The sequence below is a fragment of the Zosterops lateralis genome, assembly GCF_965231275.1.
Source record: "Zosterops lateralis genome assembly, chromosome: 12".
NCBI classification, from domain to species: Eukaryota; Metazoa; Chordata; class Aves; order Passeriformes; family Zosteropidae; genus Zosterops; species Zosterops lateralis.
In genome coordinates this window covers 19,742,139-20,318,854 of record NC_139772.1, presented here as the reverse complement: position 1 = coordinate 20,318,854, position 576,716 = coordinate 19,742,139, and the positions used below count along the sequence as shown (strand labels likewise).

At 44.2% G+C, this 576,716-nt stretch overlaps 12 protein-coding genes and 4 long non-coding RNA genes across 28 annotated transcripts; 8 read left to right on the top strand and 8 right to left on the bottom strand.

The window, feature by feature from the left end:
- Nucleotides 1–113,637: 113,637 nt before the first annotated feature.
- CDH5 (cadherin 5) lies at nt 113,638–143,045 on the top strand. Its single transcript, XM_083870080.1, has 12 exons — nt 113,638–113,879; nt 129,747–129,948; nt 132,212–132,500; nt 132,586–132,702; nt 133,398–133,562; nt 133,949–134,136; nt 135,854–136,107; nt 136,683–136,825; nt 137,393–137,517; nt 139,028–139,136; nt 139,416–139,661; nt 140,453–143,045. Exons 2-12 carry the CDS (start codon nt 129,760–129,762, stop codon nt 140,944–140,946), a joined length of 2,319 nt encoding a protein of 772 aa, XP_083726206.1. The 5' UTR covers nt 113,638–113,879; nt 129,747–129,759; the 3' UTR covers nt 140,947–143,045.
- Nucleotides 143,046–163,622: 20,577 nt separating this feature from the next.
- Nucleotides 163,623–217,832, top strand: BEAN1 (brain expressed associated with NEDD4 1). The gene is given in 8 exon segments (XM_083869958.1): nt 163,623–163,677; nt 164,857–164,931; nt 175,513–175,592; nt 175,596–175,685; nt 176,226–176,304; nt 203,829–204,038; nt 206,164–206,305; nt 216,870–217,832. Coding segments are annotated over 8 exon segments (966 nt in total). The 5' UTR covers nt 163,623–163,646; the 3' UTR covers nt 217,129–217,832.
- A 4,827-nt stretch (nt 217,833–222,659) lies between these two features.
- Nucleotides 222,660–229,288, top strand: LOC310914035 (uncharacterized protein). The gene is made up of 2 exons (XM_083869934.1): nt 222,660–223,025; nt 224,973–229,288. Exons 1-2 carry the CDS (start codon nt 222,669–222,671, stop codon nt 226,440–226,442), a joined length of 1,827 nt encoding a protein of 608 aa, XP_083726060.1. The 5' UTR covers nt 222,660–222,668; the 3' UTR covers nt 226,443–229,288.
- Nucleotides 229,289–230,952: 1,664 nt separating this feature from the next.
- Nucleotides 230,953–242,940, bottom strand: TK2 (thymidine kinase 2). 4 transcript variants are annotated; one of them, XM_083870300.1, is made up of 10 exons: nt 242,835–242,940; nt 241,775–241,812; nt 240,971–241,045; nt 239,538–239,591; nt 237,494–237,583; nt 236,079–236,152; nt 233,473–233,561; nt 233,096–233,175; nt 231,795–231,875; nt 230,953–231,399 (listed from the first exon to the last, which is right to left on the bottom strand). In XM_083870300.1, the coding sequence occupies exons 1-10, from the start codon at nt 242,923–242,925 to the stop codon at nt 231,301–231,303; spliced, it is 771 nt and encodes a 256-aa protein (XP_083726426.1). In that variant the 5' UTR covers nt 242,926–242,940; the 3' UTR covers nt 230,953–231,300. The 4 variants fall into 4 exon arrangements, with proteins under 4 accessions (XP_083726426.1, XP_083726428.1, XP_083726427.1 ...); XM_083870302.1 differs by lacking the exon at nt 242,835–242,940 and adding an exon at nt 242,627–242,718; XM_083870301.1 differs by lacking the exon at nt 242,835–242,940 and adding an exon at nt 242,457–242,564.
- A 3,102-nt stretch (nt 242,941–246,042) lies between these two features.
- Nucleotides 246,043–261,747, top strand: CMTM3 (CKLF like MARVEL transmembrane domain containing 3). Its single transcript, XM_083870305.1, has 5 exons — nt 246,043–247,122; nt 255,162–255,317; nt 256,954–257,049; nt 258,206–258,323; nt 259,795–261,747. Exons 1-5 carry the CDS (start codon nt 247,012–247,014, stop codon nt 259,821–259,823), a joined length of 510 nt encoding a protein of 169 aa, XP_083726431.1. The 5' UTR covers nt 246,043–247,011; the 3' UTR covers nt 259,824–261,747.
- Nucleotides 261,748–271,461: 9,714 nt separating this feature from the next.
- CMTM4 (CKLF like MARVEL transmembrane domain containing 4) lies at nt 271,462–302,365 on the bottom strand (the record flags this gene model as incomplete). The annotated part of the gene is made up of 4 exons (XM_083870304.1): nt 271,462–274,024; nt 274,921–275,019; nt 284,268–284,444; nt 302,180–302,365. 4 exons carry the CDS (start codon nt 302,363–302,365, stop codon nt 273,851–273,853), a joined length of 636 nt encoding a protein of 211 aa, XP_083726430.1. The 3' UTR covers nt 271,462–273,850.
- A 604-nt stretch (nt 302,366–302,969) lies between these two features.
- LOC310914127 lies at nt 302,970–313,839 on the top strand. 3 transcript variants are annotated; one of them, XR_014590971.1, is made up of 2 exons: nt 302,970–303,134; nt 307,189–313,839. It is a non-coding gene; the product is annotated as an uncharacterized lncRNA (long non-coding RNA). The 3 variants fall into 3 exon arrangements; XR_014590972.1 differs by having other exon boundaries at nt 303,130–303,233; XR_014590973.1 differs by lacking the exon at nt 302,970–303,134 and adding an exon at nt 303,511–303,879.
- DYNC1LI2 (dynein cytoplasmic 1 light intermediate chain 2) lies at nt 312,679–339,898 on the bottom strand. Its single transcript, XM_083870046.1, has 13 exons — nt 339,781–339,898; nt 339,041–339,114; nt 338,512–338,628; nt 331,927–332,157; nt 325,550–325,713; nt 325,117–325,210; nt 324,431–324,566; nt 324,000–324,111; nt 323,256–323,315; nt 322,502–322,543; nt 321,971–322,088; nt 320,889–321,005; nt 312,679–315,674 (listed from the first exon to the last, which is right to left on the bottom strand). The coding sequence occupies exons 1-13, from the start codon at nt 339,873–339,875 to the stop codon at nt 315,568–315,570; spliced, it is 1,467 nt and encodes a 488-aa protein (XP_083726172.1). The 5' UTR covers nt 339,876–339,898; the 3' UTR covers nt 312,679–315,567.
- A 2,829-nt stretch (nt 339,899–342,727) lies between these two features.
- On the bottom strand, nt 342,728–358,834 carry TERB1 (telomere repeat binding bouquet formation protein 1; the record flags this gene model as incomplete). Its single annotated transcript, XM_083869957.1, is given in 19 exon segments — nt 342,728–342,997; nt 344,024–344,041; nt 344,046–344,137; nt 345,165–345,245; nt 345,735–345,905; nt 347,188–347,280; nt 349,024–349,082; nt 350,323–350,678; nt 351,414–351,571; nt 352,539–352,664; nt 354,104–354,235; nt 355,311–355,463; nt 355,998–356,120; nt 356,261–356,376; nt 356,467–356,527; nt 356,946–357,077; nt 357,506–357,634; nt 357,802–357,912; nt 358,801–358,834. Coding segments are annotated over 19 exon segments (2,415 nt in total).
- A 32,525-nt stretch (nt 358,835–391,359) lies between these two features.
- On the bottom strand, nt 391,360–498,112 carry LOC310914097. 2 transcript variants are annotated; one of them, XR_014590966.1, is made up of 3 exons: nt 497,916–498,112; nt 463,606–463,673; nt 391,360–391,438 (listed from the first exon to the last, which is right to left on the bottom strand). It is a non-coding gene; the product is annotated as an uncharacterized lncRNA (long non-coding RNA). The 2 variants fall into 2 exon arrangements; XR_014590967.1 differs by lacking the exon at nt 391,360–391,438 and adding an exon at nt 461,489–461,528.
- Nucleotides 395,660–400,981, bottom strand: NUDT7 (nudix hydrolase 7; the record flags this gene model as incomplete). The annotated part of the gene is made up of 3 exons (XM_083870400.1): nt 395,660–396,507; nt 399,113–399,271; nt 400,709–400,981. 3 exons carry the CDS (start codon nt 400,979–400,981, stop codon nt 396,124–396,126), a joined length of 816 nt encoding a protein of 271 aa, XP_083726526.1. The 3' UTR covers nt 395,660–396,123.
- Nucleotides 403,252–406,997, top strand: LOC310914096. Its single transcript, XR_014590965.1, has 3 exons — nt 403,252–403,384; nt 406,302–406,393; nt 406,587–406,997. It is a non-coding gene; the product is annotated as an uncharacterized lncRNA (long non-coding RNA).
- Nucleotides 498,113–507,449: 9,337 nt separating the features above from the next.
- LOC310914286 lies at nt 507,450–516,766 on the bottom strand. Its single transcript, XR_014590999.1, has 2 exons — nt 516,514–516,766; nt 507,450–509,457 (listed from the first exon to the last, which is right to left on the bottom strand). It is a non-coding gene; the product is annotated as an uncharacterized lncRNA (long non-coding RNA).
- Nucleotides 516,767–520,906: 4,140 nt separating this feature from the next.
- Nucleotides 520,907–552,590, bottom strand: NAE1 (NEDD8 activating enzyme E1 subunit 1). 2 transcript variants are annotated; one of them, XM_083870044.1, is made up of 20 exons: nt 552,509–552,590; nt 532,733–532,836; nt 532,581–532,641; nt 531,673–531,703; nt 530,974–531,045; nt 530,591–530,670; nt 529,955–530,064; nt 529,510–529,619; nt 528,863–528,925; nt 528,565–528,628; nt 527,402–527,493; nt 526,072–526,131; nt 525,851–525,984; nt 525,625–525,700; nt 525,076–525,115; nt 524,026–524,112; nt 522,839–522,931; nt 522,294–522,408; nt 522,173–522,222; nt 520,907–521,177 (listed from the first exon to the last, which is right to left on the bottom strand). In XM_083870044.1, exons 5-20 carry the CDS (start codon nt 531,025–531,027, stop codon nt 521,068–521,070), a joined length of 1,338 nt encoding a protein of 445 aa, XP_083726170.1. In that variant the 5' UTR covers nt 531,028–531,045; nt 531,673–531,703; nt 532,581–532,641; nt 532,733–532,836; nt 552,509–552,590; the 3' UTR covers nt 520,907–521,067. The 2 variants fall into 2 exon arrangements, with proteins under 2 accessions (XP_083726170.1, XP_083726169.1); XM_083870043.1 differs by lacking the exon at nt 552,509–552,590 and adding an exon at nt 534,831–534,935.
- Nucleotides 541,569–549,821, top strand: CA7 (carbonic anhydrase 7; the record flags this gene model as incomplete). The annotated part of the gene is made up of 7 exons (XM_083870045.1): nt 541,569–541,639; nt 543,640–543,837; nt 546,743–546,861; nt 547,875–547,970; nt 548,212–548,274; nt 549,252–549,407; nt 549,699–549,821. Exons 1-7 carry the CDS (start codon nt 541,600–541,602, stop codon nt 549,819–549,821), a joined length of 795 nt encoding a protein of 264 aa, XP_083726171.1. The 5' UTR covers nt 541,569–541,599.
- Nucleotides 552,591–557,026: 4,436 nt separating the features above from the next.
- Nucleotides 557,027–561,918, top strand: PDP2 (pyruvate dehydrogenase phosphatase catalytic subunit 2). Of its 6 annotated transcripts, none has more exons than XM_083870213.1 (2): nt 557,027–557,137; nt 559,825–561,918. In XM_083870213.1, the coding sequence occupies exon 2, from the start codon at nt 559,880–559,882 to the stop codon at nt 561,482–561,484; it is 1,605 nt and encodes a 534-aa protein (XP_083726339.1). In that variant the 5' UTR covers nt 557,027–557,137; nt 559,825–559,879; the 3' UTR covers nt 561,485–561,918. The 6 variants fall into 6 exon arrangements, with proteins under 6 accessions (XP_083726339.1, XP_083726341.1, XP_083726338.1 ...); XM_083870215.1 differs by having other exon boundaries at nt 557,037–557,141; XM_083870212.1 differs by lacking the exon at nt 557,027–557,137 and adding an exon at nt 557,162–557,255.
- Nucleotides 561,919–576,716: the final 14,798 nt, after the last annotated feature.

The following is a 576,716-nucleotide window of genomic DNA, read 5'->3' as shown; positions in this document are numbered from 1 at the left end:
GAAACATAAAGATTCAGAACAACTCTTTGCAAAATTACAGGAAATACGCAATTAAATTCGATCATCTGATTATTCAAAGTTTATTTTGAACTCCATTTTTCCTTATAGAGAGGATTTGGTCCAACACAAGGCACATAACATATGGTTAAGGGAAACTTTTAAGAAAGCGCTAGCAGATCTGCCTGGCTCTCAGATCCTTTTGATCTTTAACAATCCTCTAAATGACAAATAAAGTTGTGCTTTCATGATGCCCTCTGTCCAGGACCAGTGGTCACAGTGGTGTGTTTTCATTATGGTTCTTAAGAAGGGCATCTAATGATTCAATTTTATCTGTACTTCTATTAAATACAGTTACATTACAAAAATCTACTCTCTTCTCTGTCGATTTTAAGTCTGTGAACCTGCAATACAAAGAGTCTGGTTGTTTCATGGGAATCCCCAGGTTAACACTGTCCCTTTTCAAGTGACCAGCCTGACACAACAGCCTTTGGTCATATTTTAGCTTTAATGTCACTGCTAAGACATGGACGATTCACTTAGTTGCATTTTTGGCTCATATGGATTTGATTGACTGAAGTGCTTCATAAGCAATAGTGAGATAAGACTTTGAAACTCCCAGATAGCCAACTGTGAGTGGTACCATTACCTGGCAGAGCTGACACTGAACTCTGCCTGAGCTTAGGCCTTGCTCCAAAACAATCAGCAGATCTGCACTCTGCTAATTCCTGTCTTTTACATCTTCTGAATTTCATTTATTAGAGATGTGACTGTGACATTACAAGTAACCCTGGCAGGTGAAATTCAGCTCAGAGAGCAGGCTGTGGAGACAGTCTGATGGAAAATCTGCCACTCAGCTCAGGGGAAGCCCTGACCCTTCCCTCAATCCAAAACAGGCTGCCCCATCCAGGGCCATCCTTCCAGCCCTCCTTCCGTCAGGGCAGTTCCTGGGTCAGCTGCAACAATTTACCAGTAATCTGTTTCTCAATTATTTCACACTTTGAGCAAATCATGAAATTATTATTTCTTCATATTTCACTCCTTGCTTTCTGTTGGTTTTAGGTATTGATTGTGTTTTCTGCCCCAGTGGCCCAGCACAGGCTCTGGGCTCTATTTCTGCCTCAGCAGGAAGCTGCACAGGGCAGCAGATCAGTCTGTCACCTTCCCAAGGACCTGCACACCAGCCTCATGCAGAAATGGGCTTATTTGAGTTTGTGAACAAGGCTAGGCAAAGCTAACTGGATGAGAACTTTACCCAGAATGCTCCAAAGCCTTCAGTTAACTTTCCTCTGAGTGTGCATTTCACATTTGAAATATTCACTGATATCTCGCTGCTTTGGAGAAACATTCTTTATTTTAAAAGGTTTTCCCAACAGCCATGTTAGATGTACATGCCTCTCCAACCACAATTAAGCAATCTTAATTGAGAGAGACTCCAACCATAATTAAGCAATCTTTCTAAGATCAGTGAGACCTCAGACCTTGCCAGAGACCAGGCACCATGATTCTGCTCATTACAAATTTCCTTCAGATTTCTGTGTTTCCAGCTATTAATCTGCTTTGCGTGCAGGGTTCTGTAGAGCACTGCTGCTATTATAATGAACAGCTCTGTTGGCAAGAAGGCAGCTGCTGTTAGAACTGCTCATTTTCCCTTACAACCTAAAGCACCAGCTCCTTACAAGCCCTGCTAATGTTACAGCAGGAGCAGGATGACTGATGTTAATGAGCCCATCCCTAAATTCCCAGGAGTAAATCAGCTGCAGGTGCCATACAGTGAGGTTTGGACCACACTTAACCTCCAGTGAGCCAAAGGTTTGCTTCTCCTCACCTCATTGATGTCAGTTACCTTGTGAAGCCCCTGAAATTTTAGCTCACTTCAAATCAATAGAATTTTTCCAGTATTTTCAGTGGACCCTGTATCAATAGTGTACCATTTCACCAGTCCCAAATTAGTTTTAATCTAGAAATTGTTTCCCCAAAACTTGATAGTGATTTAAGGTACAAGAAGATTTTTTTTTTTGAAACCTGATAAAAAATACTCAAAGGCAGGTACCTCTAAAATTAGTAGTTGTTCTTCACTGAGGCTGTCACAAACCCCAGAAATCTTATTCCCTTTCCTGTACTGCACACACAGTGGATTTCAAAGCAATCTATATTTATTTACTGTAAGAAAACCAACGAATTATTATAATACACATTTAATACCTTATTAAATTAGATGTCACTTGTTCTTTGTGTGAGAGGTAAAGATCGAGTTCTGTGTAGTCAGAGGCACAAACTCAATCAAGTAGCAATGGCTGAATTACTTTCAACAATAAGATTCTAAGGCCAAGCAAAATGTCCAAGGTCACTCCACTCCAGATGGCACTAATATATTTACAGGACTGATGCCTTCTGGCATTTTCAGTTTCTTATGTTTTTGGAACGAATCAAATTGAGGAGCTGGCAACTGCAATGTGCCCGCAAAATCAAATTTAAAGGATAATAACTCCAGTTTTTAGCAGTGACCTGACTGTTTTGATGTGAAACCACTACTCCTAGCTCTTGATTTGCACTGAATGATGACCACAGCATATCATAAATTCAAGCAGGACAAAACAGAGTGGTTATCATAGGGAGGTTTTTTCATGTTCACAGCCACTGAATTAAGCCTCAGCTATCAGAGCCAGCAATCAGGAATAAAACAAAAGGACCTCATACCAAATAACTGCTTCTGATATGGGGGCCTGAAGTAATCTGCACTCCTCCACAGCAGGGGAATTTTAAATGTCAGGGAGTTATGCTCAAGCAATGAACATACAGAATTACAGGTGTCCATGTTCCTGAGGAATATGTAAACACAAACTGACTGTCTGCTCCCAGCTTTTTGACTTGTGCACAGGCAAAGCCATTCTTTTCTCACTGCTCTGCTAGAATCTTAAGGTTCCTCTCCCAATCCAACAAAAACTGGCTTCAGGGCCAGTCAGGGATCCCAGTGTCCATCCTGCTCCAAATCCCAGCCACAGGGACAGCATGTCCTGAGGAGGGACAGCACCATGGTGGCCTGCTCAGGGTACAGAAGGTTTGTGCTGCACACAGAGCTCTGGGGGCTCCAGGCCATCCTGTCCTCTGGGATACTGCTAGCAGCTGGCAAGAGGGAGAAGAAAAACCCAGCTGATTACTCAACACAAAAAGCAAAGACTTCCAGCTCTCTGAAACTAAATAATGCCCAGAACTGAGTGTTGGAAACCACATCCCTGGGCTTTGTTACTCAAGCTGAGCAGTGTAGCCTCATTTTTATGTAGCTATGTAACAGTTTGTGTTCACATTTATATTTAATTCTATGCTACTGTCAAATTTTAGGTAGGAAAAATACTGGTTTTGACTTATTCTTGGGGTTTCTTAGGCAGAAAATCCTCATGTTCTTATCTTTCAGCATTTTGGGTCTGATGTCTGTGGTCTGGGTTGTTTACACACACAGCAAGCACAGACAGGCAGTGACAGACTGTCAGCACAGCTTCAGAAATCAAAGATGCAAAGGAAGAACTTTGCTCTGTGCTGCCATATCCTCTCCCCACAGACCCCCAGAGCCTCCTGGTGACCTCAGATGAGGAGCCCTGTGCTCTGGGAAACCTCAGCCCTTCCACAAGCTGCTGAATTTCACTGGGGATCCAAGGCAGTGCATTCCTTCCAGGCAAATTTCCTTTGCCCACCAGCAACTCTCAGAGCAGCTCCTGGGTTGAAATCCTACTCAGTTGTTCCAAAAGATGTACCAGCAAACCAAGCAAAATGCAATTTCAAACTGCCTCTACTTCCAGGTTACTCTGTATGGCCTTTGTACTAAAACATGGATATTTAATAGTCTCCTTCCTACCACCCTTCCTTTCAGTGCCCATATAATACCCATATCTTGCCACATTTGCCTTTTTTCCATGTCACTGTGGCTCTTCACTCTCTGGCTTATGCTTCTGACCTCCATCAGTTTGAATTTAATACTTTTATTCCTGCACTAACCAAGCTGTGCCCAAAGTTGCTTTTCCCTTTTAATTTTTTATCTTGATAAAACCTTTAACTATTGCAGTACAATATCGATGATCCCAATATTCCAACCCTCATAAATAAGTTAACAAGAGTGTTCTATTTATACTTCTATGTATGTATACAAAAATATACAGAGAGTTAAAAACAGAAATTACTTTTAATGTTTTCTGTCATATTAAATATACAGTGGCTCCTGGGCATCTCCAGACCAACTAAAATTTTTTTGAAAGGGAAAGAAAAGAAAAAAAAAAAGAGAAGAAAAAGAGAAAAAAGTCTTTTAAAAATCATGTGCTGAAGATACTGGTGAAATCAGGATGCACAAAATACCTGGATAGAGCTAGTGCAAAACAAATCGAGCCATCAGGCTCTTTTCATTAGAAAATGAGTGCTCACGCTCTGAGGAGAAAAATGTAATTTTTCAGTTGGAATTTAGTTTTAGACAGAAAATGAGGAAGAGAATGATTCCTAAATTATTTAACTGAGAAATAATTCCCGTATTTCCAGAGACCAAACCTTCAGCAGTGATGTCTCCCTGCCTCCTTCCCAGGCAGGACAAGGAAAGCAAAGATCAGGAACCAAAATCCCCCGTTTTCACCTCAGAAACCAACCCAGGCAGGGCCTGGGATCCCTCATAGGACACGGGGCTGAGGGGACACATGGGGGATGGCACTGGCATGGCCATGGAGTGACCCCTGCCCTGGACACTGTGTGACCACTGCCCTGGACACAGGGTGACCACTGCCCTGGCCACAGAGTGAAAACTGCTCCAGCCACTGTGTCACCACTGGTCTGACCACAGGGTGACCAGTGCTTCAGTCACTGTCTGCCCACTGCTCCAGCCAGAGGGTGACCACTGCCTGGCCACAGCAAGCCCTTCTCCACCATGTGGCCAGCAGGACCCTCATGCACTGTAAATATTTTGCTCTTTGATGTTCTTTCGTTGCCTGTGGCAAGAGCAACAGGCACATCAAAGCAGGCAACAGCTCTCTCAGAGCAGAGTTATAAAACAAACAATTCGGAAATGGTTGTGCTCTCAGAGATTAAAACCATCCTGGATGACAAATTAACTCCTCAAAGTGATAAAGTGACATGTTTGCACAGTGTCTTTGTAGTGAAGATCAGGAGGCACAAACCTGACAAGGCACAGGCACTGGCAGCACTTACATCAGCCGCTGATATGTCTTGGCCCATTTGTATAAATGGCTGTCACAGAAATCCTCTGTTTCATGATTCAGAAAGCAAAATTCAACTATCTTCCACTCAAAGACTGCAGCAGCCCTAATTCCCACCTTCAGTTTGAAAGGGAAATACAAAATAATCAGAATAGCTGCGGATTATAATGCTTCAAACACAGCACCAGTTTAGGAATTCAAATGCTTTCTTCAAGGAGGTGTAATATTGAGCTTCAGTTTTCCTTGAATTTAAAATAAAAAGCTGCACTGCCCCAGGGTGAATGGGTAGAGGAATTTTACTGAGAATTGAAGGCTCCATCTACCTCCCACTGCTGCAGCTGGATTCACATAGGGGTGAGTGGAACAGACTTAATGATCTCCAGACACAAAAAGCTGATGAATAACTGGAAAAGAGTAGGCTGGGAATGTTTCTTCCCAAACTAGGGTGGGGCATGTGGTGGCGTGCTGTCATGTCCCAGTTAATAACTTTGTTCACGTTTATATGGTTTCCATTTGTACAAAATGTCTTCCCCTTCCCTCACCCTTTCCCGCCAATACCCCGTTCCTATAGTTACGCCTATCCCATAATAGTTGTTTACCAGTTAAGGTTGTGTTGTCAATCATTTAAGTTATATAACTTCAGGCTTTGTCAATCATTTGTACCCCACCTTTATATCTAGAGAGTTCTCCAGTTCTACGGTTGCGATTTGTCTGTATATAATGTATTCATCACCCCATGTTATCCCATTGGTTGTTGTTAAAGAGACCACTCCTCCCTGTTCTCTCATTGGACATCTGTATACCCACCCCTTTCATGTTTAAAAGTTGCTGCACACTCAGCTCGGGGTCTCTCTTGAGACCTGAGCTGGGGAATAAACTTCTCTGGTTCTGCATCCCCGAGAGTCCTCTCTCTTATTCTCCTACTCCATTGACTCTGGCTGAGACTGCCCCCCTACAAGAGCCTCCGGTTGCGGGTAGTGAGGGGCTGCTGATACCGGCGACCTTGGAGATTGCTGGACGGGGTGGGTCTGCCCCTCAAGGAGGACTAACCCCCGCAGGGGCAGACATTCAAATAGGGAAATATTCATGACCAACTTGATGAATGATGGTACATCTCTGTTCACGACTGTGTTTAATACACGAACTCTCAGTGGCAGAGTGGAGAAGTCCAGGCCAGCTTTGGGAGATCCTTCCAAAGCCTTTAAAACATGAAAAGTCTGCAGACCCTTCCCACCCCAGTACCTGAGCAGTCACACCCAGAAAATCTCAGAGCCACATTTTACATTTGCAGGGGAAGCATATGTGTCCATCAGCACAAAATTAAGCAATGTGGTTCAGAGCCAGAGATGAAGGTCAGGAAAACTCTAAATAATTTATGTTAAAACAAGCAATAAATATGGAGAGATTGGAGAGCCTTTGACTAGAACAAAGAAAATTACAGCAAAGAAGTGTTCCTGTAAAATATTCCCTCAGTACATCCTCACACCAAGACTCCTTTGTCTTGCAGGTGCTTTTGGAGTCTCTTGTCCTACCTGGTCAAGTGCAAGAAAGCAACTGAGAGGAGACCTGGAAAACTTGGAATTACAAAGGCAATATGCAAATCTGCATCTCCTTTGCAGCACATTTTGCATCTTTCCCAGCACCTCCAGTGATAGTCTCCACTAGGAGAATCACCCATTATACTTCACTGTGCAAGTTATGGAGAATTCAAGTGGGGGATCTTAATCAAAAGCAACTGCATCTGCTAGGATGGATCCTCCATCCTTCCCAGCTTTCCCAAGGGACTGACATCTACTGTACCCCAAACTGTACAGTTTGCATTTTGCTCAGTACAGGTGAGCTTCAATAAATATTGTAGCTAAAAGTACAACCAGGCTGCAGATTCCAGAGTAAGGGCTCTAAAAATCTCATGAGGGAGTGCCTTGCATTGATTTTTTATTACATTGCATATTAAACCTCACAGTCCCTCCACACTGTGAGGTTTAATATGCAGAAATTAGCAGAAATTAATTGCATGCATTTCTGTCTGATAGAGTTTGCAGGCACTTTCCATCAGTTCCAAAATCTCTGGGTCTCATCCTCTGTTGTAAGAACCAGCAAGAGCCATTTAGGCTCTGACAGTTGGTGTTTTCCAGGCCTTGGTCTGTTCCTGGATCACTGGCCAGGCAGTTCAAACAGATCCTTGCCCTCTGCCTTATCCCAATCTCACAGAACAGATACCTGCCCACTGCCTTATCCCAGCCCCACAGATCATATCCCTGCCCACTGCCTTTTCCCAGTCCCACAGAACAGATCCTTGCTGTGCTCCCTTATCCCAGTCTCACAGAACAGATCCCTGCCCACTGCCTTATCCCAGCCTCACAGAACTGATGGCTGCCCATGGCACAGTTGTGTTTAAAGGAGTCAGATTGTGATGTTGGGATAGGAATGCAGGAAGCCAATCGCTGCCAGGTATCCCTGGAGAATCCCAAATTAACCACTGCATTACTGCATTGGAGACAGCTACTATTCATAGGGGGAAAAAAAGATTTTAAACTACTTCATGCATTTAAAGTTCAGCCTACAATGCATTTTGTTCTGTTACCTTTAAGTGAGTGAGCCAGAAAAAAATAAATTAATATGATGTGATATTTCACAATACACTAGCAACACTGTAAAACAAACTAAAACTTGTTCCAAAGACTTCAACATTGTTGATATTTTTCTTCTTTTAAAGAAGAATCTAAAGGAACAAATTCACACACTGGTAATGAAACTTTCAGCATTCAGATATGCAAGAGACAAATGCTTTGCCATGAGACATGAATAGCCATATTGAATTTTTAATCCTCCAGGAGATTTTTACTAGATGATAATATAATACTAATCATTATTTCTACATGTACAAGTATATGTAATTGTATATATAAGCAAAAAAATGAAAGTATAGAAATACGTGATTTTTTTGAGATGATACTAACAAACTGATTTGTGAATTAATTCCCTAGAAGTCAGTTGGTATTGTGACTCAGTGAATTTCTTTGAATAAAGTAACCTTAAGTTTAAAAAATATGCTTTATCTCCACCTACCCCACCACATGACCCAACATGGAACGGATGCAAAACTTACTGTAAGAGGCCATAATGTGTTTCTGCCTCAGAGGATTTGCCCAGGGCTTAGACCCTGTATCCCAGAGAAAACCCCTGTTTCCTGCAAACCACAAAGCTGGTTTCTTTACCAGTCATTAAACTCAGCTCTTTACTTTGAAATTAATAACTCTATATTCCTCAGCTTTCAAGTGGCTCTGTGTGTGAATAGCTGATATCCTTGGTGTCCATTCTTTGCCAAGTGACAACCAGTTATTAAAGCACTTACAAATGCTCCATCTCCCAGCTTTATTTCGAGGCCATAAAAAGCTATACAACAATGACAGCAGTTGGGATTCTTAATAACAAGGGATTACATGAATGCTTATTTTTCCTTCAGATAACAAGGAGGAAATCATAGACTATTATCCTAATTGTAAAATACAGAAGAACAATCTCTCTTTAGGGTTGGTGTCTGTGGGGCTGGACTATTTTCTTTTTAACAGATGACTGTAGGACTCAGAATAATCTGTTTTATTCAGAGTTATATAAATTATTTAAAATACCTATCTCACCAGAATATCTGCCCTTCACCCAATCTGGAAACATTCCCTTGAAGGTGAAAGTTAAACTCCAGTCCCTCCCCAGTGAGTGTTCCAGAACACCCAAGGACTGCAGGGCTCTGCACAGCCTCTGACTCCAATTCTTTCAGCAGCACAAGAGAAAAGATGGGCCTTTCCCAAGTCACCTGGAGAGCTGCTCTGGCTGCATCTGAAAGAGAGAGATTGAGCAAAACAACTTGGAAAAGATACTCAAGATTTACAGCATCATTTAGATCCCTCCACTACTGCTGGTTCAGCTCACCCTTTGCCCCAGTTTATGCATAAAAATTTAAAGTTTAAACAGGACAATTTTTGGCTGTGAAGGCATTGTAGTTACTTTCTTTTAACCTTCCCTCACATAATTCTCTGACACTCTGTGTCAGACCCTCACTCTGGAAGGCAGAATGGCTCCATGTGTAATTTTAGGAAGAGAAAAGGCAGTGGTTTCCAGAGCTCTCTTTGCACCCTGGGATGGATAAGATGGGATCAATGATGCATTTTTAGTAGGTTATTGAAACTCTTTTACTGTGTATTTTTAACTGTTGGTTCTATGTACCAATGACCCGACAGCCAAGCTTTCCCAAAATGCTCCTGGAATGCATTTCAGCTTTATTTTTATAGCAGCCTCCAGGTTAAAGCACCTTGGGGCATCCTACAATATTAAATGAAATAAAATGTCAAAGCATATAAAGTATGTTCAAAGTGCCATCTAAGATAGAACATCAGACTGCTGTCTAATTCCAAAAAGCTGCCAGTTATTCATTATATCTTAACAATAAGGGTAATGAATTCCTCTGATAAAAGCATGAAATTTAATATGACTGAGAGTCCGCAGAGGTCACCTAACTTATATTTTCAAGGGTCTTTCTGAGTGCAAAGGGATGGGTGTCAGTGAAGAGCACAGAAACACAGCAATGCTTGGCCTTGAGAGAGTTCATGGGAAATTGCAGGAGCAGTTCTCAGGAACGCTTTTGCTCCCCACAACATAAACTATTCCAGGTTTAAACCGACCTTGGCAAGCTGAAACAGCAAACTCCATTGATTGTACAGCTCTTGGTTAAGAACAATTTTGTTCATGTCTTTTGGATAACTTCTTCAGCCCTCACCAGTTGGCTGTGCTATCCCAGGGCTGTGCTTCTGCTGCTGCCTTTCACTGCTCACCCTGGAGGAGACTTCTGTGCCTCACACGTTCAGCTGGAAGGAAACAACCAACCAACCAAAGCACACACACTTTTATTGCTGTTCCTGTCAGGCTGAGCAGGCTCACAACATGATTCTTCCCAGAGTTAGCTGACATTTCTCCAGGAGTGACTAAGTGGGCATCCATAGAAAAGACCCTGAGTATAGATATATCTATATAGATATATAGGTATATAGATATATAGATATATAGATATAGATATATAGATATATTACTGCTGGAAATAATCTGCAGTATAATCCATACTGTTAAACCCAGCAGGAGTTCGGGCTTCTAGGACTTTTTGATCCGAATCCAGTGAATTAACAGAGCCCATAATCAGCTTTGTGCCTGGCACCAGTCTGAGCTGTCCACATGTGATCTCATGGTGCTCTGCTGTGCCAGGGTGCCAGGCAGGGCTTCCCTACACCAAACAGTGCCTGGAGCACCTGCTGGGAGAGCTCTGCAGCACATCCTCCTCCTCAGGCCTGCAGTCCCCAGGGACTCATGTTTGAAAAATTAGGGGTCGTTTCTAGCACTAGAAATGCCTTTTTTACCACCAAGACCAACATAAATAAAATCTGACATTTTATTTTGTGGACAACTCATCACTTGTGTTCAGCTGAAGGCATGCAGGAAAAGATGAATAGCAAAGCTACCCAGCTGGATTATTTTGGATGTTTGCTGTGCTTCCTGAGTGGAAATTCCAGGGGACCTGCAAACACCTGACCATAAATGATGAGTAACCTATTAATAAAATGACTCCAGCCATAGAGAATTTCAAGTGCACAGAACACAGGCTGAAAAAGTCCTCCCCGCACCACCTGCACCTGCAGGAACCAGGGCTCCTCACACCACACATTCCTCCAGGTGCCTGAGCTCCTCAACACTGCAACTTCAGCTGGAACAGCAGGGTCATGATGGGAACCTGTGAGTCAACAGGCCCAGAAATAGAGAACTCTAATGAAATGCCCCCTGATGTCAAGGTCTCTAGATTTTTCCATACTCTAATGGAGAAGTGCTTTAAGGTGAATGCTGTTCTTTCAGGTTTGTTGTCAGCCCCACTGTGTGCTCTGAGTCCCTACACAAATCAGCTGCACTCATTTCATGGATCCGACACAACTGACTCTGTGCTGAACCATAAAGTTCACCAGATTTTGTAGTTTACGTAGCCAACTGTAGTAGGCACAGAAACCAAATAATATAGAGAGAAATAAATAAAAGAAATTATGTAAAGAGACCTTTCGCGGTGTGATCTAATCCCTGATCCCGCTCACAGTGAAAGCCAAGCAACAGAAAAGTGTTAATATGCCCAGGAATACCCAGATCCTCCCAAAACAACTGAAATTTAAAAACTTCTTGAAAGGCAGCAGCACACACCACATATGGGCTTAAAAGATATTTTTAGGCTCTTAAAAAAGTCAAATCTAACTGTACAGGGAAAGGTTTCCCCACCAAGATTCAAACCTCTAATAGATTCTCCCTGCTTTCCACAACACATGGAAGATGCCATTGGACTGGAGGATGTGCATGACAAAAAAGGAACCCTTTAAAGGGATTAACTACTGATTCTGGACATCATAAATAATCTTTCAGAACCACAGGACCCAAAGTAAGCCCTTTCTGCAATTATAAATGGGTGTAAAACTTTTGATTTAAAGAAACAACTAAAGAAATGGGTTTGCTTTAGTGGAGAATTTGTTTTAACAACATTCTGAGAAACTCTACCCAGGCTCTTGTAATTCCAGCATTTTGGATACCAATTCCTCTGCTGCTCCCAATGTAAATCTCCAAATGGTTTTATGATGCTGTCCATGGTTCCAGGTCAGCTCTGCTGGGGGCAGGTGCTGTGCTAGTCTCTTCAACCAAATGTTGTGTGTCAGGTCACCACAGTTCATTGTAAATGCTACTGAATTACAACAGAATTTCATTCTTAACCAGAAAAGAATTACAAATCCTAAGGTTGTCATGCAGCAGAACTTATGAGAATAAATGTCTTTAGGATAAGCCCCACTTAATATATCCTATTATATCTCATTTATAAGACATAATGTTATTAGGTACTAAAGATCTGCGCTGTCAACTCTCTCAGACACATGCACAAAACAGATCTAAAATTATTAATCAGCAGAAATTATGACATTACTCGCATTCCTCTTGCACACATATAGCAGGAGCCAAAGTAGCACTTTGGTACATTTTTAAACTCATTTTAATCCCAAATTCTGTATACAATAGCAGCACAGTGGAAAGCTGCAGTACAAAAGTCCAGCTTTATGTCACTCCTTCAGAGCAAAACATGGAAAATTAACACAGATAATAAATACTTCAGTGTCAAAGACTTTTGTTTTTCAGTTTACTTTTGCAGGTGCTGTCAACGAAACAGACAATAATATAGTATTTAGGCTTCACTAGGACTAAAAGTGACAACGAGCTCTACAGCAATTGCCTGCTGCACTCACTTTCTAACCACTTGTACTTTCCTCCATACTCTAATTTAGAACTGCTATAAAGCCTGTCAGGTTTGATGGGAAATGCCATGAAGCTGCAATATCAGCAGCTTACATCATGAAATGCAGTAAGGATGGGATGCAGTTTCACTGAGACCCCCTTATCCTGTCAGCCTGGGCTCTTTTTCTCTTCCATTTCAGAGCTTCTTTCTCTTTCCTCTTTCTTTCCACTTCCCAAAAAGCAGGAGAAAATTTGGGAGTGGTGCTTTCTTAAAGACATATATCCACATACACACACACATATATATTTCTTTTTCTGAAAATTAGAAGAGATTTTCAGACATAACCTTTCCCTGCTCTGTCCATGGAAGGACATCACACATCCAGTCATGCTCTCATTCTATTTACTGCAATATCCATGAGGGCAAAAAGGCACAGTAAAAGTGAAACTGCTCCCGGGTATTAAGCAGTGCCACAGTAATTCCCTGATTCCAAAGAAGTTTTTGCAGCAGCCGATATGCATATGCCATCACTGTATATACCAATTACCCATGCAAATGGGCTGTGATTATCTCCATGCACAATTATCCCGTCTGCACCTGCAAGCCCAGCATTTGCATACAGGAATTAACTTGTGTGCGGGCTTGTTTGTTTGGGTTCTGACACATTGTCTGTGTCTCTGTAATTTCCAATGGATCCCCACATCTTGATTAATGCCAGGGCTGGCAGTGGAGCAGTGCTTTGTGTTACCTGCCTGTCCTCACCTCCTCAGGAGCCTTCACAGCAGAGGGAACTGGAAGAAAAGTGAGATGCTGAGTGAGAGCAGCCACTGCAAACACTCGGAGGTGCAAACAGCATTTCAAACATGGGTGAAATGGAGCATGTATGGGAAACATTCAGGAGCACATCAAATGTCTCTCATTTGTCACTGCAAGGCCTGGAGTAGTGACCAAAAGCACACTCCACACACCCACCCAGCCCTGTCCCACTGCAGGGAGCCCTTCAGCTCCTTTCAGGCCTCTCTCATACAACTTTTCATAACAAATATCTTTATTTTTCAGAAACTATTCATCTTTGCTCAACTCTCCATTTTTACAGTTAGATATGCAATATTACAGCATCGATTTACTCTGGTTATTTGTCAATTAAGTCTAAGAGCCTACGTATAGTGCTAAAGTGAATAATTTTAACCCTCTTAGCACAAATAACCAACTCAACCATTTTTGTAACAGAAATATGGATTTGTTGAAATCAGACTCAGGTAGTCATTAGTTTATTATGAAAGAGTTTATTTCATACTTGGAATGTTGCTCAAGGAATTGAACAAAACCCCCCATAGTACAATAAACAGATTGTAAAACATTGCATCAGAGCCTGGATCTTCAGTTCATTAGACATAAAAATTCAGTGCCATTAGCTCCCTTCTTGAAGATGCTCTCTCTTTTACACGAACCATGTTTAGCAGCAGTTTGCTCCAGCTGACCTTAATTTAATACATTTTTCACAGAAGGATTGCTTCAGGGTTCAAACATTTCTGTTGCTAACCACTGCACATGTTCTAGCACTTGGCCCTGAAGTTCTTACATCCTTCTAAAAACATTTGCTGCACAATACCACCATGGGAGTTACCATTTTTTAAAACATATAAGATAATTGATTTGTAATTATCAACAGGGAGAACTACCATCACTGGTGTTTGCTAACCTAATTGTAAAATTTATTGTTCCTTTCAAGTCTTAATGTACTGCCTCAAGTGATCACCACTTAGGCACCAACAGGCTGCAGTAAATGGAGTGGCAGCAGGAAGCCAGGGATGGAATTACCCACTTCTTGCATGATAAATGAGGATCTTTTCTGACTGCTCTGCCCATTACTGGGATTTCCAGGGGAGTTCCCCACTGAGGTGCAGCCCAGGTGTCCCTGCTCTGCAGCAGGATCATGCTCTGGGCCATGGTTTGCCTTTCTGGGGCTGGGGTGCTCAGTTCAGGGGGGGCTTTGGGGGATGAACCCACAAATGGCACCGGGCAGTGCCCAGGGTGGACCCACACACTGAGAGCATCTGCACACACTGACAGCACCCACACACACACTGACAGCACCCACACACACACACAGAGCACACACACACACACAGAGCGCACACACACAGCACACACACAGAGCACACACACACAGAGGGCACACACACAGCACCCACACATAGTGAGAGCACACACACACAGAGCACACACACACACAGAGAGTGCACACACACAGCACCCACACACACTGACAGCACACACACACACACAGAGTGCACACACACAGCACCCACACACAGTGAGAGCACACACACAGTGAGAGCACACACACACAGAGCACACACACACAGTGAGAGCACACACACAGTGAGAGCACACACACACAGAGCACACACACACAGAGCACACACAGAGAATGCACACACACAGCACCCACACACACATGGAACACACACACACAGAGTGCACACAGCACACACACACACTGACAGCACACACACACACACACACAGAGCACATGTACACACATACACAGAGTGCACAAACACAGCACACACACACACTGACAGCACACACACATGTGGGGTTTGTTTATGTTTAATGTATGTTTTGGTTCTCTGTACCCCAGTTTGCCCCTTTTTAGATTGTTATGAATAAAAATGGGCGGAGAAAATATTAATCTCCATAAACGCCTTTATTAATCAGCTCTTATTAATATTTGCCCGAGGGGTTTGATCGCCGTGGAGGAGGAGGGCTTTATCAGCTCTGCTGCATGCAATTCAACAGAGCTGGAGGACTGGCCCTCGCTGGGAAGCAATCCCAGAGTCCTGTCAGTTCTTTGTTTTCTCCTGTGGTCTCATCTCCGGTTTGGTCTTTTTAACTTACGGCTAGTAAGCTAAACCGGAGAAATTAGCTCTTCTGATTCTCTAGGGTCCACACGGCTGAGCATTAGTTCTTATCTGTTTTAATTTTACTTGGTTTTTATTTGATAAGGGTTTTTTTATGTTAGATTTCATCCCGGGACGCTTTTGGAGTTCTTAATTTGCATGCGGGATCACCGGGGCGGGGGCTTGGAGCTCCTTGCGGCCATGGGGTAGTCTTTGCCGCAGAAATGGCGTCCCAGTCTCATGCCGCTCCACAGCGGCGGCAGTGCTGTGGGGGGGGTGGAACGTGGTGGGTGTGGGGTTTTTCTTTTGAAGTGGGGCAGAGGTCCGGCTGGCTTGGGGGACGCTTCATCTGGCCGAGGCGGCTGACCGCGTGGCGGCTGCGGGCAGACAGGCGGCCGGGGTTTCTTTCCTCCGCTCCGGCACGGGGAGCGGCTGGGGCTTGGGGAAAGGCTGCTCCGCGGCTGCGGGCGGGGGCGGCCGGGGTTTCTCTGCGCTGGACCGGCGGCGCCTGACTGCGGGCGGCTCCGTGGGCTGGACGGCTGGTGCGGGAGGCTTCGCAGACTTTTGAGTTTTCCCTTGCCGGCTCCCGGCCGTGGACGGGGTTGGGAAGGGGCTTTTCTGCAGCGAACCGGGGGGGAGACGGGGCGGCATGGGGGGGGAAAGCGGCCGGCTTCTCTCCGCTCCGGCGGCGGCGGCGGCGGGGGTCGGGACTTCCCCGTGCCAGACGGCCGACTGTTTTGCGGCTGGAGCTCCGTTGAGGCAGGCAGCTCCGCTGCGGTTCCTTCGCCCCATCTCTGACCTGGGGTGGGGGCGCGGTGCTTGAGCTTTGATGGGAACGGGTTCTTTGTTTTTGAGGTGGTCTGGGAGGAAAGGTGCCACGTGCCACTGAGGTGGCTTTCCACTGTTACATCATAGGACAAACACCCCAAATTTCATTTTTAACAATTCCCTCCTCTTTGCTTTTGATCAGGTTGTTTAACCTGCATCAACTTATTTATGGTAATGATTTTTGATTATTTTTGGGGTTTAACTTTACTTGTTCAAGTTTGGACTTTGCTCATATCAATCACAGCTTGGTTTTGTTTTGTCATTTTTTTTTTTTTTTTGTTTAATTTTGGGGTCTTTCTTTGAGGTGCTTTTGGTATTAAAAGGAATTCGAATTTGGGCTATATTTCTGACTACTAGGGACTGTTTGTAGCTTATTTTTATTAAACTAATAACCAAATTTTATTGAGAGGTTTGCCTAGCCAAAACCATTCTCTTATAGAGCACTCTCCAGTTAAGCTCTGCTCAAAGGTGGCAGTATTCTTTATGACCAATTGTTTTTTCTCATCCTGACAGGTTGAGAGTTGCAGATCAGCAAAGCAAGTGTGGTTTGGGTTGATATAAACTCTTATTGAGGACTTTGAGCTCTTCTCATCATTGATGAGGGAATGCCTCTCTGAACCAGCTCCTCTTATGGGTTTATTCATCATTCAGACTATCATGAGTCTTTCCAAGAGTCCAGTGTGAACTAGTTTCATTTTTTTCAGTCTCACCTGGCCTTGCCTCTTGGTTCTAGGAGCTCTCCGGGTTCAGTTTCTAGAGTTTTTCTTGCACTTTCACACTTGGCTGTTAACTTTTAGGTAGCCTTTTTGGGTTGTGCTCTATGAGAGATTTTTAAATTTTTGTAGTAATTTTCCCAATAATTTATACTAATTCAAAACAACAAACAATCCCACAGCTTTTGTGATTGATATGCGCTTTCAGTTACAACATTACAATAATAACAACAAACTTTTAACAACAATATCACAACCACTAATACAAACAGTAAAAAAACTTCTATGCAATATGTAGTCTGGGTGTTTTTTGAAAGTCATTTTTGAAGAGTTTGAATATGAAACAACAGTCTATGGGGGATGATGTTTTGAAAGGTTTGTGCTGGACAGGATGTTTGGAGGTGGTGTTGCTGGTCCTTTCACTTTGGTCTTTAGCAGCACCTGGAAAGGACTTATATTTTGGGGTTAATGGAGTGATATTTGAATTAAGGGGAGGAGTTTGGGGATTTTGGGATTTTGGTTTTCTTTCTTGGTAACCTCCTGGGTTAGAGGGTTAACAAGAATGGAAGTTCAAACATTTTTTTAAGGGGAAGCTCTTATGTTAAATTTGGGCCAGGTTTTAATTTACAGAAGAGCTAGAGGCAAACAAACAGCTGAGCTAATTTAGCTGTGTTTCCTCTATTAATTTGGTTTTTATAATTTTGCAAGTCATACATTTTATGACTTTTTAAGTTTCATCATCTTTTTCATTTAATATACTTTCTAATATATCTTTCTCTCTTTTGATTGCCTCATCAAATGATACTTTTTGGCAATCTTTTCTGAGGTGCCCTATTTCTTCACAATAAAAACACCTCCGATCTTCTCTTTGCTTTTTAGGAGTTACCCAGGGTAGTAAATTTCTTTGCCCTCTGACTGGCTTTTTATCCTCTCGGTGGGGTGAACTCTGGTTAGATACACTTTCTCTAGCCACAGCTACCATGATTTTTCCCTTCATGATGGTTTTTTCTTCGTCCCTCCTTAAATAGACTTTTAAGGCTTCCCTTAACAAGTCATTTATTCCTCTATCTTGCCAGTCTTCTAACTTTTCTAATTTTCTTCTAATATCTGGCCAGGACTTTGTAACAAACTGTGTTTTAAGTAACACCTGGCCTTCAGGGCTTTCTGGGTCAATATTAGAATATTTTTGCAAATTTTGTTTTATTTTGCTCAGCCAAGTGGCTGGGGTCTCATCTTTTCCTTGCATATTATCAAATGCAAGTTTTGAGTTAATGCTTCTGGGGACTGATTCTTTAATTCCTTTGATTATCAAATTTCGATAATCATCCATATTCCTCCTGTCTTCTTCCCTATTTGGGTTCCACTTTGGATCACTTACTGGCAGTTTATGTTCACCTGAGGGCCCTATTCTATTCTCCCTTTCCCAAATCTTTATCCCTGCTGTTCGAATCATCTTTATCTCTTCGGGGCTAAATAAAATTCTGAATATAGAATTCATTTCCCCCCATGTGAAGGTATTGGGACCTAGGAACTGATCTACCTGTTCAGCCACCCCCACTGGATCTTCTACTAAGTTTCTTAGTTCCTTTTTGAAGTTCCTGACTTCTGATGCTGTCAGAGGGGCATTTACAAATCCCACCCCTCCAGCAACTCCGCCCATTGGAACCTCTCTCAAGGGAAAAAGCTTAGCTTTAGATCTGGTGTTATAAGAATGTCCCTCTGGATTATTTTCAGGGGGACGCTCTATGCTTGGGGTGGGCAAATTTGGTTCCCAGTTTGCAGGTGGGGCTGGAACCATGGATGGTAAGGGAGAAAAGACATAGCTACTGTTGGGGGAAACTGGGGGTACTTCTGTTGTATAGAAGGGGTTAGTACTGGATGGGGGAAGACTCACCGGAGGGCTGATTAGGGAGGGGGCAAAGGTATTGGTAGAGGGAGGAATAGGGGAATTAGTTTGAGGGATTTGAGGGTGGCTCGGGGCTGAAGGTAGGGGGGAAACAGGGGTTACAGTTTGGGGAAGTTGGAAGGGGTTTCCAGGGGGAACCTGGGGCATATCTGGATATGCGGGAGGGGGAGGTAAGTAATTAAGTGGATCCCAGATGGGGCCATTCTGTTCTTTATCACTTTTTTCTTTTTTCCCCTGTAACTTACAGATCCTTATGTTGTCTCTATTTCTGTTTTGTTTTTCCCAACAAGCAGCATACTGCATTTGTTCTGCTTCTTTATCACCTTGGGCTCTCAGATGTTGATTTAACTGAGCACACATCCAAGGGTCTGTTGTTCCGTGCCATGGCCATTCTCCAGGTAAACCCAGAGTAGGCCATACTTCTATACAATAATGGATCATTTTGATCCTATCTAAATATTTAGTACTTTCCTCCCTGTCCCACTGTTCTAACATCTTTCCTAGTGGGCTCTCTGGAGGGATATGTGGTATTTTTTCTTTTTGTACTTCAGCCTCTCTAGGCCTACTTATCCAAGTACCCATTTCTACTTGGTAAAATTTATTCAAAAATTTTTTTCTTTGAAAGCTCTTTCACTCACATGCACTCACTCACACTCACTCGTGAGCTCTGGAAGCAGTTCGTATGACCCGCCCTTAGGGCCCCGACCACTGCCACAGCCAGCCCCCGGTACCCGTCAATGGCCTCAGCACCCCTGGTGCTTCCGTCACCACCCCAGCCGGTACCCTCTTTCACTCCTGCGCGTCCGGCGTATCCCCGTAAGCAGCCGGTCAACCTGGGCCCAGAGTTCCAGTCACTACTTCTGCCAGGACACACACACACAGTATGCGACTCACTCACTCGCCCTATCGTTAAGTTCCTCGCACGTTGGAACTCCCCTAACTTTCACTCACTGCACCCGGTAGCACCGGCCTTAGATACCCCCGACCAGCTTTACCTCTCCGTGTCCGGTAGCATAGAACTCTTGCCTACCCCCGCCCAACACGACACACTCAAGCCCGGTAGCGTATCTAATCCGACCCCCGCCCAATGCACTCTTCACACCCGGTAGCGTGCTCCCCTTTGAGCACCCCCGCCCAGTGTGATCGTCCTGTACCCCGTCAGTTACCTCAGCCTGGCCACCCCTCCCTTGGGAGCAGCCCCTGGTAACCTCAGCCAGTACCTCTTTCTCTCCCCACACCCCTGCAGGTCCCTGGGAGCAGCCCCTAGCCACCCTTTCTCCTGCGTCGGTGTGGTGCGTGCCTCACACACTTGTCCCTGGCCTCCCCGCACACTTGAGGTGACCTGGGTGGTTTGCCCCTACAGGTTTAGGGGAAACCCACAGTACCACTCACTCTATGACGTGCCACTCACACTCTATTCAGCCTCCGCACGTCCGGAGGGGGGTCCCCTACACCCCTGGAGACGCCTCGCTCACTCTGTTTCCTCTCGCTTCCTCCTGTTCCTGACCACTCCTCTCGCGAAGATGTGGAAATGCAGTACTGAGGAGTCCTCACTCGCGGCGGGGGTCCGAGCTGCCGGCCCCCGTCTCACTCACACACACACTCGCACGTCTCCTGCTCCCGCCACCGAGTTTTATACTTACCCGGTGCTCCTCAACGGCGCCCCCTTGTGGCTGCTGGTTGTCCCTCGAGGCTGGCGTGCGTTGTCCTCGCTGGTTGTCCCTCGAGGCTGGCGTGCGTTGTCCTCTTTGGTCCAGGAGGCCAGCTGTCCAGGAGGTCCAAGGTGGGCGGCGCCTTCCCGTCTCGGTCCTCTTCTGGGCGTGGCCAATCCCGGACGAGCCCCCAGTTGTTATGAATAAAAATGGGCGGAGAAAATATTAATCTCCATAAACGCCTTTATTAATCAGCTCTTATTAATATTTGCCCGAGGGGTTTGATCGCCGTGGAGGAGGAGGGCTTTATCAGCTCTGCTGCATGCAATTCAACAGAGCTGGAGGACTGGCCCTCGCTGGGAAGCAATCCCAGAGTCCTGTCAGTTCTTTGTTTTCTCCTGTGGTCTCATCTCCGGTTTGGTCTTTTTAACTTACGGCTAGTAAGCTAAACCGGAGAAATTAGCTCTTCTGATTCTCTAGGGTCCACACGGCTGAGCATTAGTTCTTATCTGTTTTAATTTTACTTGGTTTTTATTTGATAAGGGTTTTTTTATGTTAGATTTCATCCCGGGACGCTTTTGGAGTTCTTAATTTGCATGCGGGATCACCGGGGCGGGGGCTTGGAGCTCCTTGCGGCCATGGGGTAGTCTTTGCCGCAGAAATGGCGTCCCAGTCTCATGCCGCTCCACAGCGGCGGCAGTGCTGTGGGGGGGGTGGAACGTGGTGGGTGTGGGGTTTTTCTTTTGAAGTGGGGCAGAGGTCCGGCTGGCTTGGGGGACGCTTCATCTGGCCGAGGCGGCTGACCGCGTGGCGGCTGCGGGCAGACAGGCGGCCGGGGTTTCTTTCCTCCGCTCCGGCACGGGGAGCGGCTGGGGCTTGGGGAAAGGCTGCTCCGCGGCTGCGGGCGGGGGCGGCCGGGGTTTCTCTGCGCTGGACCGGCGGCGCCTGACTGCGGGCGGCTCCGTGGGCTGGACGGCTGGTGCGGGAGGCTTCGCAGACTTTTGAGTTTTCCCTTGCCGGCTCCCGGCCGTGGACGGGGTTGGGAAGGGGCTTTTCTGCAGCGAACCGGGGGGGAGACGGGGCGGCATGGGGGGGGAAAGCGGCCGGCTTCTCTCCGCTCCGGCGGCGGCGGCGGCGGGGGTTGGGACTTCCCCGTGCCAGACGGCCGACTGTTTTGCGGCTGGAGCTCCGTTGAGGCAGGCAGCTCCGCTGCGGTTCCTTCGCCCCATCTCTGACCTGGGGTGGGAGCGCGGTGCTTGAGCTTTGATGGGAACGGGTTCTTTGTTTTTGAGGTGGTCTGGGAGGAAAGGTGCCACGTGCCACTGAGGTGGCTTTCCACTGTTACATCATAGGACAAACACCCCAAATTTCATTTTTAACAAGATGGCTTCCCTGGCCTTGTTCTTTAGACTCCATCTTGTTGTTTACTCCTTCGGTTATATAACCCTTTCCCTGCTTCCCCTGGAGACAGCTCCTGGTTGGCTGTCCCTTCCCGCCACCAGCCCTGTCCATCACCCTTACCCCCCCATGTCAATCTCCCTGAGGCCTGGGCTTGGAGATTGGCTGGGCTCCTTCCCGCCTTTTCCCTAACTGTCCCTGAGTGGATCACCCCATCCCTATGCCACTCCCTGGTTCCATCCCATTGGCTCTCCCATGCTCTGTCCACCCCCTGAGAATCCTGTATTTAAGTCGGTGCCTTGGTCGGCTCGGGGCTCTGTTGGGAGGACCCGAGCCAGGAATAAACAGTTCCTTTCCCAACTCCCAGAGAGTCCCTCTCTTTCTTTTGGACCGGCTCCATTGCTCCAGAGTCCGGTGTAGGACGAGGTGGAGGACCCGAGACTCGTGGGTACTGTCACGCGTGCTTCGGGCTAGCCACAAAGGGCAAGCGCGTGGCGACACACACACACACAGAGCACACACACACACAGTGAGAGCACACACACACACACGCACACACACTGAGAACACACAGTACCCACACAGGCACTGACAGCGCCCACACACTGAGAGCACCCACACACAGCACCCACATACACAGAGCACACACACACACAGTGAGAGCACACACACACACAGTGAGAGCACCTACACATAGACAGAGCACACACAGTAAGAGCACCTACACACACAGAGAGAACGCATACACAGAGGCACACACACACAGAGTGAGAGCACATACACAGAGCACACACACACACACTGAACACAAGCACACACTGAGAGCACCCATGCACACACACAGAGTACCCAGACTGTGAGCACCCATACTGAGAGCACCCAGACCCTTTGGGCCCCCTCCTGCAGGAGGTTCCCACTGACCCCACCTCCAGCACCTCCCCTGAGCTATTCTATCAGCCTGCACCCTCCTTCTCTGGTGTCTGCTGAGAGCTCTGGGATCCCCAATCCCAGCCCATCCTGATTCCCTCACAGCTGCAATCCCTCAGTCAAACCTCACTGCCTGTCTGTCACTAACAGAGAACAGAGTGGGGAAAAAGCAGCAGAGTTGTGCTAGGGGTGGCACACAGCACACCCTGAGCTGGATAAACTCAGATCTGTGGCCATGCTTCAGTGGTCTCTGCAGCACTCCCGAGGGCATGGCTCCTATCCATGTGTCCCTGTTTGTTCAGCAGGGACAAATGTGTCATCAAAAGTACAAAAATGTCCCCTCTGTTTGTAGCTTCTAGAGGTTTTTTTTTCAATATCTCCATCCTCTACCCCTCCAGCCTCTATTTTTTTATATCAGATAACGTGTTTAATGGTCTATTCTTTCTATTTTAGGTTCCTGGGAGAGCTGTATGAAGAAAGGTCTCCCAGGGGATCGATTATGAGATTTTGTTTAATTTTTTGGCCTTTTAAGAAGACTTGAGCTGGAAGTTTTAGGCAAAATAAACTCTTTGAACTTGATCATGTTTAAAATTTGGAGAAAAATGCAAGCTCTAGAGTTGACTGCCCAGAACTGCTTGCATCTGTGTGTATGTGTGTGTGTATGTGTTCAGTATGAATTATTTTGGTGCAGACTTAAAAACACTACATGTTTTTTTTCACAAGCAAAGTTTGCAATTCACTTGAAATATGATGTAGATATAGCAGGTTTCAAGCCACTTTCATAAATAATTTTTTCAGTCCTACGATCCACCTGTCTGGATTCATCCCCAAAGACAACTTCCTTATATTTGCATGGATTATCAATATAGTATTTTATGAAGAGACAGTTTTATTTTAAAATCAAGTCCTCACAACTTCCTAAAATAAATACAGCTAAATGATTTATAGACATTAGACCTTTATTAAACATGTATAAACTAGATTCTTGTTAGGAAATTAAAATTTAAGAAAAGCTAAATTAAATTCATAAATTATTCTGATGGGGCAATTTGATATTAATAGTTATTTTGTTGATATAAATGGTCTCTTGGTCACTCTGGGGTTGCCATCACTTACTCTCAGTGTTCCCTCTCTATCACCAGTACCTCACTAAGCTGTGAGTGCAGCACTAAACTCCAAGGATGGAATGAATGCGAAATGGTCCTTGTGCTGCATTTCTGAGCCCACAGGAGGCTGAGAGTGCCCCAAGGGCAGTTCACAACAGATAGGGAAGGTCATCACAGCCATGTCACCGGAGATTGCAGCCTTTTCTTGTTATTGCTGCCCAGAACATACCCTTGATGTTGAACTCACTCATGGAGATCAGCCTGGGAGAACGAGGCTGAGCACAGGGCCAAAAAGCAGCAACATCAGCACCACCTGAGGAGCTTTTTCCCCCTGAACACAAAGAGGTCTTGAGGTACGAAGAACAGATTCCTCCAATCCAGCCCTTGGTGAACATCCACCCCCACCCCCAGCAGTGAGTGCCCTGGGGATCCTCTGCAGCTGCAGCAGGGCGTGCAGGGCATGAAAACCCCAGTGCTGCCATCAGCCACTGGGACTTGATGGAGAGAAAGGGAAGTTAGTGACCAGCAGTTGATGTTCACACAAATGTGGACACAACTGAGCTGAGCTGCCGCCAGAAGGGTTTCACCACCACAGAGGGGATGGCTCAAGGGCATGTCTCACACCACATCACCCCTGTGCATAACCAATCTTTAGGAACCACGGTGGTGGGCCCTCACTGGGCTTTCCAAAAATCCACCAGGCAGCACCCAGCATGTCCCAGCCCTCTGCCACCCTTCCCATGTGGAGCAGAACACACTGGCTTTGGTGGAGAACAATGAACATCCAAGTTTCACTTGAAAGGGGAATTGCACACCTGCATTACCTATGGCCAAGCCTGTTTTTCTCTCCCCGGTTCTGAGCAGTGGCCACACAGAGCTGTGGTGCCCCAGGAGCTCAGGGAGAGCTTCCCCAGCCCAGTATCCTGCAACAAAGTTCAGATTCCAATGATTTCTGCAACCAAAAAGCAGAACGGTTTCATCATTTCAAAAATCTTGGTTTGTGGCAGAAACAAAGAGACCTCGCATAGAAATGTATGCAGAGATATTCTGAAAATACCAGTACACCTACACATCTAGTGGGAAGTGAAGTCTCTTCTGCTTGCTGACCTTAGCACTTGGGCTTTTTCCTGAAATTGTGCTTTAAAGGCAAGTTCTTGGCTGAGCAAACCAAGCAGATGTTGGACTTGATTTTACCTTTTTTTTTTTTTTTTTCATTCTAAGAGCAACCAAAAACTGATTGCAATAAGGCATTTAATTTACTTATTGGTAAAGGGCAAAATATACATACAGGCTCTTTTTTTCCCCACATTATACCCTACTTAAGCAATGACAATATATAACACTACAATTTAAAAAGTTCTGTTAAGTTTTGAGTTTTGTCCCTGTCACTCCCCTCTGTTTGGGGAGCAACACAGTCCAGTCTCTTTGGGCTGCTTGAAAATTGTATAACAAGAAGAGCAGCATTTTTTTTTACCCACAAATATAGTTTTAAATATGATCCCACCAAGCCATTAATGTCTGTGTGACAAACTAGCAACTTCAGCTGCTGCCATTAATCCCACATCTAACCGCAATTTCAGCCCCACTCTCTACCACTTGGTGCTCTAAGTAATGATGCAGTTCAAAAGCAGACTGACAGCTTAACCTGCCCTGACCCGCACACACATAAAAACTCTGGCTGCTGCATTACACTGCTTGCCTGGTGCACCATAGCTACACAGCAGAATGCTTCAAAATGTCTCTGTCAGTCCTCAGGGGACTGAAAGAACACTTGAGAATTGATCCCACTGGTTCCTCATAGCCATATGAATATCATCATAATCTCAGCATTTTTCACAGCAATAATTTGAAAATATTCTCTTAATAGGTAGTTTTTATACAGGCCCTTTTATTCAATCTCCCTTGCCCACTGAAAGTAAACCTCACACAAATTTACAAACCTACATTTGTGCTGTCCTGCAGAACCTCCAGGTTTGTCTTGCAAAAGAGTTCTTCTGCAGATAGGACAAACCAGAAAATGCCCAGTAAAAACAACTAACAAATTATCAGTTAGAAAATCCAGATTTGAAAGGCAGCCCTTGTGTTTGCTTTCTCAGGTGCCAAGACTTCTCACTAGCGACACTGGAAAGACACCTGCATGTGATGCAGAGGAGCACTGAAGATTTATCCTCCCCATGGCACCAGACAGGGACAGGTGAGTTTCCTGCTGGGGAAAACCACCTCGTTGAGAGCCATAAAACACCCACACAGCCTCAGAAAGGTGACAACAGCCACAGCTCCAAGAATGGCTCATGTAATGGGAAAATGACACTCAGGCCTCTCTAGGCCCCCTCTGCTCCTGCAGGGCCCCTGTTCAGAGTGCAGTTGTGCAGCACGAACCAGAGACCATGGCAGTCATTCTCAGGCCCATGTTCCCCAGAACAGAGAGATGAGGAGCTCAGCAGCCCCTCCACCACCACTGCCCTTTCGGGGGAGCTGCACTGGAGCTGTTCTAGTCCACAGGGAACTCAACAGCTGAAATCCAGGTTTGCTCATGCCATAAGCTCTTGCTCTTCCTTGATTCCACTGTCTTAAGAGCAGATGGGGCTGAGTCTGAGTGCCATCACTCTGCACCTCTCAGAACAGCATGTCTGTACATGCAGAACATTTTAGATTGTACAGGTATTGCTCTGCTCCTGACACTTTCAAGTGGCAAAGTTTGGTGATCACGAAGTAGAACACAGCCCAGTGAAACACAAATTGTCCCTGCATTCACAGGCACACCTCTGGCTCCATCCCTGACCAAGACACTGTCAACAGCAGCCCTGAGAGCCCAGAGCTTGTTCCTCACTTGGACAGGAGCAGTTCCTGCTCTGGGGAACCCTCTTCTGCCCCTGCAATGGACGTGAATGCTCCGCTGAACACATGCAAAAATATTCTAGAAAGGCTTTCAAGAGAAAGCTCTTATTAAAGATCCTAAACTGCACGGAGTGTGGAACAATAACACTGTCTGCCTTAAAATGTCATATCTTTGTCTGAACAGCCCAAAACCTTATGTGCTCTGAATAAAGATAGAGATGTAATTGCCTTTCTTGTTGCGACTCACTTGTGCATCATGGATTTTTTAATATCCTGCAAAACACATGTATTGTGGGAAGGAAGCAGGTGACAGCAGTAAATATATGTAATGTTATATTTCTTTAGGATAGATATGAGCGAGGAAGTCTAAATGATGCCTTAGGTTTTTAATAATCAACTATGGAGTCTTAGGGGGAAAGTGTGCATTTTGCCAAGAGCAAAATCATTAGAACTTTAACTCCAGCTATTGTGGAAAATTTCATTCAGTTAATTGTAGCCATTAAGTTATAGGTTATGCAATAAAATTACTTCAGCCTCGTCTACACTCAAAACCAGGTTGCTTTCAGCAAAGTAGCTTTTCTGAGAGTGAATGAGGGTGAGAAATGCTCTGTGTTGTTGAAAGTCTGATGGGCTGCCTGTGAGAGGAGCTGAGCTGATGCTTCATGGTTTGGAAAAAACATCCGTGGAGATGCAGCAGAGTTCTGAGAGAACTGCAGCTGCAACACCTTTGTCTTCACGTACGTGTATATGGAAGGCCCATAAGTATTGTCAGCTAAATAATTCCTAAAATTTTGGTGAAGATTTAAAGCCACACCACCCTACCTGGGCATTTCAGGGCCTGATGTAATAGCAAACTGCAGGAAGAAATAAAAATTTACATTCTTGTAGCAGAGACTCTTACTGCACAGACTTTCTGAAGATGATTTCTGAAAGCCCATTTCAGCTTCCCACTGTCTCCTGCACGTTCTCTAAACCCAAAAAGCCCTCACTGTGGGCACCTGCCCGTTCCTGGCTTTCCAAGCCCCATAAGTTGAGGTCTGTAAGAGGGAAGGGTTCAGAGGTGAAGCCCCAGAGGGAAACCAGGAGCCTCTGGGCTGAAACCTCAGACATGCACAGCATGGAAACTCCTGGGATTTCCCCGGCTCTGTTCAGATCATGCTGCTCAATAGCTTCAATTGGCCCACCAGGCATCCCAGAAAAATGTGGAAATTCTCTGATCCACCTGAAAAAAATTCCCATACAGAAGTCACCAAAATGCATTTCCATGGTAGATTCCTTGGGTGCAGCTCTACAGAGCCACAGCACCAAAACCCAGAGGGAGCGGAGGAGCTCACAGAGCTCAGAGCTGAAGCAGCCATCAGACCCTTCCCAAAACCTGCCAACCTCATCCCAAAGATCCCCATTCCCAGCACATGCAGCACTGTCTCAAGGAAAAAGAAACCCCTCGTGTTTCCTGAAGCAATGAAATAATCCAAGTGTTTCCAGGAAAAGAATACAAAGCATATTAAGGTGTTATTAATTTAATTATAACAGCTAATCAGTGTTTTGCAGTTGTAAATTATGACCTCAAAGTTTCTCATTATTAAACTAGAAAATCAGAAGAAAGAGGCACACCTGTATTGCCAGGGTTTAACAAGTTTGCCCCAAAGCTGTGCCAGACCAGGGAGTGGGATCAACCCATTAATTTATGTAATGATGCTTTTGGCTTTTGGAATTTCCCTCAGCTGCAAATAAATTCTAATGAAAAAGAAAGCTGAAGCAAATTCTTCTGAAACCCCCAAAGCTCTAGGCTGTTACAAATGAAAAACAGTGCTGATGAATTCAGAGTATGATTCAAGTCTAACCACATCCAGAGTGCATGAAACAAAGTGGCGTTAAGATATTGCCCTGGGATAGTGTGAATTCTGCCACATCCATGGAAAGGCAGGAGCATCATTCTGGGATGCAAATCTGAGCATAAACCTCCAAAGGGTTTTCTACAAAATGATTCAAGTCAGGGCAAACCAAATTGTTTTGTTCATCCAGTGTTGGTTTTCAATTATGTGAGGTCATTTAATATAGATTGTATTTTGTGGTCCTAAATTCTTGTAGCTTAATCCTTATCGAAATACCTCACTACAGTGATCCAAGTGATCCCATTACAACCCTGATGGGAGATGAATCCTAGGTGTTTCACTTGCTCAGACTCATGGCATTCACCCCTCTGCTCCATTCCCAGCTTTCCAAGTCAAACCAGAGGCACCCAAGGCTCTGAAAGATACTGTAGGCAATATTGATTTTTTTTTTTTCTGTTGTACAGTAATCCAGATAAAATCCAACGAAGTCTCTAATACTTCAGATGAAGTCTAATGAAATCCCTAATAAATTATTTCCTTTCTTCTCATGTCAGATCTTGTGAAGCCTTCATTCCTTTAATGTTCTCAACTATTCAAACCCTCCACTTCAACTGGATGCCAACAAAAATTCTTCCTCTTGGGGATCACTGGAAAGGCCAAACCATGACAACCTTGTCTTCAGCTTTAGACTTTTCTCCTGCAAAACCAACTTCCTAAATTCAGCCTGCTCCTGAAAGCACCAGCACAGAGCCCTATACCCACTTGTGCCCACCCTGTCCTTCCTGCAGCTCCACCCTGTCTCCTTAATAATTACAGGCAGTTTTCAGGCAGTGCCAGGTACAGAACAAAATCCTTTCCCATCTCTACTAATTTTTAGCTGGTGCTCCCCCAGAGTCACAAGTCTCCCTGTGCTTTGCAGTGTGCAGAGCAGTTTCCTTTCACAGATGTTCCTTAATCTCATGCCTTCTTTTTCCACATTTACAATATTCTAGTCCTCTATAGTTAGCATGGAAATTTTAAGAATTAGATATGCAAGTCCAGCTAAGAACAATACAGCAGTAAATATTTCATTCATATTTTTTGAAAATTACAGTTTTAAGATCTTTTTCTTCTCAAAATATGAGAAGAAAAACGAAGATTCTTTTGACAAAAGGCATGTATTGAGGACGTGTTTCTTGGCCAGAGCAAAGGCACCCAACTGGGTAAATGGTTACACCATTTGTGATAAAAAATCTTCCTTTGCAGATAAACAAGACTTTACAGCTCCTGTTGTGTTGCTGCATTAACTGAATTTCACTAAAAATTCTGGTGTTAATATCCCACATTCTACCTCACCAAGCATGGAATTTAAAATCACGAAAAGGGAAAACAGGTCGGGGAAGATGGGGATGGACAGGCACAAGACAAAGAACCTTCAAATCATGGCACCCACATCTTAAAAAAGCAAAGTCAAACCCCATTCTTTGCAATCCGACTGGCACAAAGCAATAGCAGTTCAATAACATTTACAAAAATAAAGACAAAATCTTGAAAATTAACACAATTTAATATAAGTCTGCCAAATATCTTAAGAAAATCTAGTGGAGAAATTTGGTTTAAGTGCTAAGAACTTCCTCAGCAATGCTAGAGGGAACTACAATCATCGTGATTTAATTCCTTTGAATTTCAGAAAACTAATAATGGTTCTAAATAATTAGAAACTGTTATTGCATTAAAATGCATGATACATACTGATTAGATCATATTAAAATGAAAAGAATAATTTGAATTATTTACACAAAAAAAGCCCTCAAAGTGAGACAAATCTATGGACCATAAAGACAAAGAAAAGAATTCCTGAGACAGTAACAGCTCATTGCACAAGTAATTTTCATAAATATTAGTGATGTCTGAATTGCACCAAATAAAGAACTTCCACAAAAAATACCCCAAAACATATGTACTCACTGACATAAAGTCGTTTTAATGCCTTGGCTATCTTGGTTCAAAACTAATTCTAAACTAGTAGATGCAGGCCAATGGTTTTTCATTAAATACAAAATATTCAGTACATTGCAAATTATCCAAGGCCATAATCTGAAATGCTTTTGTGACAGCAGCTTTATTTAATATTCATTGTCAGGTTCTCAGAGGATAGACTGAAAACTAATAAATTCAGAATATATTATTATTATAACACACTACACAATTTATATTTAGTGTTTTATACAAGCCATAATGCTCAGTAGAAGGCTGGTACACTGAATACAAAAGATTAGATATACAAAAAATATTAGGATATTAAACTAGAAATTAAAGTATTCCTTCTGTACAGTTGTAATCTGTTTGTTGAACAGGTAAACTCAGGGCAACACTTCTGCTTGTTTTGGAGCCTCTTGCCCTCCTCTGGGAGAGCTGAGGCAAAGCCTGCCTGGAATTGCTGTGCCGTGGTGGCACTGAAGGAAAGGCCATTACAGGCTCCAGACAATTTGGTTCCCAGCCCAAGGAATGCACAAATCTGGAATAAAATTGCCAGCTTCTCTCTGCAGGTGTCTTCTGTGTGTTTTTAGATCATGGTGAACCTGTAATTGTTTAATTTGTGCTTTGGGGGATGGATGTTGTCTGCAGTCAATAATTTACAGAGCTGAAGAACCCATCTGACCAAATGTGACTAAAGAACATAAATGCATTTTGAGCAAGAATTCCTGCATTTCCTCCTCCAGTGTGTGAGCTGGCAAGGAGAAGCTGGACAAAGCCCAGGGCAGCCATGGGCTGCTCTAAGGTGACAAACATGGTGCCACCACCTGCCAGCCCTCCCTGTGACATCGCCAACTCCTGGCTGGCTTCAGGAAGGGATCTGGAGCTGCTCTCTGAGGAGTGAGTGCTGGAGGTGAGAGCTGGATCTGCCCCAGCCCTGAAAGCCCCTGTGGGCAGCAGCAGAGGAGGATTCTGCCCCTCTGCCCTCTCAGGTGAGACCCCACCTGCAGAGCTGCCCCAGCCCTGAGCCAGCACAAGAAGGACCTGGAGCTGCTGGAGAGAGCCCAGAGGAGGCACCAGCATGAGCAGAGGAATGGAGCAGCTCTGCTGAGAGGAAACATTGGGAGAGCTGGGATTGTTCACTTGGAGAGGAGAAGCTTTGGGGTGTTCTCAGTGTGGCCTTGCAGGGCCTGAGGGAGCTGCAGGAAAGATGGAGAGAGACAATTGGCAAGGGCTGGAGGGACAGGACACAGGGAATGGCTCCCAGTGCCAGAGGACAGGGGTAGATGGGATATTGGGAAGGAATTGTTCCCTGGGAGGGTGGGCAGGCCCTGGCACAGGATGCCCAGAGAAGCCCTGGCTGGTCCTGGATCCCTGGCAGTGTCCAAGGCCAGGTTGGACATTGGGGCTTGGAGCAGCCTGGGGCAGTGGGAGGTGTCCCTGTTCATAGCAGGGGTGGAACGAGATGATTTTTAAGGTCCCTTCCAACCCAAAGCATTCCATGATTCTATGATAATCCAGCTGAAAATGTCAGTAAGCTCAGACATACATATAACAAAAATCTGGCTCCAGCAGCCCTAGTATTTGAAAAAATACATATTAAACAGTAGTCGTAAGCTACTTTATTCTTTAAAAAAATTATATTACTATTTATCTAAAAAGTAAGCATCAAGCCTGAATTCATTTACACTTGTGAAATACTTAGATGGCTGTATTAAGTCAATGTACAAACAAATGATCATTAGCAAGTCATAGATAAATTTCTATTATGCTTGTAGGAACATAATGTATGTTTAATTAATTAATATTAATAATTTATTATCACTATATATGTAGTGTCTTTGCCACTCCTGGAAGCTACTTAGATTAATAACAAAACCAAACAAACAAACAAACAAACAAACAAAAAAAAAAAACAAACAAAAAAAACCTGTTCCACCCCACCCCCACCAAAAAATAATTTTTGACCCCTGCAAAATAAAAATTTCTTTGTAACTGTGACAGCAGACTTAGATTTTGTAGAACTGATGGCATTTTATTCAAGTCAGGGGCCATCTCCTTTTTCCCTCAATTTTCCACATAACTGACATCAAGCTGACTTACTTCCCTTGGGGTGCAGATGGCTGGGACTGCTGACAATAAAATGTGGAGCAAAAGGCTGGGAAGAAAACAATCAAGATGGGTCTTGTACCAAATGCATTAGGAAAAGGTCCAAGGAAGGGAGATGAGATCATCCCCAGTGAAGCAGCTCATTCCCTCACTCTGCTGTCCATCCCAGGTTCTGAGACAAAGGGATAGTGTGATGGAGGGCGTGGTGATGCTGGGTTGGGATTTGACACGTTCGTTCTGTCAGAAGGGTGCAGGGCAGGGGCAATGCCCTGGGTGCACAGGCAAGGACAGTGGCACAGGTCCAGAGGGTCCCACCCTCAAGAAATGCTGCCACCAAGGCAGGGCTGAGCAGCTCCCAGAGCAAAGCAGAGCCAGCCTGGCATTTGGGCAGGCTATGGCTCAGCGAGATGACATTCTTTAAAACTGACACATTCCCACTTTTAACAAGCAGTGGAGCACAGGAAAGAAGGGGACATCTGCTGCCTCAAGAAAGTCTGGCTCCTGCCACAAAGGTGGCTCAAAGTCAGCCTCAGAAGCACTTGCTGACCACTTGAGCAACTTGGCAGTCTCCCTGCCACTTGTCCTCCTCTGATGAATTGCTCTCTCAGCTCACTCCTTTTCCTTTCTCTCTTCCTTAGTGCAGCACGTTCAGCAAGAGCAACAACGTTAGCCCCAAAAAGAGAGGATTAAATCAGAATTTCCGTGTAAGTACTGCATTTCAAGAGGAGCCAGGCCATTCCCCAGAGCAAACAGACTGCCATTACAGGAAAGCTTGGATAGTTTTTCAACTTCAGGTCGAGTTTTCCTATGACAGACCTGAGGCTGAGAGCCTCTTTCACTGCACAAAATATATAGAATTGGCCATAAGTCTTTAAAGCCCTGATGTATTCCAGTCCATTAGTTTTTACAGTTCAATTTATGTTGTATTACAAGGAGATGTGCTGAACTGCCTGAAAGTACAGATTTGCCAGACTATCCAAAAATAATCTGGAAAGCAAGAAAGTCAGGATACCAGCCAAATCATAAGCAGCATGGCCATTTTGCTACCAGTTCAGCTGGTAATAATTTTTTTTAAGCACTGTTAAATGTATCTAGATGAATCTGACTTTAAATCACACTTTCTGCTGTACATTTAAAGAACTATCGATTCAAAATGAATCACAGACAACTGGTACAGGTTCATGTGCTGGGAGAACAAGGCAACACAGACATCTCCCTGTCCTTCAGCCTTGCACAGCACACAATTAACCAAGCTCCTACACTGCCACACAGCAGTTAAAAGTGATCACACAGCTCCTGGGTGAGCTCTGCAGGATGGAAGAGGGAGCTGGCAGAGACAGAAGTCTCAAGGAAGTGGAGCTGGTTAGAGAAGACGCAGCATAATTACCATCACAATGCATCTTCCCACATACAGGAGCAAAGCACTGTCATATTAACCTTATCTTCTGCAAGTCAAACACATGTTGGGACTTTGTATTTGCTTACTCTAAAATTTACATGACAATTGAAGTATTACCCAAATGCAGAGTCATCCTAGAAGCAGCAGAGAGCCTGTCTGATCCTTCCATGTGGAACCCTGGCATTGAAGGCGTGAATTATTTCTGCTTCTCTTCTGAGCACCATCTGATAGAGAACTGAAGGCTCCAGGGCCATCCTGTGCTGCTTTTCACTCCATGCATATTCACTTCCATGCATATTCACTTCCCTGACTGACAGCTGACAGCTCTCCCCCGACTTCCCGAGTGCAAAGCTCTCCCAAATCCCTCTGGAAAACAGGGCAAAGGAAAGCAGCCCCAGGAGCATTTTCCAGCTGCTGGGCTGGCTAACAAAGCCTTCTGCAGGGCTTCCCACTGCCAGGCTGTGACACGGGCCACAAAAACAGGCTGAGGGCAGATCGTGCTAAGTGGCCACCGCAAATCAGCAGTGAAGGGAACCCACAGGCAGAGGTGTGCTTGAAAATGTGCTCTGGAAGGATATTGAGTGAAAAACAACAGATTGTTATTTGAAGATGATTGGATATTAAATGTCTCCTCTTGGTCAGTATTGTTTATGCTATTTTAGAAGTAGTTTTAGCAATCTTGCTGCCATGAGATGCTCAAATTCATTCAAATTTAGGCTCTTCAGGTCAAGGAAATGGACTTTTAACAAGTGGCAAATTAAAATGTCAAGAGCAATCATACAGATACTTGTTTACAAGACTGTTATTGTTTTGTTTTACAGGTCCCAGGTTTCTTTCTCAGTAATTGCACCATTAACATTTTCAGCATAAAAGAAAGGTACCAGATAACATCAACAAGTTTTTGAGACGTCGACTTAAGTCGCAAAATCCTTAAATGTGGACAGAGTCCCTCACAATTCCCAAATCTTTTACAGTCAGTTATAATAGAGCAAAACTCTGTAAGCAAAGAGATAGGCGTCTGCATTTTTAAAAAGGGTATCTAATTGTGTCTCTCAGAGGGGAGGTGGGGGATCACCCTCGAATCCTGCTGTTTGTAGCTATCACCTTTCCTGGGCTCTTAATGGGTGTGAAAAGCCTTTCCTGAACTTATTCATTTTCCACGCAAAAATACAAAGTACGGTAAGTACAAGTCCCAATTCACAAGCACAAGGTAAGCAGAGATTTCAGACCCCTGAGGCAGAGGAGGCCAGTGCCGTGTCCTGTGTGTCCTGTGCCATGTTCCCCGGCATTCTCAGGCTCAGACCCTGTGCTGGCCCTGCTGTTGCAAAGAACATTCTGCCCATTGCTGAGGGTTTGAAGTGGCCTCCTCCTCCCTCTCGCACCACACGGGCAGAGGTGAACAAGGAATTTCTCGGTGGGCTTCATCTGAAGTGTATTTGGATCAAAGGAAAGAATTCCATCTGGGTACTGGATCAAGTTCTTCATGTGTCCTTTGGTCCCAATTCCTAATTCCTGGAATAGGATGAGAAATGATAAATATCCTGCTTTAGTGAGCACAAGTGTGTGAATGGGGAACACTTACATTACACAAGCTTTATGCTACAGGAAAAGGGAATTACTCTGTTCTTTATCAGCTCACATTACAATGTTAATTCAAGTGACACTACAGCATCACTTCAGTGAGAGAGCTTCCAGGAGCTGAAGAGTTAACAGCCTTTACTGACAGATTTGATTTAGAATCTTTTCTAGGCAGCGATAAAAGCACCTAAGTGCCCTGTTTCAATGGGGACTTTGCCTTGTGTCACTCGTGCTTAAAAGAAATGATTATACCCCTATTTTAGGGGAGGTAAATCAAAGCATTTCATTTTGCACTTGGCTCTATTGGAGGAAATGTTTATGGCACAATCTTAAAAACATACAAGTGAGCCTGAAACTTTCATTAGAATCTCACTATAGGGTAATCCAGCCCTGGAAACAATCTGTTTGCTTTTGAATTGACAGGCGAGGAGCCTCCACAACTTCGCTGCTGCTGCTTGCCTTGGTAGGGGTGAGGAGCTGTGATGGAGGTGGAAAACATCCAGTGCAGCTTCTGTCCCTCCCTGCTGCTTGAATAACGCTCAGCATTCACACAGAGAGGGCTGGTTTGTATTGCTGTTTTCTCCATTTCAAATCTATATATCCAAATCCTAAAAAGGATGAGGCAGCCACTGAGACAACACAGAGGGGAAAATTAAATATTTTTGTTTAACTGAAGCTCATATTCTTGCCTGTATTCTGTTTCTTCAGAAAATAAAATACAAAAAAATTGTTTGTGGCTTTTGATTCTATTTCTTATTCTATGAATTTTTTAAAGTTTACTGTACACCAGTGCTTTGTATTTTAGAGTGCCCTGACTATGCAATCCATGACCAAGAGTCCTGATTATTCCAGTTAACAACTGTAACAGTGACTAGGAATACACTTAGGAACCTAAGCTCTCAAATGATACCTTCACAGATCCCCATGTTTCACTCAGGGATTTTAAAACATCGAAAGTATTAATTTTTGCAACATGTCTATTTAACTAATTCTGGAGGAGGGAAAAAATGAGAGAGGGAGGCCAACCAAGCCCCAAGGAAAGTAAAATTCAAGTCTCAAAGCCTTTGCATGAGTCACACAATCCCAAATCCATCATGGGACATTTAAAGGTATTACATTTAGTCCTATCAAAGACAATTCAGGAACTCACACAGAATAAGCCATAAAATATCCTCTGTGTCCGTTCTTTCTTAAAGCCTCTTTAATTTGCAGGTCAGTCACATAATAAACTCAAATGGCTGCCTTACTATCCATCAAGCCAGTGTGAGAGCAGATCAGGATTTATTTTTTTATCAAACCTGTAATTATATTCTAATTCCAGGTAATAATGTTTATTTCAGACTTAGTTGCCGAAAGGTCCCGACCAGGCATTTAATATTCTCAGAGAATCACAAGATTATATTATTGGGTTTGGAAGTAGCCACTGACTTCATTTCAACAGAATTGGTGCCACAGTCCCTAAGGAGAAGATTAATGAAGGCAGTTCTCACATGCTGCCCTCACACCTCTCCATCCCCTGAGGCAAACACACCTTTCTGGAGGGGATGAAAAAGCTGATGGTGCAAAGAGGCCCGAAAGCCTCACCTGCCTCTGAGGTCAGTGGGAGCTGGGACACCCAACACTTGGCCAGATCGAGCCCAAGAACATTACCAAGCCAAGACTTCAGGAAAACAACCGCAGTTCCATCTCTCAGATTTATTGAGTAATTGCATTGTCTTATTTAAACAGTGAGGAACCTGGGGGAGGCTGTTTCTGCTGCTACAATGTCGGAATGACATCAATTAAGAAGAAACTTGGCAGGATGTAATCTGTTAATTTTATGCCATTTACATCCAATCTCTCAGCAATGCCAACTGTCAGCACTTGAACTGTTTAAGTTCTCCTCTTCCCCTTCTGTCTCTGCTGCACAGGATTGCAGAAGCTTCAGCTGTAGAAGGAAGCCTGTGCAGCCATTGTCACTCCAGAGTTTCCTACACCAGAAAATGTTCTGGCTCGCTGCTGTGACCTCTCAGGAGCACACTGTTACCCCCAGTGCATCTGCCATTGCCAGGATTACTGGGCTCATACACCGGCTTTCCTCTGTACCTCACGAACCTCCACACCTCATGTGTCCCTCTGTCTCCACGTAGTTCCCTCTGCCCTCACACAGTCAGGGAACTGCTAAAAGCATGCTAAAAACAACTTTGTACCCAGACAAAAAAAAGGGGCTACACATCATTTCAATGAATCAAACTCCTTAAGGAGATTGGTACAGCATCCTTTGGTTTCATTTGCATTTTTAATCTATTCCCTGATGCTTTGAGAAAGGCTGGTTCAGGTATACTCGGAGATAGAACTAAATTACAATCCTAAATAAAATAAAAATCTGGGAAGAGGTTTCTGTGATAGTCATGGGCTGACTAGTGTCAGAACAACATCCCATATCAATCTGCAAATCATCACTGGCATCCACCAGCCTGAAAAAATATCCCAAGGGATCATTGCCCAAATTCCCCTGGTGCTCACCCTACAAAGGGCTGCTCCCACTCCAAGCACACAGACAGGATGAGCAGCTCTGACCCAAAAGGCCAGAGTTTCCACTGCTGTAAATCCAGGTTTAAAAAGGCTAAAACCGCACTTTCACTAATCTCAGAGCTCAGTATTTCTGCCTGTAATGGCTAAAAGATAAACTAGAGATACAAGTGCATATGGGTTTTAAAAACTCCACAAAAATAAGTTTGTATTTCTTCCTTACCATTGCTATTCCTCAGGATAGTTCATCATTTACTTCTTCTTGGGTATTTCTAGTTCTTCATTTTAGTTCTTTCCTGTTTTCCACCTTTTCCTTCCTATATAATTTCTCTGGTTTCCCTTTTCCTCATTCCAAAAGGTTCTTTCCTTCTTGTCATCCTGCTCTTCCTAATTTTTTCTCCACATTTTCCTTAACCGATTTTCTCTCCTCCTTCCTGCACCCACATATACTCTATTGTTCCTCCTTGTCCTTCATGCCCACAAATCAAAAACACCAGAAATGTAAAAAGGGCACCAGACATTCTCAAACCATTCGTGCAAACATCATGTTTCCCATTTTCCCTCTGAACCTCTTATTGTTTTCTTCTTTCTCTTCCTCAGCTAGGAAGTCACTCTCTTCCCTGTTACTATAAATACCTTTATCCATTCAGATCAATTAATTTGTACCAGCCTAAAGCTCTTAAACAATTCAGATTTGGGGATAAGTAAGGTGGATTTTGAAGGGGAAGGTTTGCTACTGTGTCACTCATTGTCTGGATTCTATTAAGGTTTCACCCAGTCTCACACACAGAGACACCAAATAAAATTTAGGAAACCTGTTTCTGTTGCAGAATTTGCTCTCTTTCCAGGGAGAATGCTCAGTCTCAACCCACTTCTTGGTACAAAAAAAGCAAATATACAGCTGAGTCCTTTTGCAGCCACTGAGCCCTGCTGATGCCTTTGAAGAAAGCAGGTATTTGTCCATCCATTGTTGAGTGTTCATTTAAGCCAGACACTGAAATACTGGCTGGAAACTGTCCAGTTGCTTAAAGACAGGCATTAATTGAATTCTTGTTCTTCTAATGTGGGAGATAAAATGGGTGCTACTGGCCATACAGGATAGGAAGAATAAAACAGCCTCCTCTGGGGGCTGAGAATATCTGGAAGGCTCTGATGGACATTGAAATGTAGCTGCCTGTAATTTGCCCTCCTCATTAGGGACTGGAGCATCAGTTCTGGAAAAGTGAAGTCAGTGGCAATTTCCAAACCCAGTAACCACAACCTTGTGATTCTCTTAGAATATTTAATGGCAGACCAAGACCTACATTCAGCAGTTCTCACAAAGGTTGTTACGGTGAAAGAAAAGATACAAGGGTTTATATTAGAGAAGTTTTTGTGTTGACCTTGTATCAAAAACTTGCCTTGTATGAAGGAGGATTTAATAGCTTGCATTGAAAAAAGAGTAAAAATATCCCAGGCTCAGTTTTAAAATATTCAATATTGATAGTATTTTTGCTTACACATGGGATTCCTGTTAGAGTTAATTCTGAGCCAAGGACATGAAAGGCAGGAGGATGTGGACACTGGAGCCCTTGGCTGCGATGGCTCCAGGTGACACAATTACTGCTGGATCCCCTCCTCGGCAGCAAGCACAGCCAGGAAAGGCAGGAGCCAAGGGAAAAGAGAGAATGAGAAAAGAAAAAAGAAAATATCTTCTTGGGTCAGCTGATGGCTGGGTCAGAAGCTGTTCCAGGAGCAGACCAGAGGAGCCTGTCACTGTCGTTGTCACTGTCACCATTGCCATCCCCGCGCTCAGCTCCTCCTGCTGCTGCAGCCCAGCTACACACCTTCAGCCCTGGAGCTCAGAGCTCTCCCCAGGACTCCTCTGTGCCAGACGTGCCTCACAGAGAGATTATTTTTGACTTTTTTTTCGTTCATTTGCTGCTCAGAAAATTGAGACACATTCCAGGCTTGTTTTACTGTTCCTACAATGACAAATTACACGTTAACGTCTGGAAGGCTACATTTTGTACAGTTCTGTTTCACACAGACAACCTGTTTGAAAAGCTGTCAAAATGCATCAATAACTTACCATTATCTCCCCTGCAGGAAGTATCAGGGTACTCGGAGTAGTCAGCATCCTAATATACGATAACTTTCAGGTGAGTTAAGGGGAAAAAACCATCTTTATAGCATAAACCCTTAACGATTCAGCAGAAAGCTTCAGCACAAAGCAGAATTTACCCTCCAGCTTTTAGCACATCACTTAAAAATTCACCTAGCTCAATTTCACTAACTAACCAACTTTTATCATCAGTTCTGGCAAATTCATTTCCCCCAAACGTGAGAACCCCAATCTGGGCACATCCTGACTTGTATTTAAGGAAGCATGTTAAACAAGGATTTACTTTTAAAGTCAATAAAACCATTGTATTAATCCAATTTCACAGATGCAGACAATTAATTACTGCAGGGAAGAATGCTTTTCCAACCTAATGGTGGACTAAATAAGCCTCAATCTCATGATCAAAAATGTTTAGCCCTAGTAGCTAATTAGCAATATTTACTTGCTACATCACAAAAGCGTATCATGATGTGGCTAAAATTCATCAGATGGGCTTTTTTAAAGTCAAAGTCACCAAGTATCAGAGTAGCCTCCATATTTTCATTACTTTGACCGACCACAAAAAGATGTGCATGTGAAGTAGTCAATGGACTGTAAACATTTCTTAATGACTGTCCCATAAATACCCTGACTGTGCCTGGACAGGTGGAAGGCCCCTGAACTTCAGTGCTCTCATGGATAAACTTGTTCTTTGCAGCACTATCATCACCACACTGGAGGAATTCCCAAACACAAAATGCAATAATTTTTGGAAAGAATGGGTTTTGTCATGATTAAGCCTTCCAGATTTTACTGTCAGAGTGTTTTCCATCAGCCCCTCCAAAATGCATTTGCACTTTTCCACGCTGAGGTTGTGCTCCCTCAGAAAGTAATGGCACCACTCAAAATGGATTGTTGAGGCAATTTTGTAAGTTCATTACAGAAGTTTCCTCCTACTGCATATTGGTAGCAGTGGAACAATGAACCTCCAGGGAACTTCTCTTGTCTAAAGCAAACTGATTCTAGGGTTTTTTAAAGTGAGAATTTCTTAACCAGAGTATCTGAAGACTCTAAAGTACATCAAGGAATTCTCTCTTTTTCTTTTGCCTCCATTATGTTAATGCTTTAAATAATAATTTCTATTTTTCCCAATTTATCCCTGTCATATAGAACCAAAATTCTAAATTACAGTCTGAAAAAAAAAAAAGGGAAACGAAGATACTACTGCTGATTTTATCATTTGCATATGGAAAAGTCTCAAAACTGAGTGAAAATATTCTGTTTCATATTACAGACCATTACAGATTTCCTGCAAAGATCCAGTCTCTGTTCAAATTAACTGTTTCATATTCTACTGGGAATACATCACAGTGATATCCAGACAGGAAGACCTGCATTTCAGCAGGCTTAAATACCAAAGAATCCTTTCTCTGCTTTGGTATCCACTGTGGCACAGGGTTCCACCAGGGCTTTAGTTAATCAGTGCAGCCTTTGCAGAGCTCTCTGACACAGGGAATGTGTTTAATCCTTTTTGAGGGAGAGAGATGGCAGATTAGTAACCTTATGAAGAAGCCTGGAACATCTCTTTGGAAGGTAGGATATCTCAGAGCTCCAGCAAGAGCTCACTTTGATTCTTTTGTAAAAGCTATCAGTCATCAGCCATTAGAGTTTGGCAAATGTATGACTCTGCAAGATTTCGTTACCACCAAAAATTCCAGTCCCCTGATGAATCATGCCTGGCAATTTATAGATACATTTAGAGGAAGTTTGCTGCTCCCATTTTTTTATGCCAAATGTAGTTTGTCTCTCACTAAGCAGCAGCTGAACTGCCCATCCAATATCTCTCACCAGTCAGGTCTCTCATTATGCAGAGCATTCCTCTGGGACATGATGCTCCTTGTAAGCCTGGAAGAAACAAATGTTGAATAGATTATATTATGGTATGAGTAGTGATGCTACTTCATATGAGCTGATAAGCCTGAAAGAATATATTTGCTGGATTAATTTCCTGTAATGTTTGTGGGCTACCCTTGACTGTAATATTCCTGGCTGTGATACACCTGGACATGACATTACCACCACCAGCTGCCTGTGGCACCCCAGACCTCCCTGCCCCTCTGGGTGTGACTGGGACTGCAAACACTCCTGCTTTTATTTCAATGCATCTTTTAACAAACATTTAAAATGTACAAAGAAATTCAACATTACCTAGGGATAGATCATGCTGTCTTGTTCTATTTAACTGAGCAAAAGGCTCCTTCCATTGCAAGGATCTAAGCCAGGGAAGTATCATTCTCCATTAAATTTGAAGTCCTGGGTTGTATAGTCACTGCGTGACCTTGCAAACAAACATTTTGCACTTGCCAGTCACATCCCAAAGTTTCGCCCCTGTGATGAATGGCACAGCTGATTCATAACCTGAGCCAGCTCATTAAACGAGCCCAAAGCTAAACATTTGCAGCATCCTAATCAAACAGCTATAAATTCCACCTGCCCTTAACTGTGGGTGTAAATCTGCAGCACCAGGCTCTGGAGGCAGCTCAGAGGAAACTCCAGTGGAAACAGCCCAGAGTGAACCTGGCAGTCCCCAATCCCAGAGAATCCCTGATGCCACCAGAAAACACAACTCTGCCCTGAAGATTTTATTCACTTTCTCTGTTTAGACTGCATCATAGCTGCTGTGTTTAGTGTCAACATGGTTTTATTAAATATCTGGTTCGTGCTCTAAGGTTTTATTTGTTTTATGGTTTTTGTTTTCCTCTTTTATTTTTCAGGCACACTGGTGCATGGTTTTAGAGAACTGAGCAGGCTGGTCTCAGTAACTATGGCCACCATTCTTTACCCTTTATTTTCCTTTGTTTCCTTTTCCTTTATTTTTTCTCCCACCAAAACTCAAAAACATTTTCTTTTTAAACACAAATTTAAAAGCAAGATAAATAAGTATGTATAAAGTGAAAATACAGGACTATTTTTATAAACAAGGATTTATTAAACTCTTCCAGCAGATATTAACTGTGTCTATCAAGTGATTTAACTGTTAGCATGTGTCAAGATAGAGTTTAATTGACATCTGAATGATAAAAATCAATACATTTTAGGATTCAAAGCACAAAAGTAAATGAGGTGTTTACACTGGCTTGTGGAAGGTTGCGGCTATGACACAGCAAAAACTGAGAGTGTGGATAAAGTAAAGGAAAATTCCTTGGATTCACACCCCGTTCACCTCAGCCCCGTGAGGCACTTATGGATTGGGGTCCAGCACCACATTAAGGACTTCACCAACCCTCCCTGAAGGGCACCAGAACCCTCCATGAGGAGCAGGGACCCCTCCAAGAGCTGCAGGAACATCAGGAACTCAGCACTGAGGCCACAGGGGTGAGCCATACACATTCCCAGAGCCAGGAGCAGCTCAGCTCCCTGCCTTGCACCACGTCCTGGCTCCCCTTCTCCCATGGACTGGCCCTGCTCCAGACACCTTGGGTGAGTTACCAGAGGACAGCCAAGACTCTGCTGTTGTTCATCCCTTTCTTCCCAAAAATAGGAGGGGAAAAATACTGACCCAGCAGTCAAAGCCTGCAAGTCACTGTCTTACCTCTAATAGAGTTTAAAGATAGATTTTGACTATTAAAAGAGCACTTTAAAAAAAAAAAAAAAAAAGAGAGAGAGAGAGAGATCAAGAATAAAACAAATTCAGTTAAAAATAAATACTATTAAATTAATAACCCTGAGTAAAAATGAACCAACAGCTCTGCTGCTGTTATTAATATTCTCAAAAGATGAGAGAATCTCAGGTCTGAAAGCTAATGGCACTAATGGTGGGTATTTCAATGTTGAACTACCAAAACTTCCCAGAGCCATAGAAAAAAGCAGAAAGAGCAGTGTTTACCTTAAATTCTGAAATAAAGCTTTTAACAGATCCTCTTCCCTGATACACATCTTCTGATGGGGAACAAGAGAAAATAAAAACCCAGAGGGAAAAAAAAACCCGGCTAAAAGGCATCCATAGTTGACAGCAAGAGGAAACTAAAGCAGAACAAACTCTTAGTCACAGCACTCTGATGTTGTTGCAGCAAAAGGATGAGTCCTATTAAACCAGAACATCAGCATCAAAAACAATGAGCAGAGGTTTAAGAGGAGCACAGAAGAAAGCAATGCATCTCCAAAGGATTCCTGCCAAGGAGGTGCCAGCTGTCCCAAGGTTGAATAAAATACGTGAAAATCATTATTTTGCAAAGAGTGATGAGGCAATTAGGTGATTCTATCATACAATGCTGCTTCTTACAACACTGGAAATTAGAAATGTCCCAATCCTACAGCTGAGGAGACGGGCAGAGAGACAGAAATTCATGGGAAGATGGAGTACTGGCATTTTCATTCAGAGCTCATAAAATCTTTTTTATTTCCTCTTAGTTCCTATTTTCTCTCTTAGATAAACCAGGTAAGACTGTGTGGAGTATCTGCCCTGTCCTGTATTCCTCACGTGGCCTAGAATCCCATCAGCTGCTGGAAATCCCTGACCTTGTGGACAAACACACAACCAGAGAGCAAGGGCAGACCTGCAGCTACCTTACAGCCATCAAACTGTCAGACCCAGCCCCCAGACCCAGATCATCACACAGATCTCAACCAGGAGTGGAAAGGGGGAAAAAATCGCAACAATTTCAGCTTGTGGTCAAAACTAGCAATAAAATTGATGGGTTAAATTAAAAAAAAAAGTAAACTATTTTCACCACCACAGTTATTTCTTTATGTTATTTTCCATACAGTGCACACACAGCCATGAACAACTCCCTGGCTAATTAAAATGTTGTGTTCCCTCTGTCTGACTAACGAGGACCTGACCTGCACATATTTCAGAGCTCTGCACTGGAGGGAAGCCCCAGCTCACTCCCACACCTGCAAAAATCAAACAGGAGTGCACAATGGTGAGAGGCAGAATTCCCATGTCCAGCCCTCGGAGCCAGCATAGCCAGAGACAGGCAGGTCAGGCAGGACAGGCAGGCAGAGACAGGCAGGACAGGCAGAGACAGGCAGAGACAGGCAGAGACAGGCAGAGACAGGCAGCAGCCACTTCCTACCTTTACAAAGCACTGTCATGTTGAGAAGTGACAACATTCTCTAAAATTCAGCTGAACAGTGAGAAGAATGAGACACTGCCTTAAAACATCAATCCCAGAACAACTGCAGTAGTTAAAACATTGCATCAATTCAAACAACCACCACCAAACACCCCCACCCTGTTTCCCTTGCTCCCTTGGGGTGAGGAATGAGGAACTGAAGCCATGAGAAAAGGCTTGGTTTGAGCATCCAGAGCATCCCCAGACTGACCAGCCCAGTCCTGGCTCTGCTCAGCTGTCCCCAGGTGTCACCTGCCCTTGGAGCACCAGGCTGAGCATGGAGTTCACTTTCCAAGGGACAGAAATCCCAACTCTTTGCTGCATGTCCCCTGCACAGGCTGACAAAAGGACCTCCTTGCCCTGACTCCAGCTCCCTGGCCATCTCCTTGGCTGTGCAAGCAAATTTACAGTGCAAACCCGCAGCCATTAATACCTCATGCTCTGACTTTAGCATCCTGCCTTTAGCTGGCCACATCAGTACACAGCAGAACTTGGAAAAAGGAAACCCAGGAAAAAGGACCATAAATATCCTGCTGCTGTAAGTCCCAGTTGTACCCAGGGATCCCCAACATGGATATTTTGCTGTCTACAATGTATTAAGGTTTTCAGAATTACAATATTTGTACTATGGACCAAACTCTAAGAGAGGGCAAGTATGCACAAGCCTGCTGTTTTAACAGCTGCAGCCAGATAATCAAAAATAAATGGGAAAACAGACATGCAAAATGAACAGGCCTCTGGATACTGTGAAAGCAATCCATAGGCTCTGCAAGGAATTTTCTTTTGTCTTATTCCCTAGTAGCGGTCTCAGCAATGGAACCAAATGTCCCCATTTCTGCATGAGGTGGTTTCAGCCCCTCCATCTCCACAAGGCTGAGGCTTCACTTCCTTGCTGACTGTGAGGAGCACTCCCATTTCAGAGGGTGGTTCTGTTTCCCCCTGGCTGCAGGGAATGCTGCCCTGCATTCTCCTGCACTCGTGAACACTGCTCAGTCCTCTGCTAATGGCCACAAATAACAAGAGTGGGACCATACAGGACATTCAGCATCCAGCAGGAAAAACCCAAGGAAAGGGAGCAGATCAATAAAACAAAGAAAGGGCTCCAGGTCAAGGCTCTGCTATGAGCTCCAGACACCACCAGGCAGAACTGGCCTCCTTTCTCCTGGAAATACCCTTTTCCCTCACGCAGGCTGCACTTGAGATCTCAAAAGCAACAGAGAGCACAGCATAGGAGCAGCCCTTGGGGCCAAGGGGAGAGAGAGAAGGGGTCAGGACATCCAGGAACAGCAGAGCAAGAGCAGTTACTTTCTCCTGAGCTTGATATGCCTTTGATATTTTGCTTTTGATAGGTTTTGCATATCCCCTCCACTGGGCAGAGTGAAGTGGTAAACTGCATTTGAACACAAAGCCATTTTTCCCCCGATGCAAAGCCCTTTGCCCTGGAATTCACCACCACCACTTCCTCTGCTCTGGAAATGTAATCCCATCTGGGCAGTTTGGAGGTCTCAGGTCAAGGAGGTATTTTTGTCTGTACTCACACCAGTGCTCCATTCCACACCATTTTACAGTTCCAGTCAGCACAAGCAGTCTTGAACAACACAAGGAACAGAGAACAGCCTCCCAAGGCAGCTTTGAAAACCAACTTTTGTCTTTTCTACGCCAGCATAACAATCTGGAAAATCTACCTACACAAAACCTGATGGCCCCACTCCAAACACCATGAAAGAGCTGCCCAGATCACCCACATCCAGAGCAGGGACAAGGCAAGGTCAGGATATATTGATGGTTCCTGTTCAAAGAGATGCTCACATAAGACAGCACTCTTAAATTAGAGAGTATGTGGGAGCCTGGGGCCCTCAGTCACCTTCAAATACATTCCTTAACAGGGGGGTGGTAAATCTCAGGGTCCTGGGGATGGGAAGTATGAGTGATTGCCCATGAGCTGTTAGGGCTGTTTGAACAGGTACTTAAGTGTCGTCCCTCCCCCCACGCCCGTGAGGGGCGGGACAACACTTAAGCACTGAATTGTGGTATGAGTTATGTCTGAGCACTTCAGCTCTCATGTCCATGGGCTGCTGCCGTGGCCAGAAGGTGTCATATTTATTGAGCACACACAGTCAGTCCAAAATGGCCTGGATATATCACTGCTAATTCATCTTCCCATGTGGTCTAAATAAACCCAGGCCTTGAGAGACCTAGATTTTATCCAGCAAGACACAATTTGGTGTCCAAAAGTCCCAGATCCTACATGATGGATCTCAGATCTCTCCAGACCAGGACTCCAAACAGAGAAGAAGAAACAGGTGAAGAAATTCCACCAGCAGGCAGCCTTGGGGTCAAGCCCAGCAGAACCACCACAAACAAAACTGTAGCCAACTCAGGCCAAGGGTGATTGGAAATGAGGATCAGGATTTGGGCACCTGGGTCTGGCACAGGAAGGACAATTTAACTGCAAAAGCTCTGCTGGTGCTGTGTAACAAACCTGCCACCTGCAAGGCTGAGTGTCTGTGTGAGGACACACTCCAAAGGCCATTGGCAAGACCTGGCCTCTCTAACATGCTCTACTGTGGGCTGTGGCTGTCTGGTTCAGCTCTTCCTCTCTTTTGAAGCCACAAAAATCCTTCCCTGTTTCTCCTTTTATTCTCCTTCTTTCCCCCCACAAATGTCTGTCACAGATTCTTTCCAGCCGTTACCCATTTTTTTCTGGAAAGATCAGGAGGTCCATCCACGAACTCTTCTCCTGGAATGAGAAACTTGCTTTTCTATTTTCTTGCACGTGAACATATTTTTTGCTTTGTCTGGGGACTTCCAGGCAGGCAGTGATACCATTCCAAAATATTCCCAGATGCAGCTGAAATCAATGGGCAAGATTTCCGTGGCAGCGCTACTAAACATCCAGCAGACCTGCCTGGCCTGCTAATAACCACTTAACTCCATGCCCTCCTCGGTTTGCCCTGGGTTTTGCTGTTGTTTTCCCCACTGCTGAGCTGATTCTCCCTGGTGGATTTTAGGAATATCACTGAACAGCAGCAGCAGCTGCCCCCCAGGCTCAGGACCCTGCAGATCTCACACATAAACCCAGCAGCCTCTGGAGCTCCAGATCAATGGCTGAGAGCAGGTTTTTTGTGTAAAAGCAATATGGATTCTTTCTTGCAATGGATTTTCCCATCAGGTTTGTGCTGGGCTGCTGAGTAAAACACTGCAAGTTGGTTTCTCCTCCCTGCCATGGTGTGCAGATTGATCTATCCCAAGGTAAAAGGTAACAGGTGGTGCCACAGAAGCTACAAACTTTTCTGTCACTTCAAGGTTTTAAGTGTTGAGGGGGTTTTAGGTCTGTCTCAAAAGAAATAGGGATCTTTCTTATACCTTTAGTGAATATAAAAGAAAAGGAAGATGTAAAAGAGCCAAACAGTTTAGAAGGAACCTACAGGAGTGTACGTGACCACAGACCCAGCAAGTCCAGAGAAGAGTCATTTCAGCCCTAACACTTTTACAGTTGTTTAAATTGCAAACACACTGCTTAAATTTGCTGAATTCAATATTTTGCTTTGTCTTCCTGAAATGAGAAAAATACAGGTGTCAGCAAAGACAACTTGAGGCACAGAATCCACTGCATACAAAGCTACTCTACCTGGAAGTGTTCTAATCAGGACTTTCTCCTGTAAGGCTCCTCAGTTAGACAGAGAGAGTGACCCAAAACCAAGACACAGTTTAATTTCCTGACCCAGGGCCAGCTGACCTTTCCTCAGCCCATTGCTTGGCCTGCCAAGGGGGGTTTAGCATCAAAAAAGACTGAAATGTGTTTAGTCACTTTTTATTTTCTCACTTGCACACTGCGTTTGGCCGCTGAAGGACAGAACAACACAGACCTGATGCCACAAAATTCCCCAGGGTATTCCCTCTCTTCAAGTGGAGAATTGCAATGAATAGCAATGAGGTTCTTATAGAAAAAAAATCCTCCCTTCTTGTAAAGTACACAAAATCAGAAAGGACCATATTTTCTTTTTCTTCTCTGAAAATTATTTATAGGAATAGATTTACAAGAACAAACCCAAGTTTGCTTTACAATGGAATATTTCAAGCCATGTTCAAGGTGCTATTCACTATAACTTAATAATTTTAGTACATTCAACACTCTCTTTGAAACCAAAACAAAGAAAAAGCATATGAAATATGCTTAGAACTACTTGTATTTCCCTTATTAACAGCACATTTTCCATGCCTTATTTATCTTTTCTGCTGGCATATCTGCTGCAGACTTTGAATCAAAGAAAAGCTATATTCTTTTTATTGCCAATTTTGACTGGATCCCTGATAATAAACCATTAAAATGACAAGCAAGTACATAAAACAAATGGAATCATTGATGCCTATGTATCACAGTTCTTTGACTATAATAAGCACATTTCTTCTCTTTCTCTCTTGTCTTACATCTGAAGAGGAATTTTTATTTTTTTAACACAAGTCATAATTCAAAATTATCCTACTTAGGCATCATATCACATCTACAGCTAACTCTTTTTGGAATTTTATACTACATTTTGCACAAAATTAAGTGAAGGCAGAACTGGTGCTCCTTTGGGTAAATGCTCATTCCATTTCTCTGTTCCTAGTCTACTTGGAGTCACTCTATGCTTAATGAAATCTAACACTGAAATATTTCCTGTAAGAAATTAAATGTCCAGCAAAAGTGTCAGTTTTCAATAGGAATTATTGGTCAATGCTGGGGGAAGCTTCTGCATGTATCTGTGTTCCCTGGAGTCTGTGCAGTCTTTATCTCAGCCCTGTCACCTCTCCAGCTGCCACAACCAGGTTTGCTTCTTCCAAATTTTGACCATATTGTTGAGGTTGCCACATAAAAATCTCTCGCATCAAGCCAAGAGAAACATTCAGTTCTGTTTATTGAGGATTACCTGTAGAGCTGATAGTACCAGCCCTGCCAGAGTAGAACATGATCCTAACACCTCTCCAAGCATCTCCCAGAGCTTTCCTCTAACTTCTACTGGCCCAGAGACTGGAACCTGAAGGCACCAAAATGCAAACCTTGATCCAACCCAGGCTGCAGCAATTACCACTTTTGAGAGCAGTCCTTGGGAGTCTTGCCTAACATGGCACTCTTCAATCCCATGGGAAATGAGGGCTTTCTACAGAATTACACCCATTGCTGACCTCAGGGAATTGCACTGGTCCAGGCCAGGGCACTGCAGGCATCTTAGCCAGCTGTGCTTAGAAACACCCTATGGGACTCATTCCAGCTATCGAACAAACAGATTTATTTTTTAAAATTATACGGGGAAAAAAAACTACAAAAGAATCCATGATCTAAATTAGAACCTAAATCAATTTGCTTTGAAAGTTCTTAAAGTGTCATCCCTTGTACTGCTCATAGAGTTTGGGCCAAATTCTCAGCATCATAAAGGAACTCATCCCAAGTTTCATCAGCTGGCAGGTCTCACACCTGGAGCAGTGAAGGGTGTGGGATATGCACACCCCTTTTAAAATTTGTGCCCCTGGAATTCATGTGCTGCCTTTGTTTCACTTAGAGGAAAATTCCAAAAGTTAATCAAGATTCCTGATTCCTGAAATTTTTCTGCAGAGAGATCATATTTGTAGAACCTTCTAGTAATAATTTAGAGCTTGTAGAGATTTGTTTTAAATTTGCTATTGCTTCCAATCCTCACTTACAGTTCTGTAAACATTCCTCCTTTTTGCTGGTCCATCAGAACCATCATATTTGTATTTCTTAACAAAACAAACCAAGCCATTCACCCAGGCTGAGCTCAGACTCTCAGCCCAAGGCTCTGCACCAGCATGACCTGGAGGTGTTCCCCCTTGGCACTTCCTGCTCCTTTTGCTCCTCCAAAGACACAGAATTTGTGACATCTGCACCAAAGCTGCCTCAGCAGCCCCTTCCCACACCCCAAACTCCAGTCAGGCCTTGGGGGGCAGCAGCAGCCTCAAGTCTGGCACTGGTTGGGGGTTCCCAAATGATCATTCTGATTTTCAAATGTAAGTTTTGCTTTCAGCTATATGAATCCCCAAACCCTGCCAGATGTGTAATTATGCAGAAGCAGAATTAGGAAACATTTCAACAGCTCAAAGGCACCTAAAAATGGCTTTGTCTTTAGCTCATCACATTTCAGAGGGCACTGGACAAGTCCAAAAGCCCTGCTGGATAAAAGCCCAATGACTCCAGCATTGAACCTCTGAAATAGACAGACCAGTCTGAAAACATGACATAGGAATGTTAACTATCTATGCTTAAAATAAAAATTTAATAAGGATTTGATGCCAAAAAACTTGCCACATATAATAAGTGAATTGAAATATCCTGTTCAGGGTTCTACAAGACACCTTAATTTATTACTCCTACCAAATAAAATACTCCTACCTCGAATCTGTTTGAGCCTATTCCTGCTGTCCCTAATCCAAAGGAAAGACACTCTCCAGCCCAACTTCTGGCCTAAACATTACAGAGAAATTAGATTATAGATTAGTTCCTGCCCGTTAAAAATACAGATTTTCTTCAACTTAACAAGCTTTGAGCTACAGTATACCTTCCTGTGGGACACTTTTGTCAGCATTACCAAAACTTATTTCAGAGAACAATCCTACATTATAAATCAAAAAGAAGCCCATAATTCTTAAAAATACTAAGTTTAGAGACGTAGATCCACTTTCCAACTGCCAACAAGCCATGGACACCATGAAGGTACATTTAGGGTTCAATGAAGATCTTGAAGATGGTGGAGATAACAGCCTGATAGCTACGTTTGAAATGCTCAGGATTTTTTAAACAGATAGGGTTTTTAACAATAAATTTTAAATTCCCTTAAATTGGGCTGTCCTTTGCCTCAGTTGCTCTTTTGCTTTGTGAACTTCCAGACCTCACATCCTCCAGCTCTTCTCCACTGCCACAGAAACAAACACGAAAATATCTGAAATGTAAGACAAGCTCAGAGTGCAGAGCACTGCAGCAGATGGTTACAAAGAGACAGCAAAGCTTACATGAAAAGGAATTTAGAAGCAGAGAAAAAAGGTTCACTGCTGCTTCCATTCAAGGGGAAATCAGGGTTCCCCCCTCTCTTGAACATGCTGAGATCAATGTTCAGTTTGTTGGGACTTACAGAAGCACTCAAAGGTGGCCTCGTTCCCTCTGTCATGGAACCAATTTACCCTGAATATCACTCAGAGCTGCTTCCAGACTTTGTCATTTCATACCCAAGATACAATTTGAGAGGAGTCCCAAATTAACATGAGCAAGACCTTTAAAGTCAGCTCTATGGTTTCCAAAAGAGCTGGTCTGTGAAATGGAGGAGGAGGCAGGTGGGCACACAAGCAGTGCCACTGATGGAGTTTATTGTGGCAGAATAATGCAGAATAGAGCTGTGATTAGATTGCTGCTGCCTACACAAGCATGATAGCACCTGAGAATTCCCTCCATGAAGGAATATACAGGAAAACATTTTGTTTTCCTGTATATTTTATCACTTTCAGAGGCTTCAGGCTGGCTTTCATCAGGACGAAAGCCACTCTCCCTAAGCTGCCTTTAAAATGCACACGCAGGAATTTACTTCCATTTCAGACCTGCTGACGCAAACAAGCTTACCAAGAGCAAGCCCCATGTCCCATGTGGACCTGCCTCCCCTCAACATGCTCTTAGCTGCTTCCCAAGTCCCTCTTTTTCCTGGCTGATAACTCATCTGCCCACTGCCCCTCAAAGCAAGCATGGATTGAGTTCTGCTGGATTCTCCCTCTGAAGGAGCTTTAATGTAGGTCTTTCACTTCCAGCTGGGGATTTTCACCAAACTTGGGGGAACTCTATTTCTGAAGGCTCTGCATTACTTTCAGCTTCAGTGGAAACTGGCCCTGGCTTGGAAAGTAATTAGCAGGAGGCTGATGAAGATGCACAAGCAATCACACAGGTCTGCTGGCTACAGGTATGTCTGTGCTGAGTGTGAAACAACACCTCCAACACTCATTGCAGGTTTGGTCTCTACAATATAAGATATTGAGCCATTAGAGTTTCCAAAAGAGGCTATGAAGATGGTGAAGGGCCTGGAGGAGCAGCTGAGGGCACTGGACTGGTTCAGCTGCAGGCAGAGCTCCCCAGGGCTGCAGGGCCAGCTCCGAGCTCTGCTCTGGGCCAGGGACAGCAGCCAGGGAGTGGTGGGAGCAGGGCCAGGGCAGGCTCAGGCTGCAGAGCAGGGAAAGATTCTGCAGGGAAAGATTCTGCTTCCCCCAGAGGGTTCAGGCATTGCCCAGGTTCCTCAGGGAATGGGCATGGTCCCGAGGCTGCCAGAGCTCCAGGAGCATTTGGATATTTCTCCAGGGATGCACAGGGGGGATCGTTGGGGTGTCTGGGCAGGGGCAGGAGTTGAATCCATGATCCTTGGGGGTTCCTTCCAACTCAGCTTATTCTGTGGTTCTGTGATGTTACATAAAATTCAAACCAAACAAACCACACACCCCCAAAAGAAAAAAAAAAAAGAAAAAAAAAGGAAAAAAAAAGAAAAAAAAATAAAAAAACCTCAGCTTCAAAAACCTCCATCCTGCTGGGTCTCACTCTGAATGTGAAGGATGTGAGGGTGTTTCTGATTCCATTACACAGCGGATTTGAAACCCACACAAGTGATTTAGGAGCGTGACAGGGCTGTGCCTGCAGGCCAGGACAAGCCCACTCTTCCCAGTGGAGGAAGCTCAGGAGATATTTGGATCTGGAGGGCAAGACATCATCAATAAGAACAGGAGGAGGACAGAAACTGAAAGTTACACACATATGGATAGAAAAAACGGCTTTGTCCTACCTAAATTTAAGTCTGAAACTGTATTTGAGCTTTTACTTTTTATTTATTTCAACATTCTACTTATGAATGCAGTAATATAAAAAGCAATTCAGCCTTAATTATGGTGGTTTAGCTGAGTTGCTATAATTTTCCTGTCCCTTAATTCTCCCCATGTTTATAACTATCAAAGAGCTTAGGCTCTGCTAAATTTTTTATTCTTCATAATTGCCAAGCCTGAGCAGAGCAATAAGAGCTCCATGTTTAGCATTTCCTCATGTAATCTAAAGTCACACTGTGCCAAATATAAGGCACTTGAAGTAAGTCCCTGTGGGTAGCAATGTACCTGCTTTAACTCATGGCACACAAGGTGTGTGATGTGGATTTTGGAGTCACCCACACACCTATTCATCCCCAGCCCACCCTGAGCCAGGCACCTTCTTAGTGCTGCTGCCAGGCACAAACTGCTCCTATTTTTATCCTCTTGTTACTCCTTTGTTCAGCAGTCACAACTTACTTTTTTCTACACTTTTACTTTACTGGAGCAATTCACACTGGGAACCCCAACGTAAGGAATTGCTGCATGTCCCTGGGACACAGCTCACCAGATCTGTGGAGGGGAATTGTGGCAGTGCCAGGGACGGGGAGAGGATCTGATCCTTCACTCAGCAGCTTCCTCCTCCCAGGAAAAGGGTGATATTCCACCACACTCTCTACACTGGAAAACAAGCCACCCTTTTGCCAAAACTTCCTAATTGTAGTAGCAGCAACCTGCAAGTTTTACTTTAAATAGACAAACTATTGAAAAAATGCCTTTTTTTTTCTTTTTTTTTTCTTTTTTTTTTTCTTTTTTTTTTTCTTTTTTTTTTTTTTTTTTTTTTGAAGTGAGGAAAACCTTAGGCAACACACAAGAATAGGGGAGAGACTGGGGAAATTCTTTCAGATGTTGCAAGCTCCCAAATTAGAGGAAAAAGAAAAAGTCCCTAGCAGCAATTGAAAGACAGCTATTTCCTCAAAATTCCCATTTCATCACATAAAATGTGGCCACTGGTGATGCAAATGAACATTCCCACAAAACCGACTCAAGGTTTTGTGAGCATCCCAGCTCCCACAGGCATGAGAGAAGGCAGGTCCATGTACACCCCTGTGGGATCATTGGAGCCCTCCACAGAACCCATCTTCCCAATGGCTGCATCCCACGGGAACAGCCCCTGACCATCTTCATTTCCCTCCATTCCTGTCTAACTTTAATTTTCAAAGGTTTTACCCAGGGCCCTTCACTGGACTCTGTTCTTTTACAGGATCAGAGCTGTCCTCCTTCAGAGGAGACTCCTTATTTCTACCCAGAGCCTCCCCAAGCTGCTTTTCCCTGCAAGATCCTCACTCCATGTCCCCCAAAAGAAGCATTGAATAGACAGGCTGGCTAGGAAGCACAGATTCCAGGGCCAGTATCCAAAGGCTTCCTCAGCAGGGCACAAATCCCTGACAAACAGCTTGTCATGGCTTCGGTTTACAGAGTTTATAATTGTTTTGGGAGGTGCATTACAGAGTAATCAAAATGATAACAATTCTGAAAAATTGCAGTGGGTTGTGTGTGGAGAGATTAAACAGCTTGGTCCTATTCTCGCTGGGAAACAGGAGACTTAGCAAACATGGAATTAACATTTTTAATATTGTGAAGGGGAATTAATAAGATGATAAATATTGGGGGTGGGAATCAAGGACTAACCTGATAGCTGATAGCAAGTATTCTGCTGCTATCTGGAGGCTGAGGAAGGAAGGAGGATTTTGTTTGTGAAGTCTCAGCAGAGAGCAGAGCTTGCCTGGGAGGTTCAGCAATGCAGTGACATGTGGGGTACAAGTGGTACAACGTGTGGCCAGGCAGAGTCCTCCCAGCTGGCCCCACACCAGGAGTTCTGTGACCCCTCTGAGGGGATTTTGTCCAGGTGCAGCAGGGGTAGAGGGCTGGGAATCCCATCTGCACCCATCTGGTCACTCACAAACACACATAAGAGGTGAGGGAACGCTTCCAGCAATCTCAAACCCAATCACTCACCCAAAAGTTAATTACCCCCAGAGAACAGCACATATGGGACAGGCTTTGTTTCTTTTCACTTGTAAGCAAAGTCATTTCTAGGTGGTGTTACCATCATGCTTAACTTAGATTTTGTAACATCCTGGAAACCCTGGCATGACATGAATGATGGCTCTTAAAACGTACTCCAGAGCTGCCTCCAAGTCCTTCCACTAACTGTAAGAAATTGAGAAGAGGAAGAGGAAAACAGGCAGGGCATCATTTGCCTTCTTATCAACTGTTTTATCATAAGTATACTAAAAAAAAAAAAATATATATATATATATATATATAAAAAAAAAAAAGCTACAAAAATAGCCCTGCATCACAACTAAATATTTGCAGTTAACACATGCAGATCTGGGTAACATATTCATGCCACCCCTAAACCACCAGCATTAACTTTCAGAAACTTCCATCCATTCCTAAACAAAATCAGCATCTTCCCAGCACTGGGTCATGTAGGATTTATGAAATCTACAGCCAGGCTGAATATATCAGGGAGCTTCACTTCACAAAGGTCAATAGTTATAGTGGAGAAGATGCAGCCTAGCAGAGCTGCTGCTGGAATTTCCACCCAGCTTCTGAAAAAGCTTCTACCATTCTCTCTGAGCTCCTAGAGGTCTCAAGCCTCCACCACCTGTTAGTAAGGTGGAGACAGCTCAGGACACAGGAGCTGGGAAGGCAAACAAAAGCTACAGGGGTGTATATCCAACCCTTGGCGTGATGCCCAGATCTGAAAACACTGCCTTCAGTACAGCAAAGGAACAGGAATTTTCATTTCAGAGTGCATTAAGCTACAGCTGGATATTGAGCATCTGTGGGGCCAAATCCCATTATAACAAACATTGCACTGCTCTGAGCAAAGCTGGGGGCAAGGAAGGCAGGAAGAGCACTGTGCTCTCCTCGAGTCACCTACAAACATTCCATTCCTGCAATACTCCACTGCAAACTGACAAACCCAGCTCCCTGGGCACTGGTATTTTATTAACCTTTTAAATTATCTAAATGTTTGCAGAAATTGTTGTCATTTTGCCACATGCTTCCTTTTCCACTTGAGCTTTGTAATGCAGAAGTGACAAGAAGTGGGAAGAAAGGTTATTAAAGCCAACCAATCCCATTCTGGAGTACAATTAACACAGTACTTCAGTTTCACAGGGCAGTTCTGTCTTAGTAAAAATAATGATAGCTTTACTCCGAGGTATAAATGAGAGGGCATTCATTTGCATTACTAACACACCTTGACAAAGGTTCCAAGATCAAAGACAAGCTGTCAGCATAATTGTAAAATAACACTTTTCCTCCATTTTAATTACTTGAAATAGCTTTTCTGTGTTATTAATAACATCCTCCACCATTAGAGCAAAACTTGATTAAAGGCACTGCTTTGTGCACAAACACAGAGCAGGTTTGCATAACATGGGAATGACTTGAGATGTGTTTGGAGCAGACTCCCAGGCACAGGGTGGGATTGTGAGGGTCTCCTGTGCACCAGGAATTGGACTGGATGGTCCTAGTGGGTCCCCTCCAACTCAGGACATTCTGTGATTCTATGTTTGGACTGCAAACATGGAACAGAACTAAACAATGTGCTCACTTCAAACCCAGCCAAATCCAGGCAGTTTGAAGCAAGACTCAGCTCCTTCTGAGAAGTTTCCAGCCCCAAGAAGAAGCTGCTGTGAACCCATCCTGAGAGCCCTGCCAGGCAAGCAAAGAGAAGAGTTTCATGCCCACCAAGCCCCCATCTGTGAGCAGATCACCCTTCTCACAGAAGAAGGGAGAAATTCTGTTTGGAAGGAATTGTTCCCTGGGAGGGTGGGAAGGCCCTGGCACAGGGTGCCCAGAGAAGCTGTGGCTGCCCCTGGATCCCTGGCAGTGCCCAAGGCCAGGTTGGACACTGCGGCTTGGAGCAGCCTGGGACAGTGGGAGGTGTCCCTGCCAGGGCAGGGCTGGCACGGGATGGGATTTAAGGTCCCTTCCAGCCCAAACCATTCTGTGAAGAAACTCTGTGATCTCAAGTCTGATCCAGTGCCCTCTAAGTCTCCCTCCAACACTTCCAGTGCATTCTGGAGTCCCCACATCCAGCTGCTTTAGCCACAGCTGGTGATTGGCATCCCCCAGACATCCCATGGCTCATTTTCCCACCTCACAATCTCACACTCCCTACTCAGAATAAGGACATAGAGTACAGTCCTGATGATGAGGGTTACAGAGCCCTGGGTGTACAAAAACAGTGACACCCTGCTCTTGCACTCCCCCAGTATTGCTAATGCATCAGTGCAACAAAATTAACACCCAAAAAGTACCCATTGCTGTAATAATTCTTCTCAGTTTGATGTATCCTTCTCTCCAAGAAAATGCCTTGCATTTGAGCCTCGAAGGATTAAATTATTTAATAGGTTTTTGCATCCCTACCTTCCATGACTTCCATTTGATAGCTCTGGTCCAGCCTCAACACTCACTGAGCCATTTCTGCAGATGATTAGCTCTCTGAATACATTTTTCATTGTTTGATTGCATTTAATAGAGGAATACTGTAGTACAAGACTAAAACCAAATTAATTTACAATAGATAAACTTTTATGGTCACATTTTAAAAAAAGTAAACAAAAACTCAATTTGCTTTACATGTGAACAACTTAGACATTTTTCCAAGAGATGAACAAACTGCAGGCATTTCATAATCCCCAAAGCAGTGACCACAACAGCTCACTAGTGTTAGACTTGTCATTTGTTCCAGAGCACACACAGCATGTTACAAACTTCCCTGGTATTGAGTGTGGTGATTACACTGATTTTTCCCAAGCTGCCCTGGCCTGTGCTGGAAAAGGCTAAGACACTGCAGCTCCTCTGTGGAGAACCATCATCACTCCACAACCGAGCAGAGAGGATGTCCTTGGGGTGGTTGTGTAGTTTCCTCCTTAAATAGGGATACAGCCCGTGAGTAACACACACACACACACACAACAACAACAACAACAACAACAACAACAACAACAACAACAACAACAAAACCCAACAAACCAATATCACCATTCTATGATTCTCTGATTTCAGTTGTTGCTACTAGACACAATTAGGCACTGAACTTGCGCTGTTACACTCCACCTTAAACATGGAGTGTCCCATGGCAAAGATCTTGGCAGTCTCTACATCACCATTTTATCAGGGTGGAAATGGGAGCTGGATGTGCCTGAAGGAAAAGATCACCTGGAAATCATGGCAGCACTTTCCTTTAAAGAAGATTTGCCTCCGTGGTTACTGGCCATCTCTCGTGCTGTCTGCAGACCTGGGAGCTTCCAAAGCAACCAGAGCCTCCTGCACTGCCTCAGAAAATGCCCTCAGCCCCAGCTGTGTGCCTGCTACTGCTCTCAGAGGGAGCTGCACCCTCAGTCCAGCAGGAAAGCTGAGCAGTGCCCAGGGCTGCAGCTGCACCTTCCCATGGACATCTCTGCAGGCCAGGCAGGACCAGCCTTTGCCTTCCACAGCTGGGAGAGCTCCTGAGGTACCTGTGCTTTGACCCTGCAAGCTCCAGCGTTTGATCTCTATAAAATGGAAAAGCATTTCTATTGAAGTCATTTCAGCAGTACACTCAACCCTCCAAAATACAGCCCTGAGGTAGAGGCAGGGCAGGGACACTGCTGGACACTCTCCCTCCATCCCAGCCCCAGCTGCACTGCACACAAATACCTTCCACAAAAACTCCTTAGACCAAGATGAAAAGAGTCTGAGAATCCCAAAAAGCAAAATATCCCTTCTCTGAGAGGTTAAGATGCCTCTTATGGAGGGAAAATTGGATATCTGGCAATCTTAGAATGCTTTAGGAAGCTGGGATTGTATTTATTTCCCATCCATGTGAGGGAGGGAAAAGGGCTCTTCAAAAATAGTTTGTTGCTCAATATGGTCTTTTGCAGGCCTTTAACTTTTTTTTTTTTTGTTATTCATTGAAATGTATAAAGGAAAGCAGAAAGTCACAAATGGAAAAGAGAATTGACTGGCAGCTACAACTTCAATTTGTATGAGAAATCTCTCTGGAAAACAGACTTATTTTATCTCGGCCTCACCTTCCAGTAACAAAACCATGACAGTGACACTCACTATTCTCTTGTGTACCCATCCTCACTGGAAATTACAACTGAATTACCAAACAGATTGTATGATACTCGGGAAAATAAAATTCATAGTCCACTCCACTCCAGCTAATTAATTTTCTTCAAACCACATCCCAGAGTGATCAAATGAGACATGAGCTCTTTCATGAGAAGAAAATCCCACTGGAGTTCCTGAACATCAAATGTAACAAACACCAGCGTTTCAACATTTGCATCACCATGTTTGAACCCCCATGTTTGCATATGTAAGCACCCATTTGCATGTAAGCATTATGTTTTATTAATAGTGCTTCATATTAATATTCCAAGGTGGGAGTCTGTGTGAGTTCTAAATCGATGCAAAACAGGCTCATGCAATGGGACAAAAGCAGATTGCTCATGGTTAAGATCACCAAGAGGGTACATCTGACCACACTAAAAACAAAGCAAAGCACCACGTTCCTGCTCTCAGCATTGCTGTTCTCAACAGCTCCGCTGTGAAGCTCTCCAGCACAGCCCTTCTTTTGTCTGCCTGGCCCTGGGAACTCTTTTGCATATTTTCATATAGTTCATATTAAATATGGAACTTTAGCTTCCCTCATGAGACGCAGCTCTGGAGCTATTTTCCCTAAATAATGGCCATCTGTTCAGAATGACCTCCCCAAACAACTCGCTTTGTTATTGGCAACTTTGCTGCAGTTAATTCACCAGTGGGGATTACTCCAGCCAACTTTCCATGGGCCTCTATTGTTATGAAAACCTATTATCAAGCAATTAAATGACAGCAAGAATGCAATAAAGTACAACAGTTCTACTTGTAGCATTATCCTGGGTGCTGATGTTAATGAAAGGCTATCGCACCCCTGACTGCAATTCCAAAATTCTGCCATACAGGAGAAAACTCCCGTCAGCAGCTATTTTCAGTCTTAATGGTCTGAGCAATTACAATCCTTGCCTAAGCCCTTCCCCAGTATTTCACCCCAAATTAAATTAAGGACAGCTCTGAGGTGATCTCTGAGGCTGCTGTTGAAGCCAGGCCCAAAGGACACAAGGCCCAGCGTTCCTGGAGCTTGGCCAGGGTGGGAAGGTGTTGGTTTCCCTGTCACACAGGTGAGCCTCACGGAGGAGCATTCAAATCCCTTCTCCCCTGTGGAAATGAAACAATAAGGCAGCCTTCCGAATTGTCTACTCTGAATTTGTCTCAGTAGAAAATAATGAAGTTGAATTGCCCTTAAAGTGCTTTTAGTGCCGCTCTGCAGGCTGCACTTCTGGCATGACACCTTTTCTTTTTTCTAATTTCTAGAGCCAAACATAAACATAAATAAACCACTTTGAAAAATGAGATGCACATAATTGCCACAAATACAACAAGGTGTCTAGACCATTCTAAATATTTCTGGATTTGAAATTTATACAATCATCATTTTGTATTTCTGATATAAAACAGAGCAGTAGGTCTGAAACAAGTTATGGGGTTTTCTCCCCACCATGAAAGAAATGTACAAATCTATGTTGACATGAACATACTTTCCCTACTGCTGGGAGGATCCAAGTGCAGTCATGCTGCTTGGCGTGGGTTCAGCTAATATGCATTTCCAGTTCTCCTGCCCTGCCAGAAGGCAGTATATTTACCAGCCTGTGTGCAGTTAGGCTAAAGTGTTGTTTTTCACTGGGACTCATAACCTCTCCTCTTTGGAATATTTATTTTCTTCCTAAGATGCCATAGGGAAACTTACTATATGCAACTTACTATATCACTTCTCCATCAATACTACATCCAGATTTCTTCCAAGTAGCTGGCCAAAACAACTGGATGGGAAAGATCTACAACAGAAATTACTGCATGAGAGAGAATATGAATGAATTCTTTGTTCATAAGCAATTTTAGATTGCTATATAATTCAGGTTTTATAATCCTGGCATTAATTTTATAAGGCAAAAGTGTTTCACTCAATCTAATTACAGGAGCACCCTGCAAGTACAGTGTCCCAGGAAGGGCCCTTCAGAGGGAGGTGCTTTCCAAACCAAACAAGAAGCACAGCTATCTCACCTCTTAGAGGAGATGAAATTGATTTTGTTTCTTGGAAGAAACCACAGCAGCTGCCAAGCAGGATGGACAGCCTTGGTTGTCCCTTCAAACCCACTCCCCTTTGCCATGCAGGGACAGAAACTCTCTTCTTTCTTCTGGGTCCATAATCCAAGCCAGAAATGGGAAAAACTAATGTGGTACCTTAATCCTCCTCACTAGCCTTCACATAAAATATCTTCAACTGGAATTATACAACAGAAACATTATCTTTAAAAATCAGACTAAAGCACAAGGGAACCTCATAACATATAGGAATGTTCCCTATGCATGGAGAAAAAGAAATGGGAAAATAATATATTAATCTAATAAGACAGATGGGATCATTTCTTGGAAGAACATTGATAATAAAGAAGCAGAGGAGAGTTTTCTTCTGTAAAACGAGTTGTGCTTGCATGAGAGAGACCTGAACATGACTCATGCTGCTGAGAGAAAACCTCTATTTCCCAGCTCCCTCACGAATGACAATTTCATCTCTCCCAACTCTCTACTGTCAAGCAAAAGAAATGTGGTGTAGACTTGTATAACAGCCAAACAACTGACATTTACTTTTGGTAGTCCCTCCAAAGTTGTGCACTTTCAAAACCAATATTTTTGACTAATAACCTTTCTGTTCCTCATCATAGCGTTTGTTTGGATCTCTTTCTGAGTCCTGCCTTGTTGAAAATACCTTGCTAAAGTGATTGTGTCCTTGACACCTGCAGTGTAATATGGGGACTCTCCTCTTGACATTACTGATATTTCCCAACACACAGGAGAGCAATGGAACAGAGCTGAGTGTTTCCTTGAAGCTCCCAAGAGAAAGTTTTGCCTTTGAGTGTTATCCCAGTGAGTTTTGCCTGTGTGCATTGCAAGGGACAGACAGCTGTGACAAAGGTCCCCAAAGCCAAAACATGCACTAAAGGACATTTCTGAAGCTGCACAAAGGGAGTTTTTACCCCTTTGTGCAATGGCCAGTCAGACCAAGCAACAACCTGTAGCAGGTCTGGATTCTGGGGTTTATTTAAAAGAGGATCAGAGATTTTCCCCTCACCCCCTTCAATGCTATCTTTGCTCATCAGGTCTCAACCTCACTGTTGAGTGAGAGTTGAAGCAGAAAGTTCTTTTACTCCAGTTGTGCTCAGTTGTCCCTCTCAGCTCTTCCTGGTCCAGATCCCTGGGCATCCCTGGCCTTCATCCCCCTACTCACATCCAGGATTTCCCCTCCAGGACCTCCTTTCTGGCCCCTCTTCTTTCCAAGACCACTTCTCACTTTGGGAACATTTGTTTCTCAAGCCCTGCTCTGCTTTCCAGAGCCCCAAGGCCTCAGTTCTCCCTCTGCAGTCTGTGTACAAAAGCCCAACAAATGCCTCCTAATCAGCAAGTCTGGTTTAGGTCTCCCTCGTAGATTTGGGATGTGTCCCTTGTCTAATTCAGGCATTATAAGACTTTACAGCTGTCCTATAGCAGGCTCCTGCCAGAGGTCACAAGTTCAGTTTTGGATGTTCACACAGAGGCCACCTGCAAGTGTGCACAGTTTGTCCCACTTACACCACTTTGGTATGAATTTATTCAAATATGTGGTGAATAGTCAGCACAAATTCCTGATTAGACCCTAATCACAGAGCTCCAGACAAGGCACAGGCACAGATACTGCACTCCTGATTAAACCTGCAGGCAAAGCAGACTCTGCAGGACTCCTGCAGCACACAGGGCTCTCCTCACATGTGTCACTGTGAGCACAGAGCCTGCCCTGTGCTGGCCAAGCCCTTTGTGTTCTGGGGCATTGACACCCCTGAGAGGTGCTGCAGTGGGGGTGAAATGCCACATCTGGATTCTGGTTTTGACATCCAACTTCCACTGGAAAAGACAGCCCCAGCCAAGGGGGTGGCAAGGGGGAGCAGTCCAGACAAACACACAAACTAGATGATTAAAAACGTGGAGGTGGATGTGAGAATATACAAATCAGAGGACTGGCTTTGCTCGCACTTGCATCAGCATAAAACCTGACTGGCCCAAGGGAACTCAGTATAGCTGAAGCCACATAAATAATGAGCTGTGAAATTAAGCCTTGAATAGCAAATAATACACTTCATGATAGTGCTCATTTCACAATATTGCTGTATACTACCTGCCTTGTGCATTAGCCTGCCTTAGAGTCAGGGGTGAGATGAGTATTCAGCTGATAACCAGCTGATCAGTGGTTACATTAAAATATTTCAAATTAGGCTCTTAAGTGAAAGGGGAAAAGCTTGTAAATAAGAAATTTTTTAATTTTTTTTTTTTAGAAAATACTAATGAATTTTTTTAAAATACCTTTTGAGATATCTACCCAGTTGTTTCACCTCTAAAGGTAGGGGAGAGCAGGGGTGGTTTTGCTCTCCCCCCACCGAGTGCCAGTGAGCCGAGCTGGTTGCTGCACACATCATTTGACATCCTGCAAACACAACGAGCGCTCCACCAAAGGCAGACAGAAACGTTCTCAACACTTGTCACATTCCCTGATTGGTTCTCACTGGGCTGTTTGGCATGGAAATGTGGGGAGGGATGGAGCTCTGAGAGATGGAACGTGGGGAAAGTGCCGGCGACAGCATGTCTTCTCCTTAGCAGTGACCCTGGATTGGGACACTGAGACAGGGAAATGCATGGCCGTGACACTTCTGCTGTTGCCTTTTACACAAATAAAGAGGAAGTTCGATGTTAAATCCCAATTAAGTATGGCTTCATGGCTTTGCTAAAATCCATTTATTTTCCAGGAAGCACACAAGCACACACAGCTTCAAAGGGGATGCAGCCCAGCACAGAGCCCAAGCTCAGCACAGCCCAGAGTGCTCTGCCAGACAGGGATAAACACAGAGAGCCCCTGTGCCTTCAGCCTCCAGAAACTGCTTATCACAAGCAGGATAAGCACAGAGGCAGGCAGAGAGCTGGACCAGAAACTTCTATCAAAAAATGATTATGAAACACTTGAAATCTAAAGCAGCAAAGAATGCAAACAAAAAGAAGATTGAATTGCCCTAGGAAGTTCAAAAGAAGGCCATGCTTGATTGGATTCAGATTTGATTGAGACTCACCCTCATTCATTAAAAAGTTTGAAGATGTTCAGACAGCCAGAAATTAACTCTCGAGTTGCAGAGGAGGGTACAGAGGAGCCATTTCTCACAGGCTGGATTTCCCACACAGCTTTTCTTACAAACTCATCACCTGAACTCCTACAGTTACACAGGCACTCATAACCCATACATTAGCAAACCATGTTTGTTTTAGAAAATAATGACTGCCATTCAGGCAGCTGCCAAAGCCCCCCACAGCCTGCGTGTATGCACACACATCTCCAGTTCTGCAGCCACTCCTAACACTGACATTCATCCCACTGTTGAACTGACACCCAAGCAACTATTTAATTAAATAATCAGGTTAGTATAAAATCAGTATAAAACCATAGAGTTTATGACTGTATGACTTCAGCAGGGCTGGCTTTTAGGCTTAAATTAAGTCCCACTCTGTGTCCTGTAACTCATCTGAAGTAGACAAGAATTATCTCCATGCCCTTCATAATGGGAAACTGAGGCAAGAGAAGGTTGAGTGCCTCGCTCAAGAACACCTGAAAGGTTAGAAGTTATGCTGTTGTGAGTGATGAGTAGGAAAGTGGCTGAATAACCCCTTGTTGAAAGCCTTAAGTGTGTTTATGAAATTGCTTAAGAATAGGCTCTTTGCTTTTAAAATGATTTGTTGGATTTTTTCAGCATTTTGTGATTCTTTCCTCTTGCCCTCCACCAGCAGCAAAGTTCACACACACGAGAGCAATATTTAGCACTAAAACTTTAAAAGTTATTCTGGTCCCAGTGATGTTGACCTAAATTTAGAACAAATTCAAGGATAAGCTTTATCCTGTAACCTCCACGTGTCCCATCAGCCCCTCGTGCTCAGGCTCACGGCATCACCTTTCAGGGAGGAGGCCCCAAAGAACATCAGCACCTTACCCCGCCCAGGGAAAACTCTACCCCCACTCTTCCCACCTTCCACACAAGCAAGTCAGCAGTGTAAATCTGCCTTCAAAGTTCCAATTCCTTATGTTTGTACCTGGATGTTTCCTTAGTACATCAATTTGTTTACTTAAGGTATCCATCCCAATCAAGGCAGGATAGACCATCCAAGAGCATTCGGGCTCTGGGTACTGAAAAGTTCATACACATGCAGCAGAAAAACTGTAATTAAACTTGAAGCCAAGAAAACTCCAGGCATTTCCCATTGTCCAGTATGCACAAAAGGGAGTGATTCAAAGAAGAACTTGCAGCTTCTTTTTGAGCACAAACAAGAGGCACTCCTGAGCTGGAGGAAGCAGGGTCACAGGGAGCTGCATCTCAGCTATAAATAATTCTGATTTTAAGGCTACAGTTAAATGAAAACAGAAAATACAACTGACAGCACCTATGCTTCTTGTCTTTCTCTATATTCTCTTACAGTTGACCTTGAGAATATTTAATATTAGCCTAAGGGTGGAAAGGAATGTTCTTCCTCACTGCAATCATTTAATAATAGCTTGTTCTCCTTCTGCTCAATATGCAAGCAGACACAGCTTTTGTCATGCCTTCAGCAGGTGCTTTGTTCACACCGAGCAGGTGCCTGAAGCACAGGGACTGCCCCTGCCGGGGATGCAGGGCTGTGCCCCAGTGTGGGCAGCAGATCCGGATCCAGGCAGCGGCAGTGTCACAGCACGGGATGACCACGGGACAATTCCTCTGACACACAGCACCGCTCTTTAGAGAGCCACTCCCGCCTGGGGCTCCTGCCGTTCAACCAGAGGAGGAAACCAACCCAAAACACCGTTGAAGTAAAACCACAAAGTGAATTTTGATTCAACAGGGGCTTCGTCAAGAAAAAAAGCCTGCCAGCAGTTTGGCGATGGGGTGAAATCAGATTGTTAAACTGCATTTTGTTGCCGTTTGGGAACGCTCCAGTCTGACAGTGTCACGGCCTGCCGGAGGGATGCAGGAGGAGCCCTAGAGCCGCAGTGCCCTCTCCCGATTCGGCAGGCCCGGCAGGCAGCAGGACCGGGCTGTGTTTGCGGAGCACAGCACATCCCTGCCCGGGCTGTCTTTGAGAGCACATCCCTGCCCGGGCTGTGATTGCACAGCACATCCCTGCCCGGGCTGCTTTTGAGAGCACAGTACATCCCTGCGCGGACTGTGTTTGCACAGCCCGTCCCCACCGCTCCTGGCAGCCGGCCCGGGCTGGCCCCGCTCCGCTCCGCGCAGGGACCGCGCTGCAGCCGGGCCAGGGTTGCCTCCAGAGGGATGGGACACGAAGAGCGAGGCTGTCTTATGTTCCCTTCTTGAAAACACCTTTAAAACAGGGCGAAATGAGCAATGGGCATGAAAGCTCCCCCCAGAGCGAGACCCTGCTGTGCTGCAGGCTGCGGAGCGGTCCGGAAAGGGAACGGGAGCGCTGCTGTCCCCAGCCACAGAACGGGAATTCTCCAGCCGAGCCACCGCAGGGGAACTTCAGGAAATGCTCTCACAGCAGTGCAGAGCTGTTTCGGAGCCGCGGGGGGGGAAAGGGCGGTTGCGCTCGGGCTGTGAGCGCTGCGGTCCCGTAACAGCCGCGGCGGGCACAGCCCAGCGCCGGGCACGGGGCCGTGCTGATGGAGCCAGTGCGGACACGCAGCATCCCATCCCATCCTGCAGGGGCAGGAACTGCTTCTGGGCACAGGAGATCTCCCTAAAAGCCATCCCAGCCGTCTAGAAGGTTTCATTTTCAATAAAGCCAGTTTAAAACTGCTTATCTTCGTTTTTCTATAATAAAATAGTCTCTTGAAATTATTTTTTCACCCTTTTCTCTATTCACAGATTCTCTCTTCCCAGCTCTCTCATTTGGGTTCCTGATTTCGGCTCCAGTCCTGCTTTACAAGCTGATTCCTATTGAAATGGTGACAAATTCTTTCCCATCTTTCTTCCAGGAGTTCATGAGGATGCAGATGCACCATTGCAATTCAGTTGCAGAGGACAGTGAGTCTAAGGGACATTTAAAAACCCAGTTTCACTTCTTCATCCTTAAGCTTAGCACTGCATTTTTCCTCTACTGATACACTGTAACTGAACGATGCACACTGGAACTTTGTTTAGCCAGAACTCATGAGTCATGAAGAACACAATGACAATAAACCAATCTTTGGGCAAGTCTTTGCTGCAGCTCTCACACCAAGGAGTTCAAGAGCTTCCAAATCATACAATCCTTAAGGTTGGAAAAGGCCTCCAAGACTGGCCTCCATCCAGTGATTGATTCCCACCTTGTCCCCAGCCCAGAGCACTGAGTGCCATGTCCAGGGGTTCCTTGGACACCTCCAGGGATGGGGACTAAAAACCTCCCTGGGCAGCCCGTCAGTGTAGAATTAAAATTATTTCTGCACGTTTATGTCTCATGTTAGCAAACCACAACTCCTTGCTCGATTTAATACTGGCTGTTACCAAAGTAACATCCAAATATTTCAGCCTTGCTGCTCACAGAAGCCACCCTTCTCCATGATGCATTCCTCTCATGCATTTATAAACATCAGCTCTTCCCTTACCCTTAAACTGAGCTTAAATGAGCGCCGCTGTAAAGTTTAGCAACAGCAAGAACTTCAACTACCAGAGCACCTTTTCATGCCAAAACATCTGTGTTTGTGCACCAGCAACAATGATTAATGTCAACAGGGCTCTGGGAATTGTGTTTGTTAATTAACTGCTGCTGTAGAGCTTGCAGGCAGAGTACAAAACATGACATTCCTACAGGGTGTACACAAATACTTATTATTTTCCTTATGCAAAAAATCCCAATGGAAGACTTATTGTTTAGGTTTGCTTCAGTTAACAGATGAAACAGTTACACTTCCATTTGGGTGTTTTACAGGAGGGTCTCCACCAGCAGACCTCTGGAGAAGATGAACAGAAGTGGAGGTTGGGTTTCTGTATTTTCTCTAAGCTAGGTCACCTCTGGAGAAAGGCAATGCCTGCTCTAAAGTCAAGTGTGATAAATTCCTGAAGGGGATTATGTGATACAGCTTTCTGTGATAGCATGAGATTGAACTCACCGACCCAGAAAGGCCCTTTCTGCTCTCCTCTTGCTAAAATGCTTCTTCCCAGGCACTGCTTATCAGCACCAGCTGTAGGAAAAGAGTCTGGAGCAACCTGTTGGGCAGGTGATGCTGACAGCAGCCACGCAGCATCCCTTGGGGACCCTCTGAATCCCCTGCTGCTGACAGAGCTGTCTGTTCTCTGGAGAACCCCTCAGGACACCCAGCTGATGGGAGAGCAGGCGCAGCTCAATGGAACCACAGTCTGTGGCCTGCAGCCTTCTGGCTGTGCCCTGCACACTGAACAAACCCTATGAAATACTCCCCAGCCAGGAGCTGATCCATAACCACAACCTCTCCCTGTGCTCACTGCAGAGCCCTGCTTGCTACCCTGGGCCCTGGGATGCTGCTGTAATTGACTCCATCCATTACCTTAAAGTGTTCTCCTGTTTATCCTGCCTTTATCACATCGAGCCATTGTAAAAATCTCTTCTGGTTTACATCTTCCCTGTGCTTTCAGCAATGCTATTATTCCTATAATAAGCTTAATGAGGACACTGAGTGGAAGAGTCTTCACATAAATAATCACAACAGAAAATGCTCCGGAGATGCAAACAGCAATGTCACACTGCCCTCTGTTGAAATTTGAGGCACTAAAGTCGTTTTGAAACTTCTTATTTCTAAGGACTAAAGGTTAATTATTTAATATTTTTTAACTGCAACAGCTCTTTCCAGCCATTAGAGAAGATGATCATATTTTTTCCACGGATTACAACACACATATTGAACTAAGTTTAATGAGCTGTCAGAGAGAGAAATCCTCACATCCCTACAATCAGGGGGCAGCAGGAGGGCCTGCAAATTCTGAACCTTAACAATCCTTTCAAAGCTCAAGGCTTGCCCCAACACTAACCATAACAGATTGAGCCTTTTTAGCATCTGAGTCACCCTGAGTTTGGGCTGGCTCTCACCAAACCCCATCCACTGTCACACGGCCCCTTCCTGCCACAACCTGTGACAGCTGTGGCAAACCCTCTCACCTTCAGAAACATTCCTGCAGGGAATGCTTCTTCCTCAGGTAAAGGAGTGGCACCCTGGGAGGATGTGCTGGGTGGTCTGCAGGAATCACTGACATTTGCCCTCTGTGCTCCAAAGGACTCTCTTGCAGCACAGCTCATTCTGTCTCTGCAGCACGTTAAAAGCATAAAATACAAATCATTCTTCTTCTGTATTTATCAGGTTGTGCTGTATGCCATGTTTTAAAAATCCCAGGTGACATCCCATGATTACACCACAAGGTTTTTGACATACCCATAATTTAATCAGCCCCCTTTGCTTTGTACACATTGCCCCAGAAATGGGTCAGGATCAATGATCAACAGGAGTGTCATGTCCTGTGTGCAGCAGGTCTGTCCTTAGGGACAAGAGGAAAGTTAGACTCTGGGAGAAACAAGTCTGTATTCTGACCCTGCCCAGCTTGAAGTCACCCTTAGTGGGGTGGAGTTTGGGGAAAACACCTTTTGGAAGGAGCTGCTCATGGCATGCTCAGAGCTGGGGAAGGGCTGGCAGAGCAGAGCTGCTCAGCACAGCCTGTCCTGCACTGCCTGTTTGTCGTCCCGGGGCCAGGAACAGCCTCAGCTACACCAGAGAGAAAAGGAGAGCAGCTCTGCATTGGCATCTGGGTCAGGAGAACACAAACGACTGGAATAATTCAATCATGGGCTTTGGCTGTCCAACAACAGCACAGGGCCCTCCTGAGACCCCCACCCAGAGACAGCGTGGAGCCTGAGGCCTCTTGAGGGAAGCACATCTATCCTGATTGTCTGAATGCACATTTTTATCATATGGCTGTTATTCACGAAGGGAAAGGCAAGCAAGGCTCTTCAAAATGTATTTCTAGTAGAGATAATGTTTTCTACCACAATGACAGCTACAATACCAAATCCAACTTATCAGCATTCTTCTCTGATCTAAAAAGTAATTCATCAGCTCTATCATTGTATCTAATAAGAATATGCTGTGAAGCCTCAGCTTTGAAAATGAGACTCAACAGCATTTGTAAGAACCCCATGAAGTCTCTTTCCTTATCTATCATTTGCTGCAGACATCAGCCTTTTGTCATTGAAATTACAAAAGTAAAGAATGGGGGCTTTTGGTGACTCCAAAGATTTCTGGATTTCAGTGCTAAAAAATTGTGTCCTCTGCAGCATGGCCTGAGAAGATTGGACATAGGGTGTGACCTGAGCAAACCAGGCAATATGGAAAATCAAGGAATCAGTTATTTTCATTTTGCCACTGCTAAAGCAGGAACACTTTTGGCCGGGAAGAAACCTGGGTGTAGTATTGATGGAGAAGTGATATAGTAAGTTGCAAAAAGTTTCCCTATGGCATCTTAGGAAGAAAATAAATATTCCAAAGAGGAGAGGTTATGAGTCCCAGTGAAAAACAACACTTTAGCCTAACTGCACACAGGCTGGTAAATATACTGCCTTCTGGCAGGGCAGGAGAACTAGAAATGCATATTAGCTGAACCCACGCCAAGCAGCATGATTCTGCTTACCAAACTCTCCCAGGCCTGTGAGAGATGAATGACCATCATTCTGGCCTCCCTTCCCAAGCAGGGACAGGTATTTGAGGCCACCTGAGGATTACAGGATGATGGAGTCTGAGCATCCTGTAAGCACCGCTAGCTTTAATTACACACATATTTCTAACTGGAACAATGGTGCTCATAAAAGCACCCTGAGCTCCTCCCCTTCTGTTAGGAATTACATCACAACAGTGATTTGCAGACCAATTACTGGCGTCACAAAAGAACAAACTTTATATCAGAACTGAGGTAGAAATCAAACTTTCTTGACATAAATAAAATTTTTTATTACCAGAATAATGAATAACAGGGAACAAATAATAACTATTCTGGACGCTAAACATTTACACACACCTTTAAATAAAATACACCTAAGGCCTGGAGGTAGCAGTTGATTACAGATGGAGGGCAAAAGCCCTCTCCAGTAGCTGCCAAATATAGATCTATAGAAGAAAGAATGCACCAGCTTATGCTTGAAGTCCAGTTCTAGCAAAATAAAACTGAGAAACAAAACCTCACTCTGGGGTACCAAGAATCCTGTGTTAAAACCCACAGCCAAGTCCACATCAGTCTGCAGGAATAAAGGACATTTTCAATGCTCCAGCTGAATAGGACTTTGCTGCTAAGGCTGTGTGCACAACAGCTTTACAGCACTCTTTGCGTTAACTGTTTAATATCAACCTTGAAATATTCAATTGGAGTTCAGTCTTTAACACTTGAGATCATTCCAACCGGAGTGAAATTTCAAAGTAGAGGTAAATTATTGGAAACACTGAGGGCAGGAGGAGGTAATGAAGTTGTTGCAATCAAACAATTCCATATAGTCCTGAACTGGTTATGCTGTGAAGAACAGACGGATGTCCTATTTGCTAACAGTTCAATTCCTAATAGTTGGATGCCAAGCTAAATGCAGGAAAAGCCTAAAGAAAAGTTCACACACCTACCTGTGCGTGTAACACCCAGTCATTACTAAAATGCAGGTTTATATCTGCAGTAGGTGTTAATGCCCTTTGGATTTTACCCATGTATGACAAAGCCACACATAAAACCCAGAAGTCTCTTCAGTTTATCTGCTCTCTTCTCTTTTTGCTTCTACAACCATAACTTTCTCAGTCTCTCTAAAATTTGACCATCAAGTAGTCCAATATGGAATCACAGAATCACAAGGTTGGAAGAGACCTTTAAGATCATCTAGTGCAACCTATGCCCTAACAACTCAACTAACCCATGGCACTGAGTGCCACATCCAATCTTTTTTTAAACGTCCAGGGTTGGTGACTCCACCACCTCCCTGGGCAGATGATTCCAGCGTGAAGTCACTCTTTCAGTGAAAATTTTTTTTCTAACATCTAACCTAAACTTCCCCTGGCACAGCTTAAGACTGTGTCCTCTTATTCTGTCAGTTGTTGTCTGGGAGAAGAGACCAACCCCCACCTGACTACAGCCACCTTTCAGGGAGTTGTAGGGAGTGATAAGTCTCATCTCTGAGTCTCCTTTTCTCCAGGCTAAACAACACCAGCTCCCTCAGTCGTTCCTCACAGGGCTTGTGTGCCAAGCCCTTCACCAGCCTCGTTGCCTCCTCTGGATGTGTTCAAGCATCTCAATGTCCTTCCTAAACTGAGGGCCCAGAACTGGACACAGCATTCGAGGTGTTCTCACCACTGCCCAGTACAGGGGAAGAATCACTGCCCTGCTCCTGCTGGCCACACCATTCCTGATCCAGGCCAGGAGCCATTGGCCTTCGTGGCCACCTGGGCACACTGCTGGCTCATGTCCAGCTGCTGTCACCAGCACCCCCAGGTCCCTTTCTGCCTGGGCACTATCCAGCCACACCATCCCCAGTCTGTAGTGCTGCAGGAGGACATTGTGGCCAAAATGCAGCACTTGGCACTTGGACTTGTTAAATTTCATCCTATTGGACTCTGCCCATCCATCCAACCATTCCAGGTTTCTCTGCAGAGCCCTCCTACCTTCCAACAGGTCAACACACGCTCCCAGCTTGGTGTCATCTGCAAATTTACTAATGAAAGATTCAATACCCTCATCCGTGTCATCAATAAAAATATTTAACAGAGCTGATCCCAGCACAGACCCCTGGGGGACACCACTGGTGACTGTCCCCAGCTGGATGCAGCACTATTCACCACCACTCTCTGGGCCATGCAGACAGTTCCTATCCCAGCAAAGAGCTCCTGTCCAAGCTGCACAAGTACAGAAAAGCAAAATATATTCAATGGCTTAATCTTCCTTTGCATAAAACAGCCATGTCTAATATAATTTGATCCCCATGGTTGGCTTTTGCCATGAAAAGCTGGACCAGATGTTCCTTGAGGTTGCTTCCAACACACTATTTTATGAATCTAAGATATTCAAAAAAGTCTTTCTCTCCCCAAAAGTTCTATATAACAGCTCTTTCATGAAGCTAACATTTCCTCCAGTTCCTTCTTATTTGAAGATGAGTAAATTGAGGGAAAGTTGATACCTCTTTAACTTCCAAAGTCCCATCACCTCAGCAGTGCACAGAGTCTCAAGAGATTTGGGGTGCACAGCAGACAGATGTTCAGATGGGTGAACTAACTTCTCATAGCATCTGATGCTGCCTTTCATTCTGAGTTGTTTTATTTTTCCTTCATGCTCTATCAGCTCCAACCAGAATATTAATAAAAAAGAAAAAAAAAAGAAAGAAAAAAAAAAGCCCAAACATAATGGCCAATTTTCCCTTTAGGTTCAAATTATTTTGCCTCTTAATTATAAGTGCAAAATTCCACAAAAGTGTCACTTTTTAAGGGCACTGTCTAGTTAGCATTGAATAGAACCAAGGCCACAAATTTACTGTTCTACTCCAATTTTTGGGAGGATCTTTCTTGCCTGTGTTCCCAGGGGCAGCAGGGTCAGCTCAGAGCCCAGGGCAGAGCATCCCCACCCAAGTGGTGAGGCATGGCCAGGGCAGGCTCAGCCCCTTTAATCCCCAGAGATTTCTCTCAGGCACCCACAAAACCCAACAGAATGTTTTGCGGTCTGTGCCAGGGGTAGCAAAGGCATCCTGTTCTGGTTTTGTTTCCCAGGGAGTTGAATATTTAAGTGGGTTTAATATCAACACAATTTCAATAAAACCCAAAGAGCAAAGCAGCCAACCTGAGGAGGCACAATGCTGAGGTACTGAGTGAGATCCTGAGAGAAATAACTTGTAGAATTAATTTATAACACTATTGTGGTTTTCTGAATAATATGGCCTGTTATATATAAGGCATCTGTTTAAGAATTTTCCCTTTTTTCCAATCTCCAGAAAATAAAGTTTTAAAAGCATTCTTCTCCTTAAAAGCTCTATTTGGTGTTTTATATTACACACAAGGCCTGAATTTCTCCTACAATTACTCAGATAATTTATCTACCAAAAGCATAAAACAGATAATTTCCCAGGTATGAAAATACCAGTATTCCACTTCAATACATGCTGTTATTTCCTTGCCTACCAAAAAAAAAAATAATAATAATAATTTAAAAAAAAAAAAAAAAAAAAAAAAAAAACACCACAAAACAGCTGAAAAAACCACCACAAAACAGCTGAAACCATTATCTACCTGTTACAAAGAGATTTCAACTTTCTAAAAAGCTTAGATAAGTAAAACTGCCATTCTCGAAGGTCTACTTCAAAGCAAGTAAGGTACATTTTATATTTAAAGGTGAAGTTTCTTTTTCCACCCTAAGGGCTTTACATTCTCATCTTGATGTATTAATTAAAGCACATTTGTGGTGAATTTTTAATTATCTCCCTAATAAATGGTATCACAAGGAATAAAATGGTCTCTTCACAAGTCTCTCTAGACTCCCCTGTGTCTTGGAAACAGCAGTCATTCGGCAGCGAACGAAGAATGCAAATTTCTGGGAGGCCTGTGAATGCTGATGGGCAGGGACCAGATGGCTGTCTTGCACTCTTTCTTCATCAAAGAGCTCTGCAAAATTCTGAAGCTCCACTTAGCCACGCAAAAAGAGACGAGTCTCCTCCATTTCCTTCTGAAATGCAGATATTTCCTTCCACTGAAAAGCAGACCAAAGGAGCAGGAGGGTTTTGTGAAGCTGATTCCAGTGCTTTTCTCTGGGCCAGTTTTTGCTCCATACTCCCGGGCAGAGAGGGGAAGGATGAGGGAGTGGATGAGGACATTTGGGGTGTCTCTACCCTCCAGCGCTGTCACCTTCTGTTCGGAGTGCAAAGCAAAGGAGTTCCCGTGGAGGGGCAGCCCAGGAGCCACAGCAGCCCCCACAGTCCTGGGGTGTCACCCCAGGGAACTCGTGGCCAGCAGAGGAGGGGTTGTGACTGCCACAAAACCCCAGCCAGGCACTTCTGAGTTCACCACGCAGCTCCAAAGAAATGGAAGAATGGCCATAGAAAACCACAAAAAAATTGCAAGTGCTGTACAATATAAGCCAGGCACTCCCATAGAAGAAAGACAGGACTGTGCCTGGGAGGTGTCAAGCAGTGGCAGCACAGAGCAGGTGGGAAATGGGACATTTGCTGTCTAAATGGCAGAGAGCTCTGCCTTTTTACTCCTACTTATGTACATACAAGCACAAAATGCAGGGAAATATTTGATTCTTGCTTTGCTCTCCAGGAGGTTTTCCACAGATGACACTCCAGTCCCTGCCAGACAAAGTGCACAGACACGTCCTTATCAAAGAGTGACACTGGTTCAGTCAGCCCCAGCACAGGGAATTGCACTGTCCCTTTCAGAAGGAGCTCATAAACACCTCTGGGAGAGTCAACTGTTGCCTGCTTTGCTTTTTATCCCCCACCTATCCCCCCTGCAGAAGGCCAGTGATCAAACCCAGCCAACACTGCAAACCCACTGTTAGAGCACTGAGAGAGTAGAGGTAAGTATTACGAATTCCCTCAGAGCTCAGTCCATAAATCCATTTTTTTGTAAACGCTGGAAATCAATTGGTATCATGCAGTTAAAATCCTGTTTGCTGTTTCCAAAACAGACTCCAACCCATAGCCTCAGTACCTCTGGCCTGTTGCCAGACACTTTAAATACAGGGAAAAATATCAGAATTCATTACTGCTATACAGAATTCTTCATTGATTAACAGGGAACTTATGACTATTTCTTTAACCACAGTCTAGCTGTTCTAATCAATTTTCTCCACCTTTAGTTAAGAAAGCTATTTCAACTGTGCAGAGCAGCAATCAGGAATAGCATTTTTTTTAATACACATTCAAAACAAGACCTTAAAGCACCTTACAGCATCACACAGAAGAGATCCATGGACTGCAGAGCAGGACCACAGCATTAATTGACTATTGCACATTTAGTTATTTGTGAAATGGAGCTTCCTGTGTTTATTGTGCAATGTTTGAAGGTCTAACAAGCTGTGGATAATTGGGAAGAACCAGGATCTCCTGACTTGTGAGACACTGAGAGGTGTCTTGTATACACATAGAAGAAATTCATGAGCAGGTATGTAAATAACACTTTCAGCATATTTAATAATTAACATCCCCGTGGCATTTTCCTGTTCAGCTAAAAATTTTTACTATGCCTTAGCAATTCTGTTTTCCTACCTGCCGTCTCTTAGATTAAAAGACTTCAGGAGTCCTGCAAGACTTCTGCACTCACCAGTTTAGAAGCTACTACTCATTCAAGCTGCTAAGCAGAAAAAAGTCAATAGGAATTGTATACATTGTGTATTGTCATTACACGCTGGCATGATTCCCTTGCAGAACAGATTAGGCTACATCTCCAACATGTTGATTTCCTAATAAAGCATATTAATTTGTCTATGACAGTTATTGCCTTGAACCACCACAAATTAAGGATGAAATAAAGTATTTTATTTTTAACATTTTCATTTATATGCTCATCTGTTGAAGTACAGGCATTATTTTTATGCAAGTTATGATGTGAGTGAATCAGAACCACTTGCTTGTAAAGTCTTAGTAGCTTGTAATTAAATTGTTTATTTTATATGCAATGCAGGGCAGAGATTTACAGTGTGTGCACTGTCCTGGCATGTGTGCCACTTCCCTTGCAGACCTGCCCAGCACAGCCACCACAAACCTCTATTTTTACACTTAATTCTCCAAGTCATGGCTGATTAGCATTGGCCTCCAGAAGAGGACCAGACCAGGCTCAGGGGGTGACTGACACAGGTGTGCTGAGGCCATCCAGTCCTGAGCACCCTGACTCACAGACACACACAGGGAGCCCAGCACTGCAGGTTTGGGCTCTGCTGGCCCTGGTAAAGCCACAGCTGCTCCCAGGGCTGGGCTGCCAAAGGCCCTGGTAACCAGAGCAGGTAACAGGCACAGCTGGGCAGGAGCACCACAATAAAACATCCAGAGCATTTATTACAACTCCAACTGCAAACCTCCCCCAGGTAGGAGAGGCAGAGCAGAGTCCTGCAGTCTGAGCAGCCAGAATTTCCATCAGCTTTATCCCTTCACAGAGCAGAAACACAGCCTCAGTGATGGGGACACATCCTGCAAGCTGCATTCTGCTCACAGCCCCTGCTCCCAGAAATTCAATGTCAGAGCACAGCTCCTCATTTTCATATTCCTGTCTCATTTGGAAAGATGGAGCAGGAGCCTTTTCCAGCAGCTACAGGAGGGAGGTCACAAATGCACAGTGCCAACCACAGCAGCTCCTGACAGTGGAAAACCAGCTGTGGCCATGGAGTGACACCAGAGCTCATCTTCCATGGGGACACTGAGGGTGCCTGGAACCAAAGCAAGGGTCACTTCACACAGATGGCTATGCTGCCATCTGCAAAGCAGTAGGCAGTGGTCAGGGTAGAGTTCAAGTGAAATAAAAATCTATGGCACTTTAGAGTAAAATAGCACAGACAGCTGGAGCCAAAGTCATAGAGCATTGCTAAGGAAGTATTCTGGAGAAAGCTTATTCTTTTCTAAATCATGCTGCAAACAGAAATGTCTGGAAGCTTCTGAAGGCAGAGAAGCCACCAGATCACAGACCTTTTCCCTCACAACTATAGATCCCTGTGAGGTACCAGGAACACCTCCAGCTTTCTCATAGAACTGTCTTTTCCCTAAAGAAACCCCACTCTGGCTGAGACCTTCTCTCCCTTGACAGCAAATCAGGGACTTTAAGTACCTACAGCCAACCTGTGGCCACTGCTTCCTTCTGGGCCCTTCAGCCGATCTCAGAGCAGCCAAGATTCTGCTCCTAAGCAACTGTTATTTCCACTCTGACATGAAACCATCAGAAATTACACTATGAATCTCTTGCACTCACCACCCATTGAAGTGTCAACCTTTTGACAGCTGAATTGTCAAGGTTGTGTCAGTAAGTGACATTAATAAGTTTTTCCATAATCCTTAGTGGATCCATTGGTTGCTAGGCAAACTTTTTATTACAGCATTGCATGAGATGAGGAGGTGCAAAAAGACATATTAAAAAATGGAAAAGTTGTCCCCTTTCCCCAAAGCAGTTTAACAAAAAGCCATTTAGAAAATCAAGATGAAATAGTGTAGAAATTACTGCGGACTTTGATGAGGGGGAAATGTTTTGAGTTATGCACCACTTGACTCAGTTTTACATAGCAAACTATTTATTAGAAACTTTAAACAGCAATTTCTTCCTGAAAACTCAACAAAGTATCTGCCAGTTTCCGTCCGAATTCCTTTAGATCCCTAAATATCAGCACAGCTGCCTCAGCACCTAAGGGAATACTTGGGGAGAGTAAGGCACTATTCACAGGAATCTATCCCCTGGTTCTGACTAATATTTACTCTGGGATATGAACTTTATTTATAAACATTCACTTTCAGACATGGGTTTGTTTTCTGGGTAGACCTAAACTCACCTGAACAGCTGCAATATCTGAGTGGCGCCTTCATCCCAGAATTCCCATTTTTACAGGATGTGCAGCTACAGCTTTATGCCCTTAAAGGGGCCTCTGTCAAGCAACAAAACATAAAATAAAGACCTGTAATTAAGAGTCGTTCACCCCAATCCCCTTGTGCTCCAGCAGCCCCAGAGAACAGCCCCCTCCCTTTTCTGCCTGGCTTTAAGACCTCCAGCCTCCTCCTTGTTCCTGCACCACCTCTGGCTGCTGACAACTCTCCCAGACCCAGTGGAACAAACTCATCTCCTTTTCTTCAAAAAGGAGATTAAAGGATCAAAAACCTCTTGCCAGGAGGCTTGGCTACCACCCTGAAATATTCCCTTTCTTGCAAGAGTATGAAGGTTATTAATCCTTTCCCTTCAAGCCTGTGCCACCCTGGAGCTCCACTCCAGCCTGCCATGGCCAGAATGCTCCACTCCACAGATTTTCTGCCTGCTCCATGCTCTGAAAAGCTCTTTTTCTTCACTCCCAACCTATCTACAATATTTGATGAGTACTTGAAACAGGCACTAACGTTTAGTTTGTCTCCTGAAAAACAAGGGGGGAAACATATGGGTAATATGCAGCCTGCTTTGCAAAACAATAATGAAGCATCTGGTAACTTCTCCAGGAAAAGAAATGGAAGCTAAGGGGGTATTTTGCAGAACTTGGAAGCGTGCATGGGATGGTGTACTGTTTTCCAGCATGTGTCTAAACACACACAGTCTCCTAGCACAGCTTGAGGGGAGATATTTGGTGTATTCATTGTAAATCTCTGGCAAGCACAGCACATGGCCACTCTGCTGCTGGCAGCAGGCATGGGAGCCAGCCCAGGCAGGAGGTGTGCCCAAAAATGCAGAGACACGGCTTGTGACAGAGCCATGGGCAGATCACACCTTCACTGTGGCACAGCCAGCAGAGCAAACCCCTCACAGGCCAATAGATTTTTGCCAGCTGGGGGGATACACCTAACCTAAAATTCAGTTTTTCCCTTCATTTACAGTTTAGCATCAAGTCTAATTTTATCCCCTGCTATGACAAATAAGCAAATTCAGTTTGTGTGATTGAAATCTGAGGTATCAAAATTATGCCTTCCAGATATTCCTTTTATTGTATTGCTGCACTCCCCATATCCATGCATAAAATGCCAAATTTAACAAGCAGTACATATAATTCACTACACAATGGTCACATCCACATTTCAGATAGTGAGTGTTGAGCCACAATATCAGCCCGGACAACAGACCCGGGCTTTGCCTTAGCAGTGGAAGAAAAGAACACTAATTAGAGAGCTGTAAGAGAATTGAAACCTGAGTTGTTATAAAAGACTATAAAAAGGATCAATGCTGAGAGAGGGAAGGGCATGCAAGTAGAATACACTCTGCAAGGACATGATCAAAGGCAGGACAAATAGACCGCAAACACTGTAATGTGCAAACATCTCCAAGGTGTGCTGAGGATCTGAGGAGCATCCTCCTCACAGCAGGTGGCTGCGGGCACATTTGGTGTGACCTAATTTGCCAACAGATCACAGCCAACTAGTAAAGGCATTCCTCAAAGCCAGGCAGGCTCTGCTGAGCTGGGCTGGGAGTGAAATGGGAGAGCTGCTCTCCATGCAGCAGGCAGCAGCCATCCCTGGCTCTGCTCCGCCTCCAGCACTGCAGGTAACACATGGCTGGGGCATGCTGGGGTGCAAGAGCCCTCCTTGTCGGGGACACTCAGCAGCCCCATGTTCATTTTGGGGTGTGCAGGAGCCCATAGTGGGGGACACTCAGCAGCCCCATGTTCACTTTGGGGTGGGAAGGGCCAGCAGCAGTCCCAGTTCCGGCCCCAGCTCACACCAAGGGCAGGAGCAGAGCTGGAAGGGAGCTTAGCCCACGCTCAGCTCACACTCCTGCCGTGGGACAATCAGGCTGCCAGGCCAAGCCCTCCATCCTACTGATCCCAGCCAGCACTTCAGAGGCCTGTATTAACCCCCATCTCAGCTGAAGAAATATTTTCTTTTAGGTGCAGCTCATTTCCCAAAACAATCCTCAGAAACACCGAGCCTTGGGTGCTCTTCCTCAAAGCAACAACCCAAGTCCAGTTTCCCTTTTTGCTCAGGAAATTCCACAGGGGAATGGCACATGGAAACCGCCAAGCTACAAAGATACTGGAGGTTCAGGTGACCTCCAGCCCCATGGTTCCAGCCCCAGCTGTCAGGGGGGAACTGCTACCACATCAGCAGCTTTACCTGTCCCCTGCACGTCCCCACCAAGAGCAAAGCAGCCCACACTGGCTCAGGAGGGTCCCACACCCGTTCCCCAGCTGGCCCTCGTGTCACTCTCTGTCCCTGAGCCTGTTGGATCTCTCTGCACCCATCACTGGAGACAGACCCTTGGGCTCTGAATACTTATGTCCTTTGAAAATTAGGAGGGAAAGGTGGCCCTAAAATTTCAGCCCTTACCCAAACCAATGTTCTGTACAGTGCCTAAGTACTGGAATTCCAAGGAAGAATTAATTATTAATATCTTAATGTAGCAAGAGCTGGGGTTTTCATTCTCCTCACAGCTGTCAGGGAGGCACAGATGCAGCAGCACCTTGTGTAATTGGAACCTTTATTTTACAAATAGGGCACTAGCCTATGCTTTATCTCCTCTGATCCCTGTGTAATGCAATCAAGGCTCACCAATCAAGGCTCCTTCCCCTTTGTTTGCCCTTCAGATGCTGCAGAGAGCCTCTTCTGTGTCCTGCCAGTGAGAGTGGTGTGAACAGCTGCATTACAGAAAGCTTTTGTCTTGACTTTAAGGTATCCCCAAAATGCCAACTGGCAGCACATTCCAGCATGGCCAGGTGCTGTTCTCCAAAAGATACCATTATGTACCGACAATTAACAAACCTATCAACAGATTTCCTTTGTGCTCCTCGGTACACAGACTTTAAATACACTGCAGAAGGATAGCAGGGCCTGGCTGGCAAACAGAAACACATCTAGCTGCCAGAGCTGACACATGAACACAGCAAAACAGCTCTGCTGAGCCACAGAGGGATGGGAGCATGCACAGATCCTGAGCCTGGGGAAAATCCTTAAGCCACAGCCAGGGCAGAGCCCATGCATGGGAACACTTGGAACGACAGAGCATCAACTGCAGTGGAAAACTCGTCAAATCTTAACCAGTTATAGCACTTCAAAGGGACATATTTGGTGTGAGCATTTCAAGCTCAACACTTCTGCTCTTTCTGGGAAGGTCCCTGAAGGAAGAATGAGCTCATTTTGCCTAGGCTAACTAAAAATTTTCACAAATATTTTACTTTAAGCTCACCATATTTTTTCCAGGATACTTTTTTTACTTGCAGAAAAGGCAAGTGCCAGGGAGCAAGAAGACAGATAAAAACAGCTTTAGTTTTCATGATAACCTGCCTGATTTTGAGATCACTTTATAAGTAAAGTTCATGGCCATTGAGAATAAATATAGATTGGATAAAGAGCCAGGAAAACAGTGTGGATGATGTGAGGAAGGAAGGTTGTTAATGATAAGAGCTGGAGACTCTGTCAGGCTTTGCAGGTGAGCTGATTTACTGCAACAGGAAAATCAGAACTACCTGAGCAGTGCTTTGGCTTCAGACACGAGAGGAGCAAAGACTGTGCTTGAGTACAACCACCTAGAGAATGGGCTTGTTTGAAAGGAAAGGAAAAGCAAATAGGATTTGGGTAAGTGAGCAGCAGAACATGTATCCAAATGTCACATCCTCTGCCCAGCCTTAGCATCACATCCTGGGCACAGAAACATCTTCATTATTTTAGGAATAGGGGAAAGGATGTATAAGCACAATTAGAAAACTAATTAAAGCAGTTATCAAAAGATGAAGTTAATTTACCTTGAGCAACCCTCTGGTAACCCTGCAATCCAAGATAAGGGCAGTTTTGGAGATCTCTTTTTCTCAGGGAGTCACGGCTGGATCTGTCCCAAGTGGAAATTTCTACTGCCTTGACCTGTGACTACTTTCTTCACCAGCCAGCAGTGGCAGAACAAGCAGGAGTTATGTTTCTTTGGCCAGGGAATCTCTAAAGGTGGGTGAACTTACCTGTACTGGGCTGGCTGCCCCTCTCTTGGAGCACACAGGGAAGCGTAGTAGCCTCCTGCAGTGCAGCCTCTCCTCACTGCCTCTGCCCTGGTTTGTGCCCTCCTGAGCACCTTCCCTCCCTCCCTCCTCCCAAAGAGCTGGAGGGAAGTCTAGCAGCAAGGACAGCAGGAGGCTTTGGATCAGGGTCTGGATTCCCTACCAAGTCCCAAGAGCTCAGAAGCTTTCAGCTGTAACCTATTCACATCTTTTCCTTATCAGACATCCCTTGATGAGAACAGAGTCTGACAGGAGGGAAGAAGGAAATTACATAAACAAAACGAAAGTGTAATTAAATTCCTTCTGTAGATGAGCAGACCAGGTCTTGGTTGTTACTTATCTTCTTTCTGGCACATTCTGGATAATTCTTTAAGGAATTCTCTGCTAAATGAAGCTCAGAGGGCAGGTTAAGGGGTCCTATTTCAAAGGAGTGGCAAATTCTGCTCTCTTGTTTCACTCCCACAGTCTCATGCCATTTGCACCAACGTGAGCATCGATGGGGGAAGCACAAAGAGTTTCTTTCCAGGGCTCTGAAATGAAAGCACCAAGGCCATGGCTGAATTATACAGGATGAAAGCACACTTCCACCCAAAGCCAGCCTCCCTGGGGTGTACTCCTGGGCTGTCTCAGCAACTGCTCTCTGCATCACAAAATGCCAACTGACTGATCCTGTTAGTGTTCCTCAGGCCTCTCATCAATCACACCTTAAGCCTTTCCCAGGGAGTTACTTAGGGAAAAAAGGCCATTCCTCCTGCTCATCCTGCTCTGGAGATTTTCTGTGCCTCCATCATTCTGAGTTAGACAGGTGCTTTGTTTCTCCCCTTGCACAACTTCTAGGTACAAACTGCTTTTGATTTAGCTCCCAGATTAAATCCTTACCCCATCTCGATTTCCTAATTGGAAAAAGGATTGAGGCAAATTCAATGAAAATTGTCCCTGATTCCTTCTCTCAAAGTAAAGCTGTGACATATTTAAGGAGTACACAAAGGATGTTGAGAGTGAGGTGTTTTCAATGCTGCCTGGAGAAGAAAGACCATGAGGTCCTTGATGAGAACACAAAGATATCACACTGAGCTGCTCTGCTTTTGTTCAGGGTTACTGAGCAGAACAAACTGAAGATATTCCTTGTAGTGGGGACAGTAGATCAACTCCAGATATTTTACCTGCAGGCAGAACATCACCCTGACATTCCTGAAGTGCATAAACAGATCAAGACAAACTCCAGAAGCTAAACAGAGATAAAATAGCTTAGATCTTGTAAGAAATAAAATGCAAATTACTGAACTAGAACAGGCCTCCACATCCAACGTCTAACAAGAACAAGAATTTTTGCTCACTTTCTGGCAATTTATTTGCAGTATGTCCAACCTGACACAATGCAAGGCTACTTTGAAAGGTGCTGAAATAGTAATTCAAATTCATAATCTGATTGCCCACGTGGAAATGTTACCATCCCTTTCAGGTACTTCAGCTATGAAATTCTGGCGAGCAAATTATCCAAAATCTCTTAAAGGCTCAAAATTAATAAGCATTACCTCAATTTCTTCTCAAAACAAAATTATGTCTGATTTTTTTTCTCAGTATTTCTACCAGCTGAATTATGCTTTATTTTGAGGGGCATAAAAAAGGAAGCAGCAAAGTTTTAAAGAAATTATGAACTTCCTTGGAAGCTTGAGAGAAAAGGAAAGAAGTGAATCTTTAAGCTCTAAAATGCAAGGTAGACAGCAAATCCCCAGCATTTAAACCAAGGACTACATAATTTTGCAATCAAAATTATTGCACTGAGAGCCTTATTTCTCAATTTTTAACTTGTAACATTTAGCAGAGGTTTCAGAAAGTATTTGTTTACATGGAGGTTTATCTTAATTCTAAGGTACTTGATTATTTTGTTGGGTTTTGGGCTAGGTTTTTTTAGCTAATAGGAGAATGACAGTGATAGTTTAAAAAAAAAAATGTTTAGTTATAGCTACACTAGAGGAAAACTCTCTCTGAATACCATTTAATTTCCATGACAGGGTTATTTCTGAAATCCAGAGTCAAAAAACTAGCAATTTAATGCATTAGATGGATTTGTACACACTTAAATTCAGGACTAAAAATATTAACAAGTGTGTTCACACAAAATAACACTCCAATCACTCATGACCATTTAACTGACCCTTACCAAGGGCTAGCGGTGTTTTCCCAGGCTGAGGAAGTGATTTACTTGAGTGATCCTGACAAGGGGGAACTCCAGCTCCAAGTTCTGCCTTGCTTGCCCTACTTTAGCACCTCACCAAAACTTCTAGGGGAGCAGTTCCTCATCTGAGAGGTGGAACACACCCAGGCCTCTGTGGGAACACGGGGCTGCTCACTTCCACATAGCAGCTGTGGGAAATCCAACTCCCCGGAGGGATTTCTCAATGAAACAGCCACAGAGGTAACTGGGGTTGCTTGGGTAGGCCTTGAGGAGGAAATGGGATGGCTCCAACAGCACTGCAGAATCCTGAGGGACACAGATTCCAGAGCTCTGTACCCTGTGCTTTGGGAGGACACTGTCAGTGCACCCACATGGATGGATGGATGGATGGATGGATGGATGGATGGATGGATGGATGGATGGATGGATGGATGGATGGATGGAGGGAGGGATGGATGGATGTGGCTGTACAACCATAGACTTTATTAACTGTGGCAGTGACTGATGAGCCTATGGCCAGCCCATTTTACCCACAGCTCCTGGGTTTTGAGCTGAAAACTGCACCTGCATCTGCTTTATCCCTGCACTCAAAGGCTCACCCTGAATGTGGCACAGCCCTGTGTGCTGTCCTGTGCAATTCCAGAGAACTTGGCAGCTTCCAGGGAGCAGACACAGCTATCCTGGAGTGCTCAGCAGGAGCACCACAGCTTTTGTGCCCACCCATTCCCAGGGACAGGGACAGCTTTCCAAAGCCTGTCTTCTGGTCTCAGCTGTAATATAAACAATAATCATTCCGGGGAAAGAAAAAAAAAAGAAAAGATGAAGCATTAAAGCATTTGTATGCTTTTTAAGAAGGTCTGAGTAATGACATGAATTAAAATTGCTAAATGAATTGAAGGTTATGGTTGTCTCCAGTGAAGAAGAGAAATGTCAGTCTGTGGAAACAGCAGGACTTGTAATGGTTGGAAATTCAAATGGAGAAATTGTTGGGATGGAATTGGCTTTGGAGAAAACGGTTTAAATACCCTTTATACCTCTTTCTCTAAAACTAAGATTATACTTGATCTCAAATATATAAAAAGCCATATTTTGTCCCAGAGTCAAAATAACAGAAGTGTATTTCTTAAAAAAAGAAACAGCATTACAATCAAATTGTGATTCACAATCCCTCCCATCAAACCCTGACAATAATTTTTATTGTCAGTAGCAGCAATAAATGATTGCCCATCTTAGCTGAGGAGGACATGCAGCGTATATGATCCAAACAATTGCCAGTAACATGCACAAAAGTAAGGAAAAAGCATCATCCAGATTACTGGAGCAGCAATCTTCTGTAACAGGCTTATATAGTACAACCTGTAGAAATATTCATTTATCTCTTGGTTTAATGCAATGCCTAGTACATGAAAACGATACTTTACACCATCTTATTTACTACAGGCAAGAAGGTTAATGCAGGAGAACATATTAAAGGTCATTTCTATTCTTTGAAATAATTAAGTGTAGCACTTGCAGAATCTTTTCAAGGAGATTTGCAACAGAAAGTGCTTTTAAATAACTCCATGGGTAACTGCATTAAAATAAATCCTCAGACAGTGGAGGCTGGACAAAGAACCTGGAATAAAGCAGCAGCCCCCATTTGAGAGACACCCAAGTCGTCTTGAGTTTCCAGACCAGCAGTGGCCACTGCACACCCTTTTGTTCCATGGCTCTTGTAGGCCCAATAGCAACATTTTTATGTGCTTATAACTAGATTAATTCAAAATTTCCATATTGGAACAAATCTTTAGTGGACTGGAAATACAACACAATCTTCACTATCATTTTACCAGATCTCTCAATGGCTCCAAAAATACTGAGGCCATTAAAGGGAAGCTCACTAAACAAGAGCAGGAATCAAGCTGAAAACCCCATGGTGCTGTGATATTGGCCCCAGAAACTCCTCTTGTCATCTTGCAGAAAAGGTTTGGCTCATTTGGAGCAGAAAGAACTGTCAGAACTCAGCAGCCAGAATGGGAGAAGCTGGGTCTGCAACCAGTGAGGAAGACCCCAGCAAGCCCAGGCATGGCTGGAGCCCCATTTCCTGCCTCCCTTTGGGGAGGATGTTTTTTTGTTAGATGGGGCACTTTTAAGATTTTTTTTTTTAATACTCTTTGTTCAGTGTTGTCTCCTCTTGAGGTAACACAGCTAAAATACCCAAAGGTGGTGATAATGAGAGAGATGCACAGAGAAAGGGAGGAAAGCAAAGACGAGGCTCCGGTATTTTGCTCAGCAGTTGTAGCACACATGGCAGGAATGGTTGAGCTTCCACATGCAGGAAGCACAGGAGAGGCAATCATATCTTCCCTTAATTAGGTCATAAGAGGAGCAACAGGATGTGTCAAAATTATGAGGTGGAGAGGCTCCAGCTGTATAACATTTTGGTGGTCTCTGTTACCACTGGCAGCTACAGGGACACTGCCATGCCTGAATTACACCAGGTGACATTCCCAAAGCACTGACAAGTTCATAAACCCCACAAATCTTCTCCCCAGGTCCACTGAAATGCTTCAGCAGCCTCAAGCTGCCCACAGGGACAGTGTGAGCCCTAGAAAACCCTGCTAGTGCTCCCTGGGCATCAGGTCCCAGCAAAGAGTGAACTACAAACAGCCCAGAGAGAGTAGGGGGGGACAGGGGGGGTAAGCTTCTGCTTGGGAAACCTTTAATTTTGTTAATTTATCACTTTTCAGACTCAGTAATCACTTGCTTCTACCTAAAAGCCATGAAACCCAAATGGAAAAGCCAAAGTGATGGGAAGTGTCACCATGTTCTTTAAACATCCTCAAGGTGCTGGCACTGGTGGTGTGAGCAAATCAATGAGTGCTGCCTGCTCATCAATCCTCACAGCTGCACTTCCACCTGAGCACAGCAGCAGGGTCTCTGCACATGCCCACAGCCCCTTTAGGGCAAGGTAGCCCTCCAAACAGGGGGAAAGATGCCATTGAAAGGCTTCTCCTTCCAGCACAAGTCACTGTGACACAATCAGGAATATTTTCTTGCTGAATTCTGCTGTCAGCTACAGGCCATAATTTCTACCCTCAGACACATTACAAGCATAATGAAGAACATATAAATGAATGCACAATCATTACAGATATTTATATGCATCCTGCTGGTGAGAGATCGTGCCTATAATTCATATGTGGTAAAGCCACAAAATTATGAAGGTCTTCCTAGCACAGCCGTTCATAATCCAACAGGAATCCATTACATTTTTATTTCTCGTGCTACAAGAGGCAATTTATGACTGTCTGTATTTCACATTATGTTTTAGAGGTGATGATAATGTAAAAGCAGCCTGACCTCAAAATGGAATAACTGATTGAGGCAAAGAGCCATTGCACAAAATATACACTTGGTTTCTTAAATACATAAGCAAATACAGCTTTTCTATTTTTTGTCACGGAATTCACTTCAGAAAAGCATTTTTGTCAAATTAATTTCTTTCATTTAATTTAATTTTCCCTTTAGGGACAGAGGTCTGGACTTATTTGATTTTGTTCATTTCAACCAAACATAAAAAATTCAGGCTCTTTCAGAAACATTAAAATACCTCATTCTCTGGTCTTTCAGTCTGGTCCTTCCCAAGCCCCTTTGTGGTCAATACGGAGCTGTTCTCAGCCCAAATGGAAATTTCAAGACTGTTACTATTTATCTACTTCCTTATTGTGTTGTCAGACATAAGCTCTTGGTGGATTTACAAGTATTTAGGAGTTACAGTGGTGACATTGCTAAAAGAGGCCAAGAATTAATGTCAGAGTTGTCACACCAAACTACGCAAAATTTGATGGGTTTGAGATGTACTTATTTCTTCTTAGAACTGAAATAACATTTGTGCTAACAACTATCCTCTGTCCTCTGCAAGTGTTCCTTTGGAAGTGCTGTTGTTGTGGGGTTTGCTATCATTTCTGGGGATAAATGCCCTATTACATCCATTTGATTTCCTACCAGCAATATAACCCTGTTCATACCTTGGTAAACCTACCACATTATCACTTTCAGATTCTCAAGTCCCCAGTATTAAGGATTAAGCATTACCATATTCTGAAAACAGTTTTTTAAAAGCAGTAAATTTTGTTCTCTCTTGAAGGGCTGCCTTTCCAGTGGCATGAGTATTTCAGAGCAGATCCATAAAAACTGACAGCTAGCTAAACTTTGTACATCTTGACCTTACTAAGAGTCCTGTTTCACCTGCAGTAGAGCCATTTATATTGGCATCATGTGTTACACAAGTCTGGCTGCAGTAAAATTACCCTTAATAAGCCAGACTATATTTTAAAAGAAGCTGAAATAATGGCTATAATATTTAATGTGTCATTTAACTGTCACATTAATAGTAAATCCATCAGTAAAGATGACAGAGCTACAGTGATTTAGCAGTCACCAATCCAGACCATCAGAGCTTTATGTTAACACCAGCAAAGAGGATTTGGGGGCTGGGCCATGTAATTTTTCAGATGGAAAATTACTTTCTTGAGGTTCCTGAACAGTCACAACTGCATGGGGCTTGTAATGAGGCTGCTCAAAATTAGTCGAGGTACCAGAACATGGCTCTAGCAAGGGTAAAACATGATGCCATTTTCCAGATTTTACTGGGATGCCTCCTGATGGACTATTTTATTTTTTTTAAATATCATTCTGACTACGTAACATTTTGTACTAGAACAGCACTTTCTTCTTTTCACATTAAGCAAGCCTAATGTTGGGAAAAGGTACAAATTTATTTCCCACAGTGTGATGCCTGAATTGCAGCTGAGCTTCTGGATGTTTCAGGGATGTCAGCCTCAAGCTCTCTCAGTTCACCAAGGAAAGCTCCAATTGCCCAAGCAGACTCCTTTCCATGGAAAGGCAACAGCTCAGAGTTCCACATGCCCTGTTGTCCCTTAATTCATTGAAAAGGTAACCGGTGCAGGTTTAGCAGGTGCCACATAGCTATGTGCTTGAAACCCCTTTTTCCTGGGGCACTGAGCATTGCTCTCCAGCCTCCCAGAACAGGGGAAAAGCTCCTGAGTCCATTACAAACATCCTGGGCCATTTGATCATTCAGATTAGAAACCCTCTAAAGATTACCCATGAAAACACTGGGTTTACCATGATCTGCTTTAGGCTGTGTGCTCTGTGGAAGCTTTCAGGACCGAAGGTGCAGCCCTGGTTTCAGTCTTTAGTACTGACCTCCCCCAATAACAACTTTCATGGCCACTGCTCAAACATTCAGTAGCCTCTGGCCACAGATAACCATCTGCAACCTTAAATGTTATCCTCTCAAGGTTAAAAAAGTGTGTTTGGGATTACTTTGGCTTTCAGGTCACATTCTTGCATCCTTCCTGAACTCCTGCTTCACAGGAGATTCTGCCTGGTGATGGATTCAATGTGTTTTTCCTCTTGTTCTTTAAAGCCGATTCATTCATCACACTAGGTGGGGTACATTTTTTAGGCACTGGAATGAAAGCTGCTCAGCACAAAACAGCATGTGTAAAAGGGAAAACTGTGCTGAAAGCAGACCTGGGGTAGGACTGGGGAAGAGTCCAGAGAAATGCACAAAAACCTCTCTTATCAAACCCAAAACTTTGTATCAAGCAGCTCATTGCACCTCCCTCTCAAAATCTCTGGAATCTCAACTGATGTTCCAGTTGTTATCCTGCATTAAGATTTACTCATATTAATCTTGTGATAAATGTGACATTGGGTAAAAATTCGTGATAAAAGAATATAGCAATATATGTTAGATTGGTGTTAATATAAAATACGAAAAAAGTATGGTCCGTAGAAACTATTCCCCCGCCAGGCTTCCACCGTCCTCAGTCCTGAGACAAAGAGAACAGGACAAGGACCATTACGAGAAACAAAGACACTAGCCAACCCAGATAAGAATCGGCATTGCAACCCAGACAGTGAAATTCCTCTCCAAACGAAAAGGAGAATTCTCTGCCGAGGAATACACATTGAAATAAACATGGGCCGGCGAACTCCATCCGCATGTGAAAGGATCTTCCCGGAATACGGTCTGCAGAGTCCGACAAATCCGGGAAGCCCATCCGAAAATTATTTGGACTATTTGGACTATCCCGGGCACCTGTTCTGCCTCGGGACATGAAAACCCCTATAAAACCCCGAGCTGCGACCTGCTCCATGTGGATTTGGGAAAACCGTGCTTTTGAGTGCGGTCTTCTCTTCCACCCGGCGCTGCGCTGTGAATCCTTTTGTGGGTTTTTTCTTTTTATTGGTGATTGGGATCGTTTTATTAATAAATTGTTTCTTTGTTAATCAGATTTTTGCCGTTGCGTTTATAACAATCTGGAATATGGCCCAAAAATTTCAAAGTTTTCTTTCATCTTTGCTGAGGGAAGGCATCAGGAAAAAAAACTGCTCCATGGCCAGCCTGGATTGGTGCTGTCTACACAATGAACACACCATAGACAGAAACTATTGCAAGTGTTTTTCACATCACTTTAAGAGACAATCAACTTTTCTCCATATATACCCTCTGTATCTACACTCATCCTCTTGGCTCTCCCAAATTACTGCCAATAAGATCTTTTAGAAACAAGACCAGCTTTCTTCACAACCAGAGCTGAGGACGTCTTTATAAGATACATCTCACCATTTACTTTTCACGTTACAACCAAAAGGAATAAGGATGTGAAAAACATACATCAAATAACAAAGCTACTCCTAAGATGGAGTAAATGTGAAAACTGAGGAAATCTTCTCTTAAAATCAGGTTAAATTAATAGCAGGCTCTGCCTTTGCACAGAACAGAAATACATTCTCACTAGAAATTGGTCATTGAAGATTTGACTCTTGTAAGTCCAGCTGTGAGTTTGAGATAGGTCACAAAGCCCAGGACACAAGGTTTTCATCTCTAGGGGCAGTCACTACTGCACTGTGTGCACATAAACCCACTGTTTAGAACTCAGGTTGTTAATGCCCAATAAAATCACAGAATACATTTTGAATTCAGACCTAAAAGCATTATTGAACTACTGGCATAGAAAAAAATTAAGCCCTAGAGATGAAATCTTTCTGCTGCTGTTGATTTTAATGCATCACTAACCTACACAATGTTATTTAATCTACCATCACTGATTTTAATGGGCCAGTGCTGATGATTTTTTAAGCTGTCATTAAATACAGAAATGAAGACAGACAGATGTCACAGTCACAGAGGAGACACTAACCAGGTAGAAGGGGAGTGCCCACTGGAGTCCTATCAGCACACAGGGTGATGATCATATCTTGAGGCAACAGCTCCTCAGGAGGGGGCTTCAGATACAGGCAAGGGGAGACACAACCCTTATCTGTTGGAGGAAGCTGATATTCACAGCAAAGGCTATCTTGGGTCTCCTCCAGGAGAGGAGACCCACTAATGCCTTAGTATTAAAATGCTACACAGAAAAACAATTTTCTCCCTTTCCTTGCATTTTGCTTTGTTTCCCCAGTATCCAGTTTCTGAGGCATGGAAAGAAACACCCAAAAGTCCCAAAAGAGAAAAGCCCACTATAAAGGTACACGTTTGCCATTCTACCACAGTTTATACCTTCTTACAGAAAAGTCCAAACACAATGTGCTTCCTGCCCTAAGCTTTGTTATACAACGGAAATCCTTTCAACAGAAACATAGATGGGTCAAAACATACCAGAACTACTTCATTCAGATAGAAAAAAGTTCCCTTTCCCGCCTATTATTCTATTCAAAGTGTGCCTGAGGGCATTAGTGGCACCCAGGCTGTGTGTGCCTTCACCACAATAGGTGGGTTTCACTGAATGTCTGCTGAGAGCTGAGAAATGAGTTGGTCATTTTCTCTTCAGTAAAAATCTCCTCTTGTGACAAAGGAGAGGGGACAAGACATATAATCATTAATCTAAGAAGTGAGCACGTGCAACAAATGCCATGGGAAATCCTAGCTGGGACACTGGACCTGCCCAGCACCACCAGTGCCAAACCAGTGTCACTGTGGGCTGGACAGTAACAGAGGCCAGCAGGGAGCAGAGAACCCCATTCCCAACTGCATTTGGGGTGTTCCTCACTTTGCCCTTCCGAGTTCCAGAGATCCTTTGGCCCTGCACATCCCTACAAGCAGAGGAGGATGGAGGAAGCAGCACATGACTCAAGAACACAAACAACATCCCTGAGAGGCTGGGGAGGCCCCACTGAACTCACCTCAGCAGCATCCCCAGTGTGTTTTTCTTGCTTTGACTGCTGATGAAGTTCTTTGTGTGTTTGCATCATTTATAAAACAGAAAGCAGCTCACACTACATAATGCATGCAGCAAAATGTCACCAATCCAATTAAAACCAGAAGTCAGCTTCTGCTTTCCAGAAAATGAAGGCAGCAGTTGATTTTTAGTGATAATGAAAGCCTTTAAAATCACCATTGTAGTTCTTACTACTTTCAAAAGATACCCTTCCAAGTTATATCAACCTCCAAGAGTGTCCTAGATTTGTGAGATAAGAATGTATTCTATTTGCCATCTGTTGGAAGTGGGGGGCAGTTATCTTATCTCTTCCAAGAACAATGTCTCCCTCAGGGGAGATGTCTCCTGCTAATGAGCCATTAAGTGACTCACTGCATGACTGATAAGGTACATCATCCCATTGTGAGATGCTCCACCCAGAAAGAAGAACCAAGCATTCCTACCTGCATAAAATAAGCTTGGTCTAAGCCATCGGCCCAGTTTTCTTCACTGGATTCCCAGAGGAGCAGCCATCTTCGCTGGATTCCCAGAGAAGCAGCTTCTTCCCTGCTGGATTCCCAGAGGAGGACCAAGCCCATCTACTCTATCACCAGACCTTCACAGAGAACTATACCCTTCTACAGAATCTCTGCTTCAGCAGCATTTCATCTGCCACTGCAGGAGGCACAGCCACCATCCAACTGGACTTTTACCAACACCCTGACTCCTCAGGGTGTCAAGTTTTCTGACTGTATCAGTAGTTTTGTTTGTACTAATTACATTTGTTGTTCTTTTTTTCTATTTTAGTTTTTTCTAGTAAATAACTATTATTCCCATTCCCATACCTTTGCCTGAGAGCTGTTTTTTTTTTATTTTAAAATTGTGGTAATTCGGAAGAAAGGAGGGGGTTTACCTTTCCCACTTCACAGGAGGCTTTTGCCTTCCTTTACAGACTCCTGTCTTTTCAAACTAAGACAGATCTTGGCGCCCAACGTGGGGCACGAGAGCATTGAAAGGAAAAAGGGAATAATAGTTCTTAAGTAATCTAATTGTGTGTACTGATATAAAAACATCTTTAAGTGTCACCATGTGGTCTAGCTTACCTTGGTTTAGGTGGCACGTGATCGTGGCTGTATTTCTCCCATTTGCAGGCCCTTATCTAGATATGGGTCCTATAACTAAGGCTACTGTGGCTGTTATCCAGTTTGGCTTATGGGTTAATAAGGTGAGGAATTCATGGATCTTTAACTTCCTCTGGAAGGCAGGTACATAGATTCAGAGCTATCATACACTAACTGTGTGTTTTTGGGGTTACCTTAATAATGGTACCTATTGTGAAGAAATGACACCAGGGGAGATTTTCTCCCAACCTTTTAACCATCTTTTTGGGTCTGCTCCACCAGTTTTTGAAAGGTTAAGATCCACTCTGAATGCTAATGATGTCATACAATGAGTAGTGTTGTTGATATGCCTGTTATATTTAGCACTCAGAGATAAGAGAAAATTAACATGGAGAACTACCCTGACACCTGCCCCAAAGACTAGAGATGCTGCTGTTCCAGAGCCTGACCCTGCCCCACAGTCTGTCTCAGAAATGAACCACCCAGATTGGGTGAGAGTTCTGGTTAAGGAGATACGTGAGATGAGTCAGATGCTGAAGGAGTGCATTTCCCCAGCTATTGAGAAACCCTCACTTTGCCTTCAAGAGGGACAGCCAAATAGTACAGCAGTGGAACCCACAGGTGTTACAACTGTCCAGAGTCCAGCCGAACCACAAAGGCAGTCACAGCCAGCAGCAGTTGCCCCGGTAGAAACAAGGAGGTCTAAGATGAAAGCTGAGCACCCAGATAAAGATAGGAATGGAGGAACCTCACAACCCACAGGAGAGCCAGAGGTTGCAATCATCACCGAGTCCCTGAGGTACGAAAGTCTCCGTAACCTGCACAAAGACATTGTGCGACGGAGACGTGAAGCTTATACTACCTGGTTACTCCGAGTCTGGGATCTTATGGGTACAGGCGTGCAGCTAGATGGTGGTGAGGCAAGGAACTTGGGACCCTTGACCCAGGACTCAGGTATGAATCAGATTTTTGTAAGGGAGCCAGGGTCTCTTTCTCTCTGGGAGCGGCTTTTAATGAGTGTCAGAGAGAGGTTTGTCCACAGAGAAAAAATGCAGGAGCACCACCATAGGATGCGCTGGAAGACCCTTGAGGAAGGGATCCAACAGCTGAGAGAAGTAGCAATATTGGAGGTACTCTTCGGGAGAGATGGACAGCATGACAATGACCCCGACAAAGTCAGGTGCACAGGGCAAATGCTGTGGAGCCTAGCAAACCTTGGGCCATCTCAATACACCACTTTTATTGCAACAATTGATGCAGATACTAACCGAGAGACCGTGAGTTCTGTTGCCAACAAGCTAAGGAATTATGAGAGCATGATCAATGGCCCAATGCAGGCTCATATCTCAGCTGTGATTAAGGAGTTCAAAGAAGAGATGAGGGAGATAAGGGAGGAAATGAAGAAAGTTAATGCAGCCCCTGTGCGAGTTACAGGCCCCAAATTCAGTGCCCAACATTCCCCAGCTAGAGACAGAGGGTACACCCCAAGGGCCAATTTGTGGTTCTTCCTGCGTGACCATAGGGAAGACATGGGTAGGTGGGATGGGAAACCCACTTCTGTCCTGGCAGCACGGGTGCGTCAGCTCAAAGAAGAAAACTCTAACCGAGGAACTTCCACCAAGGTGAAAGTAGCCTCGACCTCCCATGACCGAGCTGCCAGGTATGATGTGTCAGATCCCCTTGAAGGAACCTCTAGTACGTATGCCCAGGAAGGGAATAATAACCAGTGTTAGAAGTGCCCTGTCTCTAGCCAGGGAGAGGCACGGGAAAACCAGATCTTCTAGACAGTGTGGATCCGATGGCCTGGCACATCAGAGCCACAAAAATATGATGCTTTAGTTGATACTGGTGCGCAGTGTACTTTAATACCATCAAGACAGGTGGGGGCAGAAGCTGTTTCCATTGCTAGTGTGACAGGGGGATCTCAGCAACTGACCCTGGTGGAAGCCGAGGTGAGCCTGACCGGGAAGGAGTAGAAGAAACATTCTATTGTGACCAGCCCAGACGCTCCATGTATTCTAGGCATAAACTTTCTCCGGAACAGCTATTACAAAGACCCAAAGGGACTCAGGTGGGCTTTTAGAATAGCTGCTGTAGAGGCAGAGAACATTAAGCAGTTGAACACCTTGCCTGGATTATCAGAGAACCCGTCTGCAGTAGAACTCCTAAGGGTGAAAAAGCAACGTGTGCCAATTGCGACCTCGACAGTGCACCGCCGGCAATATCAAACAGATCGAGATGCTGTGATCCCCATCCACCGGATGATTCGTGAGCTAGAGAGCCAAGGGGTGGTCAGCAAAACTCACTCACCCTTCAACAGCCCCATCTGGCCTGTGCGCAAATCCGACAGAAAATAGAGATTGACTGTGGACTACCGTGGCTTGAATGAAGTGACTCCACCGCTGAGCGCTGCCGTGCCGGACATGCTGGAACTCCAGTACAAGCTGGAGTCCAAAGCAGCAAAGTGGTATGCCACTATTGACATTGCTAACGCGTTTTTCTCCATTCCTCTGGCAGCAGAATGCAAGCCTCAGTTTGCTTTCACGTAGAGAGGTGTGCAGTACACCTGGAACCGACTGCCCCAAGGGTGGAAACACAGCCCCACCATCTGCCATAGACTGATCCAAACTGCACTGGAAAAGAGTGAGGCTCCAAAACACCTGCAATACATCGATGACATCATTGTGTAGAGAAGCACAGTAGCAAAGGTGTTTGAGAAAGAAGAAAAAATCATCCAGATTCTCCTGAAAGCCGGTTTCGCCATTAAAAAGAGCAAAGTCAAAGGACCTGCCCGAAAGATCCAGTTCCTTGGAGTGAAATGGCAAGATGGACGCCGCCAGATTCCCACTGAGGTCATCAACAAGATCACGGCGATGTCTCCACCGACCAGCAAAAAGGAAACACAAACTTTCCTGGGTGCCATAAGATTTTGGAGAATGCACATTCCCGAGTATAGCCAGATTGTGAGCCCTCTCTACCTGGTTACCCGCAAGAAGAACGATTTCCACTGGGGCCCTGAACAGCAGCAAGCCTTCACCCAGATCAAGCAAGAGATTGCTCATGCGATAGCCCTTGGCCCAGTCAGGACGGGACCAAAAGTGAAGAACGTGCTCTACTCTGCAGCCGGGAACAATGGCTTGTCCTGAAACCTTTGGCAGAAGGTGCCTAGTGAGACTCGAAGCCGACCCTTAAGATTCTGGAGCCGAGGTTACAAAGGGTCTGAAGCCAACTACACCCCAACAGAGAAAGAAATCTTGGCTGCCTATGAAGGAGTTCAAGCCGCCTCGGAGGTGATTGGCACGAAAGCACAACTCCTCCTGGCACCCCGACTCCCGGTGCTGGGCTGGATGTTCAAAAGAAAAGTTCCCACTACCCACCATGCCACTGATGCTACATAAAGCAAATGGATTGCCCTTATCACCCAGCGTGCCCGTATTGGAAATCCAAATCGCCCTAAGATTTTGAAGATAATTATGAACTGGCCAGAAGGTGAAAACTTCGGTCTCACTGATAATGAAAAACAGGAACAAGTGACAAAGGCTGAAGAAGCGCCACCATATAACCAACTACCAGCAGAGGAAACATGCTACGCTCTTTTCACTGACAGTTCTTGTCGCATCGTAAGAATAAACCGAAAGTGGAAAGCAGCCGTATAGAGCCCCACACGACAGGTTGCACAGGCTACCGAAGAAGAAGGTAGATCAAGCCAACTCGCTGAGCTCAAGGCTGTTCAGCTAGCCCTAGACATTGCTAAAAGGGAGAAGTAGCCAAGGCTCTACCTTTACACTGATTCGTGGATGGTAGCCAATACTCTGTGGGGGTGGCTAGGAAGGTGAAGAAAGGCCAACTGGCAGCGCAGAGGAAAACCCATCTAGGCTGCTAATATATGGAAAGACATTGCCTCTCGGGTAGAGAAACTAACAGTGAAAGTCCGTCATGTAGATGCCCATGTCCCCAAAAGTCGGGCTGATGAGGAGCACCAAAACAACGAGCAAGTAGATCAAGCAGCAAGAATAGAAGTGTCAAAGATAGACCTAGATTGGCACCATAAGGGAGAGTTGTTCCTAGCTCAATAGGCCCATGATGCGTCAAGTCATCAGGGCAGAGATGCCACCTACAAGTGAGCACAAGACCGAAGGGTGGACCTAACCATGGACAGCATTTCTCAGGTTATCCATGACTGTGAGACGTGTGCTGCCATCAAACAAGCCAAGCAGGTGAAGCCCCTATGGTATGGTGGACAGTGGTCCAAGTACAAGTATGGGGAGGCCTGGCAAATAGACTACATCACACTGCCCCAGACACGCCAAGGCAAGCGCTACGTGCTGACCATGGTGGAAGCCACCACTAGATGACTAGAAACCTACCCTGTGCCTCATGCCACCGCCCGGAACACCATCTTAGGCCTGGAAAAGCAAGTCCTGTAAAGACATGGCACCCCTGAGAAAATAAAGTCAGACAACAAAACCCATTTCAAGAACAGCCTTATCAACACCTGAGCCAAAAAACATGGTATCAAATGGATATATCATATTCCCTATCATGCTCCAGCTGCCGGCAAAGTTGAACGGTGCAACAGACTCCTTAAGACCACCCTGAAGGCACTTAGTGGTGGAACTTTTAGAAACTGAGAAATGAACCTGGCAAAAGCAACCTGGATGGTCAACACCCGAAGGTCCATCAATCAAGCTGGTCCTGCCCAGTCTGAACCCGTGCACACAGTAGATGAAGATAAAGTCCCTGTGGTACATATAAAAAGTATTTTAGAAAAAACTGTTTGGATTAATCCCACCTCAGGCAAAGACAAACCCATCCGTGGGATTGTTTTTGCTCAAAGACCTAGTTATACTTGGTAAGTAATGCAGAAAGATAGAGAAACCCGTTGTGTACCACAAAAAAACCTAGTCTTAAGTGAGAAATGGGTGTAAGATTTCATTGTGATGCAAATAGAAATAGAATAAAGGGTAGATAATGTCCTAGATTTGTGAGATAAGAATGTATTCTATTTGCCATCTGTTGGAAGTGGGGGGCAGTTATCTCTTCCAAGAACAATGTCTCCCTCAGGGGAGATGTCTCCTGCTAATGAGCCATTAAGTGACTCACTGCATGACTGATAAGGTACATCATCCCATTGTGAGATGCTCCACCCAGAAAGAAGAACCAAGCATTCCTACCTGCATAAAATAAGCTTGGTCTAAGCCATCGGCCCAGTTTTCTTCACTGGATTCCCAGAGGAGCAGCCATCTTCGCTGGATTCCCAGAGAAGCAGCTTCTTCCCTGCTGGATTCCCAGAGGAGGACCAAGCCCATCTACTCTATCACCAGACCTTCACAGAGAACTATACCCTTCTACAGAATCTCTGCTTCAGCAGCATTTCATCTGCCACTGCAGGAGGCACAGCCACCATCCAACTGGACTTTTACCAACACCCTGACTCCTCAGGGTGTCAAGTTTTCTGACTGTATCAGCAGTTTTGTTTGTACTAATTACATTTGTTGTTCTTTTTTTCTATTTTAGTTTTTTCTAGTAAATAACTATTATTCCCATTCCCATACCTTTGCCTAAGAGCTGTTTTTTTTTATTTTAAAATTGTGGTAATTCAGAAGAAAGAAGGGGGTTTACCTTTCCCACTTCACAGGAGGCTTTTGCCTTCCTTTACAGACTCCTGTCTTTTCAAACTAAGACAAAGAGTAAAGCCAGAATTCAGATTACCTGACTCATTCCAGCAATACCATTAAAGGAAATTCTTCCAAACATGGAGTACACAGTAAGTTGTATTGTCATAAAATTCTGTGTCACACATCAGGATCCAAAATTAAAATCTAAGCTATCCTTGAAGAAATATGATCCACAAAAAAACAGGAAATCAGTAAGACAATCAATAGGAAATAACATTTGAGCCATTCACAGACAGATTTGTTTCACATAATCATAGAATTGTTTAGGTTGTTTAGGAAAAGGCCTGAGACCATCAAGTCCAACCATTCCCCCAGCACTGCCAAGGCTGCCATGTCCCCCAAGAGCCACACCCACATAGCTGTTAATCCCTCCAGGGATGGGGGCTCCAGCTCTGGCCTGAGCAGCGTGTTCAGAATCCCAGATTCATTTAGGTTGGAAAACCCCTCCCAGCTGTGCCCCATGCCCACCTTGTCCCCAGCCCAGGGCACTGAGTGCCATATCCAGCCCTTCCTTGGACACCTCCGGGGATGGGCACTACAAACCTCTCTGGGCAGCACCTGCCAAGGCCTAACCACCCTTTCCATGCAGAAATTCCTCCTGATTCCAACCTGAGCCTCCCCTGGCCCAGCCTGAGGCTGTTCCCTCTCCTCCTGTCCCTGTTCCCTGGGAGCAGAGCCTGACCCCCCCCCAGCTGTCCCCTCCTGTCAGGGAGTTGTGCAGAGCCACAGGCTCCCCCCTGAGCCTCCTTTTCTCCAGACTGAGCTCCAGTGCCTCAGTCCCAGTGCCTGACAATCCTTTCAGCAGCACTCAGTCACAGAATTTAACAAAAAAAAAAAAAAAAAAAAAAAAAAAAGATAACCACAACAACTGAAAAAAACTTAATTAAGCTACAGAAGAGTAAATTGATAAAAATGTTGTCCTATCGTCTCCAATGCCTTGCAGGAGTGGAGAAGTGAGCACTTTGTAGGCCAAGGCTGGCCTGAAGATTTCATTTGCCCAATGATCAGCACAACAGGGCCCTGTTCCATCCTCGACATCACAGTAAACTTCCCCAGCAATGGTCCCACCAGGTCCCACCATCATTTCTGGCCCTGCACCTTTGTAGATGAGATGCAGCTGAAAAGAGGTGATTTTGCCCTGAACCATAGGACCAGACCCTACATTATCCTTCAGCCAGGAGGTTTTTGGCGTGCACATCCCATCAGGAAATATTTTTGGCACTGAGTAGGCCATATCTATTGTGGCTGGGGAAAGTCAGGAGAGCAGGAAGGCTGGATTCAATCACTGGAGATTCCCTGGTCCCATGGCAGGGGCTGCTCCCTCCTGCTCTGCAGGGGTTTGAGGGCACAGTTCTGCAGAACAGAACAATCTGGAGGTGCCACAGGGGGAAACAGGGCAAGAGTAAAACCTGAGGAGCTGCAGGAGGGGCAGGAGAAGGATGTTGAGTGCAGGAAAAAGGAGGAAATGCAGTGTACTGGCTGAAAAATTACATGGGTGAGAAGAGAATCCCCAAACAGCAACAGAAAACACAAATTCTCAGCTTTGTGACAGGAATATCTGCAATCATCCAACCTTCACCACCTGTTTAATCGCAGCAATTCCCTCCAAACCAGCATGTCAAACTGCCACCAGCCAAGGAACCTCTGCAGCCCCCCCGCCAGGCTCTTGGCTGCACCTCATCAATAGAGCTGCATGCAGCCATAGTGCTCCTGCTGAGAGGCACAACCCCTGCAGAATCCAGACACTCTCTGACCCGCCAGCAGCAGCAGAATGAGGCAAATATTGTTCCACCACTGAATTCTTTGTGTTCCACAAATGGTCAATTTATGATGCAAACTCTACTTACGCATCTGTATGAACAGGGCACAAGACAGAGCAGGCTCAATTTGTCATGGGCTCATTGGTCTCTTGCTCTGGAAAGCCAAAACAAAACCTGGAATTTCTCATTGGCCTGATTTGTGATGCATTCAGCCCTTACTGAATAGTCTGACTCTGTGGCTACTGTTGCTTTTCATTTTCCTCTACTTCCAGGCTGTAAAATCAAAATAATACTAATACTAGTATGTTGGGAAAGACCGGACAGGAAGGACTTATGAATATGACTGCATGATAAAAAATATTGCAAATACAAAACCTGAGTGAAATAGGAATGAAAGCCAGTTTCAAGATGTGTGCATGACAGGCAGGAAGACGGTGATTAAGCTGACAAAAGGACAAGAATGTTGCCTTTCCACCTTGGCAAAAGACATCCAGGAACAAATGCATAAGAAAGAAGTCTATAGAGAGTAAAATGACATGGTAATGTAGTCGTTCTTATAGGCTGCATGCAAAGTTTGTAGGTTTTGTATCTCACGCTGGTTGGTCAATGTGAATTAGAATATTCAACAGAAAAAAGGATAAATTGTATTGTAACAGGAGGATCGCTCTCTTGCCCTCTTACCCTCATCTCCTCTCTTCTCCCTCTTCTCCTCTCTTGCCCTCTTGTCCTCTCCTCAGCCCTCTTGTCCACTCTTGTCCCCTCTTCCCTGCTCTTGTCTCTTGTCCTCTCTTCCCCTCTCTTACCCTCTTCTCGCTTCTCCTCTCTTGTCCTCTCCTCCTCGCTCTTGTCCTCTCCTCCCCACGTTTTTCCCCTGCTCCTGCCCCTTAGCTTTTACCCCTTAGCTCTCTTCTATCTCTCTCTCTCTCCCCATTCTCTCTTTAGGGCTTTGCTACAGCCCAGGCTGGTGGCTGGAAGCAGGCCTGCTTTACCCACGACCCTTGTAATAATAAAGCCACGTGTTTCTAGAGCATCTCAGGTGTGCAGAGTTCCTTGTCCCTGCCATCCACGGAGAAAAATCCCTACACTAATACTGCTAGTAGTAGTAATTTAAAAAAAAAATAATAATAACAGTAGTAGTAATAATAATAATTTCACATATAACTCAGGCCACCTGCACTGGTCAATTACCACCAAAGAACTACAATTGTATATCCAATTATTATTTTTAATAATAATAATTATAATTGTAAAGTGCAAGTTTTTGCATAACAGTTGTTTACAACCTTGGTGAAAGCTGTTTATATTTGCATGCATGTAATAATCAGAGATCAAGTCTGCTCCAATAAAGTGATTTATCATAAGAAACCTGACTTTGTTACAAGCTTTCCTGTTATGTATTAAATACTTCATACCACAAATGCAACCCTTGGGTAGCCATCCTGGTAGTCTCAATGGGACTGTAAAAAAAAAAAAAAATCTCCTTTTTGTAACGATAGCAATAACTTTTTTTTTTTCCTCCAGGTAAGACAGGACAGAAAACCTTTGCTGGGACAGGCAGAGGGTGCTTGTGAAACAAACGCACACAGATGTGCTCCTCTCTTTTAGCACGAGAAAAGCTGTCCCTTGCTGGGCACCTTCCAGACAGTGAAATTCCAGGCAGTCAGACTCACTCCCCCTCCACTGAAACTCTGTCTCCCGGCCCACACCTCTGGATTTTCTCCCCACACCCAGCTGGAAGAGCCATCAAAGAGCATCCCCCAGCCAACAGCACATTCCAGGCTGTTGACTCACAGCACCCTCTGCCATTTTTAAACGTGCTCAAGTTTAATGCTCACATTTCAGACCTCTTCTGCTCTGATTTGCTCTGCGCAGCCCTGGCTGTGATACCACCCCACAGGGATGATTGGGAATGTCTCCTTTTTCACCCCACCCCCGCTAAGGCAGCCTCTCAGAAGATGTGAGGGAAGCACGTAGAAGGCATTTCTCATTGTGCTGTCGTGCACCTGCAGCTGCCGGCCAAGGTCACAAGAGGAAACAACAAAACCCTTCAAGAGAGCCCCTTCCTTTGTCATCTGAAACGGGCAGGAAACACTGGAAGTGTCTTAAGAAAGTTTTTCTAATGAGCTCTTAGCCCAGCCTTGTAGAAGCCAAAGGCACATGATCATTGCAGGACTCTGCCAGCTGAAATAGCCTGTTCTACCCTACCCTGCTGTGAGGAAAAAGCACCAAAACCTGGCTATTTCAGACCGAAATCCACATCCTCACGTTCACAGGGATTCCTGTGCCTCAGAGCACAGGAACAGCCACAGAACCTGGGTTTCAGGGAAGGGCAGGGCCAAGGTCTGGGCCGGAGCTGCTCTGGCTGCACTGCCCCATCCGCCTGGATTCAGGTTCTATTGCTCCGCTTTAACCTCAGGAGCCCCTCAGAGAAGGCTCTGAGTTATTCTGCAGTATAAATAATATTAATTACCAGCCCTTTTATTTCATAGGTACTCAAAGCCCATTTAAAAATATTGCACTCGGTGTGCAAATAATATATAAAAGGTGGGGGGTTTTGAAAAGCAAGAGTTTTTAAATTATGCTGTCTCTTCAAAACAGATTATTAAAGTTAAATCAGCATAATTTTCTGCTGCATTGAACTGGAGACAAATCAAAATAGCTGCAAGTCTGCTTGAAATATTTCAGGAACATTTCTCTTTCCTCTTGTTTATTGTAAATATATCTTTACAGAATAAGTTAATTTTGCTACATACTTTTTCAGGAGCAGATAGGAAGACAGATCCTAACCAAGCTGTTCATGCACAATCCTTGCAAACTAGCAAGATCAATCATTTTCCTTTTCTCTGAATTTCCAAAATTAATGTTAATTCTGAGAAGTCAAAGCAAGGATTTAAGTACATTAAATTTCCCATTGTGCCTTTAGATATACATATTCTCTCCTTGGAGGTTTTTTTTTTGATGTTAGGAACCAGATCTTATTCTTTTAAATCTCTGTAAAAATGCACAGGGATGGGCACAGTGTAACCATTTGTATGGTCAAAATGAAATATCAGCAAAAGAAAACTGTCCAGGGCAGATATATTTCAGTAGGAAACATTAATTCCTAAAGCTTTGATTTTTTTCATTATTCATTACCCATTTTTCATCCTGTACTATTCCCTCAGTTTGCAGAGCTGCAGTGAGACCCGCACAGCTCAGAAGTGTTGGTGTGTGGCTGGGGGGAGCAGCCCCACACCTCAAATGGAGCAATTCACAGGTAAACACAAGATTAAAAATTATTTTTCCACTGCACTGCAAAGATCAGTCACTGAAATCTGGCATTTTATAGACTAAACCCTCCAAGGTCTGTGACTGATTTCCTTTACTATTTGCAGGGTACATCCTCATGCCAAAATTCCAAATGACAATACCCAAACCCAAATACTCAGATTTCCATCTGATTTGCACCGCCCCCGTGCTTGAAAGCTAGGAAGTTGTATTATGCAATTATAAACATAGCATTAAGAATCAAATGTTATTGTATCAGTTCTAGGGAAAGCCTGCAACTTTTATATTCTACATTCCACTGCAATGGCTAAACTCAAACCAGTGCAAACAAATGAGAGCAGCCTCACTGCAGAGGAGACATCAGAGCCTGCAGAGTTTAAATAAAGGCAAGGCCTGGCTGCTGTAGCCTGCACACAGATGGCTGACTTCCAACGGGCTGGAGGCAGAAATACATCCTGACTGGTTTCCAAGCCATTAGTTCTCACACATCCACTCAGTGGCTAAAGAGGCACAATGCCCACTGCAGCACAGGGACAATGCAGGGGGGATGGCAGTGCTACTCTTAAACCATCTGCACTTGCACAGGGCTTGGCAGCAAGAGCAGGACTGGCAGCCTGGGCCTGGGGTGTAATAAAGGGAATGTAATAAATGAGTAAAAGTCACTGAACCAATTTACAAGGCATTAGTGCCTTGGCTCTCACACTTCAGCCCCTCAGCAAGGATTCATCCAGAGCAGCTCTCTCCACTCTGCTTTTGGCAAGTGCTCAGCTCCTCCAACAGCTTGGAGAAGGCATATCACCTCCTTTCCTCACCCCATGGGCCTTCAAATGACACAAAACCCATCAGGAATCCCGTGCCCTTGGGAGAAGGGTGGCAGCAATCTGGGAGTGGTGTCCATGTGATCCATGTGGAGAGCCTGTGGAGTCACACAGGGACTGTGTGGAGCTGGAGCCGCATCTGGCACTGCCCAGCCCAACACGATCCCACATGGACCACAGGGTGTCCCAGCCACTCCCAGCCAGGGAAACATAGGGAACATATGGCAGAGAGAGCTGGGCACAGCCAGGTGACACCAGCTGGGCTGGCACGATAAAGGCCAGGCAGGGCCATGGCTGTGGCACAGGAGACACCAAGTGTGTGTCAGTGTGTATGTGTGTGTGTTTATCTGTGCTTGTGGAGGTTGAACATGAGCCAGCAGTGTGCCCAGGTGGCCAAGAAGGCCAATGGCCCCTGGCCTGGATCAGGAATGGTGTGGCCAGCAGGAGCAGGGCAGTGATTCTTCCCCTGTAACTGCGCACTGGTGAGGCCACACCTCGAGTGCTGTGTCCAGTTCTGGACCCTCAGTTTAGGAAGGACATTGGGATGCTCAAATGCATCCAGAAAAGGGCAGCAGGGCTGGTGAGGAGTCTGGGACACAAGTCCTGTGAGGACCAGCTGAGGGAGATGGGGTTGTTGATCCTGGAGAAAAGGAGGCCCAGGGGAGACCTCATCATTCCCTACAACTTCCTGACAGGAGGGTGCAGCCGGGGAGGGTCGGGCTCTTATCCCAGGGAACAAGGACAGGACAGGAGGACACAGCCTTAAGCTGCACCAGGGGAGCTTAAGACATGGACATGAGGAAATATTCTTCACAAAAAGGGTGATTGGGGATTAGAATGGGCTGCCCAGGGAGGTGGTGGAGTCACTGTTCCTGGAGGTGTTTAAGGAAAGTCTGGACGTGGCACTCGGTGCCATGGTGTGGGTGGTGTTGGGTCACAGGTTGGACTCAATAATCTCAAAGGTTGATTCTGTGACTCTGTGCCTGTGTGTGTTTTTGTGGTTTTGTGTGTTTGTGTGTTCCACAACACAGCCAGAGAGCTCCAACCCCGTGTGGCCACACCAGAGGAAGGAGGGTGAGCTGTGACCTGGAGACACCAACGTCAGTGCCGTGACTTCACTTGGAATGCACACATGGAGATTGAATCACTGGGGCTCGAGCAGCTCAATGTGAGGACATGAAAGGAAAATCCAGAGACTTCAAGGGGCATCAAGGAAAGCATTTGAGATATGGGTCACCTCATGTCCTGTAAACACCGTTTCCCTTCAGGTACTGGTTTATTGACACTCACTGGAACAAAGCCTCAGTGAGCCATGTCCCTTCTCTGGCAGTGTACAGGATACAGCACAGTGGGAGGGACAGTGGGTGAGCAACAGCCCTGAAAACAATTCCAACCAAGTGTGTGACCTGCCTGTTGTTGCACCATGTTCTTTTCACCCCAGTTCTGTAAAATCTTCCTCTCAAGATAAAACTCCTTCTGCACTTGAGTAGCCACATGAATCCCAGCACAGCAGAGCTATTTGTGTGCTGCAGCTTTTGGGATGACAGCTCTCCTCTGCCTGGAATGGTTATTTGGTATATAGGTTGCAGTTCAAGCCATAATCTGACTTTTTATGTCACTGGAAGCTCTCACAGAATAATGAGAGGCATAAAAATCAGGTTTAGGACTTTTTTGAAAGAAAAATCAACATTATTTCAACAAGTTAAAAATAATCTTCTGCTTTAGAGCTTTCTAGCAGACATTTAACTGCAGGACAATCAAAGAGCCAGTGCAGGGACCTCTGCCCCTGGTCACCCCAGTGCTGAAGTCAGGAGCTTGCAGGCTGAGCCCTTAATGGGCAGAATGCCATAGGAAAGCCAGGGCCAGGATGGACAAACAGTTGTGTAAACAGTGCAGGAAGAAAAGGGAAGAGGCCATCAAACCCCTGGTTCTGTCTGATCCCTCACAGCCAGGATATGAGCACAGGGTTTGGAGCAGTCCCAGGTGGGGGTCCCAGAGGGAAACTTCAGCAGCTCCTGCTGCACCAGGAGCTCCACATCATCTTCTGCACACTCTGCTTCTGAGGCTATTTTAAATTATTGCCACAGACATAAAGAATGTTTGCACTGCAGACTTTACCAAAAATTAAGATGGACATTCTCCCTCTGACTTCAGATCTGGTGTAGCAGAGAAAACCTCTTCTACATCAAAATAGGAACCTCCCATTTCCACCATCAGTCAGAGGTGAAAGCTGGGCTGCTTCAACAACCAAATAGAGTTCATGAATGAAAGGTGACAATTTTCATCCCTTTTGTTTGAGAACAGATTGCCTTGTTTTAGGCTTCTATTATAAGGGGCATTGCAATCAAAACAGATATGTTCTTTGGGTGAAAAAAAAAATCACTGAAATGAAGATTGTTTATCAAAAACATTTGTGGAAAAGTTTTTATCAGCTGCACACCTCTACACCAGACCTGCCCTGCCAACTGAAATCACATGTAAAGGTTAATGTGCCAGAGTTGGCCTGCAGGCTTGTTGTTCCAAATCCCTGTGGACTGTCTTCAGTGAACACATCAAAGGGATCCATGATTCCTTCCTTCAGTTCAGTGGTGACGCAATTCCATTTTATGGCTTCTGCTCAGGGTGTTACAGAGTTTCAGCACAACATGGGTGCATTTTGTACCATCTATTTTTTTCCTGGCATTTCCGAACAAGGCAACAAGATCACTTGGGACCACTCCCTGCTGAACATTTTAGGAAAAAACCCTATAGTCATCAGTCTTTATGAAGCCAGAGGTCTCATTAAGGAGCATAGGACTGACCCTTCCACAAGAGATCTGCTCTAGCGGAATGAGTGTGGTACAGCCAGAACGGCGCTCTGGAAAACATCTCAGCAGATGCCATCACACCTCCCCAGCTAACACCCAATTCCACCAGTTTTAACTGAAACTCCTCAGCAGTTTGTTTGCTTGTTTGTTTGTTTGTTTTTAATTATACCCTAAATTAAAAACAAATCAGAGCTACATTCCTTTGTTTAAGAAACCTGATGAGAGGAAGCTGAGTCAGAGCTGCTCCAGGATGCACACCTCAAGCTGTGACAGCAAGGAAACCAGTGACCAAGTGGAAATGACTAAGAGCACTGCATTGCCCTGATTAAAGGCACAGAAATAACAATACAACGTGCTGCAGAGATTATGCTTTCCACATGGAGCAAGAATTGTTATTTTTTAACCTTCAAGTAATGGTCCTTCCAGAGAGGCTACAGGCCATCATATGCAATTGCACATTTCAGATGGGAGGGATATTACACTGATTAGCTGACCTGCTAGACATTAGCATTTGGGGTTTATTTTTATAACTGAAGACAAGCCTGTGCTCTTCCCTACCATATTTCCTAAATAGTCACAAAAATCCTGATGCACTGCTGTGACTGAATTCCCAGCCTTGGCAGACCTTCACTTGCTCAGTACCTGTAACGTGCTGGGTTTAGCAGGACAGACAACTAAGGCTAACTTCTAAAAACTGTTACAAAAGCAATCTTGCGCTGTACTGCCAAGGGTAAAACCCTTCCCTAGTGAGAGTCAGATAGTAGGACGAGAATTAAAAGATTATTAGTTGCAGCTGTGTCAATAGCTGTCTTGGTTTTGATGACTGTGCTTATCGAGAAGGGTTTATTTATCATATGGAATTTCACCATAACTCAAATTGCTTGTGAAGAAAAGGAAAACTCACTCAGTGAAAGGCACGGGGCTGTTTTATCCACTTTGCTGGGATTTGTGGTGGTTATGAAAGCAATGAACTTGTTCCCACAACCATATTTTTAATGAATTCCTTGAGGAGATCTTCCCAGAGCACTGATCGGATGAGACAGTGAACAAGCACCACAGTGCAAACCTGAAACCAGCCGTAACAAGGCAGTCTGCTCTGCTGGGTACACAGCATGCAGAGGAACTGGAGCTCCTGACCACCAGACCAATCTCCTCAGCAAAGGACAAAATCTAATTCTGAAGAGAGGTGCCTTAATCTCACATTTCTTCTGTGCAGTTACCGACCCAGTAACTTACACTGACCCTGTCATGGGTGTCTGTGCACATGAGCACAGTCAGGTTTAACAGATTTAATCTGGTGAGGGCTCTGTTTCTGCCCATTATAATACATTATTCCTCTCAGCAGTAGCAGATTCCCAGGAATGTCAAATTCAAATTATGCACAAACACCTGTAAAGCAAAGTTGGGTTCTACCCCGTCATTCAAGAGAGGGAAGACTATTTTAAACTCTTCTAGCCTGGCAAACTGCTCAGACTCCAGCATTTCAATAACACAGGCTAAACTCAAAGTTTCACAGAAAGAGATGCTGATCTGAAGCAGACATATCTGACCTAGGTGCCACAGAGCCCCGAAGCAGCAGCTAATGAGCATCCGTGGAAAAAGCACTGGAAAGAAGCAAATGATCCAGTAAGGGCAGCTGAAAGAAAACCCTTATAGCAGAGCTGAACTGAAAAGGGCCTGATGTCATTTGGAGAAAGAAACTGCAGGAAAACATTGTGAAATGCCAAGTAAATAATTATCACTCCTTTTGCTCATGCCACCATCTCCATCCATGTGTCACACAGACACTGTGTGCTCAAGTTTCTGGTCATTTTTTACCTGTTTCCTTCAATTCCACAAGATGGACTGGCAAATAATATTTCATAAAGAAAATCACACAACTAAAAGGCAGTTGCCTGCCAATGTTGTCTGATCATGGAAAGGATTTTTCTCATTAGCAGAACTTAGTTACAATTAATAATATTTTTGAAACATTACCCTCTGGCTTGCAAAAGGCATGAGCCACCAAGGAATTTTTCCAAAGTCTGGGCCCAGTGATAAAGTCTGAAAGTTTAAGGTCTTCAAGAAATCCTGCTTGTCAGCATCTTTAAAACATGGTGACATTCACTGCCTAGGAGGGGCAACTGGGCAAATGTCTGGGATCCACCAGAGGGCACAGGGCATTCTGAACCATCAGCAGTTTTGCTGCTGGTGGGAGGGGGCTGCAAGAATTGGTTCTTCTTTTCATAAAATCCCAATGGCCCTTTCCTCATAGCCAGAAAGGAAACCTAAAGAATCAGTTCAGCAGAGATGAAATCTATAAAGCATTGTGGGCAGGTTTTAGATGATAAATCAGGTCTCTAAAATTTCAATGTAAGTATCTTCCTCTTAAACTTACAAAAGATTTTCAGTTTTCTATCAAGCTCTGACGCAGAGCATGTGAAAAGGCCTTTAGAAACTTTCTCACTTCTTGCCTTGAACATTTTGGGGGAGATGAAGCAAATCAGATAATAGGAAAGTAATTTAGCAGTAATTGAAACAGATGTGGACAACCCCAGCCTGTGGCCTCAGGCCACACAGAGAGAGCCCTGGGGTCTCCTCTTTTCCCTCTGAGCAGAGGGATGACTCCCTCCCCTCTTCCTCTCCTTGGAGCAGCTGAATGTCACCCTCACTCCCAGCCCCGCACGGGGACATCAGAGATACAAAGGGCTGAAAATGCAGTTGGAGCCACTTGCAAGGGTAAATCTTATCTGGGCCCCTTGTCTGCTGTGGGCACCAGATTATCAGGGAGCTGTATCCTGACCAGAGAGCTGCACTTCCCTGGAAAACCCCTATCAGCATCTTCCTGCTCCTCTCCCAGCAGTGACACGGCTTCTTTAACAGCTTCTTTTTCTGCAAGGAAACTGGACTCTCTGAGCTCCCTTACACAAAACTTTAAAAAATGTCTCTTTTTTTTTTTTTTTTTTTAATAATTAATGTAACAAATTCCTTCAGAAGCTATTAATCTTCACTGCTGTACACTATGAAAATGTGAAACAATCTGGCCAACCTCAGCCTTCTGGCAAGGCAGGAAATCAGTGCCACCACCTGTGCTAAACTGTGAAGACAAATAGGAGAAGAAGAGTATTTAACCGTGGAATAACATTAAAAAATTAATTCAATAATTAAAATTATTAAAATCATACTTAAGAGACATTGAACATTTGCCAAGATTTATTATAAGTGGTTACAAAAAGTGCATTTTGAGTAAGCCCTGCAATTCTCAGTTTTCTTCTGCATTATTTAGTGAAAAAAATCCTCTTTCATTTGTAGTGCACAAGGCCAAGAGCTACACCCTTGTGCTCAGTTTAACACTGAAGCTTCCCCTTCTGTGTGCTCTGAGTGGTCTCCAGACTCGGAACTCACCATAATCAAGATGGTATGAACATTTTCTCCTTCTGAAAGCCCTACCTACACTGCCTTGCTCCTCGGGTCTTCACTTTACCTGTGAAAAATACTGTGAAATTTCATCTTTACACCCAGCACTGACAGCTTAGCAGGAGCCCAGTCTCATTAACAGGAAGGCTCTGCCTTTTTGGTTTCCAGGTATAAAAATCCTTATACATAGGACACTTCCAAAAATCCTGTTTGTGCAAAGCAGGCATAGTCTGTGTTGATCAAGTGTCAGACACCAAAAGTTCCCCTCAGATATTTGCTAGCTCCTAAAACTCTCTCTAAAACAATACTAAGTAACAGACCAACTCTGGTGTTTCTCTCAGAGCCAGTTTCCTTTTATTCAGTTCCCTCATTAGAGTCAGCAACAAATAAGTAGATAGAGCAATAATAAGGCTAAGTTTATCTTGTTTCCTCCACTCCCTTTTCTCACTGTATTACTAAGACTTGGAACAATAACAGGATGCCGGGATGCAGGATGGGAAAAGGCTGACTCCCAGCTGGAAAACCTTGGAGACTGGAGAGCTGAACACTCCCAGTATTGCTTAATGAAAAGTGAAGTGGATTTTTCTGTTTGATCTTTGTTTTCTGTATTCTGCTTAACATTTTGGGATACTGTTGGGTTCATTTGCCTGATTTGGTACCAGACCGAAGCTGCGCCGCCTCGGACTTGGGTAAGAGAGAAATGTTCTTTTCTGTCCTTCAGCCATGAAATTAATTTCAATGGTTTTTATTTTACCTCCACCCACATTATTTTCTAATGTCTTAAATAATTTAAGAAATGCCAGTAAATGGGCTATAAATTTTATACATATCCTCCAAATCCTTTGGGCCTTACACTGATGGCACCCACACCAAGTTAAGTACAAAGAGCAGAGCTGTTTAAAATTGACACTGGAAGAGGAAAATCTCTGGCTTTGTTGGGTTATAACATAATACTCACAGGTTTTAAAAAAGAGAGGTATTTCATGGGTTTTTTGAGTATTGCTTTGTAATATTTAGATTGTGTTGCTGATGTTCACTGACAATGGAAAAGATGTGGATATTATGCTGCCAATTGCACCAGTAAAGCCTTTGGGAAGGGATTTCACTCATGGGGGGACAGGTGCAGCTCTAGGGCTGTTTGCAGTGAGCAGGGGTATGCTGGGCTATGATGTGATGCAAATGTTTTATTGACGTGGGGGTGGATTTGGGGTCTGTCTTTAAGGTGGATGGCTTTCCTGGGCGCAAAGCCAAGGGGTGACAGCCACTGTGTGCATTGGCCAGCCCTGGCACACCTGTTTAAAATTAAGAGGGGAGTTCATACAAACTCAAGTCAGTGATTTGATCTCCTAATTACCAAGTTTGAAGTGTCTCAGGTACCCAGTACACCCTAACTCTGGAGTGCTAGATTTTATAGACCCTGTTCTAAAAGAACAGCAATTCTTATTCCAGAGGTTTCTTGATCTCAGTGGTTCAAAAAGACCCATTTTTTTTCGGATGAGTTATTTTATGAGCAGTGGCTTGACACAAAAAGGTGGTTGAAAAGGCTTTTATCTTGTCCTAGAGCCAATGTAGCAGGTCCCTGAACTAACAAGCTCAGTGTACAGCTTGCAGAGACAAAGCATTTATGCATAAGAGATGAACTGATTGTAGTTTTTCTGTAAGAAATCTATTCTGCAATAGTGAGACTGTCAGTGTGCACAGCACCTCACTGTGCTGGCTGTCACGCTGGAATAAAGATAAAGGAAGGAAAGAAATGCAAGGGAAAAAAAGATATGGAAGAAGATGAATTTCTGTGAGAAAATCTCTTCCACTCTTAGCTCCCAAAAACATTCTAAGTTGGCTGTTTCTGTAGTTAACAAAGGTATAGTTAATCAATATGTCCCTGCCTCCTGTGATTATAAATAATTAGATCAACATTTCTAAAAGCACACAGTATTATAGATGTTCATGCAGGAAAATATTTTAGACAAAAGCAAGGATGCTCCAATGATTTACAAAAGCTTCTCATCTTAGGTTAATTTCTGGCTGGTAACAACAATCCCTATACCAGAAACAAATCACAGAAATGCTGACTTGAAATTTATCTCTGGTATCTCCAGGAGGTACCTTTTTATCCTTAAATAAAGGGTGACCCATGGGAGAAAAGGACACAGGATGCATTTAGCATAGGAAAGCCTTAGAATAGTACAGTATACTGGAGAGAAGAATGTGAATTTACAAGCAATAAAGCAAATTAATTTGAAAGTAAAGGCTATACTCAATTAAAAAAGCATTCCTGCTTTGCCCACAAAGCCACAAACCTGGGTTATTTTTCAGACTGCTACAGCTGCACTGAAATGCAACAGGAAGCATTTCCCAAAGCTTTGGTCTTTAACAGAAAACCATAAAACTGTTCCTTAAACATTTTTAAAACAAATGTTAACACTGAAATAGTGTCCTGGAAGAAGAGCATGTCCCTGGGCAATGTGCAGCTCGCAGAGTCCTGGCTGTGGGGCACAGGGCAGCTGTGGCAGGGCAGAGTTAACAGTTCTGTGCCAGCTTTGCTTCACATCCTGCCTCTGCTGAGGCAAACTGCTCTGAAAACAGGATAGAGGTAAAAATCATGAGGTATGGCTCAGAGACTGCTCTGATTTACAGCACCGATGGAACAAAGGACTTCACTCTCCATCCAAAAATCAATTTCTTCAATTCGTAGTTCAAATTCAAAATAGAAAAACTCTTGTAAAATTCTATTTTCTTGTCTGGGTATGTGTGTCCACAGAACTACAGGCTTAAATCAGGCCAGAAAATACTTTATATTTTCTAAAAGAGCAGAGGTTCACAGAATCAAGATAACTGATTATTTCTGGCAACTGAGCTTTCTGTAAGGAATCTTCATTGTATTTTCATCATAATTCCAGGTTTTGCTCAGGTTCTACAAGTTTGATTCAGAGGTTCCAATGTTACTGGCAAGAAGAAAAAAGGAGGTTCCCTTTGTGAGAAATTTGTTGGGCATGAAATTACTTCGGTACCTTTCTTTTTTAAAAAAAAAAATGGGTTTCCCTTGTTATCCTTGTGAGTTTACAAACTGAAAGTCCCTCAAAAATTAGCAGTCGTGTGAGTGGTTTCCCTTCCTCCCCTGAGCGCAGCAGACAGGGATTGTTTTTGCAGACTGGAGATTTGCTAGGACAGAGAGTCACCAGAACAGTTCCCACACAGGCCTTGAAGAGCTGCAGGAGAGCAGCCCCGGCCAAGGCCAGAGCTGGGCACTCTTTTGATCCATGATAGGAGGTTTGTGATCCACTGTGAGCTTCCCTTCAGGGCTCTGGCCATGCAGGTGTGGCAAACACAGCAAACAAACAAACACTGGTGTCACTATCATGGCCAGGAGCCACCAGCTGTGCTGCAGAGGACCTTCCAGGGATCCTGCTCCAGAGCTGTCCCCAGCCCAGCACAGAGCAAACCCAGCAGTCCCACCAAGTAATGCTAGGAATAAACCCGTGCAAAGTGAAGGCATGTTTTAGAAATGAAGCCACAGCAGTACAGGAAACTCCCCTGCCCAGTCATCCAGGAGGGACTCAGGCAGTCCCACCCTAGACTGTCCCTGCTGGGGCTGGACCCTTCCCAGTTCCAGGAGCCAGCAGGTCTCACTTGGCTCCCTACACACACCCTCTACCACGCCAGGATTCCAGCCCAGCTTTCCCATGGCTCAGTCTCAGACATGTCATTCCAAATAAGGCCATTTATTCCCAGTGCAGGGACACAGAGCAGCCCGAGCTGGTGCCTCCCAGGAGGGATGCCAGCCAAGGAATCCCTGGGCTTTTATGCCCCCACAGTCCAACAGTGCCAAAGTCTCACCCTCCCTCCTAAGCCCTTGTCTCCTGCCACAGCTCCCTGTGCCCCTTGGTGTGCACAGAGCCCCTTTCCTGGGGCTCCAACCATTCCCAGGGTTCAATCCAAGCTGCCCCCAGAGACCTGCACAGAATGAACTCCTCATCACACCACTCACCACTGCACCCCCTGAATTCTGCAGTGAGGCTTGATCTTGGAGTATGAAAAATGAATAAAAAATTGCGAAGAGCCTGTTTGCAGTTCTTCAGTGCAGGAATACAAATTAGCCCCTTTCATTTGATTTTCACTGATCTGCATTTGAATTCCAGATCTGTCAATAAGAATGGAATTTGCTATATTTTGAATGCAAGCTTTTGCTGAATATGTTAACTAAGTTTTCTCATCTCATGAAATGGAAGTTGTTTGTGCCATGGGTCTGATCTGTGCATTTGCTTCTATTCACATTTATTGGGCAGGCAGGGAGGTTTGGGGCTCAGCTCTCCCAGGTGCTGATTAGGACATTCCCAGGACCTGGAACAGATCAAGACCTGGGATTTCCAGGGCAGGCAAAGACAGGAGAAGGGCACAAGGGCAACTTATCCCTCCATTGCACTGCCTACACTTCAGTTTTGGTGATCTGAGAATACCTCTGTAAAGGTTTATAATCCATAAACCAGAAAGAGTCAAGAGGTGAACAGACAGTCTGGAAAGACTTTTCTCCAGACAAGTATTTTTGTGTGAGACAGAAAGCAAAACTCTTACAATAGATTAGCAGCAACATGGGAAAGCTTTATCAACTATTATCCACAGAAGTCCAGAACTTCTAGTGAAAAATTACTGATATTTTAGAGAAAGGCAAGCATGGTTACCTGAAAAAACTAGAGAAATTGCACAGGTACCTTCCCAAAGAGCAGCAGAGAGAAGAGTGTTCTGCCCCAGCATTGCTACCTGAAATGCAAGAACTTGCATAGCACCATTGTAGTTAGAGGCAGACAAAAAGGAAAAATGTTTTAAATTCCTCATTTTCAAAAGCCAAAGAGGTCACTTTCATTGTCCCATTTGTCATCAAGACCCTTCTGTTCCTGTCCAATTTCCCCAGCATCCTCTGCCACAACTTGAAGTGACAGAGACCTCTTTCTGTTACACATCCTGCTCAAGAGCCACACACCAGTAGTGGCACATCTCTTTGTCACCCATTTCTCTGCATCCTCATCTCTCCCAGGCCCACCAGCAGCACCTAGAGTGGTGCCCCTGACCCCTGGCAGAGCTCACCAGGCACAAGGTGGGTTAATGCAGCACACAGGGGCCCTTGGCCTCATTGTGCATGACAGTGGGAAGGGAATTTCCGCTTCCACCTCATGTGTGGAGGATATGCTCGAATTCCTTCGCCTGCCTTTGTCCACATCTCTAGCAGTGCTCTGGTAGCACCAGTCTTCCTTTTCCCCTTCCTATAATGATGCTATCTGCTGTGAATTTGTGCTCTGGGAATCTTTGAGGAGCACAAAGCCTGTCTGACAGCATTTGGCTTGAGGAGACCAAGGGCCTGGTGTTGCTGTCCTGCAAATGATAGGAAATCCTGCCATTCATGGGAATGGTTCCTGTGGTGGGCTCAGCTCCATCAGCAGAATCCCCATTGGCACTGAACTTCAGCTTGGTTCGCCATTCTGTTTGTGGCATAGTCCCTCCCTCTACCTTCAGCCCTAGACCTGAATTCAGAAGATATTCGAATTATCTTCCTGGCTTTTACTGCCATTATCTTTCAGACATAAATGGTCTGTCTGCAAGAGAATCAGTTTACTCATGACTTGATGATCTTAAAGGTCTTTTCCAACTTTAACAATTCTGTGATTCTATGTTAGGATTAGGCCAAGCAATCAATATTAATAATAATGTATCAGAGTTTTCAACACCTCCTCTAGGAACCCAGAGCTACAATGGATTAGTGCATATTGGCTGTTTGCTCAGTGCTGTTAACTTAGGGGTTTAGGCTCTCATTAAAACATACACAATGATTGCACATTTTAGTGTCATTCAGATGGTCAGTGCACTCCACTCCAGACACCCAGCAGACAAATTAGGAAGTGAGGGCAGAGAGCAGGAGAACTGGAATGCCTTTTGCAGTGAGTTCATTTTACAAAGACAGAAATGTGAACTCGACAGGGACAGAACTCTCCCAGAGCTCCATCCTCTGTAGCACCATTGAACAAACACCTTTGCTTTGTACCTTGGATTTGCCAGCAACAGCTTTGGTAAAAGTTTTGGATTAGAATACATAATAAATTACTGAATTTGGGATATGATTTCAATCCCAAACAGGAAGAAAGGGACACATTTCTGTGGAATATATTTTCTCGTTTCCCTTCTGTGAAGTGATGAGCTGCATCACCTGCCAAACATGGACTGACCTGCAGCTTCTTCAGATGAAGGGAAAGGGTTTATTCACACCAGAAGGGGGTTTTCAGTGGCTGCTATTAAAACGTGAGCTGTGGCAGAAATAAATGTTCCACTTACACAGCCTCTGAAGAGAAAAAAACTTCCACCTCAGCTTAGGAAATATCTTTGTTAAATCACAACCACTCCCACATAGAAACAAATCCACACAGAAGAGACACACAGCTTAAAACATCTTTCCTCATCTTTTCAAGCTTCCCTATGCCTGAGGCCTGTATTTTCAGGCCCTCCAGCTTTCCTTTATCAGAACACTAAAGTGGAAATTTGGTCCCCTAGTTTTATTTTGATTTAAAGATGGAATTTTCCTGGCAAGAACTAAGCTGTAACTAAAACTATAGAAAGACTCATTGTAAATTCACAAGAGCAGTAATAATATCATTTGTATCATCTCATAACACAGAGAAATAATACAATGTAAATATTCCAGGAAAGGACTGTAACTATAGGGATGGACATAAAAGGTCTAAAAGTTAATTAAGCCTGGTCTACAAGTCTTGTTGGATAAGGGCAGGAAATAGAGAAGAATGAACTGACATTTGAATGAGACATTCTAAAATGGGAGAAAAATACAGAACACTGAACAAAATCTATCCGGACACACCCTGTTTCTTTAGCCTCTTGCCCAGACAGAAAACAAGAGATTCATGTATCTGTGCACGCTTTCGTTATCTGCCACAACATTAATTTTCAGAGGAAATACTAATGCATTCAGTTGCCCCCGAGAATACCCTGAACAAAGGAATGAGCACACACAGCCAGCTAAGCAGAGTTTCTCTGCTGCACATTACTGTTGGTGCAGTAAATATCAATTATGATGACCTGGGCACAATGCTCGTGTTCTACACAGATACTTTTGCTCCTGAGCGTCTGTTAAAGAAAAACATGGAGAAAAAAAATCTTATCTGCTGTACACAGCTACACTGTACTTTTTTAAAGATCATCTTTATTGCAGGTGGTTCCTCAAAGGAGAGGGACTTTTCCTTAATGAGAGGGGCTTAGCTGGAGCTCTGTGCTAGGAGGCCTTCCTGATATTAAGGATTTATGTGGAAGCAAAGGGGAAGTGGAGAAAGCTCTTCGTTACATTATTCTTGTATGTACCCTGTATTCTTTCAGCTTGGCCAAACTCTGAAACACCCAGTGGAGAGCTGAGCTAACGAGGGGAAGCAGCAAAACAGACCCAGTCTGAAAGGTGCACTCAATTTATTGTAGGGAGCAAAGCTTCTGGTCAGAGAGGCTGGACAAATCTTTCCAGTGATCACAAACACCTCCAAGGTGCCCAAACTCTTTCACTTCTGCACTGGAAAGAGCAAATAATTTTTGGAGGATTCTCTTGTCCTCCTGCTCCCCAAACTCAAACAGCATCAGAGTGTGAGGGGTGCTGGGGATGAAGGGGGCTCAGTGAGACTCCTGCACCTCCCTCTGTCTCGCTGAGCCATCTCAGTTTGGGATAAGCAAAAGGAAATTGGCTCAGAGGAAGCAAGAAAGAAAGCTGGATCTACAGCAAGGTAAATATGTCGCTGAGACTGAGAGAGAGCCCCTCCTTCCCAGGGGGAGTACACCTGATCATTCCTGAAATTTGCTTTTGGATACAAGGAAGGGAACAAATTCTTTGCCTGTCTGCAACACTGGCACTTCATCACTATTTTCAGCATCTGTCTTTATCAATAATTAATCCAGATGAGAGGTATTTTCCTCTTTATCTTGGGCAGGGAATTCAGAGGGGGAAATGTCTGCAGTTCCAAACTATGCATGCAGAGTTATCCCACCCATCTTATCAGCTCACTTCAGAGCAGAAGGACTGTGTTTAACCCAGAGTTAACCTCCAGAATGGCTCTGGCTTCAACAGCATTTGGCAACTGTCACCACAAGACATGTGGCCAAGATCAAGTTTTCTGTCATTTGATTGTTTGTTTCACCCCTGCAACATCTGCAAAGTAAATAAATCATACCAGTCATAGGTATTGTGGGATTTCTGATCTTAATATATGGAATGCTCTAAACCAGAGAGCACAGAATCTGTGTGACAGTGATGATGAGGTGGGAACCCCCGAACCCTGCCTGTGGCTTTGAGCACATTCCCTAAACACCAGAACACCCCTGCTCCTCACTCAGCCCTCATAAACCTGCTCCCAGGGACTAGAGGCTGTAAAGAGCTACAGCAGAGTAGTTTGTGGCCTTAAACTCCATGGGATCCATGCTGTCAACAACTAAGCGAAAGCCAAAATTTTCTGTTTAAGATAATATCATTATTTGCTATGAAACAAAATCAAAAAATTGGTGTAACAGTTTAATCACTAATGAGCTTCAAAGTATTTCAGCAGCTGTGTTTATACTGGGCACTGTGCTTAAGCACATTTTTCCCCTTGTTATATTTTGGACTGATGTTGAGGTGCCTTGTCTCTGCCTTGGCCAGCCCTGACACCTCGACAGTATGAGGGTACGGCTCGGTAGCAGGATGAACCTCACCGATCCCTGTGAGTTCTTGTCTTGCTTGAAGGAGTGAAGCAACAACGGCAGGAAAAAAGAGGAGGCTGTTCTGGGTTAACTGCTGGCTTTATTCATCAGGATATCTGCCGTAGCAGACACCCCTCAGCAGAAGCAGCAGGGGAAAAGCGAAGGAAAAGAATCTTTCCGAACCTCCGAATACAACACCTTTTATTGGGGGGAGGAACTCAGGGATGGGTCTAACTGGGGACAAATCAGGGGCCAACGGGGCATGGCTCTCTGGATAAATGACATACATAGTAACAAATTAATAACTCAGGTGGGGAGACAGCTGAAGTCTTGTCCAATCACTTGGGGTCCTTACTGGAACTTTCCAGACTTTTGGGAGAGACCCCAAAGTGACAGACAAGGCCCAGGGGCTGGATAACTTCTGACTGACATGTAACTAGGGTTGGGAGGAAACCAGTAAGGGTGGAACATGGGTGCATGGGGCAAACCATTATAACTTACAAAAATGAACTTAATACAAAGAACAAATACATACATAAAACTGATAAAACCAAACCCACACCACTACAGCCTGACATATTTTTACATGAAGTAAAAGTCTTTATGCATGGAAAGACTGGGCAATGCCACTTATTTAACAGACTCTAATCCATTTGGGGAATATTTCAGGGAAAGTAAAGCATTATGTGACTAGAGGAAAAAGGGCAGAGAACCCTCAAGCAGCACCAGAACATTTCAGTGCTTCATGCTTTGTATCTGTCCCATTTCAAACTGGTTCTCATCAGCTTTCAAGTGTCTCTACAGCTTCTGTGGTGACAACTAACATTATGATGAATGATGAGCAAAGCTAGGACTCTGCACCTGGCACGAGACACAGTCTGCATGCTGAGAGTGGGAAATGAGGAAGATGGTTAAAGCTCACCTCAGGCTGTGTGGCTCTGACAGACCTTCACCTGTGTTTCTTTTCTGGGCAGAAGGTCAGCAGATTTACCAAGACTGGGGATTTCTTTCTGGACACACCAGGATGGTCACAGAAAAACAGTCATCCCTTAAGACAACAATTAGCTGCATCACCAGTGTGATGAGAAGAAAGTCTGTATTGTCACTGATCATTTTAATGACTTCAAAGCATTATTTTACCTCCATCACATCTGTCATCCACAGCAAACAACCCTCAGTTCAAGAGTGCATTGTCATTTCAACAACAGAAGTCATTCAAAAATTATTAATTTAGCTAGTCCAAAAATAGTTCTTCCTTGAGGTCCATGAACAGCCCAGTAACTGAAACATTAACATATACTTAATTTGCTTCTCAATTACCAGATTTACAAGAAAGAAACTCAAATAAAAACCAAAGTAGATTACTACAGATTGACAGGAAAATTATTTGATTAAAAATGAGAATAGGAATCAGAGCTTGTGCACGTGTCCTGGAGAAGCAGCACTTCTGGGGTGGCTCATTTTCCTGGGTGAGATTTTTGACGTGACACAGAAAAATAAGTCCTAGATTTTCTCAACCTACGTGGAAGTTGCACACTTTTGTACACACTCTCCAGGTCTTCTTTTATTACATCATGTAAGGGATTCATTTCCACAAACAGAAGGGTTCCAGATCCCCAGACATGTTTAAATTAACACTATCCACAAAAGGCTGGAGGTACCAAAATAACACAACCAGACACAATCTATCAGCCCACCTCTCCCAAATCTTCCCAGGAAAAGAGATTTTTTTTTTTATGTTTTCTTGAATTCTAACAGAAGCCAAATTCAGAGCTGATTCTGAGCTGTGCAGGTGTTATGCAAAGGAAAATCAAGATCTAAGCCAAACAAATGTGTATTTGTGAACAGTAAATTGAATCTGAACCTACACCAGAAACATACATCCCATAAATAATTTTATCCATTCTTTATCAGATACAAGTCAGATAGGAGCATAGACAGCACCCTCCAAACTACAAATATGCTTTTGAAAGTTTTTAGAAAATGCATATCAAGAAAAGGTTAGAAATTGAGAGAAACCAGCAGAGGTTAAAAATCCTTCCACTTTTTAGATTTTGGGCCTTGGTGCTTCTCTGTCTGACAGAACTCTCTCAACTCAATCAGATTTATCACCACAGAACAAAAGGGATCTTCCTTCCTCACTCATTCTGTTTACAACCAAAATCTTCTTCGATTTCCAATTTTCACCTCTCACTCTGCCTTCTCTCAGATTCATTGCAGCACTTCAAAACTAAAATACAAGGGGTGTCAGAATCTCTGGGAGGACTCTTGGGTAGATTAATTTTTGCTGCTCACCCATCTTTAGGGCACAAGTTGTCACTCACTAGCTTGGAGAGTGGCTTTGCTTTTTTGAAAAGATAAAAAAAAAAAAAAAGAAAGAAAGAAAAGAAAAAATAGGAAGATATAAATGGGGAGGGGAATAAAATAAAATAAAATAAAATAAAATAAAATAAAATAAAATAAAATAAAATACCACCACCAAACCAGGTCTTGGCTCTCCCATTTTCTTCCCAGTTTGGTATCTGAGATAACAGAAAGACTTGGAGCACAATTTGAATGCCTGCTTTCCACCAAGGCAATACACATTTAATGTATACAAAACAAGTATTTACAGAACTTTTATAGCCAAATTTCTTGATTTCCAAAAGAGAAATCTGTCCTAGCTGAGGACTCCATCCACTCATAAGAAGAAGTTGCATTTTGCATCATCCAGGAGAAACTTTTGGGTGAGATGAACAGACAGGGAAAAAAAATCATTAATAAATTTCCCCCAGACCTACCAGAAACTTGGAGTTCAAATCACAGTGATTTCAGATTAGAATTAATCCTCCTTTTCCCTGGAAAGAAAATATGAGGAGCCAAAATCAGAAGTGCTCAATTATGCCCTCATCTGTGTTTATACACTGCTGCAGCAGCAACACCAAGAACTCAGCAGCACCAAATGCAGCACAAGTGCTCTCACAACACTGATATTTTTAAAGTAGCAAGTTTTAAGATATTGCTGAAGTATCTGCTCATTCAAAGATACTATCCCAAGTAGAAAATGTCATTTTGCAATCGGCTTTCAGGCCGGCATTTGCACTCCAGACTATTTAGTCATCAGTGGAAATCACTTGTCACATGCATAAAATCGATACAAGCACAATCAAAAATCCAACCCCAGGTAGTCAGGCACGAGGGCTGTTGAAATCAGCTCAGTAATGTGGGAAGGAACAAGCAGCAGAGAGTTCAATAATGTGGGCAGGAACAAGCAGCAGAGTGTTCTCAGGAAAGGTCTGTTCTGATCACTGTGCCTTGCTGGGGACATGTGACAGACACAGAAACACGGAGTTCTGCCCCGCCACAAATTACATCCGAAAATGCAAATAAAAAATTATTCCTCTGAGACAAAAGTTGCACGATTTCCTGACACTGCAGCTGCTTTCAGTGTCACTAAGGTTTGAGGACCTCCCTAGTTCCTGTTGTCACTGGGTGCCCTCAGCTCCTGTCCCACGGGAGCCCCGGCAGCGCCGCAGGAGCACGGAGGGGACGGAGCACAGGTAACAGCACAGCTGGGACAGCCTGGGGGCACACCCGGGACAGCCTGGGGGCACTCTGGGGACACCTCCTGCTGCTCCCCTAGGTGCTGGGGGCTGGGCACAGCCATGGGCAGCAGTTCTGAGCTGGGGACACTGGGACAGCAAAAGCTGAGAACGTTGTCACTCCTGCCCCTGACCCCTGCCAGGACACCACAAACACATCTCAGTCCTCTGTGCTTCCCATGCCCCTTTGGGAGGGATAATGCTTTTATCTGCCTGCAGGGCTTGGCAGAGACATGAGGAGCTTTGTCAGTCCAGGTTTGCACAGCCCTTTATGGCCCCTGAAATAAGTATTAAGCATTAAGTATTCCTAACGCTATTTTCTTTTAAGAATGTTCTGTCTGCTCACCAAAACTAAAGCACTGCAAAGGAAAAAGATAATTTATCTACATTCTGTGTTTGGTGTGTTAACTTTCCTTAGGGCTCGCTGCATTCACACATTTACTTTTGGTCTTACCCATCCTATAGATGAGAAATTAATGTTCAAATGGATTATGTATGGCCAGGCTGTTCAGTCATTCTGCTCCCTGAGACCAGGTCAGGTTCTGCTCTCTGTATCTACCATGGTTTTATTGAGCACAGCAATTTTGGAGGTATTTAGATCGGGTATCAAAGTATATTTTTTCTATCTGAAAAATATTTTTTCAGTGCTGTCTGCTCCTAGAAAGACTAATTTATATTATTATTATTATTATTATTATTATTTGTATGGGGTTTTTTATTTTTATTTACATCATTCAGATTCTAGTAAGAGAAAACAATATTTCATTTCCAGCCTTTCTCACAACCAGTTATGCAAATTATAACAACACGGACACAACCCTTTTAAAATGTGTTGGTTTTCTTGTATATGACCGCCACTTCTGGAAAATTTCTCTCTCAGGGTGTTCATTATCACCACTCTACCACTATTTGTGGTTTTTGGATGCTGAAAAAGGTAAGCATAAGATTTTAGTATGACTGACCAAGAAAATACATCATTTCAGAGGCAACTGTCCCTCATTTCCTAAAATCTCTGTACAGAAACCTGGTTTAACTTTTGTTTAACATGCAAGCATAGAACGAACTTCTGTGCCAACTAAACTAATGTTGCATAAGCATTAATACTCACTTTTAGAGTTAGAACTAAACTAGGTAAAAGGCAAATACCAGAAAAAAAATAAAAAAACTACAGATGTTAATAAGAATATTTCATCCATTAATATACACTTTTAGAGCTAGAAGTAAACTAGATGAGATGCAAAAAAAACCCCCCAAAAACCGGAAAACCACAAATGTTCATAAGAATATTTAATCCAATGTGGTTTCATTACATAGACACTGCATTTATATCAGCTGTTCATCACTTTTACACTTGATTACTTGCCAAAGCAACCCATAAAATGCAAACTTTTAATTAGTACAGTATTGCCTGTATCTCCACCTGACATTTTTTAATAATTACTCCCAGTCTGGAAGAAGAAACTGCACTATATGAGTCATGTGTCATATAAATCACTTTGAATACCAGAATTTCTCAGTTAACTGTCTATAGTACCCTGCAGACCGAGAGTTATTTGCTAAAATAATTCAACACATAAAATGAATAATAAGGGTGGGAGAACCCATCATTTGCTGGAGGAAAATTTAAGAGTAAAGCAAGAAACTCAGCTGCTTGAATAAACCACTCCCTGCTAACTTTCAGGGGCATTTATGGTCCCTGATTATACTAAAAGAAGCTGGAACTGTTGGGCCCATCAGCCAGGGACAGAGGGATAACTGGGGGCTGTGTGAGGGCAGAGCAGGGCAGGGCCTCTGGCAGCATCCAGAGGAGATCTACCTGCATTCCCAACGTGCTGGGAGCTGGGGGTCCTTGCTTGAAGGGATACACCTAATTCCCTTTCCTCAGTCCTGGCTGCCCCAGCAGACACAGGAAGAAAGGAAAAGCTGATCCCTACCTGTTAATAATCCCGTTATCCCTCAGAAACATTCCTGCTTCTCTCTCCATGGGAATGCACTCTCCTGCTCAGACATGGGAATGTCCCCTTCTGCTGCTGCCTCTGGCACTTTTGGTGAGAGCTTCTGGGAAGGAAAACTGTCATGGCCAGAAAGGAGAGCATTTGGTACAGCTTCTCAAGAGCTGGCATCCAGGGAAAGTGGCCTTCCTTCCAGGACAGAGCCCTGCCCTGTGTGTGCTGCCAGGGAAGGGCATTCCTGACCATGGTGACAGACAACAGCAAAGGCTGCCACGGGGAAAATGGGCACGGTGCCGTGGGGAAAGGGTCCTCTGGGTCAGGCTGGCCTACGGGGGCAAGACACCTCCCATTGCCCTGGAGAGGAGCCAGCAGAGAGCTCCAGAGTGCACTGTCATGTTCCCAAAATGAGCAGCTTGAAAGACGCCAGAGGTGAAGCAGAATTCAGTTTTTGCAGGAGGCTCTCCACCTCAGTCTGTGTTTGAGCCGCAGTGGCAGAGGGCAGCCAAGGACCTCCAAACCACTGCCAAAGGATCCCTTCACTTCCCAGGGAGGTTGGACAAATATTAACAAGAATTCATTAATCAGGAGTTAAAGGAACTCCTTAAAATCTACAAACACAAAGACAGACATGCTGAGTGAAAGGGGTAGCTGAAGTTTCAGCTGAAATGTACATGTATGTAAATAAACTCAGTCAGCACTTTCTGTTCTATAACTTCCAGGCATCAGCTCGGCACTACAGGACAGCTCCACTCAGCACAGGAGCAGGAGAAAAAGGCTCTTTAAACACTTCAGTCTGCTCCTTGGCACAACCACAACCTGTGCTGGTTGGCATTGCCCATATGGCTTCCTTTGGTTATTGTGTTTTGTAGTTTTATGGATAAAAGTCAGACTATTTTGCAATCACAATAGAATCATATCACTGCCTTCCAGTTTCCAGTTGTAAAATGTTCATCTACACAAAGTATAGAAACACAACTAAATCATACTCATTTTTCTAAAAATATTCAAAGCAAGCTAAGAGCATAGAATAGAAAAAACTAGCTAAATCAAAAAGCTTTGTTTGAATCCAGAAAACTGTATCAAACACCGCTTATCTATCAAAAAGCAACTTCAAAGGCACCTTATTCGGCCACTTCCTACACAGCCATGAAGGAGGAACTTTCCTCAGCTCATGTACAACAACGTGGGAGAGAGAAAAGTAAAGCAAAGCAACATTTCATGGTAAATAAAATCTTTTTTACTGACATTGATACTGCACCATGGGATAACACTGATTGCCTGGTTACCAAAGAGTAATTTTGGAAATGTCTCAGCACCTTCCTGATGAAAATATTAATTTAATCTTGCATCTAGCAGCCTGTGTGATGTCAACTTCTCATCACGATTAGCGGGTTTATTTTTGATGTGCATGCTGTCAGCTCCTAAAAGCTAATGGAAAGTCATTTTTGTGCAATTTAAAGTCTGATTACTTGAGTGTTAAAGTTCCCTGACAGTCCTTTATATCGGGAATGGGAAAGTTAGTAAGAAAATTAATCAGCTTTGATAATATTAAAATAACTCCTCTGATATGAAAGTCAGGCCTAAAGTTTGCTAGTATTAGCACAGGATGCAAAAATATGGCTTCACCTGAAAATCATTTCACAAATTATCATTTTGGAGATGCTAAAGTCTGGGGATAAAGGAACTTTATGTGAGCTCACCCAAAAGCTTCAGAAGACAAGGAGCTGAATCAATAGATGAGCTCTTAAAAAAAGATAATTTGCTGTATTGTACTTGAAATGGATTGAAAATTTCACACAAATAACTTTTCCACCTAAAAATACCCACCAGATTTTATTCTAAATCAATACTCCCTATAGAAATATATTGACTACAGCATATTTTGTGTCGGGGCATGTCAAAACACTGTATTTGGGTTTGTCAAGCCTGAACATTTCATTTCAAGTAGAGTTAACTCAAGCTCAGCCATGGTGCCAGGCTGCCCTGGCCCTGTGCACAATGAGGATCTTGGCTGTCACTCTGCTCCTCAGCGCAATGACAGCCACTCAGGGGGATGATGCTCTTATATCAGCATTAAAACTCATCTTTTATTTCATTGAAATACTTTCTGTTGGTTTTTACAGTTTTCATCCAGCAAAAACTCTTTCACAGGAGGAAGAAGCCTTCAAATTTTGATGCTGAGACAAATGAAAAGAAACTCAAAACTTCTCTATGGAAGGAATGTCCATTTGTACTTCTACACGTGCTCCCTCTGCTGAATCTGATTCTGTTGTTATTCATATTTTTGCATTTCTATATTACTTTCTAGGCTACAGAAGAAGATGAGCCACCTTATTCTACTCTTTTCGTTGTTCTTGGCTCCAGCATTTGCTGACAGGGGAAGTCAGAAATCAACCCAAAACCTTTGTTCAAATGATGTCACACACAAACGCCAGAAGAGAGACTGGATCTGGAACCAAATGCACATCAAAGAAGAGATCGATACACCTTTGCCACACCATGTTGGCAAGGTAAGCGGCAACCAGGAGCAATGACTAAAAATAGCAAATGAGGATCTTGAAAAGCAGAATTTGTTTGCAGTCTAGGCAGGAGAAATTAAAAGGAAATAGAAATAGGACTTAATACTTACATATTAACATGTTAAAATCTTCAAAACGTGGGCAAAGAGTAAATGAAGAACAGTGACACAGGAATCTTAATTCCTTTGAAGAATACTAGTAAATATAAGGGAATAGTAGGTCTGGAGATTCCAAATGCAGAAACAGCCACATTACCTGCAGGTGCATGATCGGGAAGGAAGTCTGGTGCCTGATGCATGTCAGGATTTTTCTGGCAGCTCAAGATTCTTTCAGAAACCCCAGAGATCAGCAAATAAAAACAAATTATTATTTATTTATTTTATTATTATTAAAAAACACACAGTTTACATCTCTCAGCTTGTATACAAAACACAAGTTCTATGTTTTAGAATACTGTAATACAATCAAAAAATATTGTTGCACAAACCAAAAGCAAATAATTTTTAAAAATAGTTACAAGCATTGACCTGCTTGCTTGAAACTCATTTCGCTCGGGGCAGTGCTCATAAAAGCTCATTATCAACTGCATATTGCCAAGGGAAGGTTTTCCCAATCCAGTCATTCATGGGGATGCACTGTGACACTTTGCAGATCAATGCAGCTGAGCATTTCCCCGCCCTGTACAGCACTCACATCTGTCAGGGCTGTCCCAGCACAGCTACACAGCCCTTGCTGCCTGCTCTGGACTGCCAGAAACCACAGAGAGAGCACAGAGGCCACAGGGTCCTCTCAGCTGCCACGGAGCATCTCTGCTTCATTTCAGACCAATTCAGCCTCAGATTGAGGAGCAGCTTCTATTCCTGGAGCTGTCCTAAATAAGAGTAATTCCCTTAGTCCAGGGTGTTTCACCAGCACAATCCCCTGATGGCTCCTGCAGGGACTGCTTGGTGCATCTGCAGCACCCAGCCCTTGATAAACCCTTTAAAGAAAGGGCTCAGCAGCAGAGGCAGGGCTGAGTGACAGCTGCAGGAATGTGCTGATACATTTGGATTTTATCTTGCACCACCTCGATGCTTTCCTTTGTGTTCTCATCCCCAGCATCAGAAAAGGCAAACTGAGAAGTTTATACTTTCTACATTGAATAGGTACATAAAAATGGAGAAAGAAGGCACAGACTATCCCATCTTTGAGACAGGGGTGGGGTTATCTTTCATGTGGCATCTCCAGAGCTCTGAACTGCTCTCCAGCAGTCCCAGCAGCCAGAAGCATGACAAAGGAATGAGGGGTGGGAATATTAATGACACATTTCAAAAGAGAAAACCAAAATTTAAACAGTGCTCAACAGTAAATGACAACTACAGAATAAATCAAGTTCTGAACACCCAACAGGTGACATTTGTGATAACATCTGTAACAAAAGGCTGGAAATATTTGGTCAAACCCAGCAACCCTTGATAATTAGCAGGCTGAAATAAGAATTCTGATATAGGACATGGGAAATTGTGGTCTAAAGCTTCTAGCTGTGACCCTGTATGTGTGAGGGTATAGAAAGGGAAGCATCTTTACATTATCTGCAGATCAAGTAGTGTGCAAAAGCATTTAGAATTGGATTAAATTATATTTTAAAACTGATTCTCATTCCTCTTATTGCATCCCTTTTTCACTGCATATAACCTTAAATTCTAAAATCTGTGGGGTGGAAATGTAACCTTCCTATCATAGCATGAGCCTATTAAAGGATTGTGTGTGACTGAGCACCAGAAAGCTGTCAGCTATGGCAGGAATTCTGCTAAATGCTAAGGAATAGAGGCTAATGCTGAATAATGTCAGGAGTTGTGAATACAGATTTCCTCCTGTAATCCTGTGAAACTGAGCAAAAACCCCTGGTAGGTCCAGAAAGCTGCACACAAGAATAGCTCACACTGAAGAGTGGCTCATGTTATTTCAGACATAATGAAGTTAATCACGTGTAAGTGTTGGCTGCATGAACAATTTATATCTTTAGGAAATATGAGGTGTGATTTTTAAAAAGCCTTTTTCTGTATAAGCACGCAGGTTCCAGTGTGGGGACAAGTGTCATCCTGTAACCCCAGCTGCTGCTGTGGTGCTGCTCAGTGTTGCCCCAGCTGACAGCAAAAGTCCAGAGGGCTGCTCTTGTTCCCAGTGGGACGAGAAATTCCTGACTGTGTCAATCCTCTGCTGCACCTGGCTGCAGATCCCACCTTTATCTCTCTGAATTACTCTTTCCTTCCAGATCACATCCAGCGTAAGGAACAGCAATGCCAAGTACATCATTGAGGGTGAATATGCCAACACCATCTTCAAGGTGGAGGAGACCAGCGGGGATGTGTACGCCTTTGAGAGGCTGGACAGGGAGAAGAAGGCAGAGTATGAGCTGACAGCCCTCATCATTGACAGAACAAACAACAGGTCCCTGGAACGCCCCTCCAAATTCATCATCAAGGTGTATGACATCAACGACAACGCCCCTGTGTTTGTACAGAAAGTGTTCAATGGCTCTGTCCCAGAAATGTCCCCAGTAGGTATGTCCTCTCATTCCTCTCCCTTCATGGCTGGCATTAAAAACCACAATTTATATTAATGTGCACCTTGAAAATCCTTTTCTAGGAACTTCAGTCACCAAAGTGACAGCTGTGGATGCTGATGACCCCACAGTGTCAGGTCATGCCACGGTGACCTACGAAGTCACCACAGGAGGCGAATATTTCACCATTGATGATTCTGGTAAGTCAGACACACAAATGTCCCAACGCTTTGTCCATATCCTACCCTTTGAAGAAAACAGAGTTTTAAGCCTTTTTCATTCTGGAAAAGAGGAATAATCATTTAAAAATATTTTAAACATAATTTAGAAAGGTTTTTCATTCACGCTCCACAATGCCACTGTCTGCATCTAGAAATGAATTAATAAAATCAGGATGTCAGCTGCCGTGAACTAAATGAGAAGATAAAAGGTCATTTTTTCCTCACTCATGGAAAGACTGACCAGGAGCTAAGATGAGTTCATGTTTTCAGTTCAGCATAGATAATGTTCCACTGACCAAACAGAAAAAGGGAATACACAAATTCTGAATCAGCGTTCAGTAATCAATAATCATTTACTTTCCTAAACTTTCTAGCTTAAATTTTGCCCAGTTTTAAAACCAATGTCAGTATCTCTTGTAACCACACTAGTGTGCTAAAGCAAAGAATGAAAGTAAAGAAGTTAAAGATTCATTAAAAGGAATATTCTGCACAAGCCCTCCTAAATATTCCATCATGCAGAAAAGTTTCTAACATTTCTTGGAAAATACCACTGTAAAATTTCCACTTAAAGGTGAATGTGTGGAGATGAAAAAAGATAAAAATTTGTGGTCAAAATTGAAGAGATGTTGGACAAGCTGCAAAATCTAATTGTATTCATTTATATTTTTTTACAGGTGTGATTTATACAAAAGAGCCTAATTTAGACAGAGAGACCAAGTCAACATATGAGATTGTTGTTCAAGCCAAAGATGCTCCAGGTTTCTCTGGGGATTCCAGCACAGCCACAGTGATCATCACCTTGTCTGACATCAATGACAACTTCCCAGTGTTCAAACACAGTGAGTGCCACACAGCCTCTGAGCCACCCTGAAAACAAGGGCTGACACACACGAGTTTAGCTCCCAGTTCAGCACAATTCAGCTTTCCTTAAAAATGGCCAAAAGAACTTTACATGTTCAGAAGCTCTTCTGTGTTTCAGCCAGAGCCACTTTTCCTGGGCAATGAACACCTAGAACAGAAAACAAAAATCAGTATTAATTTCATCCCTTTGCTAAAGATCTTGACAATTTGGATGATTATTTACACTTTTACATGTCTTAGAGATACACAATGCTAAATACTCCATGAAATATTTTTATGTGCATCTGTCAAGTAAGAACAGTTTTAACTAAGTTGTAACTTCCACCTACATACACCTTATGCATTTTTCTCTTTTTTTTAACAGCATCATTTCACTTTAAAGTTCCTGAAAACATTTCAGTAGGAGGAGAAGTTGGCAGAGTCAAAGTAGAAGATATTGATGAACCACAGCACAGAAATACAAGATACAGCTTTATCCAAGGAGAGTTCAGGGACACCTTTGACATTGAGGCAAATCCATACACAAATGAAGGCATCATTAGGCCAAAAAAGGTACTTTTCCCCATAACAAAGATGATTATTGTGGTTTTCCACGTGTAATGAGTGATTTTTTTTGGTTTAGGACTAAAAGCAGGAAAAAATGGAAACACATGAAAGTCAATATGAAATATATTGATCCTGCACACCAGCTCTCCAAGCTCTGGGAGAAGAAGAGCTGGTGATTTCTAGTCCTTTTCAACCTCTAGACCTGAAAAACTCCAGAATTAGTGTGGAGTGCAGTGGGGCTGTGTCAGAAATTCAGGTTACACATTTTGGGCTTCTCTCAAACTTCAAGTGGTTGGATGCTTCAAAAAGGCAGTGATTTAAATGTTGAATCAACTGGCCAAGTCAAAGAATCTTTCCTTTCTGCAGCCCACATGGAACCAAAGCAGAAAATGTAAAGGAGTCCACCTGACCTCTTTTCTAAAAGTCTCTTTGCAGTTAGGCATTTGCTCCAATCTCAGCCACAGCTCCCGTACTTTCCTCAAGAGCTTCAGAGCTCTTCAGAGTCTTCAGAGCTTCCCCACTAATTTCTTATAAGTCTTTAAGACTCACCAAAGCCTTTATTAGGGTCTGTTCTTTGGTTGTTGTTTTTTTTAAATTCTCAAACCCACTTAATTTGTACCTAGGGACTGCTGCAGAGCATTGCCAAACCAAGACTTCATTGATTTCATTGACTTGCTGTTTAAAAAAAAAAGAGGAGAGAGGACTGTAAATCAGCTCCTGTAATCCTCAGATTGACAGGAATGTGTTTTTCCCTTCCAAGTGTCTCTCTGTAACTGCTAAGACTAGAAATGTCATTAAGAAGAGAAAACTTTCAGGAAAAACAGTACCAAGGATTTCAAGACTGGCAGTAAAATCCTTGGCTGTGGTCACACTGGGTGTGAGCAGCTCTCCTCCCCCTGGTGCAGCTCTTCCCCAGCTTCCCAGGAGCTGGAGAATGCTGTGCCTGCCCAGAGGAGGAGCAGTGACAGACCCCACACACAGTCCCTGAGGGATTTGGAACCTGCTCTTCCTCCAACATGCAGTGGTCAAAGTTCATCTCCCTGTTTTGCAATGTGATTTTGGCCATGCACACATCATAATTTTAAATACACAGCCATGTGAGATAAAATGTCAGCTGCTGGATGAGTCCCATCACTTCCCTTTACAATGTCTGCTCAAAGAGAAAAACAAGAGTCACCACAACTGCTGTGTGTCTGTGTTTTTAAAATCTCAGGTGGTAGAACAAAGGAAACTTTGAAAGGAGCATTTCTTACTGCCCGAGCTCCTGGCCTTCCTCCCATTGTGTGATTCCTTCTATAGTCTCAGGGAAGGGGAAAAACAGGGAAGAGGATGTCATTTATCACCAAATGCCCCAGCTGTCAGCCAGTACAGATCTGCAATCTGCCTTGAGTGCCTTCAGAACAAAAAGCTGAGCCAAGGGGAGAATCTCTTCCCCAGCCTTTGGGGAACTGGAGCTAACCAAGTTTTGGTAGTTACGGCTTTATAAAAAGAAAATTATTTTGCCAAACTACTGGATGAATCTGTTCCATACCAGAGGTGGTTTGACCCAAGCTACGATAAAGATGTTCAGCTGGGAAATGCTCTCCCCTGGGTCCAGCCAAGATGAAATTTGGTAACATTGCTAAACATGAATTAGAGCACAGATCTTAAATCTGCACAAAGAAAAGTTTGCTTAGGCATCACCAATGGAAGAATATCTGTAACTGTCTTTTTGGGTTTTTAGCCCCTGGACTTTGAAACAGTATCAGAATACAAGTTTAGCATTGAGGCCACAGACCCCACTGTGAACCTTCGGCATTTCAAACCCGGCAACCCCCGGAGCATCTCAACAGTCACCATTGAGGTCACCGACGTAGATGAGCCTCCTGTCTTCACCAAACTCCCATATGAATTTAAAGTGAGGGAAAACCACGCAGAAGTAAAAACACTTGGTTCAGTTCATGCAGAGGACCCCGACGCAGCTAAACGTAAAATCAGGTAAGACAACACCAGCTTTAGCAATTCTGTTTAAAAGTGCAGAATCTACTAATAGTGCCAAGAATTTGACAAAGAACCCAGATTTTGGTCCTATTTTTTTAGAATCTGCATGCCAAACGAAACAAAGAAAATTTGATTTAATTTTTCCAGCACTGCAGCCATGGATATATATGCTCACCAAAAACTGAACATAAATTTCATTTACCCATGTAATTACCACATGGACTTACTGATAAAGCATTTGCACATTTAGGGAAAAAATATAAACCTGGATATTTTTATATGGTTATAATTTATTGTTATATTTTTTATTGTAAGAGCTCTCTCAAACATGTGCTTAGAGAAGAAAATAGACTTCTGAAAGAGCAAAGTACAATAATCTGGAAACTCTTCCAACGGATGTATTTCACTCTCACAGCCTGCATAGTTTTAGGGCAATATTCTCAGCCTTCCTGGTAAAGATATTAATGTAATTTGTCACACAAGAACTCTCTGACCTTCCTTTGAGAAGAAATGAAGTTAAACACAGCATTATCAGCCTTGCATTGACATATCTTGTTTTAAACAAAAACCAGATATATTCAGCGTAGAGCAAGTCCTAGTGGAGACTACGTCAGGGTATCCAATAGTGGAGTTATTCAACTTCCCAAGCCTCTGGACAGAGAATTCAGCTCCTCATACAACATCACTGTGGCGGCTGTGGAGATCCTTGAAGATGGTAAGTGCCACTATTTCCCAGTTTGAAAGAAATCCAGGTACACCTTTCCAGCAGGGCTGCAGTTTATCAAAACAGAAGGCACAACCTGACAGCCTGTTCCTACTGAGCCAGGAATGAAAGGAATGCTTCTCCTTTGCATCATCATCTTCCCATTTAAACAAGTCCCCACAAATAGGTCAGACACCATTTTAGGTTTTGGCCCCTGGGTTTGCTCAGGGAGTGGGGCAGGCCAGTCCCAGCTTGGTTTGACATTTCACAATATAGAAATGGCCCATTCTGTCCACATTGCTTTAGTGCCAGAGAACGATGTTCAATCCATGGCCATGCAGTGGGAAGAATCAGGAAGCCATAAGCTACTGTCATTTTATTCCTGAAAGATCCTTGATTTAACCACTATGAAAGATTTTAGGAAAATATCTAAATCTCAGAGGAAAAGTTTAAGTTATGATGGAGCTAGAAATTCTTCAACATATGGGAGGCACAGAAGTGGGCACCAAGTGTGGGAAGGGGAGTTTAGCCAGTACTGGGGCTCCAGACTTGTCACCTGTACCCTTCCTGTCATTCCAGGCCGTCTTTCCGACAGAGAGTCACATGCCCACGTTCATGTCATAGTGGATGATGTAAATGATAATGCTCCAGAACTTGTTTCTCCTGAAGAACCCCGAGTGTGTGAAAATGCTGCCCCTGGAAAGGTGAGACAGGGAGAACTTTTCCCTGAAACCTGAATTACTGCTTGTCAGCCCAAGTGAAAGATGACTTTTAATAGTGAAAGTGAAAGATGTCTTTTAATAAAAGTGAGTCTCAGTTTTCATGCCAAAACACCTGATCATTTCACTGATTTCCAAAACATCAGTGGTCAGGAATATCTCTTAAGGATATTGCACTGTTGAAATATTGACTTTTATTTGCTTGCACACATGGGCTGCACTGCCTCTCTCTCCTCAGGCTCTCACATCTGTGTATTAACAGCTGAGCCATGAAGGACAGTCAAGCTTTGCAGAGCAAGAATCAGCAACTCAGTTCTATCACACAAATGCTTGAATGTGATACTGAGAAATACATTTCAAACTAGTAAGATAACATTGCTGCATGGAACATTATTTTGTAGTCATAGACTGCACGGATCTGCACACACAAATTGTGTTACTACCTGGCACAGTGTTGGTATTTCAGATTTACCTGTTTGGCATCCGACACAAGTGTTCAGTAAACAAATACTGTAATATTTGTTTAATTAAGACACTTTGTGTCGTGGTTTAGGAGTGGCACTCCCCAGTTTAGTACTCCCACTGAAACTGCACTCGCCACTTGCTCACCCCCTTTTCCCCCACAGCAGGAGGAAGAGAACTGGAGGCACAAAGGGGAAAGATCGTGGGCTGAGATAAGACCAATTTACTGCAAACACCAATGAGATAAGAAAATGAACTGTAATAGCAACAATTTAAATAAATATATATAGAGAGAGAAAAAAAAATAGAGTGCAGAGCAGCCACACCACCCAAAGCATTCCCTGTGGCTCAGCACTAACATTATCCCACCACTCCATCCACCACACCTGCTCAAATGAAGGAACCCCTTCCCCAGGAAGAGAGTCCCTTTCCTCTCCCACAAAATGACATGGTGGTCAAGAATAACCACTGTGCCCCCTCCCAGCTACTGAAAAAAAAAAAAAATTAACTCTTCCCTGGCTGGAACCAGGACACTGTCATTACCTGGACTTTCTGATAGAACATGCAAGGCAATAATTTCACCTTTAGTTTAATTTTTAAAATATCTTTGGGACATACTCAGACACATTTTTTGTATTTTATACATCTAATGTACATCAGGTTGAAGATTTCAAAACTCAAGCATGTCCTTCAGGCATAGCAGTCTCAATGGCATTCCAAGAATGACAGTCACACCTCAGAGTAGGCTGAGGACTTTAGAAGACACCATCTCAGACATTTCAACAAGCCATATGTCTAAAAACGGGGCTTTTTTGGTGCTTTCATTACACAAAATTTTAAGAGACAAAACTGGTCTTTTTGAAGTCCCACAAAGAAATTACTTGCCTGAAAGAACTTGAAGAGGAGTATCCTGTGATGTCTGTGTCCTTGCTTTTACTGGAGGACACCTTTTACACAGCCCAGCTCAAATACTCCATGTTTTATCACTGGAGGCAATGTACACTGAAAACTGTGACCTCTTCCATCCTTGTAGGTGATCGTCAGGATTTCAGCTGTTGACAAGGATGAAACATCACCCAGAGGTTTCTTCAGATACTCACTGGCCACAGAAGACAGCAACTTCTCCCTGATAGAGAACTATGGTAGTGTATCCCAGCACTGCCCTTCCTCAGCTCCCTACAGGGGGACTTGAGGAAAAAAAAATCTGTAGCACTGATCTATGGTTGATCTAGCTGAGCTAAGTAATTCTTTATTGTTAAAGGCTTAACATACTGAAAAAAAAAGTATGTTTAATGGAACCAAAGTTTCACTGTGTTCCTGAAAGGCTGGCAGTGTCTAAGACCAAGAGGCCCTAGCACTGGTAATCTGTGGGGACAGTCTGGTAGAGATTATCACTAATGGGGTGTTGTTACTCCTTCCAGACAACACTGCTAACATCACTGTCAGATACGGACAGTTCAACCGGGAACTGGCCAAGTTCCATTACCTGCCTGTCCTCATCTCAGACAACGGCGACCCCGACCTCACCAGCACAAACACTCTGGTCATCAGTGTCTGCAAGTGCAATGAGAAAGGAGACTTCACCTTCTGTGAGGAGAGAGCAAAGCAGGTTGGCGTCAGCATACAGGCACTGGTGGCAATTTTTATCTGCATCTTCACAATCATTGGTGAGTATCAGACTTTTGGAATGTTCTCTGGACTACAGTGTGAGGATTGTTTTGCTCTTCCTTTAGCTGCGATCTACAAAAGCTTTGTGGCTATGAAATGGTCACAAAGCCAGAAATGCTGTACCAATTTAATTCATCTCACGTGCTCTTCCTCTCTGGCCTGTTAGAACAGCTTCAGCTGCAAAGCTGCTCACTCCTCTGGACACGCGGAGTCACTGGAGAGGCTATTGCACACATGTATAGTATACTTCATTTATTGGTACCAGCCTCATACACAGCTATAAGACAGGAAATTTGGGCTGGGGCAATAACAACAGGACTCCTGGTTCCTATGGCAGAACTAGTCTGGAAACCCTTTAAGCAGTACAGTGAACATAAGTACATTTGTAACAAATCAGCAGACCAGTACCTGTTGGCTGCATTTGGAATCTATCAGAGAAGGCTGAATACTTTTTTCTTTCCTGAGAACTGGCCTGCTTCGCAAGTACCACATAAGTAGCATCTGATGCCAGTTCAAGGCAATAGTTGATTCAATGACCTTGAGACACCATGCATTTGTACTTGTGATTCCAGCTCAAGAGTCAGCTGGACAATCCCTGTCCAGACTGAACTCCCTCAACTAATCCTACAGTTAAATAGAAATCTTAACTATTTTGTAATAAATATATGTTAAAAAAATGCTCCAGAAAAAAAACCCAAAACACTTCAGACTATGTTACGTATCTTAAATGCAATCTGTTTTAGGGTCTTACTTCTCTATTTACATGTGCTCATCTAAGTTTCCTTTGCAGTGATTGTGTTGCTGATTCTGCTGAGAAAGAGGCACAAGAAGGATCTGAGTGGGCTGGGGAGGAACGTGGCAGAGATCCATGAGCAGCTGGTCACCTATGACGAGGAGGGAGGGGGTGAGATGGACACCACCAGCTACGACGTGTCCGTGCTCAACTCCGTCCGCAAGAATGGCCTCAAGGCAGAAGCTGCTCCCTGTCCATATGCACAGGTCCAGAAACCTCCCGGGAACATCACCCCTGGAGCTGGGGGGATGGAGATGATGATTGAGGTGAAGAAGGATGAGGCTGACAATGACAGAGATTTGCTGCCCTACGACACCCTGCACATCTACGGCTATGAAGGCGCCGAGTCCATCGCGGAATCCCTCAGCTCTCTGGGCTCAGGCTCCTCAGACTCAGACATTGATTATGACTTTCTCAATGACTGGGGGCCCAGGTTCAAGATGTTAGCTGAGCTGTATGGATCAGAACCTAGTGAAGATTTTGTGTATTAAGCTCAAACTAGCTGTGAATTTTCCCCCTCCCGCTACAGATAGACTGCAAGTGGCCAAAGAGAAACTCACAGCTCTTCTCTCAAGCTGTAGTAGGATTTCAAACAGGCATAGAAAAAAACTGCAGTGGGGTTAAAAAGACACACAGAGATCACCTATATTAACTTCCCCCAGCACCACTGTCCTTGCTAACATTCATTTTTTCCCCAAAATACCTGTTCACTGGCCTGCTCAAGTCTTCCAGGACACACCTCCTCTCCCCATCATCCCCACTTCCCCTGGTTTTGTCCCCAGTTTCTCCTTCATTCCTATCCTATTGTGCTCTTTCCATCCCCATGGATCCAAGGTCACCCTCTACTGGGAGACAGAGGTTCAGTGGCATTGGGAAGGAATGTTTAACCCCCCTGGGTCTCCAGCTGGCTGCTTTGCCTGCCCTCTTGCAACATCTTTATTGATATTCCACACTTATGCTTACCCAGTAGAGGAGAGGAGGAACATATGGTCTATCACTTAGTATTAGAAATTATCCCATCACTTTCAAAAAGAAGCATTATTTTTTTCCTTCTTTCCATTCTATTAATTATTTTTGCTTTATAGCCTTCTACTACATCTATGAGTTACTCAAGATAAAATTAGACAGGATTTCTTGACACACAATCTTGTTTCATCTGTCATTTTTAACAGCCTGATGACAATTTCAGGCACATTTCTGACATGCTAGAATTTGCTCCAGCTAGCAGCAAAATCGTTTTTTTTCTCTCTGTAAATAGGATCTCAGTGTTACTCAATGGAACATATCCTGCAGGGCAGGAAATATGGAGATCAGGGGAATATTAAGACTCCAACACTGAAAATCTCTCTAGATGGAAACATAGGTCTCTCTAGATTCCAAAAGAGGTTGAATAGGAGGTTTATTCAGCATTATTAAAGCAACAGCATTTTTTCAGGGACAAAAAAAATAAAGGGCCTCATTACTGTGAAACTGTTGTGCTTTTTTTTCTAAGCAGGTACTGTAAAAGGAGTATTTTCCACCTAGGAAAATATTGCAGACTCCCAAACCAGAAGGCTACACACACAGCCGCATAAAAGCACCACAAATGTAAGGCAAGTTTGGAGCTGCAGCCACCACATCCCTGGAAAGGGATTGTGTTCAGTTTCCCACCTGGTGAAGAGCCACAGAATGACCAGAATGAAACTTCCCACATTGGAAGTGATCCAGCCAAATACATTTTGGAAAAAGGGGGTCCCTTAGGACCATGGCCTGTCTCTGGCTTCCAGTAGTGCAGAGTCCTGTTGCCTCCAACAGGAACAGAATCCTGCTACACAGATCCTCCACTGTGCAGGCTCTGTGCTGGAGTTGTATCTATTAGTTTAGTTGATTTGATTATTTAAATCTGGTAGCTAACCAAATAATACTAATTTTTTTTCCTTAAGCCAGTATGGTGGAACCTCGCATATTTGCTTTTTATTTGTTCACATCATCTCTAATTCACACTCCCTTCCCCCAGAATGTTTTCTTGGCAGGAAATAGCAATGCACAATAATGCTCCTCACTGCTGTAAAAAGTTGTCCAATGCAATACTTGGCTGGACACTAATGCAACATCAACAACATACTCACTCAAATTTTCAAATATGAAGTAAAGGAAAACTGAGGAGAATTCTGTCCTTTGGTCAAATCAGCTTTGGATCCCATCCTTTGTTTTTAAAAAGTACATTTTGGGGTGACAGCCTTGGTTTTATTTTGAATGGGTTCATTCTCTTTTGCTTCATCCAGCTAGCAGTATGTGCCACAGGGGTTCCACATGTTTGTGTATTATAAAGAATGCTAACTAATAATACTTACAGTTTAAGGATTTTGTCAGTACCTGTGGTATTGGCTATCAGCAGGTAAAGATAGTTATGAAATTATGTAGTGCAGTAAATCAAGTACTTTGGTAGGTATCAGCCAGATTTTATTACCTGGAATTGCTGTTTTTAAGCCTGATTTTTTAAAAGTTATTTTAAGGAACACTGTATCCATTTCCAATGTATATGATGTTTGCACTGGACAGTTTCTTTTTATATTCCTGTACTGTATTATGTTGTTTTTTACTATATAAAAGCCAATCTCAAGTTTGGATTTTCTGTGCATTAATGAGTTCCACTCAGAAGACAATACCAGGCTTTGTGCCACAGTGACCTCAAACCATAAAAACACTCGAAGTGAACCCAGCCTAGACAACAACTCACCAAAGAACTTTCTGTGAAAGCAGTTTTCTCCCTCTCCCTGCACAGCTGTTGGTAGAGAGCAGCTCCAGCAGTGCAGCTGGGAAAGTTGGACCCTGTGGGGTCTCTGCCAATGCTGCAGGACCCATTCCATGGCCCAGCAGATGTCTGGGACTCCAGCAGCCAGGCAGCAGGGTGACTCTGAACAACCCCTGAGCTTCTGCCCTGTTTTGCTGCCTCTCAGATGGGGAAGAGAGTCCCAGCTGTGGCTCAGCACAGCCCCAGAGCAGGAGAGCCCCAGGAGCAGGATCCAGACCAACCCCATGCCCAGCCCAGCCCTGCCCCTCCCTGTCCTGGTCCCAGAATGACAGCAGGGTCATTCTGGGCTACAGAACCCTGCACCTGCCTCAGGACTCACATAACAAAACACATCAGTGCCACAAAATAAAATCACTCCTAAACTTGCAGATTTAGGCAGCACAGCTCCTCACCTTCTCTTTTTGATACTGCTAATGACTACCCCAATATATTCCCAAGATCATTTTAGCACTTTAAAAAAATCACATCCATTTTCCCCAGATATGGCACTTATAATTTACAAAGCCTGGGATAAAGCAAAAAAGTTCAATTCCTTCACTCCTAATTGCCATGAGCAAACGCCAGATCAAATACACTTTAGCACAAGTTGTATTAAAAACACAATAGATGTGCTAATTATGTTATAATGAAATGCATTTCTCCATAGAAAGAATTTGATTAAACAGCTACTTCAACTTGTGGGAGAGAACCTCACAAAGGTTTTCATTATTCATTTAATTAATATGCACTTTAATCTCTTATCTCTAAAAATATATCATAAATTATTATTTTATTACGTTCAGATCCAGAAGTTCATGCCATTTAATAAAGGGTTTGTTACTCCCATCCCATTAGAACTTTTTTATGAAGCAATGGCTTGTGATGAGAATCCTTGATATGTATCAAAGCAACAATGAAAAGCTGTTTGAATGTGAACACCTGACACACAATGGCACATCCCAGGTAGGGCAGGTGAGCTAAAGTCCCCTTATCAAGGCAAATCTACACCAGTCAGTGAAATAAAAAACAATTCTATGATTTATTATCCTGTTGTAGTCCAGGGCTACTGCAACAGCAAACCCAGTGAAAACAGAAGGATTGGTTATGAAAGGAAAATCAAATAATCATTTCTGAGCTCTTGTTCTTCAAGAAGTGCATTCTTTCCTTTCCTCCTTTCAGCAACAAGGGCTTGGAACAGCCCTAGGAGGGCCCAGCCAGCCTGGCGGTGACACCTGCCCTCCACAGCTATTGTCAGCCTGCTACGACTGACTGCAGGGGAAAGCCTGCAACTGGTTTTCAGAGCTCAGAGTTCAGGGTAAAGATCCATCTCTATACATTTATTTTACATCTTTTCACTCTCAAGTATATGTCACATGCAGAGCAAATGCTCTGGTGACAGTAAATATGATTACATACACTCTTATTTGGCTAGAAATAATAGTTAGACTTATTTTCATTATTATATTTCAGGTGGGGTTAGGACAAAAATAAATAATCACCATCTTTTCTGACCTATTCTCCCCACCACCACTCCCCTTTTTTTTTTTTTTTTTTAATAATGTTTCAAGTTTGAGAGAGCAAGAAATAAAACTGTTGGCTTTATTTCACAAACTTTCCGGAATGAAAGACATCACCAAGATGATATCTTTCCCATTGAAATCTTCCCATTTCACAATCTCAGTGTACAATAAATGATCATTTCCTACCAGGAAATGAATAAGAGTCTGATCAGAACACAAAGGGAGATGTAGGCTGAATCTTGTCATCAGAAAAAAAATGACAGAAAACAAAACAGCAGACACTTTTCCAGGCTGCATCAGAAAAAAGGGAAAGAAAACAATACCTGAAAAATACTTTTATCAACGATAAATATGCATCGATCTTTGCTGACTTCTCTCACTTTCCTGACTTTGTTCCCGCCTGACCTAAAGTAAAAGGGAAAAACAGCATTTCCTTCCACTTATCCTCAGTGAGGTGCTGTCCCACCTGCTTCCTCTCAAGATTCTCTTATTCATCCAGTTAACCCCTTCATCAATGCCACAATCAGTCAGAAGTCTCTGCATCTCTCAAATTCCTTATAGAAAAAGAACCTCTGGGTGAAGTCACCAGAACAAAGCAGGACAGAGCTCCCCAGGCAAACACAACCCCGGTAAGGTATGCCAAAAAAGTCAGAAACAGTTGGGTTGCAAATGGTCCCAGGAGCTCTTGTGGCAGCCTCAGGAGCCCAAAGCCCGGCCTGCAGTGCTCCTCCAAACCAGACCATTCCCAAATGGCAGCCCCAGGTCCCCCCCTGCTCTGCCCACACATATGGAGCTCAGGGTCAGCATGTGGCTCCACAAACTGCTCTGAACCGGGGCACCGCAGAGAGCCTGAACCGCGATTCCCAGCTCCAGCATCCAAAAATGGCTTTTCTAAACAGCTGCCCAGGTTTCCCTCTTCCTCGGAAAAGAGCAAACCTGAAGAACCTAAAATTGCCAAAGACCTGAGCTGCACTTGGTGTGTCCCACAGCACCGATGTCTGGAATGCAGGCTTGTGCCCTGGCACTTCAGGGGACTTGAGCCTTGTCCCTGCTCTCAGCACCGGGACACTGCCCTCCGTCCCTGCTCCTGGAACACTGATCTTTATCCTGTGATCCTGACCTCCTCAGGACACTGTCCTCTACCCCATGTCCCAGAGTCAGGACACTGCCCTCGGGCCCGGACACTGCTCTTTATCCTGTATCTCTGCTCCTGGGACACTGCCCTGTATTCTTTATCCCTGGTCCCGGGACACTTCCCTTTATCCCTCTATCCCTTTATCCCGACACAATTCGCGGCCCCGCCGCAGCAGCGCGGGCTGCAATGACCGCTGATGGCCGCCAGGTGGTGCCCGACAGCAGCGCTGGGCACAGCCGCGCCCGGCGCTTCCCGCTGGATCCCTCATTGATCCCTCAGGATCCCTCATGGATCCCCGCTGCATTCCCGCCGTATCCCTGCTGGATCCTTCATGGATCCCTCATGGATCCCTCATGGATCCTTCATTGATCCCCGCTGCATTCCCGCTGTATCCCCAGTGGATCCCTCATGGACCCCTCATGGATCCCCACTGGATCCCTCGTGGTTCTTCACTGGACGCTTGCTGCATTCCCAGCCTGCGTGCTAGATGCCCACTCTGCTTCCCTGTGTGTCACCTCACACCAACCATGGTCAGTGAATTTAATAATGCCCCGAAGCTCATACCATCCATTTCATGCTTTAACGCTGACTCTGCAGAAATTCTCCGACGTTTGTAGAAGCCAGGGAGGCTGCAAGTCTTGGATTTCTGAAGGAAAAGGCAGTGATTGGTTCAGGCAGCAGTTCCGAAGGGCACAAAGGGCAAGGGAAAGGCTCTGGGGAGAGGATGCAATCTCCAGATGTTTCCTTTAATCAAACCTCGGTCCAGACCATCCTCCCTGGGCACATTTCCTGTTTGCCAGAAGGAGTCAGTACGAAATCCTGCTACTCTGTCACACCACACTGCAATCTAGTTTTGGTGATGAAGATGTCCAACCCTAGTTCTCTAGAATATTCTCTTTCCAAACCAATCTACAACTACTAAATGAGATTTTCTTAAGCAACATCAAATAATTTTTATCTCCAGTGACTCCTGGTTCACCTTGAAGGAGAACATTTGTTTACAAGCACACACCTTATCCACTAGTTATAATTTGTTAATTATTTCTATGTTATAACTGATAAAAATGAAATTTAAAATGTTTATCCTATAATGTAACAGTGAAAAGCCACATCCGTGGCACCTTTCCTCCCAGACCACCTTAAAAACAAAAGGAACCCGTTCCCTTCAAAGACGCCCGCACCGCGCCCCCCCACCCCAGGTCGGAGACGGGGCGAGAGAGCCGCAGCGGAGCCACCCACCTCAACGGGGCTCCAGCCGCAAAGCAGTCGGCCGTCTGGTACAGGGAAATCCCGACCCCCGCAGCCGCCGCCGCCGGAGCAGAAAAGAGAGAAACCGCCCGCCCTCCCCGGTTCAGCGCGGAGAAAAGCCCCGTCCACCCGCAGCCGCGGAGCAGCCCCTCCCCAGCCCCAGCCGTTCCCCGTGCCGGAGCCGAAAAGAGCCCCGGCCGCCCGCAGCTGCCATGCTGCCCGCCCCGGGCCGCCGCAGCTGCCCCGTTTCAAAAGAAAGAAACCCACGCCTGCCACGTTCCACCTCCCACCGCACAAGCCCCGGCCCAAACCCCCGCAAACAGTGCCGCTGCTGTGAAGCAGCGTGAGACCAAAACGCCATTGCTGCGGCAAAACTGCCACGCGGCCGCAAAAGCTCCAACCGCCCGCCCCGGCTGATCCCACATGCAAATTAAGGACTCCAAGAGCGTCTCGGGATGAAGTTTAACATCAAAAAACCCTTATCAAATAAAAACCAAGTAAAATTAAAACGGATAAGAACTAATGCTCAGCCGTGTAGACCCTAAAGAATCAGAAGAGCTAATTTCTCCGGTTTTGCTTACTAGCCGTAAGTTAAAAAGACCAAACCAGAGATGAGATCGCAGGAGAAAACAAAGAATTGTCAGGACTCTGGGATTGCTCCCAGCGAGGGTCAGTCCTCCAACTCTGTTGAATTGCCTGCAGCAGAGCTGAAAAGGACCCTCCTCCTCTACGGCGACCACGGGCAGCCAAAAACCCCTCGAGCAAATATTGAAAGTGCTGATTAATAAAGGCGTTTATGGAGATTAATATTTTCTCCGCCCATTTTTATTCATAACAATAACCATGCAGCAAAACTTTCCCAGGTAGCCACAGAAACAAACCAGTAACAAAAATTTACCAGGAGCCTTTCAGTGATCACCTAAAAGTTGGAAGTATTCACAGAAATCCTGTCACACAATTACAGATTAATAACTACCTGCAAGTCAAAGACTCCTTGCAAGTGGATGCAGTTCAGCAATTTAATCAGCCTCCATCCTGTCTCCTTCCCCTCCTCTGGACAGATTACTGCAACCTTGCTCATCCAGCAGCTCTGTGGAGAGAGTACAGTGGGAGAGGCAGGCTCTGCCTTTGGGATCCAGATCTACCTGCAGATCATCAGGAGGAACTCACAGAATGACAGAATGTGCATGTTGGAAGACCATCAAGTCCAACCCAGCCCTAACACCTCAACTAAACCATGGCATCAAGTGCCACACCCAGTCTTTTCTTAAACACATCCAGGGATGGTGACTCCACTACCTCCCCAGGCAGACTATTCCAGTATTTAATCACTCTTTCAGTGAAAAATTTCCTCCTAATATTGTTGTGGTTTGAAAGCAAAACAAGTGAGAGGCTCCAAGTCAGATATATAATTTAATAAGAAGAAAGGTAAAAAGGTAAAAACAAAATAAAATAAATACAATAACACAAAGGATCACTGACAAGGTCAGAATACAACCTGAGCAGGATGGTGGAAGCAGTCCAAGTGAAGTGCTCTTCCTGAAGCAGTGATCCTGTAGAAGGTCTGGGAGCTCTGGTCCTCTGAGAATCCAGTGGGTAAGTGCTACTTGCACTGTCCCACATACCAGCTTATATCCAGGTGAGAATGCTTGGCTCCTCCCCCTGGGCAGAGCATCTCACAATAGCATGAGAAGTGTGAAATGGGTCCTTGATGGCCCATTAACAGAGATAACCCCTGGAGGGAGTTACCTCTGAGTCATGGGCCATTAGCAGAAGACACCCCCAAAAGTCATTAGTAGAAGAGACCCCAAAGGCGTTAATGGGCCATTAGCAGAAGACACACCAAAGGCCATTAGCAGAAGAGGCAGGGGGCTTGGGAAAACACTAGCCCACCTGGTTTCAACAGTTCATGAAGATGGTGATAGAATAAATACTTTGTGTACATCCTACACTGCAACCCAGGACAAATATCCAACCTATATTTCCCTTGATGCAGCCTAAGACTGTGCCCTCTCGTTCTGTCAGTTGCTGCCAGGAGAAAGAGACCAATCACACCTGACTACAGCCACCTTTCAGGGAGTTGTAGAGAGTGATAAGGTCACCTCTGAGTCTCCTTTTCTCCAGGATAAACGACCCCAGCTCCCTCAGTCATTCCTCATATGGCTTGTTTTCCAAGCCCCTCACCAGCTTTGTTGTCTCCTCTGGACACGCTCAAGCATCTCAATGTCCTTCCTGAACTGAGGGCCCAGAACTGGACACAGCACTCAATGTCCTTCCTAAACTGAGGGCCCAGAACTGGACACAGCACTTGAGGTGTTCTCACCAGTGCTGAGTACAGGGGAAGAATCACTGCCCTGCTCCTGCTGGCCACACCATTCCTGATCCAGACCACTGGCCTTCATGGCCACCTGGGCACACTGCTGGCTCATGTCCAGCTGCTGTCACCAGCCCCCCCAGGTTCCTTTCCTCCTGAGCACTGTCCAGTCACTCTATCCCCAGCCTATAATGCTGTAGGGGGTAATTGTGGCCAAAATGCAGCACTTGGCACTTGGACTTACTAAACTTCATGTTATTGGACTCTGCCCATCCATCCAACCATTCCAGGTTTCTCTGCAGAGCCCTCCTACCTTCCAACAGTCAACGCACACTCCCAGCTTGGTGTCATCTGCAGATTTACTAATGAAAGATTCAATACCCTCATCCATATCATCAATGAAAATATTGAACAGAATTAGCCCCATCACAGACCCCTGAGGAACACCACTGGTGACTGTCCCCAGCTGGATGCAGCACCATTCCCCACCACTCTCTGGGCCATCCAGCCAGTGCATCTAACCCAGCAAAGAGTGCTCCTGTCCAAGCCCCAGACTGCCAGCTTTTCCAGGAGTGTGCTGTGGGAGACAGTGTCAAAGGCCTTGCTGAAGTCCAAATAGACAACATCCACAGCCCTTTCTGCATCCACCAGGCAGACCACCTGGTAATAAAAGGACATCAGTTTGGTCAAACATGACCTACCCCTCCTAAACCTGTGCTGGCTGGGCCTGAGACACTGGCATCCTGTAAATTCTGTGTGATGACACTCAGTATAAACTGTTCCATTATCTTGCCAGGTACTGAGATCAGACTGACTGGTCTATAACTCCACCTGGTCATCCACAAAGAATAACAGCAAACACCCAGGTAAGCTTAAGGTCTGTTTATGACATTTCACTGGGCTGAGGTAATGACAAAGGTTACAAATTGAGTAATTGTGTACTCTGACAATCTGTCTCAAACAGCCCTGGACAGCAAGCAGGATGAGAAGGGAGGAGGAAAGAGAAACAGCAGCAGGTGAATTTGGAGATCAAAAACAGGAGAGGGGAAAAAATGTTATTTCTCCCTCTGATCCAAAAAGTTCTGCTATACAGAAGCAGCAAATTCTCTGTGAGCAGAGCCAGCCTGGAGGGACACAGCTCCCCCATTGCTCACCTCAGCATAGCTGAGCCACCCCAGCCTGCTCAGCTCACATCTCTGCTGCCCCACACGTCCCATCCTGCCTCCACGAGTGTCCAGGACCTGTTACCAGCACCTGACCAGGTGCCACCCTGCCAGGCCTCCTCTCCAGGGGAACAGCAGTGAGAGTCTCCCCCCAGAGCTGCTGTCCTGGCACAGGGACAGCACAGGTGACACCTCCAGCCTGGCCACAGGTCCTGCCCCTGGCAGGCAGCCTGGCCTTGCTCCAAGGGCACCAAGGGCAAGTTCTCTGCACACACTCCATGCAGCTGGGATTTGCCATGCCTTGGAGCACAACCTTCCTGGCTGAGGAATTCCTGCTGGAGCAAGAGGGAGGGTGGATGGATAATGAGGGATGATGTGAGTGTGTAACACAGCTGGGGCGGACAAGAGGGTCTCCCCTGTATCACCCAGCTGGGTAAGAGCCATCCACAATGATGCTGAAACTTCCCAAATGTCACTGCTGGCTGCTCCATTCTGGGGGTGGGTGAGCTCCCACTCTTGCAGTGTTTTGCCATTGCAGACATAGGGCAGACACAAGCAGGGCCCTGCTCTCCATGGATTTCTGAGTCTGGGAATGAGGTGAGCTCTGCAATTGCAGCCAGGTGAGGATCTCCAGAACAGCCAGGACAAGGCTCAGATGGTCATGGCCAGTGCTGCTGTCTCCTAGAACTAAACAGCAGCTGCCAGCACAAGCAGAAGGCCAGACCAGCAGGGATCCCCCACAAAACTCAACTGTGTGAAAGAGCTGGCACCAAGGAATACACCTTGAAAGCCAAGGGATAGACACTGGGCAGTCAGAAAGGCCAGGCAGCATGCTGGTAAAAAATCATTTGTCACTCTGTTTACTTGGCAGTGCCCACTTTTCACCAGCCTGAGAAATCACCTCTTGAGGAGCCTCAGATCTGCCTCTCAGGGCCTGCCTGGATCTGGCAAAACTGCTGGTCAAGCCAGGCAGAGAAATCACTAGGAGGAAGAGCAAAGCATTAAACCCTTCATGAAGGGCCATAAAAGAACAGCCAGCACCCTCTTCTTCCTTTACTATAAGAGCTTTGAGTGAGCTGGAAAAATCAGTGATTCTCTTCAATCCTGGCAAAACAATCTCCACAATTAATTCCTTCCTACAAATAGGTGATTAAGCATTAACCCTAACCAGAGCTGGGCTTCTTGGATTTCATCACCACTTCAGGATTTTTGTGCACACTGATACAGGCACTGGGTGAGCAGACAAGGCCACCTGTGGGCAGGGCTGTGCGTGACCCCTCTGCTGTCACATCAGTCACACCTGAGGGAAGTGGAAGCACCACATAGCCTTTCACGAGAGGGGGATCTGGCAAAACATTAAATGGTGACCAAACTGACTATGGCAAGCTGGCTGCCTTTGGTATTTTGGGAGGAAATTAGGACCTATAAACACCATGCACTAATAAAGCCTGTTTGCAAGGGCAGAATTCCAGGCTCATACCCTTGCTGTGACACAGACTTCCTTTCCGTCTCAGGTATGTCACATAGGCCAAGTTTTGCTTTTTCACCTCAAGTGTTCAAAGTGGGAATCCCTTCTGAAAGGTCCTCTTTAGTCCAGCTGCCCAAATCACCCTTTTTTAAACCACAACAAATAATCAATATCCACCTGTTTTTCTCGTATAACTAAGATTATATATATATATATTTTTTTTTTTTTTTAATTTCTACCCACTTGTAATGTTTTTAACCACCAGGTTCAGAGGCCTTCCATGATTTTCCTGCCCTCCTCTGAGCACTGCACAATTACTTCATCCTGCAGAAGTAAGTCTCTTAGTGAACTCAAATATGAGTTGGCTATACTGGTGTTTAGCTGCCCATTTTCCCACACAGGACAATCTGCAGAGTCCACATGGCCATGGGCCTCTGGAATAAATATAAATATATAGACAAATAACTCTACACAGCTCTGATCTGAACAAGGCTCCACCACTAGGAGAGCACAGTTTCACATCATGACGTTTGGTCAAATGTTAAATCACAGCACAGCACATTTCATGCACCAAATGAAGATTTGAAAGCTGAGTTATAGGGCCCTGAAGATGGGTTAGGCCCAGAAATGCAGGTGGAAGCTGAATTACAGAGATCCTGCTGTATGCAGCTCTGCTGGGCAAGATATTCCAGTCCTTCCAAGAATGCTTTGCTGCAATGGGAACCGCCTGAGCTCCAGTAGCAGGTTTGCAACATAGAGAACATTACAGCAGCTGATCTTATTCCTTACAATAAACTCATTTTAAAATATTTTTTCTGTTGATCCACCTATCACTTGCTCTTATCTCTAGAGTGCACAATTGCCTTTTTTCTGCCATTTTCAGTTAGTTGTGATTTTCAGATTCAGCTTGGAGGAGCTTCATTCAATATAAATAAGGGTATTTTTTTTCACATATTTCATTTATTTGAAAAAACTGAAGGTTTCCCACCGAATGCTGTGCATGTGAATGCACTGCACCCAGGAAAATCTTCTCTTGCTAAGTAACAAAAAGCTGCAACACTTACTCTACCACAGAGTCTGAGAAAACCAAATTCTCACCAGATATTTCCACAGAAGCCGCCAAAGGAAGGAATAAGACAGAATGAGTGGGGGGTATCAAGAGAAGCACATTTCCCAGCTGTGACATCTGCCACTTGAAAGCCAAAAAAGAATGAGAGTCCTCTCTTCTGAGAACACAGTTTGGGCTTGCTCAGCTTTCAGTTTGTTACCCTTCATCCCACCTTCCCAAACTGGGAACTGTTCCCTCCACACAGGCCCCCAGCACCTTTCTCCTCCCTCACGCCCCCACCTTTTCCCAACAGGAGCCCAAGCCCCTCTTCTTGTTGCACTCCACCCAACCCAATCATTAGGTTCTTATCTGAATTAATTAAATCTGCTTTGTTTTTCTACATTCTACAGAAAGAGACACTCCCTACAGCTGAAAAGTGGCAGCAGAGCCTCAGGGAAACCCAGCCCTCTTTGGTCACATCAGATCCCCAAAGCCAGTGACAGCAGCACCTCATCAGAGCCTCCCAGCACAGATCTGACCTGCAGAGAGCACATCTTTTCAGTGTCCATCAGCTTAAACATTCCAATGGACTCATCTTCAAAGGCAAGGCATGGTCTAAGCCAATTTGTATACAAACCTTCTCATCAACTGTCTGCATTTATCTTCAGCCTCTAATGTCATGTCTCAGTATTAAGGCCCTTTGTTTAATCCCATCTCTAGTTACAGCTGGTCTTGGATTCTGATTTTTCTTACAAGTAATCCTGTTTTTCACTTAACAGCCTAGTGCTCTGTCAAAAATAATAATTAAAAATTTTTTTTAAAAAAAGGTAGATTATCTGCTCAATTAGTTGTTTATTTTTTAATAAAACATTCCAAACATAAGTAATGATTGTGGGGCTATATGCTGTATATATTTATATATATGTAAGGACTAAGTAAGGTCATATCACTTGAATTTTTCTTAACTTAGCAAAATACAGTGAAAATACATTGTTCATATATCATGTTGTCCTCTGTCTTCATAGACCTTCTTTTTCATTAGCAATTAATTCCACTCAATGGCAGAAAGATAATTTTCATAAACTGATCACTTCTATGAGGATTTCTGAGTGAATTGATGGAGATTAGCTGTCTTTATGTAATAAAACCTGAAAAATTAAATGTCAGACAGAAAGGTGTACTTTTCCTGTGCCTTGTGTAAGCTGCTAAAACTATGTGCAATCCCACATAACAATGCCTGGTCTCCCTCTCTCTGAAGTCCATTTCAAGCCTCCCAGGGAAGCACCATGCAATTCCCAAATCCAAGTTCATGACCAGAGCCCCTTGAGCGTGGGTAGACTCTGTAAATAGATCTCTCCACAGCAGCACTAATCTCTTTCCAGCAATAATTTCCCCTTCTTTACTCCCAATCCCTACAGGGCTCTGTCTGCACCATTTAAATGCAGCCAAATTTTGGGCTCCAGCAAGGGTAAGATCCACACCCAGCCCCTCATGTAGGGCAACTAAAGGGAAAAGAAAGGAAGAACATGTACAGAAAGCTCTAAGTGGGTGGGACATGTTTTCATTTTGCTGTCAGTTCACATTGTCAGACACAAAGTGATTTTGAAAGCAATAGAAAAACAGTGTAATAACAGCATCCTCAGCATGGCTCCCAAATCCATTCCTGGCAGCCCCACAGGTTCTGCACATTGATCATTGCAGCCAAAGCTGCACTTAGCTCCAGACTAAACACCATCAGGAGGCAGGATGGTAAATAATGCATTTCCCCGGCGCTTTGGACTGAGTATGTGATCATTTCATACCCTGAGAAACAGCCACCCACACAGCAGCGTCAGCTGCACTCTCCCTGCATTCCCGGGGCTTCACTCAGCCCCAAAGAAGCAGCATCAGGCAGGGGAATGAGGACCTTGATGCCCCGGCAGCAGCACAGTTTGAGGGTCTCCTGCTGTGCTCTGGGCAGTGTTCCCAGTCCTTGTGTTTATTTTCCAGGAGATGCACAAGCAGGAACCACAGTCACTCTGCTGTGGCACTGCAAGCAGCCTTAGCTCAACCTGTACAAAATAAGGTCTTCTCACCTTCTTAAAGCATGCACCAACTCTCTTCATGCACCTCTTATTCCTCAAGGACAGTCTCTCTACATATTCACAGATAGGGTTGTTTGTTTGGTGGTTTGTTTTTTTGTTTTGTTTTTTGTTTTTTGTTTTTTGTTTTTTTTTAATTTTGACTTGAATATCAAGGCTCAACACTTGTTTATCAGTATTTGCCAAGCCAGGTGCACACATGTATCAGCTGGATTGGCTTTCATGATGCCAAAAGAACCACAGGTAGCATTTAAAGGGGTGACATCAGCTATTCCTGGAGACCACTCGTGGGAATATCCCCTAATTCAATCTCACATTTCAGAGCAGAGGGGAGACATATCCATTTTAAGGTGTGATCACTGGAAACTGGCTGGAAAAACTGACATTGCACCCCCTGCATTGATGTTATTAGTATTTGTTGTATTTATAAGAGAAAAAAAGTATTTTCCTTGCCAGGACAGCAAATGCATCTGGAATTTACAAATCCACATGTTCTCTTTCCTTCTTAAAACTTGGGCATTTAAACCAAATATTTCTGGTGCTAAAACATGCTACAATTGCTCGATAGATATTTATATTATATTTCAAAATCTTGCAATAGAGATCATGTAGACCGATTTTTATATTTATATATGTATATGAATAATTTTTTTTCAGTTCTAAGATTTAACAGCTATATGATTTTGATCTTGGCCCTTATTCAGTACTAAACGAAATGTGTTATCAACATTTTAGCCATAGATATTGCTTTGAAGATGAACCTGCAATTAATTTATTTCATATAAAACACCAAAGTCTAGCATTGTTTAAATAACTTCTTCAGATTCAAACTGTTACTGGTGGAATCAGCAATCCAAGTGCCACAGAATAAGCAAGACTCGACCTTTTTACATTCCAGCACCTGAACAATCATGTTGTATTTTTTCTTTGTTATTTTTCAAGGCTCTCAAGCTCATTGCCAGTGTCCCACAGAGTATCTGGAAACAGAAGGCAGTAGAAATGGTTGAGTCCTTTTCCTCTGCAGTGATGGGTCGAGCAAAAGTGACTTTCAGAATTAGTAAAATGAGCTCTGAGTGTTTTAGTGGCAGAAGCAGGGACTACTGTGAGATAATTTTAGATGAGCATGGAAATCAGCTGCTCATACTGTATTTTATTTCATTTTGTTCTCTCTACATGCTCATGTTTCTTTGGCAGATCTTCACCAGCTGGGAAGAGATCCAGGTAAGGCATTGGAATCAAATTCATGTTACAGTACAAAAACATGAGTAAATGTCATATTCCTGGTGACTTCTGGGCACATCAACACTGGATAACATCCTTGTTTCTGATGCTGGATGGTCCTAAAGGAGAAATGCAGTCATTGGGACAACAGCTTTTTTCCCCTCAGACACTTGCTTACATTATTGTGTAGCAGACCTGAAAAACTAACTGCTGGCACAGAAATACATATACATATATAATTTAGCTAAAAAATTCAAAATCAAAGTAATATTTTAACGAGCCATAACACCAAGGCTCATTTCTGAAGATTCTTAGGGTAAACTGGATACTTTAGTATTTAACAGGGGTTCATTGTGGGGCACTTTGTAGACCTTGGGAATGGGTCATTTGTTAGAGGTCTGGAGCAAAGTAGCATCAGAGCTCACAATGAGAATCTGCACATTGTGTTCATGCTATACTTTAATGACAGATAGGTTAATGATAAGAACTTTTAACAACCAGAATAAAGGAGCCTCTAAAACATTAACCTATTCCAAATAATAAAGTACAAAGCATACACTGGAATTAAAATTATTTAAAAAAAAAACAAAAACAAAACATAAACACACACACACACAAAAAAAAAAAAAAAAAAAAACCAAAAAAAAACCAAAAACACCAAAACAACAACAACAAAAACCCACCACCAAATCTGGTCACTTTTCAAGCTAAGGACCACTAATAATTTTTTAATAAATTAAAAAAAAATCTAATTGCCCTTTGCTTTTCCCATCTCTGGTTTGACACAGCACATTTCCAGTTAAGGTTAGACCAAATGTGAGTTAGTAAGAAGGGCATGTTCCTCTGTCCACCTTGTGCTGTAAAGTCATGAAAGCAAGAGTAGCACAGATACATACCCAGTGCTTGTGTTTGTACCATTCAATTGTTTCTATTGGGCTTCTGACAAAAGTCAGTTGTCCTTTTAAGTACTAAGGAACAAAAAGGTGTCTGTCCTAACTACAAATCACAAACTCAGGCCACCTGTGGCTTCCTTCCCCTTCAATTTCTTTCTCTTTACCCAGCTACTCCATCATCATTTCCCTCTGCAGACAGTTGTACTGGCTCTGCCTCACTTCTGCCTTAGAGTGCTCAATTCACAACTGCTCCTTTATAATTTTGCTAGCAATTTTGGGAACATCATGTCCTGTCCCAAGCATACACAAAAGCTGACCAGAAATTGTTGTAGTCTGAGGGCTGCGGCACCCCAGCATCTCTGAGTTGGTTTTGGCATCTTCTTATCAGTTTGTGCTGCCCTCTTTGCTCTTCCCATTGCATTAAACACCTGCCCAGGCTGTCCAAGTTCTATCTCAAACCCCAGTACAACCTTTTAGTGTTGCAAACCCTCAGAGTCTGCTGCTTCTCCTTTCCTTTGCTCTGTTCCCTTTGTCCCCAAGCCTGTCTCTCACTTCTCTGCAAAGGAATTGCACCACGCCCCTGACAGCCCTGGTGTCCCACCTCTCCACATCATTTATCACAGTGCTCCTCTCTCCTAGCACATGAACTCCTCTGCTCTTCAGGTTTTAAACTAATTGCCAGATTGTTTATCCTACTGCACATTTATTCCCACAGGGAAAAGCTGTTAAACAAGAGAATAGGTTACACCATTACTTTAACCATAAAAATACATATCTCATTTCAGAAGTGGTGTCAGTCTGTCAGGAAACCTGGAGGATGCTGATTTTTTTTTTCCCCTTCCCCATGTTTCATATAAAATCTGGCTGTATTTGAATCACTCCCTTTTCTCTCATTGGTTTCTGCATCTCATGGCAATTCCTCCAGGGCAGGAGCCTTCCCTTATTCTACCCTCTGTTTTGCCAGCCCAACACCATTTAAACCAGGCTGGGATTGAAACACAAGAGTTTCATGAGCCCTAAGGTTCCTCCCCTAGCATTTTGATCTCCAGTCTGCTTCTCGTCCTTACTATCATGAAAAAGTTGACAGTTCCAGTGAGGAACTTTGCACCTCTGCTCATTCATAAATTTTTATCCCCTTCAGAGGCTCTGCAGATTCACAAACACTTCATAAATAAACTAGTAATAAAATGGAGAGATACTGACTTGTGCATTCATTGGTAAAACACAAACAATGAATCATGGGTTTTGTACTTCAAGGTGAAGTAAGTATTTCTTGTTAGTACAGAATGGGGTCAGAGAGATAAAATCGATGTTGGGTCACAATTACATTTTGAGCTGCTGCCGTGCTGCCTTTTCCTCATTTGTACTTTTGGTTTAGGTGAACAAAGGCATGGTTGGATTCTCATTCTTGCCTGCACTAGCAGCACTGCAGGGCTGCCTTCTCTGCTCTCTGTCAAAGCCTCTTTTTAAAACCTTCCTGAGAGTAAATGATGAATACTTTACTTCAGTGTAAAAAATAAGAACTAAATCATAAAACATCTAACCTCTACAAGGGTTATACTCACCAGCAATCTTTTAAATAGTCAATAAACTACTCTGTAGTGTGGAGCTTCCTTTCACTTCCCTTTTCTTTGCTCCTTCCTGTGACATCTGATGCACACACTGAGCTCTGCCAATACAGAACATGGACTCTGCACCAAAAAAACAGATTTTAAATCTGGTCTCCCTTGGGGCCATGGATAGCCCTCACCTTAGGAACAGGTATATCCATGTTTCATGGGATACAGGTGAATCTGATCATCCAGACAGGATTTCCAGTACCAAGTGCAACATGTCAAAGGGTGGACCTACAACATATAAAAGATTTTTAACTATTCTGACATACAGATTTAGAGTTATTGCTGGTTGTAGTGGTGTTACCTAATTTTAAATGCTGTGTATGACATAATTCAATATTTCTTTCTATGCATTTCTGTATATTTAAAGTTCTGTATCTCCAGGGACACATATGTTACTATTTGTTAGTAACACATTGGCCATCCTTAATTCCAAAAGTTCCATTAGCCTTTCTAACAAATTCATTCAAGGACCCATGGAAGTAAACACTGAGCCTCTACATCCACCATCAGATGCTCTAGGGTCTTTGAAAGGTCAACACAAAAATAAATTGTATAAATAGCTCTAAATTTAATTAAGGAGTCAGAGAATGAGAGGGAAAACAACACTGAGATGAAATTTTCCATTCTACATCCTTAAAAATTGGCATCAGGAAGACTGAATGCAGTTAGGGGAAATACTGGATTTTCAATAACAATCTTGGACCAAATTATTTCTTCGCATATATACAGATATTAAAAAAAAAATGTACAGCAGGCAGTGACAGAATAACTCACCATCTTCCTCAAAGGTCTGCAAGCAAGTGACTAAATAAGAAACTAAATCTGGCCTCAGAGCCCAAGAGTACCTTTTGTGCCAGAGAATAAGACAGTTGGTAAGCTAAAAATCAGAAAAATAGCCTCTGAGAATTTGGACATGACATAAAATTCCTACAGAATCCTTTCCTGCCATGGCAGTAATAGAAAGACAGCCTCTTCATTCCAGGTCTCATTCCCTTACATGGCAGGTAAAAGAACAGGACTTCTGCCTTTGGGTCTTCAGGCTGCTGTGAAATGTTTGTTACTGATATGCTTCATCTGTATTAATAATTTAAAATTATTTTTCCTCTTGACAGACTTTATGCCTAAGGAACAAAAACACTTGATTTAAAACTCTAGGAAATATTATTCAAAATAAATTTACCTGTCCTATAAATGCCAGCTGAAAAAATGTTCTACGGTAAATGTATGTATTTAAAATTCCACCCTTTTCATTAAAACAGCTTTCAGCATAGAGGAAATTTCTTGTTAGTAATTCTACAGTAAGTCCAAACTCAGAAAATATCTAAAACCTGTCAAATACCTGTTTGTTTGGGGTTTTTTTCACAAAATTTGAAAGCTTTTCCTTCAAAGGACTCTTTTTATTACATTTCAGAGCCCAGGAAGCTGTGAAAGCATGAGATGCTTCCACAAACTCCAAAGCCTCTTTTCCTGACCTCTTTTGCTCTCAGCAGCAGGCACAGTTTGTGGCTCCACCACACCATGGAGAGTCCAGCAAGGAATGCCCTGAGCCCAGGGCCTGATGTAATCAGCTTTTCCAGCAGTGCCAGAGCACTGGGAATGCCCAGCACGGGGCAGGATGAGCTGGCCCAAGGTGATGCAAGGGCAGAAAGCTGTGCAGACTCCAGAGCAGTGATGAAATCTCATTGCTCCCAGATTGTCCATGCAGAAAAAACTTTCCTGTTCCCATAATCGATTTTGCTCATCCTGAGGCATTTTATCCACGACTAATTGTATAATCCAACTGGCATTTATTTCATTACCACCTTTTCCACTGAGCAAGATGTGGTGAACAGTATCCCCAAAACATCTTGCTATGAATACATAAAAATTCTCAGTCAAAAGTGATCTCATTATAGCAAGAAAATTTATTTTGCCTTACAAAAATTGGCTACCAGACTGCAGCCTCCACTCAGCTCCAAAGATCCCAAAGCAAACCCCAGGAGATGGAAGCTGAGCTGAGGTCTGTCACTGTGCTGATGGCAGCTTTATAATGAAGTCCCTCGACTAGACAAAATGTAAAAATCATCCAAGAATAGTTATCTGTCTTCACCAAGGGTTCCTCATTGGGATTTTTTTCTTTATCAGTAAATTGGGCAATAGCCACTACGGACAGCAACTCTGTGCAGCTCCATCCATAAGGAACACCATTCCAAACTTTACTTAAATGTGCTTGGGCTCTCAGTCAGTCACACTCCTCATTCCTGTAGACTGGGAAAAAATGAGAAGTTGGCAGAATTCACACTGAAGCCACTCAGGTTCACACAGGCACAGCCTTGGTCTCCCCTGCTCTGTGATGTCCCAAGAAGAACAAACTAACCCAAAGTCAATAGATAGGAACAGCAGGAATACTTAATAGTTTGGGGTTTTTGTTCCAGCTCTCCCAAACATATCCATAAGCAAACTCCTATGTGTTAAATCATTTATTTGTGGGGATTTTTCTTTAATACAAATCCGTTATACCAAAAAAAAAAAAAAAAAAAAAAAAAAAAAAAAAAAAAAAAAAAAGCAGATGCTACCAAAAGAAACAGCAAAGGATGTAAACTACCCGCAGTATCACCATAACACAACACAGCACTGCTGTACCGGGTGTGCAAACACAAGTCTGGCCTGAGTCCCACTCCTCAGCCAAGTTCCACTCATCTGCACAGCTGAAGGAGCGACACAGGAAAGTCTGAAAGCTGAAAAACACACAGGAAAAAGAGTAAAAAACTACCCCATCTCCACATGCATGTGATGCAGATTGGCAATCAGTGGGGTGAGCACAGCCCACACCATTGCAGTCCATTGCAGCTGGGCACAGCAAGTACTGCTGGGACCCAGAGATTCCTGTGGGGATGTTCCTGCAGGCTCTGATGGATCCTGTTGAGCACTGTGTTATCTGACCCAGAAACAAATGTTCTCTGTCTCAGAAGCAGTTGCAACTACTGCAGCAAAAGGACAAGACTCACAGAAAGGGCTCTAAAGCCAAGCTGAGAGATTTCTTCAGAACTGCAAACACTGAGCAATTCCCCTGCATCCAAAGTCAGTTACTAAGGCACTATCTGTGATTTGTGAGCTTATTTAATTGTCTGAACATGGATATTTCAGTCAAACTTAAGATCCCAAGTCTATCAGGACTAAACTTAATACTGATACTGTGAGTAAATGTGAGGTGAACAAAGATATCATCGCCAAAATTTGCAGAAGTACTGAACATTAGGAATTCCTGAACTTTAAAGTGGAGAAAATATTTTGATACCCTTAAGTGCAGTGTTACACACATACATGATTCTTGACAGGCAGAAGGAGGCCAAGGGGCACATATCCAAATCCAATACACAGAAAATCAGATTTTCTGATGCATGTACAGATTCACCTTCATGCCATAACCAAACAACAAAGACCCCCTAAAAGGAAGCCACGCAGTTTCCATTTATTGAAATTATAAATGAGAAGTCTTTCAAGGAATCAAACATTCTGAGGGGTTAAATAAATTTATTACAAGGTAACTTCTGCAGTAGCATTCTAAGGAATTTTAGGGTACCAAGGTACTACAGTTTTCGCAACAGGTACAGATTTCTCTTAGCCATAAGGAAATACACCTGTAAATTCCCATAAACCTTCATTTTCAATTGCCTTAGACTCCCTTAATGCTTGTCTGGATTTAAAAAGAAAAGAGAATGAAAAAAAAAGTCATCAGTGACAGCAGGAAAATTTTTACCAGGGAGTTCACATGTTTTACATTGAGCCCAAACTTCATTGCAGCCCTGCACCCATCACTGCTAAACCAATGAGAAGCTGAACAGCCTAAATACTGACAGCAAACCCGTTCTGATTGTGAGAATTTGCTCTCCAGGCTACAAAACTACCCAGGTACAGGGAAGTAAAGAAGGCTGTCCACACCCGTGGAGCTCCAGGTCCATGTCACTACAAACAGGATCAGCAGGACCACTCCACAGTGTCCTGCAGAGCTAATGAGTGCAGCTGACAGAAACTGCCAGTGGAACTTGGATCATAAAAACCCCTAACTGCTGACTGGACATTCAGGAAAAGGGCCTCGTTTCATTCATTCTTTACCTAAAAAGCTATATGCTTTTCTGAGAGTTAAACAAGCAGTTATAAAGCTCATACTCATCAGTATCTGCTGCAGCCCTGTTCCCTCCGTATCTAGCACAAGGGCATTTGCCAAGCACAGTGAGAAACGTCCCCAGGATCCCTGGTAACAAGTAGATCTTACTACTGTAAAGTGGGTTTAGCTCTCGCCTGACCATGACTACATCCTCCTCCTAGCCCCATCCAGCCCCACGGAATTACATCCTCCGCACAGCCAAACAATCCCGTCCATCCCCGTGGGTTTACTCCAGGCAGTCCCTCCCTTCCAGCCCAAGTGCTGGGCTGGACTCGGCTTTCTGGAGCCGCTATCCGCCTACAGCTCCTCATGCAGGCAGCGGATCCCCGCAGCAGCCCCGGTAGCGCCGCTCGCCGCCGCCGGGCGCTGCCGCAGGAGGGATGAGCGGCGGGGTCAGCCCCGGCATGTGCGGCCCCGGCCCCCCCGCGCTGCCCCCGGCATGTGCGGCCCTGCCCGCGGGGCGGGGGTCACCCGCCCGGGGCCGCCGGCACCGGCCCGGCCCCGCGCACGGCAGCAGGCGGCGGGGCCCCGCCGTCCCCCGGGGAGCCGCGGCGGGGGCGGATGGAGACAGCGGGCGCGGCGGCGGGCTGGGGTAAGGCAGGGCAGGGCGGCATGGGGGAAGGTAGGGGCTGAGCCGGGCTGGGGAAAGGCAGGTGGGGCTGAGCCGGGCTGGGGCTGAGCCGGGCTGGGGAAAGGCAGGGGCTGGAGCGGGCTGGGGAGAGGCAGGGACTGAGATGGGGTAGGGCAGACGCTGGAGAAGGGCAGACCCTGAACCGAGGCAGGATAAGACCGGCTGAACCAGCCGGGTAAAGGCAAGAGCTGAGCCGAATCAAGGAAGGAATCAAGCTAGGGGAAAGCGTGAGCCGTGCTGGGGTAAAAGGCAGGGGGCGAGCCGTGCCGGGTGGGGCAGGCTGTGAGGGCCCGATCCCGGCCGGGGCAGGGAGGCTCTGAGGGGCCGCGGGAGCCCGTGGGTTGCCGCCCTGCCGCGGGTGCGGGGTGCGAGGATCCCACAGTGCAAAGGACCGTGGCCGAAACTTTGTGTGGGCCGGGCCCCCTCCCAAAGCAGCCCCTTCCCGGCTGTGCCCGCGGTGGGAGCGCAGCGGGCCGGGCAGGGCAGGGCAGAGACCCCGAGCCAAAGTCCGTGACACAGCGAGCGCCTCTCGGGAGTCGGGCTTTAAATCCATCTGCAGTCGCAAACGAGCTCATCTTTTAAGAAATATAAAGATTTGGTTATTTAGGACACGTTTTACTCGTGTGCATTTTGTTGCCTGTAAATATAAATCGTTGAAGAGCAAGTTATAAATATTAATGCCTAAGTGCATAGGGGGAGTATGTGTATCAAATTTTAGACTAAATTTATTCCAACGCAGTTTGGCACACACACACCCGATGAATTCAAGCTGCACTCACACAAATCAGGGAAGTTATTTGGTTTTACAGTGGTAGGTGCCTGTTTCAGAGACTGGTGAATGACTTAACAATAATTAGCATATTTATATAACACATCGTTGTTTATACGTGGGGTTTGGCATCTGAGAGGCATTAATATCATTTCCTGAACAGGAGGGATTCCTGGAAGTATGAAGCAATGGCTTGTTTGGCGTTTCCCCCCGCTTCAAGCTACATCTGTGTGTGCACTCAGGGTCTCAGATGTGCAGTCTGCCCAGAGAGAGCAGGTGAACCCTAACTCAACATGTTTTCAACTCACATCTGGTACCAAACAAAACCAAACTGCTATTAAGGACCTTTCTCTTCATTTCTCCCTTTTTAGTTATTTTCTTCCATCTTCCTCTCATCTCTGGAAGCTCCATCAATATTGGGATAGGCAGCAATTATTCCAATCTCCGTAAGTAATCTCTTTTTTTTATTTATTTATTTTTTAACTGCATTATTGGCATGCTTTGTAGTCATGTACAGCTGCAGAGATATTATATTTAAAGTTCTCTAGCAGATAAACATCAATCCAGTAAAAAGCAAATAGCTTCCTGACTGAGAAAAAACCGAGTTAACAGAAATGTCCTTAACCTTGTCATCTTTAGACAGACCAAACTCACAAAATGACAGAATTGTCTGAAATAAAGGACCATAAAATTTAGTGTCAGGTACAAGTACTTCAGTATTTTATTTAAAAAATTTTAAAAAATCCTCCTTTCAGCATTTTCTCTCACAACAGCAAACTAGCAAATTGACAAATGGAGCACACTGACATCAGTCAAAATTTATATCATTTTGGCACTCACTAGTGAAACAAATGTGGCTAAAAATTACTTCCAGTCATTGAAATAAAACAATTCCTGACATTTGACTTCCTTCTGCTCTCCTTTTTATGACTGCCTTTTGTAGTCAGTACATGAAGGCTTTCTGGAAAGGAAATCCAGCATTATAGGAGCCAATTATCCTCGTGTCACTGGTCCTATTTTGGCAGAAAACCACGTGCATGCAGGGAAGCAGGGCAGTATGTCCAGTGTCCTGGATGGGAGAATGCATAATGAGAAAAATACACTCACAACAATTAAACCCACCAAGAGCCCTCTTGGAGCAAGGGCTGCAGCTCAAGAAAAGCTGTGCTGGAATGTTATAATTAGACTGTGACTCTGTAACACTGTTTATGCCTATCATGGCTGAGAAATCATACAATTAAATGTGCAGTTTAAAGGAAGAACAGACAAGAACTTCCCTTAATTTACTTTGGAACATACATGGAGGAACACAAAGTCAGACAGTTACAGTAATTCACAGACTAGAAATCATACCCATTTTAATGTTTGCTGTCACGACCTATTGTGACAGCAAACTTGGAGAAATTATTCATAGTCAGAACCAGCTCTGGCCACAGTAGGGATTTTTAGGATCTATCCCCAAGATAACTTTGGTAATTGAGAGCAGAGTTTGGTTGGTAAAGGTGAAGACAGTGCAAAACCAAGTAAATGCCAAGTGCTGTCTTTCAGATTGCCTGGAAATCCCTTAAAGTCCTCCAAACCACCACATTAAAGCTGGGCTGAAAAGCAACAGCAAAATTCATAGCTGCTGCCTAACAGATGCCCAAGTGGCATCACCCAAGTCACAGGAAATACTAGTAGGACAAAAACTGCACATTGGTATTGGCTGCACTGGCAGTCTCCTCTTTTGTTAGTGAGCTGCCTGTGGGCTTGGCAAGAAAATCCCTGTGTTGTGCTGGTGTTGTTACAGGTCAATATTGCAAAAAGAATGCTGAGATTATTTTCCCCCAGAAATGCTGGGTTTACGTAATGCATAAAGTGATGTTTCCCAGCACTTCATTGCAGGACAGCTCTGTATTGCATTGGGTTTAGATCCGCAGAGTTCTGTGATAGAACAATTGCAGCAAACGGTTCAGAGGAGTCAGAGGACCGCTCTCATTTTCATGCCTACAAAATTAAATGGTTTAGACCATGGTTTTCCTTTGGCCTCACCTGAGTCCAGCTCAGGCAGGCCTGACACTCTGGCCCTCTCCACAAGGGCTGTCAGCTTTAATTCCTGCAATGCCTAGGCTCTGAAATGTTCCACTGACAGGAACAGGTAATACTAACACAGTACCATGTGGGCATTAGCCAGAAACAAACTGTGACTCATGGGATGCTTTTACAGCAAACGTGGAGAGACCCAAGTTATCCCAGGTTGTTTGGAGGTACCACAGGAAGGAGATTCCAGTGGCCCCTACAGAACTCATGTAGGCCAGGTACCAGACCTCTTTGCTCTCCAAACACTGGATTTCCTGACCAGGGCAAAGGGCCAGGAGCAGGACTGCAGCTCTGCCCATACAGAGTCAGCTGTGCCTGGAGAATCCTGCTCTTGTCCAGGACAAAGGGGGAAAGTTACAGAAGCAACGTCCAGGCAAGAGAATACTCAGGAATGGAGCCCAGTGACTTCAACCACACAGAGCCAAGGTGGGCTGACAGGGTCACCATTTAACAGAACTTCGTAGTCAGAAATAGAATTTCTTTTGACTTGCTTGCTTTAGATGTTTCTTTCTAAGAGAAACATTGGATTTTCTTTGCAAAGTGTTTCTAGGTTTTAGTCAGCTGTGTCTGGATGGTTGGTTTTCAGAATAAAAAGATTTATCTCTAGAAAATAATGAATATAAATTATTAATCAGCAGTCATGAACCTTAGTCAGTGTTTCAAATGCTTAAATGAAGGGGTCAAAAAACTGTTAGAGAAATAAAAATGCAGAAAAATGATTCTATGCCAACTACCTTCCCTTTCTGCATGTGCCTGCCTCTTCCACCTCCTTCCCAACACTTCTGAGATTTATCTCTAAGGAAATTTGCTGTGGACACAAGTAAAAGCAAACAAACCAACTGATTAGTCAATCAATTATCCAGATCACCAATACATATGTGGTGTTAGAAAAAGATAGTTATTTCCAGCTATTTAGTGACTCTATAGTTATGTATTCAAACATTAAGTATTTATGATAATCCCATTCAACGATGTCCTTGGTTTTATATCTAAGAGCACAAGGAATGCCCAGAGATCTGTAAAATGTTCATTTGCATTCATGAATGACAAAAACCAAAGCTTTAAAATATACAGACACTATTTTCAAATCCAGCACTAAGATTCCTGTCTTAGAATCTTTAGAGAGTCTACAAACTTATCCTAACTAAACAAAATTCTCTCATCCAATCAAGAAGGAACAGAAGCATTCCTACTGGAACTCTCTGCACACAAAAACCCACCTAAGACAGGCACAGGGACACCTCCCACAAGGGAGAAGTGCAGAAAATCCTTGTGCTGGAATCCACAGAGCCTGGCTCAGGGACAGCAGAAGAGCACAGTTGGCTGCCAGCACTGAGAGCTGCACCCTGAGACCCCAGGACAGCAGTGAAAGGATGAATAAACTTCTGCTTATAAACAAGGAAATCTTTCTACACACAGCAAGAATAAAATCCTGTCTCCACTTCTGAAGACTTGGGACTCTGCAGCTCTCAATGGCAAATCCTGTCTTTCTCCCACTCCAAATTCAGCCAGTTTAGTGTAGTTGTCTAAGGCACAGACACAATTCCCAATGACAGGGAGCACAACACCAGCAGGAACATAACTGCATATTCCCACACATGGGTGGAGCCCAGTGCCTCAGTCCAAAGTAAGGAAGAGGCTGGGTGATCTGGGGTCTGTGCCAGCACCTTCAGGAGTTCTCCTGGCTGTCCCAGATTTGAGATATGCAGAAAGACAGGAGATTGCTTCCAGCTTTGGTGGGAGCTGCTGGCCTGGAGAGGAACAGGATGCCAGGAGTTTCAGAGAGCCTAACAGATCTGCAGCAAGGCTTGTGCACAGCACAGCAGGACACCCCTTGCACTTGTGGAATGCCTTAAGAAGTGTCAGTGATCAAAGCAGCAACATCCACCATCCATTACCAGTCTCTCTGTCAAAGATGCCAGATACCACATAGGTCTGTGGTGCCAGACAGTGAGGGACATGCACTGCAGTTGCCCCCTCTTCTCTTAAGTGCACAGTAAAATTTCATCCCCAGAATAACCTGCTCTTTTTTTCCTTCACTCTATTTCTTCTCCAAGTGTGGATATTTTTCTGAAGGTGCCAAAGAGGTTCCCATCTCCTTTTCCTTAAGGGCATTCCCCATATCTCCCTACAGTTTTCCACATTGCATATTTTTCCATATTTTTATGACTCCAGCTGTGCGGGAGGGAAGGATGCTCAAATACCTACAGAACCACACCTTGGAATCCTTTGTTCCTCTCTCCTACTAAGTAATAGCCAGCATCTTTCTGCCATGAGTTCATTTTATGATGGCTTGATATCATCTGTTAAATGAAGAATAATTTCTTCACCCTTTAGTTTTTTATTAGGCCGAAATCTGCACTGGGAAGGGATCCATTTCTCTCCAAGCCTGACAGTTTCTCATCCTCCTGTATGAGAATGTAGGCTGACAACTCCAAGTCATTTATTTACATTGTACCTACTGACTTAATGCTTTCATTTCAAGCAGCTTCTCCCAACTCACACTTCTCCACTTGAAATAATAGATTAGGAAATAATAGATGCATAGTTTCCATGCACCTGCATTGCAAACACACAGAGTCTATCCAAATCTGCTCCCTAGTAAATAAATAAAATGGTGCTTCAGTTTTTGGAGGAGATCTCACCAAGCTGCTACAAGCAGCCCTATAGAGAAACCTCTGAGAGGTGAGTAGGGGGAAGTTTGGTTTAGATGCTGTTTGACTTGTGTGTTCAGGCACATGCCCAGATTCCTTTATGCAGAGCAGCTCTCCAGGAGAGGTGGACTCCTCTGTAAAGCCTCCTTACAGTCTCTGTCCTCAGATGCTTTGAAGACTTGGCCTCCAGCTCAGAGCTGGCAGAAGCAGTTCAGCTGGCTTTGACAGCATTTATGCAAACAGGGATTTTAGCTCCAAGACTTAATACATTTCTTGCTGGAACTTCCTGAAATACCTCTGACTTTTTGGGGTTTTAATGACATTACATGAATAGGGAAGCCTACAGTCCTCAAGAAGCTGTGTAAAGATAATTCACTAAAGAACATTCCAAAGCCAAAGCCTCATGATCTCTAATCTTAATACAAATAGTTCTTTCATTATACTTTGTTTCTGTGGCCTCTTTAATTCTAAGTTTCTTATCTTTTAATTGGTCTTTTTAGTTGCGAGCATGTTAATCCCTTGTTGCCATCTTTAAAATGAGGATTTGTCTTTCAGCAATTGTTTTTTTTCCTTCATTGACAAGTAATCTTTATTAGTTTTATGGTGTAAGAAAAGCAGCTCTGTAAGCATCTGGTCTTTATAGGTTTTCAGCATCCTAACTTTATTTTGATTTAGCTGCAAAATTGCTACAAGATTTCTTCTACTTAAAAGCCCCAACTAAAACTGAAGCTTAATCACTGTAGGTTCTGCATAAAACAACTGGCGTTGTCCTTTCAGGTGACAGATACCTAGAAAACACAAAAGGTGGGCAGAGGAAAAAAAGGCTGGCAAAAAAGTTAATAGCTTGAAATTACACAGGAACTTAAGGAGAAAGTCAGGCTCTCCTGGCTGCTGGGTTAGTGTCTGTCCATTACCTGGCACTGACTCTTGCTAACAAGAGAGGAATTCTCTGAATTCAATTTCCATTTACTGAGGACCTGTAATGTTTTTTATGGTTAGATTACAAATGCAGGCAGGACTCCATTTCACTGGGGAAGTGATTTCTACATCAAGGCCTGAGGATTCAAGGAGATGAACTTTACAAAAGAGATCCCCGATCCTCTTAGGGAGAGAGTAATTGTGAGTTCTTAAGTCCCGGCAAAAAAACCAGTTCTTACTAGGACCCCTCACATTGAATTTTTCTTCTAATCCACACTTTAGAATCTCTTATTAGAGATCAGTATTTTGGTTATTTCCAAGCTAAACTAGTGAGATACAGACTGGCTGTTTTCACTCTCCAAACACACCCAGCACAATTGGTAAGATTGTTATTAGGCTTTATTAAAAATGTGGGCCATACAAAGCCCAACACAGAAGACCAGAGGTTCTAGATATTTGCAAACCAGATTTCCTTGTTGTCACCTCAATGTCTTGCCCAGAAACTTGCTCCAAGGGCAGTGGTTACGCAGGAAACCACAGGATCCTCACTCCCTGGGCAGCAGAGAAAGGGTAAAGCCCTGCTGCCTTGACCAGACAATAAAAGCTCTGAGAGGTAAATTACTGGAGGTTATTTTATTTTATTGTATTTTATTGTATTTTATTGTATTTTATTGTATTGGTATTGTTTTTATTTTATTTTATTTTATTTTATTTTATTTTATTTTATTGAAAGACAAATTGCTGCTTTATAGGACCAGCCATGTTGACAAGTAGCCTGACAATATCTAGTCAGCGGATATTTTAATTCCACCTCTGCCTCAGAGACACATCCAGAGAGGAATGTGAATCCAAAGTGATTTCTGCTTTGGCCTGGAACTTGGGGCTACAGGAAGAACACACACTCTGCAAAGAGGAGCAAAAAGGAGGAACTATTTGGAGTGATTTTTGTGCATCGTCTGAAGAATACATCAAACTGCACTAATGATCACTCTCCTCGCAGTAAACACATTTGTGGAATCAGATGTTCCTTTAGAAAGAATGTGGGACATTCAATATTAGACTGAGGACAGTTCCAATGCATCCTCCTGGGTGCTCTGGCTGTAGAGCACATCTCTGAGCAGCAATCCCAACCAGAAATGCCCAGGTATTTAGGGAGGGCACAAAATCAGAATATCACCAATACTTTTTAACTACATAGAAAATTTTATAAAACGCTTTCCTTTTAGAACAGCACAATCCTAAATGGAAACATGAGTGGAAACTGCACTTTTGCCACTTGGTCCTCAATCTGAAAGATACCTAAAAGTCTGATAGATAGCTAAAAATAGGAAAAAATCCCTAAATTCAGAGTTGTATTTCCATGCTTCTGCTTTTAAAAAAAACCAAAATAAAATAAAATAAAAACATTTCTACTGAATGAAGCAAGTTGTAAATTGGAAATTTTCCTGAAGTTGGAGACATAAGATCTCCAACTCTTCATGAGAGCTGCAGCATCTGTAGAGGTAAAAACAAGAACTTTTCCTCAGATTTTCAAATGATTCCCAAATAGAGGCAAGGACAACACGGTAAAATGCAGGGATAAAGGTGGTATCGAGGTACTGTAGTAGTACAGAAGTGACATCCTGTGTCTGTCCTCTGGTTTAAGGTTATTGTACATTTCTTTAGTTGCCATCAGTACAATAATACTGAGGAACTGGTGGGCACAAGAAGTCACCAGAGAGAGAAGAATTGTGTTCCTTATGTTGTGTTTGGCACAGGTTTGTGTCGTGCTCCTCTAGATCAGAGATCCAGAGCATTAAACATCAGCTCAGCCTGGGCCATAAGTGGTTCATTCATTGCCACTCAGTGGCTGAGGTGACAACTGTGTACCCACTTCAACAGACACAATTCAGGGGTCATGTGGCTAAAAAAAATGGTATTACTGACACAGGGAAATTAGCTGCAAACTATTACCTTTTATTACTGTATTTTAATATTGATGCAGGTTAGTTTTCAACTCGTGGGTCAATTTTTTGCATCACATTTATATAATACTGCCCCTTAGCCTAAATTTGATGTGGCCATTTTGATGTTCTTAAGTTACCAGTTTCCACTTGCTAAATCCATGAAAGGTGTGCTGATTGAGAATCCAAACCCTGCACCCCATTGCTTGGCCCTCTCTGATGGGAGCAGGTGAAGAACCAGAAAGGGCTTCTCTGAGAGAGGCTTCTTAGCTCCCTGTCATCCGTAGGAAAAATGGGTTTCAAATCTATTTTAGTTTTAAAACATGCTTTGAAGACAAAATATCCTGTGGCAGCAGTACTGGGACGTAGATCACCTTGGGAAGAAATGCGTTTTTTCACCAATGAAACACTCAGTCTCAAAAGAATTTTCATTGCAAAGAACTGAAAGCTCATTATTTGCTCAGTCAGTTTGTGATGCCTCTTTTCCTGCCTGCTGGCTGTGCCTCACTCTCTTCCTCAAAAGAACACTGACATATTTTTAGTCTTCATCATTTTGGGGATTATTTTACAGCTCCCTTTGAGAACAGATGGGAGATGTGTATCATCTGGATTCACAAAACACATAATTTGCACTTGCTACAGCTGGGATAGGTTTGCACACCCATTTTTTTAACCATCATTGTACCCAACTGCTTCTCAGTCCAAAGGAAATTGGATCTGCCCATGTAATGTTTTACAGTTTCCAATCTGAATGGTTCTCCCTGAGGATAACAAAACATCACTGTCTGTGGTGTTCTCATAAAGGCTAGATCCCAAAGTGACTTCCCTAGCTCCACAACAGCTGGCAGAACACAAAGCACAGCATTACCTCATGGGAGATGAGGTGTTTGGATTAGAGTGACTTTCAAAGTGGAGCCAGTAAAGTGGTGAAAGATAAAACAGGAATTTTATGTTGCAGGAACTGTAGAGAACCCTCATATGTCCAAAAGTGGTGATATCACAGCTAGTGGTAGAAGAGAATTGTGTTGAACTAGTAAAAAAGGAGCAGTGAACAAGATACAAAAGGGTGTAAACTGGAGCAAGTTCATAGAGGTTTAAAATAATTAGGGCAACTTTGAACTAGATTAGGAATTAAACAGATTTGTAGATGATACAAGATATTATGAAGACCAATAAATTTCCTGAAAAATTATTTTTCCCTTTGCATCATTTTCCTGTTTGACATTTGCAATCACTGTGCAACCAGTCCAACACCAATAAAAGTTGTTCCCATGTACACAAGGACTACCCTTGGCACCATGAACTATTATTGCTTAGCTGCTGCTTCTGCCATTTTTTTAACTCTAAAAAACCCCAAAACCCAGCAAAACCACAAAAAAACCAATGCCCTCAAAAACCGCCACAAATAAACAAATGAAACAACCGAAGCAAGTCCATTCCATTTTAGCTGAAATTGTCTGAGATGCCTGCCAGAAATGCAGAGGCCGTTTGGGAGGTGCACCACGATGTTCTGAAGGTGCACAATGATCCTGGGAGGTGGCAGAGTTGGCAGGTTCCACGGCCCAGGCTGAGATTTGCTGTGGCAGTGTGCTGGCAGTGCTGGTAATGTTTATGAATTGGGAATGCTGCCATCTTACCCTAGAGCAGCTGTGCAGGAGGGGAGATCAGGAGTAATTATCCAAACTGCAGGATTTTGCAGCTGTAAAGGGTGACAAAAGATTCCAAATTAAAAATACTGGAGAGCTAACAAACCTCGTGTGGCAGCAGTGCCTGTGCTCTGCTGGGTGCCAGCCTGCATCTCTGAGCTCCAGAGCTCAACCTGAACCTTTGTTTGCCTCTGGAATATTTTAGATTGCTCACATAAAGTGGCCTGGATACAACCTGAATTCATAATACTCTGCTGAAAATTAAAGCTGATTTCCAAAGAATCTTTCTGCACAAACTTCTTCCTTGCCAAACTTAAAAATATTTAATTTGGACATTAATGAACTATCCTCTGTCTGTTTTACTGCTCTTTATTGGAAGACTCTACATGTGTCAGTGCACACTCAGATGCACTTGTCAGACAATTATTTGCTTTTATGTACCATCCAAACAAGATCACTTTCAATAACTCTTCTGGTGAAATGGGAAAAAATTATAAAATACTATATTCTTTGAATAATGTAATAAGTTTTTACTGCTCTTTTCTTGGAGAATTTTCTGACTTCCTGATCCCCATAATTTTATTTGTTCATTATAATATGTTAAATGATTCATAACCTAAGAAACTGGAATACATTTACATGACAAGTTCTTGTTTCAATGATTGGCTCAGTGGTTTAGATGGTTCAGTGGGACCCTGAAATTCCGTGGGATATTTTGTGAAGTGTAAAGCACACAAGAAGACCTTGTATGCTTCCTTTCACACAGATGGCCCAATTCCTTTTTAAACTTTGTGTCATGCAGCTGCCGTTTGAATGTTGATGGGTATGAAAAGCCAAACTGCTGCTGCTGCAGACCAACCCTCAGAGCTTTTGGCTGGGAAGGGGTGGCCCTGCTCAGATGTGACAAGTGACACCAGTCCCACCCACACTCCCATTTCTCATGTAAATATATTTTGTACCGGTGAATATTAGCATGACCTGAAACTGCTTTTCTGGCTGTTACCATCTCTCCTTTGAGAGGAGGAATTGTCTGTTCATTGCTGTCTGTGTGCATAAAGATAAAAGGAACCCCAGTGCACTATCAAAGGACAAGAGAAAATTACTTTTTTCCCCTCTCTAGACAGAGAGAGGTGATTCAATTTTCTACTCAGTCCCCCAGAATGAACAGTAGCCCTGAGACACATCTTTAATCATTTAACTGAGGGGCCAGTAAAACATTTAGCTTCAGGCAGAGCTGCAGACCCTAGGATTTCATGTCTCTGCAAACCAACCCTGAGTTTATGTCTCCATAAATTCACCCAAGGCTTTATTAAGAGTACTGAAAAAATCCTTCCCCACTCTGTCAGACTCAGTTCCTACCCTTAATTGTCAAACTGAAAAGGGACCATGACAGAGTTAGAGCTAAGGAAGTCTTAATCCAGTCCTCCAGGTTTATGTAAGATAACCGATATCTCTTTTTTTTTTCCCATTTAATCATTTTGGGTGTTCCACTGGGGTGAAGATGCATTGTTTTGGTTTGGATGTTCAAGCATATCAGGCAGCCAGAAGCCTCAGAGACCCCGCAGCCTTGGGATTTCTCTGGTGTGCTTCACCTAGACCTCACCTGGCTCAAACCCAAGTGAAATGCCTGGAACAACAGGACAGGATTTGTTTCACTCTGAGACCCTTTTCAGGTCTGACAAAGCAGAGAGTGCTTTCATCCAGCCAAGGCCTTTCAAAAGCAGCAAGATTGACTTTCAGACAGAATTGCTTGTTACACAATCATCTATTGTTTCTCCTCCTTTCAGATGAACTGAGCCTTCTACTGAGTAAAAAAGAACCACACTGTGGTGACAGACTCTGCCTCTTACACTGGCTGTGCTGTCACTAGAAGGGGGACTGTGGCAGAGTCCACATCCTTGAAACTCTGCTCAATGAGTTACCCTTCACTTTCCTGAATCATGCCCCACATTCTGTGGATGTGAATCCATCTGCTCACCAACTCGGCGTCTGCAGCAATAGGCTGCTCTGAACAACAGGTTTGCTCTGGTTTTGCTGTTGCAAGGACATGGATATTTAGAGACTTATTTATTCATCTGTCTAAATAATTTGTACTGGATGTACTGGAGTTCAAGGACCACATGTGGTTCAGGCTGCAGTGGGAGTGGAAGATGTGGTCAGGCTCAGAGTGCATTAAGCTAATGTATTATGGAAGCTACTGCTCTGAAATGCCAGTTGAGGAGGGAGAAGGAAGAAAAAAAAAGCCTAAGAAAGGCAGTTGCCATTGCCAGAAACAATTAGGCACTGGCAGCTCTGCAGAGCAGTGGCTGCTGGCTGAGCCTCTGCATCTGGAAGTGGAATGTGAATAACCAAACCACCTCACAGCTGATGCAAGTAATGCTTGGCCAGGGGAGAGGGAAGAATTACTGCCAGGTCAGAGATACCCAGTGTATTTAAAGGAGTCATGGGGTACTTTTTTATACAGAATGCAGACAGTTTTAGCCATTTGTTTTAAAACCAGATTTGTTGCAAAGGATTGAAGGAGGTGTTGGCAGATATGAACACAAGGGTGCTGCAGTCTCAACAGCTGCTGTTTACAAGTAAACTTGGAGATGTAACTACCTCAGCTTCTTCAGTTCCTGCCTTGTTGTGTTTACATGTTAATGTCAAGCTACAGTTTTAACACTGAACCCTTTCTTTTAGCATGCCCACTTTGTGACTAGCAATATCTAAGAGACAAACTACTTTTAGACCTCTATTCTACACTCTACAAATAGCATTGATCACATGCTGTCACTAATTAGAAGAAGTACTGGGAGACTTTTGGATTTCAGTTACCATGACATTTTACACAGAAGAATGTGGCCTCAGGTGTGCAGAAGGACCAGATGTTACAATAGCAGAGTGGACTGTAAAGACACTTCAGGTGAAAGTTACCCAAAAAATGAGATTCAGGAGTGAGCCTAGTACACCCCATCCTCAAATGGGCATGAGATACAGGGAGGAAAAATGCAAAGTAAAACCCTCTGGACATGCAGAGTGAGGACAGCAGGCCTTCACCACCATCCCTGCTCAGCACCACCCACTCCCAAGCTGCCAGAGCAGTTCCAGCCCCACACAACCCTCTCACAATAGAGCGGCATCCAGGTCAGATCCATGGAGCACAAAAGATTATGACTTTATACTGAGAATTCCTAAGGTTTACAGTTACTGTGCATGGGAGGCACGTAAGACCTGAATTTAGGCAAGATCTCAGGTTCTTACACTCTGAATTCAGCAGAAATTACAGCCACACATGGGCTTATGGTTTTTCCTCTGAGAAAACATATTGGATATGGCTGTGGAAGGTTTAATGGGAACATACCAGTTTGGATGATCTTGCATTTTGCCAGGATCCTATGATAACCTTTAATCAATTTACACTGCACATAAGAATGTGTTATTTTCTGCCCTTCTATAAAGGTGTACATAAAGTAGAGACTGGCAACAATCTTGATAATATATGTAAATATATTTTTTTCTAAATGCAAAGCTGTCACTTCAATGCTAATAAAAAACTACAGGATTGACAGCTGACAAAATAAGAGTTAAGTACTCACAGGTTGGCTCTGAACACATTACAGTCTTTAAGACTCCAAACCAACGGAGCATTTGCAATAGTTACAGGTGTGCACAGAACTCAGAAATTGCCTGAGGAAAATTCATTATTTGTCAGTGCAGGGACTAATGATCTTCAGTCTTCACACACTGACTCTTCACAAGTGACCCTGGGAGCAGTGTCAGCACTGAGGCACCAACAGCTGCCACCCCACAGACACAGAAACTCTCCAGACCAGGCGGCTGCCAAAGCACCTGTGCAAGGCCTGTCAGCAGAGCAGCAACCACAGCAGAGCTCCCCAGCAGGACTGAATTTCCCCTGGTGCAGCATTCCCTCAGTGCCAGCCTGCCAGAGCAGCACTGCTGCCCAGGAATGCAGGACAGAGCCACATGGAATCCAAAGGCTGCCAGGCAGATTTCCATAGGAATTGTGTCCGCATCAGGAAGTCATAATGAACATGTAGCTAAATCAGCACATGGAAAAATACTTGTATATAAAACCCCCACCTTTGTGACTAATGTATAGGTATATTATGGAAGGTATGTAATTCTATAACTAACATCTCGGGGATGAGTATATATCTAAATATATATCATCTGTATGTATCATATTTATTACTTTTCCTCCTATCTGTATGCAGGATAGAGGCACTCCACTGGAATCATTCACTGTTCTTATTTCTGGTGTTCTAATACTGACATCTAAATATTTAGCCCATAGGGTAGAAAACACCTTGGTTCCTCCAGAATAGATTTGGTGTATTTGATATACCTATTTCATCCTAATATGTTTTAGGATATTTAAGACTTCCTGGCAGGATCCAAGACCCTCATGTTGCCCTCTGAAGGCAACAGTCATTTAAAGAACTACATCCTTGAGCCATAAAGCATGAATGAAAATACCTGACTTTTACATGTTAGTTATCATTATTATTTCTCATCTTAGATTTGTTACATTTACTTTACTCTTAATGGTATCTTGATTCAGAAATTTAATTTACTTTTTATTTTGGCCAAGAATAACTTCATCTACTTCACATGAAACCCATAAGTAATAAAAACCAGGTACCAAGAAGGGAGTATAGTTCCCTTATAGCAGGTTTTCTGTTAAATCATTATTAATAGATAATTTTAAAGCTTGTGTCAGTTATATCACTTATCCATTATTTGTGTGTCCTTGGCCAATTTCTCGTGCTGCTTAAGGACACTGATTAAACATGTAAATAGATCTATCACCTAAGATTTATTATTGTTTATTTATTTTGAGGTTTTCAGAGACATGGCGATTGTCAGCTTTTTTTAATTGAAAAGGATTTTATATAGATAAAAGCAGGAATAGATAGATAGATATAGCTGTTATTACTTCAACATGTTATTACTTCAACAAGTTATTATTCATGTTATTACTTCAACAACCTAAAAATCATTTGATAAATGGCTTTAAGTGACTTTAAACTTGTTTTTTAGCAACAGGCAAGAACAGCACTCTATAAAGTTACAGCTATCAGAGTGTCAGTACTAAAACCTTATGGCCATCATCTCCCCACATTTGTTTAGAGGCCACATCTGCATCCCCCACACTCACACACACAGATTCCCAGTGGAAATTGCAACCTTCTGCTAAATAGCTGTTTCTCCAAGGACAAAAAGTGACACAATATTCTCTGAATCCCAGTGCTAGTAGCCACTGTTCTGTGATTTTCCGACTCACATTAGCAGAGTGCAGCAGGACATCTTATTCACTGTAGTTACAATGAATTAACTGCAAAGGAGGAGGAAGAAGACAGCTGTTGTTTAGGCTTTTTTTAAACCCAAACCTGTAGCCCAAATCTCTGTCGTGCAATATGGTGTTCCTTGACTGTAAGTGCCTCAATGTATGCTGAGCAGATGTTCTGAAATTAATTTCCGCTGGGCTGGAAGTTTGTAATTCTCATAGTAAATCACAATGTAAAACTAGTGCATAGATAGGTTAACATTTCCATTTTCAGTGTGTTACAAATAAATAATTCCTACACTGTAAAAATCTAGCAGAATAAAGCCATGTTCCACCTTTGGAGCTGTCTTTGAAAACAGCCCTTGTCAAAGTTCTTCATCATCAGCCAGGAAGGATAGGAACAGGAGGCTGAGTCAGCTCCTCAATTTTTCCCTGCAGCTTATCAGGAAGTTTTCTGTGAACCTCAAGAATTCCAGGGAGAGTAACCCCCAGCAAAAGGGGGAAAACTATCAGGTAGAAGATCTTCACCAGCATCTGTTCTTGCTAACAGCTTGACCCTAACTAAGTAGGTTTGAGATTACTTCCTCAGCCTAAAAATGTGTGAGCACAGGAAGCCCACACCTGGTCCTCTACAGAGAGGGATGTGTCCCTAAGTGCCGTTGAGATCCCAATCCCTGCTTCTTATGGAAGGACTGGACACACAAATATTGCACAGCACTCACCAGGCCAGTGGATGAACCCTCCAAGTACCACTACTAGACTGTTTTCCATCTAATTAGCAAAGCAATTTTTGGATAGAATTTATTGATTACAGTGCCAGGCAGATGGTGATAGAGCCACGCGGTGTGCAGAGCTCTGTCTCTTAAATTAATTATCTGGAATATTTATCAAAGTCACAAAGCCTTTCAAGACTGATAACATGCTTTACTGTGTTATTCTGGTCTGCTCTATTTCAATTTTATTCCAATTCTTTCCCCCACCTCTGGCTTTCCAGAAACCAAATACCCTTCAGTAAGACTGAAACAGCACTTATAAAACTGTTTGTGTTATGAACAGTAATGGCAACGGGTGGATAAAGAATTCCTTTATCTTTTGGAACCCTGTTGAAAAGTCTGTACAATAATTTGACTTTCAAACATACATGAAACTGGAAAATGAGAACCAATCCAGGTGCTTCTGACAAACAGTTCACCTCCCAGTAAATGCCTACAAGCAGGACTTAGGTACTTTTTGTTTCTACTCAGAAGCAAATCTGTCATTAGCTTTTGAGATCGTGGAATTTTTGATGGACTACAGCTGTTCAGGGATTTCCAGGGAAGCTGACCATGTGCAACTTTATTTGGAAAAAAATGCTAGCAATTCAGTCTCAGCTAGCAACTAACAGAACAGACCAGTCACCCGGAAAACTGGGATACAATGTAGCCATCAAAGTATTGGGATGTATTTCCTATGGCCCCAAAAAACCTCCCCCATCAGTCTGAAAATTGGTCAATCATTCCTGTCAATCCTGGAGTTCTTAAAAATGAATCACAGCAGCATGGTGGGGTTTTGCTTTGGACTGGACTAGATCATCTCTGATAGTACTCAGGTTTAAACTACAGCTGTGATGTGATTATTCAGGCCCTTAAACAAAACCCTAAATATAGATTCTAGAATCCCAAAGCATGGAAGGTTTTGCTTTGTGCAGTTTTGAAAACAAAAAGCTTTCCCACTGTATACCCATTAGAAGGTTATTAGTCCAGTTCTGGTTTTGGTATGGGAAAAGCTTTTTTCTTTAAACAGAGAAATAAATTCCCAAGTTCTTCACTCTGTTACATGTGCCCACAGTACATTCACTGCAGGGGCTTCTGGATTGGCCTGTCATGAAGGAATATTCATAAGATCTGCTTCTTTAAACACTGGCAGCTCATCAGCCAGGGAAGCAGATTAATGACAGAGGGAAAGGGAAATTAACTTTCAAAAACCTCCTGCCCACTGTGCCATTAGTGCCTAATCCAATATCCTGGATTCCTGTTCTTGGGCCTTGAAGGGAATCAAACCCTTTGTTCTGGCATTGATAAAATCAGATTCAGTGGTGTCTACAGCAGTGACCAGGAGGCCTCAGCACTCATTAGATAAGAGATTGCTTTGTATCAGCCATGCAGGATCTCAGAAATGAGCAGGGCAAAGAAAAAGCTCTGCTAAGGAAGGAGTTCAGAAATAAATACTGAGGAAAGGAGAAACTCAAACCTGGCAGCTCTTTCTCAGCCGTATCACATCAATTTTACTATCACAAAACTCAAGGAAATCTCAGGCCGCAGCTGTGAGAATGAAGTCATGGGGTTCTGAGGAGATCCACCACTGTTGTGGGCAGGGATGAAGCCATGGGCTTTTAGATCCACCAGTGTTGTGGGCAGTCTGGTCACACTGGGGCTCTTGGCAGTGCTGTTTGAACAATGAACAAATGGCAGAGACATCCCACGTGTTCTGTTTGAGACAGGGAGAGAGGTTCCCCAGGGCTTACACACAGAATAGTGCTTGAAAACAAAGAGAATTCCTGGTATGTTACACTTCCTTTCAGACCTAGGCATGTGCAGAAAAAGCTTTGTAGCCAGCCACGGTGAAGTGAATTTTCAGGGAAGGAACAGAAGAAAAACTTACTGAGAGTAAGAGTGGGCTTCCCAGGAAGGCTATATTCCAGGATGGATTTCCATATGTTCAGCATATTGCTGCAAGGTGGAAAACATCTGTGCTGTTGCCACAAACCAGCCTGGCAGGAAGAGCCTAAACAAGTGGTGATCAAACAAGAAGAATGTGGGAGGAGGGAATGTTTGTTCTTTTTGTAGCACCTCACACATGTGTTTCCCAGCCATGGCTCCTGGACATTATAGCTGTGCAAGAATATCAGTCCCAGTGTGCTGAGCCACAGCTCCAAAATTCCTGAAAGGCTCTTTAGGACATCACAGTAACCAACAACAGCCTGAGAAGCCACGTGTGTGATTCATGGGGAGGATTACAACACAGCCTCATTGTGTGCTTCCCACAGCTGATGTGTGCACACATAAACACACACAGCTCTGCACAGGAGGGGCTTCGTGCAGAAAGAAAAAATCAAACATAACTTGATACTTCCTATTTTATTGGTAATTAAACACTGCATAGAAAAACTTTAAATAATTCTGTTGTGAAGATTTTACTTAAAGCTCACATTAACTGGAGGTTTCTGTTTGTTTCAAGAGCTGCATCTCCACAGCCAAGCCCCCAGATGGCCTCTCTGGGCAGCACCTCAGGCCTTTAGGATTCATAAACTTCATCCCTCTTCAGCAGCATTATAGAAAATCACATACACAATCCTGCCTATGGAAAGTCCTCTCTAGGTAAAAAAGATAAAAGAGGGAGGAAAGAAAAAAAAAAAATTAGCATGCAATTCAGGGGCAGCTTAGGAAATAAATTCTTATAATCATGGTGACTAATTTGGAAAGAAAAAATAATGTCAAAATAAAAATTTCATATTGCAGGATAAGTCCCCAGAATTTGGTTCATTTTTACCTTCCATAGCTGTCCTGGCTTTCAGAAACAGAATTGTTACTTCCTAGCTTACTCTGAAAGCTTAATTTTAGCATTTAGGAAGCAAAGCCCTGGCATAAAAGTATTACATTTAATGTGCAGCTACCATGAAATTCAGCCTAATGGGAAAGATCATGAACTGTTTCAAGTGTATTGGAAGTATGAATATATTTGCCTATTCCTTTCTGGCTCAGTCAACCAGAATCCCCAGATGAAAAAAAAAAACACATTCTTGTGTTTTTCCCCCTCCCCTTTCTCTTTCCTGTGCTCTCTTTTCTGATTGAGGGTGGGTTTTGCTGGTAAATCCTCTTGGATAGGAAGTAGAACCACTTCTAGGACTTACCAAAAGCATTGGCCTGTGTGCATTCAGGGGAAGCTGCCCTGAGAAGCAATGTATGGATTTGTTCCAGTTGAGAAAACAAGCTAAAATTTCCCTGGCTGGAAATCAAATGTATGACCTTTGCTCAAGGGTTATCCACACATTTCTCAGAAAATACTCTTGGAAAAGTGGTGCTGACCTGTAGCACTTAAGATGTTCTTACCTTCATCTCCCCTTTGTCTCCTTCTCCTCCACCACTCATTTAGCATGAAGCTAAAGCACACAAAGATTTGAGCTGCCTTTTAGTGTCTCAGTTTACCTATCTCCTTTTTTTTAGGCTGTATTTTCTATCTAGGGACTTGCCTGAGACCATGAGAAAGTAGATTGAAAGGGTAAAATTCTGCTTCAGGTTTAAACATACATTTTCATGAGAACCAAAGAATTGACCCCACTGAAGCCAAAGAGAAATCACAACCTGTGTAATCATTGTTCCCAGTCCCAAAGGTTACATTAGTGGAGGCTTTAATCTCAAATTCTGTTTTATGTAACTTAAGTCTTTGCGTTTTATTAACAGAGTAATTAAACACTGCACAAAAGCTTAAAATTATTCCGTCATCCAGATTTTACTTAAAGCTCAAATTAATAGGAGGTTTCTGTTTTTTCCAAGAGCAGCATCTCTACAGCCAAGCCTCCAGACTGCCTCTCTGGGCAGCACCTCAGGCCTTGGGGATTAATAACCTCCATCCTCCATCCCTCTCATTTAGAAGCAGCTTTATAGAAAATCATGTATATAATCCTACCCATGGAAAATCCTTTCTAGGTAATCCTGCCTGGAGTCCACCAGGATGGTGAACAGAATCAAAAAACAAAACAGGAGCTGTTGAGGAAAATATGTTTGAACACTGTCCAAACTTGAGTTGTGAAGAGTTTTTGTCTGAAAAGCTGATTTCAAGAGAGGCATGGTACTGTTATTGAAACATCTATTGCATAAACATAGCAGAACTGGAAATAATAAATACTGAAAACATTAAATGTTAACCTAATGACTGCATTCTGTGTTTCCATTCATTTCATTGCACGCCCTTTTAGAGCTGGCCCAGCTGAAGAAAAGGAATTTGCAATTTCACAGTTCTCTTGCAAATTTGTACCCAGGTGTCTCCCAGTCCTTGCCGACAGTTCCAGGGAAGGCACACAGACCTTCTCCAGATTGTCAAAGACAGGCAGGCATTCAGGAGGGGCATTTCAGAGAGGTTCAGCCTCCTTGCAGGTGCATCCAGGCTGTTCTTACTGTCCAGATTGGAGAGCAAGAAATTCCTGAAACAAGCTCCAAAGTGAAGTTCCAAAAGTAGGGGACTATTTGCTCTTAACCTGTGGGATATTGTCACATACCACTGAAAGAGATGGGAAAACCTAGTTTTAAGGAACCACTGAAGGAGACACAAATAGAAGGGTTATCAGAGGCACTGGCAGGAAAGAATCCCAACTCAAGAGGCCCAGATTGCCCCGTGCCTGCCAATTTCCTTCTGAGAAGTCATTTCTGCTTCCTTTAACTTCACTTCTTCACTCAGCACATGAATGTAACTGTACTTGTCAGCTTGGCAAATTGCTGTATCATAGTACCCTAGCATTTCTATGAAGCAAAAAAAATTATATTCCTTCTATTCAGGAATACCTTTATTATACAATCTTCTCTATTAGGAAAAATACTCAAACATCCCGAAGAAAAATATAAGGGGATGGGGGAAAGTAAAAAACAACCAGCATCCAGTTTGGGAGCAACTTAATAAATCAGTTCTTATAAACACTCTTGACTAAGTATCACATTGTTTGTTGCACTGATAGTTTAAGCAGTCTTTGTCAGGCAGTTAAGTTCTGAATTCACTGCTACTTGTAACTCTTATTTCTTCTTCACTTGCATAGTCACAGGCTGTGACCTCCAGACAGGTTTCAGTACTTTGGAGCATTCACAACATTTATCAGTGTTTAGTAGGAGAATTTAGGTTGCTGTGGAAATCACCTTCTACTGTTTTCCTGCCACAACAAAATGCAGCCTGCTGCCTACAAAAATCCTGCTGCTGGGCTGGTTATACATTTCACAGATTAACTTAGTCTGGATTATCAATGACAACTAATGACAACAGTATCCTTTTCTTTTACAATTTTATTTATCCTTTCTAAGGATTCATTTGGAAGACTGCTTCTTCCAGTATTTTTGTTTATTCAGTATATTCTTCCTCTTTTATTTGCTGGCTTTGGGTTTTATTTAATGATTACTTTACTGCCTGCTGAGGGTCAGTATTTGTTGATCTTGCCTGATACAGAATATCCCATTGACACACTACCAACTTGTGTAAGCAGAAATGAACAAAGGACAATTGCAATAGCCCTTGATTAACTGTTAATTGGAGCAGAACTTTTATCTGATTTTGCATCTCTGATTTGACAGCTTAGCTTTTCAAAGGTGTGAAAAACGAGGTTCACTTTTTTGGTAAATTTTAAGAAATATGTTTAATAAAATAATTAAGACAATTAGGAGATTAAAAAAAAGCCAACTACGGCCGGCCGGGTGACTTAGCATTCAGCCAAGTCCACACTTTGCTATCTCAGAGACACTCGTTAAATACCCTTTCCGTTATATCAATATATTCATAAAATTCCATAAACTAGTTTCCATATTCCAGGAACTGTTTTGCATGGCTCCTCCTTGGGTCTGCCTTTTTAGAGCATGTGTGTTTCGTGGCTGGGTCTTTTTTTATCGCTTCCAGCTTGGGCCTTGGTCCATGCTTTCTTCAGGTGGTAGATGCTGATAGTTGGTATATCAATAGCAGGGTCCTCTTTACATGTTTGCTGGATATTATCCCGACCAAACAGACAGTTTAAGCATATTACATCAGTTATTACCACTATGCCTAATTTTCTAAAAGCAGAAATAAAAACTTATATTCTATATCCTTACCACAACATTATTAACCATATAGCACACATCTTGCGAAAAGCCAACTTTATATAAAATATATATAACACATTTAACAACAGTAAATTATCTGTCAGGGTATAAAGAATGAACAGTTCTGTTTCATAGTGAGAAATGATCGGTAGTATTGTTATATTTTGAAATATATTAACATATTTCTCTGAATGGTTGCCCTTTTTCAGGGGAGAAATCACAGTTTTAAAGTTTCTGTCAAGGCACCCTGTAAAGGCTGCTCCATAAACCCACAAACACAGCCAAGAAACTGTTCTTGTTAAAGGAGTTGCCTTGTTATGCCTTTTCCTTCTGTTATATGAATCTATGAATTCCAGCAAAAGCGCTTTCAAACATTCTGGTAATTTTGATTTTAACACTTCTATAATGCAAACTTTGAAAATAAGAGAAGTCCATCAGCAAGGCAAAACCCTCTCCCACAGTCTAAAGGGGTGGAACAGTGACAGTTTTAGAACATGAATCTCAGTGCCTCCTGAATTGGAAAATTTTGTAGGAATAAAATCAAGGGTGCATTTACAGAGCACAAATTATGCACATAAGCACCTTCCTCAACTGAGGCCCAGCTTCAGTTTCTTTATAAAAAACAGCAGACTCCAGTTTCTGGCACATTATCGTTATGAAATATGAGCTAGTGAAAAACACTATGCTGTAGAACTGAGAATAAGATGAAAAATACAGAGTGAGCAGAGTGAATAGAAAACAGCCAGCAGGGCCAGAGGCCATAACACCTCCTTGAAATACTAAATTCAAATCTGCCTTGAGTCATAACTGAAATAATGTGGCTGGTTTCATTGAGTGGCTTCCAGAAGAGACTTGATCTCATCATTGCAATAGCAAGAGAAGTGTTTGTAGCAGCCAGGCTTTGTTCCCCAGAGGGAGAGACAAATAAATGCATATTACATATAAATACATAAACAGGGCAGGAGAAAAATATATGGAGTGGGTGACACGAAAATATTCTGATCTCTCTTATTGAGCATCATTGATTAACAAGAGCAATTCACAGAACCTGTAAATGATGTTTATAAATGAAAGAAACCCTGAAGACGCCCTCTCTGAGGAGGGAAGGGGAAGTAATTGCCTCAGTCCTTTGTGTGGTGTTATAAATGCAATGGCAAATATCGGATAAATAAAAGACAATTTATTAATAACAAAATATCGAGCACAAGAAAAATGAGAAAGCCACAAAAATAGGAAATGGTCAGCGCCGCGCTGGGTGGACAGGGGTCCGCACCGGGGTACAAGACTCCCAAATCCACGCCGATGCAGCTTTCAGTCCAGTATTTTATAGGGTTTTTCTGCCCTTAGGCAGTCCAGGTGTCCAGGATGGACTGAATAGTCCGAATTTCTTTTCGATGGCCTTCCCGGATCTCGTCAGGTCTCATTGTCTCATTCCGGGAAAAACTCTTTCTTATGTCAATTTCATGTGTTAGTCTTATGCTGATTTCATTTTGCTTGTTGTGCCGGAGAGTTGATGAGATCGCCAGCGAGTTGATGAGATTGGCATCGTTGTCACGAAGGAATTTCTTCCTTGCATTGGCAAGGAAGTGATTCTTATCGAGGTTGGCCAGTGTCTTTGTCTAGCTTGATGATGTTCATCCTGTCTTTGCAACTGAGACTGGCAGGCTGGGGGGGAAACGATTAGCCCTATACTGGATTTCACAATTTTATTAACATTATTCCCATTACACATCAGGTTATTGTTTTATACCCGAATTTTTACCCAAAATTTATCACATGTGGGATAGCCAGGGAAATGCACAAAGCAGGGATAAAGGAAAGAAAGACCAAAGAGTTGAGGATCTCGCTCAGGTGATGCTCCTGACACTGACTCCTTCCCCAGCTTTGTAACACACACTTGTTGGGAGATAGACTGGAAAAAGAGTCTGGGAATTGCACATCCTTTCAGTGCAGCTACAGGGATAATAACAACCTTTCTTTTCCATGGATTCTTTTATCCAGCCCCGGGAGTGCTGGATTAATCTGAATTCCTGTTTGGGGCTGGAGCTGCTTGGTGTCGTGGGGAGCTCTGTCACCGTCGTGGTGACGTGTTTGTGCCTCTGCTCCAGAAAAAGGCCTGAGGCCTGCCCGTGTCTGCCCCAGGAGCCAGCACCGGGTGCCCATCCTGCTTCCAGACTACAATGGCTTTGGGAAAGGCTTCTGTTCCACCCGGCCGTGAGGGGTTGTGGAGGCAGAACTCAGGGAATGCAGCTCGGCGGGATGCAGGCGCGGCTGAGGCTGGCACCGCTCCCTGTGTGACTCCACGTCTGCCACCAGGAACAAACAGAGCCATTCTGGGGATTCTCCAGCAAAGAGAAATGTCAGAACTGACACAATGTTTGCAGTAATAAGCTGTGTTGGCAAAATTCTTGTAGATGTCACCCGAATGTAAATGAACCCCGGTGACTCAGGGAAGCAATCTCCCGAAGAAAGAGACACAGAACTTATTTGCATTTAGCACTGGATTACAAATATCACTGTTCTCTCTCTTCCTCTCAGACTGAAACTGCTGGCTCAGTGTCAGCAGTGCACAGAGGCATTTCTCCTTCTTGTTTTAGAACTCGTTTAATACCAAGAGGATAAAGTGTGGGTCCCTGAGCTTCTCAGGTGCCTCTTTTGCACTCACTGCTGAAGGACTCCTGATTCTCAACACTGGGAATATTTTATACAGCACAGCAGAAACATGTAGAAGTGAATAATTGGAGCAGAAACACAGAGATCAGTCAATGAAAATATAAGATAGATCAATCACTTCAATAAAATACAGAGAGGTCAATCCACAAGCTTCTGTTGGGCTTTAAAAGTTTTCTTGCACTAAATACCACCCTGGAGACAGTAGGCAGCAGGGCTTTGCAAAGTTCTACAGAACCCCCATACTGGAAATGCTGTGGAACATGAACTTACAAGCAGGACAGACAGTTCACCTGAAAAAATGCACGAATGAGATGGGATTAATGCAAAATCTTAATTATTGTTGCCTGGAGAAAGGAGACATCATCAGAATAAAAGCAAAATACCCAAAGATAGTAAAGAAATGTAATTTAGATTTCTCATTTTTTTAAGGAATATAAAGAAAAATATGTAAAATCTAACAGACATAACTGTCATATTTTCACCATAAAGAATAAATAGTACAGTAATACCCACTGCAGAAGAGATGAAAGCATCAAAAAAAGAAAAGTGGAAAAAAACCCTGTTTCCATAGCAAGTCTCTTTATTCCCACTTTCTATCTTCACATAACCCATGTAATATTCATTCAAAGTAATTGCTCAGCTTAAGGAAACAGCATGCTGGTAATTCATCCCTCTTCACAGGTCACAGCAAGCGCAGGAAAAATGTGCAGAAATAGGATGTGACTGAACACAGAGCATGACAGAGATCATATGCCACAGAAAGGGCCATTGGGGTTTAAATCAAATCACAAGGGAATCCAGGGGAGGCCAGAGTTAAGTCACCAGCCAAAAGGACAATCCCTCAGAAGTGCTTCCAGTCAGAGCCCCACTCACACAAGTGGGGCTGTCGTTCACGATCACCAGTGTCCCCCTGTCCCTGCAGCCCTGCCAGCGCCTGCAGAGCAGCCTGTCCCCACCACACTGCATCCTAACAGAGGCCAGCCTGGAATTTCAGGAGTGAACAAGCCAAAAAAAGTCTCCATGTGCTAAAATCCTGCACATTTAGGTTATTGTTTGGTGCTTGAGCAACTGCCTTGTCTCATGAGCTAAACATCCTCATGGATCCAGCGTGGGCGGGTGCTGGGCTGCTCCTGAGCACTGATCTCATCCCTTCCTTCTGAAAAGGCAGAGAGCACTTAGATGCCAAGTTCCTGGTACATCCTCTGTTCTACTGGCACAAAAAAAGCTCTGTTGGCTCTGGAGGCGATAAATTCTTTAGTGTAGTCCAGCAAGGGCCACCTCCTCTCAGTGTGGGGAGCTGTTGAACAGGGGAGCTGACACAACACAAAATAAGCCCACAGGTTTTCCTCCTGGAAGCCAGCAAAAGCCATTTGACTGGTTATACAGGAAACCACAGTGCTTTGTTCCATGTTCCTCAGGAGAAGGAACACCTGCAGCCCCAGAGCTCTGTGGGGACACCTCTGCTCCCGGCACACTCCTCCAGGATATTTTGTCCTGGCAGAGGGAAGGGCTGAGCCAGCAGCCCCCTCCCTCTCCCACAGGCAAACTGGCATCCAACAACTGGAAATAAAACAAGCCTTAAAGTCAGCATCTCTCCTATCACGTTATGAAACTTGAAAATCCTGCTGCATTCTGCTAGGTCACAATGGAAAAAAAAAACCACCTTAATTTTATCAGTAGAAATTGCCAACAAGAATTAGAAAAGCTCTTCATTAAAGGCAAAATAAGGCCGACATTAGGCAAACTGATTTTCTATTAGTCTTGATTTGGGATCATAGCACAGCAACTATTTGTGATAATATAGATCTATACACATTTGTAGGAGACCCAGATGGGTTCAATGTGCTCATATTGAATTATGTTGAGTCAGAACCCAAAGGACAGTGCTTATACAGTAAATAAAACCTTTAAATTAGATTTCTCTGCTTAAAGTTGCTTTTGAAGTTTAGGGAAAAAAGACTACTACTAAGAACAAAAACAATTTTCCAAAATTTTAAGAAAGATAAAAACTTCGCTGAAAAAATGCAGCCATAACAAAAAAGTATAATTCAAATCTAATTAAATAAGATGGCAAATAATAATAAAAGGTATGTTCCTAACTTACAGATGCATGCATGGATGAGTAATTAATCTGGTCTCATACCATGATCATTCTGCACCTGCATTGCCTGCCCTAAGACCAGCATTCCCCCAGCTCATCCTGGGGACATCCTGCTCCCTTGGAATCCTTCCTCAGTGAAGTGGCTGCTGCTCTGTAATTCCATCTCTGGGAGTAACTGGGACATAAGCAGATAACTGAGCCCCTGCACCAGGTAATTTGACCAGACACTGTATTGATTCCTCCTGCAATGACTCAGGAGCTGCTGGTGAGGAGGACTTGTTTGGAGAGAGGAGTAATAACAAAAAGCATTCCAGGGAACCTGTGCTTCATCAGGGATATCCACCCCATGGGCAGGGAAAGAATATAAGAAGGAATCTTGTGCTAAATTAATCAGAGGAAATAAAACCATCATTCAGTCAGTAATCACTTTGACAGATGTAAATTACTGCATCAGTCATTGTTCATTCCTTTTTTCCTCAGTCACAGTGATTTTCCAGAGGTGACACGTTCATGGTTCTCTTTGCAGAGCTTTTGGGTAATGGTACACTGATTAAGGGCAGCATGGGGAATAAACACACACCTTGTTGGGCTGTCTCCAGCCTCTCTCCAGGGAGAGTTTATCTCCAAGGGACTCAAGAGGGGAGCAGGAGCAGTGAGTTTCCTTTCTGAACCACAGAGCTCACTGAACACCCTCAGCACTCCCTGAATCACCAGGGCTGCCCACACCTTCTCAAGGCTGCAGGCTCCGGTATTAACTCATATTGTTGCAACCAGGCATCAGTTTGTATCCTCAGCCCTGCCTTCCTTTGGCCCAGCCCAAAAATCTGGGGTTTCAGGAAATTCTGCAGCAGCTGCTACTTAGAAAAATCTGTGATCTCATTCCCAGAAGGATTTAACAGGATAGTATTAAGAAATTAAACAGTACATATGAATCCATCAATTATTGTAATAATCCAAACAGCAGAGTATTTCTTGTCTCATGTGCTGTCAGCACAAGGACATCACAGTGAAAGTCCCTGCTCTAGGTGCTGTTCAGAACAAATTGCAGCAGGTCAGCATACACTGGCTGAACATTCTAAAGCTGTAATGTAGCCCCACAAAACACAGTGATCACCTTTGTTAGCATTTCTAGCACGTTTCTCCAACTAATCCCTATGCAGGAGCCATTCAGAAGGCAGGAGGAGTTCAAACAGGATTTTGTTGTTGCGGAGAGTTCATACCTTCCTTGGCCAAGCATTGCAGTCTGCCTTTCATCTTCAGCAGCCAAAAGAGGCTTAAAACAAACCAACCTCATCAAACAGAAACCAAAACCATACACAAACAACCAAAAACCGACCCAGAGAAGCCATCAAACCATAAACACCTGAACTCCAAATCACGTTCCATTTCCAGCTTGCAGTGGAAGGCAGGACCCTTCCTTCCCCAGGTCAGGAACCCCCATCTCTGCAGCACAGCTTAAAGACACCACCACCACCCTCACTGGGACCACCCTCACCTGGACCCCTCAACAGAACCTTGTGATGCACAAGTCAAGAATGAGGAGTTGAATTGTTTGATACATGCAGAGATTTGAAGCCTTTCCCATTTTCATGGTTTTCATCAAGCTTCAGGACAGCAGGCACTTTGGAATTTTTAAAAAGCATAAAAAACTAAAACAATCAAAAAAGTATTCACTTATCCTTGCCATTCTAACAGGGCATTTTGCCAGTACAGTTATATTTAGGATATATTGTGAAGTTCATGGGTTTATAACTTTGACAGAGCAGGCGAAGAGCTACTTCTCAGAGGTAACACAGATTTAAACATTGCTTTGAGGCAACAGGTCATCCTAAATTCACAGCTTCTCCACAGCAGATCCACACTGATGTCAGCTTTTTAATAATTAATGAGCTCATCTCAGCTGTTTTACTCTTTCACTTTCCAGTTACAATACCCACAAGGAGTCCATGCTGACATTAAAACACAGGAGCTCTGAAGAAAAAGCAGCCACCTTTTCTAGACTGATATTTGTTGCAGTTTCAGCAGGTTGTCATTGCACTGCTCGTGCTTTAGGCAGTTGAGGTTCAAGGCTCCCACAATGTCTCAGAGTTCCTCGGCTTTCATTCAGCCAACCCTCCCTCCCTGGTGACCTGCTAGAGTTCAGCCACTCCTGCCAGCCTCTGCTCAGGGGACCTCTGACATGGTTGGGCTAAAGTGAATTCCTGCCCTGGGAGTTGTTCTTGGTCCCCTCCAGGAGCCAGGGTCCAGGGCCAGGTCCTTGCTGCTGTTCAGAGCCCTGGGACTCCACTGCTGCTGGTTGGGATTTTCCCTGAGTCTTTCCCTGTGAGGTCATTCTGCAGACAGTGTCCAGCACAGACCACAGATCCCATTGCACTGTGCAGCGGTTTGATAGTGCTCTAGTAACCCTGGAGCACCATTTTCCAACTTTTATTCCTTTCAGTGCTCCATCACTTCCATGAATAAGCCTTTTTCAGAACAGCACTCACTTTTCTGCAGCTCACACACCTGTGTTTCTACAGTGTCTTATAAAATAGGAGCTATTTTCATGCTGTCAGTTTCTTCACAAAAAAATCTCTTTGTCTACTAATGCAAAGAATAGAAAATTTCAGCTTGTTTTTTGTCTGAATATCTCTTAATCTGATTGTTCATGCACCAGAAAATGAAGAGGTTGATCTATTCCCACCAGAACTGAAGAGCAGCATATCCAGCAACTCTGGATCCTCCTAAGAGCAGGAGAATACAATTTACAAATCTGTTTATCAATCTCTTTGAGATGGACTTTACTAATCTCCTGATGCAAACTCTTTAGATTGCCCTCATACTGAAGGACATTCTGATTGTCCTGTAATGCAAGATTGCCTTCAGGTAGGGAAAAAGCATGTTTATGTAATTTGGATAGAACTCCTTAACTGGCTACACCACGTGGGTACTCTCAGCTTCATTAAGCACCTAACAAGGTAACCCTGATCTGCAGCATAGAGTTAAAATGAATAATTAAGGCAGGTGAGAGGAAGCTGAGGAAGGGGTTCCATTGTTTTTGTGATTTTTTTTCAAATTTGTTAATCCCCAAGGTAAAAGCCCTTGCTGTTAGCAAGGATGTAGATAAAAATCCCTTTGCAATCATGTGTGATCAAGGCAACAGGGACAGAAATTACTTCCTTTTCTAGTACAAAGTTGTTTCTTTCTCCATATGTCTACTCATACACTTGAAAGGGTTACATCAGCCTAGATACCAGTTTCTCTACCAAGAATCCCAGATCTCTGTTCAAAAAGCTTTTCTTTTCTTTTCTTTTCTTTTCTTTTCTTTTCTTTTCTTTTCTTTTCTTTTCTTTTCTTTTCTTTTCTTTTCTTTTCTTTTTCCAGTGGGTAAATGGGAACAATTTAACAGATACATTTCCACTGTGGGTATTAATAAAAAGCAGCAATAGTTAGTAACTTTTAACATATACTGAACTTCAAGAAGGTAGGAGCCAGATGGTATTCCTGGATACTTCCAGGCAGTATCCCTACAAGAGCTTTCATTTAGATATTTTATTAGAATCACCCCTGCTGGGCACACTTGTTTTCTGGGACTGAACCGTTTTCTGGTCCCTTTTGTTCAAAAGGCCACAGAACCTAGGCAGCCTTAAATCCAGCCAGTGCTCCAGGTTAAAGCATTGTCCAGGGTGCTCTGAGGGCATCACAGGGGTCCTCATCTATGTGCAGCACCATTCATTACAAAGGGATTTATAAATCCTTTGGATTCAAAATATAATCAACTTTCCCATAACATATAATTATTTAAATTGAGTATAATCTCCAGAACAGTGTGCTCACAGGAAAAGCCCAAGCTCTTGCTCCAGCCTGACTCTGCATCCCTCAGTTTTGACTCTCTCTCAATCTCACTGGGTGGCAATGCTGAACAATGCACACTGCAATTCCTGCTCCTTTAGAAATACCTCCTTGTTTAAATCATCTTTGAAAACAATAAACAGCTTCCGTTTAAGAACAGTTTGGAATACCTACAGCCTGGACTGTCAGCTGCCTGGAGAGGAAAAGGTACAGCAAGCACAGCTGATTCTAGGGGTATCTGTAAATCTCAGTCTCTGCATACCTTCTCTCCAGGGACAGCTCCCAGCCCTTTGCACTTCCCAGCACACGTGGAGCTGCTGGAGCTGCTGCAGGTGTTTGTGGTAGCTCTCTGCTGAAACAGGCCTTGAAGTGAGAACTGCATTTTCTATTTTAAATATTCACATATACACACTGCAGTTTATATTGAAGGTGAATAAATGTCCTTTCCTAAAGGCTGCACTTGGCTTAGGGGGAGTTTTTTTGTTGGTTTTACGGTCTTTCCCTTGCCACCTCAAGTGAAAAGCAACCATCATGGCATTATTTAGAGGAAGGAGCCTGTAACAGGAGCTCTGTGTGCAAGACAGCAGAATGTTCTGCTGCCCCAGGAAAGACGCCACAGCCTGACAGCTTCCCTGGCAGCTTTCCCAGCCCTTCAGGGTGTGTGTCCTCTGCTCTGCCAGCCTGGCTCAGCCCTGCTGGACACACACAGCCCCACACACTGCAGAGATCCAGGGAATGTCCTTGGCCCCGTGGCCAGTCCTGCACTCCCAGTGACCAATCCTTTCACCAAATCCGTGTTCTGCAGTAGCAACAGGGATTTCCCCCCCCCCCCCCCGCCAGGCTTTTGAATAGTAATGTTTGAGTGTTTCATTTCCACTGATCTTTCTGTGTCCTTGTATTTCAGTGGCTCCTTTAGCAACAAAGAACCCAGGTGATTCAAATTGTCTCCAGAATCAATATCTGACTTGCCATTATTGACATCCCTGCATCTGTCTATGCAGACGTCCTAGTCCTGTTCAGATAAAATCTGGAGGAATTAAATAATTTCTTAATGGTATGAGAAAACCCTTGATTTATGCAGGCAGATACTGCTGGAGCTTTCACAGATACAAATGATGATGTAAATCACACTATAGACTTTGTGTACTCTGCAACACCATCACCATAACTCATGTGGGAGTGCAGAACTCCACTGCAAACCATTTTAATTACTTTTTAAAATTCACGTAACCTTGAAAGAAAGGCTGAGAAAGATCACATGTGATACCACCTCCTAAAGGAAGATCTGGGGATCCCAGAGTTTGTTAACAGGTTTCTATCTCAGCACCCCATTCCTTACACAGCTCCCTGCATCAGTATTTCAGTCATCATTATTTTGTAAGCAGTAAAAATCAGTCATTACTCTATGTGCTTTTTCAGTAGATTACTCCTACTGAGGAGTGGCAAGTAAGCTGGAAAAAGAAATGAGATTAATTTTGATAAATAAGAAGCAGCACAAGGGCACAAGCACTGTAGGAGGAGTGTTGGGGGTGTGTATAGAAGGTGGATCTTTTCCCTGGAACTCAGTTCAGTCTCAACATTTAGTTGCAGATGGATCTTCATTATACAGCTTGAACCCTGTGAGCAGGGTAAGGATTGCTAAAGATGATGATTGATAGAGCCAGTGGAACAAATCGTTGAAACACCAGGAAAATACAAAACTCCATCATTTAAAAAGCTGTAAATATGAGCCAGTTTAATAGTGATCAGAAGTGGATAACTGATTTGGAGAGTCATAAATGCATACAGTGCTCAAGTCAGGTGCTCACCAGTTGTGACTATTTGGCTGGAAACAATTTCATCATTCTTTCCCATTTTCTTTGTGGAGGTTGAGAGAAAAGTTTGTAAGGAAAGGAACCTCTCTGTGGAAGGGTTTGGATTTTTGGTTTGAGGTTGGTTTTTTGTTATCCCAATATAGATTATGTTTCCTGCCTGGGCTCCATGTCCCATGAGCTGCCACCTGGCCTCTTTAGGTTACATTAAATACAGTTCAGACAGAGCTCAGCCTCCTACAGGCAAGACATGAGACATTGTCATGGTTTGAAAGCAAAACAAGTGAGAGGCTCCAAGTCAGAAATATAATTTAATAAGAAGAAAGGTGAAAAGGTAAAAATAAAATAAATGCAATAACACAAAGGACCACTGACAGAGTCAGAATACAACCTGAGCAGGATGGTGGGCGCAGTCCAAGTGAGGTGGTCTTCCTGAAGCAGTGATCCTGTAGAAAGGTCCTCTAGCTCTGGTCCTCTGGGAATCCAGTAGGTAAGTGCTGCTTGTACTGTTCCAAGTCCCAGATTGTATCCAGGTGAGAATGCTTGGCTCCTCCCCCTGGGCAGAGCATCTCACAATGGGATGATGAGTTGTGAAGTGGGTCCTTGATGGCCCATTAAACAGAGACAACTCCTGGAGGGAGTTATCTGTGAGTCATGGGCAAGGCGTTGATGGGCCAGTAGCAGAAGACAGCCCAACACTAGAGCACTGCCCCACTTGGTTTCAACAGTTCATGAAGATGGTGATAGAATAAATACTTTGTGTACATCCTACACTACAACCCAGGACAGACATCCAGATCACAGTTCAAGCAGACTGATAAGGTAAAATATAAAATAATTTGCCCATTGTATTTTTTCAAACCTTAAGATATATTACTATATTAGAAAAATTTTTCCAAAGTTTTATATCAGAAAGTTGTGTGCCAAAAAAACAGAGTTTCTCACACTAAAAAACCCCAAAATTATAGGGTTTGCCCTATTAAAGTCACTACCAAGCTAGGTTGGATCTAAGCTTATGAAGGTGTCTTTACTCTAATGAATAAAAGAGAATTCTCATCATACCTATTTCCAAGCCCTAATACAGAGTTTCTGAGAAAAGTAATAGCTTTGGGTCCTGCTTATAAAACTGTATTAGTTCCAAGTTGTTTGAATATGAGAAAATAGGGGGGAAATATTCCTTGTCCATCAGAAAGTGGGCTGTTATACTTGCAGAGTGATTTGTTTCCCTGCAGTGGTATTTATCATGTTGATAAAAGAGACCATGGATCTGAAAATTGGAAGATTTTTCCTGTTAATTTGAAACAGCACCTATACAAGCTGCTGTGACATCAACATAATACCCTAAAACCACAGTAGCTGAAAAGATTTATTTCCTGAGCGCTTCTGCAGCCACATTCTCTTTGCTTCTGACATTCTCAATTTGCAGGCTGCTGGTGATCCAATCTTCCTCATTCTGGCTCTATAATAAGGATGTCAATGCAAGAGAGAAAGTCATTATCTGATAGGCAGCAGACAGGATGAAAAGGTAGAGTTTGCTGTCTCAGGAGAAAGGCCACCCTGTGCCTTGGAGGAGCTTCTCAAGGTCATGGGCAGCTTTTGTACGTGGAAGGATGTCCCACATTCACCTTCAGCTGTGGGATCAGATAAAACTGAGCCATGCCTAGCACACAGTCTCAGGTCTGAATAAGGTTTTCATTTTTTACTATTAATCAGTGAAAAATTTTAATTCTGATTAGAACATATATATGCAGTAAAAAAGTTCAAAGACTCTTTGAACTGCAGAGAGCTGCAGTGTGAATTCACAGGTCCTGCCTGGTTAATGGCATTTGTGTGGGTTTGGATTATCTCCACAGGTATCTCCCACAGCAGCAATGAGCAGGCAAGATTAGTTAACCATTTGTATAGGAAGATTTACCTCAAATTTAGAAATAATAATGAATATCATCTGTTTTGGGAACTGTTAAAATGTCATTGGTGCAGCAACTGACAGGAAAAACTTATTTATTCATTGATTTTGTCAAATAACTATTAAGTGGGAGTTCTGGAAGTTAAGAAGATAAGAGGTAAAAGTTTGAAGCACTCCCTATACAGTTATTATTGAACATCCATTGCAGCTTAAGAGGCAGCTTAATTTTCTGTGTGGAAAGCAGAAAAGCCTAAAGAAAGGAGAACTGTGTTTGAGAGAACCAAACATGTTCCTAGGCCTCCTGAAGTGCAAATTCACTTTCCTATACTATTTGTCTGGCCAGTGTAAAAGTGCTTTACAGAGAGGGCATTTCCCAGAGTGTTCTGGTCATTCGCTCATTCCTCAACTTTTCTACAAGAGAATAAGGGAAATACAAAAGGACAAATAACCTGCCCTGTTCTGAGCATCCTCATCGCTTCCTTTTAATCCCATAAGCAGATGACACCCTGGTATTTATCAAGCTTAAGTGAAGTTTTAGCCCTCCTAAGGATCCAATGGTATAGCTTTGAATCCAACAGAGACATTTCTTTTTTGTTAATTTTAAGGCTCATCTCCTGTGGGCCCTTGTATTCAGTACCTAAGCAACATCCCTCTTCCCCTGGCTGCAGGGATGCATGCTCCTGTGATCCAAACCCTTTTGCAGCTTGTTTTTGTGCTATACCTCCCTTACTCCTTTCTTGTGCCGCAGAAACAAGCAGTGCAATTTCTGCTGATTTCCAGAGATTTATTTTCCAGGGCAGCAGCAAGGGTCCAGCTGGTCACTCTTGGCCAGACTAAAACATCTTCAAACAGGAACTGTTCATAAAGACAGAATCAACAAGTTCTTGGATCATTCCACTGATTTAGTGTATCTGGGTGCTCTCAGCTCCTTCCTGACATCTGTCACTCACCTTCCCTGGATAAAGAGACTGCATAATCCAAGGGACTGAGGAAGTAAGGATATCAGAAATGTGCTTTAAATTGATCTGGTGTTTGAGATGCTTTGCTGCAATTATTTGAAGACAAAAGGGTTATGAAGGGTGCTATGCACCATCCTAAACTGGTCTTCCCACTACTCCTTCCCAGTCCTGTACCCTGTGTTAATGCAGTGCATTTAAGGGTGCTGGGAGGGGCTGGATCACCATCCCAAACAGTTTTACTGACCATGGGGAACAAGTGTGTTATAAATGCAACGGCAAAAATCGGATTAACAAAGAAACAATTTATTAATAAAACAATTCAAATCACCGATAAAAAGAGAAAACCACAAATAGGATTCGCAGCGCAGCGCTGGGTCGATGAGGGGACTGCACTCTAAGGCACGGTTTTCCCAAATCCACACGGAGCAGATCGCAGCTGGGGGGTTTTATAGGGGTTTTCATGTCCCGAGGTGAAACAGGTGCCCAGGATAGTCCAGCAAATAGTCCAAATAATTTTCGGATGGGCTTCCTGGATTTGTCGAACTTTGCAGATAGTATTCCGGGAAGGTCCTTTTCACATGCGGATGGAGCCCACCGGCCCATGGTTATTTCAATGTGTATTCCTCGGCATTTCGTTAGGAGAGGAATTTCTCTGTCTGGGTGTGATGCCAATTCTTATGTGGGTTGGCTAGTGTCCTTGTTCCTCCTGATGGCTCCTGTCCCATTCTTTTGTCCCAGGACTGGGGACAGTGGAAACCTGGCTAGGGAAAAGTTTCTACAGATTATACCCTTTTCACATTTTATATTAACACCAATATAACATATATTGCTATATTCTTTATCACGAATTTTTACCCAATGCCACATTTATCACACAAGGGATACTCTATTCTCTCCATGTGCTTCAGCTCTAGTTCAGCAAATCAGCACCAAGCCACCCTGCCCTCAGGAAGGAGAATCCCAGGCTGGCAGGGATGAAGAGGTGGATAATTCTAGACACAAAATCTTTCCAGAACAACTCATCAGCACTCCTTCATGAGCTGGTCATGCCTTTTCAGGCTGGGAAGCAAAACCACTCCATGTCTCATCCTCTTCACCAGTCATAACATGAATTATCATCTTCATTAAGATGATACACTGGAAACCGGGGGAACAGATTTGGTTATCTTAGCAGGATCCAGCTCTAAAATCATCTCAAAGGCTATCAATTCCAGAGGCCATCACAGCCTCACTAGAGCTGATGTGCCTTCAGGACAAAAGGAAACAGAACAAGACCCACTACCACCACCAAACTCAACTCAGTGTGGAGAGAAGAGACTCATTCATGTGTAGGTGCTTCCCTTCTCTCTCATCTGAGGTACAAGCAGGTGAGAAGCACTGAGGAAAACAGAAGCCATTCCTAATAAAGCGCTGACTGTTGGGTGGGCCAAGCTCCCAGGACATGTCTGCACACTGGGACATTTCACCCTGCCAGGATCTGGCCCAGATGAAACTTCCCCATTAGTTATGGCCAAGTTAGAAAGGGGTAACTGCCCCTTCAAAGGCAGATTAGCAGGAGTAAGAAAGAACAATATGCACCCAAAAAGTCAGGCTGTTCTATACCTCCTTCAGTTACTTTCCAATTGGTTTGATGAGATGCAGGAGCACTGAGTAAAATAATATAGTTTGATATTTAAGGGATTTTTCAAAATGCTAATTTACTGTCTGACACTTGGTGGACAGTCAGGCAATTTTGCACTGGTGCTCTCCAAAGTCAGTGTTCTACCAGCACTGTGCCAGTTGTGCTGTTTTTTGTTACTTACACAGCTCCCATTATGGATAAACGCTGTGTTGTGTACATCCAACATAATTCATATTTAGAGTATTAGACAAAATATTCATACTTATGTATGTATTGCTTATAATTTGTAGTTTCATGGGAAAGAATACAATTTACCTCAAAACAAAAGCATTAGCACTCTGTTACTGGTGTTTAATTTATGGGCTTCACATACATTTGTAGATACTTTTATTCTGAAGGAAAAAACATAGCATTTTTATATGGACAAATGCATAGTTTATCAAAAGAAGATGGTTTTGGATAAGAGGAGAAAATTTATAATGTGGTTTTTTGCCAAAAGTAAAATAAACATCTCTTTTTTCCCCCCACAAAATTCAAATCCGAAGAATTTCTATCAACACAGCATCTCATTCTGCTGTTGTTTGTCACAGTAGTAAGTCAGTAGTAAAGTCTGGAGGATCAGACTCACAGTGTCAAACTGAAAATGATGCCACAGGACAAGTTTATCAAGTACATTTTGTGTTTGGAGCTGAGCTAAGGGGACTCATTCATTCCTTCTAATAAAAGCAATATTGCACTATAACTTGTCTATATGAGGGACTGGGTTCAGTTAGATTAAAAGCATAAAAAACCCAGAAAGATTCACGCTGGCAAGAAACAACGGATAAACCAGACAAGACTTGGGACAGCCAAGGAAGCCCTGAGAATGTGGTGGATAAATGGGGTGTCCTGAACTAAACCACACCACCTCAATACCAGTGCAAGAGAGTATTTTCTCTATGAAGTCACTCGAAGCTGTTGAACTTCTATAAAGCAAAACAGGTTCAAATATGCTCACACTGGTAGCACCACAGGACTCTCCCAAACAGTCAGTGTGGCTATTCCAGCTGGCTTCCACAACTGGAAAAAAAAGAAAAGATAAATATCCTTAGCCAGGGCCTTCTTGTTTAGATGATCATTCCAAATTTGTCCCAAGTTTTTAAAGATATGAAAGCACTCACTGCAGCCTCCTTCCTCCCCACTTCACAGTTTATCACCAATTCCATTTCAGTGCTATCTGACATTAAATTGATTGTGCTTGACAGTGTTTAGGGCAACCTCATACCCAGGCTCATGTTATCATCATGCTGACAACAAAGATGGTTCTTTTACCTTTGCAAGTCAGCCAAAATTACCAATAAATTACCTGCCACTACTTCCAGTTCAGATGTTAATCCCTGCAGCCAGGACTTGAACTGCCACTGCTGTGATATTTACATCTCTCAAAGGCAGAATTTGCAAAAATATGAAAAAAACCCAAGGCCTTGGAAATCTAGTGAGGGTGTGTTGGACACATTACCAACAGAGATAGCTAAAAAAAATGCACAAATAAGAAACACAATTAAAATTTTGTAAAGTTTCAGGTATTTGAGCTCTAGCACAAGGGCCTTACCCCCCAAACATATCCCATACCCAAAACTTCTTTGCACTGAGTATTAAGTAGGACATTTGTCCATAACTTTTGATTTAATGCTACAGCATCAGTTTAATTCTCAGAAAATTTAGTCTTGGGTTTTGGCACAAGGTACTTGGTAAAAGCTCAGCACATTTCTTGGCTGTCTGTCCTAAATGCCTATTAAGTTCCTCAGACAACAGTAAAGTGCATCCAGAAAATTAACAAAACTCCACTGCATGCTAATTCCTCTGGTTTCCTGGGTATGTTTCTAGTTGGTTGTCTCAATCTCAAGCATCAGCCAATGTTAACAAACACTGGCTTGGAGCCATTGTCTTCTTTCTAAACTTACTGTGACTGCAAAACATCAAGTGGTGTCTCCCAAAGGAAAAGAGCAAACATTGCTGAGAACTCTCTGATAACATCTATCCTTGTAAACAGCACATTGCACTTCCTAAAACACATACTCCATAGAATACTCTAAAAAGAAAATTTTGTTAGCCCTGATTTCAGCAGGAAATAAATTCTGTAGTTGTTCAGCTGGCACATAGCCAGATATAAAAATATATCCAGGCCTGATTCGACAGCCAAGCTTGGTATATGATATTTTTGGCAATTTTTTTTCATCAATCAAATTTTGGTTAACTGATGCTAAGAAGCTGATGGGAGGTTTTGTTTAATTTGGAGTGAGAGGGGGATTCTATGTGCTAAAATCTTGAATCCTTTTTCCCTATAATTTCTTGTATTTACCTTCCCTCCATTAGCAATGCAATCTCCCATAAATACATCTCTGGGCAATTAATTCCCATGTATAATCATGCTACCAATTGATTCTCTAAGGGAATATTATTGTTTAACTTTTGATACTGTGTCTGTCTTGTCTCAAAAGGATGTTTGACTTCACAATAAATTATTGGCGTTATTCTCCTTTAAGAAGATTTATTATTGAACTCAAATAATTCATTTATAGATTTTAATTTCTTTTACCAGAGTAAAGCAGTTGCAACCAAACAATCCCACTCTGGATGAGTCTCTTCCTGCACTACAAATCAGTTTCTTGGGATGCTGACTCTCCTCACAAACCAAAACAATCCCTGTGCCACAAAAGCAGGCTCCTGTGCTTCATTCTTGCCCAAAACTTTCTCTGCAAAATCTTGGAGCCTTCTTACACCCCTAACAACAGGCAATTCCTCTGTTCCTCTTGGAGCTCACCTTTTGGGATTTCCACTTTCCTCCTTGTGCACTTCAGTTCTTTCAGCATCAATCAGTTCATGGTACAAAGAATCTTGGCAGGAAGAAGCCATCAGAGTTATGGGTCACACAGCACAGGCTCCAGCAGGAAATTCCCAATAATCAGGTGTTCCCCTGGAGTCAGCTCCTGGCAAGCCCAGGAATCAGATAATAACTGGGTTTCCCCAAGGGCAGGAGCGGTGCAGTGGCTGTGTCTGAGGCGCTGTGGGACCCCTGGGACAAGTGACACGTTTCTCTCTATCTCTCTCTCTGCACAGCAATTGCCTCGAACCAGAGCAGCACATCCAGCGCCTTCCCCAGTCCCCGAGAGCACGGCGGTGACAGCAGCCTGCTGGTGTCCCCGCTGCTGGTGGCAGGGGTGGTCATCGGGCTGGTGCTGTTCCTGTCGTGTGCCACCATCGTGGTGGGCAGCCTGCGCAAGGACAGCCGGTTCGGCCACCCGCAGCGGGGCCGGGAGGCCGCGCACGGTAAGGGAGCGGGCACTGCCAGGGAGGGCAGCAGAAACACCCGGCCACGGGCAAGGGATGGCAAATGAATTAAATGAAATTAAATAATGGGATAAGTCAGTTACGGGCAGCCTGGCAGTGTAATGGCATCTCTCTGCTGGGACTGGGTTCCCACGGTACAGCCCATAGGTAATGGTTAACAGAACCCAGCCAGTGCTGACAGCAGCTCCTGATCAGCTTATTTCCCTTGGTATGGGATAAGATTTATTCTCTACTGCATTTTCACATCCCCCTATAGCCTTGGTGCAGCATTTGCTGTAATTCCTATTTCTTGGAAAGGCAGAGCTGTTCTCATTTCAGCCGAGTGCACCAGCCTACAACAATCACTGGGCAAATGCTGTTTGTCTGAGTGCAAAAGTGAATAACTGCCTGGAAACAGAACAACAGGACACCCAAATATCATTAAACTGTCACCATCATTAACAGTGTCATTGATTACATTGGTGTCATTACAACAGTCATCACTGTTAGAGAGTTAAAAAGGTGCCAATTCCTACCCCCAACCAAAATAAAACCCATAAAACAAAACCAACACGTAACAAAAATCTTAAAGATAATTTGGGAATATCAAGGAGTTAATTTTAGAGTAGTGTTTTTAGCCCTTTTGGACTTTGCTGACACAAAGCCACTTTGTCAAGGAAATGAGAGAAGATTATTTCGATTCAAGGAAAAAAAACAGTTTTAAAACTTACTGTGTAATTGTTCAGACAGTAAAAATTCTAATGATAAATGGTGGAGTATAAACAACCATGTCCTCCGTGAGCAGGCTCCTCTACCTGCAGTTTGCTATGAGTGCAGTTCTGTGCCTATCATTGAGGGTTTTTTATTTATATATAAAAGCCAATAATAATGAGCCACATAAAAATGCATTGGCTTAAATCTTGTGTTCACTGAGGCAAATTAAGAATCCATTGAAGTCAATTGAACTTCATTAGTTATTTGGACCAGGAATTTTTTTCTAAACTAAACAAATCTCCTAGGATCAGTTTGTCCCCTTGGAGCAAAGAATAATTTCTTTTTGGCTTTTCCAGAAATATTTATCCAGGTAAGTGAATTACATCTGTATTTTGGGAATAAAATTTAGAGTCCAAAAGAATTGAAATGCAAACTCCCATGGCAACCTACAAAGGGAAAATAAAAACAAAATCCAGAAAACTAATGTCTACTATTACAGTATTATCAATTTTCCTAATTTTCAGCAGCTACATTGAGGATTACATGGTTAAACCCAAACTGGAGTTACTGTTTGACCCAATATTTTGGCATGGTCATATACTGACCATTAAGCTTCAATCACTGTGTTTAAATCTACTACTCTGGTAATTCCATCTCATTGGAAAAGCCTAGAGCCAGGCAAAAACAGAAAGGAAAATTTTCGAACTCCTTGTTAGAGATAACAATTTTAGAGAAATGGAAAAGAAAAGCATATTTTGGGAGATATTCAAAAGAATAATCCTAAACTAAATTGTGCCACACTACATTACATGTACACGCATACACACTAATTATCTTCTAACACAGAAAATAGCACTAAACTCTTAATATTTGTGGAGCTGGGAAGCTCTTGCACGGAAGCATTAAGAAATCCCTGGAGCAGGCAGCAGGATGATTTTTCTTTGCTGTTTTCCAGCTTTTCCCATTTTTGCCAGTGTTTATTGAGAACAGCATTTTCTCAGCAATCAAACACCTGCCCCTCCTTTTATTCCCCTCCCAGAATGGACAAACTTTCCAGGGATGCAACTGCTGGGAAGTTCAGTTACCCCACAAACATCTGGAGCTGCACATGGTAGAACCCACACACCTTTTCAGCCTTTGAGGCACAAGAAAAGCTTTGGAAGTTCCATCTGCCTTGCAGGGCAGGGCACAGTCCCTGTGGCACAGCCTGAAATACCACAGTTCATCTGCAGATGGTGTTAATTTACTCTTAAGAAAATAAGAATATCCTGTGAAACCTGATTGTTCCAAAATATCCACAACTCCTGTGCCTCAGAAAGGGTTTGTTTTCTGATTTATGGCAGTGTTATAAAGAGTGACAGAGAATCCAGTATGAGGAGAACAGCAGCCAATATAAATTCTTGTTTTGCAGCTCCAGATGGTTTCTCTCCCGGCGGCTCCTCTGCAGAGCTGAGATCCACCTGCACCGAGGAGTTCCCCCCAGCCTGTGATTTTGACTCCTACCTGGATATTCTTTCTCAGGTGAACATCATGTATCCTGATCTACCTCCATGGTAAGCACTTGCCTGAGATTCTCTGGGTTACAGTCCTGCACTGGCAAAGCCCACTACAAAATACTCTAAATACAGACAGACCTAGTGTAGTTTGAGTGTAAGTTCAAGTTTTCCTTAGCAGAATACTTTTTTACTAAATAAAGATGTGGACAGGAATTGTCATTCAGTGATATTCATCTTAAAATTTATCATAGTGATGACATACTAATGAAAGTAGTATTACTTTCACAAGTAATACTACTTGTAGAATTACTTACAATCATCTTTCTTTGAAAGAAATGCATTTACAAGTCAAAGTTTCAAAGTCAAAAATACATACTTTTCCCAAGAACGTCCAAGTTACATTTATTACTGACCTTGAGAGTGTTCAGAGCAGAGGAAACAGAAAAAGAAAATTCCAGAAATTATAGAGCAGCTCCTAAATTGTGTGCCCACATTCACAGGGTACAGGAACAGCCTCATGAGGCACAGGAGCTGCACTTTGGGCCATCGGCATCTCCGTGTGCCTCAGGCACCTTGAGGTCCAGAAATGAAGGAATTCAGTTACTCCCTGCAGTGAACCAACAGAAATCATTTTAAGCAGAACATCACTTCAAGCCTTCTGTAGTGCTGTACATTACAAACAGCAAACAAATGTTGAACAGCCATGCCCTCCTTTCTTTTTCTTTTTTTCCTTCCTTTTGAGCAGACTCTGTTTTGAGTTAAACCACTGTAAGACTAGCCCTTTCCTGACTGTGATGTAGAGCAACTCAGCACTGTGAGCTCACCAGACATGGGTCTTTGCTTTGTTTATTCTCTGCATGTTCTACAAGCAGCCCGTTATGTATCACCAACTCATCCTAGATAACAAAAGGGCTTTTAGGGATTGTGTAAATATTTTAGCAGAAAGTTCACATGTGAAAAATTACTCTGAGCCTGGCATCAAAGTGTGTAAAACTTCACCTAGGAATCTAGACTGGATTTTGGGCCCACACCCACGAGTCTTTACTAATAAAAGGCAGCCAGCTGACACCCAAGCAAGACTCTGACTGGGCAGCTGGCCAGATTTCTGAGAACAAATTGACGATATATTTCTTTAGCAGACAGACCATCAAAGACTACACCAAAGGATGCTTCCATTTCCAATTTGAAACAGGCACAGAGAAGACTTTTCCATCTCTATGGAGTTCTGTTTGAAGGAGATAGGAGTGACACAGGATAGCACAAATTATCCACGTTTTGCAGTAAAGTTCTGCAGTGGCCTCTGTAACAAGCCTGACAAGGATTGATTATCTTATGTCCTACCATTATGTGTCCCAGAATATTTTCAGAATATTCTGGGACACATAAAGGTGTTCAGCCACTGCCTCCTCCTGGGCAGTGATTCCCTGCTGGCCTGAGTGGACAAAGTAAAGGTCCAAAGTAAAGATTATTGTTAATGGTTTGGCTGTTTTCTCACTGCTACTGCAGTTAAATATTTTGGAAAAAGTAGCTTTGGCAAATCATCAAAATATTTGTAAATTTTATATCTTAGCAACACAACTTGGGGAACTTCAGGGAAAGCAGATGGCTGAAAGCAAAGCTACATGGAGACTTTGAAAGTTGCTATTAATGCAATCTCCAGACCATTGTAACTGTTCAGAAAAGCACTGGGTGAGAGGCACTGCCTGAATTACTACATTATGTAAAGCCTGAAAAAATCCTGTGCATCTCCCTTTATATTCTCCTGCATGGCATTACACTGCAGTGTCTATTTTTAATTAGTAGAGCATGGAGATTATTTGAAAGCTGACTGTCAGACGTGGCCTGGAAGCAGAAACAAGACATGCCTGACCTTGTGCATTTAAAATACTAACTCCCTGGGATCAATCTCATTGCATATGATAATATTTTGAAGAGTAGGTTTACTGAAACATAGCACTGCCTAAATGAATGTAATTTCTCCTCCTAATTCCTGGAGAGCAAGATGTAATTTAAAGCTAAACTAGCATGGCCAAAAGCTAATAATGCAATCAGCAGAACAGAAGTGAAGAGCAGCAAGGAAAGCAACTGCACTGGTAAATAACTCTTAAAAATCTTTGAAATGAGAGAGTTCAGTGGGTTAAAAGCAGTGGCTGCTGCCAGGATAATTTCCTTTATCCACCTGGTGTTGGCAGAGCCTGCAAGGCTACCTGCACTCAAGCACCCAGACAGGAGTGTGCAGCCCAGGGCTCCTCACACCACTCCTGCCAGTCCACACACCAGAAATGGTTTCAGTAGAAAGCACAACACCTTTATTTGGCCAAGGGGTGGTTGGTTAAAAATGTTTTAGTTAGATTTTACAGCTGGGCTTTAAAACCACAAAATGAGTGCAAAAGGGATTTAAGGGGAAGGCTGATGAGACACAGTCAGTCCCCGTGAGTGTGGCTGAGGGAGAGCTCCCTGTTCAGGCCTGCCCACTCCCAACTCTCCAGCTGGAAATCCAATAACACTGTTTATATAAAACACTATTTATAGAAAAAATGTTATTGGTAAATTAATCTATGAAAAATGCCTTGGGATATTAACATTTGCTCTTACCTCTAAATCACAAGTTTCATTTGAGACTCACTCTGATTGTCCCCACAGACACTTCCACTAACCCCTTTCTTGCATTAGATTTCAAGGGATGCCAGGCATGGGATTTTGTCATTGGCCTGCCATACTTGCAGGGTGGTTATAGAGAAACCCTTTGGTCAATTTGTTTTGACAGCCCAAACAGTGCTGCTATCCATAAATATCCCTTTAGGACAGTTAATGGCTTTTTAATGAATCCCAGATCTGTGCTAGCATCTGTCACATTGATTTTACATGAGGTGTAGATGGGAAATATAAAAACAAAATACAGCGGGTATGAACCAAACAGTTTCAGAATATGAGGGGTTCGTATTTCAGAGCTATTTCTGATAGGTACAGAGACTTGTAGCAAGGCTGGAAGTTAATGTTCACAGTCTGTGTCACCAGACAGGGCAAAGCCTTTGTTTCTAAAAAACTCAGTTTGAGAAAGATGATCCAAGTGATCTCCCAACAATTCTAAACCACAGAATTCTAATCCCTCCAAAAGAGTGAACTGAACACATCCTGCCAGGACAGAATACAAGCACAATCTCCCTGCCATATCTTAGCTATCATCACAGTCAATATGACATGGAAAGAAACACTGGAAAGCCTGTAAATCCAATATTTGCCATTTTGTTCAATGTTCACTGTGCTGGTGTGAGTAAAATTATGCTGTTGACACTGTGGGGATGAAACCTTTATAGACAAATCATGAGTTCACTTGCTGAGCTCTTTCTAACACACACTTCTAGTGAGCAGTGCTAATTATCTTTTTACAAAAATGTAGTAAGAAAGGTGGTTAAAAATAAGTTGAGCTAACATGTTTGAAATTGATTGAATTACAGTACCAACCAACATCCAAGTAAATTAAAAACTATTACCTTTTCTTTAGGAGAGTCAATAAAATACAAGCAATGAGGAGATTTCACAGAAGGAAAGGAATTTTATCAACTTCTCACCTTGTGGCCAGGGAAAATGCATCTCACCCCATTGCTTTTTCACTCCTTAGTGATTGGATATTAATGGTATGTGCAGAGCTTTAGGCAACCAAGATTATTGCCTTTTGCATCCGACGCTTCTGAGTGTGTGACACAGACCATCCCTGAGGAACGACTGCTCAGGAAGATGCAGGGACTTACCTTCAGGAATGGTTTTAATGGAAGCCAGAGAAGCCCTCTCCATACTTCACACTGAATGTTCCCCACAGGGCACATGAAGATAAAAAACATTCAGCCCCCTCTATCCCAGTATTCATATTAAATCACATTGTGTGAAGTTTGTTTGTGGGCTCACTCTTCCTCAGCTGGTCACCCTGCCTAATCTACACAAGATCTGTTCTAGAGAAAATTGTCTTGTTTAGGCTTGATAAATCCCAGTATTCTCAATAACCAGGTTCAGCCTGCATTGTTTAAGTAGGCAAATCAATTTAAAAATGACTTTTAAATGGCAAAAGGAAATGCTCCTGTCTTAAAGTCAGACACTAATTTCCCTCTAAATATATATTTTTAAAAGCCTGCTTAAGGGACTTTCTTTTTTAAGACATTCTTTTCCATCCCCCACTTCTGAAGATGCAAGTTAGCCAAGCCAGCCTCCTGGATTTTCTAGAAAGGCAGAATTAGGCTTGCAGGGAACTGACAAAAAAAATCTTGCTGTATCTGCTGTATTCCTTTGCCAAGGCTGTTTTCCTGAAAGCAAAACAGGTGAGGAGCTTTTGCCACATTACAGTGACAGCATTACAGGAAAAGCATGAGATGGACATTTGGGGTTAAATTCGGCTCTTACTTCAGTACTCCCACAGATATTTTCACTTAGTAAGGTATAAAATGCCACTGGAATGTAAGTCCATTAGATACCATGACATGAGCTAAAATTCTCAATTCCTTTAGCACCAAATTCCAAACACTCTGAAGCCCCTCCCTTCATATCCCAGTGCTATTCCTCATTATATTAGGGATAGAAAAAGTAAATTCCTAATTATTCTGGCAAACTTCTTATTTCAAGCTTAACTTTGTTTACAGCCATTTCATGAGAGTTTCTTTCTGTGGCATTTCCATTTCTCTTAAATATCCACACCTGTCTCTTTTTCCTTGTCTTTGTAGTCAAAAATGCTCTCACACCACAGTCTGTGTGTTGCGAGGCTGAGGCACAAAATTTCCTTCACTTTCTGTCATTAAAAATATCTGTGGAGAGGCTGCACCTTCTGACCAGCCTCTCTTTACACCTGCCCCAGCTCCACTCTGGAGGTGCAAATTATTGTTGCATAAAAAGCCTGCATCAGTGAAAGCAGCAACGCCTGATGGAAGGGAAGTACGAAGGATTTCTGACCAGAAATCTACAGTGCCATGCAGAGCAACCCCAGCTTAAAGCTGTCAAAGCTTTGAGGACTGTACTTAAAAAACAAAGAGGATTTTTCTCTGATTTCCCAGTTATCAGTCCTGCTGCATACTGCAGGCAGTATTTCCTTCTCCTGCTCAGAATTCATTCCTGGAATAATTAAAGCAAAGCCCTTTCTAGGAATATGATCCTAAAACTTGTCAGATGGAAAACTTCCTCGATCATCAGCAGGTTCTGGTGACATGCAAGAATTGATGGTGATGTTTGGAATCCTGTTTGTGGGTTAACTTCATGGCTTGGGAAGCTACAAATTTTTATTTATCTTAACTTATTCTTGTTACTTAGCAGTACCCAGCATCCTTTACTCTATAATGGTTACAGAAATCCAGAGACCAAATGCTGCTGATGACCAAGTAGTTCTTACTATGTATAAAATTAATGTCAGGCTGTATCATATGAAATCTTCATCCTAAAATGACTTGTTTTATTTAAAACATTTATTTCAATCATTCAAAGCTGCACAGTTATAATGGAATTGCATTATATTGGTTTCAAATGTTACCTATGTTCTCATGAAAACAGTTTACACTGAATTTCATTTTTCCTCTGGAGTATTTATCCATCAAAGTCATAACTTCCTCAAGATTATCTTCTGCACACAGAGTGCAGAACAAAGATGCAACCTTTTAGTGCTTATTAACTCAAATAGTCCTCTTGTAGTTCTGAGGAATTGGAAATTCCAGAAATAACTATGAACAGAAAAAAAGACAGAAAAACCCTAAATTCCACCTTTCCTGTCTCTTCAATGGTTAAGTTACTTAAGCCCTAGATGTTTTCTTAAACAATACCTTGGGTTACATTTTTTACTATTTTAAAGCACTGAAAGAAACGTGTATATAAATATGCATATAATTAGAATCTCAAATGGAAAGTGTCAGGATTAAAAATAAACCTACGAGAATATCCTGGCTCATGATAAATGTCATTAGAGGAATACTTCTGTCAAAACTGATACTTTTCCTCACAGTAATAATAAATCACCAAAGAAAATATGTATTCTAGGAAAACACACCTCAAAGGAAACATGGACAGATTTCCAGGCTGCTCTCCTACAAACCTGGCTGTGAGCAAATTGTGCCATCACAGAAGGCAGAATTCAGCTCAACTGCCTACATGGGCATCAAACACATCATTTTTTCTTTTTTCATCTGAACCTTCCTATAGAGAGTTACAGCACCATTGTGCCAGTTTCAGCTTTTCCGTTAGGTAAGAACAGCATCTAAACATCCCTTGTGCTGTTTCATCACAGCTCCAGCCTGTCAGCACATGGCTGTCTCAGATTCAGGGGTTCTGTTTGCCATTATCAAAAGAACACAGCAGGTCACCAGCAAAATGGAAACAGTGCAACAGGAGCAATCTTAGCAGAGTCAGAATGTACAACAAATGAACAAAGTGAACCATGAGACATCTACTGCACAAAGAATTCTTCATTCCCAGCTCTACCTTTTTTCATTTCTTGTTGTTTGCATCTTAAAAAGTTCTGTCAGCAGAACCTTCTTCCTGCCCCAGAGAGGGGCTACTAATTTATGAATGGCAGCCAGTTAAAGAAGCTCTTTGGGGTTTCCCTGGCAAGAAACCCATCCTAATACTCACTGCAACAAGACCCAACAAATTCACAAAGTTATTGCCACTCCTGCCACGTTCTGAGTCAACAAGCTCATCTAGGAGAGCTGCTGCCATTTTTGAGTACCATTCCCCACTCTGGAGATCACATTTACCTGCAGTAGGATGCTCACAGCATCAGCCTTCCTTGCTTTTCTCAGGGAAATTATCCCTTAAGAACTCAATAGTGTGTCTGCAACAGCAGTGCAGGTATTACAATAAAAAACAAGGCCCAAACCCATGCAGACAGCAGCACATTTCATGGTCAGTAACCCCTTCCTTCTCATCACTGCCTGCTGATACTGTACCTCCAGATAGTACAAGATTTAGAAAGCAGTGGATTAAAGTGGATTCACCACAAGTACTGCAGCCAAGGATTTTTTTCAGGGCTGCTATCCACAAGATGCAGTGCAATGAGTTCTGTGCTCCATTATTTATGTTATGGTAACACAACACTTTCCAAAAGCATTTGCTTTCCTATCTAAAAGGATTTTCCTGTAACTGCTGTAGTGAACTTCAAGCCTGAGCTACTTTTTACATGTCCAATATCTGCACAAAAGTGAATCTGACAGATAAAAATATAACTATTGTGGTGGGTTTTGTAAAAGATTAACAAGTATTTTTGTTTTTCCACTTCATAGTCCTGCATTGTGAGTTACAAAACACAGATACATGTAAATATATATACAAACATATAAATATACCTATACACACATATATGTACACACACACATTACACACCTCTTTGTTTGTATCACTCCCTTAGCAGTTTCTGAGGTTGCAATTTGATAATTTCTCCCTGTGAGCTGCAGTCTCAGACCTTCCCTCTTCCCCTCTCCCATTTCCACTTCCCTGGTGTTCCTGGTGACCCCAACTAAACTGGGAGCTTCTGACTGAGGCAGCCAAACCAGGAGAAATCTGGCCCAGAAAAGACTCACACATAAAATACAAAAAAAAAAAAAAAAAAAGCCAAAATAAACCTCCCAACCTCCTCCCCCAACCACCACCCGCCTGCAAATCTTTTTTGCCTATTTAGCTCCAGACTGGGGATCAAGATTTGCCTTTATTTTAAAATGACAGGAAGGTTTTAGTCCAGCATCACTCACATCAATACTTGCTAATCACCTGCAAGAAATTATTGCTATTGCAATTTTTTCTAAGTAATCCTTCAAATCTTTTGAGGAATGGTTTTCCAACCACCACCATGGACACTGGATGCCTGTGCAACTGGGTATTATTTCTTACAATACTTGCTTAGATTCTCTAATAAAAAAAGATCTTGTAAAGTCATATCAGTTTACATATTAAAGTCTCCTTGAAGGAGAGACTGCAAAATAAAATTCATGCTTGTAGAATTGATAATGCATTATTTATTCTACAAGAAAGCCTTTATAACAGCAGTTAGAAAGCACAAGCAAAGTACTAAATCTGTTTAACAGAGGAGGAGAAAATCACATCACAAAACAAACAAAGAAAAACAGAATCCCCAAACAAAAACAATAATAAAAATACATTTAAAAAACCAAAAAACACTTGCAAACAAAGAAAAAAATACAAAGTTGAAGTCTCTTTTATGACCTTCATTCATGTCTATTCTGCCCTCACCAGAGAGTGCTAGGAACCTTATCTGCAGAAACAGAGCAGGAGCTGTTTGCAATGCCAGCTCTACAAGTAAAGGTCCCTGATATCCTGATGCATAGAAAAGAACACAGGAAATTAATATCAAAATAATAAACTGATAACGAAAGACAAAAAGTTATTTTAAAAAACCCCATAACTATTTGAATTATTTGTAATTCTCTCCTTGGCCACAACAATCTGTAGGCACAGCTGTGAAGCTGCCAAAAAGCTGTTTAATTGAAAGTCTGGCATGTGTTTTTTACTACCTTAGTAAATTTTTAAAATGTGATCTTAATTGCCAAAAATGAGGGGGAAGAATACTAAGCTCTTTTGGAGAAAAAGAGATAATGTATGAAGGATAAAATGTCCTAAGGCAAATATATTGATATTCAGAACTAAACACTAAAATGCCAACTCTTCAATAGCATAATTCACACTCATTTACTTAACCCTTAAAAGGCTGTTTCCTGAGGGATCATTTCCCTGTTTATCCCAGCCAGCAGTTCAGTTCTTCAAAGCTGAGCTGTGGTCCAGGAAAGGCATTAAATTAAACCCAATGCAGAGGAATCATCTGCAGATGATCAGCAGCAACAAACAGTTCCCACTGTGCCCATTTCTCCTTTAGGTCAGTGGCAGATTTCCCGGAAGCAGGAGGCAGAGAAGCTTCTTCCCTTTTGTGTCTTGGCAGAAGGATTCCAAATTTTCCACCCTGATACTCAAATTACTGTGGGCTTTTCTGAATGGAAACTTTTCCCCTGTGCTAACAGACCCAGTAAGTGCTCTCTTTTAGCCTGATTAAGTCAGTCAAAACCTGAGGAGAGATTTTAAATAAATTCACTGGGCTCTGGGTCAGCAAAATGTAAATTAAATAAAGATGCAGCTCATAGGAATCCTGCAAGAAGTGGCTGTTCCTTTACCCTCACAAAGCTCAAGGAGAGTTGAGGACATCAGGTCCTCGATCTCTGACTGAGGTCTAAGAACTTTTCAAAGACTACCACGTATGTTTGAAAGCTTCAGTGTGTTCAGTAGAGGCTGGAGTGACATCTTTTCCACATGCTGTAAAAAAACCCAATTCTACTTCTTAACATGCTGGGACTTTTCTGAAATATCTAGCAGCCCTATGCAGGGTTTTCAGAACAGACTTGCATTCTTAAATATTGTTTTCTGATGGGGAAATTGAACTTTTCTAGTCCGAATTTAAAGCCATTGTCCGGATGAATATAAAAGTAAGATGAAATGGAGGTAAAAATAAAAACACCCATGGATATTTGATTTCAGTTATGTACCACTCTGATTTCACTTTCCTAGCTCTCCTTTTCCCTTCAAGAACCATTTCCATCACCCAGACTGAGGTTTGGGAGTTTGGCTTAGCCTGGCAGTAACACAGGAACAGGGCACAGTGTGTGCCTGCAAGTCTGCTGAGAAGACACATGCTCAATATCCCAATTTTCAGGAAATATCCCAGATCTTAATTGCTTGGCAGTTAGTGTGGCTGAGGAAATAGGTTCTTAATTTGTCTGGCTCCAGCAGAAATGTTTTTCAGGTTAACTCAGGAGGGAAAGGGTTTTGGTTTTTTTCAACAGGAAACATTCCCTTCTTCAGGATTGGATTTAAAACGATCCTGGAATGGTTAAAGAGCAGCCACAAAGCAGGTCTAACATTTAAGATCATGATGTTGTGACTCTTTCATGGCTCTTGCCTGCAGCCAGGGAGCACAGAGCAGAGTGAGGAGGGAACAGTTTCCCTGGCACCATCTCAGTGGCACAGACAGAACTACAAAGTCTGGGTGTACCTGAGCTGGTGCCCCATGGAAACCCTCCAGCCCACCAGCCCTGCAATCCTGCTCTTGGCAGGAAATGAGGGCATCTGTGCCCAGTCTCAGAGTGCCCAGCACGAGTCTGTTCAGGTTATCCAGTAGGTCTCTGCAGCTTAGCAAGGAATCCTCCTGCCCCTGGCAGCACACACCTTCCCCCCAGACTGCCCACCTAGGTGGTGCTGGCTGAGCTCCAGAGACCTGCAACAGGACAGCACAGAGGAATATCTGCTAGAGACTCCATCACAAGCTCTCCATACCTCATTTCACAACTGAAACAGCAACACCACCTCCCTTCCTCCAGATTTTTCTAACCTGGCCCTTATAGCAGGTGAGAGCAGGAATGAGCCCTGGCTGCACTGCACTGATGGTGACTGTGCACCTCTGGGATTATCTCTGGCTGTTTTTAAGTCCTATATTCTTGAGTGTCTGACGTGGCAGGGTCAGCAAGGGTGTGGGCTGAGGAACAAAACTCCAGACACTCGCTTTCTTCTCAATTTACTTGCCTCTGTTATGCTGAAATAATGTACTGTGGCATTTTTCCCAGGAATCTAATGAACATTTCTTTTTTTCTTTCAGCTATGACGAATGTGTGGGGCCAGGAGCAACACAAATATATATTCCCACAGATGATCCCCCCCCATATTCCCTTACGGACCCTTGCCAAAGAAATGAAATACCTATAAATATCTGTGTCAGCCAGGAAGAGGAAGCAGCACCTGGGACTGCAGGATGGGCTGCACATTCTGCAGTGAGGCTGCAGGACTTGCAGCAGCCCAGCTTGGCCATCGCTGTGATCTCCCAGTGCTGCTCCTCGGTACAGGACAGTGGTGTGTGAGCACAGCCTGCTCCAACAGGAACATGGAACATTCTCCCACTGGCCATCAGATCCCCAAGATCCTCAATCATGTTAATCAAAGTGGCTCTTTCCTTCAATTCTTCTCAAGAACTTAGATCAATGGAAGAATAAAACCTCTGGAAGTTTTACCAATTTTATATCTTTAAACAGGGATACAATGGGATTTTTTTACAGTGGATTTTGCAAGTCTACCTAAATTTCCCTGTTTGTGCTTCAAAGTGTTCCATGGCATCACACGGCATTGAAGAGCAGCAGAGGCAGCAATGCATCTGACCTTTTTGAAGCATTGCAAAACCCATTGAAATCAGCCACTCATAATGAAGATAAATGTTACCCAGTCAAGCCTACTTGTTGATTTTCTGATACTTTGCATGTTTTAGAACAGAAGGAAAAAGAAGAGCATTTTGTTGTCATTGTAGGTGTCACTAGTACATCTCATTCAGTGTATTGAAAACAAAGCATTTTTAAATAACTCTTTGTCTAACTATGTGTTTCAGTAGGCAAAGTACTGCCTAAAAAAAATATTACCAGTACCATGTGAAAGCAAAAGAAGAAAATAATAATAATAATATTTTAATATTCACATTGTTCCTTTGGTACCAGGCTTTCCAGACCATTGCAAAGCCTGCTGCAAGTCTTCTTCAAAAGAAACCATCCCCAAGTGGTGGAGAGGTGGCAGTGGGTGCCCGAAGTGCAGCTGGCTTTACCTGCAGTAGCTGCGGCCCAGCTGTGCCGGCTGCAGCTGCATGTCCTTCACGGGCCTTGCTGTAGCCAAGGGAAGGGCACAGGAATCCTAGAGGATGCTTCAGGCCAATTCCCACACACGGCTGCATTTCCAGGCACAAACCAGTTTGTGTTTCCATAAGGAGCCTGGGTGTTACGGTGTGTCCACAGTGACCTCTAGGAACGAGTGTGATGCAAACGAGGGACGCTGGGCTGAGCTCAGCAAAAGCCTCAGCTCTGAACCTCAGGAGCCTCGCAGCGTTCCCAGCTTTGAGAGGAGGGCCAGGAAAAGGAGCGTTCCCAGCTTTGAGAGGAGAGCCAGGAAAAGGAGCCTAAGGAGTGAGCCCAGGACCTTCGGATGGGAGTCCAGCTCAGGCACAGCAGGGTCAGGGCACGGCAGCACCTTGTCCCAGGGACAGCCGGGGCTGCACTGGCTGCTCCCACCGAGCCTCCCCTGCACCGGCCCGGCCAGAGGAGACGGTGAGGCACCGAGGGGCTCCCAGAACGGGCCCTGGCTCTGGGGCGGGCGGGGCAGCGGGGACCCAGACACTCAGGGGCACCCCTTGCTTCTTTTCCCTCCCCGGGAGCCGCTCCCAGCCCCAGGCACCTGCTGGGCACAGCTCCCAGGGTTGGCGTTCGTTTAAAGACAACACATACCCTGAGCTTCTGTCAGTTCCCCCCGAGCTGGGGAACATCCACGTGTGGGACAGGAAGATCTGCTTCCCCCACTTCCTTTTTATGGCCCAGAAAAAAAAAAGTTGCAAGATTCAGACTAGAGGCCAGCTCTGAAATCCAACAGTAGGTGGCCGAGGAGGTTTCCATCTATTGCCTTAAAGAAAACAAAGTTTGGATTCTGTTGTTCACTTCTGCCTGGAAAGTCCCATTCCTCATCTGAAATAGTCCCAGTCCTCATCTGAAAGCTTCTGTGTTTCTGCCTGAGGACACACAACCCACAGGAGAGCAAGGAGAGCTCAACCCTGTGCTTTCCTTGGGACTTTCCCTTGGAGAACTTCTCTGCTGTGTTGTTTTGAAACGTGTTGCTGCCGGAAAGTCAAGCTCTTAGTTTGCATTCTACGTTTTAAAGTAATTTTAAAGTTCTGTGTCTAATGGAAAACCCCTGGGTGAGTCTGGGTGTCAGCAGGAAGCAGAACTGACTGCCAGCACATCAACAGCAGGGATGGAGCTACAGCCAGCCCCTGGGGCATTCACCCACCTAGGCTCCCTCTGGGATCAGGGACAGGAACCAAGGAGCTGTGGCAGGGGAGCAGAATTATCACAGGCTCATCTCCAGGAAACTTCTTAGAGGCATTTTCACTAAAATAAAATAAAATAAAATAAAATAAAATAAAATAAAATATTAAAAAAAAAAAGTTTTTTACACTAAGAAAATGGGTTTAATTTTCTATCCCCACTAAAGGATATGTAAAGCTGAATATAGTAAATACATAATGGTCTTTAAAAGGAAGCAGCATCCAATTTATTAAAATTGCACTTGGATTTTCTGTAAGTACTGAATAATTTTCAACTGTAATCATTTAACACTCCAAAGATTGACACAATTATAATTAATACTTAGATGGGAAGTAATTATATGGTTCTTACTGCTATATAAATTATACCATTACTGAGTCATATGCACATGAGATATAAGGTAAGCATGTATTTTTTGCTAAGTAGATGACAGTAAATATGTATTTTGCTAAAATGAGACAATGCTTTTGCAGTTCAGCAAGATTTTCAATATTCTCAGTATTCTATACCCAAAATAACAAACATTCACCCTTTTGCATTGCAGAACTACTGGCAGACATTGCTAAAAGGTAGGCTTTATTTCACATTTCTGTTTTTAACAGAGAGAACTGCTCCTTCCATAAAGTATTCATTTAAACAGTTTTGTGGTATGCAAAATACCCTACAATGAGAGAAACAAAACTCCACCCCATCTCTGAGGGGCTGGAGATGCACGGAAGTGCCCCAGTCAGATTTACTGGCAGGAGAACCAGAAAACGGGGGAGCACAGGGTGGTTTGTGCAGAATGGGATTTGCTTTCAGGGCTCTGTCTGCCTGCAGCTCCTGCAGAGCTTCCTGCAACAGGGCCAGGCTCTGGGACCTGCTTCCTTCGGGCTGCTACTGGGGACGGCCAGGGGGAATCCAATGAACCCAGATTAGAAGGGAAATGGGATTTTTGTCCCCTGAAAGTGAGGCTCTTCCAAGTAACATGACCAAGCTGAAGGCTGCTCTGCAGACAGGCACAGAGGGCTTTTCACACGTGGCAGACAAGTTCCTGTTTTGCTACTGATGCTCAGTTTCTCTGCATGGTGGGAAACCCTTTGGTTTGGCTTTTAATCTTTTTACCTGGGATTTCCTGCCCTTCCACCAACTCTGTATCTGTGGTTTACAAAGCAAGCTGACTTCTGATGAGAACGGGAGATTTACATAATACCTCATGTTAGCAATGCATTGGTAAAATTGTAGAAAATTAATCCAAGTCTTTCTTTCTTCCTTCCTTCAGTAACAGTGAAGTGTCCCTGGCACTGTGCTCTGGGTTTAGCATCATTTCTTACACACGTCTGCCTGCTCCCTCTTGTGGTGTGGACCACTCCATAAAATCCTGTCATCCTGTTATCACAGAATAATCCAAATAATCCCAGCTGCTCTGTCACACGGATATGGGAGCCAACCAAAACATCCACATCCACACTGTGTTTCTACATTTTTCTAAGTTACCACTGAATACCTGAGTTACGTGATTCATTAACAACATACGTAATTTAAAAACAAACTATGAATTGAAGGCAGAGTGTGCTGCCTTCTGTGATATCTTACCACCATCACTTGCAGATGTGGTTTAGCATTTTCTGCTCTTGTTAATCTTTTTAACTGAGTGATATCCAACAAAGCTGTGGAGGGGGAGTAGCTTATAAATGCAAACTGACATCACTAGAAAGAAAAAAATTAGCTGTAAAACAGTACAGAGAGAAGTTTACAGCTCTGAAACTGCTCCAACAGCTTCCAATGCTACTACTACAAGTGTTGAAATTCCTTGTAATGATGCAGTAAGAACATGCTTTCATTTCTTGAAAATATTGCAGATTTTGGATAAATCTCAGCAAAGCTGGCAAAGTGATTTTGCTATTGAGAAATTCATCTTCTGCTATCAGATATTACCCTAAACCCTTGCATAATTCTAATACCCATGCTAAACACAGGCTTAACACACGCCTTTGGTTTATTACAAGAGTAAAATCAGAAAGAAAATTAGACGCGCTATTTCTTGCTACATGAGAACAACCCTGTATTTCTGTAGTCATCTCTTCTGCTTCAGTTTTTAGTACACTGATCTTGTACAGAACTTTAGTAAAGAACACACAAGTATTTGGGTTTGCTTATGTGCTTTTTATTTTACATCTCTGGGACCGCCATGACTGAGCAACTGCTGAGGATGCAACACTGTGTTTCAGTCACTTACATTTGGATTTTACATTTGTCAGAGGCCACAGGAACAAGCACTGGAGCAGTCAGATCCCTCCTGCTCTGGGGGACAAGTCAGTGTCCAAGCTCAAGAAGGGCAGAATCAATTACTAAGTCAAGACACTGAAAATGGAAATGTATCATCAAGGAAAAAGATGAAAAAACAGGAAATAATAGGCCAGTCATCCCAGAAATACTCAAACAGATCATATTTTAGCACAGCAAGTTGAGTAAAAATATATTCCTTGAATGGAAACCACATCTAAGTGGTCTGACAAATTATCCCCCTCATTAAACTACAGAAATAATTTCTACGTGAAATTATGACCACAGACTTCTGTGAATTAAAATAATAATCATCACATGAGAGAATATGTATCAATTTTTGAGGTCACACAGGTGCACAACATCATGGTGGCCACAGGGGGTGACTTGAAAATTCAGATGCCAAAAATCAAGGTTAGAAAAGCACCTGGATCACAGATGTGTTTTCCATCTGCTGGATCCAACCTCCACATAACCCCACAGCAGGACACTTGTCAGCCCCACAGCAGACACAAACCTCTTCCAGCTGTTACCCAGCCCTCTCCCAGGGATCCAGAGGCTGTTTCCAGCAGGAGGAACAGAACAGGCCCAGGGATCACACCTTGTCTCGGGGAGGGGGGGGGGGGGCGGGGGGTCTCCAGGCACTAATGGGGCAGTGTAAATGCTGTGTGCCTGGCTGACTTTTTGAAAGGGAAGACAGCCCCAGAAGGAATGGGCTGTTTGGCCAGGAGCCAGCAGGAGCGATGTGAGCAGTACCTGGGGAAAAGAGAGTTCCAGCAGTGACCAGCTCAGGGATCACCTACTGCCAGTGAATGGACCCAGAGCCCAGAGCAGGGACCGTCACCGCTGAGGGCCGATCAGCACAAGAGACTTAACCAGCAAAGAGGGCTCTGAGTACTAATCAATACAAAAGTTATACCATTTGTGACCAATGAATGCTGATACCTCTATTAAAAAGTACAAAAAGTGCAAACTTTTGATGATCAGGGAGCTTTAGGTGATTCACCAGCAGCTCCTGCTTTGTGCAAACCAGGTTAAAGTACAGAAACATCGCCCTGTGCTGTGAGAATTTGCCCTGCGCACTCGGGAGCCACGGACGCCCCGAGACATGCCGGGACACCCCGGGACATCCCATGCGCGCCCTCAGCTCGCCCCGGCGCCCCTGTCGCGACACGTCGCGACAAGCCCCGCGCGCAGCCCGAGCCCTCCCGACCCTCCCGCCTTTCACTTTCGGTTCGTGGGGCTCCGCCCCTCATCCTGACTGACAGGAAGGAGCACCAATGGCCGCCCCGCGCGCGGGCAGTGCCGACCAATGGCGGCGCGGGGTGGGGGCGCGGGGCGGGCCTGGCGCCATGGCGGAGCCGGCGCTGCTGAAGGCGTACGTGTCGCACCTGGCGGCCCGCGCGGCGCAGGGACAGCTCGCGGCCTGCGCCGACCCCGCGCTCAAGGCCCAGGCGCGGCGGCTGCTGGGCCCGGGGCGCCGCGGGGCCCTGGACATGCGCGGCGTGGCCGAGCGCTGTCGCCGGGCGCGGGGCGGCCGCGCCCTGCGCGACATGCTCAGGGCGCTGGAGCTGCTGGAGCTGCTCTGCGTCAACCTCCTGCTGTGCCCCTGGCGCCGGGAGATCCGCTCCCTCAAGGTACGGCACTGCCGCCCGCCCCGGGCCTACGGGGCCGCTTCCCCTCGCCGGGGCTTGGCTGCGGCACTGGGAGGTAGAGTGAGGCCGGGGCACATCCTGCTCGGGACGGGGAGCGGGGTCAGGAGCACATCCTGCACAGGGCAGGGTGCCTAGCACGGTGCAGGGCTACTCAGAGGTGTTCATTGGCCTTCACAGGCCTTGTCGTCGCTGGGGCTGGGAGTGCTGAGCAGCTCCGGGGGTTGGGAACGGAGCGTCTCGTTGTGGTGAGACAGCAGAGAAGGTTAAAGCTACTCTCAAAGGCTTTGCCTTTCATCACACTGAGCTCTAACCAAAATATGCCTGTAAGCAGGGATGGTTTTAGCAGTGGCCATCTCCAGTGGCTTGGCCAAAGCCAGGTGGGCTAGGGGCTCTCTGGTCCCAGATTCCCCAGCAGCACTGAACACGTTTCATTGCCCAAAAGCCACAGTCATCTTCACATATCCCAAATCTAAACACACTCCCCAAACACCCAAATGCAAACTTATTGCCCTTGCTTTGGCAACAGATGCTGATGAGGAAAAGCCATTTCTTTGTGTCTTCCTGCACTTAGGTCTCACCTGTGGATTCTCAAACAGCTGTAAATCCCTGTTCTTCTCATTCATCTCCCTGAAACAGGGCAAAGCATAAGATAGTCAGGTCTACACTTACTGGGTTCAGCTTTTCCTAACACAAGAATCCTAGGCTGCATTAAAATTAAACTTTGAAGACCACTGTGGGTAAACCAAAGTGTAAGACAGCCTGCTGCAGACCTGAAATAATTTTACTGCAAGGCACAAGTTGGAAAACAACCAGTACCTTATGCACATAGAGGTTTGATTAAAAGCTACTGCAATACATGGAATAGTATTTCCCATGTCCTGCCTCTCACCTGCTATGATGTCCCTGCAGTGCCTGCAGCTGCCTCCCCTCCAGGAGGGACAGAAGGTGAGGAGTGCAGGGCACTGTTGACAGATTTATCTGAGAATTATACTGTGGCCATTCTGGGAGTCAGTTTTGTTTTCCTGAACCTTCTGCTTGTGACACTGATGCTCAGGGGTCAGCCTTGGTCTGGCCCAAGCTGGGCAGCCTGAAAACAAGGTACCCCAGTCCTGGAAATCCTGACTTTGCATTCCCACCCCTGCTCTGTTCTGACTTGCCAGGAGTTGGTCATGCCCAGCTCAGAATAGTCTCTCCTGTCAAAGGGCTTCAGACAAAACCAAAAACTACTTCCAGGTTACAAACTGGGCCTCATGCCTGGGGTAGCTCTAAAACCAAGCAAACATTGAACAGATTTTGAAGTTGTTGCACAGCAGTGGTATTTTATTGGTGTTTTGCAGACAGCTTGTGCAAAGAGAGTTGTTTGGACAATATTTCTGTTAGACTAGTCTCTCTTCAAAAAGATGCTTTCAAAATACGGCAATTAATTCAAGCGTAGTAAGGTTCACAGCAGGAGTCTGAACCATGGGAAAACAAAATGTCAACAGCTCAGAAATGTGATTCACAATGAGTTTAGGAAAAGACCTCAGTAATTCATTCTATGAACCTTTGTTTGTTTAAAAAGCTTAGGGACAATCAAATAGATAAGGTTTGTTTCTGAGCTTCTCTAGTTTGACTAAAATGATATCCTTACTCTCTTCCTTTTTTGGATACTGGTACTTTTAGCCAAGATCCCAGCAGGTTTAAACTGGCACAGCTTCACTGAAACTGATGTGCTGTAGCAAAGCTACAATGCTCAAGAGGCTGCCAAAATAGTGCTGTTAGAAAAGCCTCACTCACTGCAATTCAAAACTTAGACTTCTAGAACACAGTTTTTTGAAAGCTGTATAGCATGTTTTGAATAATTTTGATCTTTAGGAAATCAACTCTCACATTTCCCTGCACCCACTCCCCCAGCGTTCACCAGCTTTTCCATGTTGCATTCTGTTCCAGACCTTCACCGGGAATTTTGTCTATTACATCAAGCCAGTGCTCCCAGAGGATATTGTGAAAGCAGTCCTAGAGAAAATAGGCTATGTAGCAACTACAGCAACAGAGTTTTCACTTGTCAAAAAGAGAAACAATGAGGAAACAAAGCAGACTGCATTTGAGCTATTCCTGGCAAGAATCGAGTGTGAAGCCATCCTCGAGATGACAAATGAGGAGAAACATGGCAATTTGGAGAAAAGCCTGCAGAAGGGAACTCAAACACATCAGCAGCGAGGAGAGGAGGATGAGGAGGATCAGACACCCCAGAGAGGAGACATGGAAGGTCTGGGAAATGAAGGGACCAGTGAGACACCTGTGTGCCTTGCTCCCCAGCAGGAGTGCTCAGCTGCCTGTGCTGCGTCCTTTGAGGCTGCTGGGATCAAAGGGGATGGGGCTCAGTCAGTGGCTGCCACATCCCCCAGCAGCCTCCAGGAGCACCGAAGGCAAGGCATCAACACCAAACACCTCCCGGGCAAGAGCTCAGACAGCGAGGACTTCCTGATCAAATACAGTGACATTGTCATCGGACAAACACCCATCTTCAGTGAGAGTCTGTCTCCAAAGGCTCTGGAGAAGGATCCAAGAGACAGGCTGGGTGGGGAATGTGCCCTGGCAGGGGCAGAGTCAGCTGCGCATGCGCCGGGGCCACTATCACCAGGAGCTAGCGGCCCCCCAGCCTTTGCCATGTTTGCTGACAGCTGCTATGACAGCAAAATCACCTTGGAGTTTGAAGCTCCAGGAGTCCCAGAAGGATCAATTGAAGCAGAAATTAGTGATGCCATAAATTGCATAGACCCAGCCCCTAGTGATGAACCCACTGAGCTGAAGTCTCTGCCCTACAAGGACTTTGCCTCTGCCCAAAACTGCAGCATCCACAGGGAAAAGGATGTTTGTGGGCTGTCATTAACCTTCACAGAATTACAAATCAAGGATGCTCAGGAAGAACTTACGTATCCAGTAGAGGAAACTGGGCAGCCTGAGGCAGTGAGCTATGCAGGAACAAGTGACAGGCACGTTGGAGAATTTAATTGCTCCCAAATAAAACATGCATACCTGACTGATGCTGAGCTGCACAGGAGAGCAGCATCACACACTGAGCCACCTTCGGGTCTGTGCTGTTCTGCTGGGCTCACAGAGAATTCCACTACTAGTTCTGACATCAAGAGACTGTTCATGGATCCTGCTAAGGCACACCCAGCTTCTGAGTGCTTCAGGCATGTCAGGGAGCCCCCCAACCTCACCTACATCCCCCCGCAAAGCATTGACCTGCGGCCCTCACACGGGGGCAGGAAGAGCCTGGGGCAGCCTGCAGGTGACTCTGCTGGAGGTAGGGAAGGGAAGCTGGAGAACTGTAATTCCCCAGAGACTGACACCCAGGAGCCTTATGTCATCATTGACAGAACTGACCAGGCAGTGCTGTGCCATCACACCTGAGTCTGAGTGCTTTATTTGTAATACCTGGGGGGATTGTCCTCTCACCTGTGGCCTTGATCCTGTTGTCAGGGACATGATTGGCTTTGTCAAAACAGTTCTAAAAAAACCTCAAACCACATCACTGCTTTCAGACAGTAAATAGCAGGAGTTACACAAATTCTTAATGGTTCCTTTCACAAGGAAACCTGAATGGTCACTTTTATAAAGGGTAGGCAGACTTCTATAAATTTAAATCCATTTAATTTATCAGTCAGATTCCTTCTGGCTCTTCTTAATGCCAGACAGGTTTTTTCAGCTGGGCATCCTACTATTCATTTTCCCTTCACAAACCTATTCCTGGAATACTCGTCCAGTACAAGGTAAATTCTTCTAAACTGGAAGGCCCAGCTTTAGAAATGCCATACTGGAGTGTACTCCTGTTAATTATCTGCATTCCTTTGAAGCTGTCTGAGCTAATCTTCCTCCTGACTTCAGCTGAAAACAGGTTTAGAAAGTTTGATAACATTCCTTTAGCTTTAAAGAGGGAAACAGCTCTGTGAACACTTGGTTTTGTAGAGGCATTGACCTATGTTACAGGTTTTATATCTGCCTCCATTTGCTACCAAAGTATTTTGTGGCCACCACCACAATTTCCAAGAGAAGCCTTGAACATTGTAACTGTTCACTGCCACCAGCAGAGAGGTCCAGCTGTGGCTGCCATTTCCCTTGCCCCTGCTCTTGACACTTAATTTTGCACCAGAAGTTGACAAAATTTTTCTGCAGGCCAGTTGTCCTCACTAAAATGAAGGGGAAAAGATCTCATTCTTTGCCATTTTAGTGGCAGGAAAACAATCTGCTCAGAGAAGGATCCCAGTAAGCAGCAGAGGCAGGATCAGGGATATCCTGCAGGTGAGAGGGCTGTGTGGAAAGCTCAGGAGTGTTGGATTATCTGGAAGCTGGGGTCCCAGCACTGACAGCCTGTGTCACACACAGCTCTGAAGTCATTTAGGAAAGCACACTGCTGTTGTGTCAATCTCCAGTGCTTCTTTGTACAAATCTCTCCAAGTGGTGTCAGAGGGTGGTGCCCAGCAGCAGAACAAGGAGCAATGGCCATAAACTAAAACACGGAAAGTTTCATCTCAACACGAGGAAGAACTTCTTTTCCTGGAGGGGGCAGAGCCCTGGAGCAGATGCCCAGGGAGGCTGTGGAGTCCCTCTCTGGGGCATTCCAAACCTGCCTGGACACACTCCTGTGTCACCTGCTCCAGGTGACCCTGCCTGGGCAGGGCTTGGACTGGGTCACCTCCAGAGGTCCCTTCAACCTTAAAAATTCTGAGATTCTGTGATGCACTTGTTACCAAGAAAGACACTTTAATACTGCTTTAAGTAGCTTTTTCAGTAGCACTGAAATGTGTGCTAGTTTGGGCTGGGGTAGAGTTAATTTTCTTCACACTGGCTAATATGGAGCTCAGTTTTGAATGCTAAAAAATGCCTTTCATGTACAGTTAAAATATTAGGTGAAATTAATTTTGTGTGAATTGTTTATAATTGACTTTCATCCCTGAAAAAATTCAGAGGAGCACACATGGATTAGACTAGAAAAACCTCAGAAACTAAAATATAAAGATTTGCTTTTTGAACAGCTAATGGTTGAAATTCTGTCATCCCCTGATTGCAGCAGTGTGGGAGAAACTTTGCCCAAGATAACACCAGGGGACAGGACTGCCTTCAGCTCTGGGGGCGTTGTGAGAAATGGGTGTTAAAGACAAAAAGTGTTCACAGGGCTGTGTCCTGACAAGTAACAGTGGCACCCTTTGGGCTCTAACATTCTCTGTACTAAACTATTAAGTGACATTTTCTGTGCTGTGCAAAATGTACATCCACAGTGAAATTATAATTAAGAACAAACTGCAGATGACTGAGCTTTGATTGTATAGAACCATTTCCAAAGAAATCTTTCTTTTGGACTCTTAGAGAAGAAGTTTAGAAAGTTTAACAGCAGGTATTGAGAATATCTGGTATCCCCCTGCAAAGATGCTGCAATAAGTAAGATAAATTACTTAACACACAAAATCTTACTTTTAAGCTCAAATTCTGAAGATTTACAACAGAGCAGCAGAATGGCATTCCTGAGATCACAGGCTTTAGTACTTCACTAGGAAATGCTCTCTCAGTGCACTTACTGTTATTAAGTTGCAGTGATTTGGAAAAGAAATAGATGAGAATAACAGGACAGGAGCTTCAGTTCTTGACTGAGTATGATTCCTTCAGTGCAGTGGGTTTTAGGCAAACCACAAGCCTACAAGAGCAGTGATGTCCAAAAGCAGCACCATCAGATATTGTTGAAAAGCCACATAAGTGAATGTTTCTATCCTGCACTAAGTGCCTGACAAATGTCTGTACAAAGTCATCAAAGTGCTTGTGAAGCTTTGCTTGTTCCAGCTAAACCAACCAGAACCAGTAGGGGAAAAATACATTCTGTACTTCTGGGATCATTCCCCTAAAATTACCCAGAAAATCAATGTGAGAGCAGTCTGAGTGCTGCACTGAAAGGATTCCCTTGCAGGCAACACCCAGAGGGTAAAGCACGAGTGAAGGGCAACTCAGCACTTCCTTTAACAAGTCCAGAAATGAACCTCCCACTGGTTTTCTCTACTGTCCAAGTACATACAGGTCATAATAAACTGATCGTGATATAAACCCAAAAAAACCTTGTGTTTTTCTTTACAAAAAGAAGTTAAAGAATGCAAACCAGTTAAGAAATCAATTAATTATAGGATTGTTTTAGAAACATTTGAAAAGAATAACAGTCCCATGCACCCTGTATTTTCACTATTCCTCAGTGCAGCCACAGCAGGACAGAAGATCTCATGAACACAAAATTAGCTCTCTATGAAAAGCTAGCTGAAAAAAAACCCTCAGGGCCATCCTGCAATCACTTACAAAACCTGTGTTTTGAGGGAGTTTTAAATTTTTTGCACTGAATTCAGTGGGACTACCAGTGCACAGTTCTCTTCAGAACTAAGCTGTATTGTGATGTCCTGTAGAGCAGGAAGAACTTCCTGAATTGAATGAAGTTAATTAATTTGGACAGGATTAGAGCAAAACAGCATTTCAAACTGGTAAGATCTGTTTAACAAAGCTACTTTACTAACCCAGTGCAATACATTTGCTTCTTCCAGTAGTAAAATAATGAATGTCCCACCTCTGGTATGAAGAGTGTAATGCCTGGGCAGGAAGGAGTCAATGCCTGTGCCTCAGGTGCCTGATGGCCACTCAGGATGTGCCTGGAAAGGGGAACAGAGGAGCACAGGGTAGGGCAGCACTTTCCTGGAGCCAGTTTCCTGCTCAGGTCCATGGTGCCCACAGAGCACAGGAGCACGAGTGGGCAAGAGCCAGAGGGGCAGAGGGACCACCCAGGCCTCAGAATGCCCCTGACTCCTGCCAAAGGCTCTGCATGGCCCTCGGTGTTAGAGCTGACAGAGGAATCATTTCCCTGGGGAGGGATACAGCTGTTCTGTGCTAAATGGAATGTCTGCAACCCGCTGAACCCTTGTTTTGGTGGGTACTACCCCCAGGGATCAAGACTGAACGTTAATCTGACCATGGACATCAAAATTCCAACAATCCAGCCTCGTTGCTGAAAGATCTTTCCATTGCCTACTCTTACCCTTGCCTTCCATACTTTGTGGTATTTTTGTACTTGAACTCGAAGAGCTGCACCCCTCCTTTCTACTGCAATTCAATGGTTTGAAAATCACAGAATCACTGAGGTTGGAAAATACCTCAGAGGTCACTGAGTCCAGCCTGTAACCAACCACTGTCACCAGCCCAGGGCACTGAGTGCCACATCCAGATGTTCCCCTGGGGCTGCAGGGGGTCATTGTGGCTGAGGTGCAGGACCTGGCCCTGGACCCAATGGACCTCATGGCAGTGCCCTTGGCACATCCCCCAGCCTGGCCAGGGCCCCCAGCAGGGCCTGTCTGCCCTCCAGATCCCATTCCCACACAAAGGGTGTCACCCCAGTTAGCTGAGGGCAAACTCGGTGCCCTCTTCCAGACATCAGTGAAGTGTTCAAAAGGACTGCTGCCAGCATGGATCCCAGGGGGATCCCATTCCCATCTCTCTGGGCTCAGCCATCAGTTCCCATCCCAGCCAAGGATGGCCCTGGCCAAGCTGGGGCTGCAGCTTCTCCAGGAGATGCCGCAAGAGAGGGGCTCAAAGGCAATGCTGAATTCCAGGGAGGCACATCCCCAGCCTCTCCCTCACCCACCAGGCGGGGCAATGGGCTGGGGGAGATCAGCTGGGCCTGCCCCTCCTAAACCCAGCCTGGCTGGGGCTGATCCCTGGTTATCCTCGGGTTATCCCGGCCCTGCCCTGTGCTCACCCTCAGGATGATCTGCTGGGCACCAGGGCCGGGCTGATGGCTCAGTCATAAACAAACCTCCCTCGTACACACCCTGGCCATTTGGGGTTGTTTCACCCCATTCACCACAAGGGGGTTATTCAGAGAAGCCTCAGGTACCCTCTCTCAGAGGGGTGTTGTAATAAACCATTTATTTCAAATTACAAAAACGGGGGAAAAAAGACATTAAAGTTACTTCTAGGAAGCAGCAGTGAAGTGGGAAATGAGGGAAACATCCATATTTTAGCTGAACAAAACTGACACAGTAAAGCCAATGAAAAACCTAAAAACACATATTCTGTTCCTGATTGGTATCTGCTAATTTCAGAGCTGTAAGTCCACAGCATTCTACAAAGCACAGTGCAAAAACAATAACCATTATATTTAAATATTAAAACAATAATCATGCTATTTAAATACTAAAAATACCAAATCAGACTTCAGTAGATGATTTCTGATCAAGAGTCACAGGCTTTATAAATGGTGCTGTCTGTTAGGCAAGTTCAGTATTTGGTCCCGGTTTTCTTCATACTTCTCTATCATTTTCTGCATGTCATGGTCAGCTCCAATAACCTTGGAAAGAAGAAGATGAACACTGGAAAGAACTGACACCATGGAACTTGGTTTCTTTTGAGCAGAACTGAACAGGACTACCAGTGCAGCCAAACTGGGATACTCCTAGGGATCTGCCCAAGCTGCCTTCTGCTGGGAATTTGGCATTCCCTGAAAAGCTACACAGCTGATCCTGCAAGCAATCCCAGTGAACAACCCCTCAATTCCACTGCAGAGATGGCAGACCCCACTTTTATGTCATATACCAACAGCTATCACGTTTGTCTGAGGTTCTCCTTCTACAAAGGTTATCAGAAAAGCAGATTTAGTTACTTTTACCACTAAACAATGCTCTTATTATTTGGAAAGCACAATCCCCCACATGCCTAATTGGTTATAACTAAAACAGTACTCACAAGTACTGGGCAGGAAACTTCAAACAGTGCACGTTTAATGAGCCACTCTTCATAGAGTTCATGAATAGCTTCTAAATATTCCTAGGAAAGAGAACACAAATGCCCAGGGATGACACACACATTGCAATCTTTATCCATTTGGGATGTAGTTAAGAGACACATATAAAAGCCTGCAACACATATCTTCCACTAACAAAAAATAAAAAGCATCAGAAGGTTTTTGAGAAAAATTAATTCCCAGTACAAAGTTTAACTCCAGGAAGACCTCAAAGACACAGCTTACAGCACAGGGCTCTCAGCTCCTTTTAAGACCAAGCAACCATGATTCTCTCCCACAGGTAAGATGTGGTTCAAGATTTTTACAGAGAAAAGTACAACAAAGTAAGGACAAAAAGGGCAAGGCTGCAAAGAATATGCATGGGAGTCACTTTCTGCATCAATACATTTCCCTAAAATTCCCAGTTCACTTTCTCGTAACTCAATTTCCTCTAAAAGCTCTTCTGCCTGCCATCAATTGTTTTTTTTCTTCATGGAGACCACTTCACATTGCTCATTCATAACTGCTCCCCTCCTCTTCAGCAGAGCTGCAAAATAACACAAGAGCTCTTCGAATCCATTACAGGAGGATTTATTCTCAAGGCAAAATTTCCCATGGCCCAAAATTTAGCTCTTTGCACAGATCTTCCACTGGCAATTGCTTCTCCTGAGCCACCCACCCAGAGCTGCAGAGGGAACTGCATTTATGTCTGGTTAGGCTTCTTTAGAAGCCTTGTGGCATGAAGGGCCATGCTGTAAATTGGCACAGAAAGTCACTGTTCCATCACCACAGTTAAAGCAGATTCCCAAGCTCACAATTTTCAATGAGTTGCTTCTTTTCAGCTACAGCAGAGACACTTTCCATGCACAAACATCCTGGTGAGAGCAGACAACAAAGTGCCCAGGAAAATCTCAGCACCTGCAAGCCCAGGTATCTGTGCTTCACCTGGATGCTTTTGTGCCATTCAATGGTATACAAAGGCAATTGACTTTTACATGTTAGAGAAGATTAGCAGTTGATTAATACTGCACCTAAAGTCAGCTACAGTGCACTGATTACTACCACAGAGCACCTGGGAGAGTCAGCATGCATGACAGACCTTTTTTTTAAATAAATCAAAATTCAACATTCAGGGTTTAGTTTTCACTAGAAACAGCTGCACCACATTTTGGCAATATATTCAGGATACAATTTCAGTACTTAGAATGGAATCATTCAATTTTCAAAGCTCCTCGTAAGTACACGTATCAGAGGAACTCCTTACCAGAGGAATGACTTTTTCCTCTTCCCTGCATCGTGTCTTTAGCCTCTCATAACAAACTTTAGGAGATGTCTGCAAATAAACTGCATGAACAAAAATTTTAATGGCTATGTTCAAGGATCAGCTTTAAAAGCAAAGAAGTATCTCACTTCACAAACTACAGAAGGGAAGAATCCTGGCTTGGGTACCACCACTGGACCTCCCCTTTGGCACTGCCATGAATCAACCCATGAACCACCAACAAACCCAACCTGTCTGATGGTGTTCAATTTTATACTGAATAATGTGATTATTTATGAGCCAAGAAACAAGAATTATTTTTTCTCCCAGAAAGGAAACCCACCCACAAACACAGCCCTCCAGACCCATCAAGATGTTACCTATCAAATCAACTGAAACATCAGTGTTGTTCTGGATCCAGTCAAACCATTCACTTAGGACAGCATAATCCACCTCTGGCATCTTCCCACTGAACAAAGACAAGAGGCATCACTCACTGAGCAGCATGCAGAGATCAACTCCAAACTCTCATTTTGCCCACCTGACCAGAATCCCTCCCCATTTACTCCAACATTTATGAAAAGAAGGCCAACATTATGCCAACCCAAACTGAAGGCCACATAAACCACTGTTTATAAAATACAAAGACCAAATCTTTTCTTTTAAAGTACTCAATGATATTTATTGCTCAGGTTCTCTGTATCAGCATTAGTTCAAATCTGTCCCAGGGCATGTCACCAGAAGGGCTAGATTTACTGAGCAGCACCAGTAATTCCTTACAGAAGCCACAGTAAAAGGCAGCAAAAATATAATGTCAATGTGTCAATAAATTTACTCCCACTCTAAGAAATATTTGTGGAAAGAGTAGTGAAATATCCAATATGCTTAACTGGAACTCTGAACTCAGAGCACAGAATGTTGGAGACAAATGTCCCAAAATTATCTCAGAACAATAATAAAGTATCAGACAACTCAGGTAAAAGGGAGTTACTGAGGACATCACATACTATGTTTTTATTAGTGTATAAATTTTCACTTGTTACCATATTCTGATTGTTGAATATTACTAATTTTACAGTATCCTCTCTTCAAAACTGGTGATCGCAACCCATACTCCTTTCCTAAATGCTTCTTCGGTAGAAAAATTGTAAAAAGGAGACAGTTGGAAGGCTCCTGTGCTCTCCAGCTGAGTAATTAAGACCAGTTATGCCATTTGAAATTGGACTGAAGAAAAATATTCCAAAGATCTCTAAACCAGTCCCCTAGCAACTTGCTTTTATCACTTGCAAAACTGAGCAAAAGTAATAAAGATATTTCCCTAAGTATGGAAAGAAGCAAAATCCCTGTTTGTACCACCTCCCCTCTTGATCTGCCATCCAGAAATGGCATAACACTGGTCACTGCTGCTCTCCTGATACATCAGTTCTGGGCAGCAGGGATCTACATCAGCCAAACTCTGACTGTGCTATTTTTCTTCAGGATAGATGGGGGAAACAGGAAGGCTGAAAGGAACTGGAAATAAGAAAAAGCTCCATTGTTCTGACCCTAAAAGACAGATACATCCAAGTCAATTCTGCATTGACCTGCCCTGCAGACAACACACCTTTGCTTTCCCTGGGTAATCCTGGGAGGACTCTGGCTCAAGATCCATAAAGATACAGGGAATATAAAAGGCACCAAATGGGGTTTAAATTTCCAAAGTTTGCTGACATTTGACTCCTACCAAGTCATGTTTTCACTGCCTAACAGTGAACATGAACAGAGCGAGTTTTCTAACATAAGTAGTGATGGATTCAGAGGGACAGTGATCTGCAGTGCTCACCTACAGCACACCCTGCACACTCACATGCACACATGTAAAACTCACCCAACGCAGCCAGACTGACTCATTTCTTAATGTGTCACAAAATAGCTATTTTCACACATTCCTCACTTATTCCTTGTTTTATTTATAATCCTTTTACACATCCTTTCCTTTTGGCTTGCTGTTGGTACTATCAGCTGCCTTCTAGCTTGCTGTAACAAAATAAAGCAAATGCCTTTTTTCCAACATTTGAAAGGTGCTGAAGCCACAAAACATCTTAGATGCCCTTAAAATTGTTATTATTATTAAATTAATTCACAGAGTTGACACAAACAGATTTAGCCTCACAGCAACTAAATCTTTGGGAAAAAAAAAAAACCACTGTCTACATTAAAAAGAAGTCAGTAACTAAAAAGGAGGATATTCTAGGCTGCTTGCACTGTGTGTGGACTGGGATGAATAATGTGTCTCTCCCACTTCCCAAAGCATGAGGTGCTCGTGCAGCATGGATGACACCTTGTGGCACAAACTGGGTTTGTCCCTCAGGGCCACGGAAAAACCCACTAAAACCCATCTGTCACAGACACTCCTGACAAAGTTCAGCATCCCAAACAACCAAACAAAACCCTGACTCCTGCACTGTTTCAGTTAGCTTGGGATGGGTGAGTTATACCTAGGGCAGGTAATAGGTGATTGTTCTTTCTTTACTCACAGCCTGCCAAGTCTATTTTGATCCTGTCAATCCTGATCCTGAGCAAGAGCACAGGACTTGAGTCCCTGCTTGCAAGAAATGCCAGTCCTGGATGCCGGACTAGATAACACTGCACAGTTCTCTCCCTCCTACAGTCTTATTCTTTATATCCTCATGGCTTTTCACCTGTCCAGCATGGGCTTGATTTCAAGCAAGATTTGGGTATTCAGCTGGAGAGCAGATAACTTCAACAGATGGTGTCTAAACAATACTGAGTTCTAAATATTCAGGAGCACTGCTGAAAATGGTTTTCCGGAGTTCTACAGGAAGTAGGCAGCACAGCCCATACCAAACACACTGCCACTCCAACAAAGAACTGGCAGATTTCACAGGCCCCTTAAATGTACATTACCAAAGAAATTATCATTTGATTAGATATAGATTTAAAATAATTAATCCAAGAAAGTAAAGTAGAAAGCCACATCTCATACCTTCGATACAGGTTTTCCACAAAAACGTGTTTTGCACTGTGAATCGATCGCTCCATCAACCTTATGGGGGAAATCTGCAACATAAAACTTGACCCTGTACATTTTCATACTTATTTCTTTGCAGACTCATATGGCACTTATGAAATACAATTTTCAGATCTTGTGAGAAACAAACTTACCCGAGAGGGTGGGAATCACAAAACAAACAAGGATTCCTGATCCTCTAATTTGTTATTCAGACACCAGGTCAAAGCATTCAGCTGAGCAGTGGGAGGTAATTCAGGGTACAAAAAAGCAGCAATCCACTTTGGATCTGCAGGACAATGGGAACTATTGCTCCCCAAACTGCTGCTCCATCCCATGCATTGCTGGGTCCCAGCACAGGGCTGACATCAGACATTCAAGAAAGGAAACAGGACTTTTGAAAGAATTAACTGCAGCTGACAGAGCCCTGGCCTCAGCCAGCCCTGCATGTGTTCCACCAGCACTTCATGCTGGAGGCAGGGAGATCCTCTGACACTCTTGGGCCCAGCAGAGCAACTTCTCACACAGGTTTCTGCACATTAATGAAACAAAAATGGCTCCAGCAAGGCTCAAATGGCAAAAAAGCTCAGATTGAAATACAGGGAAACCCTCAGGAATTCTTGAATGAACTCCTCCAACAGAACAGGACTTCTATTGTCTTGGAGAAACACCTCTTCCAAAAACCTAATGAGTACATGTGCCACTTCCATATTTGGCACCGCTAAAAGTTTGCTCTGACACAAACTCAGAAAACAGAACATAAGAACAATCAGTAAAATATAGGCATGGCATGTGAGACCAGGTCTTGTAATCAGGGAATGGAAGACAGCATAGAATGTAACAAAAAGTGTTTGAAGGAGAAAAGAATGAAGAACTCTTAATAAGAAGGTAGGACCTGAAATTTAATATATATTAAAAAAAAAAAATACAACGAAAAAAAGGATGTAAACCATCCAAAAAAGCAATAGAAAATGGTAGTGGAAGTACTTTGCATAAACAGAAGAAGTAATGGCTAAATTTGTACTAGACAGCACGAAGCAGTACTATGAATTCTAACACAAGATTACTTGGTGTTTGCCAAAGATTCAAAAGAATGAAATCACAGACAAGTCACTGACATGAAACGAGAAAGAGATTTGTGCAAGCCTAGCTCCAGAAGGTGTGCCCAAACAGCAGAATCAGTTTGGGGAAGTTATGAGCAGGCAGGAGGCAGAGGTTTTACCCCAGAGTACACACTGAGCATATCAATGTCTGCACTACAGAAATCCCTACTCACTGCGGGAACAAAGAATGAACACACGCAGCATCTTAACTCTTGAATACAAGGTTAAAAGGATTTAGCACTCATAACCACATCTAATTATTCTTAAAATTAAAAGAAGTTTCCTTACCATGGGCCTGGTGTGCTGCTCCAGCATGGTCAGCTGCACATAGGTCTGCAGAGTTATCCCCCACCTCGATGCATCCTGGTACATTAAGCCCTGGGGTCAGAGACGGAAGCAGGACAGATGGACATTTGTTAGGACAAACAGCTCAACAGGAAGTTGGATAATTAGGAAACTTTTGCCCTACAGCAGCATTGCTCTAAAAAGTGCACTAAAACAGCTGACATCAGGTTTGACAAGAATTAAATGATCATTTGCTCTCCACAATGGAGATGCAGAATTATGGCCCTGTCCCTACAGACACTGAGTGGGAGGTTAGCTGAAGTCAGCAGGAATTATTTACTCTGCAGATGGAACAGTCAGCACCAAGTAATGAAAAAAACCCCTGTCTACTACTCTATTTTTGTGCACTGACAGACTCTCAATACACCCAGTGCATCCAGAAATCACACAGGGTTCTAAGTATGGTCTGGGCCTCAGAAAAAGTGTCCTTTAACACAGGCAGCTGTTCATCCCAAAGGATCCTCACAGCAGCTCTCAGGTAGCTGTTCCACTTTCTGACTGCTGCAATTCCACACACACACAGAACTTACAAACAACAATCTATCCTGTGCAGCAGAGAAAGGGTCTCACTCAAAATAAAACATCATTCAGTGTCTGTTGGCTGAGGTGACAAGTTTTAAGCCAGCAGCACAGCTTCAGCCCACAGGTCTGACCTTCTTCTCCTTTTCTCCCTGCCAAGATCAGACTTTCCCAGTGCTCCAAGGCTGTTGTGGTGTCCTGCAACACGTGCCTCACCCTTACTAACAATCAGAAAGGCATGAGCAACTCCTAGGAGGGACTATTTACTGTTCCAGAGGGCCTGTGCTAACACTGATGGTATTTAACACGTTAGGACAAGTATGGTTTGGTGTGTGTCCACAGGGCAGATTGCAGAGCCTGAGCACAGATCCCTGCCTCAGCCACCGTGGGGTTTCTGCAGAGAGGCTGAGCCCCAGGCACAGGACTGACAGCAGGGACCACTTCCAGCATCCCAGCAAGGCCAGTATGCAGCTGCAGCTGGGACCCAGGGACATCCCTGGGGGAAGAGTTCCAAGAAGCCTCGGCCACGCAAAAGACAACAGAAGCCCTCAACGCCTCACTGGGCTGAATTTTCCTTATTTGCAGCAGCCACGGGATCACAGATTCATCACAGTGTTAAAGCGTTGGAATGGACCTTAAAGCCCATCCAGTGCCGTGGGCAGGGACACCTTCCACTGTCCCAGACTGCTCCAAGCCCCAATGTCCAACCTGGCCTTGGACACTGCCAGGGATCCAGGGGCAGCCAGAGCTTCTCTGGGCACCCTGTGCCAGGGCCTGCCCACCCTCCCAAGGAAGAGTTTCTTCCATACACCCAACCTAAACTTCCCCTCTTTCAATTTGTTCCCTTTTCCCCTTGTCCCGTCACTGCAGTTCCTAAGGAATTGTCCCTCTCTGGTTTCCCTGCAGCCCCTCAGACCTGGAAGGAGCTCTGGGGTCTCCACACAACCTTCTTCTCTCCAGGCTGAGCAGTCCCAGCTCTCCCAGCCTGGCTCCACAGGGGAGGTGCTCCAGTCCCCTCAGCACCTCCATGGCCTCCTCTGGACTCACTCCAACAGTTCCATGTCTTTTTATGTTGGGGGTACCAGAGCTGTTCACAGAACTCCAGTCAAACAGTAACTGACCGGATCCGCCTCTCACCTTGAGTGACATTCTTCCCTTCTTGGAAACAGGCACAAGCACATTTGGAAACAACTGCCACACTCAGGGCTTACCTTCCTGGGAATTGCTTTAACTCACACCCCAATGGACACCCAGTCCTTGCCAAAACCACATTTTATATGCAATGTTTCTATTACATGCATGTCTTAATCACAGTAGAAGCTCTTTTGCTTCGTGGAGCTTTAGTTTTTGCTGTGTGACATTTGGATCACACCTTTTGTAGCAGTTTTGCTGGCTGATAAAAAGCCATCACACATGTCTTCCTGAAAGAACAGTCACTGTAACTGCAGAAATAATTTCTGCCACTTACCAGGATATTATGACCTCTAACATTCCTCCACTTGGTCAAAGGCTCCTTCAAAACCTGGTTAAAAAGAATTACTCTATGTTAAACACATCTTAGATTCAAAATACTTATTGACCCTACTAGTGTACAATTACTTTTAAGGAATACTTGTGCAGTAAATCAGAGTATTCAGGACTTGTATCATCACACTAAAAAAAAAAAAAGTACTGAATTCTGTAACATAAAAGGTTAATAATGAACACTGCTAAAAAGAAAGAAATGTCAATATCCATAATCTTCTTAGAATTTTTAAATGGTGGTTAGACTACCTCATAAGCATGGAGAAAATTTCTCTTCCCCCCCCCTTTTTTTTTTTTTTTTTTTTTTTTTTTTTTTTTTTTTTTTAGTCAAAATCGGTGCCATGTAAGGGAAAGAACAGCTTAGCAGAGTACTTAACATTTCAATGACAAGCCCATCCCCTTACAAATTAGTTTCTCAGAAAGTAACGCTTGTCAGCAAAGAAAGTGGATCAAACTGCTACCACATTCGTTTTCATTTTATTTTTGTGTTCTAACAAACAAAATGTATTCAAATCTTTTACAAAATTAATCAGAAAAGCTTCTACCCTGAAAAGGTAAAATCACAAGAGACCTGCCTGGTTCAAACAGGGTCTAAATCTGCAATAACACTGTAGAGTCAAGGCCTAGGAGAATCTCATCAGCTGGGCAACTTAAGTAGCTACTTAAAAATGCAGCATGGTATGCAAATTAAAGTCTGTTATCCTTCGGATTAACAGTTAATTACTTCATAAGGACAATTCCTGTCAAATTACCAAATAATATCTGGCAACCCAGTATTTCTATGAGGACTCCTAAAACTTATTACCTAATGTGTTTTCAAGTCTGTTGGGGAAAGCATTAAAAACAATTGTTCACTGAGGTTTGACCTTGATTTTGTTTAAAATACAACAAGCCTACCCTTCCCCTAGCCTGGTTCTAAGCAACACAAAATCAAATACCAGATCAGTCTAAGAAATCTCCTGAAACAGTTCTAACAGATTTTCCTTTTTTAAGAAAAGCCATCTATTCACTGGGATCTCTGTTACATGGCATAGGTATTTTTACATAATAGTTCTTTACTTTGCTTTTACCAGACCCATCTAAGATTTCACTGACATGAAATGGCAAACAGGCAAGTCCAAACATGCCCATACTCTGTGAATTGCTGTTACTTTATAAAGGTACAAACTCGGATTCACAGGTTTTACTGGTATTTTGGCATCCAGTACATACCACATGTGAACTACATTTCTCTGCTGCAATTTGACTATAAAAAGTTGGGTTGGTGCCTCAGCAGCCCTCTGCTGCTCCCTCCTCACTCACCCAAGGACATGTTGGATCTAAGACAAGCAGCTGCTCAGTGACAGAAATAAGGACAAAGAATTGTGCACCCAGTACCTCAATGCTGGTAGTTTGTGCAAAATAATCCAGGCATGTTGTTTTTCCACTCGCAATGTTGCCCTCGATACAGATCTGGTGAAAAACAGAGTCACTGTGAGACCCACACTGTGGTATAACAGTGAACAGTGTGTTAGAAATGCACCCTGCCCAGTCCAACATGCCAGCTCTGTACACTGGGAAGGGATTATTTCATGGATGTTGTGACTCTCCCAGACCACCACTTTTCCCTCCCTGCTGCCCCCACAGCCAGCCCCTGCCCTGCTTACAGCTCCCTTCCCAGGGGTTCCTGTGGGTCACCTGCTGCTCCTCACTGCCACAACCCACCTCAGAGACCTGACTAACAACTCAAAGTAAGTGCCAGCTGAAGAAACAATTTCAGCATCCATTATATAGATAGCTTAAACTTTAAGAGGGGTCACATTTTTATTTTCACAAACCTAAACAACTAAAATAAACTAAGAGAAATTTTTTGTCGACTGCCTTAAAATAATTTATAGCCCAGGGAAGTTATATAAGGCAATGGCAAGGTTACACATGCAACACTGAACCCAAAATGCCACCTGTCCTGACACAAGCCCTCACAATTTTATTACTCATAACCTTTGCACAGATTTCTCACAATTTCGTTACAGTTTTCAGAACTAGACCAGCAAAGCCTTGCACAGAGTATGACCCAGTCACAGACCCACCACTACACAGTGACACAGCTGTGGCCAATACACACACTCAAATTATAATGGAATTATAATGAAAGAGGCTGCTCTGTTTACTTTGTTTTCTGAACAAAATGTAAATACTTACGATTCTCTTTCTAGCATCTTTTTTAATCAGATGCTTATCTAAAATGGAAATAAACAACAGTTAAAATCAAAGCAGTCTTAATAACTTAGTTATACTGAGCCTCTTAATGCGAGACTCTCCAAGACATTTTTAGGTTCTCCATGGCTTAATATGACTATTTTCTAAATTATCAACCTTCAAGGTTTTAGGTAAGTATTGGGTCATGTAACAGACCCAATGTTACATGGGTAACATGCGGCACAGATTAGCCACAGACTGACACAGATTTAGCTGAAGTTCTTCACTGTCCCTGACACTGCCAAGTCCAACGGTGAGTGCTCACACTTTCACCAGATTTTTGCTACATTGGCTGCTCCTCAGTGGGTTTGCGCAGGGGAAAAACTTATTTTGGAAAGACTGGTTGGAGCAGCACCCACTGGCCTCACAGGCCCGGCGAGGTAAGAGTGAGGATTACAGAGCAGATCCAAAACAAGCACCTTACGCACCTCAAAACTGCGGTAAAAAAACTGTCCAAGCCAAACTGAGCTTACGAGACCCTTCACCCAGCCAAGCATGGCAGGAAGGCAGGGACGGGCCCGACGGTCACCCCCGGCCAGAGCCCAGTCTGACCCAGCTCCTGCTCCCCCGGAGCCGCTGCAGGCTCTGACCCCGCTCCAGGCTCTGACCCACTGCAGGCTCTGACCTCTCCCCTGCTCCCCCGGACGCGCTGTAGGCTCTGACCCTGCTCCCGGATCTGACCCGACTCCTGCTCCCCCGGAGCCGCTCCAGCGCATCCCGAGGGCTCGCACGGAGCCGAAGCCGGGCCCAGGCGTGGCCGCCCGTCCTGTCCCCGCGGTTCCGCCCCGCACTTACAGCCGGTAGCGACGGCAGTGCCCGCGCCCCGCTGGCCCCAGGCCCAGGCCGCGCCCCGCCGCCACATGGCCCATCCCCGCCGCCGCCCGGACCAGCACCGGACTCGGCTCCGGCCCGCCCCGGCCCTTCCGCCGCCGCGCCATCACTTCCTCCGCCCCGGCGCTCTGAGGCGGGGCTGGTTCAGCGCCGGCAATGGCCCCGGTATCACCTGCGGGATCGGCGCCGGCATCTCCCCGGCTCCAGGCGGCGTCCCGGGGCGGCGGTCCCGCCGCGCACCGCCCGGGCCGCGCGGCCGGCATGGCGCGGCTGCAGGTGGACCGGGCCTTCCCCCGCTCGCTGCGGGGCGCGCTGAAGATCGCCCGCACGGTACGGCCGGGGGCGGTCCCGGGGCCCGCAGCGAGGCCCGGCCCGGCGCTGACCCCGTCCCCTCCTGTCCCGCAGCTGGTGGCGCTGGCCGCCCTCATCTGCTTCGTGGCCTCGGGCGCGCACGAGGCCTACACGGCGCTGGCCGGCATGGAGACGGTGATCACCGTCCTGTTCCTGCTGCTCTACCTGCTGAGGCTCGACGCGCGGATGCGGTGCCTCTTCTGGCCGCTGGCTGTGAGTACCCGTGGGCTCCGAGTGCCGGGGTGCTCTGGCTGTGAATACTGATGGCTGTGAGAACCGATGTCCCCTGGCCGTGAGTATTGGTGGACTCTGGCCGTGAGTACCGATGTCCCCTGGCTGAGGGTACCGATGTCCCCTGGCTGAGGGTGTCACTGTCCCCTGGCTGAGGGTACCGATGTCCCTGGCTGTGGGTACCGATGTCCCTGGCTGAGGGTGTCACTGTCCCCTGGCTGAGGGTACCGATGTCCCTGGCTGTGGGTACCGATGTCCCTGGCTGAGGGTGTCACTGTCCCCTGGCTGTGGGTACCAATGTCCCTGGCTGAGGGTGTCACTGTCCCCTGGCTCTGTGTTTGGCTGTCCCCTGGCTGTGGGTACCAATGTCCCCTGGTTCTGTGTTTGGCTGTCCCCTGGCTGTGGGTACCAATGTCCCCTGGCTGTTGCGGCCCCTGGCTGCTGAATGTGAACAGGAGGGATCACCTGTCCCAGGGGACGTTGTCAGCCAGCTCAGTGATTACCTCTGTACAGGTAAGGCAACCCCCAGTGTTCTGAGGAGGTTGAGGCAGTTTTTCCTAACGGAGCGTTCTGTTCCATCAGTTCCTGGATGGCTGCTGGATCTGATAACAGCCCTCCCGGCACAGGCACTGTTTGTCTCGCTGTGTAACACCTTCACATCACAATTGGTTACACACTTTCACTCAAATACTAACGTCTTCTCCTCTTACCTCCCTTTTGTACGTGTATTTGCTGCTTCAGTCTATCAGGTGTAGCCAAGTTGCAAAAATTTGACACAAAAACAACAGAAGAAAGGCAAAACGAGGAAATTTTACTATAAACGCTCTTTTTACCATCAAACCACTGGGCGTCAGTGTCCTCTCACACGGGTATTGCTGTAACTGTTTTCATGGCAATCCAGCCATTTTTAACCATCCCTTTTGTGTTGGGAGCTCTCCACGTTCTCCTTCAGGCCTGTATTTCCGAATAAATATTTTGCTTCCACTGCCTGTTTCAGGATGTTTTCAACTCTGTGGTTGCAGCGTTGTTCCTCCTCGTTGTGGGCTTGTTTGCAGTAATAATCAAGACCAACAAGGGGACATTGGCTGGAGGAGTAAGTAGGAACATTGTTAATGAATTTCAGTTCTTAAAGTACAGTGATTTGAACTTCTTGGTATACTTACATTGTGGAAGGACCATGCCAACAACTGTCTTGGAAGAACACTCTCAGCAGTAGCAAACAAGATACTTTCAAGTGTATTTCACAAAAAGAAAGTAATCCTCATATGACTAGTAATTAAAAGATGTTACAAAAGTTAGGAATTACTGCAGAGAAGTACTGAAACGTTGAAACTTTCTCATGTTTTTAAGTAACCTACATTTGCTACCATAGCTTGAAATGCTAGGTGGGGGAATCCCTAGCTCTTTTAGGACTATCCAGTTTGGTTACACTACTTGGGGAAAAATGCCAACAGTCCTGCTAAAAAGAATTGAAACATTTTAACAGACATGCTGGTACCTCCCTCCTGGTGTGTACATTCTTTTTTCTGACACAAACTGAGGAATTATGTCAGTTGAAAAGGGGGTTTGTTCATATGATTGTAAGAATTTCATGTTCTTAAGATCAAACCAAATTAATAGTTTGTGTAACGGGTATTTTTAATTCAAATGGCAACTAATATAATTAATCTTAATAAACAATAAGGAGGGGAAGAAAACCCCTCAGTTTTGAAAGTCTCTAAAAGTACAAGATACAGTACAAGCTGAAATGTGACAAGCAACCAAAAGAAACCTAAAACCTGCCACAGAGGTCTTTCAAACTCACCTTAGGAGATGGTGATGGGAAAAGCTGATGGCATCACTGGCAATGGCATCCTATAAAGGAGACTTTCTGATAGAGTGACTGTGCTGGAATAGAATTTATATTCTCAGTTGTGAAGTTCACAGAAATTAAATGTGGGGGCAGGAGACTGAGCAGGTAGCTGGGAACAGAAGTTTGGGTGGAACCCTTGACATCTTCAGTGCTGGGAGGGACAGAATCACCCCCAGCCTGTTCTCCCGAGGCACAAACTGCCTTGAGCTGTCCTCTCCCAAGGGCTCTCCTGAAAATAAATCCCCTGATCAGATAATTCAGTGCTTGCATAAAAAACTCTGTGTGTACGTGGGATGGGGCTGAAGGGCAGGAATTGAGTGAGTTAACTCAGTGGCTCTTCTGCAAACAGATTTTTCCAGTTACTTGCCTGAGGTTGTCTATTTTCTAAATAATTTAGTACATTTTAATTTGGAATATGTTTTCCTTTCAGAAGAGAAGAGCATTTTCCTGCTGGGCTTGTTTCTACGAAAACTAACTTTTCCCCTTGACTTTTCTCAGGGCCAGTCCCATTAATTAAGCAACCCTTGAAGAGACAGAAGGGCTTTCATTTAGGATAAAAACATTGTCTGGCATAATGCAGCATTAGCTTAGCTTTCAAGGAGAGGACCACACTATCTCCAAGGCCTGACACAAACATCAAACAGAGCAGGCTGTAGACAGCTCTCTGAAAGGCTGATGGGATGTAAATGCGAGTGTTACTTGATTTGTCATCTGTCTCAAATCACACACATTTTCAAGGCTAGAACCACGTTAGGAGGATGTATTTACTGCTACCTTGATGAGTCACTACAGTAAACGCTCAAGATTGATTGGGGGAACTAATTTTATGGTAATTTTTATAGGTGTTGGGTCTTATATTGCTTGTTCTCTGCCTTATCGACGTGGTTCTTCTTTGCAAGAAGATTAGACTTGATAAAGCAAGAGGAAGGAGTGCTCCTGCCAAATAAGATTGATGTGTTAGTGAAAGAATGAGTTCTCCATTCTGTTTCCCCACTCTCTTTTAAAGGATTTGTATTTTCATGTGCTCACTTCTGAATTTCCTGTGCACTGATGTTCCTGCAAGTATCATTCATAAGGTTTCATACTTTTCCAAATGCAGTTTCAACATTGCAATTTCACCAGTTAAAGCTTCAGAGAAAATTGCCGTGTTTTTCTAAACTTAATTGCATTTTTACCTGTATGAAAATTGTTTTCATGGTTGTCTTCTTTCTCTAATAAAAAGAAAAAAAAAAGCTTAAGTAAATTATTTAATCTTATTTATTTACTTAGTGTAAAAAAGTACATTAGAGTAAATGCACATTTTAAAGTAAAGTAAAAATGTAATGACCCAGCAACCATCCTTCGGAAGGATTTTCTTGTGCCATGTGAATTGCATGTTAAAGCATTCGCCGAGGCATTTGGATCCTGAAATTTCAGCCTTGAGCGAGGTTTGGCCGGAGTGGCCTCCAGCCGCCCCTTCCAGCCCCGAGCGCGCGGTGTTTCTGTGCGGTCTGTGTTGGGACGGCAGGGACAGGAAGGGACAAGAAGCCCCCCGGTCCCTAGTGTCGATCCAGCAGCACAGAAGGGGCGAGGGTGGCAGCCCAGCTCCATTGTCCCGGGGCTAGGGGCGGGCGCTGGGGCCGCCCCCCACAGCTGGGGATGCTGAAACTTTTTTTTTTTTCACGTTTCCGCAGTGTCACGATTTCCGCTTCCCTCCTTCACAGAGAAAAAAAAAAAATTCCACGGCCAACCTCCCACCCCCAGGCTGAGCCCGAGCCTGAGCCTGAGCCCGCGCCCGCGCCCAGCCTGAGCCCGGCTGGAACTCAGGTCGAGCCCAGCCCGAGCCCGGCTCCAGCCCAGCCCCAGCCTCAGCCCGAGCCCGGCTCCAGCCCCAGCCCTGCCCCATCCCCAGCCCACCCCGCCCGCCGTGGCAGCCATGGAGGACCCCGAGTCCGCGGGCGCCCCGGCAGCGCCCGGGCTGAGCTCGCTGCTCCCCCCCCGCGAGTTCCTGCGCTCCCGCAAGGGACAGCTGCTGCTCGCAGAGTCGGTAAGGACCGGACAGCGGGGCCGGGGGGCTGCGGGAGCCGCGCCCGAGGCAGCCGAGACCTCAGCGGGCTCTGCCGGACCGACCTGCCCCGGGCCGCTCCCCTGTGTGGCTGAGGGGAACGGGACGACAGCCGAGGGGAAAACGGGAGTAACAACCGACGGGAAAACTGCGGAACGGCTACCGAGGGGAGACGGGGGGGCAACAACTGAGGGGAAAACGGAGAAACTGCCCTACCGGAGTGGGGGAGCTGCAGGGCTGACAGCGTAAGGGATGTAGCGTACTTCAGGAAGAGCACGTTAGGGACAGAGCTTGTCACGTTAGTCTTCAATTGCCTTATGTGTGTTTCGCTATCGGCGACCTCTTTTCGGTAAAAAACAGCGCTTTGATTTAGTTTTAAGCTATTTGCAGTGCGAATCCAGTAACCACAACGGCTGCGATTTGCATTATCGGCTGGTGCCGGGTTAGCGGGCAGCCTGTCCTGGGTGTGTCAGGAAAGATTTTACTCATGAATTTATGGTGTATGGCATCAGGCTGTGCATCCCGGTCACTCAGCTGCTGTCCCGAGCCCTCCAGAGCCGTGTTTGTCCCTGACCTCAGAGGGATGCTCTTGCTCGCCACGGTGGAGCCCTTGGGCTGGAGAGCTGCCCGGAGGGAAAGGCGCTGGGGTGCTGAGACAGCGACTGGGCACCAGCTCAGGTGGGCACAAGGCCAGGGACACCCGGCCTGGATCAGCACTAGTGTGGCAGCAGGACCAGGGCAGTGACTGTGGTGTGAGACTTCTGGAATTTTACGTGTAAAGACTTAAAACCTGACAGCTGAAACTACCCATGTGATAGGGAAGGATATTGCTCACCCCCATGGGGAGTGCGTATTTCACACCAAAATTTAGCTTCTGAGTAGGAAGCTCGTTGATTGAAATTAGATGATCAACGTAATTTTTGCTAGAAATAATGATAAATTCAAACACTAAGTTTGCTGGAGTTTTAGCTGGAGTTTCGGCAGCAGATAGTGAAATATCAGGACAGCCCAAACTAGCAGTCAGGTCCATGGAGCGCTGTTCAGATGTGCAAGGTGTCTCTGGCTATCCACTGTGCTAGCTCAGTGGAAGGACACAAGGATATTCCAGCAAAAGAAAGATAAGGAACAGGCAGAAGGAGGCAGAATTGTCTCTGACCAGCTGGTGGGGACCAGCTCTGAGAGTTTGTGAGGCTGTGGGCACTGCCCTGTGGCAGATTGACAGGGAACAGCCAGATGTGAGGCTGGCTTTGAGAGGAAAAGCATTCACTCAGGAGGTCAGGATGACTTCTGTGGTGGGGAAAGCCTCGGGCTGGGTAGCAACAGGCCACAGGCTCCACCAAAAAAATGCCAGCTACCCCATCCCTCCTCCAGGTACCCCATCACTCACACAGCATCTGTAGTTTACAAACCCACACATTCAGAAGATATCAGAGCCCAAGTAATCTGGTTCCTTTTGGCATTCTGTTACATTCTGTAACACACACTGGAATTTCCTTTGCAAGCTTACAGCCACTAAATGCTGGCTTTCAGACAGCCTGACTTATTAACATCTCAGAATGATGACATATTGGAGGAATACTGTTCTGGTCATGGGATCAGACTCACCCTTTTGTTGTCATAGAAAAGTACTGATGATCCCTCCTTGGAGGAATAAAAAGTGCTCTGTCTTGACGAAACAGGGATTTATCCTTTGTAAGGCCACTTGGGGCTACCCAAGGGCTTGGCTGGCTGAAAGCAGCTCTAAAATCCCATCTGCCAGAGCTTTCCTTGTGCTCCTTGCAGGACAAGCCCACGTGCTCAGGACGTGGTTTCCTGGCAGACAAGAGGTAGCAGTAATTTCTCTCCAGTTTTCTCAGCTCTGTCAGAAGAATCCCTTGAAGACAACACAGACCCCAGAGTAAATGCAGCCTGTATACAATTAGAGAAATGCAGTGCCAAATAATTGAGGATGAGTCCAAGTTAAATCTATCATGGTTTAAATCTGTGTTTCATCTTTAGCTTTGTATTTCTCATCTTGAGTGTTTAATTTTTCCTCTGACACAATGCTAATGTGGGGTGGGGTTGGGTTCTGCATAAATGTATGGAAATAATATTCAGGGATACACATTTTGAACAGTGCCTTTTGTTCAGAAGCAAAGCAGAGTCCTCATTACTGTTAAAAATGTCACATTATTCAGCAGCTTGGCAGTTCCCCAGAAATGCACTTTGTTTCTGCAGCTCTCAAGCCATTTTTGAAAATAATATTTCCACACAGAGGATCTTTAGAATGTTCAGGTGCAGTACTGATGTAAATAGTGCAATACATGGTGCAGTACCCATATAAACTGGGCATCCTAGTGCTTCCCCCTAGAACAGGTCAGGCTGATGGTGGAGCTGATTACTGCTAGAGGCTTAATTATAATCTCAAATTTTCTTCAGATAAGGAAGTTATCCTCTCCCCATTCCCTGCTCCTTTTTCTTTTGATCTCTACAGAGTCACAGAATGCTTGAAGTTGTATGGAACCTCTGGGGAACATCCAGTCCACCTCCCCACTAACCTGTCTGATGAATTTTTTATTCTACCTAGGACAGCTGTAAAGCCAGAAAGAAGCAGTAGCATCAAATACATTTACAAACTTCACTACTTCTCCTAATCCTGTTTATTCTCACTGCCTTGCTCCCTCCATTTTCTAACCATAATTTTTAATCTCACAGGTTAATCTTTTTTCCTTTGGATTCTCCCCTCCATGCCATGGTTTCTTCCACACATTTTAACACTCTTCTTAAGTTACTCATTTTTCCTAACCACTCAAGTTGCTGTGTTGAAGGTCAGAATCACATCCCTGCCCTTTTCCACCCTCAAGAGATGAGCTTTCAGTTCCCTGTGTCCTGTGTTGGAACCATTTAACAGCCACTCTGACACTGCCACCAGGGCTTGTCCAGACAAGATCCCCAGCTGTGGATTGCTGCTTACCTGGCTGTTCCACTCAAGCCTTTGTGGCTGCTTTAATTGGCACCTCCTCAGTCTCCTAAAGCCAGCATGCAGTGGCACTACATTTTATTTTGTTTTTATAAAAATGCAGTGTGAATAGGTAAAGTTGTGCCACCTTTGTGGTGACATAAAGGGATGTAGAAATCATTGTGCCTGTTTCTCTCCTCTTTTCCTGTCTTTCTCCTGTCTGTGTGACAAGAATACAAGAACAAAATGCACTCTTGTCCAAAAGATGACACTGCTACCCACTCGTAAAACCTTTGGTAGAGCTGTTCTTTCCTGGGGCAGAAGGTGGGAGCAGGAGATGAGGAGCTGCAGTGATGGCAGAGGCTTCCCAGCATCCCCATATTCCCAGTGGGTTCCAGCAGGTCTGTTCTCCCTCCCCAGGGGAGGCAAACACCTCTGGAGCTGCCATGACCTCAGCACTGCTCAGGCCTCCCTCCCTTCAGGGACAGTGTGCTCTCAAACCACTGTCAGCGTTATTTTTTAGACCTTGAACTGCAAGCCAGTTGTACAATAAAGTGTAACTTTGTAATGCCTGGCCACTTAAAGAACCCCAGCAACACAATATTAAGTAATAATTACATGGGTTTAAATGGGAAAGTTGCTTTCTGAAACACAATACCCAAGAAGGGTTTTGTGTGAATGGGAGTGTACATAAAAGGAGCTCAGTGGATAGTCAGGCTGCTTTTTTGCCAGAATTTTTTATCCCTTTATGACTGCCAAGCTGTGAAAGGTTCTTGTCCTGCTCTTTGCTGCATTAGAGTTTCCTGCATGCAGATATTCCTTCACAGTGAAACTGGCAGCAGTCACACCAGCCTGTCATCAGCAGCTCAGGAAGAGCTCAGACACAGCTGCTCTCAATGCTGATGGTGCAATCCCAAGTGAAGGGAAGAAAAAAACCTTGTGTAAATACAAATTGACAAAACTGATAAAACACTGCTACTTTTTTTTTTCCTCCCAGAAGCTTCAGTGCTTTCTGAAGGTGCTAGAAATGAACTTGCAACTGCATGGAGCCTCACAAACTTCCTCTCTAGCTGACTTTTTTTTTTTTTTTTTTTTTTTTTAAGCATAGATATAAAGCTGTGAGAAAAACAACAAGGTCCCATTGCTTGACCTTTCTCTGAAGTGACCCTGAAACACACAGCTCCAGGAAAAGAGGTCCAGAACAAGTCTGATGTGCAGTGGAACATTTGGCAGCCCTTGGAGGGGTCAGGATATATTCTGAAAGGTGCTTATGAGTTTTTAGACCCTCTTTCAGTTTGCAGGATTTTTCACAAAGACTTGAAGTCTAGAAAAGTACATAGGTAGATGTCATTATTTCTGGGTACAGACTGGCATTGCAGCATTTGTATTATGCAAGGAGAGGTGTATTTTTAAAATTTTAAGATAGCATCAAATGCTTGTGTTAGTGGCAGTGCACTTAAATGATCAGAAAAGGCACCTGCTCACCTTTGTAATTCAGAAAAGTTATAGGTAATATCCAATATTTTTTCAAGGAGTCTGTGCATTCCACCTGTCAGAGGAGGAAATGAGCTCTCTACACAAGGAGAAATGAGAAACATCATAAAAACCCTACAATTTGTGGGCTCTTGTATTACACAGGGCTGTTGCCAAGCTGCCAAGGAATTTTGGCATTAAAATCCATGTCAGGAGACAGAAAAGAAGAAAACCAAAGAAGGAGGTGCAGTACCAAGCTGCAGTGCCATGATCATCACCTGACAGATGATGCACCATCTCGGGCCCCTCCTTCCTCTTGTTCCTCTGGCTCTTTCCAAGGTCTGCCTCCCTTCCCTTCCTGTGCCTTCCAGCCTTCCCTCGATTAAGGTATCCAGAAATATCATCTTTCAAAGCTTCATTCTCAAAATCTGGTCCATTATTTTATGGATGTTTATTTCACATAAAATCTTCCTTTGGCCCTTTCAGTCAGTCTCAGAGTGCCCCCAGAATGAGGAATGATGTTTAACTGCAGAACAATGACCACACATCATAGTCTTTACTAATTTTACTAATACCATCAATAATCTACTGAAATCAAGTGGCTTCTTGTGAATCAAAAGGTGCCCTTTTTTTTCAGTGTGCCTAGAGATGCAGCTCTCCTCATGAGGGGATGCTGACAGGTGGAGAGCAGGACAGGCTGGACTCAATCCCTCCACTGAGGGTGGGGAAGGTGGGAGTACAGTTACTGACCTTGAGGGCTGAGGAGCAGGCAGCAGGACACTGCGGTCATCTACCAGTCAGGCAGGCCTTGGTTTGAACATGTAGCTGGCCTGGTAACCAGATTTTAAAATAAACAACTAATATTTCTCCAGCTTCTCTGGGTCAGAGCCAGTTAGAAGGTTGAAATGCTGAGACTGATCTGTCTGTTCAGCAGCTTCCCTGGCACAAAAGCAGGGATCCCCTGGCACCCCAGCACCTGGGACTGGGGGCTCCTTGCTGTGTTCCTGCCACAGAACAGCTCCTGTTTCACACTGAGTCCAGTTCGTGTCTGAGCCTCACTCCTGCCCAGGGCTGAGAGGAGACAACAGGAGCCTTCCCTGGCACAAATTGCCATAAAGCTGATAAGAACAGACCACAAAGTCTCTTCCTCTCACTTTACACTTTGACAGGAAAGCTTTTTTCTCAGTGCAAAGGCAGTCAGAGCACAGGAGTTCCTGACTCAAACAGAATTGAGTTCAAAGGGATCTCTGCTGTGCAGCATCACCTTACATATCTGAAATTTGCCTCTCTACCTCCCCTTGCTGCTCCAGTAGGATGTATTATTTAATACTGCATTTAATCCTTTCCTAAGAGATCACCAGGTTTAGTTCAAGTTCAAGGATCTGCCATTGGAAGGGTTGTGGTTAGTGGGACCTGCCCAGAACCCAACTAACTCCCTGCTGCTCGTCACTCCTGCAGCTCAGCCATCACACAGCTGCATTTAGCCACAAAAAGGATATTTTTTCAACACCAGAAAAAAAAAAAAAAAAGGTCATGTATAGATGGTGATTTCTTTTTTAATCCAAGAAAACATAGAACTGTGTCTAAATTATGTTTGAGAAATGCAAGGGAAGTGGATTCACAAAGCAAGTGCAGTCTTTGTTCTTTGGGGTGGGAAGAGTGACCACCTTAAGGTGCTGTGATAGGAAGAAGGAAGTCCTCTCTCCTCTTAGGAGTTGTCAAGCTCTGATGAATCCACTTTCCTTCAGAAAGTTCTTATCACTTCTGGCTCATAGAAAGAAAATACCACGCTAAGGATGAGATACAGGGAATGAACTCCCTCCCCTGTATGAAAATGAGAAAAACCTGCAGAGAGGCTCTGTGAGCAATAAACAAATCAGAATGGGGTAAACACCCACAAATGGGGCAGATATTACAGGCTAGTAGACCCATGCAGAAGTGAGCTCTATAAACTATCCCAGCTCAGTTTCTTAGAACCCAGTGAAACAAGAACAATGCATAGACGTTTTAAGATAAATATAGTCTCTTACTAAAAATGTCACATCCTCTCTAACCTCACTAGCCAGTTCTAATGGATGAAAACAGTTTACTCCGGCTGTTAGCATCCTGCACAGGCACTGACTGCTTTCCCCAAAACACAGGCTGAGAATAAAGACTGGGTAATTAATTACACCAAGAAATTATTTCAGTGGGATCGAACTGCTTAGTTGCCCCCTAAACATAAAAGGTTTTTTTGAGACATGTATTTGAGGGTTGACTGACCTCTCATAGGAGTAATTATCAGTTAATAATTATAGAAGCCTTATTACTCAAATGTAATGATGATTTTTTTCCAAAGTACAGGTGGTCCCCAGGAACCCATAGTAGCAGCAAACAAGTCCACAGAGCTAAAATTTAATGAGGCAAATGCATTGATTACCTTTGCAGGAAGCTACATCTGCCTTCAGATGTGCCATCTGGGAGAAAATAATCCTTTTATTTTCAGTGCTGTGTGACTGGGAATGCCAGTGTCCCTATTTGGAATTAGAAGTTTAAAAAAATCTTTGTAATCTAATGCTCAGTCTTGCTGACCAAAAGTATCCCTGAGCTTTGGGAAGGCAGAGATTTGTCTCCAGGAGGAAAGGCTGGACAGAGAAGCCCAGGTGTAAACTGGCACACAATAATGTGTACTTCAGCATCCTGGCCACTTTTGTTACTTCAAGCTAATTTGATTGAAAGAGCAACCAATTCCCATGCAAGGCAGTAGAACAGGATGACTGGAGCCTCTTTTTGGAGGTGACCAACCCCCAGTACAACTGAAAATGGTGTTGAGCTTCTCCATGGTTCCCTCCCCTTCCACTTTTACAAACACAGTCCAGGAGTGTAGGACAGCACTCTGGTATTGCCTGGTTTATGTGAAAATGCATTTTCTTCAGTTGTTTTCCCATTGTGAAACTTTGTATTTTGAGCCATATTCTAAAGGTATTTCAATTGAGTGGGAAAAAACGCTGGTTTTTTATTATTTACTAGAGTTAGGAAACATTACAGAGATAAAACAAATCTATGGGCGTTATCCATCCTATTACTATCTAAAACAGCTGCCACGCTTGAAAACTGGAACCAGACACTTCCAGAAATCACAGAACAATTAATTCTTGCCCCTTTTCTATCCATCATCATCATACTTTATTCTTTCAACTCCAAGATTATAAATGCTGAGTTACTTCAGACTGTCTGAGCACTGCTTTGGGTTTCAAATGAGAGCTGTCATAGCTGAAAGCTTAGAGCTCTGCTTGCTTGGCAACACCCCACTCTATTTTCAGAATTCTGTTGTCAGAGCTGTTTACAATCCAGAGCAAATTATTGACTTTGAGAGGTGCAAATCCACCCAGCGCTCCAGAAAAGCGATTTCACACACATGGAAATAAACACCATTACTTCAGATTTATTCTGTGCTGAACAAGAAAAATCATTTGACCCAATGAAAAATAAAAAAAGCAGGATGCTGAGGCTATGCCAGCAGCAGCAGCACTGACAGAAATACGCAGGTAAAATAATACTTCAAAGCTGCTCAGCTAACTGCAGCTCTGCTATTCCATGCAAATAACTATGATTCTTCCCTTTACTTTAGGTGCTGTCATTTATCATCTTTATCTGCTATATTGCATCTCTAGCAGCTTCTTTCATGATGGCACCACTCCTAGAGTTTCTGCTGGCACTGTTTCTTTTTTTTGCCTACGCCTCCAAGCTTAATGAGAAGTTTAAAGGAGTCTACTGGCCTTTGGCGGTAAGTGAGATGTGCAACAGAAACCTTCAGATTTAATTGTGCAGTGAGGGGACTGAAAGGGGCTGGGCAGGAGTTCAGAGTGACTGTAACAACTTTACTGCCCTGCTAGAAACTTGTCCATGCTGCCTCTGGTCCAGAAGGTCCCAGAGCACACTGAACTATGCTCTGCTGTGCACTGCAGCTTTTTGGGTGCTGACACAAAGCATGGCTTTATCAAAGCACAGAATGTATGCCCAATTCCAGGCAAATTGCTTAGGGCCAGCATCAGCACAAGTCTGACTGCTGAGCGCTCCTTATTGCCACCTTTGCAGAGGGGGAAACAGGTGTGTTGTTGATAACAGGCAGACTTTATCAGGCTGTGATCAAATTCTCGGGTAGAGTTACACCCACAGGCAAACTGAGCTGCTCTGGGAAAGGGCGGCTCCAGCCAGTTCATGCCCAAGAGCCCAGTGGCTGCTGGGCTGCAGGAGAGCTTTGGCCACTGGATGTCCCTGCAGCCTCAAATATCATTGCAAAGGGAGCAGCTGCTTTGCTGTACAAATAACCTCAAAAAATCCCGTTGATTTTACCAATCTGGACTCTCTTTTGGTACCATCAGTAGTTCCTTGCAGTGAGGTTTGAATCAGAGCTCTCAGTGTATAAAAATAACTTTAGCAAGGCCAGTGGGAGATAAAACAGCATCAGTGACTTTGGCTACGACTGCACAGCTCTCAGCTGGTAATCTCAGTTCCATTGTTTTCCCATTTTCTACATGCATCTGGTTTCAGAACTGAGACAAAAGGCCATTACCATAACATACTGCAGGCACAGAATGTAGATAACTGACCTTGTCCTGACTTCAGAGGAGTCAGGTTTCTTGCAGGATTTGTGCTTTGAGACAGGATCTTACTCCTCCATCTGGAAAGGCAGAAAAGCTAATTGTGAACAGAGCTGGGGATACCATTACTGCAGCCCCCATGATTTGCCTGTGCCCTGGGAAGCACAGCTCTGTGTTTAAAGCTCACTGCAGACATCCCTGCTGGTGTGACAGGTCACAGCTCAGCAGGACAAATCCCAGGGATCACACCAGGCTCCTGGGGCAGACTGGTGGAGGTGGCAGTGGACAGGAAGGATAAATCATTCCAACACTGAACCAAGTGTTTGGTTCCTGAATGAGGAGTTGCATAGACAGGTCTCCCTGGAGATCACCACACAGCCCTGCATCCACAGGGACACAGGCACCTGTTCTCACAGGAGCTGGGACCTTCTGAGCCTCTGGTACCTCAGGAGTTCCCAATGCTCAAACATGAGGTTTTTAAGGCATTTTAAGGCATTTCAAACGAGTTTTCTATTAAAGCCCTTGCTGTGCTCCAAGGCAAACAGCCCACACAGCCCTTCCCAGGCTGGAGGAAGGTCTGCCTGACACAGGATTTATCCCAACTTCGTTAAGAGTAGAAGTTTATGCCAAGATTCAGGTCTTCTCTTACTTAGAAATATTTCAGAAATGAGCAATTCCTCCTCTACAGCAAACCAGGATGTGGTCACATGCCAGCAAGGCCACTGATGCAACAACAGAGGGGCTGAGTGTTCGTTTCCAGGGTGGTTTTTAGAGGAAATCCTTGACCAGTCTGAGAATGCACTGTTGCTTCTTCCACAGGATTTCTTGCGCTGTGTCACTGCTGCCATTATTTACTTTGCCATTTCAATTGCTGCTGTCTCAAAATACAGCGATGGAGCATCTAAAGCAGCAGGGGTGAGTAGGCATGAGCTTTCCACCTAAGTGTTGTGGTGAACTGAGTATGGATGTACTTAAGAAACAGTTCAAATATGATCCCACTACAAGTCATAGAAGTTTCTTCAATTAACTGAGAATTAATTTACCCAAAGCAAAGAAGAAATGGTTGCTTATTCAGAAAAACATATCCTGAACCAGTGAATAGTTTTTTCACCCTAACAGAGCTGCTCAGTGTTAACTGTGCCCTTAGAGAACGCACCTATTCTGCTTTTTAATTTTACTAGCTGCTCCTGCAAGCAGTGTCAATATCCTTGAATGGAGGAAATAATAATAATAAGAAGAATCCAAACCTGTAACTGCTAAGGCCAGTCTAAATTAAGTAATTTCAACCTCCTGCCTCTCCTGCTTAGTTTTGCTTGCATGTGTTGAAACAAGAGCAGTGTCATTTTAGCCATGGGCAGCCAAGGACTGCCCAGGAGACAGCCTTCAGCATTTTGTGGTCAGAAACACAATACAGCCCCTGCATCTGCAACTTGACTCTAAGCATCAATAATGTATGCAACATAAATAAAAATTGCATAACAATTTTTTAAGCTTGGGAAGAAAAATGCCCAGAGGTGTCAGCCAGCAGCTCTTCCCAAACCATCCCACAGTGCAAACCCAAACCTTGTTTAACCTTTGTCCCTGCAGTGAGAAATGGAGCAATGGAGTGCGTTCAGCCCAGGCTCCCAGACCAGCACCCAGACTATGCTTGGCACAGCTCTGCTGCTCTGACACTGGAGAGGGAACTCCAGAATCATTTTAATCTATCTAGTTTACTCAGCAATAGACACATCTCCTTGGAAACAAGTGGAAAATTATTTCCCAAGAAAGGAAAGTGGCAGAGGTGCCCTGGGACAGTGGATGTGCAGGAGGTGCTGATGCCTAGAACATGCCCAGAGCCCGAGAGGCCTGCAGCCTGGGGGAGGGATAAGGACACCCCTGGTCACTTCTCAAGCTCCCAAATCAGCTGTGATTCACTTGATACCAATGTGTCACAAACCATTTCCCTTCCCTGCCTTTTGGAAAGGCACAGGCCAAAAAAATCATGGAGTTTTTCCTGTGTGGGTTTGGTCGGGTTTCATTTGTCCCTGACAGACAGGAGCTGTTGTTAAGTGTTATTTTGCCCTTTCAGGTGTTTGGGTTTGCAGCCACCATCGTGTTTGCCATTGATTTCTACATAACCTTCAATGACCTGGTCACTTTCCTCAAGCAGGGCAGCTCCGATTCCCCCGAGGGGCGCAAGACAGAAGGTGGGTGGAATTCCTGCTTGCTAAATGAGCTGCAGTGTGAGACTTCCCTCCCCAATTCACCCTTTGCAGGGAGCAAGAGCTCTTGCTCAGTAAGAGCAGTTTCTATTCTTGGGCTTGTCTGCGACAGCTGTGCTCAGTTAGGAAGCTGCAAATGGAATTCCAGTGATTTATGAAGATAACCTGTGAGCCAGGAATGTGAAGTTTCTCAGAGTTTCACAACATCTAACTTTGAAAAGCCCCACATCCAGTTATAGAAATAACCATGCAGCATATATTTCCTTTCCCTCTTAAAATGTCTTGCTGTAAAAACAAGCAAACTTCTACCTTTTCTTTTTTTTAAATAACTTATAATGGACATCCATTAATCCACAGCCTTTTATGTGCAAATAGTGCTTTTCTCTTTATCATTTATCACGATTGCCTGTTATGATCAGCTTTGACTATCTGTGGGCAAATGGCCTTGAAATCCAAGGGTCAAACGGCATAAAATTAACAAGGTTGTTATCAATTTTTTTTCTATTACAGTCTACTTCAGATCAGACAGATCCACTTAGAAAAAGATAAAAAGAAGGTGCTGGATGTTTAAAGCCAGTTCAAGTCAGGACAGGGGGTAGTTGTTTTGCAGTTTCCAGGAGCCTAAATCAGGCATCATGTGCCTGTTACTCATTATTGCACCTACATTGATTAAAAGGACTGCTCCACACTGAAAAACAAACAAATAAATATTCCAACCTCCCCAAAACACCCCATTTAAAACCCCCACAATACCAAACACCCAAGGTGTGTGTAGAATCCTAGGAGGTGAACAGCAGCACTGACAGTCTCTTCTGGGGATTTTAGCATACCGCTACGTGTTTCTCAAGCTTTAGGCTGAAAAGAGAGACAAAGGAAAAAACGAATTAAAGGAGCAGAAAACAGGCTGTAAAAGCTAAAACTGAACTGCCCTCAGAAGATGATCAGGTGGCAAGGGTGCAGAATTAGGATACAGATTAGATCCAGTTCCCCTAGAGATGGGGACACAAACACATAAACTCACAGAAGTGCAGTCGCACAGCTTTGTGTTGGTGTTTGTGACCATGCAAGGAAGGCTCAGTCCTGCAGCCCAAACCTGTGTCCACACAGGGGCTCTCAAGTGCTGAGGCCAGAAAGATGGAGCTCTGTGAGCCTGGTGGGATTTCTCAGCATCTCAGAGCTTCTGGCTCTTGGAGGTGTTGAGCTTCAGAGCACACAGCAGTGCTCAGAGCAGCAAGGATACCAGCAGGGCCTCTCAGCAGCATCTCCCAACTCCTTCTAACACCATTTCAGGTCCCATCACCTCAGCAAGAGCTGCCATTTCACAGAATTGTTCATTCCCAACCCTGCTGTGTCCTTTGAAGCACATCCTGCCAAAGGAGCCTCTCCCAGCCAGAGCCACAGCTGGGGGGGATTTCCAGTTTGCATTTTCACTTTTGTTCCTTGTTTCACCCCTCAGATGAGGACTCCGACTCTGACTCAGACTGAAGAACCAAACACCAACCAAGCATGAAGGGAAGATGATCAAGCACTTTCATCTTTGCTGAATGCACTGCCAATTGAAATATCCCCTCATTTCAGCCCCTTTCCACCTTACTGTTTATGGAGTCACCAGAGCACAGACAGGGCAGTGATGTGGAAAAGGAGACTATTCCCAGTGCCATTAAACACTCCTTGACAGCTACAGATCCTACAGTAATTCTGTCCAAACAACACAGCTCAATTCTCTGTTGCCCCTCCCCAGTCAGCACATCCATGTCCTGAGGAAATGGGAACAGCATTTTTAACATTTACAGCTTTTAATGTGCTTTCAATAATTCCAAACTTTTAACATTAGAGCTTTTATACTTCTTGACATGCCAAAGAAGAGAGGTTTGGATGCTTCTGTATTTTTCTTGATTACCTAACAGTATTTCTTTATCCAAAGTCTGAATACTCCCAAGCACTGAAGGCATGGATCACAGTTAACACATTGGTCTCAATACCTTCATATCTCCTGTCTATGTGTGACAAGGAAAAATGATAACTGGAAATCTGCAGCAAGAGCAAACCTCCAAGTATAATGGTGCTGCAGGGCAGCTGGCTCATCAAACATTCAGTATCCCTTGTTTTAAGCTGCTTGGATGGAGTCACATCCCTTCTGCTGCAATTTCACCAGGGCTGGAGCAGGTGAGGCAGCTCTGGGAAGCCCTGTCCTGTTTTTGTGGAAACCCCTGTCCTGTTTTTGTGGAAACCCCTGTGTGTTTGCACAGCCAGGGAAGGTAGGCTTGGCAAATAGCTCCCAGCAGAAGCTGCCTGGGGACCCTGCAGCTGTTTGTGCCCCAGGCACCAGTGCCTGATGTCCTGCTCTGCGCTGAGGCCGTGGTGTTGCTGTGACACCAGCGCTGCACTTGTGCCACTGCTGCTGCCACATTGAGGGTGCCCAGGCCCTAGGAGGGCAGTGCCTCCTCCCCACTGTGAAAAGGCCAAGAACCCAACCCTGAACCACAGAATGTCTGCAATGAATTCATCTCCCCTGCCCCCTTTTTTCAGTATGCCGTGTGGGATGGGTTGGTTTTTCGCCCCTGGAAGGATGTGATTTCTGTTGTGGTGTTGTGTTCCAGGGGAAAAGCCCTCTGAATTTACAAGCTGTTTTCACAGGTAGCACAGCCTACCTTGGAATATCTTGTGTCCATTTATAAACACTTGGGAATGCTTGGGAATAGTATGGCACACTTCTCACAGATGGCATTAGACAGATCTGTGGCAAAGAAACCTGCATGGATGTTTAAAAATGAACACAGTACCAGAACAGGTGTGATTAAAATGAGGGCAGATGGTACTAACAGAGCAAGTGAAAAACAGGGATAAAACAATAAAGGCAGATTTCCTTTGAAATAAAATCAGCACCTGGCTTCCAGTTCCCTGTGGCAGCTGCCAGCAGGACACTGGGGCTGGCAGGGGGCAGAGGGTGCTGGTCAGGCTCAGAGTTGTCCAGCAGGCAGCTCCTACATCTCCTGCTTCCTGACCACTGACAGAATAAATGCAAAGCAAGTGGTTGCTTCTAAATGTGACAATCTGTGATTTATGAGAAATATCTCTTTGGACCTTTTCCTGTTCCAAATCCTGTGTTTTTTTCCCTTGTCATATTTTACTGGCACAAACTGTGATGTTCAGGGGACCAGGGCTCATTTTTATACTCATTTTGTATTTCTCTCTTTTTTTTTTTTTTTTTTTTTTTAAAGTAAAAAATGTACTGCATGTCACCTGGAGACATGGTTAATATTTAGAAACCATGCTGGATTAAACCTCTTTTAAAATAAGTGTTTGGTGTCTTTACTTACTTGAAGACATGATTTTGCTGCTTTGCCTCTGCCCAGCACAAGGGAGGGACAGTGACTTAAGGAATCCTAAATCTGTGCTGGGGAGAGGGCACAGCTCAGAGCCAGCCCTGGGGACAGGCCCCCACAGGACAAACCTCTTCCTTAGGGCATGAGATCAAAAAAATTAACCAAGAATTAGTTCTAAATATTGAGTAGACATTGGGGATGCAGTGCTCTTTCTTGGCAACCAATAATCCTGTAAACATCAAAATCCCCTTCAGGTTCACACTTCACATCTCCAAAATATACTGAGGTTTTCTGGAAATTTTTTCCATGTTGGGTTAAAATAAGTAGGTAGCAAACAAAATGTTCATTAGTTGATTCAGGACTGCTTTAGCAGCTTGCAGTGAGGTGCCTGCCCAGAGAAATTTCATTACTGGCTTTTAAGTACTTGATGACTTCATTTATTTCAAAGCAGTTTGCTTCCAGGGTCAAGCACTTCTGTAAGATCCCAGCCTTTTATTAAAAAAGATCTGTTCCCATGACTGAGAAAACACAGTTCTGTATTTTAGGAATATAATTTCATAAAATTAGATTTAAAATAATTACTTCAAAGCCAGTTTGGATTGGGGTGGAGGGGGCTGACTTTGGGGTCTTCTGCCTATATTCTGCCACAAATACTGCACCAAGCTCAGGGTCTGGGGCACATGGAGGAAAAGTCAGCATGGCTTTTTGGGTTGGTTGTTTGCTTGTTTTTCCTCAACTGACAACATCAAAAGGGTGCTGGGAGCACTGGTTTCTCTGCAATTCAGGTTTCAGGAGACAAACACAACACTGCACCTGCAGTGCAGAGCCCTTAATTAAGTCCTGATTTCAGTGGCCTCGTCAGACTCCTCTTTCCAATCTCAGTCACTCGTGTCCTGTGGAGGAGCTGCTCCAAAGCCCCCAGAGCCCAATCCCTGCCCTCACTGCAGCTCTAGCACTGCCACCTGGATTCCTGGGCCTTCCTGAGAAGGAGTTTCCAAACCCACGTGTGGACAAATCCATGTAGAAACAATGCCAGAAGTTCTATGACCTCAAAGCCACTTCCAGGAAGGGAAAGTGGCACCTCAGGTGAGTTCACACAGCCCTCAGTTGCCTGAAGGACTCTCTCCCTCCTACCAAGCTTTTATGTTTATCTGTGGACTTGTTCAGACTTGTGCAGTGATTTTTGGACAGGTGACACTAAGGAATTCAAAAGACCTTTCCAAGGAATTCAAATACCTTTCCAAGCAGCTTTTTTAGATTCTGATTGAAGTAAGAGGCTCTCTTGTCCTTTGAACACTCTGAACAGTATCAAGTGAAAAGCACAATTAGCTAGAGTAATGGACAAAGTTCCTCAAGTCTTCAATTTCTGTCTGACAGAGTCACTTCCAGGATACCAAGGAAGAGCAGAACATCTCAGCTGATGTGGTGGTGGAGAACAGCCTGGTGTGCTGGAAAGCAGAACACAACTGGATGCTGTGCTCAGCAAGCAGCTGGTTCCACTCATTGTCCTTTTGCTAAGGGAGTTCACTGAGCACAGCTCTGATCAGAAATAATATCACTGCGTGGCTTCACCCCAGATTTGCATCAGGGGACAAACTGCCCTCAAAGGGCAATGCCACATGTGGCAGCACAGGCACAGCAGCCCCACCTGGCCATCCATCCTTTAATGCTCTGAGAGAAGATATATCAAGGAAGCAGAAGAAATTTAGGTAAGCAGTGAGAATGTGAATCTTGTTACAAGATGCTTGAGACACTTTTTTGCATGGAGTATTGGCTTAAAAGTCAGGAGCTTTAAAAAGTCAGGAATAAATTAACAGGAATGCATCAAAAAATCCACACTGCGACACAGCCAGTCACCCTAGGACACTCCTTTCCTGGAAGAATTCAGTGTTCAGTGTTTTGTAAACCTTCCAGGTCAGAAAGTAAAACAGAAAATTTAAGTGTGGTTTTGTTTGGGGTTTGGAGATGAGGAGTTTGGGTGGAGGTTTTTGGTTGTTAGGGGTTGTTAGGGATTATGATTTTTTTTTTGTTGGTTGGTTTGGTTTTTTATTGCTATTGCTTTTGTGGGGGTTTGTTGGTTGGTTTTGGTTGTTTTTTTAAAATAAGTCAAATTTAAACTCTATTTCCGTGAAGAGGAAAATACAGATTCCAACATTAATTTTCGCCAGGAAATACTTGTCCTTTTCTTTTATGGATTTTGGACATAGCCCATCACATTTTGTTATCCTGATCCATGAATAAATTAATTACAGTCTTCCCCGGAGACTGAAGGAAGACGCAGTATCTGAAAGTTAGACAACATATTTTTGTTTGTTTAATTTGACAGCTGGTGAAGCTTCTCCTGACCAGGAGCACCAGGATAATGCCACACCTGGGTAAGCAGACAAGCACCTGGGTAACGGTACAGTGCTGCTGACAGCCCCACACAGGCAGAATGAACCAGCCTCTTGTAAGAGCCTCTGGCTCCCTCAGGGAATCCTTCCCTTGCGCCACCACATGTGCCCCCTCCCCACACGCCCCCGATCCCTCCCCAGTGTTCTGAGTGCAGCATCAACGTTCCCAAATCTCTTCACAAACTCACCCGTCCCTCCGTGCCTTTCCACAGGTCTCCTCTGTATTGACTCGGTGCTTCCACCTCGTGCCTAAAGCACCTGGAAAGCAAAAGTCCCACAGCATCACTTGCAAGCCCCAGCCCGTGAGGCAGCAGAGTATTACCCCACTCCTTGGGGCACTTCAGCCCCCAAATCCCTTTCCATTCTCAAATGGGCAGCTGCAGAGCCCAGGATGGAGCACTGCAGCCCATGGCAGCGCACCACAACCACCCCAAGAGCAATTCCACCAGAAGCAGCAGAGCAGTCCCGCCTTCTCTCTGCTCCATTGCCCTCTCCCCAAGGCCTCTCCCGGGATTGACTCCTGCCCCCAGGAGTGTCCCAAGGACAGCCCCAGCCAGCGCTGCCCTGCTGGGCGTGTCTCCCCCACGCTGTCCCACACACAAAAGGTATTTTGCTGCTGCCTGGCTGAACCCAGGTTATGAACCCAGGAATGCTCCAGCGCTGCCCTCAGGGGTTCTGCTGCCTCTGGGGGTGTTTTCACTCCCAGCCCCACTCTGGATTTGCTCTCTCAGTGGGATGAGGCAGAGAATGAGGAGGGGAAAAGTGAGAAAATTCCTGTGTTGAGATAACGACAATTTAATAGGGAAAGCAAAAGCAGTGCACACAAGCAAAGCAAAACAAGGAAGGAATTCCCCTGGGCAGGCAGGTGTTCAGCACCTCCAGGAGAGCAGGGCCACATCCCCTGGAAGGGTGGCTTGGGAAGACAAACACCATCACTCCAAACATTCCCCCTTCCTCCTTCTTCCCCCCTTCACACACTGATGCCATAAGGTGTGGGGTACCCCTGTGATCAGCTGGGGTCACCTGTCCTGGCTGTGTCCCCCCAGCCTCCCTGGCACCCCCAGCCCCTCCCCAGCGTGGCAGCACAAGGAGCAGGAAAAGCCTTGGATGAGCTCAGCCAGAACAAAAACATCTCTGAATTATCAACACACATCCAAAACATCCCCACACCAGCCACTGGGAAGAAAATCACCCCAGCCCAGGCCACGTTTACAGATGAAGATACTGTTTTAGTACTTTAATATGTCCATTTATTAAACAGGAAGTCCTTCACAAATGATTCCGTACTATATTGATTGAGCTAAGTGTTAGAAAACTACCATTTCTCCTACATACAAAAATACAGATTTTTACCACTATGAAGAATGATCAGAAGAGTACCATGAAAACCCAGAGAGATCAAATCTTCTCGTACCAGAAAGGACAGAAAGACAACTAAATTAAAAAAAAAAATTACAAAAAGCATTGTGCCCATATACAAAAGACTGGAAAAGCAAAATGGCATTTAAAACTGATAAATACACCACTTAAATTATGATGCAACAGCATGGATTTTTAAAACAAAGACTGCTTTGTGTATTGCAGAACTTCACAATTCTTCAGCTTGTGTTTTTTGATTAGCACAGACACCAACAGAAAGAACACAACAACTGAAAGATGGTTACTGCTGTAGAAACAAGCTGGAGGTTGTTTTCTTGTAGAGTACCTTGCCTTTGAGCTTGGCCAAGCATTCCCAGGACACCTTTCCCACCCAGAGCTGGCAGCTGCTGCTGTGCCAGCAGTGATTTCCAGCCGTGGGCACGGCAGGAAGGTGCTCCCAGCTAGAGGCTCCACCTTGGAGCAGCAGCTGCAGCACCGGGCTCGGGGCTCTGCAGAATCGAAAGCTCAGCAAACAATGGGAAATCCTCCAGGGCTGTGACCTGTCCCCAGGGGAATGTGCTGCCTCCCGGAACTCTCCAGTTTCGGGAAGACAGCACAGGATCTGTGCTCAGGAGAGCCCCGGCCTGCAGCCCCTGGGGCCAGGGGGCACCGCCCAGAGCAGGACAACAGCCAGGAGCTGCCCCAGCACCAAGGAATGCACCAAAGCTTCTCCAGGACAGAACATTGCAGGGTTTTGTTCCAAAAGCAAAGTACCAAGAGTATTGCACAACAGACTTGTGCTCATGATAAAAGGAAAATGGTGTCTCCTTTGCTCAGCCTGAATGGAATTCTAACCTGGTATTTCCATAATACCTCTGGGCTGTTTGCAATTACAAACTTGTCAATACAGCACCTGTAACCCAGATGGATAAAGTCTTTTGGTCAGGCATGGATGCTCCCTCCTCAGAAGCTGTAAGACATGAATGATGAGCTAGAACTGGAATGTTTGGACTGGGCTGCAGAGCCTGTCTAGAGGAGCCAGAGTCAGCCCTGAGAACACAGACAACCCACATGGAGCATCCCTCCACAAGGCCCAAGGAAGGGAATCCGGAGCACCAGACATGTGCTCAGAGGGCACCTGAAGGCAGAGCAAAGGAGACACAACCTGTGATTCCCCAGGGGTCAGATTTAGTGCACACAGGGAGGGAAGGCAGTGACCACAGCAGCCATAAACCGGGTGTTGGTGAGAACAAAGCACAACAAGGCCAGAGCTACGTTAGTGACTCACATTACAAAAATAGTGTTTACTGGATTAATAAATTTACATCTCTATTCCTGTGAATGACAAGTGTTTGTACCACACATGGAAGGCACCCTAGGTGAAGCAGTTTTTCGGTATTTGTTTACAATTCTGTGAAAAGACATACAAAGTGTCAACTTCCAAATCAAAATCGAGCATTATAATGAGAAATAAATACATACTTTACTATTTTATTGTGGGTTCCTGAACCCTTACAAACTTCAACATATACAAATAGTTTCAAAATGACACTAACACAGAAGAGAGTAAGTCTAGACAGATACAATGATTAGCTAAGTCATTCATCCTATTATGTCATAAATGTTGTGTCTAAAGTATAGAAATAATTTTAAAATGCAATAAATTGGCCACAATATATAATTCAAAATATTTTCTTACTCCAGGACTGTGATGTATGAGTTAAAGCTGGATGAGCTGTAGTGCTAAGACACTCTCCCTCCACAAGATCCGACAATAGAAACTGGTAAACATTCAAGATTAAAGTAGAAACAGTAGAAAAATGAAGGTAGCAATTGTTGTAATAAAAGGGTTCTAGCCAGGACCACCTTAACCTGCAAATAGCAGGATAACTGGAACATCACTAAAAATATTTAGACAACACTATTTTTGGGATTAAAAGGGTACCAAAAGTGATAAATCAGCCTAGTTAAGAGAGGATGTTTTCTTTCACACACATGAAGGTTTTAATTAAATATGTCTATTGAGACATTTGTCCGAAGCAAAACAATACAATACCCTGAAATTTCCTGTGCTCTAGACAACAGCCTGTGACAGTCAGAGGAGGCAGATGCTCATATTCCATTCTGTTACTCACATCCAGATGTTATTAAAATAGCTGCAGGGACCAGCCCCAATCAAAAAATAAGAACCCCCCCAGATACTCTGTAAAACAATCTGGCTATTGCCTTTTAAATCCTCTTATGTCCTCATTTTGAAGCCATGAAGAAAGTTCCCATATTCTTCCATAAATGCTAACTGGCTTTTTAAAGTTTTACCCATGAAGTCCGCGGGGTACAGATAAAACCTTCATAGTAAACACAAAGCTCTATGTTATAAATATGTCAATCAAGGTAACTATGTATATTGTATATAAAATTAAATATCTTCTGTTTGCCAAGTATAATTTAAAAAGGAATATCTGTGGCTAGTTATAAAAAAAAATATTTATTAAACCATAGAGATTAAAAGACAATTTCACTAACTCGTCCATCCAGCACATATGAAAGAGCTGCACTGGAATTCTGGATAGGTTACTTTATCTAATTACATTCCTATGATAAATAGACAACTTTCATTTCTGGGCATATATAAGAACACTTCTGAAAGCGGCATATCCCAAAAGAAAATTAGATTGTGTTGTATACTCTAAATTAAAGGCTACCAGAAATCACAGTGTAAGCAGATTTTTTAAAGGTTATTTTTAGCATACAAATGGTTAAATTATAGACAGATTTTTAAAATACAACACAAAAAAAAAAAAAAAAAAAAAAAGATGAAAACAAGGGAACCCTTTCAGGTTGGACAGTACCACTCTGACTTACTTGGTCAAGCAAATCTATCAAGGTGGCCAAGTGGATGACAGGGAAAATAATATACCAGGAAAACCCTCTAAAATGTCATTCAGAGGTTTCCTGAGTATTTGTTTAAATTCATTTTAACCAACTCCCTCTGTCAAAATAAAGAGAGGAACACGGCATAACTTCTACGAAGTATTTTCACACATTCCATGCATTTTTGTACTGATTTTTTGTACTGCTTTTGTTCCCATTAAAACTCACACACAGAACACCTCTATCTGCACAGTAGTTCTGAGCTTTGCTGGCCCTCCAGACAATGAACAGCCATTACTTCATGCTACAAATAACAAAATATGACTCAAATACCCGATTTTCAGGTGCCAGACATTGGCTTTACTCCTTCCCATGGGACTGAGCAGGGACCAGCCTGATCTCCCCGTGGACCTTCTGGAAGCTGAGCCTGGACAACCCCAGCCTTTCCAGCCCCCCTGAGATCACCACGGCTGCTGTGGCCACTGTGGGTTCTCACTGTTCATATCTCACTTTGAAAGCTCTGGTTTGTCAAGCGTCTTTGTCACATCTCCAGTTTCTTATCAGACTGTGCCTTTTCATTACCCTGAATGCCTGCTGAAGGTTTTTAGCTCCAGAGCTTTCAGGACAGGAACTGTTCCTAATGCTCCTCTATAGACAAAGCTGTTCAGTATCCCAGCTGAGTAGGACAGAGGATATTATTTCCTACACTACATGAAATGCTATTAATTTTGGTTTCATTTTTTAATTATGCCCTAAAACTGTTATTCTTGCTTATTTTAGATTTTTGGTGAGTTTTTTTCCCCCTCACAAAAAGTAGAAATAATTACAAAGTTGACATGAGACAAGAAAATAACAGATACAGAAAGAGGTCTAAGGAAGAGGGAGGAAGAAAGGATTGCATTAATAAAGCCACAGATTATGTAAGCATTTGCTGTGCCTGCACACCTCCCCAAAACAGCAGAGAGGTGACAAATACCAAATTCATTTAGGGACTTTAAAGCTCCTGAAAAGCTGGTGGTTAACTGACTCAGAAGAGTCCAGTGCAGCCTGCAGCAGATCCACTCTGCTGCTGGGTCCACAGCACTCCATGAACCGCCACTGATCCTGCCCTGCTGGGAGGGGACAATCAGCAACCCGGGACAGAACAAGTCACTTGGGGGGGAATAAACTACTGCCTAAGGGAAGGGTGGGAACCTTCCCCTCCTCTTTTCAGAAGCAGCAATGAAATGCAGAGAGGTGAAACAACGCCAGAGGTGCCATGAGACAGACTGACAAACAGACACGAGGAAGTGTTTGTTGCAACACGTGACAAAGCCAATAAAGGAGCAACATTTGCTGCCCCTTTACTGAAATCCCATGGAAAAAACACCTTATAACTGAAAGGCTTATGAGGAGCTGCTGCCAAGGCACAAGTCTTTGCTGATGCTGTGCTCCTGAATCCAGTGAGCAGCACTGACGGACATCTCAGATCTCTGGAGCCAGGGCCTGTCTCTCAGAAGGCACAGGAAGATCACTCGTGGCTCCTACCAGGAATCTCACACCAGCACCAGCTTTCCACAGCCCCACGGGAAAGAACACCCAGCCCCAGCCTCCTAAGCCATGAGGAAAAGGAAGAGCACCACAGCTGAAATAAAGGGCTGTTGGACACATTCTGATCTTCCTGGCACTGCAGAAGACACTACACAGCCCAACAAACAAGGCTCAGCAAGAATTAAATATTAAAGCATTCGATCCATGAGGCACGAATATTCCAAATGAAAGGAAAAGGTGGAGAGGAAGAAGGAATTGGCTTTACTCAGACACATAAGTGAGTTCCTCTGTGGCTTTAGGAGCTCCTGCTGGGGCTGTTTGCACAGCACAAGGATGTGGCACAAACTTCAGCTGAGGCTGACAAACCTGAGCAGGGAGAGGCAACTCTGCCAGCACTGAGAAACAGTTCCCAGGCTGCTGCTCCAGCCACAGCTTACTGGTCAACATTCTGATGTCTGTGCACAGGCTGCAGAATCTCGTAATTTCTACACCCAGAAATACACAAAGATTCCAGGTTTAAGGGCTGTCTTTGACCAAAGGGGACTCATCCAAACCATCGCTGTTTCAAGCATCCTGTTCCTACCACGTTCAACTGTTTGCTTTAATTTAGTTCTATTTACAGTGGGGTTTGTGTCCCTTTAATGGAGCTAAACAGCACCCTTAAGGACTAAAAGAAATTACCCCTATGTGCTAGCAATTACAAGCAAGAATAACTGGCTGAGAGAAGCAATTTAATGCCACTTTTCTAAGCAAGTTTAAAAAAAAAATTAAACTTTCCACCCTCTTTTCTTCCTTTGTGTGACTGCAGTTTAGGTAACAGACTTTAAAGAGTACGTCTCCAATACACTGTGTAAAATTAAGTCAGGGGAAATGAACCATGTATACATCAAATGATCTTAATATTTCAAATGTAGTCTCTCACAGCTACTTTATTTCCCTTCTATATAATCCAAATGGTAAATAATGTCTCTGCAGAGCAATAAGTGCTTAACATTTTTTAGAAAGTATATACTGTACAATACTAAAATCATCTTTGGTCCCAAAAATAAGGAAATTACACATTTACATTTACTTTTGTTTCACAAAGTGAATCAGATAGTTTTTAAAATTACTGTTCTCTTTTGGATTCCACCCTGAGAGCTGTGCTAGGCTCAGGGCATGATGTGAGCAACAAATCCTGGCATTCCCAGCTGAAGGAAACTCAATCCTCCTGCACCAGCCCCAGGCATTCCACCACCACTGCCCAAGGATCCCACTGGAGGTGTGACTGCCCCACTCTGCTCCTGTCACTGCAGCTCAGCAGGGGCTGGGGCCTCACTCCAAAAAACCCCTGAATTTTTCTAGGCCAGGAAAGGTGCAGGGGTTTGAAAGGTACCAAATTCATTAACCTAGAGAGGCATAAGAGCTCCCAGAGCTCTGCTCCAATTACAATGAGCTCAGGGAGTACAGGAGAGATCTGGGAATGCTCCTTCAGCCCTGGCCAGTGACAGAACACACTCCTGACAAAATCTCTGTGTGACACCATCCTGTTCCCTGATTTCAGATGGCAGCTCCACTCTAAAAGCATGGATCTTCTGGAGAACTGTATTTTGTATTTCAGTAGGTGGGTTTGGCTTGATTTTGGTGTGGGATGTTTGGGGGGTGTTTTTGTTTTGTCTGGTTTGTGTTTGCTTGGGGTTTTTTTACAATCTTTATACAAACTGCTTTGATGGCAGTTTATAATTCCAGACTGGGTATGCTTGTGCTACTTTTAAAAAGTCTTTTAATAATTGACATTGCAAACTCTGCCAGTCCTGGGCAGTTCTGGCAAACAGCAGGGCTGTCACAGCAGTTCTGGCAATAACAAATTGTTATTTCTGACCACCCTCATCATGAAACTGCCATGTGCTGCTCGGGAATGCACCCAGGTGAGACAGCCCTCTGTGGAATGTCTCTGTTCTAACCCAACACCAAGAATTGGTTCAATCTTCTTTTGAACTGGTGTTCCCTTTGGCATTATATCCAATAAAGCACAATAAAATGTTACTGTAGGAACTGGTAAACCATCAGTCACTAAGAAAATGCAAATTTTTCTTAACCTTATTAGTAACTCTGAATTTTAATCTCCAACTTAGCCACTAAGGTGAAATGCACTGTAGATGTCAATACATTGAAAATGAAAAGGCATTACCTTTGCCACCTTTTTTTCACTCATCAAAATAGTTCTCTGCTGCTCAGTTTGAATATTGCAGCATTGGGTTCACACTCTGACTATCTCAGCTCCCTCCAGTATTATAAAAGCCCAGGCACTTCTCCTGATCTCCTGTTTGGTGTAGCTTGGTTTTCATGGTTCAATAACTTATCCAGAATGCACTGCACATTGTTCTTAAGGCTCCAGGTGCTGCACTCACCCTGAGCAGTGCAGCTCCAGCAGGACACAAACTCAGGCATACACAGCAAACAGTTCCACCAATTGCACAGATTTTCATTTTGCTCACAATACAAAGGACTTCAGCTCTAGAGATCTCCTCCCACACCCACTGTCTTCACACAGGCACACAAATGCCAAATAATGTACTACAGAGATAAAAACACCAAAGAAACAGAAAAATATCAAGAGACACCTTCCTAATAATATTGTGACATTGTCTAGCCAATTACTGCTGAATCTGAGTTCTGAGTAAGTAGAGAAAATGTAATTCATTCACTGGTAGTACAAGGAAAATAAAAAAAAAAAACCTTCAGCTAAGTAAAACTATTTCTAAACAAATCAATAAAATCATATTATTTTCCAATTTGCTAAATTCATTTTCCAAAGGAACATAAGGGGAATAAATCTGCAGAAACATCCAGTTAAAATAAAAATCAGGTTTACCTACTACCAATTTAGGTTTAATTTTAGAACAACCACTCTTCCAAAAAGAAGCATTTACCTTACATGAATCACAACATTGCAACCTTAGGAACACTTTAGAAGCACATAAATTTTTGCTAGTTCTTGCTTACCCTGGGCTTAAAGGGAAAGCAAGTTCTAGCAAAAACTTCCAGAAACGTTGAACCTTTAAAAAAAACAACAAAACAAAACAAAACAAAACAACCCAAACAAACAACAACAACAACAACAACAACAACAAAAACAACAACAACAACAACAACAACAACAACAACAACAACAACAACAACAAAAAAAAAAAAAAAAAAAAAAAAAAAAAAACAACAACCACCCAAACAAACCATGGCTGGAATGTAAGCCTATGGGATGACAATCCCTTCATTCTCTACTGTGCCCCTTAAGCCCCTTTTCTCCACCCCATCTCCTAAATGTATTTATTTTCCCACCTTGGAATGAAAACTGGAATGTGTCCCAACACAAGCAGACAACCACCTGCTCACACTCAGTGTATCCCTGTGGCCATCAGGGACGCCTCAGGCTCAGCCAAGCCCTGAGGGGGTCTGTGGCCCTTTCCCAGCACGCTGCACCCACGGGAACACGGGAACACGTGGATGGGTCTCCAGCAGGCAGGCAGGTGTGCAGAGGGAGCGGGAGGACAGACAGACAGAGTCTGGGATGGACAGGCCCTGCTGGCTGGCACAGCAGTGGCTGAGTTATTGCTGAGTGCCCTGGACTCCTTGGCACATCCTGGGTTCCATCTGCTCTCGAGGATGTCCCTCCTCCCTCAGCCAGCCAGGGTAGGGCTGCGCTGTCTCTGGGGCAGGTGAAGGAACAGTGGATCTTCAGAGAGGGGAGGAAACGGCTGTGCAGTTAATCCAAAACAATGACATACTTCAGAACAGACATATATTACATATTCTATGAGCTATATAATATATGCACATGTACATATGGAGGTCTTGAGGGGATCTTCCTTTCGAATGACCAACATTTTCTGCATCCATGACAGCAGCTTCTGGCTCAATACATCTCTGCACACGAGCAAGGCTGGGCATCCCTGCCACCTTTAGATCCTCCTTTTCCTCCTTAAATAAAGAAAACCCCTTATTCCATGAGGGAGCTGAGTGCTCCTTTCCCTTTCAGTCCATGTGAGGGTGGCCCTCACGCGTCCAGGCACTGGATCTCGGGGCGATGCACCACCTCCCTGGACTCTGTCCGAGCGCGGATGTAGTCGCTGCTCTGCCGGCTGCTCTGCTGCCTGCTGCTCATCCGCCACTTCTGAACTGCTAAAAACGTGTTCACAGCATACACTGCCATTGCCAGGAAACCAAACACCTACGAGGAGCACAAAGAGTTGTCACAGACAAGTTTTGAAAGCAAGAAGAAAAAGCAGTTTTGCAGCAAAGTCCTCAGAAGTTCGGTTTCCTACATTTGCACTGACAAATCATCATGGCCTGGGAAATTATGTTTGTCTTCTCAATGAACTAAAGAATCTGCAAAAGTGGCTAAGATCAATGATCTCAGAAAACAGAGTTCTCTAACTACCAACAAGACAATTAAATCCTGCAGTGCAACCCCAGTGGAAGATGCTCTAGTAAAGAAACCAGCTCTTCATCCAAAAGCTCATTTATTCCTCAGGGTGCACACAAAAAGTGACAAGACCAGAGCATCAGCCTGGAGAAGCAGCTGCTTTGGAGATTTTCTTCTATGTTTCTGCAGAACTCATGTGATTTTTAAAACCAGGTTAAAAAGAAAATAAAAAAGAAAATAATAAGTGGTCGCCAACTCACGCACAAAATTAATTTGTTCAAACTGACTGTTGTAGATTTTAAATCCTGAAGTGCTACTACACTCACTCCACAGAACAAAAAGTCATCTGTACTGAGCAAGAACTCAACAAATTATATGTAAGCAGCTTCAATTTCTTCTGATTTTTTGGCTCTATCTTTTCCACAGGTTTCCAACATAGAGCAGGATCATGTAAGGCGCCAAAGAGAAAGGCAAGTTCAACTGTAAAGTGTTCTCGTCAAGTCATTTTTTCTGCTGTTCTTGCCTCAAGCCTTCAGACAAAGTTCCGAAGATGTAACACTTAAAATAAGAACTGTCTCATAGCAAATTGTGAAAGCAGAAGTAAACTGTGATAGCAAAGGCAATGAGTGTATTCAATTAATGAGTAAAAGTTAATTTTAATACAAGATAAGAGTTAGATATAAACAAGTTTAAATTCTTACCACGGCAGCAATTTCTGCTCCAGTTTTATGGTTTAAAGCAGCCAGTACTACAGAGGCAATGAAAAAGAAGAAAGTGCTGAGTCCAGTGTTGACCAGATCCTAAAAAAATAAATTCAGTAGCATTACTAAATGATGATTGCTTGCTTTATCAGAAGTGATGCCAGAGAAGGTTGGAACAAGAAGTGCAGCAACTCTTTGCCAGTTCCTCTGCAGTTGCTCAGGCATCTCACAGGACCAGCAAGGAGGGTGAGCTGCAGTCCCACAGCACCCAGAGCACCCTGAAGCCCTGGAACATCAGCTGTCTCAGCACAGGGACAGGCTCATCCTGCTCCACCCCAGCTGGTGCTGAGCCAGCCTGCTGGCTGAACTGCAGCATCCCTGCTCCTCACATCCCAGCAAAGCTCCTGCCCTGCCCACACACCAGCCTGGAGCTTTCCTACCGACTCCCTGAGGTCTGCATTGAACAAAGCTGCATGTCCTGTGCCACTTCTCTGAGTAACAGCTGCCAGCACTGTAAGAACAGAGATTTTTACCTATTTATTACATAAAACTGATGTTTCATGCAGACATTTTAGAACATACACACAGCAACACGCTTGGGGAAAACAGCTTTGCTCCAAGCAAAGAAAAACTTGCTACACACAACTTCTGTCACGTGTGCTGCACATGTCACTGGTGTTCAGATGGTGATGCTGCCCTGCCTCACCTCAAACAGTGTCATTAACATGCCACTGGAACCAAAGGAAGAATTCTGAATGGCAGGTATTTGCACAAAAATAATTACATCAATACAAGACTAACTGATCAGACTCGAGGGAAAAAATATTCAAGGGTGTAAATAATAGAAGAAGCCAAGTCTAGATTCATTCAGGACAAGGTGTTCAGTGTGCTGTCAGGACAGCTTTCACATCTGACGTGTATGGACACTGCACTGTCTGCATGCTCCCACTGAACTGGGGAACACCATTCCCAAACCACAAAACTACCATGAATGAACAGATGAGCTCACAGTGGAGGAACCAAGAAAGGACAATTCAGCACAAACATCAAATCAGTGAGCAATGAATACTACCACAGACAGAGGGGATGGAAAGAAAACCTGCCTTCAAGATTGCTGTGCAACTTACAGGCTTGAGGTAAAGAAAAAAAAACAAAAAACCCACACAAAACAAAACCACAGTGAACATGACAACTCACAGCATATAAAAGCAATCACAGTAATTAGAATTCAAGGACAATTTGTTCTACTTGACTCTCTTCTCCCACATGCAAGGCAAGCTCACTTTCTGTTACAGCTCCTTCACTTTTTCCATTTTTTTTAAAAAATATTTTATTTTTTCCCCAAAGTGCATCTTGTCAAATGCAATGAGAACTCAGGATTACAAGACTTAAGATATGGCTCTAAACTTACTCTGCTGGGTATGAATCCCACAGCCTTGTTCCAGTTACACAGCACAAGGACTTTGAAGAGAACAGTGCTATCCGGACAACCCCAAAACATCTCCCAGCCACGATTACAGAATGCTGTAGAAAGTAACTGCACAAATGGAAGGTTCTGGCAGTGTGTTATTCACAGAAAACAATCTATTTTGAGGCTACTGACTCAGCAACAGCTGGTTATCAAACTGAGTGTCCAGACTGCATGAGGCATCACCGTGGCCTGATCCTCATCTCAAACAGGGACTTTCCCAAGGACTCAGAGAGGCTCCCATGGCTCATGGCCACTTCCACTCTCATGTCCAGATGTCACGAGCCCAGACAGACCCAAACTCTAATCAAATAGTAAAGAAACAAAGGCAAATTGTGGGTCTCACAAATTCCTACCTATTTTTCACCTGCCTGCCTACAAAGATTTTTTTTTTTAATTCCTGCTGAAGCTCAGTGAGATAGATGCTACCTGGCACTTAGGACACCAAACAAATCCAAGTTCTATTACCTAGCTTTTGCAGTTTTAATTATATAACTTTTGCTTTGCAGAGATAAAGTTTAAACATTATATAAATAGAGGTATTAGAAAATAAATGGCATTGCGCAATTTCTCCAAGCATGCCCCTCTGCAGCTCTGAGTTTACAGCTCTGTGCTCCTGCAGTTGCCAACATCAGCTGTGGTTCTCACCTGCACAAACCTTTTTCCCATTAGAGGGGAAGTCTCACTATATTTGCAACAGATCCAGCTTCAACACTTCCACCAAGTCTCTATGTAAATACATGTGTATCAACAAGAATGGGGAAACTAAATATTGAGGAGAGGGCAGCCCTTGGATAATTAAAAATATATCAATTAATTCAACTCAAGGTCAAGTTGTGTATTTTACTACCAGAGTACATCTGGCATCCACAGGAAAGACCTGCAGAACAGAGACAAAATCCTAGAAGAAATAATTCAGAAGAACTTAGTAATTACTGTAGGCAAACATCTCAAGAGGTGCTGCCACAACCAAAAAAAGGGAGAAAAATCACTTTCGCACTCCTTTGGACATATGGACACGACAGGTGGTAATCTTACCTTTGCAAGGGACAGTGGAATGCTGCGTCCTGTTCCAGTATCCACATTTTTCAAAGAATGTTGAAAAATTGGACAGGGTACAGAGAAGAGCCAAAGAAGTTATTTAAAGGAGAAGAAAATTTCTCACAGTATGAATCAAAAGAACCTAAACAGCCTTGAATATTAAAAAGATGTACATGAAGACTCCAGTGTTTAAACAATTAAAAATACTGGTTGTTTTAAAAGCTTAACATCAGAAAGCCAACAAAATTAACAGCAAAACAAAATCCTCAGCTGCCAAGTTAAGGCAGAAGTCATATTCGAAATAAAGCTAAATAATTATAGGAGACCTAACCATCAGAACAAGCAACCAAAGATGTATTTAATATTCTATCCTTTCACTTCTTATAATCCAGGTTATGCTTTTTCAGACACACATCTTTTGTAATTCCTTAGTACCATACTTAAAGACTACATGGATGGCACATGATGGTTTATGATTTATGGGGTTAGATGTGCTCATTAATAAATCCTGCTGACCTCAGACATTTAGAATCTGTCACTTTGGGGACCTTCCCAAAGGAGCAGCGTAAGCAGGAGGCCCAGGCCTGCCCACAACATGACCCATTTATCACCATGCTACAAATGGACCTGAAGGCTTCTTTCGAAGTGCAAAATATAAAATCCTGCTGAAATTAAACTGCCAATGCCTTTTCTAATGTACTTTGATATGAGTACATCAGAAACTTATCATCATTGGCATTTTACTGTAGTTTACTTTTTTACAAAGAATATGTATTTCCATACAGAGAATTCAACAACTTAAATCTAAAGAAGTGATTCTAACTTGAGGCTGCAATTTATTCATCTTTGCAACTCCGTTTTCCCTGTTTAGGTCAAACCTTCCTAATGCAATTAACAACTGACTCACATTCATATGATAAGGCTGGATCTTGAAAAAGCGAAAATGAAAATGATTTTATAGCCCCAGAGCAGACTGTTTGGAGATCAAGGAGCAATGACAGCACTAACACTGCCATACATACATGCAATGGTAATGTCACAGATGCATGTAGCAGTAGAGGTTCTTAATCCAAAACGTGGGAGCTACTACTTAGAGCAGAAAGATAAGAAAGGCAAAACAAAACAAAACAAAACAAAAAAACCCCAATAGTTTTGGGTGAAGTAAGAGGAGAAATAAAAGAAAACAAACTACAGCAAGGAGCAGAGGACACTCCCTAAAATACTGCAAGTTTTTTCTTGAGAAAATGAATAATCGTGACAGTAAGAAGAATAAACTAATTGAAAAAAGATGAGCTGCTTCAAATCTGGCCATGATGGAGCTGAAGTTCTTGCTATTATATTTATAGACAAAGAAAAACCACATCACAGAGGTAGAAGAATTTCTGCTGAAATTACAGCAACCTCATGAGACAGTATGCGGTGCCATAAAATACTGTACAGAGCTACCATGCATAACAGAACCAAATCTTTGAGCTGAATCAAACCCACTCCAGGCTGCTGCCGCTCCCTTTCTCCTTTCCAAAATGACTTCAAATGAACAAATGACTTCTGGTCACTTGCTAGCTTATTTGCAAGTCATTCTGTTTAGTCCCCAGTGGTCCTGTCAGTCCAAAAAACATCCAAGGCCATGGATTTGCTCTCTGTCCCACTCACGGGGAGGACAAGGCAGAGGAGATGTTGTAACTCATGGATGAAGATGGGCTTATGCCAAGATAAATATTTTTATGCTAGAAGAGGGCACATCAGCTTTTGTTCTGCTGATTCTGCTGTGAAGGTGGGAAGCCCCATTCCATGATTGTGTGACCATCCCACACTCTTGTTTTTAAGGGTCCAGGCAGGTAGAGCTCCTAGATTAATGAGGATGGAAAAGCTGAACTGGTGCTACAAATAAGAATTCTGTTAACAGACTGGCAACTGCCACCAAGTCACTCCTGAAATCTTCCATGCTGCTGCTCAGCCTTTCAGGCTGGGTCATCACCAGGAGCTGCCTCTGGAGCTCAGAGGCTTCAGTACCATCCACATGTCTTTATCCACAGCTCCCCACAACTTCATGCAAGCTTTTAGGAATCATTCAATCTAAATTCCTGCCGTGCCTTTTTACCCTGTAGGTCATCCTGCACAAGTGACCAGGTGCTCTTTAAAAGGCAGTCAGTGCCATATTGCAGCTGACACTTGTGTAAACAGAGATATGACATTTAAACTGATGCTTGCTCTTGTCATTTGCTTTCTGAGATCCAAAAGTTTACATCTAGATGGAGATTAGAGTGGTTAAACTAATGTACTCTGGAAGAAAAGCCTGCACATTTCAACAGCCTGACTTTGCTACAAAAGGTGACAGAATTCAGTGGCCTGCTGGTGTCTGATTTATCTTCCACAGAAGACAGAGCTCAAAGTAACACTTCCTTTTAGTTTGTTTGGGTTTGCTGGTTTGTTTGTTAGGGGAAGGGGGGAGAGCGAGGTTATTAATATTTTTAAATTATTATTTTAATTTTTTTTTGTACAATGACCTTCATTTTTCCTCCAACCAGTACTCTATTTGCAAGGTTTGGGAACATCTTTCCTTGCCTCTGTATGAAGTTATCAAGTGGAAGGTTACTAACAGTCCTCTAAACCAAGCACCTCTGGTCAAACTCCCAGAATTGTTCTGTTATTAAACACTGAGTATTTTGCACTACAATTAAAAATGAAAACTTGATTCATCAAGCAAAAATAAGTGCTAGGTAGAAAGAACAAAAATAATCATATGACCATTAATTGTCATCTCTTTTTTCCCCTCATATATTTAGAGTTACCTAGGTAAACACAAGATACACATAAGCACTGCTTCCCCAATAGAAGAATGCATGAACATAAATTTCAGAGTCACTGTCACAAAGCAATAGACCACACCTGCAATAACCACCAAAATACATTATATTTCTTGTATTTAATACTTAAGACTGCATTTATTACAGAGTAACATTTACACCATGCACCAAATGAGAACAGTCCATAAAGAGCCCAGAGGAAATTAATTCTAACAAATGTTTTTAAACTTATAAAGTGTTCATTTTTATCCTTAATAGGTACTGCTATTTTGGGAGCAGTAAACATAAAGGTCAAGGATGACTGACTTAATTTTTTACTCAGCAGCTAAGGAAAGCAAGATGTTTGTTAAAAACAGAAGGGGGAAAAATACATTAAAAATAGAAGTAAAAATCAAGATTGCCCTGTGAAGGCTTTGAACTACAGCTTTGTAATTACACTTGCAGAGGCAAGGCTGGCACAGGACAGTTTGTCATTGGGGCACCACATGAAATTTTTTGCCAACTCCTTCAAGTGTCAGTTGTATTGCACACGAATTTCCACTGCTGCAACAATGAAAAAATCCCAACCCTGCAGAGATGATGAAATCAATGTTCAGGCAGCACAGAACTCCACAGCTGGTCTGTGTGTTCTAACACACACACCTGGGCCCCTGTTTGCTCCCTGGTGCTTCCTTGGGACTGAGTCCAGCCTGGTGGAACTCTGATTTTGTACTGTGCTCAATCCTGTGCCCCACTTTTCAGCTGCTCTAAGCCGAAAAGCTCTGCAGGAAGAACTGGACTCTCAAAAATATACTACCATAACTCCAGTGAGTGCTTCAAGAAAATAATTTAAAACAAAAAAAATCAATGGTCAAAATGTCTTGGAAGATTTTTTTTTCCCTACACACAGACAAACAGTTCATTTTACTGGCTGATCATGCAGTGATTTACATTGGTACTCAGACAATCAGGTTTCCCTTGTCACACAAACTCCCATCCAAGGGACACTGCCAAATTCCAGTGTTCCCAGCTCCTTGGCACCACTGAGGTGTCTCCCTGAGCAGGAGAGAGGATCCCAGTCACAGCACACCTCTCATGCAGCAGATCCCAGTGCAGGATCCCAGTCACGCCACAGCCCCAGGACTCCAGCACCTTTCCTGCCCAGCCCTGCTCCTACAGGGCCAGCTCACACTCACCCCTGGGATATCAGACCTTCAGCTCTCCCTGCACATCACATGAGAATGTAAATCATTAATTTTAGAAAAAAAGTATAATTTAGGCAAAGACAAAACTATAGCAAAATCCATTATCTCTCCCTGAAAGCAAATGTGCCCAGGCTCCTGGTGGAGCAGGAGCTGCTGTGCTCCCCATTCCCCTGGGCCACTCCTGCCTCCCTGCAGAATGGGCTCTCTTTGAGCTGTGAGGCATAAAGTAAATAGAAATTTCCACTGACAGGTTCCCCAGCTTTTGCATTTTTGCATAATATTGATAATGCTGCACAACACAGACAAGGGACTGTTCTTTCATCTTGCTGGAACAAACCAGCCTCTCTCCAACACACCCAGACAAGGCTCTTTTCTGCCCTCACCAGCTCCCTGTTCCTTGCATGTTTACCTCAGGAAAATATGAAAATGACTGGCAAGTCTCTAATTAGGATCAAAACAAATCTCTTTTCCCAAATGGCTAAAAATATATATTTAAAAATAATTTAGTAAATTTGCATATCTGTTAGATTCTAGTCTATACTGATCCACATTTACATTCCAGCCAGACAGAAGGGACATCTGCCAATATCCATAACACATTGGAAAGAATTCTAATTTTAATAAACTTTTAAAGGAAACAATCCTGTGTTGGACAATAGTAGTTGATGGTCAGGTACTTTCTAATACACAGGATCATTTGAAAGCAAACATTTTCAATGGTTCCTAGGAGGATGTGCTACTTTTCAAGAAAGATTTCTTCCTAAATTTAAATCTCTTCAAGCACTGCAACAGCCTCTTCTTCTCACACAGCTTCTAAAAGCAATGTTAAGAGACTTTCCATAAGGGAAATATACATTATAAAGTCATATATATTTTTAAAAGCGTGTATCTTGATGATTATACATAAGTAGGAGTGACCTCCTCCTAAAACACTCAGGGATGTTGTTCAGAAAGCAACTCCTGCAGTAACTGTGTCATATACAGAGGCTGCAAAAGTATTAAAAAAAACATCAAAACACAGGGAAGTAATAAATATTGAAAGAGGCAGATGAACGTACATTTAAATTGTAAAGAATAAAATGCCAAAATAAGCAAAAGAAATAAAAATCAGCCAGAACCCTACATTCTTAAATTTCCTACTAATTTGGCCAAAGTAATATCCCACAGGTGTTTTATCAGCAGCCTTTGATCTCACACTCTGTACTTGCAGGACCAGAAACAGCTGTAGAATCACAGAATGGTCCCAAGCACTCTGAATAATGAAAGTACTTCCTCACTTCTGTCAGAGGAACAGTCCCAACTGTTTGTTAAAAATCAAATAATCATAAATAAAAATCAAATATAATCAGATTGCTGAAATCTGAGAAACACCAGGAACAAGGATGGTCTCATCAGTTCATGGAAGACACAAGCTGCCAGTTCCCTTCTCACTTCTGAAGAACTCTGGTATACGGAAGGGAGAAGCATTTTATCTTCAGTACACAGCTAACAGAATGAGGCTTGGGAGATCATGGCAAATTCCTCTTGCCTCTGGATCTGGCAATATGAACCAAAGCAAAGCACTGCAGTGTATTCCATGTGCCGTTAGCCTGATCTCCAACCTGTTTATGTTGCTCCAATGCTGTTTAGGCAGGGGGTACAGAGCATGACCACTGCTCAAAAACCAAAATACCTTTATAAAACTAAACTAAAAAACCCCAAGGCACAACTGATTGGATTTTCAAACCTCCCCCTTCCCCAACATATCTCCTAACAGATGCTATGCAGACACAATTGGTGCCACCAGAAAAGGATAATTTCTAGACAGTTCACTCACAGCTTGCAGAACACCTAATCTATGTATCAAGCACTCCTAGAAGGTGTTCATCAATTAACTATGCAGTCCCAGGGTAGAAAGGATCATCTAATTCCACATTCCAGTTTCAATTTAAACAAGTCATTTAGGCTGGGAAACTAAGCAAACTGCAACATTAATAAATTACGTTTTAATTAAAAAGAAAAAAAACTCACACAGAAGCCCAAAAACCTCTGGGACTCTGACAGTACTTGCAAAATTGCTGTTATAACATTAAACAGAACACTGGCACAATTGTATATGTACTGTCCAAAGAAGTTGGTCTGAACGTCCTTGAAGATGACAGATCTTTTACTAAGAATGACTTAACATGTCAGAGTGACTGAGTTGATTTTGTGACCTGTGTTTATGCAACCCAGTCTGAAAGTTTAACTCAGAATACAGCATGAAAATAGAGACTTGTACAAAAGGAATGTGCACTGCCAGCAGTTCTCTTCCCAAAACTCCTTGTCTCTGAGAACACATTAAGCATTGCCAGTCAATGTTTAATAGTTGAGTGTGTAAGAAATACAAAACACCCAATTTTCACAGAAAGTACTTAATTTTCTACACTACTGCCCAATGATTGTATTAGTCTATGTAAGAAAATATATGTAGCAAATCTGTCCTAATATAAAAACCCCTCAGGTTAAGTGAGAACAAGGGGCTGCTGTAAATACAGCATCTGTCAAAGTTAAATAACTACAGGCTGCATTTTTATCCACTTCATCCACAAAGCATAATTGCTGGCATTAGCAGGAAGTTTGTCCTCCCAAAGACAATCTACCACAGAAGACAATTTTAATTCTATTTAGTGTAGTTTAATCTTGCTACATTTCACAGCTCATTCTGCTGTTAGCATTCAAAATAAATATAAGTAAAATGTAGACTTTACTCAGCATAAAGAACACTCATACACAATATTAAACAGCAGGAGAAAGCAAAGCCCAAAGACCAAACTTAAACCAGATTTGCAGCTATTTTTAATAGAGTGAGAATTCGAAGGAACTTACAGTAAGATTCCAGTTGATCTGGGGTATTCTTGTGTGAAGGTTCAGACTGAAGAGAAGCAGAAGAGCTCCAGTAACCACCAGTGCACTGCAGCTCACAAACTCAAAGAAATAAAGGCCCTCGCAAGGGGAGCATTCCATGATGGTCTCTATGCAGATGAACGCCGTCAGTGCCAAAAGCTGGGAAGAAAAACAAGTGGAAAAAAAAAATAAATAGATTTCCACATTTTGAAAGTAGCCACAAGTATTCCTGAAATTTCCATTGGGAACATGATCGGTTTACACTCAGGAATGTGTGATTTTAGTTTACAACAGAGCACTGTCTAGGGAGCAAAAGCAAAGTAATGTAAGATCTTCTGGATTTGTCCTGTTCAACAAAGAATACTTGAGGCAAAATTACAAGGACTCTAACATCAAAATGACCAAGACACCCCAAAAAGCATGAAACTCCTGCAGGCCACTGGCTTAATATGCAAACAGCACTTCCAACATTTTATTTCATTTTTCACTCATGATACACTATTCCAAAACTAGAAGGTGAAATGCATTATCAACCTCAAGCACAGAGTATTAATGCTGTGTGATTGTGAAAGACATTTCAATAAAGATTATTACTTAAATTCATTACCAATTGAGATCTAAATCAATTTAAAATAGAGTAGATAGGATTTCTACCAGTTTCCAAAAATGCCTGCCTTTTTCGCATCTATCATCATCAGTACACTGTATTTCATATAAAAACATATTTTATCATTCTCTTATAGCACAATAAAACAAGCAGCTAAGAGATGAAGGAAAATCCCCTGGTGCTTCAAACACAAACATGGAACTGGGATAATGATAGGTCACACTAAATTCCATAGATTTATTCAAAGAGTTAACACGTGTGCACTCTGAATTCAACAAGAGTTGAATTCACCATTTAGGATAAAACCCTGACACTCACTGTACTTAAAAACAAAGTCTGCCCAGTGGACAAAACTAAAATATATCCTCCCCAGAGCCCAGCAGCAGCCAGCAGGGACAGCTGCCACCACAGGGGTAGCATGGGACAGCACTGACCCGCCACGGGCACACAGCTCACGCCACGACTGCATGCCAGCAATTCCTCCTCAAACACAACTGGCATGAGAGAAGCAGTTGCATGGATGGTTTGGGGGCTTTTGTTGGGGTTTTTGCATTTTCCAGTACAAGCAAAGAAGGCCTTAAGAGTGTTTTGCTTCGGTTTTCAGGACAACCACCCCCATCCACCCACCGACATTTTTTAGAAAGAATTCTCTTCTTGCTGTGCCACAAAATTCTACCAAGGCTGCAGTAAGCACTTCAATCTGAGCATGAGAAACTAAGGGAGATACTTTCCCCAGAGCCAAATATTCAAGAATCTGAATGTTTTGCACAAACATAAGTTTAGAAGATTGACAGAAGCCAGAATAAAAACCAATTTCTGCTAAATCCTTCTTTGCTAATTTCAATGTTTTGCAGATACACTTCCTTCAAGCACTTTTTATGCTTCATCCATTGGTTTGTCTTTGCCTCCCACAACAAAATTTGCAAACTGAAAAAAAGAATTTTGAAAAATGTCACCAAGAAAGAACTTTTGCCACTAACATGAGCAGTAATTCTAAGAAAAGGACAACATCCCTCATGTTCATTTGCCACATACATCAGAACACAAAAGAAAAAGTAAACTTAAAACCAGATTAAAACTCAGCAAAACTACTTTAATGAAAAACCTCACACTTGCTTGGAAAACCTCTCACAGTTCACTTAGCACACATTCATTAAAGAGAGCAGATGTTACACTAATTTTTGCTAGCTAACAGAGCAGGCCAATTCATATGAATTCGCAATAGATACCCAGTGATTAAACACTTCAGGTTTTGTCTTTGACACTGAAGAGCTTCAAGAAAGAAAGATCATGTGTGAAATGGAATATTCAGAATCAAAGCAGAATCAAAGTATGATTTCAGCAATGACACACATACCAAAAAATTACTGACCAGACACAGCCTCATTTTAAAGTATCAGCATGTAATGAAGCTCATCTTCTCTGTAAACACAAGCCTCGAAACTGAAGCTGACAATGCAATTAAAAAAGAAAAAAAAAACCTCTAAAAACCAATCTTTGCTCTTTCAAGAGGGATCAGCATCACATATTAAAGCTAAATGTTAGTCAGTAAAATTTCTACTTCTGGATTTTCCAATATGATATAGTTTCTATTTTTTCTTGCCACTATTTTAAATATATTATGACAGTTGTATTTTTTTTCTTTTAAAATATATGGTTCTGCAATATTGTCTAGAAATACTACAAGCCCCAAATATTAGGTTCATTTTCTCAAAACATGGACAACTCTGAATTGTGCCACCAACATTAGGCTGAAGGAGCCAAAATCTCTGGCACGCCAGTTGCTGTGCTGGGCACTAACTTTGGTGTTTTGCTGATAAACTTTTACAGTGACTCTTCTCCACACCAGGCAGCATTGCTTCTTCAAGGCCAAAACACCCATCTAGGCTGGCAAAGCTCAAAAGAGACCAAAGGGTTTCCTGCAACAGCACTGGAAATTAATTATGTACTGAAGAGGCACTTGGAAATCAAATAATTCTGTGTTATTTACATATTCCCAAGCCCAGAATTAATAAACTCCAGAGCAACCAATTTAGATTTCATTTTATCCGTTAAGGAACTATAAAATACATTTATCTGTGCCCTTATAAGAAAAAAGGACTAGCTGTGTACACTTAAGCCTGACTTGACCTAAAGCATTTCAAATGCAAGTAGAGATGTGCCATCAGTTTAGGACGTGCAGCAGCAGTGCAGTGGCCTGGGGTGTGGCAGCCTAAGTCTAGTGATAAATCCTTCAGAGATGGGAGAAAACTTCAATTGCATCTCTGTCCGATGGAGGGAAAAGGACAATCCTCCCATACACGATTTATTTCTAACTCTTTGGTACTTCAAATAAGATTACAACTAAATTTGTTACTATCTTTCTTGCAATAAAAATATATGTCCTCCTTCTCAGAGTGTCCATGCTGCCAGTGCTATAAGATAATACCCTCCTGCTACCTGCCACTCCTGTCTCACAGCACAGCCATGACAAAAAAATGAAATCCACATTAATGACTACATCAGAAAAAAGGTGTCCCCCTACAGAAACTTCCCTTTTCCTAATCACAATAGAAATCTCAGTCCTGAATACAAAATACATTCTCTTTAAAACATCTTGTCCTCCTACAGATTTATAAACTTGCCAGAAACATCATTCCAACTTGTAGTTACAAGTTATATGAAACTTCTATAAAACATACTTAGTATCTTTCTTTGGCCATTCATCAGAGAGGAATCTAACCTTGCTTTCAATAAAAAAGCAAACTACTCAGAACACATGAAATGAAAGAGAAATACACAGGGTTGATTGCACAGCCCCATGACTTTTTCAGAGAGCTTTAAAGTGTTGTGCAAAGACTGCCACATGAACCAAAGCTGCTTCTCAAAGGCCATGGCTCACCCAGTGATAGAGTTCATTAAAAAAAACCCAACCATGTGTTAGTGTTCATTATCTTTGTGTTTTTTAAAATATGAAATAAATAGGAGACAGTGTACATAAATGAGACAGTGAATTAACACAGATCGCCCTTGCCTGGCACGGCCATGAAGCAGAGTCAGTGCCCCACTGCAGACTGCAGCAAAGTCCCTTCTCCAGAGCTTCCTTGGCTCTTCCCCCTGCCACAGCTCACATCCCAGATAGAACTGGTACATTGCCTTTCCATGTTGACTACACACAGTCTTCTGGGAAGAGGAAACAAGGATCAAGACCCTCCAGCCCTCCTGGGAAGCCTCCATACTCCGTCCAGGTTTGCAGTGCTCCAGGTGACTGAGACACAAAGCTACAGAGAAAAAGCCCAACTTCCCAGTTGCTAAAGCTCAGTCCTTGCTTTGGAACACTCAGAAACCAGGATCCTGCTTCTGCCTCCCACAACTGCAGTTCCAAGGCAAGCTTAAAAAACCCACAAAACAAGGGGAACAACATTGTATCAGAGCACACGTCTTGGCCAACAAAGTATGCCATGACATTTGTCCAACACAGGAGGCAACCCCCATTTTCAAATCACACATCTTCCATAGTTTAGAGTGATGAGATTTGACGAGTTTTTCCACAAGCAGAAGTTACAAGGCTGGTTTACCAAGGAAAACTGAGAAGCTGAATGTGGTGGAAATCTCCTCTTACAGGAATCACTGCTCTCCCCTACAAATAACACAGCTACAGCTTTCTCCAGCCGAGGCAAGAAAGTTCTCTGATAGACAAAACAAACTCATTCATCTGTTTTTCTTTGCACCGAGTACTTTGGAGAGTTTTCTCTTCCACTCTAATTCCTCCAACACCCTAGAATTTGTATAGCTTTCTTTTTTAGCAGTTGCTTTTGGTTTCCCTTCTACTTCCACTCTTCTTAAAGTAAGTACAGTGAATATTGCACTAAAACAAAACATCTGCTAATTCTGGATGCTCAGGTCCGTGCAGAGGTATCCCAGGCTACCTGCAGTAACACCTTTCTCCTGTAAGAATCTGGTCAACAAAGCAAACTCAGAAGGAACAAGGTATGCTCAGGGTAAGCTGAGGAAAGGTCTGGCTCTGCCAGCATGAGCAGTGCGGCTCCAGTGCTGTGACAGAGCATTCCCTGCCCTTCATCCCCCACTTCCCACCACCACATCTCACAGGCAGGAGGAAAAAGCCCCAAGCAGAGGATTAAATATGAGATGTGCTTCCCAATTATGCCATTTTGTGCCTTTAGGTCTGAATAAACTGGCAAGTTGAATAAACTGGCAAACGTTACTGCCCAGGGTGTGCAGCATTGCCGAGGTAATTCCTGCACTGAACAGCCCTGAGCCCCCAGAGCAGCTCCATGGAGCCACCACAAATTGGGGCCACGGAATTCCTGAGAGAAGTCTCTGCTCCAGGATCCAATGTCCTTGGAGTCAGCCACATCAGCCTCCTACCATTATTGCATTCATCTCAACTTTCCTGCAAATTCCCCTGGAGAAGGGCCCTTAATGAAGAAATCATCTGCCTCGGGGCTATGTAAATGGCTCATATTTACATCACTATCTTGGCAACACAGGCACATCAGGCATAAAACACTGTATTTCCCCCAAATGGAGAAAAAGTGCTGTGACAGTACCAACACTGAAAAAGAACTTTTAGGAGGTTGCTAATGGCATATTTTTCCTGTCAGAATATGTTGTGTTATATTTTTGAGGAAAATAATCAAAGAACTTTGCACTAAAAATAAAAAAAAAAGACAGTTCTGCAACGAAAACTAAGTAAAAAATGAGTTTTCCTGTTTATCTAAAACATTACCACAGAAAGCCTTATTGTGCGGTTAAATGACATAATTATGCATGATTTCCAAAAAACCACAAAATGGTCAGCATTTTTTCTGCCTGAAAAATACCCACAGAATTTTAGTAAGAATGTCACACTAGCAAGACGTTTTTACATCCAGACTGTTTAAATTAACGGTACAGCAAAATACACAAGCACAAAATAGGGAAGAATATATTGCTTTTACACCACTTAAAGTATCTGAAAACATTGAACTTTCTTGAATTAAAATCTAGATTTATTGTTCTCATTTACTTGGCCCAGCAGTCCCAACGTTATGCATGAAATGAAGTGGGTCTCATTCCTTACAAAGCACATGCATTTCCCACATCTTAAATAGCTGGCACAGATAGGAATATTTGGGATCATATGGCTCAAACACAGTCCTGCTCCTCGAGCAGGGAAACATCTTTTACCCTAAGCAAAAAATGACTGATTTCCTGCCTGCTCCTGGTCTGCATCATCAAGACTCCATGAATAGTGTTATTAACTCTGGTAAGAGGCTGCAAGGGGCCTTAAATCACAAAGGAGCATTAAACTTTTCCTGCAAGAGAGAAGGTTTAGGAAAACAATACTTATCAGAGTGGGACGCTTAAGCACCATCAGTGATTCAGCACCCAGATAAACCAAATTGTGCTCTAATGGCACAAATACAATCAAACAAACCCAGAGAAATTCAACCAGGCCTCCCAATTCACCTCTGATCTGGTTTTGGTGGTGACGTAGAAAAAAACCCAGAAAATATGAGTTTCACATCATCACTGCATCTCTAGTGCTTTACATGGAGCTGCATTATTTCTTAGTTCACTTTTGGCTCTAATGTGGCAAAACTTCAGTGCACTAAGTACTGTGGATTCTTTACTAAATCAGCTGATCTTTTGCCACCTCCAGCAGTTTTCTATAACCCTAAGATTCAGCTACTGCTGACTTCCTCTTCTCAGTTTAGGCAAAAGACCAATTTTAAATACAGAACACACTGCTGAGGCCTGAAATATTTTGATGGTGTATTAGGAGTCATATTTTAGAGTAAAGGTAATCAACACTCAAAATCAACGACAGAATGATATTTGTTTTGCAACACTTATGACATCAAAACTAATGCTTATTCTACAAAAAGAAAAAAAAATTAACTACAATGAACAAAAGAAATTCTCAAACCAGAAATGCATCTATTTTTAAAGTGAACTTAATCATAGAATCTAGAACAAAAAAAAAAAAAGCTACAGACATGATGTGGTGACTTATTTCCTGCTAACTGCATTAGCAGAGTTTTGTTATTGCTTGGACACACTTATACAACAAACATTCTTATCTGCTAGATAAATGCAAAACTAATTCCAGCTCAAGCACAATTAAACACATAGTAGGTTTTGACAGATAAAATAAATACAGTTTTTCCTACAAAAACAAAACCAATGAGCCCTCTCTTAAAAGGTCTGATTTAGATATATTTTAGGTTTTATCCATCAAGCAGATGACCAAAAGAACCATTGAACAGCATCTGAAGCCGAGGCACATTGCAAGGAGATTTTTGTTTTAGGCGCATGACACTTCCACACTGAAATCTGAATGAGGTTTAAACAAACCTTCCAGACTAGACAAAAATGAATGTAGTGTGCCACTTGTCCCATAAACAAAAGCCCAACAACAGCCTTTTAGCAACCCCACCCTACAGGAAGGTTCATTTGAAGACCATACAGAGAACCACGCTTTAAACAAAGGCAAACAAAATATTACTGGTTTCTCCCACCAATTCCTCTCCACAAGAACCTGTGCCTCCAGTCCCCAGGAACTATAATTCTTGTGTAGCACAAAGCAAAATATTTTCATAAGCAACAGGTCCTTCCAGACAATAATGAACAAAATCCCAACACAGTCTCACATTTTTAACTTTCCCATTCATACACTCCACCAATCACTTCATTCCTAAACAACCCATTGAAGTGAACAACTCATAAATGGAAAGCTTTATTTTGTACCTACAGTACATTAATTGTGCCAATGGCTATAGTGAGTGTCATCAAACAGAAAAACTAACGGAGGTAGATGGTTATTCACCCCGTTTTCACCATATCCTAATACTTGAGGCTTAATTTTCCCATTCATTGTCTTATGCTCATTCTGGCAGTGTCTGCAAGCAGAGTTTATACAGCCATTTTTAATTCCCACACACGACAAGCTGGTCTGGTAATGATACTCCCCTGGTGCCAGACAGGGCAGGTTCCTCAAGGCAGCTGCAGCTCACCAAGGTCAGGCAGTGCAATCCTCTCAAGAAGCCTCAGTGTCCCTCTGCCTGCCCCAGAGGAGCAGGGAGGGACAGGCCACTGGCCCAGGGAACTCTGCACACGAACCACTGTAGTGCAGCGAGACCTCAGAACAGGGCTCCAGGGTGCTGATAAAAACCATAATAAAAGCATTCACACAACACTGAGTGGAAATTCTTAAACAGCAAGACTACACAGCTAGGTTTCCTCAAGTCCAATTTTATCACAATCTGACCAGCATTTGCATATCATGTTCTTCAACAAGATAGGCAAAAACAGGTCACAGAAACCATCATGCATTTCTTCAGTGCCACACTGAATGTAATTTTGTATGCATTGAATCATCTGCATCTTCCTCAGCCACTGCCAGCTGCAAGCAGTGGAGGCAGAAGGGAGAACAAAATATTTTCCCATTAGCCCCATTTGCTGCTATAGTCCTACTCATGCAGGCTTTACCACAATGGTAACACAGAGTAAAAAACAGCTACAGGTAACAAAATAGAGAATATATCCAATTTAACTGCTCTGTTAGCAAGCCTCATTCAGTAACCCGAATGTCTGCAAGCCCCACTTTCAGGCACCAAAGTAGGGAAATAAAACCTTCCTTAAAAATCACTGCCAAATCCTGTCAGTCTTACAGATTAATTTAATAGTTGGTGTCACTGAAGTCAGCAGTCACCAGTTTTGTATCAGCATTCATGAGTTGTTAGTGACACCTGTGCATGATGCTCAGGAGGTACCTCCCCAGCACCTTTCCCTCCTCAACCTCCCAGCAGGGGTGAAGTGTCCTCTCCACTCCACTTCCTGACATTTTCCATTAAGTCAAGCTGTAAGAACGCAGAGCTTATCATATCTTTGCTATTTAAACAAAACGGGCAGATATAACTGCCCTGTTCTTGTCTTGGAGTTGCACACACACACTGCTGGAATACAGCACATTACTGCTGGAATACAACACATTACTGCTGGAATACAGCACATTACTGAGATCATATTTGCATGGTTTTTAAATAAAATACAAAATAACTCCTATTGCTTCACTTATGAGAATTCTCTACTCAGCTTTTAAAAAAGAGAAAAATCAACACATCTGAATTGTCTTCTTGTTCCCATCCATGTTCACAGGCTAGCCTCTGCTGGAAACCCGGCTAGTCAAAACAATATTAAAACACAGTACTGTAAATCTGGTAACAAACATAAGTAATTTATTAGTTTAAAGAAGTAAAGGTATAATCATAAAATTTGTCAAATATGTGGTCTGCACAGCCTCTAGTTTAACTTGCCTGTTTGGCTATTTTAAAAAGTGCAAGTTCTATTTTATCACTATCAGAATCAGTCTGTATCCTTTAAAACCCCATTTAATCCCAATTATGAGTAAACACCAAACATCTCACAAATACTAAAACAAGAGAAGAATTTTAATGAGAAAGCAGTGAAGAATTTAAAGTAGTCCTACAGAATCCATTGAAATTTTTAGGGTTTGTTTTTGTTTAAAGGAAATGGTGCAAAATGTCCTTGCAATCCCAACGTTCCCAGGACTGTAACCCGAAGGCCCCCTCAGATGCCATGCCTTAAAAGGCAAAAAGAGTCCAGACATCCTGGTGAAAGAGAACATTAAAACAAGAGATGTGGCCAGGATGTGCAGAGCACTGCCAGCTGCACTGGGGAACACTGCTCGGGCTGGCTGACACGAGGGATGCAGGAGTAACTCCACCAAAACAGCAGAGCCCCCAGATAATGGCATAACTGCAAATCCCGGGATTTTTTTAAATGGAGAGCAGCTGTGGCCCAGGCTGCAGCAGCCTGGAAAATGCCGAGAGCAGCAGAGAGCCTCTGCAGCACTGCCCTCACCTCCGGCACCACCCTGCACACCCGGGGCTGACACCAGCCTGCAACTCTGACACTGCTCCCAAACAATCCAAGAATGTTACTAATTACACCAGCATCTCAGCTTTAAATATCACTATGTTTAACAAAAGGTTTTGTCTACATTAGGTAAAAAGTTTCTAAGCATTAAGTGCAACAATTAGTTTCTTTTAGAAGAGTGTGTGATCAAATGGCTAATTAATCTATTCAGAACATTCAAGAGACAGCATCAGTTTCTAGCATGAAAATAATTTCCTGAGACAGAAGTTACTACAGATTGTTCAAGACTTGGAGAACTTAAGCATTTAATGATATTCACAGCCATGCTCATTGCTTTCTTGCCACAAGCATTTCAGTCCAAAAATGTACAAAAGTACAGAAAATTCCTAATATGGAAATGGTTGTAGTCGATTCATAAAATAATTTGGAAAAAAACTGCCAGACCTGTTTTGAGTAGTGCTGTATCACTGGCAGATTTACAGCATTTGAAAACACCCTGGGATAGCTTCAGTGAAAGTCACGGCAGAAGCAGCACGTTGTGCAACTCAGACATGGCACATGATGTGTTCCTACTCACTGGCACTGCTGGGCTTTCAGGCTCTCCTGAATGAAGCAAAAAATCCCAACCAGGTCAGCTCACCTGCAGCCTCAACTCTTTGGGAACATAGGAGCTAAAGAAAATTTAAAGATGTGCAAGAATCACCACCTGAATATCAAGTTAGATAGTAACAGAAGTTTAACTGGATGCTGGAACACTTGTCTAGGTAAAAATGCATTATATTATTCCACAAGCTAAGGCATTACACACCAGAGCCTTAATTACAGTTCATTCAACACCACAGTCAGGAATCTGATACTCTGAGTATAGCTCCCAGTTTAATTTGCACATGGTGAGATTCAAATATCAGAGGATCTCTGCTCACCTGAACCCCCACAGCACACTCTAAGTGGCCCTCTGGGTGAGAGCTACACCAGCTCTAGGACCTCTCTGCCCATGGTCAGCAATATTTCTGACCCATCTTTTCTTCACTCATGGCTGGAGGTTCTTATACCTATTCTACATCAGGTTGGTGTTATCCAGCTTTTGCTTCGCTCTTCCCATATTCTAGAGTTGATGGTACAAGCTCCAGGGAAACCTAAACATTACTTCCACATTTTGAAGCAACTACAAAAATCATCTGAAAATTAGGTGACTTTTTTTTAATAAGAATGTATTTTTAATTGCAGCTCTAATAAATGGTGACTTTAACACTACAGAACAACAGCAGTTAACCCATTGTTAAGAGGATGCCTTGGAGTGGCTCCCTGGAACAGAGGCTAGACAAGGTTAAGAGAATAAAAGCAGACCTTCAATAGGTACACCTTGGCAGTCAGAAGCCTCCAAGAGGGCCTACACCCAAGACGGATGATGGAGACCAGTTTTTCAGACAATTATAAGTTTGGTTAATTTATATATCAGGGGTTAATCCTCCAATTATAGCTTCAGGTAATGGAGTCAAATTCCCCCTGGTTTGCTCCCCCTCCATTCACTTTTGTTTACACTTTACAGAGGCTGTAGGGTGTCCTTGAATTTCAGGCCTAAAGGGATTGTTTTGTCTGACCAAAATGCGAGGTGAGTTAACTAACACTCTCTATGGACTTTACACACTAATGCATTGCAGAATTTGAAAAATATAAAATTAAAATCCTAAGGCATCAAGATGTCTCTTCATTGTACATTTGGTTTTCTTTATATGCAAAGTTTCAGTACAAAATTATTTGCTGAAGTCCTGAAGCCAGAGAGATTTTGATAAAACGCAATTTTGAGCACTGGAGGATGATGGCTACTGAAAAGTGGGCAAGGTGATTTGACAAAACAATGCACTAACTCTCACCATAAGCAGCAGATTCCTCTAACACTGATTATGTTACAAGAAAACACAACCTCTTAAATTCCTAGTCCTTGTCTTCTTATCTCAAGATTATAATTAAATCACTAGGGAACCTCATCAACAAAATACATTACCAGAAACATTACAAGAAGTAAAGGTAGCTTTCCAATTTTAATACCATGAGAACTAATTAGTGTAGTGCATCTATTACTATTGCACTGGTTAATAATGGAAGGGAAAAAAATACAGCATACTTGGTACAGATATTGTAGGAATTTCTTCTGAAATCAGAATTTAAAAATTATCCACCACCTTAAGAGGAAATTATTAACAGGAATTTGGAGTTTACTGGCAGGAGGATATGATCCCATGGCCAGATGATAGTTAAGAGACACCATGAAAGAAATCAAAACCTACTTACTTTTCAGTGGGAAAACAGCCAGTCATTTCTTTAGCTGTTCACAGAAAAAATAAGAAGCAAAGCTAAACAGAGTTATCTTATTATTCTTCCACAGTAAATGTTAGGATAAAAATATCACCATACAGCAATGCAGATCTACAATCTTTAAAGAGGAATCATTTTGAAGAAAATCAAGAGTTTTAGAGGCACTGAAGAGACACTTGAAGAGGATTTCTAAGCATATTTGTGTATTACAAATTTGATTCTCTCAATATGATATGATAACAGCCTTTTTCTAAGACCAAATACCAGAGATCACCAATATTCACTGTGATACTCAGCATCTTCTGAAAAAGCTACAAATGCCACCAAAAATCAAAGCTCAACACATGACACAAAAAATCACAATGATTTCTTACAGTAACGCACATTTGTTGTTTGCAGAGTATAAGAGAATAAAAAGGTGGACAATGCAGTTCATCAGAGAATGACTGTAAAACGCCAGTGTGATCCTGGGATGAGCGAGAAGTGTCTGGAAAAGTGGCATTGCACAGAGTGGTGGGAGCCAGCCCGAAGGGCAGCACTGCTCAGGTGTGGCTGCTGAGAGCCTGGTCGCTCCAGCACACAGGGCAGAGCCCCTGGTCCAGCACTGTCCAAACCCTCCTGTCCTGCCTCGTGCAGCAGGAACAGGGCTGGCTGAGGACATGAGGGGCCATGAGGACTTACAGCAAGTTGCAGTGTTAACACAGGAACAAAGAGCTATAAATTGCTTGAACTAAATCCACAATGAAAAGGAGGAAGGGTTCTATCCCTTCCAAGTGCAGAGTAAATGAAGAGCACTAAACTTTAAGGTGAAACTGTCACCTATGAATAAAAAAAGCAGGTACAGGGCTGCCGGAGATCCAAAGCTCCCTCCGAGGCTCGGGTGTCTCCTGCAGTGCTCTGCCTCTCACCAGGAGCATTAAGTGCTTCTCACCAGGACTGATAGCCTGACTGCAGTGACCTCACTCAGATCGTCACCCCCTGCCCTCTATTAACTCCCAGAAACTGAATTAACGCCTCACTGACAAAATCCAGACTTTGCAACAAACAATGCAAAAAGCAATCCCCTTTACTCACACTGATCCAGTGGTCCCCTGGTAATTCCCCTGACACAGATGGAGCTGCCTGGGAAGCACCTGGCTCCTGCTCCAGCCACCCATTCCCAGCTGGGAATCACACCCACAGCACTGCAGGGCCAAAGGAGCAGGCAAGTCAGACAGGTCCTCAGATATGACACATCACACACAGGTGGGAGGTCCGGGGCTCCATCTAATCCTCCCCTCCAGCTGAGAGGCTGAGCTCAACACACAAGAAGGCAGCAATAACTAAATATGAGATTACTGAACACCTCAGAATAGCTTTCAACCAGATTCTAATAGTCAGCAATTATCTTAGTCCTTGGAACATAAATATTATTAATCTAATTTTCTTATATAATTAACAATGAGAATTCTCAATAGTCTTATTACCCATGTAGGCATGCATTCCTGGCTTTGGAATTTTGTTTATTTCATTGCACCAGAACCTGACAGCCAAGAGTTTCACTGTAGTCCTGGCCTCAGCAACCCATTTCTGAATCTGGAAATGTATAATGTCAGTAAGCCACAAAACATTTTGAATTTCTTTTCAACGTTCAGCTACTCTCCACCAATGAAGATGGAACTTTTTATTCCGAAAACTGTGAACATCTGAACTGGTATTCCCATCAGATTTCGCTTAACTCAAACTGCTGCCTCCCCTGGCAATATCAAATGCTATAGACAAGAAGACAAGAGCAAGCAGAGTGATACTTCCCAGTGCACTCATCAGCTTCTCACAGCTCAGAGACCTCCCAAGCAGAAGTATTATCTTCTTTAAAAGGAATCTCTGGTGGATTTTTGTAGCATTTGGAACAAACACATGATGAGAACAATGTCTAGGGCTGTCTGAGCCACAGGAGCCATCACCAACCCCCACAAATGCCATCCACCATCTCTCAGCCAGCACACGCTAAGGGGTTTCTGTCTCTTGCTGCTCCCACCAGAAGGCTGCTCCGTGATCCCACTGCTCCAGGTAAACCATTCCTAACTGCTGCCAATGTCACAGGAACTGACCAGGCACAATTCTTTACACCCACTGGCCCAGCTGTTAAAGGTGATGCATGTTACTTTAAATCAAGTGCCTGTGCAAACCTGGCAGGATTCCCATGAGAACCAACGGGTTCCCAACAGGATCCTGCTTGGTTTTCCTTTCCTTAAATCCTATGAACAGTCCACCTGGAGCTACACCCCCAGAAAAACTGAGCAGCAGACAAAGGGCAGCCACGACTGGCCACGGGAATTTCTGTAGGAAATATGTCTATGTCCAGCTTTAATGACAGTAAGATCCTTGGAGGTACAAAATTACAATAATATAGGAATAATAATAATGCATTTTGAAAAGCTGAAAACTAAAATGAAGAAGGGCAAAAAAAAAAACAGTTTCATCTAAAATGAAGCTAAAAAAAGCTATTTCCATCCAGCAGGTGGTACCTGCTAAGCAGCTCATCTCCTTTGTGCGACAGAATGGGCCCCTCCCAACTCCTCACACAGTAAACACATTTCTTCAGCAAGCACATTCAGGAAAAGGAGGACTGTCCTTAGGAAATTCAAGGCAATGGAGAGAAAGTACAGAAATCAAACAAATCACTTGAGGACATCTACAGCAAAGTTTTCCAGTGACATGCATTTCATTATTGTACAACAGTCTCCATGGGAAGTAAAAAGCCCTCAAAAGCATGAGAAACAAATTCATGCCAGAAAGTAATGAGAATAAATTCTATAGAACATTCCTGCTCTGCTCTCCAAGGACAGCCCCCTCTCTCACACACTTTCCATGAGGAAAGGTACTGCTCCTTTTAAACGCCCAGAGGTCAATGGAGACAACCTCTCCAAAGGAAAAACATTTCTTTGGTTAGCACAAGTGCACTGGCTTCTCCCTGACTTCCCTTTTGAGTCCAAACTCTCATTAGAACAAAATCAAAAGGCACAAACATGAAAGCTCCGAGCTACCTTAAGTCTTCCCGCTTCCATTTCCCTTTGTGCCCTTCGTGTGTCACTTCCCACCTGTCTGGGGACACCCTCAGGTGTCTCAGCCACCCCAGGAGCCCTGCACACTCCTTTTCTAACATGGTCCAACACTCCCCTACCTTCCTCCAGCTGCTGCTGTAAAGAGGCTACAGCTGCATCCCCACTACAGCAGACATTCCCTCACAGATCCCAACAAAATCACACAACCGTTTCAACAGAACTCTGAGACACAGGCAAACGACTCCGTTCTGAAAAGCTCACCTACCTGGCAATAACATTGTCAAAATCAGGGAAATCAGTTCAATGCTAAGCTGTTCCACATGGGCCCTTTCCCTTACCCCCTCACTGTTCCTCACACTGCTATTACTGACCACTGGCAGGCAGATCTGAGGACTGGGAACTCTTCAGCTTGGCCATAAAGAGGAGCTGTAAGCCCTAAATTGTAGTTTTCCAGTCTGCAACCAAATCTAAACTTAGCAAAAACCAAAACAAGGCTCAGAAATAAGCTGCACATACATGAAACATCATCATAACCCACTATGTTGGTGCCCCTTCAAAGGACACTTTGGGGCACATTCTCTTGAAATATTAATGAGTTAAAACTATTGTCCCCTCTAGCACTTACATTACTCCATATGCTTACAATGTCATCATGGTTTCCCTCTCGTAACAACTCCTTTATTTGAATCCATAAAGCCAAATCTACAACAAATTAACAGAGCCTTACACATATTTCAAGTGATGTGGGTTTTTGCCTTTCCCGTTTCCTGTTCCTTCTGCTTTTGACAGTCAAAACCGGGCATTTTGTAAGCAGGGCCATCCAAGCCACAAAGAGCAGCAGTTTTCCTTCTCACAGCACCACAGGGCAGTTTGTGGGAAGCCCTTCAGCCAAAGATTAGAACAAGCAGTAACAATGTTTGCCTCGAGCTGATATTTTGCCTGCCAATCACGAATGTATTTTAAGACAAATCCTGATGCTAAATGAAGCACATGCATTGTAATCTTTCCTGTAACATTCTTTTTTACTATAATACATTTAGAGACTTTTATCTTAGCCAGTGCTTGCCTTTTTCCTTTTTGTAATTTTTTTTTTTTTTTTTTTTTGTGTGCCAGGAGTTCCTTCTTGTTTTTAAGAGATGGAGTTCTACACCACAGTAGAACTTAATACATCTCGGTTCCTTCAGTATTTTTGTAAAAGCATTATTGATATTGTAATTGAAATAATTATACTTGGCAAATAAGCAACCTAAGTACACAGTGGAATGTGCTCTCTCTCCTTTCTTTTCCAACACTGCTCAGTTTTCCATTGTTTTGCAAATGTCACTAGTCTGCTCTTCCATTATCATGAATGAGGAGTTTTTTTGAGTACAACTAACCAGGCTGAGGTGGTGCACAGCCTTCCTATACTAGCTAATTTAATTTCTTCTTAACTGCTGCCCCTCTGCATTCATACACTCCTGGGAACCACAAGCAATAGCTCAGATCATTCTTATGAAAAGAGCACAAAACACGGCTCAGTTCCACTGAAGACACTGCTCTGCAAGTATAAATCTTCCCTACAATAAACTGAGAGCAGCGGTATCTTTGTCCAGAGACAAGGAAACCTGTCTAACTCCAGCAGTGTGGTTTTCCCCCATCTTTCTTTACATGACTTAAAAACTTATGAGGTGTACTCCATGTATCTTTGGGATTTATTCCAAGCAAGTCGGATTTAATAATAAAGGATTCGGTTACGATCAGTAATTAGTCATTTTAATGACAACTTTTTAACAAGACTTGCCACAGTTATTAGTGTACTGCAGAAAGGATCTGTAGTAGGAACTGAAACAAAAATCCCAAGGGCAGATTATTTCAGTGTATCAGGCAGCACCACCCCAGGATTTCCACCACATGGACAGTTTTTAACAACTCGAAGACAGGTAGACGTTGCACAGTGATGACAGATCCCTTGGCTGCAGTCCTGAACACACACAACGCACACGCTGCTGGTCCCTGTTGTTCTACTGGGCTAACACGCTCACTGCTACCACTTGCAGAGCACGGATCCTACCCTGCGCTGAGGAGATGAGAAAACAAATCACACTCCCAAATCCTGGATTTTACTGGGCATTCATAAAAAAATGAATTCATCACTAGAGTCCTCTATAAACATGTGCACAGGTGAAGTCAGGATACTTCCAATGTGTTTTTCAAGAAACTTGTATGTGCAAGTTTTGCCTTGTACTAACCAGCAGTGGTTTAAAATGCCAAAATTATATATATGAAATATTAAAATGTTTCTGGCATCACTCTTCTCAAATAACTTGTTTATTTTAAGTTACAAGAATTTGCAGTACCCTGTAAGAAATTACTTAAAAATCTATCTCAAAGTGATTGCTATTTTCATAAAACACCTCATTTCCTAGTATCCTCAAAAGCACATTTGTTGACTTGAAAAATATAAATATCACAGCGACTTGGAAAGCAGATCAGATGAAGTCAAACATCAGCACTAGCACTAAAGAAACTGCTGAAATGCTTTGGTGCTTATTACGTGTTTCACTGCTGGGGTGGTCCAAGCCTTGCACGGGCTCCATCAAGCTGAACCAGCTCAGGTGTCCAAAGTACACGAACGAACGCAGCTCACGTTTAACTCCACAATACAAAATCCCACGTTTGGTGTTCCGGGTTTTTTTTAAGGGTTTCTTTCTTTTCACTCGGTGGATTTAAGAGAACTTCAGCCAGCCAAGGGCGAGCAGGCAAGCGAGGGCTCTGCGAGCTCCGGGCGGGGGCCGCAGGGAACCGCGGAGCCTCACCCGGGCACGGCCGGGAGGGGTCCCCGGGCACCGCGACGCCCCGCACGGGGTCACGACGTGTGGCGCCGCTACTGAGAGGCTGCTGTGCTGTCCCGGCCCCGCAGCGGAGGTTTGCTCGGCACGCCGGCGATCCGCGGGCACACGGCCCAGGTGAAACGCGCTCCCGCGGCCCCGGCAGCCCGCACGGCCCGGCCCGGCCCGGCCCTCACACCGCCCGGCCGCGGCCCCGCTGCCCGCCGCGATACTCACCACCTCGGCCAGCTTCAGCCTGCCCAAGGCGCCCCGCAGGTAGTCCAGGTCGCAGCGCAGGCCGCCCAGCCCGCGGCGCTGGCTGACGGGCTCCGTGGTAGGCTGGTAGGGGCTGCTGGCCGCCGAGATCATGGAGGCGCTGGACGCCTCGCCGTCGAAGCCCTCCAGGTCATCGCCGTTCCTCATGGTGCCGGTGCCGCCGGGGGGTGGCCGCGGGGTCCGGCCCGAGCGCCGCGCTCAGCTAAGGCAGCGAGGGCTGCATGGTCGCCCCGCGCCCGCCTCAGGCGCAGCGGCGCGGGGAGCGCCCGGGCAGCATTGCGCGGAGCGGGGCCGCGCTGCGGTGCCCCGGTGCGGTGCGGAGAGGCGCGGAGCGGAGCCGCCGTGTCTCAGTGCGGAGCCGTGCCTCGGCCGCGGGCGAGGAGCCCCGAGCGCCACAGCCCGCCCTGCCGCTCGGGGCCGCGCTCCCGCCCCCGCTGCCCTGGTTCTGATCCCGATGCCGGTCCCGATGCCGGTTTCGGTCCTGGTCCCAGTCCCGGGCTCGGCACAGCAGCCCGGCTCCGAGCAGCGCCGCCGCACCGCTCCTCCCCCTGCGCGGAGCGGAAAGGGCGGGAAGGGCCCGCCCCGGAGGGCGCGCAGCCGGGCGGTGCCTGGGCCGCGCCCGCCCCGCGGGGAGGGCCACGCACCTGCCCCGGGCACCGCGCCCGCCCAGCCCAGCCCGGCCCAGCCCGGGCCGGGCCGGGCCGAGCCGAGCCGAGCCGAGCCGAGCCGAGCCGCTCTCGCTGCCCCGCCCGGCCCGCGGCCGCTCGGGTTTCTGCATCCGCTGCTGGCGCCGGGAGCTGCCCCGGACTCACGGCCGAGCCCTTGTGCTGACACTGCGCCCGAGCGGCTCCGACAGCAGAAACCTCCGCGCCGTTCTTCCACGAGTGTTGTGCTTCGAAGCAGTGACATTTCCAAGGTAGTTTTGACTGGCTCTGAATCAGGTTTTGGGGATACTTTTCCTTTTGCTGTGTCACGGCAAATAAGGACAAATTGCAACATAACCTGGCAAATCCAGGTGAGTGAAATGCAACTAAGTTATTTTTTTAAACACAGCCAAACCGCTGTGTACCACCGTGAAGTTCAAGTGTTCCGTGTTGCATCCTGTGATCTGCCATGGTTATCAGACAGGCTCTGACAGACCCGTGCTACTGTTCTTGTCACTGACAGTCTACACTGTCACCTGTTCCACATTACAGGACTTTAACACATTAACAATTCTAGCACCTTCCTCTGGCCTCTAAGAATCTGCTAGAGTTCTGTTTTCCATGATCACTCTAGATTATCCACCCTTCCAGTTACCTGTGTGTTCTACTTCATGTCTCCCTTTCAGTTCCTTGAAACTCCTTTGATCCTTCTTTTTATAAGTTCTGCCCTGTATACATGATTTTTGATTTCAAGATATTTTTCTTCTTTCGTTTTGCCTCTGAATAAACATCTCCAAAGAAGGAGGGGCAAGGAGAGAGCCTCGGAGAGAGAACCAGGGAAAGAGTAAGGGGTTTGTTTCACCACTAACAGGCTTGGTTAACTAGAGCCACAGCTGACAGTACAAAGTCCTTCCACAGCTTCTCTGCTACACCCTGGGGCTGGAAGAGGCCAATATTCTCAAGCAAGGTGAAGAGCTGGGGGATGTGTAAAAGAAACTTATTGCCCTGTTGTGAAGGGTGAGTGGCAGGGAAAGAAAAAAAGTAAGAAAATATGAACAGAGCATGGAGATGGAAGGTAACTCTTGCTTGGGTCACATGAACTTGGCCTAACAATGTACTATCATTTAAGTGTAAGGGGAAAATCCTGCTGTGGAACAGGGCTGGACTAATAGGTGTTTACAGTCTCTTATTTCAGCTCTTGTATAACTCTGGGGAAATCAGAACTCTCACAAAGCTTTTTCTTGCAGTAGTATCATGAATACGTGGTTGTCACTTACGAGAGCATTTCTGGATTAGGCTCCATGGCTGTTTCAGGAAACAGGTTATGCATATTTACCTGCAGAGACATTTAGCCTTTATTTTGAAGGACTACTGTGGCAGTTTTGGAAAACTATCCTGAAAAAAAACAAGGAAAATGTTCCTGAAACATCCAGTGAGTATTATTTTGGTCAATCTTTTGCAATTCTAACCAAAACACATCAGTGTGTTGAAAGAGAATCAAAAGGTGGTATTGAAGGACAAAGGGTTGAGTGGTTTAGCAAAAGGTGGGGTGGTAGGAGATCTTTATTCTGGCTGTTTGCTTAGTGCCTCCTGCACACCCTTCTGCAAACTTAATAACTTCCTTCTCCCAGAGAGTGAGAACATTAAGTGTAAATGTATTTAAATCATGAGAGCAATTTGGGGACGCTGGGAGGTGCAGACACACTGAACCCCTGTTTTGGGCAGCCACTTCCCAGGGTAGGGAGAGCACAGTGAACGAGCTCTACTCTACCAGGGTGTTCCTGGGGCAAGAGGAGGGCTGGTCCCAGTTGTGCTGAGTGTCCCAGCTCCTGGGACAGCTTCTGAGTGTCCCATCTCCCAGGGCACAGCCCTGCCAGGAGGACCCACACCAAGCCCAGGCCATGCCAGGGATCCCTGGCGTGCTCCTGGACGGGTGGGTGGGCTGGACTGACTTGGCAAGGCCTGCTGAGGCTGCTGCCAACATTTAACAAAGGAATCCTTTACACACATTCTTGCTTGATACGACACCTTTTCAGCTCTGCAGCAGGGGAAGGAAAAAAATGTCTAAGTTTAATATGTAAATAAAAGTAGTGATCCAGGAAAAAGGTCACTGCATTCATCCCGGGCAGATCAGATTGCTCTCAGGTAACTTTGGCTTTACAAGTTTCCAGCACAGCCTGCCATTCCATTGTGTGCCTGCTCACAGAGACCAGGAAAATGGGGAACTTGGTCAGTGATCAGCACTCAAGACACCACCAAAGTATCAAGCTAATCAGATCAGGGTATTCATCACTGAGTTCTTCACATCCAGCTAAAATACAGCTGAAGAGTGAAAACAAGAAAAGAAACAGCACTGAGGGGAAAAAACAAGTATGCTGTTCATAGACACTGTAATTAAATGATCTGTTTGTTACAGAATAGTTAGGTCAGCTTTGACCTAATTAAAAACTCCCCATCAGAAAGCATCTCCAGGACACTGGTCATAAATTAAAACCAGCTGGTGAGTTAGGTGTAAAAAGTGGTTGAAAGAGAATCTTAAATATTCTCAGTGAAGAAACTCAACAAAGAGACCTTCATCTCTCAACCTTCATCTCACCTATTCCTACAACCTCTCATAAACTTGTGAACCAGTTGTGCATTCTTTTCATTAAGCACATTTAAGTGTTATTTCCAAGATTAAAACCTGTGATTCTAATCCAGCAGAATAGGAATATCAACTTAAAACCAGATTTTTAAAGTCCATTTATGTAGTTTTAACACACTTAAAAATATTTTAATGCTTAAACATAAAATTTTGTAGTCTGCAAGGTGCTTATTAGGAACGGTGGTTTAATGCAGTTAAGAGTGTAAAAAGCATCAGAATGCTAACAGGAAAGTAACATCTGTGCAAGTACCTGAAAAGAGCTGAGAGGTTCTTTAAGAAAAGGCTCCGGTATTTCCACATGACCTACCAAAGGGAAGGAGCTCTGGTATGCTGCCAAATTCCAGGAGAGCTGAGCAGTGATTAGTTTAACTTTGGCATCAGACAGGAGGCTTTTTTTCCCCTTGAAATTCTCAATGTAAAAAGTGCTGAAGCTTTTTCTCAGCTTTTCAGTTGAGGGGAAAAGAAAAAAAAACAAGCTCCACCCTCAAAAGCTAATAAAGAACATGCTTTAGGAAAACATCTGGTAGCGTTGAGCGCCTTAGTGCAGGGAATTGTGCATTTTCCCGTGTGGGAGTGTGGTGTGCACACTCGTTCTGAAGCCACAAGCAGCATGGGAGGTGGGCAAATAATTTTGCTGAGTCAGAAGTAGGAATTAATACAAGAAAAAACTGCAAGTTCTGACAAAGACTTTAAGCATAAGGAAAACTGTCTGGGATGGTGGGGAGTCATGAGGTCAGTCCTCCAAGGCTGTTGAACAGTCTGACAATTCCATGTCACCACATCCAGCCACAGCTGGGCACTGCAGCCTCCCAGCCTGACACCACTGGGAAAGGCACCTCAGGAACACTTCCAGTGAGGAGACCTCACATCCAGTGAGAAGACCTGGATTCCGCAGCTGGGAGTCAAAAAACAGTCCTACCAACTGAGGAAAGGAGTCAAAGCACAGCCCTGCCAACTGAGGAAATGGGTCAAAGCACAGCCCTGCCAACTGAGTAAAATTCAGAGAGAAGCAGAGAGGAGAACAGAAAGAAGCTGAGGTGAATGGGAATCTCCAAGAGCTTCTTGCAAGTTCCACTGGCTGAGAGCACCATGCCTGTTTGGCCAGGGTCTTTTGGGCACACAAGCACAGTGAGGAACTCCTGGGCTTTTCATCTGGTTAAAAAAGTGCAGCTTCAGTAGCCAAAAGTGGTAGTGAGTCCTGCTCCTCAGCAACAACATTGGCCCGTGCAGACTTTCACCACCTGGATTCCAGCCCTGAGGCCTTGGAAAATAAACAGAGCAACCCTGGAGCCCCCCAGGCCTCAGCCACTGGTGACAGTCCCCAGCCCCAGGTGTGCCACCAGCTCTCGCAGCTGGGACTTGAGGCAGCAGCAGTTGAAGCCCCCACAGGACCCTGCCAAGAAGCTATACAGGATTAAGAGGAGAGGTAAAAGTGTCACTTCTGGAACTTTACCATGACTATCAGGAAACAGTGTTTCCCTTTCAAAAACAAAAAACAAAACAAAACAAAAAAAATCCTCCCCTTCCCCCCCCCCCCCCCCCCCCCCCCGCAAAACCAAGAAAGGCAATGCTGCCAAACAAATCAGTCAGACCCTTACCTTGCAGACATGAACATGACTTCATGTGCTTTTAACAATGAACCATTCACAGAACCATTTTATTTTTATTTTTTTTTTCTCCAGGATTAGGGACTGACATCTCATTCTGTATCATCTACTGGTCCAGTTTGGTGGTGAAGAAGTCACTGGCTCCTTTCACCTCCAAAAACTTCCAAGGACATCTGCAATCTGCAAGTGCCAGAAGGAGGTTTACTGTGCAACCACAGCTGGGCTGAAGGGCAGCAGACATTCTACACAAGGTGAAATGAATTTCTATAAACAAGAGAAGCAAAATGCCAGATTCTTAAGAAAAGTGCCAGCAGACCTTTAATGGTGCTGGGAACCAGCCAAGCCTGTGAGTTACATTTCTTTGAAAGAATCCTGTATAATGAAGCTGAAAAGATATGCAGAGAGACTGACAGCAGTGTTTATTTTATTCATGGCACTACATCCATCCAAGGAACAGAAGGGAAAAAAAAGCCATGGACTGAGAAAAAAGGTGGTGGTCTTCCAATAACACTATAAAACCAGAGACCTAGAGCAGAAGGCCAGAAAACTCTTGCTATGGGGATGCTGCCCCTGCAACATCCAGTAGTTTTATAGCAAGTGATGGAGCACACTGGGCACAGCAGACCTTGGAGGGAAAGAGCCTGGGTTTATTTTTGAGGAGGTGGGAAGCTGAAGGGGAGGATGAAAAAACTGTACAGACCATGTTTTATAAGCAAAGTTTTAAAGGTCCCTTAGTAGGCTTATAAAAAAGATGAGGTACACTCACTACATTCTTTCTTTCTACGGACAGAACGGGCCAGCGAAAACAACTGACCTCAACTGTTTGAATCCTGTGTGTGTTGTTATGCAACTACCCAGCCAGTCCCCTGCACTTCTGAGGAACTGCACATGGTAGAGAAGTTCATTCTTTAATTACCCTCCTGAATTTATTTTACTTACAGTTAACCTGCAGCTGATTGTTAACATCAGCAACCATAACAGCAGTACCAAGATTATTCCCTTTTGCAACAGCACCTAATTTCTCCATACGATAGAACTCTGTATTCAGCTAATTTGGCTCATTCCCTCAAAGAGTATTTTTGGTTACATGGGTCTTCTACATGCAAAGGAAAGTTTTGGCTTTTTGCCTTTTTTTTTTTCAACAGGAAAAATAATTTCAAGTCTTCCATCACTGGCTATAAACCCAAGGCAGGCATATGGCCCCAGCTCTCCAAAGCCTTACACAGAGGAACTAATAAATCCTGATTCCTTGCAGGCTTGTCTTCTCTTCCCACCTTCCCTGCCTCACCCCTCCCACTGAGGCCACTGCCCCAGCCCCCTCCCCAGGGTCCCCTTGCACAGGCAGCAGCTTAGCTCCTATTTCTGTCCTCCAACTACTGCTCGAACAGAAGGAAGCCAGTGTTGCACCAGGTTCTGTGTGTGCAGACCACAGATCTTTGTTTGGCCTGGCTCGCCTACGAACCAGCCAAGCTTCCTTGGCAATCCCTGCCTAAAGCAGAGGAAATCTTTGGATTTATCCTCTCCACCAAGCCCTTAATTTTCATGCAACTAGGATTAAGTCAGCTGTCTGTGAGATCTTTCCTGTCACTGAAGCTGGCCAAAAGATTTAAGTTATTTTTGAGAAGGGGGTAGAACAGGACAGAGCACAAATGCAAAAGCAGTGGAAGCCATGCAAAAATATTTCAAATATGACAGCATTCTCTTAATAGTTGTGTTGTACTTCTGTTCAGCTGAAAGGTGACTTGGGAGAGATTTTGACAGGCTTTTGCCATTTTAAGTATTTCAAATCCTGCCAGTTTCTGTGGAGTTTCTCAGCATTGCAAGATACTGGTCAAAATACTGATTCAGCCAGTTAAGCACAGCTAATTATAGTCACCTACTGACAATCCAGTGTTGTGTTGGGGAATGTGTCTTCTTCCCAGGAAGACAAACTTGGGAGTAAATTCAGGTTCACAGCATAAACAAATCCCAGTATGAAATCAGTAGCCCCCATCTCTTGCACAGATCAAAGGCTGATATTCCATTGCTTGTTTCCAAACCAGCCCATCATCACAGGAACTCCCAGCTCTTACCAGAGCTTGAGCCCAGCTGGAAACAGGCTCCACCACTGACCTCCACAGCTGAGCGAGAAAGAGCCACTTGTGGGTTTGGTTGGAAGTGCCCAGAGCTCTCCCTCTAGGACTTCTGACTTTGTTTTGCATTCAAGAGATTTTCTGTGCAGTGACTGGTCTTTAATGAAATGGAATTCTCTCCTACTTCTCCCTCTCTGCCTGTAGGCACTGTAACTGAACTCTTTCAGAGCATCAGAAAATTTAGAACATCTTCACTTTCTAATAATCTCCAGAGCATCATCAGTATACCAAGTCCTTAGTGGGTAATCATTTTCCTCCCCTGGAAAGGTTTTCATTTGGTGCACCCAGGGCACAGCCCTATCCTGCAGTCCCTCTCACTGAAGCCATGGACAACTCACAGAGTGGATCTGATCTCAGCAGCCCTCTCCATCCATCCCTCCATCATTTCTCAGTGGTCTCACTCTCCCTCTGTTCTGTCAATGAAGTCCATTCCACTCCCTCTCTAAAAGGCAAATCCTTGGTTTTTGGAATGCCGTCAGACTGGTCAGGTGAGTGCCAGAGATCTTCGATGGCATTTTCCTTTCCTCAACTTCAATATTTCACTGCACATGCTTGCAGTACTTGCAACTCCATTTCTGGCATGTTTTGAGGGATTGTTTTTGGTTTTAAGCATTTGGCAAGCCCGAGTTAAAGATGACATTCTTATGGCATAAAGCTACACTGAGTGTTACATACAAAACATTTGTACTGAAAACTCAAGACACTTTCCAAAGGCAGCTTGTGCAAGCTAATTCAGCTGTCTTGTGGACAAATACAACTGTTAGCTTTCAGTGCTGGACACTGCTATTTTAGCTTTTGTTCTGAAAAAAGCCAATCAAACCTGTGTCAATTTAGTCAACTTGAATTTAGAAAGAAGAGCTTAACTCATATTAACAAAATTCATAGAACTGAATGAAATTGCTTTTCTATGGGAAAAAATCAGCAGCTAACTCTTGGGAAGATATTTATATGATGAAAATAATCTGCCAAACTATTAAAGGAAGCTGATAAGCAGTGCTACAGCATCTCAGACTGGCATATCCATTGTTACCTTCAGGCACCGATCCCATGCCTGCCACATCCTGGGCTTGGAATGTTCCAGCTCCAGAAACATTGAGCAAAACATAATTGTAATTAAGTGTCAGGGAAAGGGGAGTGAGGGATCTTTTCCTTCAGATAAAGTGTTACTACGGGTAGTGTTGGTTCTGCTGCACAAAGTCTGCTACCAAAGGCAACAGAGAGAAAATTAATTGCTTCCCTTGGTTCTGACATCATCTCACATACCTCCTGCTGTAATTACTAAAGTGCTTCCCATAAAGCCCTCCAGGAACTCGCAGCCTGGGGCTCTGACTCCGGGAACAAACCAGGGATTACACAGCTCTTTCAGAGGGTGAGTGTTCCAGAGCCACTCACACTGCCGGGTGACACCGCTGGCATCAATCACTGCTGGCCACGGCAGCACTGCACTCCCAGGCACTGCTGCACTTGGCGCAAGACACGTCTGGTGCCAATACTGAAACATGTCCGTGGTGCTAACACGGCAAGCCTTTTTACTCTTCTAAGACACCTGAAGCAGAATTAGGTCCCCTATTCTTCAGGTTTTTGGAGACATGCATGATTTTGAAGCATTGTAACAGAATATTTGTACTACCACTTATCAAGAACTTCAGTTGAGTTTTTTTCCTAAACATTTGAATTTCACTGAGGTACATGTGGAAGTAGATTGCTTCCTTTCACTCTTCCAGGGAGCAGAAATCCCACTCGATCCCATCCTGCCCTCACCTCACCTACTGCCTGCAGTGCCCATTCTGTGGAGAGCTGGTGATAAACCACTTACAGGGGGTGCAGGAATCTCAGAGGAGCCAGCGGCATACCAAAGCAGCAGCTTGGACTGCTGGCTTTTGTGATTATTTGTGCTTGTCTTCTCCACACAATCTGAGTGGATCAGTGAAGAAGTTGATTATTACAAAGGCTGTGGCATGTCAGGTTGGGATTTTTATGTCAATTCCTTGAAGGGAGACTGAATTCCAGCAAGAGTGCCTTTGGAATTAAACTGTGTCTATCCTATTAATATTTATTTTTAAATTAAAAAGACCATATGACAGACAAGTTTGGGTTTGGTACCAAAAACTCCATTCAGCTCTAAACACAGACCCAGACAAGCAGTCTTTTTCAGGTGATTAATAACAATGTAACCCCCAGCCTATGTGCAAATATTTGAACTGCAATGACTCAGAAATTCACTGTTTTGTTAAAGCAAAGGCTCTTACCTGAGCAGTTAATTCTGTAACAAAACCCTGCCACACCTGAAAAGCCAGAGGGCTTAATGCCACCATTTGGAACAGCATAGGCAGTGAAAGACTCCTCTTCTAACAGCAGCTTAGAAAGCTTAGAGCAGTCTTCAGAGCAGCCTTCAGAAAGACTTTTCTGATTATCCCATTTTTTTTCCTAACTTGGGGACGGTTTGCTTTGAAAAACAAAAATTACAGTTGAAGAGCAGCAAAGTAAATGTTAGTTATAAGAAGTTCTTCCACTTCCATTGCCACCATCTTTACAGTCACTTTCAACTTCACCTCATCTGAAGTCTTTACATGGTTTTCTCCCAAACAAATATAATAAACATAATAAATATATTAAATATAATATAATAAATATAATTCTCTTCATATACTCAAAAATATTTTCTAAAGCCCATCTTAAAGGGCTAAAATTGATTTTTCACATTAATGAGCTAATGAAAACATTATGGCAATTCTAAAATGATAATTGTTTCATGGCCTCATAAGGATTCTCTTCTGGAGAAATTATATTCCAGAAACCGAAATCTTAGCTGATTTATATTCCAGAAGCAGGTTGACTTAACAAACATTCATACCTAGAGCTTCAGTCTGTGCAAGGGAACAGAGGCATCCAGTTGATATGAAATGAAACAATGGAAACAACCAGCAGAATCCTAATTAAATGCCCACTCCTGTGCTTACTGGGAAGCTCTTCTTACACCCACCCGAGAGAGAACACTTGGCTATTGGCAGAGAAGAGGAATTTTCAACACTCCAGCATTCACTCCTTAACCTTCCCATCACCTGGATTTGAATCCCGCTAATTCAGGACCAGCGCTGTCCTTGGGAACAGTATTCCACAAAAAACATCTGAAGCTGGTGAAGCACACAGCTGTTTCCCCAGCCTCATGAAATACATTATTTTGTATCAAAGCAGTTGTGCTGAGCTGCCGCCAGCACAGCTCTGCTCCGCTGGCACAGGAATCAGCTCCCAGCTCCAGAGGACTGGCACTGGCAGAGGCTGGGCCAAGTCCCTGCCTGGAAGCTGTCACCAGGGACACAACTCACAGCCAACCTGCTCCTCCTGCTCATAGAGCTCATCCAATCCTGCTCCCACACAAACAGCTCCAGGAGGGCATCTCCCCGATAAATGCACAGCAGAAAGCAGTCTGGATTCATGTTTATTGAAGCCAGTAATTAAAGATGTCCTCGTTTTGCCAGCACTAGAAAGCAAGGTTCCACATGACTGCATACTGCACCTGGTTAAAGCCATACAACTGGACTAAGGTTTGTTTCATACATTTGCAGTCCTAATTGTAAGTTGGAAGAAAAACCAATAAACTTAGTATACAGGACAGTGAACTTTCATTTACAGCATGTATATTGTTAAGTTCACGATGTACAGAGCAGTCACTTTCAATGTAGGTAAATTAAATAAAATACAAAATTCTGTTCAGTTTAAACAGTTGGTTGTTTTTTTTTTTAAATGCCAATAAAAAAGTGCAAACTTAAAATCAAGCAGCATAACCACAGCATTTTCATGGAGGGCCAATCTTTAAAGTTTTCTATTTGCTTCAAGTTGAATGCTTTCATCTTTTGTTTCCTTAGTTTAAACATGAACAGTAGATGTAGTCACTATAATGCATATAAATATAGGCATATAATAGTTTAAACAGTCTACCATACAAGTGTATCTGCAAATAAAATGAAGTTTCACTTGAAAACGTAAAGGCTGTTTGCATTTGGCCTTTGGTTCCAATGCTTGAAGACACCAGAATAACAACTGTGCAGCTCACCAAAGCCAGCAGACTTTGGCACCCACAGGATGCTACATTACTTACTTAACACCTCAGTCAGTAAACTAGGAGCATTCACTTGCAATTAGAAACTGAAAATCTGTCCCTGTTTTGTCTTTCTGCAAAGCTGGTAAGTAATCACACAGTAACAGTTTTGATCAGTTTTAGTACAGTCAACAGTTTTTACATATCTGGAAAATACTTCAATTGTGGTTTTAGCCATATTGCTAGAAAAGTGCTTATCGGGTTAGATGACAAAAAAGGCAGTTTCAGACTGAGGTTTTCAAATGATGGCATTACAACCATACACTTCAGTTTTCCTGTCCAATTTTTGATGGTTTAGTCTCCAATCTCACTTCTCAGTGTCAGGAGGACAGTGTGTAATTACTTCTGTGTGGTAACTTGCAACTGGCACCCGTTACACCAGGAAGTGCATCCACATCAACATCAGTAAGCCACAGTCTTAGTCTGTTATCTAGACAACAGTATAACTTCAAGTCATACCATTTCTTAAAAAAAGTAAAAAAAAGAAAAGAAAAATAAAGTATTTTCAACAACAACAAAAGAAAACTGGCACAAGTAACATACTCATGTTAATGTTTGTCAAAGAGGCAAGTAAATACTCTTAGCTTTCTAGATGTCTAAACAGACTCGCACAAATAGCCTCTTGCTGTAACATAGGAGTTGAGGTTAACACCCAGCACTGTGTTAGTGGTCAGTCAAATTCTGTGTATTTAAGTAACAATATATATTAGGGAAGTTATATCCAGACATCAGATTTAGTACAACAAGTTCATATCAATAAAAAGTAAACTCTGTATAATTCAAATTGTGGTTTTTCCCTTCAGCATTAAGAGCACAGAATATGCTTGGTATTTTTAATTTCTGGTAGTGTGTCCACATAAAACAAGTATACCGTGTATAAAATCAAAGTGCCATTTCTGTAACCACTGCAGTTGTGTTGGTTTGTACAGAATGAGGGTTTATGTGACCATGGACAGGGCTCCCTTAGAGCAACGGGGACAACCACAACCCATCCTTCCAAATGAAATGCTACATGAAAGAAAACACAAAACAGCTTCTTCAGGATGTCCATCGTGTACACATTCATACTTTTTAGGTTACCTTCAGAATTGGATTTGGCTGCACCTGCAGCAAATGTGGTTGGAACTAGGGCCTAGAAAGTTTCTTTAAAAACCTCCGTAGGTGTAAGGCAGGAATCCATTTCAGCTTGGTAGCTAATATTTAGTTACAAAAGAAGTAAGAAAGAAAAATATTGAGAGTGTTCTGTAGCACATTTCATTATGGGAAAATGATCCATCACCCACCATTCTTCATAGGCCAGCCTCTTGGCATAAAAAAGGCAGAAGCTATCAGAAAACAGGATTTAAAATTAAATACAAATTGCCAAACTACTGTTTTTCAAATAAAACCAAACAGTGACTGTTTGTACTACAGTGCACAATAAGTTCAAGCACCTTCTAAAGACACATCACATACTGTGCCAGGCACTTGGAGCTAAACAAGTTTAGTTTCTCCCTTTGTCAGCTACACCAGAAAGGGCATCCACACTCTTAAGACTTCTTTAAAAACTAAAACAAGTTTTAGAACAAGAATAAATTCCCATGGTTCTTAGTGTTTGGCCTGGAATTCTCCAATGTAAAGTAGTCTTTTAAAAACAGTGACTATTTACCCCCTGTGAAACACAGGATTTGACAACATTGCTCCTCTCCAGTCAATCCAACATTCTGGTTTCTCGCTGTCCCAAATCCGTTTCCCCTTTCAGGGCTCCATTCCCCACCTCGGCTTCTTTCCCCCAGTTAATGCTGTTCCACCACCACCACTCCAAGAATATAATGCATTGCAAACATACAAGTAGCCAATTTCAGTAACTCTGAAAGAGGGTTTCAATTCTCTTTCTTGCTTCATGTGCAGTCAGTAGTACTTTTAAGAGAATTCTCCATTTTGTTTCTCTGTGTTCTTCACAACAGGAAATGCAGCTGCACCTGCTTTACCTCCAAACCAAAAGAATTGCCCTATATAAACTCTAAATGGTTATCTTATACAGAGGGATTTTATATGCAAACTTCCTGAATGTGCACTTTTTACTGGGACAAGGCAATGATGTAGTAAGCTCATTTTCCCTGCCCGAGAAAACTGATAGCATCTGAGAAAACTGATAGCATCTGCCATAGCAGAAAATTCCTGGTCTTATCAGATCACTATACATAGTTATTTGGTCATTTACATCTGCATTGTTCTGCCCTATCAAGCTTCGTTCTCTGTTGGAGGAGAATTTGTTGTTACCATGGGGTCAGACTTGCGAGTGATCCTGTCCAGCTCCTCCTGAGCATTTGCCAAAACTGTCTTTTGTCCTGGAAAGAAAAAGGACACAAAGCAATCGAGTTTCAATGAAATGTTTCAAACAAGAAGCATGAGTGTTCAATAAATTACCTTTAAATGACAATATAGTGTTTATTTCTCATTATTTTGCCACCTCCACAAAGCCAAAGAACCTGGCACAATGCACAGTATTTTTTGTGTAAAAACTGATACTCAGGTTTGATTCACTTTAAAAAGATGAAATGCTGAACTACATAGCAGCAAAAAAAACCACAACACCATCAGTGATATGTTTATAGCAACTAACATTTTAAAATAACCGTATTTGGAATTTTCAGTAAAAATCAACCATACACAGTTCTATTATTAGCATTGATAGCAAGGACTTTATTTAAACCCAACTTTTAAGCACAAGGTATGTAGGACACCTGCTAAAAAAAGAAATCCCATTTATTTGGTTGCATTTGTACTCGCTCCATTTGAATATGAAACAAGTAACAGGAAGAACTCTCATATCTGTAGCCAATGCTCCCCTTAAAAAGGGGACAGGAATTGCATATTCATGTAATATCTCCAAGCAGTCAATTCAAAGGACTTCTTCAATTGGAACCAGACACACCAAAGTATTTAATGGAAAGGCATATCTTACATTTCTACATTAGACTCAAAACTTTTTAACAATTCCCTAAACTGAACCATCAGCTTACTTCAGTGTTTCTGAAAATTATAAACCCACAGACAAATTCATCACCAAAATTGGAGCAATATATCCTAATGCATGGAGCATACAAGCATTTAAGATTAAAAAGATATATTTTTAGACAAAAAGTAGATTATATAACCATGTACAGCTTCTTTACACAGCCAAAGAATTTAACGAGCATCTGTTTTCCAGCTCAAATGTGTGTGAAATATTAGGTGGATTTTTTCCAGGGTACATGCTGAAAACATTAAGAAGGCAAGATTTGACTGTTAGAGATTTAAGTGGTTTTTTTCCAAAGTACAAAGACATAACCAAGTTAAAAGACTACCTTTAATCACTAGGAAGGTTTCAGACCTAAGCACTAGCCATAAGCCACAGCACTGTACACAGCATCTACTCAAAATAGGAGCAAAACTTAGTAATTTAATTAGTACATTAATGTATTGTAACAGAATTTAAAATACAAAATACTTCACACAAATAGACTAACAGCACCTGGGAGTTAAAAAAGCCTAAACCCTAACACAATAAAGGCCACACAAAATCCTCACTTGAACAAGAGCAGATCTAAACAAAAACTGTGACTTTGTTTTTTATGCTGAATGAACTGGCTCCTTAGGGCTCCAAAACACCAAGCAGTGTCCTGCAAATACCTCATGTGGTCAGGAAAAACTCTCCCAAATGCAGAGGAACACATTCCCCCTTACCACCACGGGGAGCACCTTCTAAAGGAGAAGAAATACAAGGAGCTGTTTTTAAGAAAATAAGAGTTTCCCCTCAATTATGAGTGAGAGTGACTTGCTTTCAATTTCCCTACAAATCTGTCAAGGAGTGATGGTCTCATTCAGTGAGATGTGTTCTGGACAATTACATGCCTCCAGTTCTGTACAATTAATTCCCTTTGGTAGATCAGAGTGAGAGCAGGGAACCCGAGTTCTTTATCCTCTGTACAGGAATAGAGAGGGCAGGCAGCCTTAGAATTTGCAAGAATCTTCTGCTGAATATAAATGAAATAACTGTGTGACTATTGAAGTTAAGATGTAGAAAAATAATCCACCACAGAAATAACCAGTTGAAGTTTTTTGAAATATCATGGTCTAGACATCAAAGAGAGTCCAAAAACAAAGGCAAACAAGAAGCACTGGACAGCACTGCACACAGGAAAAATGGACATGACACTGCACAGAGGAAAGATTTCTCTCAGGTAAGAATTGTCACAGTAGAAACCAATCCGTCAGTGAGGCTGACCAGTACTGTTGAGACCCACAATGTCGCTCTCATCCTGGGACAGAATCTCAATGTTTCAACCTCAGGCTATTCCTAGCTATGAGAAAAATAGATGGTCTCTTTAAAGCTAACTATTTTTGTCACCAACCTTCTGAAAATGCTAGGCTCTTTAAACAGTTTAGACATTTGAAATGCCTACAAAAATAATTTTAGCACATTTACTTGCACAGAGGGTGCTGCTGGAAATAATGCTTTCTCCAAGATGTTCTGCTCAGCTCTTCCACAAAGGAATAGGTCATCTCTTTTCACCAGCACCAGGTACCTCACAAACCCAACAAGAACTTTTCAGAGAGCAGTATGAGGAGCCCTTACCTTTCAACACAGCTTAATCTTACACTGGTTCATGTAAGGTGTGTGCACCACAGGTGACAAGAACAGGTCCCTTTTCCTGTGAGTGAAAGCCAACTGTTCTGTTCCCAAAATCAGGAAAGGAATGGGAGCTGCCAACTCAATGTAGCCAAGAAAAGCCAACCTTGAGTTCATTCAGGAGAAGCATTTCCACCCAAGAAAGAGAACTGCTACAGGAGGCACTAAAATGAGATAGATCTGCAGAGCTGAGTACAATATTCTAATCATTCGTGTTCAGGACAAGAATAAGCCAATGATGGCAACTAATGAAGAAACTAGTGGGGAAAACAGAGCTCAGCCTTTAGCAGGAGACTAGAAGAGAACTTGTCTAATTTAGTAAATCAAAATCAAGGGAGTTAAGGAAGGATGTATGATTGCTGTCTCTACACATTTCAGGAGCAAAATTATCTATTCCAATTAGAAGTTAATGCTGACACAAGAAAAAAAAGAAGTCAAAAAAGGCTTGTTCGGAAAGTCCTGGAAGGCACAGAATGTTCTAGAAGACTGAAAGAGGAAAGAGTACAGCCCATTATAGACTAGAGTTTAGCAGTTTTTCCAGAAATTGCAGTTATGTTTTAGGTGCTTAGAACAGCCTACCAGCATAACAACCAACAGGGTCTGTCTCGATAAGTTCTGCCAAGCCACCTACATTTCTATGAAAGGATAACAGGTCCTGTGGAGAAGAAAGAAGTGGCCAATATCACATCTCACATCACCTTCATAGAAATAAACTTAAGAAAAAAAAAAGCCTTGATATTTCAGAGAAAATGGATTTTAATTCATAAAATTACCCATTAGTTATCCATAGCACTGGTCAGTACTTTTATTCAGCAATCTACCCTGTCCAGCTGTTGAAGAGAGCAGATATGTAGGTAAGTGTGCCTGAAGAGACAATAAAGGATTTGGGAAGATAGGATTGGAGGGAAAAAGTTATTTACATAGATTACCAAAGTGGTGCATGATGACAGAATGAAAAACAATGATTAAGCAAACACACAAACTTTTGAGACACTGAGGGAATTTCATACAGAAAAGAAATCCTCCTACCAAGAGGCAGAAAATGTATTAAACTGGCTGAATTGTTATAAAAAATCCTGCTCAATGTCACACAGATGAAAACAACCCCGTGTCCTCCTGAGAGATGTGAACAGAACACATCTATCTGTAGCACAGATTAGTCCACCCCTTCTCAGGGCAGGCAGAGCCTTGTCTGCCACCCCCACTGTTTCTGAGCAAAAAGCAAACAGGGTGAGCAGAGTGCCAGGGGGACAGAACTGACACAGCCAAATGACATGGCCTGCACATAAATCTGTTCTTGCAGGCCACACACAAGTCACAGGCAAAGGAGAACAGCCTTCAAACCCAAGCACTACTGCAAACACAAAGGGGCTACACCGAGCTCCACTGCCACTCAAACAAGACCAAGAATACTGGGATTCAGAAACACTGGGCAAGGTAACAAAATAACTGAGAAATTAAGTACTGGAATAACTTCCTGGAGAGGTGACATACCTGTTATTTCTGAGTTTGTTTGTTTTTTAATCACTAGCCAGGTATTCCCTAACCGACTTTGCTTCAGATAAAAAGCATGGATGAAATAACACCTAAAAATATTTCTAGTTCTAGTTCTATAAAAAGTTACTTTGACCTTGTGGTGAGTAAAACATGAGGCTGTATTTGATGAAGCAGGGGACATCTTTCAGTGTTTAACTGAAGAGGGCATTCTGGATTATGAAAGAATTAGTTCAGTGTTTTTATAACATGGAAACAACATTATTATGGAAATAATATGCAATACAAATCCATTTTGTTGTTATCTTCATACTAAAACAAAATTACAGAATTGATCACGCTGAAACAAAACACACAAAAAACCCACACCTGACTTGCTGTAAGTCCAATCCTAGCATTTTTGAGCTTTCAGAACATGACATGTCATATATAAACCTTCCCAGTTAAAAAGAAATTAAAAAATACCCAAATTCGAAGTGCCTTGGCTCTCTGACTGACAGAACCATCAGTGTGGCTGGCAGCGGATCTTTCTCATTTCCTATTCAGAATGCCTGGGCTTTACCTTCCCCTCTCAACACGAGGAACTGTGGGTTTGGCATCACCATTAACACCCACAAGATTGCACAAGTCTGGGATCAGAAGTAGTGTATCTATCCATAATTTAGTAGTGAAAGAATTCTGGAAGAAATGCTCCTGAACATTCAGTGTGATGGGAATGCCAGTATTGAACAGAAACAGTCAAAGAATCAAAGCAGTAAATTCCATCTGTCAGGTGGACAATGCATTTTGTACCACCAAGGTCTGGGTAGGTACCAACCACTCTGACAGGTTCCTTTCGTTTTCACTCAACTGCTGCAGTATTTATCAGCAAGGATCTCCCACAGTGCAGTCACAGCACACACAGAGAAAGCACCCATTTGTCAGTGTTATCAGCTGTGTTGGATTGCAATAAAATACTAAATAATTAATGAGTGAACAACTTCAAGCTCTCACAATCAGTAATTCATTTCAGCTTGAACTCTGGGGAGATTTCAATAGTTTCACTGCAAACTCCAGTCCAAACCAAAAAACTGCATCTCCTTTCAACAGCAAAGCATCAAGAAAAGAAAGAAACAAATATTGAAGCTGAGAAAGAAATCAGCACTTTCAGCATAGGATCAAGACTCAAATGTCACTGAAATCCCAGCAGTGCAACTTCACTTGAAGAATTAAGTTATATCAGGCTTAACAGAAGCCCTGGAGTTGTGAAGTTGCAGTAGTTTAGTTCTTCTTTTAAAGACATTTTGGTACTGTCATCTGTCAAGGTCTGTCACTTTTCTGACCAGTGTGAGACACACTCATGGACCAAGGAGCCAAACAAACTATTAAAAACAAGCCACAATAACGAGTCCAATACCTGATTTCTTGGCTGTACTTTGCACTCCTCCAGCACCAGGACTTCCAGGAGAGCCAGTCTTTTTGCTCAAGAGACTGTTAAAGAAACTAGCCAAGACACCTTCACTTGCAGCATTATCTAAAGAAAAAAACAAATATAGATCACACAGAACACACAGAGCTGGTAAAACATAACTTATTTTCACATACATACATACAAATCTCTTGCTAATCAAGGAAATAAACCTCAGCTCTGAGAAAGTCTGTCCTTGTTCAGTTTGGAGACCCCAGTCCTTTGCATACCTTGGCATAGGCAGAGATGGCTGAATGCACATTCCTGCTTTTCTGGAACAATTGAGGGTAATGACATTTTAATATAAATATTTGTATGTTTTAAAGTTTTTAATACATGTAAAAGCCAATAGCAAGATTATTAATGATGGACTTGAAAATCAAAGACTGATAAGCTCATTAACAACCTGCACAGATGTTCTAGTGCAGCCTTTCATGCCACACTGCTTTTAACAAATCAAAATTAGGCAATTCAGCAATGAGACAGGATCCAGAAGGGCATTTTACCCCCTGGAAGTGAGGCATGGCCCTACAGTGCACAACAAAAACAACATTGGCCCTGCAGAGCTTCTTAATGGCCAGAGGGGAAAGAAACCTCTCAATACCATGGAGCTGCATCTCAGGGAAAGATCTCATTTCCAGTGACCCCATCTGCTACAGCATATGACATTCCAGAGAGGGTTTAGTGGGAGAAGGTTCACTGTGAATTCCAGAATAAGGGATATGAAATATAAAACTGTTTGTAGTTTAGATCAGTCTCCACCCTTATAATCCAACTGATGCATAATAAATGTATTGAGGCAATTTAAGGAAATTAAATCTGTCTGACTGCTTGGCAGTAACAGAACTCTATTCCAAGTCATATAAATGATCAGAAAAGAAAAAAAAATCAACCCAAATTTATGTCATAAATGCATTTCTGTTATTAAATTAACTATACCATTAGTGAATAAATCCCCAAATCTTTCTACAGAAGAGGGTTCGCTTTAAGAGAAATAACACATGATAGAACAATAAAACGCTCATTCATACTTTTAATATTTGGATCTGGTTTCTTAACTGATGTGATTGGTGAGACACTGGGTGCATTGGCGGGACCAGCTCTGCCTTGAGTTCTTGGGGATCCTGTAGGGCCTCTTGCAGGAGATTCCTTAAAAAGTCCAAATCACACAAGTCAGAGAAGAACTTCAAAGGATTAGTTACATTAAGCAAGTTTAATACCACACACTTTTTCAGCCCTTCTATTGGCACTACAGTGATGCACACTAGAGAAAGAAAACAAATACGCCCCGAAAAGATCAGTTATTTTGGGGATGTGCCTCTACTACAGAAAAGGTTGAATCACTGCAGGCAATTTTTAGTTCAATAATCTGATGTTTCCACAGTGATTTTATAAGCAGTATTTTAAAATATTGCCTCATTATTTATTTCCTTTCTGCAGTTTGGGGAGATTATGTAGGTTACATTTAAATATAAAAAAATTAATCTCTGCAGGTTAGAATCATTCCCTTTTCCCTTGAAGGAAACTAAACACCTCCTACTCTTTTTCTTGGATCTACTTACTGATGCTCTTGTAGGCGTTGCTGGTTGTTTGGCAAGGAATGACTGCAAAAACAACATATTAAGCATATTAAATATATTTCAAAGAATACAGAGGAATAAAATAGTGAAGCTGAGTAACCATTAATTTATTTGATTTTGTCCCTGATATTTACAGGATTCCTCTTTGGTATTTCCATTCTTCCCCACTCTGCCCCTAGAGGACTGACTGTAAGGAGTAAATAAGCTTTGGGCCTTTGTCTCACACAGCCAGTCCAGAACCCAAAGCCACATCCCCAGTTTGTAACCTCCAGGACATTTATAACGACCTGGACAGGGAAGTATTGTTATATTTTTTAAACTATAGAGTAATAAAGAATATAACAAGTTACACCACAGCCAAATTTGACACAATAAAGTCTTTCAAGCCTCTTACTGTAAGGAAACTGCAATGCTCAGATGTTAGGTTTTAAAAGTATTTATATTTCACAGATACAACTCTGTGATGAAATACAAAGTCTATTCTTCCTCTTCTCCTTTGACATGTAAATTCTTTCTCTTCTCAGCATATCTTCCCTTCAACTTGCCAAGATAAGTGACCACATTTCCTACTGTATTAGAATAAGGACTTATTTTACAATTACATCTGAATTTGCAAAGCTGAGAAACAGCTACCTGGTGATTTAAATGAGGAATGAAAAACTAAAGGCAGTAACAAGGGAGAAATTGAAATGAAATCTTACACAGTAAGGACTTGTTTTCATTCTTCCATTCTTACCTGCTGCTTCATAAGAAATACTTGCTCGTCTTCTGCTGCCAGCTCTTTATCATGGACTAACTGTTGAACAAAACATTTTGTTGTCATAAGTAAAAACTGAAAATACTGTAACTGTTTTTTATGCTTTGATGATCAAAAGGGAAGAGACAGAGGCAAAACTTTAAGACTATTGCTCACTTCTTTTTTTTAAACTGTTCTTTCATGTTTAAAATAATAGTAACATTAAAGAAATTTCCATTAAAAATACTGTAAAATAAAAAACATTGGAGAAGAGGAACAGTGATGCCAGCCTGTGAGCACTGTCCTGTAGAGATGAGCACTTGTTAAGTACCCACATTCCTCTTTTAAAGTTTGGATATTGATCTCTTCAGCATCTCCTCAAAGACTTGAGATGACCTTGCTTTGCCTTCACTTGGCAACCTCAAAGCCACGTGATTACAAATGGAAATGTCCTAAAAGAGAATTCTCCGTTTTCTGGTTGTGTTTCTGCCCCATGCATGCAAAAATGGTAAATGCAAAATAGCTATTCCTGGACTGCCTTTCATTCAATAAGGTGAATGGTTTCTGGGTTTGCTTGCAGTATTTTAAATAACTAATAAATGAAAGCCTGATGTTTCACATATTTCGATTAAAAAAAAAAAAGTTACATTTATATTTGGAGTTCTTCAATATTAATAGTCTTTAGCAACCATTCAAGCAAACTACTTACTTGTAGGGGTACAGAAAGAAATAACCCCTCTTTACCTTTCTTACAGGAGGTTTTACAATGAAGTCCTCATATGCATCTTCTGGTTTTACTGTCGTGAAGTTTTCATGTAAAATGGCAATTTTCTTCTCATTGTCCCAACCAGCAGGTCTGTAAAAAAGAATAAAGCTTTGCCTTTTCTGCAACTTCTACAGAGACCATTTATTTATTACCCTCTACTTAAATAAGGCAATTTTCTTACAGATCAGCCCTATTTCTCAGCTAAATTCCAAGGATACAAAAACTGGAATGGTGTAGCCTGAGTCAACTCGTATGCACTAAGTTGGTGTTTAAATTTGGGATTCCACAGGACTTGCATACTAAGCTTTCAAACAAAAAACATTCCATTTATTTTTATATCCATGTTACATGCAGTGCAGTGCTTAATAAAAACCCCTCTGACACCGTGGTGCTTGTCCCAGAGACTCACATAAAAACTGCATCCTTCTCTACCACTAAGGCAGGCGTGGTAAACTGGAAACCGTAGGTTTTATGTACAATGTACTTATACAACAGGTCAAGGTTCTTCTCCTCCTTAACGGATGTATAAATCAAGGCAGCCCCATCTGGGCTTCTAGTTAAGGAAAATCAGGTAACATGCAGTTTCTAGATTACAATAAGAATTTCAATAGAGGAGTTAATAGATTTACAGGTACTAAACTTAGCTTTGAGCAGTAATTCAAGGCAAAACTAGAGACATTAAGTATGCAGGGATGGAGAGGATATAACAGGGCAAGGTTCATGGCACTTTTCTTCGACATACAGAGAAGTTATTCATACTCCCAGGCTTACATTGCAAATTCTGAGGGGAAAACCAAGAAAGAACGCTTCACAAAATGTAAGGCAAATCGTTTGTAAAGGAACAAAAGCTCCAAACCCCACGCACAATTTAAAAACTATAAAATATTTTAGACATCTGTCAACATTTTCAAAAACACAAACGCTACACATACCTAACTAAGGTTAGGTATGTGTCGCACACAGCCTAACCAGTAACTAAATACCAAGCAATCCTGCAGCGCAATTTCTTGGATTAATGTTATGTGCAATTCAACATGAAAACATCTCTTCTTGCTTCCAGATTAGAGGCAATCTCCTCAGCCCAGAAAAGGATACACTGTAAGCAGAATCTGCGGATGTGTGACTGAATGAAGTCGAAGTGTTCTTCCTTGTAGTCGTGCTCCTTCTCCAGGACACTCACTGCATCACACTGGGAGAGGCAGGAAAACAAACCAGAAAAACCCTGGCATTTAATCCCAGCACATTTTAAAACACCTTCCGTAATCTTACACCCTCCCATCACATTTACTTTGAGTCTTTGGTTCTAAAATAGCACCGATAAACCAAATGCTAAAGCAATTAACATATAATTGATAAAGTTATTACAGTTCCATAAAAGGAAAAATTGATGTTAGTGGCAGAAGCTCACTTGTAAAACAAATCTCTCCACTGTTAATCCAGAATTCATTGTGCATGTCTGTAGAAAGCATGCCTTTAATAGAGAAGTAATGAAATCCTTGCATAGCAGCAAAGAGAAGCAAAGCCTCACTTTTGTGCACACCACAAGCACGGGAATGCCCAGGTTGTGAGTCAGCACGTTGTCTCCGAGGGGCAGGGAAACGTGTTCATCCTCCTGGCCAGAGGGGCCTCTCCTCTGTGGTGATCCTTGGTAGCCTTCTTCAGGTTCTACATACTCCTGAAACTCCTTTATAACTATTAAAAGAGAGAGATTCTTAGGCTACAACAAAGTAACTAGTTCTTTTAAAACCATAATTAATCTATAATTAACTAGAAACCTCAAGGGTTTGGGGTTTTTTTATATTTTATACTACATGAGAACTGAATGCAACTTAACTCCTTGTTGTCCTTTCCAACACCACAGCACTCCTCCATCAAAATTTACAGGAAGCTCAACCAAGTGGGATCTGGAGCCATTATAAATAATCACAATTATCTGCAAGAGCTATAGTATGTACAAATGTATATTCCTGAACGCTTCATTATAGGGCAGTTGACAACAGAAAACATAAATGTGGTTTAGCAACACAGCCTATACCCTGCAATTTGTACCTATTGTGGAAGAAAGCATGGTGAAAATGTAGGTGTACACAGACAACACCAACCTGAAACAGCCACTTTTTCTTACAAACAATTACTTTAGTTCCTATTACTCTACATTTCTGTTGCAGGCATGCAATGCCAGAAATACAAAATCTACCTGCATAAGCACAGACTCGAGAGCATCTGCAGGCTACCTGAAGAGACTCAGCTGTATTCTGGAAAACTACAGTGGGGTCCAGAGGAAATTCGGTGCTTTTTATGTTTTCAGTATTTTAATTTTATGGCAACAGTAAGTGTTCCTATAATCCTGAATACTATCCAATACTGAAGCACCTAAGGAATAGTATTAAGGCCATTTTGGAAATGCACTGTGAGATCATACACACTTTATCAAATCTGGGCTGCAATCTACACTTTAATGTCTTTTATTCAAGACCAAACCACAGAACAGCCAAATCTGGATGTGGCTGCTCCAGGCACACACTGCCCCTGAGGCCCAGGGCTCTCCTCCTCACTAAGCCATGAGAACCTTCATGGAAAGAGCCAAGCAAGCTCCATGATCTGCCCCCACAAAGGCTCCTTTATTTTAGAAACAGTGGGAGCAGAGTGACTGCAGGGACAGCGAGGAAAACTGCTCAGAAAAGACAGAAGTTTCCAGCCCAGCCACACAGAGAGGCTGCTCAGAACACCCTCCATGTGCCAGGGAAGGGACTGCAATGCACTGCAGGCCTGAGCTTTGGGAAGTGGTAAAACCTCAGGGAAGTTTCTTATGCCAACCTTGCAAAAAGAAGTCATGGTACCTTTTCAAAACAGGAACCATTCCTGCAATGGTATGGGTGTGTGGGAGGAAGAACAAATTAGAAAACTCTTCTGCTTAAAGCTGCACAACCTACAATGTTTAGCTGAAATATAAAATTGTGGGATTCTTGTGGAAAAGAAGAGAGCTCCATTCCAGAGAAAAGCCTAAAAACCCCAAACTAAATATAGACCATAAAACTTCCAATCACTAATTCAATACAAGCCAGGGTGCAAGGAAATACAAATGAAATCTTAAGACGGGGAGGCAGTGCCTTCTTGTGGAGAGGAAACAGCAGTGCTCCAAAGGATGCTTCCTCCAAGACTGTTTATCTTTCTTAGTCAGCTACAGCAAATTAAAATTCCATCACATATTCTGCACATTCCATGTGTTTATTATCTCACCAAAAGCATTTAACTAGAAAAGGAGTTTTTTGAAGTACCTCTTTATTAGCTTTCCTATTACAATTGAGACCAAGTACATTAGAGCAGTTTCAAGAAAACCATCTGCATCTCCCACAGTGGTTCAGATGAGCATCTCTGACTTAATCACACAGAAAAGACTATTTGACAATACAGCTCTCAATTTACCACAGCATTATTATCAGACAGGATTCCTTTCCTGGGTTTTGCTCCTATCAAAGCAAAATAATTTTTTCTTTACTGAGATACTTGGGAGCATAATTTGGGGAAAAAAGGCCTCTCCTGAAAAGAATAACACTCGACAACATGAGAAAACACAAAATGCTCCAAGAATTTTAGAAATGTAAATAAGAGCAAATGCAATGTGGAAATTTCAGAAGTCTGATGGTTTCATCCTCATGAATTTCTGCTGAATGGGAATGAAGGGCACGATCCCAGAGAGCCACAACTCCCAGCTCCCCTCTCCCCAGGAGTCAGCAGGACCCAGCAGCAGCACCATAGCCCCATCTCACACATGGAGGGAGAAAACCCTTCCGTGTGGAGCTGAGCTCTCTGTAGATTCCCAGGGATGTACCTGGCCTGGCATTAATCCCTGTCAGACACAGAGCAATGGGACACAGCACTGGGGACAACAGGGGCAGCTCTGAACAAACAACTACCCAAGTTACACTAGCTACCAGCCAGAGCAAGAACGTCCGACTACAGCACCCTGAGACACAGACACCATCTTAACTCAGGAAGAAGTGTGAGTGCCTGTCAGCAACAGGCTCTTAAACACTGCTCCAGACTCCCACTCAACCCCTATTCCCTTCAAAATTTAGTCCTGTTAAATCCAGGTGAATCTGGACTCCACGCACTGTCAGATGCTCTAATGAACAAACTGCACTCTCACAAGGTAATAAAGCAGCTCACTGGAGTTAAAACATTTCTTTGACACACAGCAACTTCATACTTTTTCTTACCTCCCACAGATATGTCTCATTTGCACTCCGCTCTCAGGCTTTTAATGGATATGAAGTATCCATATTTAATGGATATAAAGTTGTGTGCCCAAACAGCTCATGAAATCTTTTATTTTTTCTTTTTTTTTTCTAGTGAACCATGAATATTATCTCCTCCACATAGCTCCAAATGAGGAACCATCTTCTATATGGTACGGAAAACAACTCCTTTCTTTATGAAGAAGTAGTGAAAATTGCTTTAAGGTTTTCCAACAGGAAATACCCCCAAGATGATGCACATAAAATAGGAAGCCAGAAAAACAACAGTTTCTCTGGAAATCTGTAATATTCCGCCATCCATCACTAAGGTTGAATACTTAGAATGGCCTATTTTGTTTAAAAAAATCTCACCAGTTGATGATGTGCCACTAAAATCACACCCCCACTACAGAGTGCTGATTTATCTACCAAACTTGTGGCTCTTTGCACTGAACACAGCAAATGAAAGTGATGTTCCAGCAAACTGGTTTGTTCCTGTTGCTGTTGCTCACGCGAGGCACTGCAAAAACTGCTGCATCACTCAGGACATGCATTGACTGAAAGGACCACTGAGACAGCAATCCACAATTATTAAGTTTGGTTGTTCCAGCAACAGTAATATGCTCAGGCTTGGAGTGCTTTTTAACTGCAGTGTGAAAATGCAGGCAAATGCTGCAACTTAATGGTTAAATCCCAAAAGTCCTGAACAGCAGAATGAGAAAAATAAAGAATATTTTTATGAGACAATCATTCCATATTTACACTCTCTAAAGTTGCACAACCACTTTTAGCCTTTTTTGTGCCCTATCTTTATTGATCACTAAAAATTTTAGTCTTGTGAAAATAATTCCTAGACAAAAGATACCTGGATAAACGACTTTTTTTTTAATCTTTTAGCTTAAGAAATCTTTCAGCTCTATGTCAGACCAAAACAGCAAAAAGGTAGACAATCTGAAACTAATTCAGCTTAAATGGGACATTACACAATTTGCAAAAACATATTATTATGTTTCAGTTCTTTAGCTTTTAACACCGCAGAGGTCATTGGTATAATTGCTGTTTTACCAGCACACCTCCTTTCTGCAGTTCTTGATTCCTGACAGCCACCTTATCTGCTCTGCTGTCTTAAATATGGGGGCAACAGTCACATCTTTCCTGAAATAATTATTCAAATATGTGTTATTTAAATAATGATTTATCACAATTGAGCCTGAATTAAATGGGCATAGTTGGCCATTATGTACCTAACTTCACATTAACCAAGCTCTTAGCAAGGAACCCACAGAGCAGCCCAGTGATGGCAGCAAGTGCAGGCAGGCAATGAATGCTCTGGGTACATTCTCAAAAAGGCAGCCTGTTGCTTCTATGTGTGTCCTGCTGCCCATTCTGGAAGCTCTCTAACTCCAAAGGGAAGTTTCTCACCCACCCAGGCAAGCCAAGAGTCAATCTCAAACAGCAAACACAGGAGCAAGGGCTGGGTGCAGACAGGCCTCCCAAACCCTGCCAGCTGAGACAAGCAGTCCAAAGTCCAACCATACTGGCAAGGGTGAGCTAACAAAGGCATCTCTGGAAATTCTTAGGACCTTAGCAGTGGAGAAGGCAGTGCTTCCAATGGATGCCAGTGGGACAAGACTGGGCAGTGTTTCCCCAGGGCTCCTGGTGCTGAGTGTGACAGCCAGGGAAAGCACTGTGGACATTAAGCTTGGGATGGAGGAGCAGGAGTAAGGGATTATTCTGCAGGTGAAGTCAGGAAACACATCCATCCATCCAGTGGTCTTATGCTGCAGGGGCACATTAAATTCAGCACATCCCATCACTCTGCACTCCATTTCTATGTTTCAACTGCCCTCATGTACACTTTATTATCCTGGTTTTTACATATTTGGGCTGTTGCAACCCAGTGACTTCATTTTCTAAGTGGCAGCCTACCCCAGGGGGCACAGGCATCAGGATTTCAGTAAGGAGAGCTTTGCTGTGTAGCTTTAGGATGAGCAGCAGTCCCAAGGCACTCACCAGGCACATGTGCTCTACCCTGCTCAGTGCATTACCCTGACACAGTTACAATGGGCCTTTCCTCAGCACCGGCTGCTGAGAAAATTACAGGCCATGGTGGCCAAAGTTCTGAGCACAGAGCTAGCCCCTGGGACAGTCTGCAAGAAGCCAGAGATGCGTCCGGGTAACATGAGGGTCCTGCACGGGGCCTAAGAACAGGAGATGGAAATTTGAAGACATCAGAGCGCTGTGTGCCACAGCTGGGTCAGGGGATGGCACTGGAGCCAGGCACGGGGGAACTCAGCCCCACTCCAATCTCCTCTTCCCTCGACTTGAGGAGAGCTCAGAACAAACCAGGAGTTTGTATGATACTTTAATTTAGAATTCTCTAAGATACCACTATTGGAAAGCCGTCTAAGTTCCTCAAACAGGGCACTTCAGCTTTGCTCCTTCACAGAGTGCAGTCTGAAGGGAAGGCTGAAAAGCTTCTCTTTCCAAAAGGAAAATTTAGGTGCACAAAATCCCCCTTTATTTGGATTGCCATAACATTTGCCATGTCTCAGAAATGTGCAGACTGAGTTAGCTGTTGATACTAGAATTGCATTTCCCATTCCCAAAAAATCTCTTACACACATAAAATCTCCCAATCATTTTCCCCTAAAAACTCTCATATTTTACTTTTTGTTTAAATGTAACCTGATGAGCAAACCTGGGTGGCTTCTATCATTAAGTTTAATCTGCAGTTCGTATGCTGTAGGCACAAGTCTTCTGGGAACATAATATTAAACATTCAGAAAGGATTATCAGCTATGCAAATACACCTGAGTGCTCACAGGTCAAACAGATCACACCAATCCCTGAGGAAACTACCAGACCATATTTGTAAGGGTTCCAGACTCCAGCACAGAGAGCCACCAGCCTGGAGCAAAACCAGCAACCACAAAGGATCAGTCTGAATCTACTTCTTCTGAAAGGACTGGAAGTTGCTAAGGTCTTTTCCACTAAAGGAATTTATTTTGGAGTAATTCAGTATGAAAACAGAAAAAAAAATCTCAAGAAACATTCAACACTACCTTAGGAAAGCAGCTGCAGGATCCAATACTGCAACAATGACTGCCTGGCAGTGCTAGATTCTTTCCTGCCATGGATATGCCAGGAAAGAAGGTTAATTTATACAACATTCCTAAAGTCACAGGGTAGGAATGGCTGTAGTGAGACACAATTAGTTGCACCAGGTTCACAGCCTGAGCCACCAGAATAACAAGGGCAGAGAGACCTTCTGTAAGACATGCACAGTATGGGAATGGGACCTGGCTGACATATCACAACAAAGCAGACAGCTCACTTTATCACTGAATTTTGTCACAGTCTTTTAAAAACTGACTCTGTCATTTTATTGAGGTTTGTTTTTTTCTCCCTTTTAAAAAAATCAAATCAAAAACTCATTATGGTTCATGATCTAGACCAGTAATTCACCTGATGTTTTGTCACACAACAAAACCGGAAAAGAGTTGTTTTAAAGTCTAACACAGTCTTTTTGACTTAAAGTTGCAATCAAACTTAAGAGTAATTTCTATTCAACCCATTCTTAAAACACTGTTCGAAAGAACTCAATCAAAAGTTGTGACAGCTAATTAAAAAACCAACAGCAATGTATGGATACACAATGGCTTACACTTCTGTTCCATGTGCCTCATCTCTTCTGGAGGAATTTTCATCTTATCAATGTGTTCTTGCAAGACACTGGCCCATTTCTGTAAAGACTCCATAACAGTCCAAGGTCTAGACATATCTGCAACAAAGACCACGATGGTGTCTTGTAGGGATTCAGCAGAAACTGCAAACTTCAGCAGCCCTTTGTGGTACAAGTCTCCATCCAGGATCCAGACATTGCAGCGAGTGTGATCTGAAAGGAAAAGGCACAGTTGGAAACCAGCAGATGCCAGGATTTGCTTTGCCAGGCTGGGAGTGAGCAGGTGAGACCATCAGTGCTCATTGGAAGGAGCAGGCCTAGCTACCAGCACACCTTGCCTGCCTGTTTATGAGACAGGTTCTTGTGTAAATATATATTAGCCTATATTAGTCAGAAATGCTTTCATTTCTGGGTTCAGAACACTTTCCTTTAAAAAAAATAATTTCTGTTCTTGAGCTTTTACTCAGGACAGCTGTCAGGACAGTTTTTAATTGCTGCACAACAGTCCTGCATTAGAAACATGCACACTGAACCCAGAACACAGGGGATGTGTAAGTGCAGGCCCAAAGGGGTGGCCCTGCCCCAGCGTCTCCCAGACACATAAGCTGGTTTCACACACTCAAGACACCTCCCAGCAGAAATAAGCTGCAAACAAGATACCAGCAATAAGCAGCTTAAGTTTCTGGCACAGGAGTGGGAGGAGCAAATACAGGATGAACTTCCCACCTTAAAACAAGGTTGTGCCACCTGCTCTTAACTCACTCTGATTTAACAGCAGCTCCTTCTGCAGGCTCGTGACAGAATGAGCACTGGAGAAATGACCTGGAATTGCAGCTTCTGTGTTTCTCCCACAAGTGCTTTTGATAGTGGCTGGATACTTCGTTGGAATACAAGGCAGAGTAGAGAGGGATCAGCTGAGTCATACAGCTGGCGTTTTACCCCAAAACTGAACTCTTGGCTAGGGTATAAGAACTGAAAAAGGAGTTTCCTCCAGAAATTATGTATCAGGTACCACGAACAACCAATTCAGAAAGAGACAGAGAGAGAGAGAGAGAGAGAGAGAGAGAAAGAAAGAGAGAAAGAAAGAGAGAAAGAAAGAGAGAAAGAAAGAGAGAAAGAAAGAGAGAAAGAAAGAGAGAAAGAAAGAGAGAAAGAAAGAGAGAAAGAAAGAGAGAGAGAAAGAGAGAAAGAGAGAAAGAGAGAAAGAGAGAAAGAGAGAAAGAGAGAAAGAGAGAAAGAGAGAAAGAGAGAAAGAAAGAAAGAAAGAGAGAAAGAGAGAAAGAGAGAAAGAGAGAGAGAAAGAGAGAAAGAGAGAAAGAAAGAGAGAAAGAAAGAGAGAAAGAGAGAAAGAAAGAGAGAAAGAAAGAAAGAGAGAAAGAAAGAAAGAAAGAAAACAATTACATTATCCTCAGAACGTCCTGCAGAAGAGGAACAGCTCCACTGCTTCTATCTTCTAGACTCTTCCTAGTACTTCTCCCTGTTCTCTATTTCACTACAGCTATCCAGAGGGAACAGTGAGTCTCTCTTGCACTACATACACAATATGTAGCTTCTGAAACACAGAGATCTGAAAACCAGCCACTGCAAAATCCAGATTTTCAAGGCAGCTAGTGAGCTTCATAATTACTGCACTGTACTTCCATGTCCTGAATCTTTCAGCTTCACAAAATAAATCCAGTTACTATGGCTATCATAACTTTATTCTAGAAAGGAATCCACCCCTCTTGACTCCAGAAAAAGGCAAAAGCTTGGCTAAGAAATCTGGAAGAAGGAAATATGACAGATATATACATCCTACCTGCTTAATCAGGACTTGGACAAAATTACTGAGCAGCCCAGTTTCAGACATCTCATCGAGGTGCTGTATGTGGGCAGTCTACGTTTAGCATTTGTTATAAGTTCTGTTGGGCTGTCCTAAGACATTCCAACATCAGCATCACACAAACAGGCCAACAGCCACGCTGTGACCTTACAGCTCCTCTCCCTGCCAGCTGCACCCCTCGATTCACTCTCCAGTGATCAGCGAGGGTAAGCCCTGAAGAGCTCAGAAATGCACCAGTGCAAACCCAGCACTGCTCCCCTCCCTCACCCCACTCCAGGACATCAATTACTGGCATTACAGGGACTCCCACAGCATTGGAGGTCTAAACCTAAAGCTCCCAAAGGCCTCTGAGGACAGAGGGAAAGTCAAGGAAAAGTCTGGAAAAACAGAGAGCAAGGTAGGACACAATGTGAACACATTTATGTCTGCTATTACACAACAGTAAATGAAACATCTGTGCAAGACTCTGCATTCTAGAAACATCTTGTGTACATGCCCTACAGCAGCAGCCTCCCAGTAAATAAAAAACCCTGTGAACTTTCTATGAGCTAAAGGTTATTAATAGACAGGGACTGTGTGTATGTACAACTGTCTCCTTGCAGCATGAATGGAAGTTTTGAAAACCTAATGCAAATCTATCCATAGTTTATGCAAGTTTACAGCTCTCCTCAGCACTGATGGATTCTCCTGTGGGGAATATTCTGCAGTAAAGACTTTCACACCTTGGCAATAACAAAAATTAATAATATCCAAATTCACTGCTTGCAAGTCATGTTTTAAAGCCAATATCTAAAGTTAAAATTGTTTTTTTTTTTTGGTATGCAACTTTGCTTCCCTTAAGGATTTAATTTTTCCTTTACATGTGGAATGCAGACTGGAACCAGAATACAGGTGGAACTAGAATGCAGCTGGAACTACCACTCAAAATCAATCTGCTAGGAAGTCTGGAAGCCTTGCACTCACATTAAAATGTACTATAGCACAAAAACGTAACATTATATGAAAAGGAAAGGTTTCGCTCCTTTCTAACAGGAGAGAGGAATGTCTTGTGATTTACATTTGCTAAAACATAAAGCAGACTTAAAAATACAGCACTGGGTGCTCACAATTTGGCAAGGACTTGATGGTAAATTCAGCTTTGTCAGCACCACATTAAGATCCTACTTAGTCATAACTGTTAACTGGGCCCTTCCTACTGGCCATGACACAACATACAAAAACAGAGCAAACAATTACCAGATCCTGTTGAAAAAGCAGGGGCTACTTTTACAGGCTATTACAAAAGCTGCTAAAATCACATCTTTAAATTCTGTCAATATTTCATTATCCCTTTAGTCCTGAAGAAGGTTTTCCAGCTTTGATGAATTTTATTGTACAAGGTTGATTTTGTGAACTGCAACTACATCTCTTCAAAAGATATCAGTGGCAATTAGATATCCCTTGCTCAAGCTGTGAAGAGAAACAAAAAAAAGAGAAAACTTTCAAGAGAACCACTTTAAAGTTGTTGATTAAAAAAAAAAAAAAAAAAAGACAAGACAACTTTCCCACTACAAATCAGTGCAGCAGCAAGACTTGGCTCAATCTGGAACAACCAGTTCAGCTGGAATATGCATATGATATGGCTGAGGCCAGTCCAAACCTGAGGCAAAAACCAAGACTGCTTGATTTTGTTTCAAGTAAGAATGCAAGCCCTGCACATTGGGCACAGCCGAGGCGCATCTGCAGCCTGGGCAGATGAGAAATGTCCCTGTGGTGCTGGTGGCTCCAGCTGACACACAGAGCACAGAGCAGACCATGCAGTCTGGCCCCCTGTTCTGCTCTACATCCCCGCTGTAACTCTGCCCTAGCCCTGCAAGGGCCTCTGAAAGCTACTCTGGAAACACAGATCCTTTAGCAAAAATTATGCACGGCTTCTCTTCCACCTCCTACAAATTCAGATTCTTAGTCCTCAAAAGCAGATTAACCAGCAGAGACAAAAAACATCTGTTCATCATAAAGATAGGCAAAAACTTGAAACTTGCCACACTCCCTGAGAAATTCCACTAATGGAGGACTCTGGGGCCTGAGCTCCAAGATCAGTTAATATTCCAAGCTAAGTTTGCAGGCAGTGCTATAAATGCTTTCATTCAGCTGAACTATGGTGATGACACCATATGCAGGAGCAGCCACATGCTCCAAGGATAATGCAGCTGGGGATTTAGGAGAATCCTCTCTTTCCTAGGATTGCTTCTCAGATCTCTCCAAACCTCTTCTTGAGCAAATGCCTTGACCTGAGCAGTATTTCAGATTGTGATAAAATGTATCTTTAAACTAAAAAGATACATTTTCCCTAGGAAAGATACTTTTCAGACAGGGATTCAGTAGCAGACTTAGAACCTAAGTGACTCTGAGCCCTGGGGACCAAAGGCCACGTGTCACACTGAGCAATGACACCTGGACACAGCACCATGTGCATCCAGATGCCAAGAGGGAACAGGCAAAACCACACAGTCCATGGGCATCTCTGTGAGCCAGAGGGAGCCTGCAAGGCAGAGATGCTTCCTGGGCATTTGTTAAACTTTTCTACAAACTGGAAAGAACACTTTAATTGCTGAGCTGATCTTTAGGAGGAAAGTAACTGTAAACTAAGACTGCATCCAGCAATCCAGAAAAATGGATAGGTTTACTTTACAAGTAGGAGCAACCAGGTTCAAACATCACTTGAAGAGGAAGGAGGAGGGGAGATCATGGCATAGGAAACAACACAGATATTCCTTAAGATTTCCAAAGGGAAGTGGGAAGTAGATAATGACTCAGCACTATGAGGAAAATATGTCTCCTGGACAGAGTAAACTTATATGAAAAACAGAGCAAATAAATCTTCCATCACCTGGGAAAGAAGCTGAGATAATGTCACTCCACTGCAGTTTCAGCTACCAGTGTTGATCTGGCATCCCTGGAAATCCTTGTGATCTGGTCTTGGTTAGGTTGGAGTCTAATAAAAAGCAGAGACCCTCAGAACCACTCATCTGCTCCTGAATGCCTACCCTCAACTTCTTTAATGTCTTCCAGAATTGTGGGTCAATTATAAAGGCTTTGTTCCCCAATCTGTATGTGAGCATACATTCATCTGAAGCACACAGAGAGTTTAAAAACCAAATCTAAACCTGTCCTAGAGAAGAAAGAGCATTATCTCTGCCTGCTGGGAGGTCCTGACCCACATTGCTATTTATTTTGCTTGTGGATGACACTAATGAGACAGAAAAGAAAAAGGCATGTATTATTAGCTCCTAACACACCCATTAGAGGATACACGAAGACCTGAATTGGCCAGCTGAGCCCATAGTCAGTGAAAAAGATCTCTTTTTTTCCTGCTAGTGCTGCCTGAGTTCTTATGACAGGTCTTTCCTAATCACTTCAAATACTTATCATTTTCAGCCACTCAGGAATAGCCCCAAAATATTTCCAGTGTAGGGATATACTTGAAGTTTGATAGATAACACCAGGAAAAATAGCACAGCAAACATTTTTCTCCTTGTAATAGCATCTCCTTTGAAGCTGCAAGAAGCCTGATGACACAGGCTGTCTCAGCTCTCCTAATCATATGAGCTTTTTCCCCCATGAATGTTTATGCAGAACTAAAGCAGATTGTGCATGGTGGAAAAGCACTTACATCCAGAACCTGAAGAAGCCATGAATGGCTCAGCACTTAAAATTACAGCCTAAAAGATTTTAGGAAATGCAATGAGGGCCCTGGAAGACATGGCAATGTAGTCATCCTTTCATTGTGCCTAACTTAGTATCCAAAGGCAGCTTCCTGCCACGTGAGTGCAGGCCCAATCTCCATAACAACCAGTCACATACGGCACTTAATCACTCCTGCAAGCTTTCAGTGCATCTCCAGCTTCAAAATACCATTATAGGATCTTCCCAGTCTGCTTGTTCCCATGAACCACCACCGTTTCTCTCTTCTGAGCTCTGAAGGAAGTCATGAATAGGAAGACTTACATTGCCCATTTTTAAAGACAAACCAACCCAAGGAGGTCTAGCGGCTTGCCCAAAATGAGATCAGCAGAGGCAGATTTGGGAGCAAAGATAACAAACTCACTCCCCATCTCTTCCTGACCCCAAACCTCCCAAAAATGCAAATAATCTGATCATGAGGACTGCTTTTAAATGTCTCTTGGCATAATGTCCCTCCATACAGTAGAGACAAATGACCAGCAGCAGCAACAAAAAGACAAGGGACAAGGAGACCAGCTCCAACTAGAGAAAAGGAAATGCTAATTCTGACTTTAAGTTCTGTTCTTCACTCAGTCAACTAAAGCAAAACGTCTGTTATAGCTAACCAAACAGCTAACTAAAATTCCACAGACAACCCCTATGAGAAATCCCAAACCCCTGTACCCAGAAATCCATGCTCACCATGAAATTCTCATGGATGTATCCCTCCTTTCCCTAGTCACAAAGTAGACACAGCTACACTCCTGTAGGTGCTACAAAGTCAACATCAGCAAAGGGATCTCCCTTCAGCAGGGAGGGGATCCCCAGAGCTGTCCTGCCCCAGGCACTGGTCAGGCTGTCAGAGGGGCAGGACAGAGAAGGGACATTGACTTTCCCCCCACAGAAATGGACACAGCTCCAAAACTCCCAGCACCACACAGAACCAGCTACTGGGGCGTAGCCCAGAATACACTCATCAAACCACAATTATTAAAATAGCGTCAGCTACTTAATTAAAGAGATTGCATTTGAAACGAACTTACCATCTCTGTCTTCATCGTGAATATTCAGATACAAGTATTCCAGTCCTCTTCCTTTCTTGCCATGCTCTGCTCCCTGTATTTTAGCCATAAGTGTGGTTTTCCCTGAACCATCATCACCTGCCAGTAAGTTTGTAGAGGAAAAAAGGCACCTTCAGAATTACAGTTGACTTCATAGAAAATATTTTTTATATCTTGCTGAATTAATGAGAAGCATCCTTGTACACTTCTGAATCACAGTTATTTGCTGTTCTCTTTCAAGTATTTCAGCTCAATCCCATGGCTTATAAAGAACAATAAGAATAAAGAACTACCCTATCCTCTATTATTACTTAAAAGAGGCTATAAATCTAACAGTGGAAATCAAAGAGGAAGTAGATCTATAAGGACGAAGACAAGACCACAGATCAAATTACATAACCCAGCTGTAACCCATGTGTCAGTTCGCTCCAGTCGGTGTTTGAAATACATTTTGTTTCTACAAATAAAAAAGCAACAAAACAACACCCAACTGGTTGCATGTGTTACTTACCAAAAACAAGAATATTCTTGCCCGATGGCAATTTAGATCTGGACCGTGTAGAGACTTCGCTGAGGATGGAGGACCTGGGGAAGCAGCAGAGCGGCCGCGTTATCCCGGCTGTGATAGCATCATGAGCTCAGCACATCCGCACCCACAGCCCAGCACATGCGGGCTCTGTACGAACGGGGCTGTCACCGCCAAAGGCCAACTGCACTCTGAACCACCACAAGCATCCCACCTTCTAGGGAACAGCTTTTATGATTTCTAAACCACAGGCAGGAACATTTACAGTTCTACTCCTTGTAAGAGGCCACAATACTGCAGAACATTAGTGTTCAACTAACTCTCATCACAATCGATTGCTGTATTCGATATACGCTTTTCTGCCACTATAGGGTTTGTTTGTTTTGTTTTGTTTTGTTTTTTTTTGTTTTGTTTTGTTTTTTTTTTTAAGCGTTCTTCAGAAATAAAAGCCGAAAAAAACACGAGATCGCCTTTGCCGGAGCCGGCCCCGCGGATATCCCGCGGAGCCGCGGTCCCGGGCCCGCTCCCGCCCTCTCCCGTCCCTGCGGCCGCGGGACTCCCGTCACGCACCTCCGGCCCCCCCAGCGCTGCCCCCCGGCCCCGCCGCCGCCGCCCGCGGGGCCCGAGCGCGGCCCCGACCCGGCCGAGGGCCCGAGCTCCGTTCCAGCCCGGCGGAACCCGGGCTCGCCTCGCCGTGCAGGCCCCGAGCGGCCGCGGGCGCTCACCAGAGGTTCTGCCCCTCGTCCTCCTCGCCGGGCAGCTCGGCCCCGCCGGGCCCGTCCGGCCCCAGCAGCTTCTTCTCCGCCAGCACCGGCGCCATCTTGGAGCCGCCGCCACAAAGAGTGACCTCACCGGGCCGCGAGGACCCCACCCCGCCCCGCCCCGTCCCGCCCGTCCGCCCGCGCGCGCCGCCGGCCCCGCCGGGCCCTCCGCCCCGCGGCCGCCCCGCCGGCCCCGCGCGCACCGCGCCCGCCCCGCGATCAGGCGGTGCCCGGACAGCCCCGGCCGCGGCCCGCCCTCCGCGCCGGCCTGCGGCCGCCAGCGCCCCCTGCTGCCCGCGGAGTGGGGCAGCTCAGGCACCGCCTGCTGCACCCCCGGTACCTGCTCAGGTACCTCCTCCTGACCCTCCTTACCTACCTCATACCTTCCTCAGGTACCTTCTCCTACATCTCTGGTACCTTTTCCAGGACCTGCTCAGATACCTTCTCCTGATCTTCCATACCTGCCCTAATAGTTTTCCTGCACCCCCGGCACAGCCCTGGCACTTCCCCACATCCCCGGTCCCGTGCACCCCCGGTGCTGGTGCCAGGCAGTGCCAGGGTCAGGCTTGGACGAACACATGGAATAAATTGTTGCTGATTGATCAAGCTGTCATTACCACCCCTCTGACCAACAGAACCAGAGAGCACGTCAGGGTTTTTACAGACTTTCCTGGGTGGTTTGTCAGTCATTCCAGCCTTTCAAAGTGCTGAAATACTGCCCTGGGTAGCCCAACCAGCCTAAAAGTGACATCAACTATGCTCATGTAATTTTGGTTTTGTGGTGTGGATTTCAAAGCGCTTGTGCAAGAAAATTAAACTGATCAATACTGTACAGTCAATCCAAAGGAGAACAAAAGACTGACTTGCACAAATTCACACCTCAGGTTTCTGCCTGGTCCTTCCCTTTTGGATCCCACCAGAATGTTCCAGTGATGTGGTTCCAGCCCTGCCTTCTGAGAGGAGGTGAAGCACCAGCAGAACCTGCCCAAAAAGGCAGCAGGAATTCCTTCCTTGAAGGGTCTCAGAACTTGACAAGGCACTGAACAACCTGAATAACTTTGACCTCAGCCATGCTCCAAAGAGGAGAGGAGACCAAAGGTTTCACAGGGCCTTTTCCAACCTGAAATATACCTAAGGTGAGGTAAATTGTCACTATTGCAACATTCTCACCTTGGGGCAAGTGAAGATTGACACCTTACATATTTAGCAACATTTCAGGCCTTGATAATGTGGACACTAATACACATTCACTCAAAGGATGAAGTAACAGCTTGTCTGGACTATGCTGGAGTCCCTGGAAAAACAGCTGGAGTGGTGTAAGGGACCCCAGTATCCTCCTTGGGGACACCACATCAGAAGCCCTTTTGGCTCCCACTCTGCCAATAGTTCCACTGATACTCAACTCTGCTACTGGCAACAGCTTTACTCAGAAACATGTTTTATAGATGTTTCAATATTTTAATAAAAAAAACCCCAAACTTCAACATCTGAAAACACTGGAAGATGTATTCATTGCATCATTGACATCATCTTTATTGCAAGTCTCTCAGGTTTTGATTACCTTGCCTGTTTTCAAGCATTTAAGCCACATCATAGTGAAACCTAGTGCAACTACAGTAACTAAACCTTTTCCATAATAAATGAACTATCGATTCAGCATTCCTTTATCAGAACAAGTAAAAAATATAACTGAAATACTAAGGCTATCACTGAAAAATCAAGTTACCAAGGCTTTCAGTGAACCTTCCTATAAAAAAATGTGTAATTAGCAGAAATGGTGGTTCTGCTCACTTACGTGAAAAACGCACCAGAAAACTATCCAACTATAAGCAGAAGACAAATTCTATCAGTATCTATTCAGTTCAACAGTGAATACACAAGTTCTGTAATAAGGAAAGATATGCCTCCTCTGTGCAGCATTGTTTAACCACATTCACAGTTTTCTGTCACAGAGACCTTTTTCTGCACATGCAGCATATTCAATGCATGACAAAATATTCCACTTGCTTTAAACATTTCATTTATTAAGAGGAAACAGATTCAGACACAACAACATTAACACCAGTTTCAGACATAAAAGTATTCATTTTAGCAATATTGGCTTTTCTTACAAATGGTATAGAGCAAGCTACAAGAAGTTAACTCAAAAGTTGCATAAATCAAATGCTCAAATTAATGTAATTTTGACTGATATTCTGTTGCCTGTGATAGCATTACTTAAAGAAATTGTCAAGTTATGGTAAATTATATTTACAATATGTAACAATTCTGTCAGCTGTCACTGAAAATTTAGGAGTCCAAGCCAACCTAAATTGTCCAAGGGCCTGAGTTGTTCTGGCAATACATCACTGTTACAAAGGCTGTTCTTGAACATTCTGCAACAAAATCTAAAGCACTCTCAGATGATATTATTGATGTCCTTTGTGGGCTTTTTTCATCTAAAAAAATGGAGATAAAAGAGAAAATATCAAGATAAATGTTGCCACAAACCACTGCACTATTACAGACCAAAAGACAAAGGCTTGTCACTTAATTGCTCCCATGGTCTCCACAGCACAGGAGCAACTTCCTGTGTGAGGGATGGATGGATTAACCACTGGGAAAGTGCTGCAGGGCCTCTCACAGACCAGCATCACAAGAGAAGCTGCGCAGAGGAGAGCAACCTTCTGATAAACACAGGGAATAATTCAGTTCCTAGTGACACTCTCATTCTCTCTGTACCTCATCAGGTGGCAGTGGCAGGTTCCAAGGCTTTCTGGTCTTTCCCTACTTTAGTTCTCTCTCTCCAAGCACTGGCCCTGATGGAATTACACCAGAGACCATTCTCAAGGGCACTCCACTGACACAAGGCACAATCCCATGGCTGCACACTTTGAAAACCTGTCTTTATTTCTGCAAGTCAGCTCAGGGGCTAACAATAAAAACTGGGCTCACAGCATTTGCCAGCAGTAGAAAATTCAGTGATGAATACCTGCATCTGTAACCTGTAGTACTTCTTGGAAAGGTCAACACTTGTCCGTCCTTTCTGGAAAGGGTAAGACCATAAAATCAAATTCCAGTGGTTGCCCATTTTTTGGACTCCTTTCAAAAGGCAGTTGATTTCTTCAGTTGTGAAATCTTTTCGGGCTCTTCTCTTGTTCAAAGGTCTCATGCTCATGGCCAGGGAACACATTTCATTGTCCTGCAAATAATTATTTTTGTGTCATTAAGAATTATGTAGATGTACATACTATTTTGCACATGGAAGTACCATATTACTGGCAATTCAGCATTAAATAGTTGTAAAGAAATGGTTACACTGGCAAGGGAGCAATGTTTCTTCATGGTTTCTTGACTGTCACCACTTACTGAAATACAGTATTTTTCTCTGATCTTCATTTCTATTGTGCCTACATTTTTTATTCTTTTGGCAGGTTTATTCCTTTAGATTTCTGTTACTTCCATACTATGCAAATCTTCATAAATACAGGAAAAATCAGACCTCCAGATCCATCATTTTGAAAAGATGTCAACTGAAAAATGCTGAACTCAAGTCAGGGCTAAATCAGTGTGACTGGAGTAAAATTAACACAGGAATATTTTAAAAATAAGGTTAATTTTGCTACTGGCCTCCTGTTAAAGGTGGCTAAAGAAGAAACTATGCAGTTCCTAGTGCTTTTATTAGCCATTTATAAACATGTCAGTGCATGATTAGGCTTTGCATAACTAACCTCATCTTCATCAAGTGAATGTGTGCAATTTTCTTCTAAGTGCTGACATTTCTCGCTGCACATCTCTTTGATTCTCTGTCTCTTCAGGTTAGCATCTTGGGTTTTTTGTAAAGCTATAAAATTGTGAACAAGGCCACTTAGTCACTTTAAACTAACTAAAATCTACTGAAAATTTGAATATAAATCTGTAAATGAGCATTTATTCTAATGAATCTGAATATGTAAACATTGCTTTGTTAGTAATATCTCATTCACCTTAGATCTTTTTCTCATAAGCCACATTAAGACATAAGAACTACTGATGAACCAGAAGCAAATAAAAGTATTGTTGATGTTCAAGTGGATTTCTGTGAGAGAAAGTATAACAGTTTATTTAAATTCATAGCCATTTATCTCCAATAGCAAGGACAGGTGGTTCTCTCAATGCCCTGACCTAAATGCAAACACTGATCTATCAATTGTGCAGATCAGAGAATTAATTTCCTGGTAATACTCACACTTTTCACATGCAGGTGTCAAGTTATAGTTGCTAGTCCACCTAGTATTTCTACTATGTTCAGCTCTCTCTGAAGTATTAGATCTGTCTTTTCTATTTGGAGTCAAAAGAATGCCTTTAAAAAACGCAATAAAAACCCAAACAATAAAACATTAAACATCTTTCTTAGAAAAAAATCCAAATCATAAAACACAGGTTATGTTTCAGGAATTAAAATTTAAAAGAGAACCATCTTTTGAGCCATACCACTAATCTGGTAGAAAGACCAGAAAATTCAGTTTACTTCCACTTACAGGAAATGTGTACTTGCTAAAGATATTATATTACTGTAATGGGTTTTCAAGATGAAATACAATTGCTTTCATTGGGTTTTTTTACATTTTAAAATACCTTTGTGGCTTTCATAAGACTTATTAATCAATTTCTGAATCTGAAGGGGAAAAATATAAACTGATTTAAAAATCAACCTAATAGCTTTTACTGGACATTAATTAAATAAAATAACCGTATAATAACCATTTCTGGTGGGAGTCTCAAAATTTGAATTTCAATTCTCATTTCAAAGAAGAATTTATTCTAAAGGATTCCCCTTGTAGCTGTTTATCACAAGCCCCAAGTCCTCAGCAGAGCTTCCAGCAGGAACAGGAATGGGTCTAAGGGAATAACATAACTGGAACTCCATAAGGAGTGGTGCTGAATCCAGGTTCAGGCAGCTGAGCTCTGCTCTGAGCCTGACTAAACCTCTCCATTTTAGAAAACAATCCCACAAAACTGAGAAATAGCAAATGCCATGGAAAGTATGCTGTACAGGATTCAAAATAGGATCAACACAGCAAGTTCCAGATAACTTTGCAGGGAAATAATGTGCATTATACAATTTCATTATTATAGAGTATGCATTTTTTTACCAAATAATATATAGATTATTCTCAGAATCTAGAGGGGAAAAAAAGGTTTGTTGGTTTGGGTTGGGGTTTTTTTGTTTGTTTGTTTGTTTGTTTGTTTTTTGTTTTGTTTTTATATATATTTTTTTATTTTTTAAAAAAAATTTATTTTTACCACAGTTTCCCATGGTAAAGTTCTGCAAAAGAATTAATAGACAGTAAGGGCATTTCACACCAATTTCCAACCCAAGCCCTTACTTTGGAAACTATCCTTCTTGCTCCTAACAGTTGGTATTTCTTTATGCAGCCTGTCCTTCTTCACTGGGGCCAGCAGCATTTCTGGAAAATATAAGATGAACTCCAGTACATCCAGTACTTACCAGTAAGTAATAACCGTTTAATTTTCAGAATTCCTCCTTTAAACCAGAAAAAATATAGGATGGGTTTCTATTTAATTAAGATTTCTAAGTACCCTTAGATTAGACCCATAAGTGTGTAATATTGAATGAAATTATTTTGCTGTGATGTCATGTATCTACTCACACATATTTCAACTTAATACATTCCTTTCTCTTAGGACTTGACTATTTCTGGCAAATGTGAGGGTCTTATCAAAGCCTCTAATAAGCATCTCTCACCATGGCAAGAAACACACAAGATCCTTCAAAACAGAAGTGGCCAGTTCTGATCTCACTTAGTACAAATCAATGAAAATTAAACTCCATGAGTGAGTTTAAAACAGCAAGACAATCAGAAGCAAATAAAAAGTTCAGAATTTTAAATGCAATTTAAAGCTACAGTTCCAAGTACTGAAAATAAACTCCATACTCTGGTGACTTGCAGATCTGCTGTTGTTACCAGCAGCCACCCTGCGGAGTTCCCCTCGGTATCTTTCTTCAGCCTCCAGGATGATTCTGTGGTGCTCACACCTGTGCAGGCAACTCTGCAACACCTTGGTGAAAGTTTTACTGTTCAAGGACAGTCCTCCTGCTGTGCAACCTGGGAAAAAATAGTATATTGCAGCAATAGCAATCACAGCTTCTGAAGAAGCCACCACGAAATTCGGTGTTTCATTTTGCTCACTAGGATCAATTTGACTTCAGGTTTTCCATACTCACATAATTTTTATGTACCTTCTTGAAATACTTCACATTTGCTCTCCTGAATTTTTTTTTTTTCAACATTTTATGGGACTAAGTTATACTGCACTTCCACTCCACAAATACTGATTGAGGCATGGATCCTCTACAGAACTACAAACAGTGATGGGATGGGAAGACACAGGACACAATTCCATTTGCACATTTATCCAGGAACCAATATATATATATATATATATATATATATATATATATATAATGTACTTTTTTTTTTTTTTTGAAACTTTGTATTGTAACAGTTACCTGTATTAATCTGAATCAATGGTAAGTCTGTTTAGGCATGAATTATCTCACAGGAAGCCTTGCTGTTCATTTTTGAGGACATCCCTAGGGTAATTTATGGTTTAGATATCCTTGGATGCTCTCATGGTTAAGTTACATCAGCTGGAGGAGAATTTGTGTGAGGAGTCACAGGAAGGGCACAAGTCTGCATCTGTAACATTCTATCTTAAGATAAAGCAGTGCTAAAACTCAGCTTGAATTTAGTTTGACAACTGGATAAAAAGAATGTTCAAAGGTGGGTTATGGGCTGCTTTTGGGGTTGTTTGGTTTTCTGTGGGTTTTTTGTTTTGTTGGGTTTTTTTACATAAATAAACATTAGCTTGATTACAAAATCCACTCACAAATCCAGAGTACCAGCAGTATTCTCATGACCTACTGATGGAGCAGGGGAGGAAGTAGAGCCTGGGCTGACTGAGGGCTGTACTCACGGATTACCATAAAACTGCCTGCCTGTACCTCACAGCAGTGATGCACAGAGAGCAGAAGAACACTGAAGAGGCTTAGCAGGAGAATAAATGAGGGAAATGAGCAGGGCTACGTGTTCTTCCTCCCTGTCTGCAAGCAGAGAAAGGAGGAAATATTCTCGAATATTCTTCTAATTAGGGGTTCACCTTTTAAATTACTGTATGCTCCAATTTCACAGTATTTCATGGACCAAAACTGCAATTTGTCAGCTTTATTTCAATATAGGTTAGGAGAGAAGGGGAGGGGGAAGGGACTGCTGACTCTTTAAGGCTTCTTTATATACTCCGGAAGGAAGGAAGGAAGGAAGGAAGGAAGGAAGGAAGGAAGGAAGGAAGGAAGGAAGGAAGGAAGGAAGGAAGGAAGGAAATATTTACCTAAACACCTTAAATCTGCCATTTTATGGGATGATGATGTAGCTGAAGTACTTTTGACTCTCTCATTTTTCTCTGAACAGAATGAATGTTGATCTAAATGAGGGAGGAAAAACGTCACTAGGAAGTGTAACCTATCTTTTGCCAATGTAATCACGCATCAGCATAATGACATTCAACTGCATTTTATATTTGTAGATTAATAAAGTTTAATTAACATAGCAGCAGAAAATCCAAATGAAATTTCTCAAGTTGAATGTCTCACATTCACATTTCTATAATTCCAGAATAACCATGTTCAGTTCAGTGGTTTTTCATCATTCTTCCCAAAGATATTACTTCAACTTGAACACAGCAAATTAAATCCCTGTAAATCCACACTGCTTAACTAAGCCCTATAAACTTTATACCTGTTTGGAATCAGATGCTGAAAAATGTGATATATTGGAATAATAGATATTCTCAGTTTAAACAGGTGTAACCTGGAGATCAGCTGGTCACCTGTAAAGCTCCCATTCTGACAAATTCTAATCTAATGAATACTTAGCAATTTTATAAATTATCAGGAAACTAAATAATGAATAAATATTTGATTGAACAGATCTAAGTTGTAAAATAAATGTATCAGATTAGGATTAATGCAAATCTGAAAACCTTTTCTCTTAAAGACACGTTCACCCTCTAGGGAAAGTATCAGGCAAAAGTCACTCTCACAGGCAGGTTCTATCCCAGCCTTACAGGCACAGAACCAAACCTGCATTTTCTATTAGTGGCTTTCACTGGTCAGTACAGATTGAACACTTAACATAATCTCTGATACATTCAACTGAATAGTTAAAAGCACTTCTAAAAATGAAAGCTAAAATATGTATTAGAAGGAAAGTAGGATAAATGTCATGGTAAAATTGTGTACAAAATAAAATTCCAACACTATGCAAACCAGTTAAAGGATATTACACATAAGGCACCTCTGTCATCTAAGGATACAAAACAAGTGATAAAAAGTCATAATAAACATACACAAAGCTAATTAAAATCTCATTAAGAACAAAATCAGCTCAGAAAGGAATATGTGTAGCTATTTGTACCTGATGTGCATGTCTGTTTCATATTTCTAACGGTCTCTGCTGGTTGTTTAAATAACTGTTCACTGGGAAGATCAAAATGTGAACAAATCAAAACAAAACAATAAAAACAACATACATTTACTTGCAAATAAATACACACATTCCAAGGGCACAGCAAAAAAAAAACCCACAATAAATATATAAAAGAGAAAATTCTACAAGAATTACTCTAATTATCCCAAGTTACGGAACTTATTGCACCCAGCATGTAATCAGTGCATGTTAAAATCTGTTTCCCAGAGATCTGATTGGCATTTCTTGTAGTCTGTTCAGCAGGGAGTACAGAGCTGTCACTGGTTTCCAGAGTAATTTGTAATTCAGATTCACATAAAGATTACCAAGTGCATATAAAGCTCTCACAAAGCCTTCAGAATACTGTAGCCTTTACCATTTGCAGCAAATGCTCTAAAAGGTAATTGCTTTCCTTCTTTTCTTACACTAATTAACTTCTATGCAACCAACACACTGCTATGATACCATGATTAAGCATTTTTGTTCCCTGATTCCCTCTGAAAGCTGCAGGAGCAAGGAGCCTGATCTATGGTTACCTTACAGTAACTCCTGTGTTCACTCAAACACACATTCAAAAAGAGATATTTTTTTAATTGATATTTTGTGCATCAGAGCCCAAAACAAGAAGTAAAGAAGCTGTGAAATTGAACTAACCAGCAACAAAGCAAAATTTACCTGAATGTACTATAGAAAATAGTACAGGCCAGGCTCTTGGTGATTTCTGTGGTACTTGCAAAGTAACAATATAATAGCAGGAAACTGCATAGAGCAAGGTGTAGCCAGACACATAGAAAAAGCACAATAAAAATGTGGAACTCAAAAAGCCCAAAGCAAAACATAAAGCCCACCCAAAATGTAGTTTAGCTCATACTTTTCCATTGACTGTGTTGAGGAATATTCCAGATATAAACTCAAGAGTGGAATCTGTATTTATCATTGCAAGTTAGCTATAAATAATTTTGAGTTTATCAATAGGAAAGATAAACACAAGCAGCAAAAAAAAAAAAGAGAGGAAAATTAGCATTTATGTGAGAGCAACAAGCAAGACAACAGGAATGACCAAGCAGGGCTGTTCCTTTCTCTTCCCATGCAGGGCAGCACTGGAACATGAGGGGACAATATTCTGCACAGAGGTGCAGAAACTTTCCCCCCTACTTTGCAGACACTCCAATTTCAGTATTTTTTCAAGTAGTTCTCTACATGTTGTTTCCCGAGTAAGGATACATTACAGAAACCATTGTGGTTTTGTCCAAACCAGTGGGTCAAATCTTGATCTGTTGCAATCACTGTAACAGATTCCTTTCCTTTCCTTTCCTTTCCTTTCCTTTCCTTTCCTTTCCTTTCCTTTCCTTTCCTTTCCTTTCCTTTCCTTTCCTTTCCTTTCCTTTCCTTTCCTTTCCTTTCCTTTCCTTTCCTTTCCTTTCCTTTCCTTTCCTTTCCTTTCCTTTCCTTTCCTTTCCTTTCCTTTCCTTTCCTTTCCTTTCCTTTCCTTTCCTTTCCTTTCCTTTCCTTTCTCCTTCCCTTCCCTTCCCTTCCCTTCCCTTCCCTTCCCTTCCCTTCCCTTCCCTTCCCTTCCCTTCCCTTCCCTTCCCTTCCCTTCCCTTCCCTTCCCTTCCCTTCTTCTCCTTCCCTTTCCCTTTCCCCTTCCTCTTCCCCTTATCTTTTCTTTATCCTATCCTATCCTATCCTGAAATAAACAGTGAGAACTTCAGGGCAAAAGCCATGGATGATTTCAGCACTATGTTGAAGGCACTCAAACGTGCCCTGAAAGAGGCTCTCTGTACAACACCAGCATTCAAAAATCAGCAGCTTTGTTACTGCAGTGACTGTAATCTTTGATCTGTGACCTCAAAAACAATCTCTAGTGAGCCACCAAAGGGCTATGTCTTTCCACTAGGAAAAAAACGCACAGTTAGTAACTCATAATTTAAAAGCCTGTCAATTTGGAATGACTAAAGAAAAGCAACTTAATATTTCTGCTTAGGTGTAAGATTCTTACCCTGCTTGAAGACCAGACTGATTATTTCCACAAGCAGTTTTTCCATTTATATTGCGACTTGGAGGTACACTGTCTGTTTGCAGCTCAGTAACTGAACATGGAATGTTCCTCTGTTCGGTTTGTCTGGTAGAAGCTGCATCCATAGTGTTCACTGTTTCATTTTTTTGTGGAGCAGAAGTTACACATGGAGCAAGAACCTGATTATTCAACTTTGAGGCCAACTGGGAACAACAGACATCTTTATGTGCTCTTTCTGTGCACTTCTTTGGATCAGCAGGATTCACTTGATGAGATTTCAATGCTTCAGAATTGGCTACTGAAGATTCATCTACAAATATTTCTACTTGCTCTCTTTCCTATATTGAAAAATACTGGTTAGTGACTGTGTAAGATCTATAAAAATGTTAAATAAATCCAGTAACAGGATTAATTAGATAGTCTAACTCTGAGGGTAAAGCAAATTCCAGAGAAGCTTCAGAAAACCCCCTGACTGAGCTGAGAGCCAACAAGACAGCAATGCCACTGAAGGTGTTGAGGGGGTACTTACTAAGTGATAATTTCAGGCTGAAGCAAGGAATTTGATACTAATGCAAGGCACTGCTAGAAACTAAGAGCTATTTAAGTAACCCATAGACTTGCTGTTCCAAACCCACAGATACTTAGCAGCTTTAAAGCACAAGGTAAATATGAAACGACTTTATCTCAGCTTATGTTCTCATTCTTCTTTATCATCTATCCCACCACAGCTGTACAACCCTGACCATTTCATGCATGCAAATATTAAAATTATATGTTTGAACATCCAGCAATTAAAAATAAACTCAACTTCTTTTTCTATCTCATAGAAAGTCTGGGTTTATAATAAACTAGAACAATTCATACAATACAGATGCCTCCATTCTCTGCACACCTGTAACTCAGTCTGATCTATAATAATGATAAAAGTTGCAGATTGTAGTTTCACAAAAATCCAACATTTTCCCAGGGGTTTTTTGCTCGCATTGAAATTATCTTAAGGATTTACTTTCACTTGCCCTTTAAACTCTGGAAAGATGTGATTAGTTTTATCTTATTTTAGTAAATAGGCCAACCTCATCATGCTCTTTTTCAATGGAGTTTATTCTGTGTAAAATCTCTTTTGCTTTCTTCCAGTAGTCTTGTAGACACCTTTTTCTGACTTGCACATCCAATTCTTCCCCATTGTTCACATTCAATGAGTTATCATGTAATTTCAGAGACAACTGTTCAGCTTTATAAAATATAAAAAAACATTAATATTTAAATTTTTATCAATTAACTTTTTAGAAAGTATTTATTATATTTTAGTATGCTGAGGAACAGCCCCAATAATTTAATGCAAAATAAAAAAATTTATTAAACTTAAATTTATACATAAATGTTAACACACTTGAAATATAAGCTGCAGTTACAAGACGTGAACTTCCAATTATAGTTACTATAAACTGTTTGCAGAATGATGCTGGGAGAAAAAATTACTTTTTCATTGACTTAACTCTGGGCTCTTTACCAGTATGAGTCTCTGTTTTTTTAAAAAACAGTTCCATATTAATGGACACTACAAATCCCCACACCCTCTCAATCTTACACAAACTTCTCAGTTGTGTTTGGAGCACAAAACTGTAGATTAGGTTTGATTTTCCTAATTAGCAACTGCACACCCTCCATGCTCTAGAGATTAGAGGACAAGGTCTCTCTGTTTCATGCATGGTATTGTACAGATAATTAATAAAAAACAGAAACAGGGGACCTAAAAATATGTCCTACTTCAGAAAAAAAAGATCAAGATTTCTTAATATTAGAAATAATGTAGTCACACTGATTTCAGGCCTGATTACCTTCTGGTTTATTCTCTCTCTCTAGTGGTACATCCCCAGAAAGAGAGTATCCAGTGGGTGGGTGTTAAATGATAACATTCATATTTTTCACAAAATTTACAGATGGGAAAGCTTTAAGAACTGGCCCTACACTGAGAAGTTTCACAAAAGCATTATTGCAACACTGTTGGAATTTTTACTTCTCTTTTTTCTGCCTAAGTCATTTCTTGATGACAAATAAGCCACTTTCTCTGCAGAAAACAAACATCTCTTGGAGTACACAGAATTACAAAGCTGCCACAGTCAAAATCACTTAGGGAATTAGCAGAACACAGATGGAAATAATCACTGTCATTTTTAAAGCAATAACAGCAAGCTTACTCATTTGTTTGCAGTTCTGCAGCACAAAAGTAGCAGCTTTGATGAGTTCCTCCTCCTGAGATTCTGTCAATACCTGAATCATAAGTGGCAGACCATTGTTCTGTAGCAGCTCACACTGGTTTTCTTCTAGAACAGGGCATGGTAAAGAAAAATAGTTTGGTTTCAGCCTCACACACCTTAACCTTACAGTATTTTTAGGAGCCAACATTGACAACTTTCTGTAAGTTTCTGTAAAAAAAGAGATTTTCATTACAGACCCAAGCCTGCTGCAGTGACAGCAGGAGAGCTTTACATTGCACAGGATGATTTGACCAGAACTCACATTTCTGTAAGAAAACTGAAGGATGACTGAGACAAATTATAGGATGGAGTTCCAAACTCATTTACCTGTGGCCTAAAACATTTGAATAATGACTGCTCTATTTCTTTTCTTCCATTACCTGCTCTTGGGGTAGATATGCTACATTTCTGTGAGGTCTGAGATGCAGAAATATCAAAATCTCAAGGTTTATAATTAGCAAAATAAAATTAGTAGTTTAATCCTGGTCTAGCCAATCTGTTCCTCCTCATTTATCGTGTAATTAGCTAAATTTTTATAGTGATCTCATTCGCATACGTATTCATACAACTGATAACTTGCTAAAAATGGTTCTTTTTTGTTTAAACTTAATTTTAAAAAAGAATTTAAAAATCAAACATTTTTATTTTGACTGAGTTGATATTTTAAGAGAAACCTTTTTTCTGTTGGTTTAACCATTTTTCTATTCAAATGACATTTTCCACTAAGTCTTGTTTCAATAATTCTTCACTAAAAAAATGTCTGTTAAAGTAAATTTATGACTTATTGGGCTAATTATTGAACATGTTATTGGCACTCCGAGGATGAAAACCAAACAGAATTTTTGAACATAAGCCCTTTTTCTTGTTTATCTAAACATACATAAAGAACAGTAAAAAACAGTAGCACAAATTAACTTCCCTTTCTATTTACTTGACTACCACAAAATACCAACCGAAGTGCTGTATTTTTACCAGATATTCTTGGGCAAGTCCTGAGTTCAAAGTGCTGTATTTTTACCAGATATTCTTGGGCAAGTCCTGAGTTCCTCAGGACAAACACATTTCAGGGCTGCCTACTACTTATGTGTCTTGAAAACCAATGCTCTTACATGGCTTTTACAAATATAACTGGCCTCATAAGCAGTGGACAGAAGCTGTATGTGCCAAGGACCATGAAAAGAGAGCTCAAGACAACTCATTTGCTATGTCTGGATTGTAGCAGTTTTCAGGTCTGGATTAATTATTCTCTGTGATCCCTAAGTCCAGCTCTGAATTCCTGCATATCAGTCTATTTTTCAAAGCTACTAAAGACACTTCCTGCTAACAAGCTTTAAAATTTAAAGATGGAACATTATAGAAAACTTTTTTCCCAAATATTGACATCATATTATTTAATAGAACTCTCCATGGTGTTCCAGTCTTGCTGAAGTGACACCACTGGAGGAGTCAGTGTATGAGAATTTAGGAGAATCTGACAGACAGGAAAAACAAAAAGCAAATCTTACCACAAACTTCAGTACAGTGTCCAATTGTTAGAATAATACTGATTTTTTCTCCTGTGCTCAGTGTGTCATTGGACATCAGCTTCAGCAGCTCTGACACAGTGTGATACTTTGCCAAGACAACACCCATGGCAGCTGTTTGTTAAAATAATTGTAAGGAAAATAAACTAGATAATGAGTGTACAGGAATTCTCCAAGTATAAAGTGCTGTGTTTCGAGGAAACTCTACAGACCCCTCAAAGCCTTGGGCCTGCTCAGCCCTGCCCTCCTCTGCCTTTAGCAGTTCAGATTACCCCACCCCTCCTGTGCTGCTCCCAAATCCAGTCCTGCCCGTCCTCCCAGCCTGTGCTCCATGGACATGAGGGAGAAGATCTTAAGAACAAGGGCTTTGCACTGAGCAAGTTTTGGAGATCCCTGCTAAGTTTCTCACATCCTTTATCAGCTCCAGCATGGAGCCAGAGAGAGTTGAATAAGCTTTGACACACAGAGTATCTGCCATAAAAAGAGCAGGGGGCAAGCCCTTCCTGGCACAGGGAACACCACTGGAAGTCCATCCATGCTGAGGCCCAGTCCTGTCACACACCAACTGATCTGAAACTACACTCAGAACTAGGGCAGATTTATGCTTTTCAACTTTTGTGAACTTCCATTTGAAGCTCTTACGGCAGAAGTGTGAGATACGCCAACCATGACCACAGCACAGGCTCATCAGGAGTCATAGGTGTTCCCAAACCTTCTGATGGAACACACAGGACCTCACTAGGAGAGCAGTACCCAGCCAGCAAACCAGAGCTGTGCAGAAACACCACATTTGTTCAGCTTCGCCTCTGAACTACTAAAGCGGTCTAAAGGTACACAATTTCTTGTTCAGGCATAGGCCTAACTCCAGGATCCAAACTGACAGGGCAAATCCAGGCCCAGAGCTCAGTTTTACTTACCCAGGACTAGCTGTAGCATCTTATCTTTATTTTTCATTAGGGTTTAAATGTCACAGTACTTATTTTAGCAACAATGGGACAGTAATCCACCTCAAATGAACTCAATCACTACCCACTTACACCTTTGAATTTTAAAAAACACTGCAACGTCCATCAGGGTGTATGTAACTTAACTGCCTTTAAGCATCCATTTATTTAATTTTTCCACCAGCACAAGACTTTAAAAATTGCATTTTAAAATTACCATAGATAAAAAATGTCCTTTCACTCACAGTTATTAGCAATGCAGGCATCCAGAGTCTTTGTTACTACCACTGCAAGTTTCATGCTGGAGTGACTCGAACAGGAATCATGCATAAGCTCAAGGAGAACTTTGGCTAATGTATCCAATCCTCCAATAGAAACAAAATATTTCTGCACATACACTTAGTGAAAAAAAAGAAAAAATGTGATTTGAGCAACAGAGTTTGCAAATCATTTAAGCATTTCACCAAGTAAGTCCATCACAGTTTTTCTGTGCATGTGTTAGGCATTACACTTCTTATACAAAAGAAGCTGGATATATATTAATCTCAAGAAATGTAGTAACTGCATATAAATTAGTTACAGGAAAACATGACCCTAATACCTGCACACAAATGGCAAACATCATACTTGAGTTCTACATAAGTCATTGTTTTCAGTCATGCAATACTGACTTTTATTCATAAAGACTTTTTATCAGAACAGCTTCCAAATAGTTTAACTGACCTTCCAAAATGCAATCAGTTTGTGGCTATTTGTGGACTTGAGCACAGTGTAGTGTAAGTAAAGATGGTGGAATACAGTTGTCAGAGTAAAAGCTGTAAGAACAGCAAATGACTTTGTAGAAATTGACAAGAAAGAAAAAAACATTTCACTCCCTAATTAAACATATTTTTATCAAATGCAAAACTGTGTAAAGCTTGAGCTGCACTTACAGTTATTTGCAACTGTGAGACCAAGAAATGAGCAAATAGGACGAACTATCTCAGGCTTTGTGCAACTCTCGAGCCACTCTTTGGCATAGGGAAAAACTGAACAGCAGATGTTTTGATTATCTTCTGGAAAAATAAAACCAAATTACCCCAAATCAAAATGCAATGAAATGAAATTTCAGCTGGACAGGTAAAATGAAACCAAAGTTTTACCATTTTGGAGAATATCTTTAAACTTCTTACACAACTTTCAGAGCAACACGTACCATTCTGGGGGTTGTTCACACAGGCACAGAGAGTGCTGCACACTGACGACCAGAGCTGATAGCAAGGATCAGTGGTTTCATCTGACAGATTCTTTTCAGAGGTGGAGAGAGTTGTTCTGTTCAGGACAACACAAACAAGTCCCAAATAGTCAAGGAAACACAGCTGCTAACCTGTTTTTGTCTGCTTGAACTGCAACCCTGTTTACCTGAATAACTGCAGCAGCAGGCTGATGCAGCCTGTATCCCTGACATAGGTTTGCCCATCTTCTAAAAGAGAACACACACAAGACTCCAGAGACAAATGCAATTCCAGACAAAATCTTAGGATCAAGTTTCATTTACATACATACATTCCTTTTCCCAAGCACATCCCCATTAGTAAATACAAAATCACATCAACATATCAGTAAATAACCTTTCTATGTCTCTCTTTTTCTATAAACTCTCAAAAACTATGGGTTTGCCTTTGCAAACTATATTTTTAGAGCTAAACCACGTTCTGCTGTTTAAGGGAATCCCAGTGAGCAATGACCTAATTACACAATTCAGGTTCAGTTACATACAAACATTCATTTTTATAAGTTAACTTCACCAAAACATTACTTATTGAACATTCCAAATTTTGTACTGCAGATTGTCAAATAGAAAAGAGTGTTGCTATAACACAGAAAAAAACACAACTTACTATTATTTGAAACCAGTACTAAGATGACATAAACAGACATTCTTTTCAAGTTCACACCAGAATCCTTTTTAATTAAAAAAAAAATGAGGTCTTCAAACAATGCAGAAGTACACAAAGTCTGCTGGCAATACACTGAAAACAGAAAGTGGAAACCATTAAGCCCTAAAGTAAGCCACTCATAATTCTAAATTATTAAGTCTCAATTGGGGCCAGTATGTAGGGAGTGGAGACAAGGCAGGACTAGGAAGTGACTGAGGGCTTCCCTCTGCAATGAGTTCTACACCACCCAGGACTCTGGCAAGCTTTGGAACAATACAGGAGTCATTTTACACTTGCTGCTGAGGGAGAGGAGGAGTACAGGTGTCTGGTAACTTAAAGACACCTGTGTGCACAAATCAACAATGCATTGATCAAATCTGGGGATGGAGAGTGCAACTGGGCACCTTTATTACCCCTTGCTCTAACTGACAATCCTGTAGCCTCATTTTGTGAGACCAAGCAGAAGTAATGACAGGGAGCCATAATGCACTCAGAAACAGAAAAAGTATTATTTTTATTACCATTACTCTCTATAATAATCCCCAATGTAAATAAAGCTGCTTCCTTTACAATGCAATGAACACTTGACTTGGCAAGGTCATTTATAAACATCAAACCACCAATTTCTCGAAAGTATTCACTTGCTTCACCTACAGGAGGAAAAAAGAATAGAAACTTTTACTTTTGTTTCTCTGCAAAATGAAAGGCTTCTAAGACTTTTCCAACATCTCAAACCTTATAACCTTTAGACAATATTTTTACAGTGTCCACCAGTTTCTTAACATATATGGTGAGCATAAATTACTGCATTTCTTACTGTTTTGTTGGCAAATGGAATAGATAGTGATCAAAGCCTCTTTCTGAGACAGAGGGCAGTCCATCTGATATTTAAGGCACTCAAGCAGTAAGTTCAGATCTGTTTTCACATCTAGGAGCAAACACAAAAAACTTCATTAAAATTGTTATATTTTCTATATATTGATCTAGTCAGCATTAGAATAAATCTGTCCAAAATGTAGTATGTACATGTATTTTAAAAAAGGGGGGAAAGTGAGCCAAAATGGAGCTACATCACTTCTATTCACCCATAAACAATAAACCTAGAATATTTCTGTTCACAGTTTGCTATTAGAGCATGATTTCCTTTGCAGAGTAATAGCCTCCTTTTAACATTTCTTGCCTTTAGTTACTAGTAGCTGTTAGTAAGGATGATGTAAACTACTAAATATCAAATTCACAATTGCAAGGTGCATTAGGTGTAAGTAATACACAACCATTAAAACATTCAGAGTGCAAATACAGTTGAAAATCTATGGAATAGTAAGGAAAGAGTCAAAGAGCACAGGGCTGCTCTGTGGTACTGAGTTACAGGAGACATAAATCATGCACCACAGCAGCAAAGCCCTCAATCAGGTGGTTAGAGATGTAACACAAAATATTCTCTGGGGACCTACATACAACCCTATGTGGGTAAACAGACTTGGAAAATATGTTTCTTAGTCTTTGGGGTATAATTAAAAGACTTATTTGATAATTATTTCTACCTGCGACAGAAGGTATTGTTTGTTGTAAACTCTTACAAGGTTTGGGGGTCCTTAAAGAAGCTAAAATACAATTAAAATGTGGATAAATATTAGCAAATTAAAAATAAAAAGGTGACTTTGTGGTGGCATGCTTCACTACATGCAGGTTTGCTTATCCAATATAGTATTCAAAATTTGGCAACTGGGAAAAAGCACATGACAGGCCTATCACTGTCTACTAAAACTGTAAAACTGATACAGATTATAATGACAAATTATATTAGGTATCTTACCACACTGATTTTTCTGCACCTTTTGAGTGTTCATTTTTGTTTTATCTCTGTTCTTGTTCTGCAACCGCAAGGAAAAAGTGTCTTCAGTTTTGTTCCAATTAGCAGTGTTTATAATATATGCAGTATAAATGACATCATTTTTCTAAAATGCACTCTTTCCAGTTTTCTGCTTTTACTCTGCCATCTCACACACACACAGTTTCATGTATTCTTGAATGGCACAGTTTTCCTTTGGAAATGCAGTATTTTATAATAACCCTGCATTTGTAACTACCTTTTGAAAGCTTTTTGTAGCTACCTATCACCTTTTGAAAGTGGACATTCTGCAGAAATCAGGTCATTCCATGTCACCACTGAGGGGCACTGTGGATGCCCCTGTCAGTAAAGAATATCTCCTGCTCTGTGTCACTGATCACGACAAAGCTGATACAATTTTCCTTAAAAGAGTGGCCAACTTTGCCATCAGCCAACAACCTGCGCTAAGACCAATGTTACTTAGAGTGAACACTATAAAACACTCAGCCTCCTGCTGCTCAAGGAGCCACTAAACCATCAGCATTGTTCTAGTAGTATTGATCGAACCAAAGGCAATGAGCACAGAGACATATTCCTTACATTAAGAATTTATTTAAATTCACCAAAGACGTTGTCACATTACATGAACCATGTAACCCACAAAACCCCACAGCATTGATTCTTCACAAACCCAATGTGGCAGCCTCTGACAGCAGAGCAGCAGAGTGACATTCAGGTTTGGAGGCAGAAAGATGGTCCCTCAAACACACCCCAAGTCCCAAACACAAAAGGTTGATGCAAGGATCACAGTAACCTATTACAAATTCTAAAAAAAATTACTTAGCTCCAGGTACAAACTTTGAATCAGTGGCGAATTCGGCTTAATAATAGATTAGTTTTACTTCTCAAAGTGGAGCAAACTGCTTGAAGCAGCATCCTCATCTTAATGAAGATAGCCCTGCTTTCTCTTTAGAGTTACTGATCACCCCCATTCCTTTACTGCTTCCAATATAGGAAGCACAAGGGGTTTAAAACCGTATGCGTACAAGGACACCTTAACCTTACCTGGATCTTTTACTTTTGCAACCTACAGAAGGTACACAAAATAGTATTTATAAGCCAGCCTACATTAATTAGAAGCAAATAACTCATCTCTGTTGTTGCATCACCAGGCAAGGTAGAAAGACAAGCAACTAGATTTGCTTCAACAAACATCTGGCAAATGTTGCATATAAAACAGATTACCTCTTCTCCATCAGTTATGGAAAATAACCCAGTAACATCCCTTCAAAGCTCAAAAACCACTCCTGCAGAAGTGCAGATCTGTGTGTGTTCAGCAGCACTAGAGTACGTGGCTGGCACGGTCAGTAGACCAGCCAGCCTAGGTGAGACTTACCCTTTGAAACCCAGGGACCAAACTTCAGAGGGGAGAAGTGCGGATTGCTGGCGTCCAGTGGAAGCCAAACCCCACAGCAGCAGCTGAGGCCGTGAGGACGCTGTGCTGTGGAACAGGACTTGGGAATGTCCTGGCCTATTTCAGCTCCCTCCCATCCTCCCCTCTCAGATGAGCTGTGTGTGATTTACAGCTCATAATCAGAGCTCCACTTCTAAGTCTTAGCAAGCACTCCAGATCAGCCCAAATATAAAAAGGAAAGAACATATAAAAAATTTAAAATTAAAAAAAAAAGGGGGGGTGGGGGGTGGGGAAGGCAACAGTCTAAAGATGAAACAGCAGCTGCATTCTTCTGTGAAAGGGCTGGGGAGTCCTGAGGAGGAAAATGGGGCACGGCTCAGGTACCTGTGATCCGGCGGCACGGGTTAGCTCCGGTTAGACGCCGAGGCGAGGAGGATCCCCGCTGCCGAGCGCTGCCCTCCGGCCTGAAGAGTGGGATCTGTGGGCTGAGGGGCAGCGGCGGCCCCACTGGGCTCAGGGGTGGGATCTGTGGGCTGAGAGGCAGCGGCGGCCCCACCGGGCTCAGGGGTGGGACCTGTGGGCTGAGGGGCAGCGGCGGCCTCGCCGGCCTGAGGGCAGCGCCCGGCCCGGCCCCCTCAGGAGCCGCCGCAGCCCCAGGGCCGCCCGAGCGCCTCAGGGAGCGGCCGCCCTCGGGCTCGTGACAGCCCTGAGCCTCTTCAGCCAGACGGGAAGCACTTGGGATTCTAGAAGCGTGAGGGGTGGAAGAAATCCTTAAGACCATCCAGTTCAGAACTGCCACTGCAAACCCTAAACCAATAAACCATTTCCCAGTGTCAGTTCCAGAGGCCTCTTTAGCACCTCCTGGGATGGCAACTCCACCACCTCTCTGGACAACCTATTCCCAGGTCTGAACAATGAAAAATTTCCTTTCTAAAATCTAAAGGGAATTTCCTCTCTCAACGTGAGGGCAGTTCCTCTGGTTCTCACTGCACACCGAGCAGAACAGATCGGTCCCACCTCACTGCACACTCCTGTTAGTGAGTTAGAGAGAGCGGTGAGGTGCCTCCTGAGCCTCCTTACGACTGAAAAAACCCAGCTCCCTCAGCTACTCCTCATAGGACATTTTCTCAACCCTTCATGAGCCTTGTTGCCCTTCTCTGGACACACTCCAGCCTCTCAATGTCCTTTTCCATGAGGGGCCCAGACCTGGGCACAGCACTCGGGGTGTGGCCTCAGCAGTGCCCAGCGCAGAGGGGCAGGCACTGCCCTGGTCCTGCTGCCCACACTGCTGCTGATACAGTCCAGGTGCCATTGGCCTCCTGCCCCCTTGGCCACACTTTGGCTCACACTGAGGCGGCTGGTGACCTGCAGGATGTGGCATTTGGCCTTGTGAACCTCATGCTGTTGTCCTTGGCCCATTGATTGAGTCTGTCCAAGTCTCACTGCCGTGCCTTCCCATCCTCCAGCAGATTCACACTCCCACTTATCTGAGTGTCTACAGACTTACTGAGGGTCCTCTCAGTCCGCACATCCAGATCATCAATAAAGATGTTAACCAGGACCAGCCCCAAAACTGAGCCCTGGAGAACACATTTCAGTGCAGCTCAGTTTGTATACTCTGTAGCTAGAGGCTGCAGTGCCCCCACAACAGAAAGAGCTGTCATCCCTTGGCATTGGCCACACACACGGGTACAGGAAAAACAACTTTTACTAGGTGAATATGGCTGACAGAACCAAGCTTTCAGGCACACACTCCCTTTCCCTAATGACCTTGAACTCAATAAAACGTATTTCACCTTTCAGCTTTTTGCACCATTGGATCCTCAGACCAACAGAGCTCTGTCAGCCTCTCACTCTTTTGCACCTTCTCCCAGCTCAAGTTGATGAGCAGCTTTTATAAGAAAAAATTGCAGTTCTGCTGCCAAGGAGGTGAGCCAATTTGTAAATGCAACTTATCCTGCCAAAAACAGCTACTGTCATTTTCTTTCAGAGGTGAGTCATCAGAAGTAATGAAAATGTGTTGCATTTTAAACCAAAGAGGAAAAAAACCTAAAGCACTCACAGAGGATTTGGCAAAGCTAATTTATACCAATATGACTTATCCCGTTGGCTGCTCAGTTATTGCAGCCTTTTACTACTTTACCATTTGCCTTGTTCAGAGATTGTGCTCAGATAATTCAGTGATGGATACAATAGAAATTAAATAAATCATCGCTGATCATGAAATAATACAACTTAGGAAAATTTTAATGAATTGTGAAGTATTTACATCATGGTGATGACAGTTAACACATAGAGACCAAAATAAGCCCTTTTAACAAAACTTAATTTATATCCTTGTGCCTTAAGCCCTACTAATAATTTGTTTGGCTGATGTACTATAATGTAAAAATACTGTTCAATATCGTCCACCATTTATACATTCCAACACTTCTGTTGTGTTTTCTAAAAGCTCTGATTCTTTTTTTTTCTTTGAAAAGATATATATTATTTTTGGTAGTAACACTGAAGTTCTATGTTTCATCACTCAACTGAAGAAATGACAAAAAAAAAAAAAAAAAAAAAGGTCAGAAAAAATCACAGAGGTGGATAGTAGATCACAAGGAGCAAACTTACAGGAGATGAGTACATTGCTACTGCCACTGCTTAAGAGCATCTTTCACAAAAAGCAGTCTGGCCACACTGTCCCAACTCCATCATTTCAACGCTCCATGATTTGTTTCCTGCTTTGTAAAGATGAGTTGAGCAATCTTTGCCTAATATGAATAATAACCAGTAATACACACTTACAGTTCTCTTGTATTACTGCACCAGCACTAGGTATCCTTAGAATTTTTTAGGATATTGCAATGCCATCCCTGAATTTAAACAGTTTCAAGATATTATTTGTAGCTTATTCTTTTAGGTTATTTGTAGCAAAAGTAAAAAAAAAATATTGCTTATGTTGCATCTCCCTTTGTAAGTATTATGGTCAGTAATTGGACTATTATGTGTATGGAGATGCACACAATGCTTTATGTACTGCTTCATTCTGTGTGACTCCAGGCTTTGAGAAAGAGTATTCCCACTTGGCATTTTGACTCAATTTGGTCTCAGTAATTATGGCTCCAGAGTAACTTGTTAGAAGCTTCTGAAAAAATGTCTCTAACAAGTCTTACTGGTTCATGGGACTGCACCCAAAGCAAAAGGCTATTCTGTTTCAGTGTCTATTTGTTCTGGGGTTTTACTTCTATGAATCTGTCCTGGGTTGCAGTGTAGGATGTACACAAAGTATTTATTCTATCACCATCTTCATGAACTGTTGAAACCAGGTGGGCTAGTGTTTTCCCAAGCCCCTGCCTTTGGGGTGTCTTCTGCTAATGGCCTTTGGGGTGTCTTCTGCTAATGGCCCATTAACGCCTGGCCCATGACTCATAGGTAACTTCCTCCAGGAGTTATCTCTGTTTAATGGGCCATCAAGGACCCACTTCACACTCCTCATCCCATTGTGAAATGCTCTGCCCAGGGGGAGGAGCCAAGCATTCTCACCTGGATAAAAGCTGGTATGTGGGACAGTGCAAGCAGCACTTACCCACTGGATTCCCAGAGGACCGAAGCTACCAGACCTTTCTACAGGATCACTGCTTCAGGAAGACCACCTCACTTGGACTGCGCCCACCATCCTGCTCAGGTTGTATTCTGACTCTGTCAGTGATATTTTGTGTTATTGCATTTATTTTATTTTTACCTTTTTACCTTTTTTTCTTATTAAATTATATCTCTGACTTGGAGCCTCTCATTAGTTTTGCTTTCAAACCACAACAGAATCTTAACTCAGCCACTTAAACATGGTCTAAGGATGAATCGGTAGGGTGGCCTCATGTTCTTCACTTCTGAAGAATGCCACAGCCTGGAGACAGCAGTGTATCCTTTGGGTCTGACATTAATGGAAGTCTGAATTTTCAGAGTTCCACTGTTGCTCCTTCCAGGTGAGCCAAGACATTTTCCAGAATGGCCTCTGGATTCCAGGACAGAGGGGTGAAACCTCATACACAAAAGCTGATCAGAGAGGCAGAGAAACCTCTAACTGTGAGTTCCCACTGTGACTGGGCCTGAGCTGTGTTAAGGCTGGAGATTCCCCTCATGTCCCTCATCTCCCTGCCCTGCCCGTTGTCCAGGAGCACTGTCCAGCTGCAGACCCCGTCCCCATCTCTCTGTGCCATGCTCCTCTTGGTGGGGGCTGTCCTAGTGCAGTAGGGAACACCCTGTGTTCCTTCAGGGACAGTGCAGCTTGCCTGGCTGTGCCACCAGAGCCAAGGTAAACCAGTGTGAGGCTGAAGCCCTGAGCATGTGCTTCTTTCTTTCCCTCCCCGTGGTCACAGCCATTCCTTCTGTCAGGCTGGACACTCATCTGTGCTGCTCTGACCAACCCACCCTTGGGCATGTGCGGGGGGAAGCTCAAACTCTGCCCAAAGCCTTGAGAGACATGGCTGGTTCCAGCCTGAAAAGGTTCCAAACCAGCTGTTCTCTCTCATCTGGATCTGTGTGGGGCACAGATCCAGCCCTGCAAACAGCAGTGGAGTCAGGGCCACAAAGGTCCCTTGGCTGTGTCAGGAGCTCACTTGACTGAAGATGCCCCACGGCTGAGGCTCTGTCAAGGAGAGTCCTCTGGGTTTTTTTTGTGGAGGGGCCTGTGAGCCCAGACAGAGAAAACAAATGCTAATTAACAGAGAGAACTAAAACTTGCGCACATTCCTGTGCACCTCACTCCTGCTACAACTTTGCTTTCTTGCATCTCTTGGTCTCACCCAGCAGTGCTATCCCCTTGCTGTGAGTTTTGATTGTTGTGCAGGAGTGGAGTTAGGGGAGTGCTGAGAGCTGCTCCCCACTCTCTGAAAAGGTCACTGCCTATAACAATAACGGCAGATAACAATGGGCATAACACTTCAAAGTTTCAGTGGCAAAAAGCCCTACTTTAATGTTATAGTTATTTTTATATAGTTTTTAAAGAAAACTTTATGTGTTTAACTCTGACTGGTTAATGATTTTCTTGCCACTCAATTTATTGGTTAGAAGGTGCTTGTCTATATACATGTTAAGACTTTATATAAAGTGCTTACATTTTATTTTTGTGGATTTTCATGGGATATATATTTTATTCTTTATTGGTGTAACTTGGGGGTCTTTTTTACAAGAATAAATTGTTATGCAAACTGATTTTTATTCTTAGATTCTTTCTTACGGGAACTTAAAAGATTAGCTGTTAATTCAGCTGAGCAAGGCCTGATTTTATAAGGCCTTTCTTTTATAATGTTTTACCTATATGCAACAACTGCCTCAATCCAATGAAACAAAGAAGAAACAAATGCCCAATGAGCATAAATCCCCAAACATGTCACATCAAATCATGGAGAAACTAATGGGACAGAGCCATGTGGTTGGAGTATGTGTATTGCACTCTGTAATATCAATTTACCAATGCCAAGTACTTCAGCAGATGACTTCCAGGGCTTCCAGAACTGTCCTAGTGGCTGTGAAGACAAATTATTCATCAGTACGAAGTAAACAAGAAAAGCCTCTATGAACAAGTGCATTTCTGAGGCTTTTGCTGGGTTTTTTTGCCTTTCAGCTGCTTCCCTCTGCCTTCCAGAAGATGTCTCTCACCACCAAGCAGAGGCTGACCAGAGCTAAGAAGCTGACTCTGCCTCAGATTGTCCAGCCTCAAAACAAGTGTGAGACCTCCCATCACAAGGTAGCCTTTCCCTGCCCTTGCTGTTTGATGTGATATTTGAGGAGGGTGCCAAAAGAGCAGCTTGGCTTGAGCCTACTCAGTGTGGTTCAGGAGCGTTTGAGCAGCCCAGGGCAGAGGTGGATGAGCCACTGTTGGTCCAGTGTGGGCTGGGCAGATGTACCCACTCAGAGTCTGTACTTCACTGGGCAGCAGACCCAGAGAAGAGCTCATTTTAGCCTTGCCCACCAGAGGTGGTGTTTCAGAACTACACCCTAGTGAGATCTGTGAATTGCCAGTGCTTCTGAGGAGCAGGAACAAGGTAAGTGCTGGGAAGTGGAGATTTAGCACAGTGCTGGAAGAGGAGAGTGGAGAAGGGTGGTTAAGGATAGCAGCAGGGTCCACCTGTCTCCACAAGTGGAAAAACCATCATTCCATGTCTTTCCCACAGGTTCCTCATCTGGTGAAGGTCACCTTGCAGAGCTCACCTTATTTCCAGCTGGCGGCCCCCAATGATTGGGGGGGACACCACAAGGTGCCACTGGGCCTCTATACGACTGTCCGCATCCTCTTCACCCCTGGGCAGAACAAGGTGAGTCTGGAGGTCCCAAGAGACTGGTGTCTTCTGTGGAAAGTGAACCTACCAGGCTGGATTCAGGGCATCTGGCCTGGGTTTTGAGGACCTCTGCTGGTTTCAGTGGAGTTGCACTGGATCTATGTCCTAAGTTACAATGTAAGATGTGCCCAAAGCATGTATTCTATCACCATCCTCATGAGCTGTTGAAACCAGGTGGAGCAGTGTTTCCCTTGCCCCCTTCCTCCAGACTATCTTCTGTTAATGGCCCCATCAATGCCTTGCCACATGAGTCATAGGTAACTCCCTCTGGGAGCTATCTCTGTTTAACGGGCCATCAAGGACCCACTGCAGGACTCATAGAATGATACCATCCCATTGTGAGATGCTCCACCCAGGGGGAGGAGCCAAGCATTCCCACCTGGATATCATCTGAGATTTGGGACAGCACAGGGAGCCCTTACCCACTGGATTCCCAGAGGACAAGAGCTACCAAACCTTTCTGCAAGATCACTGCTTCAACAAGACCACTTCATCTAAACTGCTACCACCACCCTAACTAACAGGGTGTCAGGTTGTAGTCTAACACTGTCAGTAGTCTTTTGTATATTGCATTTATTTTATTTTACTTTTTTTCCCTTTGTTATGGGTAATATCTGTATAAAATAATTCGTGCTGGGAATTAAGAAATGCAAAAATAAGAAATCACAAGCAGCTACCGGGAAAGTTGATTTACATCTGTATGGGGATGGGCGGCTCCCAGGAGGAACCACAGAATTTGCAACAGAAAAGGAGTTGCAGCCACGGAGATGGGCAATCAAGGGTGATCAATTTAGGTTACGCCTAGATGATTGATACCAGATGGGCATCAACGACAAGACACCCAAGATTGTCAAGACTGATCATATCAATATCAGCTTCTCAGAAATTTCATCAATTCCTCGTCTCCGCCCAGAAGGCTATCCAGGAGAACCGAAGTCCCAAAAGAAGATGCATGAATATGCGATCTGAGCTGAAGTGGACAAAGAAACCCTGCCACGGGGAGAATAAACTGTATATGAACTGCACCTTTGGTGGCAGGATTTGTGAACAAGGGGGACTGGTGTGATAGAGGCCAGTCCGAAGTTCACCCAGCTTCGATCCCAGGATTGGGGTTGTCCTTTTATTGTGGCTTTCCAAGTTTGCTGTTATGTGAAATTAATTTTATTTTTTTATTTTTTCAAATCTGGCTGTTTCATTTATTACAGATTGGTGACCCCAACTTGATACAATTTTGGGGTTCACAGGCACCCTGTCCTGCTCAGGTGGCACCCTGCTGATTTTTTAGCGACCTGACAGTGTGGGAAACCCCGTGGAACCGACTGTATCCCAGACAAATTTAGGCCACAGCCACAATAAAAGGGGTTCGAGTTCAGAGCTCTTTTGAGAACTCGAAGGAGACCCAGGAGAGGGGTCTTCGGAAGCTTCGGCAATTTTTTTCACTTATAAAAATCTACATGCACAAAGAGCCCACGCAAGAAAAGGAACTATAAGTATCGCGTGGTTGAGTGAGAGTGACTGAGCGTGTGTCTGAGACGTGATATTAGCACGAAGCAAGATTGGACCCTCGGTCGCAGTTCCATTCTCCCGCGAGGGAAATGGTCGGCCAATAGGAAAGCGAACGTAACGGGATAAAACTCCTTCCACACATAAACCCCGAAACTCGGGGAATTTTTGGGGATCAGTCATGGGAGAGCTAAAAGGGAGGGTATGTTCTTTTGAGTTCGAGAACTGGTAAAACCTTTTAGCTCAGGGCTTGGTAAGCCCAGGAGAGAAAGCAGAAAGTGACCAGAAGCACATTGCCAGTTGAAAGTCCACAGATCAGTTCGCTGCAGAGTCAGTAGACTGGAAATACTGGTTTAAAGGTAAGCACATTCTAGTAACAATAAAAAAAGAAACAAAGGTTTGTATGAACACGACAACACCGAGTTTGTGACAAGGAATTGTTGGTAAGTAAAAGGATTGAAATCCTGAGCAAAATGGGACAAAGAAAAAGCAAAGCCTAGAGAAAGACCCCAGAAAAACATGGGTCAGAAAAGGAGAGCAGTGCTCCTGAAATCCTGAGGGATAGCCCGTTGGAATGGCTGTTAGAAAATTGGGGGGATTGTCCTAGAAGAAGAAAATCATCCAAGGAAAAAATGATACATTATTGTGTGGAAGTATGGGTAGGTAAGGAAATTAGAGAACATCTGATTTGGCCTGTGTTTGGTACTTTCGAAACCTGGACTTGCTGAGCATTAAATAAGTTTGTGGACAGCAAGGTACCAGAGGATTGGAAGGAAAAAAGATATGCAAGAATATGGGAAGAACCGAGGATAGGGTTATTCCCTGTGAAAACCAAACAGGGGACTGGGACCCTGGGTGAGACATGGGAACCCCTAGAAAATCTCCCACCCCCGTATCTAGTGTCTGTGTCTGCCCAAGCCCCGGCGCCCCAGCTTGCTCCTCAGCCTGCTCAGGCACAAGCCCCTCCACTAGAGGTGTCAGCACCCATGCCAGCACAAGCCTCTGCATTGTCCCCACCACGGGCTACGCAAGCTGTTCCATTGTTCCCACCTCCCCCTCCCTCTCAGCCCCTGGAACTTCAGCTACCACAGACTCCCATGGCACAACCCCCACAGGTTTTTGGACCACCAACCACCCAGGTAAGTCCCCTGCCTCCACCCCTGATGCCTCTCCCACCCACCAAGGCCAGTCCGAAGTTCACCCAGTTTCAATCCTGGGATTCAATCTGGGGTTGTCCTTTCATCATGGCTTTCATGGAGTTTGCTGTTACGCAAAATAATTTTTTTTATTATTATTTTTTCAAATCAGTCTTATTTTATTACACCTTCTATTAAATTGTATTTCTGACTTAGAGTCTCTCACTGGTTTTGCTTTCAAACAAGCACAGTCTAGAACTGAGAGATACTCTTTGCCCATGCTGAAGATGGGGTAAATGCCCTGTGCTGAGATGGTGTCTTTTCATGCAGGATTATTTCCACCAGCTCCTCTGCACCACTGAAAGGGAAGAGTGCCAATTCATTGTGCCAATTTGGGCCATTGGTGCCCAAGCCATCCTGGACTTCCCTCACCAGCTGGACTTCTCTGAGTGTCCGGTCAAGTGCAGCACCCAGAAGACTGCTGGCTTTGGAAGACTCTTTGCAACACTGGTAACCTTGAAGCTCATTACCAGATGAGCACCCAGAGGTGAGGCAGCTCATCTGTGCAAAAGACCTTTGAGTGACAACAGAATTGGGAAAGAGCAAAAAAGGAACCATGTAGAAGCATCCGTGACTTACAGGGACAAGGTATTCTGCAAACCTGAGATATTCTAGAATACGTGGTTTTATTGCAAGGGTCGTGGGTAGAAAGGGCCTTCCCTTCAGCCACCAGCCTCTGCTGAAGGGAAGTCCCAGAGAGAGAGAGGGAGTGAGAGCAAGCAAGAGGGTAAGCTGGCAAGAAGAGGGGAGAGAGCTAGAGAAATGTGGCAGGGTCAGGGTGCAGGGGGAAGAGAGAAGAGAAGAGCAGAGAGGGGGAAAACCAAGAGAGCAGGGACCAGAGCGTGAAGAGAGAGGAGAAGCCAAGAGAGAGGAGAAGAGGGGACAAGAGAGCGAGGTCCAGGCTACAATACATTATATCTTCTTTTGTGATGAATATTCTAATTTACAGTGACCAACCAATACAAGACACACAACCCTACAGAATCTACATACAGCCTATAAGAACTACTACATTACCATGTGTTATATTTTAAACTCTAAAAACTACTCTTTAGACTTTTCTGTTTTGCTACACTGACCTTTGGATTCCTTAGCCAGCAGAAAGGCATTGTTCAATCCAAAGGGATTCTCCTTCAGCTGGCCAGGCTATTGTCTTTAGGTTATATAGTAACTAAGACTTGGTATCCTACAACTCAAAGTACGCTTTCATTTTGATTACAGGTTTCATATTTTCAGAATCTTTTGCTAAGCAATCATATTTATAAGGTTTCCCTGATTCATCTTTCCCAACAGAACCAGAGCATTGGAGCTGCTGCCCTGCAGTCCTGGCTGGAAATGGAGAGGATGTGGGGTTTGCTGTCACTTCTGTTTTAATCAGGATGCAGCTATCATTATTATATTCAGACGGCTGAAATAACGATATGACTCCAAATCTTCTTGGAGGACATAAATAGCAATGTTTATTAAAAGGTACATCCTTTTTATACACTGTTCTGACACAATTGGACCTGATTGGTCATTCAAGCCGACACCTCTTTGTAAACATTTCTGCAAGTAAACGAGTTGGAAAAGCAGCAGGTGCAAGATTAGAAATCATTTAGAATGTCTTCTCACACCTCCTCCAGAGCAATGCCTGGGAAGGTTCCTCTGACCAGGCTTTCAGCATCCATATGCAGCCTCTGAGCTTTCTCCATCCCGGATTTCCTGGAGGGTGCTGGAACATGTTAGTAGCTGGCTTCCACCCTCTGAGCACAAGCAGCTTCTGAAATGGTTACTCACCACTATCAGCCAAATAGACCCATTCTCTGGGAGGACACAGGCACGTGGCTTTCCAATGGTCCTCTCACAAGATGCCCCATGTGAGCTGTATTGTGGACAGCTTGTGCTGTTCCTGTCAATTTCTGAAGATAATCACTGTTTCCCCTGTTGGCTGAACTGGAGAGGGTAATGCATTTTTGACATCATTTCTGCAAGGAAATCAGTTCAGTTGGCTGGTGGTGAGTTGAGAGTTACTTGATCATCCCAGAGGTCTTGGTGTAGGAGCTGAGGTCAGGAACGCAGCACACACCTGCTGTCTAACCTGGGCAGCTGAGTAGCTTTGATTTTTTTTCCCTGGTAAAACAGAGGTCAAAAGGCAAATTGACTTTTCTGCTGTGAAACATGAGAGTCTGAGAGAAGCCTCCACCAAAGCCTGCCAAAGCTAATTAAGCAGACTCCTAGGATGCTGTTCAAACAGGCTGATGCTTTTGACTGTGCAAATATGTAGGCAGAAACTTGTAAATCTGTGAACATTTTTTCTCTGGGATTTCTAGATCTTGTTTTGTCACCACCAAAATAAATACCCAACAGAGTCCAGTATCCTTTTGCAACGTGCTTGCCAGGTGCTCTGTTGAGTGCTACAGAGCATGTTGGATCCTGCTTGATAGGGATTTAAAGAGTTCTTAAACTTCAGGGATGAAATATTGGAGTAGGTGAAATAGAGCCTGGGTGCAGTTACAGAGGGAAAGATAGAGCTTGTGATCTGCTGACTCTGTACAGAATTTTTCAGCACAGAGATGGAGTAATAGCTGCTTTAACCTAACAGACTGGATTTATTAGAATAGTAATAGTGCTTGACTTCAGCTGTTACACCATCACTAAAAAGCTATATATGTTAAGATTAGATGATATTTGGGTTTCTTCCTGCAATAGGTGTTAGGGGACTGATGAGGCAATTCAATTAGCAGTAATTTTTCTGTCTTCCTTGGGGTGGGAGGCAGCTTTTAATGAGATTGATTCTCCCAAAATCAAATAATGTAATAATGGCAGTTAAGGCACCAGTGGACAAAAGAACGTTTGGCTATAGCAAATAACTATGCCATGGGACTTGTAGTAAATTGCAGCTTCCTTGCACACAGCATTTACCAGAAGTGCAGGTGGATGGTGCGTTGAGAGCCTTGGTCACAAAATTGCCAGCTTTGCTCACTTGTGAGCTCTGTTTCTAAATTATGTCAGGAGTACTCAGTCCTTGGTATCCTCATGGCCATAACTTTTGGCCAGCTCTGTCAATAAGGAGAGCTCATGCCTGATGAAAGTAAGCAAGATGCAAATGACCCTTGAGCCTCATTGCAGAGAGCTGGCTGCAGCATATGGGGGACATTAGGGCATTTTATCCCACAGGATCTTGTGAGGGCTGAATCTCCTCGCACTACAGTCAGTAGCTGTTTGTGATCCTGTCCTGCCTTCTGCTGACAGTGGTTGGTTTTCTCTTTGCTTACACAAGTGAGCAGAAGTGAACTGGACTGCAAAAGCGATAACATCCCTGCATCTCCCCCAAGAGACCTGATATCTCAATGTTGTAGCCCTTTCACTGTCATTCTGGCCATGGTAACTCTGGGCGTCAGCAACACCATGCAGGTGACAGTGGGATTTCAGCCCCTGAAGACTGGTGTCCATTCCATGTCCCTTGTCATGCACTACGACACAGGTGAGTGCTGGGCACTGCACAGGGCACTCTCTGCATCCCTCAGAGCAGAGCCCTTTCTAAGCAGAAAGGCTGCTGTGGCCATGGGTTTAAAGAGGGAGGTGAAGATCATTTTCATGGTGTTCATTTTGCAGACATCTACTTTGCAGTCATGTAGTTTGTCATCTTGATCATTGTAGAGCTCTATATCAATGCCTTTTCTAGAGAGCATGTCTGGTATTTGTTGTTTGCCTCTCACCTGGGAAACACACGCCTGCAACAGGAATGGTGAGCTTGGTACTGAAGTCTGAGCCCAGATGAATCCCAGATTGGGATTAATGGGGATGAATTGGGATGAATCCCAGGTTGGGAATAATGAAGGTTTGAAAGCTCTGAAAATGAGGGAGCCTTTAGTAGGGGTCTGTTCTAGAGGGTGAAAGGCTGGCAGGTTGTCCAGGACATCCTCATGCTGTGCAGGTGCAGCTCTCAGGTTGTGATAAATGTACTGATCCATGGAACTGCTCATTCAGCTAAAAGCTGTGACACTTTCTTTTGTTCCCTGTGGTTTGCTCTGTTCCTTGCCTTTCCATCAGCAACTGAACTTAGCAAAGAGTCCCCTTGGCTTTGTTCCAGATGAAGACACCCACACAAGCCTTCATGGAAGACCTGTGGATGTCCCCATCAGCCTGGACAGGAATACTGTGACAGTTGAGAAGACGTACACCATACTGTCAAACCGCACAACTGTGCTCATCCAACCTGAGTGATATCATAGCCCGCTTCCAGTGGAAGGCTGCTGATACTCGGAGAGGAAGATCAGCTGAAGCTGAGGTAGGTTTGAAAGATCCATTTCAGTGACACACCTTGCTCAAGGGTAAAGCTAATGTATGGCTCTAGGATATATTGGTGGTTTTGAATGGCTATGGGTAAGTAATCCATCCCATCTCTACTTACCTCCCCCAAGCAGTTCTGTGTCAGGAAAAGCCACTTGAGGTGGCTGGTGGATTCTCCCTCATCTGTGGTAAAGGCTTTGAGCCAGGAGGTTATCTTGAGGACTGCTGTCTTTGGAAACCTCTCCTGAGCTTTCAGGTGTGGAGTGAACAACAAGTGATCCTCTGATCCATTTGGAAGCCCGTGGCTCAGGGTCAGGCCTTCGCTGAGGAGCTGCTCCTGCACTTGCACTTCTCTCTCAAATGTGTGGCTTATTAAACAACCTGCTGGGTTTGTCTCTCCTGTGGTTGCAGGCAGTATCACAGGCTGTGTCAGCAGGAAGAGGACAAGTTGTCTGATTTTCTGAAGAAGCGTAGGGTGGACACCACTCACTGAGAACACTGCACTTCCCACCCACAGTCTCCAGAGGGAGAGGGCAAAGGTGCGAGGAGATCCCATGCTATTTAAAGATGACATTTTCTCCCTTGTGCCGAAGGTAAGTGATGGCTGAGAACCTCCCTTCCTGCTTCTCTTCCTCCTCTTCTTTTTCATCCTTGAATAAGGTCAAGGACCGATCTCTGCCTCAGCTGGCTTTGTGTGCCAAGAGAGAAGTCATGGGGATTCTGGTGAGGTCAGAGAGCTGATTGCAAAAAGCATTTCTGCCCTGTGGACTCCTGGCAGGTAGCAGGAGCCTGACTAAAGCTTCCAAAGTCAGTTATCAGTGTTACTGATGAGTGTTACTCACTCCTTGGTTGTCACCGATGCTCTAAATAACGGCTTACAGGACTGTGGTTGAAAACAAGAAATGTGAATTTTGAAGATAAATGTTTTGCTGTCTCCTTCTGCTATAGGAGGGCAAGATCAGGCCAAATTGTTTGGCTGATCAGCATATTCTTTAAGCCCCAGGAAGCCCGGGTCTATGAGTAAGCAATTTACTGCGACATCTCAGGTACAGCTCCTCCCCCTGCCTCTCACATTGCAGTGAGGGTGAGGTGCAAACACTCCCCCAGATCCCTGGGCTCCTGTGGAATTGCTGGGAAGGGTCTGTGGTCAGCAGGGCAGTGCAGGCACATCCCCACTGTCCCTGCAGCTTCCAGGGGATCTCTTCTATTTTGATTTTTTTCTTTCCCTCTCAGCTGTTCTGAATGCTGCCTGTATTTAGTGTGCTCCTCCCTTGGGAATACACTCTCTGAGCTGCACTCAGCAGGAGGAAGAACAAAATTTCTGGCATTGCCTGAAGTTCCACTATTTCCAAAGTTCCACATGATTTCTAAATGGCCTTATTCATAATAGCCCTCATTTACTTTTCTTATTGGTGTATGATTCCTGTAAGCATTTCTCTCCTATTCTAGAATACAGACATTAAACAGAACGATTCTTCAGTGATTTGTTTTGTAGGTTCTGAACCCCTCTCTGTTGTTCTGTATTTAGTGGGTTACAAGTTGAAATTCCAACCCTCCTGGGTGAGCCAGAATAGTGCTTCCAGCCTGAAGCTGAACTCACTAATTAAGCTGTGGTGACCTGGTTTTAACAGGTAAGTCTTCGCCTCACCCTCCATCTCTTAAAACTACATTATTTAACACCAGCTCTAAGTTGACAAAACAGTTGTTTTTTCTGGGTGTAAAGTTGAATAGTTTGCATAGAGTCATCAGGTGCAAATGACAACTTATATGCTGTAACAGTTTAGATGAAGTAGTTGTCAGGACAATTCAATTAACTAAATAAACATATTTGTAAGCAGCTGCAGCTCATGTGCTCTGCATCACCTTTACTACCACACAGATCATTTTGAGTGTATGTGCCAATGAGTCTGCCCCTCAACCCTTTGCCTCTCCTCTTCCCCTCCCAGCCAGGGAAAATGAGATACAAGGCAGTAGCATTCACTCTCAGCTGGGATCTGGCATATGTGTAGCTGGTTCTGGCAGTGCAGAAATCCAGATCAAGTCATTGTCATCTTCCTCTTCCTCCCACTCCTCCCCATTATCCCCTTGAGGTCATCTTTCAGGAATTGTGTGCTAGCTCTGCTCTAATTAAAGGAGAGTTTGTAGATAAATACACATAGATCTGCTTGCCCATAAAATGTGTTTTAATACAAAGAACTAGGACAGTCAAACAGCCAGCCTGCAGTTGTCTTGAGATTGGTGGGTTTTGGTGATGCATGCTCATTTAGAAATAGGTACCACAGCAGCTGAAGTTACCTGTATAGCTTCACTCACCCAAGAGCTGGGGGGTAGCCGAGAGGTCTAAGTCAGTGCTTAGGTCACGACTGAGTTTTAATTGCCTTCACTACAAAACAAATGTCATGTTTCTTCATAAAGGAATAACTGTTCCAATACCTCCCTCAAAACACAAAGCACAAAGGAACAGAAGAGATAAAAAAGAAGGGTTCCTTATTAGAAAGTTGTTGAGATTACTTCAGGTTGAGACTCTAAGTACAACAGAAAGTACAGACAACATCCACCTGCAATCATCAAAAAGCAATGGCCTTTTTCATGTTTGACAGCATCTATTTTCATGTTCCATCTTCAGCTCGCTAGAAAATACTGTGAGGGACTTGGCAATAGCAATAAATAGAGCTCAGGTAAGTAAGGCATAAACCAGAAGGAAGATAGCTGAGAAATAACATGGCAAAAAGGCATGCACTCTGAACAGAGAACTTCATAAACTTTAACTGTGAACACTGCCATTGTTACTTTCTTCCTTGTCGCAGCCTGGTAGTGCCCAGACTGATTTTTGATCCTGAAAGAAGTGTCAGATCTGTAACAAAGTCCTGTTTAACCTAAGGAAAGGTTTAGTGAGACCACATTTGAATTTCAAGGAGAGACTTAAATGGCCCTTTGTCTGGTTTGTGTTCTGTGCAGAAGAGTTTGCACTCTTTGCTAGAAAATTAAAGAATATTATACAGAATCCCTGCCAGGAAAGCAGTTAAGTCACTTACTTTTGCCCTTCTTGGCTTTTGTGTTTTTCTAATGGAACCTAAGTTCATGCCTAAAATGAAAGCCTAACTTTTTGTCTTAGTTTTTTTTTTTTTTTTTTTCCAGTTAAGTGTGTAGTGATTCAACCAGTAAAATTTTAAACAGTTGGGATCTGTGACCTTACCTGGCATTGCTTTAATGGTAATTTATTAAAAATTAGGAAAAGGAAATAATTCTACCTTTAGTGTTTTTCCTGCTTTAAAAACACAGATAGAGAATTCCTTCCTCAAAACCCCAGCACCAGTCACCCCCAAAACCCAACATAAAGCTGAAATACTGTATTCTCAAAAGATAACATTTCACTATCATATTTGTGAGCTATCAGATTCAAGCAAAATATGATGGATGAACTGAGTATTGACTTGAGTTGATACAACCCTCAATTTAGGAGAATAAGTATTTGTTAGGAGTGTTTTGGAGGTGCATCATCCCATTGTACTGCTGTGAAACTTTGAAGCCTAAGGTTTCAGTCTGTTTTCACAGGCGCATACTCCTGAAATTCAACAGAGGTTGACAAATTGAAGAAACTCAGTCCAAAAAAGGTTTAAGTATACAAAGTGGGAATAAGAGAACAATGATTATTCTGAAGAATTTCAGAAATGTTATGAGAAATTCTGAAAAATTTTAGTTTCGCTGCCCAAGTTGGTGGGAAATAATTGGCTGTTCCTCTGCTTCTGCCTTTGCAAGGCAGCCCAGGAATTCCTGAGGGCTAAAAGATGCTCACCTTTAGCAAGAGTACTGGGATTCATCCTGACAGGTGCTGGGAGAATGCCTGGATTACCAATTCACATTCTGTGATGATTCACATCACAGAATCAATCAGGTTGGAAAAGATCTTTGAGACCACAGACTACCAACCTGTGCTTGATCCCCACCTTGCCACTCAGACCAGGATGCCACATCCAGTCATTCCCTGGACACCTCCAGGGGTGGGGATTCCAGCACCTCCTTGGTCAGTTCATTCTAATCTAAATTCGAATTACCATTTTGTGAAGAAATTCCTCCCTGTGATAAATCTGGTGTAAAAATTCGTAAAAAAAATAATAATCAAATGTATAATAGAATGATGTTAATAAACTGTGAAATCTAGTAGGTAGAAATCTGTATCTCAAGTCTCCGCGGCTCCAGTTGTGAAACAAGACAAGGACCATCAGACCAAACAAAGACGCTAGCCAGCCCCGATAAGAATCACATCCCTTCCAATGCGAAGAGAATTCCTTCTTGAACGGCGAAGCAGAATTCCCCAATGCCCTGGCACGATATGCATACCAGAATCAACATAAGACTGACTGGCACAATTTGCATAAGAAAAAGACCTTCCCAGAACGGATCCACAAAACTCAGCAAATCCGGGAAGGCCATCTAAAAGAAATTTGGACTATTTGACCCATCCTAGACACCTGTACTGCCTCAGGGCAGAAAAACCCTATAAAACAGCGAACTGAGAATCGTTCGGGGTGGATTTGGGTGACCTGTACCTTGGTGTGCAGACCCCTCATCCACCCGGCGCGGCGCTGCTAATATCCTATTTTGTGGTTTTCTCTTTTATTAGTGATTGAAATCATTTTATTAATAAATTGTTTCTTTGTTAATCCGATTTTTGCCATTGCATTTATAACAGATTTGGTGCCGTGACTCGGATTCGGAGGAAGCTGTGAAGACCTGCAATCCAGGAGGGTACCCCCGCTGATTTTGGCGGCCTGGTGAGTGGGGAGACCCCGCGGCTCCACCTGAACACCCGAACCAAATTTAGGAGCGAGAAAACCACAAAAAGGACAGGGGAAAGGACGGATACAGGGGCAAAGAGAGCTCGGGAAGGCAGAGGGCCTTCAAAAGCCGCGGCTGATTTTGCTCATAAAATGTCTAAGTGCACGAAGACATCCACGCAGGAAAAGGAGCTGTAAGTACTGCTGGTTGAGCGGGTGATCGGGCGAGTGTGTGAGACGTGATCTGATCACAAAGCGAGTGTGGACTTCAAGGTCGCATTTCCGTCTTCCCGCGAGGGGAACGGTCGGCCGCGAAAGAAGCGATTTTGTGTGAAAGTTCTCTCATATCACTCGTAAAACCTGGGACTAGGAGAGTCACAGGGACTGATCACGGAGTGGGCAAAAAGGGGAAGGATACATCCTGTCGAGCTCGGGAATTGGTAAACCCTTTTTGCCAGCGGACCAAGGTAAGGGTCCAGATGGAATCCAGAAAGAGATTGAGCACCAATCAGGGACCCCTCGGCACAGCTCGCTGGAGGGGTGAGTAATCAGAAAAGCCCCAGTCCCTTGAGAAAAACCAGAGACACAACACACAGGCAGAAAGCCGACTTGGAGAGAAATTGGAGATTTGGTAAGAAAAACTTGTAAAAACATGCGACAGAGAAAGAGCAAACCCCAGAAAAAGACAGCAGAAAAACTCCCTTCCAGTAAGGGAAAGAGAACTATGAATATCCCCCGAAATAGTCCCCTGGGTTTGATGTTAGAACATTGGAGAGATTGTCCCCAGAGAAAAAGGAAATCCAAAGAAAGGATGGTTTATTATTGCATGAATGTGTGGGGTGGTAAAGAGCTGAGTAGCCACCTTACGTGGCCGGTGTTAGGAACTTTTGAAAATTGGACGTGTAATGAACTAAATCACTATGTAGAAAACAAGAGCCCCTCAGACCCTGAGGAGAAGGAATATGCTCGGCTCTGGCTGAATACCCGAGCAAGATTGTTCCCGATAAAACAGAAAGGGCGGCCCGGAACTGGGACCGAGCCCTGGGACCCTCTAGACCATCTCCCACCCCCTTATAATGGGCCAGACTCTCCACCCTCTCCGGATCAAGTGGTACCTACGGCTCCCTTGGACCCCCAAAACCAACCTATGGGGGCACAAGTATCCCAAGTAGAAAGCCCTATGTCCGTAACAACACAGGCTTCCCATCCCTTGTCCCCACTGGCAGTTTCCCTGCTGCCACCCCCTCTCCTTCCCCTTCCATCCGGTCTGGGTCCGTCGGTGGCACCCCCGCTGGTGGACGTCATGACCACTGGAATCCCCTCCGAGATCCCGTCTGCGCAAAGATGGGAACAGCCTCTCTCACCCTTTCCGCCGCAACCAGGGTTCGCTCGAGCAGAAGAGAGGATCCCCTCTGCCGCACAGACAGCGGTTCCACCCCTGCAGCCCACAAAAGGGAGACAACCCACAACCACCAGTTCTCCCCCTGCTAGCAGAACACGTTTGAAAGCTAAGCTGATGGGTGATGAATGGGGAGAGAGTGAAAATGAGGGACACAGTTTACTTCCGTTAAGGGAAATTCCGACAGCCCCCGGGGTTATCGAGTTTGTGAATGTTCCTCTCAATACAGGAGATGTGAGAGCTTTTAAAAAGGAGATGGGACGGTTGTTAGATGATCATTTTAGTGTGGCAGAGAGGTTGGATGAGTTCTTAGGAAGTAGTATCTATACCTATGAAGACCTTATGGCAATCCTAAGGTCTTTGTTTAACAACAAAGAGAGAGAAATGATAAAGCAAGCGGGTATTAGAGACTGGGACTGGTGCAATCCACAGGGGACACCCGGTGATCAAAAATGGCCCAGCACTAATCCAAGTTGGAATGCACAGACAGAGGACGGGAGAAAGAGCATGATAGACCTGAAGAATATCATAATCCAAGGTATTAGGGAAGCCGTCCCAAGGGGCCAGAATATCAGTAAGGTATTTAGTGAATGTCAAGAGAAAGAGGAATCCCCCACCGAATGGATTGAGCGATTAAGGCGAAGTCTACAGATATATTCTGGGACTGACCCCAACTCCCCTGTAGGGGAGTTGTTGCTCAAGACACAATTTGTTGCCAAATCTTGGGAGAATATCCAGAAAAAATTGGAAAAGATAGATGGCTGGCAAGACAAGAGCTTGCAAGAATTGTTGAGGGAAGCACAAAAGGTGCACATGAGAAGGGAGGATGAAAAGCAAAAAGTACAGGCTAAGGTTCTGGTAGCAGCTGTAAAAGAGGTCCAGAGACAGGAGCAGGCATCGGGTAAGTATAAAACCTTACCCCGAAAGCCTCAGGGCCCCCGTAAGACGGCCCCAGTCACAAAAAAGAAACAGCCAGAATGTTACTACTGTAAGAAGGTGGGACACATTCGGAGGGATTGCAAGAAAAGAATGAAAGATGAGAAAATCTTCCAAGAGGATTAGGGGTGTCAGGGGCTCTTCACCTTGGAGACCAGAACATCTAACGAGCCCCTGGTAAAATTGAAAGTAGGTGCGGTCGCTCCCGGCTTCCCTCCTTTGAGGCGTGGCTGTCGCCCAAGTGCCCCAGCACAGGACAGCCCTGCCTCCACCGCAACACGGGGGTCTTTTAGCTCGACGAGCGGAGTCACCACTACGACGCAGGCAAAAGAAAGGACGGGACCCTTCAGAGTTCAACGCAGAGAAGGTTTATTCCAGCTGGTCGAGGCTCCGAAGAGACCCTGACCAGCTCATGCAGGGACTTTTTATCTCAGGGGTGTAACACAGGGGTGGGAGGAAGATGAACCAATCAGGTATAACAAGGGAGTGGCTTTATCAACGTCATTCAACTCAACATCCAATAATACAGAACAGGGAGGGGGAATATATTAAACTCATCCAATCATTGCAGGCTGTGTACAGAACTTTCTGGATGGAGGAAAGGCCTACAGATGATGGACATAACTTAGAAGTTATATAACACATTGATTGACATTTAACGAAAATCTGGTAAACAACTACTGGGAAATTCCAATATGGGATAGGGAGGGGGAAACAGGAATGAACCAAACAATAATATATTAACTTTAACATTAATAAACTGCATGAACTTAGGCAATAAACGTGGGAAGTTACCAGCACACCTCCACAAGTAGGTCCCCAACAACAAGAGATAATTTTTCTGGTAGATACTGGGGCAGAAAGGAGCACTTTACAGCATTTACCAAAAGGCCGTATAGCCAGCAGGAAGAGAGTTATGGTGGTTGGTGCAAAAGGGGACCCTTTTAGAGTGCGGGTAATAGAGAATGTGGAAATTGAGTCAGAAAACAAAGTCTGTTTGAAAAACTTGTTGTTAGTAGAAGAAGCTGATTACAATTTGTTAGGGAGAGATATGATCATTGCCCTAGGAATTAGCATCATTGTAAAAAGTTCCCATCTGGTGGTAAAAATGTTTAAGCTCACCAAAAAAGATGAAGCAGACATTAATCCGGAAGTATGGCACTCTAAAAGAGAGGTGGGGAGACTAAAAATTGACCCCATTCACATCGCAATTGAGAACCCCGAGGACCCTATACGGGTCAAACAGTATCCCATCCCCCTGGAAGAGAGAAAGGGGCTGAAACAGGTAATCGATGATCTCTTAAAGGGAGGAACCCTAGAACCATGTATGTCCCCCCATAATACTCCCATACTAACTGTAAGAAAGGCAGATGGAAGTTACTGACTAGTTCAGGACTTAAGAGCAGTGAATGCTCGAACCAAGACTAGATTTCCAGTGGTTGCCAATCCGTATACTTTACTGAATCGACTCACACCCGAGGACGTATGGTATAGTGTGACTGACTTAAAGGATGCTTTCTGGACTTGCCCTTTAGACGAGAAAAGTAGAGATTACTTCGCTTTTCAGTGGGAGGACCCTGATAGCAATAGGAAGCAACAGTTAAGATGGACAGTGCTTCCCCAAAGATTTGTGGAATCCCCTAATCTGTTTGGACAGGCTTTAGAACAACTATTAACTCAATTCGCCCCGAGGGAAGGGACAAAACTTTTGCAGTACGTAGATGATCTGCTAATAGCTGGACCTACTGAGAAAAGCGTGAGGGAATGTACTGTGGCTTTGCTGAATTTCATTAGAGATAAGGGTTTGAAAGTTTCTAAATCCAAGCTGCAGTTCACGGAGCCTGAGGTAAAGTATTTGGGTCATTGGCTGACACAAGGGAAAAAGAAATTGGACCCTGAGAGGGTGGCGGGAATTATAGCATTACCCACCCCGAAAACTAAAAGACAAATACGTCAAGTCTTGGGGCTCCTGAGATATTGTAGGCAAAGGATTGAAGGCTTCAATGAGAAGGTAAAATTTCTTTATGAAAGGTTAAACACTGATAGAGTGAAGTGGACTGATCAGGATAAATCAGACTTTCAGAAATTAAAAGATGTTCTCATGACTGCTCCAGTACTGACCCTCTCAGACGTAAATAAAGAATTCCAGTTGTTTGTAGACGTTAGTGAGCAAACAGCACAAGGAGTCCTGACGCAGGAATGGGCAGGAAAAAGAAAACCCATAGGTTTTCTATCAAAAATCCTGGACCCTGTGAGCCGGGGATGGCCTATGTGCTTACAGGCAATAGTAGCAGTGGCGCTTCTGGTAGAGGAGGCAAAGAAAGTTACATTCAGGGCCTCTTTGGTGGTTTACACTCCTCATGATGTGAGAAGTATCCTGCAACAAAAGGCAGAGAAGTGGTTGACTGACTCTCGGCTTCTGAAATATGAGGCCATTCTGATTAGCTCCCCTGGTCTCGAGTTAAAAACCACCTCTGCACAGAACCCTGCTCAATTTATGTTTGAAGACCACTCCGAGAAATAGTTGCATGATTGTGCTGAGATCGTGGAACTTCAGACAAAAGTAAGGCCAGATTTGGAGGATCAGGAATTGGAGGGGGAAGAAAAATGGTTTGTGGATGGGTCTGCAAAGGTAGTAGGAAGAGAAGGAAGAGAAAGTCAGGTTATGCAGTGGTGGGTGGTGGAACGGGAAAGGTAGTGAAATCGGGCCCCCTGAAACTCAAATGGTCAGCTCAAGCTTGCAAGCTTTATGCTCTCCTAAGGGCTCTCAAAAGGTTAAAAGGGAAAAGGGGGACCGTGTTCACAGATTCCCGTTACGCTTTTGGGGTGGTTCACACGTTTGAGAAAATATGGGAAGAGAGAGGATTGATAAACACAAAGGGAAAGAGTCTGATTCACAGAGAAATAATTAGGCAAATCTTAAAAGCAATTAGGGAACCCAAAGAAATTGCAGTAGTCCATGTAAAAGGACACCAGGCAGGACTACAATTCCAAACCCGCGGTAATAACCTAGCTGATCAAGAGGCAAAAAGGGCAGCATTGCTCACGGTAAGCGTCCCCGAGGTGATCGGAGAAGAGAATCCCAAAATCCAAATATGCCCCTCCGAGAAGGACATTGAGAGATTCAAAAAGATGGGAGGGGTCTTGGAGATGGGAAAATGGAAATTACCCGATGGGAAGGAATTGATTCCAAAAAATGCAGCTAAAAGAATCCTGAGACAACTGCATGAACAGACTCACTGGGGAACACAGGCGTTGGCAGATCAGTTCTTGAGGTTTTTCGGATGCAAAAGAATTTTTGAATTAGCTAAGCAAGAGGTGCAAAGGTGTGTAATCTGCCAGAAGGTGAATCGATTGAGATCCAGACAAACGGCCTGGGGAGGTCGTCCCCTTTCATATAGACCGTTTGAAAGGATTCAAGTTGATTTCACCGACCTACCAAAGGTCGGGAGGTACAAATACCTATTAGTAATAGTGGATAAATTAACACATTGGGTGGAAGCATATCCAAGGGCAAAAGCTACGACCCAAACAGTTTCCAAAGTATTATTAGAGGAAATAGTCCCTAGATATGGAATGATTGATTGGATTGATTCAGACCAAAGGACACATTTTACATCAAAAGTCATAAAACAATTAACAGAGGCTTTGGGAATCAGATGGCAGTATCACACCCCCTGGCATCCTCAAAGTTCGAGACAGGTGAAGAGAATGAATCAAACCTTGAAATCCCAACTAGCAAAGCTCATGTTGGAGACAAAAATGTGTTGGGTAAAATGCCTCCCCCTTGCTCAGTTTAATGTGAGAACCATACCACACTCCAAGACAGGGTTGTCCCCCTTTAAAATGTTGTATGAGATGCCATACAAGCACAGAATGCCGGTGGGACATCCCCAAGTTGAAGATGTGCAATTACAACCTTATCTTATTACTATAAACAAAAATTTACACGAGCTCCAAAGGCGTGGACTTATTCCCCAAAGTGCCCCTCTTGGATTTGCAATTCACCAGATTCTGCCGAGAGACAAAGTATTGATCAAAACTTGGAAGGAACTTCCTCTCGCCCCGCATCGGCAAAGACCATTCCTAGTACTGCTCACCACTGACACCGCAGTCCGAACTGCAGAAAAAGGCTGGACTCACTCATCAAGAGTAAAAAAGATCAAGAACTCGAGAACCTCGGATTGGAAGGTCATCACCTCTCCAAGAGAACTAAAAATCAAGCTTCGGCATCATCCTAAATGACAAGTCAGATAAGTTGTATCACCCCAGGCTGTGAATGTTTCCCTTTTATCCATTTTGAATGTGTGTATTGTAAACAAGTTTGGGTCACCAATTGTTGAGGAGGGAATCGACCAAGGGGTCTTTGTACTAACTGTTTGACTGAAAAGCAGGAGAACACTAGCCGTCTCTTAATACTTGCTACACGAGCCGGACTTTTGAAGTTAGATTCTCCTGAGTGGTATCAAATTTACAAAAAGGGGATAAGAGGAAAATTAAACGCCAAAGCAGAGATCTTGGCGATTGAGTGCCGGAAGACCATCAAAGTACCGTGCAGAGGTGACACAATTAAGTTATCTAGGTGGGCAACCTATAAAAGAAGGTTTGCTATAAGGACCACACGGGCCCCTGAAGCATACCCTTGCTGCCAAGAAGATGGTTTACCCCGCCGTATGTTCGCGAAGGGCAAGGCAGAGGGGTATATCGGTGGGGAATCCTGATTGTCCTAAGTCTAGCCATGTGCTGGACCAAGGAGGTCCTTCCAGAGGCACCCCTAGGGGAGAACCCCCCCATGAAGTGTGAGTGGTGCTTAACAGCCCCCCAAACCAAACCAATAAAAGACTGCCCTCCAGGAAAGCAGCTAAGTAATTGTTGGGCCAATGGCACTCAATTTTATCTCTGCAAATTGGAAGGGAGGGTCCGGTGCCAACACTCAGGGGCAAGTTTTAAGGACAGACAGTTCAGAGTCCCTGCTGAAACAAACACACGTTAGACAAAAGCGTAAACTCGAAATTCCGCCCCCAGTTCAAATGTGTGGACAGTGTAATAAAACTGTGTGGGTGGAAAGAAAAAGGCAATCTACTTTCCTCGCCTATTTTAAGGTAAACCCTCTGTGCTATGATAAGTCAAAATTAAAAATATGCACCATGAGTAGAAAGTTGTATTGGGGGGAAGGAATCTCAAGCATGAGAAAGAAGGTTCCTTTAACAACGAACCCATTGTTTTTGACCTATTACAAAGGGGTGATAATCGTATATGTTTACAGTTTGACCAAACCTTTTGTTTCTCGAGAAATGAGGAGGGGATGGACCCTGAAAGTAAAATGAAACAGGTAACTTTAGAATTAAGGAGACAGAAAGCTAAGGCCAAAAAGAGGAGGGTTGAACAAAAGAGATTGAAAACGCTCAGCAAACAATATGAGCAACTAAAAAAACAATATGGTAATGGGGGATTTCCAGCTCCTAACCAAAATCTCTTTATAGAGTTGATGCAAGAAATAGCCACTGAATTAGAACTATCAAATTGTTGAATCTGTGGGGGATTGAAGTCAGCTGAAAGATGGCCCTGGAAAAGAGAAGGACTAGCCCCGGAACAACTCCTAAAATAGGAGGGTTCAAAAATATCCCAAACCATAAAAAGACCAGAAGGATAGATTCTAAAAAAAAGAATAATTGTCACTATATGTATTAGCGGGGAAGGGAAGGAGTTTACCAACTTAGTAGGTTATACACCATGTATAAACACACTAACGATAAATTCCAATGATAAATCAAAAATCTAGCAACCTGAACCACCCTCCGGATATTGGAGCAAAATTCGAAAAAAGGATTGTGAGTGGTTTGAGACAATAAAACTATGCTGGCACAAGAATCCCAGGGCTAGTCCTTTCCAAGCCTTAATAGGTCTGAAAGAATACTGAGATGAACCAGCTAAGACAAATGCTGGCTGGAAAGCGCCTGATGAAATATATTGGATATGTGAGAAAAAGGCGTACAGTGAACTTCCCAGAAAATGGAAGGGGTCCTGCACCCTAAGTATGATTAGACCCTTTTTCTTTACCTTACCCCGATCCAAAAGTAATTTGCTAGGGGCCCCTCTCTTTGAAACATTGAGTCAGAAGAGAAGAGAAATAAGGCGAAAACTACCTGTAGCCAAAGGCAACCAAAAGTGGGGGGAGGAGGAGTGGCCCGCGAAAAGAATCATTAAGTATTATAAGCTGACTACCTGAGCTAACGATGGTAGTTGAGGATATCAGACGCCCATTTACCTCCTCAATAGGCTAATACGGCTGCAGGTGGTAGTAGAGGTGGTTTCAAACCACACCTCAGATGCCTTAGAACTTCTGGCCAAGCAACATTCGCAAATGACAGCTTTTGTATATCAAAATCGGCTCGCCCTCGATTACGTACTGGCTAAAGAAAAAGGAGTATGCGGCAGATTCAATAAGTCAGAGTGCTGCATCGAGATTGACAATTACGAAAAAACAATTAGAAAATTAGCCGCAAAAATTAAGAAGGTGGCCCATGTACCGGTCCAAAACTGGAATTCAAATCTTCAGGCCTCATAGTGAGATCAGCTCTTTAGGCAAGAAGAGTAGTGGAAAAAAATAGTGTTCTTCATAACCTGTTCTGTTGCAAGCATTGTTTTCCTCCCATGTTTGATCCCCTGTTTTATCCGACTGATCCATTCAGTCGTCCAAGGGATGCAAATAGCCTCCCTTCCCCTAGACCCAGAAGCCGCACAAAAAAAAGCAACCACTCTCTCCTCAATTTCCCAGCTAATAAAGCTAGAGGAGAGTAAAGGGAATGGGAGAGCTGCAGCAGCTCTGAGGAGGTTTGAAGAAGAACAGATACTCCAACAAAGTGATGAATCCTCACAAGAAGACTAAGAAGACTGTGACCTTAATTAGAGTTAAGGTCAAGATAAACAAAAAGATACGAATTTTTAATCTAATAAATTATTAAGTGGAAGACTGTGATAAATCTGGTGTAAAAATTCGTAAAAAAAATAATAATCAAATGTATAATAGGATGATGTTAATGAACTGTGAAATCTAGTAGGTAGAAATCTGTATCTCAAGTCTCCGCGGCTCCAGTTGTGAAACAAGACAAGGACCATCAGACCAAACAAAGACGCTAGCCAGGCCCGATAAGAATCACATCCCTTCCAATGCGAAGAGAATTCCTTCTTGAACGGCGAAGCAGAATTCCCCAATGCCCTGGCACGATATGCATACCAGAATCAACATAAGACTGACTGGCACAATTTGCATAAGAAAAAGACCTTCCCAGAACGGATCCACAAAACTCAGCAAATCCGGGAAGGCCATCTAAAAGAAATTTGGACTATTTGACCCATCCTAGACACCTGTACTGCCTCAGGGCAGAAAAACCCTATAAAACAGCGAACTGAGAATCGTTCAGGGTGGATTTGGGTGACCTGTACCTTGGTGTGCAGACCCCTCATCCACCCAGCGCGGCGCTGCTAATATCCTATTTTGTGGTTTTCTCTTTTATTAGTAATTAAAATCGTTTTATTAATAAATTGTTTCTTTGTTAATCCGATATTTGCCATTGCATTTATAACACTCCCGATGATCAACCTAAACCTCCCTGCTGCAGCTTTAGTATGTCCTTTCATTCTGTCCCTGTTCCCTGGGAACAGAGCCTAACCTCCCCGGCTGTCCACTCCTGTCAAGGAGTTGTGCAGAGCCACAAGGTCCCCCCTGAGCCTCCTTTCCTCCAGGCTGAGCCCCTTTCCCAGCTCCCTCAGCCCCTCCTGTTTCTCCAGATCCTTCCCCAGCTCTGTTCCCTGCCCTGGACACGCTCAAATGTTCTTCCTGGACTGAGGGGCCCAGAACTGGACACAGCACTCCAGGCTCTGGCAGACCTGTGGTCCTATTTATCTCACTGCAAGCAAGGAAATCTTCAAGCTTTTGAACAAAGGACACTTTTGCTCAGAATAAATCTAGAATTCACCAGGTCTACTTTTCTATTGGTCAACTCCACAGAGCAGTGTCTGTATCTCTGGAACTAATTTCCACCAGCTGCAGATCTGACTCACAGTACCCAAATGTAACTGAAATGTCTTTATATCCTGAGCTAAACAATATAGCTCCAGCAGCTATATGACCGCCCACGAGAGAATTGTGAACCATCTGCCTGTCCTGCTTAATAAGCCTTAATGTTTAATAAATAAATGAAATATTTAGTATTTACAGAAATCAGGCTGTGCCACTGCCAAATGCAAAATGGCCAACAGAACATGCACAGCTGCACTTCTGCCTCTGTGGATGGAGCTGAGGAACTCTTCTGATGCCAGACACTTTCTGCCATCAGTATTTCTTAATGAGCAACCTTCAAGAGCAGAAAGTTGAAACTAGGATAAATATCACAGCAAATTCCAATCAGTAAAATTATGGTATATATTTAAATGACAGGAATATATTTGGAACACAGTTCTAAGAGCAAACAGATCTAAGCAGTGGTCACCTGTTGTGGTGTGTTTTTGTTATGCTCCTTTGCTTTGCAATGTGCTTTGTAGCCCCCTTTCTATTGTGTTGTAGCTTGTTAACACCCTTAATAGTTTGTTCTATCTCCCCTATAGTCTGTTTGACTCTTGTTCTGCTCTCCTACACCACCCTGTCAATCTATCCTTGTACTTACCCTTCACTCCCATCCACCAAGTGTCAATCCCTCCCTGACCCTACCCCTGAGTCCAGAAACTTCTGTTCTATTCTGTTTTATTGGTTAAGTTAAAATTGCATCCTCTCTCAGTTCCCCCTGGTTGGCCTAAACCTTGTCACCCCACATTGAACTCCACCCCAATTGCTTTGTTATTGGCTCCTGACTCCAAAACTCCTCCCTTGTCCCTTCCCCTTAAAAACTACTGCACGGCCCCTGTTAGGGGGTCTTCACCCCTGCTCTTGGTTTGTGTTATGCTGTTTTACAATAAATTATCCTCAGACCTTCAAGTGAGGCCTGCTCTGTTCCTTTAAGGCACTGATCTTAGGTGACTGCTCGGGAACCCCAGGGCTCCGGGGGTAGTGTTGCACCACCGCCAGGAGTTCACACCATCAGAGGTCCCATGGCACACTGCTGAGCCACTGAGAAAGCGTGCAGGGACTGCGACAGTCACCTTTACTTTGCAGTCTTGCAGAGCTCCTTCCAGGCTAAGAGCCTCTCACAGATCCAGAGGTCTTAATGCATTTTAGCCCTTTTCAGCCTGACAATTGTAGAGAATGTGCTTCATCAGTACTGTGGATGACTTAGAAAGATTCATCTTAATGTTTTAAGAACAACTAAGAAAGTAGTCTAAGCTTTAAGGTCACTTCCTATCCAAAGCATTCTGTGAGTCTGTGATCTTTAATACAAGGTATGTGCAAATGTAATAGAGCGGAGAGCAAGGGACACAGGTCAATAAATAGTCATCATGGGACACTCTAAATGATTACAGATCCCAGGACTAGAAGAGGTAAATATGCCCAAAATAACAATTCCATCACTAGCCAGAGAATAATGGTTCCCCTGCAGCAGGTTCTGACAAACAGGATGATTATTTTTCATTAACGTTTCATTATTACTTAGATGTTTTCCTTCCTAGTAATTGTATTTATATTTTGAAAAACAAACAAAACCTACACTGAGTCTGAAATGCTAAGTAACAGGCAATGATATCACACAATACATTTAAGTAACATTGCAAAGTATAAAGAAATGTATGTTGAAACTGTGATAGATGTAGTGTATAAATTTGTATATAAAATATTGTATTAAAAGTTTGAACTATTAAAAGCTACCCGTGGGCGTCTCTGGGATTCCAAGGCCTATTGTGCAGCTGTGAAACCACAACATTTGCAACAGAAACAACAGGGCTGGACTGGAGATGGCTCATTCATCAAGGATGGACTTCTACTTCACAGCTACTCAAGACCTGCTATCAGTCTTGGTGGAGGATCTGGAGGATGATCAAATCAGCACCCCAAAGGAGGAGTCTGGGAAGGCTCTTGAGACTTCTTTCAGACTTACAGGGAAACCCTTTCAAAACGTTACTCAGGAGTAAAGAAATGCACGAATATTCGGACTCTCAATAGACGTAGCCGGACAGAAAAACTGTATAAATGCTATACGCCGAGATCCAGCATTTGTGGGCAAGGTTGGACAGCACCCTTGCTGCTGTCACCCTGTCCGGTCAGCATTCAATCGATGTTGTCCGATTTTATTGTGGCATTTTAATTTGATCTTGGAAAATTGCTAAATAAATTCTTTTATTTTGAATTGGCTTCTAATCATTTATAACAGAGGGGTACCTAATGGCCCTTTTTACCATAACTGCTTTTTTTGTTTGTTTGTTTCTAATTAGACATGATTTAACATGTACTGCTGTAAGAGCTGCATTGCTATTGTGAAAAACGAGGTTCACATTTTGGTAAATTTTAAGAAATATGTTTAATAAAAATTAAGACAATTAGGAGATAAAAAAAGCCAAGTACGGCCGGCTGGGTGACTTGGCTGAATGCCAAGTCCACACCTTGCTTTCTCAGGGATACTCGTTAAATACCCTTCCCATTATATCGATATATGAATATTCATAAAATTCCATAAACTAGTTTCCATATTCCAGGAACTGCTTTGCATGGCTCCTCCTTGGGTCTGCCTTTTTAGAGCATGTGTGTTTCGTGGCTGTGTCTTTATTATCGCCTCCAGCTTGGCCTTGGTCTGTGCTTTCTTCAGGTGGTAGATGCTGATAGTTGGTGTATCAATAGCAGGGTCCTCTTTACATGTTCACTGGATGTTATCCTGACCAAACAGACAGTTTTAAGCATATTACATCAGTTACTACCACTCTGCCAAATCTTCTTTTACTAATCGCAGAAATAAAAACCCTATATCCCATATCCTTAAAGTTATTAATCATATAGCACACATCTTGCAAAAAGCCAATTTTATAATATACATTTATAACACTATGGCAGCCTTCTAAAAACAATAGAGGAACACTGTAAGGTGCATCACACACATAAGCCTTCATATGAAGTTCTCGAAAAACAGATATCTCCAGGTTTTCTATTTTATATACATGAATTTATGCACAGGCTGACTAGAAGAAATCACTAAAAGTGATTTCTTTTCTTAAATATATCATAATGTAACTCTTAACTTCTCGAAGCCATGTCTCAACAGTTTCCTGCCGGCTCGGGCACCGTGGCAACGGCCCGCGGGGCACGGCGGGCCCCTCACGGCTGTGGCGGGAGCTGCTCGCCCTCAGGGTGGCCCTCAGAGTGGCCGCCATGGCAGCGCGCCACAGCTGCGGCCCCTCCGCCGTGCCACTGTTCACACTGTCGGCGATCGGCTCCTTTTGTTCTGTCAACAACGAAATTCCCCCCGGCAGTGATGAAACGAATTGTTTTCCAGTAGTTCTCCACAAAACTGAACTGCTGGGAATAAAAAGAATGTTTGGGTTTCTCCTCACCCAAGTGCTCTCTTAAAAGTGACTTTCATTATATCACTAATAATTTTAAACTAGCAACTTAATTATCAAATATATATGCAGTAAATGCTCATGTAAGTGTTAAATAGCAAAGGTCTGATTATTTGGGCACTCAAAAATACAGAAGTGCCAAATGCCAAATCCCTGCACATTAACTAAAAGCATGACCAAAGCCTCACCTTGAACCCCACCACTTATCTTTACTTAGTTTTATATCCTACTGAAAAAAATGAAATTTAGAGAATTGAAACCCTTGATTGTTATGTAATAAGTGTATTAATATCTAGAATGTTTATTTTGTAATGTAACAGTAAAAAGCCACCTCCGTGGTCGTCCTCCCTCTGGCGGGGGGGGCAGTGAAGGGGGGGTTGCCTGGTCGCTTAGAAGCTGCCCGCAGGCCTCCTCTCTCCGACCCCAGAGTGGACTGCCTGCCGCCTTAAGATAGAGAGCCTGCACCCCCCCAGACCCCGGACCACCTTAAAACAGACCCCGGGAGTGGGCTCGCCAGCTCCCTTCAAAGAAGCCCGGCCGCACAGCCCCGCGCCTCCTCCGAGCCCAGCCCGCCGCGCTCCGTCCCCACCACAGCCGTGGGGCTGGGCACTCCTGCCGAGCCCGCCGCGAAACAGCTGCTAGCGGGGGAGGGTCTGCCTCGGGCTTCCCAGCCCAAGCTGGCCTCCCCCGCCGCGAAATGGCTCCAGCACCGCGCCTCCCGGCTCCCACACCACTCCCGAACCCTTGCTACTGCCGCTGCTGCTGGAGCAATGCCGTGTGCTTGCACGGTCGCCGCCGCCCCGGCCCCGACCCCTGCTCGCCGGCACCGCAGGCTCCTGGCTCCCGGCGCCCCCGCTGGACTGCCGCCGAGCAGCCAGCTGCCACCACAAACCGACGGGCCAGCCGGCCCCAGCCCGAGCCCGGCGCAGAAAACCCCAAAGCCCGCAAAACCACCACATGGCGCAACCAGCCGGGCGGCCGCCAGACCGCCACCCTGCTCCAAAAAAGAACCTGCTCCAAAAAAAGAACCCGCTCCCGCCACCGCTCCGGCGTGGCACAGTCGATGGGAGTGGCCTGCCGTGCTCTGTCCCCACCTCACAGCCCTGCCACCATCGAGACCTCCAAAATGCCTGCTCCCCGACCGCAGCCATGCCATGAGGCTATTAGAGCCTGCCGCCCCTGCGCCCCCAGAGTGACCCCATTCATGCAAATTAAAAATCCCAGGTGCATCTCGGGACGCATTTAACACCAAAAACCCCTTATAAAAATAAACCTAAGTAAAATTTAAACCCACAAGAACCAATACTAGGCCGTGTGTACCCTAGAGCATCAGTGGAACTGATTTTTCCAGTTTTTGTAACTCACTGTAACTTAAAAGTGCCAAACCAAGAGTGAGACCCTGAGGCAAACAGACAGAATTCAGAACTCCAAGGACACTCCCAGCAAGGGAAGAGTTCTCCAGCCCTGCTGAACTTCCTGCTGCAGAGCTGACAAGGACCCTCCTCCTCCAGGGCGCACCAGGCTGCCAAATCTCTCGAGCCACCATTGTAAGAGCTGATTAATAAAGGCATTTTAAGGAGAAAAATATTATCTCTGCCCATTTATAACACTACCAGTAACTTTCTTGTTTTGATATAAGCCTTTGCATGCATGTGTTTAAATATCACAAAAGCATATTTTATCTCATAGCTAGAGAATAGAATCTGTAATTTATTTTTCTTACATTTTCTCAACTGATCCATGGCCCTGGGGATTTGTTTGTATGAAAAAGTGCAAAGTGTAAATACGTATGTATAAAACACTTCTTCATGTCTTTGCAAACAATAATACAAAGTACAGGAGTCCTTTAAAATCACTACATTCAAAATGAAAGTGCATAGAAATAGATTTTAGTAGTATTCGGGTGCAACAAGGGGACTAGCAAGAGAGAACCCTTTCAAGTTTACTTTGGTTAGGAGGGGTGCTCAGGTTGAACAATACATGTTCTAGTTCCTGCCCCAAAACTGTGGAAGAATTTTAAGCAAAGATTGCCCAAAGAAAGAATTTCCCATTAGTAAATCTGTGACTTGTGGAATTGCAGTTTTACTAACAAGTTTTACTAAATTATTTTTGTGCTCAAAGCAGATTTTTGGGCACAGAAATCCCAGACGGATATCTAGCTAAAGAATGAGTGTTTTGAGTTAAAAAAGTACTTCCTAAAAATCCAAACTAATGCCAATAAAACTGTGTAGGATGCACAGTGAGAAGCATGAAGCCCCAGTGGTTTGACTGTAAATCACTCTGTGGTTGGACCTCTGTTAAATTTTTTCCACTGGTCCAAATGGTTGATTCGATTCAAAAATGAACGCGATTTACATTTGCTAAAAGGAGCAACACCTGCTGCTGTGCTGACAGTTCCACACAATAATGTTTAAAGTAGAGAACTAAAACCAAACCGGTTTAAATCTGTATAAAATGTGCAATTTCTGTGCAGATCAGGTTGAGAAATGAAAAAGTTGGGAGCAGAGGAGGACTATAAGTTAATAATGATGTCTCTTGGTACCTGTTTTGTTAACCAATCAAAAGTCTAATTGCTTTGCTCTAGTTTAGTTTAAAACGTTATTTTATTTACTTTTTGTGCATACATTAGCAGTGAGAGAAAGCATTGAGAGTGCACCTAATATGATAAAAAGTTTAAAGTCAAGTTTTAAAAAATGTTTTAATAATGTCACAAGTGCTCAATAATGAAAGAAAACCTGTTCTTCATATATGTAGCTTCTCCAAGGGCTTCATCCTAGACAAAAAAAAATCTTTTTTTTTCTTTTAAGTCTGATATCAAACATAATGAATGCAGGATATTAACAACATAATATTAGCCCAAAAGAGCTAATACAGGAATATGAAAGGTTTGATGGCAGTTACTGCACATGCACAGGAACCACCATCAGCTTTTATTTATCACACTTGCATCTGTTAGCAACTGGAGCAGGGGCAGCACAGGTGCAAACACTCACAGGAACAGCTGAGCGTTTTCTTCATCTTACTGGGGCCTTGCACTCGGGGACAAGATTCCAAGAGGCACTGAATGCTTTCAGCTCATCTTAGGATTCAGATCAGCTGTTCAGGCCTGGAGCTGTGCAGCAGATCTGGAATCCAGACTAAATCACTTGAGCTTTTAAAAATGTCACCCTTTGCAGTAAACTCCTGTCCATTGGGAATGAGCTGCTAGTTCAGCAGCAATGAGGGAACAAGGATTTTCAGCACAAGGAACGCCACGTGTCTGACACTGCCCGGGTCCCTGGTCAACTACACATAAGCATTTCTGTCCTCATGAATTCTCAACTCCACTTTTTCCTGGAGAAGAATCCTGCCAGCAGCTGAGTGAGGTTTGATAATAAGATGACAAGGGACAAACTTCAGTCCTGTTGCCTGTATCCTAAGTTTTCCATAGCCTACAGAATTGCCTTGTGAGAAATAATAAATTGACCACGATTCATTGCACTTATTAACTTGCCCCTTTCCTTCCACAAGCCCAAGCAAAACACAAGACTGCAAGCATCTGAAACCATTTGTATTTTTATTGTGCATTCTGTAAGCGCTTAAAGATACCACACAAAACTGTATGGATCACATTGTCCACATAAATAGGGCACATATAAGAGACAGACAGACCCCCAAAAGTTTTCATAGGTTAACTCAAATAGACACAAATCACATCAAGTAGTATTATCCCATTGTAGACAAAGCAAAATACAGAAAGTACCTCCGATCACACAGACTAAAGGCACTGAAACTGAGAAGGAACTGCAACAGACCTTTTAAAAGCCTGTTTCACAAAAAATATTGCGTGGTTCTCGCAGCTCTTAAAAGAGACTAAAATTTCTATTATTCTAGTTAGGGATTGTCAACCTGAAGTTCCCAATTCAGAAGAAATTCAAGTTTAGCTTTCAAAAAATAGGTACAAAGGAAATAAACAAACCTTCTTTTTCGTCTTTCAAAATAAATTAATTGCCAGACCAAGTTGTCAGAGATTACTCTTTTTTCTTTCGTATATAGATGCATACAAATTAATGAAGTTATCCTCAGAGGATGAAATTAAGTTGTCAAGATCATAATCCACTTCAAAGGCAGGTCTCTCTCCAAAAATTACAAGAGCAAGAAATACAGCAAAGTGTGCAGTCAGTCCCCATATTTTGAATGACCTTTTATGTTCTTGGTCATCATATGTAAAACAGTGTATCCGAGTTAAATAACCTGAGGTGGTTTTATAAGAAAAGGTCTTGTAATTTAAGGGCTTGACAAAGTACTCCAAAGGCACAACAAAAACCTCACTCACTTCATCTGGATTGGGAGTGACCTGGAATGTATCCTCTATAAATCCTACAACTGGTGTCACCAAGTTATTCATCTAAAAAGAGAGAGAAAAAAAAAATAAATAAGTAAATTTTAAAAAATCAACAAAACTCTCAAGACACTTATGTTTGTACCAAGTAAAAATGTTCATTATTTTAAAAAATTTCATTGTTACAAAATGAATACAAAAATCCTATGAACTATTTTTAACTGCAATGTAATTTAGTCCCCCAACAGCAAGCTATTTGACTTGAAGAAATTTAAATCATATTTTTGTATTTGTCAAAAATGATTTTACAAATACTCTGTTCATCCTGTACAATCATACAGCAGTTTAAAAGGCTTGCCAGTTTGCTACAGAAGTGAAAAAGCATGCATGCTTTCTTATGGGTCTTCCTTATTTACTTTTTAAATTCTGATTTTAATCCAGATTTTCCATAGTCTTCATTATATTTCTGTATCATTTTCCCAGAATATAGGAATTTTCCAGAATATGAAAGTATTTTTCTATAGGTGCAGAAATATTACTGCAATGTATTTAGCCATAAAATACAACACTTTGAAACGCATTCTTTATGAACATTTTAATTCTAAATGTAATCCCTTCTTCCATAGGAAGGCAAAATCTACTGAAACCATCGTTTGCATCAACGGAACATCAAAATTCTTTAGGATACATTGCTAGTTCTATTTATTCACACTAACGAAGACCAACTGTTCTGTAGAAAGGAGGAAGAGCAAAACAGTGTTTGTGGTATTTGATTCAAGTCTGGAAAGACTCCATCCAAGTCGAAAGCAGTTGGGATGTATATACTGAGGAGGCAAAGTATCATCTGACATGTACAATATTTGTGGCCCAAAACCCACATCATCTCTCCTACTGAGTGAGGTAATTGGCTGGAAAACAGGGAAAATTTGATCCTTTTTACACACTGCCTCTGAACTGTGTAGCTTTAAGGGTAACTGTACAGAAATTACAATTTAAGAAGTTAAATAAAGCTTTTTGCAATAGAGTTTCAAAAGTGTTGGGAAAGAGGGGACAGGAAGGATTTATGAATATGACTGCATGGCAAGAAGTACTGTAGATGTAAAACCTGAGTGAACTAGGAATGAAAGCCAGTTTTGAGATGTGTGCATGGCAGGCAGGAAGACGGTGATTAGCTGACAAAAGGACAAGAATGTTGCCTTTCCACTTTGGCAAAGACATCCGGGAACAAGGGCATAAGAAAGAAGTCTATAGAGCTTAGAAAGTAAAATGACATGGTAATGTAGTCGTTCTTATAGGCTGCATGCAAAGTTTGTAAGTTTTGTATCTTACGCCAGTTGGTCAATGTGAATTAGAATATTCAACAGAAAAAAGGATATATTGTATTGTAATAAGAGAATCGGCCTCTTCTCTGCTCTTCTCCCCTCTTCTCCTCTCTTGTCCTGGCTCTCCTACCTTTTGCCCTTACCTCTCTCCTCTGGCCCTCTCACCCTTCTTCCCTTATCTCTCTTGGCCCATCTCCTCTCCTCTCTCTCACCTCCCTTGCTCCTGCTTTCTCCCCACGTTTTTCCATGCTCCTGCTCCGTTTTTACCCCTTAGCTCTCTTCTATCTCTCTCTCCCCATTCTCTCTTTAGGGCTTTGCTCCAGCCGAGGCTGGTGGCTGGAAGCAGGCCCGCTTTACCCACGACCCTTGTAATAATAAAGCCACGTGTTTCTAGAGCATCTCAGGTGTGCAGAGTTCCTTGTCCCTGCCATCCACAGAAAAAATTGATACACAAAAGTAGTTCTTTTCTTTTTTAATAGGGAGAGGATATTGCTAACAGATAGAAAAACAGGAGCCATAGTAATAAACTGTTACTTGGTGAAAAAAATAGTCTTCACAAACAGCAATTCCTCTTCTATGGGAAAACTGATCCTATGAAATACTGAACACTGCTACTGAAAGTGAGAACCTGTTAATTTACAAATGGTGACCTACACTCCAAAGTCACCTCTGGGAGTCTCCCTGCTAGAGGTCTCTACACAATCCTGGTGCACATCCCCTCTGGTGGTCCCTCTCCATCTGCACAGCCCTGGAGTCAGCAGACACTGAACGAGACATCTTGTGAGGCTACAGCAGCGTGCTGGGACCCTGCCTGGGTGAGTGAGCTCTGCACAGCTCCAGGGATAGAGATTATACAGCTGGTCAGGAATATATGCTCCAGTTTTGGGCTGACCTCATGGTCAGAAGAGGATTTTTTTTCTTGTACCTCATCAAAATGTCCATGTTGCTGCTGTGTCCATTGCCTCAAGAAGAGTTCTGGTATCATCCTCTCTACAACCACCCAGGAGAGGAAAGCAGCCAAATCCCCTGGTAGCTTTCAAGCTCAGCAAGCCCACCTCTCTCAGCCTCTCTGTTGATCATCCACTTGCTGTAGCCCCATGACTGTGCTCATGGCTCTCTGCTAAACTCTCACCAGCACAGCACTGTCTATGTGGTACTCCAGAGCACCAGTGCCTCAAAGCTGGTCTAACAAATACCAAACACAGAGCAAGAACCCTTTCCCTGGGCTCTGCTGGATGCGTGGGCTGCGCACTTGAAGAAGCAGCGCCTCTTGGCAGTTTGAAAAGGTCACCGCCAACCTCACAAAAGAAAACCACCCAAACTTACTTTGTAATGATATGCTGACTTACTTTATCGATTCCAGGCATCAGCCTGCAGATGACTTCCACCTTCTCTGGCTGAAGACCCACTTCTTCTTTAGCTTCTCGGAGAGCAGTGTCAACATCATCTTTATCAGTGGCTTCACTTTTACCTCCTGGAAAACACACTTCCCCTGGCGATCTTCTCAGCTAGAATGTAAAGGAGTACTACTGGTAAATACAACAAGGTTTATGTTTTTTACTGGATCCACACGGACACATGTTGGTATTGCAGCATCCCTTTATCTATCGAGTCAAAGAAGCTGGAAATGGTGGTTAAGGTTTCTGCAGACCAGAAGAAACGTGCCTTAGCAAGAGTAGCTACCTAAGAAAATGCTGACCCTATCTCCTGCTAATCCATAAATCCTCACTATCAGAAATACACTGCACCTGTACAGCATTGTGTAAATCATACTGAAACTTCTGCTTTAGTATGTCGAAGTTTACATTTTGCATCATCTTGTTTGCATAAATGACTGAGAGATGAATCCAGACAAACAACTTGTAAAGCAAGATTAAAATACTCTTAAGAACAAAAGCTTCTGAATGACACAATTAAATAATGTACCTGTGAGAGAGAAAATAACAGTTTGCTTCAGCACAAAAAGGTTATGGAGCAAAAGAATGAAAATGGTTGGTTCTATTTCCTATTTGTTGTTATCTATAGTTGGGATGCGTTTTGCTTAATTTGTTGGGTGGTGTTGAGAACTGGGAGAGGGGCAGGGTTGAAGACATGATCAAAACAGGAAGAAGGATGAGAAGGGAAGGGACAGAAGAGTTGGCAGTCAGGAGAGAGTGTAAATTCCTGAGTAGCCATTCAATGGGAGAAGGGACAGGGACCATCCCAGCCGCAAAAGGGTATAAAAAAACTGCCATTCTGTCAAAGCACGTGTGGGTTTTTGCCTCTTTGGAGGGAGACACACCCCACTCAGCTGACTTGTTATAGATTAATAGTTGCTTTCTTACTGCTTCGAAGACTGTGTCCCCTCTTGACTGTATCAAAAAGTGAGTTATTTCTAGGATACCTTTAAGTACATTCCAGTAGTAGGCTTGTGCATCATGGATCAGTAAAGAACATATTTATAATCAGTTGTCAACTATGCAACTGTGATTATTTAGTTTTTTAAGCAAGACCCAGCAACAGAAAAAAGTAATTCCTGAGTACGGGGAGTTGATGCGAGGCAGGGAGGGAAAACAGGAGTTGTAAAACGAAACAAAATGCTGACAAAAGAGTTCTGGGAACCTTAGGTTGTTGCTTTTTATGTATTAAAGGGAGAAAAGAGTCATATTAACTGCAAACTGGAAAATCTCATTCAACTAAGCTGCATTGCATTGTCAATTTTTAAGTAAACTTCGTCCTTATTTAAGTAAACAATCGTTGCCGACTCTGGAATTTATCATTTCCTGTCACGGGTTTCCGGGGAGCTGGCATGTTCCCGGCACGCAAGCACCAGAATCCCAGGAGTGTAAAAAACACCTGGCGGTGCCCTTGAGAACAAGGGCCGGGACTGGGGGGGCGCAGATGCCGGGAGAGCGCACACCGGTGGTTTGCCGGGAAGGACCGCGCCCCTCGGAGCTCCCCGGTACCTGCATGGACCGGACGGTGAGCAGCAGGTGCAGCCGGTCCCCCCGCACCATCAGCGGCAGCAGCACGGCGGCTCTGGGCAGCGGCAAGCGGGAGAACTTGTCGCCGACATCGAACTGCCTCAGGCGGCGCCGGGCCTCCTCCATGACCCCCTGCCTAGGAGCGGGCAGAGCGGAGCACCGGCACCCTCCGGCCATGCCCCGCTTCCCCGCCGCGGTTCCCGGGCAGAGGCAGCAGGGACCGGGGCCCGGCTCCTCGTCCCGCTCCGCCGCCATCTCCGGCACCGTCGCCGGCTGCGGCCTGCCCGGACCCCGCCCCCGCACCGACGCGACGCCGTCAATCAGCGCTTGATCTTTTCCCTTTCGCATTCCCGGGCGTGTCCCTTTACCGGGAGCCCTGGGTCCGCTCGCTCTCTGGCCAACGCGAGACTGCACTGCTGCAGACATGCGGCGCTGGCGCTGCTCGGCGCCATCGATTCTGTCCAGTCACGGCTGGACTCCGGGACCAGAGCAGATCCTAGTGAGAGAAAGAACCGTGAGGGTGCTGCATTCGTGCCCACTCACAGAATCACGGTACATGGAAGGGACCTTAAAGATTACCTTATTCCATCTCCATGGTGTTAGAAATGCACTACTTTTTAGATACAACTCAATGGAGACAAATCGTCGAAGCAAAAGAAAACTCTTAATTAGTAACGATGCAGCTGGGCAAGGTGCGGACCTCCCTTCCCCGAGAGACGAGCACAGACATTCTCTGAGAAAGTGGCTTTTTAAAATACGCTTTCTTGGCTGGAGCAGTCCCTGTCCCCTTTCCCATTGGCTGAGTACTTGGAAACATTCTCTCCTGACTGCCAACTTTTCACAGAATGAATTCGTTTGGGAAAGACGTGTAAGATCATCTAGTCCAACCTATGACCTAACACCACCTCATCAACTAACCCATGGCACTGAGTGCCACGTTCAATCTTTTTTAAAACACGTCCAGGGTTGGTGACTCCACCACTTCCCTGGGCAGATGATTCCAGCGTGAAGTCACTTTTTCAGTGAAATTTTTTTTCTAACATCTAACCTAAACTTCCCCTGGCACAGCTTAAGGCTGTGTCCTCTTGTTCTGTCAGTTGTTGTCTGGGAGAAGAGACCAACCCCCACCTGACTACAGCCACCTTTCAGGGAGTTGTAGGGAGTGATAAGTCTCATCTCTGAGTCTCCTTTTCTCCAGGCTAAACAACACCAGCTCCCTCAGTCGTTCCTCACAGGGCTTGTGTGCCAAGCCCTTCACCAGCCTCATTGCCTCCTCTGGATGTGTTCAAGCGTCTCAGTGTCCTTCCTAAACTGAGGGCCCAGAACTGGACACAGCATTCGAGGTGTTCTCACCACTGCCCAGTACAGGGGAAGAATCACTGCCCTGCTCCTGCTGGCCACACCATTCCTGATCCAGGCCAGGAGCCATTGGCCTTCGTGGCCACCTGGGCACACTGCTGGCTCATGTCCAGCTGCTGTCACCAGCAGCCCCAGGTCCCTTTCTGCCTGGGCACTGTCCAGTCACTCCATCCCCAGTCTGTAGTGCTGCAGGGGGACATTGTGGCAAAAATGCAGGACTTGACACTTGTTAAATTTCATGTTATTGGACTCTGCCCATCCATTCAGCCTGTCCATGTCCCTCTGAAGAGCCCTCCTATCCTCCAGCAGATCGACATACACTCCCAGCTTGGTGTCATCTTCCAATTTGTGGTCCCCTCCTCTCTCATCCTACTTCTTCAACCCAGCCCCTCTTCCAGCTCACAGCAACAGTCAACAAACCAACCAGAACAAATCCAAACAATCTAAACAACAACACATAGAACCAACAACTTTTATTCTTTAATGTAATTACCTTTTGGCTTCAGCAAAATATCACCTCATGTCTCACAATCCAGCTTTTCCTTTTATTATCCTTTTTTGCTGAAGCCCTTGATTTATTTATTCGGTCTGGTCTGCATAAACTGACTCCTTTTGCAAAGTAGTTATAAATAAGATTACCAGTCTTTTATTAGGTCAGTGTTAAATTCAGTCTATTTAAAAAGTTCCTGAGTTGTCAGTTCACGTTGCTCTCCATAGTTCCTCCAGCTCAAGAGAAGTAAGTTGTAGACAGACTTGTGTGCAGTGCCTACCATCAGCAATTCCATCTGTGCTTGCTCAGAGGAAGTAAACCTCAGATCGGAACTGTGGCAACAAAGATTGCCTTTCCCAGTGTCCATACCTGCTTCCTAAGTTCTGTGCACTAGAACAGCACACTGTAGGGACATAGAGGTGAAGCATAGAAGCCGTGACACTCCATCCAGCAATTTCCAGAGTCTTAGAACATTATTTCCTATTCCTCTTTTGTCAAGCTCTGGTATGACTTATATTCCCACTGCCCAACACCCAAGGGATTGCAGCCCACAGTGGAGCAAAAGTCTCTCTGGTGGCAAACACAGAGGTCAGTCCAGTCTCGCCCTTGACTGTTTACTATTAAATTATCTTTTGAAGATTAACTTTAAAGGGTCACTTCCTTGTACCACTGTCCAAGTTTGGGGAGGAGCTTTTACTGGTCCTTTGATTTGAGAGGCATGAGACCACTCCTTTTCACTCCTTTCAGTCCTGAAGGCTGTTTCAGTTGTTAAAAGTACCTGAAAGGGGCCTTCCCATACTGGTGTAAAGGTAGGTGTAAATCTTCTGGTTTTACTTGGTGTATATGAAAGTCTGGAGATGGTGTTGGGGGTAACAACCCTTTTCTCCTAAGAACCATGAGAGAAAGTGTAATTGCCTGCAAATAATTTCTGAGATATAACTCATTAGTTTCAGCCAACCCCTCCCCCCTTCCCAGATAAGGTAACCCAAATAACATTTAATAGGTAGAAACATAGGATCCTTTCTTGGAGCAATTCTGATCTGTAATAATGCTAATCTGATTTCAATCATTAATTTGGTACTATGGTTTTTAAGGATAGCATTCAATCTCTCCACACATCCAGAGCTTTGAGGGTGCCACAGAGTATGAAATTTCCAATTTATGTCTAATACAACACATACGGAATGAAAAATTTTTGAAGTGTGTTCCCTTATCTGATTCCATTCTTTCAATTATCCCATATCTAGGAATGATTTGTTCTAATAGCATCTGAGCCACTTTGGAGGTAGTTGCAGTTGAGGTAGGAAAGGCTTCTACCCAGTGGGCGAGGTGATCCACTATTACAAGAAGATATTTCCATCTCTGTATTTTGGGGAACTCAGTGTAATCTATTTGCATATTTTGAAAGGGCCTAAGGGCTAGGGCTCCTCCCTCACTAAGGTGTTTTCTCATCACTTTCTTATTTATCTTTTAACAAATCAAGCATTGTTCAGTCACTATTTAGCTATTGTATAGACTGCCTCACAGTCTATACAAGCAGTAAGTTCTTAAGAACTTGAGCTCTCCAGTGTACTCCTTGGTGTAGCTTAATCAAAATTTCTCTAGCAATTGCTTTATTCATTATTTGCCTCTCTTCCCTGCCTGGCTGTGACTGGAACGAGACCAAAGGGAAAGTGTCTGCAGCGAGAGAAGGCTGTGGTTGGATATCTGGTTCTGTTTGTGGTCGCTGCCAGGGTTGTTGTTAGTTTGCCTCGTTACACATACTAGTAAAGAACTGTTACTCCTTTTCCCAAATCTTTGCCTGAAAGCCCCTTAATTTCAAAGTTATAATAATTTGGAGGGAAGGGGGTCACATTCTCCATTCCAGAGAGGTCCCACAGACACTTGTCTTTCCAACCAAGACAAGCTGACAATTAACCATGTATTTCCAATTGTTTAATAACAATTACTTATGAAAGTTATTAAATTATTAGTAATTAATTATTAATTGAGACCCTCAGCAGCATCAGCTCCTGCCAGATGCTGCACCTGGCACAAACACTGTCACTCAGGTGGTAAGTTCCAGTGCACGTGCTTTTTGGGTCTCTGTTCTTTCTTCGCCTGCCGTAAGGCAGAGCGTTTCGGTTTACCAAGACTTGTCCACTCCCGGGCTCTGGCTTTCACAATCACCCGCACCCTCTTCCGAGTTGGCGCCAGGTTAGGAATCCTAGGAAGAAAGGGCCTGGTATCAGCCAGACGAGCATTTTCAGCCAGCCACTTTTCTGTCTCCTTGCAGAGCACACAGTGTTGTGTTCTCTCTCTGTGCAAGCAGCAAATTAAACAACTGCACTTGCTGCATGGAGGCTAAAGGGCAGGAACATGACCATTTAAGTGCCTGGGGACCAACTATGGCACACAGGATTCCACGGAGAGAAGCAGACCTTGCTTGTCCCAAAAGGAAGCAGAGCTCGGCCCAGGGTGGTCCCTGGATCAGCCCCCCATCCCAGTCACAGGGACTGAAGAGAGGGTGTTAGGGGATGGACCAGGCTGTGCTTGGTGATGCCCAGCAACAGGACAAGAGGCAATGGGCAGAATCTGAACAGAAAACTCTACCTGAAGCCCAGGAAGAACTTCTTTTCTGTGCAGATTGCCCAGAGGAGGTGTGGAGTGTCCCTCACTGGAATTATTCCAAAGCCCTCTGTACACAACCCTGTGCCATGTGCTCTGGGATGACCCTGCTTGAGCAGGCACGTGGGACCAGATGACCTACTGTGGTCCCTTCCAACCTGCCCCAACCTGTGATTCAGCGATACCCATCAGTAGCACGAGTTGGCAAGTGCGTAGACGTTTCCCACCTGCACAACATGGTGGTCGTATACTCCCCTATGCTCCTCGGGGCAAACAGCACGTAAAAGGTCTGCTTCTTGCCAGGAGCGATGATGCCACGGTAGGGGGCGAGGGAGAACAGTGGCAGGTCATAGGGGAAATCTGGAAACATTTCCATGGAGGAACTGACAGACTGCAGAGGGAGGTGCTTTTGCTTTGAGTGGTGTGGCTTCTTGGAGCGGTTCTGCTTCTTGGGTTGCTGCTGAGAGAGGTGCTGTTCCTTGGAGTGGTGCCGCTTCTTGGAACGCTTCTGCTTCTTGGGTTGCTGCTGAGAGAGGTGTTGTTCCTTGGAGTGGCACTGCTTCTTGGAACGCTTCTTCTGCTTGGAATCCCGCTGCTGCTCCTCCTCAGAAACCTGCTGCTCCTCAGAAACCTGCTGCTCCTCAGAAACCTGCTGCTCCTCAGAAACCTGCTGCTCCTCAGAAACCTGCTCCTCCTCAGAAACCTGCTCCTCCGCGTCAGAAAGCTCTATCCCATCTAGCGCTGACTCGTCCTCATAAAGGGGCTCCTCAACAAACTCCTCCTCATCATCCTCTAGATATAAAGTAAAAAGCTCCTCTTCCTCAGAAAGCTGCTGCTGCTGCTCAGGCTTCTTCTGCTCGGAATCCTGCTGCTGCTGCTGCTGCTCTGAATCCTGCTGCTGCTGTTGCTGTTCGGAATCTTCCTGCTGCTGCTGCTGCTGCTGCTGCTGCTGCTGCTGCTGCTGCTGCTGCTTGGAATCCTTCTGCTGCTGCTGCTGCTTAGAATCTTGCTGCTGTTTGGCAAGCTTCTGCAGCCGCTGCCGTTCAGAGGGATGTATCTCAAAAGGATGGTCCTGCTCCCACCAGTAACGACTCACCAGCTTTTTGCGACGCCTTACAGTAGCAGAAGACAGGAACTGCACTGCAGAGAGGAAGAGAACACCTTTCAAAGACACAATCCTGTGTTCCCAGCAACTCTGCCTCCTGCTGCAGGTAGGTAGAAGAGAGCTGGGATACACTTGGAGTCACTTGTCTGGGTGCAGGGTCTCTGCCTGCAGCACACACTCCTGTGCCAAAGCAGGAGAGTTGGTTTTAGACAGTGACTTTGCATTTGCCCTGGAGGGGAGAGCTGCACCCAGACAGTGGCTGCAGGGCAGTTCATGCATTACACCACTGTTTTTCCCAGTCTTGGACTTCTTGAAGAGATGACCTGATGTCCCCTTCCCAGTCCTGGCCCAGCACATGGCTCTACCAGAGCCTGGCTCAGCTCCTTTGCAGAGCAGAAGTGGCAGAGCAAGAACAGAAGGAGCTGAAAGGCAGAGGGGGGAGCAAGGAGAAAACTCTCCAGGAGCAGTTGGGAAGATGCTGATGAAAGTGGACATGTGGACAAGGATGAAAAAGCAATTAATGTTTTGGAGTGAAGTGGCAAGGTCTTCTCCCCAGGCCCTCAACTACCAAGTGAAATGCCCTTACACATCAGAGTGGTTGAGTATGCCATCTTGTATGTCTTCTTCTTTGCTTCCTCCCAGGAGTATTTCAGGGCTACCCTCCCTGTGTTATGCATCCTGAAACTGAAAAGCAAGAAGGAGGAATTTAATTTAAAAAAAAAGAAAAAAAAGAAAAAAAAAAAAAAAAAAAGAGTAATTTTTAAAAAAAGTCTAATAAATATAAAGCAAATAGTACAGTAACATTGTCTGATGGACTCCTGGTATCACTTTTTCCTGAGGAGCATCTTCTTCCCCAGGCAACCCTGCTCAGACTGCTGTCCTGGGTGGCCCAAAAAAGTATTTCCAAGTCTGGAAGTTTAAGAGGGCCAACATGGTGCCCAGGACATGGAAGCTAAGGAGCTTACTGTTGTGTTGTGTTTTGGTTTGCAATAATGGTTTGTTCCTTTCTCCCCTTTGTTTCTCAAAACATGTAATGTCCCAAGTTTATCCCTGCCCCTCCTCACTGTCAATCCTCCTGTATCCTTCCCAGCCTCCTCCCGAGTCCTGTCTGTCACTCGATTGCTCCCCCTTGCTGCTAGAATGTTTGGGGAAGGGCGTCCAGTGATAGGATAGGAACAGAGGAAGTTCTTCCCTTGCTGTTCTTATTGGATCCCCTGACAGTCCCTCTAACCCTAATCCACTCCCCTTCCCTGTTCCCTATTGGTTAATGGTTTGATCCCTCCTGCTGTACCTCCCCTGTTTATAAGTTACTGTCGTCCCTGTAACACTGCTCAGCTGGAGCAGCTCCCCTGAGAGTAGCAACTGCGTCTGGGACTGCATAAAGTTGGACTTTGCCCTCCAACTGAGTCTGACTCCTTCCTCCACTGTTGTCGCAAGCCTCTCCCGTGTCAAGGGAAGCTTCCCTTAGCCGCCCCCCTGCTTCTGAAGATCCGAAGGAGCGTTCCCCGCTTGTCTGTGGTGTCAGGCTAGCCTGGGTGGATAGAGGCGCTGCTCCGTGAGGGACACTGCGACAGCTTACTCTGGACTTTAGGTCTTGGTTTGACTGCAGGCTTATTCTTGAGCAGATGATGGCAGGTGACATGCAGTGAAAGCAAACCGATGGCTGTCGTCAGCAGAAGGGTATGGCAGCATTGAACCTCTCCTGACCACCACCTCCTGCTTGACTTTGCATGCACGTAAATGGGCCTGTGCTGGTTTTGGCTGGGGTAGAGTTCTGGGAAGCAGGCACTGGGTCAGCCCTGGGCAAAAGCAGCTCCCGCTTACAGGGCCCTGCCTGGCCTCCAGCACTCACGTTGCTATCCTTGTCCGGTAGGGCAAGGTGTTCTTGAACTGGACCACAATAGTGTTCAGTTTGAACTGGCTGTAGGCAACAATGGCACTGAGGTACAGCTCGGCCTCCTGGCTGCTCTCCTCCACCACAGTGTGAGCTGGTTCTGGGACTCTCTTGGCCACCTGCAAACAGAGGAGGGAAGAATAACTGAACAGAGCCCAGAAAGTTAGGCTGAGAAGGGAATCTTTTGGCCTCCAAGATCAGCCTCATAGAGGGACTAGAAAGGACCATTCACTTTTACTTCCCTGCAAAGATGACAAAATTGGGACTGTTCTGCTACAGTAGTTGTTTCTACCCACTGATCAAAGCAGTCACTACCACAGCTGCTAATATACCAATGGAGACTATAGCTACATCCCAATACCTGTACATCTGCCTTGTAGAGGGACTGACTTTTTTCTTGGTCTCCTATAAATCCAGCAGGTGTCAAAAATAGGGTTCAGTTCCCCTGCTGGAGCTCTGTGGATGGAGAACCCCAAGACTGAGGAGTTCTAGAAAGTATCTTTTTCTTCTTGTCTTAGGAGAAAGGGCTCTCCAGATGTCATGTGTGGAGCAACAGCCACACTGCTGGGAGCCGGGGAAGGACATTTTGGGTTGTGAAAGATCTCACTAGGAAAGTCTCCAACTGCAGATGTTCTGATAGAAAAGAGGATGGTTTAGAGGCCTTAGAATTTTCCAGAAACTCAGAAAGAACCTTCACCCAAGATAAATGTGTTTGGCAATAATGACAATAAAAGCAAGAGTCTCTGGACATGATCCTTCTCCAGACTCCTCCATACTGTCATATAGTGCCTGATGAGATATCCCACACAATACAGAGATCACAACTAAAAACTCTGGTATCCATGTAGACAAAACTTGGCATTCACCAGCATATGCAGGAGAAGTATATTTCTCTCCACTTCAAAAGAAGAGACAGAGTGCAACAGGCTTAACTCCTTGTTGGTGAAAAGGCACCAAATCAGATGAAGAGATTTCTAGCACCATAAAATGGGATAAAATCATAAAACATTGCCTCCCATTCAACACAGGCTGCAATCCTTGTGCTTGTGGCACAGACTGATAGTTTGTGTTGGCTAAAGGTCTCTTGTCAAAAGGTTTTCCCCTCTCATATGAATGTATCTGGTCACTGTGCATCCACCTCTCCCCTAGAATGCACTGCTGGTGAACCTCACAGCTGTCCAATGTCCAGAGGAAGCATGAGCTGCTCAGCCAGCTGTGATGGGGGTTACCATGGTTCTTTTTGTAAGAGCTGGGTTGGGTTTTTTTGCCATTTTGCTTCTCACCTTCTTTTTTTCAGGCCAGCTGGCTGCTGGGTCTTTCCTGGTGATAACCTTCCACTTGACAGTGCGCGTTTTGTCGTCCCAGTCCTGAACCTCCTTTTCTGGCAGCTCAAAGTTGATCTCAGTCACCTTACATTTCACAGGGTACCTCCTGAAGGTGACTGGGATATCTGATTTCAAGGTCACTGTGATGCTCTTCGCACAGCCAGGATGGAGATGCCCCACCTAGGGAGAATCAGGGAGTCAAGACCAAACTGGAAGCACTAACAAGGGCAGGACTGACAGCAAAAGGGACTGATGTGGTGAGCAGCTGTGACAGGAATCTGCACCTCAGTGTGGATTTATGTGAAGTTTGATAGACAAAAGTATGAACAGAAGGTGCTGCCTCCCATAATGTGAAGCCTTTTCTGCAAGGCTGGCAGGCTTGGCCCAGCCAAGCCAGGGACTGCATTTCCTACGTGGCACTGGAATGGGCTATCAGTGATATGTGAGGACTGCCTGCCAGCTCCTGGGAACACCAGGGCAGGACTTGAGCAATGGGGAAAGGCAGAGCAGTCCACACTCACCTTGGGAGAGAACTGGAATGGGGCTTTTTCCTCCCACTCAAAGCGCATGACCTTCATACAGGTGTGGTTGGTGATGGTGAAGGTCCTGTTGCGGGGCTGCCCAACAGAACAGTCCCCAAACTGGATGTGATTCACTCTGACAGCTGTTAAGGAGGAGAACAAGGGATCTCAGCATGCAGGGAGCTCCACCCACTCCCCCTCACGTGCACAGACACCTGTATGTTCAATGCTTTCTTGCTCCAAGCCTTCCTCCCTCTGTGAGGAAGCTCCCCAGGCAGTTCCCCATCCCATGGCTTTCAGGGAAACACCCTGACATGCCCCTAAATCAGCCACATGAAGCACAGCACACACTGCTCTGCAGGCATGGCTGCCACGCCCACAGGCCACCAAGTCCAGTGAGGGACAGCCCAGGCCTGGCTAGAGAGAGGACACACATGATCAGACATTTTCTTCTTCCTTGCTCCACCTTGGCAGCCTCTCCTGTCTTACCATCAATTATGTCTTTCTTCAGGCTGCTTTTAGCATTCCTTTCCTGTGTATCTTCCTCTAGTCCATCGAGGGTGAAGTCATCCTTGTGGCCTTCGCCCACCAGCTCTATTAGGGTCTTGTCCGAGTATTTGTCCCCCACAAATGCACGAATCCTCCCTTCCAGTCGTTGAGCCAGGGTGGGTTTGAAAATTACATTAAACTCTGTTGATTCCCCACGAAGCAGAAGCAGGAAAGGCGTTGAGAGCTTGGCCACTGCATAGCAATGGAAATCAGAGTTAAGTGATAGAGCTGTACAGAGGAAATATTTCCATAGGCTGTATGAGGAATGAGAGGTTGAAACCATCTGCCTCCTAAGCACAGGTTCTACCCCCAGTGGTTCCAGACCCTCCTCCTATGTTCACAAGTCTGCCACCTCCAGACACATCAGCACTTAAGCAGCTTAACCTCAGGCTGATGCCCAGCTCTCATTCCATCTGCTTCCAGCCAGCTCCAGCCATATGGAAAGCTGAGCCAAAGAGTGCTTTTGGGTTCTGCTGGCTGGCTGTGTGCTTGAGGGCTGTGTCCGTTCTGACTGGTGCCTTCCCTCAAGCAGCAAATACCTCAGAAGGTCCACTAAGGTAGTCAGTCCCCCACAACTCAACCCACCATGTCTAGAAGAGCAGAACTTCTTACAACTTGCTAGGAGGAAGTCCCCAAGAAAAGCTTGGGGGACAGAGAGCCCAAGGAAAGAAACTGTGTCTAACATCAGGCTGCTGCTCAGAGAAGCCAATACCGGGGCACACATTTTCCCTCTGTGCATGATCACACTTTATGGTTGATGAATTTACCCTTTTCAGTGGAGTCCGGTCTCATATCTTCAGGGTAGAATCTCTCAATTGTGGAGCCCCTGCCTTTCACGAAGAACGCTCCGTGCTCATCCTCCACATGTAACATAAACTGAGAAAAGGGAGCACAGAGCCCGGTGATACTGGTGTGAGTACAGGATGGGAGCACAGGGACTGACACTGCAGTGCTGCTGGTCCCACATGGGAACCCTGCACCTCTCACACTACAAACAGAACTTAGCACAAAAGTTAAGTCAAACCAGCCAGGAAAAAAGGGTGTTCAGAGGCATTTGGATGGAACTGACACAGAACCAAACAGGACAGAAAGTAATGAGAAGAATGTAATTAAGCCACAGCTAAGTTTACTTAAAATGTAGTATAGTAAACTGGGATCAAATACCATCTAATGGAGCTGGGAAATTATCCCATGTCCATGAGAACAAAAGGTGACCTGAGAGATGGGGGAAAATACTCCACCACCTTTCTTGTGTTCACCTTAAAGAAGAAAGACTGGACAGACAATTTCCAAGAACTCCCTTCTTGGAGAACAGGTGTCAGTCACTTGCTTCAAAAGAATTTCTCACACCTCTTCCCAGGTCTGCCATGTTTTTTGGGACTCTTCCCCTGTGCCACAAGCACTTGTTCCCAAACCAGACCATTCCTTGAGCAGGTCCTCACCTTGACAGGTATTATGCCATTGTTACGGACGACCAGGGGGAGCATCTCTGACTCCCCCAGCTGGAGCCTCTTGAAGCGCAGCACGGGATTTCCTCTGTTGCTGCGAGCCTTTGGGCACACGACTGTCACCTGTGGCACGTGCCCCTTCCCGCTGATGGTGAAGGTCAGGATTTGGGGTTTAATTTTCCCAGAGCTGCAGGAGAGGCGCAGAAACAATTTCAGCTGGCACTAACCCATTTCTCACTGGGCAAGCAAAGCAGCAAGGGCCACCCACAGCGTTTTCCCTGCCTGATGCTCCTGAACCACGCAACACAGCCCCCCACCACCCTCTTCCCAATCTACTCAGAGCTATTCACAAGAGGAATCTGCTCCAAAGAGCCAGAGCCTTCCACGATAAAAGTTTAAAAAATTTTCTTTTAATTGAATCAATGCAGTACAGCAGGTGAATAATGGGGCACCAGATGAGATACGGCAAATCTCCTGGCTGCAGTGAGATGAGACATGCAACAAGCAAAAAAAAACACAGCATGAAAGCAGTACAAAAGCAAGAAGGCAAAAATAAATCATCGTCACCATCAGTAAAGATCATGCCCAAGAACAGTAACAAAGCAATTGCATATTAGCAATTAGACTTGTTCCAATTCAGCCGCTAAAGGGTGGAGGAAGGGCAGGTCAAAGCTGCAGTACACAGGTCCCCCGGGCAGAGGAACTGTGCTTCTCTTTCATACCAGCTATAATCACTCACATAAAATAGCTTAATGAATGCCAGGGAGTCACAGTGATCAGAGGATCACTTAATTTTACAGAAACAAAGAATTGTGACTGCTGACTTGCTGGTACAGTAACTGCTTCATCTAAGCCTTTCTCCTTGGAAATCTCCAGCTCAGCTGCAGCACATCTCAGTCCAGCTGGCTACCTAATATTTCCCTGTCTTCATAGTTCTTCATACAGGCTGAACCATCAGTCTCATTTTTCTGCTTTATCTAACAGTTACTGCCCCCCAGATCATCTCATGTCAAGTACTCTGCCTATGGCTACTGAAAACATTAGAGCTAACAAGAGGTCTGTGCCTGCCCAGTGGAGAGGCAGCTATCAGTGAATATTTCACAGGGTCAGTTACCCTTTTGGGATGACAAGGGAAGCCTTGAAAGTGCAGCTGTAGGTCTGCTCATCTGGTGGGGTGAAGGTCACCGTAGCAACAGCATAGGATGAGCCTGGAATGGACATCTTGACTGGATACACCTCGAAAATGTTGTTGATAGGGCTTTGATCCTTGGGGGAACCCAGAGAGCAGTGTTAGGAGAAAACACCTCTCAACATGACAGAGTTTTATTCATAAATGCATTACTGAGAACAGCCCCAGGCAGTGTGTCCTCCTTCCTGCTTCCCTGGGCAGGCTCCCTTCCTCCCAGGGAATGCTGATCTTGTGCTACAGCATTGTGTGTTTTGAGCACTGGCAGCTGCCCCAGAATATATGGGAGGTGGGCACTGCATGGAAAACCCTGCAAATAACCTGCAACCGGCCTTCAGAGAGAAGGAAAAGCCAGGGAGTTGAGGAAATGCTCTGCTTTGAGGCCTGGCACGTCAGTTCATAACAGCCCCTCTCTGAGTGTGCTTCCAAGAGAGGTTCAGAAAAATTCACTTCTCCCACCAAAGACCCAGAAGCGTGAGCCAAAACCTTGCCTGAGACATGCAGAATTCAACACAACTCTTCCCTGGCTCTGCTGCTCTCCCCTGCAGTTTGACCTGCATTGAGCTAGACTAGTCTGACTCCCAGGAAGCAATGCATCTGGAGAATAAACCAGGCTCTCACATGGCCTCCAGAGGGACACCATCACCTTGGCCTCCTGTTCTTACCTTTCCAGGGAGGGGTTGGATGGAGAGGACTACATCACATGGCAGGCTGCTTGCACTGTAGATATTGAAATGAGCTTCAGCTTCTTGCTCAACCTGAATCTTGTTGAAGAGGAATGTGTTCTCATCTCTGATGAACAAGCCAGCGCCTTTCACTGACTGCAGCTTGCGGTTGAGGTCAATGCTGCTGCAGATCGGGTACTCCTCAAAGATCAACATGACATCCTCAACGAATCCTATGACTAGACCAGAGGGATGAGCATGGAGAAGCCTCCCTGATGAATTTATCTGGACCCTGCTGACCTCTCAGAAGGCTTGATAAGCCCTTTCTGCCTGGGTGACTGCTAAACCCAGCTTTGGGTGGGGGGAGCTGGCTTTGAGGATGGACCTCAGTCTTAGAGAGCATTGCTTTCCTTCTATCCTTCCATGCATCCCTCTAAGCTTGGGAGGGATGAGTCCACTGGTGGACTTGAAGAAGGCTGGAACCTCTGAGGATTCTAAGGTGGGACACCAGGGCTAGTGTGCCTCTCTATCCAAGCAGCAAGTTTAGGTGCTTGTTGTGGTGTGTGTTTTTTCCAATGGTTTGTACCTGACTTTCCCAGATCCCCCATAAAATTTGTCTGGCCTTAAAGATGTTCCCTCCCCTTCTCTGTCCATCAAGTTGACCCTGCCTCTTCTTCTAGATCCCTTGATGTCAATCCCTAGTTGTTCCAGCCCCTCACTTGTCAGTCAGTGCTTCTCCCTTTCCCCTTGTTCTAGAAGATTCCATGTTCCTTGACACCTTGTTGGTTCATCAACTTTGTACTGTCCCCTTTGTATCCCCTCACTGGTTGCAACCTTATGGACCACCCCTTGTGATCCTCCCCCACTGAGATGTTATTGGTTCTCATGTTGTACCACCCCTTGTTTCACCCCTGTTTAAAAAACCCTGTCCCCCTGTGATCAGTGCTCTCTCTCCCTGAACCTTTCGACTGCAATAAACTCGTGGTTGGAACCTCACACTGAGAGCCTCCCCCTACTCCTTTATCCGGTCCTCGTTGTGGCTTGCTTCAATTGGCTTGGGGTTGCGAACCCCAAAGGTCCTGCTTTAGGCACTCTTTACACCTTGGCAGCTCCCCACTCCTGCCGTGGAGCTCCACTCTAAACCTAGCCAGGGCTTTGGAGACCTGAGAGGAGCACTCGACAGGTGCTGATCAGCAGCAGGTCTGACCAAGGGAACCTGGGGGCAGTACTTACCTGGGCTGGGCGGGGCGGGAGGAGAGGGAGGAGGAGGTGGTATGATGAAGGACTTGGCAATCAGGGTAAAGAGAATGCCCTCGGGTTGGTCGTAGGGGTTTCTGCTTGTGATGTCAATGCAGAGCTGCTCCTTACATGTCCCCTCCTGCCCTGCCAGGCATTCCACTGTGATCTTCTGCTGCCCCCATGGACCAATGGAGCCGGAGCAAGGGGATACTGTGAACATGCCAAGGTTGAGGGGACCCTGCAGAAAAAGTTCCAGGAGAGGCTGATGGCTAATAGCTGTGCCTTGAGCACCCCAGCAAAGAGTATGTCCTGCCTCGGCCTCCAGCTGGGCCCAGGCACCCAGTCCCAGGGCAGGGAAGGATGACTCCATGGCCCAAGGGCAGCCCCAGGCTGAGGCCAACAAGCCAAGAGGAGCAGCAAGCCTGTCCCAAGTGGCAGAGAAAAAGGAGTTTGAGTGTAAAGAATAAAGGTGGTAGCTGTGATCCTTCAGCCTCCAGAGGTAACACAGGAGAGCAGAAATAGCTGTGAGAAATGATGGGAGAATGGTAGGCAACTTGGAAGAAGAAAAAGCAATGTTGTCTTGAGCTCTGTGGACTGGGAGTTCACTGAGGCATGTTTTTGCTTCTGTGATGTTCAGACTTAGGCTGGCTAGCAGCTACCAAACACAGGACCTGCTCCCCTCTGTTGATCCCACAACTCCAGGTCAGAGCCAGAGTACAGGACTGTCAGTGGGACTGAGCAGATGCTGGGCTCCATCCTGTAGACTATGTCCCCCCTACAGTAGTGAGCCCCCAGCCTGGGCACAGCAGCATCTTCTCACATCCCCTGCAGCAGCATTGTTGGGGAGTAGGAGTCACCCACCTGTGTCACGGAGCTTGATTTCCTTTCCATTGAGTGCTTTGCAGCTGATGGAGCAGATTCCCCTTTCTTTGAACTGAGAGGAGAAAGCAGAGGTATTTGTCATGCTGAGCTCCTCTGCCTTTCTCTGAGGCCAAAGTTGGCTTTCCTCCTCACAGAGGAAAGCCTTCCTGCTCGTAGTGGTTCCCAGAGTGCAGCACCCATTGCTGGACAGAGCAGCTCTATCACCAGCTTTGTACTCCACATGGGGACACCGAGGCGTTTTTTTGCTCCCTCTCCCCAAGCCAGGGATGCAAATGGACGATAGCCCAGGTCTCCTGGCTGCCTGCCACATAGCAGCTGTGGGGTGCTGCCTCCTCAGACAGGAGGGGTGGTGCAGGGCTTCTCCTACCTTCGGCTTTTCAATGCAGATGCATCCTTGGGTGCTTGCTGGATGCAGAAATTAAAGTTGAGCACGCCTTTGTTCTCCAGCACGATAGTCCGGGTCTTCTTGGTGCCCTTGAGCACGGCACCGAAGTTGATGCGTGAGGCAGGCTCAATGCTGTACTTGCTGTACACAGCTCTTGCCGACACCCTCACTGGGATGTCTGCGACAGTCTGGCCTCTTTTCCCTAAGCAGGCATCTATCACCTGTGTCCACAGGAAGGGGTGGTAAACAAAGCAAAGAGGCCAGCCTCTACCTCAGTCCCCAGCCTCCACCCCAGGCCTCCATCAGTTTACTCCTCCCTGTTTAAGCACCTCCTCCAGAGTCAGATGCTCAGCTCCACCTTAAGAAGCCTCCCAAATGGTTTTGAAAGAATTGTTTGTGTATGTAGGAGAGAGGATTCTCCAGTTAAAGCCCTTCTTCCATTAGACACCTATCCTGTTTACACTCCTCAAACACTGTGTGGTAACACAGCCTGGCCCAGGCAGCTCACCTGGCAGTACAGGATGGGTTTGTCCTTGAGGAAGATTTCACTTGTGGGGTGGAAGAGCATCTCAATATTCACACCAGGCTGGGAGGCAGTCAGCATGCCCGACTGGGGCTCAACAGTGAAGTGGGCTGCCAAGTCTTGCATGAAGGGACCTGCACCCTTCAGCGTGAAACTGGGGAGAAAGGGAAGGAATGGAGATCTCTGCAGTTAAAAGTATAGGCATCACCAACACAGCCAGGACTTTGCACAGGACCAGAAAAAACCAAGGAAAAGGGAGAGTCCAGCTCTGCTCAGGGAATCCTGGATCTTGACAGAGAGTGCAGGCAATCATGAGGTTACTGCAAGAAACCCTGACACCAAAATTTTTCATTCAGTTCTTTACAGAGTCTCAGAAAGAGAAAGGAGGTGACCAGCAAAGAAAGGCAATGAATCTCATCATTTCAGTGGCTGAAACTTTTGGGGCTCTCCTTTGGGTTCCTGCTGAGCTGTGAAGAACTGCTGGTTTGTGGCTGGATTCTCTAGTAAAATAGTTGAGATTAGAGTCCAGATTTTGTATTTACCATGAGGTAGCCAGCATGAAAATAGGTTCTAGCCATTGACAGAGGGAGAATAAAGGCCTGGGAACCTGAAGAAATGCTCACTACCAGGCAGCTGGACTCACCGGTACTCAATGTTGTATAACCCTTTGTTCTTTAGACTGAGGACTTTCTTCACATTATCCAGGACATTAATGGTTCCAAATTCCAAGCTTCCATCTGGACCTGCAGAAAACCCGCAGAGCCAGGTCAAAAATAGTATTTATGAGCTGCAGAACACACCAGGTCACAAGCTACATGGAGGTCTTGACACAAAACCCTTTCCAGCAAGTTTCTGTTCTTGAAAGTGTTTTCCAGCTACTTGTCTGCCCTTTCTCTTCTTACTCAAAATATCTGCAGGATTAGTAGCTAAGGAAATTATATGCTGTGCTGAGCCTGTGGGAGTTGCCAACTGCATGTTCACATCACTGTTGTTTCAAAGCCCCCAAATCCAATCTGCACATGAAACTGCACACTTCTAAGTTCAGAGGGGGGAGACTTAAGGCTGTTAATGCCCTGACAATGCTTTATTCCATGCAGCTTGCAGGGTATGTGCTTCATGTATCTATGCCATCCTTGCATGCTATCCCATTCACTCCCATCCCATCCCAGTGCTTTGGTCACCCACCCCCAAGGTAATGCAGTACACCTGGACTGCTTTGTTTGGGAAGCATCCACTGACCTTCAGGCATGTCGATGCTCAGAGAAACATCATAGACCTCTGCAGAGATTTTGATGTTTTCAGTCTGAACAATCCCCAGGATGTTTTCTGTATCTGAAACCTGAGGCAGCAAGAAACAGACACTGTTCAGATCATTCTTTTGGTAGACAGCCTCTAAGTCCTTGTCTCTGCTAGTTGCTTCCCCTATGGCCCCCCTGGCTTCACAAGCATTGGTGGACTCCCAAGCTTTGCTAACCTGTTCATCTCATGGGCTGCCCCATGAGATTCTGCTGCAGCAAAAAACCCTATCAGCCCAACTCTGCACTCCTACAGCAGGAAATGCTGCTGCTAAAGCATCCTTGAGAGGCACAGGGATGTAAGAACAACCACAAGAAGTGTGAGGTGTCTCAGAGCAGGTGCCATTGACAACCCTCTCCAGTCAACTAGCACCCTCTCTGAAATGCACCCCTAAACCATGGGGAACACAATCCCAGGGGGAGAGTTTGTTGCACTATGCAAAAAAGTTCAGACAAAGTCCAGGAGGAATGTAGAGATCACGCTGCAGTCTGTACAACCAAACAACCACCTTCAACCATTCACGGGGACAAGGTGGTTGTGGTACAGGCTCAGGATGCAGTGTCTGGTTATCTGGGGGGAAGTGGGTGCACTGCACATTCTGGCAAACACTTTGTAGAGGCAGAATTTGGGGTCACAGCACCCTTGTGTCTGTCAGGTGCAGCTCTTCCTGACTCTGTCCCTAAGAACACACGGCTGCTCTGACAGGCAGCGCACAGTCCCTCTCACCTCTAGTCGCAGGGTCTTCTCAATTCTGCCAATCTGCTCAGCCTTGAAATTCAGTCTCACTTTAAGCTCTGAACGACGATCAATGGTGCCCTTATCTTGTGACAAGGAGAAGTCCTCAACAAGGTTATCCAGCCCACTGAGCTGCCAGGCCATAGGCAGTAGGGTGTTGTTTTTCAGGACCAAGGCCCTGCTGTCAGTCCTGCAGAGACAGAAAGGCACCTGGCATCAGCTTCTGGATCGTCACACCACACCACTGAATGCAGCTCCATCCATGGCCCTTGGAGCAGCTCCATGCCCTGGAAACCAAAGTCAAACATTTTCTCTTTGTCACAAGTCTTGGAGTGCTTGTGGGATGACTGACCTGTGCAGACGCAGCTTGTCAAAGGACAGCTCCAGGGGGCTGACCTCCAGCTTCACGTGCACCCCCTGGCAGCACAGGCTGAAGACCACAGGGTCTGGGTTATCCACAATGCAGCAGATAAGTTTGTCTTCCAGGAAGCCAGGGGAAGTGGGGTATGCCCAAATGGTCAGCTCCTGGACTCGGCCCCACAGAAAGAAATAGAAAGAGCACTGTGTGTGAGCAGGAGGAGCAGCCCCTGGGCACTTCCATGGTGCCTGCTCTACCTGCCCTTCTCCTACCTGCTTCTCCTCTGGTTTCAGTGTCATGCTGGGAGGGTCCAAAAGGAATGTCTCTGCTTCCTCATCATTCTCAAAGAAGAATTGGACCTCTACGTCCGTGGGGGAGTTGTTGATGATGTTTATATTCTCTGAGTTGCCGGGACAGTTCTGGGCCCTGTACCTGTCCACAAAAGGGAAAAGGCTGCAGAGGAGACTGTTGCCTGTGCCACACAGGAGGAAAGCACCATGTGCACCTGAGGAAGTGGTGCTGGGACACCCTGCTCTAACAAACAAGTGAGGGAAATGGATCCCAGTCAGGGGCATGGGTGTGTGCTCATCCTTGCTTTACTCTGGTGCCTTCCCCTGTATTTAGTACCTCCACCCCAGAAGCCTGATGATGCTCAGGCCACTTCGAGAGTTTTTAATACAAGGTAAATTCAGAGGTGCCTAGAAAAATAATTGTGGATGAGACACTTGGGTTCTTTCCCCTTCTTTTTTGGGGTGCCTTCCCTGCAGGGTATAAAGAAAGGCTTTTGGAAAAAGAGTTTAGCTAATCTCTTTCATAAAAGTCATGAAACTGCTTTGAATTTCATGGGTTAGCTCAAAGACTGAGAAAGAAATATAAAGCATCAATTCCCAAGACGAATGCCAAAAAATAACAAATGACCCTTCTCTCAGGTGTGGAAATTACTTTGGAGTGAAAGGGTTAAAAAGGCGAACAGAAATCCCAGACCATCCATCAGCCTGGCTAAAGATTGTCTATATATTAAACTATTTCATTTCCTTAGGTTGTCAAAATAGACCTAGCCCTCCAGAGCTCCCATGGAGACAAGAATTTAATGTTAAATATTATTTTTTAAAAAGTGACAGTTAAAGTAGAAATATGCAATAGCTTCAATGACAATGTGTTTAGGTGGACTTCATTTAGCAGTGAGGATGCAGTGTCTTACAGGAAGATGTAATTCCTTCTGTACGTACCCCCCGACACCCATTGGCAGGTCAACCCTAAAATATTACTAATAATTACAGATTAATGAAAGGTTTGAAAAACCATCTATGGAATAATTACTCAATCAGGCTACCTGCAGAGCTCAAAGCACTTCAAAAACCATCAGAAAGTTAATTTTCTAAGGGGTGAACTGAGATGTAGAGGAGTACAAAAGTTGCCCCCAGATCACCTCTGGACTGGCAGCAGTATGTGGCTCTGGCCACCAAGGGACCCACTGGGTAGGCAGAGCAGCTCCTGCATGGCTCACTTGCCTCTTCTCTGCTCAGGTTCACACATCTGTGGTCCTGCAAGCCCATGTGTCTCCCAGGACTCTGCCCAGGACTGCCCTGGACTGTGCCACCAGGACAGCATGTCTCTCCAAGCGTGTCCAGAAAAGTACAAGGCCCAGCCGGGAGCACATACCACTTTCTTGATTTCCCACACAGCAGCGGTCCAAAGTGGAACTGCTTTGTGCTCTGAACATATTCCTTGCAGATGATTTCATCTGCCTCCATGGTCTCCCTCCACTTTGGAAACACCAGCCTGGGCAGAGAAAGTGGGGAAGGAAGAGCTATGATATGTCCAAATAGGAAATGTAGTCAGAAAGGAGGCTGACGTAGCATCTGCCTTCCCAGCTCCCAGCACAGGAAGAGATGCTGGACGACCTCAGGCAGCAGGATCTGCCCAGGCCAGAAGCCCCAAGGGGCAGCCCTGCTGTGGGTTCAGGGGAGCAGTGGGGGAGGCTGCCAGGGGCCAGCCTTACCGTGGGTCCTGGCAGATGCTGGGGTACAGGCCGATGGCACTGCAGGGCAGCTCGTACTGGCGCTTTGTGCCCGCGACCTCAAACTTCAGTGTCTGCTCAAACTTCCCTGGGTTTTCAGTGAAGAAGTGGACCTTCAGTTCCACCTCATCGTGGGCAGGCACTATCCACCGGTACCGCTTCAGCCTGGCAATTAAAGGGGAGCCTTCAGACATTGCTAAGAAGCAAATGGAACAAGGAGAGTGCACTCGCCATCCCATGGAGGCATTGGCACAGGGTCACTGTGGAGCTGGGGATGATGGACTTTTTTGGCAAGAGGACCAAAGAATCAGAGGCATCACCTCCTCCTGTGCAGCTCACCTGAGGAATTCTGTGGGGATTGAGGCACTTTTCAGTGTACTTTTGGGTCTGGTTGTGGAGGAATCCTGGGAACGTTCTGTTCTCTGTGTGGAGATCCGGTTCTCCTTTGGAGAGTTGTCTCTGCTGACTGCTTCACCTGTCTTTGGTTGGCCCTCGGCAGAACTTCCCTTCACATCTTGGGCTTTCGCCTAAGTGGAGAGAGAAAAGGGAGGGGGAGGTGAGCCCAGAGACATCCCCATCCTGGAAAGCAAAATGGGAATTTGTTAACCAATAGAAGAGAGAACAAATAAGAAAGTCCACCTGCCCATGGACTTGGTCTTCCTTATTGGCATTTGTTTTGCCTGGGACCCCCCTTCTCACTCAGGACCCTCTCCTCAAAGGAAGTTGATAGTTTGAAGTGATCTTTTCCCTCCTGTCTTACAGAACTGCTCTGTCTCCAGCAGAGCTGTCTCTTTTGTCCTATCCCTGACAGAAAGGAGACCTGCTGACACAAGGCCCCATCACATCTTCACTACCTCTCCACAATGATCCTTCCCCATCCAACCTGTCCCCCATGCCTTCATCCTGCCTGCCCTCTGTCCTGGCACCTTCAGTGCCACCGGAGCACCCACCAGATTATCTTCTGGAGCAGCACCTTCCGGTGCCTCAATGGTGAAGAGCTTCACGTGCTCTGCAGAGCCCAAGCGCTCCTCTGGGTAGTTGACCAGAGAGAGGACAACAACAGGGGGAAGGGGAGGCCCTTCAGGATGCAGTCCCAGATGTCTCAGCATCTAAAACAGAAGAGAAAATCTTGTTTATACTTCTGTCACCTTCATCCTCACAATTCCTTCTTTAAAGGCACGGAGCTTTTGGCAATAGGGTTTTTAATTTACATGAAGTACAAGTGCTTTATTGTGCCCAGTGGGGTGAGCAGGCTCCAGAGCAGAGGCAAGAGCTACAAGCAGGACCAGGAGAGAAATCTCTCCTGAGTGACTCAGCTGAAAAAACATGAATGACCGTGAAGCTGCCCTGTCCTAGGATTGTTTATAATGACTTCAAGGCAGGGAAACTCTGAACAGATAGGATACTTGTACACAGAGCACTCCCACTTTCTGCCCATCTGAAGACTGACAGAATAACGTCCCCATCCACAGAGTCATTGGGGACCATCATCAGGGGCCTGGACAAGGCTCTGTGCCATTATTCCCTGGGGGGACACAATGCTCCACGGCCCAAGACCACGGCAAGCTCAAGATCTGAGCCTTGCAGGGTTTTACCTGGTCTTTCGTTGGCAGCATCCTGCTCCTCATAATCTCCATAAACATGGTCTTTGGGTCTGTGAACTGGATGTCCAGGCATGGCACCCCAACATGTTTGTCTCTGACTACACTTTCTGCAACTTTGCTTTGAGTCTCCAGCTGAGATGACTGAGGACGGCTTTGACCTCCACGTTTTTGTGCAGGCTTCTTCTCCACCTTCTCCTGAGGCTTACTGGTCTTCTGACCTTTGTTTTCAGGTGAAGGCTGTGTCTTGTTTCCCTGTTCGATCACAGGTAACTCCACAGTACCCTTAACCCTGTCCCAGTAGGAGTAAACCTGTTTGACATTCTGCTGGGAAAACTCATGGATCTGAAACCTCAACATCAAGTTCTTCTCCATCTCAGCTTGGGCCTGTGCGATTGCTGTTTCCTCATCCTCTGGGGCTTTGGGTTCCCCCTGCTCTGGGGCTTTGGTTTCTCCCTTCTTTGGGGCTTTCTGTTCCCCCTTCTTGGGGCCTTTTGTTTCCCCCTTCTTTGGGGCTGTCGGTACACCCTTCTTCGGCACTTTCTGTTTCCCCTTCTCAGGGCCTTTAGATGCCCCCTTCTTTGGGGCTTTGGTTTCTGCCTTTCCTGAGGCTTTCCGTTCACCTTTCTCGGGGGCTTTTGTTTCCTCCTTCTTTGTGGCTTTGGTTTCTGCCTTTCCTGAGGCTTTCCGTTCACCTTTCTCTGGGGCTTTTGTTTCCCCCTTCTTTGGGGCTTTGGTTTCTGCCTTTCCTGAAGCTTTCCGTTCACCTTTCTCTGGGGCTTTTGTTTCCCCCTTCTTTGGGGCTTTGGTTTCTGCCTTTCCTGAGGCTTTCCGTTCACCTTTCTCTGGGGCTCTTGTTTCTCCCTTCTCTGGGGCTTTCGGTTCCCCCTTCTTCGGGGCTTTCAATTCCCCCTTCTCTGGGGCTTTGGGTTCCCCCTTCTCTGGAGCTTTCGATTCTCCTTCCTCAGGGACTTTGGTTTCTCCCTTCTTTGGGACTTTTGGTTCCCCCTTCTCTGGGGCTTTGGATTCCCCCTTTTCCAGGGCATCCTGTTCCCCCTGCTTTGGGGCTTTTGGTTCCCCCTTCTTTGGGGCTTTTGGTTCCCCTTTCTCTGGGGCTCTTGGTTCCCCTTTCTTTGGGGCTTTCTGTTCTCCCTTCTCTGGGGCTTTGGGTTCCCCCTTCTCTGGGGCTTTCGGTTCCCCCTTCTTTGGGGCTTTGGATTCCCCCTTCTCTGGGGCTTTCGATTCTCCTTCCTCAGGGACTTTGGTTTCTCCCTTCTTTGGGGCTTTTGGTTCCCCCTTCTCTGGGGCTTTGGATCCCCCCTTTTCCAGGGCATCCTGTTCCCCCTGCTTTGGGGCTTTTGGTTCCCCCTTCTTTGGGGCTTTTGGTTCCCCTTTCTCTGGGGCTTTTGGTTCCCCTTTCTCTGGGGCTTTTGGTTCCCCTTTCTTTGGGGCTTTCGGTTCCCCCTTCTCTGGGGCTTTGGGTTCCCCCTTCTCTGGGGCTTTCGGTTCCCCCTTCTTTGGGGCTTTTGGTTCCCCTTTCTCTGGGGCTTTTGGTTCCCCTTTCTTTGGGGCTTTCGGTTCCCCCTTCTCTGGGGCTTTGGGTTCCCCCTTCTCTGGGGCTTTCGGTTCCCCCTTCTTTGGGGCTTTGGGTTCCCCCTTCTCTGGGGCTTTGGATTCCCCCTTTTCCAGGGCTTCCTGTTCCCCCTGCTTTGGAGCTTTTGGTTCCCCCTTCTTAGGGGCTTTTGGTTCCCCCTTCTCTGGGGCTTTGGGTTCCCCCTTTTCCAGGGCTTCCTGTTCCCCCTGCTCTGGGGCTTTTGGTTCCCCCTTCTTTGGGGCTTTTGGTTCCCCTTTCTCTGGGGCTTTTGGTTCCCCTTTCTTTGGGGCTTTCGGTTCCCCCTTCCCTGGGGCTTTGGGTTCCCCCTTCTCTGGGGCTTTCGGTTCCCCCTTCTTTGGGGTTTTGGGTTCCCCCTTCTCTGGGGCTTTGGATTCCCCCTTTTCCAGGGCTTCCTGTTCCCCCTGCTTTGGAGCTTTTGGTTCGCCCTTCTTTCGGGCTTTTGGTTCCCCCTTCTTAGGGGCTTTTGGTTCCCCCTTCTCTGGGGCTTTGGATTCCCCCTTTTCCAGGGCTTCCTGTTCCCCCTGCTCTGGGGCTTTTGGTTCCCCCTTCTTTGGGGCTTTCCGTTCCCCCTTCTCTGGGGCTTTGGATTCTCCTTCCTCAGGGCCTTTGGTTTCTCCCTTCTTTGGGGCTTTGGTTTGTCCCTTCTCTGGAGCTTTGGAGTCTCCCTTCTCTGCGGCTTTGGGTTCCCCCTTCTCTGGGGCTTTTGGTTCCCCCTTCTTTGGGGCTTTAGTTTCTCCCTTCTCCGGGGCTTTGGATTCTCCCTTCTCTGGGGCTTTGGGTTCCCCCTTCTTTGGGGCTTTCCGTTCTCCCTTCTTTGGGGCTTTGGATTCCCCCTCCTCTGGGGCTTTGGTTTCTCCCTTCTCAGGGCCTTTGGATTCTCCCTTCTCTGGGGCTTTGGGTTCCCCCTTCTTTGGGGCTTTCCGTTCTCCCTTCTTTGGGGCTTTGGATTCCCCCTCCTCTGGGGCTTTGGTTTCTCCCTTCTCAGGGCCTTTGATTTCTCCCTTCTCTGGGGCTTTGGGTTCCCCCTTCTCTGGGGCTTTGGGTTCCCTCTTCTCTGGGGCTTTCGGTTCCCCCTTCTTTGGGGCTTTCATTTCTCCCTTCTCCGAGGCTTTGGATTCTCCCTTCTCTGGGGCTTTGGGTTCCCCCTTCTCTGGGGCTTTGGGTTCCCCCTTCTTAGGGGCTTTTGGGTCCCCCTTCTCTGGGGCTTTCGGTTTCCCCTTCTTTGGGGCTTTGGATTCCCCCTTCTCTGGGGCTTTCGATTCTCCTTCCTCAGGGACTTTGGTTTCTCCCTTCTTTGGGACTTTTGGTTCCCCCTTCTCTGGGGCTTTGGATCCCCCCTTTTCCAGGGCTTCCTGTTCCCCCTGCTCTGGGGCTTTTGGTTCCCCCTTCTTTGGGGCTTTCCGTTCCCCCTTCTTAGGGGCTTTCCGTTCCCCTTTCTCTGTGGCTTTGGGTTCTCCTTCCTCAGGGACTTTGGTTTCTCCCTTCTTTGGGACTTTTTGTTCCCCCTTCTCTGGGGCTTTGGATTCCCCCTTTTCCAGGGCTTCCTGTTCCCCCTGCTCTGGGGCTTTTGGTTCCCCCTTCTTTGGGGCTTTCCGTTCCCCCTTCTCTGTGGCTTTGGGTTCTCCTTCCTCAGGGCCTTTGGTTTCTCCCTTCTTTGGGGCTTTGGTTTGTCCCTTCTCTGGAGCTTTGGAGTCTCCCTTCTCTGCGGCTTTGGGTTCCCCCTTCTCTGGGGCTTTTGGTTCCCCTTTCTTTGGGGCTTTAGTTTCTCCCTTCTCCGGGGCTTTGGATTCTCCCTTCTCTGGGGCTTTGGGTTCCCCCTTCTTTGGGGCTTTGGGTTCCCCCTTCTTTGGGGCTTTCCGTTCTCCCTTCTTTGGGGCTTTGGATTCCCCCTTCTTTGGGGCTTTTGATTGCCCCTTCTTTGGGGCTTTCGATTCCCCCTTCTCTGGAGCTTTGGCTTTCCCCTTCTCTGGGGCTTTGGATTCCCCTTTTCCCAGGGCTTCCTGTTCCCCCTGCTCTGGGGCTTTTGGTTCCCTCTTCTCTGGGGCTTTTGGTTCCCTCTTCTCTGGGGCTTTGGGTTCCCCCTTGTCCTGGGCTTTCTGTTCTCCTTGTTCTGGGGCTTTGGTTTGTCCCTTCCTTGGGGCTTTTGGTTCCCCCTTCTCTGAGGCTTCATTTTCTTCCTTCTCTGGGGCTTTCGTTTTCCTCTTCTTTGAGACTTTGGGTTCCACCTTCTTTGGGACCTTGGTTTCTCCCTTCTCTGGGGCTTTGGCTTCCCCCTTCTCTGGGGCTTCCTGTTCCCCCTCCTCTAGGGCTTTGGTTACTCCCTTCTCTGGGCCTTTTGGTTCCCCCTTCTTTGGGGCTTTGGGTTCCCCCTTCTTTGGGGGTTTTGGTTCCCCTTTCTCTGGGGCTTTGGATTCCCCTTTCTCTGGGGCTTTAGATTCCCCCTTCTGGGGGGCTTTGGATTCCCCCTTCTCTGGGGCTTTTGGTTCGCCCTTCTCTGAGTCCTTCGGTTTCCCCTTCTTTGGGGCTTTGGCTTCCCCCTTCTCCAGGGTTTCCTGTTCCCCCTTTTCTGGGGCTTTGGATTCCCCTTTCTTTGGGGCTTTGGTTTCCCCCTTATCTGGGGATTCCTGTTCCCCCTTCTCTGGGGCTTTCGGTTCCCCTTTCTCTCGGGCTTTTGATTCCCCCTTTTTGGGGGCTTTGGGTTCCCCCTTCTCTGGGGCTTCAGTTTCTTCCTTCTCTGGGGCTTTTGGTTCTCCCTTCTTTGAAGCTTTGGTTTCTTCCTTCTGGGCTTTTGTTTCTCCCTTCTCTCGGGCTTCAGTTTCTTCCTTCACGGGGACTTTCGGTTCCCCCTTTTCTGGGGCTTTGGCTTCTCCTTTTTTTGGAGCTTTGGTTTGTCCCTTCTCAAGGGCTTTTGGTTCCTCCTTTTGGGGGGCTTTGGCTTCCCCCTTCTCTGGGGCTTTTGTTTCCCCCTTCTTTGGGGCTTTGGTTTCTGCCTTTCCTGAGGCTTTCCGTTCACCTTTCTCTGGGGCTTTTGTTTCCCCCTTCTTTGGGGCTTTGGTTTCTGCCTTTCCTGAGGCTTTCCGTTCACCTTTCTCTGGGGCTTTTGTTTCCCCCTTTTTTGGGGCTTTGGTTTCTGCCTTTCCTGAGGCTTTCCGTTCACCTTTCTCGGGGGCTTTTGTTTCCTCCTTCTTTGTGGCTTTGGTTTCTGCCTTTCCTGAGGCTTTCCGTTCACCTTTCTCTGGGGCTTTTGTTTCCCCCTTCTTTGTGGCTTTGGTTTCTGCCTTTCCTGAGGCTTTCCGTTCACCTTTCCCTGGGGCTTTTGTTTCCCCCTTCTTTGGGGCTTTGGTTTCTGCCTTTCCTGAGGCTTTCCGTTCACCTTTCCCTGGGGCTTTTGTTTCCCCCTTCTTTGGGGCTTTGGTTTCTCCCTTTTTTGGGTCTTTGGGTTCTCCCTTCTCTGGTTTTTTAGGCTGCTTCCCCTTTTTCCGCTTCTGTTCTTGTCTCCGCCTCTCTTCTTTTCTCCGCCTCTCTTCTTGTCTCCGCCTCTCTTCCTCTTCTCTGGCTCTTGCCTCCTCCTCTAGCTTTTGAGCCAGCAGCATCTGTTCCCTTCAGCAAACAAAACAGAAAACATTGCTACGAGTCACTACCAGAAACCTGGGCTCACTAGTCCTTGCTGGCCCTACACTTTATTCCTTGACTCTGAGGCCAGGCAGGACCCCGAGATTGTTTCTGTGAGTTTTAGTCAACCCACAGAGGCTTGGAACATCCCCAGTGAGGTGAATGGTGGAAGGGGACCTCCAGGAACAGCCAAATGTAAGCCTTGCCATCATAAGGTCTTGACTGTGCAACTTCCCTCTTAAGGCACACCCGAACACCTCCAACCCACTTGCCAAAGGCTGATCCACCAGCTCTCTGCACTGATGCCTGAAAACGCCCTTTGTCTCTTGATTTCCCAGTTTAAACTAGATCACAAATTGCTAACATCTACTTATCCCTCCAACAATTCTTACTCAACTCAATCAGCCCCCTCCTCCCTGGGCACAGCCTGCTCCTTAATGAGAATAAACCTATCAGTCAGCAAGAAAGGCTGCAGGAAATCCTCTCCTGCAAGACAGGCTCTTGTCAGCCAGATTTCCAGCTGGAACCCAGCTGTGACCAAGGCAAACTGGTGCTCTCTACCATGGAAACAATTTGAAGCAGCCTTGTCCATCTCCTCCCCATGAAACCAACTTCAGCCTGGGCTGAAAGAAGTCCTGATACACAGGTTGGCTTTAAGCATTCTTCCCTCCCAGCCTCACACTTTTCCTGTGTGTGCTGAGCTGGGCTGCCACCTTTGAGCTTCTGCTGCACTTGCCTACTGCTGCAGCTGAAGGGGAGCCTAAAGGACGTCAGTTTTCATGGCTGGTGTCCCAACATAAGGAGAACCATGGCAGATCAGCATTGGAAGGACTTCATCTGTAGCAGCACCAGGACCCAAACCAAGGGTTTATCTGTGCCCCACACCTGCCCATACCACAATCCTATTGCCATATTACTAAGCCTTTTGATGATAGTTTACATACTTTCCTTCAAAGTCTCTCAAAACAATCTATATTGTTTTCATTCCTCTCGGTGATGGACTTCTGGATTGACCACTGGGGTCAGAGAGGTGTTCCTCTTGTTGACCAATCCTTGACCAAATCCCAAATACTATATAAACCCTAAATCATAATAAACTGCCTTCTTTTCCTCACTTCAACCGGACAGGTGAGTGTGGTTCTTTTTGTGTCCCTCACTGTAACAACTGGTGACCCCTGCTGTGTGAGAACGGGCCATCTGTGCTATTCACGAGAATTGCAGTGTGTGGAGTCTGACTGTTTTCAGGTAACAGCTGTGGGTGCGAGAAGCCTATGCAGAAATGATATTCCGTCTCTCTGTGTTTGATGCCAAGGCCTTGAAGGTCTGGCGAGGTTTGCTGGATCGGGCAAAGGCTCCTGTTTCGGACGCTGATTTACGGCGACTATGTTATTATGGAAAGGTGAAAGGCTTCTTTGCTGATGTCGGGGCGGTGGCCTTGAGAGGTGCCTGGGACCACCTTGGTGATTTTCTGATTCGGGCCTTGGCCGCGACTCGTGATGCGGGCATTGTGGAGCCGACGGTGCTCTGGAGAGCGTGTGATAATGCTAGAAGGAGATAGAAGAGCTCGGTAGCTCCCGTCAGGGCCTGTGTCACCCCTGGGGCCGTGCCGGCCCTGCCCGTCCTGTCCGTTCCTGTGCCCAGGAGGCGGGGGAGCGGAGGGGATGAGGGGTCGTTGACTCGACCCGTGCCTCTGTTGGAGGCCGGAGCCGGGGTGTCTCCGTGTGGCACTGCCGCAGAGGCTCCGCCAGAGGCGGCCTCGGTCCGGCCCGCGCCGGGTTCGCATGTCCCGGCTCGGCCCGTGGGTGAAGCGGGGTCCCCTGTGCGGGCTGTGGTGGCCAGTGCTCCTGCGCTGCCGGCAGACACGGGCTCCGTTGGGGCCGCAGCGCCCCCGGAGCCGACGGGCCCGGCCCCGCCGCCTCCCACAGAACCTGGAGCTGCAGCGGTTGCTGGCCCCGGGGGATGCGCTTTGGGCACAGGCGGGGGCATGGGTCCCAGGAGGCCAGTGCCTCCCTGGGGAGATCACGACTGTGCACCTTGTGTTTTCTGAGTTTTCTCTTCCCAGAACAGAGAGCCAGTGGCGAGAAGACGGCTGTTCTGAAGCTACCGGGCTGGCTCAAAATTACTGAATTGTGGTTCTGGCCAGAGACTGTTCTGAACGATTCATACCCTGTCTGTCCCTGAAATGGACATTGTGATTCTCTCCCTTGCCACTTGGCACCTTGGAAAGAACTTTCTCTTAAGACAACCTAGTCACCCTTTGAGACTTGTTCAAGAGCTGTTGGACCAGGATCATCTGGAACCTTCGACCAGTTAGTCCTTGGGACACTCCTGTTTTCTGCATCGAAACAGAACTCTGGGAAACGGAGGTTGTTGCAAGACCTCTGAAAAGTTAATGCTGTGGTGGACAGCATGGGGAAGTTTCAGTCTGATATGCTGTCACCACCACACTTCCCGCAGATTGGCTGATCCTCACTGTGAATCTGACAGATTGTTTGTTATTCAGTTGCATTCTACAGGTATCATGGCCCAATGGAATGATGAATGTCCGATCCCTTGCACGTTTTTGGACTGGGTCATCCTGCCCCATCTGCCACAAAAGATGGCAAAAATTCATTGTTTGAGCTAATTGCTCAATTTCAGCCGCAAAAGACGGCGAAATACATTGTCTGAGCTGATTGCTCGACACCAGCCGCAAAAGACAGTGATCCTTTTGTTTGAGTTCATTGCTCGATTGATAATTAAATGCAGGCAACAGTGCTTGCAATTGATGGGTGCAGATTTTTGTAATTCATACTCTTGGTTTTACGGGAGACATTTGAACGGAGCGTTGCAAGCAGTGTTTTTCTGCAAAGTGCTCTGAAAAATTTTCAGGGCAGACCACCTGTTATCTGCCCAGCCATGAGCTATTGCACGTGGCAAAATTCTTTAATAATACCCAGGAGCCAGTGCACTGTCGTTACTGATGGTTTGGGAAGGACAGGAAAGGGCATTGTTACTTGGAGGATGGATCTGAGTGGCCAGTTTGGAAGGTCATGAAGATGGGTCAGCCCAATTGCATTGAGGGCTGCTGTCATGGGATTTCCAAGTTTTCCCAGGAACCTTTCAATTTAGTCACGGAATTTGTGTTGCCGACATGGCACAGCAGTTGAGTCATTCAGTTTTGTAGAGAGTCAGTGATGCTGCTTTGTTTCATTTGTTGATGACTCTGTGTTGTGTCACTGAGGCAAAAAAAGAAAAAAAGGGGAGGCGGAATGCAGAGTGAAACCCCGCAGAGGCGATTGGCAAAGCTTTGCATGCCATCAAGCACCTTAATGGTGCCACAGAATTCTATTAACCCTGCCATGTTGAAAGCTGGAGACCGTGACCAAATGAAAGGCAGCAAATGGATGAACCATCAAGTGATGATTCAGATGCGAGATGCGGGTGTTCACTCCACTGGTCCTTCCACCAGACTGAACAATGTTCATTTTTCTTTTTTCCTTTTCTTTTTTCCTAATGCAGAAAGGGTAAGATATTGCCATAATACTAAACCTTCTGATGATAGTTTACATACTTTCCTTCAAAGTCTCTCAAAACGATCTATATTGTTTTCATTCCTCTTGGTGATGGACTTCTGGATTGACCACTGGGATCAGAGAGGTGTTCCTCTTGTTGACCAATCCTTGACCAAATCCCCAAATACTATATAAACCCTAAATCATAATAAACTGCCTTCTTTTCCTCACTTCAACCGGACAGGTGAGTGTGGTTCTTTTCGTGTCCCTAACTGCGACACAATCCTGTGGGAATTCACGAGAGTGAGACAGACTTAATTAGGATATCTAGTCTGGTGACTAGGATGCCATGGCGAGGACAAACAGAACTTTGAGCTTATAAGAAGATAAGATTAAAAACCCGCTTAAGGAAGAAGATTCAATCAACCCCCTACGATGAAGCTGTTGTAAAATGCATGAGTTGTTTGTATGATCTTTTAACCTAATTATTGTAGTAGAAATTATTAACCTTACTAAAATAGTATATAAGTTATTGGAAAACATGAGTAAAATCGAATTCTGATCATAAATCGGTCTTTCCGTCTCTCCATCAATCGCTGATACAATCCCACTGTTTTGGTGAAGAAGGGAGATGATGAAGAAGGTGTGAATCAACATCACGGCCTTAAAAGACACAGGCAGTGCCAAGGCAAGCCCAGAGCCCAGCTCCCTGCAGGCAGCATCTAAGCTGGGAGGGCCCACCATAGAGAAGACAATGTTCTATCTCAACAGAAGAAGGTTGTTCCTCCCTTGGGAGCCAGGGAGCTCAGAGTGGCCAACCCTGTGTTGCTTCTGGCCTTTGCTATCAAAGGGACTGAGCTCAGAGTCCTTGGAAACCCTCCAGAGACACTTCCCTGAGCAGGAACCCATGGAAGGCTTACTCACCTCTCCCTCCGCAAACGGTTCCATTCCATTATTTCTGCATCCACTGCAGCTTTCTCCTCCTCAGGGAGGGCATCATACTCCTCCTCATCCATTCTCAAGGCGTGTTCTCTTCTCCTCTGAAGAGCTTCTTTCCGCTCCAGTTCTTTAGTACAAACCAGAGGAGAAACCATGAGTGACTGCAAGCACAGCTGGGTGCTCTGGGTCAGCTGCAAGGATTCACAGCTTTTCCCAAGCCAGCCTATCATACCAGGAGATATTGGGAAGCTCATATTCCTGCTCCAAAATTCACACAATCCCCCAAACTATGGCCAGGCAGTGAGTTCCTGTGCTTTGTCTGGCTTAAGTGCACCAAGGCTGAGGACAGTCGTTTGTCACTGAGCTACAACAGCCTGAACTTATGCCCAAGCTTTAGTGTTAGATATTAAGGTGTCTTAAAGTCTCCAGTCTCCTGCAGCTCTGAGATGAGTGCTGGTTACACTGAGGCAGAAGGTGGAAAGATTAATAAAAACATTTCTTACAAGCTCTGCTGCAAACCCAGACACACAGACATAAGTTTGAGAGCTTGAGAGAGATTTGAGAGGGAAGACATATCTCACCTTCCCTCTGTCTTTCATCTTCCTTCCTCTGTATTTCAGCTTCCTCCTTGGCTTTTCGAGAAGCATATTCATAATGTACATCTATGATGAAGATGTAATCACGATTCTTGACAGCTTTCAGTATACACAGCAGAGAAGATTCTGGGCTGTTTGCAAAGAGGCTTTCCAAGCCATCGAAGACCACTCCCTTGTAGCAGTCTTCGTGCTGCAAATAAAGGGAAGAGTAAGTCAGCCATTGCACACAGGGGGCTCGCAGCTGGACAGTAAACCCAGATATCACAGGGCACCAACTGTCCTTGTTCCAAGTGCATTAGCTAAGAGCAGCTTGAGTCTGTTCTTTGGCTCTGCCAACTAAGGGAACCTGCAGCTTCCCCCAAGGTTCCCTGCACACAGGCCAGGATCCTCCAAGAGCACGGACAGATCTCTTCCTCCTCCCCCTCCCTTAGTCGTATCTCACTGCCTGTTCTCCAGAGCAGGAATTTCTCCTTTTCCCCACCCCACACACCTTCAGCCTCTCACAGAGGATCTCCACCAGCAGGTCCTCAGGCAGCACACAGCTCAAGAAGTTCAGCTCTTCCCCACAACTGCTGGTGATGCTCAGCTGCTGCGGTGCAGGAGCAATGGCAGCTGCGAACTGTAATGTGGACCATTGTAAGGAAAATATCCCACAGTGGAAAGCCCTGAACAACTCCTACTGCTGGGCTTGGAGCTGGGGTTTCTCACTAGTGGAGACTAGAAGAACCCTGCAGTGCAGGCTGAGGGCTCCAGGGGATGGTCCTGGAGGGCTCATCCCCTGGCCAGCAGAGACCCAAGCTTGCAAGCTCCCGGTGCAGCCTCCCAGCATTTTGCTCACTGCCTGCAGCCACATCCAGCCAGGACTGCACTTTGCCAGCAAACCACTGAGAACCAGTGGAGCTGTCTGCCAGAGCGCATTCCCAGCCCAAGTCATGCCCAGCCCTCCAGCACTACGGACCCACATACCAGGCCCTGGCTGGCACAGAGCCTCCACTGTAAGCAGCCCCTGCCCATCTCACAGACATTGCAAAGGTCCCAGGCATCAACCCAGGCAGATCATGTTTACCTCGGGTTTGCTGGGTGTCTCCTTCCTCTTTTGTGCTGAAGTGCTCCTGCTTCTGGCACTCCTCTTGCTCATTGAACTCTGAGAGGCTTGTCTTTTGGCCAGAAGAGCAAGCCGACGCTTCATAGCTGTATAGGGGACAGATGGTTCAGGGGGGCTTTGAAAAGCAAGTAGGCACCTTTCACAATGGGCACAGCCTTGAACCCTGGAAGGAACCTGGCACTTTTTCCCCAGTCTGCTGGGCACTGGCAACACTCAGAAGCAGCTCCTTCCCTGCTTCTCTTACCAGCATGCTATCCCATACTTGATTTTAAAGCCAGCACTATGTCCCTCCTAACAACTATGCATGCAGGTGATACTGCTTGCACAGGAGTTCCCCTATGGATCAAGCCAAGGATTTGTCCTCCAGAACCATAGTTTCTCATACACTGTGCCCATCCTGCATTCTCCTGTGGAGACTTGCAGCCCTGCCCCACCTGCCCCACCTGCACCACCCATCTCCACTGAAGCTAAATCCTCCTTGTGGGAAAACCCTGCTGGGACTCTTCTTCCTTTCACCAGCTCCCAACCCAGCCAGGTTCAAAAGTGAGCAATGCAAAACTTCCTCCTGCATTGAGCCAGGTCTGGCCTCACCCTGCAGAGCTCAGGGTACCAACTGCCCAGGAAGTTTCATGAAAATCTCCAGTCTCACATGGAGAACAGCCCAACATACAGGAGCTGTGTAACCTGACAGTGGGCATAGGTAAATCTCGGGAGAAAAGAGCTCATTTCTAGCATGCCTCTCATTGGAAATTCCTCTGGGAGGCTGTCCTTCCCTTCCTCTTGTTTACAAGGTTACACTCATAGTCAGTCCTCTTGTGCTTAACGAGCCACTTCAGAAGGCTTTTTTCCTTGGTAAAGTGGGCAGCAGTTCAAGTGGGCAGCAGTTCTGCCTGCTGCCCATGAGAAGCAAGCTCGATTCAGCTTTGAGGAAATATAAAATATTTGGGAAAGAGACAGGCGTGCTTCACCACCCTTAGAAAAACGAATGTGTGCCAAGCATGGGAGCAAAGGGGGCTATAAAAGAACCCCTGACTGAGCCCTTAAAATTGATTTCTTTTTTTTAGGCCAGCCAGAGATGTGCTTCACCCATGTTCCCTAAGAGACCCAAGGACTGAAAAACTGCTGCTCTGAGTTAGCAGAAGTGGACAGTCATGGTGGGTTTCTCAAGCACTGGCTCTGGGTCCGGCGTTTCTCCTCACCAGCATTACCTTCGTTCTTTTTTTTCAGCTCTGTGTCTGCCTGGATGCAAAACTCCCGGGCACAGAGCCCTGCCTGGCTGCCATCATTGGCAATGGCCTCTTTCACCACGGTGTCAATGGACAAGCAAGCAGCGTCATAACAGCCACACAGGTCTGCCGCTATCTCTGTCTTTCCTGAGAGAGAGAGAGAGAGAGAGAGAGTGGGACTGTTTGGTTGTAGAGGTGCCCTGTCTCTGCCTCGGCCAGCCCTGACACCTCGACAGTAAAAGGGTACGGCCTGGTAGCAGGATGAACCTCACCGACCCCTGTGAGTTCCTGCTTGCTTGACGGAGTGAAGCAACGACAGCAGAAAAAAGGGGGAGGCTGTTCTGGGTTAACTGCTGGCTTTATTCATCAGGGTATCTGCCTCAGCAGACACCCCTCAGCAGAAGCAGCGGGAGAGAAAAGTGAGGGAAAAAAGGTGGGAAACCCCCCAATGCAAAACCTTTTATTGGGGGGAGGAACTCTGGGATGGGTTTAACTGGGGACAAATCAGGGGCCAACAGGGTATGGCTCTCTAGGTAAATGGCATACATTGTAACAAATCAATAGCTCGGATGCGGAGATAGCTGAAGTCTTGTCCAATCACTTGGGGTCCTTACTGGAACTTTCCAGACTTTTGGGAGAGACCCCAAAATGACAGACAAGACCCGGGGGCTGGATAACTTATGACTGACATGTAACTGGGGTTGGGGTGAAACCATTATAACTTAAAAAAATGAACTTAATACAAGGAACAAATACATACATAAAACTGATAAAACCAAAACCACACTACTACATTTGGTGACACTCACACATGAGGCATTACAGGGACAGGCTCTGGAAAAATCTCAGACAAGATTTCAAAGTTAAAAGGACAGTGGGAAAGCAAGTGTTTCTGTAGGGGAGGCCATGAGGGAGGCAGCTGGAGCATGGTTACCAACTCTGAATTCTAAAGCCAAAAGGATGATCTCCACCTCCTGTTCAGCTGAGGACTTTGCCTTAAGCACCAAGGTCCACCAGGATGCATTTCTCCTGCTTGCCCCTCTCCCTGCAGCCCAGGGCTGCAGCTCACATACCTGTCTGGGGTGGCCCACGGATGATGACAACAATCCCTTTGTCCTGCCGTTCTTCAGGCTCCTCTGAAGACTGGCCAATGCCCAGGTGGCGCATGACAGCTTGAGAGACAGGATTGCCAGTCGCTTTCACCATGGCCTCAGGAGAGAATGGGACAGCCCTGTGATGTGCTGCAGTGAAAAACCGGGGGAAAAAGTCAGCCTCTTGCCTACCTTTGATCCTCATCATCCTCCCCATCTCCTCAGACCCCAGGAAAGGAGACTTGGTGAAAGCAATGTGAGCTTGTTCTTTTGTTGGTAGGAAGGTGCAAATATAAAAGAGCCAGGGATATTAGATCGGGACCTGCTGGCTGAAGAACTCATCCAATCCTAGTCTTTGTGGCTAAAGGACACAAGGGAATATCCTGATTATTTCCCCAGTCCATGGCAGGCAGATAGGAGCTTGCTTTGTCTACACTCAGGGTTGGTAGAGGATGCCACAGTCCTTCACCCAAGAGCTCCTCCACCAAGCTGGGGAACAGGCAGCTGCTAAAAGCATGGGCTTTCCCTGGAGAACAGGGTGACAGAGTTCAGGGTGTATGGGCTGGACTCCCTGCAGTGACCACAGTCAAAACAGACACCACCAAACCCTCACTGTTTTTCTGACCTGGTTCTGCCTTGCCCATGGCCTCAGCCTCGGCCTCGGCCTCTGCCATGGCCTTGGGCTCTGCCCATTGAGCCTTCAGCCTCTTCTGTGCTTCATAGTACTCCAGCAGCTCTGGGGGCAGCGTCTCACCCACAGCACGTGGGGGCATTAAAAAGTCCTTCTGGTACTCAGACCCCACTGCCACCCGCAGGATCTGTGTGCACAGGGAAGGAAACCATACACAAGATTCCTTTTCTGGCCTTTCATCACACACACTCAACAAACCCATTTTCTGTCTCCTCCCTTCCTCCCAACAACACAAACTATTGAAGTCCTCCCACAGCATGTCAGCAGAGTCGGCTTTGCCCTGGGAATTGCCTCCATCTCCCTGGCACAAGCCTGGGAATGCTGGAGTGCTATGAAGCTTGGGCAGCATGTACATGGGGACCAGACCTGCCTTCTCACCTTCTCCTCCTCAAGGTACTGCTCATCAAAATCCAGGCAGTAAAACTCAATGGGGAAATCAGATGGGTTCTTCACCACCACTGTGGCCTCTACTCCATTGCGGTTCACCACCATCCATCCCATATCTAGTGCTGGGAGACTGTACTCTAACTGTGGCTCCAGACCTCGTCCTGAGAGGTGCAGCATTAAGTAATTGCTGCTCTCACAAATGTTAAGCTTCAGCTCATTCTTGTAAGACCTCTGAAAAGAGAAAAGTGAAGAAAACCCATCCATGAAGTCCCAGGTGACAGAACCCCAAACACAATGCTTGCCCCATGGTCAGGGTGTTACCAGTCCCTCCAAGGTGAATGGAAACCAGGTATTTACTTATGCAAGGGACTACAGCGTCTGTAACGGTCTGGATCTGAGTAACTGGGATGAATCCTGGTGTGCACTGATACTGGGTATTTGGGTATCAGATAGATGTGCAATGGACTGTCAGATGTTTTCACCTAGTCACGCAGGAGTGCAGTGCTCATGAGAAGGGGCCTCGGGGTTACAGTGTCCAGACACAGTCCTGGCACTGCTGCATCAGGCAAACACCAGCTGCAGGAGAGAGGCAAATGAGCTCTCACTGGCTAGAAATAAGGGCCATCTTCTCTGCTTAGTGTCTGGCTGTGGTCAAAGCTGGACACAAGATGGTTACGTCTCTCAAGCAATTAAAAAATCCCTGGGACTGTCTGCAGGCACAGAAGCACTTGTGTCCATACTGGTACACACTGTCAGTTTTCTAAGACCCAGCAGCCACAGGCAAAAACAACTTTTGGGAATGCTCCATTGTTTCAGTTGAATCCCCAGCTGCATGGGAATGTGCAGGCAGGCCAGAGCCCCAGGGACTGCTGGCAGCGCACCACTACAGGTGACTGTCCTGCCATGCCCAGGAAGGTGTCTGGTGGCTGTTTTGTCCATCAGTTCTGCAGCAGGATGAACCTAGACTGACCATTCCAGGATTATCCTCTGCGAGTGTGCAGCTGCTCTGCACTGAGTGTCACAGCTGCAAATACAGCCAGGCAAGGGGGAAGCTGAGGTGAGTTGGGCACGTCCTTCCCATGTGCTCAGAGGCAGCCACAGAGCCCTGATGCTCTCTGTGCAAGCTACCTGTGGGCATTTCAAAGCACATCTCATGGGAATACTCTGTGGGGTGAACTGAGCCACACTGAGTCCAATGCTTGCAGAGAACTCCCTGTCAAGGCAGAGCTCAGACCACACTCGGAGCACCAGGCCCTCATTTCCAGATAGCCCTGACAGGCCTCCTGGGCTGACACCTGCCAATCTCACCTCCTCCTTGGGTGCAAACTGGATTTGCAAGTTCTGCCAGCTTCCTGCATCAAGGGTTCCTTGGGAGGGCATCACTTCAAAGGGACAGGGCTCACAGGGCTCATCCTCCAGTGCCTGCTGCTCCTGAAGTAGGGCTGGTGTCATGCATTCTTGTTCATTGTTCTGGGCACAGAAACCAATTGTGTGAGGTCTCCTCGGTCTGCGAGGACAGAGCCTCAGTTCCTGCAGTGCTCTGAGACACTGGCATGGTGCTGAGAGCACCCACAGCCAAAATAAGCGTGGCCCCCATAGCCTAGAGCTGGAAGAAAAACTTGTAGACAGGGCAGGCAGAGAGGGAACTACAGTCCTCAGAGGAGAGGGAATGGGTAAAGATGGTAGAAAAGCAAAGAAAGCATCAGCTAATGGAACAGGTCCAGGCAAACCAGCCTTGATCTCTACCCTCAAAAGCTTCTTCAAACACGCTGTAGACCAAAGTGCTCAGGCAGCCACGGGAGCAGAAAGGGCAAGAGACACAAAGAAAACCCAACCAAGCAGTTACGTGTTCAAGGTTGCCTGGGCTTTACCTCCATTACAGGGTTAATGGCAGTGATGAACCAATCACAGGGGACGTGGAACCAGTTGTAGAGCCGAACTGTCTCAGTCTGGCACTGCCCAACGAGGGTGTCAGAGAAGTGCAGAGTGTTCTTCGAGAGGTTGAGTGACACTTCAACCACAGTGGCGTGGAGGTGGATGTGAGACGTGGGGCCTTTTTCTACCTAGAGAAAGACAGAGAATTCAGCAGAGGGTGCAGGTGACACCTGCTGCTGTGCCCAGCCTGCTGCCTGCCCCAAGAGCTGTGGTACCTTGATGGGCAGCAGCACATCCACGTCACCCTGTGAGCAGCAAGCACTTTCAAAGACCACTTCAAATGTCTCGGAGTATGTGGGAGGCAGGTCTGTCTGTTTTGGGTCCACACTGAAACCTTGAACAGATGAAAACAAAGCAGCTGAGATACATAAGACACATGAAATGTGTCATAAGCACATTTAAGGCCTTACAGCTGTCCTGGCTGAGAGGTCTGGGAAAAACCCCCTGCCATGGTGTGACCTGGACAAAAACTTAAAGAGTGCACCTGTGAACACCCCTCAGACACAGTGAGTGACTGTGTGATGGAAGCACAGCCTTGCCTCAGGGCCTCTTTTGGAAGCCTCTTTTGATCCACCAGAGGATCTCACAGACTGTTTCCTCAATAAAGGCTTAACACAAGTGCTGTGACAGTGTGAACTCTAAACAAAGCACTTCCAAAACACGGCAGACCCCACTGGTTCATAGAACAACCTCACAGAGCACCCAAAGAAACTTGATACTGGTGGGAGCCAAGGGCAGAAGATGCTGAGAGGTGACCGGGGTGATGAGCCCATCTGGCCCCTGCACTGAAGCATTAGGGCAGTCACAGGCAGGCTGGGTCCCTGGGCATGGCTGGCCAGGAGAATTCAGACTCTGAAGCTGCCAGCAGGGGCACTGAGGAGAAAAGGCTCAGAAACCTCCCAAAGTTCAGTGGCTCATGCTAATCTGTCTGAGAGACCTCCTTCAAGCCCACAGGAAGTGTCTCCAGCACTGCTTACCTGTGTCCTCCAGGACAGACACATCCAGCTCCAAGGACACAACCATCTGCCCAGTGTTGGTGATCTCCAGTGTGCGTATCTCAGTGTCACCCTTAAAGATAGAGCCCATGTCCAGGACATATTCAGGCAGCTTAATGCTGGAAGAAGGAGTAAGGACAGTCCTTAAACCAAGCCTGGCTACAGCTTCAGGCGGATGGAAGATACAAATAAAGTGGGTAATTCTGTATTCATTGCTGTAAAAACTCAGCTCAAGCCCATGAAACCCATGGCCTGACCACCTGGCAAGGACTTTGGGAAATCAGGAGGAGTGCAGGTCCTGGGTTTTATCAGCCACCCATGTTACCTGAAAATAAAATTAGTTTAAAATGGACACTAGTTGCAGCTCCTCTGCCATGACATAGGTGAGTACACTGGGCCTCCACTGGTCTCAATGAAACTGCTTAGCCTGGTGTACAGCCTGAGCCTGAAATTGCTTTGGGGCCTAGGAATGAGATTTGCCTGCACAGGAAATCTTCATTGCTCTGCAACCAGATCATATGATCTGTCCTGCAGAGCATCTTCTTCCTGAATGGAAGCCTGCTGTGCTTGTGCTGCAGCATGATGGTGCGAAGGGACAGACCAAGTTATCTAGATAAGCCCTGCCACCCCACCAGGAGTCAAACCATCTGTTTTTGTATTTTAAAGTGTTTGCTGACATGTGCAGTTCCCTTCTCCGTTTGTCTAGTGTGCTCTGTTAGTTGGAACCAAGACATCAGCTGGGAGTTGTCTCTTTCAGAGCTAGTCAGCAGGGACAGAATTTATGCTGTCTGGAAGGGCTTGAAGGTCTGCACTGGGTCCTCTTGGCTCTAGGGACAGAACCCCACACCTGTGGGGAGCTGAGCAGTCCAAAGCTCAGTATGGTGCTGGGGGAGGGAGGACACTCTGCTCCACACATGTAGCATGTCACACCCACCGGGATCAGACCCCTTCTGAAGTCCCCAGCTATTCCCCAGTTCTGCAGACATAAGGAGCTCTCAGGAGAAAGAGACATTGCTGGGTGTTCCCCATGGAGCACCTGGAGATGGGGATAGGACTCCCTACTCACTTGATAAGATTCTGGAGTAGTTCCTCATCAGGGAACTCGCTGTTTGGGGGCTGGGATGTGAGCTTTTGCTGCAGCTCCAAACCAGCCTTCTTTGCCATCTTTATCTGCATCTGAGTGTCTATCTGAGAAAAGGGAAGACAGTGATTGGTTAGCAAAGGTCCTTCTCAGGGCCCAGCTTGCACCTGAGAAAGGATCCCACCCTGCTCCTGTTGAGAGGGGCTGTGGGGCCCTCCTGTCTGGCTGCTCAGCGGCTGTGACACCTCCTGCTCTCTTAGCCAGGACCTCATCTCCAGGGAAAGTCACTCCAGCATCTTTGCCTGCCCAGCCACTGTTGGCAAAGCTGATGTGGCCGGGCAGACAGACAAGCCAGGAACCTTTCAGAGCTCCAGATACTTGCCTGCCCCCACCACCTAGTATCAAGGCAGCTTGGAGAAAAGCTGTCTTGAAAGGGAACCAGGACCAAGCTGGTGCCTCTTGGAGATGAGCACGGCCAGCACAGTCCCAGGTCACAATCAGGCACCTGCTCTTCAGGTCTGTAAATATGACAGGGCTTGTCAACAAACTCTCCAGCAGTGATCTGCATCTCCTTCAAAGCACCATCAACTCCATCCCTTGAGCATGGCCTTCAGGATCTCTCCCTGGGCTAGCCAGAAAGCTGGTGCAACCCCAGAAGAGACACAAGCAGAGTGGCAACCCTAGGGGCAATGCTGAGGTGACACATGGTTGTAAGGCAGGGAGGGCAGGGAGGTCCCAAGTGCCATCAGGGCACCAGGAAGCTGCTGTGGGCTGCAAGGGGCTCAGGTGATACGGAGAGGGTGGCATGTGCCAAATGGGGCTGCAGCTGTTCTTACTGGAATGGTAGAGCTACACAAGCAGCACTTCTGGTTCTGATTCTTCAGATTCTGAGTATTCAAGGTCTCAGTCGTTGGGGCCGGAGTCACTGAGGCCTGAGTTTTCAGGGCCTGAGACTTCAAGATCTCAGCCTTCGAGCTCTGAGTCTTCTTCCCAACAACTGAGTCTTTCCTTTGAATTTGTTGTTGTTGGCATTCTATGTGATGTTTCAGTGGCTTCTCATACTTTTTATTTCCTGAAGGAAGAAAATGTCCACAAAGAGAAGCGTGAGCAAAGTGCCAATCCCATTTAAGCTGGGAAGTCCCTGCCTCCCAACACTGGTTTCTTCCAGAAAGAAATCCCTCACACCATCTATGGAAAGTGGATGCTGCTGCTCGTCTCTGAATCCTCATGTTTGCTCCTACCCATCTTCCTCCCCACAGAGAAGCATCTCATCCCCTGCAAGGTCACACAAATCCAACCCTGCCAGAAGCCCTGCCAACCTCTCTAACAGCTTTCCCAAGCCTTTCAGTCTAGCCATCATCCTTCAGGACCCTGCCAGATATGCTGGCAAGCTCTGCAGGATGGTTCCTGGGACAAAGCCCACATGGGATCCTTGCTCAAGACTCATGAATCAACCAGAGGGCTTGAGTTGGTCTGGGAGTCCTGCAACCCTCCAGGCTTGGCTGTAGGTGGGCATGAGCTGCCCCATGGGCATATGGTAGAGAACAAAAGCAGAGGGGCCCTTCCTGGGGGCAGACAGGCAGTGCCCACCTTTGATGTTCTGGGGCAGGTTGACAGAGATCATGGGAAAGGACGCTTCTCCTTTCAGGCGGATATTTCGTGGGCGCCAGTTACCCACTTTAAGCTGGTAGGTCCTCCTGAAGGCTCCTGGTATTCCTGGCATGTAAGTGAAATCCAGCTCTTGCTTCTCACCAGGTGCAATGGAGCCCTGCAGGGATGGGAGGAGAGGGAGGGAATGCATCAGTGTTTGATGGGGAATGGTTCAGGGGACAGACAGGCTGAGAAGACAGGTTCTCATCTAGAAGAAACCATCAAACCACATCACCATTGTGATAAATACATTACAGTGTTGGCTTTTGCAACTGTTAAACACTATGTGTTTTATAATGTTGACTTTTGTAAAAGAAATTTCACTGAAGTTAGAGTTCTTTTAATGTGGATGTTTTGTTGTGATGCCAAGATTGGTGAAGAGTTGTTGTAATATTAACATTTAACCAGTGAAGGAATGGAAGCCTGTTGAATGTGTCAAAAAGTAACAAAGAACCAGAACTATGACAACTGCACGTGCTCCAAAAAGGCTGGACAGAGGAGGAACTCTGTTAAAACGTTTGAATGTACAGAACTGTTTGTAAATATGTATTGGGCTGATGTGATACTCCAAGGGGTGGTGTTGTGTTGACTGGCATGTGCCTCTGACTGCAGCTAATGCAGGTAAGCACTCAGCGCTGTTACTTCTGCTTTATTGACTTTGTCTCCCATTGTCTCTTATTAAATTTTCTTTAAATTTTAACTGAGGAGTGGGCTTTGCTTCTCACACCTCCTACCTTCCTTCTGCCCAAAAGACTGAGCCGCTGACCCTGGGGTGCAGTGTGTCCTCCCGAGAGCTCATACAGCTGCAGCCCCAGCATGGCCTGTTGTGATGTGAGCACAGCTCTGCTGCTGCTAATGGGGTTTGCCCTCTGCCAGCAAGAGCCAGCCTCAACAAGAAAAGGCTTTTCTGCTGCCACTATGGAAGAGAAGTCCCTGCACTCAGCAGGGCCAGCAGCTCCTCTCATCCCTTGTAGGGCAGGCATGAAGAAATGGGAAAGCCAATCGGCTCCCTTTTCCCACCGCAAGGAGGGACAAAGCAGGAGTGCTGCTTTGGCTCAAAGACATCCAGGCAGGATCGAGAAGCTTGGATAATGGCAGGATGATGCTGCTAATTTTCCTTCTTCCAGCCCTGCTGCTCCCTGGCCCCCTCACCTCCTCACTGCCCCACAAAGCCTCTGCACAAAGCTGGAGGAGGCAGGCACCACATAAGGGATATATAAATGCCCAGCACTGGCAGTGGGAAGGCAGGGCCAAGGACAATGTCCTGGGTGATCACACAGCCTGGGTAAGGTGACCCCCTAGACACGCTCCAGTGCCAGCAGCCTGAGATCTCAGCCTTTGAGGTCCCCAGAGTGACTGTGAGGAACCAATTAAATTTTAATTTATGCCTCAACATATGTTATAAATCCGTTTTCTGACGTGGGGTTAAAAAATTCTATAGGGGCTGTAGACGTGCCGGGAGCCTTAACACATCCCACGTGTGAAAGAGGTTGCAAGGAGAAAATGCAGGCAGGCTCCGTCTCTGGGGAGCTGCAAGCGACCTCCCCCTTGGAGGAGGGCAGACCGCGAAGCGCGGGAAACTTCTGCCCGTCTGACTAAGTCTTCCTAAAAGGGCTGAGTTATGGGAGGGATTTTAGCACATAAAAGCAGTTAACACTGCCAGTTTTTCCCCGCCATTTTTGGTTTTTGTTGTGCTGGGAGCACCTGGAGAGTCCGGCTCCCTGCAGAGCCACTCCTTCCCTGTCTGCCTACCCTGCTGTCGGCGCTTCCCCGCCCGCCCCGGCAACCCAGCGCTGCGCTGTTTCCCCGAGGGAGCAGCCGCGGCGCCGCCCGTGACAAGCCGCAGCTGCAGAGCCCGGGGGCCGCAGCCCGCGGGGACGCCGCGGCGGGCTCGGTGCGGCTGGCAGCGCACAGCCTCGGGCTCCCTCCGCCGAGCAGGGCGGGCAGAGCGCCCCAGGGTTCCAGCGGTACCGCGCTCTCCCTGTCTTCTGTTACTCTCCCCGTTTCTCATTTTCTCTCTCTGCTCGCTTTTCTATCCCCTTCCGGTCGGGACCGTACCCTTTCTTTATCAATAAGCAATTTTCAGATACAATACTTGCTGCGTTTGTGCCTTATTTTCACCCGAAAAAATTATCAAAAAGAATTCTCCTCTACTCCCCTTACAGCGGGACAGGACAGTGACCAACACACTTGTGCCCCCCGCCGGTATCTGCCCTGTGACAGCAGAGCCACCCACCAGCCAAGGCCATGGGGGAGTCTACCAGGAGAGCACTTGTTTGACCTCTGCCCCCAGCAGAAATTGCTTACACCCCTCTCTCTCTCATGGCTGGGTTTGGGATATTCCCCTCTGACTTTTTTGCCCCCCCGCCCCTGTTTTCCCTTTAACACTCTCCTGGGCCACCTGATACAGGGCTGGGGTCAGTCACTTGTGCTACTTACTCTGTTGGGATTGACCAGAAACACACCAGGCTGATTTTGGTTTGCAGTCCTAGGGTTTAGCTCCCAGTTTAATTCCATATTGCACATGTTCTCCAGGGTAACCGTGCTGTGATGAATTTCATTAAACATCTGGAGAGAAGGGATAGAAGCAGAAAGTTACAGACCCGGGCCTGCTGCTGGGAATGTCCTTCCTCTCTCCTGGGGTTGAAAGCAGACACATCATGGGAGCAGGGAGGAGATACGGGCACTTGGGAAGCTGGGGAAGCCCCAGGCACAGGGCACCTGCACAGGACCAGGGAGCTCTGGCAGCACACAGACGTGTGGTAACAACCAGGTGAGGGCCAGTAATAAATGAACCAGGGGACACAGGCCCTCTGCACTCTCAGGGATCACCAGCTGCCAGGAGAAAAAAAGGAGGTGGCACTGAGATGTGTGAGATGAATCCAAGAGTTATGACGTTAAAGAATGAAAATTGTTGGTTCTGTGTGTTGTGATTTGGATTGTTTGGATTTGTTCAGGTTGTTTTGTTGGGTGTTGCTGTGAGCTGGGAGAGGGCAGGGTTGACCTGACTAAAAAGAAGTAGGATAAGAGGGGCGGGGACAGAAGAGTTGGTGGTCGGAGAAAATGGAAGTTCCTGAGTAGCCATTCAATGGGAAAGGGGACAGGGACCACCCCGGGTGGGTATAAAGGATATAAAAGAAGCCATTTTGGTGAAGGGGGTGTGTGCTCGGCTCTCAGGGAGGGAGATGCACACCCGGCTCAGCTGATTTGTTACTAATGAACAGTTTTCTTTTGCTTCAATGACTTTGTCCCCACTGAATTGTATCTAAAAGTTAGTGCATTTCTAAGAGAGGCATTTCAGAAGAAAAGGCACCTGCATGCAAGTATTGGCAAGCAACATACATGCAACAAGGAAATTACATGCAGGTCAGCACAGACAGGGCCAGCAGCTGAAAATATCTGGGGGCTTTCAACTGAAAAAGAGTGAAGTTGGGACTATTCTGGGACAATCTCTGCAACTATAGTGACTGGAAGCCCAACTTCTTTCCCTGATTATTGTGTGGATTAAGCAAGACCTTTGGACAAGACCATCTCCTTGGAGGTCAGGCTTTAGGAGTGGATCAGCAGAGGGATGTCTCAGTGACATGCCCCTCAGAGCATCCCCACTGGGACCCTGCCTGCCCCAGGAGGCAGTGTTAGGTACCCTGAGAAAGAGGCATTCCCAACATTTTGGCGAGGGTTGGGAATGACCATGTTAAACAAGCTTGGATGCCGGATGCGTCCCTCAAAGGTTGTACTTCCAAGCCCCAGAGCCAACACAGGGGAAGGGGAGGGAGCCCTGGAGCGAGGTGGGCAGGAACCTGCTGGCCGTGACTGCAGGGCAGGGAGCTGTGCCAGGGGACATGTGTGTACCAGTAAGCCGCAGTCGATCTTCTGGGAGCTCAACGAGTATCTGACACGTGAGGCCTCCCCGGTCAGCTCCATCTGGTAGGTGAGGCCTCCCTCCACATGGCACAGCGCTGTGGCAGCAGCAAAGGTGTTGAGGCGGCCAGAGAAGGTGAAGGAGACCTGCTGTGTCTCTCCTGGCTGCAGCACACCCGATACTGGCAGGATCCTGAAAGCCTGGACAGAGGACGGGAGAGATCGAGGTGTTGAGTATGGAAATGGCTGCAGAAGAGAATCTTGGAGCGAAGTGCAGCTGTACCTGGAGGGGTCTATTCCTCAAACACAGCCAGAATCAGCCCAATCTCATCCTGTGCCCATGCCACTGGCCAGTGCAGGGACCATGGGGAAAATCTTCTCCCATACTCACAGATCAATGCATTAATTAATACACTACATTAAAGTGAACTGGGATGTGTCCTGGCAGTAGAAATTCTCTCTGATGGAAAACTTGTCCTTAAAAGGCATTTCTACTGCTTTTAGAAAAGGAGGCGACTCAGAGTGAGAGCTCTTGGAGCTCAGGGAAGAATTCCAGCACAGTTCATCTGACTCCTGAGGCTTTTCCCCCTCTCTGATTTTTATGCTGCTTTCTCAAGGTACTACAGCAAAAACTTCCTATGGACCACCTGATGAGGTCCAAGGGGAGCAATGCCTTCCGTAGGTGCTGCACAGTGTCCTTGGGCAGCCCTACAACATGTCCTGCATGGCCTCTCCAACAACCAGTTGCTTCAGCAGCACTTTGTGATGGGTCTGGAGGGATGTGAGGCCTCTCTGTGGGCAATGCTGAGGGCCACCAGTGGGACTGGGAGCTACAGCCCTGCTTGCCACATTGAAAAAAGTGAAAGTGAGACATATTCCCTCTTACCTCCTCCACTTTGAGGGAAGTATACCCTAAGTGCGTTATTAAGTTGACTCCCTCCAACCCTGGTGCGATGTCATACTTTCCGCAAGTATGTGGCAGCACCTGAAAAACAAGCCATTTTCTATGCTAGGAGGAAGAGATAGCCACTTTGCAAAGTCTCATTTTGTAAGACAGCTTCAGGGCCACCACTGCAATACCAGGTCTTGGGTGAAAGCAGAGATCTGGAAAGGGGTAGTCTGGCTGGGTTGGGAAGAAGGTACATGGAGATCTGGACTCATCACAGCTTGCTCTGGGAAGGAAGCTGGAGGTCTTATCATCATGCTGCAGATAAAAGCCTCATCTTACATTGTGAAGAAAACAAGCCAAAGAAATCCCACACTCAACACAAGATCTGAGCAGGCTTCTCCAAGGAATTTCTCCCCTCCCACACACCCCATGTCCAGCCACCCACTCACAGGACAGCAAGGCAGCAAAAAGAGAGGTCAGCACGAGCATGACTTGTTGGTGGCAAGCTGGGGAGATAACACAAGCAGTAGGTGTACAAGAAAATCTACCTCTGCTCCTGGCGATTGTGCAAGATCCCGAGATTCCTCCAGGGCTGCGGCTGCCTCCTCCGTACTTTTAACCTTGAAGCGTCTCCAGTGAATTGCCGGCTTATTGAAATAAAATGCCTCCAAATTTGGTGGTTTGGGTTTAAATGTAGGTGGGGAAACTGCATGTCTGGAAAAGAACATAACTATGAACAGGGACCTGCAGTGGGAGGAAGGGACACCTACACCAGTAGCTCCTGGTCAGGATGCAGCCCCTGGGTGGGTGCTGGTGTGTTGAACTGAGAAATGGTTTGATCCAGCCCTTCCCAATCCAGGCTGGAGCAGGTCCCTTCTAAAGGCAGCCCAGGGGTGACACTCAGGTAGAGTGCTGCAGGCAGCTGCAACTGCTCGCATTGAGGAACGGCAGAGGACAGGGATTAACACCTTGTGGGGCTGCAAAAAGCACAGTGGGAGAGGAAAAGACAAAGAAGGCAAGAAAAAGGGGAGATTTGAGGCACCAAGGGGCACACCCAGCCAGTGATGAGCCAGCACAGCCCCCCCAGTGCCCAATGCTGGAAATTCTGCAGGTCTACCAGGTATTTATAAGGAATGTTTCCCTGACAGTGTTGGGGGGGTTGGTTGATATTTTCCAACACTCCCAGGTGACTCAGGTCACATTTCCCCATTTTGAATTGAAGCAGGTGCTCAGGGTAACTCTGCTTGTGTTTCTAATGCCACATGAGGGACACAGTTGTGCCCTGCCTGCCACCCTGCTCCCCACACAGTCACACCCAACCTGGATGCTCCATTCCCAGACAGGCATTTAGTGCCTGTAATGACCTGCCCCCCAAAGAAGAACTGTCTTTAATTTGTAACTTGTCATCTAAGGCTGGGTTTCATTTCTGGATGAGGGGCTCTCTCCTCATAACTCCCAAGAGATCCCTAATCATCTATTCCACTGTCTTTAGTTTTAATTAATGGTTTGAGGCAACTTCCTAGGACCATGGTGCCCAGACAACATTTTTCACTCTAAAGTAGTGGAGTGAGAAGCAGGGATAGGAGATGATGTGATGAACAAGTCCTGCTGTCAAGCAGTACAGAACCCATGTTGCAGTGGGGAAAAGTCAAAATGGGTAACAAGTGTTACAAAAAAGGGGAGTGAAGAATCCAAGGTGTCCACTGAAAGCTGACCCCTGGGAAAGAATTCATCCTGGCACTAAAGGAGTTGTCTCAGAAAAGGAGGAAAGGGAAGGTAACAAGGTGTTCAGCATTGGCCCAGGCACTTAGTAGCTCTTTCTCTGGTGGTGGGACTTTCTGGGTATCCTCCAGCACAGTGCAGGGGAGGAAGGCAAGGAGCAGAGAGCAGCTCCTGCAGAGAGGACCCATCCCAAAGCAAAGGGGCCAAAAGGGCCTCCAGCAGCACTGTGGGAGCTGGGACTAGGAGCCCTTCATCAAGGTGGACAGTGCCTCAGGCCACAGAGGTCTGAGAAAGCAGCTTTCACCCCAGTTTTCCGTCCCAGGGGAAACCACGATGAGCACCAAATTGGTGGAAAACCTATTTCCTGAGCATCCAGCCTGACCACAGCTGGTCAGTGTTATTTGCACAAGGACAAGGCAGAAGCAGTTTGTCAGATGCTAGGCAAAAACAGCTTTGTTCTTTGCAAAGTACAAACAGGACACCAGGAAGAAGAACTTCAAGGACAGGGCAAAGGTGCACATACCGCATCTTCTTCACATAGCCATCCATCTGGAATGACCAGTGGTACTTGACAGGAAGTGAGCTGCTGTTGGTCATCTTCACAGAACGCTTTTGTTTAGTGCCAGCCAAGATGCAGCCAAACTCCAGGGTGCTGGGCTGGATCTGGAGATTTGGGGAGTTCACTTCCCCCTGAAGGGTGATACACTCCACATGAGGATGGCCTCTGACCATCTCTATCTTCAGGATCTTCTCTATTTTCCAGCTATTAAAATCCAGATTATAAGTTGGATCAAACAAGATGTAGAGGTGGCAGGACTCCCTTACATCCAGTGTTATACGCTGCAAGGAGATGAACAGTAATTAATCACCTGTGGGATGACATCGCAAGGTCTGCCAGGATGAACCAGTAAATGCTCCAAGTGTGACCCCAGCATGGGCTTCTCAGTTCATCGTTCATTTCTTTACAGCAAGGGTCTGATTGCAGGCACCACACTCAAGTCCAAGATTCCCTCAGGCTCACGTCTCTGTGCTCAGCAGCAATACAAGGGGTGGCTGCTGGAGAACTGGGATGCTTTCCAGGAAACACCTTCACTGCACGGCTTGCCCAGACATAGTTGCCTGCTCCCTTCTCCTTGTACCTTAAAGCCAGGGTGGATCTTCTCAACTCAGATAAGATTTTGATTCCTTCAGCAGCTCTGCTGATACATTTCAGGCCAGCCCACTGCTGACATTACAGAATAAACTTCTCGACTCAAGGACCTCCCAACAGAAAGGCACCACCACATCCCTCCTCTTCAAATCCCACTGGAGGAGTCCAGGGCTGCTCACCTGGCCATGTGGAAGGGGCTGCTGGTCCTCACTGCAGACCTGAAATGGCTGCTCCACGTCCAGCATAAGGTCGAGTGGCAGCCAGCAGGTGTTTTTTATAGCCAAAGGCTGGTACTGCACAGTCAGGACATCACCGATTTTCTACAGAAACAGGAGAAAAGGAAAAAAACCTCCGCTAGCCATAGACCTCCTTCTGCTTCTGCTGCATCTCGCAGTTTTCAGTCTCAGAAGTGCATACATTTCTTTTTACCCTTTTTATTTTTTTCTACCCTTCCACAAGATTTTTCTTTATAGCAGATGCTTTTCATGTTTAGAAACAACAGCACCCTCTGGGGGACAGGGAAACACTCCCATGTACAGTTGAGGGAATAGGCTCCTGAGAGGAGGCAGCTGCTTGAACAAGATCTAAAGCAGAAAGTGAATCCAGACCATTTGTCTCCAGTTTTGTCTCTCTATTGAGCAGAACAGCACTAGATGATCTTCACTCACATCAGAGTAATTTCTTACAGCCTTATTGGCTCTGGCAGCCTCATAAAAACAATTTGTCTGCAAGATGTGTCCTGCAGCCCCTGCTACAGGAACAAGGTGTCTGTGGTCTCAAAGCTATGATCAGCCTAGGCTCTTCCTTCCTGTCTATGCATTGTGCTGGGCTTCATGCATGGTTTAGAGAAACCAGAGAGTTTGGGAAATTAGTTCTGCATGTACTGATATCAAACAGGTGCTGTGCCATAGTGTGCAATAAACTAGTTTGTGTATGTGGCATCAAGCAGAACCCAGGCAGAATCAGGGAGAGCTGAAAAGCTTCTAATTACATCTGAACTGCCTGTTCCAGGGATTTTGTACTTGAGTGGAAGCCTGGGAACCAGAGGAGAGGCCTGAAACTACAGAAACCAACTAATGAAACATCTATTTTTCAGACAACTTGCAGGAGAGGGAAAGATGATGCTGGAGTTGGGATCCAGAGACTAAAGGGCACCTGCTCTGCCTCAGTGTTATCATCGCTGCAGGGTGTCTGGGGGTCCTTTGCAGCAGGTGAGGCTGAGGGAAATGCACAGAGCTATACTATATAGCTATACCATACAGCATCCATGCCAACAGCAGAGAAGGTAAAGAGACACAGGAGATGATGGGTTTTTCCTTGTCAGCCTGAGGAATTCACAGGAATCTCCATTTTTTCCCAGCTTCCCTACAGCATTGGTGTACAGACATCACCGTGCCTTGGAGGATCCTCAGAAATCTCCCTTTTACAGTGAGCAGAGAAACTGGCATTCCTCTGGAAGGGGCCACGATCCCCCTTGGCGGTGCAGCTGTAACTGTGATTTTACTTTGGGGACATTAAATACCAGTCTCATCTCTAAAAGCATCTTCACTCACTTTACAAAGTGCCTCAGGAAGGGGAAAGACGGGCTTTAACACAAGTGCACATCCCTCTCAGCCATGCTGTTAAATGCCAGGATGCAATCCAGAGACTTACCTTCTCCAACCGGAAAGAGAATTGTCTGGCTGATATTTCTATAGTGGGATCAATAAACTCACAGGTAACGATTGCTTCCATTATCATCTTAGGTTTCTGAAAGTTTGGCTCTTCTTCATTGTCAATTAAAGCTTCACAGATCACACGATTCTTCACCACCTGCATGCAAGAGTCACTTGTCACCAGTGGGTGGTGGCAGGAATTCCAGCAAATGCCCTGCACTGGCTCAGCACTCGCCACCCACCACGGGCCCTATTCCTGTCACAGAGTTATGGTCACTGCCTGCTTTTCTTCCTGTGATGCAGCTTATTTATTCTGCACTCAGTTGTCTGTAGCACTGCACCCCAATAGCCACAAAAGGCACTTGTGAGAAACTCCCTCCCTTCCCATGGCTTTCTGTTTATCTCTGCTTACCCCAGATAAACCACTTGGCACTTGTTTAATTCACTTTCTTTTTGGGCTCCTAGTCTAAGTGTTACTAATTTATTTCTCTGCCCTTCTTTGCTGACTAAGCATGCAACACTGTTTGCCCCCAAAAAGCAGTATCTCCTTCCACCCCTGCTTTGGGACCATCACTGGGTTTTGGTGGCTGTGGAATCAGAGTAAAGCTGTAGCTGGTCTGATGGTGGCCAGCAAGGAAAGCAAGTGGTGCTGCCACAGAAATGTGTGGTCTTAAACCAGTTTCTTGAAGACCCCTGCTCATTTCCCCAGGCAAATGTCAAGGGACTGTGGAACAAGCCCAGGGGAGAGGATCTGATGGTTCCCCAGGCTCAGCCCGTGGTGGGGATCTCACCTCCGCCTTGGGGGAGCAGCCTCGCAGCACCACGTCCCTAGACTCTCCTGGATACAGGCCCATTGGCGATGGCTCCACCTCAAACACAGGGGTGGGAGGTTGGGGCCTCGGGGAATAACGTTTGGGCTTGAAGCAACTGTGGGCTGTGACGATCAGGACCTTCTTAGGGCTCCAGCCATGATATTCCACCCTCCAGAAGAGCTTATGGTAACAGTGGCCACGGTTTGTTAGTCTGAACCGACGAGTACAGGGAAGGAAGCTAAAATAGAAACCAGGATGGAAAATAGTATGGCAGTAGCTATTTCCCTGGTCATCAGATTGCTTCCAACGAGCAATCTAAGCTGTTAATATCTTGGAGACATTTCCAGCTCTTAATGTGGATCAGAAACAGGGTCTGATAAGCTGACCTTCTGATTATTGCAAAGAGCAATATGTTTCTAGTGGTAATGTAGCATTTTCCAGGCCAGGCTAACAGGACCTGGTGTTTTCCTCCAAAATGTTTGTTCTGGGGGTGATTCATACTGTTACTGTATTTTGTATTAATCTGCACCTGAAACTGTTACTGAATCTTTGAGATCCTGCACATGGGGCCCTTGTGTGTGGGGTATGATTGCAGGCATTTTTATAAGCCAACTCGGAAGAGTTTCTGAATGATCCCAGCAAGCTGCTAAAAATCATCTGTCTGCTCTAGTAGAGGAAACCAGAGGAGCAGGGTCTTTCTTGTTCATAGAAGCTTTGGTTTTGCACTGGTAGCCATTTGTAGAAACTTCATTTTGCAATCAGAAACTGTTTTGAAGTGAATTTTGCAGACTTTGCTGGCAGCAGAAAACCGAGCAAGGTCCTGTGTAGAAGTGTACCTCACGTGGTAGGGTTTGCACCCCCATAGTGGCAAGAACACTTCCATTTAAGGGAAGGATTTGGGCTTCATTCTTTGTTTCACTTATAAGGTAAAAACCAGAGATTTTGATACCTTTTTTGGCCTTTTGCCAGGACAGAGACACCTCTTGGATCTTTGAAACTGTACCTCAAGCCCTGTTATTATTTCTATTGGGCAGGATCCCAAGAATCCAGCCTTGATTGTTACATACACAAAGATCTTCAGGGCATTTTGGAGTGTTGTAGCAAGTGCAAAGGTCCTCATTGCACTTGGCACAACTTTTTCTCTTTTTTTCTGCATGTTTTATTTTCATCTTAATTAAAAAATTTTTGCTTTTCAAACACCTCCAATCATGCCGCCTCACTAATATTTTAAGCCATCCTGGAGCTGCCAGTCAAACCCAGAGGTGATGCACCTCTGAGGGCATTATAACATTCTGGCCTCCCACACATGCATCAGTCCTGGGCAGGCAGGGCAGCAGCAGAGCCCATGAGCAGTGTGAGGAAGCAGCAGCAGCGGCACTGCAGACCCCACACAAACCAGCAAGTTTCCATCTGCCTCTGGAAGTGTTCTCTGGGCTCCTGCCTTCCGGTGGCGGGGGGGGGGGGGGGGGGGGAGGGGCGGGGAAGGGGGCGGCGGGTGTCACCCTCCTGTTTCTTTGTTCCCAGGGCCCCTGCTTGCCTGGGAGGTGCCATTTCGGAAGGGAAGGGTTGTCCCTTGGTCCCTCAGCCACACGGAGGGGCTGCCCCATCCGGGTGCCATTTCGGGAACCTTTTGTTCTGGGGTAGCCTGTGAGATCATTACTAGATCAAGTGAGGACATAAATGTGTTAGAACAATTCAGTGGCAGTTTAACAACTGGTTTCCTTTTCAGTGATTTTTGAGGGTATTTAACAACTCTCAACTGGCCATCACATGTTTCTAAAGGAATCTGCCTTCACAGAAGGAGTCAGGGTCTTTGAACACTGAAGAAGATCTTGCCTGAAGGACTACAGCAAAACTGCTCCTTGTTGAGACAGGAGGAGAAGTGGGAGTGAGAGATCTCCTACCTGAATTGGTATCCCAGGTTGACGTCCGGGGCAAATGGTTTGTCTGTGACAATTGTGCTGCCAATGCCAAAAGCCGTCAAGGTGAAGACTTCCCAAAGTTCGTCCCAAAGGAACAGCTGGAGACAATCAAAAAACTCCCCAGTGGCATCCAGGGTTGCTGTGATAGTCACATGAATATCATCCCTAGCAGGGATCACTCCTTCTTTGGGTTCAATGGCATAGCAGTGAGGTTTATAAGCCTGTAAGACAAGCATTAATACACATTTAGGATGGAAACCATACACCCTGGTCTCTTGTGGGGTATAAGAAAAAGAAATACTAAAAAGTGGAGGATAAAAATCCTAAAGGCCTAATTTCCCTAAATTTAAGCTGCAGTATTGGGTAACAGCAGAGCTTATACCATCTGTATTTTCCCCTCCTTTAACAGACTCTCACCTAATTAACCCAGTTTTGCCCAACCCAAGGGACACTTATCCTCAGGAGAGTGTTCCTTCCCCAGTCTTTCTCTAGAGTGTGTGCCAAGGAAAGCTGCTTTCTCTCTTGTGGCTTCTCACAAAAGTTTAGAGCCAGAGGAAGTCATGACTGCTCAAATCCCACTCCAGAAACCACACAGCTGGAGGACACTGCTGAGAGCCTGAAGAATATCTCTGCAAAACCAGTTGAGCAAAACCCCAACATCAAACTGCTCTTTCTCAAGAGGCCATCAATGCTTCTCAACATCCCCTAAAGGACTGAAGCCTTTACTTCCCACTGATCATCAGCTGTAGAGAGGTGCCCCAGTGCCCTCTGCTTTGGAAAAGTCACCTCTAAATGGTTATAGCAGAGCAGGAAAGCAGGAAGCAGAAAGAAAACTGGATGACATGCTCATTGGCATGCCCACTCTTCCCAAGAACTCTTGTCCTTGTCCTCTGGTTTCTCATGGATTTCACAGATTTGGCAAGAGAGCTGAAAGCTTCCCAAAGTAGGGAGGAAAGGTATACAGACACAGCTCTGCAGGTCCAGCCCTGGTACGAGCACGTGAAGCCCATCATTTACACACCACGACCACCCAGCCAAGGAGCATTGCTCCCTGAAGAGGTGTAAAGCAGAATTCCATTGTGCAGTTAGAGAAAGCTGTCCTGGAAAAATCCCTCACTTTAAGGTTACATTTTTCCCCCAAACAGCAGGAAAAGCAGCAAGAGGAAAATTCATGCCCCTCCTCCTTGGCCCAGGAGGCTGTGGCTGGACTCTCCCAGATGGCCTGATGCTTGACACAAACAAGTCCATAGTATCAGGTTTTAACCAGCTCCAAGTTCAACATACCCAGCATGAAGAAGAGCAAACCTCAAGTCCCTCATAGATCTCCCCCTCCAGCATACATCCCACCCAGCCCCAGGCCCAGCCTACAAGACCTTTGTGGCTGCACCAGCCCTGCTCTCCCTGCCAGGGGAGCGGCCCCAGCTCCTCTGCCCTATGCAGCCTTCACATATTAAACAGCCTTTCTCTGCAGCTGATCCCCGAAGATGTTTTTCAATGGTGCAGAGACCACAGGTTGTTGGGGTGCACAACCCCCACACATGTCTTTGTGTGGACAGCCCAGCTGGCTTGACCCACAGGAGGTGTGAAAATTGCCTCCCTACAGCAGTCTGAACACAGACCTCACACCCTCTTCTCTACTGTGAACAGCTGTTTGGCACAAAGTAAATGTAGATGGAACTGGGAAACCACAGGGAAATCCATGCTCTCTGAGGAGCAAGGAACCACAGGTTTCTCTTGATCTCAGAGCTCCAACTTGTCAACACAATCCAGACGAATTTCTGCTCCAACATCTCTGCATCTGATTTCTCTGAGGAGTGCCCCAGCTAAAACCACTCCAGAGCCAGGTTCCTTTTGCCTCACTCAGATGGAATATTGGAGTATCCTGCTTCCTCTCATGCAGGGCAATATGGAAATCTTGCATATAAAAACCAAGTCATGGCTGCTTGTCATGTCAACCAGTCAATTTCCCTGGAAAACAGCCCCACAGATACTTACGATCTCTAGCCTGAAGTCTGCATCGGCGAGACCTTTGTTGTAGATGTGAAAACCTCGTGAATTAGGCCATGCGGCTGCGATATTGCCAAACTTTATCATATACGGATATGGATAGATTAGTAACACCTCTCCAAGGGTCCGTAGTTCTGTTCTCTGTTCCAGAAAGCAGGCAAGAAAGAAAAAAAAAAAAAAAATCAAACCAGAACAGGGAAATCTAAAAAAGCTTAAACAGCTCAACCCAGCTCAAGTTATTTCTTTAGGGACAGCTACCACTCTCCAGCTGAAATGCTGGGATTTTGGGGAAAAAAAACCCAGAAAATATGTATTCACCTCCAAATTGAAAAGGGTTAAGGTAAGAGAAACTTTCAAACTACAAATTATTGGTCCAAAGGCAGAAGCTTTGCAAGAAATCTGTAGTTAGGATCAGGCTGACAGTTAAACAACGGGTTATTCTGGTGGGGAGAAACCCTTCTCTTTAGGGTAAGCAGTCTGATAGTTGATAGCAAGTATTTAGTCAAACTTCAGGCTCCCTGGCACAGCCTGCACTGCCTGTCCTTCCTGTTGACTGGTTTACATGCAGTGCCACAACGGCCCAGGTTCAGATGTTTGGTGCCATCCAGAGAATCTGACATCATCGTTTCCATATGTTTTAATGTAAGTTTAAATCCTTGCAACTATTCTTCAAATACCAGATTTCCCTTCTTTTACAGAAAGCTTAAGGTTCCCAGAAGTCTTCTCTGACACCCTCTTTTGTGCCGAGAAATAACATTTTAAAACAGATGTTTCCAAAGTTAATAGCATTTTAAAGATTAATTAACTACAATTATCCTCAATTCCAGCTTAGATGAACTACATTCTGAGTCAGACACTGACATTACCACCTATAAGGCATGAGCTGTTTATGCCACCAACCCCTGCTGTCCTTCTCCACAGCAGCCTGTGCCTGTTTTCCCCAGAAGAATCCCTGCACACCGTGCACCCTGCCAGGAGCAGTTGCACAAAGGCACACACCAGCCCTTGCACTCACCAGTGGGTTTCTTGCATTCCCGAACACACCAATAGTAATACTGGTGCAATGCTTGCCCCATACTTGGATTTCAACTGTAACTGGAATCTCTGCAGTGCTCTGAGGCTCGACAATCCCACAGGGTCTGAGGCTGGAGTAATGCACAGGACATTTCTTCCTGCATTTCTCCTTTTTCTTCTCCCGTTCCTAGAAGGGACAGAATCAAATGCAGCTTCAGAGGGACCTTTGAAGAAACTTTAAACTCCTTAATATCCATCACGACAGCAACTGACACACATTTTTAAAAATCCCCAGGACAAAGGTAAAAGGCACAAACAAGATGCAAGAATTGTAGGCTTAGCATTCCTAGGGGGTTCTGCAAGGAGGCTGCCAGCACAGGTGTTGATGTCTGTGGATGCAGCAGCTTTTCACAAGTCTCTAAGATCTCCCACAAGAAAACACCCTGAAGACTAGAATGGAAGCTGTTTCCTCAGGAGATTAAACTGCATCCTAAAGTTTACATTCAGGTAGGATCCTGTTCTCAGCAGATCTTTAAGACTGAATAGAAACCAGCAAGGTCTTATCCAAACCCTTTTCCCCCCTAATAATCTCCACAATAATATTTGAAAGGAGGAGGTGAATGCAATGCCAAACCTGGGGAATAAGCCCGTAGCAGCCAGGAAGGTCGTTGTTATTCCTAATGAAGAACTTCATCACGAATGGCAGCTTCAGATAATTTCGATTGAACACCAAGTTTTGGGGGTACACTCGCAGCTCAGGAACGAAACATCTGAGCAAAGAGATGATCCCAAGGGAATCAGAGATACTGAGAGAATGCAGAACGTTTACCCCCAAAGGCTGTGAAATGGAGCTTAACACATTTGTCACTGTCAAATAGACATTTAACAGCCCTACAGTGATAAATTGTCTTGTAAGTCTTCCCACTCAAACGTGTCTTGTCAAGGAGGGGCAAACCCTGAGAGGCAGCACCCAGAGGCTGCCAGGTGCACCAGGCAGAGCACTTTGTCCCACAGCTGCCTCAGCCCCTCCTTTACCCAAGAAGGCTTGCAAGGACTCCTGTAACAGTCCCAGTTATCCATGAGCTCTGGGGGAGCCTTCCCAACATGGATCAGTGCTCACTAAGGCTCAAGGAACACACGACTCTAGTGTCTCAATAAAAATGACTCCCTTTTCTCCCGTGGTGCTGTTGCCCTGCCTGAGAACTCAGCTGTCTGCCCCAGCCTTGGAGGGCATGAGACACCACCTGCCTTACAGAGTGGGAGATCACTCCCTCCCAGTTCCTACAGCTCCCTTGGTCCTTCACTCCACAGGTCCATACACTGACTGTCCCCAATAGCACTTGCTTTTAAAAAACGGCAGCCCAGGCACTGGCTGGATGGCTCTGCCTGGGAGTGGGAACAGCACCAGGGAACTGCATCCTTCTTGTCATTAAACTGACACCTAGACAAGCATAGCAGGATGGAATTCTGCTGGAGCAAGAACAACTTTTGGTTTAAGTCTGAGAACATCAAAGCTCAAAATGGGAAGCAGAGGGAAGGAGAAAAAATAGAGCTGAAGTGCCACATCAAGGGCTGATTTCCCCTTGTAAGATCTTGCCCTTACCAGTCTTGCTGTGAGCCACCTCCCCACTGTCACGTGCCCTCATTAACAGAACCAGAGCCTGACCCGCAGCAGGCTGCTTGGTGTGTCCCAAACCAATGTGGGGTGGTTGCAACCCAGCACAATTCCATCTCTTGCAGGAAGAAGGTGAGGAGAGGCCCTTGGGAAATTTGCTTCACCTCAAGCACAGGTCAATAAATTAGATCATTCCTGGTCCCTTTAGAAAAAGGCCCAGGACCATGCTGGGCTGTGAGCAGGTGTGTTTTTCACCACAGGCTGCTTTCCAAGCACTGCTGTTCTCATGTCCAGCTGGGCAGACCATGAGGTCATTAAACAACACTTCTCCTTGGGAGCTGCAGCCAGCACACCCTGTGCAAGGCAGTGTGCTGGGGGATGCCAGGGAAGGGCTGGTACCTGGCTTTGATGGGCAGTGATGCCACTCCCTCACCAAACCACTTCAGGTCCACCAGCAATTTCCGGTTGTATTTTGTCACGGTGTTGGAACACAGGGTCACCTGGTGGAAGAGAAGAGCAGTAAATTCTTCCTCACAAAAGCTCATTACTCACGTGTCATATCCTCCAGTTTCTGTTTGGTGGTAAGAAAATGGAGGATTTTGCCTTAATTCTTCTGCTGGTCCAAGTGTAGAGCAGAGTCTCTGAGAGTAACAAAAGCCTTCTGGCAAATAGCAGATTTGTTAAGCACACCTTGCTATCAGGGCTTAGGTCAGCTAAATTACAATATTAGACTAAAGCTCTATGCACCACTGTATTCAAATTAAGGGGCCAGTTTTCATCTGACTACAATGACATAAATGCAAAGTAAAACTGCTGACTTGAACAGAATGAGTTCAGTTTTCAGCAGGAAGCTGAGGGCAAAGTGTGGGCCAGCAGCTGCTGGGCAGTTCATGGCTGCAGAGCTTTTTGTCTTCACTGGAGATCCCTGCAGTGAACACAAATCATTCTGCTCCCCAGGAGAGGAGAAATGAGACCAAGAAGAAAAGCAAACTGATTTGTACAATGACATGTCTCTAACAGCCACCTTCTGTCCTAATCTTTCCTCTGCCCACTTGCAATCAAAGACATTGCTCTCAAAAACACAAGAATGCCTTCAGTACTTGACCATTTGGTGCCTGATTTCAGCTTGTGATTTTGGAAACAAATCAGTGCTCCTTCAGGAACGTCCCAAGTACCCCAGCTCACAGAGGCCCCACACCAGTGCAGATCCTCACTCACACAATGATCAGAGCTGTCATCAGAGCTAAAAGCCCTCCCATGCTCTGGTGAAGCTCCGGCCCTGGTGCTGAAGTGAGTATGGCTGGACTCTTCCCATACCTCGATAACCTGGTGTTCCTGGGGGCGGATGGTCCCTTGGCTGGGATTCATTGTAAACTCTCTTGGCTTCTCAGAAAAATAAAGTCCCTTCCTCCAGGACGGGTCACTATCGTTGCGTATTTGATCAAAGCTGCTAACAGCAGGCTCTGTGCCATCACCCGACACGCGCAGCTTGAAGGTCACGGGCGCCACAGAGGTGTTAGTGAGGCGACAGGTCTTGGTGCAGGGAAAGCCTGGGAAAAGGACACAAATATCCATCTAGGCACCAGTTATGTGTCATGACTCCTGGTGGGAATATCCTGGTAGGATGAAAGCATGGTTGAAGTTTTGCTCTTTATTATCTGAACTACAGCTCACTGAGAAGCTGCAAGAGGAATTAATAGTCACTATTTGACACTGATTCCAGACTGCAGCCTTGAAAATGCCCACTCTTAGCCTTGCTCAACACTGCAAGCTTCTCTCTTTCTCACGGGGAGGAGCTCCCTCACCTGCCCCAAACCAGCACCAGTTATTTCTCACTGATGAGTGTGCACCCAGACCGAGCATTTCCTCTGAAAAATCAAGTTGTAAAATTCCCTGTTAAGTCTGCTAACAGTCCTACCATTTTCAAGATATATAAACAGTGAGTCGTCATCGAGAAGAAGCTACAGCAAAAGAAAGTGAGGATGGGATCAGGAACTAGAATGTGATGCAAAACACCCTAATGCAGTTTCTCTCTGCAGGATCCTTAAGGCATCTCTTGGTTTGGGCCAAACAGACTGAGCATGTGACAGCTCAGAGCCCACTCAACTGGAGGCAAACCCAAGCCTTCCTTCAAGATTAGCAATTAGGAACCATGTCCCACCTGACCCAACAAATGGGGACATCACACCCATACTGCTCACTGTGATTGCTGCCTGCAAGGGTTTACCCCACCTTAGCTCTGAGATTTGCTTTCCGTATTGGAAAGCCAGAGATACAGCCACACATGGTGGGGACGTCCTGCAGAGCCCGGACAGCAGCCACAACCTGCTCTGCAGTGGACGTCTGGCTTGGCTGGCCAGCTCTGTGGGGAGGAGACTTCTCCCCAGGCCTGCTCACCAAGAGTCATTTGAACGCAGATAGGGGGAAAACAACTGCAGGCACAGCCCAGGGCTTCTCTGTGCCCATCAACAGTGATCGCTGCCAGCTCCAGAAGTGACTCCAGCAGGGAGGCAAGAGAGGCACAAAAGGGACAAACACAGATGTCAAAAGCTCAAATGATACTGAGGTCACCACACGCAGACAAAAGTCAACCGTTAAAAAGAAGCAAAGATACAACAGCTGCCTTCAGCTGAAGAGACCTTAGGAAAGAATTTCTACCTGTTGCCTTTCTTGTTTCATTTATTCAAAAGGCAACTTAACAAGTGACTCAGTGGTGATGCAGAGTGGGGAAGAAGCAGCTCAGGAAAGGCAATTAGTTTTCTTAAAACGTTTAACAACTTCATTGTTATGCGTTTAGATTTCGTAGTGAATTTTCCCCTTGGTCTGGAAGGGGGACGGGGTTTTGGCTGTGGGGGTGGGCTTTTCCGTTCGGGCCTTTTTTGGGAATTGTGCCGTGATGCCGTGGGCGGCTGTGCAGTGGGGCCTGAGGTTTGCAGGGAGCTGACCTTTCCGTCCTCCCGCGCGGGGCTCGGGAAGGTCGGCAGCGCGGTGCTGCGGGGCGCTGTGTGCTTGGCCCCGGGCTCAGCACCGTGACCGAACCTGCCTTCCTTCCCCGCTTCTGCCTGCTGCTGACTGGCCCTGCCCACATCCCCTGCTGCCCGCAGTCTGCAAAAGCAGCGATTTCCTCCTTCCTTCCCTGTCGGTGCCGGCTGGGAGGGGATCACTGCCCTGCCAGAGCCCACAGCTCCTCCAGCCTGTGAGCGTAACTACACCAAGGGGGAAAACAGGACTTGGCGGGTTGGAAACTTCTATCATTGCGTTGTTATCTGTGCTGTCCTGATATATTCTAGTAAAGAACTGTTATTCCTTTTCCATATTTTTTGCCCGGAAGCCCTGTAATTTCAAACGTATAGTAATTTGGAGAGGAGTCATCATTCCATTCCGTGAAGATTGCCACCTTCCTTGGCAGAGTCTGTCTTTTAAACCAGGACAAAGACACCAGAAAATACTTGGTTCTATTTGATCCCACAATGGCAAAATGCTACCTGAGGCACCAGCAGCCCTGCAGTTCACACCCTGAAGAGGCTACTGTGGCAAAACATGAGGGCTGGATGCTTTTATGTTCAAGTGCTCCATTTTGGAGCAAACAGATCCCTCCTGCTGTGTCCCAGCGCAGGGAACACTCACCAAAGGAGATGTCACCGAAGTCGAGCTCATCGCTGTCAAAGTGTAAAATCGGTCCAGTGACACACACCCTGCGATGATGAGGACACGGGAGGAAATGGCTGCGTTAGAGGGAATTGCAAAACCTCCAGCTGTTGTGGCTCAGGGGCATAAAAACTGATGTCAGGGGCACTATGGGTTTCAAATCAACACACCACCGTGTGCTCAGCACAGTGCCCGTGTGCACAGGAGGCAGCTAAAGCCAAGAGGCCAGCAGCCAACAGCCACTGATGGGGCTTTGGGCACAGGTCAGGCAGGAAAAGCCCCCATGTTGCTGGTAGTCCCATGAAGGACCCTGAACACACACCCAGACATAGTTCTGTGCCTCAGTTTCTCCATCTGTAATGTGATGGACATAAAGGTGTTCCCACAAACTTCTGTAACCAGCCTTTCCAGCCACAGGTTCCCTACTTTGCTACTTAGCTGTAACTGGTGTTCCCATGGAGGAGCTTTCTCAGGAGATTTTGACCCACACAAACATTACAGAGAGAGTTTTGAGACATGAAGCCAGGGGAGCCCCAAACATCCTCTGGAAAGAGCAGCAACAGTTCTACACAGTGGACAGATGAATCCTAGAGGAAAGGACCAGCTTGTCACCAGTGCACCAGCTGGCACAACCAAGTGCAATAGCTTAAACAAAACATGGGTGTCCTGAATCTACCATATCTCCTCACATGTCCCTGAACTCAGCAGACAGACTGCAAAAGTCACCAACATCCACTGAAAGCAGCACTTGAAGCTGCACAACATTCACCAGTTTATTTCATGGTTGACGCCAATCAATGTGCACTCTGCCTTTTGGTTAAAAGGTCAAGGACCAGTGAACTGTGCCTTCTATTGTGTTCACAGGACTGCCACTGGCTCTGCTTTACACATCTCAGCAAAAGACACCTGCTCTTGCTCAAGGAGAAAGCTGCCTTTGCAATAACATCCCATGACCAGTTTGGGGGAGGGACAGAGGAGATTCAGTTATTTGATGGTGAAAGGTTCCTCTCTTGATTTCCAAAATAAAAATAGCAGCACCTTTCCTCCAAAAGAAAAGCCAGTGTAATTGTTTCTCTGCTATGGGCAGACTTACTCAACACTTTTCTCTTGCTAAGTAATACATTTCATGTTCTTTTTTATCCATCTCCCTTATCTTACTGGTATAACCAACCGCAGATTGCTTTCATTTCTTTACTGCCTTGATCCAGTGCCTCCCAACAGCAGCAGCCTCGCTCCAAAGCTCCAGAGCAGCCAACATCAGCTTTCCTGCTTACACTACATTATCCTACCAGCACACGGCTCAGGCTAGCAGGGACAAGCCCTCATGCTGCTGTGGTCCTGAGGGCTGAGCTTTGCCTCCCCTATCATCACCCCTTCTCCCTTTTGCAGGGCTAGGATTATCTCTCACAATGGCAGCAGCCCATGGGATGGAGCCCATGTCCTTGGGACAGTTGCTGCTGCACAGTTCCCTGTCTCCCACATCATCCTTCTCCTGGCTCTAGAAAGGTGGTACCAGAGCACTCTGCACAAGGAGTTGGGAGCACAGCCTGTCTCCATGCATGGCCATGAGAGGAGAGATGAGGCTGCTGCTGCCCATTTGGGATGGATTATTAACAGAAGCTCTTAAAAACACTGCTGCTGGTACAGAATCACGCAGGCTGGCCCATCTCCAAAGCCCCGGGGGCCTTGCTGGGTGTTCAGGTGGGACATCCTAGAGTAGCTACTGCCCAAAGCTGATCCATGCCACTGCCTACTATGGCCCAGGGCAGAGGGAGATCCCTGCAGGGAGGAGGAGTCACTCCAGCTCCCGGGTACCACACAGGGCAGCAGGCACTCTCACACTAAGGCAATGCCAGGATCAGAGCAGAGACTAAGACCTCAGGAAACACCTTTTTTCTCTGCCCAACCCCAAAATGAGGTAGGTGGGGGATGTCCCAGAGACAGCTACAGATGTGCCCACCAAGCTCCCAGAGTCCTTACTTGATGGTCAGGATCAGAGGCATAGGAGTTCTAGCCACATGGAACAGGAATCGTTGCTCAAACCATCCCAACACTGTGGCATTGAAGTAGATCAAAACCGTCTGGATTTCACCTGGTGCAATGATGCCCTTCTCGGGTACAATATTGAAGCAGCGGCTTAAATTTGTGTTTGAAGGGATGTAGGTGAAGGGAGCATCAATAGCTCCTTTGTTAATCAGTTTCACCTGCAGTGGCAAGAAAGCAAAATGGAAAAACATGTGGAATCTTCCCTTCTTGGGAGTTATTTTCTAATGGCACAATTAACACTCAGAAAAGGCAGAAGATGCTTTGTGCTGCTGGATGGCAGAAGTCAAAACAATATAACAGGACAAGTTCTGCCTTTAGGTTTTCATGTAAAGTTCACGTAACTCCACATAACTGGAGTCACCCTGGGGTTATCCCATGGACACAGAGCAGTCCACCTCTGCTCAGTATCACCAAGCTCATTCAGACCTGGCCCTGAGAGCAACGTGGGGTGATTGCAGCTGTATAGTGAATCACCACAGAGCTGCTGCTGCCCCAGTTAGCACAGCTCCAACAGTACCATCTACTCATTCACCTTATCCTATATCATAAAACAATACATTGAGAATGAGGCATCAGCATCAAAATGTACAGACAGCACCATCTTTTGGTAAGAAAGCTCAATGTGTCTTTCCCTTCCACAATCAAACTTCTGAAAGTGTCTGACACGATGTAGTGCCTCATTTTCTACCTCCTTCAGTTGCTCTCTCTTTTTTGCAAACTTGACACTATTGGGGGGGAGGCAAATAGGTCGAAAAATCCTTTGCTTTATTCCCAGGAACACTTTTCTCTTTCTAGAGCTGGACATGCACCAAGCCTGAAGCATGGTGAGGGACTGGTCAGCAAAGGAAAGAACTCTCAAGCCCTTTGCAAGGGCCAGCACTGAGCCAGGAGGCTGGATGGCTTTCCTGTGACTTCCAGGAATAAGCAGGAGACACTTCACTGAAAATTGTTTGCAGTGGACTGAAGCTCAAATGTAGCCAGTTTGTCCCAGGTGTCTCTGAACAGGCCAGTACAAAGATGCCTTGTGTCTGGTGTGCTGCCACAAAAGCCTCTAAACAGGCAGCTTTTTGACCCAGTGTTGAGTCAAAAAGAGGTTGTTTTGCAGGAAGCCTCCCAGCTGATCCTCAAGGAAGGCTGCCCAAAAGAAGGGACTGGGGTTTCATGAACAACAGACATCTTTCTGACTCCCCCCAGATTTGACCATTACATCAAATATTCCCTGCCCACAACTGCCCAGGTTGCCTTTGGAATTCCACAGGTCCACCAGGCTTGTTGCTGCCTCAGGAGCCATCAGGATCCATCCCAACCCCTGGTACTCACCTCACGGATGTGGGGGGTTCCGACAAAAACTTCCCCAAGGTTTAGGGTATCATAGCTGAGTTCAACCAAGGGTCCTTGGCCTTCCCCTCTGAGGTGCAGGGCCGGCCTTTTCTCACGTCCTGGGGAGAGATGTCCATTTCAGTACAATAATTCCCTCTGTTATACTGGATTTTCCAGGCTGCCTCGATGCTAGTCCCTGATTCTTAGCTGCATGCAACCAGCTCTTGATGCTGCAGGAGAAGATATGAACCCTTCTCTGCCCTCAGGAGATATCTCCTGGGGCTGACTTGCAATTTCTAACCCATTCCTTGGGCTGGTTTCCAATTTTAGCCACCAGTTTGCTGAGTTTAAAACATCTCTGGTGTCCTGTAGTGACAGGCCAAGGAGTAATGGGTATCAATTGAAAGAAAGGAAATTTAGGTTAGATATTAGGAAGAAATTTTTTACTGTGAGGGTGGTGAGACACTGGAGCAGGTTCCCCAGGGGAGTTCTGGAGGTTCCAGCCCTGAACGCATTCAAAGCCAGGCTGGATGGGGCTTGGAGCTACCTGGTCGAGTGGGAGGTGTCCCTGCCCATGGCAGGGGCCTTGGCACTGGACCATCTTTAAGGTTCATTCCATCCTTAACATACTGTGACTCTAGGGTTTCCTTCCCATGCACTTATAGGGGCTTTGAAATCCATTCAGTGAAGGCACAAAGCTCATAAAGACTTTGGCAATTGCTACCTGGCAAATTGCCAGGCAACAATTGCCAAACCACCTGGCCCAGCAGCACATGACTCTTGTCAAAATCCTCAACTTCTGACACTCAGCACAGACTGAGAGCTGCAAGGTGGCAATTCCCACACAGGGAGAGAAGCAGGTGCTGGCCAAGGGTGGTCCTTCTACAGACACCCTGAGCTCAGTGGGGCTCAGCCACCTCTGGCCTGGTGGTGTCTGGCAGTGGGAGGTGATCTGGGCTCAGGGAGCACGTTTCTAACTCAGCTCCTACTGCCTGATTATGGAGCCACGTCAAATGAATCCATCCTGGAGGTCAGTGGTCTAGAGGAGCTTAGTGCTTGTTCACTAAAGCTGTTCTGCTCTGTAGTGTCGCCCCTGCATTTCTTGCTTTCAAGTGTTTGAACCTTTGCAGCAGCTTTTACACGCTGCTTCATGTAAACAATATTGTATTCTTAGAATTTATCTGTATGTTTTGCATACTTGTTCTCTGAGAGGAGAATTTGACTGATGGTCATATTGACCAATGGAGTCAGGAGGTTGTAACCTCCTTGGGCCAATCTCAGCCCACTGTACAAAATGTATATAAGTTGTTGGAGTCAGATAATAAAGAGCCTTCCATGTTTGACCCTGCTGCTGCCTGCTGTCCTCTGTGAGGGTCCACACCACGTCGCAACGTGTTGCCCCTCTAAGGGCAGGGGTAACAAGTGGTGACCCTGGATGTGTGAGAACAGGCGTCCCTCATCACAAGTGGTGACCCCGTCTGTGTTTGGACTGCAGCTGGGTCACATTTGGTGACCCTCTGTGTCTGAACAGCACATCTGGATACTGTCCGTGTCTGAACGGACTCTGGACGTGTGAGAAGAGGGTCCCTTGTAACAAATGGTGACCCCGAACATCTGAACGGACTCCTGACATGGGAGAACAGGTCACACTGGTGACCTCCGACTGGGTGAGAGACTGCACATCGGTGGACCTCTCTGCCCAGTGAGAGACTGTAGCTGCTCTGCCTGAGGTAACTGTGGTAAGAGATAATGATCTCTAAACCCTCCTCAGATGAGGAAACCCTCATGGTGGACCTTTGCCTTGAGGTCCTCTGGAGAGAAGAAGTCTCCTTTCCTGGAGATGCTCTCCAGAAATTGTTCTATTATGCTAGAACTCATGGGGTTTTTTGCAGCCTTTAAAACGTTTTTTCTACAGCAGAGTGGAAGTCTTTGGGCCACTATCTGCTCCAGGTTTTCTTTGCAGATCGCAGTGTGAAGCTTTTGGAATTGATAGTGACCTGGAGAAGGCTGGAGAAGGTTTTGCCTAAATTGCAGCCTTCCAGCTCTGAGGACGGCTCCAGCCTCATCGGGCTGAGTGCCAGGGAAGACGGTGGAGTCATTCCTCCTGTTCCTGCCCCTCGGAGACGGGCGGGACAGCCGACCCCCCCTTCCTCAGAAACACAGCAGCATGGCAGGAAGCCTGCCTGCACTCTGCACAGCTGCTGATGTGGGCATGGGGTCTTCCGCAGAGCAGACCACTTCCTCACCCACGCCTCATCGGTGATGGAGTGTGGAAAAATTTGGGGCTTGTGAAAGCCCCCGGCCCCCCCTCCCAGTCCCGAGCCGCAGCAGAAATGGCGGCGGAGGCGAAAGATCGCCTCCCCCACTTCCCTCCCCAGTGCTTTCCTGGCCTTGGAAGCGCCGAGAGCACTCTTGGATCAGGGGGTGGGGTGGTTTTTGTGGATTGTCCGCACTGTGGAGTTTTGATAAGATATTCCGTGCAGCAGGAGGGCACAAGGTTGCACCGTTCCTGGGCACCGGGTGGGGCAGCCTCGGACCCCCGCGGCAGGGACTTGCAACGGGTGCGCAGTTCTGTGCAGTTTGGTGACAAGCCAAGTGCCCCGCCGAAGTGGGAGTGGGGGCCTGCCCAATCCACGCAGGGCGGAGTGGCCCCCAGGAGTGAAGGGGCCAGCCTGGGGCCACCCCGTACGGCCCCGGAGTGAGAGAAATCCGCCCTGCACAGGCCAGTTCTGCCCGCAAGAAGGGGCGGGGCAGCCCCGTGCCAGGCGGCATGGCCGGGCAGCGCAGGAGCCGCAGCTACGGCTCCTCTTGGGAATGCAGGGCCGGGACAGCCTCCCAGCCCCCTTCCATGCTGTGCCGATTGTGGCACTCCCCCCAGATCGCCCGCGCCTGTGGGGGCAGCGCTTGGCAAGCGGGACACGCCTCCTGCAGCGCTGCGATCTCCCCCTGTGCGGGGTCGGGGCGGCGCACAGCGGGCAGCAGCTGCCGGTCTGAAAGCAGTGCTGAGGGACACGCCCCTCCCAGTGCTGCAATCCCCCTCCCGCGCCGAGCAGAAGCAGCGCAGTGAAGGCAGCTGCCACCCAACTGAAGGCAGCTGCAGGCTCTGCGCTGTTCGTTTTAAAGGGACAGTGCGGCCACAAGCAGGTGCTCCCTCGCTGCAGAGGATCCCGGGATACCGGATCCCCCTTAGTCTTGGATGATGTCCCAACCGAGGCTGATGCTGTGGGTGGCCGTGGGTCAGCACGGCGCCCCCTGCAGGGCAGGGATGGATTTCCCAGCTCTGCAGGTGCGGTGAGAAAATTTCTCACCTCTGTCTCCATGAAGCACACGGGACAGGATTTAGAGGTCAATGATGCCTCATCTAATGCTCAGGCCAGCACAACTAATGCTCAGGCCAACAAGAAACAAAGAAAGAGAGTGCAAAAAAGAGGAATCACTCCTTTGTTTCTTTGTGGAAGGTGTGGACGGCCGAATTACATGGCACATGTTTGCAAGGCAATCCATGTGAAAGGCCAAGCCTCTCTCAAACAGGCAGTGGGGTGCAAAGAGGAAGTGTGCTCGGACAGAAGAGTCTTCCCAATACCCACAGCCAATGGAGGTCTGATGGGAAAGTTCAGTCCCACACCCACCTCTCCCTGTCAGTGTCCCTGTAGGGACCAGAGTTGTTTAATTTGTCTTTGAGTTTCTGTTCACAGGACAAAGAGTTGGTGGTGAGAAGGCAGTTGCTCTGAAGTACTGAGCTGCCTCGATTTCACTGGACTGTCGCTCTGATCAGAGACTGTCCTGGAACAATTTGGAACGGACATTGCGATTTTCTCCTTCACTGTTTAGCAGCTGGAATGGACTGTCTTTCAAGATCCATTTGTCGCCCTTCGTGACTTAGTTTGAGAGCTGTTGGACCAGGATCATCTGGAAATTTCAACCAGTCCTGGGACATTCCTATGTTCTGCATCGAAACAGAACTCTGGGGACTGGAGGTTTTTATAACACTTCCAAAAAGTCAATCCTCAATTGTGAATCTGAATGATTGCTTTCTGTGATTCATTTGTATCCTGCAGGTATGACTGGCAGATGAATGTTCAATTCCTTGCATGTTCTGGAATGGGTCGTTTTTTGCCCCAAGGCGGCAAAAATATTGTTTGAAAAAACAAACAAACAATTGAAAAAAAAAATTGTTTTGTTGAGCTAATTGCTCGATTTTAGCCGCAAAAGATGGCAATCAATCATTTTTGTATGAGCTCATTGCTTGATTGATAAATGCAGGCAACAATGCTTGTGAATTAGATGGGTGCAGATTTTTGTAAAATTCATACTCTCAGTATTATGGGAGGAATTTGATTGGAGCTTTGCAAGCAGTGTTTTTCTGCCAAGTGCTCTGGAGCCATGAGCTGTTGCGAGTGGCAAAAAATCCTTTGGATTTTTTTTTGCGGCCCAAAAATAGTCCAAAGTTAGTGCAAGGACCCACTGTCTTTACAGACGATTTGGGAGGACAAGGTAGGCCAGTGTTGCTTGGAAGGATGGTTTTGAGGGGCAAGTTCTGGAAGCCCTTGAGGATGGGCAGCCCATTTGGTTGTATTGGGGCTGCTGTCATGGCATTTCCACAGTTTTCCCAGAAACCTTTTCATTTAGTCACGGATTTCATTTCTGTGGCCGACATGGCACACAGATAGGTTGTTCAAATTTGAAGGGAGTCAGCAATGTTGTTTTGTTCCATTGAAGAAGAAGAACCTTTGTTGTGCCACAGAGGCCTGATTCTTCAAAACAAAAACGGGGAATGCAGGATGAAACCCCGCAAATTTAATTGGCAAAGGCTTTGCATGCCATGGAGCACCTTACAGGTGCCAGAATTTCACTAACCCTGCAATGTGAAAAGCAAGAAACCATGACCGAATGAAGGTCAACAGTGGAGGAACTGATGGTCCTCCCATGGGAACAGAAATTGAATTATGTTCATTTTCTTTTTTCCTTTTTTCTTTTTTTTAAAGGTAAAAGGGTGAGATGTTGCCCCTGCATGTCTTGCTTTCAAGTGTTTGAACCTTTGCAGCAGCTTTCTCACGCTGCTTCATGTAAACAATATTGTATTCTTAGAATTTATCTGTATGTTTTGCATACTTGTTCTCTGAGAGGAGAATTTGACTGATGGTCATATTGACCAATGGAGTCAGGAGGTTGTAACCTCCTTGGGCCAATCTCAGCCCACTGTACAAAATGTATATAAGCTATTGGAGTCAGATAATAAAGAGCCTTCCATGTTTGACCCTGCTGCTGCCTGCTGTCCTCTGTGAGGGTCCACACCACGTTGCAACGTGTTGCCCCTCTAAGGGCAGGGGTAACACTGTAGCTCTTTGGCCTTTGAGGAAATGCTGGCAAAGCCATGGCATGAAAACATCTCCCTACACTGCCTGGGTTGTTCTGGGATCAGTAATCCAGACACAGGTGTTCCAAGCCCTGCCCTTGCATGGGAGACTCTCTGGAAGTTGCAGGGACAGTGGGGATGTGCCAGCACTGCCCTGCTGACCAGTAACTCTTCCCAGCAGTTACATGGGAGCCCAGTGGGCTCAGGCTTGCACCATGGCTTCACTGTGGCTGAGAGAAGCAGGGGAAAGGAGCTGTACCTGAGATGTCACAGTAGACCACACTTCGATACTCTGCTGCTCTTATGGGTTTAAAAGTCACCTTGATTTCAGCCGTACCATACGGCCCAATCTCTCCCTCCTGAAACAGAAAGAGACAGCAGAACATTTTCTTCAAACTTCACACTTTTTGTTTTCAACCAGTCCTGTAAGCCTTTCTTTAGGGCATCAGTGATGAGTGAACAACACAAGGAGCCCAAGGAAATACTCCAAACCCAGCTCAACACACTGCTGGGAGCTCTTAATGCTCAGCTGATCAGCTCCCACTCTCCACAATATTCCTGCTGCTCTGACACAAGCTCTTGGTCACATCATGCTGCAGTCAGCTACAGTGGTATCTAACTGCCATTGTGCACTGGTGGCTCTTGGCCTTAGATGGGCCACAGGAATAACTGAGAACATGATCCCCTTCCTTGGAAATAAAAACATTAGTTTAACCTGTTTTGAAAGAAAGCAGAGGTTGGGATTATTCTAGGGTTTACTCCAAGGGGAGAAGGGATTTTGCACTGTGCAGACATCAGGCATTCATCATCTCTCACAATGCCAATACTCAGAATGGTGGGAGGACATGGGTGTTTGCTTGCCTGTGTGCAAGAGAACTCAAAATACCCACTATAACTTCCTATCCTTGTGTCCAGGCTTACACATGACACCGGGAGACTTACGAACAGTGCAAGTTGTGGTTACAGGAAGGGATTGGCATTTCTATGATTAACCCTGGGCCAAATTTGGCCTCCTTTTCCCAGCGAACCATTGCATGCTTCAGGTCAATATGGAACTGGCAGTGCTCCAACACCCTCTGCTGAACCCCACAGAGCAGCACATGTTGGGGGAGCCTCTACCTACAAAAACTGGTCCCTGTGGACACTGCAAGGACACGGAGTGAATGCCTTGAGCTCAAGCCCTTGCAGCAGAGCTCGGCTTTGTTAGGCTCCCAGCCCTGCTTTGAGCCTGCAGGGCAGAAATGCTTTCAGCAGCAAGCTCTGCAGCTGCACCAGAAACTTGATGTCCTCTCTCTCAGCACACCAAGCCAGCTGAGGATCTGCTGAGTGACTGCACCCAGGGGAAGGGGCAGGGGTAGGGTGGGTGGGAGGAGGAAGATGAGGAGGACGAGAATGAGGAGGAAGAGAAGGAAGAGAAGGAAGAGAAAGAAGAGAAGGAAGAGGAGGAAAAGGAGGAAGATGAGGAAGATGAGGAAAACGAGGTTCTCAGCTATCACTTACCATTGGCTCAATGAAAAAAAAGTCATTGGAGAACAGCAGGGGGTCTTCTTGCACCTTTGCCATCTCTGCCTGGACCTTTTTGCTCATGAGGGAGGTGCAAAAGCCCTTCACCTTCTCTGTTTTTATATCCTCTACAAAGTCATCCATCCAGACCCGTAGAGGTGGCTCCAGCAAACCACACTGCCTGCACCCACAGGGAGAGACAAAGCCAGCAGGTCATTTAATGAGACACATATTTGCAGAGAGAAGTGGAAGTGCAGAAGAGCAAAGCACTTATGGAGGAGCAGCAGTTCCCCAGCAAGGGCTGGCCCCAAGCCATGAGGGTCCCAATTGGATCAGTAGATAACTTGTGCACTGGCTCAGCAGGTCGATCTCCTTGTCCTTTGCAGGCGATTTAAAATGGCTCTGGGGAGTGCAAGTGACCTGGCCCACAGCAAACAGGGACTTGCCATGGCAGTTTTGGCACAGCAGTTTGGGCATGGCAGTTTTGGCACGGCAGTTTGGGCATGGCAGTTTTGGCACGGCAGTTTGGGCACAGCAGTTTGGGCACAGCAGTTTGGGCACAGAAGTTTGAGCTGGCAGTGTGCACAGCGTTTTTTTTCAGTTTTTGCACAGCAGTTCATACAAGCAGGCTGAGCAGAAAGGGTGCAGCCACTCACCCTCCTTGTGTAGTGGGCTGTAGTTGGTTTGTGAGGTGCTTGCCTTTTTTTTTCTTTCTTCTTTCTGCCTTTTTTTTTTTTTTTTTCCCCAGCAACGGTTTACAAATGATCAAAAGTCATTGCTGTTGCTGCTGCCAGCAAGAGTGTACTAACTCAAACAACACCCCCCAGGAAGGACGCAACTGTCCAGGCCCCTGGCTGCAGGGAGGATCTGAGCCTGGTGTTAATATCAGAGGATAGTGTGAAAGACACCTGCATGCAGTGTGAGCAGGTGAATGATCTGCTCTGTCCAGTGTCAGAACCTAAGGAAGAAGTGGAAAGGCTGAGGAGCATTAGGGAGAGCGAAACAAAAATAAACTGGTGGAGTTGCACCCTTCCAAGCCTGAGAGAAGCTCAGCAGGAGTCAGAGGAGCCCTGCCTTTCTTGTGATCAGGCAAAAGGAGGAGACCCAGGAGACAGTGGGGAATGGAAATGGGTTTCTGCTGGGGAGGTAATAAAATCCCATCCTGACCCCCATCACTGTACCCTGACAGAATAGGTATGAGGCCCTGGATCCAGAGGGTCAGACAGATGACACTGAAGAAAAACTTCTGTCTGGAGACAGCTGCACTTTGTCTGCCAGACAGATCCCAGCCTCAAGTATTGCGAAGAATAGAAGGGTAGTGGTAGTAGGTGACTCTCTTCTAAGGGGAAATGAGGGCCCTGTGTATCCACTGGATCCATTCCATAGGGAAGCCTGCTGCCTCCCTGGGATCCAGGTACTGGATATCACCAGGAGATTCCCTAAAAACTGAATGAACTTCATCTGTTCACCACTGTCTGGGGTACAGTGACTGTGAAATAACAGAATTTTCAATATTCAGTGAAACAAGGAGGGGCATCAACAAAACTTCCACTCTGCATTTATGGAAGGCAGCCTTTGTCCTGTTCAAGAGACTGTTTTGGAGAACCCCTTGGGAAACAGCCCTTAAAAACAAAGGAGTCCAGGAAGGATGGACATACTTCAAGAAAGAAGTCTTGAAGGCACAGGAACAGACTGTCCCTGTGTGCTGAAAGATGAGCTGACAGGGAAAACAACAAGCCTGGATGGGCAAGGAAATTTTGAAGGAACTAAGGGGAAAAAAGAGGGCGTATCACCTTTGGAAAGAAGGGCTGGCAACTCAGGAAATGTTTAAGGATGTTGCCAGGTCATGTAGGAAGAAGATTAGGGAGGCAAGAGCCCATTTAGAACTTGAGGAAATCCAGTCATTGCAATCAACCTTTCCTTCCCAAAATGCCATTCTTTGTTGGAGTATAAATGGAACCGGAATGCTAAGTGCTGAGCTCCTGAAGCCCAAGGACACATACCCTAATGCCAGGGATGGTTTACTTGGCCTAAACCATTCAAAAGCACCAATACCCCCCTGAGGCCATATATTAGTTTTAGTCTTGGGCCATGTATCTCACTGAAATGTATCTTTCAAACCAACCTCCTCTTCTCTTCATTGTCAGCTTCCTCAGTAGGAAACATCTTCCACTGGAAGTGGGCTGTGATGTTACTGTTGTTTTTGATAAACATGGTTGTTTGTTTTGATGTGGTGATGAAAGTCTTCTCAAAGTTCATGGAATTTGGGTTCAAGCAAATGTCGACATCGTCCGCCTCTCCCTTAAGGGATACGAAGGTATTTTCTTCACCTGGAACAAAGCAGAGTCTTTGCTCAGCTCAGTTGCTGTTGGAAGCACAAAGAACAGAGCAAACCACAGGTCACAGAAGAAAGTGTCCCAGCTTTTAGCTGTATTAGCAGTTCCATCGATCAGTACATTTATCACATCCTGACAGCTCTGTGTGTACAGCTGTGAGGATGTCCTAGGCACCTCCTAAAACACCTTTTTCTGAGTGTGTTTGTAGATATTTGGCCCCAAGGTGACAGTATGTACAGTGTGATTTGTCAGATGTGCTCAGGTGACCCACTCAGATCACTGGGATTTCTGCATCAAAGTCATTCAGGTGACACTGAGGAGCCCTGGTCAATCCTGGCTTGCCCAGGTCTCCCCTGGAGAGACTCCTGTCTCTCCTGATCCCTTTGATCCCTTTTTGCTGACAAGTAAATATGCCTGGGGCATCTGGGCAGAAAAAGGAGACCCAGAGGAACAAGTGAAATGACAGCCCACAGCAGGAAGGGACACAGGAGAGGAAACACAACCAGCCTAGCTCTGCAATATGACAAACCACTGCAAAATGAATACCATAAAAATCATCATCATCTCCCTGTCCAAACCCACGGCCCCATCAGTCTTGAAATATTTTATATTGTTCTGATCTCAAAATCCAAGCTGGAGCATTTCAGATTAAATAAAAAAGGGACAAGGAAAGATTAGTAAGTACAGAGCAGCTTCTATATGAAGACTGAATGGGATTCCTCAGTCTAGAAATCAAATGGGAGGTAGATGTGAGAGGCTTGCAACAGCATGAACGGCCTGGGAAATGGGGACAAGGGAAAATTTATCTTGATTTGTCACCATAGGGAAACTGGAGGGCCTGAAGATGTTATTAGGCAGAAACTACATCTATGTGTAGAGGGCAACATAGAAAAAGGGTCTATGGAGAAACATACAATGGAGAAGCAGCATACAGGACAGAGGTGTGCAAGAAATACACTGCACTGGAGAGAGTCTGATGGAGACCTCACAGCTCACATATAGCAGTGCCCAGGAGTAAAATAAAACTTCACCCAGGCATAGCAACACAAGTAGTGGAAAATCAGGGTTCCTCCTTCCTCCACTCAGCAACTTCCAGCAAAACAGGATTCCAAAAATCTTAGCCCTGTTAGAGGGGATCCACTTTATTAACCATTTAAACACCAACTAGTTCTCAGTTTTCTTTGGGATAAAGCTGGAACAGGGGAGGTACATCTAGAGGGAATTGAGGGGGATGGGAGAACAGGGAGTGATGGTGGAGAACTATCCTGTGCCCCGTGCAGTACCCAGCACTCACCTGTGCAGCACACCACCAGGGACCCGAAATGGTCACCATTCGTCAGCGGGTGAAATCCCACTGTCACCTCCATGGTGTCACCAGCACCCAGAGTTCCTGTGGCTGGAACCACAGAGAAAGGACTGCAACACAAAGAGAGGGATCAGGACTTGGGGGGACATCTGGGCATGATATTCCTTCTGCAGTGCAGGTCACTTCAGCTCACTTGGGCAAGCAGGGAGCAAACAAACTACAGCCAACAGAAGACAGACAGAACAGACAGGATCAGAAACAGCTACTGACCCACTTCTGAGGAGATCCAGCCCTCAGAAGATCCTGTGGGATAAAATGACCTCATCTCCCCCATACTCTGCATGCAGCCCTCTGACTGCCAGCAATCCCGTCAGAGGATGGTTTGTGAAAAGCATAGAGAGGGTTAAGAGGTATCTACATGCATAACTTGACACCGACTGCCTCAGGAATTTCTCTTTTCCTGCTACCTATAAACCTCATCTCAAAAGATGCAAATGTTAGGGCACTACCTGTCCTGTGAGATTACAGCCTTGGAGATGAAGGAATAATTACTGTTGAATTTGCAGTGTGGTTCTTTGGTTTATTTTACTTTGAGAACAACCTGATTTCGCCTAAAAAGGGCACATTTTATCAGCATTTCAATGAAAGCTGCTCTAAGAAAAGGAGCAATCAAAACTCTGAAAGAATGCAAATGCAGATTAGAGCAATACAGTGACATGGAAACAAGACCCAAAAGGAGGATGCCATTTACAATCTGAAGGATCCAATCCCAGCTAAATGAAGCACCATTAGCAGGAGCACATCAAGGAGGCAGAACAGGAGGTTGCTGTGTATTTGCCAGCAATGCAGTCTGGGACTCTGGGTTGTCATCCAGGCTGGTAACTGTTTGCTTGGCCCACCAGACAAACTCTGTGCAATGTGTTGGAAATAATTATGCTAATGTGTTGGTGCACTTTGGATTTAACAGGAGCAATTAGGATTGGTCACCAGGTGAACAGTTCTTGCCTGACAAACACAAGACCCCGTGCTTTGATGCTCAGGTGAAATGTGCTTCTGCCCAGCAGTTGCTGGGCTTTCTGCTCTTCTACAGCCCCACTGAGGAAAGAAAGGTCTTCAGTGCTTTGCTGGTGGTCAGTCTGTCCACAGAAAGGGTGTTATGGGGAGTTTGGTGATGAATTTATCACACACAAAAATATAGAGAACATCTGGCAAGCTGAATTTCATTCATGTCAGTAGTGACAGCTGATGAACTTGCTTCAGGTTCTACTCATTAAGGACTTATTGCTGCAGTTATGGGCCTGACCTGGTCCATTACCACTAGTGCGAACATCACTAGTGGATGATGGAGAAGCCTTGGGCCAGCAATGTTTATGTGCTGGATGTGAGACTTTGGAGAGAGGGGAGGAAAGACAAGGCCCCAGCAGCCCCACAGCTGGATTACTGTATGAGCTCCCACATCTGACCCAGGGGTGAGCCAGCACTCTGCAGGTCTCTGCTGGGGCTTGGGAGATCAGTGCCTGGTGTGGGCAAGGCACAGGATCTTTTTCTTATTATTTTGTCAGAAATTTCACCAGAACAGAGAAGCTGCCAGTTAAGAGAGTCCCTGGCCACACTTCAGCACTGTCTTCCATTCCATTCCCTTCCCACTCCTGCCCCATGTTACATACTCCTGCCCTCAGATGGCAGGATGGGAATAACACTCCTGGGGGTGACTTCAGGGGTTGCCTGAGAAAGAAAATACCTTCTTATTTTCAAATTATCAGGAGAAGAGGTCCAGCCAAGTTTCAGTTGTCAGGGCTGAAAAACTGAGTGCAAATCAGCCCTTGCATTTCCTACATCCCACCCCAGGCTGTACACACCAGACTTCTCTGCTACTGCTGTAGCAGTCATCTCTCATATAGACCTGGCTCCCCAAGACCCAAGGACACAAGCTCTACGTTAAACTTAACTCCTCTGAATTTCAGCCAACATCACTAAGCTGTTGCCTGAGCCCACAGATAGAGGAACTGTGAAGGAGACATCTCTGATACTATAATAACCAAATGAAAACCACTGCCAAAAGATGGAGCTGGAAGGATAAATTTTGGCCTTTTATGGGTTGATTAGAGCAATACAGTGAGTTAATTGTGAGCTGTTCCTTAAGATAGTTCTCATCCTGTTAGATCTACCCTTTCAATGAATCACTACTCCACCAGAAAGGCAGAAAAGATAAGGTAATGGAAGGGCTTTAATAGGTTGTTTTCTTCTGCTTTTTAACTAGTCTATTTGTTTGTTTTCTTGTATGGCATCTAAAGACAGCTCCAGATCTCCCAATGGCTCCTTTTAATCCCCAGACACTGGTCTTGCTTTGAGCAGTGTATTTGCTCAGATGATTTCCAGAGGTCCCCTCCAGCAAAAGTTAGTCTATACTTTTATCTTCTAAATCAGCCCAATTGCTTTTCACATATTCACTAAATGTCTCATATTTCCTATACACCTGTGCATGTACCTATGGGCATGTGGTGTATTGATAGGCATTAGAGGAGCCTGACATTTATGAAAGTTCCCGATGAAGAATTCATGATATTTTGGCAAATGTTTAATACAAACCAAAATGAAAAAAACATAGAAACAGAGGAACCTCAGAATATATAAAAGGAGATCTCAATGAAAGGGGGCATGACCTTATTCAGACATTTAAAGCATATGTTTGAAATTTTACACTGGCTTTCAAGGGTTCATCATGGAACAGAAGAGATGACTGATGTCCTCAGCTGACAAGGGAAATCAGATCAGCTTTAAGTAACAGGAACTGCACCGGCTGCCTGCAGCACAGCTCACATTGGGCATCTGATGCAGGGACCGCTGGAAAGCCATGTGCCTGTGTCCTCCCAGAGAACGGGTCTATTTGGCTGATAGTGGTGAGTAACCATTTCTGAAGCTGGTTGTGCTCAGGAGGGTGGAAGCCACCTACTAACATGTTCCAGCACCCCCCAGGAAATCTGGGATGGAGAAATCTCAAAGGCTGAATCCTGCTAAGAACACTGAAAGCAAGAGCAGATGCTATCCATCCTGCCCATTTCCAGCCAGGACTGCAGGGCAGCAGTTCCAATGCTCTGGTTCCTTTTGTTGTTCTTTCCCAACTCTGTTATCACGCAAAGGTGTTTTGCACAGGCACAGATGATCTGCCTCACCTCTCGGTGCTCAGCTGGTAATGAGCTGCTGCATTACCAACATTTCGAAATAGCAGAGTCTTCTGGGTGGTGAAATTGACCGGACACTCAGAGAAGTCCAGCCTTTCAGGAAAGTTCAGGATAGGATGGGCACAGATGGCCCGAATTGGCACAACTATCCTTTCCTCTCCACTGATGAAGACGAGCTCGTGGCAATAATCCTGCAGGAAAAGAAACCGTCTCAGCACAGGTCATTTAGTGCCATCTCCATGGCAGAAGAGAAACCATTAAAAAGCATTTCCTATATCACTTCAAGGGTATAAATTTACCTATTCCACCACAAAATGAACTCTAAGTTCTACTAATATTTCACATTTTAAAGGCAGCAGTGCACTTTGCAAAACCTATCTCAGTGGCATTAAGCTCTTGTGTCACTTAGGTCATACAGAGAACTGCCCTAAGCCACCATAATTTTTACTCTCAATTTTAATGATGTTAAATAATTCCTAAGTCCCTTCTAAGGTACATGGAGCTAGGGAACACTTCCTCTTTAGGTTTCTATATTCCCACTGCTTGAGAACAGGACAAAGTGTTAAACTGACTCTAAGCAGCAAAAGGAAGGTGAGAAAACAGCTGCACCCAAAGAGATCCTGCAGCTCTGGCCTGGTGTAGAAACATCAGTTGGCTCAGAACTCTGCTCTAACTTCGCCTCTCCAACCAAGTCAGGAGAAGAACAGTGGTAAGAGGTAGCAGGATGCTGCTGGAAAGAGCCTCTCTTTGTTTCCCTGCAAGGCTTCCTCCCTTCCATGCCATGTCCTAACCTCTTCTGTATAAGCCTCCAGATCACAGCACTGAGATCAGACTTGCCAGGGCCTCAGCACTGGTGTTCCAACCTCCATGCAAAAGCACGAGTGGCACAAAATGGGTGCCAGCTAACAGGACAACCACAGTGACAGGCTTGAAGACAGAGTCACAGTAGTGTCACTGCCACAGGCTCTGGGGTCACAGGTCTGCCTGCAGGTTTTTACCTGCCCTACATGAGCTCTTTCAGGCAGGTGTCCAAGTCCCCTGCAGCTCACCAAGTTCCTGCTGACTAAGGGCACCTAGAGCTCAGTGTGCCTGTGCCAGGCTGGGCCCACGGGCACAGCACATGTTCTGCCCTGGCCTTGCAGCTGTATCATGGTCAGTTTTGGTCTGGGACAGCACAGCTGCAAGGCTGGAGAACAGAGGATGTGAAAAAGCACTCTCCTTGTGAAGCATTGATTTAGAAGAATTAAGGACTTTAGTTAAAATAGATATTGCTGAGGTAAGGTAGCTAAGCTTCCCTTTTGTTAACAGAAGCTGGATTGAAGGAACTGATAAATCATGGAAGCTGTCAAACTAGGCTTTTACATCCTGAATAATCAATAGACTCCATGAATACAATACAATCATAAATCAAACAGACCTGAAAAAACAGGATTCAGTTGTCATGTAACACTAAAGGTTAAAAAGTCAGAGCTGAGAAAGACAATCTTTCTTCATCATTTTGGGAAGCCACCCCATAAAAGGACCATTGACCCATTTCAAAGAACAAACTACGCATGCTTAATGGCTTTTTGGCTAATTACCATACAAAGCGGGGAATGGGATGTACCAGAGTTAGGAATATGCATTTATGTTTTGGGTATTCAATACGCCTGTACATAAAAAGACCCTGTGATCATCTGTAAATTGTGCGTGTGTATTTGGGAGCTATCCCGCACGCTGCCCGTGTCGTAATAAACATACACTTTCTAACTTTAAACTGTTAGAGAGTCTTTGTCCATCATAGTTGAATATTAGTATTAAATCAATATCCATATTATTTTAATAAATCACTTGCTCCAGCCCAGGGTGAGGCAGGGAAGCTGTTGCCAGTCAGGAAGGAGGAAAGCTCTCTGACCTCTTTGTTCCTCTAGTACTTTCCATAATAATGAAACCCCTTCCACTGTACCTAGAGATAGCCCAAGGTCTATCAAAACCCCGCTGTCATTTTCATACTGTTCCCTGTGCATCTTTCTTCCCTTGAGAATGCTCAGGAATGTGCAGCGAGGGCAAGCAGGGCCTGTCAGGCCTGGGTGCAGGGCCTGACAGCACAGCCGAGGTGAGACTGGCCGCAGGCTGCCTGCCCATGGCCTGGAGCCAAGCTCACAGCATGGGCTGTATCCAGAGTGCAGGGAGAACAATGGCTTTGGAGATAATTCTGTGCTTTGGCTCCTCCAGTCTCACCTTGTTCTCATTGGGGGTGAAGCGGACACGCACATGGATGATGGAGCCTCCTGGCACGGGATAGCACGCATCATTGGGGCCCACCAGCTGGAAATTAGGTGAGCTCTCCATGGAGACCTTCACCCCCTGAAGAGTCTGCAGGAAAAACATGGAACAATGATTTTGCCGTTTGTGGAAACAGGACGAGAGAAGACCTGCCCATGTCCTGGTGATGTCCTTCCTTGACCCCTTTTCCAAAGCCCTTTCAGCTGTGGAGGTACAGGCACAGAATTCCCAAGGGTGAACTTGAATCCCTTCTGTCTGGCTCCAGCATTTTGACCAGGGGCGTAGGGCAGTGCCTGGTGGGAAGGAAGGGCCGAGCAGATCAGCAGGATGGAGACAGAGCACCTAAACCAAATCATTGGCATATTCAATTAGGCAAAAAAACCTGCTGGCTTCTGCCTGCACACAGCCATGCAGTTGTGTTCCACAGAGGGAATGTGCTACCTGTAAGCAAAACAGCACATTATCCTGGGGGAAGGAAGAAATTCCCTTCTAGCAGATCAGCTTTGGGTAGGGCAGTTCTGAGGATACAGGCAGATACAGGATGCAGGCAGATCAGCAAGAGAGGAGACCAAACACTGTGGCCTTACTGGGAATAAAAGCAAACCTGAAAAGCAAAAGGAGGAACACAGCAATCCCTAAAAAAAGGAGATGACAAAGAGAATTTAAAGGGGCAGTAAAACAGCAAGGAAGAATCATAAACTGATGAGAGCAATCAGCTTCCCAAAAGTGATGGAAACACAGACAGGCTGTGCCTATTGACTATGGGCTTCAAAGGCATTTTCTGCCTGGAGAAACATGACCAGCACTGACTCACATGGTGATTTCAGTATTAAAAGCCAGTCTTGGCTCTCCAGGGGTTCCTGCTGCCTGTACAGGGAAGCTGGGCTGCTGGGCATTCCTGCCTGCAGCTAGCAGGCCAAGTTCTGCCCTCTGGGATACACACACACAGCAAACATGCATTTTCAACACATAAGATATCAACCCATGAGCACCAAAATGCTCTCAAAAAGTCTAAACCAGATGATTTTGACTCTGTCCTATCTCTTCCCACCAGCCCACTCTTGGCATAAGCCTCATTTGAGAAAATGTTTCCCTGACTGAAATTCAAATGGTCTCAGTTTTCCTCTTTACAGTGGAACACAACTGCTGACATTTTTCAATGTTTTCCTTCTCAACTCTCTTGGGAAACTGCAAAACAGGAGCACATGGCTTTGGATGTGCTGTGGTTCTCCAAAGGGAAAGCAGAGCATCATGTTGCTTTTGGAAAACCTGAGCAGAGCTGTATGAAGCTTAGCAGGAGCCTGAAGTGGCACCTAAAGGCCTCCTGCTGCTTCTGCTACATCAATCTGATTCTAGGGCTGTTTCAGAACATTTCCTGCAGTGCCAGTGCCATTAATGATAGTGATTGCAGCATAAAGTGGAGAAAACTCAGCCCCTGAACTTTGACTGTGAGCTGCACAAAGGGAGCCAAACAGGCTGAGAGAGGCAGAGATTCCTATCAGGAACCAAGATTAACCAAGGAGACATGGGATGTGGTATAGACTCAAGGCAAAGCATGAGAGCAGGTAAGAACTGTACAGCCCTCAACATTCCTATCAATCGGGGCTTTCAAAAGAAGGGATAGATGCGATCAGCACACGGGCAAAATCAGGGGAAGAATTCCCAGCACAGGAAGATTTCCACCATCTTGCAGAACAAGATGCCGAGCCATTTTCTTCTGGATGTGCTGCAGCAGGTAACTTGCTCTGCTGTCCATTATGGGAATTACACCACTCTTCCAGCACAGTGTTAAAGCTCCATGTCCCAGCACTTACCTTGTCCCTGTTCTTGAGACTCACTACCCTTTCAGAGACCTCATGAACGATGAAGTTCTCAAATACCACCTCTGGTGGGGACGCCCAAAACGTTCTCGGTTTTGGGGGAGCTGATGACAACTGGAGAGGCAAGAGAGAGCAGGGAGAGGTTCAGTTGCTGGGAGTAAGGTTCATGAAGGAGAATCTTACACTGATCCCCACTGAAGTACAGACTCATGGTGAGCACGTCTGCCTAGGCCACACTGGGGAAACAGTAGCTCACCCACCTCTGCTCTGAGCTGATCAAGAGCTGCTGGGCCACACAGAGCAGGCTCAAGCCAAGCTGCTCTTTTGGCATGTATTTCTCCAGGTTTCCTTCTCCAAAATGCCAGGCAGCACTTACCTGAAGCACTGCCCCATGCCCATGAGGTCAGAGTTCTGGGGCACTGACTGAACACTCATGGAGTAAGTAAGACCCACAAATTTACATCAGACTCCATGGGAAACAATTTTGGAATGTCCCTTACACTGAGACAGGGAAACTGAGGCCCATGGAACTGCAAATATCTTTTTTCATCTAGAACTTAGACATCAGTAAGAAGAGAACAGTACCAGAGCAGGTGTGAGAGATGAGGTGATATTTTCCTGAAAAGTGTCAAAAGGTTATCAAGTTAAAGAATGAAAGTTGTTGTTCTATGTGTTGTTTGTGGTTTGGATTTTTTCAGCTTGGTTTGTTGCATGCTGCTGTGAGCTGGGAGAGGGGCAGGGTCAAAGACTTGACTAAAAGGAAGTAGGATGAGAAGGGAGGGGACAGAAAAGTTGGCAGTCACAGATAATGGAAGTTCCCGAGTACCCAGAAAATGGGAAAGGGGACAGAGACCACCCCAGCCAGGTATAAAGGGTAAAAAAAGATTGCCATTTTGCTGGAGGGTGTCTTTGTTCGTCTCCGGGGGGAGGGAGACACACCCAGCTCAGCTGAATCGTTACTAACAAACAGTTTTCTTTTGCTTGGATGATTTTGTCCCCTTTAATTGTATTTAAAAGTTAGTGCATTGCTAGCAGAGGTAAAGGCAAAAATAAAGTAACACAGAAGTCAGGAAAAAGACAGATGAGGTGAATGCTGAATGAGGATAATGTTCAGTTGTTTTCTCAGCAACCTCGTTTTTCACAATGGGTAAGAGTAGAGTTGGTATCTCCTTTTTCCATGATCTTTAAATGGGTGCTCTCTTGTAATCTATTATTGCTATCTTATTTAATACCATTGTAGAGCACGTCTGAACTGACACAACAACAGCAAATATTTCTGGAGCAGAGACATTGCTTTGAGAAAACTCTCCCCTGCTTTGTCTGCCTTCTCCAGCCACACTGCTGTCACTCCAGAGAGACAAGCAGGTCTCCTCTGGGACATCACAGGAGACACACCCGAAGGGAGTGGCTGCAGCACACTGTGCCTTAGTTGTTCCCTGCTCTGAGCTGTTCCCAAACCCCTTCTCCAGGGCAATCCTTAACCAGTTTGTTACATGCCTCTTGCTGCCAATTTCCTGCTCAACAGCCCACCTCGGTCACCTACCCGTTTGGACTGTGCTTTATACTGAGCCAGTCCTGCAAGAAAAGCAGCTTTAAACATGCCTCTAAGTAGGCACTGATCCAGACAAAGCACATCCATTCCCCTCTGCCCAGGGTGAGTCTCCTGTACATCTGGCAGCCTGCAAAATCTAACACTATGTCAGGGTCCCAACACATTGTTCCGACCCAAAGCATTAATGCAATGAGTTCTGTTAAATTTGAAGAAATTACTGCAACTCCTTGGCCTTCAAAGGCCAACGCTGCCACTGTGGAGGGAATCCTATGACTCCAAGTATTTGATGGTGACCACACCTAAGCAAGAGGTGGCTATTTCAGCAGGAGAATGGCAAATAGCAATTTTGTGCCTTTATGTCCCCAGCCTTCCTCCCATTGTTTTAGCAATGGCAGCTACACTCCAGCAAACCCCAGCAGCTTCAGCAGAGGTTATTTGTGTTGGCTTAGTGCAGATCAGGACTCCAAGTCCACCACTAGCAGCAGTTTGCAATGACAACAGGACCTGGACACTGACATGTTTTGCTGGAGGCAAGCCTCTCACAAGCACACATCTTCAAACTTCAAATCAAACAGAAAGGAAAAGAGCGGGAAAAGGCTACCTTTTGCTGAATCTGTCTCATATGTAGAATTTGGCCAATTCTGGGCAGAAAACTCCTCCCAGTACTGGCTTGATTCGTCACATTGAGAAGCTTCTCCGTCAGGAACTTAGAGGGAAGCAGCTGAAAGGCAAAAAAACCCAAACCAAACCAAACACAAAAACAAAAACAAAAAACAAACAAACAAACAAACAAAAAACAAAAACAAAACAAAACAAAAAAACACCAACAAAAACAAAACAGCAAGAGCCTCAGACAAGCGGCACTGGTGAATAATTTGTGATGACATAGTCTAGGACAGTCCTGGAAGCCCTGGAAGTTACTTGCTGAAATACTTAGCATCAGTAAATTAATAATACAGAGTGCAATACACATACTCCAACCACATGGCTCTGTCCCATTAGCTTCTCCATGATTTGATGTGACATGTTTGGGGATTTATGCTCTTTGGGCATTTGTTTCCTCTTTAGTTTCATTGGATTGAGGCAGTGACCTTTTCAGAGAGTGGGGAGCAGCTCTCAGCACTCCCCTAACTCCACTCCTGCACAACACTCAAAACACAGCAAGGGGATAACACTGCTGGGTGAGACCAAGAGATGCAAGAAAGCAAAGTTGTAGCAGGAGTGAGGTGCACAGGAATGTGCCCAAGTTTTAGTTCTCTCTGTTAATTAGCATTTGTTTTCTCTGTCTGGGCTCACAGGCCCCTCCACAGAAGAAAACAGAGGACTCTCCTTGACAGAGCCTCAGCCGTGGGGCATCTTCAGTCAAGTGAGCTCCTGACACAGCCAAGGGACCTTTGTGGCCCTGACTCCACTGCTGTTTGCAGGGCTGGATCTGTGCCCCACACAGATCCAGATGAGAGAGAACAGCTGGTTTGGAACCTTTTCAGGCTGGAACCAGCCATGTCTCTCAAGGCTTTGGGCAGAGTTTGAGCTTCCCCCCCCACATGCCCAAGGGCGGGTTGGTCAGAGAAGCACAGATGAGTGTCCAGCCTGACAGAAGGAATGGCTGTGACCACGGGGAGGGAAAGAAAGAAGCACATGCTCAGGGCTTCAGCCTCACACTGGTTTACCTTGGCTCTGGTGGCACAGCCAGGCAAGCTGCATTGTCCCTGAAGGAACACAGGGTGTTCCCTACTGCACCAGGACAGCCCCCACCAAGAGGAGCACAGCACAGAGAGGTGGGGACAGGGTCTGCAGCTGGACAGTGCTCCCGGACAACGGGCAGGGCAGGGAGATGAGGGACATGAGGGGAGTCTCCAGCCTTAACACAGCCCCAGTGGGTACTCACAGTAACAGACTTTAAAGACTTCAGTGTTTCTTTGGACAAAACACGGGATTTTGATGTCTTTTTCGAGGATCCAGAAGCCATTTTGAAGGATGTCGCAGACGTGCAACAGTACCTCAACTGGAAGGAGCAACAATGGAACTCTGAAAATCCATAACCAATTCATGACAGACTCAAGGGATATACTGGTGCTAAAATTTTTACATTATTTGAAAGTTGCTAAGTGCTTGTTTGGCATAAGTAGCTAGTATTGTTAAGCCTCTAGTTGGACTGTATTTGAACTATATGGCTATGTTGTGCAATTCCAAGATGGATCAAACTGAAACCTGGAGCTAAAAATCTGAACATTAATGATCGTTAGAACAGACAAAGCCGTAGCTTAAATATTACTTAAAAATAGCTAGAGTGGATCTTCTCTTCTTTAGGCTAAACAACCCCTGCTCTCTCAGATGCTCCTCACGGGATTTGTGAAAGACTGGAATGTTATGGCTGATGGCTGAAATATTGTTATAAAAGACTTTTTGCCCATTGTGACAATACTGCATAAAGAAGCTGCAACCACCAAAGCCCACTCTTCCCTGAAAATGCCTCCCAACTGGAACTTCAGACTGCGAGTTAAGCCGCCTAAGGGAACTTGAGACAAGATAAAGGTGACACTATAGTCCTATTATCTCAGGTCTGGTGGAGAAGTAAACAAGGCTCAGGGAGAAAAATGTATCCACACCAAAGCCGAATCCAGCAGCTGTCCTAAAAATCAGCTCTGTCTGGGTTCAGGGTGGGGAAGTCATAGCCACAGACCCATCTGCTGAGGCCAGGTTTGCACACAAACCTCCCATCAGCAGAGGGAAGGAGGACATTTTGGGTGTGTGGTGTAACCTCTGCTAAGAGGCAGTGCACACCCATCCTCCCTCACACAAACTGGCTCAGCTCTAAGACCCCCAGATGGCCACAGCCAGGGCACATTCCCATGAGGGGCAGCTGAGGGGGTGTCACACCCCATAAAGACTCCAAAGTGCCCCAGACCCCTGCCTGAGGCCTTGCACCAGATGACTGCGTGGGATGCAAAGTACAGAACAGGTCTGAAAATCCAGAACCCAATTCATGGCAGACTCCAAGGATATACAGGTACTAAAGATTTTATATGATTTGAAAGTAGCAAGAGTCAAACTTGCCCTGCGAAGGAGGGGAGGTACCTGGGCAGTCCCACCTTGCCCAAATCTGTATGAATCCATTGGAGTCCTATGTTTAGTGACACCTCAGCACAGAGAAGACCAGAAGAGGATTTAATGGTATGCTGATGGGTTCCATGGAATAGTGATATTTTCTACTTAATCTGTCTCTGTCTCTCTCTTTCTATCCCCCTCCCCAACCCCCCTCCCCCCCCTTTTCTATTTCTTTCTCTCTCTCTTCCTCACATTTGCTGTTACATAAAATCCAGATTATTGACTTTGGCATATGGTCTCATTTGCACCTTAATTCAGAGGCGTTTTCCTAATAATTTTAACAACCAGATCATAAAAACCCACTGAAACATGAACAGAACTCCTTCACATTTAAGCAGTTTAAGTAATCACTATAGGGGAAAAAAATTGCATAGACTAGTATATTTAGGAAATTTTGCATTTCTTCAGTAAAAAAAGAGCACAATCATTAGACCATCTATTGTTCATCCACCAGCTGTACATGCCACTGAACTGCTGCACCAGAAGACTGACATTATCACATCCTGTATTTCCCTTTGGCATTCATTTTCAGAGCACAGATGTGACAAACCCGAGAAGTTCAACTTTAGTCTTTACCTTCAAAGGCAGTTCCGGATTCCCTCGCGAATTTAGGACTCGCTCGCAGAGACAAAAGTCTCCGCGAGTTCGGGAGTCACTCGCAGAAACAAAGTCTCCGCGAGCTCAGGATTCCCTCGCAGAGACAAAAGTCTCCGCGAGTTGAGGACTCGCTGGCAGAAACCAGCGTTCCGCAAGTTCAAAACTCGCTCGCAGAAAGCAACGTTCCGCGAACAATCCGCTCGGCGAAGGCCCAGCGAAGCCGCCTGCAGACATCCAGGCCGGAACAGCCAGTCCGGAGCGCTCACAGGCAACTGAGGCCGCGCCCCGGCCACAGACGCTGCCGGCGCCTTCGCGGTTACCAGGCAACGGCGGCTCCGATTGTGACGGCCGGGCCGGGGCGGGCCGGGCGAGGGTGGTTGGCCTGGGCGGGCCTCGGGCCCCCGCGGTTCCGACTCGGTCCCCCCTGGATCAGCCCCGGTCCCCCCTCGGGCCCCGGCAGGAATCCGCTCCGGGGCGCGGCGGCAGCGCTCGGTACCGCCAGAGCCCCCCCCCCGCTCCGAGCTGCTCCCTCACTACGGGAAAAACACAGGGACTCAACAGTCTGTTCAGCGCAGAGCACGAGTGGAATCAGCGAGCTGCAGGTCCTGGGCACTAACATTGAGCTTCTCGTTCTTCTTGGGACACACGGGGAGCAGAAGTAATTTCGTGGTGTAATGGTTTATCACTAATCAGCAGCCAGGAATTAGTGCTCCAGGAGACTGACATTATCACATCCTGTATTTCTCTTTGGCATTCTCTTTCAGAATACAGATGTGCTAAAAGAATAATAAGAAGAAAAGTACAATATTTATCAACCTCTGTCTGAATGAAATGCAAGACTGATTTTCAGTTGTATTCCAAGCACTGTAATAAAAATACCCTAGAACCATAATTGTTGCAAGTTTCCTATTTGCAGTAAACTCGAGATGTTGATATTCTTTCCAAGCTTATCTGTAATATATAGGTTTATATATTTTAAAGAACTTAGGTTTGTTAAATCACTGCACACTTCTTCATGCTGCTGAACAATAGTACAGATCATTTGTGTCTTCAGCAGAACTGGTTTGTAGTAAAAAGAAGAGAAAAACTTTCTGAGTTAACCAGAATTAAGAAAGTACTTTTGAAAACAAAGAAGGGAAGAAAAGGTCAACCCTATTAGTTTATAGTTTTTCCAAGCCTACTACTATGTGCAGCCTAAGGAGGCTCTACTGGAATAAGGGAAGAGAGATCTTACAGACGTTATCTGTAAGTGTATGGAAAACCTTCACACAGGGTCCCTGCAAAACTGCTTCAAAGACTTGGTGACAGAAGAGCAACATAGGATTGAACTAAGACAGACAAATATCCAATTAAAGTCAAACTACAAGTTATTTTATTTTCAGCTGGGGCTGCAGATTCTATGCTGCTCACCATCCTGGAGGTTCAGAATGTCCTGCAGCATGGCTGAGCCATGAGACTTATGGAGCAGAATTATAAAAAGGTGAAGCACAAACATTTCTTATGCACCCACATTGCATTACCAACTCCTTAAAAATGGTTTTGCTTGTTTAATGGAAGTTTCTAGCTGGAATTGAAGGTTTTTTAATTGTTGAGAAGCTCTGAGTAGAAACAAATATTTTTGCTGGGTACCTGTGGTGGGTAGGTACCTGATACCTGGAAGTGGAGGAATGCGCTTGTACTTACATTTAGATCTCTGAAGTATTCATTATAGTCAAGAGCATATCCAACCACAAATTTATCTGAAATTTCAAAGCCTGTATCTGTAAGAAAATACAGTTCTTTTTATGCTTCAGTAGTGTAAGTAGCTTTTTAGTGCACAGTGTGTATTCAACACATACTTGAGCTAAGAGTAATAGGCATCATCTCTTTCAGGGTGCTTCCTTAAGAATCTGAGCTGTAAATTGATGACAGAGGTTAGAATCTAAACCATTCCCATCAGTCAGTATATAATTAAGGTATTAAGAGAATTATTTTTATTAACAAAATAATTGTTTAAAGCTAGTTAGGAGTTAGTCCTGGGAGAGGAGACAAGGAATGAGATTTTACTTGAGTGAAAGTAGATGAACTGTGATTCGGTAGGACTTTTCAGTTTGGAAACAAGGCAAGTTTAATAATACAGAGTCAAAACAAATGCCCTCTAGGGTCAAAGCAAAGGAAACCAGTTAAGGTTTGATTCTATTATCTAAATAGTTAAATTTGTATATCAAATAGCTAAACCTGCACTCAGGCCAACCAGCGGAAGAAATGTGGTCATGAGGTCTCAGGATGGCATAGCTGGTCATTAGTTGACAGGTTTTGTGTAGTTTCTCCCCATTTCTCTTGGCCTTCATGAAACTTATCCGCCATTTGTCAGATGTCCTGAAGTGAAATTGTATGACTGTGTTTTGGAAAATACAGGGAAAAAAAACCACCCTAGAAAAACACGATACTTACAGTCTGGTCTGTAACCTGGACTCTGACATGTCCTTTTAATGAGCAGGCTGTAAGGCAGAGCAGAGAAGGTTGGTTTTTAAAATATATCTTGCTCTAAGCTGTTTACTTCCCTTCTGCCACACCTCCCCATAAGCTTCTAAAATCATGCACTTAAATTAAAACAGTGAAATTATTGCGCAAAAAAGTGGTGGTCAGCCTTGTAGTGGAGGGAGAAGCAAAGGCTGTGATCTAGGTTAATTCTTTATGTCTGTTGTGGTTTGAAAACAAAACGAGTGAGAGGCTCCAAGTCAGAGATATAATTTAATGAGAAGAAAGGTAAAAAGGTAAAAATAAAATAAAATAAATGCAATAACACAAAGAATCACTGACAGGGTCAGAATACAACCTGAGCAGGATGGTGGAAGCAGTCCAGGTGAAGTGCTCTTCCTGAAGCAGTGATCCTGTAGAGAGGTCTGGGAGCTCTGCTCCTCTGGGAATCCAGTGGGTAAGTGCCCACTGCACTGTCCCAAATCCCAGCTTATATCCAGGTGAGAATGCTTGGCTCCTCCCCCTGGGCAGAGCACCTCACAATAGCATGAGAAGTGTGAAATGGGTCCTTGATGGCCCATTAACAGAGATAACCCCTGGAGGGAGTTACCTGTGACTCATGGGCCATTAGCAGGAGACACCCCAGAAGTCATTAGCAGAAAAACACCCCAAAGGCGTTAATGGGCCATTAGCAGAAAAGGCAGGGGGCTTGGGAAAACACTAGCCCACCTGGTTTCAACAGTTCATGAAGATGGTGATAGAATAAATACTTTGTGTACATCCTACACTGCAACCCAGGACAATGTCCAAGTGGCTCTACTTTGTATTCAGTTCCCTTCAATCCTGTGTCTCAGATCATTGTCCTTCCATGTAGCAATGCCTCAGGACACCAGAATAGCACAGAGGGGGAAGCATGTCCACGTGGCTGGTAGTGATTTTAGTGGGGAGGGAGGGAAGGAGGGAGAAAAGGACAATATCTTCTGCAAAATCGTATCTATTCTTGGTTTGCCTTCTTCTTCAGAAGAAACTGAGAACCTCCTGGACAGTCAGTAGAAGGACTGTCTGAATAACTGGTGCATAAAGCAACTGTTTTTATAAAGCATTGTGGTTACTTGACAGACACAGGGATATTCCACAAAATTTCCTTTTAGAGATCTACCAAGAGCAGATATAGAATGCTACTTGAAGTCATCTTCCAAGTGCTGACAGACTCTTAGATTCTAGAAACTTCTATGGTTGAGAACATTAAGAAATATTCTGAGTGTTGTCATTCCAGTATTGAGGCAACTGAGGTGGTGTTAGAAAACCTACGGAAAGAAATGAAGTTCCTTCAAACATAAAATAAGAAACAGGGAATCCATTAGACTTTATGGACTACACAGAAAAAGCTATAAAACCTTTTTTTTTATTAATTTGAGCAGTGAAGATGGTAGTGCATGGGTAAATTTCCCAGTTTAAGAAACACTTAATATTTCAACAGCTGAATGAGGATTACTTCCTGCATTTGCTTCCTTCCCCCCAAACTTCAAGCCAAACAAGCACCTGTCAGCATACACTGACTATTCACCCAAATTATTTGAATATGTCAATTAGTAGCTATATCCTTGTGCCTTACAACTTTAACCATCCTAGGTTTCTTGTCTTTTATTTTTGACACCAGTGCTTTCATTGTTTTACCAGTCTCAATAATGTCCTGAAAGAGATAAAAAAATAAATCATCTTTCAAGTCTGAAAGGAAAACCAGACTGTCAGTGGACTAAATTAGAGTATACCAACCTGGCAGCACAGTAACATAATTAATTATTATGTTATATATAATATGTATTAATTTGAAAAGGGGGGAGGAAAAAAGCCATGTCATTCCACCCCTCCTTCAAGTCATTACTTACCTCTACTACTAACACATTCTGGAAGAGATTACATAGGGAAAGAAGGGAAAGAAGAGAAAAGATTTAAATGGCAATTTTCAGCAAATTATACAGCCAAAAAAAAGCAAAAAGCACACTAAAACCCTCAGTTACAAGGAAGTTGCATTGATTTTCAAAGGAGGTTGTAATTTGAACTACTGACTTTGGTGATTTCTGAAGAGTCAAAATTTCTGTAAGTATTTATGAAAGCTTAAAATATGGTGATAAAGGCACCTATATATTGCTCTATGTATAGCACTAGTATTATAGAGCCACACTGAATGAGTCAGTTCAGTATGGTTCATTTCTGGGGGTTCTGGGATAAAATGGAGAACAGGATTTTTGGGAGCACTCATTACTGATCACTTCAAGTTTCCACTAAGATCAGTGGGAATTATTCACTGTTTCAAAGCCCAGTATTTTAAATCAGTGTTAGGTGGCTGGAAGTATGCAGTACCAAAATATTAATAAAGATGGATTTCCCAGAAAATACATAAGAACAGTCATTTCCCTTTAAAAGACAAAGATACTAATTCATACCTTCCCATTTAGTGTAGACAGTTCCTCTCCAACAAAACTGATTTTTTCTGCAGGTGGATCATTCTAGAAGGAGAATAAAGAGATGGAAGTCACATAAACATGCCCAACAGTGTTATCCTGTATGTGTTTGAAAGGTGCGTTGCTCTTTCTTTTTTTGCAAGAGAAGGGAGTTTGAGATCTGCCCCTGGCTTTGTCATGTTAAGTGTTCTGCTCTATGTTTTTTCTTGTGGATGTATAATATCCACCCCTTGGGGCAGATCAGTAAATCAGGTCCTTTTCAGTAGGTAATTTGAACAGAATGTATAATGAACTCAGTATTTGTGGGGTTCCCATGCAAAGTACCACTATTTAGAATGCCAGTCTACGGAGAGAGTCAATTTTCCAAAGAAAAGAAACTTGCTTACACAGTAGCTTTTTATTCTGACAAAATCCACAGTAACAGGCACGGATTTATCACCATTTTGATTTAGTGCTTTTATATGATCCAGCAAATCAGCAAAGAATTTATAGCCTCCTTTAAGGACACAGAGTGCAACAATGTGATGACTTCACATGTCTTGCATGATATTTCTAGCCAAACGTTCTGTCCTGTGAGGGAAAAAAAAAGGAAATTCTGGAAAGTGTTCTGTATATCATAGTTGTTTGTTCATATACTAAGCAACGTTCAAGTAAAAATTCTGATCTTGCTGTTAGGTTTTTATAACTAGCAAAGTGTGACCACAGAAAGTCATAGGAAAAGTTAGTTATGTTTATGCACAGCACAAGCTGATTTAATCCATAAACCTAAATATTGCGGGATAGGTGGGCTTAAAGATCTTTGAGGGAACATGGAAGCTTAACTGGGCTCGTAGAGGAATCCTCTCCATAAACCCCCTTTTGTACTAGACTTTAGGACAGAAGTGTTAGGGCTGCAGGATTCCCATGTTTCTCATGGGCTGCGCAGGGCAGGACCTCAGTCTTTTCATTTGCGTCTTTTATTGGAGAGACAAAAATTGGCACCACTGTCCCTATTCTTTTCTGTTTACCCTCATACCTGTCCAGGATGAGTCCATGAGGAATGAAGACTCCTTCTAAATCTTCTTCATAATGCTTAGGAATGCAAAACAGATTTTTGTTGTAGCCACTTTCATCATCTCTTATCTGCAAAGAAAATTCAAGTAGTCTAAAACTAGCAACAAAGCCATACAAGAAAAAGCTTCCAGTCTCTGACAGTGTGAAGAAAAAACCCTCCTTCCCAATAATATGTCAAAATAAAAATACTTCTGAGAATTTTTAATCTTTCTGCTAGAACAATTCACAATCTGATAACTCAGGGGCTGGTGGCTGAGTTGTGAATGGACCTGTGAATGAATAACAAGTATTTTTCCCCAGTCATTATGAAATAAATTCTTGGCCATCATCAACTCATTAAAAAAGCCACTCAATTACAACCTTCTCTCTTGTTCCATTTGCCCTTCTGCAGAGCTCAGTAGCTTGCTCGTGTGGTAGACAAGCAAAAATTAAAATGTAAGGCACAGAGATTGGGATTATAGGTCAGCATGTGACTTTGGGGGGCTGCTCTACCTTGACCATCATTCTCCACTGTGTAAAAGAGAAAACTCTGCCTCCTAAGCAGGAATTCACAACTGAACTTTGGACATTCCAGCCATCAGCTGTCTCAGAGGACAGGGGAGATGGCTCATCCCAAAGGAGAAGCTCTGGGGTGGCAGTGGAAGAGGGGAAGCTGCAGAAGGTGCCCATAGGTGGGAAGCAGTTGTGCTGTTTGCCCTTGGAGCAGAGTGCTCCTCATGGTGATTGGGGACTGGCCATGGCTACATCCCACAGATCTGGACCTTAACCCTTCTGCCTCCAGGATTTAGGATTACAGTTCTTTATTCAACATCCTGGTTTTGGATTGTTGCACCCCAGAGGTGTCTGAAGGTCTAGAGGCTCCATGATCTCCATTTGGGTTTCTCTTCTGGCCCCAAACAGATCTGTGTCTTTAGATTCTACTTCCCTTCAAGACCTTGATGGATGCTTTGTTCATTTATAAAGTGGTGCTGCAAAAGTAGGCAAGGAAAAATAAAAGGAAGTAGAAAGAATTATGAATGAAATTAATATATAAATTTTAGAAATAAATTAAGAAAACCCCCTCAAATTTGTGAGATTTTTGTCACGCCTGATATTGCCCTGCTGTTGTTAAAAATACAGAACTAACTGAAAGAAAAATTCAGAGCTGGCTCAAAGCTTCTCTAGTGAAAAACAGGTTATCTACATACCAGTTACATTCCACAGAACTCAGTAAAGCACCTTGATAAAAGCTCAGAGCTGTGGATTCGGCAGTAATAGCATAAAGTATCGCTAACAAGTTAACACCTGCAAACTCTTTAGACAGAGGAATTGTTCGTAATTCTCCTTTTCTTTGACATAGGAGAGGTAAGTGCTAAAGAATAAAAGAAAAATGGATTGTAGGAAACAGTAGTAGGTTATTACTTGCAAAACTCATGGCAGCTAAAAATGAAACAACCAATTACTGCCATTTATTTTAAATTGGCCACGAGTAGCTTCCTGCATTTAAAGATAAAACTAGAGACAGGTGTTAAAGGAAATTTCAGAGAACAGGTTATAGTAGCACAAGGCAATGGATATTGAAGCTCATCTGTTGTTCACTTACTGATGTAGGTTTCTGAGTTTAAGTGGAAAAAACAACAAAATGAACTACAGTAATTTTGTACAGTAGAGAAACTCGTAACTATTGTTTCATCAGCACAGAATGAAAGAATCTGAATATAGGTATGTTAAGTCAAATAATGTCATGCATCTGTAGAAAAGAGTCTATCAAGATGCCTGTGCTCTGAAAGCCATCTTTTCTGCTGAGTAAATGCAAGAACAAAGCCTTTCATTAGTCAGTATTTCTAACGTTCTACTATTTTTGCTGAAGCTGACCTTTCCTGCCACAGTCAAAGCTCCTTTCAGGCAAATAACAAACACAAGGACATCATGCTTTCTTACCTGCAGTCCATGAGCCATGATCCCACTTTGAACTATGCTCCTGCAGAATGAGTTGGTGTTTCTACTACAGTTTGGGTTGCTCTGTTTTACTCTTCCAGTTAGATCATGGCTTGCTTCTAAAAGGTCAAAATTGCCATCTTTCCTGCAGGATGCATTACTTTCTTCTACTAATGCACTGACATCACAATCCCAGGTTCTTACCTAATCAGATTAACCAGAAATATAATGAGCTTGAGACCTGCTGTAACCAATGAGAGTAAAGATGTGGGGAACGAGGGAGATGCAAAAGGGTCAAATTAATGGGAAGCATTGGGTAGAATAGTGGGGGTTTTAACTGAAAACACACATCAGATGTTTGGTTATATCAAGCGGCGAATCAGTGGTGTGTGTGTAAAAGGTAAGTCTGTACACCATTTCTTACACAGTGTTTATGTACACAATCCATTGTTGTGATGAAGTCCATGTCTTACTAAAATTCATGTTATAACTTGCTGTCAGAAAATGTCAGTCAGAGATAAAGCAGAATAAACAAAGCATATTTTAAAAACGATACTGAAGGAGAGGTCTGCAGCTCTTGAGATGTGGTGAACCCTGTCTGTCCTTCCTCCAGGTCATCCTTTTGTAAAATGAGAGGTTGATAGTTCCAATAACATGCTTTACATAATGTAAAATCAAATCATGCTGACATTCCCTGTAATCTGATTAGTCTACTAAACTGCACTATTATTTGGTATTAACAGGCAAGTCTGAAATTTCTAAAAAATAATCCTACTTGCAAAAAGAGCTAAAACCAGCTTGCATGCAACATATTACAGGATGTTCTTACTAGATGGGGTACATTTTATTAATTCAACTAGTTTAGTGTTCTCTTGGTGAGGGAGCACAGTAGCTAATGAAAGGAGATTTTTCTTGTTTCTTTGTAGTCTCACAGTTGCTCTTCAGATGGTGGCTGGTGACACTTGGGATAATGCAGCAAATCTGTTCCTGTGGATTAATGGGCATATCCACAACCTTAAGTGATACATTAAATAATAGTTCTGTTTAGGAACTGTTAGTGCCTTGAGGCTACCTGACCCTTATTTGATGTAGTTAGCAGGACCTTCCTTCCATGAATTCCCTACTGTATTTCCTATACACCCCTGAGCTCCAAATCCTGAGAAAAGCCCTGCTTTTCTAATTCCTAGTGTAAGGTGGCCCTTTCTACCTGACACATGAGTTGGTTGATTCTCAGGTAATTTTCCACATTTAAAGAGAATTAAGCCTAGTTTTGCTAAAATCAACAGCATGAATGCAACTACTTTTTTGAAGCCTCTTTCTAATCAAGGAACTAATTATCACCACTACTGTCAGTTTACCATTTCCAGCAGTCAAACTGAGCATAGTATCTGAAATTATACTGAAAAAATAAATACTATGTGCATATATTATATGATCTGTAACTCCCAAATTAGCTGGGCCCTGTGTCAAAAGGCCCTGTTCTTCTCAGTATTATGGATTTTTTTTGTGTGTAATCTCTGTATAGGGAAACCTTGACTACAGATTACTCCTCCTTGGCAGCTGGGTCTCTGAACAGGCCACTTGAAAATATTCTCACATATAACATACTTGCTTTGGTTCTGGACATTAGAAGGCCACATTTGTTGTGTAAATTTTATAACCCCCTGAAGTTTTCACTTGAGGCAAGTTCTATTCCATATTACTAACATTTCTATAAACTGTACATTGGAGCTTGCAAATCTTTGTGTCTCCTTTAGGCACAGTACTCTTAGATCTGACCTGAACTGAGCCCAGTTATAAAGTTGTGCTTAATTCTGTTTCAGAAAAGGGTTGTAGAAAATCCCTCTCACTGACTTTTGTGTTTTGGCTGCATGGGGAATATTTGTTGAGTGACAAATGAGCAGTGACTTTATTGATTAGAGCCCCTGTTTACTCTTTTATTAAACTTTAGGCTGTTCAAGAAGTCTCTGCCTACTCTATTTGAAAATTACTTCCCAGGTCATATTTGTTCAAATTAATTTAGGCTTCTCAGTGAATTCCACAGAACCATGATAGTAACCGCACACCATGATTACCTGGCAAGTATTTGAAAAAGCAATAAATGTGTTAGTGGTATCAAAAAGTAATTTGCATCATGAAAATAACTGCTACAGTGAATGTTTTTATTGTCACATTATGAAAAAAAAATGTATTCACAGGTAAAAATGTTCATGCTAAAACAGCTGTTTGTCATTGCTGAATAATGAAAATAGAATATAGCCAGCTGCCATCCTTGGATGGCTTCTCTGTTGTAAATTATGTGATCATACTCCCATAGGAAAGAACAAAAAAATTTAGGTGGATATGTGTTTCCACCAATATATGTGATTCCATATAGGAATCCCAAGTGCATCTTTTTAAAATGAAGTGTTCTGCGGAAACTAAATCGGGTTTCAGTCTCTTGCCCTGCTCTAGATATAAGGATGCTGAAAGAACCAGTAAGTGTAGCCCACACAAGGAGAATGGACATTAATTGATCAGTACTGATGGCTTAGTGAACAGCAGCCAGTCAATAGAGAACAGCGCTGCTCCTGGCCTTGCATCTATTCCCACAACTATGGAACCAGTAACTGCTTTTCTCAGGACATGATTTTGCTGCCCCCACCCCTGAGTTTGTTAAAGAGGTTTCCATTCTGTTCCAGTTTGGAGCGACCGGCGTTGAGAGCGCTGCGCTCATTGCCGAGGCCCCGCAGAGACCCGGCACACGCAGCGATAAAGGCGCGGGGCATTCGCTGTCGGTTCCCGTCGCTCCGGAGGCAAAGCCGCGCCGCTGGAGGTGCCGTAGGGCCGCGCTCCGGGAGCGCCCCCTGCAGGCCGAGCTCGGGCCGTGCCACGAGAGGGCAGCGCCGGCCGAGGGGAGCGCGGGCCGGGCGTGCCGAGCGCCGCTGGATCGGGCTGGAAACCAGGGAAAGGCTCTTCTTTCCCGCAGGGTGCCGGGCACTGCCCGGGGGTTACAACGTGCGGGCGGGCGGGCACGGGCTCCTCAAGAGCGACTCCCGTCTCTGAGCCCGGGAGCGCGGCACTGTGAGGGCACGGCCGGTAACGGCGCTGACGAGGCGGCGAAGGGACGCGTTCTCCTCTGGAGATCCGGAGGTGTTTATTGAGGGACACAGGCGGGAACAGCCAAGGGGGCCCGGCACACAGAACAGAGGCTCAGGGACGAGAACGGCTCCCAACAGAAGCAGGGAAGGGAAGGAAGGCGGCGCCGAGGGCACGGGGTTATGAACGAGACAAAAGGGGCGGATCTGAGGGGGAAGGTCCGACAGGGACAGGGGAAAGTGGTGCAGAGGGGAAAACAGGAACGGGGAGAACCAACAGGGTGACGGGGGGGACACTGCGGCGAGACACAGCCGGGGGGTCAAGGGAAGGAAGGACATTCCAGGAGGAGCGCGTACATGGTGAACGGAGGCTGAAACGGGTGACATAAACTTAACAAAGCGATAGAACAACGAAACCTAAGAGAGATATTAACCTGTGGCTGCAAAGGCCCCCGGGAGGAAGGTTTTCCTCCCCCTGACCTAAAGGGGCGTTTCTCCTCAGCACAATAACCCTGGTGGCAGCCCCTGGGCCCCACAGCCAGGCTCCCCAGGGAATGGGCCCGGCCCCGAGGCTGCCAGAGCTCCACCAGGGTTTGGATCCTGCTCCGGGGATGCCCAGGCCGGGATTGTTGGGGGGTCTGTGCAGGGACAGGGGCTGGGCTGGATGAGCACACGGAGAAGGATGGGGAGGGATTGTTCCCAAGGAGGGGCGTGTAGTGGCAGGACATCAGCTCAGCTGGCTGGAGCGCGGTGTTAATAACACCAGGGTTGTGGGTTTGGACCCTCTATGGGCCATTCACTTCAGAGCTGGACCTGCTGATCCTTGTGGCTCCCTTCCAGCTCAGAATATTCTGTGATCCTGTGACATGGGGGGATGGATTCCTACTGACAGAGTGTGGATTTAGATGAGATATTGGGAAGAAATTCTTGACAACACAGGTTGGAGAGGCCCTGGCACGGGGTGCCCAGGGAAGCTGTGGCTGTCCCTGGATCCCTGGCAGTGTCCAAGGCCAGGCTGGACACTGGGGCTGGGGACAGTGGAAGGTGTTCCTATCCGTGGCTGGGGTGAAACGAGATGAGTTTTAAGGCCCCTTCCAACATAAACCATTCCATAATTCTTTGATCCTGTCATCCCTGTGGCATCCCTTCCAGCTCTGAATATTCTGTGATTCTGTGAAATATTTACGCCAGTTAGACTTGTGCAATTGTGCGTTACAGGAAAACTGCTCTGATCTGCACACTGAAGACCTGACCCATGGGCTCCAAGTTCCAAGTAGTTGCTAAAACCTGAAATTAAAACTTGGCACTTGTATTCAGTGCCTGATGGCTTATTAGGCAAACTGATCAATACATTTTGCAATGGCTTGACTTGAGTAATTCCATGCCCATCCTAAATCTGCTTTTTTTATGCTTGGTACTTTGAATTCTTAGATAAGACCAGCTGCTTAATTTGTTTGCAAAAAATCTGTTGGAAAAAATTTCTCTGTACATTCCATGGTAAGCAGTGTATGTTTACAATTAAAGACTAGAAGCAGTTGCACAAATTTCAGTCTCCTTATGTACTCTCTTAGATTATGTAGCTTTTTTATGTAGAAAATTTCATGAATATGAACCTTCATACTTTCCTAATCTGTTTTCCATCTGAGATTTTATTCTGAGATTTTATTATTTTACTGAAACAGAAAATTGATATAAATCTCATTCAGTATTGGATATTTATGATGTTGTGCATGAAAATGTTTTGGCTTTACAACTCATCTGATAACCCCAACAAACCTTCAATAACCCTAGGAAACACAGACTGGTGGATGTCAGAAATGCAGATTACCTAGATTTTAAATTTGAATAATTCTTGACAATATCCTGACACCAGTTCATAAGTAGATGAAGGATAACTGCAAGCTCAGAAATTCTGATGGTCAACATGGAGGAAAAGAGCAGTATTTATTAACAAAGTCTTTGAGGCCCTAACAGAAATGGTGGAGTGACTGTTTGAAGGAAACCTTCATATATCTTTTGCTCCATTTGGTTTGTAGATAGGAGAAATGTTTAAGTCTCCTGGACTGTCTAGGTTAGAAAGTAATTTTGAGGGAGGATGGTGCCCCAGGTCCAAGCTCAAGCTGGGAAGTCAATCTATGGATCAGGTCCAGTGCTCACCAGGTCTGTCCCCAGCAACAAGACAGATTCCTCCAAGCTGGAGCCAGGGGCACATGGACAGGGCTCTGACAAGGATGGGAGCTCAGTCCTGAGCTTGAAAGGAGCTGCTGCACCCTGTGAGACCAGCCATGGCCAGTGAGGCTGATGGGGCACACAGGGACCCAACTGCAGTAGTTTTTCCCTTTAAAGGAGCCCTGAAGAGTCAGCCTTAGAGTCAATCAGGAGAGGAAATCACAAATAAACCACTGATAGTTTTTAACATAATACTTGTGTATGTCTGAAAGACTGAAAAAAATAGCAAAAAATTTTATTTACCAAGAGAGTCATGAGATCACACAAGATCTGTTCTAACCATAGAAGAAATAGTAATTCCCAAAAACTGACATCTGACATTAACCATTCAGGTTTAGCACTGAGGCAATTAATTAACTAATTAATATTGTTATTTGTAATTAACAATCTTAATTTGTTTCCATCAAATACTTCCACAGCTATTCATCTTCAGGGAAGTGAGGAGATAAATGTCATGATGTAGCACAGGGAAGCTGGTTTGGATCCTTGTCCCCATATTTGCTGGAAGAGCACTAGAGCAATTATTCCTGTGTAGGAATACAGCCCATATGTTCAGACAGCCCATCATCATAAAGTTAACAGAAGACAGATATAGCTCTCAAATATGTGGAATACATACCTCCCAAACATTGTCAGAGAGGTCATTTATATTTCTATGTGGACTTTTTTTCCAGAAAGAAATTAAAAAGACCAACTTAATCTTTCATTTCCATGTTTTTCCCTGCTAACTTGGATTATGATAGGTCTTTTATGTGTGCTTTTGTATCCTGCACCTGTGTACAACAACCTTTGAGAAGAGAGGGGGCAGGTTTCCCATAGCTCCCAGTACTTACTGGAACTTCAAAACTGAAATAGTCCTGTAAGAGAAACTTCATGTAAGCACCTCCCTGAGAAGTGGGAGATCATATCTGCAAAAGGGAATTTCAAAACCACTATCTAGGAGACAGGAGTAACAATTGATATCCAACAAGTAATTTATGTGGTGACCAATTTTTCTGTCAGTTCTAAATGTAACGTGTGTTGTATGACGTATATATTGGCATATATTGTATGACATTGATTTTTTTAATTCCCTGTCATGGTTTGAAAGCAAAACAAGTGAGAGGCTCCAAGTCAGAAATACAATTTAATAAGAAGAAAGGTAAAAAAAAAAAAAAAAAAATAAATGCAATAACACAAAAGACCACTGACAGAGTCAGAACACAACCTGAGCAGGATGGTGGAAGCAGTCCAGATGAGGTGGTCTTCCTGAAGCAGTGATCCTGTAGAAAGGTCTGCTCGCTCTGGTTCTCTGGGAATCCAGTAGGTAAGGGCTGCTTGTACTGTCCCAAATCCCAGATTCTATCCAAGTGAGAATGCTTGGCTCCTCCCCCTGGGCGGAGCATCTCACAATGGGATGATGAGTTGTGAAGTGGGTCCTTGATGGCCCATTAAACAGAGATAACTCCTGTGAGTCATGGGCAAGGCATTGATGGGCCATTAGCAGAAGACAGCCCAAAGGAAGGGGGCCTGGGAAGAACACTGCTCCACCTGGTTTAGTAGTTCATGAAGATGGTGATAGAATAAATACTTTGTGTACATCCTACACTACAACCCAGGACATTCCCTTTCTATGGTTTTCTTCAGTGATATTTGAAGGTAATAAAAAGTGGGAGTTTTTTTCCTATTTGAATAAAGTATCTGATTCTCAATGAATAGACAGAGTAGACACATAGCCCTAGCACAAAGACAGCATAGCATTCGTGGGATGTAGGTCACTGGAAAGGGGGAAGGAAAGCCCTCCAAATGTAAGCATTCATAATTGTGGTGGAGGCTTTAAGAGCAACCTGAACCCACAACTTTCACCATACCCATACACAAAGCTTATAATATCAATATATGGAAGGTGAGGAGGCATTTGCACACAGTTAAGTTGGAAAATTTGAAATTATTTTGGAAAGGTCACTTCTTATCCAGTGGGTAAGACCACCTCCTCCATCACCACTGTGATGTTGACAATGAAAGAGAAATTCCAAATAGCAAAATGCCTGCAAGGCAGCAAGTGTTTGGGGAAGAGGAACAAACTAAGAGACAAAAACTCCAAAACAAACCACAAACCCAGAAATCCCACAGCACTGATGGGGTGGCAACCACTGTCTGTGGTTGCAGACACATTAACTTCAGCAACGGTCTTTTAAATGCATCTTTCCACACTGCAAGTGTTTTACAAAAAGTTGACTTTTCCCCACATTCCTGCAAGGAAAGGCAGTTGGAGTCAGGACTGTGATGCAGGAACCTAGGCAGGAACACACCTCTGGTGTCATAACAAGTAGGCAGGAAGGAGACAGTGGATATGCAAAGGCCATTGCTCTTTGCTAATGACAATGATCACCAACAGATTCCTTCTCATGAAGTAAATTGTCAGACAGTTTTTGAAAAGGCACATGTTAAGTTCTGCATCTAATGACATAACACTGGCAGTTCAGTTCTGTCCTAGTTCCATTTGTTTTTCATCTGTTTTTTTCCCCAAACTGGGATAAAAGACAGCAAAATTATATTGAGAGTTTGTCTCTATTACAATGAATTTACAAGATGTCACACTAGAACAGGTGTGATAAGGGAAGAAAAAAACACTACACAATGTAAACAATAATCAAGTAATGTGTTCTTATTTTTTTAATTACTAGTTGAAATATGGGGTGTTGACCAGGCTGTCTAATAATTTCTAGTTGCTTTGTAGAGAGTTTCTTCTTCATTCACTTCTATCTCCTATATTCTTACGTGTTGTGGCATCCCTGCTAGTCTCGTATCTGCATTTATTCCTATTCTTCTCCACTTTTGAGGAAGGACAGAAGTTTTACTTTACCTCAGAAATTTGAAGGCCAGTAGACCTGAAAGCATGATCACGGTGTATTGGTCAACTCAGCCATTGTGATTTTTTTTTTTTCCTTAGAATAACCAGGAGGGCCTAAAGATGGATGGCAAGTTTTGTAACTGTACTCAAAACACCCAGCTCTTTCATTGGGATTCAATCAACAGCAGACTCAGGAAAAATTTGGCTGCACAGATCACAAGAAAATATGTCTCATGAAGCGTGGTGGGTTTAGAGATTAAGCACAATTTATTTCTTGTACCAGTGCAAACCAGGATAGCTTGTTCTTGTGTGCAGCCAGAGAAAGTGACTCCTGAACTTTAAGGAAGGGAATATGCAGAGGGAGAAGTGTAAATGCAAAACAATCCAGTGACAACACACAGCATGTTTTTAATCCTAAATCAAGAGTTGGACACGAATGAAGATAGGGAAGGATATGAATTACAAAGATCAATACATTGGCACTGGAGTTCTGCAAGAACCTCCCTGTGACAGAGCAGGGATGTCTTTGTGACCTGCACAGACTGGATTAACTGTGCATTACTGGAGGCAGAGTTTATCAAATATGGAATTATTCTTGAATCTGAATCTGACTTTCTCAGTCTACAATGCTCTGCCTAAACACCAGGTCCTTTTGAGGGCCTTGAATATTATTCTCTATACTTGTGGTTTAGTTTTGCTGCATTTTTGTTTCCCTTTTCTTAACTGTGGAAAGCAACAGTCAACTTGTTTCTCCTTGTTCCATCCCACACACTCGAGGATGCTCAGTACCTTCCATTGCAAAATCCCAAATCATGCAGACCACTCCATGACACTTTGGTTTGGAGAGATGCTGTTTTTGATGTGTCTTTCTTCTTTCACTGTAAAACTCTACTGAAACTAATTATTGAAATTAATGGAATGCCACAGAGCAAACAAGAGGACTCCTGAGTTTCTTAAAATCCTTCCACTTAACCCCAGCCAGCAAACCACTCAATCTTTAAATTTAAATTTAAAACAAAAGAAAAAACAAAACAAACAAACAAACAAACAAACAAACAAAAAACCCCACAAACAAACAAACAAACAAAACCCAAACGCACACACAACCCCCCGCCCCCCCCGGTGTCTGTATATAAAGGAAAGGTTTAAAGTTATCAGGTCTCATGCTTTTTATGCAGAAATCAACACCATATGGACAAGACTGCCTTTAAGAGCAACACCAATTCTCTGTCCCCTACTCAGTTACACTTAGAATTTCTTTTATCTCCTCCAGTTTTTTAAAGTTCTGTTATCTCACAGTCACAGAGTCAGAGGGGTCACTTCTGCCTCGTTCCTCATGACACACACATACAGCAGCATAAGGAAGAAATAATTAGAAAAAAGAACAGAGGGAGGTAATTATAGGACACCATTGTTTATTCACACAACTTATCTGAAATACAGCTTCTGTTCATTCCAGCTATTTGTCTCATCTTTTAAACAGTCTGTATGCCAACATTCTGCTGTCTGCAAATTACAATACAAACAAATACAGGAGCTCCAACTGCTTCATCATTACCAATCAAAAACTATTTCAGGAAATATGCAGAAGCTGTGACTCAGCTTGGACATTGATGGCTGTTCCATTTCTTAGTCACTGAATGAGGCTAACACATGACGCAGCTGACACATTTTCAATTGGATTATTGACACATCATCATCAATTGGTCTTCTATTCCAGACCTTCAAAAGAATTATTCATCTGGCTTAGTGTTAATAGCAACATATCCTCCATCTCCTCCATTTCTAATACCATAGTACAAAGTGTATACATACAACTTAGTGGGTCTAGACATATGATTCAATTGGTTTCATCCACAGGGAATTCAGAGACCACACAGAACATGCTCTTCTACTGGTGTATACTATTTATCAAGCATGTGGGTATCCTTCTTAAAATAAAGCTTATTTTTCTCCATCAATTTGTGTAGTATAATAATAATAATAATAATAATAATAATAGTATCTAGTGGTGGTCAACTACAAAATTGATTCAACAGAAAATGTGATTTGTAAGAAGTATTGATGACTGGAGCAACCCATCTCGGGTGTGTTCAGCACTGCCTACACCAACATGTGCACACTGTCCTGGGCAAAGCCAAGCCCTTCCCCACTTGGTCTTCCAACTCCATCACCATCCCAATCAATCCTCCGCATTTACAGGCTTGAGTCAAGAGGATCAGCAAATTGCTTTTGCCTTGCCTGGAAGCACACTTTGATGACCTGGTGCATTTCAGCTCTAGGGCCATTTCCAGTCAGGAGGGACAGGCATATGCTGTCCAGCCTGCAGGCTCCTCCAGCACAAAGGGAAGCTCCCAAAACACACGGGGCATTGTGCAAGCCAGCAGTTACCTGTGGAGCAGCTGAGCAGGTCTGCTGATGTCAAACGGCACGTGTGCAACTCACACAGCTCTACTGACACTGCAGCCCTGCAGAGCAGCTGCAGCTGTGGCTGTGCAATTCTATTTTACAGCCAGGTGTTCTTGTGCAGGTAGCTTACTATTTGTGATACATACCCAGCTACTGGTTTCATGAAAATGGAATTCACACAGGTACTGGAAAACACTGTAAACCCCTGACACATATAGAGGAATATACCCATGTGCTAATAACATTTTGAGTTTTGCTTGTTAAATTTTGTTAACCCAATGGCTGGAAAAAGAGTCACTCAGGGAATAAGACAGACTGTTCTCAAATGAAAATACAGCCTTGCTTGATAGCAAAATGATCTGCCCAACAGCTATGATGTTACCATTAGTTTGATTCACTTAGCGCAGAATTTCTTGCATTTCCCATTGTGACTAGTAGAGAGAAAAAAACCCCAAAACCCAGTACCAAACATCAATGCAAAAAACCCCAGCCCAATATTTATTAGTAGTCAAGCTGATTGATGGATAGCACTATTTTTCATAGGCAACACCTTGGTGGGGGAATACTCACATGGGTGACACACTTGATGAGCCCCATTAAGAACAGGATGGAAAGCACAGCATCCATACAGGTCAAGACACTCAGCTACATTAACCTACCATGATATTCCAAATCCGAAGCAGATCCACTGATACATGATTCAAAACAAGATTACTCTTCCATACCAGTAACATTTTTAACACAAGTTACTTCTAAAGTAAACAACTTGGCCTTCACCTTGGAATTTATCTTCCAGAAGCACCACGTTTTCACACAGGGGAAAAGGACAACAGAAGATAAATCCTTGCCTAGGCAAAATTAATTCAGTCTTCAGCAAACATCAAGTTGTGCAGTAAGATCTTAATGTGGCTTCTGTCACTCAAAATAATCCTATTTTCATGAAGGAAGATGTGGACTGAGAACCAGCAATCTAGGAAGAACAGTCTTCTCCGGTTGTCTGGAAATACAAAAAAAAAAAAAAACCCAATAAACCTCAACAAACACACCCCTCCCCCAAAACAAAATGAAACAAAACAAAACCACATACACACACACACACACACACACACAAAAAAAAACCAGACCAACCAACCAACCAACCAACCAAAAAAAAACAACCCAAACACAACAACCACCACCACCAAAAAAAAAAAAAAATCACGCCATCTAGGACAGCTTGTTTCAGGATGATGCCAGACCGTAGCCACTTGTCACCCGGACACAGGGAGTAACACTTGTGTTATGAATAAAATGGGCGGAGATAATATTAATCTCCTTAAAATGCCTTTATTAATCAGCTCTTACAATAGTTGCTCGAGGGGTTTTGGCTGCCCGTGTGCGCCGTGGAGGAGGAGAGTCTTTATCAGCTTTGCTGCAGGGAGTTGAGCAGAACTGGAGAACCCGCCTCTCGCTGGGAGTAAACCCAGGGTTCTTAGTTTCTTTTGTTTCCGCCGGGGGTCTCACTTCTGGTTTAGCATTTTTAACTTACAGCTAGTAAGAAAAACTGGAGAAATCAGTTCTTTTGATACTTTAGGGTCTACACGGCTTAGCATTGGTTCTTGTGTGTTTTAATTTTACTTAGTTTTATTTTTTTAAGGGGTTTTTGGTGTTAAAAGGGGTCCCGAGATGCATTTCGGGGTCTTTGATTTGCATGCGGGGTCGGCCTGGGCAGCAGGGGCTGCGGGCTTTCATAGTACCCAATATGGCGTTTCGGAGGCCTCGGGGCTGGGCAGCACCAGGGCTGCTAGATGTGGCTGGCGTGGGTTCTCTCTTCTTGGAGCGGGGCGGCAGCCCGGGCGCGCTCGGGGACGCGGCCCTGCGGGCCTGTGGACGCGCCATCCAGCAGTGGTGGCTGGCCGCGGGCGGCCTGAGCCACGTGCGGGCTTTGGGGCTTCTCTGCGACTGGGCTTGAGCCGGGCGGGCGGCATGGCGGCTGCGGGCGGCTGGAGCCACGCTGGGGGGGCGGCTCTGCGGGCTCCGGGATTCCCCGTGCTGGGCTTGGGGGGAGCGGCCGGCCTCTCTTTCTCCCGCTCTGGCGGCGGCAGCGGCTGCGGGGGTCCGGGATTCCCCATGCCGGGCTTGGGGGGAGTGGCCGGCCCCTCTTTTTTTCCGCTCCGGCAGCGGCAGCTGCGGGCGGCCGGGGTCTTTGCGGTGGGCAGCGCTGGGCCTGGCAGTCTCGGGGACACTGTAAGCTAGCTCCGCGGTGGCTGCGGGGGTCGGGGCTGGACGGCCCCGCTCACTGGGGTCCCCGCTGTGAGCAGGGAGAAGCGGCCGGTTCTGTTCGCTCTCGCCCCAGGCCGCCGCCGCCGTGCCGCAGCACGGCGCCGGCGGGGACGAGCTCTGCTGCAGAGGCTTGCTCCGGGAGCGGGGGGCTCGCAGACAGCCACCCGAATGGGGGGGGAGACTGGGGGCGAGGCCCGCGCCTCGCCTTTCTTCGAAGCCCTTTCTTTTGGTCTTTGGCGGCGGCAGCGCCGGCTGCTCCGCTGGTCCCTCTCACTCCGTCGTTGGGGGTGGGGGAGCCGCGGTGCCGGGCTTCTTCGAATGGAGCTCTCGAGGTTTGTTTTTAAGGTGGTCTGGGGGGAGGTGCCACGGAGGTGGCCCCTCACTGCTACATTACAAGATAAACATTCTAAATTTCATTTTTATCAGTCCCTCATCTTTTCTTTTGATCAGGTTTTTTAACCTGCATCAACTTATTTATGGTAATAATTTTTGATTCTTTTTGGGGTTTAAACTTTACTTGTCTAAGTTTGGACCTTTGCTCATATCAATCACAGCTTGGTTTTGCTTTGTCATTTTTTTGCTTAATTTTTGGGGCTTTCTTTCAGGTGCTTTTGGTGTTGAAAGGAATCCGAATTTGGGCTACATCTTTGACTACTAGGGACTTTTTGTAGCTAATTCTTTTTATCAAACTAATAACCAAATTTTTACTGAGAGGTTTGCTTAGTTAAAACCATTCTCTTATAGAGCACTCTCCAGTTAAGCCTTGCTCAAAGGTGGCAGTATTTTTTATGACTAATTGTTTTTTCTCATCCTGACAGGTTGAGAGTTGCAGATCAGCAAAGCAAGTGTGGTTTGGGTTGATATAAACTTCTATTGAGGACTTTGAGTTCTTCTCATCATTGATGAGGGAATGCCTTTCTGAACCAGCTCCTCTTTATGGGTCTACTCATCACCCAGATTATCATGAGTCTTCCCAAGAGTCCAGTATGAACCTTTCTCATCTTTAGGTCTCACCTGGCCTTGACTCTTGGTTCTAAGAGCTTTCTTGGTTCAGTTTCTAGAGTTTTTCTCTTGCACTCTCACACTTGGCTGTTAGCTTTTAGGTAGCTTTCTTGGGGTATGCTCTATGAGAGATTTTTAAATTTTTGTAGTAATTTTGCCAATAACGTATAATTTATACTAATTTAAAACAAACAACCCCACAACTTTTGTGATTGATATGCGCTTTCAGTAACAACATTATAACAATGACAACAACAAGCTTTCAACAACAATACCACAACCACCAATACAAACAGTAAAAAAAAAAACTTATTTGTATGCAATACTTGAATTATGCAGTTTTTGGCTTTTCTTTAAAGGTTATTTTTGAAGAGTTTGAATATGAAACAACAGTCTATGGGGGATGATGTTTTGAAAGGTCTGTGCTGGACAGGATGTTTGGAGGTGGTACTGCTGGTCTTTTCACTTTGGTCTTTAGCAGCACCTGGAAAGGACTTATATTTTGGGGTTAATGGAGTAAGGGGAGACGTTTGGGGATTTTTTTTTTTTTTTTTTTTTTTTTTTTTTTTTTTTTTTTTTTCTTGGTAACCTCCTGGGTAAGGGGGTTAACAGGAATGGAAGTATAAACATTTTATAAGGGGAAGCTCTTATGTTAAATTGGGGCCAGGTTAGGTTTTAATTTACAGAAGAGCTAGAGGCAAACAAACAGCTTAGCCAATTTAGCTGTGTTTCCTCTATTAATTTGGTTTTTACAATTTCGAAAGTCATACATTTTATGACTTTTCAAGTTTCATCATCTTCTTCTTTTAATATACTTTCTAATGTATCTTTCTCTCTTTTGATTGCTTCATCAAATGATATTTTTTGGCAATTTCTTTTTAGGTGCCCTATTCCTTCACAATAGAAACACTTCCAAGTTTCTCCTTGTCTTTTAGGGGTCACCCAAGGTAGTAGATTATTTCTTTGCTCTCTGACTGGCTTCCTATCCTCTCGGTGGGGTGAACTCTGGTTAGATACACTTTCTCTAGCCACAGCTACCATGATTTTTCCCTTTGTTATGGTTTTTTCTTCTTCCCTTCTTAAATAGACTTTTAAGGCTTCTCTTAACAAGTCATTTATTCCTCTATCTTGCCAGTCTTCCATCTTTTCTAATTTTCTTCTAATATCTGGCCAGGACTTGGTAACAAACTGCGTTTTAAGTAACACCTGGCCTTCAGGGCTTTCTGGGTCAATATTAGAATATACTCGGAAATTTTGCTTAATTCTGCTCAGCCAAGTGGCTGGGGTCTCATCCTTTCCTTGCATACTATCAAATGCAAGTTTTGAGTTATTGCTTCTGGGGACTGACTCTTTAATTCCTTTGATTATCAAATTTCGATAATCATCCATATTCCTTCTGTCTTCTTCCCTATTTGGATTCCACTTTGGATCACTCACTGGCAGTTTCTGATCACCTGGGGGCCCTATTCTATTCTCCCTTTCCCAAATCCATATCCCTGCTGTTCGAATCATCCGTATCTCCTCCGGGCTAAATAAAATTCTGAATATAGAATTTATTTCCACCCACGTGAAGGTATTGGGACCCAGGAACTGATCTACCTGTTCAGCCACCCCCACTGGATCTTCTACTAAGTTTCCTAGTTCCTTTTTGAAGTTCCTGACCTCTGAGGCTGTCAGAGGGGCATTTACAAATCCCACCCCTCCAGCAACTCCGCCCATTGGAACTTCTCTCAAAGGAAAAATCTTAGCTTTTGATCTTGTATTATAATAATGTCCCTCTGGATTATTTTTAGGGGGACGCTGTATGCTTGGGGTGGGCAAATTCGGTTCCCAGTTTGCAGGTGGGGCTGGAACCATGGATGGCAAGGGAGAAAAAACATAGCTACTGTTAGGGGAAACTGGGGGTACTTCTGTTGTATAGAAGGGGTTAGTACTGGATGGGGGGAGACTCACTGGAGGGCTGGTTAGGGAGGGGGCGAGGGTATTGGTAGGTCTGGTTTGAAGATTAGAGGGAGGAATAGGGGAATTAGTTTGAGGGATTTGAGGGTGGCTTGGGGCTGAAGGTAGGGGGGAAACAGGGGTTACAGTTTGGGGGAGTCGGAAGGGGTTTCCAGGGGGAACCTGGGGCATATCTGGATATGCGGGAGGGGGAGGTAAGAAACTAAGTGGATCCCAGATGGGGCCATTCTCTTCTTTATCACTCTTTTCTTTTTTCCCCTGTAACTTACAAATCTTTATGTTCTCTCTATTTCTGCTTTGTTCTTCCCAACAAGCAGCATACTGCACTTATTCTGATTTTCTGTCACCTTGGGCTCTCAGATGCTGATTTAACTGAGCACACATCCAAGGGTCTGTTGTTCCGCGCCATGGCCATTCTCCAGGTATACCCAGAGTAGGCCATACCTCTATACAATAATGGATCATCTTGATCTTATCTAAATTTCTAGTACTCTCCTCCCTGTCCCACTGTTCTAACATTTTTCCTAGTGAGCTCCCTGGAGGGATGTGTGGTATTTTCTTTTTTTGTGTTTCAGCCTCTCTAGGCCTACTTATCCAAGTACCCATTTTCACTTGGTAACTTTATTCTAATTTTTTGAAAGCTCTTTCACTTACACTCACTCGATTCACACTCACTCGTGAGCTCTGGAAGCAGTTCGTATGACTCGCCCTTAGGGCCCCGAACACTGCCACAGCCAGCCCCCGGTACCCGTCAATGGCCTCAGCACTCCTGGTGCTTCCGTCACCACCCCAGCCGGTACCCTCTTTCACTCCTGCGCGTCCGGCGTATCCCCGTAAGCAGCCGGTCAACCTGGGCCCAGAGTTCCAGTCACTACTTCTGCCAGGATACACACACACAGTATGCGACTCACTCACTCGTCCTATTGATAAAAATGAAATTTAGAATGTTTATCTTGTAATGTAGCAGTGAGGGGCCACCTCCGTGGCACCTCCCCCCAGACCACCTTAAAAACAAATCTCGAGAGCTCCATTCGAAGAAGCCCGGCACTGCGGCTTCCCCACCCCCAACGACGGAGCGAGAGGGACCAGCGGAGCAGCCGGCGCTGCCGCCGCCAAAGACCAAAAGAAAGGGCTTCAAAGAAAGGCGAGGCGCGGGCCTCGCCCCCAGTCTCCCCCCCCATTCGGGTGGCTGTCTGCGAGCCCCCCGCTCCCGGAGCGAGCCGCTGCAGCAGAGCTCGTCCCCGCCGGCGCCGTGCTGCGGCACGGCGGCAGCGGCCTGGGGCGAGAGCGAACAGAACCGGCTGCTTCTCCCTGCCCACAGCAGGGACCCCAGTGAGCGGGGCCGTCCAGCCCCGACCCCCGCAGCCACCGCGGAGCTAGCTTACAGTGTCCCCGAGACTGCCAGGCCCAGTGCTGCCCACCGCAAAGACCCCGGCCGCCCGCAGCTGCCGCTGCCGGAGCGGAAAAAAAGAGGGGCCGGCCACTCCCCCCAAGCCCGGCATGGGGAATCCCGGACCCCCGCAGCCGCTGCCGCCGCCAGAGCGGGAGAAAGAGAGGCCGGCCGCTCCCCCCAAGCCCAGCACGGGGAATCCCGGAGCCCGCAGAGCCGCCCCCCCAGCGTGGCTCCAGCCGCCCGCAGCCGCCATGCCGCCCGCCCGGCTCAAGCCCAGTCGCAGAGAAGCCCCAAAGCCCGCACGTGGCTCAGCCCGCCCGCGGCCAGCCACCACTGCTGGATGGCGCGTCCACAGGCCCGCAGGGCCGCGTCCCCGAGCGCGCCCGGGCTGCCGCCCCGCTCCAAGAAGAGAGAACCCACGCCAGCCACATCTAGCAGCCCTGGTGCTGCCCAGCCCCGAGGCCTCCGAAACGCCATATTGGATACTATGAAAGCCCGCAGCCCCTGCTGCCCAGGCCGACCCCGCATGCAAATCAAAGACCCCGAAATGCATCTCGGGACCCCTTTTAACACCAAAAACCCCTTAAAAAAATAAAACTAAGTAAAATTAAAACACACAAGAACCAATGCTAAGCCATGTAGACCCTAAAGTATCAAAAGAACTGATTTCTCCAGTTTTTCTTACTAGCTGTAAGTTAAAAATGCTAAACCAGAAGTGAGACCCCCGGCGGAAACAAAAGAAACTAAGAACCCTGGGTTTACTCCCAGCGAGAGGCGGGTTCTCCAGTTCTGCTCAACTCCCTGCAGCAAAGCTGATAAAGACTCTCCTCCTCCACGGCGCACACGGGCAGCCAAAACCCCTCGAGCAACTATTGTAAGAGCTGATTAATAAAGGCATTTTAAGGAGATTAATATTATCTCCGCCCATTTTATTCATAACACTGGGAAGTTATCCCGAGCTCTGGCCACGCTGCCACAGCAGCTCCGATGGAAAAGGGATGCTGACTTAAGTAAGTTATTGCCAGGAGAAAAACAACAGCCAGTGTCAGAAGGGAAAGAGACGGGTGCTGAGCAACACGCACAATCTGGCAGGCACATTTCTCACAAAAACCCAAACCCTGAACGCACCTGGCCAGGCTTTCCCCCCCTTTTCCCCCAGCTGGTCGCGTCAAACGCCGCGGACAATTTTCCTGCCCTGGAGCGCACACAAACCCCGCCGCCCGCCCCGGAGCGCGGAGCTGAGCCGGGGAAGGGACCGGGCGGCGGCGGCTGCCGGGAGCGGGGCTGCCCCGCGGGGAAGCCACAGGTGAGGGAAGGCGGCGCCAGAGCCGGGGGCTGCGGGGCTGGTCCGGCCCGCTCCGAGCGCCCCGCCCGGCCCGGGGGGTCCCGCACCCGCCCGCGGCCCCGGGAAGGACAGGGCGAGGGGCGATACTGGACCAGGCTTTGACGCGGATCTTCAGCTCGCCCTCCTGCGGCTCCGGCATGGCTTTCTCGGACACGCGGAGCTTGTTGAGTCCCCCGAAGGCGGACAGCACCACGGCTCGCATCTCCTTGGCGTCCCCGGCGCCCTCGGCCGCCTCCCTGCCGCCCTCCTTCTCGATCATCCGCTCTATCCCCTCGGCTCGCTGCGCTCCCTCCCTGGCCGTGGCGGGGCTGCGGCGGCTCCCCCGTGTGCAATGGCCGCGGAGCCGCCGGGGCCCGCCCGCCGCTCTGCACCGGCTGCGCAGCGCCCTCCGCCCCGCGCCGCCCCCGCGCCGCCCGCAGCAGCCCCCGGCGCGGAGTCACCCAGCCGGGCCGCTTCAAAGGACCTCTGAGATCACACACTCCAACCTTGTCACCCATCCCCACCTTGTCAGTCCTTAACCACCTCCAGGGCTGGGGACTCCGCTACCTCCCCGCCCGGTCCATTCCCATGTCTAATCATCTTTCTGGGAAGAAATTCCTCCCAATGTCCAACCTCAACTTTCCCTGGTGCAGCTTTAGTAAGTCCTGTCACTTGGTACCTGGGAGAAGAGCCCGATCTCCACCTGGCTCCACCCTCCTTCCAGGTAGTTGTAGAGAGGGATAGGGTCACCCTTGAGTCTCTTCTTCTCCAGGCTGAACAGCCCCACTGTCACCTCAGGCCAGCGCAGAGCCCGAAGCTCGCTGAGCAGAGTGTGAGGCCAGGCTGGCTGACTGGACCAGCCACCCTCTGTGCCCCAGAGCTCATGGCACGAGTGGATTAAATCTCCACTCGAGATGCCCGGCTCTAGATCCTCACTGGGGAGCCCAGTGTGCAGAGTCACACCTCCCCTGTTCCTTGTCCTGAAGCTCTTCTCGGGGCCAGCTGGGTGAGCACTCTTAGTGCCAGAAGAACTGTGCAGGCAGGCAGCTGCCTCACGACTGACACACACCTTTGCAGCAAGGAACACAAGCTTGAGACTCTGCTGTAGAGCACTTTTAAGCCTTTATACAGCTGCTCTTTACTTGATGATCAATGCTGGTCTTTGCTGATTCCTGTGGGGAGCTAAATCCTTGCATATGAGCACAGGGTGTGCTGCAAGGCACCCACCCACCAGAGCTCCCTGGGACTGTCCTGGTCTGGGTCCTTAAAGAAGCTCAGGCATCAGCCACTTAGCTCTGTGTTAATGAGGGTCAGTGCCTGCAGCCTCCCCTGGGGCAGCTGAGTGTGGATTTTGGGGGAATCACTAGTTGTGCTTCCATGGATGTTGATGGAGTGTCTGTTGAGTTCAGTATTAGATCCAATTTGTGCATGGCCCCATGGTTGGAGTAAATCAGCCTAAAATGATGCATGTATTTATGGAGTTCCAAAATTCATTGCAGCATGCTGTGTGTATGGTGAGTGGTCCCTGTGGGTACAGTTCTTCCATCAAACCACCTCTGCTTGCATCAGCTGAGCTTTTGAGAAGCTTCAGGACCTCTCTGTCATCTGTTGGGGATTGGCTACCCTCTCTTTATGGTGTGGAGTTGTAGTGGTCTGAGGTGGTCTGAGTTCATCAATACTCCTTAATTTCACAATATGCATCTTGGGTCATGTATTCAGTGTTTAAGTATTTCAAGGAAGCCAAAAACATTAGAAATATCTTAGCTATAACAAGTAATGGGGTAAAAACATTAATAGTAACAAGGTGAGATAGTGGAGGAATGGAGAAAATTTTCGTATTCCTTTGCATTTTTTTTTCTCTCTAGTCTGTGAAAACTTTTAGACTAAGTATTTTTTAAAGGCCATTTCTGAGAATTTGTCATCTAAGCTTGCCATAAATGAAGCAGTAAATAAATACATGTTAGGAGCAAAGGAGAAATAGTATTAGTCTCCGGGAAGCTTTACTAGGTTCATTACCTCAAGAAGTTCAGATTTTATCAAAAGTGAAGTCTGATGCCTCAAACACCACTTAAGTTGTCCTTAAGATATATTTTGACAAAGACTCAGAATCAGCTCATTAACACTATCATGAATTTTATGTGTAACATATTAAAGCGATGCAAATCACTTCATCCCAAGTATCAGTGTGTGGAGAGAGCTTACTGTTTTAAAGATCAGGAACCTTTTTTCCTCCCTTGTTCCCCTGGTAATACCATGAATATCCCCTCCCTGTTCCCCTACACTTGGCTAGTTCCGTGCTGTAATGGGGAATACAAGGTTCTGTCACTTTAGATCTGGCCCTTTGAATGCATGACCAGGCGGGCAGCAGCTGAATAGAGTAACATGCACTTGTCTCTAAATGATTCACTCTGCTGGCATCTTCTTACAGTTCTAACTCAAATGGATGGTGAAGTGTAGAGTGACGGGGGAAAGTAAAGCAGATAACATATGGCAACTAAGTGACATCCAGAGGGCTGAAGAGACTAGGGGACAGCTCACTTGCATCACTCCAGCAGTCTGCAACAGCCAAAGAAGTGAATCTGGGCCTTCAAACTGCATTTGTTTTGCAATGGTTTGTGTCTTCTAATTAAGCCTCCCCATGCTGATTTAAAGCTACCTCTATTCTTCTTTGGTCCTGAACCAAAAGTAATTTATCCTAAATGCCTCAACCATGTACTCTTTGCAAGTCAAAATGTTGAAGCATGGCCATTTTGTAGAAACATGATGTATGGTAGAACCAATAATTGCACAGGTCAGTTCTGGCAACCAAAATAGCGTGTAGCAGGTACTTTGCATAATCATGAGTCTATTGGTTTGATTTAATTCCTGAGCACTCATTTAAGAATATTTGCTGATGCAGTACGGAAGCATACACTGATGTAAAAGCAGGATTTATTCTGACAGTTGACTGTAATTTTAACCACTCCAGAAACAGACTGTGGGATGGCCATTCATATTACTTAAGGCTTCACTTCAAGCATTCCAATGGTGGCTTTCCACTGACTTCAGCAGCCAGTGAACTGGACCTGTAAAAGTGACAACACAGAACTTAATTTGATGAGTACAGACAGTGACAATATTAATGAACATGCTGTGAGAACCTGAGCAAAAGGGAATTAAGAGTTCTTTCATCACCATCTGTACCTGCTGGTCAAGCTGGGGTTATCTCTTCTTTGAGACAGTGATGTTGAAAATGCTGTGCAGAGAGGAAGGGAAATAGAACAGTGCACGTGTGGCTAAACGCTGGCAGTTGCAGTCAACATTTCCTCCCAATTCAGATCTTTTATTTTCAGAACAGTGTTCCCTTGTTCAGCAAAGGAACCTACATTGACTACATCAGATACTGTTTTGAGGGTTCAGGCCTGAATTTCGTGGAGGGGAGCAGCCACTCAGGATAAATCTGACTGTAGTATTGCCATACCTCTGGAGGAAGTTCGAGGAAGAATTTGAAGTTGCTACTGGAAACACAGACCCAGTGGAAGGTCGATCAAAAACCAAAGTAGATGAGTTAAATGCAAGGTTTGACGCTGTGTGGAGATGAAATCAAACTAAACAACCCATAGGCTATTGTGCAGAAGAATATCCCGCACTAGATACTCATTACATTCTTGACACCACTTCCTTTTGGAAGGACAATGAGGGTTGTGTTCAAGGACGTGATGTCATTGAATCAGTTTCCCTTCATAGGAAAAAGAAGACCTTAATAAGGGCTAATAACCTCGCTCAGAGGAAGTAACACATTAATGGCAAAAACAAATCCTCAGTTAGTATGCAATTTTTATCTCAGTAATTTTCTCTGGGGCATAAATCATGTTTTGTCGTTAGAATAAATTATTTTAAGCATTTTTGTTAGCTTATTTATTTTTCTAGTAGTTATAAATTAAATTAGAAAATCATGTTGATGTATGTTCTGGCTGCTTTAATGCAATAATCAAGGCGGCTTTTAATACATTGAGTTCCAAAACATTGGGGTTTTTTACAGTCTATTTTCTGTCTAGTGCCAAAAAGAAGAAATTATGTTTTGAAAACATGTTCAGAACACCTATTTCAGCTGTTATGCCTTATAGTCCACAACATCTTTTGTCAACAGGAAAATTGTTTTAGTGTCTTTTCTCACCTGCATCCCTGTGTGGAATGTACTAACAAAGATATTTCCAAAGGAATCTCCAACAGTACAGGATGCTAGATTTATTTGTTTGGGCTTTTTAAAAACATTTCCTAAGGTTAATTTACATTAAGATAACTGCATTATTTTATTTTTTTTCTTGGCCGGGGGCTTTCTCTTGCTGGTGAAGCTGTGTATGAATCAGAGCAGCAATGAAGCAATTCTCTGATCATAGGCACTAACAAGAACTGTACAGCTCACTTCAGCAGATGCAGTTCATAGTCAGAAAATTCTAGATTTTAAAAATTGTCAGGATACACTAGGATTTTATTTGTCCTCATGAAACAAGAAGAAGCAGAAGATAATTACAAATAAAGAAACTTTAATTAGCTGGTAATCCAGAACAGAACAGAACAGTCCAGTCAGTGGCAGAACACCACAGTATTTACAAAACTGTAAATACTGTAAAAACTGTAGATACAGAAGCAGCAGTGCCTGGAGGCATTGAATACATAAGCCCATTCTACAGCTGGAAAGTTCCTGAAGTCTGTGACATTCCACTGTAAATAAAGGTGTTATTAAAAATTACAAACTGCCCTGTAATGACTTTGATAACTTCCTGTGCAGCAGCTCCTGCAAAAGAGAAGAAAAAACAGAAGGCAGTTAGCAGGTCATATTTAAACACCAGTAAAATAATGTTATTTATCTAGAAGTCCCTACACTGGAATTATTTCAGAAGTGCCTGATAAATTTCCTAGGAGACAAAAATGCCTTTCAGTACTTCCCACTATAAAAGAAGATCAGAAAGCTGCTACTTCAAAAGTTAGCTTTGCATACAATTTCTCTCCATGTACATAAAGAGTAAAAATGGGTGAGCAGACAGACCCATGCAAGTTTAGACCTCTCTCAACTGAGAAGCTGAATTAAAAAAAAAAAATCATGTAAAATCATGCAAGATAAACTGAAGGGTCACTTCAGTGTGATCCCTCTAAGTTTTCCTGTAGCAAGAAACACTCCGTAACTTCTTCAGAAATTACCTTTAAGTATTTTTCTAAAAAATTATCCATACCAGATTTTGCTTAGTCAGAAAATCCTACATATGCAGAATATATAATACATAATTATGTTCAGCACTGCATGAAGCCAAACAAAGAAGGTAAATTAACTATCAATTTTGAGCATCCATTAGAACATATCTGCTGAATGAAGGTAAGCAACCAAGGTAAGCTACTTATATTTTACAGATCTTTAATGTAAGTGTACTATGTTAGAAGATGTGTACTGAACTACTTTAAAAATTACAAAAACTATCACTTTCCTTTTAAAAAAAAATAAGTCTCTTTCCAGTATTTAATTTCTAAACACATTTTTAAGCTTGAACAGTTGATGTACTGAGATAGTTTTTGATGTTCATTTATTTGACTCATTATAACCCTTGCTGCACCCACTTTCTCTATGTATACAGTAGGAGGTGACATCTGGAGAATGAAGGGGAGGATTGTGTCCTAATGCCATCTGTCACTGCAGCCTGTCATTGCAGCCTTTGCTCTGGGAGTGCAGAGCTGTAAGGCAGCAGAGCTCTGGCTGAGCAGGCTGCTGCTGGTGTGGCCCTGGCAGTGTCATCTTACCTCCCATGAAGGCAGCCACAGCATGGGGCTCGGCCGCTCCGTAGCGACAACTGCACGGGAGAGAACAGTCACAACGGGCCCGGCAGCCACAGCACAGCCACCCCTCACAAACAACACTTACAACTCGTGCACATAGTCATCCTTCACCACTACAGACAGCCCATGCTCTTGCAGGAAACCAGTCAGACATGATTTTAGCTTTCCAATATCATCTTCCACCTGGTAGTTGTAGACACCTGGAAAATAAATGAACTCTTTCATCACACAACTGTAACACCACAGTCAAAGCTAATGGGTTTAAATGGCAGCCTAAATATTTTGTTTTCCTAAAAAGTTTCTAGGCCAATTAATGTGTTATTATATTATATTATATTATTACAGACTAATAATAATTGAATATTCTGTTGATGCTTCTCATGATAGACAAATTACTGCATAGCTGAACTGATTCATAATCCACACAACCCATTAATGATACTAATTCAGATAAATTCCCTAAGTTCCCAAAGAGAAAAAATCTCTCATTTTAATTTTCACATTCCTGAAGCTCTATTGTTATAGTAACAAAACAACAATTAATGTATTTGCATTTTATAACTTGAACTACAGTAACTATTGGATGTTTGTATTTCTTTTCATGATGTGAAATAACTGGTATTAACGTACCTGGGTATCTGCCATGCTGCTTGTAAAACCTATCGACAGCTCTCAGCATCAGGTACAGCACTATTTCACTGTCTGGGTTATCCATATGGGAAACTGAAAAGAGCAGGAGAACTGGTTAGCTGCTGCAGAGGGAATGGAAAAAGCAAGGTTTGGAATTCCCTGAAAACAAATGGTAAAATCTGCAGTAGGAAGAAACCTTAATAAATACAATTTGTGACAGAATATTAATCAAACAACTGTCAGATACACATAAACTTAACAGATAAACTTTTGCTCCCAAAGTTTATGACAAAACCATATTTATACCTATTCAATATAAACTATTCAGTGAAGAAACCCACATTTCAATTCTGGCAGCTGCTTTCATTTAAATGGGTATTCCCTAGTTATAGTTTTAGGATTTAAAACACTATAAGTATTATCTGTAATGACTGTAATTATAGAACAGGTCTTTAATCCTTTACCATACAGCTCAGCAGTCTTTGTAAATGCTAACTGCTACTTATATCCCACTGCACATTACTAACTAATTCAAGGAGCTTTCACTGAAATGATAAATATTACGAGATGTACATATACATAAAATATATACATATTTTGCTAAAAACATCCAGAGGACTTGTTTAAGCTTAATTTCAACAAACTTCAATTAAAAAGTATTTCCAGTTTTTTTCTTAATTTATGCAGGCTCAAAAAAAAAAGGCAATATAAAACCCAAAAGCAATATTAAGTAACTAGTTTGTTCGTTCATATCCTAAAGAGATAAGCTAAAAGGGGTCAAGATAATTATTTTCATTTTTTCAGGTTAAAGCACTTTCTCAGCTCTGTCAGAAATAACTGAGGTACAGAAAAGAAAAGTTTGAAGAAAATAGTGTTTTATTTATAGAGTACTTACAAGCAAAATTCACAAGAAAACAAAAGCTGAAACGTTCATCAATCTGTAAGGTCATTTTTGAAATTTCAAAATCAAATTGAATTCAACACTCTAGACCTAAAAACTCCATACTTGTAGTTGAGAGACATATTCCTTAAAGCAAGAATTTATTTAAATTCACCAAAGACATTGTGACATTCCAAATGATAAAACTGCATAATGCAACAGAACATATAGCTGACATTTCCTTTCCCTCACCAAACCATTCCAAGCTGGAAACGCAGTGAGGTTTGTGGCCAGCAGCAGTACTTACTGATTGCATCCTTGCTGCAGGAGCTGGGGCTGTGCTCCTCAGACAGGGACCGGCAGCGCACCAGGCGCAGGAAGGCGGCGTTGCTGCCTGGCACGGGGACAAGGACAGGGAGCCATCAGTGCCACCACACCCTGCAGCTCTGTCCCACTGCCACCGGACATGGGAAAGGCTACAACTGAACAGCACGGCATTCAACATCTTCCTGTTTCTTCTCAGCTTGCAGCAATACAAACCTGTGTAACTACCTTTAGGTCTGTGGTCAGGAGAGTCTTAGGGAAATACTTTGAGCTCATGTGGAAGCCCCATGTATCTGCCAGGTTACTGTAACAGCTACACCACAGCAATTCAGTCACAGCCACCACGTCTCCCTCTTCCAGGCTGCAAACCAACATAGTTCGTTCCATCTTCCATTACATCTAACGCTGCCTCACATGTTCCCACATGCTGTTAATATTTTAACAGCACAGCCATGAGCTGTTAAGGTCCCTTTTCAGTATCATGGCTAGGAACCAACCCGGGGTACAGTTACAACCCAGCACTGGAAAAGAAGCAACTGGGAGGTTCCCAAATGCTTTACCAGTGCAGGGCAGCACACTCTTGGCCCTATGCTTACAGAGGAGCTTTCCAGCCATGAGAAGCCTCAGCCAGGCTGCTGCTGGACACGTGTACACATCCAGAACAGGCACAGCCTGAAGTGCCATCAAGTCGGTTCCATCCAGCTTTTCAGACTACCTCAAGTCTGCAGAGCCCACACTGAAACCAGTACCCTATCACAGGCAAGAGTGCTCAGGTACTCATCACAGAAAGCAGAGGGCAGGTGCTCCCTCTTGTCTGGAGTGAAAAAATACATAATTTTAAAGCCAATCTTTACAGACTCACTCCTGAGAGATGCTGACCATCTGCTACTTCTCCTGAAAATGAGGGATGCAAACCACTTAGTACTTGAAAAATTCAAATATTGACTTACTGCTTAATAACTAAATGAATCACTCAAGTTTTTGATTATTTGATCATTTGCATAAACCCAGAACAAAATCCAAGCATACTCACAGAACAATTTCAGTTCTCTCTCTGAAATAGACTCAGGTGCCTAAAAGAGAGAATATAGTCATTCCAGTACACACATTGGCATGAGAATTCCTGCTTTCACATATACATTAACATATTTATTAATAATGAAATAACTAGTTATTAATGTACCAGATAAAAGTGTCTTAAACTGTGAACAGTATATCCCTGTATGCATTTTACTTTTATATGATCAAAACAAATTGATAAAGCCGATACTTCACAGATACTTCATTCCAATACAGGATCAACTGCTCCTTTCACTGCTTGATTCTCAAAGTAAGTGTTCTGTGTAAGTCACCCATAATGTCAGGATAATCCCCATTTTTACTATTTCTTGCAGTCCATAATCCCCATGCATTCCTCAAAGAATGCAAACTACCTAAGACTTAACAAATACTAAATATATCACAAGATGAAAAAAGACAAACAAAATCCCTGAAGTGACATAAGTTATTGAAGCTTTAAACCTTCCAGAAAAGGTTTTATCTCCATTAGAAGAATGGCCACAGGTTTGCCTATGGGACCCACCTTGCCCAGGGACTGTAACAATTTAGCAGCATGGTTCCTCACAGCAGCAATATCCTTCTTTGCTTTTTCACGGTATCTGGTAGTGATGAAGAAATAAAAAATTATAGCAGAAAGCCACCAACTCCACATTGAAGGATATATTTTTTGTTTGTTTGTTTTATATTATAAAGACAAAATACAAGCCACATGAATGGAAGTGAGCTCCCTCAAAGAGTTGCCTACTTACACGTTTTGCAATTTGATGAATTTACTGGAGTCTGCCATCATATCAGGAATGGTGCCCCGGACAGGCAAGCTTCCTTGCCCTTCATTTGCCACAAATTCCTTTAAAGCTCGAACCAAAATCCAGAAGGAAGATGACTACAAATGCACAAGAGACAGTCATGTACACAGATGTTATTTACAATGCTTTTTCTACATTTAAGTCTTGCCCTTAACTACTCATACCTGCTCTGTGAGTTTTAGGCAGCATTCATCATTAAAAAGCTCTTCAATGCCTCTTGGAATCTATGAAAACAAATAAATTTGGTTTGTAATGCCTTTTGATTTCTTGAATTATCTCAACATTCATTACATAGGTCAGCCAACTCCAAGTGACCTCAGAGTTTCATGGCAAACCTCCTCTGAATCCCACACAGTCATTGCTGCTCAGACACATTTCAAACAGCAGCCCTACACAAGAGCAAGGCAATGCCTCTGAGCAAGATCCATGTCACAAACAAAATCTCACCTGATTTCCATCTCTGACAGAGAAGATTTAGCAAACTGCAGCAGGAACTGTCCCAACTGCTCGCCCTGCCTGCTGGGGCAGACCAGCTGAAAGGCTAGGGGAGTGGGGCTACAAAAGTCAGTGTTTTACTCAGAATCCTTAACTGCTGCAGGTCAGTCTGGCACATAAACTCAAATAAATATTACTATCCTGGGCTATGTCTTGTAGTGGCTTGGATGACAGCACTAAGTTTTACCTGCTGCATTCTTGGGAGACTTAACATGACCATCCAAGCAAGGATGCACAGTTCAAAACAAGAGAACATAACCTAGGAAGAATCACAGACTGTGGTTTTGCCCCATGTTGCCCTTGCAGTTTACCCCAGTGAGAAAATAAAGTAATCAGAGCTCAATTTTAAACCGTAAGTTCCCAGGTTAGAATTATTTAAGAAACAATGAAAACCTCACTTCTAATGCTTTTAAGCTTGACCAGTTTATGAAGGAAATTTTGTAATAAGTTTCTTCAAGAGGAAAGAAGTGAATTTATTTTATCAGGAGTCCCATGCTGCCCTTCATTTCTACAGAGAGTAACTACTACAGCCCTTGGCTTCCATACAGCACAATTTCAGTAAGTGCTCTCAGTCTCTCTCCTAGCAGTGGATTTAAATCAGCATCAGCCACACCTCTCACTGCTAAATCCTTGCAATTTTACTCAGCATTTCACAGGGTTTTTTTATAGACTGAACTGTAGAAGTCAGACAAGAACTCAGACAAGAACTTACTGATGCACTCTTGGTTCCTGACTCATTCTAGACTTGAATTCAAGTCTGCAGAAGAGAAATGCAGATTTCTTGCAAGAGAAGGGAATAAGGGAATTTCCATAAGCTGCACTGCCAGCTAATCTAGGTCTATTTACCGACACAATTTCAGTTCTAACATTGTACTAATCCTGTTTTAGCTAAATACAAATGTTACAAATGGAAATTCTGTCCTAAAACTAATTACTATGTTATGAGAAAATGAGGCAGTTGAAATTGCTTCAATTTTATCACAGAAATGTTTATTTCACCTCTGTACGATTTAAAGCTGTGTTCACATTTTTTATAGCTTCTTCAAAGTTCTCTTCATCTTCTGGGGTCCCATTTTCATTCTTTAAGACACCTTATTGAAAAAAAATTAATATCACGAATGTTTGAATTACATCTCATCATTTTTGTCTTACCAACAGAACAGACTGGCTTTGGACGTATTCGTGGCATAACAGCTACCAGCAAAAAAATGAAAAATAAATCACAAAAAAAAAGATCAGATGTAATTATAAAGCTAACTTCATCTAAATTATGCAAATTATTCATTTTCCTGTGATGTCAAGTAGAAGTTACTTAGCACAAAAGCACCGGTTTATTTGTGTAAGAAGGAGATAATGAAGTTTCACAAGCACTAAATTAACAATTCAACTCTCCTTCCCATGCTACTCATGTTTTGCTGGGGGCTTTTTGATCAAATTTGGCAAATACTTACGCGTCCACAGAGCAAGCCAGCCCAAGAAAGGGCCTCCACTAGAAATTTGACATGACCAAAGGTAATTACTATGAATCAGATCTGCTCCCTATCACAGCCTGGGGATAAAGACCATTCCAAATTTGCACACTGGCCACCTTCAAGTGAGGAAATACCAAAAATTCAGTCAATGGTGTTTTTCTACAATTATTTAAGACAATGCCTACAGAGCATAAAAATGCCACATGAATTTTAGCACCCTGAGAAGGTATTGGACTAAAACCCCTGCACAAATGAAGTCACTCACACACCGGTTACAGTGCAGTCAGTGCTACTGAACCTGGCCATGCAGAGGTGAATGATTACCAAGTGTCTGATGGGTTAATGGACAGACCAAATACTTGCAGAATAACAATTCCAGTGTCAAAAGCCATTTGCTTTCCTCTTTATCAGATTTTTAAACACGATTTTCTCTTAAGGCCTTTGTTCCCACCCAAATCAAAAGACATTCTGGATCTTAGACAGGATAAAACATTGACAACAAACATTTATAAGCAAGTTTGGCGTCTTAAGGCCCACCCGTACAAAATAATCATTTAGCAGAAGAATCATACAGTATATGTCAGCAGATCTTTCATAAATTAAACCTGAGAGAACTTGGGATTACTTTTCAGATACCACCTTGTATCTGTTTCTGCCAGCAGGAATAAGGGACCCCGGGACATGGATTACCTTGCCGAATCAGTTCTTTGAAGGCTTCTTTCTCTTTGTAACTCTTAGGCAACTGTTCACTTTTCTAAATTTAAAAAACACAAAGAGATTTTTGTCTTTAAAATACCTACTGCTAAGTTCACTGTGTTCAGAGTGCTGAACTCCAGGAGTCTGTCATTGCTCACACATTCACTTGTATTTCAATTATTATTTTTTTTTTATGATTCCACTCTTTTTTTTTTAATGTTACACACTGCCAAAATAATTAATTGCTTCAGAAAAGACAGACTTATATTAATAATACAGTTTTGCAACATACCTCATTGAACCATTTTATGAGATACTTTGCTACAATCACAATCCATGGAGTGTGGCTGTGGTCCTGTAATTGAACAGTGGAGAAATCTTTGTCAGGTTGAGAAGAGGCAAAAAATAGGAAACAAATTAAAATTAAAACCCTATTTTCAATGTAAACTCCAAATATCCCTTCCACTACTCTAAAGACACAGGACATGTTCCAGATTTTGATTCAGCCATAATGGTTTTTAACTACTATGAAAGAAATTATCAATTATTACTTTATTTTAAAAAGGTTGAGCCAAGTTCTCCAATGTTTTTCTGGAGTGGAACTTATGCCATGCACAAACACCCACAGTGTAAAGCTCTGCAGCAGTAGCTAACCATAAAAATTAAAAAACAAAGAAGGGTGTGAGGGGGTATTTAATCTAACAAAAGATCAAGTTGTCCAAGAATACTCCTTGCTTCCCAAGACCCCCACCTGCTTAAGATTTAAATAGACTGGAACATTTGGGGCAGAGGCAAAAATAGTTCCTCGTGACTGATTCTAGAGCTGGCTCTGTTCAGATGAGACTTGGCACAAGAGTCATCTGCCAAGAGCCATTTTCACAGAATCCCTGTGCTGTGTCTGCCTCTGTGCTGGGAACACAGAGCAAACCACACACTAACCTTTTTGTCCATATGCTCCAAGTCATAATCCTGAATGTGTTCTGTCAGTTCTGGAAATGGTTTGTCCAGTCTCAGATCTTCTAACATATTGTCAGGGTGAGATTCAACAACTGTGAAAAAATGACACAATACATTTCCCAGCTTTATGTCTGGCCTTCAAAACAGAGCTACACAAATACAGGATCACCTGCTCCTTTCACTGCTTGATTCTCAAAGTAAGTGTTCTGTGTATGTTGCCCATAATGTCAGGATAATCCCCATTTTTACTATTTCTTGTAGTCCATAATCCTCATACATTCCTCAAAGAATGCAAACTACCTAAGACTTAACAAATACTACATATATCACAAGATAAAAAAAAGACAAACAAAAAACCCCAAAGTGACATAAGTTATTGAAGCTTTAAACCTTTCAGAGAAGTTTTTATCTCAGCAAACCCTCTAACCTGTATGTTCTTTAATCACTACTCTCATGTAACCAACCAGTCCATAAGTCCTGCAGACCAGCAGAGGAATGTTGGAATTCCAGAGAACTTCAGCCAGACGCAGCAATGTACTGTAAGGAAAAACATGCTTTTTTCAGATCTACAGAAGACAACAGTTAACCATAAATTAACTCCTACACCAGTTACTTGTGAAAGAGTTCTCTCAGAAAACTTCTCCAATATCATCATGATCCTAAGCACATAAGGTGATTAATTTTATACCGGAATTTACAGTGAGTTGGAAAGCTATTAATCCATTATGTTACTTATGTCTTATTCCATCCTCCCAAATGCTCCAAGTATCAAATAAAAAGCTTCAATGAGTTGGGAGAGACAGAAATAAAGAATTAGCTGCATTAGCTGCTGCTGTGTTAACTTCCAGCAGAATCAGCTCCCATCAGAGGTACAAAAAGGTCTCTCAAAAATGCCATCACTGGCTGTAATTTTCCTTCACAATGACAGAGTTCTGCTCTGTTTAAGTTCTTCTGCAAGGAAATGCTTGTGCATAAATGCACACACACATACACACACGTATATATAAAAGCCTGCTTTTACAACTGAATGAAAACGGGTAATTCAACCTCAGGTAATTCTTACCTCTCAGGTAGTTGTGTTGCAACCACTAAGTTAAACCGATTAAAAAAGGAAGGGTCGCTGTCTAAAAGCTTTTCTGGACTCTAAATGGGGAAAAAATGTATGTCAGGGAACACCGAAAATCTCTGAGCATAGAGCAAGTCTGCTGAATATAAAGTGTTCAGTGAAAGTTATAAAATAATGATGGAGTTACAAAATAGTGTTTGAAATACATAAAGTGATTTTTTGTTTGAAATACACACAAATGATTTAACTTAAGATCATCTTCCTCAAATGCTGCTTTATCCTGAATCTATTTAAACTCCAACATCACAAAATAACACAGAGCGGTTATTTACATTTTTATCACACTGTATAACACATAGTACTAATTTAGGAAGACAAACCTCTTCAACAAAGCTCCCAGAAACATCACTATTCAACTCCTGCAAAAGCTCCATGGCACTCTGGGCACGATTCTGTTTCAGAGCAATCAAAAGGAAATGTAGTTTACACAGTGTATCAGTACTACATAATGCCATGTGCTAACAATGCCAAACCAGGCAACAACAACAAAACAACCACAGAAAACACCCACAAGAAAGCTCATTATAAGCTAAGGCTCCTTACTCCAAGCCTTGCTCATTTGAAGCAAAAATGCATCCCATAATAGCAAGCACTTTGAGAGCATTTTCTGTAATACCATTTTAAAAAAGACAAATTTTGAGACAGCTATTTCCTAATTTCCAGTTTCATTACAGAATTTCCAGGAGTTATCATGCCCCTCATACTCTGTTTTTGTGATATTTTTTCCCATTCACCTCTCTGCTCTTAGCTTTACTCCTTCAACCACAATGGTCTTCTACCTTATCCTTCTATAGGTTTTAACCATAAGATCTTCATTTTTTTCTATTCAATCTTGCCACAATTGAGTTTATGTTCTCACTTATGAGCAACTAAGAAGTAAACATGAGGAATTCTGTTTAAGAATAAACAGACTTTGACCTCTACACATATGCTTTTAGCATTATTCATAATACCATAGTTAAATACTCAATACTTCCATGCTTTCAATACACCTAAACTGACACTTATTATCTCCTTACCTGACCAATATGCCTTTTTTGTAGAAAGAAACTGAAAAGGAGACAAAAGAGAATTACATGTGAATTTCTATTCTGAAGAAAAACAGCATTGAAGTTACATTTTGTTCTGCAGAATATGCTGCTAACTCTCACACACAACTAACCACACTATCCCTTAAATCTGCTTTTTCCTACCATATTCTCCTTAGAAACAGTTTCTAAAGAAAGCTTTTCAATTCCCAAGCCATAAATGTGAAATATAAAACATGCCAAACTCCTCTAGAAGACAGGATCAAGATGTTCTTTCTCAGCAGGTTAATCAAAGACTCACTAGCACTGATTTCCTCATATAATGGAATATCCTTCCCCCTCACATAACCCCTGAAGGTATCTATATGCACCACAGCAGACCTTGATCAAGAATAAGTAGGCAAATCATTTTTAGAGGGTTTGCAAACAGTTTCTTACCCTTTTCCCAGCTGCACAGAGCCTTTCAAAGCTATGAAAGCTAATAAATGTCTAGCTGTCACAGTTGCAGTGACTAAAGAAAATTAAGTCATCTGCATCACCAGATTTAGGGAAAATATACTGAACTACACTGAAACATAAGCCTGTCATAGTTCCAGACTACATCAAACAAGCTAATAATTTTCAATATTTTTATATTGAATAGAGCATTGTCCTTACAAACTTGATCTGTGAAGCAAACAGACCTGTAAGCAAACAAACCCAGCAAGTAAAATAATTTAGCAGCAAATATCAAAATGACCATGCATACTGTCACCAACCTCCAAACCCACAGAAGACTTGAGAAACACAAAGAGGCTTTTAAAAGAATTTCACAGGACTTCTTAGCAAATATAGAGAGGGAACTACCTATGAAACTCTGTCACTTGTCAATTTGTTACTGAAATCAGTAAAAAACCTACTTATTTCCAACATCTTCTCCAGAGACTTGATTCCCATCGACAATTGTAAACGAACCAATACCTTTGGGGAACAAAAACCTCCTATGAATAACTTGGCATCATCAAGTCATCAGATACAGTACAAAGAACAGACAGAAGAAATACCTACTGACCTGGCAGCACCAAGTTTTTGAGTATTTCAGTTCCTGTTGCTGTTGCATTTATCACACAAACATGGGCAGATTCCAATGCTTCTTGCCCATGGTCACCCCACAGTCTGTATTGGGAGGGAAACCAAAACACAATGAATTATTTAATTTCAGATTGCAAAGCCAATAGAAACAAACAAAAACAACAAAAAAGACAAATGGAGGGCTGGCATGCTACTGTCCATTACTTGCTGAGGACCCAGGTAGCACTAACCAAAATAAGCATTCTTAAGGAAACTTACTGTGAAGACTCTGAGACTTTCCAAAGAGCAACCCAGTTTCCCTGACGTTTCATTTTCTCTAACGTTACACCATATGCATTCACACACCTCTTTCTCTTGGAACACACTTTAACTTTTTTAAAACCAGCATGGGTTAAAACAATCATTGCCCAAATTTTTTCCTAATGCCAATCACTCTTTTTTCCCCCTAAATTGTATTATAAATAATAGAATTATATATAATTCTATGTATATATATTTAAAAAATATTTCTCATACAAAATACTGAAACACACAGGAGACAGAAATCAGTCTTGCTGAGTCTGGTACTTCGGACCCCTAGAAAACAGCACTGAGGCTGAAATCAGGCTGGGACAGTCCCAGGTCACACTCTCTGCTGTTTTCACTGGGGTGGTAATGCACAGAGTTTTTAGGGTTGAAGGGACCTCTGGAGGTGACCCAGTCCAAGCCCTGCCCAGGCAGGGTCACCTGGAGCAGGTGACACAGGAGTGTGTCCAGGCAGGTTTGGAATGCCCCAGAGAGGGACTCCACAGCCTCCCTGGGCATCTGCTCCAGGGCTCTGCCCCCTCCAGGAAAAGAAGTTCTTCCTCGTGTTGAGATGAAACTTTCCGTGTTTTAATTTATGGCCATTGCTCCTGGGCACCATCCAAAAGAGTCTGGCACTACCCTCTTACACTCACTTTTGAGATATTTCTATGAGAGGCCCTCTCAGTCTTCTCTTCTCTGGGCTAACCAGGTCCGTCTCCCAGTCTCTCCTCACCAGAGACACTCCAGACCCCAAACCTTCTCTGTGCCCTCCCTAGGACCCTCTCCAGTGGCTCCCTATCTTTCCTGTACTGAGAAGTCCAGGAGTCTACACTCCTGAGGTGTACAAAGCTATGGAGGGGACAGCACAGGAGGGGACAGCAGTGGTATCACCACTGCTGAGCCCTTCACTCACACCTATCCGTGTGGAAACTTAACAGCCGCAGTGCAGAGACACTCCTAACTCCGGTGCCATTACCTTTCTGGTGACTCGGATCTTTTCTGTCCTTTCACAGAATCCAGGAACGGATCAGCCTGGAGGGGCCCACAGGGGCTCCTCTGGTGCCGCCTCCCTGCTCCAGCAGGGCCATCCCAGAGCACAGGGCACAGCAATGTGTGCAGAGGGCTCTGCAATATCCCCAGGGAGGAGACTCCACAGCCTCTGTGCACAATCTGCTCAGGGCCAGGCACTGCCCAGGGCAGAAGTTGTGCCTCCTGTGCAGGGGCAGCTCCTGGGCTCAGTCCCTGCCCGTGGCTCTGGTGCCATTGCTGGGCCTGGAGCAGAGCCTGGCTTCATCCTTTCAGCACATCCCCCTTCATATATTCATACACATACAGAGTGATACAGCTAGATATACATAATATAAATATATAGAATATACATATTTTTATATTTATACGTTATATACTTATACAAGAAATATTGTATAAATAACTTATATACCTTATCTACAACCATACATAAGTACCTACGTAAATAAATATATATATATGTAGCTCTATCCACCTTTACGTATATATTTAAGATTATGTACGAATATATATATATTCCTCTCAATATAAAGAGTTTATTTATTGCATATCTGTTGTCCGTGTGCCGATACAGCCCTCACGGCCCCGCCGGTCGGACACAGCTCTTGCTCCTCGCGGCTCCTCGCGGCTCCGCCGGGCCCGGCGCGGCCCCGGGGGCCCGTCCGCGGCGCCGCGCCGAGCAGGCCCGTGTCGGCCGCGGGCCGCCGGAGGCACAGCCCCACTCCCTGCTCCCCGTTCGGTCAGTCCGTGCCCGCCCGCGGTACCTGAGCTGGCGGTCGTAGCGCTGCTCCTTGAGGCCGGCCCGGCCCGGCCGCGCCATGGCCGCTGCTCTCGCCGCGCAGGCGCGGGGCGGGCCCTGCCCTGAGGAACGACCGCGCTGCCGTGCCCGGGGTGTGCGCTGGGACCCGCCGCTTCTTCTCTGCCTCCTCCAGCCCTGACGGCAGCAGCACCTGCCCTGCGGGACACTCGAAGCCAGCAGGGTCGGTAGCACCTGGAATTCTCCCCCTCACTCTCACCCACCCCGTGCTCACCAACGCCGCATCCGCCCTTCCCTGCGCTACTCCTGGGGACCCGCTCCACACCATTTGCCGCCACATGAGGCCTCAGAGAGAACGGTATTAAACACGGCCTTCTCCACATCAAATCACTTAGGCCTAATAATGGTCACAGTCGGAGTGTGTCCTCCGCATCTCAACCCACCCATTCCTTCAAGCACTATTACTCGCCTGCTCAGGGTCCGTTATCTACAGCCTGAAGGGTGAACAAGGAAAAGAGGAGGCTTGCAAAAAATACTTCCAAGAACTACTCCACGCCTAACCATCGGCAATCCACCCCTCATGGGAACCCCATTCCTAGCAGGATCCCACTCAAAAGAGCTCATGGAGAGTTTAATCATCCTACCTATCCCTCTGCGCTACTCCTCATAAAATCTGGCGAATATAAAATTTTGTTACAAAAAGGGGTTCTTGGCTGTCTGATCTTTGTAACTTTCAAGCCTCATGAACAGGGAGGGAGATTTAATCAATGAAACAGAGCAGCCAACACGCTGTAAGTGATGTCCAGCTGTTAGAAACACAAATTCCTGGGCAGCAGAATTGCCTTGTTAAGGTTTGGGGCTGGACAGGTTCCAAAGCGTTGGGTTGACAAAGCTGGGGGAGAAGGATTTCCGCTGATACACGAAGAATGCAGAATTCATGGGCCACCAGGACATTTGGCAGAACCCCCAAAATATGAAAGAAACAAATAAAGACAATTCAGCAACTCTGTGGAATCACCTCTGTCTGTGTAAGGGGGAATTCTGGCAAGGGTGGATCAGGAGCACCAACTCATGGAGCACCCACACAGGAAACCACCGAGCCAAGGGAGGAGAGAGATAGGGAGAGCATGGCAGTGGTAGCATGAGAAGCGAGAGACTCTTTAACCAGTAGAAGAGAGAACACTAATTAATAAGAGAACTATGTAACCTGTAGCTAATGAACATCTATGCCTTTGTTTGCTGTGAAAAACGAGGTTCACTTTTTAGTAAATTTTAAGGAATATGTTTAATAAAATAATTAAGACAATTAGGAGATAAGAAAAAACCAAAAACGGCCGGCCGGGTGACTTGGCACTCAGCCAAGTCCACACCTTGCTTTCTCAGAGACACTCGTTAAATACCCTTTTTGTTATATCAATATATGAAATTCCATAAACTAGTTTCCATATTCCAGGAACTGCCCTGCATGGTCCCTCCTTGGGTCCGCCTTTTTAGAGCATGCGTGTTTCGTGGCTGTGTCCTTGTTATCGCGTCCAGCTTGGGCCTTGGTCCGTGCCTTCTGCGGGTGGTAGATGCTGATACTTGGTGTTATCAGTAGCAGAGTCTTCTTTACATGTTCACTGGATGTTATCCCAACCAAACAGACAGTTCAAGCAGCTGCCGCATCAACTACTCCCTTTATATCTAGTCTTACCAATAGCAGAAATAAACTTATATCCTTAATATCCTTACTATGTTATTAATCATATAGCACACATCTTGCGAAAAGCCAATTTTATAATACACACATATAACATTTGCTAAAATATATAAATAAGAAAACGTATGGATAGTTGGGCTGTTTGATTTGGGGAACACTACCGAGGACAAGGCTTAGCAACTCTGACATAATCAGTGTCTCTCTCAAGTGTGTATATACTGGTCGTTGCACAGTAATGGATCCAATTTGTCTGGCCAACAGTGCCATTCCCAGAATTTATGTTCAAAATGGGCATTTCTCTGCATCTCTTGACACACTTCATGGACTTTCGAGGCATTTTCAGGCAGACTGAGGCAGAAGTCCCAAAGGTACCTGCAGTCAGGAAAATCCAGTAGGATATATTTTGCAGAGATGTTGCACATTATTGCAGTTATTCCTGCTTAATATGGAGACAAGAACATGTGAAATCTCTTGTGCCTGTGTGCTTTTGTTATGAAGGTTTTCCATATAGGATCAGCATTGGTTGGACCATGACTGTACAAAAAAAGAGAAAATTTCTACATCTTAAAAAAATTCAACCAACATTTCTGGCACTAAGTTTAACAACAAAAGAGAGGTCCTGAAATACCTGCATCATCTACACTGATTTGTTAGTCCGTATAAAGTCCGTTATACTTTTAAATGGGCCCCTCTTCAGTAACTTTAGATTTCTGTATATTTGCTGGAATGATGTACACAGCAGTGCATTATTATATGGGGTGGTTTACATTTTGCAGGTGATGTAATACGAAACAATGTTTCCTCTTTTGTTTTCCATATACAGCATCTCCAGCAAAGTTTATTTTTCAGGCTTTGTCTTTGCTGGGCCACAGTAAATCCTTCCGTTTGCTGTCATTTCAGTGACCGTTGCTGTATTTCAGAAACATTCTGTTTCCCCAAATCAAAACCAGTCTCCTGTTCTTGCTCTCTGTTACACTGCTTAATCTGGATAAACCATAAATTGCAAGAATTAATATTTCAGGCTTAGTTCCAGAATGTAGTTCCAATGCCTAGTATAAGGCAGCCAAGTGTGTATAACTTTAAAAGTCAAAAATAAGTAATAAGAAAGTGGTACATGAAGGCTGGGAAACTCCTAGACAACCAGGTACTCCATTCCCCTTTTTCTGCCCCCCTTTCCCAAGAGTGTTCTACTAAATTCCTTCTATCCCCTTGGCAATCTTGGCCCATGTTTGATTCAAGCTTTTTCTCTTACATAGTTGTCTGTTAACTTTATGCATATCCTTTTTGTCCTTTTCTTCTTAATCCCCTCTTCACTTTGGCACCAGTTTTTTTGTTTTCCCCCTGATGCCAGGAGGAGATTCCCAGTTGAGTTTTCGCCTTAGAAATCTCATGACTCTCAGAAATCTCTGTAGCTATGGGAGAAGAATGACCACTTTCAGTTCCTGAAGTTTCACTGGCTGCATGAGAATCTCAATATATCAATATACATATATATGTATATGATCTCAATATATCAATATATGTACAAAAGCCATCACATTTTTGTGTTTGCAAGGAAGAACTTGGGAATATAAAAGTTGAAATTTCTGTGGTCAATCAAGAACTGTAGGCAGTCTGTTTTAAAATAAAATACTAAAAAATAGAAAAAGCATCTGGAATCATTGCGCTTTTTAGTGTTCAGTGTTGGCAGTACACTGTTCTGCTTGTATTTACTGTGTGGAGTATTTTTGTGCAGCGCCTGGGTTCGTTAGAAACACCTTTAACACACATGTAAAGAACAGATGCCAGCTCAGAGTAACCCCCCTGTGGGAGCTGTCAGCATCCGTGGTGGCAGTGTAAGAGGAGAGAGGAGCTGCCTGGATAAACAGATACTCTGTCAAGAACCCGAGGCACAGGCAGGCTCAGGAATGATGAATGTTTTAACATTTCATCTGCTCTTATCCACAGTACATGAATGGCTTGGAGTGTGCAGCCTGCACCCAGACTGGTGGGATTTCTAACCTGGTTTTGTTGGTATGCAGTGACACACCAGACACGTTGGGGTGTGATAAAGAAGCCACATGACACCTTGTTCAAATGTGTCACCAGTATTAATGATGTCAGCAGATGTCATTGCCAAGTTACTTAATACACTTAGAGCGCTATTGAGCCATTCACCTCGGAACCAAATAACTCTTACTTCATCTTACAGACCTTGAAATGCAGCTCTGCCCCTACACAGTGATGCAGTAATATTTATCAGTAGTGTTATCCTCAAGTGACATCTCCATGTGCAACAATCTCCCAACAACTCCAAACCTGTAGTATTATAGAGACATTTTACCTTAGAGATTAAAATCCCCAATTTCCTCAAATCTTCAAGGCTTAAATATGTCCAACTTCAATTCAGCTTTCCAGTCTTACTTGGAGCTTTCTAACCATAACGGTTAGTCCTTATATAGCAATTTTAATAAAGAGAGTTCCAATTAAATCATAAAGAAAACCAGTTAGATCATAAAGAAAACCAACTGTATCTAAAGGTGGGAAATTTGAAGCATTTGTTGTTAGTTCTGTATCACAACCTGGTGACAGGTTCAGAAGAACCCCTGTATTTGTCCTGGGCTGCTGCTCTGTTCACTCATCACTGCTGGTAAAGGGGAATAAAATCATAAGTGAGAAGGCTGTGGAAGACAGATTTCTGTTTTAAAGCAGCTGGAAACATCTCCCTGTAGTGAATGGAATTATGTCTTCCTGTCATTCACTGTGAAGCAGACACTTCTGGCATGGCATCAAGAACCCAGAAGAAATTTGTGGAAATCATAATTCTTCACTTTTAGCTCAGCATTGGAGAAATCCACCCCTTAAGCACTCAGCACTCTGTTGTTCTCACTTCCATAAGTTCACGGTTGTGATGTAATTGTCCTGGATTCAAACTAGTAAAACAGAACAGAATTACATGATGACTGCAGCTTTTGAAGTGATAAATGATAATTTGAGGACAGAATCAGTGAAACCCATTCTTAGAGTCAGCCAATATCCAGACATATTAGGGTTACAGAATAATGTGATATTTGTATAAGCAGCACTGGTACCTTTTATTTAAGAAAAATTTAATCTTTTCCTCATAAAGAAAGAAGGCTGGTTGGGTTGGAAGCATATATATTGTCATATACACACTGACTATAATTTATTAATGATACATTTTACAAGCTAACATTTTATTCAGGCTATCTTTCCCCTCAGGTGTTGTCATTCCCCCTTTCCATTTTCCTAAATCCATCCATTTAAACCTCCATTTTGTGGAGTCTGCTTCCTGCCACATCCTCTGGATATTTTCACTTGTCTCAGAGCTCTTCTTGTGCCATGTGTTTGTAGTGCAGATCTGCAGACACCTGTGTGGGTTTGAGTGAGGAGATACAAGGGTCGATGGTGGCCAGTGCAGATTGGGCACTGCAGTGCCACTCTGCCCTATGGGCTCACCTGAGCCTAGTGTTGATATTTATCTTGAAAACAGTTGCTCAGCATTCTCTGTCTTGCATGTGGGCTTCCCCAGCTTATGGTCTGCACTTTTAACACACAAAATCCCTCTTACATTTCTTTTCACTGCTGCAATGTTTTTTTTTTTGGTGTGGTTTTTTTTTTTTTTTTTTTTTTTTTTTTTTTTTTTTTTTTTTTTTTTTTTTTTTTTGTTTTTGTTTTTTTTATTTTTTTTTTTTTTTGTTTTTTTTTTTTTTGTACTTTTCCCTAGAATAGCTTTCCTGACTCTGCATCTGAGTGAGTTTTTTAAGGTCCTAATCCCAGTGTTGGGTGCCCACAGAGGGCCTGTGTGCCCAGACTGTTGGGACACAGCCATACCCAGTGTATGTGCCAGGTATGTGTCAGGGACCTGAGCAGGTCACAGCAGCTTGACAGGAACTAATAGAGGAGCTGACCTGAGTAAGTCATTGTAGAACTCTCTGTGGAGACCTTGCAGCAGTTTACATGCCTCTGTGAGTGATTTAGCTGGCATCAGCACCTCTTAAAGGTTTTATAGCTGACTCTCATGGAAACCTCCTGAAAAAGAAAATTATTACTTGCAAGGCAATACCAAAACATAAAAGTTGCATAAAATGCTCTTATTGATTTTTTCCTTCCACATTCTTGATTGCATAATAGAAGAATCCCTATTTTTGTGTGCTATTGTCTTTTTGAAAATCAATGTGTTCATAAAATGTAGCCTTGACAGAGATCATTTCCTCAGTTAAATTACAATGAAGGAACCTTTTTCCTTGCCCCAGAGATGTCTTAAGACATTTTACAGCTACAGATTGGGTGTTTCATTGTAGCCTCTCAATGGCTTTAGCAAGGTGCAGGCAACTACTGGATCATTCCAGATTACTGAGGCTTCACAGATCAACTCCTTTCTCTGCAGTCTACTATATCCTGTCCCTAATATAACCACACTTTTAATTTTGTCCATTTAAAAAGTTTCTTTAAAGTCGCAAAATTAAAATCAGATTGTCAATTCATCCTTACTTTGTGTGACTTGTACCTTGTTTAAAAGCAGCACGAGAAGTTTTTTTTCCCAAGATGAGAATGTTCTCCACCTCATCTAAGCACTGATTTTGATTAATTACAGATCTGGTGAAAACACTATTCCTTTTTTGCAGCTGGCAGGAGGATTTCAGAAGAGAGGCAGTGATGTTTCTCCCTGCAGAGCACAGATGTGAGAAGGGCAGGTCCCACCTGCACACAACTGTCCTGATGCTCAGACCTGACGGCTTTTGCTTCCTTGGGGCAGACAATGAGAAAACACTGATATTTTTTCCTAAATTTGATTCACAGTTTGGCTTTCTCTCTAAGTCCTGAGACTTCAGTTATCCGAGTTTTACATTTTCCTTCACCTGTGCTGCCTTGGCAAACAGGGGGAGCAGGAGCAGAGCAGGAGGAGCAAGGCTGGAGCAGGAGAACAAGGGCACTTTCCCTGTCCTGCAGGAATTGCTGTGGCTGCTCTGTATCTTTAAGGGGCTGACCCTATCCCACGGGGAGCCGCTATAAAGGCAGGTAGGCAGCAGAGCCCTGCTCAGGGAGTTGGAGCCAAACAGGGGCAGCTCCCAAAATGACTGGCCACCACAGTTGGGGATATGGGCAGGCTGACGGTAGGTTTTGGCATTTCCGTGCTGCATCTCTCTGTCTTCCCCCACTCGTTTTTTTTTTCCTAGAGCTGTTGCCTGAGCCCTGCAGAGCTGCCTGCATTTTGATGTCTGCAAGAATCAAGTATATACAGCAGGTAATTAATTACTTTATTGATAATCAATAGCACTCATAAAGTGGCACCAAAAGATGCACAAGTTTACATCTGCTATCTTTCAGTGTTGCAATCAACATTTCTAAAGTGAGGGAAGCAGTTTGAATGCTTTGGGTTTTTTTCAGACTGCAGATATTATAGATGGGTCCCTTCCAAAATGCTGTTACAAAAAGATTACCTGTGTCTCTCTCCAAAAGCAATTCTGTTAGCTGAAGAGGATTTGGTAGAGCAGTAATAGATCTCCTGATTCTGTGCAGTTACTAAAATGTGATATCTAGGCTTTCATAAAAGTGAATAAAATAAGCTATATGTTATATATGTCTAGTACATCAATAAATTGTACAGATCAGTATCAGATCTCTTACAGAACAACTTATGTTTTCTGATTTGACAGTTTTTAATTTAGTCCTCCTCCTTTGCTTCCCACCTCCAAGGATGCGTGTCACAGCATGAGGGGGGATGTGGAGCTCCTGAAGGATTGCCACAATAGTGTTTTATAGTGCCTATATCCTTTACAGAGAGGATGGACGAGTGGCTGATGCTGGCCAATGAGACAATTGCATAACTTCCAGGAGTGGTTCTCCTTGCAGCAATTATTTTAGCTGCTGAGTGTCCAGCAAGAGTTTTTTGCATAGCCTTCAGGGGCCAGTCTCTTTCTTAACAGCATTTCCTTTAGTTTCTGTGAGTCAAAAGGATTTGAATACCAAGTGAAGCCAGTTAGTGCTAGTAGGTAATGTTATGTATTTGTGCTTGTGGCTAGGAGTAATAAAGCCATGTATATTCTTATGAAGCTTGTGAGAGCCAAATGATATTGCCTTAGTTTGTGTAAGAGCATTTAATTCCTAAATCTGCTTTACAGGCAGGCTGAAAGATACTATTTTATAAGCTTAGCTTTGCAGAAAGTGTCAAAGCCAAGTAGCAGTGTAATAGATCACTGTTGTGTTATGTAAACTCAAGGAGGCTAAATATCTGTGCTTGATTTTAAAAAAGCTTCCCCTTGTGAAGGCATGTAAGAATGCTGCAATTAAAAATGTGCTTCGTGAGAATCCCAAAGTACAATTGTTACTGTTACACTTCATGCACAGAAGCAGCAGAGGAATTTAATTGCTGCTTTCACTACCATAGCAAAGTAGAAAATGAGCCATAAGAAAAAGGAATTCTTTGATATGGATAAGCTTTTGTTATTTGAAATGGCTTAAGAATCTTCCAGCTCTGGCAGCAGAGTTCTGCTCTTAAATTGGGCTTTCTCCGCTCTCTGTTGAGGTCAGGAAGTCCCGAAGTGTTGATTATCATCCTGTATCCTTCACTCAGGTTAGAAAGATACCATAATGGGCATGAGTAAAGAATGGAGCTGTCTCAAAGATTTACTGCAGTCATAAAATGATTTTAAAAATAACTGCATAGTCAGTAGCTAAGAGATTGAGTCATCTGCATCTAATTTGAATTGCTGGAGCTTTTACACTCTCTTTCCCAGGGAGAATTAGATGCTGTTTCTTTGGGGAGTGTGTTTGTGCATGCAAGTGTTTACACCTGTGCTCACCTTGGAACACCTCAGCAAGGTAACTGCAGCCTCTGCGGAGAGAGAGTGGCACAGTGACTGGGGGTACAGCACCCTGTTGATGTGCCATGATCTCCTTGGTGTGTTCTGGGCAAGATATTTGAATCCCCATCTTGCTGCAGCCTGCTTGTGCTGATAAAAACACACCAGCCTAGACTTAATTTCTCACATTCCAAACATTGGAGTCATTCTTGCTGAGCAAGCTTTATTTCAAGCCTCGTGAAAACCCATAATGGCCATTCTGAGTATGATAGGAAGGAAATAATGCTGCTTTCCTTTGTCTGCTGTTGAAGGCCCTTCCGAGTGGCACAAAGCTTACCCCATTGCCCAGGGGAACCGGCAGTCCCCCATTGACATCGACTCTGCACGGGCAGTCTACGACCCCAACCTTCAGCCCCTCGTCATCTCCTATGAGTCCTGCACCTCCCTCAGCATCTCCAACACCGGCCACTCCGTCATGGTGGAGTTTGAGGACACCGATGACAGGACAGGTGAGACTTACACAGCTAGCTAACTCAGAACAACAGTTTGGGATTTAGTGGGGGAAATAGTTAACTACGTTCTGTATGCTGTAACTTCTATGCGTATGATTTCAGCTTAGAACAAGGCATGTGACTGGAGCCATTTATATTTTGTCTTTACTTTGAGTCTCTCTAGCAATGCAATATCACAGATCGATAAGTGTTTCTTCATTAGGAAAAGCTCTTGCATCAGAAAAATGAGAAGTTTGATTGCAGTCCTTTTCTTTTGGATGAGAATTGGAGTTTGCTGGGCATCTCTCCAGCACTGCCAGACCACATCCAGCACCCAGAGCAGGGATGCAAGTTTCTCAGTGCCCTGGTTCATGAACACCCCAATCAAAGATGCCAGCTCTGGCCCAGCTCCCATCCACAGGGAAGGGAAGAGGATGAGCAGAGCTGGATCCTGCAGCACAGTCATCATAATCACTGCACCAAGTTGTACCTTGACTGGTCCCTGTTACCTTGCATTTTCTTTTTTCCTCCCTGTCTTGTAACACTTTGGTTTCTTCAGAAATTAGAAAATGTTAAGCTTGTTCTGGGTTCTGAGTTGGTAGCAGCCAACTCTGGATGTTGAACTGTCTGCAGTTGTACCTTATCCTTGTCTCAGCCCTTGGCAGAGAATGTAAATTTTTTACGTGATTGAGTATTTCTTCTGTTAGGTCTGTTTCCGTGGTAGACTGTGCTTTTACATCTGGGGGTAGGGGAAGAGCATTCAAATGAAGATAATAAAGCAGCTGATAAATGGGAAGAGTGCATTAAAAAATACACAAAAAGAGCTGGAACAACTTTTAAACCTATCAGCTGATTTCATCCTCCTTTTAGGTGTGCTGATTGATGCAAGCTAAATAAGGTACCTTGATATTGAAAACAAATTACTTTTTCTGTGAAGTGGCTTGTCTGTGCTGATAACCCTTTGAAATAAGGGCTAAAGGTTAATATTCCTGACATTTTGTTTTAAAATTTCCCTTCTGGGATGAATTTAAGAACCTGCCCAATGGCATGGTCAGGTTTTCAAGCATCTTATCTCTACTGAATTTGCAAAGAAGACTGGGTGAGCATTTTCCATTTTTACTGCACAGATCTGTTCAGAATGTCACCCTATAAATAGAATTTGTAAAACCTCTCTGGAAATATTATCTTAGTTTGGTAACTGTTTTAATGCAATTTTCAGCTGAACTGTGTCTGTGTAACAGTGGACTTTATTCAGCTTTAGAAGTTTAAGAACATCTATTACTCTGCATTTAGAGATACAGACTCAGAGCACCTGCCAGGAATGAGACCCTTTCTACACTAAGCATGTCTTGCTTCAATAACACATTTTCAAGGAAGATGACTGCTAGGAGTGGAAAACATGGTTTAAACTGCTCTTGGTTGTGTTGAAATAGATCTAGTGACTCAAAGCTCTGTATAAATGACACAACAGAATTTTGACAGTAATCCATAACAGCTAAATTTCTTAAAATATTTTGGATGGGTGATGCATTCTTTTGCTAACATTAGAAAAATCTACTGGAAGTATTTATATCCTTAATTAATACTAAAACCTTTGCTTTGGCAAGGCCAGTTTCCTGCATAAAGGCCAGCTGGATGCATGCATATGTAGTAGCACTGTGCAAACCCCAGCTTTTACTGTTTAAATAAAATGTTGTGAACTGCACTGAGGATACAAGCTTTCCAGATATTAAATGTAATTTTAATTTTCTTAATGTGACATTGATCAGGTTTTGATGTCTGTTGGGCAAAGTATATTAGATTTGGTGGCATATAAAATTAGAGGGATTACTGATGCTGTTGATAAAATATCTTCTATAGATGGCATCTTAAACATTCATCTGTGCTTAGGTGTTATTTCTAAATGATGTTATCAAGTGTCTCTGTGGCATTTCCTTACCTTTAGAAGGTGATTTGAGGTTGAGTGGTGTCATGTGAAGTACCAGCTATTATATTTCTTCTTTTATGAGATCAGGTATTTTAAGGGAATGGAATATAGATAACCTCCACTGGAAGTAAAGATACTGCAAGAAGGAAATACTTAGCTGAATTGTCTACCTGATGTTCACGGTATAAGGTTTCCTTGGAGCTTTTTCTTCTCCAGGCTGAACACTCCCAGCTCTCACAGCCTTTCCTTCCAGCAGAGCTGCTCCATCCCTCTGCGTATGCTGGTGCCTCCTCTGGGCTCTATCCAGCAGCTCCAGGTCCTCACTGTGCTGGCTCAGGGCTGGAGTAGCTCTGCAGGTGGGGTCTCACCTGAAGGGGCAGAGTCCCCCTCTCCTGCTGCCCATGCTGGGGCTCAGCCCAGGGCAGGGGGTTTCAGGGCTGGGGCAGGGCCAGCTCTCACCCACAGCACCTGCAATCGCTACTCCATCTGTTCCACTTATATTTATTGTGTTTAACAGGAAAGGCATAACCATAAGGGTGGTTACCTGTTGTAAGGAATATACTGCATTTAATAATTTGTGCTGAAATAAAATATAAATAAATTAATGGATAAGCACCCATTCTGGGAAAACTAGGCTTTCATTTGAGATTGAGTGTCTCCAGTGAAAGGCATAATCATAAGGGTGGCTACCCCATCTTTGTGTCAAATATACTCTTTCAAGAAAGAGTATATTTATATATACCTGTGCAAATTCTGTACAGGTAGCCACACAATGGTTTTAATTTACATTTTCAAATTAATTTAAGTGCTCTCTGTTAGTAAATCCACCCCTCTTCAATCCTGGATGATGCATCTTTTTCTTGCTGGCAGCTGGGAGAGGCTGCTGGCTCTTTTACACTTGTGCCAACAGTGGTTAGTTTTACTAGCAGGAAGCTAAAAAGTCAGAATGCTTAAGCTTTCTTCACCTCTTAAATATTTTTTTGTTCATCTGCCCAGCAATCAGTGGAGGGCCCTTTCAGAATCCATTCCGGCTAAAGCAGTTCCACTTCCACTGGGGGACCACACACAGCCAGGGATCAGAGCACACCATTGATGGAAAACCTTTTCCCTGTGAGGTAAGGATGTGTTTTCACAAATGGGATTATTTCATGCAAATGATGTTGTCACATGACTTTATCTGCAGTGAGGGCAGGATTAGGATTCTGATTCTTTGCTCACCATGGGTAGGTCAGCCATCCTTGCCCTTCTCGGCTGGATGGGGAAAGGAAATGTAAAGTAAGGGTTGTGAGTTGGGATAAGGGCAGGGAGAGATCCCTCACCAGTTACTGACACAGCAAACAAAAAAATCTATTAACAACCAAATCAGAGTAGGAGAATGGCAAATAAAAACTAAATCTTAAAACACCTTCCCCTCACCCCTCCTTTCTTCCTGGATTTAACTTTACTCCCAGCTTTCTCCACCTTTCCCCCAAGTGATGCAGGGGGCAGGGAATGGGGGCTGTGCTCAGCTCATCTCAGGTTGTCTCTGCTGCTCCTTCTCCTCAGGGAAAGGGCTCCTCACACTCCTCCTGTGCTCCAATGTGGGGTCTCTCCCACAGGAGACAGGGAGCTCATGAGCTGCTCCAGCCCGGTCCCTTTCCATGGGTGCAGTCAGTCCTTCAGGAGCTGCTCCAGCCCGGTCCCTTTCCATGGGTGCAGTCAGTCCTTCAGGAGCTGCCTCAGCCTGGTCCCTTTCCATGAGTGCAGTCAGTCCTTCATCAGCTGCTCCAGCCCGGTCCCTTTCCATGAGTGCAGTCAGTCCTTCATCAGCTGCTCCAGCCTGGGTTCCTTCCTTGTGATCATGAGCTGGGGAAGCTCCTGGCAGTTTCTCACAGAAGCCACCCCTGTACCCTCCCACTCCCAAAGCCTGGCCATGCCACCCCCGTGTGAGCTGTTACAGAAAACTTGTCTGGTTCCTGCCCACGCTCATGGACCTGTCCAAAAGATTGAACTTCATGTTTCCAGCAATGCCTTTGACATGAAACTGTTCTGTTATGAACAACTGTTTGTGCTGTCAATGAGAGACCACGTTCATAACTTCTATCACTAATTTAATTCTTATTTGTCTTTTTTTTTTTTTTTTTTTAAGCTCCACTTAGTACATTGGAATGCCAGAAAATATGCAACATTTGGAGAGGCAGCAGCAGCTCCAGATGGCTTGGCAGTAGTTGGTGTTTTCTTGGAGGTAAGAATTGCAAAAATAGCACGTTTACATGATAAAAAGCATTATGCTGTAAAGTGTTTGAGGACTATGCCACATATTTAAGAAGTGCTTAAGGAAAACAGATGACTTACTGGAAGCATTAATGCATTGCAAATTGCTGATAAACTTTGGTAGGAATGTTAAGATTTAGGTAAGAAAACAACACCTGATTAAAGCATAGTTGTAGTCCTTCTAATTTAACCTGTCTATTCCATTCTTTTAGATTGGAAAAGAACATGCCAGTATGAACAGACTCACTGATGCTTTGTACATGGTAAAATTTAAAGTAAGTTCTAAGCTCTTTAAATTTGCTTCTGGGATATCCTTTAAAAATCATCTCATGTACATCTTTGAGACAAAAATGAAAAATCATCCACCCACAGATCCTCCCATAACTAGAACATAACTGTTGTAGTTTTTTCTTCCCCTCCAAAGTTCATATTATTTTCTTAATCTCAGGTGCCTCACTAGGCTGTGCTGACCCCACTGGTCATCCAGAGGTTCTGCCTTTCCCAAAAGGTCTAAAATCATCAGCTCCCTGACCCTTGAGACTCAGCAAAGTAATCCTTTTCCATTAAGCCTCAGCTGCACACGTGGAAGCTGCCTGTTTGTCTTTGCTGCAGAGTCTGACAGGGATGATCTCACTGAGGTCCAGAGTCTGTTCCTGAGGTGTTTTCTGAGTGACCGTGACCCATTTGGATGCCCCTGCAGGCTGAAGAGTGTTGCTCTAAACTGTGGTACTTAAGGCAATCACTACTTTAGGCAGCACCTCCTTCTATTTCTACCAATCTTTTGGCTGAGGTATCTTCTATCAATCCACATTCTTCTAATTTTACACTTGAAGATTTGATATATATTTTAAAAGCCAATATTTACCATACCAGAAAATGACTATAGGATTTAAATTTTCCTACTAAAATAGAATGAGAAGGAATGAGACAAGGAATTCTGCCATGATATTATCTATACCTCACACTGAACACTATATACGGAACACACTTCTGCATTATTTTGGGGCCTGTTGTGACTAGAGGTGAATTTTGGTAGAGACAATGGTGCAAGACCTCAAAGTCCAGTAAGTCAGCATTAGGCATCACACTTGCCATCTACTTTTGCCTAACAGTTATAAGGCAGCCAAACATTTACAGACTTCTTCTTTCCCCTATTCTTAATGTTGCTTTAACATTTTCTTCTCTTTCAAAAAAGTTATTTTGCCTGCACTTAAAAATAAAAGGATAAATTTTAAGTATTTTCTTTTCCCAGGGAACAAAAGCTCAGTTTAGAGGCTTCAACCCCAAATGTCTCCTGCCTCTGAGTCTAGATTACTGGACATACCTTGGTTCTCTGACAACCCCACCCCTTAATGAGAGTGTGACATGGATAGTGCTGAAAGAACCCATCAGAATCTCTGTGAAACAGGTACATTTCTGATACTTTCTCAGTTCTTGCAACATTCAATGCTAGATAAGCAGGTAAAGACTGTTTTTTTTTTTTGCTTTGAAATGAGGCTAAGTTAAAAGTCTGTGAATATTCAGCCTGTTCAAGCCTCAGGGCTTTTGTTATTTTTTGCTAATACTCTCTAGGAGCTTTGCTTGAACCTGTTCCATTAACAGATTAAAATATACTGAATATTTCCTTTTAGTCCTTTTTTAAAAAACATTACTGTTGATTGCCCCCTTAAGCAGTGCATTGTTTCCCCTGAACTTCCAGCTGGAGAAATTCCGCATGCTGCTCTTTACCGGTGAGGAAGACCAGAGGATCCAAATGGCCAATAACTTTCGCCCCCCTCAGCCTCTGAAGGGAAGAATTGTTCGAGCTTCCTTCAAGGCCTGAAGAAAACTGATAATGGACCTGAGATATCCAAGAGCTTCCACATGTGAGATACTCTAAACAGAAACTCTGGTCTACGGATCACTCATGGAACTCACAAGACAGGCATTTCCATGAACCCTCTGCTGGGAGATGGACAATCTTCTGGCTTCCTATTTTATTTGAAGTGCCCATTCTTTGGAGAAATGGCATATTTTTAACCAGCACTATTTAATGTAAGGGATAGCTGAGTGAACTAGGTTGTTATCCAAGACCTGAAACTCTATAAAATTAAAATGACATTAAAATCCAACTTGATATAAAAATGGAAAATTGTGTAGTGGTCTACTAGTGCTGAGGGCCACAACTTCTACTTGTCTCATTGAATACATGAAGAAACAGTAATCAAGAATTTTGGACAAACTGGACTTAAACTTTCCTTACTGATCCATTGTTACCATTTGCTGAACTCTGATTTAAAGACTGCTTTCATTGTATTCTTGCTGCCTGATGACACAAAATGTATGAGTAGCCCTAGAAAAAAGTTCTTTACTTGCCTCAAGTAGTAGACCCTGGTATGAAAATTAAATATATATTTTAAATCTGCTGTTCAAAGATGTTATCTTACAATGAGAAGTAACAATGTGATGCTGTGTTGAAAAGCAGAGCAGTTTACTGCAATGTTACTTAGGTATTTGTCCTTTCAGCCCATGCAGAACCACAGTGCCCTGGTCAGGGTCAGTTTGGTTGAAGAATTCCTCTATACTGATCCAGGTGTGTTTTGTGGTCCTCAGTTGCTCAGATTCTACCTCAGCTCAGTGCTATGTTCTGCAATATGACCTCCTTTGGTGTCTGCCCTACAGAGAGCAGGTATTTTGTTTCCTTTAGGGACCTGACACAGGTAGATCTTGCCTGCCCTGAGTGTGCATTGCTGCACAGACCCTCCCTGTCCCAGGCCTGCCTGGCAGGGATGCTCCCTGCATACATGAGGCTTCAGCGCTTCTGAGTCCTTTTACCTCTGCAAGTTGCTTTAGGACAGCCACGTTCTGCAGCTTAGTTCTGCAGCTTAGTGACAAAATTCTGACTGGTTCTCAATACTGTGATGTTCTCTGTGACTACCCACAGTCAATTCCAAGCTCTGGTAGTTCAGGGCCTCACATGGCCTGTTCTGTCTGTGTAGTTCAGGTAGAAATTGCTGATGTTATCACTTTCCATCAGCTGAGATGGAGAAATAGAGATGTACAAGACCCAGGAAAGTGGGGAGAAGGGAGAACAGCAGCTGCTGTGGCTGCTCCCCTTTCTCCAGGGAAGGATGACATGAGAAGTGGAGCACAGTACAAGAAGTGAAAGACTGGAATTCTGCTCCTCAAATCTCCATGGTTTTTCTGGTACACTGACCTAAAACTTTTGTTTCTGTTTCCTCTTATGTAGAAAGAGGGTAACACTGACCTCTACCTCACAGAACTGTTGTGAGGGCTAATTCAGCATTGTTTTAGATGTGAGATTCTTATCCACCAGATGCTAAAGGCAATGGAAAATCCTTACAAAATGCAATGGTTTTAGCTATTATGAATGTATTATGCACTTTGCTAGTAATGCAAACTGGTATTGTAGAAACTCTCTTTAATGTATCTTAATTTCTTTAACAAATTAAATAAATGAGACTAAAATCGTGTGTGTGTGTATCTTCATCCTTTATTTTGAGAAGTTCCATCTCTCCCTACTTACAGCATTATTTTTCTTGGATTTTCATTAACAGATATTGTTTGATGTTTTCAGTGGATGCATCTCTTTTGGATCAAGGAATGCTTTGATTGTTTATCTTTTGTTCTACAGCAACTTTGCCTAAACTACTGTGGAATGATTTAAGTACAGATACAAGTTATCCCTCCCAAGTTTGTGGGCATGTTTTTAAATCCTAGAAGTTATTTCTGACATCTCTTTTTAGTGCCTATCACAGTTCTTACCATCTTCTGGGATTAACAGTTTCTGTTTCAGTTTAATCCTTTCACTTAAGTTCTAACATACTGTACACCTTGAATGACTTCTTGCCCAGAGTTAAATTACTATCGTGAATCTCATGTCCCTGTTAAAATTTGCACAAAGAGATGCATTAGAAAATGTAAAAAGTTTTTTTTAAAAACTTTGTTTGGATAGAAAAAAAAAATAGGGGCAAATTTAAAATACTTTTCTGATTAAAATAAAACTGATATTATTTACTATATGTACCATAATCGAGCTACCCCAGTACTGCTGCATTAGTATTTGTACAGGTGTTTACAGAGCAGGTCCAGATCATAATTTTCAGTGTTTTCCTCTCATTTTAGGCATAGGTGTGTAGGCTCCCTGTCTCTCCCAGGAGGTAAAGAGGTCATATGCACTGAAACTTTGTCCAGCTTTCCCCAGCTCCAGCCCCTCAATCTAAAAAACGTTTGTGTCTGTGCTGTGACCTTGCACACAGTATTTAAGCTTCTTTGAGGGTGGTTTATTCATGAACAGCAGGAGGATAATGTTTAGCTTACATGGTTATTGTAAATGCTCAGACATTGCAAAGATCTTTAAATGATGCATTGCCCCAAGGTGTTTAGTTCCTATTTAATGCAATTCATTTATTGAGATTGAATAATTCTAAAATACTATCTTTTACCAAATTGTTGTGTTGAAGGAAAAATGGGAGTTAATTGTAATTATTCCAGCAAAAAATCACTTACCTTCTCCTGGGATTGCAGCCATCCTGACTGAGAGAACAGAGGCCTCACATTTAGGACAGTGACTGAACTTGCGCAGTAGTAATAGCTGGACTAAAAATGCCATCTAGTGGCTCTCCTTCCCTTTCTTCCCACAATGCTTAAAACAATTGTTAAGGCCCATTCAGCCAAAATACAACAGATGAGAGACTTTAACTGTGATAATAATAATTTGTAAAGATAGGAGTGATTGTCATTGAAAACCCCTTGCTGGCTCTGTATATGTAGTTACTGAAACTCCTTCCTCAGATAAAAAAAAAAAAAAAAACTCGATAAACCAGTTAGGATTGTTTGTTCCTCATTTCACTGCTGAGCAGAGCAAGCCTCTGGTGACCTGCACACTCTCTTAACTTTAGCTTTGAAACTTTAATTGCGGTAGTTACAGTTCACCTTTGGAGTTTTCCCCCAATCTCTTGCAAGCAGAAAGATTTTTAGGTAGTTTCCATCATACAGTTGCTATGATGTAGCAGACTTATGATATGTTTTGTGATGAGGGTAAATTAATCTAAAAACAAGAACTGGGGAAAAGTTTTGCAAGGTACCTCAACACCACATGGTGCTTTTGGCAGAGTCCAAAGGTCAGAAAGATAAAAAAGAGAGCATTTCAGGAAAAAAACAGAGATAAGCCTGAAGAAAATGGGGTGTTATCATATAAGTCATTGTAGCTGCTTTTCTCTCTGAACTCCTCTGCATGCAGAAGCAACTCTTTAGTGACAGCCCCGAGGATCAAAGCACTGTCTCTGCTTGCCTAGGAGAGCGGGGGTCTCACGCTTTTTCTCACTTACCCTGAGGAAAGCACAGCAGAGGATGGAACCCGACTGACTTGCACAGAACTATTTCCAACCTGCACAGCTGTAAGGCAGGGAACTTTCACTCCTCTGATGTTCCATTTACGCTGCTACCTGCACTGCATTTGAAATTTAGTAAAATTTCAGCACCAGGTTGTGAACAGCAACATAGTAATGCAAATAATTTAATTTCATATCAACACAGTGGAATATTAAATACACCAATTTAGGAGCCAGCTCACCCTGTTTGTCTGTTGGAGGAGAAGGTGGAAGGAGGAGAGAGAGGAAAGGAATATAGTCACTTTTTTTCACAAGTGAGCACTTCTTCCCAAGACACAAGACTTTGCTGGACTTGACCCCAAGAAATGTAAATTTACTTTTACGGTGGCACAGAACTTTAATGAACATTTGTTTGTTTAACTTAAACAGATTTTTAAAGCAACATCCAATAAAAATGATCCATGTGGCATTCAGATCCCAATATAGCAACTGGAAAGACCTTTGCACCAGTGCAATTACTTTGACTTAAACTGGGTCTTCAGATTAACCCCTGCAACTCCAGACACTGCTGAGCCATGGCTAGAACAGGAGAGGCTAAATGAAGCTAGGGAGCTGGAAGAGCACCTTTCCTACAATTGTTCATGGTATTTACCTCTGTTTATCAATGTTTCTTGCATCTTGCCTTCTTTCCTAGCATTTGAGGGTTTGGTTTAGATTACTTACGAAGATTAGACTGGAACAGCTGCAACCAAACTAGAAAAAAACAGTTGCTCTAACAGACCTAGAGTCTCCTTCATTTCTCCATTTGTTTGTGAGTTTCGTTTGTTTATAGTAAGAGATTTCTCCATTTGCAGTGCCAATTTTCCTTTTGTGAAAATCCAAAATGTCATATACAGCAGATGAAATGTTTGTCATTATTCACAGAGCAAGATACAGCCAACAAACAGGGGACATTATTAAAGGAAGAAGGAAGGTGTTTTGTGGGCTGGTGCTGTTTCCTTTCCAAAAGCTGGTTATTAGACCGTAGGGCTTTTTGTGCAAAAAGCACAAAACTCAATCTGTGTTCACTGAGATGGGCCAGAGAAACAGTTTGTTCAAAGGACCCACCTTCCTTTGCACATTCACAAGTTTAAAAAGGATTGGGATCTCTTGCTGTTTTCTAATCTGTATCACTAATCTGAGTCTTTATTGCAGAAAAACTTCTGAAAACTAGAAAACTACTTTTAGTAGTAGTTTACTAGTTTTCTTTGGATTCAAACCTTTTGCTGCTGGTCAGCTTTTTGACAAAAGAATTCGCTATTTGTTAGAAATATTAGTCCAGTTTTTAACTTGCTCTCTTAGGGATATCTGCCTTATTTGGTGTTTCTGATCTTTATGTGTCCCTATAACAAGAAATGTTTACAAAGCATCAGGAGTCCCAGACTTTCATTAATATCAATGAGGTCATGGAAAGTAAGCCATGCTGGCACCTGCTGTGAAGGCAGTGCAGGTGAGGGGCAGCTGCTTGCAGCCTCTGGAAGCACATGATGTTTGAGTTGCACCAAAGCAGCCGCAGCCAGTTGTCCAAACCAACAAGCAGGGGGAACACTTACGTTCCATGAGAAAGAAGGAAACCCCAAATAGTGCAGTCAGGCCTAAACAAGAACACAGAAATGAGTTCAAGAATGTATTTCCACAGAAAACAAGAGTTGCTGATTGTAAAAGTCAGCAGATAAGATTGTTCCTTGAAAAAAATCTAAAATATAGGCTCTGCTGTATTTTAGCCTATAGCTGCACCTTAATACAATACCTGGAATTAAACCAAATTTTATAAATACAGGTAAGGATTTTCTTCTGGAACAGGACTTAACTTGGCTTACCTATAATCAGCAAATTCAAAACTAAATCTGAGTTTTATTTAAAGAAACTTGAGTTCTAATTTTTTCAATGCAAATTAAGAACATAGAGCACTATGGCAACCAAGCACCGTTGCTACAGAAATTCGCCATTTTTATTAGATATTCCTAAAGGCAAAAACACCACAAGCCTGAACAATACCATTTCTTTCCTCAGATCATATCAGAGCAGCATTTCTATTTTTCCCTTTAATCATGTATCACTTTAGTTCATCAGCATAATCAAACAGTCCAAAGTAGAATATAAATCTCAATTCAACTTGATATTTAGCCCTGTCAAGTACGTTCAATATGGTATTCCTTCTTGTGTTTAGAAAATGTGGAGTGAAGGGAACATCTCCTGCAGGACTGACTGTTGTTTCACTTTCATTTACATGGTTCCTAAGTCACTTCAGCTTACGCATATGAATTTATGAAATTACTGCATGAGCAAAGGGTTACAGCTTTCAGCTGAAGAGAAGCATTTAACCATGGTGGGAGCACAGGAAACTCAGAGAAGACAGGTTCATTTTCAGGCTGCTGTGTGAGGCTTTATCAGTTTTGTAAATGGTACAAAAGCTGAAAACTGGTAGGTCAGAAGGACAAGCATTAAATTATGGAATATCCTGAGTTGGAAGGGACCCACAAGGGTGATCAGGTCCAGCTCCTGTCCCTGCCCAGACTCCCCAGCAATCCCCCCTGTGCATCCCTGTTAGCGCTGTCCAAAGGCCCCTGGAGCTCTGGCAGCCTCGGGGCCGTGCCCATTCCCCAGGGAGATCCTGAGGCTTCTGTGGGTGTACCTGAGCACTGGACAGAGCAGAGAGATGCAGTAAGGGCTGCTGTGGGTGTCCTCTTTCAGTTCAGATTTGTTAGGCAGATGAAACAATTACGTCAAACCTGAGGTGGTTTTTTGCGTATGCTGAAATATTGTTATGAAATTTTTTGTTGACTTTTTTTTTTTTTGGTAGGTTCTTCCATGCAACATGAAACTACGTTTCATTGTTTTAATACAAACAAGAAATAAGTGAAAACTCAGTCATTGAAGATGATCGGCATCTTTCCACATGAGATAACTTGGGAACACATTTATCTCATCTAGGATACTTGCATCACATTATTCAACTAAAAATCCTGCAGTACAAGAAGCCAGGCGAATTAAAAAATGCACTGATAATATCAAAGCCTCTCGTGACTTGTGAGCCTGTGTTTTTGAAAAACAAAACAAAACAAAACATTTAGAAGTTTTAAAGCAGGGGCTACTTAGTAACTATTGCATTAACAGCAGTAACTACTGATTAACCACCATGCACTTTGGGCCCATTCCTTTTCCCTGTCACCGGGCTTAGAACCACTCAGTGGAAATGTTAACCGAGACAAGCAGTCATATGAAACCAAAAAAACAGGGAGTCAGCAAAACGAGCCCTTTTGTTCTCCATAATTTATATGGCGATTTAATTACGAAAGAGCTTTGCGATTTTGAGCCTCATCAGCCGGTGTCCTCAGAGCTGTAGGGTGGGGAATCGTACTGGAAAAAAACCCGAAACGCCGAGGGGTTCCCCCTCAAGGAAACAGTGTGGTTTTGAACGTTATTAATGAGGAAGAAACCCCTACTGGTGCTTTTTCTTCCTAACCCGTGTCACTCGCTTCCTTTTTGCTCACGTTGCTGCGCTGCCCAGAGCCGGCCAGGGCCGGGCCCGGAGCTACCCCAGCGCCTCAGGGGCGGCGGGCGCGGGACCCCTCAGCCCGCCCGGCCCCCCCACGGCCGCGCCTGCCGCGCACAATATGGCGGAGGGGCGGGGCCGCGCCCTGCCCGCCGTGTCCTGACGGGAACCCGGGGCGGGTTGGGCGGAGGGGCTATCGGTCGGCGCCCTCCCTCAGCTCCCCCGGGGGCAGCGCGGGACCGGCGGGCGCGAGTGGCGGCTGCTTGGCCGGTGGGTGCGTCCGGGGCGGGGGACGGGGCGGGCAGAGAGCGGCCGCCGCTGGGGCAGCCGTGCCGGGGCACGAGAAGCGGAGCCGGGCCTGGCGCGGCGACTGTGCGGAAGCGGGGAGGTGGGAGTTGTGCGGGGCACGGGCTGCGGCGGCGGCGAGGCTGGTGTGGGGTGTGTGTGCGGGGCACAGGGCGTGTTCTGTGCGGGGTAAGGGGTGAGTGTGCGGAGCAGGGTGGGGATGTGTGCAGAATGCGGTGTGGGTGCGCAGGAGTGTGTGCGGGACAGGGGCGTGGGGGGTACAGGTTTTGGGGAGCAGAGGGGGGGTCTGTGTGTCGGCGTGTAGTGCTGGGGCAGTGCGGAGGTGGCGGGACAGGGATCGGTGTGTGCCGGATGTATGTGGGTGTGGGCTGTGTCAGGAGGGTGTGTGAGGGGGATGTGGGGTTGTGCGGATCTCAGAGGGGCTGTAAATCCATATGTTCCGGGTATCTGTTATTTCATTGGGAAAAGCGGGAGCTGCTGCGCTGTGCGGTCCGGCGGCCGCGGACGGTGCCGGGGCTGGCCAGGCTCAGCCCGGGCCCCGCTGGGACACCGCGTCCCCGGAGGCAGAGCTGGCGCTGGAGCGAGTTTATGTAATAATTGGCTCTTAGGTAATGGTCTTTAGCTTTAGCTTTAATTAGCACCGCTAGCGGTGGCGTCCTGGGCAGCAGCGTCTGCTCACTGCGGCTGCGGAAGACCCCGAGGGTGGGAGCGCAGTGAGCAAGGCTCGCTCACAGCGGCTCGGGGCTCGTCAGTGCTGCCTGACCTTAGGCAAGCGCGGGGCTGACCGGTGTTAGTGACTCTGGGAAAACCACTCTGCCTCACACTGTCAGCCAGCCGGTGTGAACGGGGGACGTTTCTTTAAAACACTGTTTCAATCGGCTTTTTCAGCAAGTATGTGAAAGTCATCCTTGTTTCAATCTCATGTGGCTGAGAGGGGCAGGAAGAGGAAGGAGAAAAAACGGTACTGGGAGTGGACTGAAAAAGGTTGGCAAACCTCGGCTTGTCTTGTGCTGTAGGTGCTTTTTGGGTTTAACTGTTACTGGAGTTGGTAGTGTTGGCTGTCTTCCTGTTATTTTGGTTGCATTCCTTCTGTAGGACAACAACAGGCATTGTGTGTGTTGGGAGATGAAGTGTCCCAGGAGACAAGCAAGCAGGCCTTGGACGGTGAACTAGCACTGCCTTTTCCATCTGCTCTCCTGACATTAGCTGTGAAATTATGCTATGTTTTTGCCTACTCTCACCAGGTTGCCAGAATCATACTGGTGGGGTCTGTTGGAATGCTTGTCTGCTCTTTCCTGCATTAAATAAGGGTAGCACACATCAGAAATGTTTTGTGACACGTTGCTTTGGGTTCCAAACAGGATTTCAGCAGTTCTTGAGTTGTATCAGTAGGCCTTCTGTTTAAAATAGCTCAAGGTGACTTTTACTTCCTGCTGATTTCTTGGAAAAGTTTCCACTCATCTGATCTGGCTGGTTTCTTGTTATTTCTTGTGAAGTGCCCTGCTAAAAAACTGGTGTTGCAGCAGCACATAGTGTCTTTGGCCTGAGCAAGTGGTGTCACAGGCCACCTCAAAGTGTTTGAAAGCTCACAGAGAACTGTCTTGTTCTCAGTGGCTGCTAGTGGTATCTTTTGGGAGTAACTGTACTTGTGGTGCTGCCATACCATGAGTTTTTGAAATCCATGGGGCACAGTTCTGTTGTGAATGAACATCTGGTTGTACTTAGCAATATCCCACAGCTGGAATACCTTCTTGACAGCAGGAGACAATGTGAGGACCTCCCCCATGGTAACTGAAGAGCTTCAGCTGCTGAAGTGCTCGAGGTTTCAGTGCTGTTGGCAGCAGAGATTGTCCCTGCAGCTCATTCTAATTGCTCTCCAAATGAACAAGCCAAATTGTGAACCTGTAGAAGTTGTCAATGTGTTATAGCTTTCACTGCACTAGAGTGCACAATGCTGTGAAAAAAAGCACGGATTAACCAGCAGTAGAATTTGCCTTCAACTGTGTAAAAGATCCTGCCTGCCTGAGGGCTGCTTAAGACCTTGAAGGTAAAAAAAAAAGAACAGCTGAGCTTATAAGCTGTAACAGAATTGGAAAGGTAGACTGGCTTGTTCTAGCTGTGAGGATCATGGTAGTTCACATAAATCATTAACTGGCCACATCTCTCAGTCTTTCTACAGGGTTTAAGTGCTTATCTTCTCTTGGATTTGAAATTTTGAGTCTATTAATGGAGTTGTACTCTAGCAGGCTTTTTTGAGAGTTGTGCAATAATTTTCACTTAAGTCCCAATTTTCAAGCTCGCTGGATTTGTTTGTTCCCTGTCATGTTAGATGAGGCTTTTTGTTGTGCAGTTTCCAATAACATTTCTTGTAATGTTGCCATCTCTTCTTATTCTTGCCACAATGAAGAAAAATTTCTGTCTGGAATGTAAAAAAATATATTTTCTGATAAGTTAAAAGGAGCAATCATATCCTTGGTTATAATTAAGTGATGTAAATTGTTTCACTTTTAAGATGCCTTTATCTATAGCAATCTTTTTTGGAAAGAAGTTCTGAATATTTCTGAGAGCTCTAGATATGCTTTTGTACTTCCATATGGAAAGCTTCTTACAAACTTTCTAATTATTTTCCCTTTTCTGCATTTATATTCCAGGCTGCAAGGACATTCCGTGTTACTGAAGGAAGGTGCTCCATTTTTGGAGTGACTTATGATGTCAAGAACTGTATCATCCTGGATTTTGAGCTCAGCCAGAAGCAGCATTATTTTGCAAGGGAAAGGACGATGGTACTCCATCTGTATCCCAAATAGAAACAAGAACAAATGGAAGCTCGTTTTCTCCAAAACATGTCCCTACCCTGCTGGGAGCTGCAAGATAGACAGAACTTTCTCCTTTCCCAAAGCATTCCGACACACTTCCACCGAAGAAGAACATTTCTCTTTCCAGTTGTCTCCGGCACAAATCAACGACATACTCAGAGCAGGTGAACTATCCCACAGAACGCTGGATTTGAATGGCAAGAACACAAATTCTGTGCTGAGGTTTGAAAGCAACCAGCTGGCCTCCAACAGCCCCATCGAGGACCGGCGGAGCGCGGCCACATGCCTGCAGACAGCGGGGATGATGTTCGGCGTGTTTGACGGCCACGCGGGCGCCGCCTGCGCCCAGGCTGTCAGCGAGAGGCTGCTGCACTACATCGCCGTGTCCCTCCTGCCCCGCCAGAGCCTGGAGGAGATCGAGCTGGCTGTGGAGGCCATGAAACCCATGCGGCCCATCCTGCAGTGGCACAGGCATCCCAACGACGTGGAGTATCAGGAAATCGCCCCTCAGTACTTTGAGAACCTCCGGGTTTACTGGCAGCACTTGCTGGACCTGGACACTGAGCTGGGGTTTAGTTTGGAAGAAGCCATGATTTGTGCATTCAAAAGGTTGGACTCAGACATATCACTGGAAGTTCAGGCTCCTCAAGAAAATGAGTTGATGAGAAATATTGCCCTGCAAGTAGCTTTTTCTGGTGCTACAGCCTGTGTGGCTCACATTGACGGTGTTCACCTACATGTGGCAAACACTGGTGATTGCAGAGCGATTTTAGGGGTCCGTGAAGAAGATGGGACATGGTCTACTCTCCCTCTAACCCGAGACCACAATGCCTATGATGAATTTGAAATTAGAAGATTGAAGAGAGAACATCCTAGATCTGAGGAGAAAACCCTATTTGTGAATGACAGATTACTGGGGATTCTCATGCCCTCCAGAGCTTTTGGAGATGTGCAATTAAAATGGAGTAAAGAATTGCAACATAGCATTCTTGAGAACAGCTGTGATGTTGAGGCTCTAAACATTTATCAGTACGTTCCTCCAAACTACTATACCCCCCCTTATTTAACTGCAGAGCCTGAGGTCACATACCACAAGTTAAGAAGCAAGGATAAGTTTCTTGTTATTGCTTCAGATGGGCTATGGGAGATGCTGAGTAATGAGAAGGTTGTAAAACTTGTTGCTGGACACCTTGCAGAGCTCAACATGCAGAAATCACCACTGACTTTTAAGAAACCAATTAATTTGGGCTACATGCACAACTTGTTGCTGCAGAGGAAGAGCAAAGGGCTGGCCTCTCTGGACCAGAACATCGCCACCCATCTGATCCGGCATGCCATCGGCAGCAACGAGTACGGCGAGGTGGACCCGGAGAAGCTGGCAGCCATGCTGACCCTGCCCGAGGACCTGGCCAGGATGTACAGGGACGACATCACAGTCACCGTGGTCTACTTCAACTCAGAGACTATTGAAGATTACTACAGGAACCACAAGTAGAGCCTTGCACTGCTGCAGTTCAATACCACTAGGGAACTTGGATACTGAGCCTTTCCTCTCGCTCTCTCCAGCTGCTACCAGTGTCTGCAAGTTCCTAAATTTTTTTTGTTACTTACTGGCTTTGAAAATAACTTTCTAAAAGGTAAAATTTCCCTGGTTTTCCAGGTTTGTATACACTGAATAAAAATGTTTTCATAAAAACTTACTGAAATGTGACTGGACTAAAGATTGTGGACCAGTTCTGATTCCATGAGAACCTCCAGTAAAACTTTCCAATGAACAAACAAGGCAAATTTCACTGAGACTGGTACAATTTAATAGAGATGGATAATAGGTGTAGCTGCATGGAGTGTCAGGCTCTGCTCTTGTGGAGAACGAGTAGCATCCTGTTGAAGCACTGTAACTCAATTAAATAAATTAACTACCAAACCTTTTTTGGGTGTGTCAGATATTTTAATAAATTGCCCCATATTTATAAAACAACATGAAAGAAGACTGATTGAAGAGCCCTGGGATTGTCAGATGTCTTTCCTGACTCTCTTCCTTAAGCAAGGGAAAAATTGTGTCTTCTTGTGCAGTTCTTTTCTGCACAAGAAAGTGGGAATTCATATTCTCGTAACTCTGTGTGAAATTGTGTGACAGCTTAGAGTTCAGACATGTGAGGGTCTTGGCACTTCCCTATTCAGGATTTAACAGTACTAGACTTAAGCATTTGAGTGTTTTGCTTAAACAATGTACCCTTTATTAAGTATTGATCTATGAAGTGCTGTGCATCAAATCCACCAACTGTAATTTAAATTGTTGGTCAGATCTAGAAATTCAAAAATTCACCTGAAAGTAAATACAGCAAAAAGAGAGCACTTTTCTCTCCAGGTTTAACGTAGAAATAAGAGTATTGATATTTCTCCAAAATAGGTTTAGTCTTTCATTCTTGCTTTTCCTTGTAGGTACAGAGTTATTTTCCTTAATGAATGTATGTTTCAGTCTCTGAACATACACAAAAGTGTATTTTACAATGGTTTTCTTTTATACCAAGCTTTCCAGAGTGCCATCCAAGCTTGCAAATTAGCTTTTACATATGGTGTTCTGTGGTGCCTCTTCCTTGTTTACACTCCACAGGAGCTGTTTCCCACAAGGATGTGCACACTGGGAATATAGACCTGTTTACTGTTCTTGCTGCTGAGTAAGAACTTGTGTGGATGTAGCACAGCAAATAAAAATATTGGGTTTTTTCTTAAATTCAGTTAAAAGGATTATGCCTCTACAGTTTAGCAGATTAAAAAGTAATTTTTTTTCTCAAGATCTTAAGTAGACAAGGTCTTGGGGCTTAAACTGGTAACATTTGTGGCTCTTTGTATACTTTTCCTTACACATAAAATTTCTTAGTGCTTTTTTCAGGCATTTAATAATCTGTTTTGAAGATGGGATTAGAAGGAGAAGAAAGCTAAACTGTTGAAAAAATATTCATGCTTTTGACTATTCAGGATTGACTGTAATTCAATGCTACAATTGCAATCACTAAATGCATCCCTAAAAAAACTTCTAAATTTGCTGGGTTTATATATATATAATTTCGTTTGGTTGGTTGGTTGGTTGGTTAGTACATATTGGAATACATCCAGCCATTCAGCCTGAAGGCAGATTCAATGAGTAGGTCTGTTCCCCTTGAGCAACAAACCAGGATTTACCTCCGGAAATCTGCCCCTGAGCTCTGGGTGATAAGGGCTGCAGGCAGACTTTGGGTTTGTGCCAGATGCTGCAGAGCTTGCTGAAGTTCTTGGTGCTGGAGTCCAGCTTGTTTTAAAGGGTGCCCTGCTCTCATCCTCCAGGCTGGTGCTGTGGGGACTCAGATTTCCTCTGCTAGGAAAGGCAGGCAGGGGTGGTCAGGCCTGTGTTAACTCAGGAGGGGAGAGTTCCTCTGCAGCATCCCTGCACCTTTCTGGCTTCACTGGGCTCTGTTTGCTCTTACAAATCCTCTTGTGGGATCAGTTACAAGCTTCACTGCTTGTAATTTAGCCATAAAATAGTGAAAAAGCATTTCTCAACTACATCTAAGTAGAGAAATTACTTAGCAGTGTAGCCAGAGGCACAAAGGTGTTAAACTATTATCAAAGGGGTGTGAACTGAGATTTGTCTTGTGAAGATGGTCTAAAAACATTTAATGTAGAGCCAAACTGCTGCTGCAAGAGTAGTGTAGCAAAGCAGCAAGTGTCTAGTCATAAAATAAATACAAAGTTCTGTTCCTTTCACCATCCAGTGGTAAAATCCAGGTCATCTCTTGAAAGAATCTCTGTGGCACTTTGTCATGGAGTGTAACTCCTGGAGACATTGTTGTGTGTAGGTTGGAACTGCACCTGCAAACTGGTAGCAGTTGTTTTGGGGAAGGTGTCTGAAAATCAGAAAGTTATTTCCCATTTCATGGTAGGTTTGCTCAGTTTTGACATGCAGCACTATAATAATCTATGGTGAAAAAGAATAATGTTAAACTAGTTAAAATTTGGGTTTGGTTTGGTTGGTTTTAAATACAAATCATGGATTCAACTGCATATTCCCTGGAACTCGTTGCCGTCAGTGAAGGCAGTCCATCCATACTTAGGATCATTTCGGTTGAAAAAGATCTCAAAGATTGAATTGAGCTGTTAATCCAGCACTGCCAAGGCCACCACTAAACCATGTCCCTGAGCACCACGTCCACGAGCACCATGTCCACGTGTCTTTAAATATCTCCAGGGATGGTGACTCCACCACTGCCCCGGGCAAATACACAGGGAAAGGCAGAAATTTGCCAGAAACTCCTCCCCCTCCACAAAACTAGTGCAAACTAGGATGAAGCAGGATGAGAACACCCCAGGGTGAAAAGTCCACACATGTAGAAGTGTGTGAGAGCTCTAGAAACCCAAAGCTGGTTCTCTGAGATGCCAAGCACAAGGTGAAGACAACCTTCAGGTAAGCAAGGTGTTATTCTGCATTCTTATCAAAGGACTGAGTTTTGTATTCTCAGTTTATACCCCAGGGCTGTGAGATGACAGAGCTGTGGATCCTCACCGCAGAGGCCCTGGGGTATTTCTGGGCCCTAGGCCCTTTCTGTCACTGCAGCTGTCACAGGACATGAGCAGCCAGCTGGAGGTGACACACTCCACCCGGGCTGTGTCATTCATCCCATCCCATCAAACGGCTGAGCAGCTGGAGCCACATGAGCCCTGAGATCCATTTCTGCTTCCATGCTCACATAAGAGCAAGGTGACAATACTGTCCTCCCTCCTTTCATGATCTCTGACAGCTGGTACCAGGTGATCCAAAAGAGCTGTACCTGATCAAAATGAGGGGGATATTCTCAACAAGCCTGAGGGATCTTCAGCTCTGAAGAGCCTGTCGAAACAGAATAAAGTGCTGAAATGTTGCTTTTCCTTGCAATTTCTTTCATTCTCAACTCTCTGCATTATTAGGTGTGCATATTTACTCAGGAAAGAATCATGTTTTAAAGTCGCTGCAGAAATTAAAGGTTGTGCTCAACTGTGACAGTGTACACACAGAATTCACATACTACAACCACAGTAAGTTGCATGAGTTCAACAACTTCCTGCACCCTGAAATTACCTGAATTGACAGCAATTCGATTGTGTCTTCTATCCAATGTATTTTAACAAAGTTCCAGATTTCAGTCACTCTAAATTCTCAGTAATGTCTACACCATATGCTTGTGGTGAACAATTTGAACTTGGTCGTAAGTATTTTCATTTCATAATTGCCCCATTAATTAGTGCAATCAGAGCTAACTGGCAGTAATAAAAATAGTATTTTGTGACTTGGAGAGTCAAAAATTTTTATGTGAGCAAACTTCCTGCATTAACCTGCTCCTGCAAGTTTGATGATGTGAAGATTTATGAGAACATTTAGATGCAACTCCTGCAATATTGAAAATCTGTTGGAATTATCATCTTTTCAGGTAGTCTGGTTTAGGTTAGATAGTTCTGGTTGCCTTTTGTGTTCTTCATTTTTGCAGTAGTAAGAGAACTAATAGTCAACAGGAGTCACAAATTCTCTGTCTTAAAATTATGGGCATTATGACTTAAATAAAACATCTGAGGTTAAGCATGGATGTAAATACTAGAAAAAAACAATTATTTTCTTCCCTAAAACTTATACCTTGAGCTCAAATACAACTTTTTTCCTTCAGAACTCCTAAACTATTATGCTTATTTATATTTAAGTATTCAGACCTCCAAAATATACTTGGAGTTGGGAGAGGGTCTTTTTTTTTTTTCGGAATTTCTTTTTTGTAATTGGTGAGGGAGGATCACTGGTTTTGTGAGTAAAAATACTCCTTTCACACTTGAAACTAATCTTTATTAAATGGTTGTTTGCATGGCAATGTTTTGGTTGCTGCACTGGAATGTAGCTCCTAGGGAAATATGCCATGTTCCAGGTCAGAGAGCACAAATGTCTGACCTGGGGTAGAAGTGATCAGCTTGAGTTTGCTGATCACTTTGTTTGTTTGTAGCTCTGCAGGTTTTCCACAGTGAAAACAACTCTTAATAAATGAAAGTAAAGAGTCTTGACACTATCGAGGTTCCATTAAATTAGCCAGGTAGCACAAGGGACACGAGTTCACTGGCCAAAATATCCAAACTGGGCTTTAGTTAATTTGACACTTACAGAAAGTTATTTTAACTTTGATATGTATGTGTTCATCAGCAGTTAAAGCATCGTTGTAACATTCAAAATGTTGTAATTTTCTTAAATAATGCAAAATCCCTCTACAACACTTACAGAAACAAGAAATCCTTAAATTGCAATAGACCAGTAGCAAGTCAAGTGTTCATGCACTTAATCTTTGAGGCTTAACTTTATTCCCATTAATTCTAAGTATTTATCTGTTTTTGTAGAGGTAAAAAGAAAATAAAATTCTTTGAGACTGATTTCTTCTAGAAGACACTTGTCTAAAATTGAGGAAGATTTTTTTGGTATTAAGTTGAACAGAGTTTCTCTGTTCAGAGCTGTAGTTGTAATGAAAACCTGAGGCAGACCTGAGGGTTTTATCAGGTATCAGTTTGTCACACTGCTGCAGTATGCTCTGTACTGCCACAGACTGAGTACTTCCAGAGAAAGCAGAAGGGAAAGAATCCAAGGTGTGAGTTTCTCTTGGCATTACAAAGCGTGGTGTGCCAGCACCACAGGGCACACGGGTCACCTCTGTTGGAGCCAGGTCTCAGGGACGGGGTTGCTCTGACTGAAGCTCTTTTAACATCCTCAAGGGTAAAGGTGACTGGGAGCTAGCAGTTGGGGCAGGGAAGAATAATGATGGTTTTCATTTGGGTTAAGGGAATTTACCTGGCACTTTTCTTAAAGAGAAGAACTGCATGGCTTGATGAAGTTTTTTGAATGAAAGAGTGCAGAAAGGGAATGTTTAAAATTATATGGGCAGCAGATGAGTGGATCATAAAGCACATTTCCCATGCCTCCCTGCTGAAATTTTGGAGCCAATCCTATAGGGATCTGTTCTAGGGCAGGTAGATTAGTTCAGACTCTGGCTTTGTACTTCTTCCAAACCAGCCCAGACACTCTCCCCCAGTGGAAAAAGTTTTTCCCACCTGTAGGTGACTGCAGTGTTTTAGGAGCCAGCATCCTGCTGCCAGTGATGCCCTGGGAAGGCTGACCTGGAATAGAGACTGGGCAGAGCTGGAGAATAAAATAGATATTTATTGAAAGGCCTTTAGGATACTCCTTGGGCAAGACAAAACCCTGACCGGGGCTACATCCAATGGTCTTAGAATGACTTAGAATGGTCACAAAATGAACAACCAGTCATGAGGTCTTATATTTTTATAAGTTTTGATCAATTTGCATATTGTGTTTTAATTGTTCAATTACAGCTGCAGGTTGTGAGGTCTCATCCTTCTTGTTCCTCCCTTCAGCCACCCTTGTTTGTGCTTTTGGGCCTGAAAGTTGCCCTTGGTGTCCAGCAGGAAAAGGATTTGTTTTGTCTCCCTGCTCTGTGAAGAGGGCTTACTAGCACTTAATGTGAGGCTCAGAACTACACCCCTAGGCAGCCCAGAATCTGAAAACCATGAAAGCTAAAACTTAAGGCATCACCAGTGCAGGGGGTTCTGAGTTCCCAGGGTGGAGCCTGGGGCATGCTCCTTTCTATTTGTGTTCAGTTGTTTTGGTTTGTCCTCTCTGAAATGGACTTGGCTGCTTTGAGGTGGCTCTTACAGCCCAACTTAATGCTTCACAGTCGCGTGTTGATTTTCTTAACAAGCATAATTCCCATTTCAGTGCATTACTGGATAATCCTTGCTTTGGTGCCTGCAGAGCTGGGCTTGGCCAGACGATGTCACCTGAGTTTTGCAAAAGGATTGCTGTGCTGTGACCAGTCTCTCCTCACTTTTATATTCCATAAAATAGATCTCAGATGCTCTTGAAAATAGAGGAAAAAACCCACCAACCACCTACACGCATCTTTAAAATTCTATGTGATTTATTAGTAATTCAAACTTATGAACGGGGTAATCTGAGCAAGAGTTTGATTAATTCTTTTTCAAGACCAAGTTTGATTGGCCCAAGTACCCGAAGGGGTTAATCTTTGTGGAACAGTCTCTTTGTGCTGGCACTATGAGGTTCAGGAACATGCAAGTGAAGCCAGGACACACCTGCCTGAGCTTCCTGGAGAGGCTGCAGTTGCACAAGAGGAAAAGATGCTTCCAGAGCTGGGGAGATCTTTGTTCGCCCATAACCTCAGTGCCTCTTCCTGCTGCTGTGCATCTCCAGCTGCAGTGCCACGGCTGTCCCAGGGCCACGCTGTGGCTTAGGTTAAAACATTTTCATTTGAACGAACTTCTAGTCTGGGAATTGCACTGGAACGCTCCTGGAGCAATGGGGATGCACTGTTAGTCTGGGTGTTTACAGAGATATCTTGCTCCAGCCTTGTTGTCAGCTGGCATCCTTGAGTAAAATTAGGGTTTCACCACCCTTTACCCTTTCCTTTTATGTCAAGTTCTTTTTTTCTGGACATAGTTGCCTGCACTGATGCAGGTGCAACTTATCAAATCTTGCATTTTCTGTGCATTCTTGCTGTTGCATTTCCCACATGCCTCTCCTCCTCTTATTGCTGTTACTCCATGATATTTCATATTCTAATAATTGTTCTGAGCAACTGCATCAAGAAAAAGGAACAACATTGTAATTTTAGAGCAATATGAGAAGGGGGATGTGACTTTCTTCCACAAAGGAAGGTGAGGGAATTCTGGAGTGTGACCAGATGTGGTTTCAGCCAGGTGCACATGTGAATAATCCACAATTCCATAGAAAAGCTTCTCCCACTATTTGCTGCTGTCACAGCAATGCAGAATTAACAGAACAAGTAACACCCATCTGAAGTGCTGGGGGACAGAGGAGTAACTTTGTCCTCATTATTTGATGAAAGTAATGCATCATGCTCTTAGACCAGTTCTACCTCCTGTGTAATCCCAGACTTCAGCCTGGGATTTGTTTGAGTCTGTTTCTAACCACTTACCATGAAAATAAAATAACCAGACAATAAGTGGAATTCAACTAAAGGATTAAGATGCTGGGCAGTGGTAGAGCAAAGCAAAGTTGTGAACTTTGGAGCTGGTCCTCCAGGGACTTGCTCCACACATGGCCTTGGGTTGCATTCTGATCTCAAACCCACTTGGAGTCTTTGCTAACCAGATCTTTTCTGTGCTCTCACTCTAGTAGAAGTGAAATCCAGTAATTTGGCCAGATTTTCAGAAGAAATAATAGGGCATGATTAATGTCTTCCAGGGTTGGGGCTCATGTTGCATCATCCTATTTAACACCGCCCCCCCCCCCGCCCCCCCCCCCCATGAATAGTTATTTCTAACTGTTTGGAAGCATATGTAAAAGACAATCAATGCATCCAGCCCTAATTCTGATGTGCCACGCATTCAGGGACCTGTTGTTTGCCAGGGTTTTTTTCTGCCCTGAAATCCCCTGTGAATTCCCAAGGCAGGCACACAGAACCTTCCCCTCACTTGCAGAGTTCAGCTTATGCACCAGAGATAATTGGTGTAATAATGAAACTATGGCAAAAGTAGTAAACCCCTAATTCTGCTGAAAAAGAGATTTGTTTATTTTTATTATGACTTTGTGGTTAGCCCTATGTTTCTGAAATCTTTGGCTGCAATAGAGCAGATGGCACTGGCCAACAGTCTGAGTTTCTGTGGTGAAACCCCTGAAACCTTCGTAAAACCCACAGAAACAATGGGACATTGTTGCCCTTTTATGACCATGTGACATAAAGGAAAAGGGGCTTCAATTTCATTTTGGCTTCAATTTTGTTTTGACTTCAATTTTTGTGTGTTTTCTTAACTACATGGTGTGCTTGCTTATCTGGTTATCCTCATTTCCTCTTCTGGAATGACAGTTAATTCTTAAATGGCTTTTTCATTTATTTTTTTTCTCCCAGTCAGACTTTTAGAGGCATTCTAGTGTCATTCTCAGTGCATGCTAGTAATAAATATTTCTACTTGATTCACCTGCCAACTCATCTTTTATTCATCCTGCTGAGGAAAACAACCTCCCACGAAACTTCTGTTACTGAAAGAGTTCAAAAACTTTCCAGTTATGGATGTAAATGATCGCCTTTCCAGCTTAGTGTAAGAATTTTCTACTGCTTTTTTACACATTTTTGAAGAGGTTAGGAATTGTAAAGTTTTGATGTTAATTACAGCAAGAGGAAGAATGTAACCCAGGAAATGTAGCAACAGGTGAACCTGCTCTTGCTTTATGTTATTATTGCAAAATACCCACGTGGTGCCCAGCAAATAACAGCTGTAATCAAACAGCTCTCCTCAAGCTGTATTTTGCAATTATGTTTTGTGAAAACTGCAAATTGCGGCAGAAGCCTACATATCTAGTTAAAATATAACAAAATTACTAAATAAATTTGAACATGTTGTCCTATTCACCAGATCACCTGATTGCTGCAGCTGTATATATATTATTTTTTTGTGTAAGTGTGGCTAAACACATCACTTGATCTACAGAGGAAGAACAAGACCTGGAGGCGAGCTGGGATCCTGGGCAGCCATGAACACCAGGATCTTCCTACTTTAAATCCATTTTTGTGATGAAAATAGGATTTTTGTGCTCTGTGACTAAAAAGGAGAGGTATGAATGTGTATCCATTTAAACTTTTTATTTTTTTCTAAGGAGGTTTTCTCGACTTGATGATATTTTAGCTGTTCTAAGAACCTTGCCTTGAACTGAGAGGCATGACTGTTCCTTAGGAACACAGCTAAGGCTGGCTCTGGTTCCCAGAGTGGTGCTGAATTAAAACCAAACATGCCAGTGGTGTAGGCATTGCACAGAAGTCAGACCTCGTGAAGCACTGGTCAATGGGACAATTTTGCTTGGAAAGTAGAAGGAAAGCAAATGCCCACCTCTAAAAAATCACTGAATTTTTGATTCCTTGACCTGGAGTAGGAAATGCAGTGTTGTGCTCTCCCTTGAGGTCACATAAATTTTCACTACCATGATATCTTGGGACTCTGTCTAGAGTCAATTGACCTCTCCTTGGAAAACTTGGAAGGAGTAAGAGTGGGAACCCCTGGATGTGTGCATTGTACCTGCACGTGCACTGTGGGTTTAGGTGTCAGATACCCATGGCTGGTGCTCAAGGGTCTCTATTTTTATGGCTGTGCATATGACTGATCTCTATTTTGGCTATCAGCTCATGGAGTACATTTTTGTTTATTGCTGACCACATTTTGAACTTTGGTCTTTTTTTTTTTTTTTTTTTTTCAGTAGAAATAGGTTGGATCAATAGCCTATTAATAACCTATTCAAGCCTAAAGTTCTATTCATCTGCACTTTCCAAACAAGAGATATTTCCATTGTTCATTATTACCTGCCACTTCCATTTCAACCCTGAACTCATAAATCATAAATGAGCTTGAAGTATTCATTTCCCTCTTTCAGCACTACCTTTATCTGGTATTTGCTGATATGGCTCATTAGAAGTTATTTTTGAGCATAGTCTGACCTTGTTTTCTGAACAGATGAATTCATTGTTGGAAAAGACACTATAAATAGAATTTAGGGGCCCCCAAAATGAGAAATTCTAGCTCATTAGGATCACAGCTGGAACAATGTGATCAGATATACAGAAATTTTGAGCTGGTGAAATGAAAGCAAAGTCTTAGCTAATTGGTTCTGAACCTTTAAACAACACATGGGCAATTTTTGTATTACTGTTAAGGGTGATAGAAGCCATTTGGAAAAAGACATTCAAGGCGGGATATATTGGAAGGAGAAAAAGAAGAAAAAACGGGGGCAGATAATGCTAAGGAAAATAAATGAAGTGTATATAATGGGATAAACAAATGATTTCTGGTATCTTCTGCTATTCTGAGCTATCTCCACGTGAGGCTTGCATGGAATTTAAGTCTTATTAACCACTGCCAGTCTTTCTCATATGTAAGAGATAGATATGTCTCCTGTATCAACATTTAGTGCTGAAGTGGTGAGGTAAATTTATGAATGTGTGACTCTACTTCACTGTCTCAAGCAGGATTATTATTGGAAAATGCATAAATCCTCTGAACTATCTACCCTCATGGAAGAGTGAAGACTCACTGCATCAGACAACAACTAATTCCTTTGGGAAGTGATAACTCTGGGGACACAGAGCCTCCCAGAACTGGAACTCTGGAGCTGGGCATGCATGAAGACTTTGCTTTAATTCCTCTCTTAATGGCACATTTCAAACATGACTGGATGCCAAACCAGTCAGTTTTATTATCATGAAATAATTCCCAAAGTAATGTCTTAATTTCTTCTCTCCTTACTGAGGAACAAAGCTCATTGTGCAGGGTGAACACCCTGAGACCCATAAGGCAATGAGGGGGAGCTGGAGGATGTTTCTCTATGATATGACATTTGATACTGAAGAATTATGTTATCATAAAATCCCAGAATGGTTTGGGTTGGAAGCAACCTTAAAGATCATCCCATCCCACCCCTGCCATGGCAGGGGCACCTTCCACTGTCCCAGGCTGCTCCAAGCCCAAGTGTCCAACCTGGCCTTGGGCACTGCCAAGGATTCAGGGGCAGCCACAGCTTCTCTGGGCACCCTGTGCCAGGGCCTGCCCACCCTGCCAGAGAACAATTCCTTCCCAATATCCCATCCAGCCCTGTCCTATGGCACTGGGATCCATGCCCTGTGTTCCATCCCTCCACCCCTTGTCCAAAGTCTCTGTCCACATTTCTTATCAGCCCCTTCAGGCCCTGCAAGTCCACACTGAGCTCACCTCAAAGCTTCTTCTCTCCAGACTGAACAATCCCAATTCTCTCACCTCTTCTCATACAAAACATACAAGAAAATACATATATTGTAAACACCTGAAAAAGGATCAAAGGGCAGAAAGTGCACCCAGTGGAGTGAGAAAGTTTGCTGAGATCAGACCACGCTATAGAAACAGATAAAAGCTGTGAGGCCTGGCAGTGCCCAGCCCTGAGCTCAGGCTCAGCCACAGGGCATGAACAGGCCTTGGGGAAGTCCTGCTTCCTCCTCCTCCTCGCTGTGGAAGAGTGAAATGTCTTTGACATCAGGTGGTTTTTTTGTTCACACCCAGAACTGCAAAATTCATCTAGTTATGCCAAGAATTTGATCATTTGAGAGGGCTATTTAAAGAGATACTTTATTTGAAAAAGAAAAGTTTGAAAGATTTGAAAAATTGTGTTGGCTACATTTTTTTAAAATAAAACATCTAATATTTGTATCTGTATTCTGTGTTCAAGGTACTGCATTAAGAAAAGAAGCAGTGATAATGGCAAGACAGGTGGTTGATTTCCCCAACTGTTTCTCACGTGGCTTTTGGGTGATCAAGGTGGCTGCTGGATTTAGACAAAACTGCAAATGCTTTTTCAGACTCACTTATACCACCCTTTTTTAGACCTTGTATACCTCCCTAATGGGAAGGACACAGCAGTACCTGAAATTACATTTTGTTGTGGTGTGTGTGACTTGTTTGTTTCTTGTGCTTGTCATTTCTACCATTAATGCACGTAACTTGCATAACTTCAAGAAGATGTCTGTCTTTCCTCCTGTGGTTTTTGACACTTATTTTAGAAATCATTCTTTCACTTCCCTAAAACTGGAAATTTCTGAAGTACCTATGTAGATGAATCTTGTGGCAAAATTAGATTATCTAAATAGTAACTAGAGTACTCTGAAATCAGAAGAAGGAAACCTAAAGCTCAAAATCACTGTATCCTTCTTTGAGTTGTGCCTTATTACAATTTTGGTCCCTTCTCCAAAAACTAAAAATACTCCTGAACTCTCAATCTCCATGGAAACAAACACCATTCTCTCAAAATCAAACAAGAGTGAACGGGCAGTTTGGCTAAGCAGATTTTTAGTGTTTGTGAAGCTCAGAAGACCTGGAGACTGTAGCAAAAATCCTGTGCACACAGTTCCAAACTACCACCTCACATTCAGCTGACTTGCTGTGTGTGTAGGATCCAAGCTGAAAGCAAAACTGACTTTTAAAAATCTATTTCAATTTTACATTAAATTAGTGATCTTAATTACACTATGGGTAATGTAAGCCAGGACTGATTAAGGAAAATAAAGTAATAGATCATGCACTGACCTGAAAAATAAATTTGTCATGCTTGTTTCAAAATTACTGAAGTAATTCTTGCATACTGGTCTTTTTCCTTTGGTCTCTGTGGATTTGCAAACTTTTTTCCCTCTGGCAGTGAATGTGTTGATTTACATAATATACAATTCTTGTAAAAAGAAGAAGTTAAAAATAATACATATCCTAAGTTTTTTAGGCATATACACACAAAATTCGTAAAGACAAGTCTCAGTGAGAGGAGTGAGGAAAGAATGTAAAATACTCATAAAGTGCAAAACATTGACAAGCAGAAGTAAATTTGGGTTATTCTATATGACAGTCTCCATGGTGTATCTTGTATCTCATAGTGGTTAGTGGTTTCAATGCAATAATACCCATCCATAAAACACAGATACTGTGCTTGGAGTGGCTGCCCCTGATCAAAGTTGCCAATGACCATTAGCTCACTCAATTACTGATGCTGCTCTGCCTCGTTGGGAGTCAGCGTGCTCTGCTCCCATCTGACTCACTCCGTGTCTAATTGACACTGACGGAGTAGAGAATTGTTCTACAGCAAATTAGAAACTGATTATGAATGTTGTGCTGAAGGAGGCCCTTTTCCTTTGTGGCAATGTCCCTGGAGGTGTTTAAGGAAAGGCTGGATGTGGCACTCAGTGCCATGGTGTGGTGACAGGGTGGTGTTGGGTCAGAGTCTGGACTTGATGGTCTCAAAGGTCTTTTCCAATCTGGCTGTTTCTGTGACTCTGAGAATCTGGGGTTCTGTGGTGTTACCCAGCCCAGGTGAGAGCAGGGGACATTCCCACACAGAGGGTGTGTCCTTGGGAGGGGCAGTTCCAAGCTGCACTTCAGGTTAACTTTGGGACACTGGAAAAAATTGCAGCAGCTCTCAACCACCTCGGCCATCACTGGAACAGACAGGCTCAGGAGCCAATTCTAAGAATCTGTTACGTTTCCCAGTCTTAAATCTTTTAAAGATGATGACTCACAATCTTTATTCGTTAATGGGCAGCTGATTCATCACTGGCTATAGGGGAAATAGATTTTTATATTGGAGCATAATTGTTCAGATTGCTTTATAAAGACCGTGCAATTACTTCTATATTGATGTCTATTTTACAAGTTTACAAGTTGTCTGTAAAGCCTCTAACCTGCCAAGTTACAGCATTAGGGTGATTACTAAAGTGATATAAAGTGGTAATTTTTAATTTATGAAAAAGTTTTTCTTAAAAGAAAAAGTAGTTTTAAAGTGCTCACAGCTTTTTCAATGGCATATAGAGCTGTAATTTTCATTTAAAAATGAGACATATAATAATTTTCTGTTGGTTTAAATAAACTGGATTGTTCAGTTACACATAGTCTTACATGCTGATTTTCACAGGATAAAAACTGGAATGTTTGGAGGTAATCAACAAAATATTAGAGGGAAATAAACTGCAATAGATTTCTTCCCCCTCAGGGTAGGGATAAAATAATCTTAATTTCCTATGAAAAGGCATTTCAGAATTTCCATCAGCACTGTTTAAAGTTAAATGGCTTATTCAGGATCAGCTTGTACAAAACCAAGTATTAATTAAAAAAGTTTCTCTATCTAAAAGTTAAGCAGGCTGATTCAGGTGGAATTATGCCATTACAGTGTCATTGGCCTCAAGGCCACATTTATTTCATCTTGCCTTAGGAAGAAACTCGTGCCATGGCTGGATGGGGAACGTGCTTCTTCCTGCACAGTAGAGACATGGATCATTTCTTAGGGAGAGCTTTGCAAATCCCTTTGTGAATGGTCATTGGCTACAGGCTGACTTCTGTTACTGGCTGAGTGATTTTGTTTTGTTTTGTTTTGTTTTGTTTTGTTTTGTTTTGTTTTGTTTTTTTGGTGGATTATGGTGGGGTTTTTTTGTTTGGTTGTTTTGGTGGGGTTTTTTTTGTTGTTTGTTTGTTTGTTTGTTTTTTGTGTTAGAGCACATTTTCCAAATTTGCCTGGTAATTCTAAGGAGTTACCATACTGCTGGGATAGCTGACCTGACCAATGGCATCAGGTTTTTCCTGTTCTTTGTGTCTCAAGATGAAAGAAACTGGCCCATTTGGGGATACTTCCATTCACCATCATCACCACCATCATAATTATAATATGTAAAACATTCTTCTTATTATCTTTATTAGTATTATTACTACTATTATTATTATTCCTTCTCCAATAATTTGGCCCCAAATACTTTGTTGAGCTTTCACCAGGTCTTTGGCAAACAGTAACTCTTAGTTGTCTCTCACTGTGGGTGTCTGTTGCAGAGGCTGAGACTGCTGAGCCAGGATGTTCACAGCTTTGGGTGTTCTGAGCTGAGAGAGTTTATGCCAATGATACTGTGAAATAACTATCTGAGAACAGACTTGTTCTGGTAACAAGGACAGAAAGCTTTCCCTGTTGTTATGAAGTGATTGCTAGGAATCACTGCTCCTTCTGTGTTGCAACACGTGCAGGGAGTGGGTGAAAACACAGTTAAAACCTGGAATCTGATGGGAAAAAGGAAATCCATGAGAAGCTTTCAGACAGCCTGTCTTCAAAATCTGCTTGTGTCCAAAGGCCAGACAGTCCAGCTTAAAAAATGCTAACT

Coding starts and splice junctions, on each gene's coding strand:
- PDP2 (XM_083870213.1), top strand. CDS start 559,880: ATGATGTCAAGAACTGTATCATCCTGGATTTTGAGCTCAGCCAGAAGC.
- LOC310914035 (XM_083869934.1), top strand. CDS start 222,669: ATGGCCGCCCCGCGCGCGGGCAGTGCCGACCAATGGCGGCGCGGGGTG. Junction 223,026..224,972: donor GGGAGATCCGCTCCCTCAAG/GTACGGCACTGC, acceptor ATTCTGTTCCAG/ACCTTCACCGGGAATTTTGT.
- CDH5 (XM_083870080.1), top strand. CDS start 129,760: ATGAGCCACCTTATTCTACTCTTTTCGTTGTTCTTGGCTCCAGCATTT. Junction 137,518..139,027: donor AAAATGCTGCCCCTGGAAAG/GTGAGACAGGGA, acceptor CCATCCTTGTAG/GTGATCGTCAGGATTTCAGC. Junction 139,662..140,452: donor CTGCATCTTCACAATCATTG/GTGAGTATCAGA, acceptor TTTCCTTTGCAG/TGATTGTGTTGCTGATTCTG.
- DYNC1LI2 (XM_083870046.1), bottom strand. CDS start 339,875: ATGGCGCCGGTGCTGGCGGAGAAGAAGCTGCTGGGGCCGGACGGGCCC. Junction 338,629..339,040: donor CAAGAATATTCTTGTTTTTG/GTAAGTAACACA, acceptor ACTTACTGGCAG/GTGATGATGGTTCAGGGAAA. Junction 322,089..322,501: donor CAACGCCTACAAGAGCATCA/GTAAGTAGATCC, acceptor GGACTTTTTAAG/GAATCTCCTGCAAGAGGCCC.
- CMTM3 (XM_083870305.1), top strand. CDS start 247,012: ATGGAGGACCCCGAGTCCGCGGGCGCCCCGGCAGCGCCCGGGCTGAGC. Junction 247,123..255,161: donor AGCTGCTGCTCGCAGAGTCG/GTAAGGACCGGA, acceptor CCTTTACTTTAG/GTGCTGTCATTTATCATCTT. Junction 255,318..256,953: donor GAGTCTACTGGCCTTTGGCG/GTAAGTGAGATG, acceptor CTTCTTCCACAG/GATTTCTTGCGCTGTGTCAC.
- NAE1 (XM_083870043.1), bottom strand. CDS start 534,886: ATGGCGCGGCCGGGCCGGGCCGGCCTCAAGGAGCAGCGCTACGACCGC. Junction 530,065..530,590: donor GCAACACAACTACCTGAGAG/GTAAGAATTACC, acceptor TTTTCCTTACAG/TACATTGCTGCGTCTGGCTG. Junction 526,132..527,401: donor CAGCTTTAAATCGTACAGAG/GTGAAATAAACA, acceptor TTGTTTTCATAG/ATTCCAAGAGGCATTGAAGA.
- TK2 (XM_083870300.1), bottom strand. CDS start 242,925: ATGCCGGCCGCGCGGCCCGGGCGGTGCGCGGCGGGACCGCCGCCCCGG. Junction 241,813..242,834: donor TGCCGGCGCCGATCCCGCAG/GTGATACCGGGG, acceptor TTTCCATTTTAG/ATAAGCATCTGATTAAAAAA. Junction 231,876..233,095: donor AGGAAAAAGTCATTCCTCTG/GTAAGGAGTTCC, acceptor TCTCTTTCCTAG/GAATATTTAGAAGCTATTCA.